Source organism: Ambystoma mexicanum, chromosome 11 (assembly GCF_040938575.1).
Source record: "Ambystoma mexicanum isolate Mex_15411 chromosome 11, UKY_AmexF1_1, whole genome shotgun sequence".
Classification (NCBI taxonomy): domain Eukaryota; kingdom Metazoa; phylum Chordata; class Amphibia; order Caudata; family Ambystomatidae; genus Ambystoma; species Ambystoma mexicanum.
The window spans coordinates 370386382-370963097 of NC_090934.1; the positions used below are offsets into that span (position 1 = coordinate 370386382).

The 576716-nt window shown below is 46.2% G+C and overlaps 1 protein-coding gene across 1 annotated transcript; it reads left to right on the forward strand.

Annotated features, from left to right (window-relative positions):
• Positions 1–152899: 152899 nt before the first annotated feature.
• RORA (RAR related orphan receptor A) lies at positions 152900–471525 on the forward strand. Its single transcript, XM_069623081.1, has 10 exons — positions 152900–153765; positions 322773–322858; positions 373627–373768; positions 378660–379052; positions 419450–419571; positions 422817–422949; positions 437743–437850; positions 443140–443250; positions 456374–456486; positions 457506–471525. The coding sequence occupies exons 1-10, from the start codon at positions 153543–153545 to the stop codon at positions 457668–457670; spliced, it is 1596 nt and encodes a 531-aa protein (XP_069479182.1). The 5' UTR covers positions 152900–153542; the 3' UTR covers positions 457671–471525.
• The last annotated feature ends 105191 nt before the right edge of the window (positions 471526–576716 follow it).

A 576716-nucleotide genomic window follows, 5' to 3' on the forward strand; every position in this document is an offset into this window, starting at 1 on the left:
GGAGTCAAACGCCGGCTACAAGCCAACGAAATGTCTTACTCCATGCTGTACCCAGCGAAACTGCGGATTCAATACGATGGGAAAACATAATTCTTTAACTCACCTGACTAGGCAAACTCCTTTCTCGATGGGCTGGGCTGCAGACAACCTGAGAATATTCAGAGATCACCAAGAAGAGACCGGGTTAGGAGAAACCCACCGTGATATGTGGAAACTTCCACCCACCACTGACCTCCTGAGATCGAGATGTCACACTGGAAAACGGCAATGTAAATGAATCTGTACGGGAGCCATTGCTCTTGGACGGGGACTAGAGCCCCAAGCACAGCACCCAAAATTAACTTGTTTAAGGGGGAGGGAATGACTACGGGCAAGTTGGGGGTTACCCGTGTGAGGGAGGGAAGTTGCATTCAGTTCTTGGAAAGCACAGGCTGCAGATCCACCACCTGCCACTCGATTTTACCACCACCCAACCACCTCAAACAACACATATTTAACCAATTGTCATCATAAACACAAGAATAACCGCATCCATAAGTGACACTGGCCAAATCCGTAGGAAAATTGTTCACCAAAAATTGTGTTCAATCTAGCCACGTGGAACATCAGGGGGGGGCAATCGACCATCTAAAACACGCAAAATGTCTCAATACCTTCGGAGACACAAGATAGATGTAGCCATGATCCAGGAAACACACCTGCTCCCCTGTTCTCAAAACAACTGGGCACGAGACTGGGGATGTCATAGATACTTCTCATCATATTCCTCGTTTGCCAGAGGGGTCGCCATACTGACAGACAAAAGAGCGAGGTTCAGGTTAATTTCCACGGAAAAAAGACTCGGAAGGCATAGCGCTCCTCGTACGAGGAATACTAGAAGGAAAAGAGGTCCTTCTAGTAAACAGCTACGGCCCAAACTCCGATAGTGCCAATAACTATGACTGGGTGATGACACACCTGGAAACTGCAGGGTCAGCCACGATCATCTAGGGTGGCGACCTAAACACTACACTACATTGGTCCCTCATAGAGATAAATCCCAAGGCCTAATAACGCCGCCTTCCAAAGCAAGTTTTCAAATCCAAGAAATCTTCAGCGCTTATAACCCTATTAACATTTGGAGACACAGCCACTGGGAAGCCTGTGAATACTCCTTTGACTCATGGTTCACAACACAGACGCGCGTCTAGACTACCTGCTGGTTTCCGTCCGAAACCAGTTCCGATGGGGACAATGCCATATCCAACCCAGGACCCTTTCAGACCATTCCACCATCACCCTCGAATGTATCCTACCAGATAGCAGGAGAGGCAGGCAGCAATGGAGATTTAAACCCGGATCCCTCCAAGATCAAGTCTTTGCAGATGAGATTCGTAAGAAGATAATCTCTTTTCTCGAACTAAACCAATCAACAGTAGCGTCGGCCGGCACTCTCTGGGAAACGCTGAAATGCTACATCAGGGGAGTGTGTACAGCGAAAGAAAACATAATACTAAAGCTAATTAGAAGAGAACTAGCCACCAGAGAACACACGCTGAAAGAGTTATAGCAAGAACACATCCAATCAAAAGACCCAAAATCCCTGGCTGCTCTCAAACTAGAACTCAACAACTTCAGATCGACGGCGGAAAGAGAACTAAAGTTCCTATCCCGAGGACACAAAGTCTGTCAATATGACGAAAGCCAGAAACCTGGAGCCCTCCTAGAGCGACTAATAGCAGCAGAGAGGAAACCCACCCTAGTGGAAAGGATCCAAAACCAACAAGGCGAGCTGGTACACACATAAGAGGAGATTGTCTAAACATTCTGAATCTTCTATCAAGAGCTCTACAGCACCAGATACACTGCCGACCCAACAGACCTCCTCCAATATCTCGAGAACATTGAACTATACGGGACAAGTGCTGAGTTGAGAGAACCGTTGAATATCCCTATTACCCTCGAAGAAATTCTCACAGCAATTAAAAACCTCCCCAATACCAAAGCTCTGGGACCTGACGGTCTGACAAGCGAATTTTATAAAGCCCACGCCCACCTTCTAGCTCCACTCTTACTGCAAATGTATGAAGAAGAACTGAAAGTCGGAACACTACCACCAACCCTTCGTCTGGTGAACATGATCCTTCTGAACAAACCAGGAAAACCACAAGAGGACTGCGCCTCATACAGGCCTATATCCTTAATAAATTTAGACAACAAAATACTGGCCAAAATCCTCACCACCAGACTACTCCCCCTGATGCCCGGTATAGCTCTAGCTGATCAAGCTGGCTTTATACCAGGTCGCAACACCTCATTTGGCATAGGAGAATGTTTGGAGTTATGGAGGTGCTCAATCCCGAGATACAGGCAATAGCAGCTCTACTAGACGCCGAAAAGGCCTTTGATTTGGTGGAATGGCCCTTTATTTTCAAAGTCCTGAAACGCCTGGGTCTAGGCAATTACTTCCTCAAACTGATCGCTCTCCTGTACAACGACCCAGCCTCCAACATCATCCTGGGGAGTACCAGATCCTCAAATAAAACTACAGAGGGGGACCAGACAGGGCTTCCCTCTGTCAGCAGTGCTACTCGCACTTGTGACGGAACCCCTAGCGTCTGATCTCTGTGCTCACCATCTGAAAAGAGGTCTCACTATAGGACCGCACAAAATGATAATCTCCCTCTACGCAGACGACATTGCGCTATTTATACACAACCCTGCAGCAAACCTGAACCCAGTCATGTGGGAGATGATCAGATTCGGCAACTTCTCTTGTCTGAAAATAAATCACTCCAAATCCATCATATTCCCTCTAACCTCAACCACGTCAGTATTCACAGATGACTTTGGATTTAAGTGGCAACATTCCAAAGTCAGATACCTGGCATCCTCCTATCCAGATCCTATCTAGACATCATGCAAGATAACTATGGGACAACGGTGGAAACACTACAAAGTAAAATAAACAGATGGAAACTCCTCCCACTCACCCTCTGGGGCCATGTCTCCTTGGTCACGATGGTAATTCTCCCAAAACTACTATACCTCTTTGCAAATATTCCCCTATTACTATCACAACAGTTTCTCCATCGGATTCGGAGCCTAATACTCGACCTGCTATGGGCAGGTAAGGAGGCGAGAGTGGCATATTCCACACTCATGCAGCCTGTGGCAAAAGGTGGCCTGTCACTCCCAGATGTGGAACGCCACCCAGGCCCAGTTTCTTTGACACTGGTACGCCACTGACTGCATCAGGTCGCATGTTCAAATCGAGCGAGCAATGGCAACCCCAGATCTTCTCAGAACAACAATTCTAGGACAACTCAACACACCTGACTCCACGCTGAATGTAGTCCATGCTACCTACGCCATCTTTAAAGAAATTGTGCAGAAAAGTGACGTCCAGACCAGGTACTCTCTACTAATCCCAGCAAGATTCATAACTGAACTCCCCTTAACAACTGAGAGAACATACTTAAGATGGGCAGCTGAAAATGAAGTACCTCTTTATCGATGACACCTTTCTCAATCCGCAGCAGGCCAAAGACAAAGGCAGTAACAATGCCCTAGACCTGTTCATCTACTTCCGACTTCGTCATGCACTCCAAATGAACTTCACCACCATCCCGCGACAGCCACTCACGTGGCAGCTTCTCCATGGAGTAATACAGTTGCAGGGCAATGGCAGACTGGTATCGGAGATATACAAGCCCCTCCTGAACTACACAGCGCCTCCTTCCTCAGCACCTAAAAGAAGATGGGAAAATGCCTTGAAAACCACAATAGCAGACGGAGACTGGACCTATATCCTGCACCAAACCCAAAAAGTAGCACTCAACACACGATACAAACAAATATATTTCAACTATGTAAATCAAGTATACTATAGACCGGCAAAACTCCACTCGCAACGTGTGATAGCCTCAGCAACGTGCGAGCGCTGCAGAGCCCCAAACGCAGACTTCCTGCACCTAGCTTGGACTTGCCCAAGCATTGCTCAATTCTGGAACTCAATATTGGAAAAAATTGCAGCAATCATCTAAACTCAACTAGACCACAACCCTGTGTTGGCACTACTTGGGCTAACGAAACATCTACTGTTCTTTGGACGCAAACTGGTAGGACTACTACTGGTCCTAGCACGCAGAAGAGTGGCAATAACATGGGGTCTCGGATCCCCCTCTAACTTGCAAAGCTGGTTAAAGGACGTGACCTACTGTCAAGATATAGAAACAAACTTCATAAAGACATTGCCGCACCACGCCCGGCCTCTGGACATTTGGGGTCCCTACATTGCATATCTGATCTCCACAACTGACCCTCATGACCACTGAGGCTCAGCAAATACCATCTGTGGAACACAAACTGAAAACAGCACTTGTGGGCATAACTACTGCCGAATTTGGGGGGAGGCAGTTGAGGGGGGGGGATCTTTAGTTTCAGCCTGTGCAACGTTGTTGTATTACTGTTACTCAAAAACCAAAAATAAAATTAAAAAAAAATATATATATATTCTGTGAAAAAACTTTGTTAAAGGGACGTTATGGTTCAATTTCACTAATAAAAACCTAATGAATTCAATGGAAAAACTTTTTTAAAGGGATATTACGGTTACAAGTAAAATCGAAAAAAAAAAGAAATTTGGCAGTTATGGTAAGGTAAGCAACCGTAACTTGTGCCACCACTATGCACTCCTAAGACTAACATCCATGACATCAAAGATTACATGACAATTTTCATTGATGATGTAACTGGTCACCTCAGAAATCTGGGCCACTTGGTTTTGGTTACTGACTGTTGAAATGGTTAAATGAAAAGGTTGCGATATACACAGAAGACGTTAACCTTCTTGTATATTGTCGAAGTGTTTGGGTTAGAGTTTGGTGTCAGCCAGCTCATGGTGGTCAGATATAAAACAATAACAAGGCCATACACACACAATTCATAAGAGTCCTTCATAATGAACTGTTATGTTATTGACATTTTGTATTGATATTGTTTCTGTCGTCTGTACTGTAGTATGCCAGTAAATGCCTCCAATTTGTATGCATTGTGGGTCTTTGTATGTATTGTTTGTACTAAGACACATATGAAGACACATATGTACTAGGTCTTGCCATATTTACCTATGTATTCCATGCTTAACATTACTGAAAACTCTGCAAGGATATCTTTCATGATTTCATAAAGTAAAATTAGCAGAATAAAAATATTGAACTTCGACAGTGTATGCTGCAGCCATTTCATATGTATATGTATAAGTAGCTTCCTCTATTCATAAGAACATTGTAATAAAATGTTTTCTTTGCATAAGTGCATTTGCTCATATGTTAAGTAGTTTTGCATAGATCTCACAATCACCCGTAACACCTTGTTACCAACATTATAAACAGAACCCTTTGTAAGGACGTGATCATTGTCATGTCATCTTTGATGTCGTGGGTGTTAGTCTTAGCAGTAAACAGTGGTGGTACCGTCAAGTATTAGAAGGAATACAAAGATGATATGGAAATTGTGAAATGGCCATGACCAAACAGTCCAGTATAAAAATGTGTGGAGATGAAAGCACAAAGCACAGGTGCACATGTGTTCTTGAAGTTGACATCTCAGATTCAGTACTGAATATTGGGAGAGAGTGGTTTCCTGGCTGGCTCTAATAAACTACAACAACCACAATTCCTTTCACTAACATACTGGTAATAACTGCCTTGCACACCTGAACCATATCTGCTTCTCTGATGACTGCTAAGGCCTGAAAGTTCACTTTGAGTAGAACATCCGTGCACTGTGGGGTTGACTGCAGCTGGGATCAAGATTGTGCACCCACCCTCTTTTACATATTAAAGGAGTTCTGGGCCCCAGTGGGGCTATACCCAGGCGATCCATGCCTGACGGAGGAGCGTCACACTGTTTGTAATCCCCCTCTCCATCTCACTGAGGGTGAAGACTGAGTAACATGGATAGTTGGGTTATGGCAGGCTCTAATAAACTACAGCAATGAGAATTCCTTGCACTAACATTCAAGTACTTAGTTAAGAAGGTGGTAACCTTGCACCACTGAACCAGAGCTGCCTCCCTGATGGTTGCTGGGACATGAAAGCAAACTTAAAGGAGAACCTCACTGGACTGTGGGGCTGGCCTCAGCTGGGATCCAGAGTGCACCCCCTATTTGGGTGTATATATTACATGGCCACGGTATTGGCCATGTAGTTATGGTTAAGTTGCTGTTTCTATAAGAAGAGCACTTTTTGGGCGGCTTATAACTTCTTTCCCCCTGGACGAATCCTCACCAAAGTTTGGTGAGGTTTGGTCCAGTGGGGGGGGCAAAGTTATAGGGGGAGTCCCAAAACTTTATTTTTTTCCCATAGACATAATTGGAAAAAACTTTGCTCACTCCTACAACCCAAACCGCTGGATGGATTTACACCAAATTTGCAGCAGGAGTGGCAGCTTGGTCCCAAAAGCGTGCTTTTTTTTTATTTGGTGTAAATCCGTCCAGTATTTTTTTTTAAACATGACAAAAATGTAAGTAAAAAAAATAGTGATATCTGTGTCCGCTTCGCGGACACACTTCCCTGTTCGCTCTGCGGCCAAGACGGGGATTGGGCAAGCGGCTTGCATGATGTCCGCAGACATCTGGCGTGCTCTTCCATTGGCTGCGGTGAAGCGTGCAGTGCGTCTATTTTCAGAGACACCCGCCATCTTAGTTTATCTTTGCATCAGGCCTGCGGAGGGCCGAAGAGCGGGATCTGCGGCCTGCACAGTAAGACACCAGCAGCCTTGCGTGTCTCCCTCCTGTTCCCCCACCCCCCGCTCATGCCCCGTTTTGTGCTCGTGTCCCCCCCACCCCCCGCTCATGCCCCGTGTTGTGCCTGTGTCCTCCCCCACCCCTCGCTCATGCCCCGTATTGTGCCCGTGTCCTCCCCCACACCCCGCTCATGCCCCGTGTTGTGCTCGTGTCCCTCCCACCCCCGCTCATGCCCCTTGTTGTGCTCGTGTCCCCCCCACCTACCGCTCATGCCCCGTGTTGTGCTCGTGTCCTCCCCCACCCTCCGCTCATGCCCCATGTTGTGCCCGTGTCCTCCCCCGCACCCCGCTCATGCCCCGTGTTGTGCCCGTGTCCCCCTGCCCTCCGCTCATGCCCCTTGTTGTGCTCGTGTCCTCCCCCACCCCCCGCTCATGCCCTGTGTTGTGCCTTTGTCCCTTCCACCCCCCCTCATGCCCCGTGTAGTGCTCATGTCCCCCCCACCCCCCGCTCATGCCCCTTGTTGTGCCCGTGTCCCCCACCCCCCGCTCATGGCCCGTGTTGTGCTCGTGTCCCCCCACCCCCGCTCATGCCCCGTGTTGTGCGCGTCCCCCCCACCCCCGCTCATGCCCCGTGTTGTGCTCGTGTCCTCCCCACCCCCTGCTCATGCCCCGCGTTGTGCCAGTGTCCTCCCTCACCCCCCGCTCATGCCCCGTGTTGTGCTCGTGTCCCCCCACCCTCCGCTCATGCCCCGTGTTGCGCTCGTGTCCTCCCCCGCCCTCTGCTCATGCCCCGTGTTGTGCCCGTGTCCTCCCCCGCACCCTGCTCATGCCCCGTGTTGTGCCTGTGTCCCTCCCGCCCCCCGCTCATGCCCCATGTTGTGCTCGTGTCCCCCCCACCCTCCGCTCATGCCCCTTGTTGTGCTTGTGTCCTCCCCCACCCCCGCTCATGCCCTGTGTTGTGCCTGTGTCCCTTCCACCCCCCTCATGCCCCGTGTAGTGCTCATGTCCCCCCCACCCCCAGCTCATGGTCCGTGTTGTGCTCGTGTCCCCCCACCCCGCTCATGCCCCTTGTTGTGCCCGTGTCTTCCCCGCTCATGGCCCGTGTTGTGCCCGTGTCCCCCCCACCCCCAGCTCATGGTCCGTGTTGTGCTCGTGTCCCCCCACCCCGCTCATGCCCCGTGTTGTGCCTGTGTCCTCCCCCACCCCCCGCTCATGCCCCGTGTTGTGTGCGTGTCCTCCCCCACCCCCCACTCATGCCACGTGTTGTGCTCATGTCCCGCCACTCCCCCTCATGCCCCGTGTTCTGCTCATGTCCCCCCCACCCCCCGCTCTTTCCCCGTGTCCCCCCCACCCCCTGCTCATGCCCCGTGCTGGTCTCGTGTCCCCCCACCCCCGCTCATGCCCCTTGTTGTGCTCATGTCCTCCTCCACCCCCTGCTCATGCCCCGTGTTGTGCCCGTGTCCTCCCCACCCCCCTGTGTTGTGCCTGTGTCCCCCATCCCCCGCTCATGCCCCGTGTTGTGCTTGTGTCTCCCCCACCCCCCGCTCATGCCCCGTGTCTTCCTGCCGTTCCCCCCACCCCCTGCTCATGCCCCATGTCTCCCTCCTGTCCCTCCCAACCCCCGCTCATGCCCTGTTTCTCCCTCCTGTCCCCCCACCCCCTGCGTCTCCCTCCTGTCCCCCCCACCCCCGCTCATGCTCCGTGTCTCCCTCCTGTCCCCCCACCCCCGTTCATGCCTCGTGTCTCCCTCCTGTCCCTCCCACCCCCCGCTCATGCCTCGTGTCTCCCTCCTGTCCCTCCCACCCCCCGCTCATGCCCAGTGTCTCCCCTGTTCCCCCCACCCCCTGCTCATGCCCGTGTCTTTCTCCTGTACCCCCCCCACCCCCTGCTCATGCCCCGTGTCTCCCCTGTTCCCCCCAACCCCCGCTCATGCCCTGTGTCTTTCTCCCGTCCCTCCAACCCCCGCTCATGCCCTGTGTCTACCTCTTGTTCCCCCACCCCCGTTCATGCCCTGTGTCTCCCTCCTGTACCCCCCACCCCCCGCTCATGTCCCGTGTCTTCCTCCCATTCATCCCACTCCCCGCTCATGCCCTGTGTCTTTCTCCCATCCCCCACCCTCTGCTCATGCCCCGTTTCTTCCTCCCGTTGCCCCCAGCCCCTGCTCATGCCCCATGTCTATCTCCCGTACCCCCCACCCCCTGCTCATGCCCCGTGTCTCCCCTGTTCCCCCCAACCCCTGCTCATGCCCCGTGTCTTTTTCCCGTCCCCCCAACCCCCGCTCATGCCCTGTGTCTACCTCTTGTTCCCCCACCCCGTTCATGCCCCGTGTCTCCCTCCTGTACCCCCCACCCCCCGCTCATGCCCCGTGTCTTCCTCCCATTCCCCCCACTCCCCGCTCATGCCCTGTGTCTTTCTCCCATCCCCCACCCTCTGCTCATGCCCCTTGTCTTCCTCCCGTTCCCCCCACCCCCTGCTCATGGCCCGTGTCTTTCTCCCATCCCCCCATCCCCGCTCATGTCCCGTGTCTCTCTCCTGTTGCCCCCCAACCTCCGCTCATGCCCTGTGTCTCTCTCCTGTTGCCCCCACCTCCTACTCATGCCCCGTGTTCTCTCCTGTTGCCCCCCACCCCCTGCTCATGCCCTGTGTCTCCCTCCTGTACCCCCCCCGCTTATGCCATGTGTCTTCCTTGTGTTCCCCCCACCCCCTGCTCATGCCCCATGTCTCTCACCTGTTCCGCCCCACCCCCGCTCATGCCCCGTGTCTCTCTCCTGGTCACTTCCACCCCCTGCCGATGCCCTGTTGTGTTCTCTTTATACACCCCACCTTCCCTTTCCATGGTGTCCATCTTGGTAAAAGATTTTCCTTCCTACACCAGTATGCCGCAGGCGTACCGGTTTGGGAAGAAAAAATCTTTTTTTTTACCACCCCGGGTTCCCACTTTGAGAACCTAGGATGTTAGTGGTCTTCATCCATTAAAAAAGACATTATGGTTAAGTTGCACTAATAAAAACCTATGAAATTCAATGAAAAAACTTTTTTAAGGGGACGTTATGGTTGTGTCCTGAGGACGGTATGCCTGTCCGTTTTGTTCGCAGGCAAGTCGAAGCTGTTCTAAGAACACATCATGTGTCCTGGGATGTTCGTCAATAAACTAAATGGGGTTGTCCGGAGAACGGTATGCCTGTCCGTACTGTTCGTAGGCAAGTTGAAACAGTTCTAAGAACACATGCAGTGTCCTGAAATGTTTGAAAATAAATGAAACGGGTGTGTCCTGAGGACAGTATGCCTGTGTTTTGTTCACAGGTAAGTAGAAAGTATTCTAAGAACACATCATGTGTCCTGGGATGCTTGTAAATAAACAAAATGGGGGTGTCCTGAGGACGCTATGCCTGTCCGTACTGTTCGTAAGTAAGTTGAAACTGTTCTAAGAACACTCAGCGGACATTAAAAGTGCTCATATGGCTTAGTTAAAATGTTTGACTCTATGGGTGTGATATGCTGCGGTGGTTGTGGCCAGGGCATAGAGTCTTGGGAGCATGGCAATATGGCCCCTGGCCACAACCACCGCAGCATATCACACCCATAGTGGCTTATAACTTTGGGATCCAAGAACAAATTTATAAGCAACGAAAAACTTTAAGAGGATATTATGGTTGAGTTGCACTAATAAAAAACCTATGTAATTCAGAGAAAAAACTTTGTTAAAGGGACATTATGGTTAAGTTGCACTAATAAAAACCTATGAAATTCAATGAAAAAACTTTGTTAAAGGGACGTTATGATTAAGTTGCGCTACTAAAAAATAAATAAATCTTTTATGTCCTGGGTGTTAGTCTTAGCAGTGCACCATGGTGGCGTGAGTTATGGTTGCTTAGCTTACCATAACTGGCGAATTTCAGGGGGTTTTCAGTTTTACTTGGAACCATAACGTCCCTTTAACAAAGTTTTTTCACTGAATATATATATATATATATATATATATATATATATTGGCAAGCTAACATTCTCTAACATTGACACTATTAAAATGTCTGTTTGCAAGCCCCCTACGGATCCCCTAAAACACTAAGGCTTGCTGCCCCAATCAACCTACATTGTGCCCTTACTTCATTACATATTGTCAACGCTACGACCATTACTGATCAGGCTTTCCTGCACCGTGACCGCAACTCAATACCCAACCCGTTCACCGCTCTGCCTCTGTCACCTTGTTCTGCTAATGTGCTGGCCTGTCTTTGTGATTGTACCACATGCCATTTGTTGCTCTGCCCAATACTTTTAATTTGTAAATTGCTATTCTGCCTTTGCGAGTTGTACTACATGCCATTTGTTGTTCTGCCCGACACTTTTAATCTGCAAATTGCTATACGACCTTTGCGATTGTATTACATGTCACCTGATGCTCTGCTCTTGACACCTTTATCTTGCAAATTGGTATCCTGCCTTTGAAATTGTACTACGTGCCATTTGTTACTCTGCCTGACACTTTTAATTTGCTAGCTCGCTGACCTGTCTCACCATTGTATTACGTGCCTATCGCTATCTGAAGCATAGTTTGATTAGAATGTTTTTCGTAAAGGAAGCCCAGTACTATACCCTAATTCCAAGCTCGTGGCCACCGTGTTATATTCCGGCATCACAGACCAATGCCCAATGCTACCCAACGCCTCAATTGCCAGTAATCCATTCACTCCTGCCCAATGTAAAACTACCAGATTGAGGTCAGGTTCAAACTGCTAGCACAGTATCCACACCTTATCACTGAATTTCCCTATCCTTTAGCGTTACACTGTCCGTGACACTATGAATCTCCTATAATTATCGGTCCAAGGACCACTACTTGCTACTGAAACCTGAGTATTGTCTCATTCGCTATGTCAGCTACTCTCCCCGACTCCAGGGTGATCCCACCTACTTGCCTCCTTCCTCCAGTCTACATACCCCTCACCAGCTTGAATTGGCTGAGGAGTACTCCAGCCCACCTCTTCACTAAAATGACAGGTCTAACTCCTAATCTGACTCAGAGTCCCACCTCCATCCCCAGCCAGCCATACCAGTTCAATTGCAGAAACCTTACACTGGCCCAGAGATCTATGGCTAATATGGTCTCTCTCATAATACTCAACCCTTCGACCGACAGAAGGAATAGTTTTCTCTCCTACAGAACCACCCACTCTACCACAAAGCTTGGGAAACTACACACTACCAGGACAAGTGACAGGGCCTGACTTATCGCTACCACAAACGGCTCCTAATTAAACCAAAGCTTCCTGACACCTGCTCAACCGCTCATTGCCTAATAGCCGCTGCTCGTGTCCCCAACAACACCAGTAAAAATAGCCTAGGAATCCAGGGTGCACTTATCAATGCCAGATCCCACCCTGCTCATGCCTTAGACACTGCAGACGTCATTATGACAAAGAATCTTGACTTCATCGCGATCACGGAATCATGGCTCCATGCGGCGGCAGGCCCTGCCCTTGCGCTAGCTATCCCAGCGAACAATACCATCTTCAGAACGGACCGACCCACTGCCAAAGGAGGAGGGGTAGCCATAATTGCCAAAAATACACTAAATATCAGAGAGGTACCGAACACTATGTTACCACCAGGAAAATTACTGTCAGTCAAACTGACCTTATCACAGACAGCCTCCCTGAACATTCACCTGATCTACAGACCAGCAGCCCCACTATACTCATTTGAGGATGACATAGCTCTACTGCTGTCAACAAACACTAAACATAGCTCTCAAACCCTTCTTCTAGGCAACCTCAACCTAGGATTTAACGATCCAAAAGATAACAATGCCCTAGCCCTTACAAACACCATAACGGCACTAGGCTTCACGCACCGAATTATGACCCCCACACACACCAAGGGTCGCACACTGGACTGGCTAGCTGACTTCAATTGTACAACCCAATGTCCCTGGTCGGACCACCATATCACCTGTAACATCATCAAGAATTCAGGCCCCATCAACCCCCCCACCGGTATCACCAGCCGCCTTATCCAGGAAGAAATGTAACATCACAGCCAATAACATCCTACCACTACTGCGCCCTATCCTGGCACAAGAAGACACAATGACTAACAACCCATCCACTATGGTTGATCTCTACAACCAAACTGTCCTTGCTGCCATTGGCAAAATAGCTCCTCGCTCCATGCGTAAAGCTAAGCCAACAGCCCACATTAACTCGTGGTACACACCATCATTAAAAACTCTTTGTAACGGCTGCATTCAACCAGAAAAAACATCCAAATGAATCAAACAAGGCAAAATTCAATAAGCTGGGCAATAATTACAAACAGGATGTCATCCAGACGAAAAGTTCCACGTACAACGAGAGAATAACAAATGCCAAATCGGGTACGAGAAAACTCTTCACTATCATGCGAGAATTAGAATCCCCAGTACCACCGTCAGAAGTCTGCAACAAAGATGTAAACTGGTGCACCGGCATACAGCAAGCACTATCCGATAAAATAAAGCTCCTACAATCAAAAATTAAATTGAAAAAGCCACTATCCAGCCCACAACAGTATCCCAACAGACTCCCTCTCACTCGAGTATTAACGCTAGCCAATTCGATTTCACACCCGTCACCAATGCGGAAGTCCTCAAAATGATCACCAGTCTCAAACCGTCAAGATGCCAAGGGACCACTCAACCGGCGGCGGTCACTTAAGACTATGCAACAGATCTAACTCCCTTCATCATGAGGCTTATGAACACCTCCTTCAAAAACAGCACTGTCCCAACCAACCTTAAAAATGTGTGGGTACTCTCATTACTAAAAAAGCCATTGCTTGACCCCAACCTACCTACTAATTATCAACCAATTACCACAGTGCCGTTTAAAATCCTAGATAGAGTAGCATATCTCCGGATCCAAAACTACCTGGAAGCCAACAACCTCCTTCGCCTTCGGCAATCAGGCTTCCAACTCAGACATGGGACAGAAACAGCCCTCCTAGATCTGAGAGTTCAAAGATAAAGGTAAACTAGCTCTGCTTCTCCTGCTTGACCTTTCCGCAGCATTTGATCCGGTCCATAATAATATACTTTGCAAACATCTTTCCTCAGCGGGCCACTGCTCACCGAAAGCCATTCCATGGAAACAATCCTTCCTCTCTGACAAATCGATGAGAGTTTTCTCACCAACAATAGCAGCACAGCCAAGCCTGGTCACCTGCGGTGTAACACAAGGCTCCTGTGTCTCACTGACACTCTATAATATATTTACAAAACCATTATTCGACTGCCTGGATGACTTGGTTGTCACCTACACTAACTATGCAGATGACACCCAAATCCTAATTCCTATCAATGGCTCTCATGACATCGACTCAGCCTCTCACAATGTCATCTACCAAACGATCCAAACCTGTATGGCCCACCATGGTTTGTACTTGAATGAGGAAAAGATGGAACTTCTCCTCTTGGGGTCACAACTCAGCTTCAACAAACTTTACGCAGCCTTTAAAGCTTTGAATATTGGCAGTAACATCATAAGGGTGTCTAAAAAAGTAAAAACCCTAGGGTTTTACCTTGACTCAGCCCTCACATTAACTAAGCAAGTCAACAACAACAGGTTACACATCCAAGCTGATGAACGCCTGCAGAACGTTTCTGTCTTCTGACAGTTGCATGACATTAGCCAGAGCTCTCATCCTGTCTAGATTGGACTACTGTAACGCCCTCTATGCAGGCACCAACAACCACAATATAAAAAAACTACAGGTGTTACAAAATAACACCCTCAGAGCAGCGCTTAACATACCTAGAAATTCCCATATTTCTGCGTCAAGAAGGAATACCCACTGGCTTCCGGTGCAAGAGCGTATAGCCTTCAAAAACGCTCACCATGACATACAAATGCCTTCACAAATTAGCTCCTACTTACTTAGTAGACAAAGTCTCTAGCTCGCAATCCAACAGGCACACACACTCAGCGCATATGCACCTACTTTCCACACCGAGATTCAGATTACAGAAAGCAGGAGGCAGTAGCTTCCTTGCAATAGCTGCCAGACTCTGGAACTCGCTACCAGTCAAACAAAGGTCCGAAGTCTCTTTCTGGACCTTCCAAAAACAACTGAAAACTTGGCTCTTCACTCAAGAATTATGGATCTAACTCATGATCACTAGGTGTGACCTTGCTATACTCGTAACCTCGATGTTACCCGAAAACTATTAATATTACGTCACAGTCTAGCTCGCATTAGTATACTATCTGTCTCACATTCATGTAACTATATAACCTTGTATTAATTATGAACTTGCCTATGTATTACTTTGCAACTACTGTATTAACTATTGTCAAGAACAGTGCCCAGATGCCTGCGTGTTCGGTGCACTTTATACATTTCAAAAATAAATACATAAATAAACGTGCGCTGCAATCACGTATTAATAGCATATTAATTTTACAGTCAGTGCATTCCGAAATTAACATTTACTGAAAACGCACCTGAAAAGCAAGTCACAGCTGACTTTGATGTCAGTTTTAAAGTGATTTATTTTAAAACTCTACATATACATTTATGATATTAACACTGTGTATATTAACACTAATAACACAAACCCTTACTATGCACCATCTTACAGCACAAACTCATAACACGTGCTTATATAACATGCACTCCTAAAGCATGTGTGCTCCTACCACATGCACTCCTATGACACGTGCTACTACAACACACTGTCCTATGACACATTCTTATAAAACATACTCTTCTGACATTCGCACCTACAACATGCACTGCTATTACTCACACCCTTATGACACAAACTGTTATCACCTACACTCCTGACACATGCTCCTATAACATGTGCACCTACAACATGTGCACATTTCCCACCTGCACCTACAACATGCAGACGTATGGCGTGTGGACCTATTACATGTGGACGTACGACACATGCTTCTATGGCACATGCTCCCATAACATGCCATCTGACGACACAAACTCTCAAACTATTGTGATACTGGCTCCCATAACACATGCTCTTAAAGCACTCATTCCTTCAACATATGCTACTACAACATGAGCTCCTTCAACACATGCACCTACAACACGCACAATACATAACCTTTGACAAACACTCTTATAACACACAAACTTGCAACACACACACTTACAACACATTTACTCATGCCGTTTGCTGTTATGCAACATGCTCTTATGCCACACACACCTATACTACATACAGTAACAACATAAAATATTATTACCACAAACACTCAAAATCAATAGTTAAGTAACCACAAAAAAGTTGATATTATTTGAAAACATTATTTTACAGAAGAGTTAAGGTTAAACCAACAAAAACAAAGTCTACAAATATCAGAAATAATAACATTATGGTAACAATATAATAAACTTTATGAATACATTAAAAATATATTATATTAAAATCAAATATCATGGTAACCTTAACTCACCAAAACACTTAAAAGCATACTATATCACCATAAACGTATAACAATTGCACACATAAAAACAAGTAACTGCATATAATGTATCATCATTCAAAGGTGCAATAAATGTAGATCTACAATATGTTAAAAGTATAACATAATTTTGTAATTCAAAATTGCTACATAATGAACTTTAAATATAATACACACAAGCATGATTTCTCCAAGGAATTGCAATAAATAAAATGCAGACTAAAAAATAAACTTACAATAACCACATATTCATAAGCATTACAAATGCAACAATATCAATCAACAAGGTGCATGTCGTCATTGTAAATATGTTTAATTTACTAAACAATAAACATAACATTGTAAAAGAAAAGCTACATTAAACAAATAAAAAGTATTAAAATATATACAGTAAAAGCTTAGTAACATTTACTTCTGCAAATATATACACAACATGTATAGTCATTACACTATGCATAGAAAATGCAAACATATTTTGTGTGCTTAATGAAATGTAGTTAGAAAATGCAAAATACTAACAAAATACACTTTAAAACATAAAAGGATTTTAATTTTTTTTAAAATAGAATATTCACACAACACATTACATTATTTTCACTTTAAAGCATTTTAGAGCAAAAATAAAATAATGCAAAACAAAAACAGGGTGAGTTGAGGTTACTATGATATTTGATTTTAATCTAACATTGTTTTAATGTATTTATAAAGTTTATTATGCTGTTACGTTAACGTTATTATTTCTGATATGTATAGACTTTAAGAGTTTGTGTTGATTTAACCTTAATTCTTTTGTAAAGAAAAGGTTTTTCAAATTATATATATGTATATACACAGCTGCCAAACTCACACATTCCAAGGTGCGCACATCCAGCAGTGCTGCCCCAGCAAGGAGAGTGACCATAACTAATGACCCTGTTGCCTGTAATGTCAACCGTGCGTGAGATCTGTGCCACCACTAAAACCAGTAGGACAGGCATTACTTACACTCAGCAATGCAATGTGAAGGCTAATTAAGTGATATACTTTGAATGGAAGGAGCACTGAGGGCCTTGTGGGAACAAGGCTCCCTGGTAAATGATAGAAATGCAAGGGTGAAGTAGCTGAGGGTTCTAACACTAAGGAAAAGTAGCCATGCATTAATTAACGTACTGCCTCGGAGTCAGATCTCACTGGTTCACTTCTTTCGTAATGGGAAGTCTGACTCCTGCTTTAGTTTCTCTACTTCTATTCATATATTGTAGGAAACATGGTTGTCCCCTTTCTAACACACATTTGTGCACTGAAGGCCTCATTACTCACGTTGGTGTAATTACCCAGCCAAATGCAATTCCCCTTACCACATACAGTAACTTGAAGGGTCCTCATGATTTGGGGTCATGCACAGCCTTCAGTTGGGACGCCATATTACCAGGTGAAATATTAAATACCACATGTGGTAATGCTTTTGTGTGGAGGTCCAAATAAGCAAGCAGATTTGAAACTCGGAATTTAGAAGTGTTAAAATATCTGGTATTCGAAATTACCAGCTGTTTTGCTACTACTGGCAAACTTGTAATCAGGGCCTGAATCTTCCAACTTCTGCAACGCACTTTCATTGCCTTAATTCTAATAGAATCATTAAAAGACATACCCAGCCGTTGACATCGTGGTGCTTGCTATTCTGGTGCATCATAAATCTTACATAATAGAGTACACGCTATTTTCCATCCTAGACCAAAGCCGTGAAACTAGAAATAACTAAGCCACTGACACACTGAAAGGGATGGCTCTGCAAAACACAGGCTGTGAGCTCCAATGCACAGCTGGAATACCTCACAGGTGTGGAGACGAGAAGGCTGCCTCTGGCGCTCGTGTGGAATTATTAACGCATACAGATATGTAGCTGCTATCAAAGATGGAAGCAAAGGAATCACGAACGAAATCAGAACAAGGGGACTAAAAAAACGCAGGGCGGACAGAAGAGAGAGCGGGTAATGCCGACCAGGAAAGAAAATAAGAAGCAGCAGCGAGCACTGGCTCAGAATCAATTCAGAGAAAAAAAAGTAGTGGCAATGCCAACTGTTCGGGCTTTTGTGTAGGCATGGAGAAGGCATTTGCCAGGCACAACTGTAGTGGTATTAACTACCCATTGGTGGTAGCAGGTGCAAAATGGTGCGAGTACCTGGGCTAATAGCAGTGCCTGGCCAAACTTAAAACCTATGCACAAGCCACAAATGTTTGCCAATGCTTGTTTTAAACATGACCCTCATGTGGTGCACTCCAATTTGTCTATGTTTTTTTTAGCTAACATCATTCACCTTCTGGAGTATCAGTCATTTTTCACATCCAGCATACACAGTGATTCTAGCTGAAATAAAATACCAGCCCATTGGGGCGGGAGGGGGCATTTAGGTGTGAAATTAGGCTATTTGGCAGGAGCCGTTCTGCTGACCCTTATTTGGAGGGTCCGATCAGCATTTGACTTTGACGTTCCTTTACATATTGTAAAGTTTCACCTCAGTAGTTTGGGCAAATGCATTTCAATGAAAAGGTCCAAGTTGGACCCTCATTTTAAATGTACTCATTAAAATTGTAAAAGGTTGAGAGCTGTGCAAAACACCCTTCCACAGAGCCCGTTTGTAACATTCACACAGAATGACACAGCCTAATGTACGACCTGCAACAGAAGACACTCCACTCTATGCATAGACATTGAGAGCCAGACACGTCGTCATAGAATAACGTGGGCTAATATCACACAGCAGCGGCCTGTGAAGAATGCTCCTGGCTTCCTGGTCTAAAGGCGGTGCCTGTGAACTCCCACACACCACATCATAACATTCACTTTGCCCCGCCTGTGAAGATGTGCTTGCCTTCAGTGTCACTATATCCGGCCCCGTTGGCCTCCTCATCAGCCACAGGGAAGGACCGCGGAAGCTGCACTGGCCAGGGACTGTGCTTGGGATACTGCTGCTGGCCATCGCCATCGTCCCCTTTGGCCTCATACAGCTGCAAACGCCAGCGTGTGCGTCAAAGAGGGATGGGGGGAATGTAAAAACTGGCGTAAGCCCAACCGAGTTCAAATCAATTTTTCAATGATAAACTAAAATGAAAAGTGAGCTAATCGTATGCACCACACTACCCATATCTAACATAACATAATTCTTAATAAAGCATACACATAATACAAGCAATATATACATAAACCATTCATGACAAAGTTATCAAGAGAAGAAAAGCTGCAAAATAATGCACTAGCACTGAGTTACTCCACTCTGCTCCAGTTTTCATATCTAACAACCTTCTGCTTAAGGACTGTAGGTCAACTCCAGATGGACAACATTCAGTCTACTGCTACTCACATAACTGTGCTCTGTCACAACCTTCATCCTCCTAACACCCATTTAATCAGTCCTTCTTAGTCATCCCCATCCAATAACATGTAAAGTCAAATGCCTCACCTGTTTCTATCTATTCAACTATCATTCGGGCAATAGCCAGGCCCACTATCCTACATTTCACCTACACACTAATCACTATTACTATTAATCAACAAAACATCTCAACATGTATGTCCTCCCTTCACTGCCCATCCCCACTGCATTAGACTTCAATGGGCATGTGACCTAATCAGATCCAGAAAACCATTTTTAGCAAACCTCAGCCGTACTTCTGTTTCCCCCAACACACTATGCACCCCCATTCATTTTACATCTTTCTAGGTCAGTGCATTGCATAACATATTGCATTACATAGCATGACACCCAAATAGATTCCTGTACTTCCAAAGCACACCGTTTGCAAGCACATTTTTAAAATGCCAAATATGATTGTTCATTATTACTTCTAAATGACTACCAACAATTTCATGACAGTGAAAATCCTGCAGTATAACAAATGTCCCATATACTATGAAAACCTACACACTTACACCCTACAACTTCACCTTCTTCGCTTCATAATTTCACACTTCCAAAATTTTAACATAGTACAAAATAACCAATATTGGGTCACAGAAACAGGCCCACATGGGGCCTGGCTGCAGAGGTTAACAAAGGAGACAGGAAACCCAACAACCTTTCATATGTAACTGTGTAAACCTGAAGCCAGCTCCCAACCTCAGTATCAATGGCAGTGAGCTGTCATGTCTTTGACTGTGTCTTTACGGTAAGCCACCCCGGTAGGGGGGCCTTATTCATAAGGTACGAGAATGTGGTTTGCAGGAGCCAAAGAGTCTGGTCTCTCTGCAGCTTCAAGGGAGACCTGCTTATTTAATCAGGAACCACAGAGACACAAATTAACCAGAGAGACTCTTTGATCAACAACAGACAAAAAGATGGGTGGGACTTAGTATCATATGTTTTCACCCTTTTCCTTTCCTGTTGCAAAGTACTCTGATTATGAGCTTGTGTGTACAGGATATTGTTTGGAGAGTCCCCAGGATCAATTCATTAAGGTAGGCTTACCTTACACCAATCTTAGCCTACACCAAAGCGTAGCCTACACCAATCACTGTGGTCCACTTGGCTTTACATAACTTGAAGAGGTCACAATATGTCAGTAAGAAGAACTCAACCTTGGACCCTGGCTGAAGGTATAGTCTGCCTTACATCTTCTGCGAGTGAAGGAAGGCCAGGATATTCAAAGAGGGAAGCAAGGTCGCTCCCCAAAACTTCTCCCAGGGAGATGAGGGAGAAACAGGACTCAGAGGACCCTCCAGCCGCTGCAGAACCAGTAGCCAGCCAGCACACAGTGTGCCCTGCTAGGCTCTGCAGCAAGTTTTCTAGATAGCCAAGGACAAAGCAGCTGCCTGCAACACACTCCACAGCTGTGTGACGTCCGCCGGAAGGACAACACAAGCCCATTGTAGAAGCTGGGAGAAGTGCCATGATGAGAATCTACCAATGTCCGCCTTAAAAAGGACATTTTTTAGCTGGTCGAGTTCCTTGAGCTGCAACAGACTTGCAGTCTGCAGCATTGCATGCTGACCTTTGTCAAGCTGCAGTCGCTTAAAGACATCTGAGATGCCTCAGTGTTTCAGACCCACCGAACAGCACTGAGACAGTGATTCCTGTCCCAGAGCCACCGTGTAGGCCAGCCTACAGCTTTATTCGCCGAACCATCTTGTTATCTGATACCCGCAGCTGACTCTCATCTTGACCTCTGTCACAGAAGCATGTGAAGTTCCCTGAAGCCGAATTGACCCTGTTGAGCACCAAGAACACCTACAGCACATGTTCAGTCCACACTCCCAAAATTGGACAAGGAGGTTTATAATTTCCTTTCTAGTGCATTAGAGGTGTGGGGCTGATTGATGGTTTAGAAATTGATATTCACCCGTGGAGCACTGGTTCCCCAGAAGTTGATTCGTCACATTGGTGGCAGGCGTGGAATCTAGTTGGAGCCTTGCGCACAGCGTAGTCACCCAATAATAAAAGTACTGTTGCAGGTAACGTTTAGAGCACTACTAGGTATTTGTACTAATCATGGATCTTGAAATAGAGACTGAAAGGCATGCGCAACAATGCTGTGTGTCCTATGTCACGAGAGGGGACTTCTCACAGGACCAAGATTAATAAACGTGAGCTACTGATCAGCCTCCAAGCCTGAGTAGAAGTGAGGGTGGCTGGGGCCCCAGGGTGATGGTCTTGATGCTGTTTACCCGAATGAAGAAGGCCTTCCAGAAGAGGTAGGGGAAGATCATGAGGAAGACAACCTGAATAGTGTTTCTCACCAACCATCCCTCAGGTGGGAAAGTGTGGTTTCCCAACAATCCAGAATGTCATTGATCAATTCTGAGTGGATAAACAGAGGCAGCAGGTAATCAGGAATAGGAGGCAAAAAACAGAATCCAAATCTGAACTTCCCTCCCCAAATAAGAGAGAAAAATGGATTTTAAACCCCTTGTAATGTGAAGAAATAACACTCGGAAATAGACAAATAAATAATTAATGTGTGTTAAAAACCTTGAAGCAAATATAATTCCTCACTAAAGCAACAGTGCAAAGACACTAACGATCACAAAGAATGGATTACCAAAAGGATACAGTTACAAAATGAGTGGCAAGTTTAAAACATTTTTCAGCAAAATGACATGCGTGAAAGTTGCATTTTTTCCATTCCCGCCTAAAATTAACCAAACGTTTTTTAATAAAAAACAGGTGAAATACACTAATTTGGAGTGGTTTATTTGTTGGGGTGTAGAGGTATATATCAGCTACAATATGGAGGTGAAAGAAAGTCTCTAACTGGTGAATTGAGAGAGATATGGAAGGTAGAGTGAGGTTCGTTTTTAGGGAAATAGAGCAGTGAAAAGAGGAATCGGCTTTAAAATTGAAAGGCAAATCTCACTTAAACTCAATTTAATGGCTAAGAAAAGAGGAACACCACCCGTGAATCTCAAAAGTTATACTGCAGTTGTAACCCTTCACACAGTGTACCCCTTTTCTTAAGGGAAAATTAATTTATTTAAACACAATATCGCCAATGATTTAGGATCTATGCAAGACAGAAATGAAGAGAAACGTGGCGCTAACACTAGAAATCAATGGCAAGGTTGCACAGACAATTCTGAAAGTTTTACAAGTTAGCCGGGTGAGGATGGGATGACTTAGAGAGTGGGATAAGGACCAAGGCAAGACAATATATACTATGGGTTCAGATGGGGTAGGGATGATACTTACAGTCCACTTTTAGTTTGGGATTTTGGACCGTCACTACACGGCAGGGTGCCTGGCAAACAGCTGGGCAGTTCTGGCCACCGGATGGCACTTCTGGACTGGCAATTCTGGTCCCTGGATACTAAAGTCAAGTGGACGGCAGAATAGCAGGATGCATGCAGTTAATGGGATCAGGATGCTTCCCAAAAACACCAAAGCTTTCCCTTTTTCTTAATGTTAGATTAGTGGGTTTTCAGAATTGAGGCCTTGCTGGAGGAGGATCAGGGGTTTTGCAGTGGGCCCTGGAGTAGGGTCAGCAATGTTTTGACCTTGTAGTTGGGATATGGAATCTGGATGGATGGAACAGCAACGCAGCGCCGGAACGTCAGGAAGGGTGTGTCTAGTGCCTTGTCAGGGACTCTTATTTATAATGCCTAGTGACATCAAAGTATATGAGTGGGGCAGGCTTAGCTAAACATGCCTCTTACATTGGAATTGGACAAGGGTGATAGTCTCCGCCTCGCTCTCAGATGATTAGATTTCAAGAAAATGATGTCAGATTTATGGTGTGAGTTTTACAATGTTCAAAAACCTCCCATAGTTACTTTAACTAAAATCTGATTTTGCCACAAATATTCGTTTATACATTGCAATCTCTTAGCAAATTATATACACAGGTTACATATTTTGTGCAGCACATTGCAGTCCAATCCTCCAGTCCATGAGACCTTGTTTCGCCCTTCTACCAGTTTTTTGCACTTTTCCACGGGATTTATATTACTCAAAATTCTAGAGCTTTATACATGGGTGTGGATTATAATAAGGGATGTATGTACAAAAATGTGCATTTGCAACATGGATGCTTTTCTCATGATCTGCCATATTTTGCCATTTCTATCCCCAAGGTGTCAATGAATTCTACCAAGTCTTAAAAGAAAGCCCAAAAAAAATCACTTTTACACAGTATTGCTGCAGAGATAAAAAGTCTTTAAAGTTTATTTGTAAAATAGCCTTTGGAAGCAAATGGCAGTCCATGTCACTGGATCATTGTTTTTTCTTCCTTCAACTGTTACCAACTGTCATTCCCTTCAAAAGCAAGGTGGGGGTTTCTCAGCTTAATTGAAGGTTTTATTGCCCCTTCACACTTTACAGGTTAGTGTCCCAGGACTTCTATTGTCCCAGCCTGGAGCACAGACGAATGTCTAAAGAGCGTGTGAACTTTCTTTGTCCGGATCCATTTAAAGTTTTTCAAACTGGCAATTATCACTTTCGTGTACTGGAAGTTTATAGTGTGTCCCCCTTCCTAGGGGGAAGTTTCAGGGCTGGCAACTGGAATAACTTTTTTTTTGGAGCTTGCAAATTCAGCCCATGTGTTTTAAATCTTGATTTTCTTATTTTGTGGAATAAAATAGCCCCTGTATGTATTTTCACCAGCCACAAACCCCTTCACATTGTTAGGTAATGGCAGGCTTTCCTTCAACAGTTTACTTTTTAAATGGGCATTTTCCTCCTTCAGTTTTGCAAAAGCCCATTTTTACACATGTGTTGAAAACTTCTAGCATTTCCTTTCAAATTCGATTTTGCCATCTGACTTGCCAATATTGCCTTGCAGCCATAGCTAGTTTCTTGTACCCAACAGTCTCTACAAGCCAAAGGTCTCCTGGAATGGACATGTGCACAGAGCTAGGATTTCTTTTGCAAGGTTCATTCCTATAGCACAAAATAAAGTGTTTCCTGTGCACAGCAGCAAGGGAAGTTTCATGTTGATTTCTTTCAGAGTTGGGTTGATGGGGCCTGTCATTTAGAAATCATGCCTGGTTTTGGTGAATCACAAGGCGATATGCTGGGCATGGCCTTTTTAATCACAATAGTTTAGGAAAGAACCAATGGAATTAGCGTCAAAGCAGCATTTTTAAAGGGGGAAAAGTTTAATTTTGAAGGGGAATTTTGGGTTTTCAGAAAAGCAGTGCTGCCTTTTCATTTGATTCCATTTATATGTTTCAGAACACACTGGCACGCTCCTTCAGTGTGTCCCCAAAGGGTGCTTGGCAGGACGGTGAAGCCATCTTTGTGTTGCTGCAAAAATGCAGTGTTGAGGTCCTGGTGCGCACAGGAGCCAGAGCAGCCATTTGCTGTTTCTTGCGCACATGCAGCTTGTTGATGTGGTGAAGTCCTGTTGGGTGGGTCAATATATCCCACAAGATTCACACAACATATCCACCATTAACCCCACCACACTCAACACTCCCATGTGACAACACCACCCAGACAGCCAGACGGTGTGTAACTGAGTGCAAGCCCTGATCCACACACCTGAGTGCATCACCCAGCAATGAGTTTTATTGCTAGTGGACAAAGCATGAGGAGTGTGTTGCCTGTGACTGCCCATACACATCCTGTCACACCACTAATGGCATGCCCTACAATCCTCACAACTCTAAGAGACTAGATGGTAGCAAAAAATATTTTTTGTATTGGACCACCTTGCAACAGCCCTCTTCGGCACCCAGTCAACACCTTTATATTGTATGTGCAAGGGGTCCCTTGTTTTCTCATCCTCATCCGGTTTCGACTGTAAATGTATGTCATTGCTCATTAAATTTAAACATACCACATCTCATTTTTGTATCAAAAATAATATCAGTTTTATTTTCATGTATTAAAAATATAACATCTTGTTCTTTTCTTTAAAAACACACTTCATCAACAATCAATATTTTTTGTCTGATTTTCTCAAATTTCTATACAATACCACTTATGATACAGCAATTTTTTTTTCTGACAAGCTATCTCTTGGGCAATTTGTCGTGCAATACTTCTTATTGGTTTACTATGCCAATGTTTTTAATCACAAAAAGATCTTATCTGTCAGTCTTTTGTACCTTGTAGTACCGACTGATAGTCTTCAATTTTCTTTTTCATTGGTGATTTTTAACTTAGCCATCCATTCTTTCATCATTCACAATATGCCCTACAATCCCCCACAGGTACATCATCCGACAGTGACACAGCACAACAGCCAACGCCAAGCGGACTGCATGAGGCCGTCAGACAAGGCAATGCGAGCAAGCCACTGCCAGCAGCTCCAGCAGCCATGCATCCGCTACGTTGATGGTGTACAACACCACGGACACCACCATCTCCGCTGCGCCTGCAGACCAGCATGTGCCAATGCCAAATCCCCCTGCAGCCACTTCCAGTGCACCTACTAGTGCTTGTGTCCCAACACGCGATAATGATGCTGGTAGCATCAAAAGTGCGCATGAAGACCAGGGCGCTGACGCACCCGGGAATGAAAATGAGGGGGGCAACACCACACCAGAGCAGCTGGCCACAATCAGCCCAATGGGACAGCAGTCTGATGCGCTCCAGGAGGCAAGGCTCCAACGGGAGGAGGCCTGTCTGCAGCGAGAGAGCAGTACCACCTCTGTGCGCCGTCTCTCACGTGCGATAGGGCGTTTGACTACAACAAACAGGGTGTTGTCACAAAGGGTCAGGGAGGGCAACAACATAATGTCAAACATTACAGAGACAATGTTGGTTGCCCCGATGGCTTTCATGGGCCTTGTGCCAGCACCAAACCCTGCTTTGCCCTCCTCCATCAGCACACCCACGGGTTCTGTGACCAGCAGCCCCCGGAGGAGGGCATCACGGCTGTCAGGAGCCTCTGGGGAGGACCACCATGGGGACAGGTGTGGCATAAAATAGGCTGTACATTGCAGAACTGGAGTCCCACAAGTTGTGATGGTGTCTGGGTTGGTGGTGATCCTTAGTGGGGTTTGTTAGTTTGGGCCTGGTTGGTGGGTGGGTATGTTGGGGAGGTGGGAGTGGTCCTTAGTGGGGTTTGTTAGTTTGGGCCTGGTTGGTGGGTGGGTACAAAAACAATACACTGGTATGCAAATGCAAATGACGAGTGGACAATCTCATTTCGTGTGTGTAGAAATCATTTACTGTAGTGCCACGACATGAAGTGCTGAATGTGCTTTTGAAGTACATCAGAAAATGAGAGTATGAGTGCTCCATGTGCACGTTGTCCATCAATGGCACCACGGCCTGGTAATGCACCCATCCCATCACTGTCATCATCATCATCATCCTCATCTGCTGGCTCGATGTCGGGGGCAGTGGAATGTTCCTGCGTATGGACAGATTGTGCAGAATAGCACATGCAAGTACAATTTTCCCTGCCTTCACCAGGCTGTACTGCAATGCGTCACCTGAACTGCTCAGGCAGCAGAACCTGGCCTTCAGCAGTGCAAAGGTCCGCGCTTTAATGCCACGAGTACGTATGTGCGCCCGGTTGTAGGCCTCCTCATGCCTGTTCCGTGGCCATCGTATGGGCGTCAGCAGCCATGGCGTGAGTGCATATCCAGCTTCACCTGCATGGGAGTGAAAGTAAGGGCACTTGTTACTGTTTGTGGTATTACTGTCTGCATCAGATGCAGTCCACAGAGGCCCCTTCTGGTAACCAGATGTTTGACTCAACTATTGTGCACACTTGGATCACATTTCCATGCTGGGTTCTCTGATGCTTAGATTCGTAGAGTGATGTTATGTACATGTGTTCAGATGTGATGGGTGACTCCGGCATTGTAAGGTGATGGGCAGATCTGCATCAAGCAGACACAGATCACAGCAAAGATGTGACCTCTGTGCACAGCACGAGATGGGCCCATCGTGTGCATGGGACTAGAAAGGGTACATCGGGCGGTGGAGGTACTCGCATCCTCATGTTGCAATTGCATGTAGTACTACCCCATAGCTAGGGTGTACATTAAGATAGGCAGGGCATGTTTTTGCCTGAAATGGCATGGTGCAATATTCAAGTTTCCAGAGTAAGCTACATGCATTGGCAGTTGTGCTCGCCCAACTGCCTGGGACACTGTGGGCCTTGACGACCCCCCCCCCAATTACACAGAGGTCATGCATTGGCAGTTGTACTCACCTAACAGCCATGTGCTTTGTCCCGCATAACGTTCCATGTAGCTTGGCAATGTTGAGTTCCGCAATACCATCGAGTCATGTGTGGACGCCGGGAAATTTGCACAGCAATACGTGATGACTTGTTGGGCATCGCAGACCATCTGGACGTTCAGTGAATGGAATTACTTCCGAATGTGGTACACCGCCGCAATTGCATGACTGACAGTCAACTACATGTGCGTGCAATCCAATGCGCCTATGAAATTGGGCATGCTGGCAATGACATGGGCAGGGGTATTGGGTAGGGAAATGTGCTCTGATGCATGGCACAGCAGCGCATCCAGTACCTGGAGCAGTATCCTGGAAAAACAGGGTTGCGACAGCCCGTGCTGATAGGAAATGCAGTACGAAGACTACCTTGAGGAGGGGAGGATTTCAGTCTGGATGCTGATGCGGCTGCTGATGTCCTCTTCAATGAGGGGGATGATAGATATGATTGAGGCCCTGTCAAGCCGGTATAATGTATGTATTTGACTTGGGGTCAGGTTCCAGGGTGAGGCCCTGATGCAGAGTATTGCTGGCTGCCTACAGGTGGTACCTGCTGTACATTGATGTTTTGGATGGCCACCGGGTTCCTGATTTGCCTCCTGCGCCTACGCCGCCTCCTCCTCCTCCTCAGTGCTGCTTCAATCTGCACTGCTACTTGCAGGTTCCCTACCCCAATTGCTGCTAGGGTGGCTGACTGCATGGTTGTGTTGGAAGGTGGCTTGGGTGTGGGTGTGGCCCTTTTGTAGGCTCCCAGTGGCCTATGATGTGCAGCTGGCCTGATTGTGCACACCTGGGGCCTGTTGTAGCTCACTTGCCACTGTTTAATACCATGTCCACGGTGCCTGCGGTACTGGCCCGGTCTTCGCAGTGTTTAGGCCATAATCCTGGCGGTGTTTCAGTGTCCATGCTACTCGTAATGTGCCCCGTGTTTAGAGCATTGCCGGTGATTGGGGTTGCACCGCGGAGTTATCCCGCTGTTCACGTGCACGGAGCTACCGGGTGCATTGACACTGCGGGGGTCACTTTGCGGTGATGGTGTTTCTGCCATTGCGGGTCAGAATGAGCCAGTCCAGAAAACGGTGCTGGTACGGGTTTACGGGCACCGGCAAATCCGGACTGGCTAACTTGGAATGAGGCCCATGTCTTGGATGCCTTGACGGAGTTCCAGGAGCTGACTCTCTGCGGTGGTGGTTTGGTTTGGTGATTTAGACACACCAAAGACGGCCGTCTCAAATCCAGCAAAGTCATCAAGTAATGGGCTCTGTGATGACATGGTAGGTGTTGCCCAAGCCAATGCGTTTCCAACAAGATGTCCAATGATATAACCTATTTTGGCTTTATCAGTTGAAAAGTGAGTGGGACAGAGCATATACTTGATGGTACAGTGATTACAAAACTCTGTTAGCTTCTGGGGATCTCCATCATATTTCATGGCACTGGTCTGGCCGACGACGCTCTCAGTGTAATCAGCGGAAGTTGTTGTGGATAAAGCCCCCCGTAAAGTGGCATTTTCAGCTCGTAATGCTGCTATCTAAATGCGTAACTTCGTCTTTTACTTCCTGCAAGGCCTCCATCTCTGGGTCAGCAGATTCAGTCAGGCATTGCAATCCATCAAGATGAGCCCCCCCCCCGTGATTCTCGTTTACCTGGTTTCTGGCGCTACTGGCAATCAAGCGTAAATATTGGGAAGCATGTCCATCCGGACCTTACGATAGTGTAGTGTGGGAGTTCACAAGCCAGACGGCAGAAACCAGCAAGGGAAAGGAAGCAGTTCCCCAGCACGACGTAAGAAGATCCCCCATGCTTAACGTGATGCCAGGCAGGGCAAGCACTGAATGTGGAGGATCAGAGACAGAGGTTGGATGTTTTGCAGAGAAAGAAGAAGTAACAGAAACAGTACCTCACAACTAGGTAGAGGAAGTAGGAATAACACTGAGGTACAAGCTCCAGGCTGGCCAGACAGGAAGAGAAGGCAAGGGGACAAGCAAGGAAGCAGGCTCCAAGGTAACAAGTTAAGGAAGAGTTTAGAGCAGAGCTCAGCAGCATGATACCACAAACAAAAGAAATTGCAACACCCCAAGACTTGTGCTCGCGCTGCTTATTTGAAAGCTTGTGGACAATGGTGGGCAAACGCTTGTAAACCGGTTGTCCGTGGCAACAGTCAACACTAACCAGACCATGCATGCATGGAAAGCAGATGCAGGACCCCGGCGCGTGCGCACTGTGCCCAACATGGCAGCCCGTAGTGGAGGAGAGTGACCAAGCCGCAGATGTTGGCGCGGCCAATCCCGAGGATGCCAACAGGCCCGCCATGGAAGGGTAACGTGGCGGGCCCCATGGGTGAGCGCCCTGACACACCTAAAGAGAAAACAGGATGTTCTCCTGCCATGCCTTCTGTTCACTTAAAGGGAGGTGCCACAGAACGGAGTAGGGCTTAGCCTTTTTTAACTTCTGTTTGGACACCCTGTATGAGGTCCATTCAGTATAGTGAGAGAGGGATGGGAGGGCAGCCCCTCATCCCCCACATGAGATGTGGTAGACTATGTACTTGGCCTTCAATCTAGAATGACAAAGTACATGGAACAGTCGACACCAAATCCAAAGGCCAGTCAGGAGCTGATGAAGCACTGGCAGCACCAGAAGGCCACAGTGACAGTTTATTCTCCAAGCCAGTGGGTGTGTATTATGGAACCGGTCTAACCCGTTGCCCTTCAGGAAGACTGTCCTGGGCTTTGCTGTGAGCTTGATAATGTCAGTGAGGTAAATGATCTCATTGATCTGAAAGGACCCACACAGATGTGCAAGGTCTTTTATGTCAACTAGCTAAAACCCCATTATAGCAGGGATGACTTGGTCATGGCGTTAGTGACAGATGGAGGGACTGAGAAGGTCACCAATCCCCTTCCAGACTGCCTGCAGACCGAAGACACAGATGGGTCATTTGAAGGTGTCTTCCTTGTGATGGATCTGTCTGAACAATAATGCTGGTCTGTTTTTGCTGACGTCAAGTCACGCAGTTCGGTGCACCCACGATGTGGACACTGGAGACAGAAAGCTGGTGAAGAGCAGGATTCACTGGATGTCCGATAAGGTCAGGGACACCATCAAGGAGGATGTTTCCAAGATGTTGTACCTAGAAGTGATACAGCCATCCCACAGCCTCTGGGCTAGCCCCTTGGGTCTGGTCCCTAAAATGACCAGTGGCGGGAAAACTGAAGTCTGCTTTTGTGTGGACTACAGAGGGCTCAATTCTGTCTCAAAGACAGATGCTTACCCCATTACTTGGGCAGATGAGGTAATTGACAAGCTCGGCACTGCCAAGGTCATTAGTACCTTTGATCTCACGGTAGGGTACTGGCACATCTGCTTGACAAATGGCACTAGAGAGATGTCAGCATTCTCCACCCTAGAAGGACATTACCAGTTTACTGTGATGCCCTTCGGATTGAAGAATGCCCTAACCATTTTTCAAAGGATGGTTAAGCAGGTTTTTTTCTGGACTGGAAAACTTCAGTTTCGCCTATTTAGACGGCATTGCTGTGTTCAGCCACACTTGGTAGGATCACTTATCCCACATGAAACAAGTGTTTCAGGTGCTGCAGAACACAGGTCTGGCTAACAAGGCCACAAAGAGCCAGATAGTACAGGGCACATTGACTTACCTAGGCCTAGGTGGAGGTAAGAAGCAACCTCTGGAAGCTAAAGTACAGGCTGTGAAGGATTGGGACATCCCCGCGACACAGATACAGGTGAGAGCCTTTCTAGGTCTCACCGGGTACTACCGGCCATTCATCAAGGGCTATGGGGTCATTGCGATGCCCCTGAATGATGTAACTTTGAACAAAATGCCTACGAAGGTAACTTGGACCCCTGCTGTCAAACCTCCTTTCAGGATTTGAACGATTGACTGTATAGGGCCCCAGTTCTGAAAGTACCAGACTATGATAAGGAGTTTATTATCCAGACAGACGCCTGTGATTTTGGGAATGGAGCAGTGCTAGTGCATCAGAGCAACCTGTTGCCTATGTTAGCATTCAATTGACAAAAAAAGATAGGAACTAGACCATCGTTGGAAAAGAAGCTTATGCAGTCATGTGGACAGGGAAGATGCCTTACATCTTTGGGTCACACTTCAATATCCAAACAGAACACCAGCCTCTTAGGTGGTTAATGGCCATACAAGGGGAGAACCCTAAGCTTTTGCTTGGGCCATATCCCTACAGGAAATAGATATGGACATCCAGCACAAGCCAGGCTCCCAGCATGGAAATGCAGATGGGTTAAGCCAGTACTTTCGCCTAGATGACAAACCAGACCCTCAGTAGAGTGGTGGTTCACATGTTGAGGCTGGGGGACATGTGAGAAATTCAACCATCCGCATAGTGGGCATGCGCTCGCCTCATCTTTTTGAGATTATTAATTAAATGGAATGATATATGATATGTCATTTATAATTTGTCTATACACAAGTGTTTCAAGGCGTGACAAGACAAGGTAGGGAAGACAGAGGGAGGACAAGACAAACAATCTTTCTAGGCCATGTGTCATTCAGATCGTACAAGTGCAGGAGGGAAGGGAGAGAGGGAATTGCCAGGGAGAGGGAAGTGGAAAGTGCAATCAGGGCAGCAATTGATCTGAGTAAGTGCAGCCTGGGCAGCACGGCTCTAAGTAAGTGCAAGGAGGCAGGGCACTGTATACAGTTATAGCCCATAAGTGCATGGTGGACCCGGAGGCAGTGCAGTGGAGACTGATCATAGAGGAACCTGGTACCCAGTGAGGCTCTGAGGGTAGTCAGGTAACCAGTCGGCACAGCCGACAGGTAGGTCAGTAGGGCAGGGAGATAGAGAAAGCAGAGGAGAAAAGGAAGATCTTGAGCTGCTTCCGGAACTTCAGGTGGTCTGGCTCAAGTTTGAGAGGGGCAGGGAGACCATTCCAGAGGGAGGCACCTGCATAGGAGAGAGATCTACTCCCCACCCTCTGCCTGGAGAAACGTCTGACCCTTAGAGAGTTGGAGGTAGCAGAACAAAGGGCTCGGGAAGGAAGGTATTTTGGAAGAGAGCGTTGGATGTAATGGGGGCCCCAGCCCCAGAAAGTCTTATGGACAATACAGAGGGTCTTGAACTTGATCCTTGCAGCCACCAGGAGCCAGTGTAGACAGTTCAGGGCTGGAGAGATACGTTTGCAGTCCTGTTCTGGATTAGTTGAAGAGGGCGGAGAGTAGAGGAAGGCAAATTGAGAAAGAGGCTGTTGCAGTCGTCCAGCCTAGAGAGAACCAGGGCTCTGGAGACTGAGCTTCTGGGGGAAAGTGAGAAAAGGAGGAAGTGGGCCTTCTTGGCAAGGTCTGTGATGTGAGGAGAGAAGGAGAGAATGGAGTCGATGACACCAAGGTTTTTTTGCCTCACAGGAAGGTGAAGGAAGAGGGCCCAAGGCAGACAGACAGGGTGAGAGAGGGGAAAGCGGGAGCAGGGGTCCCAATGAGAAGGATCTCCATCTGGCATTAAGGTAGAGATTGTTGGTGGTGCACCAATCCTGAATCACTGATAGACAGTCAGCAATGAGTGAGAGAGGAGAGGAGGCTGAGGGGAGCCTGGAAGAGAAATGAGCGCCATCCACATAACACTTAAAGTTAGAGGCAAAGGTAGAAGTCAGGTGGGCCAAAGGGGCCAAGTACACATTGAAGAGCCAGGGTAAGAGGGTAGAGCCCTGGGGAACACCACCTTTGGAGAGAGAGGTGGTGGAGAGAAAGGACCCAAATTGGACTTGGGACGGCCAGTCCAGAGAGAAGGAGGTCAACCTCTACAAGGCCTGATCTGTGATGCCTAGGTTCTCACAGAGTCGATTGATCAGGATGGCATGATTGACTGTGTCAAAAGCGGAGAAAAGGTCTAGGAGGATGAGGACAGAAGGAAGACTGGAGTCAAGATTAGAAAGCAGATCTTCACAAGTGTTCAGGAGAGCAGTTTCCATGCCTCTGGTTGCTCTGAAGCCAGACTGATGATAATGGAGGTAACCAACCAATTCAGTGTGGAGAGTAAGCTGGGAGATGGCCAGATCTTCTTGGAGTTTGCCCAGGAAAGGAGTGATAGAGATCAGGTGGTAGTTTGCCGGGCAGGTAAGATCGGCTAAAGGTTTTTTAAGGAGGGGTGCACAAGGGAGTGCTTGAGGAGAAAGGGGAAAGATCCAGTGGTGAAACAGTAATTGCAGAAATCAGCCAAAGCTTGAGCGAGGGTGTCAATGTGGTCCTTGAAGGTTCTGGAGAAGCAGGGGAACACCTGTTTGGATGATACTTTCATAGATCGTACTTGTCTAGAAACATTGTCAGTTGCTGTTGGAGAGAAAGAGGAGAAAGGAGGAGGAGAGGGAGAGGTGGCCATAGGGGGACTGAGAGTGGGAGGGAAGGAGGAGAGAAAGGATAGGATGTCCTGAGTTTTAGTGGTGAAATGAGAAGCCAGAGCCATACAGAGGGCCTCAGAGGGAACAGGAGATCTGGAGACTGCAGAGGATTGGTCAGCTCCTTGCAGATTTTGGCTGTGTTGTTATAGGCTGCAGAGACGTGGGCTTGGATGTGGATTCTCTTCCTGGACAGAACAGAGTCTGTATTGCCTTTGTTGCAGGTGGTAGGTCAGTTTGTCAGAGGATGCACCTAAAGTCCTCCACTTCCTCTCAGCCACACTGCACTTGCATTTCAGGGTGGAAAGGTCAGAGTCATTCCAAGAGTTGCACTTGGAGGTAGGTTTCAGGCAGATTCTCATGGCAGGGGCAAAGATGTCCAGAGTGTTGATGATAGCAAGATGCAGGTTACAGAGGACTGTGTCAGAGTGTGGGTCAGCCACAGGAGTAGAAGGAGCAGAGAAAGTAGAGGCAAAGGCTTCCACTGACACGCTTCATGGGCCGAATGACCGAGAAGGTAGGTAGCAGTGCTGGGATAGGCTTAGCCTTAGGGACAGAGAATTTCAGATCAGAGCAAAGCAGAAAGTGGCCAGTCCAAGAGAGAGGAGTGTTAGAGAGGGGGATATCGGAGTAGATGAGAACATCCAAGGTGTGTCTGGCAGATTGTGTCAGATCAGAGGGTAGAATGGAGTGAGAGAGTGTTGCAGAGGTTTCCAAAGAGCTCAGAGGAGGGATCAGAAGCCTCCAGGTTGATTTTGAGGAGGATATGTTGAGAAGTGCAGGCAAAAAGAGAAGAGGAGAGGTCAGCCCACTTTGAGCGGAAGAGGGCCACCTGGCCAGATGGGCTGTAGATGGTGGCCACAGTTAGAGAGAGGCCAGGAGAGATAGAGAGCCTGCAGACCAGGCATGCATTCAAAGGCAGAGTAGGCCTGTGAAGGAATGACAGAAGCAGGGACACACTCTGGAAAGTTGAGAGCGACTCCACCTCCAGTTGGGTTGATTCTAGGCTTCGAGAGGATCTTATAACCATCAGGAAGGAGAGTATCAAAACCTGTGGCAAAGCTGACCATGAAACCATGTCCCGGTAAGAGCAAGGACATCGAGGTCAAGTTCTTCGAGGAGTTGGCAGATGTCAGAAGAGTGTATGACAGCAGAGTGATAGTTGAGAATAGCGACATGGAGCAGGTTGTCACTTTTGAAAGACTTCGGGGGTAGGGTATAGGCTTGAGCCACACCCAGCAGATGTGGTACAGAGGCCAGAGAGTGAGTAGAGGTGGTAGCAGGAGGTGACATATTAGCCAGAGAGGCAGAGGAAGGTGCCAGAGAAGTGGCAGAAGAAGGAGCAGACAGAGAGGTGCTAGTAGGAGTTGAAAAGATGCATGAGACACCTTTCAAAAAGGTAGAGATTGGGCTGAGGGCCCTGGTCCAAGATTGTGCCATTCAGGGAGACATTAATGATGATCTTAGAGGAGTGGAAGGAGGCCTAGAGGACCTCCCACCAAATGCCACCATTAATGGGAGAGGAAGAGTTAGGAGAGAGAGCTGAGACCATATGAGTGCTCCATAGGTCTGGTGAGGGAATGACAGAGGATGTCGATGAGAGTGTCTGGAGGAATCACTGATGTAGGGATCAGCGATAGGGAGGCCTGGGTTGGAGACCAGGATGTCTCGCTTGAACTTCTTCCTCCAAGACTTAGTGAGAGGGATAGGATAGGAGATAGAGTAGCAGTTAGGGAAGATGGGAGAAACAGAAAGCCCCATAGAAGGTGCTAGAAGGAAAGTAGGAGGGGAGAGAGATAGAGAGAGAGAGAGAGAGAGAGAGAGAGAGAGAGAGAGAGAGAGAGGGAGAGAGAGAGAACGCACAGCCAGCACTGCCAATGCAGGGTGCGCCGGGGGGGGGAGCGGTTATACAATAGGGTACACAACAGTGGAGCAGACAGGTGATACACAACAGTACCCCCAGCTGGGTGGGTGCCAAGAGGGTGGGAGAGAGCCTAATGGGAAGCAGTTCACAGTACAACAGTAACCACAATGTAAAAGTCACCCAGCCAATGTAAAACACAGCAGCAGTGCAAAACCGACCAGATTCAACTTTCCTAAAAAGAGGGGGAAAGGTCTAGTTGTAAACACAGCAGCAGTGCAAATGCAACTTCCCTGGGGAAATGAGAAGGGCGGCTAAGCAAGAACTATTGGCTGAGGTGCAGCAGGTGATGAGATAGGTAAAGTATGTATCATTTGAGGGTCAGTTAGTGGAGTGCAGTGAATACTGCCCCCATAACCGCAACTTAGCTGGTTCATAGCAGCAGGTTGAAGGCTATAGGCTCCATGCTCCCTGGCTGACACCGGCAGACACTATCTGGAGCTACTTCAACTGGAGCTGTCCTTAGCCTCTGGGTCCTTTGCTGAGGGGGCTGCCAAGGCAGGGGCTGCCTCGTGGTGGCAGATTGTAAGTGCCTGGTGGCCAATGGGAGCATGGTGGGTGGAAGGGTGGAGGGGAAGCAGGGACAAGGGAAGGGGGGACAGGAACACACATGCTGCAGCAACAACAGAAATAATTTTAAAAGCACTTTCTGTGCCAAAAGTCCCCCCGAACTCACCCCAGCACTGGAGAGTGAAAAAATGTTCCGGTGGGCCGGAAGTTAGGAAAACCTTCCCAGAAGGTCATACCAGTGACCAATGCATGCACTGTGTGTGGGAGGGAGGAGGGGAAGGATAGAACAAGGAAGCAGAGAAAGGGGGAGGGGGGTCAGGACCACACACACTGCAGCGCCAACAAGATTTACAATTTTAAAGCACTTTCAGTGCCTAAAGTAACCACAAACTCACCCCAGCACCGGAGAGTGAAGAATGGTTCTTGTGGTTGAGAGTTAGGAAGACCCTCCCAGAAGGTCGGGCCAGTGGACAATGGGAGCGCAGTGGGCAGGTGGAAGGGGCAGAGAACAAGGAAAGAGGGCCAAGGGGAGGGGGAGCCAGAACACACACACTGCGGTGCCAACAAAAATTACAATTTTAAAGCATGTTCAGTGCTTAAAGTCACCACAAACTCACCCCAGCAGCAGTGAATCAAGAATGATGCTGAGGGCTGAGAGTTTGGTGAACCATCATAGAAGGTCAGGCCAGTGGCTAACGGGAGCGCAGTAGGCGGAAGGAAGCAGGGGAAGAGAGAACAAGGAAGCCTGGACAAGGGGAGGGGTAACGGGAAGACACGCACTGCATCACCAACAATAATTACAATTTTAAAGCACTTTCAGTGCCATTAGTCACCAGAAACTCACCCCAGTACCGGAGAGTGATGAATGGTGCTGGAGGCAGAGAGTTAGGTGAACCCTCGCAGGAGGTCGGGCCAGTGGCCGGTTGGAGCACAGGAGGGAGGAGAAAAGTAGAGAACAAGGAAGCAGGGGCAATGATGGTAGACCAACCTCAGGAAAATGTGTGGGGCTAATCCACACCCATGTTCCTATGCTCACACCACAACAAACCCATAGACCCATGTACTTTGGGCAGACATAGCCTACAGGCACATTCTGCCCTGTCATATTTGCTTGGACTGTGACAGCCCGGAGTGCACCATGTCATCTCCGGGAAGGGGGAGGTCCAACCTTCCCCCTGCCATGGCCATCCTGATTAGCGAACACAGGCTCCATTGATCCGCCCTGCAGCTGGTGGAAGCAATTAACATATCAATAGAAGGTATTTCAAATAAGGCCCGCGTGGGGCCTCACTGCAGAGATTAACAAAGGAGACAGGTAACCCAACAACCTTTCATATGTAACTTTGTCAACCTGAAGCCAGCTCCCGCCCTTAGTATCAATGACAGTGAGCTGTCCTGTCTTCGACTGTTTGTTTACAGTAAGCCACCCCGGTAGGGGGACCCCATTCATAAGGTATAAGAATGTGGGTTGCAGGAGCCAGAGAGGCTGATCTCGTCGCAGCTTCAAGGGAGACCTGCTGCTTTAATCAGGAACCATAGAGAGATCCATTAACCAGAAAGACTCTTTGATCAACAACAGACCAGAAGATGGGTGGGACTTAGTATCACAAGTCTTCACCCCTTTACCTTTCCTGTTGCTGGTTATGACCTCACACATACAGGAGATTGTTGGGCGAGAACCCAGGATTGGTTCATGAAGGTAGGCTTAGCCTACACCAATCACTGTGACCCGCTTGTCTTTAAAATAAAGCTGAGCCCCTCTTGTGGCAGATCACCTGAAGAGTACACATGAGTTCAGTAAGAAGAACTCAACCGTGGACCTTGGCTGAAGGTACAGTCTGCCTTACATCTTCTGCCAGTGAAGGAAGGCCGTATATTAAAAGACGGAAGCAAGAGCCCTCCCCAAAACATCTCCCAGGTAACAGAGAAACAGAACTTGGAGGACCCTCCAGCCGCTCCAGAACCAGTGACCAGCCAGCACACAGTGTGCCCTTCTAGGCTCTGCAGCAAGCTTTCTAGATAGGAAGTGCCAGAAGGTCTCTGACCCTACAGCCAAGGACAAGGAAGCTGCCTGCAACACATTCCACAGCTCTTGGCCATCTGCCTTAAAGGACAACACAAGCCCATTGAAGAAACTGGGAGAAGTTCTTCGACAAGCATCTACCGACGTCCACCTTAAAGGACATTTTTGAGCCTTGGCCATCTGCCTTAAAGGACAACAAGCCCATTGAAGAAGCTGGGAGAAGTTCTTCGACAAGTATCTACCGACGTCCACCTTAAAAGGACATTTTTGAGGCAGTCGAGTTCCTCGATCTTCCAACTTACTGCAACGCTGACCATTGTCAAGCCGCAGTTGCTTAAAGACATCCGAGATGTCTCGACCAGTGCTTCAGGCCAACCAAACAGCACTGAGACAACAATTCCTGACCCCAAGCCGCTGTGTAGGCCAGCCTGCAGCGGTTTGTTCAGCTTCGCTCGCCAAACCATCTTGCCGCCTGATACCCGCAGCTGACTCCTGTCTTGAACTCTGCCACAGAAGCCTCCGAAAAGCCGACTCCTATAGACATTTTAAGACCCATTGCTCTCTTTGTGCTGAAGCCAAGAAACCTTAAACTGTTGTGGTTATTAATCATACCACCTACCCACTTTTCAGTATCCAGAGTGCATCCCTTTTTCTTCTTTGAAACCGTCTGTCCTCTGGATTCCTTTACAGGATGGGTTGTATTTCGTAGTGTTGCTGGAACTGTCTGTTCTGTTGTGATATAAATAAAGTAGATATTTTTGATACAACCTCGACTAGTCAGTTCCTTTTATCATTGGGTAATAATTGTATTTTTGCTGTGTTGCAACTAACCAACGATTCACAACCTTTTGGCGATAAGCCTGCTGTTCCATACACGTTATCAAACATGGACAAGTAAGTTTATAATGTGCTTGTTATTCCAATCTGTTTGGAAGCCTTCTGGAGTATTAGAGGTGTGGGGTTGATTAATGGTTTGGAAACCGATATTCACCCCTGGAACACTGGTACCCCCAAAAGTTGCTTTGTCACACTCTCTAAAAAACACAATTGTCTTTTAAAAATAAAAATGTAAAAATCCAATAAAAAAACAAGACATCATCCTTTATTAAACACAATTGTCCTTTGTTATTTAATTTCAGCTGAAATTCTGCAATGTTGACATATATGTGAAATAGACATGAGATTGTTTTATTTTTATAAACATTCTTAAAATCTAACCACCAAACTTCAATAAAATAACAGCTCCATTGTAGTTAGTACAAGTACAAAACACAATGCTTACAGAAAACATATGGAAAGTGTAACAGTAGAAAGATTATATGAACCTATACCTTCTCAAATTCCCAAACAATATCAAGTTGGTGATTCCTTGTCACTTCCAACTTTACCAAATAGTGATCCAGAATATGCCTATTCTTTTTTGGACTGCTTAAAATATTGAACAATATTTGCAGTAGGAGAAACGAATGCTGTACTTGCCTGCAAACATTTGAGTATTATCAATTAAGACATACTTTAAAAAGGTAAATATGTATTAAACCATGTTTTTATAATATACCATACATATATACATATTTTCACTTACTAAGTTCAAATAAATAGGGTAAGCAAACAAAGTTATTTTTGGTGTATGCTTTACTTACCCTTTTTGTAGCATGGTAAATGTAGTCTTAGTTAAGCTTGGTAGGGCTTCAATATGCTTATTCTCACCATGATATTGTGGGATACTCTAGTCTGATCAAGATGGAGCAAATGGCATGTGTTGGGTCCTTAAGCACTCTGCCCAGAAGTACAAGCCAAGGGCTTGGTCAATGAAAATAATTAAAATAAATTTAATTAAAAAAATAATAGAAACTCCGTTATGGAAGCCACCAGTTTCAAAGGTTGAGCCATCACTCTCCCACCAGAAAAATAATGTTTCTCCCTCTGGCCAAGAGAGAAGGTCTCTTAATCAAAGGAGGGATGGTATCTAATAATGAAACAGCAATTTGTCCCTGGGCAGAGTGAATGAAGGTATGAGGGGCGGAGTCCTTGGCCTTTGAAGACCCAGGGCCTTGTCCTATAAAAGAGCAGCCATTTAATCTTGTACTAAGTCACCCCAAGAGCAGCAGAATTGGGGGTCTGAAGCAGAGTGTGCATATGTGTGTGATTTTTGCTATGTGCCAATACTGAGCTTTATTTTCTATGCCACGCCCTGCTGATTTGAAGTGCTACACTGAATTAGGTTTGGTATGCTACACTGTGTTAAGTTATGCTACGCCATGTCAGGGTTTAAGCTGTAGAAACGTGTAGAGGAGCAGCCGAATACCTTTACAGGAAGTCCTGCCCCTATTTTGCCTATATGCTGGAAACCAAAAATTGCGACATGTGCAACGCCAGTAATGGTACCTATACCATGAAGAATCTTTGAGACAAGGTATCCACTAAGAAAGCCCTATAAGAAGTACCCCCGAAAGACTGCTGGACTCCTAAGAGAAGCACCTGAAGAAGTGTCAAAATGTAAAAAAGGAGAAGTTGGTGACGTCACGAGGAATGAGTGTGACGTACTGAGAAGTATGACCAGAGAAGACAATGCAAAGGTGTTATAGCATCTGATGGCGAGGGAAAGAATCAAGAAGGCTTTCATGTGTGGAATGAACATTGCACATGTGAAGAGCACTGCAGAAAACACAAGCTGTTTCACAATTGTACAGACGTTACAACGCAAGTAGACTAACATAGTAATTCATAGAATTTCGCAGAAAAGTGTCGCAAGCGGCTGGCGCAGAGTGTCCGCGTGCGATTGACTGCGCCAGGCATGTGCGCTAAAACCGATTTCCGCGCACAGCGTTTTCATGGATTTTAGGCTTCCAAACCAGCCGTGGCGCAGAGAATCGCAGCGACCCTGCAGCAGCGCCAGTAACGCCCCCAAGAACGCCCTCGCGCAAGGAAAAGCCATCAAAATCGCTAAATCATCGCAAAGGGCTGCGCTAACCCTGGACCAGTTCAGCGGGCTGGCAAACAGCAAACGCCAAGCGGGGAACGTGTATTGCAGGGGTGCGCGGGAAGTTCCACACGCGACTGGCCCCGTGCAAGCAGGGTACGTGTATTTCAGGGGTGCGCGGGAAGTTCCACACGCGATTTCAGCAGGGTACGTGTATTTCAGGGGTGCGCGGGAAGTTCCACACACGATTTCAGCAGGGTACGTGTATTTCAGGGGTGCGCGGGAAGTTCCACACGTGATTTCAGCAGGGTACGTGCATTTCAGGGGTGCGCGGGAAGTTCCACACGCGAATGGACCAGTGCGAGCAGGGTACGTGTATTCCATGGGTGCGTGGGAAGTTCCACACGCGATTCCATCAGGGTACGTGTATTTCAGGGGTGCGCGGGAAGTACCACACGCGATTGTCCCAGTGCGAGCAGGGTACGTGTATTTCAGGGGTGCGCGGGAAGTTCCACACGCGATTGTCCCAGTGCGAGCAGGGTACGTGTATTTCAGGGGTGCGCGGGAAGTTGCACACGCGATTTCAGCAGGGAATGTGTATTTCAGGGGTTCTGGGGAGTACTACACGTGAATTGGCCGTGTGGGTCCTCCCAGGTGTACGCTCCACAACCTCCACGGCCCCTGCAGGCAGCCCACACCACGGGGGACAACCCTGCACCCCTGCTCATGTCCCGCAGGCAGCCTATCCACCATGGGCATGCCCCCCAGCCAACCCACATGTCACCTTGCACTACTGATCAACAATGCATGTCTCCCACCACCCCCACCCCCCAGCACTGTGGGGCACCTGCCAGCAGGCCCCCACTCATGTCCAACTCATGTTTCCCACCACCCCCACCCCCCTGCACCGTGGGGCACCTGCCAGCAGGCCCCCACCCATGTCCAACTCATGTACCCCTGCACCCCCACACCCCAGCATTGTGGGGCACCCTCCACCAGGCCCCCACTCATGTCTCCCACCACCCCCACCCCCCAGCAGTGCAGGGGCAGCCTCCACAAGGCCCCCACTCATGTCTCCCACCACCCCCACCCCCCAGCAGTGCAGGGGCAGCCTCCACCAGGCCCCCACTCATGTCTCCCACCACCCCCACCCCCCAGCATCCAGGGGCACCCTCCACCAGGCGCCCACCCATGTCTCCCACCACCCCCACCCCCCAGCCACTAGGGGCACCCTCCACCAGGCCCCCACTCATGTCTCCCACCACCCCCACCCCCCAGCAGTGCAGGGGCACCCTCCACCAGGCCCCCACTCATGTCTCCCACCACCCCCACCCCCCAGCACTGTGGGGCACCTGCCAGCAGGCCCCCACTCATGTCCAACTCATGTTTCCCACCACCCCCAGCCCCCTGCACCGTGGGGCACCTGCCAGCAGGCCCCCACCCATGTCCAACTCATGTACCCCTGCACCCCCACCCCCCAGCATTGAGGGGCACCCTCCACCAGGCCCCCACTCATGTCTCCCACCACCCCCACCCCCCAGCAGTGCAGGGGCAGCCTCCACCAGGCCCCCACTCATGTCTCCCACCACCCCCACCCCCCAGCAGTGCAGGGGCAGCCTCCACCAGGCCCCCACTCATGTCTCCCACCACCCCCACCCCCCAGCAGTGCAGGGGCAGCCTCCACCAGGCCCCCACTCATGTCTCCCACCACCCCCACCCCCCAGCCACCATGGGCAGCCCCCACCAGGCCCCCACTCATGTCTCCCACCCCCCACCCCCCAGCAGTGCAGGGGCAGCCTCCACCAGGCCCCCACTCATGTCTCCCACCACCCCCACCCCCCTGCCACCATGGGCAGCCCCCACCAGGCCCCCACCCATGTCTCCCAATACCCCCACCCCCCAGCAGTGCAGGGGCAGCCTCCACCAGGCCCCCACTCATGTCTCCCACCACCCCCACCCCCCAGCAGTGCAGGGGCAGCCTCCACCAGGCCCCCACTCATGTCTCCCACCACCCCCACCCCCCAGCCACCATGGGCAGCCCCCACCAGGACCCACTCATGTCTCCCACCCCCCCACCCCCCAGCAGTGCAGGGGCAGCCTCCACCAGGCCCCCACTCATGTCTGCCACCACCCCCACCCCCCTGCCACCATGGGCAGCCCCCACCAGGCCCCCACCCATGTCTCCCACCACCCCCACCCCCCAGCAGTGCAGGGGCAGCCTCCACCAGGCCCCCACTCATGTCTCCCACCACCCCCACCCCCCAGCAGTGCAGGGGCAGCCTCCACCAGGCCCCCACTCATATCTCCCACCACCCCCCTGCCACCATGGGCAGCCCCCACCAGGCCCCCACTCATGTCTCCCACCACCCCCACCTCCCAGCAGTGCAGGGGCAGCCTCCACCAGGCCCCCACTCATGTCTCCCACCACCCCCACCCCCCAGCCACCATGGGCAGCCCCCACCAGGCCCCCACTCATGTTTCCCACCCCCCCACCCCCTAGCAGTGCAGGGGCAGCCTCCAGCAGGCCCCCACTCATGTCTCCCACCACCCCCACCCCCCTGCCACCATGGGCAGCCCCCACCAGGCCCCCACCCATGTCTCCCACCACCCCCACCCCCCAGCAGTGCAGGGGCAGCCTCCACCAGGCCCCCACTCATGTCTCCCACCACCCCCACCCCCCAGCACTGTGGGGCACCTGCCAGCAGGCCCCCGCTCATGTCCAACTCATGTTTCCCACCACCCCCACCCCCCTGCACCGTGGGGCACCTGCCAGCAGGCCCCCACCCATGTCCAACTCATGTACCCCTGCACCCCCACCCCCCAGCATTGTGGGGCACCCTCCACCAGGCCCCCACTCATGTCTCCCACCACCCCCACCCCCCAGCAGTGCAGGGGCAGCCTCCACCAGGCCCCCACTCATGTCTCCCACCACCCCCACCCCCCAGCCACCATGGGCAGCCCCCACCAGGCCCCCACTCATGTCTCCCACCCCCCCACCCCCCAGCAGTGCAGGGGCAGCCTCCACCAGGCCCCCACTCATGTCTCCCACCACCCCAACCCCCCTGCCACCATGGGCAGCCCCCACCAGGCCCCCACCCATGTCTCCCACCACCCCCACCCCCCAGCAGTGCAGGGGCAGCCTCCACCAGGCCCCCACTCATGTCTCCCACCACCCCCACCCCCCAGCAGTGCAGGGGCAGCCTCCACCAGGCCCCCACTCATGTCTCCCACCACCCCCACCCCCTGCCACCATGGGCAGCCCCCACCAGGCCCCCACTCATGTCTCCCACCACCCCCACCCCCCAGCAGTGCAGGGGCAGCCTCCACCAGGCCCCCACTCATGTCTCCCACCACCCCCACCCCCAAGCCACCATGGGCAGCCCCAACCAGGCCCCCACTCATGTCGTCCAACCCCCCCACCCCCCAGCAGTGCAGGGACAGCCTCCACCAGGCCCCCACTCATGTCTCCCACCACCCCCACCCCCCTGCCACCATGGGCAGCCCCCACCAGGCCCCCACTCATGTCTCCCACCACCCCCACCCCCCAGCAGTGCAGGGGCAGCCTCCACCAGGCCCCCACTCATGTCTCCCATCACCCCCACCCCCCAGCAGTGCAGGGGCACCCTCCACCAGGCCCCCACTCATGTCTCCCACCACCCCCACCCCCCAGCACTGTGGGGCACCTGCCAGCAGGCCCCCACCCATGTCCAACTCATGTACCCCTGCACCCCCACCCCCCAGCATTGTGGGGCACCCTCCACCAGGCCCCCACTCATGTCTCCTAACACCCCCACCCCCCAGCAGTGCAGGGGCAGCCTCCACCAGGCCCCCACTCATGTCTCCCACCACCCCCACCCCCCAGCAGTGCAGGGGCAGCCTCCACCAGGCCCCCACTCATGTCTCCCACCACCCCCACCCCCCAGCAGTGCAGGGGCAGCCTCCACCAGGCCCCCACTCATGTCTCCCACCACCCCCACCCCCCAGCCACCATGGGCAGCCCCCACCAGGCCCCCACTCATGTCTCCCACCCCCCCACCCCCCAGCAGTGCAGGGGCAGCCTCCACCAGGCCCCCACTCATGTCTCCCACCACCCCCACCCCCCTGCCACCATGGGCAGCCCCCACCAGGCCCCCACCCATGTCACCCACCACCCCCACCCCCCAGCAGTGCAGGGGCAGCCTCCACCAGGCCCCCACTCATGTCTCCCACCACCCCCACCCCCCAGCAGTGCAGGGGCAGCCTCCACCAGGCCCCCACTCATGTCTCCCACCACCCCCACCCCCCAGCCACCATGGGCAGCCCCCACCAGGCCCCCACTCATGTCTCCCACCCCCCCCCACCCCCCAGCAGTGCAGGGGCAGCCTCCACCAGGCCCCCACTCATGTCTCCCACCACCCCCACCCCCATGCCACCATGGGCAGCCCCCACCAGGCCCCCACCCATGTCTCCCACCACCCCCAACCCCCAGCAGTGCAGGGGCAGCCTCCACCAGGCCCCCACTCATGTCTCCCACCACCCCCACCCCCCAGCAGTGCAGGGGCACCCTCCACCAGGTCCTCACAATCCCCAATCATGTGCGTAATGGTCAGCCTCCACAGCCAAAAAGCCCTACCAAGTAACCCATTCACCCACATGGAAATGGAAATTACATGTTACACCCCCAATGTTCATGAAGCTAATGAACCCATGTCCGTCACACACAATGGTTGCAATTGAATGGGAAAACACCCAACATGACATGCATGAAACCAATGAGATGATACCACACAGTGAAGTATGAAAACAAAATTGTATTGAAAAAAATAAAGAATGCTAAAGAAAGGAAACAAACTACAATGGGAATGAGAAAAAATAAGGTGCATGTCCGTATTAAAAAAAAAAACTGCAAATCAGAATCCAAAAAAATGTCGTCCAAAGTCAAATGTAAAAAAATCTCTATGCAATAAAGAACTATGTTAAGAACTAACAAGGGTCCATGAGCCCAACTGAACAAAGGAAACCTACTAAAAAACCTAACTAAAAATCAACTATATACAAAAAGTGGAGCAGTGTCCGTCGACTCCAAATCATAATAAGAAACAAAGGAAACCTAAAACTAAAGAACTATATACAAAGGCGGCGGGCAAGTCCAGCGGCTCACTCCGTGGTGTCCCGGGCCAGGGCATCATCGAACTCCTGTTCGATGTCCCGGAGGCGGTCCAGTTCCATGGCCCCGAGGGTCTGCAGGGATGACGCCGTGTCCTCCTCCAACCCCCTGCGGATTGCCTCGAGGCACTCGGCCCGCCTCAGGGCCCTCCGCATGGAGTTCTCCGCCCTGACCATTGTGAGCCGCGCCTCTTCCGCCCGCCGCCGCTCCGCACCTATGGCGTGGCCCAACCGCTGCCACACGGAAGACACTCTCTGTCCTGGGTCCCCCTGCCCTCCGGCCGATGCCTGCCCCTCCGATGTGGAAAGCCCCGAGCCTTCATGTCTCCCACCATGTTGCTGCACTGCCTCTGCCCGTGCACTGCCTCCTGCTGCCTGCACATCCTCCGCCGGCTGGGGTGCAGTTGTTGATGTGGCCACCCCTGCTGGACCTCCGACTCCCGACTGTGGCAGGGATGCCTCCTCCACCAGCCTGGCCGCACCGTCAGAGGCAGCTCCACAGGGCACCCAGGTGACTGATGGGTGGGAAGATGGCACAGAGGACGACTGGCGCATAGGGGGTCCAGTTGAGGAGGGGGTCGGAGCAAGCCCCATCAGACGGAGGAATCCGGCCTGGGTGACCTGTCCCAGCAGGCTGACGTGGTCAACGAGCCATTCGAGATGACGTGCAGTCTCTCCATGAAAAGACTGCAGGTCACCTCGCATGGCCCGTTGACGCAACGCCACACCAGCCAGGACAGGCTCAACCCGGACCTGGATGGCTACGTCCGCAGGCAGAGGAAGGCCAGTTGACGTCAGCTCATCCCATGCCTGAAAACGGGTCTGGACGTAGGCATCCCTGCTGGTGCAAGATGATGCAGGGACAGGATCGGGGACAGGATTGCACACAGGCACCTCCGCGGCGGCCTGTGCTGCCTCCTGTCCCTGGTCCTGCACTGCACCACTAGCACCAGTGGGATCCCCACCTCCAGACCCCGTCTCTGGTGCTTGCACGGCCTCCTCCTCCACCAAACCCCCCACCAACCTGGATGACTCCATGCCATCTTCCCCTGTTGGGCCCTGTGGGGTCCCAGCTGCCCCTTCTGCTGCCGAGGAGTCCAACTGCAACCTCCGCCTCTTGGACCTCCCCGCGGCAGCTGCGGCCTGGGACGTGGCACCGGACTCCTCACTCCCCGACGAGATGACAACACGGGAGGGGAGCCGGCCTTGCGTCTCCGGCTGGCGGTCGGATCCCCGCCGCTGTGCTCCACAGCACCTTCTCCGCCCTCTTCATCAGTTGACGCTGCAGACAGGGAGAAACAAAACACAGGCATCAGGGCACTGTACAATGGACACATACACACATGACAGTTGCACATGAGTGACATTGGCAAACCTCAGACATGTCATCACAATCCCCAACACACATGTCATTGCAACTCGCACACATGAGCCATACCACAGCCATATCGCAACTGCCACCACCATCCATACACATACAACAGCATCAGCAGCCAAAGGGGAGCCAGACATCACATGCAACACAGGAAGTGCACCACACATGTACACACACCACCACACTTGCATGCATGTGTACACCTCTGCCAAGTGTCGCACTGTTCAGACGGCCATCCATGTCACATCTGCCAATCAGGCTTCCACATACCGCTGTCACATGCATCCATGTTGCATCACTGTTGCACCCTTGTCAAATACACACACATGCACATGTACACAGTGCTCATACATGCAGCTGAAAACAACATACATGCGTGACATCACGGACATGTCTACTTACATACACATTCATACAAACATGTGTGCACGCACAACTGCATTTGCCATGCAAGCCTACACACACAAGCACCATCCATGTCTCACACATTACAGCCCTCGCATGTGTCAGCCCCACGGCCCTGTACACCCCCACCCATACTCGACCCCATACAAACAGATGTGCAACCTGCACAATACCGAATAATCACCACACGCACTGCTCACAATCAGGATGCATGTACACTCACCGCTCGACTCCAGACGGGTCTGCTTCTCTAGGACCTGGACGTGGAGCGCTGGGGATATGCGTTCCAGGACCCCCATCTGTTCTTCCGACAAGTGGCCCCGGCGCCCCTTGGCATCCGCTGCCTTCAAGAGGCGCCGGGCCTTGTTCAGGGTCCTGGACCTGTAGTCCTCCCAGCGCTTCCTGACATGTTGTAAGTCCCGGACTGCCACCCCCTCCGCGTTGATGGCAGTCACGATGTCAGTCCAGATCCGAGTCCGTCCTTCCTTGTCGGCGCGGGAACTTCCGAAGAGGGCATCATACTGCCCCAGGACTTGCTCCACCAGGACACCAACTTCGGTGGCACTGAAGCTGGTGCCCCTCTGCCTCTCTGGCCGGGGGTTGTCAGTGGTCACAGATGGTGTTTGCCCCGACATGACAACCCCAGAGGCAGGAGTGGGTGGGCAACTGGGTCCTGGGGCTGGGCTGTGGAGCGATGGAATTCCAGTCGGGAGTCTTCGGTTCCAGCAGGGGTGGTCACAGCAACAGCACCACTGGCTGATGTGCAGGCAGCAAATGGCAGTGCACGTGGGCAGCAGGCAGTCAGGCAGCAGCAGATGGCAGGTGGGAGCGTGCTCGGGGCTCTGGGGGGCAGTAGTTCGGCCTTCTGGGCAGGAGCGTGGTCTTCCGTGTGCTTACGCGTGGCCAGCTTGGTACGGAGTGATTTGGCACGTGAAAATCCTGCACGTCAGCGTGAAAATCGAGGAAAGGCCCTTAGCGCGTAAGCGCGTCAGCACGCATACGCGATTCTATTGGACCAAAGGCCCTCAGCGCGTAAGCGCGTCTGTGACGTGACCCACACGGGTGTTTCCCACACAGCACGTGATGACAGAGCACACGTGGAAGACTGCACGTCAGAGTGTCATCGCGTGTGATTGGTGGAAATGGCCCTACACGCAGAAGTGACAAAGCGTGTAATTGGTGGAAATGGCCCTACACGCAGAAGTGACAAAGCGTGTAATTGGTGGAAATGGCCCTAGCGCGTACACGCCGCGTAAGTGACGCTGGACGTGTGGGCCTGTATAAAAGGTACGTGTAAAACACCATTTCCTTGTACGTGCTTTTCGTGGAGAGCGAGTGGGTGAATTCTGTACTTCTTGTCGTTTCACACGCGATTTACTTCACGGCGTTTCAAGTTCGTATTCCCTGTTACCTCTGACAGCTTTTTCTCTTTTTTCTCTTTTACTGGTTTACCTGGGCCTGTTCCCTCAAACAGTGTTCCCTTCTACTGTTGTCCTGTCTCCTCAGACAGCGTACAAATCTTCTTTTGGCGGGGGTGTTGCCAACCAAACGCGCTCCTTTTTCACGGTCTTTTACCTGGCAGACGGTGAGTCACGCACGTATCTAACATCTGTGCTTACCCCGTGTGTAGCCTACCCCTTCAGAGGTCATTCTAGGCTGCGTGTGACACGCATACGTTCATTCTTGTGTTACTGGGTGCCACAGCGTAGTGCAGGTTTTTCTTTCTGCACACGTGGTCTAGGAGGGGTTGCGTGCACGTCATCTTCCTTTTTTGGGGCTCCTGTGCGTAGCGTGACCCGTCATCTTTCCCCAGGGGTTACAATCAGCCTTGCAAGAGCACTAGGGTACAATTACCATCTGGTACCCAACCCCCTTGACCCCCAATTGCCCAGGACAATACTTTACAGCCACTCCCATATGCACATCTACATCAGTGTCATGGCTGGGAGGCGAGGATTCCGTAAGGGTGGCAAAGGTGGAAGAGCCACAAGTGGTGGCCGTGGTGGATCCGGTAGGGGACGTGGTCGTTACTTGCAGGGTGAGCCTGTCCCCCCATGTGTGGAGGACCAGTCAAGGGCACCCATAATCCCCCCCCCTCCCGTTGAGGCTGATGTGGCTGACACCATCCATGCTCAGCCCTTGTTGGACCAGCCCATTGTGGCACCAGACCTGGCTGACTCCATGGCTGACTTCCAGGTCAGCAGGCCTATGACACGTGCGCTGGTGCACGTTGATGTCACCATGCCACGTGCATCTGGGGCAGCAAGGTCATCTGCTGCACCAAGTAGGCAGGGCGGAGAGGCTGCAGGGGCAGCTGCGGCTCCATCCACCCCAGCCCTCACACACCCAGCCAGGACAGTGTCGGTCCTAGTCCATGCTGCTGACATTCCCCCTGACACCATCACACTAGAGCCAATGCCTGCACCAACTCCCATGCTGAGTGTGCCAACCCACACTCCTGATACAGAGTCCACCAGGGCTCCTGCCCCTAGTGTACAGAGCGGCGCAGGACACTCAGGATCACCACCACCTTCCAAGCGGAAGAGGAAGAGTGCTCGTCCGGCACAGGCTGATGCCCCATACACGGCTACACAGTCCGGCCCGTCCAGGAAGCCCAGCTTCACGGATGACGAACTGAATGCACTTGTCGAGTATGTGTCCGCACATGACAACGATATGGTCATTGTTGCAGGATCCAAGACCACACCTGCACAACGCCAGGCACACTGGCAGACCGTTGCGGACATCGTAAGTGCCCTTGGAATCGTGAGGCGCACAGCCAATGATTGCTATAAGCGCTGGAATGACCTAAAGCGCAGGGCAAAGAGTAAGCTGGCCTCAAGTCATGCCGCAACTCTAGTGACTGGAGGTGGGTCTCCAGTAGTAGACATGGAACTCACTCCACATGAGTCAGTCGCTGGGACCTACGTCACGGAGGAACAGATCCAAGGCGTGGGAGATCTGGCTGATTACGAGGCATTGTCCGGTGAGTGCACATGCATGTGTGTGTCATCCATGTGCATGGTGTGTGTGTGAGGGCTTCTGTTTGTGTGCCAGGTGAGAGTGTGTGCGCCTGAGTCGTATGGGTCTGCCATGTGCTTCATGCAATACATCATGCGCAGCTGCATTTGGCCATAGCAGTATCCCTTCTGCCAACAGTAGACATCTAGCCCAACTGCACGCCAGTTGCCCTTGAACTGTCACCTTGCCACAACATTGTTGCTTATTTTTCACTGTTCATTCAGTCAGATTGTTTGCATTCCACCACCTTTACTAGGCATGTCGCAGTCCACTAGTCACATGTCTGACATGGCTATGGTAAAGTGGAGTGACTTTGTTACCTGGATATCATTTGTTCACACATGTCCCTGTGCAATTGGACCATTTCAGACTGGCAGCTCCAGGTGAAAAATCTGACCTGTTAGAATTAGAAAAGCTATTACATGCGGGAACTGGACTGAATGAATAGGGGCTGCCCTCCTCTCCATCTTCACTCAATAGCAATGGTACATGCCATCTGTGTGATGGCATGTGTGTTTCACCTGGCAATCACAGGCCAATGTGTGATGCCACTGCCAGGCAGCATGCAGAAAATGTGTTCATCTTCCATCTTGGTGTCATCAGTGTGTGCCATTTGCCTGCCCTTCATATGCAGTGAGGGTGCATGCATGGGAGGGTTTTAGTCATGTGGGACATGTGTCAATCAAGTACTGGTTCTCTTGCTTCTCAGCCCTCATTGTGTGCCATAGTGCTAATGCCTGTTTCCATTTCTCTGTTTTTATGTCTTTGCAGGGGAAGACGCACCTGATACTGCTGGGGTTGTGGAGATGGTGCAGACCCAAGAGGGGTCCGAGGGCCGACCAACCACCAGTGAGGGACGTGGTGTGGTGGTGGGTGAGAACCCACAAGTGCTGCAGGTCGTGCTCTCAAGGGGTGTCTCTGGCTGCACCTCCCCCGAGCTGTACTCAGGTGTTGATTCGGATGAGACCTACGTGCCGTCGCAGGTGAGTGTTCCAAGGAGGGATTCTGTTCTGTACCACCCACCTGCACCAGGGTCAGAACCCTCAATGGGGATGTCAGTGTTGGCAGCTACGCCTTTGGTGGTTACGGATGCAGGGTCACACTCCGCGACATCTGATCCTGTTCCTGGGCCAGCAGATCAGAGGGGGAATGCAGTCCTGCAGCCTCAGGCAGTGCCGGCACAGCAAGGCGCAGTTCGCCTTGCCCCAGACAGGTGTGGTGCCCGCCGACGTGGTGGCCGTACGCCACCTGGCAATACCGCATGGGAGCAATCCATTTACGGTATGGCAACACAACAGGCAGCATCATCCGAGATGATGGCTCAGGCCATGGATAGGGTGGCCACTTCCATTGTCCCCCCTGAAAGGCTGATGGAGCGACTAGAGCAGGCAACCGACTCCATCTGCCAGTCACACAGGGAGGACATGTTGGGGTCCAACAGGGACAGGTGGGCGGCACTGGCGACTCTGCAGGAGGCCATCTCCATTGAGTCCCAGGGCCACAGGGAAGCCCTGAGGCAGGAGCTCCTTCACCTCAGGACGACTCTTGTTGAGCTTGAGGCTTCAACACACCAAAGGACAGAACAGTAGCTGGAGCGTCTCACCCGTACGCTCTCAGCTGAGATGCAGGCAACGAGGGCGGAGGTCCGGGCATCCCGTGAGTTGTTGCATGGGGACCTCCGCACACTCATCCTCCAGAACCAGACCTACCACACCCGCATGCTTGCAGCCATGGAGGAGCAGACTAGGGCCTTGCGTGGGCTGCCTCCCATAGTGCAACCACCTCCGGATGCAGCTGCACAGGTGATAATAGCGACAGCAGTGATACTCCCACAATAGGGTAGCCGTGTGGGCCATGAGCCCATGGAGGTGTTTTTTTTTCCCAGGATCCACGCAGGTGGGTTCTGGTGTGCATCCTGTCCCCGGACCTCCTGGGTGGCCTCCCCAACCCCCCCGGGCCCATCAATGGCCATTTTTGATTTTTATTTTTATTTTTGATTTTTATTTTTGATTTTTATTTTTTATTTTTATTTTTGATTTTTAATTTTATTTTTTTTTTAAATTTTTATTTTTATTTTTAATTTCTAAAAAAAAATTCCCAATTTTTTGGGGACAATTTGTTGGCTTCCGTGGTTCCTGTGGGCATACGCAGCATTGTGGCTGGGCACATGCAGGCTTGTCATGTATTTGGTTCAGATGCTTGGGTTTGAGTCACACACACCCCTCCTGCTTCCCGTTTCCATGGGCTTGCAAAGGGTGTGCCCAAGTGACAGTGAATTACACAGTGACATTGGACTCCCATGAGCTGTGTGGGCAGTCTGTAGTCAATACTGTGTATACATTCCTAGTGCATATTGCTGTTGTGTTGTACACTGCATGTTGCATTGATGTGTAACTCATCATCTGTGTCTACCTCCCAATTTGCAGGTCCCTTCCTCATGTCTACACAAGGCCCTCTAGTCTGGAGATGGGGTCCATGTTGGCAGCAGTGCACCTACAACTCTACATGGCGCCAACACTGCACAGTTGGTAGTGGTGGGAGTGCAGGCATTTCCAGGTGGTGAGACTACTAATATATAACATTTGTGATGTCATGTTAATGGTAGTACCTGCTCAAGTTTGTTGTTGGTCCTGCATTACTGTGAGCATTTCAGGTGTTGCAAGTTTCAATTAGGGACACTCTACATTGTGACACTAGTGTCATGTTGTGGGGATTACTTTGTTTACCTGCAAATAGCATGACATGGCACGGTGTGTGGTGTGGCGGTGCTGGGGATGGGTTGGCTGACATGGCACTGTCCTCTTGTTGCATTTTGCAAGTGGGTATTCATTCTAGCTGCTTGAATGTGTTACTTCACAAAACTGCATTGGCGGTGTCTGTGTGGGTAGGGATGCACACATTGTGACACTTCCAGGTGAACAATCTCAGGCTGATATGGTTTTCACGGTTCATTCTCCAGACATTCAGGATCAGTGTCAGGTTGAGTCATCATTGATTGTCAGATGGAATGTGCCAGGGCAGTGTGCACTCCACAGGGGTGTGATTTCTATGTGAAGTAATTAGCCACTAGCTGTGTACGGGCTGCCTCCCCCCGTGCCCTTTCCCCTCCCATGCGCAGCGGCTGTGCATGTGGTTGGGGATGTGGGGCCACCACCATGTCCACGGCCAGGCCCCGGCGTGTTGCAACGTTGTGCAGGACACATGCTGCCACTATGATCCTGCACACTACTGGGGGAGCGTACAACAGCTGCCCGCCAGAACGGTCAAGGGAGCGAAAGCGTGACTTTAGCACTCCGAATGTGCGCTCCACTATGCCCCGGGTTGTAATGTGGGCTGTGTTATATCTTACCTGGGGTGGCGTGGTGGGGTTCCGAATTGGCGTCATCATGTGGGGGCTGAGAGGGTAGGCACTGTCCCCTGTGGAGGTGGTGATTGGTATCATTGGTGGGGTTGTGACCTTGCTCAGTATCTGACATGCATGCATGTGCAGTGGCATTCATACTCACCAAGCAGCCATGTATCGCCATGCCGCCCAGCTTCTAGGTCCCGGCTTAGGGTGGACATTCGGTAAATGAAGCTGTCGTGGGTTGACCCGGGATAGTTGGCATATACTGAGATGATGATTCCCTTGGCATTACATACTACCTGCACGTTGATGGAATGCCAGTGCTTGCGGTTCCTATAGATGTGCTAAGATGACCTGGGGGGACGTAGAGCCACATGGGTGCAGTCGATGGCACCTAGCACTTTGGGGAATCGTGCCACAGCGTAAAAATCCAGGGCGGCAGCATGCCTTTCTGCAGGTGTTCTGGGCAGGTATATGTGCGTGCGGACTGATGGGCGTGCAGTGATGATGTTCAAGACCTGGTGTAGGCAGCGTGACTGGGTGGCCTGTGATACACCACCCACAATGGCACTTGTCCGCTGAAATGATCCAGTGGCTAAGAAGTGCAGTACATTGAGGACCTTCTCCAGGGGGCTGAGTGCTTGGGAGCACAGGGTGGGTGATGTGAGGTCATCCTCCCACTCACTCACCAGGTCCAGTATGATGTGTGGTGGAAACCTGTACCTCCCATGCACCTGGTCATCAGGCATCCCGAAAAGGCTGGTTCTGGGTGTGAATATTCTGGCCCTGACTATCCTCCTCCTCCTCCTTTGGTAGGCCACGCCCACTGCTGCTAGGAACGGTATGTTCATCCTGGGTCTGAGCTTGTTATTTTGTTAGCGCGCAAATTAATGCGTTGCGCGTGTTGTAGGCGAGCGTGTGACCCGCGCACCCCTGAAATCCAGTACCCAGTCCAATAGCGTGTGGAAATTCCCGCGCACCCCGGGATACAGGTGCGCTGACGTACTTGCGTGTGTAAGTGTCCGCGCACCCCTGATATACACGTACATAGGCCAATCGCGTGTACGCGCACCTTTGCCCAATTACACGCGATGAGACTCTGACGTGCTGTCCAATTACACGCGATGACACTCTGACGTGCAGTCTTTCGACGTGTGCTCTGTCATCACGTGCTGTGTGGGAAACACCCGTGCGGGTCACGTCACAGATGCGTTTACGCGCTGAGGGCCTTTGGTCCAATAGAATCGCGTATGCGTGCTGACGCGTTTACGCGCTGAGGGCCTTTGGTCCAATAGAATCGCGTATGCGTGCTGACGCGTTTCCGCGCTAAGGGCCTTTGGTCCAATAGAATCGCGTATGCGTGCTGACGCGCTTACGCGCTAAGGGCCTTTCCTCGATTTTCACGCTGACGTGCAGGATTTTCACGTGCCAAATCACTCCGTACCAAGCTGGCCACGCGTAAGCACACGGAAGACCACGCTCCTGCCCAGAAGGCCGAACTACTGCCCCCCAGACCCCCGAGCATGCTCCCACCTGCCATCTGCTGCTGCCTGACTGCCTGCTGCCCACGTGCACTGCCATTTGCTGCCTGCACATCAGCCAGGGGTGCTGTTGCTGTGACCACCCCTGCTGGAACCGAAGACTCCCGACTGGAATTCCATCGCTCCACAGCCCAGCCCCAGGACCCAGTTGCCCACCCACTCCTGCCTCTGGGGTTGTCATGTCGGGGCAAACACCATCTGTGACCACTGACAACCCCCGGCCAGAGAGGCAGAGGGGCACCAGCTTCAGTGCCACCGAAGTTGGTGTCCTGGTGGAGCAAGTCCTGGGGCAGTATGATGCCCTCTTCAGAAGTTCCCGCGCCGACAAGGAAGGACGGACTCGGATCTGGACTGACATCGTGACTGCCATCAACGCGGAGGGGGTGGCAGTCCGGGACTTACAACATGTCAGGAAGCGCTGGGAGGACTACAGGTCCAGGACCCTGAACAAGGCCCGGCGCCTCTTGAAGGCAGCGGATGCCAAGGGGCGCCGGGGCCACTTGTCGGAAGAACAGATGGGGGTCCTGGAACGCATATCCCCAGCGCTCCACGTCCAGGTCCTAGAGAAGCAGACCCGTCTGGAGTCGAGCGGTGAGTGTACATGCATCCTGATTGTGAGCAGTGCGTGTGGTGATTATTCGGTATTGTGCAGGTTGCACATCTGTTTGTATGGGGTCGAGTATGGGTGGGGGTGTACAGGGCCGTGGGGCTGACACATGCGAGGGCTGTAATGTGTGAGACATGGATGGTGCTTGTGTGTGTAGGCTTGCATGGAAAATGCAGTTGTGCGTGCACACATGTTTGTATGAATGTGTATGTAAGTAGACATGTCCGTGATGTCACGCATGTATGTTGTTTTCGGCTGCATGTATGAGCACTGTGTACATGTGCATGTGTGTGTATTTGACAAGGGTGCAACAGTGATGCAACATGGATGCATGTGACAGCGGTATGTGGAAGCCTGATTGGCAGATGTGACATGGATGGCCGTCTGAACAGTGCGACACTTGGCAGAGGTGTACACATGCATGCAAGTGTGGTGGTGTGTGTACATGTGTGGTGCACTTCCTGTGTTGCATGTGATGTCTGGCTCCCCTTTGGCTGCTGATGCTGTTGTATGTGTATGGATGGTGGTGGCAGTTGCAATATGGCTGTGGTATGGCTCATGTGTGCGAGTTGCAATGACATGTGTGTTGGGGATTGTGATGACATGTCTGAGGTTTGCCAATGCCACTCATGTGCAACTGTCATGTGTGTATGTGTCCATTGTACAGTGCCCTGATGCCTGTGTTTTGTTTCTCCCTGTCTGCAGCGTCAACTGATGAAGAGGGCGGAGAAGGTGCTGTGGAGCACAGCGGCGGGGATCCGACCGCCAGCCGGAGACGCAAGGCCCGGCTCCCCTCCCGTGTTGTCATCTCGTCGGGGAGTGAGGAGTCCGGTGCCGCGTCCCAGGCCGCAGCTGCCGCGGGGAGGTCCAAGAGGCGGAGGTTGCAGTTGGACTCCTCGGCAGCAGAAGGGGCAGCTGGGACCCCACAGGGCCCAACAGGGGAAGATGGCACAGAGTCATCCAGGTTGGTGGGGGGTTTGGTGGAGGAGGAGGCTGTGCAAGCACCAGAGACGGGGTCTGGAGGTGGGGATCCCACTGGTGCTAGTGGTGCAGTGCAGGACCAGGGACAGGAGGCAGCACAGGCCGCCGCGGAGGTGCCTGTGTGCAATCCTGTCCCCGATCCTGTCCCTGCATCATCTTGCACCAGCAGGGATGCCTACGTCCAGACCCGTTTTCAGGCAGGGGATGAGCTGACGTCAACTGGCCTTCCTCTGCCTGCGGACGTGGCCATCCAGGTCCGGGTTGAGCCTGTCCTGGCTGGTGTGGCGTTGCGTCAACCGGCCATGCGAGGTGACCTGCAGTCTTTTCATGGAGAGACTGCACGTCATCTCGAATGGCTCGTTGACCACGTCAGCCTGCTGGGACAGGTCACCCAGGCCGGATTCCTCCGTCTGATGGGGCTTGCTCCGACCCCCTCCTCAACTGGACCCCCTACGCGCCAGTCGTCCTCTGTGCCATCTTCCCACCCATCAGTCACCTGGGTGCCCTGTGGAGCTGCCTCTGACGGTGCGGCCAGGCTGGTGGAGGAGGCATCCCTGCCACAGTCGGGAGTCGGAGGTCCAGCAGGGGTGGCCACATCAACAACTGCACCCCAGCCGGCGGAGGATGTGCAGGCAGCAGGAGGCAGTGCACGGGCAGAGGCAGTGCAGCAGCAGCAACATGGTGGGAGACATGAAGGCTCGGGGCTTTCCATATCAGAGGGGCAGGCATCGGCCGGAGGGCACGGGGACCCAGGACAGAGAGTGTCTTCCGTGTGGCAGCGGTTGGGCCACGCCATAGGTGCGGAGCGGCGGCGGGCGGAAGAGGCGCGGCTCACAATGGTCAGGGCGGAGAACTCCATGCGGAGGGCCCTGAGGTGGGCCGAGTGCCTCGAGGCAATCCGCAGGGGGTTGGAGGAGGACACGGCGTCGTCCCTGCGGACCCTCGGGGCCATGGAACTGGACCGCCTCCGGGATATCGAACAGGAGTTCGATGATGCCCTGGCCCGGGACACCACGGAGTGAGCCGCTGGACTTGCCCGCCGCCTTTGTATATAGTTCTTTAGTTTTAGGTTTCCTTTGTTTCTTATTAGGATTTGGAGTCGACGGACACTGCTCCACTTTTTGTATATAGTTGATTTTTAGTTAGGTTTTTTAGTAAGTTTCCTTTGTTCAGTTGGGCTCATGGACCCTTGTTAGTTTTTAACATAGTTCTTTATTGCATAGAGATTTTTTTACATTTGACTTTGGACGACATTTTTTTGGATTCTGATTTGCAGTTTTTTTTTTTAATACGGACATGCACCTTATTTTTTCTCATTCCCATTGTAGTTTGTTTCCTTTCTTTAGCATTCTTTATTTTTTTCAATACAATTTTGTTTTCATACTTCACTGTGTGGTATCATCTCATTGGTTTCATGCATGTCATGTTGGGTGCTTTCCCATTCAATTGCAACCATTGTGTGTGACGGACATGGGTTCATTAGCTTCATGAACATTGGGGGTGTAACATGTAATTTCCATTTCCATGTGGGTGAATGGGTTACTTGGTAGGGCTTTTTGGCTGTGGAGGCTGACCATTACGCACATGATTGGGGATTGTGAGGACCTGGTGGAGGGTGCCCCTGGATGCTGGGGGGTGGGGGTGGTGGGAGACATGAGTGGGGGCCTGGTGGGGGCTGCCCATGGTGGCAGGGGGGTGGGGGTGGTGGGAGACATGAGTGGGGGCCTGGTGGAGGCTGCCCCTGCACTGCTGGGGGTGGGGGTGGTGGGAGACATGAGTGGGGCCTGGTGGGGGCTGCCCATGGTGGCAGGGGGGTGGGGGTGGTGGGAGACATGAGTGGGGGCCTGGTGGAGGCTGCCCCTGCACTGCTGGGGGGTGGGGGTGGTGGGAGACATGAGTGGGGGCCTGGTGGGGGCTGCCCATGGTGGCAGGGGGGTGGGGGTGGTGGGAGACATGAGTGGGGGCCTGGTGGAGGCTGCCCCTGCACTGCTGGGGGGTGGGGGTGGTGGGAGACATGAGTGGGGGCCTGGTGGGGGCTGCCCATGGTGGCAGGGGGGTGGGGGTGGTGGGAGACATGAGTGGGGGCCTGGTGGAGGCTGCCCCTGCACTGCTGGGGGGTGGGGGTGGTGGGAGACATGAGTGGGGGCATGGTGGAGGCTGCCCCTGCACTGCTGGGGGTTGGGGGTGGTGGGAGACATGAGTGGGGGCCTGGTGGAGGCTGCCCCTGCACTGCTGGGGGTGGGGGTGGTGGGAGACATGAGTGGGGGCCTGGTGGAGGCTGCCCCTGCACTGCTGGGGGGTGGGGGTGGTGGGAGACATGAGTGGGGGCCTGGTGGAGGCTGCCCATGGTGGCAGGGGGGTGGGGGTGGTGGGAGACATGAGTGGGGGCCTGGTGGAGGCTGCCCCTGCACTGCTGGGGGATGGGGGTGGTGGGAGACATGAGTGGGGGCCTGGTGGAGGCTGCCCCTGCACTGCTGGGGGGTGGGGGTGGTGGGAGACATGAGTGGGGGCCTGGTGGAGGGTGCCCCTGCACTGCTGGGGGGTGGGGGTGGTGGGAGACATGAGTGGGGGCCTGGTGGAGGCTGCCCCTGCACTGCTGGGGGGTGGGGGTGGTGGGAGACATGAGTGGGGGCCTGGTGGGGGCTGCCCATGGTGTCAGGGGGGTGGGGGTGGTGGGAGACATGAGTGGGGGCCTGGTGGAGGCTGCCCCTGCACTGCTGGGGGGTGGGGGTGGTGGGAGACATGAGTGGGGGCCTGGTGGGGGCTGCCCATGGTGGCAGGGGGGTGGGGGTGGTGGGAGACATGAGTGGGGGCCTGGTGGAGGGTGCCCCTGGTGGCTGGGGGGTGGGGGGGGGTGGGAGACGTGAGTGGGGGCCTGGTGGAGGCTGCCCCTGCACTGCTGGGGGTTGGGGGTGGTGGGAGACATGAGTGGGGGCCTGGTGGGTGCTGCCCATGGTGGCTAGGGGGTGGGGGTGGTGGGAGACATGAGTGGGGGCCTGGTGGAGGGTGTCCCTGCACTGCTGGGGGGTGGGGGTGGTGGGAGACATGAGTGGGGGCCTGGTGGGGGCTGCCCATGGTGGCAGGGGGGTGGGGGTGGTGGGAGACATGAGTGGGGGCCTGGTGGAGGCTGCCCCTGCACTGCTGGGGGGTGGGGGTGGTGGGAGACATGAGTGGGGGCCTGGTGGGGGCTGCCCATGGTGGCAGGGGGGTGGGGGTGGTGGGAGACATGAGTGGGGGCCTGGTGGAGGCTGCCCCTGCACTGCTGGGGGGTGGGGGTGGTGGGAGACATGAGTGGGGGCCTGGTGGGGGCTGCCCATGGTGGCAGGGGGGTGGGGGTGGTGGGAGACATGAGTGGGGGCCTGGTGGACGGTGCCCCTGCACTGCTGGGAGGTGGGGGTGGTGGGAGACATGAGTGGGGGCCTGGTGGAGGCTGCCCCTGCACTGCTGGGGGGTGGGGGGGGGTGGGAGACGTGAGTGGGGGCCTGGTGGAGGCTGCCCCTGCACTGCTGGGGGTTGGGGGTGGTGGGAGACATGAGTGGGGGCCTGGTGGGTGCTGCCCATGGTGGCTGGGGGGTGGGGGTGGTGGGAGACATGAGTGGGGGCCTGGTGGAGGGTGTCCCTGCACTGCTGGGGGGTGGGGGTGGTGGGAGACATGAGTGGGGGCCTGGTGGGGGCTGCCCATGGTGGCAGGGGGGTGGGGGTGGTGGGAGACATGAGTGGGGGCCTGGTGGAGGCTGCCCCTGCACTGCTGGGGGGTGGGGGTGGTGGGAGACATGAGTGGGGGCCTGGTGGGGGCTGCCCATGGTGGCAGGGGGGTGGGGGTGGTGGGAGACATGAGTGGGGGCCTGGTGGAGGCTGCCCCTGCACTGCTGGGGGGTGGGGGTGGTGGGAGACATGAGTGGGGGCCTGGTGGGGGCTGCCCATGGTGGCAGGGGGGTGGGGGTGGTGGGAGACATGAGTGGGGGCCTGGTGGACGGTGCCCCTGCACTGCTGGGGGGTGGGGGTGGTGGGAGACATGAGTGGGGGCCTGGTGGAGGCTGCCCCTGCACTGCTGGGGGGTGGGGTGGTGGGAGACATGAGTGGGGGCCTGGTGGAGGCTGCCCCTGCACTGCTGGGGGGTGGGGGTGGTGGGAGACATGAGTGGGGGCCTGGTGGAGGCTGCCCATGGTGGCAGGGGGGTGGGGGTGGTGGGAGACATGAGTGGGGGCCTGGTGGAGGCTGCCCCTGCACTGCTGGGGGGTGGGGGTGGTGGGAGACATGAGTGGGGCCCTGGTGGAGGCTGCCCCTGCACTGCTGGGGGGTGGGGGTGGTGGGAGACATGAGTGGGGGCCTGGTGGAGGCTGCCCCTGCACTGCTGGGGGGTGGGGGTGGTGGGAGACATGAGTGGGGGCCTGGTGGAGGCTGCCCCTGCACTGCTGGGGGGTGGGGGTGGTGGGAGACATGAGTGGGGGCCTGGTGGGGGCTGCCCATGGTGTCAGGGGGGTGGGGATGGTGGGAGACATGAGTGGGGGCCTGGGTGAGGCTGCCCCTGCACTGCTGGGGGGTGGGGGTGGTGGGAGACATGAGTGGGGTCTGGTGGGGGCTGCCCATGGTGGCAGGGGGGTGGGGGGGGGTGGGAGACGTGAGTGGGGGCCTGGTGGAGGCTGCCCCTGCACTGCTGGGGGGTGGGGGTGGTGGGAGACATGAGTGGGGGCCTGGTGGGTGCTGCCCATGGTGGCAGGGGGGTGAGGGTGGTGGGAGACATGAGTGGGGGCCTGGTGGAGGGTGCCCCTGCACTGCTGGGGGGTGGGGGTGGTGGGAGACATGAGTGGGGGCCTGGTGGGGGCTGCCCATGATGGCAGGGGGGTGGGGGTGGTGGGAGACATGAGTGGGGGCCTGGTGGAGGCTGCCCCTGCACTGCTGGGGGGTGGGGGTGGTGGGAGACATGAGTGGGGGCCTGGTGGGGGCTGCCCATGGTGGCAGGGGGGTGGGGGTGGTGGGAAACATGAGTGGGGGCCTGGTGGAGGCTGCCCCTGCACTGCTGGGGGGTGGGGGTGGTGGGAGACATGAGTGGGGGCCTGGTGGGGGCTGCCCATGGTGGCAGGGGGGTGGGGTGGTGGGAGACATGAGTGGGGGCCTGGTGGAGGGTGCCCCTGCACTGCTGGGGGGTGGGGGTGGTGGGAGACATGAGTGGGGGCCTGGTGGAGGCTGCCCCTGCACTGCTGGGGGGTGGGGGTGGTGGGAGACATGAGTGGGGGCCTGGTGGAGGCTGCCCCTGCACTGCTGGGGGGTGGGGGTGGTGGGAGACATGAGTGGGGGCCTGGTGGAGGCTGCCCATGGTGGCAGGGGGGTGGGGGTGGTGGGAGACATGAGTGGGGGCCTGGTGGAGGCTGCCCCTGCACTGCTGGGGGGTGGGGGGGGTGGGAGACATGAGTGGGGGCCTGGTGGAGGCTGCCCCTGCACTGCTGGGGGGTGGGGGGGGTGGGAGACATGAGTGGGGGCCTGGTGGAGGCTGCCCATGCACTGCTGGGGGGTGGGGGTGGTGGGAGACATGAGTGGGGGCCTGGTGGAGGCTGCCCATGGTGGCAGGGGGGTGGGGGTGGTGGGAGACATGAGTGGGGGCCTGGTGGAGGCTGCCCCTGCACTGCTGGGGGGTGGGGGTGGTGGGAGACATGAGTGGGGGCCTGGTGGAGGCTGCCCCTGCACTGCTGGGGGGTGGGGGTGGTGGGAGACATTAGTGGGGGCCTGGTGGAGGGTGCCCCTGCACTGCTGGGGGGTGGGGGTGGTGGGAGACATGAGTGGGGGCCTGGTGGAGGCTGCCCCTGCACTGCTGAGGGGTGGGGGTGGTGGGAGACATGAGTGGGGGCCTGGTGGGGGCTGCCCATGGTGGCAGGGGGGTGGGGGTGGTGGGAGACATGAGTGGGGGCCTGGTGGAGGCTGCCCCTGCACTGCTGGGGGGTGGGGGTGGTGGGAGACATGCATTGTTGATCAGTAGTGCAAGGTGACATGTGAGTTGGCTGGGGGGCATGCCCATGGTGGATGGGCTGCCTGCGGGACATGTGCAGGGGTGCAGGGTAGTCCCCCGTGGTGTGGGCTGCCTGCAGGGGCCGTGGAGGTTGTGGTGCGTACACCTGGGAGGACCCACACGGCCAATTCACGTGTGGTACTCCCCAGAACCCCTGAAATACACATACCCTGCTGAAATCGCGTGTGGAACTTCCCGCGCACCCCTGAAATACACGTACCCTGCTCGCACTGGGCCAATCGCGTGTGGAACTTCCCGCGCACCCCTGTAATCCACGTACCCTGATGAAATCGCGTGTGGAACTTCCCGCGCACCCCGGAAATACACATACCATGCTGAAATCGCGTGTGGAAATTCCCACGCACCCCTGAAATACACGTACCCTGCTCGCACTGGGCCAATCGCGTGTGGAACTTCCCGCTCACCCCTGAAATACACGTACCCTGATGAAATCGCGTGTGGAACTTCCCGCGCACCCCTGAAATACACATACCCTGCTGAAATCGCGTGTGGAAATTCCTGCGCACCCCTGAAATACACGTACCCTGATGAAATCGCGTGTGGAACTTCCCGCGCACCCCTGAAATACACATACCCTGCTGAAATCGCGTGTGGAAATTCCCGCGCACCCCTGAAATACACGTACCCTGATGAAATCGCGTGTGGAACTTCCCGCGCACCCCTGAAATACACATACCCTGCTGAAATCGCGTGTGGAAATTCCCGCGCACCCCTGAAATACACGTACCCTGCTCGCACTGGGCCAATCGCGTGTGGAACTTCCCGCGCACCCCTGAAATACACGTACCCTGCTTGCACGGGGCCATTCGCGTGTGGAACTTCCCGCACACCCCTGAAATACACGTACCCTGCTTGCACGGGGCCATTCGCGTGTGGAACTTCCCGCGCACCCCTGTAATCCACGTACCCGGCCAAATCACGTGTGAGACTTCCCGCGCACCCCGGTATACACGCACATGTATTTTTTGTCAGCGGGTGTCCGTGTTTGTGGGTACCCCTTTGCACGTCATTTGTCCTGGAGGGTCACAGTATAGGACATTCATCATGGCAGTATATAGGTGCTATCTGTTGGCGCACCTTTTGGCGCACATTTCTTACAGCCGCAGAGACGCTACCGCCTGCTTTCTTGTGGCGGTCGTGTTTGTGCTTGTGCGCTGGTTTGAGCGTGCACTTTTTTGCCCTATTCTATTCCATGAATACGTGTTGTAGGCGAGCGTGTGGGCGTTCCGCGCACTTGTGCCCTGTACTTCCCCCGTGACGCCCACGTTTTGGCAAGTTGTTCCCCATTCCGAGTGTTACGCCCGTGTTCCGCCTACTTTTATTGCGTGCGCCGCGCTATGTGCGATTTTCGCTGTGGCCTGTGCGATTTTCGCTGTGACCTGGCGCACGCAGTTACATCGCCTGTGCGCCAACGTGCGCCGCGCACTTTTTTATCGCACATCCGCTGGTTTTCTCGCGCACGGCCTTCCATGAATCGATGTGCGCTGCTTTTCGTGCGATTTTAGCACTCGCACTGCGATTTTCGCTATTCCACTGCGATTCGCACGTTTTTGCACACTTGCGCCGCGCTAATTATTCCATGAATCGGCCTGTATTCTTAAGGCTGGCTACAGGTAGTATATACATTGCACATACATATGTGTATATAAGAGTTCTGGACATTCGATGATACATTTTAGTAAGTGAGTCTCCATGAAGAAAGACGGATTGGAAGCTATGCATGTGTCACAGCAAAGAATAGGCTTGAATTCAAAGCAAGACAAAAAAGGCGGTCTTGCTTGATGTCAAAGACTGGAAGCAGCCAAGAACTGGTTATCAGATGCATAGAACAGTAAAATGTGAGAAGCCAAGGCATCCCTTGATAATTTGCAAAGAAAGAACACCATGGGTGCCAAGTTTCTTTATTAAAGACAATTAAAGGCCATAACACGAGCAAATTCACAGTCTCTGTTCATGTGAGCTGAGGGTGAAAATAGACGATGGTCATGGTGCGCCAGATTGAAGCTAGCGCGTGCTCAAACCCCCTTATATTGCCAGAGGCGAGAAGCTACTACAAGGCACAGTTCAAAGACAATGTGCATGGCAGACGGCAGGAGTGATGAGATGTTGTGCTAATTGAGTAGAGAGATATGGTGAAGTTCACCCACAAGCACTTGGGGTACCAGCTTACGTGCTGCTAGGGCATTGAATGTTCTAGAAGGGTACAAGCATGCCAACCAATTATAGAAGGCCGTATAACGAAGAGCCTTATAGTTTGAGAGCCAATGAAGTGTTGAGTTTCTAATTACTGTTGAATAGGACTTACTATATGACTTGCACTAGGGGAGGACATGACTGCATCACTTCTCTATAGAGACCCAATCACGATCCTATCCCATATAGAAAGTATACTGAGACATTCCCCTAGAGTGAACCACAATCTCCCATAGGTTTTCTTAGTTTGCCACGTAGTATGACGTAACTTATGACAAACTTTTAGTATAAATGTATTGTTTTTCAAGAAATGTTTCAAGATCATGCTGTGCGACGTCTGTTGATGTCCGCTGTACTCCCTGTTTTAGACAATTGATATTAAAACAGAGTTATTTGCCAACTTCCTGAGTCGGTCTTATTATTTAGTTTGAGAAAGGTACTCGCTGTCCCTTCCATAGTACGACATGTTACCTTGAGTAAAAGGGTCTCTAGGGTTCACATGGCAGCATGTCGGATGGTTGATGTAAAGACCAAACAACCAATAAACTCCAGTGCTTCGGAAGATCACAAGGTTTCCTGTGGAGAGCGGCCCATATAGAATTCTTGCAAGAAAATCGATACAGGTGTGATGGGCCCCTCTCACAAAATCCCTCCTGGTTTCCAAGGTCTCGATCTGGGAGAGTGAATGGTGAGTAGACTAAGGGGAATGGCAAATTGAGGGGATGGGATTATGCTAGTTTTAAAAAGTAACAGGGGACTTAGAAGATAGTGTAAGAAAAGTAATGAGTGGCATTTTTGTGTATATAAATAAGAGATGAGGAGATAAGCCCAAGTCCTGGTTTAAGGCAATTTCAGAAGAAGATGTTATTGTGATGCTGGAAATGCATCGAAGTAACAGGGCCTCCATATCCTTTTCCTTTACTGCTTTTTATCGTATGTTCTGTCATGTTTTCCGCGCAGGAGTTCATGTGGGACAGCTCTCTCCTTTGGTTTTGGTGAACAGACCCATAGGATACCCACAGAGCAAGGTACGGGCTGGTGGCAGCTCTGTGCTGAATTGACTGGTGCCCTGAGCATCCTCCATTTTGGGATGCCCAGACCCTGTCATTGGAATCGGTAGATTCCGGATGGAGACAAAATGGCCCCCGTGGCCACTTGCCTTCCATCGCCTGTTACCTTGATCTTCCCGAAGTCCCAGGAAGCCCTAACTCTGTCCCTTCACCCTGACTGGCTGTTGGGTAGAAGTTCTGTATATGGTAGTGTGGGGAAGTGCTGACCAGACTGGCTGGAGCCTTCCCAACGACCGTATGTTGTGGGTATGCCTGTGGGTGGGACCTGTGTGAATGAAGTGTGTGACGAATACGCATTCTATGTTGTGGATGTCTAGTATCTGGTGTTTGACACAATGGCCCTCATTACAACCCCGGCGCTAAACCATGGCGCTATTAGCACCATGGTTGGTGCCGGTGTTGTAACGAGTCCGCCATGGTGGAATGGGGAAATACCGCCCCATTCCAAGGTTGGTGGGGCGGTATTTCCCCATTTCACCATGGCCCTTCCCCATTCCCATTTTGGCCCCATAGGGCTCAATGGGACTGGGGAAGGCGCTAAGTACGGTACCGCAAATTGCGGTACCGTAATTAGCACCGAGGTCCCTTTGCGGCACCCTACTTTAACGGCTGGTAAAACCAGCCGTTAAGGTCGGGTACCGCAACGGGACCTCGTAATCAGGCGTTAAGGGTTTAACGGCGCCGACACCTTTTACGGCGCCGTTAAACCCTTAACGCCAGGGTCGTAATGACCCCCAATGACTGAGACAGCCATGCCCAAAACCGGTATGAATGCAGTGTGGAGTGTTGAATGGCTGGGTACTTGTCCCAATACACAACTTGTTGTGAGTGTCTGGAGAGAAGTGAATGGCCTGAATGCACTGTGTGCCTGATTGGCTGGCTGCCTGCCTGCGTGAATGCCCTTCGTCGTGATTGGATGCTTCAGTATGACCCAGCGGAATGAATGGGAGATCAACAGTATATCTGGGGACCTCTCACTGCTAGGAATCGTGTTCAGAAGCTGAAGTCCACTACGACGAGTAACTGGAGTGAAGCTTGACCTTGAAGCCCTGCTGGATGAGAAGAATTGCTGTTGCTCTCCTTCACAATCTGAAAGCTGCTGTATCTCCAAGGACTGACCGAAAGAGGACCTGGTAAGGCGCCCTCTTCCCGAGCTACAAGGGACCATCGTACACCAGCTGATCTTTGCCAAAGCTCCCTGGTAGACAGACCTTCGACAGGCTGCCGACCCGAGACAGGGACTGCTGCAGAATCCAAGGAGAAGCGCCCGGACGGTTGTCCGCCCCTGTCGACGACCACCATTGCTGACCGGAGCTGCCGTGCTCCCATTTGCCTAAGAACTTTCGAATCCAAGGATGCTCTCATCATCATCGTCGCCGCTGTATCCCGCTGGAGAAGGCCTGACCGTCGACGCGTCGAGAAGCATCCACCGGTGGGTTTCCCACCACCCAAAGACCACAGAGACGCCGACGACTCGACGCCCTTGCTGGGCCACAGTTCTTCAAACTCTTTGCGGTCCCGAACTATCGACACCGAGGTGCCCCGCATGCCTCTTCCTTGCAGGACATTTACGCTTCCCCGTCAACGAGCACCGCTAGGAACGAAGCTGCCACTTCACTGTCGTAGTTCACCCTGTTCTCCGTCGGACGTTCGACGACCCGTGACTCCTGCTTGGGAGGACACTCAAGAAGGGCCGTCGATTCCCCGACGAGGAACGCTACAACGCCAGGTACTTTGGGGTTGCAGAACTATTGAGAAGTCGAGTGTGAACAATTTATGGACTGGGCTTGTATTTTTATTCTACAGGTTGCCCAGGTGGGGGGGGGATCTCCACATCTCCACACAAAGCTGTGTTTAACGGTAGTGACCAGTATTTCTGCCAATTGTTCTTATGAACTGCTTTCCTCTTTTCTCTACTGGTGGTTTCCTTTACAACTGTATTCGTCTGCCATTTAACCGTACAGTTGATGCACTTAAAAGAGATGTAATAGCAATTGTGGTACCATGTAGAACAGTATTTTTGCCATTATAGATAACGGAGTACAAAGTGTGTTATCGTGATATTGTATATAACCTTGAATATTAATTATATAAAGACTGTGTTTTAAACAATACAGTGTGCGGACTTAAGAACCAGCCCGCATCACCTTCCTGAGAAGCTGGGCCTTGATTGCTCGTCCATTGCTACCACAATAGGGAATCTTGGCTGGGGTCCACTGTGCCTCTCCTCTACCATATAGAGAACAGAGGTACAGACACCCCCCTCCAGTCTTTACAGTTATACACTTCAGTCGAAGTAATCTAGGCTACGCAGATGATATATCCCTGTAAAATAACCACTTAAACTCCTATCAGGGTATATTTAGGCATAGAGATAAGGAAAAGGCATGGACGATTAATGTGAAGAGTCGACTAGTCTGTCTCTTTGTATTTATGTCATATTGAGGTGTCGAAGAGCGACAAAGGTGTAAAGAAAATTACAAAAAGGTTGAGAAGACAGTATCTAGCTAAGAGAAGTTGTCGGTGCCGACTTAAAGCTAGATTGAGACTATTGGAAAATAGAGGGTTTGAACGGCGATTTGTTGGAGTGCGTTCATATTTGTTGTTTTTATAAATGTATTTTTTGTAAAGCACCGGTAAGTATTGACAGTCAGTTGAGACTTGTCACAATGGAAGATGTTACTCTTCTGATGCACTTGTGTAAAACCTTGCCAAAACACATGCCCAAGCTCATACAGTATAGTGCGGAATAGGTGAAAGGCACGGCAGATAAGATGTTTATGCCATGGCCACAAGGGGGATCTTTGGCAAAAGCGGTATTGCAACACATGACCGCATACTTGCACACTGCGTACACAGGAAATAAATGAGAGAAAATGTTAGCTATTTCAGAGCTGTGGAAGATTTACCAAGAAGAGAGAGAGGATCTGCCACCTGAGGCTTGGGTGCTTAATCAGTGTAAAGAGGAAGGTGTCAAGCCTTCTGCTCCCCTTGCCTCGCTTGAAGTAAAAAGTGTTAGTACAGAAAGCGCAGGATTGTATCTATTAAAAAGGAACTGAAAGCGGAGACGGGGTATAGTAATCCAATATACAAACCACCTGCTTACGATAGTCCAGAGGAGACTAAGATAAAAGAGGAGACCTTTAAGGCCTTGCAAAATAGGGAAGAGAAAGGTGAGCAATCAAATGTATTGACAGACATAAAACAGAAATTAAGAGATGGAAAGGAGAAAAAGGATAAAGCTGACACGGTAACACTCATACAGAACGAATGGATGGGAGGACAGATATTGCTTAAGTTAGATGGAAAAAGCATTGAGGAAGTTATGCAAAGGGAAGATCGAGACGAGCAGGATAGAAAAGACAAGGGACGAGAAAAAAGATTAAAAGAAGATGAGCAGAAAAGGAAGAGCCGACAGCAGCGAGAACAGTTGTATCAGGAGGAGCAACAAAGCAAAGAAGAAAGGGCGGAGGAACAAAGGAAGTATGATTATAGAGAGAGAGGAATGGAAGAACATGATCGACCGGGTAGGAAGTGAAAAGAAGACAATGCACAGAAATTAAGAGATAAGAGGATACAGAGATGAATGGAAGAGGAAGAAAGAAGAGCAGCTAAAGGAGAGAAGAAATAAGAAAAGAAGAAGAAAGATTTAGATGGGGATCAAGATACGCGAGATTGATCTAATTCAGAATGAATTAATGGAGCAAGTCCAGTGATACAATGGAGTAACATAGAAATGTTTCTCCCGTTACAGGGAGCAATGTCAGGACCATCTAAAGTTACATTAGATGAGGATTTTGATATAGGGAGTCTCGGAGATAGGATCGATAAAGCCTATCAGGATTTAAGAGAAGGTAGCAAATCGGGAAGCAGAGGGAAGGGAGATTGATCCGTGGTCTTCCAATCACAATGCGAAAAAAAGAGACCAATTCAGTCTTGAGCATAGAGCTTTGTCCTTAGACAGGCTGACTTTAGATAAGGGTGAAACAGAGGAGAGCCATACTATCTGGAGGCTAGATATGTCAGACGAGGAGAGAGAAACCTTCCGTGGGGAGGAGGGGGGAAGTGAATGTGGCCCGAGGGATGTCTGCAGACAGACAAGGGAGTAAGATAGTCTAATCTAGAACAACCTAAGGATAGGACGCCTGATCCTGTAGCATATCCAGAGCGTCCTAGAGGACGATCATGTAGCTAGAAGGGAGAGTCACTGCCATATGTGGGCAAGCTGAGGATGTTGCCAGGTACAAGGTGATCAGGAATCATTGTCCCACTATGGATAGGCAGATAATGGGAACCAATTGCACATTGTGATTCACGCAGTTCCCTTTATTGGAGAAGGGAGTGGCAAGACCACAGTATATTCCATGGCCACAGATGGACAAGGCTAATTTAAGGTGCAAACTCCCAAGCTTAATGGCGGGTGCGGGGAAATGGATTTGTGAGTTAGAGAAAATAACTGGAGGGAATACCTTGGCAATAGGGGATATCAAGGGTCTCCTAGCAGCTATTCTTGGGGAAAGAGCAGATGACATTTGGACAAGAGCAGGTTATTCGAGTGTCACGGCACAAAACACGATGCACAGTGGAGTGCCATTTAATAACTGTACTGTGGATGTTTGGAGAGACCTTACAGTACAATATCCTGATGTATGAGATATGGGTGCGATTATGGCATGAAAGATGGAAGATGATGAGGATCTGCTTGCTTATATTCAAGACATTCAAGAGCACTGGTCTCTTGAAGCTCATGAGCCGTGGAGTAAAACAGTGGCAGTATTTTAGCACATTGTGTGTCAGGGACTGCCTGAGCTAGTACAAAGGCAACTTAAGATGTTAGAGGGAATGGAAGCAAAACCATAGCCTGAAATAGTTGACTATAGTGCATCACTGTCGGTTGTTACAGGAGAAGAATAAAAAGAAAGACAATGCTAGAAACATTGAGGAAGCGAAGTTAGCACAGAAACAATTGTAAAAATACGGCATAGAAGGAGCGGTATTAACAAGCTGAGAAGGGATTAAAGTACAGCAAGCAGTGGATATATCGCAGCTGAATAATCAGTACCCGATGAATCAAGGAGAAAGTGGGTTTACACCACGAGGTAGAGGCATGTGTTACAGAGGAAGGGGTAGATTTCAAAATATTCAAAATGGGTTTCAGAACAGACAAATTGAGAATCAGAATGTTCAAGGAGGATTTAACCAAGGAGGACTAATTAGATAAAACCCTCCTATAGGTTGGATGTGTTTAATGACAGGACACATTGCGCTCACCCGTGGGAGCCAAGGGTATATACGAAATGGTCGATATTCAAGACAGGGGTCTGCTTATCCTCCAGCACATAGCTGACAAGCTAGGGATGGGTTCACCCAAGATCAGACAGTTTATCAGGCACAAGCACCACAAGCACAACAGATACAGCAACCGCAGCAATTACAACAAGCACCATTGAATCCACCGCAAGGGCAGTCGCAGCATGCCCCCATGCAGATATAGCAGAAAGCAGAACCCAAACACAGGACAGCTACTGACACCTAGAATAGGGGGTGTCACAATGGTAAGAGGGACTCCTTTTACAGGTACAGGGGTATGTATGTATGTATGTATCCACAATAGGACAGCTCACAGTGCGACTTGATGTGTTTAGTAATATCCGTGACACCAGACCCCCAAGGGCAACTAAACATTGATGTAACGATAGGAGGCAAATCCTTTTCATTTTTAGTTGACACAGGGGCTACTTGTACATGTATACGAGAGGGAAATTACCCAATATTGGGAAAAGCCATGAATGCTCAGGGATTCTCTGGAGCTACAAGTCGAGTTCCTTTCACTGACGAATTATCAGTCTCTATAGGAGAATGCGATATGTCTGTTCCTTTATTGTATTCACGGCAGACACCAGTTGATATTCTGAGAAGAGACTTAATCACAAACTTTATATGACGATTTCTTTTACTGATGAAGGTATAGTGTGCGCCACTCCTGGGATACACTATATGAATGTGGGTGAGTTTATATTGGCATTTAAAGGGCAAATAGCTCTGCAAGGGGTGCTGCTGGAGCCTGAAATTTTCCTTTATGGGGTCAGCAGTCTGTTAACGTGGCTACCTGGCTTAGTGGGAAGGACTATGAAGATACCCAATGAATTTCTGTTTAGAGCACAGGTACCTATGGAGGAAGAGGGGGGACAGACTATCTCCTTAGAATTAGATGCAGCCATAGTACAAGGGGAAATGGTAATGCTCGAAGACACAGATGATGAGGGAAGGCCGTGGAGAACAGTGATTGCCATTGGGGAGGAGTACAGATTGACTGACCTCACTGACGATGACATGTTTAGAGATGATCCATCAGATGATGAAGTGGTGTTCTTTATGAGCATTACGTAATGGATCAGAATAGCAAATTAGAGAGATCCCACAGTGCATGGCAATAATGCGACAACACCCATCATTTTTTTATGAAGATTTGGAAAAAGTGCCAAGTGTTTTATGGACTACAGGCCCTTATCCTGTAGGCCTATTAAAGGGAGTGGGAGAAGTCAAGATAAAGCTGAAACCAGAAACAATTTTACCTAGAGTAAGGCAATACCCAATGTCTCGAGAGGCAGATGAGGGCATTTCTGAGACCATCTCAGCATTGATGAAGCAAGGTATTCTGGTACTGTCAGAGTCATTGTGTAATACCACGGGATACCCTGTGAAGAAATTTAAGGGAGGATTGTGGAAATGTATACAAGATATGAGACCGATTAACCAGATTGTAGAGGCCGAGTTTCCTTTAGTTCCAAATTCAGCAACGATCATATGTAGTATCCAAGTAGAAGTGCGATATTTCACGGTGATCGATTTAAGGAATGTGTTCTTCTCAATTCCGTTGCACAAAGAATTACAAGACTTAACTTCCTTTAAGTTTCACCCCAATTTGACTGAAACATACTGGTTTACCCCAGGGGTACTGTGAGTATCCATCGATGTTTAATAGATTCTTGCAGCTGGACCTTGGTAATATTGATTTGAAAAATACTGTGATATAGGACATAGATGACATTCTGATCTGTAGCACAACAGAAGATGAGTGCAGACAATATTCAATCCAACTAACTATCCTCGCAGACAAGGGATACTAGGCAGATAAAGAGAAGTTACAGTATTGCCAAGAAGAAGGGATATATATAGGACAGTTGACGCACGGGAGGGAAAAAGGTGAGACCTGAAAGAACTAAAGTAATTATGAAAACTGCAAAACAACACACGGTAAAGCAGATACAGCAATTCTTGGGATTATGCAATTATGTGAGAGCATGGTTGTTTGACTATAGCTCATACACGAGACCCCTTTTTCAGGCTTTAAAGAACGCAAGTAAATAAAGAGATAATAGAATGGACTGAGGAAGGATTTAAAAATTGAAAAAAGCAATTTGTACAGCTTCAGCTTTAGTAATTTTCAATTATGCTGATGAATTCTTTATTTTCACATACTAATGGGACAGTTATGACAGCAGTGCTAGCACCGAGAACTACACTACAGTACAAACCTCTGGCATATTACAGTGGGACGCTAGACCCAGTTATGAAAGGGCACTTTTCTGTGCGAACAGTCATTGATGGCAGCTGCGTTCACAATTGAGAAGTCTGCAAGCATTGTAATGGGTTGTTCTACGACACTCTTTGTAGAGCATGCTTTGTTTGCCATTTTTGAGAAACCTACGGTCACATTGACATCTCAGAGGGCTTCCATGTACAAAGTTATTATAGGTAATCCAGCGATTAAAATTGTTAGATGAAAAATAGTGTACCCTGCCAAATTTGTAGCTGAGCCAGTGACATAGGATGAGCATGTGCATGATTGTGCGAGCTACGGAGTTTTAAGAAAATTGATTGTGAGGGGAGATTCTCTTAATTGATGGTTCTTTTAAAATTGATCAGACAAGTGGGAAAAGGCATTCCGGAGCAGGTGTAGTGACGCATAGAGCAAATAGCGAGTTTGACGTTGTAGCAAGTGCAAGACTCAGTTTTCAGCACAAGCGGCAGAATTAGTAGCGCTTATTGCAGCGCTTGAAAAACACAAAGGACAGGAAGTGACGATATACAGTGACTCGGCCTATGTGACATTGACTGTGCATGCAGGATTAGCATGTTGGAAAAGGAGGGGCTACCTCCGAGCGGACGGCATTCCAGTGCAACACACATCACTATTGGACAGGCTTATTAAGGCACTACATCTCCCAGTAGCCATGGCGATAGTTAAATGCACAGCACATACTAAGCAAACTGATTTTATTTCTCATGGGAATGAAGCCACAGATGCAGAAGCCAAAAAGGTTGCATATTCACCAGATATTTCAAATGTTTATGCTCCAGAAATTAGGGAAATGTTGGTTAAGATTATGATGGTAAATGAAGGGTTTAACCATTTATCAAGGGCTCAGTTAATTGAGATCAAGGCAGTGCACCACAGGAAGAGCAAGAGTTATGGAAATGGAGGGGGTGTTCTTTATCCCCCACAGAAGCATTATGGCGATAGGACAGTACCGGAAAGCCGGTGATGACAGTGGCATTATTAAGTGTAGTGCTTGAGCAGCTGCCCTACCCAGCACATGTAACTAGGGATAGTCTCGCTGCAGCTATTGCAGAAGACTGTTTCGTACTGAACCTGTTAGAACACATTGCATTTTATGTAGTAAATTGCATTGTATGTTAAATGTTTACCGCTGGGCATACACTGCGAACAAGTAGAGGAGTGATTCCTCAACCAGAATGGTCCTTTTCAGCATTTACATATTGATTATGTTGACATGCTGCAAGTATGTAGTGGATACAGGTAGTTGATAGTGTTGGTGTGTCCCTTCTCCAGGTGAATCGAAGCAGGTCCTTGTACACACCATGATGCTACTTGCGCAGTGAAGTTTTTAGTATGTGAAGTCTTTCCAAGATGGGGAGTGTGTGAAGTGCTGAGATCAGATAAAGGGCCACATTTTGTTAATGAATATTTGAACAAATAGGATTGTTATTGAATATTAAACATAGGCGTTCTTCTGCTTATCACCTGCAACCAAACGGGATATGTGTGAGACTCAATGGCCTCTTAAAGGAGTCGCCAAGCTAAAATTGACACTGAAAAAGAGATAGGCTATATTGCCTGCCCTTAGCGTTATATGCCCTAAGGAATCAGCCTGATTCAGACCATCACCACACACCCCACGGATTAGTGACAGGAAGACGAATGAGAATTCCTCTTGACTCCTCCATCGAGGAGCATAGGTGATGCCCAGAGTTCTGCAAAACTGTTGAGAAATTAATTAAATGAGTACTTAACATGTATAACCACTAGTATCTCTGTCATTTCAGTTCAACTCAAGCGCCAGGGGGTTGGTCTCAGTACACAGATGAAGACCATTCAGCAGCCAGAGTTTCTAAATTATTAATCAGCACCCAAGTTGTTTATTGGTGACACAGTGCTAATTCGGAACTTTACTAGAAAATGGCACGAACCTAGATTTGCTGGCCCATTCATCATGGAAGACATTACTGTCTCTGCAGTAAAGGTTCAAGGCAGGAGAGCCTGGATCCAACTCAGCAATGTTAAAACCTGCATTGGAGAGGTGACGCACCCCTATCGATCGATTCGGAAGCAAGGCAAGAAAAATAATTTCAGCATGTGCAGACTCAGTCGATGACGAGGAAGAAGGACGATAAAGCAACAGATTAATTGATAAGTGCAAATTTGCACTTGGACTGTGGCTCTCCTGAACACTCCTTATAGATATTATAGCAGGCATGCAAATCTATTTCTTGAGCCACAGAGTTCTTTGAAAATTAACTTTAGAAAATTGTCAATGCATGATGAAAATGCCTGAGCAAGATTTTGAATTCAATTTAGACAACTGGAAAAGGGAGCAGTCTCCCAATTCATTCCTTACTGAGTAGTTGCTTGATTGAATCTATGGTTCTGACAAACAAAGATGCCCATAGGATCCTACTTGCTGTGTTCATATATATTCTTAGAGTTTATCCTGCTCTAGTTGGGCAGAGTGTCAACATACATACTTTTCTGCATGATGCTAAAAATTACACTACGATAAGGAGGCTGCTTACAGAAATAACTGAACAGATTCTGCAGCTACCCGATTTTCCTGAACTGCCAGATTTAAAAGTTTTTTTTCCTTCCTTAAAGTAGTATACATGCATAATGAGGAATCTTGAAAATGGCACGATTTCAGAGAATGAGCAAACAAGAAATACCGGAGTGGCACAAATAGTGTGGATTAATATTCTGGTGTATAATATATGCATCTGCAGTGTCTATCTTTGTTTTCCTATTCCTCCTTGTCCATACACTTTACTTAATTGGTCTAGGAACAGTGGAAACTCCTTTTATTCTCCCTACTCTAGGTTCTCGTGCAGATTTGCCCATTCTAGAGAAGTCTAGGTCTTGAGTGCTTTCTGCCCAGAGCAGAGCTGCTTTAGAGTTGTTTCCATGTGCTGCAACCATTATGTTCAGAAGACACAAGAGAAATGCAGAGGAAAATGATAATGGGATTGATACATATTTAGACAGTACAGCACATTTGGGTAATAACATGTGGTATCAGCACATGAAAAAGGTGGGTGAAAGAACATCTAAGGAGGGTCGCTACGTCTGCTCTCTCGTTCCTTATGCCATGAGTACTGCCTGAACCTTCATTCCCAGAGAAGTACCAGAGTATGATGCCAGATGTCTTGTCCACCTTGCTGTATGCATGACCCGAGGACAGTTCCAAGGACATTGGGCCACCCTGCGATGGAGATTGAAATGGTTGTTCCCATGAAAGATGATTATATTAATACTACACAGATGGGAAAGGAGCCTGCATGGCCTGCAAGAGCAAGATGCTCACATACCCTAGGGCAGGACAAGATGAAGTAGTCATAACAGAAATGAAGAGAATGGACTGTCCGGATAAAGTAGAGCTGGCTTGGACGCCTGGATGCTGGGAGAGAACGCAGATGCTAGATTATGGACAAGTAAAGACCGAAAAAGGATGGGAAGAAGGATTGATGTCCTGTGCAGCTCATCTATTGAAGCTAGAATACGTATGAGAAGTACAAAAGGAGAATGATGAATGTTTAAGGTCATGGGCCGAACATGCCAAGCTGCTGACATGGGTAGAAGATGAATCAGGACCAATGTTTGTTATCCCACTTGTGCTTCAAACAAAAAGGAAAATTACATGTGGGAGATAACATGGGTTGCAAGACTATCGTTTATGTTTCCAGCATGGGAGCAGGAACAGCAGTCCCGATAGATCGATATTGGGCTTGTGGACCTAGGGCATACATGAAGTTGCCCAAGGGTTGGGGAGGGACATGTTCCTTAGTGCTTGTCCATGCTCGAGCATTAGTGATTCCGAAGAGTGACCTAAATATTGGCGAATTTCCAAAAGCAGATGCCCATTTGAGGAGGTGATCACTTGAGTTCCTCAATCGAACCAGGAGAGAATTACTTTTCAGCAAAATCAATAGAAGCCTTCGATGCTATTCCGTATGAATATAGGTTGTTCAGTAAGACTGCTTCAATCTTTATGATGATCTTTATGCCAGGGATCCAGACCATGGCTAATGCGAAATGGTTGTAGATTACCAGATGGGAACTCTTGCAGACAATTAGCACGGTTGTAGGTCAAAGGATCGACAGTGAAAGGGTTGACAGGTCAAAGGATCGACACCAAAGAGTTGACAGGTGAAAGATTAGAATTTATTTTTTTTTCACATTTTTTTTTTGGGGGGGGGGGGTCCCCCCAACCCTCTTTTTTTTGCCAAAAACCACTTTTTTCCCTAAACGAAAACCTAAATAAATATATATAATTTAAAAAAAAATGTAATCCTTTGACCTGTCGACCCTTTGGTGTCGATCCTTTGACTAGACACCAATTAACACCACTATTAAGGGATTTAATGTGATCAAAGAGGAATTGAGGGCCATAAGACTGATGGCCCTCCAGAACAAATATGTCCTTGATATGATTACAGCAATGGATGGGGGTGTTTGTGCCAAATTTGGGGCATCATGTTGCACATTCATACCTTCTCACGATGACAAAAATGGGACCTTGACAGAGGTCATAACACTAGTGACAAACCTGCACAACAAGATGGAAGATGAGATAGAAGACACTGCGGATGACAGTTGGTTCGCGTCCATTTTCTCATGGGTTCTACAATGGATGGCGAATATCTTCAAGCTCTTTGGAGCTATACTCTTGATGGTGATGTTTGGATTCTGTGTAATCAGGATAATAATTACACAGTGTAAGAATACAGCAAATAAACAAGCAGGAATGAAGATCTTGAAAGATGTCGAGTCAGGATTTGGACCCAGGAGTTGACAGATGAAGAAATCAGGGACTACATAATGGCCATTATTTTAGCGCCAGAGGAAACGAAGTTCCTGTATCCAAGGAACCACAAGAAGTATGCGGGACAATGGATTTACTGCAGCCCGAATGGACAATGTAGCCAGGTAACCTGGCATATCGATGAACATGTAAAATCGTCAGGATCTCTGAAAGCAGTAATGAAAATGTTGACTCCAAGGAAGCACTTTTTCAAAAAAGGATGTCAAGATGTGTAAACTAGAGGAGCAGCCGAAGGCCTCTACAGGAAGTCCCGCCCCTATGGAAACCAGAAATTGCAACATGTGCAACTCCAGTAATGGTACCTATACCATGAAAAGTCTTTGAGACAAGGTATCCACTAAGAAAGCCCTATGAGAAGTTCCCCGAAAGACTGATGGACTCCTAAGAGAAGCGCCTGAAGAAGTGTGAAAATATACAAAAAGGAGAAATGAGTGTGATGCACTGAGAAGGATGACCAGAGAAGAGAATGCATAGGTGATATAGAATCTGACAGCAAAGTAAAGAATCAAGAAGGCTTTCATGTGTGGAATGAAGATTACGTGTGTGAAGAGCACTGCAGAAAACACAAGCCGTTTCACAATTGTACAGATGCTGCAATGCAAGTAGACTAAGTATTCTTAAGGCTGGCTATGCGTAATATATAGATTGCAGGTGGTGCTGTCAACATATATGTATATAAGAGTTCTGGACATTTGATGATACATTTTAATAAGCGTGTCTCCACGAAGAAAGACGGATTGGAAGCTATGCGTGTGTCACAGCAAAGAATAGGCTCGAATTCGAAGCAAGACCAAAGAGGCTCTTTGGCTTGATGTCAAAGACTGGAAGCAGCCAAGAACTGGTTATCAGCTGCGAAGAACAGTAAAACATGAGAAACTGAGGCATCCTTTGATAAGTTGCAAGGAGAGAACACCATGGGTGCAAAGTTTCTTTATTAAAGGCAATTAAAGTCCATAATACAAGCAAATTTATGGTCTCGTAAGCTGATGGTGAAAATAGATGATGGGCATGGTGCAGCAGATAGAAGATCGCGAGTGCTCACACTCCATTATATTCCGAGAGGTGAGAATCTACTACAAGACAGAGTTCAAAGGCAATGGGGGTCATTCCGAGGTTGGAGCTAAGGGATAAACGATGCCGGTAAAGGATTACCGGCATTGCTTACCGCTCCGGGCTATTCCGACCAGCCAAACCGCTATTAGCGGCACCGTAAATAATGGTGCCTCTAATAGCGGCATGGGCGCGGGCACGCGGCCCATCATACCGGCAATAGCCGCATGCCATAAACTGGAGGACATCACAAGTGAAGCGGACATGCAAATACCGGAATCATGAAGGCACTAAAAGTGGATACCGGCATGCCGTAAATATCAGCAACTCTAACCAACTGTAAAATGCCATGTACAGTGACAGGTGCACACCATCAGCACAGGTAGAGGCAATGGAGTCTGGGCCAGAACAAAAGGAGCACAGTCACACACTACACCCCTTTCCGCATCAAGATCAATCCAATAGTAGCATCAATACTTCAACTGGAGAACATGCATGCATTGCAACAGCAGCAACAACATCAACACCAACAGCAGGCACCAGAGAGGAGACGCAGCAGGAGAAGGAGGGTGAGACAGGCCCAGCATGCCCCACCAGTACAGCCAGCGTAACCACACATGCAGCCCCCAATCCCAAACATCAGAGCCAGTCCTTCCAACCCAACCCCGGAGAACAACCACACCCTGTACCGTCTGGACCGGGACACCAACACTATCGTGGACATGATACACGATTGTCAGCCTCAATGAAATACGCACCACCATCCCCCCCTCTACTGAAGGTAGTGTTGGTGCTCCACTTCCTTTCCACAGCCACCTACCAGCACACAGTGGGGCACATGCATGGCATATCACCACCCTTATTCACTTGCATACTGAAGCAAGTGCTGGATGCCCTCCTCAAGCACACAACGGAATACATATCCCTACCATGGACTCCCCAGGAGATTCATGAAACAAAAGGTGGCCTCCATGCCATGGAGGTGGTTTACCACAATCGCAAGCAATACCACTCCAACCAGGTGCAGATGGGAGGCGACGCAAGCAAGATCACACATTGTTGTGCCCGATATCCCGGATCAACCACAGGAATGGCGTATGTCACCATGGCATAAATAAGCGCAGAATGCCTAACATTGGGGAGCCTACTGCCAACGCTCCCCTTCAGAAAACCATACAGAACGCTACACATCACTAAATGGACATGGACACAGATGTATGCGTACACAATGCATGAGCAACAACACGGCAGAGCACACCATCTATCATCTTGAAGATGCAACCCACAGCATTATTCCATGTCACAGGACACATGGACGGCCTAAAAATGGCGTGCATACATCCAGGGACATGTGCATGCGGACAACAATATTCTGGCGGCATGTGTATCCGACGCAACGTGCCCCTGCCCCCTGACATTGAACTGCAACCACCTGGTGATGATGAAGGGGATGAAGAAGAAGTGGCTGTACATCATTGCGGTGCCGATGCACAGGAGGGACGTGCTGTGCGTCAGTCAGTCAGTGATTGAACAATATTACTGACACACATGGCTGCAGAGGGTGACATGATAGTTTGACAGAGGGCACTGGGTGTGGGGGTACATGCACACTATCCACTGTATATGAATAAATAACACATGCGCAATGATGAATGTCCACTCAGGTCTTGCTTTTGACACAACGGGTGTATTGAATTTAACAATGAAAATGAAAGTGCAATAGCTCTCCACCACCCTCACCCCTCCACCTCCCCCCAAAACTCCCCTCCACACCCTCTCCCCATCCCCCTCACCCCATAACTCCCCCACACATCCTCACCCCCCTCCCCCACAACTCCCCCACACATGTCCCATCAAGTCTCTAATGCCTACATCAGGCTGCCCAGACTATTAATTAGCACTCCCTGGACCTGGTGGCAGCATGTCTGGCCGGCACAGGGTGCGCGATGACCTGCGGAGCAGGCTGTTCTGGGTAGAGCTCGACGAGGATGGTGTGGCCGCCTGCTCAAATTGGGTTGCCGGACGCCCTGACTCCAAGGCATCGGCTATGCGGCTGAGTACTTGCCGCAGGGTGGATACCTCCTCGCACAGGCGGCTAGTGTTCTCCACAAATATCTTGCCCATGGAGGCGGTGTTGTCTGTGATTGTCCTGCCTAGAGAGGTAATGTTCTCCCGCCACTCCTGCCTTGCCTGGGTGTTGTCCTCCACGAACTGCCGCACAAGGGCAGTCAGCTTCTCAGCATGCTGCAGCCCTGCAGGTGCACCTGTGGAGGTGGACGGTTCCTGGGTGTCATGCTCAGCCTCACTACTCTCTACTATCGGACTAAAGGCCCCCTTCAATTTACTCCTGCCTAGACTGCTCCAGGGTGGTGGCGTGGTCTGACTCAAGATGAGATTTGGGGGGAATGCCTGTGGACTGGGCGTGCGGGGCAGTTCTGAGGAATTGTCCTCCACGGGCACCCATACCTCATCCTGTGCCTCCTCCACAGCCTGGGGTGCTGTGGTGCTGTAGCTGCCACCCCCCCAGCCAAACGTGCCTCCTCCGGGTGTGGTGCCTCAGCTGTTTCTTCTGGCTGTGCAATAGGTGCTGGCGCTTCTGCCTCTACGGCCCTTGGCAGCACCGGTGCACTGGCAACCTGGGGTATTTTCACTGGTGGTGCACGGCAGCCCTTGGGTTGGCCCTTCGAGGTGGAAGGCTGGTTGGCCTCCTCCCGGGCCCTCTTCTGGGGTGTGGTTTTCACAGGGGTTGAGTCCTGTGCATCACTGTCATGGTCAGAGCCTGTGGGGGTCAAAGAGAGGGACGGCATGAGTGATATTTGTATAGGCATCATATTTACATTTGGACAATTGATCATCCAGACAATCGAGGGTAATAGGCATTTGAGTTGGGATGGCCATGTTGTTTGATACATGGGTGGGTTATGCAGGCATACATCAGGGTCACTCATGTTGGCCAAGACCTATGGTATGTGACATGCATATTTGTTGGGGCCTGCATGCTATGTGTGTGTGGGGGTGTGTGGGGGTGTGTGGGGGAGTGTGGGGGGGGGTATGTGTGTGTGTGTGTGTGTGTGTGCGCGCCATGGCTTGCCTCTTTGGACGGACATATTGGTTGACTTTCATCAGACTCTGCATTACAGTGTTTTCTTAGGACACTCACCTCCATCCGCCAATGTTGTGGCGCCACACTCCATGTCACTGACACCATCTATCCCCTCAATGCCAATCATTCTGGCACAGATGTCCTCCCATCGGTACAGCTTGATGGGGGAGCTGGCTCCTCCGCCTGTTCCCATTGCCTGGCTCCTGTTTGCTGATAGTATGTTCCGTACTCACAGCCGCAAGTCATCCCAACGCTTCCTGCAGTCTTTTATGGTGCGTGGGGTGTTCCCGACTGCACTCACCTTCTGGGCCACGAGCGCCCAGATCTCTCTTTTTTCTAATGATGGCCTCCCTCTTCATGCTGCATGCAAACACGATCTCAGCATGTTCCTGCAGGGTCCCAGCTAGCATCTCCAACTCGTCTTCATTGAAGTGCTCCTTGCGCTGGCAGGTGGCACCCTTCTTAACGGCCTTGGGCATTGTGGTGTGTTAGATGAAGGGTTTCCGACAAACAGCAGAGTCCCACAGGTCCTGTGTGCTGAGGATGGCAATGGATTGTGTTTTTAAAGATGGCAGCCGTGCTCCTTCCCGTTCCTGTGTGAGGACGCTACTTCCGGTTCTGCTTATTTACGGTGACCGTTATTAGCGGTGACCGCTCATAGCGGTCACCGCTAATGCCGCTTTAGTTCATGCCGGTAGTGCAATCTGCGCTATGCATGATGCCGCTAAGGGCATTTTTTTCATGCCTTTAACAGCATAGCGGTAATGACCTTACCAGCATGGTGCAAAGCTCGTGCCCGCGAAGTCGCAATAGCCCTCTATTAGCGGGCTATTGACTACACGGATACGCTATTTGCGCCATGCCGGTAAGGACCGTTACTTACCGCCAACCTCAGAATGACCCCCAATGTGCATGGCAGACGGCAGGAGTGATGAGAGATGTTGGGCTAATTGGGTGAGGAGACACGGTCAAGTTCATCCACCAGCACCTGGGGTACCAGCTTACGTGCTGCTAGGACATTGAATGTTCCAGAAGGGTACAAGCGTGCCAATCAATTATAGAAGGCTGTATAATGAAGAGCCTTATAGTTTGAGAGCCAATCAAGTGTTGTGTTTCTAATTACTGTCGAAGATGACTTGCACTATGACTTGCACTAGGGGAGGGCATGACTGCCCACCTGACTATAGAGACCCAATCACAATCCCATCCCATATAGGAAGTATACTTAGACGTTCCTCTTGAGCCAACCACAATCTTTCATATGTTTTCTTAGTTTGCCACGTATTATGATGTCACTTATGACAAACTTCTAGTATAAATGTGTTGTTTTCCATGAAATGTTTTGAGATCATGCTGTGCGACGTCCGTTGATGTATGTTGTACTCCGTTTTAGACAATTGATATTAAAACAGACTTATTTGACAACTTCTTGAGTTATTCTCCGTCCCATCCATAGTACGACTTGTTCCCTTAAGTAAAAGGGTCTCTAGGGTTCACATGTTTGTAATGTCTCACTCTGTCTGTATCAAAATGTTCTTTTTCCAAAGCTAAAAGCATGTTAACTGGAATCTACCTGACTGCAACTGTATGTATCTATTCACTTCTTTTGGGGGAGGAGGGGATAATATGATAAACCTTTGCTTTTATACTAGCTGGTTGGGTCATGGTACATTATGTTGAGGTTTCATTATAATTTTATTCTTTAAAAGGTGTAATTTTCAAGCGCTTTTGAAGCAGCCATAAAATATCACCAGGTAGCAAGTCCCTAATTCTGCACACAAAAAAAATAGAAGGTAGACCTGAAAATCAAATCTGTAAACTAGACCATACACCCCTGTTTTGACCTAACATTTGCATGATGCCCTCTATCAACAGTACACAGTAATTGCAGCTCAGGGGGAGAAGGCTAGTCAAAGACTGGATTGTGTATATTTGTATTTATTTATTTTATTGTTCATTTATAATGCTCTTAATACCAGCAAGTGGTTTCTAAGCGTGGGATTGGGATTCGAACCTGTGTTGCGCCACATTGTCTTGCTTCCAAGACAAAAGCATTGCCCCTAAACTATCCTTCCTCCACTATAAACACCCAACCTTAGCCTAAGAGGATTCCTACCTCACAAAACAATATAACCATTACCTTAAAGGGCCTAGCAGTACCCAGGACCCTCCAGGAAGGCCGGACTGGGCTTCTCCTCCCAAGGAAGCTGTGGTCAAAATCCTGCTTTCTGCTAAATGTGCCCATATTTCCTTCCAGCTTTCCCATATATAGAACTTGGCTGTTCGGGGCTTTGCACTCTGTGTTTTCTTAGGCATGGGTCCTATGTGCTTTGGTGCACCATGACACCGTGGAAGGTTCAATGTCTGGCTATAAGCACTTTGCGCACAAACCTAGGGTTTTAGTAACCATGACATAAACAAGTGATTTATTTTTGCTTGCTTTTCTGGGAGCTTTTACAAACTTAGCAAATTCTCATTTCTGACATACAGCCCCTCCCAAATGTTGTTAGGGTTTTAGTGAATTAAGTGTAAGGTCTATGCTGATTGTGCTTTCCTAGGCATGGCTTCAACATGTCCAGGCTCAACATGAGTGAGTAATTCCCAGACATACCACCATTTCACAGTGAACCTATCCTCTCCAGCTATCTCTACTCTTGGCGCTGAGCCCCATAGAATACAGATGAGCACCACAATGAATTTGGTTCAATTATACACATAGCGCCTCTACCTTTTCCTTCTCATGCCTTCCTGTGCATCTAATCTATCCCTCTCCCTCATCCTAATTACCTACCCAACTTTGCTTTTCCCTACCACTACTGAATATTCTGTCATAATACTCCTTTTCCTCTCAGATAGGCAAAGCACTTCAAAGCCACAAACTATTTCAGGAGGCGCTATACAAATGCAAGATAACAAAACAAACTACTTATTTAGCTTAAATAATCAGTGTGTGTGCTACAAAAAAAAGTATAATAATCCATAATTAAAAAGGATTTTCAATTATAAAATGACTATTACCATATATTAAAATCTAATAACATAACTATAAAATACACTCAAATATTTGTTGTACATACTCAGATTTACTACATATAAAACATTCAATTGTAGTAAACAAAAAATATGGCCCAAACAAATTCAAATATTTTAAATTTAAAATTGTAACTCCAATATATAGTACCTCTGTAATACAATTACTTTTAATACATAAGTAAAATAATGTGTATGTATACATTTTACACAGTATATATATATATATATAAAACTTTAAACAATACAACACAAATACACTTCAGAGCAATATAAAAAAGGCATCAATATTAAAAAAAATATACATTTAGTAGTATAATGGAAACTTGCTTTATCATGTACAAAACATGCTAACACTAAAAATAATTTTTACTAATAAAAAAATGAAAAACCACCAACATCACAAATTCCTATAGTACACACTACAATTAAAAAACATGTGTTACTTAATAAATAATACAAAAACAAGGTAGTACCAATTCAAATAATTAAAAATAAGCAATATTTTAAAAGTGTACACGCAAAAAGGCCCCATACAAAACACATGCTTAACCTACAAAGTATATGACCAAATTAAATACCAAAGAATGTATTATAATAAAAACCTGATTAACAATTTAACAGATTTATTCACATTAAAACATGTAAAAAATATGAAAACATTTACACATTTTGCATACATTTAATAAATCGTAATCCAGCCAATACAAATTAAAAGAAAATAAAAGTTCTAAATATACATTATTTTAATATTTGTATTTATTTATGGAGCGCTGGAAGCCCGCGGGCATCGGGGTGCTAACACAAACACCAGATGGAAGAACAGAAAAGACAGGACGCGGACACTGTTTTTGCAGGGGGGCAGAGGATTTATTTGAAGAGCAAAGTTTTATGGAGTTTCCTAAACACTCCCAACTCGGAATCTCCTCTCACGGAAATGGGCCAGGAGTTCCAGAAGCTGGAAGCTTTGACTGGGAAGGATCTTCCCATGCCACTTGCCTGCCTGTAACTCGGTCTAATGATCTTAGTTGTGTTAGATGATCTCAGAGTTCTAGATGGGTCGTAGCGAGGTATTAGGAATTTGAGGTATGCTGGGGCAGACCCATATATGCATCTGTGTGCCACTGTTCCTATTTTAAAATTGATACACTCCTTGAGCGGCAGCCAATATAGCTTTCTTCGGTCGGTAGAGATGTCTTTCCTTTTTGCCATCTTGACAACCCGTACAGCTGAGGCCCGATCAGGAGAGAATTGCAATAATCGAATCTTGATAGAATGGTAGCTCGAGCAGCAATGGCACAATTATTTTCTGAGATGTAGGGGCCTATGTTCTTAATCAGATGAAGATAGTTATTACAACTTTTACTTAGTTGGTTAACATAGGTGTCTGAATTAAGAGAAGCATCCAACTGAATCCTGAGGGTCTTTACTTTGTCCAGTACTGGGATGATGCTGGTTCCAATTCAGAAACTTGAGGTCATGGCTCAATTTGGCTTGGGCAAGTTTTGTCCCAAAAATAAGTAGCTCTGTTTTACAGCCATTGAGACAGAGCCAGTTAGTCGACATCCAGGTTTCGAGTTGGTCGTATATATTAGTGAGGGTTGAAGTCTCTGCATCATAGTCACCAGTAATTGGTATGACCAGCTGGGTATCGCCTGTGTAGTTCATAAAGAAAATACCCAGGTCCTCTAATAGAAAGCATAGGGTATGAATGTATAGGTTGAATAGGATGGGGGGACAGGCTTGCCCCTTGTGGAACTCTGCAATGGATTGGGGTTGTAAATGAACCTGCTGGCCCCCATTGAATCCTGGATTCACAATCCGATAGAAAGGCGTGGAACCATTTCACTGCCTCCTCTAAACAATGCCCAAGCTGGCATAGGCATTGAAGAAGGTGGTCATGGTCCACCAAGTCAAAAGCGGCTGACAAGCCAAGTAGGACCAAAAGCCCCACTTCACCCTCCTTGATGGTTTTTAACATGTGAGATTGGAGATCCACCAGTGCTGTCTCTGTACTGTGACTGGTCCAAAAGCCAGATTGTCTATTGTGAAGGATGTTATTTGCTTCAACAAAAGATTTGAACTGCCGGTATGCAGATTTGTCGAGTATTTTAAGATGATAGCTACAATTGGTGAGGGGCCTGAGATTATTAGGGTCCTTGGGGTCCAGGTTGGTTTTTTTTGGCAATGGTGTAACCGATGCTGTCTTAATGAATTGTTGCATTTTTACGAATCTTGCTAGATATGGAGCGAACAGATCTTTATGTTCCAGTATAAGTTTGGGAGGAATGATATTCTCTGAACACGTGGTAGGCTGCATGGATGTACGCATTTTTTCCATTTAAGGTGTTGTTATTGCTGTCAAAGAGAAGGAGGGTTCATGTTGTAACTTTCAACCAATGTGCTTAAGATAATTGGTTTTAGTTGCCTTTTTATTGCATCCTTTATGTTCTCCCTTATGTTTGTGGTTTTAACTTCAAATGCCATTGGTAATGCTATGGTTGGTGGTCAGAAAAGGGTCTTGAAGTGCTTTTGGCTTCTCGAGGAGCCTGATATTCTCAAAGAGATTTCTAGAGCTATTAGCTGCTTCATTTATTTCTAGGTTGAAGTAACCCTTTTTAGTTTCAACAATTTTCATTTTATATGTTTTGTCCACCTCTTTCCAAGCCTTTCTATTTTCATCTGTCCAGAGTTCTAACCAGCAAGACTCTAGTCTACGCATTTCCTTTTTCAGTATACAAAGGTCATGAGCAAACCATTTTTGATGATCTGGGTGTTCTCTGACTAGTCATATTCATGAAGGAGCTATTTTCTCTAGCATCAATGTGAAGTTGGCTTCAAAAGAGGCACCTAGATGTTCTGCCAAGTCTTGTTCTGTTTTTTCCATGATGGTATTAATACAAGATGCTATTTCCCTGGAGGCAACTCTTTTAAAGTTGCAGCTAGTAACTGTTTTAGGAGGGATATGGGTTTTGGAGTATCCTTCTGGTGGCAGGATCTGAAATTCTACCATGTAGTGATCCGACCAAATACACGGCTGGGTCTGGGTAATGTTGATTTTTAACTTTCTGGTTGTGACCCAATATAACAAATGTTTTTTGTCTGTTGTTGGTTCGTTATTCATTACTTTCAAGTTAATGGTGTGTAGACTTTTCTCTAAATCAAGGGCTCCTTTGTCTAATTGAATGCCTTTCCACCGATGCATAGCTCCCAAGAACAAGGTGTGTCGACTCGGGCTCTCTAAGGTGGTTAGTATCTGAGCAATTATATGATATTGCATTTATAACGCACCTATACACAAGTGTTTCAAGTCGCGACGAGGCAAGTGAGGGGATACAGAGGGAGGAAAAAAGACAATGATGTGATTTTACTAGGCCTAGTGACATTGAGAACACGCAAGTGCAGGGTAGGGGGGAGGGGACAAGTGCCGGAGGAGGATGGGAGAGTGCAGTACAAAGAATTTCTTCATTGAATTTGGGCATTACTTCGGGTGGTCAGTAGAGTAGAACAAAATGTATACATATCTAGGGACTTGGAACCATTTTGACTGGAGTATTTCACAGCCCTGGCAAGAGATAGGTGACATGAACAGTCCAAATTCTTTCTTTGTGATCATTGCCACCCCTCCCCCAGTGCCATGTTTTCTGTTATTACAGAAAATAACGTAACCCGGCGGTACTGCCAGGTTTATTGCTGGGCCACTAGTGTCTTTGATCCAAGTTTCTGTGAGAAACAGGATATCAAGTTCATTGTTTGTCACCAGATCGTGTATGTCACGAGCATCATTGTTTGAAGATCGCCTATTCAATATTAATAACATGCAAGTCTACTTTTACATACTTCATAGATTTCTGCCCATTTTTGTGAAGATGATACTCAGAATAAAATGTAACAGGTACATAAAAGTACTCATATTATGACTTGGAGAACCGATGATTGGTATTTCAAAAAGCTATTATGTAGAAATTAAATCTAATTGGAATTTTTCAAATTTAAAATGTGTTTCTTTTATTTTACCCTTTTCTGAAGGTTCTTAACATTGGAGGTAAGGTACAGCTGTAAGGGGAGATGTGGAGGCCACCACAGATATTCCATTTACACAAAAATGAATGATTTGATTGTACACAACTATATAAAAAACAAAAACACAATTACAGCATACAATGTATATATTTCAATTAAATCATAAAAATTGCAAAACATAATAATTTGCACAACAGTGGGAATTATTTGAATTTGTTTTTTACAAAAGAGTTAAGGGTAAACCAACAAATAAAATTGAAGTCTACAAACATTAGAAATAATAGCATTAAGGTAACATGAAAAATATCAATATCTTTATAAAATATATTAAAATCAGATATCATGGTAACCTCAACTCACCTAGAAAGCTATAAACATAAAATAATTATATAATAATTATATGCATACCAGAAAATCATTTTTAAATGCGCAAGTATTAAAGTGAATTAAATATATGCAAATACATCCTAAAACAAACCATAACATTTTATAATAGAATGTAATAATGTAATATATTGTAACAGCAAAAAGGTATGTAATAAACACAAATGCTAATAAAAAATACAAAAATACTACATAGTTAAAGACAAATACACATATACACTTCCATTAAAAAATAAAATACTCTGCACATATTCTACATAAAAGTTACTTTAACATCACATTTTAAAACAATACATTAACATTTCAATTTTATAATTGGCATTAAAAAATAACTACATTTTAAAATTGAATATATAATTCAGTAACAATCATAGCAAAATACAACATACAGTACACATGAAAATAAAAGCTCACAATTATAAAAAACTAAGAGTATAATAAACACTATTTAGTAACATGTATTTCAACAAATAACACACATAACTTATACAATTTACATAGTTAATAACATTTATAACAGTTATAGGTTACATAAACAAAAGTACAAACATCCAATTTCTACAAAAAATAATTACTAAATAATGCAAACAGTCATACAAATAGTCCAAATCTAATACACATTAAAAACATAAAAATTAAAATGGTTTCACATTTTTATCAAACACAAATATTCATAAAACAAATGACATCACCTACACTGTAAAAAATGTTACAACCTAAGCTAATATTCCAAAACAAAAACACGGTGTGTAATGTTACCATATTTGATTTGAATATAATATTTTTATAAATGTATTCATAATATATATATTATTTTTTATCGAAACTAAAACTAGTTAATATGGTAATTAGACTTTTATTAATTTACTTTGCTTTAATTTGCATATTTGCAAGCTTTCATGGAATTCCACCACTTCATCAGGCAGAGATGGAAAAAAGGCTTTGAAATAAACAGTTATCTGTGGCTGTCTGTGTGCCTGTTGTAGATTTGCTCAGAGAGGCATGTATTATATGTTGTACTCCCCTACACATTGCAATTTTCAAGGTCTAAATGATACACTATGTTACGTGGGGCAAAGGTCAGAGGAACTGGTGAGCAGGGAAAGAAAGAACAGCCCACCCTGTTAGTGCTCTCAGGAAGGCATGAGGGAATGGGTTTGTGTCAGTCATACTGCATGCAGTCCAGTTGAGACTCAGTTTGTCAGGCCAGTGCCTCTGCAAGATCAGTAGTAGCATAATCATCAACATGTCAGGCGTGTGCCTCTAGAAGCCTGAAAGATGGGATCTGCAACCAGCTATGTGTTAGGCCTGTGACTCATGGAGCCCAGTGTGGTAACTTTGTATCAAATAATTGTGTTGCCTCACTAATCACGAGTAAAGTGTGGGGTTTGATTAGAGACATGGGCCCTTATAAGTCTCTGGGAAGCTTCCAGCTTGGGCATTTTGAGGGCAGAGAAGGTTGGGTTGGAGGAAGTCTGGCAACAATTAATTACCTTAGAGAGGCTGGTGTTGCCCATACAGTGTCAGTCAAATGCCTGCTAATGGCTTTGGAAAAAATGATAGAATGTGTCAGGTCTGAATGCTGTGACCTCTGTATCCCTATAGGTGGAAAATGTCGGAGTCTGTTGGTTAGAGTCTCATGAAACTACAATGGTTGTTCAAACCCCCTCCCAGCATATTGAAAATTAGCATTCATTTTAATTCATAGGTCTTTTTGGCTCTGTCAGTCCTCAAATTATCCTGTAGTACAGCAATTGTGAAATCATCAAGGGTATGATTAGCTTCTGAAAAAATCTCACCAACTGCACTCTTGTTTGTCCATCGCTTGACACTCTGATGTAGGTTGATGCATTTATGTAGAGGTTGACTCATTTCCCCACCATAGTAGCCAGAGTAGGGACATTTCATGCACATAAACAAGTCAACAATATTGCTGGATATACATGTAAAACGTACCATAATCTTGTAGTCCTGCCCCATGTGGGGTATCTTAGTTGTGTTCTAAATGTTGATATGTGGGAAGTTTAGGCATCTTGTTTCTGCAAGGCACAGTTCCTTAATCTTTGCTATTTCTGTATAGTTTGCTTCTATTATTCCCTTCAGATTGGCTGGTTGTCAGAAAGCAAGGAGGGGCATCTCAGGGAAAACTACTCTCAGATGTAGAGCTTGTCGCAGGATGAGTTGGAGATCCTTAGCAATCTTGCAGAGGGCTTTCAACTCTGGATTGTATGTGACTACCTGTGGCACCCACTTGTAGTCACTATATATTTGATGAAAAAACTTTGTTAAGGGGACGTTATGGTTAAGTTGAATTAATAAAAATCTATGAAATTCAATGCAAAATCTTTGTTAAAGGGACATTATGGTTACAAGTAAAACCAAATAAACCCTGAAATTCACCAGTTATGGTAAGCTAAGCAACCATAACATGCGCCACCACCGTGCACTGCTAAGACTAACACCTCAAAGATGACATTGCAAAGTTTGGTGAGGATTCATCCAGGGGGAGCGAAGTTATAATCCGCCCAAAAGATGCTCTTCCTATGGGTTTAGCAATTAGCAACTTAACCATAACTACATGGCCGCTACCGCAGGCCATGTAAATATATATATATATATATATATATATATATATATATATATATATATATATATATATTCGCTGAATAAACTTTGTTAAAGGGACGTTATCATTAAGTTACACTAATAAAAGCCTTTGAAATTCAATGAAAAATCGTTGCAAAGGGACATTATGGTTACAAGTAAAACCAAAAAAAATATAGAAATCCGCCAGTTATGGCAAGCTAAGCAACCATAACTTGCGCCATCACTGTGCACTACTAAGACTAACCCCCAGGACATGAAAGATGACATCAAAAATGTCATTGACAATCTGGCCACTGCCCATGGCCACAGGCTATACCTCAGTCACGAAGGTATATCACCTGCATCATGATACTTTTCAAAAAATAAAATACGGCAACATTTGCTAAACAATTCTTTCAGGTCCTTGTCAAAGCTCCCTACATGAGTTTGTTGCAAATCCGCTGATGTTTTATTTTGCGAAAAGTGTAAAAATGTACATACATAAAATAGTCATATAACATAGCCCCCACTTGACAAAATCCATTCAGAGGCAGGTCTAGAATGATAGTCTACAATTTCATGCAGTTTCATTGCGTGGCGCCAAAGTTATAAGCCATCCAAAAACTGATTTTCACCAACCCTGTAATGCAGAAATAGGCATAGATGTCCCCGAACATCTCAGATGTTCGCAAACATCACAGGACTGCCCTGGACATCTGTATTGCTCGCAGACATCGGAGTTGAAAAACACCCCTTTTTTGGGGCTTTTCGAGGCTATATCCCATCCCATTCTCATCACCCTCACCTCTCCAGAGATTGTTTCATCAGTTCGGCAAGTGCAATGTTGGGTTTTTTAATATGGTTTTACCATGATGTTCACTGACACCAGAGGATGTCCATGAATCTGACGTGGTGGGCGTTTCCAAAAATGATGACGTACCTCACGCTTTTCACCATCCAATCAGCGGGGGATCGAACAGGGAATGGAGTCTGCGGACCGAACAGGCAATGGAGTCTGCGGACCGAACCCAGACATTACTAATTTGATTTACCTACTTTTCCGCCGCTTAAAAAAAACGACTGGACAGATTTATGTATGGGCTGTAGGCGTGACCACATTTTTTTTCCATTGCATCTATGGGGAAAAACCACACATTTTGTGACCCCCTATAACTGTGCCACGCCCTGCACGAAACCTCACCACACTTCGCAGAATCAATCTGACAGAGCCATATACTTTTTTTGCAATGTTTCGTGAGGATTCGTTCAGGAGGTGCAAAGTTATAAGCCGCCCAAAACGTGCTGTTCCTATGGGTTGAGCAACTTTACCATAACTACACGCCGTGTAATACTGCAGGCCGTGTAATATACCAGCATACAGGCCTGTGTACACAGGCCAAAGTGAAGGTTTTCATTGACACAGTAGGACCAATAGATATCCTAAGACAACAGCTCTCACTAGCGGTTACAACAGGCAGAGCTATGCAAATTGGACCATTACATATCCTAAGGAAACAACTCCCTCTAGTGGTAACAGGCAAAGCTACTGCATCGGACAAACATACAGTGACAAACATACATCTGCCTTTTATTATATTGGCAGATTAGACACACACACACGGTTTTACTTTCCAAGTTATTAAGAATGCTCAGTCTCCAATGCCCACGATTACAAACCCACGTTTAACTATTGGGAAAGTGTAATTTTGTTGGCCTTTTTACAACAGCCTCTTGTGTATGCCTACTGAATGCATTATTACAAGGACTAACAGCCATAGAAAAGTATTTTCTTGCATGTTGGTCAAGTGAAGCTTCCACTATAGAATATGTGTAAAAATAAAATCTCATACAAGTGTAAAGGGTATTTAGTATACGTGGTCCAAGACCTCTCCTGCAAAAATTCAGTTCAAGCAACTAATACAATTAAAGAAAACAATTGCATTCCTTTTTCTATTAACAGCTAATTAAGTCGTATGACAGTAATATTCCAGTTTAACTGATTCGGAAGATCACCCATATAATCTAAGAATTACTCTGCACACTAAATGCAATGTATAGAATCGGACTATGCCTAAAAAGGGAAACAATGGGTATTGTCAAAATATCAAGCAAACCGTGCAACTATCGAGAACAAAAGAGAGGGGGGAGTGTCCCAAGAGCAGTGGTGGAATGGGACTGCAACTAGACAAAAACAATGGGGTCCACACTGCTATAGAATCAATTTGAAAAATTACTTGAGTGGTGGTTGAATTAATAAGTGTATCAAAGCAATATCACTAAACCAATAAATTAAGGCTGCAGCAAACTCGAAAGCAATTAAGATAGTCTAATGGTGAAAGCAAAGAAAATATTTTTATTTTTCATTTTTCAAAGGGCATCATAGAGAGTGAATAAAACAGTCTTATAAATGAAAAAATAGAATGGTCTTCAGTTAAACATAAACATAGAAAATCAAAAATAATGGGTTTGAACAGTCACTTTGCTCATAAAAATGAAGTAGAAAACTTGAAGAGACAAACTGAAGAATAAATTGAAGAATAAAATATCCGTATACAACTTCAGTGTAATAGCAAACAATATAAACTAAAAAAGAAGTGCCAACTCCAGGTGTTGACTTGTATTCAGCCAACACTCCAATTATTAGGTTGATGAATTTTTATGAGGTTTTAGGGTTGACAAAGTTTTCTTATTCTTTTAGTTGACAGGTCTGCGTACGTGTGAGTGTCATAACATAGAATGAAAAGCAAACTAAATAGACATCTTCAACACGTTTCGGCAAAAGAGCCACCTGTCTGGCAAATGATTCCAGAAATTAGATAGTTGACTTCCTCAGGGCGAAAAAAAACACAACAACTGGACCCTGTGGGGAAGCGGACATAAACATAATAAATAAAGCGGGAAAGTGAAAATAAGATACTCTTATTACTAAATTCTACCAAGATTGCTTGCAAAATAAGTTTAAAGCCAAGAAACATAAATTACCAAAAATTGGGACTGTAGCTGAATTAGGAGAAACCAGACACGATGCTTGCCGATGACCGGGGCAGGGTGTCTGGGCGAAGGGGCCAGGGAAGACCTCAGCAGCGCTGCATCATCACAGGGGGGATGCGACGGAGAAACACCCTCTGAAAAGAGTAATTTCAAAGAATAGTTTCAAAGGGTAATTTACAAATTAGTTTGAAAGCCATTACATCACATATGGGGACCCGTTTGTGTTGCAGGTGCATTGAGGGTGCTAAATAATAGCAGAACTACCTGTCAGTGGGTGTGGCTTGGCACTGAAACGATTTCATTCCGGTATAACATTGCACGGCATGCTATGAAGTGAGTCCAATGCCTTAAGAATTCATCTAGTAGATCCGGTTCGGCAAACCTATGAATGAATTAAATGTGTGTGAATTGAAGTGCTGGAAAACATATGAATGGCCGTTAGCCAGTGAAAACTTCTCCAAAGGCGCAATTGACACTGTGTCTGTAGTAAAGTTAACAGAAAAAATAAAGTGAATAAGCGCGTCCAAAGGCGTTTCGAATTAGAGAGGATTTGAAGGTGCAGGATTGTACACAGAAAATGGAAAGGGGACCTTCTTACCGCAAAGTTGCTGACCGTTAGTAAGCAGCCGAGACGATCCGGCTGTCCAGAGAGCTCTGATGCGTGTGCGGCATGTTTGAGAACCGGAGCCTGAAGGGACAAAGAGGGGGGAGGGCTCCGGCTGCAGGACCACCCGTCATTGGACATCGTAATCCGCGTGCTGGGATAGGCTGGCAACCGGCGTGCCTCTCCACGTTGTTAAAGTGATTGGTTGACAATACCAAGCCTCTTGGGGCTGTCATAAAGATTGACATCTATGTGCGTATAGTTCTGACGCAAAGGCTGTTCTCATTAAACAATGCTAACACACCTGGCGCCTGAAAAAGGTAAACCTTAGTGTGGATGTGGCGTCCTAGAGGGAAGGAAGAGGTAAGCTAATAGAATGAATGGTATCAGTTTAAAAATCGAGCTGGGCGGTGTTAGGGGCGGAGGGCCCCAAATAACGGACAGGAGCCAGCAGAGTGGAGGAGAACTTCTTTATTCTTCTTCTAACCGGCCAGTGCCGTCCCCGCACTCCCCCGCCCCTCACCACGTCACATCCGCCTGTGACGTCCACCTCACGAGTGAGGTGTCTTAAAGGGCACTCACTCGTGACAACACCCCCGGACAAAATGTCCTTTCAAGTCACCTTTGCAAAACTCGCTTCTCATAACATAACTTGGCCAAGTGGCAACGCTATCAACACTCCTCCACTAACCTGGGAGGCCTCCTCACATTTCTCTGGGGTCTGCCTCGCGGCTCAGGGTCAGAGCTGCCGCCAGTGTCTTCATCAGGGTACACCTGGCGCTGGACCTGTGGTCCGAGGGGGACCCAAGTTTCATCTTGACTGTCTCTTTCAGCTGGGTCGTCTTCTTCCTGTGGTGATCTTTCTTCTGTCTCTTGCATAACATGCTTAAACCTTGAGCTGTTACGGGTCACTTCCTGCTCTCCATTAGTGGCAGTGATCATTGTTCCCTTGACAGCCACTACTTGGAGCGGTTCTGGTGCAAACTGCGAGTCAGTTTTTTTCATCATGGCCCTTTGAACCCACACTTCATCACCAATTTGGAATTCCTTGGGACGTGCTCTCCTTCTCCTATCAGTCTGTTCGCGAGCTTTCTCCTTCACGGCTTCATCCCTTCTGATGATTTCCTGATCTACTCTGGGCTTCCTCGCTGGGTTGGTGACGACCCTAGTTCTCACTTGATATTTCATCATGAGCTCTGCTGGAGTCCTATTAGTGGCTTCATGAGGCGTGTTGCGGTAATCACGCAACATTCTGCACAGCGCTTGATGAGGGTCAGTTCCTTCCAGGCGTGCTCTTTGCATGGTCTTCTTAATGGACGCCATGAACCTTTCCGCCATTCCATTGGCTTGCGGCCATCTCGGGGTTACTCTTTGGTGACGGAATCCCATGTGCTTTGCAAACACCCCAAATTCATGACCACTGAACGGGGCCCCATTGTCTGACTTGAGAGTCTCTGGTATTCCCCACTCACTGAAGACTTCATCAAATGTTGCTGCGACATGAGCAAATGCTGTCGACTTGACACGTTTTACTATAGGGAATCTTGAATGTTCATCGATGAATAGTAGTAGGTAGTCTCCTTCCTCCCGTGGCCCGTAGAAGTCGACCGCCACTCTCTCCCAGGGATGTTCAGGGATTGGCATGACTTTGAGTGGGACTGGCGGTTCAGGTTTTGCTGTGCAACTGCATGCTATGCAGTTCTTTACCCACCGGTCAACCATATCGTCCATGAAGGGGAACCACACGCTGCACCTCAGCTGGCGTTTGGTGTTCTCCGCACCTCGATGTCCCTCATGCGCCGTTTTGATGACTGCTGCTCGTAGTGAGGTAGGAAAAACTATTTTACATCCTCGCAGCAAAATGGAGTTGTCTTGGACTGCCAGTTCTACGTGTATTCTCGCCAGACGCTCCATCTCATCTCGAGATGCTCCTGGGTGGCTCTGGACTGCTCTGCGAAAGTCCTTCCATCTGTTGTTCTCCGTCAAGCTGATCGTAAGTGCCATCGTCGGGTCAGCAGCAGACGCGGTCGCAATGGTGTCAATGGATACGGCGGGCGGTAGTGCATTGGCAGTGACATAGTTTATGTATTCCGCGTCGCCCTGTCTTGGAGTGTGGTTGCCCACTGGGTGTCTGGAGAGGTAATCAGCAGGGTTGTGCTCGCCCCCAGGCCGATGAACAATGTCAAAATCATATTCTTGTAGGCTGATGCCCCATCTTTCGATCCTGGGGGGCATTTTCGTGCGAGGATTGCCAAACAGCGATAGCAAGGCCTGATGGTCAGTAATTAGTGTGAATTTTTTTCCGATGATGAAATTATGGAAATGTTCGCACGCCCAGACGGCTGCCAGGCTTTCCTTTTCTGCCTGGGAATACGCAGACTCAGGCGGAGCTAGAGCTCTGCTGGCGTATGCCACAATGTGTCTCGGGTAAGTGTCTTGTCCACTGGTTTGTGCTAAGATTGCCCCTAGCCCCACCGGACTCGCGTCCACCACTATCTCAGTATGCCATTCGGGATCAAAATATGCTAGCCTCCTTGCCTCTGTCAGAGAGTGTTTGATGGTATCAAATGCTACCTGACATTCCTCAGACCATACAAAGGGAGTGTCTTTTTGGAGCAGACGCCTGAGGGGTTCAGTGATGGAAGCAAAATGTTGGATATACCGGGCACAATATCCCGCCATCCCCAGAAAGGACCTGACGTCGGCAATCTGGGAAGGCTTATCGAGGTGGAAGATGGTCGCCACTTTGTCCGGGTCCGGAGTCATGCCATCTGCAGAGAAGATGTGGCCAAAAAACTTCAGCTTCGCCTTGCTGAACCGACACTTTTCTATATTGAGGGTCAAACCCGCGTCCTGTACTGCCTGGCATGCTGCACGGAGTGCTTCATCGTGTTCACTGCGAGACTTGCCAAAGACCAAAATGTCATCGCTATAGTTGAGAGCTCCTTTAATGGGACGTATGACTTGCCGAATGGTTTCATGAAAAATTTCGGCCGCCGAGGAGATGCCGAAATTTAGTCTCTTGTAGCGGAATAGTCCGTCATGTGATGCGAACGTGGTGATTGGCCGTGACTCAGGGTGAAGTACTAGCTGATGGTACCCCTGATTTAAGTCTAGTTTGGGGAAAAGGACAGATTTGTTCAGTTGGACTATCATGTCCTCAATCTTGGGTCCAGGGTGTCTCTCCCGCTGTATGGCGGTGTTGGCTACACGTATGTCTACACATATCCTCAGACGACCGCCTTCCTTTGGGACAATCACAAGGGGGGACACCCACGGAGTCGGCCCCGTGGCAGGCTCAATGATATCATCTCTCAGTAGTTGGTTCAGTTCTTTGGACACCGCCTCCTGCAGGTGGAATCCTACCCTTCGTGGGTGTTGTGGGACTGGTTTGACTGCCGCGTCTATGTGTAACTTTATCGGTGGGCCCTTCAATTTACCTAGGCCTTGACACAGTTGCGGAAATTCCCGGACAATGTCATCCTTGGTTATGGCAGTGTTGTCGCGGGATATCAGGGCGCGGATCTGGCCTTGCGGTATAGCTGGACCCTCCGACGATTTGACTACCTCCTCCTCCCGCACGAGAATGTTGATTAATCCGAGACAGGACGCCGTCTTGTAACTTAGCAGGCAGCGACCTTTGGTGGGGCTCCTGATGACGTGGATCACAGTATCGGTGGATTTGTCAGCGAACGTAAATCTTCGTTTGAAGGACCCGACGCTTTGCAGCGGGGTGTCTGCCCCCCATTGGTAGATTTTGGACATGGACAGGTTTAGCGTCGGTTTCTGGCAGAGCGTTAGGAATTCTTTTTCACCCATGACGTTCACCGTAGCTCCAGAGTCAATCAGAAAGCAGAATTGTTTGCCGCAGATGTCAATGGCTATCCTGGGTGCTTCTCGGGCTTCCTGTTCGTCCATTATGAGATTGACAAATTTGTCGCTTGTCGTAGCTCCAGAGTCAATCAGAAAGCAGAATTGTTTGCCGCAGATGTCAATGGCTATCCTGGGTGCTTCTCGGGCTTCCTGTTCGTCCATTATGAGATTGACAAATTTGTCGCTTGTATGCGGGTCATACGTAGCGTCATAATCAGGTTCACTTTGCACTTCAGCTATGAACTCGCGGCGCGTTGCTGGCGGTCCATCATATTCATCAGTAATACGCGCAATTTGTCCTTGTGACTCATAGCCTTGGCCGTCATCTTCCGGGTACACTTCTTCAACTACCCGCACATATCTCCTCGGGCTCTGTTGGTAGAACCGGGGCTGTTGAGGCGGACTAGTGTAGAATCTTTCAATGGGTCTGACTTGCGCTCTCGTCGTGTCACGTGCGGTGGGGAACGGCTTACCTTCCCTGCATACAGATTGGAAGTGGCCCTCCCTACCGCAGTTACCGCACTTTTGAGAGAGAGCTGGGCAGGAACCTGCATGCGGAAACGCCATCCCACACCTATAGCATTGTCTCTGCAAACGCGGGGTCGACATGTTGCTTGGAGAAACGCTCTTGTTCCCAGCGTGGATCGCAGCTATCACGTCACTTTTGTCAAGTTGTCCAGTGGCATTGCTGGCTATGTGAGTGGCTTGTTTTTCAACTCTTTCGAGTATACGTGCCATTGCACTTACTTCCTCGATGGTGACAGGTTTTTTCAGGAGTTGCTTCTGTAGCGTCGCCGATACACACCCTTCAATCACTCTGAGTCGAAGCGCTTCATCAAGTGAAAACGCGTCAAATTGGCAATGCGCACCTTTGACGCGGAGCCTCGTGAGAAATTCATCCACAGTCTCGTCAGTGCGCTGACGGCATTGGTTAAAGACATATCGTTCATAGTCTCTGTTGGGAGCGATGACAAGACGTTTGTTCAGGGCTGCGATGAGGGCATCAAAATCAGCCATTTCCCCTGGCGGAATGGTTTTGATAAGTGATTTTATCTCTCCCCCTGCCGTGTTTATGAACATGCTGCGCAGTCGAGGGGAGTTTTCTTCTCCAGCGGCCTCAATGAAATTATTGAAGTCCTCCAACCAGTCCACCCATCGTGGTCCTTTATCTGCCTGAGGTGTCATGGAAAACGGGGGCGGCATGCGCCATGCTGTGGCGGTGGATCTGGTGACAGCTGGCGCAGGTGGGGGTTGGGAGCTGGAAGATGCCTGGGCAGCAGTGGTGCTCATGGTGGCGTGTAGGATGTGGCCTCAGTGGTGGATTGGAGCTGAGAGTCGTTCTGCAGGCAGGTCGGCACAAAGTCACAGAGGTACTGGGACGAGGAAGAAGGCCCCAGCAAATGAGGAGTGGTGATGTAGAAGAAAAAAAATATATATTTTTTTTTTTCTTTTTAAGCTCTGTGGGCCCGTGGTAGTCTGTGGTTGCTTTGTGGTGGTGCTCAGGCTGGCGGAAAGCACCAGGCGCAGTGTGTAGAGAAGTCTTCTACTGCACGGCAGCTGGGTGCGTGGCTTCCAAGGATTCGGATCGCGTGTGAAGGAGGAGGAGGTGGGAAAAGGAGGCCGTTTCAGCGGGGATCCGCTCGTTGGTGGGATCCCCGAAGTAAGCACACGGGGGGATCCCCAACGTGGCGGGAAGGAGGACTGCTGGCACCAGGGAGAATCCTCGTCGCCAAATGTTAGGGGCGGAGGGCCCCAAATAACGGACAGGAGCCAGCAGAGTGGAGGAGAACTTCTTTATTCTTCTTCTAACCGGCCAGTGCCGTCCCCGCACTCCCCCGCCCCTCACCACGTCACATCCGCCTGTGACGTCCACCTCACGAGTGAGGTGTCTTAAAGGGCACTCACTCGTGACAGGCGGCACGAAGGAACCAGGAGTGCTCCAAAAGGATGCTCCAAAAGTATGCAGACTAGCAAGCAGAAAAACATAGTTAACAATTCAATTTTATCAACTGAACAGGTGGGTCCCAGCAACACAGAGATCATTGCTACAAAACATTGTCAATTGCAATGTGTCCAATGTGTTGGTCTCCCATGGCCCATTTGACCACCCAGCAGCAAATCCACACATGCAGAACCTCGACTAAAAATAATAATGAAACAAGAATTCATAGGTCCCGAGACTTCCAGCAAAGCATCAGCCAGTCTACCCAGATAAACGCTGGTTTGAAATCAACGAAACATTTTAATCTTTGCTTTGTCCATTTCGAGATTAATACCAGGTTTACTAGAAGATAATAATGTATTTCAGGTCTAAGGCCTGCCTGCAGTACTGATAGCACTTCCGACTTTTCCCTCCACAGACCAAACGTTACTAACCCAACCTGGCATTTTTTGTCCTTTTTGTAGCTAGCAGAGATCATTTGAAAGGAAGCTGGGTGAACCATCTGCCTGTGCTTGTGATAACAGATCCTTCTGCCGCTTGGAACCAGGTTTTTGGGATTCTACTAGAAGACACCACTTCCAACAGTACCTGTATGACCAACGTGCCCACCACCTAGTATTCACTATAGTTAAACAACTGGGAACCCCGTCTAAAAGGACACACAAAGGAAGGCAGAGTTCTCTCAAAATGCAAAGTAGTGAGGGAATCGAGAGAAGGGTAAGTGCCCTCATAAAAAGACAGTTAAATAATGATTTGAAAATAAGCATGGCTGATTTTATATACATAATTTTAGAAGGAAAATGTAGAATGTACATATATAAAAAAAGATGAGTGAGTCAGATATTCCAAACGCTACCTAGCAGAACGTTGTGCAAACATATTACAATTAGTAAAGCATAGTAGATACGGACATGTAGCTTAAAAAAGACAAACACATGTGTTGTGCGAAAGCATGGAAATACACATCGTTTTTACACACAACACAATCAGTGTGAGGAAAAGTATGGGGTAAAAGAACATTTTTTTAAAAGGTGTCAGTTTGTGAAAAGGTCAAAATGGGGGTTCATCGACTGAAGCTAGGCGAGATTCGGCTGATGCGCTACTGAAGTGAAGGGGTCCAGCCTTCATCAGAATTGTAAGAATCATCAGGTAGCAGGGATGATGGAGCCTTAGACTGAAATCGATATCTACAGTATCTGAAAGAAAGAAAAATAACAGGGGATTGTTCCTACATAAAACGTTGATCGCTAAAGAACAAAAGAAAAATCAATTAATGTGTTTTACCACTCGTGAGAAGATTTGGTCAATTGTCAGGTGTGCGAGCTCCACAATGGGTTTTTGCAAAAATACATGTCAATACTGGTAGAAAATAAGTTTCAAAGCACTGTGTAGTGGGCTAGGATCTGTATGAAAATGAAAAATGAATAAGGTACAAAGAGGGTATTGCTGTTTATAATGCGACTTCAGAGCTAGTTCAGTTTATTGGAGCAGAGATATTTATTGTGCAGTCACTTAGGTCAAAATAAAAAAATGGAAATATACAAATGCCTCCCTGTAATATCAGGTTCCCCAACGCTGTTGTTCACTGAGAAAAAATTCGTACCCGAGGGAAGAAAGTTATCTTTGTGGGTAGAATTCCCATTCCATGGTGTAGAACAGACTGGTGTGGAGGACGCGTTAGTTGCTACCACGCGGAACAGTCAAGAAGATGTACGTCAAAAGAAAACAGTCCTTGCAATAGAGACTGATGTACAGAGCGAAGAGCGCGATGCGTGTCTGGGCGACGTGAATGAATGGCCATCTAAAGTGTATATTGATAGTGCTGGAGAAAAGGGACGTCATTTCACCAAAATGTCAGGAGTAGCAGAAGTGACATCACACGACCTTGAACTCTGATGACATCACAGGAAGTGATGTCATTTGACCCCACCCCGAAGTAACATCACGGTAAGCGATGGAACACAACCTTTCAGCCCTTGACCAAACTGGAAGTGGCATCACATACCATTGTTTCTAAGTACACTACACAAAATATGGTTATGATATCACTGTAATGTGATATGCATTGCATACAAGAATGGATCAGCATATGTATCGTCAGTATCAGTGCGTATAGGCCCATTTTACCACATTTCTGTGAATGCCAGCAGACGTCCACGGCCAAATGATAATGTGTGATTATTTACTACTTATGCTTAAGCGCTTCAATTTATATAGAACATATATACATACAATATCACCCAACCTGTGTTGGTACTCATTTATCAGCCTCAGAAGGATGAAAGACTGAGTTGGCCTCGCCGGGATTCAAACCTTAAGATCACACACATCGCAGCAGTGAGCGCTCAAACCACTGAGCTCTCTTACCAGATATAGATATCTTACCGGCTATAGTAAAATTAGCAATTACTTGTCTGAATGTTCTCAAAGTCACAAAGCAAATTACACTGTGTAGTGGATACCATTAAACTACTGGTAACTGAGATTTAATAGCAGGCCAGGTCATATGCAGGTCTGGTGCAAAGTTGGCCACATGTCAAGCCTGCGTGGATCTACTTTACAGGCTTCAGAGGTTTCTACACTGTACGCAACCTTGTAGGCACAAGTATTTTGTCAAGTGACCAAGGAGGAATGTCTTGTAATGATCAGAACAGGGACAACGGCAGAAATAAACATGCTAAAATTGCAACTTGCTTAAAGCAAAATATAAAGTCCGAAATGTATGTTTATTCTACTCTAAATGCTTTTTGGAGGTTTGTCAGCATTGTGAATTAAAGGTGTTTAAGAACAGACTAAATCAATGACTGACCCCCTGAAGTGTGTCTGAAATAAACCTTTATTGAGTGTATGCAATTATTATATAGAATTCCAGAAAGACAAATGATTTGTTATTCCTATTCTTTCTTACATAGGTTCACTGCTCAGTGTTACCCTTGTGCAACCTCCTGTCTTTTTTAAAGAGACCAGAACAAGAAAGCCAGCCACTCCAGAAGCAAAGAGCCACATCGCACTGGACACAGCTCAGGAGCTTCAATTAAACAAACAAAAAGTTTAATTATTTATTTTCAGGGGTAGCAAGGGAGTCCACAGGGGTAGAAAGGGAGACCTCAGGGGTCACAGTTGTGATTGCTGGCAATCCCCAAATGACGTCCCTGCTGAAGAACTAGATGACTGCAAGTGAAGAGATCAAATGCACACAATCCTCACCTAAAAAGTACTGCTGTGCTAGATTTCAGATGTTTAATGCCCTCTCTGTATCCTTAACATATCAAAAGAAAATAAACAATTTATTTCAGTTGGCCCAATATGCAGACTCTAACTTTCTTCAGAAACGTCTAGAATTACACCTTGATTTAGATTTGCCAAGGGTCCGAATGATTTACTATATTTACATGTAAATTGTTCCAACATAATTATTCCACATTGTAAGTGGTTTCAACCCAACACTCCACCTAAGTCAATGCCTAGTATGGGATGCCCAATTGAAACCCTTATTTATATATTTTTATGTCAAAAGTTCTTTTATTTCTGGATGATGTACCCTTATATAACGCCCCTCTCTTTGAATCCCCCCGGTCTCACTGAACCAAGAAAGAGGTTTGTTTTGCAAAGTTAAAAGATGTATTTGAAGAGTTGCACAATATATATATATATATCAAACTTATGAATATGAATAATAGCTGAATATCACACTTATGAATACTTATACAATGATCCGCAGTGCGTAATATGGTAATATCAACAATCTCTTTAATCAATTAGGAGTATGGATGGGAAGAATAATGTAGCAGAGAATAAAACGTTGTGTGGGTTCAATGAAATGCAATGATATAAAATGAATGCAACACAGAAATGAAACTTGATATGGATTCAATCAAAGACAATGTAATCACTCTTCCCCCCCGATCCTACTCAATCCCCCCAATATGCAATATGAAGAGATGGAATGGGGGCACACAGGTTTCAGGAATAACAATCAACAATTGCGGTTTCAATCCCGATTCCCCCAGCAAGCTTAGAGAGAACAGGAATGATTTTAAAACAGGTCAATTGCTTTTAAATGTGATTTGAAATGAATGGGAAAAATGCTAAAATGACTTCAATTCGCTAAATGGGATTCAGAACTAGTGAGAGTGGCTTTGGATGGGTTCAGGTAGACACTAGCATTGATTGTTGAATGATTAGCAGATAGGAAATTAAATTCAGGAGGTTGAATGCAAGAAATAGCTGTTTTTACATGTGGTGAAATTGAGCCAAATGCGAAATTGCGGCAAACTTTTGAGCGCACAAAAATGCCATTACAGAAAAACGATAAGGAGTTGGAATGCGGTTCTTAGTTAGTTTGAAAGCTGAGGATGTTAGCATCAAAGGGACATTTAAATTCCGTTCCTAGCATTTACTGTTCAGAAGTTAGAGGTTTTAGTAAAGGTTGATTTTTCTCAAAAAGGGATTTTACGAATGGGAGATTGAGCTTTTGAATTACAAACAGGTTCGTTACACTCAGAGTCTATGAAGCTGCCAGCTACACGACAGTGCACCCACCAGACCAGTGGCGCCACCAGTTGGTTGGACCTGTCGAGATGCTTGCCTTTCTTCAAAAATATATTGCGCAAAGATGATTTATCACTACAATTATCACAGAAGTATATGGGTTAGAGAAGGATTCAGGATAGACACAAGAGATTCTATAATGCAGTCTGGATTGGGTTGGATTGGATTACTTAATATTAAGAGCTTTGCTATTGACAGTTCTATGCTAAATACTTACTACCATGGCTTTGGAATGGAATGGGCCCGTCAAAGATCTGGTCAAAGGTTTGGCTGGAATTCGCTCACCACCAGACAGGTCTCTGGCAGTTAGTTCTGCTCTCAGCAAGGCACTCTGGTCTGCACGGCCTCTTAGACTGGATCGGAGGGTGGTTCTGGGTACAGCTCTGCTAGACTGATCTGGATCTCGAGGTTCTAGCAAGGGTTCTTAGCCAGAAGCAGCCAAAACAGCACAGCCAGGCTGCTGAATGGGTTAGGCCCCGTGGAAGTTTGGGGTAAAATCAAGTTGCAAGATTTTAAAGGCCTGCTGAGAAAGGTTCAGCTTTTTGGACTAGGCCTCTGCTTCAGGGTTCTGGAGTCTGGATCTATGGAGTCTGGATTCTCCTTCAAAGCGCTTTGCTGGTAGATCAGTGATGGGTGAATGTGTATGTCTGGGTCCTCAACAGTCCCTATTTATGTATTTTCCAAGTGGGTGGGGAGGCTGATAATACTACACCCAACCCTTTAAGAATCTGATAGGTCAGAGAATTCCCTCTACCCTGATTTGAGAAGGGAACAGTGTGTCATGATGTGTCATGATGTGTCATGCTTATGGCCCAGGGAGAAACCTCCCCTTTGTTTCTGAACAATATATCTTATTTTTTATAAAAAAACATATTTCCAATATCCCCAACTTGTTAATAATACATATTTACATTACAGATTCACTAAGGTACGTTTCTGTCAAAGCCTCATGTTCCTACAAATTTTGGTCCCCCAAATGACAGTTTTTCGCGCTTTTGGTGGGTTACCCATTTTCAGATCTAAACAATTTCTTATACATATATGCACATAACATCTGGGCATATCCCTGTAAATGTTCATGTTCCTAGCATAATCACAATAGCTAGAATATGAACAATTTCATGGTTCAGTCTCTGAATGTCGCACAGATTCCAAATTAGTTTTAAACTGTGAGCAAACTTTTCATTTTAATAACCTCTAAGTTTCATATTTTTATCAGTTCAGTACACTTTTATATAAGTCTTTTTCTTAAACATACAGTTTCTGTGCTTTCTGAATCCACAAACGGCTTGTCTCCGCCTCCAAGGTCTTGGCTGGGCCAGAGAGTCACATGAGCTTGTCTTCCTGTGCAGTTAGTTTCAGTCACACCCGAATTAGCATTTTCATTCAGTTCAAGAAACCCATTGTCTCTTTCCCAGAGCAGCAGAGCAAGTCTCCTCCTCTTCTCATTAGCATCCAAATGAGATATCCTCTCCTTTTGGTGGGAAGGCAAAGGGTGGTGTGTTCTCAGTGGTGGAAAAGCTCTTTGAAGTTTAGCTGAAGCAGGTTACCTTACAGTAAATTGTGACATTGTTCCTTTTGAAAATTAAAGTTACAATTTTAAAATAAGCAAACATATCTTCAATTCCAGTCTTTTTCAACATGAAAATTAAGTTGTGGCAACCTATTGCATTTGATGGAAGTCTCTTCTTTCCCCAACTTCGATTTTGAGACCCAAGTTTTAACATGGCAGATTTAAAGATCGCCAGCTTCTGACAGAGGCGAGTAGCGGTATTGCGCCTATTTTTACATATTTTCCCAAGCAAGCATCTTTAAATGTGGATTTTCTTCTGATACATGTACTTCTGCTAATATTGTATTTATGTGGTTTCTTGAAGTAGAATGATGTTTAACACCTAACAAAAAGGTTAGATCTTTTGTTTGGTTTGTGAACCATGATTTTTGCAGATTTGACAACCAAGAAAAACGGATTTCCAAACAGCTCTGTGTTTCTTTTGCAATCAGCATTGCTTTTTCAAGTAGTTTCAGGCTGCTCTGTAGGTAGCCCAATGGTGGGTTTTGGCAGTGGTCTCCTTTGTTACCACTGACATGGGCAGAAGTGGGTTGGCGGCCTATTTTTCAGGTTTTTCCTGCACACTTCTGGGTGACTTTAGCGTGCATAATGCTTTCCAGTGGCCATTCTGATGTTCCTGATGCACACAGCGCACCGGAATGTTGCAGGGCCTGGACTAGTGGGTTAAAACATCCCACAAGCCCCCTCTTGCGATTTGGCGTTGATCGCCCATCAATGGGAATTCGCAAGACTGGGATGTCCGTTTCATCTCTTCTGATTCCACAAATGGCAAAGTTCATAATCTTTTCCTCCATCAGGGGTGGATTGATCGGTTCTCCTCGCCAGTCCTGATTTGAGTATTGAGCGATACTCCGGGCCCCTCTGATCTTTCCTCCCGGTCCCCGGGTAGTCCTCCTTGGTCAGTCTCCATGGTTTCCAATCCTAGGATGGCAAAGCAAAAAAATATTTGTAGACATTTCCCCACCACTATTAATGTAGTGGGGCGGACACATACATTGTGATAAATCAGGACACATTTTTGTATTGTAAATCATGGACGATATATGGAGTATTTTGTAGTTGGAATTTTATGGAGCTGGAGTGACCCCCTCTGGGGTTTTTGAAGACTCCTCCAGTTGCTGCAGAGTGTGCCTAGAATGGCATCACTTTAGTTGGTTAATATGGGCCCACTTACCTCCCCCTTCTGCCAAACTGACTTTGGGGATGCATATTTTGTAGGCGACTGGTGATATTTTGTCTACAGTTTCAAAGGGAACCTTCCAGGTAGGCAAAAATGTGTGCTGTTTGGCTGGTTCCTTTGGAAATTGTATAAGTAGACCCGGTCTCCTACATTGTATTCTTTCCTGGTAGTCTTTAAGTCATAGTGGGTCTTCATGCTGTCTGCAGATCTCTCTAGATTTCGCTGAGCATAGGCAAAAGCATGTTGAAGGTGTTTTCTCAGATTTTCAACATACTCATGAGTTGTGGAGGCATTGATCAATGTCTGCTCTTGGGTTCTGTAGAGCAGATGCTGGGGTAGCACCATCCTGCGTCCAGTTATCAGCTCAAACTGTGACATTTTAGTTGCAGATGAAGGGGTAGATCTGATGGCCATTCGGACAAGAGGTAATCGAATATCCCAACTTGGCCCAGAATCTGCCACAATTTTTTTTAATATGCTCACAATTGTTTTATTATATCTCTCCACTACACCACTAGAGGCTAGCCGGTAAGCCTATTTTTCAGGTTTTTCCTGAGTGTTGGCTGAAATTGTGCACACACAAGACACCCCTTCAAGTATTGGTCGAGGTCCTGCCCCATGTGTGGCCAGTATGCAACCTCTCTTAAGATTTCAAGTGTTGTATGACACCCCCTATGACCGGCTGTGGCCGCATCATGGGCATGACTTAACATCAGGCTTCGGAATGAGGTAGGGACCACCCAGGGATTTCCTTACCAACAAACCGTCTTGGATTCGGAACATTTTTGGACCTTTCATCAACACTCTGAGGTCCTCTTTCCCAATGTTATCGGTATCCGTCAGGGGAACGTTCTCAGGGTCCTCAATGTGTTGATAAAACTTACCAATTATTGGATTCCCTTTTTGAGCCATAATGAAATCAGCATCTGGGGTCTCCTTACTCCATTGTGCAGTTGCGAGTTCATTGTGAGCATTTGTCTGGGACCTAGTGATAGCAGTGACCTGAATCTCCCCCTACAGGGACTTTATCTCTAGTAGATCCCCTTGGATGGCTCTGGTTTTGGCCAGCTGATCAGCTAAGTCATTTCCAGTTTTGTCTGGTCCCTCTACTTTGGAATGACCCTTGATCTTTTTCTAGTAGATGGTCATCCTATTCGAGGTGACCAGATCATCAATAGTTTGAATCAATTTCACATGTTTCAAGGTTTTGTTATTAGCACATAACATGTTTCTGGTTTTCCAGTTAAACAGGTGCTCCACGAACCCATTCCGTACATAATCCGTATCTGTGATTATGACCAGTTTGTGGAGTTGATGTTGGACAGCAGTGATGGTGGCTTGATGCACAGCCATCAACTCTGCCACTTGACTACTTTGTCGACCAATCTTGTACCCAGCAGAGGGTTCTGGGGTCTCATTCACCCATGCATTCCCTACGCCGGCCACCAGTTCTTTCTTCCTGTTGTCAACATGGTACGAGCATCCATCCACATGGACAGTGGGCATTCCCTCACACTTGTCTTCTTCAAAGACTTTGTGTGGGGAATTGAGGTATGCCTCCATGTTGTCCTTGATTTTTAGACTTTCGTCCTCGAGACAGTTTTCTCTGGCATAATCGTGCAAGTCAGCCAAACCTTGCGCGAGGGGACTCTTCTTGTTTTGGCCATATCTGACCTCCACAGGAAAGCCTTGCATTGACAGAATCCAGGAAGTAATTCAGGAATTACTCACATTTCCGGCCCGGATTCTGTCACTTTGGAGATATTACAGAGGCTGGTGTGGAATCTCCACTATGATGTGTTCCCCCTGGATAAACGGGCGGTAATTCTTCAATGCCCACACCGTTGCCAGGAGTGCCTTCTCATAATCGTTTAATTTTAACTCCACAGCGGATAAAGTTTAACTCGCATAGGAGATTACTTTATTGACCTTGTCATGCTTTTGGTATAATACTGCAGTCAAGAATGTATTAGAGAACCCTGTCTCCAAGAAGAACTCCTTGTTTTTGACCGGGTAAGCTAGGCAAGGTGCTTGTGAGAGGCTTCTTTTGAGTTGTCTTACTGCCTCAGCTTGTTCTGGACCCCATTCCCACTTGACCCCCCTCTTCAAAAGATGAATCAGGGGTCTTGTGATCTCTGCATAGCCCTCAATGAACTTTCTACTGTAATTAGTCAGTCCAAGGAGGCTCCTTAGTTCCCGCAGAGTTGTGGGGTCTTTCAATTTCTGGAGTGTTTCCACTTTCTTTTCCTGGGGACAGAGACCTTGAGGAGTAATCTCATGCCCCAAGAAATTACCACGGGTTCTACACCACTGTGGCTTTTGAAAGGAAAGTTTTGCTCCGGCTGCCGTCAACTGTGTCAGAACATAACGGATCTCCGCTATGTGTTCCTCCACAGTTAAGCTTTTAATGAGAACATCTACATAGGCGAGGTTACCCCTCTCACCCAGGTCGGGCATGGCCTTATGTAGAAAAATGTTGAATTCACTGCTGGAGTTGATGTATCCAAAGGGAGTTTGCGTCTATGTGTACTGCTGCCCCCCAAAGGTAAAGGCCAGCTTGTATTGGTCCTCCCTACTGACAGGCACAGTCCAGTATACATTGGTCATGTCTATAGCAATAAATACTTGTGACCCCTGGATCTGAGCCAGCCCTTGGTCAATGTGGCGAAGAGGCCATCGGGAAGTATGGACCATTTTGTTGAGCTCCCTAAGGTCGGCGCAGAGTGTCCACTGGCCGTTTGGCTTCAATATCCCCAGCACCGGATTATAGAAGGTGCTATGGACTGGACGGATTATCCCACGGGACTCAAGGTTCTTAATTATTTCAGTAAGGGACTCCATTGATGCGAGAGGCACACGATATTGCTTCACAAACACTGCAGTCATGCCAGGGTCTGTGGGAATTGTTGTGGGGATGTCGGTGCGACCACAGTCATATGAGTCCACCACAAAGAGATCTTGAAAATCCAGGAAAACTTGTTTCAACTTTTGCTTCTGCTCCAGAGTCTCACAGGCGTCAGCTAGGTTGACTCTCTCTTCAACCATCTGCCTGAAGCCTGGAAAGACTTCTGGTTTTGCTATCTCAGCAGCTTCCTCCAGCTGGGTGGATAAGTCCCTGTCAGAGTTCTGATTTGGACTGGTGGCTTCAGGTGGGGAAGGCAGTCCTCACTGACCTGGAAAATCACCTCATCCCTCCTGAAGTCACAAGTCACATCTTCCTTACCATAAGGGCAGGAAGTGTATGCCAGGAAGTTCCCTCCATGCCAGGTAAAGATCCTGTCTGGTGTTGTGTTGTCATCACTGTCACTGTCAAAACAGTCCTTGGGGATTGGTCCTAACAGTTCATTGCCTAAATCAATGGAAAAATGTTGGTCATCAACCGCCATTCCAATAATGGTGGCTGCGGATAGAGGGATACTCTTTAAGTCGCTGTTATCCACCTCTACTGGAATGGTGTCATGTTCTATATTGACTAGTGGTGTTGGGTTTACCCCCAACCCTTGCTGTTGGAGAGAAGCATTTAGATGAATGTAGGCATCAGGGTTTTTCAAATTCTGTCCTCTTAACTTTCACTTCCAGGGAGAATTGTCGGGTCCTTTCTGGGATGGTGAGTTCCTCTCCAGTCTGAATTTCAACTGCATAAGGCAGCAGTTGAGCTGACCTAAATGCTTCCTCTGGGTCATCAAAGCCCATGGGATGAACCACTAATTGGGACCAAGCTTTGAAGTTTATTAGGTCCAAACTAATGGCTAAGTGATTGAGAATGTCACTGCTTAAGTAAAAGGCGGCAGTGACGTCTCGCACGACCCAACAATTATGGACTATGCTCTTGTTGCCTATGGAGATTTTGATCATACACCTGCTTGGCAGGAGATGTTTGGAATTGGGTGTTTCCAGATCCATTTCACATTTGTCTATCAGTTTAAATGTGGGAATGGCTGCATCTTTTGGGATTGGCGGAACATGGCTTCGCTGATGAAGCTCTTACCGTTGTTCACACACACTCAGGCGAGAACAGAGTCCTTCCCTTCATTTAACTGAACAGGGATGAACAACTGCTCTCCAATTTGCTGAATATCAGCCAGGCTCTGAGCTGATTTCTCATCTTTCTGGACTATAGGAGTGGGAATGTCTGATCTTGGATTGGTAAAGAATTTCAGAGTGTTTCCTTTCGACATGTGGAATGCCACCTTAAACTGGAAGGAAGGTTGATTTTCAGAAATAGAGAGGACCCCCCCCACCCCAATCACCATTTTGTTGACCTACAGCTATTACTGTCACGTCTGGGATTTGGTTGTTCTGGAAGTGAAATTCTACTTGGTCAGATTTTTGTTCAACCATGTGGCAGGTGCCGTTTAAACTAACATGGTTGACACTCTGTTTTAACTTTATTGGTCGGCTGGTCTGGGTCCAGAGGCCCTTGTTTACACAATCTATTAGGGGTGACAACCTTCTCCGGAGGTCATTCCCTAGTAAACAAGGGGAGCGCTCCGGAGTCACAACTATGACCGGGAGCTTCACCTTGTGTCGCCCAATTTTAATGTCCAAATCCGCAGTCCCCTCGACAGGAATTTCCTTCCCGTCAAAGTTCTGAAGTTGTCCAGGAAGAGGGGTGAGAGGAATTTGATTTTTCTCACCCCTTCCTGAATTCAGTTTATCAAAGGCCTTTTTGGACAGAAGGGTAGCTTGGGATCCAGTGTCCACCAGTGGCAAAATTGTACCCTGCCCCTGTGCTTGAACCGGGGCATAGTATCTTCCCTCCTTCTCTGCAAGGGGGCACAGATAATGTACATTTTTGGACAACTCGTGGGTTAGTTTTTTAGTTTTGGACATTGGGAGAGAAGAGATTTGGGCAGAATTCTGGGGGAGTCTAGGGAATCTGAAAGAAAAAGGTGGCAACTAGAGATGGGAGAAGTTTTGAGTTCCCTTGCTTCTGGTTCTGGGCCGCCCCCCCCTGTTTGGAGGCAGTCACCAGGATGGGTTTGAACCAGGGGATTTTTATGCTGTTGGTTCTGGGATTGGATGATGGGCGGTGCTAGCTCAGTCCCCACATCTACCCAGTCTGGATTTGAATCCTTTGGGACCCATTTTTGCTTGGGAAGAGTTCCCCCATCTCTGAAGGAGAAGATCCTTTTCCTAGAATCCTCTGAGGATCCCTCTCCTTCAAATTGGAAGACTCGCACCTCCTCCCCAAAATGGGTCTGTTTGGATTCTTTGTTTCTCCTACCTCCCCTCCCCCTGCTCCTTGGGTGGCAGACTTTCAGGGGCAGGAAATTTTGGTTCTGGTTCCTGGGTTTCCAGGGGCTTTTTACAAGTGGGGAACTCCCCTCTTGGCCTCCCCTCTCCCGGATTAGGTTGTCTGGGCTCAGGAAATTGGGGAAAGAAGGATGGATGATTTTGGGGTTGGAAGTTTTGTGGGTACCTGGGGAAAAGTTCTGCCCATGATTTGGGGAATTTCTGCCCTCCTGGGGGAAGTGAGGAGGGAAGTTCCATGGGTTAGGTGCTGCTTGGTTGGATCCCCCCTGGGGGGATGGGTCTGTTCCCCTTGTAGCGGTGACTTTATAGTCAGGGGAGTGAGGGATCCCATTTGTGGGACTACCTCCTTGGCTCCCTGTCTATGACTGGCCCGAGGGCCTTCTGGGCTTGGGATTATTCTGCTGTGCCGGCAGGTTTTTAGGCCCCCCATCTCCTAAGCAGCATTGGTGTTGGTTGTTTTGGGGCTTTTAGCACCTCATAGATTCGGATGGCCTGTTCAATGACCCAATCTAGTGATCTTTTCTCATGAAAATCTCTCACTAGCTGGGTCATGATGTACTTTGGTAGAGTGTGGAAAAATGTATTGACAAATTCTTTGCTGTCCGTGCGCACCCTTCTGGTAGTCTGCGCAAAGGCACGCTTTAATTCCTGCACAAATTCTTGTGGGGCCTGATCCTCCCCATATTGTAAGTTGTAGGCTACCTTGCGAGCCTCTTGGGGATTTCTGTGTACAGAAAAATGCTTCAATATGGACGGCCTATATGTGGACCATCTAGGTTGATTTTGGTCCTCCAGCCCTGCAAACAAGCTGAAGTATTCTGGTGAGAAGGTCCATTTCACATACTGAATACAGCTAATGCTGTCTTTCAAATGGAAAGTTTCCATCATCTGCTCAAAGAGCTCTAAGTGCTCCCAAACAGAATACTTAGCGTTCTTATGATAAGGCGTGATGACGCTCCTTATTGCTTTGATTTGTTTTAAGGGGTCCGTAAGCAAGACCCTTTTTGCCTTATTGGCCTTCTTGGTTCGGGTAACCCTGGTCCAATCCTACTCTGACTCAGAGGCACTGCTCCCAGAGGTGCCCGTCTGGTCTTCTAGGCTTTCCTGGGTTCTGCGAGCCTGGGAATGGCTGGCAGAATGTGGGGACCTAGTCTCCTGTGTCCTGGGGTGCTCAGAGGAGTCTTCTGATTCCTCCTTGCTCCCAGGTTTTGATGGGTACCCCCCCACTGTTCTAACTGGGCAGAGGTTTTTAGGATGCCCTTAGTGGGCCTACCCTCATGGAGTTCCCCACTAAACTTCACAGTACTTGGGTACCCATACCCAGATGCCTGCCCATCCATTCCTGGGAGGTGCTAGTCTATGAGCCCCATACTTCTGATTGGATTGAAATCTGCCATCCCCGTGGCCCTGGGCTCATGTGTGCCAGTGGACATGGGGGTGGCAGAGTCCCGGGACTGGGAGAGATGAAGGCCTCTGGTACCAGGGTTCCTGAGGTTATGCTCAGGTGTTTCCCTTTCCCAGCAAACCTCATCTCTATCAGCCCCTGCTCCCTGTTGCCATGCAAGATCCTGAGCTTTCTGTTCCTCAATCAAAGCCTTACTAGTCTCTATCAGTCTCTCTTGCATGGCTACCTGCCTATGGAGCTTGTCATTGTTCTCACAGAGAGCCTCATTTTCTCTCGGTGCTTCCTGGGTGGTTTTTGAGTACTGGGTCAGTCTTTGCTGCAGGAGGGTTACCTACTGAGTCCTGTCCATACTGGCCTGTTCCTTCTGTAGGGGAGCAATGGCCGCAAGGCCCTCCTCACCTACAGCTTCCTCCCCAGGCGGGGACTATGACTCGGTGGGCGCCCCCTCATGCCACCCGGGCCCAGGTGGAGGAGGGTTCACCCGCCGACGACATTGCCCACACGCACCCTGTCTTTGCATTTACCAAAAATTAAGTTAGGCCTAGACGCCATCTTGCACAGTAAACATGGTGTGAGTTCAGCACACTGTAACGAGGCCCCCACCTTTGGAGGGCCTTTCATGCATCTCTGCCGCCTCAGCAGCCCTGGCAGATCCGCTGCGAGAGCGTTCCCATGAGAAAGTCGGAGATGAGCTAAACCCGAGATGCCAACACGGCAACATTATATTAGTAACAATGTGATATTGCACCCCGTATGACCCGGACCGCAAGGCCGGGGCAACGGGGAAAAAAGCTGAAGCATCACTATCTGAAGAAGGTAGAAAATAATTCAAGTATTGATATTAATGAACTACCTCTGTTTAAAATGTGAATGAACCATAAAAATGTAACGTTATATGATATCCCTCCAGGTCTGGACTAATGCTGCTATAACCACGGAGAAAGATGTTGACCAAACGTGTAACCTCTATTTGTAAAAGTGTTTTTCAATAGTATGTAGAAACTTGAACTCATATATGTTTCGTATAACCCAAAAGCGGCGAGCATCAATCTCTGTAGGCCATAACCTAGATATCTCTCGTATAACGTCTAATGTACATACAATACGCACACAATGTAGTGAATATAATGTTAGGTAATGAAAAGATACTGGAACCGACTGTATTAAAGAAATGTGTAACGAAATTGAAGTATATATATATGTGTCTAAATAACGTCAAAATAAGGCAGAACAGTATAGAACTTCTGCATTTACTGATCAGCAACGCATGAGGAAAATACCTTTGTGGATATATGCAAGGCCATTCCCTCTCCCACCCCACCAAGCCTGCCAGATAAAAAAGCTAAGACTTGTGCCGCGCTCCCTCACCTCCCCCAACCAAGCTGGCGTTACTTCAGAGAGTCAGAGGCCCCGGCGCCGCAACCAAGGCCACAGCCCGCTACCTGTGTTATTTACAGCACGGTAATAAACCCATGGATGAACCCACTGATCTACTAGCACCCTCTCATAAATCCCACGAACCCCCCAAGAATCCTGACCCCGTGTAAGGACGACCCCCATCATTGGGACAAAACACAGAGACCCATCTATATAATAACTTCTAACGCAGCAGACAGACATGTATCATTCGGCCCAGGCCCCAGAGCCCCGTCCCGCGACCTAAAATACCGGTCAATAGGACACAGGTAAATCTCACCCCAACCGACAACCACCAGACCTCTCACGAGGTGCATTCCTCATGTGTTGTGTTTATTTTATAAGATAAGCTGTTGAAGCGATTTATTAACGAACTTAAATGTCATTTTCTAAATAACTGCAGTGTGCATGGCCTAGGGCAAATGAGACAGGAAAGGTATTCGTCATTGTCACAGGCTGCCCCAGCACATCAACACCGCACGGATGACCTCAAGCCGGCCTGCCAGGCCCAACCCAACCCACGAGGCTGACCAGTGACGTCGTCCCGCCAAGACCAACCCCGCTGCAGCAACACCTATAGTTAGTCGACGCCACCCAATCTCAATTGACTTGTGCCCCCTATAGTGTTTAGGTGTTGATGACGTTTTTTGTATTAGAAATACGCCTGTCTTTGCTATTGTCAGGCAGAGCGCTCTCGTAGGTTGCAGAGTTCTTTGCATGCCTTATTCTTGGATAAACTCCCACTTACGCTCACCCGCACTCTGTCTTGGCCTTATTCCCACTACGGGAGAGTCCCTTACTGTCTCTCATTGCGGGGAGGATCGTGCTGAATTGGGGGCGCTTCCCTTCAGTGGTGACCCCGATAGCGTGATATCTCCAAACTATTTTTCCTAACTCCTTCTTAACGACCCCCTTGTGGCACGAGAATCTCCGGTCGAGAAGGGATACGCACAGTGAGCCGTCTCCGGGAGGCCGCCCGCCAACGGCGACCGGCACAATAAGAAGTGCGCACTCAATGAGAAAGGGTACGGGATCCCGATTGGAAAAAAATCCCCTTTGAGTGCCGCTCGCCGGAGCCAGGGGCTGACCGTTGAGTTACCGGTAACGCCGCCTGGACGGACCCAGTTTCGGAGAGTATCGGTTCAAGACGGGCACGTGAGTACCGAGTGCGAGTGATCGTCAAGGGGAAAAGAAGGGGAATTGGGAATAAAAGAACGGGGAAAGGTAGAGGGGGAGAATTGCGGAGGTCTACTAAAGACGGGTCTTGAAACTTTCTTTATTCTTTCTTTGCATATGGCCATTAGGAGTAAGAAATAAGTGACGTGGTAGAAGTGACGGAAACCTAGCTCCGAGAGGGGGTGGAAGGCGGCGCCGCATAGTGCTATCTAGACTAGTACTGGGAATATATGAAGAAGTGAGAAATAAGTTATTGGTGTCTAGCAAAAGGAGACACCGGGAATATTTTTTAGTGATTGTGCTCTCTCTCTCTATTTCTTCTTTTTCCATTTCCACGGGGTAGGGGGCGAAAATGAGAAGGGTATAAAGAAGTTAGAACATCTTAAAAAGTGGGGACTCAGTAGTGGCACGTACGGACGTGAACATAGTAACCTTAGCAGGAAAACAGGGACAGCTGGCTAGGGAGGAAAGGGAGGAGAAAGACAAAAGTGTGAGTGGAAAGCATTGTGAAGGGTGCGCGCACCGTACGAGTGTTAGAGACGAACGGGTGGCCGCGAGGTGGTGTCAGAGAGTGTGGCCATAACCAGTACTTGATCAATTACAAGTGAGATCACATAAGAGTGCCTGGGAATGGGAAGGAAATGAGATATGGTGAGTGAGAAGAGATTTGTGCAGTGAATGACAGTGGGTGATAATTTTGAGAGGTCCGCTCTTGTCTGTGCCATAAAGGTATACATACGCATATTTACAGCTAATAAAAAGTAACGAAGGCGAACGCGGTAGCGCTAGCGATTTAAAGGATGGGGGCTGAAACTCCCTTGTCACACATCTGTAAGAGCTTGCCGGGATATGCTGAACGCATAAATAAATATCATGATCAATGGTTAACTGAATTGAAAGGGGAGGGGTTGCCCCAGATTTGGCCAGAAGGAGGGTCTTTTGACAAAAGCGTTCTTGATATGGTATGTACATGCATTCGCCTCAAGTATAAGGGAAAACAATGGCAGAATAGGAAGGAGATATTAGATCTTTGGAGATTGTTTGAGGAAGTACCCCCACCCAAAGCTCCAGCTCCAAATATTGATTTACCTTCCACCACAGACAATCCACTAATGATCCCGCGAGAGGAAAAGGAACAGTTAAGTACAGAACAACCTGCGGAAGTGGTTATGTTGTACCCAATATTACCTAAACCAGCCCCTGCAGCAGGATATAGCGACCCGATTTATGTGCCTCCCCCTTCGACCAGCACGCCACAAAGACCAACTGCACCCCCACCATACGAAAACACCAGAGAGCGCGCTCAGGGAGGCACACAGAGGGTGGATATAGAGAAGTTAACGAGTGACTTAGAGTCGAGGCTTACAGTGGCAAGAGATGAACTCTCAAGAATAAAAGACATATGTGAACGCACAGCATGCGCCCCCACACAATCTGGACGCACGTCTAGAGCGTCGAGCGAAAATAGACAAATTGAGGAGGGATGGAAAAAGGGGGAAATACTGTTCAGAATTGAGGAAGAACCGACCAGAATAATAGAAGTGGGGACAGCAGAAGGAAGCATTAGTGACGTCTCGCGAGAGAGAGGGATCAGAGAGGATTTGTTATGTGATGTCAGAGGAGGGGGGGATGAGAGTGATAGATTGAGCATGGCAGTAGGAGGAGAAGGCGAGGAGCTAGATGGTGCATGTTCACTGGGGACTATAGAAGATGAATGGATGGGACGACTAAGAAATAGGGTGGGGAAGATGGCGTCATTAGAGTCAGCAGTGACTAAGGAAAAGGAAGCTGCAACGGCAAAAGGGAAATTACAACTCCCATTACTCCACCGGGGGGGTGGGAGGCCAAACTATATACCGTGGGCTCAGATGGACAAGGCTAATTTAATGAAATTACTACCACAGCTGTCAGGAGGGGCAAGCAAGTGGATATATGCATTTGAGAAACATACCGCTGGTATACCGCTGGCAGTAGGCGATGTGAAAAGCCTACTAGTGTCCGCAGTAGGGGATCAGGCGGACAGAGTGTGGGCTAAAGCGGGTTTTCCAGCTGTAACTTTAGAGTGTGATCGCCATGATGGGGCTTCTTTTAACACCGTGCGAGCAAGGGTGTGGGACGCACTGCGGGAAACCTTCCCAGATACCCCTGATTTGCAGTCAGTAATGCAATGTACTATGAATGACGGGGAGGACGCTATGGATTACATTCTCCGGGTGCAGGAGATGTGGAGAGCGGAAACGGGTACGCCCTGGCACCAATCCACGTCTCTATTTTACTTCATCATTAAGAGAGGGCTCCCAAAGGAAGTGCAAAAGGCACTAGATAAAATAGCAGGTGTTGAGGCAAAAGGCTGGCCGGAGATCCAAAGCATAATAGTACACCATTGTAAACGGATCAAAGAAAGAGAGAGGGAAGTAGCACAGAAAAGGTTGGCGGATGAGGCGAAGTTGGTGCAATCAAAATTGGTGAAGGTCGCAGCAGCGGTAGCGGGACTCCCACTCATACGGGAGGGAGAGGAAGGAGAGGAGGGGCAAATAGCAATACAAGGAAGAATAGCAGCGAATTGGGCAGGACAAGGGCAACGACAGTGGACAGAGCAGGAGCAGAACGGAGGTCCAACGTGGCAAGAGTGGGCCCCAAGAGGAGGAAGAGGTGGGTACAGGGGTCGAAGAGGAGGACAAGGGTACGGAGGAATGGGAGGAAATGGGTGGCAGGGTCCCAGAGGCCCACAGGGGAGCTGTTGGAATTGTGGGAGATGGGGGCATTACTCAAGAGAATGTAGGAGCAGACAAAACAACGGTTTCCAAGAGATAGAACAGTACGGACACCCCCATCCAGGAAGCCCCTACGGCCTCCCCATGGGACAATACCAGCAACCAGACAATGTAGTACAAAGGAGTAACGCACGACTACACGGACATCAGTACCGAACACAGACCAGCCCACAAAATAATGACAATGTGCACTACACGCCTGGTAACACTTTCGCCACAGTAGCTAATGGGGCACCCGCCCCCGCACCTTACAGTGGAGTGTCAGTGGTTTCGGGGAACATTTTCGATCAAGGGGGGGCAATGAGACACCCCGCATAGGACAGCCCACAGAGAGCACTTGCGTGTCCAGTACTGTCTACGACCCACAATGCATCAGAGGAACCATTGATAGGAGCGCAGATAGGAGACAAGCAATTCATATTCATGGTGGATTCGGGAGCGGAGAAATCATGCATTAGAGAGGGCCGGTTCCCGTTATCTAATAGAACGTTAGAGACGCAGGGGTTCTCTGGGGCTGTAATTGAAGTTCCTTACACAGAGGTATTGGATGTGACAGTGGGGGGTAAAACAGTGAAAGCACCCTTACTGTACTATGAAAACTCTCCCATCAACTTACTAGGGAGAGATCTCTTGAGCAAACTAAACATGACAATATCATTCACAGGGAGCGGTATCGTATGTTCAACGCCAGGCATATGCCCCCTCCGTATATTAGCAGTAATACACGGCCACACAATCATGAAAGAGATCAGAGGGGTACCAAGAAATGAGGAGATGTTTGTTGAAGGTATGAGAACATTGGCTCTCATAGTACCAGAACTAAAAAGGGTGGAGTGGAGGATCCCAGCAGAATTCCTTTTTCGTCCCATAGCAAGCCCTGACACTGCTCTGGGGACAGTACTATCGTTGGATTTGCATGCAATACATGTATCAGCAAACAGAATATGTGTGATTGGTATTGACATGGAAGGGTGTGAGTGGCGGACAGTATTGTGTACAAATGCAAATATTCCACTGAGAGAGCTCTCGGACGAGGAGCTATTTTCTGACACTGAGGGAGATGGTGAAGTAGTGATGGAACTGGCAATGCCCTGTGACATTGTAGTTACAGCCAGGCAAACTAAGGTTGAACTAATGGCGGTAGTAGGAGCACCGCACGCATTTTTTGATGAAGACATGAGTTCAGTACCCACTAACTTATGGACTAATGGCCCCCACGATGTAGGGTTGCTGCACGAAGTTCAGCCTGTGGTGATAAAAGTAAAACAGGGAGCAATACTACCCCGGGTGAAACAATATCCACTGTCGCGAGAAGCAGAAGAAGGGATCAGAGAGACAATAGATGCACTGCTAGCACAGGGTATAATAGTGCCCTCAAACTCCCCATGCAACACATGCATTTACCCAATCAAAAAGGCGAAGGGGGGTTCATGGAGGATGATACAAGATTTACGCCCACTGAACGATGTGGTAATGAAGGAGTTCCCTTTAGTCCCGAACCCGGCGACAATACTGTGCAACATTCCAAAAATAGCATCACACTTCACAGTAATTGACTTAAAAAATGCATTTTTCTCGATTCCCTTAGCAGAAGAGAGCAGGTACTTGACAGCATTTACATTGGGAGGAAGGAGGTTCGAACACTGCAGACTACCACAAGGATATTGCGAGAGCCCAAGCATATTTAACAGGGTACTACATGAAGATCTGGGGAATTTGTCTGTAGAAAGCACAGTGATTCAGTACGTTGATGATTTATTGGTTTGTGCACAGACTGAGGAAGAGTGCAGACAGGACTCGATAACACTGTTGACATTATTGGCCAATAAAGGGTACAAGGTGGACAAGGGGAAGTTACAATACTGTCTGACAGAGGTCCTATACTTGGGTCAGCTGATATCAAAGGATGGCAAGCGAATTATACCAGACAGGGCACAGGCGATTAGAGCAATTGGGGAGCCCAAAACAGTAAAAGAGATGCAGAAATTTCTGGGTATGTGTAACTATTGCCGAGCATGGATATTGGACTATGCGGCGTACACAAGGCCCTTGCTACAGGCACTGAAAGAAGCACAACAAGAACACAAACACATAGAATGGACAGAGGTGATGAACACAGCATTTAACTCACTAAAAGAGCTGATATCAAGCGCTCCAGTACTAGCAAATCCAGATTATGAGCGCGAATTCTTTTTATTTTCACACTGCAAAGGAACACTGATGACAGCGGTACTGACACAGAAAACATCTTTAGGGCACAAACCACTTGCTTACTATAGCGGCACCCTAGACGCAGTAATGCAAGGTCATTTCGCGTGCGAGCAATCCCTAGCTACAGCCGCATTCGCAATTGAAAAAAGTGCCACGATAGTGATGGGCTGCCCGGTGACACTGTTTGTGGAACACTCACTTTTTGCAATATTAGAGCGAACAAAGAGCACATTGACAACACAACGCGCCACAGCATATGAGATAATACTGTCCAGCGCTAACATCCATATAGTAAGATGTAAAACAGTGAACCCAGCCACATTCATCACAGAGGCATGCACCATAGAGGACATGGAAAACCACAACTGCGCCACGTACACAGGTGACGAAAGTAAGGATCCAGTGATTTTTGAAAATACCCTGACCGAGGGTGAGGTGTATTTTGTGGACGGGTCAGCATCAATTGACATGGAGACAGGAGAAAAGCATGTGGGTATGGCAGTGGTACGATTAGAGGAAGATGAATATGAGATACTAGTACAACACCGCCTCCCATCACACTATTCAGCGCAAGCAGCAGAACTAATAGCGCTAATAGAAGCATTGCATGCCGCCAAGGGGTGCGCAGTGACCATATATACAGACTCAGCATACATGACAACAACAGTTCACGGCGGGTTGGCCCGGTGGGGGCGGAGAGGGTTTCGGCGAGCAGACGGAACGCCAGTCCAGCATGCAGAATTATTGAAAGAACTGATTGAGGCCCTGCAAGACCCCACGGCAGTGGCCATCGTAAAATGTCAAGCTCATACCGCAAATACAGATTTTATATCTTTGGGGAACGCGGCAGCAGACGCCGCTGCCAAAGCAGCTTCATATCTACAAAAAGGTGAAATAGGAGAGTACATGTTGCACCACACAGCAAGCGAAGAGGTCCCCACAGGATACAACATGATGCCCACACAGGAGATAATAGAGCTGCAAGAGGGAGCTAGTGCAGAGGAAAAATTGCTGTGGAGTAAGAGAGGATGCAGCAAATCACCGACTGATTTATTGTGGCGACAAGACAGTTCAGGAAAAGTGGTAATGCCAATTACGCTGTTAGAAATAGCATTTCAACAACTACACTTTCCTGCACACAACACAAGGAAACACATAATGGCAGAGATACAAGAAGATTGGTTTGCACCTTGCCTCCAGGAACACATCACAAGGTTAGCCCTAGAATGCACGACATGTCAAATTTACAACTCAGGTATGACATTGCGTACACTAAGGGGTACGATACCCAAACCAAGTGGCCCATTCAGAGAGCTCCACATTGATTATGTAGACATGGGAGAAAGATGTAACGGGGCTCGATACATGATTGTGGTTGTATGTCCATTTTCGAGGTGGGTGGAGGCAGGTCCATGTGCCCGCCCTGACGCGAAGGGCGCCGCGAAGTTCCTAGTGCGGGAAGTGTTTCCGCGCTGGGGAATTTGCGACGTTATTCGCTCAGATAACGGGACACATTTTGTTAATGAATTATTTAAAGAAGTGACTACATTATTGGGAATAAAGCACAAATTATGTTCGATTTATCATCCTCAAAGTAATGGCGTCGTGGAAAAGATAAATGGCCTGTTAAAAAGCAGATTATCAAAACTTTGTTTTTCCCTTAAAAAGACTTGGATGTACTGCCTGCCTTTGGCCTTGTTTGAACTACGAAACCAGCCAAGTAAGGATCACCATTTGTCCCCGCACGAGATCGTCACGGGAAGAAGAATGCATACAGCGCATTCGCCTCTCCGTGAGCGTTCTGATGCACACAGAAGCGCAGCTATATTGGGGGAGGAGTTCACAGAATATCTGCGAAAACTGACACGGGCAGCGCGCGTAATTGCAAAGCAACTAGCTCCCCCCTCGACAAGAGAGGAGGGAAACGCGACTGAACCAAACAGGTTGCCTGAAAAACCACTACAGCTAATGCCTGGTGACCTTATATATGTTAGAAGTTTTGTGCGGAGGTGGAACGCACCACGTTTCCATGGCCCCTATGAGGTAGTGTTTTGCACGCCTACAGCAGTAAAGGTTAAGGGCCTGCGATATTGGGTGCATTTGACAGATGTACGTAAAGCTTACAGCGCTGCGGAGAGTGAGGTGCAGGACGAGGCACAGGCAACAGCGGACGATGAAGTTGTGCGGAATGAACGATTGGAATATTGTGTGCATTATGAGATGAACAGCGAACACAATTAGCGCACAACAAATGTCCTGGACTAAAACATGTACATATGTATATGGAAATTTTCTTTTTATTACAATTTTTGAAAAGTTTTGCGTGGGGTTCTTTTTTTTCCTCTCCTGTGCTCTTTAAGAAGTTTTTTTATTATTGTTGTTTTTAAACTATCATGTTTTTTATTATTTATATATATATATAGTAATGTACGAATAATGATGATTGAAAGGCTACCTTGTCTGTCAACACACCCCCTCCCTCACCCAACCCTATATTTTATCACCGAAACGTTACAACGTGGAAATGTTTACATGTTTGTATTTAATAAACTCTTGTGTCTCAAACAGGATTTATCATGGCATCGAATGGGCAGCCTGCAACTAATAGATATGTTAGATTTAGAGAAATGTTAGTGGCTAGATTAACATATTCATTTGAATGTGGTTTATCAATGTGTGCTATCGTGTTCTTCATCTCAATGTTTTGTCTGGTATTACACTGGGTTATAGCGTTCATCTCTACCGAGATGAACGAGGGGGGAGGGGGGAACAACACCACCCTTGCCCCTGGAACGAAAACAATTCCGACTGTAGGTATCAAAGAAGGTGATTTCTTGATCTGGGATGGATCACACTTTGTGTGGGGTTACTATACTACACCACCCACTGCTGTCCTGTCACAATCAAGAACCAAAAATTTAAACAATGACACAATGTCCCAACCTGGAACATACAACAACCGCACGATCCCTCCCGCCCCAATTTCAAACAACGATCTCTTGTTTATTAAGGAGGATGGAAAAGTGATTATGATGACAGAACACAAGTCCCTATATGAAGAATTAGAAAATGGGGGTGGGAGGGAGGAAGGGGGGCCTGGTTCTTCACCTACTATAACGAGAAGGTACAGAAGAAGGGAGAAAAGTAGGCGGAGAAGAGAGACTGGTGGAAGAGGGTATGATGAGTATTATGGGCTAGGGCTAGACAAAATGGAAGACCCACGACACCCTCACCAAGCAAATAAATGGTATGCAGATATGAGCACAACAGCCAAACAGACAACCAATGAGAGCTGTTATGTCTGCTCACTTATCCCCCATGCATCAGGCACACCTAAAGTATTGTTGCCACGAGAATTGCCCATTGTGGATGCCCAATGTCTCCTTCATCTCACGCTGTGTAGAATAAAGAACACTTTCCAAGCACACGATGTCTCTTTCAGAATGCTACAGAACAACAAAACGTGCTATTCGCAAGCGTCTGGAGTGATCTGTCTTAAAGAACCTTTCTTTGCAATACAAGGGACACTGTTTTCCGAAAACAAATGGAAAGACGAAGAAGTGCTGTGCAAGGCAGAAGCACTGAAAGGTGTCCAACCGGACAAGTTGCGGTGGATGGAAAGAACGTGCTTGCCAATATGGAAAGAACACATCCCTAAACTAACATGGGTAACAGCGATGGAGAAACCCTTCAAGCTACAAAGTGAAATACAAAACGAACTATGTTTCAAGGGAGAAGGAAAAATGGCAATGGGAACGAACAAGAACTGTAACAAAACTCTCACCATCCCAGATATGAAAAAAGGGACAGCAGCATTAATGGACACCTACTGGGTATGCGGAAACAAGGCGTACCTGCATCTTCCCCAATCATGGAGTGGTAGCTGCTCAATGGCCACTTTGCACTCAACACTAATGGTGATTCCAGAAAGCCATATTGATAGAAGTAACATGATGAAAGAAGGCTTGAACCAGAATGCAGCTTCTCCAACTACACAAGCGCACCTTTATGTCCTGTCCTCCGGAGGGAGGGGAGAAGAGCTCTCAAGGAACAAGCGAGCCTCGAACTACATATCACAAGCATCATCTGATTTATTGGCACAGATCCCAGACAGGTATCGCCTGTTCAGCTCCGTGGAAACATTCTTTGCTTCGCTAGTATCAAGTGTCCAAGCAAGAGCAAATGCAAAATGGCTCCAGATCACACGGTGGGAACTGATCCAGTTGGCCAATGACACTGAAGAAGGGTTTAACATAATAAAGGTGGAACTACGAGCCCTGCGACTAATGACCATGCAGAACAGGTATGTTCTAGACCTGTTAACAGCAATCGATGGAGGTGTTTGCCGAAAAATAGGAAGTGCGTGCTGCACGTTCGTACCTTCCGAAGATGCAGAAAATGGGTCCCTGTCCCACGTTATTGAAGCAGTACATAACCTGGGCGAGAAGATGAAAATGGAAGGCGGAGCTGAGGATAGCTCGTGGTTCGACAATATCTTTTCTTGGGTTCCCTCATGGCTTGGAGTGACAATGAAGTTCCTGATACCAATAGTAGTGATCATTCTCGTAATGTTCTGCCTGTGCCAGGTGGGCCTCCGATGTTGTGCTAATGCAGTTCCTAACGGCGCAATGATGATGGTGACAATGGGCAACTCCGGTGGCACAATTAAAGCAACACAAGAAGTACATGTGCAGACAGGAGCAGACAACACCCCCAGGTATCAGTTAGTGCCTATGTGCCGTGATAAGTACATAGTAGATAAACTATGGCACACCACTATCAAAGAACCACGAGACGTAGAATTGGAATGGTATGAGGAGGTCTGGGTAGATCTGGAAGAAACTGGCGACTGTATATATTTAACATGTACACCAGACGAGTATGCTAGGAGAGGTGAGAGCTTAAGGGGGGTGTGCAGAGCATGGATGCCTATAAAAGGAACCCCTGCATGGGATGGTGCAGTGTTAGAGGAACAAGAATGTAGAAGATTGGAAGAGCTAAAGAAATTCGTTACTTTAAGTAACGAAAGGGGGGAAATGTAGGGGAGCAATGGCCGCAAGGCCCTCCTCACCTACAGCTTCCTCCCCAGGCGGGGACTATGACTCGGTGGGCGCCCCCTCATGCCACCCGGGCCCAGGTGGAGGAGGGTTCACCCGCCGACGACATTGCCCACACGCACCCTGTCTTTGCATTTACCAAAAATTAAGTTAGGCCTAGACGCCATCTTGCACAGTAAACATGGTGTGAGTTCAGCACACTGTAACGAGGCCCCCACCTTTGGAGGGCCTTTCATGCATCTCTGCCGCCTCAGCAGCCCTGGCAGATCCGCTGCGAGAGCGTTCCCATGAGAAAGTCGGAGATGAGCTAAACCCGAGATGCCAACACGGCAACATTATATTAGTAACAATGTGATATTGCACCCCGTATGACCCGGACCGCAAGGCCGGGGCAACGGGGAAAAAAGCTGAAGCATCACTATCTGAAGAAGGTAGAAAATAATTCAAGTATTGATATTAATGAACTACCTCTGTTTAAAATGTGAATGAACCATAAAAATGTAACGTTATATGATATCCCTCCAGGTCTGGACTAATGCTGCTATAACCACGGAGAAAGATGTTGACCAAACGTGTAACCTCTATTTGTAAAAGTGTTTTTCAATAGTATGTAGAAACTTGAACTCATATATGTTTCGTATAACCCAAAAGCGGCGAGCATCAATCTCTGTAGGCCATAACCTAGATATCTCTCGTATAACGTCTAATGTACATACAATACGCACACAATGTAGTGAATATAATGTTAGGTAATGAAAAGATACTGGAACCGACTGTATTAAAGAAATGTGTAACGAAATTGAAGTATATATATATGTGTCTAAATAACGTCAAAATAAGGCAGAACAGTATAGAACTTCTGCATTTACTGATCAGCAACGCATGAGGAAAATACCTTTGTGGATATATGCAAGGCCATTCCCTCTCCCACCCCACCAAGCCTGCCAGATAAAAAAGCTAAGACTTGTGCCGCGCTCCCTCACCTCCCCCAACCAAGCTGGCGTTACTTCAGAGAGTCAGAGGCCCCGGCGCCGCAACCAAGGCCACAGCCCGCTACCTGTGTTATTTACAGCACGGTAATAAACCCATGGATGAACCCACTGATCTACTAGCACCCTCTCATAAATCCCACGAACCCCCCAAGAATCCTGACCCCGTGTAAGGACGACCCCCATCATTGGGACAAAACACAGAGACCCATCTATATAATAACTTCTAACGCAGCAGACAGACATGTATCATTCGGCCCAGGCCCCAGAGCCCCGTCCCGCGACCTAAAATACCGGTCAATAGGACACAGGTAAATCTCACCCCAACCGACAACCACCAGACCTCTCACGAGGTGCATTCCTCATGTGTTGTGTTTATTTTATAAGATAAGCTGTTGAAGCGATTTATTAACGAACTTAAATGTCATTTTCTAAATAACTGCAGTGTGCATGGCCTAGGGCAAATGAGACAGGAAAGGTATTCGTCATTGTCACAGGCTGCCCCAGCACATCAACACCGCACGGATGACCTCAAGCCGGCCTGCCAGGCCCAACCCAACCCACGAGGCTGACCAGTGACGTCGTCCCGCCAAGACCAACCCCGCTGCAGCAACACCTATAGTTAGTCGACGCCACCCAATCTCAATTGACTTGTGCCCCCTATAGTGTTTAGGTGTTGATGACGTTTTTTGTATTAGAAATACGCCTGTCTTTGCTATTGTCAGGCAGAGCGCTCTCGTAGGTTGCAGAGTTCTTTGCATGCCTTATTCTTGGATAAACTCCCACTTACGCTCACCCGCACTCTGTCTTGGCCTTATTCCCACTACGGGAGAGTCCCTTACTGTCTCTCATTGCGGGGAGGATCGTGCTGAATTGGGGGCGCTTCCCTTCACTTCCTTGCCAGAGCATCTTCCACCCTCTTGGTGTGCTCCAATAATCTTGCATGCTCTTTCTGGAGGTCACCCAGTCCCAGGAGGGCCAGCTGATTTTCTTCCAGTTTCCCTTTTAAGTGACAGACTTCCTGGCCTAAGGTGTCCCTTTCCTGAGCAAGAGCCTGCTTCTGTGCCGCTAGGTCGTCCCTCTGTCTTTGAAGCGCACCAGCTTTCTGACGCTCCTCATCAAACTCTTCCTGGGTGTCCAGGTCTTTCACAATCAATGTATTGCTCTCTGCCTTCTCTCTATCTAGGTGGCTTTGCAGGGCGACTACCTGCTCTGCGCATGCCCTGTTGAAATCCAGTTGTTGCTCCAGCTTTTTCTGGCTCTGCAGTAGAGAGTCCACACTTTCTTGGTACTCCTTCTACAAGGCCAGAATTCTGGTATCCTGTTCTGCCTTTTCCTGTTGCAGGATACCCATATCCTCTTTTATTTCAACTATATACTGCCTGCTTTCATTTTCTTACTCCTGGCTCCTCTGCAGCCTCTGCTCAGAGGAGTCTAGATCAGATTGGGCCTTTTCAAATGCCATCAGTTGCCTACTTACCAGATCTTGGCCTTCAGCATATTTATCCTGTATGGCTCCCATAGATAAATATAGATATGCCGCTATCTTGTCAATCTTATTTTGCTCATCCTTGGCCTTAGGCGCCATATATAGTTCACTCAGGGCCACATGTAAGGGACCCTGGTCTTTCCAGTTATCTAACCATGTTGCAGTGATCAGTTGTGTGATTGCCTGCAACCACACATTCTGATCCTGCTCAGTCCATTCACCTCTCACAAATAACTTATGCAAAACGTGTTCTCTAGCCATCTTGATGTCTACCAATCCCGCCATTCTGGAAATATTAATTTCCTTCCTGACTTACAGAAGATTATTTCATTTTTTCAAAACAGACCGTTTCCTTAGAACTTTCCCTTTTGAGGGGTGCTTTTACAATGTAACACAGCGTGGTAGCCCAACAGGATTTATGTATCCTGTCAGTTAGCACACTGTATTAAGCTGCACAAGTGGGCAATCTAATCCAGAAATCCCGGACGAGCCCCCAATCTGTAAGTGGTTTCAACCCAGCACTCCACCTAAGTCAATGCCTAGTATGGGATGCCCAATTGAAACCCTCATTTATATATTTTTATGTCAAAAGTTCTTTTATTTCTGGATGATGTACCCTTATATAATCCCCTTCTCTTTGAATCCCCCCGGTCTCACTGACCCAAGAAAGATGTTTGTTTTGCAAAGTTAAAAGGATTTATTTGAAGAGTTGCACAATATATATATCAAACTTTTATGAATATGAATAATATCTGAATATCACACTTATGAATACTTATACAATGATCCGCAATATGACAATATTAACAATCTCTTTAATCAATTAGGAGTATGGATGGGAAGAATAATGTAGCAGAGAATAAAACTTTGTGTGGGCTCAATGAAATGCAATGATATCAAATTAATGCAACACAGAAATGAAACTTGATATGGATTCAATCAAAGACAATGTAATCACTCTTTCGCCCTGATACTACTGACTCCCCCCAATATGCAATACGAAGAGATGGAATGAGGGCACACAGGTTTCAGGAATAACAATCAACAATTGCGGTTTCAATCCCGATTCCCCCCAGCAAGCTTAGAGAGAACAGGAACGATTTTAAAACAGGTCAATTGCTTTTAAATGTGATCTGAAATGGGAAAAATGCTAAAATGACTTTAATTCGCTAAATGGGATTCAGGACTAGTGAGAGTGGCTTTGGATGGGTTCAGGTAGACACTGACAATGATTGTTGAATGATTAGCAGATAGGAAATTAAATTCAGAGTTTGAATGCAAGAAATAGCTGTTTTTACATGTGGTGAAATTGAGCCAAAAGCAAAATCGCTGCAAACTTTTGAGCGCATAAAAAACGCGATTACAGAACAACTCTTTTGAAAGCGCAGATGTTAGCTTCAAAGGGACATTTAAATTTCGTTCCTAGCATGTACGGTTCAGAAGTTACGGAGGTTTTAGTAAAGGTTGATTTTTCTCAAAAAGGGTCAGAATTTTACTAATGGGAGATTGCGCTTTTGAATTACAAACAGATTCTTTACACTAAGAGTCTATGAAGCCACCAGCTACACGACAGCGCACCCCCCAGACCAGTGGCACCACCAGTTGGTTGGGCCTGTCGAGACGCTTGCCTTTCTTCAAAAATATATTGCGCAAAGATAATTTATCACTGCAATTATCACAGAAGTATATGGGTTAGGATAGACAAAAGATTCTATAATGCAGTCTGGATTGGTTGGAATGGGTTGGATTGGATTACTTAATACTAAGAGCTTTGCTATGGACAGTTCTATGCTAAATACTCACTACTATGGCTTTGGAAAGGAATGGGCCCGTCAAAGATCTGGTCAAAGGTTTGGCTGGAATTCGCTCGCCACCGGACAGATGTCAGGCACTTAATTCTGCTCTCAGCAAGGCACTCTGGTCTGCATGGCCTCTTGGACTGGATCTGACGAGTGGTTCTGGGTACAGCTCTGCTGGACTGATCTGAATCTTGAGGTTCTAGCAAGGGTTCTTAGCCAGAAGCAGCCAAACAGCACAGCCAAGGTGTTGAATGGGTTAGGCCCCGTGGAAGTTGGGGTTAAATCAAGTTTCAAGGTTTTAAAGGCCCGCTGAGAAAGGTTCAGCTTTTTGGGTTGGGCCTCTGCTTCAGGGTTCTGGATCTCTGGAGTCTGGATTCTCCTTCAGAGTGCTTCGCCGGTAGATCAGTGATGCGTGAATGTGTGTGTCTGGGTCCTCAACAGTCCCTATTTATGTATTTTCCAAGTGGGTGGGGAGGCTGATTATACTATGCCCAACTCTCTAAGAATCTGATAGGTCAGAGAATTCCCTCTCCCCTGATTTGAGAAGGGAACAGTGTGTGCAGAAGCAGGATGATCCAGAGCAGGTAAGCAGAAGCAGGATGATCCGGAGCAGGTAAGCAGAAGCACAGTGAGTGCGTTACTGATGCAGCTTACAGAAAGCAACACGAAGCACTGGAAGAATCTAGGGTGTGGCTTATATAGCTAGCCACACCCGAACACTAGAGAGCTCATGGACTTTCATGCACTTCCTGTTACCAACAGGAAGTGGTAACCAGGAAGTTATTACAAACACCAGGAAGGAATTAAAAGAAGGTATCTGCTAGGTTTTTTTTTTGTTTGCCTATGCCAGGCCTGCCAAGCCTCCACCCAGCTTGCCCAGACTACATGCCTGGTACCCATGACAATTTTCACATTCTGATGGGCAGGTGATGACAGCGGCCCTAGCCCAGAAAACATCAATAGGCCATAGACCTTTGGCGTACTGCAGTGGACTCCTAGACCCAGTGATGCAAGGACAGTTTCCTTCTGAACAAGCTTTAGTGGGAGTGGCTTTTACAATTCAAATGTCTTCAACCATTAGCATGGGTTGTCCAGTGACATTGTATGTGGAGCTTGCAGTCTTTGCGATCTTGCAAAAGCCCAAATTGGCGTTGATGACCGAGAGAGTCACAGGAGATGAGGTTATCCTATCAAATGCTTCCATACATCCAGTTGGTGTCACCTAGACAATCCTGTGATATTTGTAGCCAAACCAGTGAAACCTGATGACATTGTCCACAACTGTGCAACGTATGAGGGGGAAGAGAGAATGTTATGGTAAGGAGGATGCCTTGGAGGGAGGCGAGGTACTTTTTTGATGGGTCTGCAACAATTAATCAGGACACTGGTGAGAGGCATATGGGTGTGGCCATTGTGGGTCTTGTTGATGGGGAATACCAGGTCAGGATGACAAAACTGTTGTCTTCACATTAATCCGCGCAAACCGTGGAACTAGTGGCACATGGAGGTGCTGGAAATGTGTAAGGGGAAGGCAGTCACTATCTATTCTGACTCTACGTATGTAACCTCCACTGTACATTCAGGCTTGTCAATATGGCAGAGAAGACGGTTTAAGAGATCTGACGGGACCCTTGTCCAGCATGCTGTGTTGTTATCCAGATTAATCGAAGTGCCAACACTGTCCACAGAGGTAGGAACATTTAGGTTTGCTGCGCATAAACCATACTGACCTAACAGCGCTTTGAAATGACGTTGCAGACAATGCAGCGAAAGAAACCGCATATTTGCCATTTACAGGTTCCCAGAAAATGGAAACCATGTCCCAGCAAGTACAGTTGCCAGCCACGTACACTGGAGTCCCATTGCTTCAGATTGTGGAAATACAGGAGAAAGCACTTAAACATGAAAAGGAGCTCTGGGCAAAGTGGGAATGTGCCCTCTTGCCCACAGATTTGCTGCGTAGACAATGAGGTCAAAGGAAAGGTAGTAATGCTTGTAGAACTTCTTGTGGCTCTAGAGCAGGGGTCCACAACTTGCTTTGCTCGATGGCCGAATGTAATCTGCTAACCTTCCGTGGTGGGCAGCAATAAGAATACTTGCAGGCTTTTTGCACCATAAAAATGGCAAAAGTGAGAGAAAAGGCGCATTATAAAATGTACTTATTGGCTATCTTGCTATATTTCTTTTTTATGAAAGAATCCTGTAATATTTCATATAACACAATGAAAACTAATGTTTGTTAGAGGAAATTACTTAAAGTCTATAAGAGATTAAGTTATGGGATCGACCTCTAAAAGTGCGCTGTTCACCACTCTAAATGATAATTGTACAGTTCAAACAAATTAAGGTTAAAAACCCTTGGCAGCGAGAAAACAACCTGCTCCCTCAAGCTTTCCACATAGCCTGTATGATATTGTGTATTTAGAATTATAGGTTCGGGAGTGTCTCGCGCTCAAAGTCCAAATATTAATCAATGAATCCACAATAAGTTTGTGAGAGTAGTATGTTATTCCTCCATGGTTGTAAATGTTGCCAGACAACTGCCGACACGTTTTTGACCCCTGGTCATTATCAAGGTTGTACAATTACACAACACACATAAGTGTTACCTCCAGGGATGCTCCAACACTCTATCACCTGGTACATAAACATTGGTACATTTTAAGACTAGATAGTGATTTGTCACCATATTTATCAGAAAAACCAAAGTTTACTTATACACGTGCATTAACAATCAAACAAAAGCTCAGCCCATCTTTTCTCTGTACTCAAGAAGCCAATACAGATGGCAATTGGCTGAACAAGAATTCTGGTTTCTATAAATGTGGCAACTGTAATTATTGTAAATATGTTTAGGCCAACTGCCAAACTTTCACTGACATGAATGGAACTACAATTTGTATTAATTAGTTAATTGCAAAACCTGTAACGTGGTATATGCCATTGTATGTGTATGTGGCAAATTGTACGTTGGCAGTACTATCAGAAAAGAATCCGTATTAGGGAACATTTGGCAAGTCTGAGAAACAATCCGAAATCACCAATTGGCCATCCACTGGCAGGAACAACATCAAATGAATGACAGCAATGATATTCGTTTCATTGGTTTAATAAGAGCTAAGTTAGGGAAAAGAGGGGGCAATGTTAAGCTCAAACTAAGACAGCTGGAAAGCAAATATTTTTTTTAGATGTCCCAAAGGGGTTTAAATTCTGATCATGAGATGCATGTTTTCTTATGATTCGGGACCATAATATAATGTTGACCTAACAAATTCTCATGTGTTAATTACTTTCGAGCAAGAGATCATGATGCCATGACCCACCAGTAACCGAAAAGATAGATTATGGGATGTGACATTTGATTAATATCTCAATTGCGCTTAACAAGGCGATTCATCTAATAGGACACTTGAAACTGTAAGGAGCAATTTTCCACCTTGCTTCGGACTTCCACTTAACCAATAACTTTTCCTCAGATCCCCATGTAAATTTAAGCATCAATCCATGTGTACTTCCATAGGGATCTGAGGGATAAGTAATTATATATAGGCTGGCAGAATCAGCCTTTTTCATCATTTGATCAGCATCAATGATAATATTCATTGTATTATATCATTTATATTATAATTTACCTTTACTGATTACTTTCAATTATATGTGTCATAACAATATTTTCATTGTGTTCATCAGACAAACACACGCTATTGAACAGGCATTCATGCCATGTTTTATAGAATAAATAACACTCGTCATATATACAATCTATATGATAATACTTCAAGAAATTCAATTACATTTACATGCAAATGGACTTCTTTTTGACAAATAGGTCACATTATTTGAAGCTTCGAGCTATTTATACACTTCAGAATTCATCTGTAATGATGTAGCGAATGCCACAATGTTCACCGTCACGCTATCAGTGACGTCACAACATTCCGGGGACCATTTTTGTTTTGATTTGGCGGCGAGCGGAGGTATTGTAACGTCGCTCATTCACTAGAAAGGCACTGCCTAAAGGATTTTTCCAGGGATTCAGCAAACAGGTACCACAAGTGACGAATTCTTAGCATTTTTTATGGCGTACTTTAAATTTGGAAAATTGCCCTGCCATAGTCAAAAGGTCCCATCATTTCTTCAGTATAGTGTGTACTTTGACATCCTATCACAGGTTATTTCTTTAACACCGACTTCCACTAAGCTGTGACAATAAATGAAACAAACTACAATATACTTTAGAAAGCCTTTTTATTATAATCAGTCCATTCTAATTGGTATATTTATTTGAAGGAATTTTCCACATTAGTGACCAGAAATGATACTACTTTATTGAAGCTTTTTACTACAAGACACAAACAGCGCCAGACATTTAAGGCTACATCAAATAATTTTGTTTAAGGTAAGGACTGTGAATGCCACTTTAGATGCATTTACACCATTTTATATATAATCATTCAGAATTGTACACACCATTATTTATTTTCAGCACCCAAATACCACTTTGACTTAATGAAAGGGTACAGTCCATTGAATGTCAAATACCTACTGGATGACTACAGTTGTTTGTTTAGCGCATTTATATAGCGCTACGAACCCTCAGGTATCTGAGCGCTGCTTATTCCCACAGTGTGTGGTGCTCATTTATCGACCTCGGAAGGATGAAAGGCTGAGTTTGGCCCTGCCAGGATTCAAACCTGCGTCAGCAGGCTCTGCACGGCTTTGAAAGTGAGCGCTCTACTCACTGTGCTATCTGACCGGCTAAGTACAATCCTTTTATGAGATGCTAAGAATCTAGGGTGAGTTGGAACAGATTTTTCCAATCCCTGTAACACACCATATAAGATGTATAGTGATATACTGACTTAAAACAAGACACAGGAATAATTTTGGGTTGCTGGTGTGCATGCTCTTTCATGGTCTCACGCTATCCATATGAAGGATACTAAGTAATAAATTAATAACACTGTTTCTCATTTAAGAGCCTCTGAGGGGGCACAACTGATCACTTTTGCACAGGGTGTTTTGAGTATTTGAATTATGATTTCACATTGTAGGGATCACCTTATATTAATCAGATCTGGCAATGCCTTATAATAATGAACTAATGGGATTATATCATCCCTCTGCTTTTCCTTCGGATTTTGTATTTGATTTCAACCGGAAATTGATGACATCTCTCCAACCCTGACCTGACGTGTGACAACATGGTATGGTCCATTTCTTTCTAATGTCAAATGTTTTCCATGTCTTTATGTTCAACAATGCTTCAACACTGGTTTCAATTTCATCATGTCCAATGGGACTGTCTAATCTGGGGTAACACTTATGTGCACTGTGTAATTGTACAGCCTTGATAATGACCAGGGGTCGAAACAAGTGTCTGCTGTTCTCTGGCAACATTCACAACCATGGAGGAATAAAATACTACTCTTCACAAACTTATTGGGGACTAATTGATTAATATTTGGACTTTGAACGCAAGACACTCTGCCGAACCTATAATTTTAAATACTTAAAGTCTACAGTTAACAAAGCAATGCTGACAAAATGACCCCCAAGTTTGAGGTGTACTCTTGCTCAACTGTGATTGGACTTTATTTTGGGAGGCTTTAAAAAAAAATGACATTTTAATTTTACTAGTCCAATACCATGTGAATTAGGAGTCATGATGCATCATGCCTACCATATTAAAAATAAAATACAATCATCTGAAGAAAAAACTTTAACATGTCAATGAATCAACAACCCCACTCACATTAAAGGACGCACCCATGACTGGATAGTCAACCTCAATTGCAATATTAGCTTACAAAACAACTATGAATGCCCATGGTCTGCCCAACATATAATCTCCTTCGCCATCCAAGCAACTAAACCTCCCACCTCCTGCCAAATGATTGCCACCCTCCATGGCCCGCAATTCAAAAAAATGTACCAAAGAAAACATTAATCTCTTCCAGGATCCACTCAAACTGGACTCCTCTTGCTCATCCAATCCAAAAGTCTTAGCTCAGCTCTACATCAGCACACTAACAAATGTTAACACCATCGCCCCTCTAACCCACAGGAAAGCCAACCCTTCTGCCCACATCAACGCCTGGCACTCCCAAGAGCTCATTGACATTAGATCAAATAAATTAACAGCAGAAACGTGCTGGGAAAACTCCCAAACAGACATCTACAAACAGGAATTTAACACTGTGGCCAAACAATACAAACACACCATCACTGCAGCCAAAGCCTCCATGTATAACGCTAGAATTTCCAATGCCAACTCTGACACGTGCAAGCTATTCACCATCCTCAGAGAACTGGAATCTCCTATCCCTCAAGCCTCATCTGAAAATAAAGACCTGGCCTGGTGCACCAGTGTACGAACTGCCATGATGCAAAACATTGAAATGCTACAGAAGAAAATAGCCATCAAGCAAGCCAACACTAAAACCACACCAATAAACACCACTATTAGCCTAAATAACATTAGTGAACCAACCGACACCCCTCAGTTCACATTTCATAATATAACCACGCTTGACACACTGCACATCCTGAAAAGCCTTAAGCCTTCGAGTAATGGAGACACATGCCCAGCCCCCCGATCAAAGACTGTGCAGAAGCATTAGCTCCATTCATCACAACTTTTATCAATGCTTTTTTCGCAAGATGGATAGTCCCATACCTGCTAATAGAAGCGTAGGACCTACCGCTTTAAAAAAAAACCATCACTAGACCGTGCCATCCCAAACAACTATAGACCCCTCACCACAGTCCCATTCCTCCTCAAAATCTTAGGAAGAGCTGCATATATCCAGATTCAACGCATCTAGAATCTAACAAAATCCTAGGTGTCAAGACAATCTGGATTCCGTCCGGGCCACAGCAAAGAGTCAGCACTATTGGATCTAAAATACAAAATGGATGACATCAGAGACAAGGGAAAACTGGCTCTGCTGCTCCTCTTAGACATATCCTAGTTGACCACAGTATCCTATGTCATCATCTCACCTCTGCAGCCACCTTCTCACATGAAGCAGCAGCATGGATCACCGCCTTCCTTGAAGGTCAATTAATGAAAGTATTTTCAGACCAGGCTAGTACAGCACCGGCTCCCATCAACTGTGGAGTAGCCCAAGGCTCCTGTGTCTCTCCCACCTTGTATAACATCTTTACTAAGCCACTTTACGACCTCTGATATGCTCAGGACATCATTTACACTAATTACACAGATGATACACAAATCCTCCTTCTATTATCATGTAACTACTCAAAACTCTGCCCTTATAAACACCACGTACACCACCATCGAGGCATGGATGGCAACCCATGGCCTTTGCCTTAACGATGAAAAGACTCAATTACTTCTAGTCAGACCACACTCAATCCTAAACAAACTGAGTGCAGACTACACCGCCTGCAACACAGGCGGCACTAGGATCCAAGTATCACTGGCTGTGAAGACCCTTGTGGTCTACTTAGACTCCACCCTCTCCCTCCCTCGCCCATCAAGTCAATGCCATATGCTCATCTGCAGCTTATGCCACTAAACTTCTCATCGCAGCCAGACCAGATCTATCAAAACACAGCTGCTTAATCATAGCACGAGCAGAGATAGGCGCTAACTGGACTACTGCAATGTCCTTTTTACAAGCTCATCCTCTCACAACACACATTAGCTCCAGACGATTGAAAATAATGCCCTTCGAGCATCACTGAACTTGCCCAAATATCACCATATATCTGAGGCCAGAAATGCGGTACACAGGCTTCCGATACGACCAAGAATCCTCTTCAAGACACTCACAATTATCCACAGCTGCATCACTCACAATTAACCACAGCTGCATATCCAAAGTGGCCCCACCATACCTAGCTCAGAGAATTGTTCCCCACCTAACTCGTAGGCCCACCAGAACTCCCTACACCCATAGGCTGATTCACACAAAATTCAAATGAACCAGTGCAGGAGGAGCAAGCTTCGACTTCCTTGCTGCAAAATATTGGAATGCCCTCCGTCAAGCCCTAAGGGCCAAAAACTCTTACTGGGCCTTTTGAAAATACCTAAAAACCTGGCTGTTCACATGATCTAACTGACGAGAGATCTAACTGACGAGAGCCATCATCGCCTACAGCAGTAGTCCCCGGCATGGCAACAGTACTATCTCTGAATTTATGGATAGACATTGACTTATCCTTACCACTATGTTAAATGTATCAAATGTTCTAAATATGTATGTTACATTAGATATTCTTGTTCCATGTACTCCCCAGCTAATGGGACACATGTAACTGGATCATAGTGCACTGATGCCCGAGGACGTGTGTGCGCTATATAAATACAAAAACTAAATAAATGTTTACAAAATCAACTGCCATGTAAATAAGTCAAGTTGCATCCCACTTGCTTTTCACCTTTTATCTCTTATCTAAAATTCAAAGCCCAATTGCCTTTTCATGGTACAAGTTAAGCAATGCCTGTAATGTTTTCCCTGCACTTGCTTGGGCTATTTTGTTATCTTAGATGTATACAAATAAATGAGAATGAAGGTATCAACCTCTAATTTCTATGTTGCTGTGTTTGCTCTCTAACGTTTAGAGAGGAAATGACCACATAACAGCTGCACCTTCTTCTTGAACTCCTTTGGCCTGGATGGCCATAAATCATGATGTGAAGGTCTGCATCTGGCTCACGGGCCGTATGTTTATGTTTAATGCTTATAATGTACCGCCGCCCGCAGGCATCAGGGCGCACATGGAACATGAAACAAAAGACTACTGACAACACTGACAGACGGCGGGGGAAATCAGCAGCGGGATAGTAAATCTAACAGAACAGAGATCTTAGCCATTGGTAAAGCAGGAATTTTAATTAAATAATACTGTGTTGTGCAGCCTTGTTCTAGAGCAAATACATTATCCTGTACACACTTCTCTGAGACAAAGTGCAGTAGAGCTCCAGGAGGAATGATTCATACCAAACCCCCAAAAACAGGTAAGTAGATTTTTAAGGAATGTAATATTGGAAACACTGTTAAGAGGAGTTTTGCCCTGACTTCTGGGTCTTTTCCGTGAGCTCCATATTGATTTTATAGATATGAGACAGATGTACTAATTTTTTATACCTTGTTGTGGTAGCTTGCCCATTTTCCTGAAGAGAAAGACCTGAATGTGGCACTTCTTGTACCTATTTCACCTTTGTCTTGGCAGCAGAGAAATGAAAAGTGTACATTGTTTGTGGCCCCCTCCACCCCATCGTCGATGTACCACAGATGTGAGAAGTGCTACTCACTCAGCAAGCCATTTAGACCCTATCCTGATGACGCAACTGAAGAGAAAGGTGTGTAGTCAAATGAGCAGATAGACTAACTGTGACCATGCAAAAGCTATGACATCACAAATGAGACCATGACATAGATGCGTTAGAACGAAGCACATATGCATTTGCACAACAATACATATCAAATGCTTGCTGACGCTAAATGCAACTAACATGACTGGCCATGTAAATCAAGATGGAAGTCACAGAGTCATTTAAATAAATGGAAGGTACTGAAAGGACATGAGAAGACAGAGACCTGACATCCTAATTTCACTGACACGCGCAGACCAGGCTGTCAATGAAGCCAGTGTGCATACTCTTGCCAAGGACACAGAGGGAGAGAAAGTTTCATATTAGCAGTTGAGATAGAATATCTGCATGTGTAAAAGCTCAAAAACCTCATAAATGCAAGTAGGGAAAATCAGGTTTGTGGTCCCTACACACGCGATTTGAACCTGGAAGACAAAGCCTATTCATACGAGCCAGATGGAGACTGTAGTTCCCATCCAACCGAAAGCAGGATGATATAAAAGTAATACCAGGTTCAATGCCTAATGTTCTGTCCCAAGGCCTAGAGGATCAGCGATGGTAACTCGTTGGGTACAAGCAGCACCTTCGTGGTCTTCTAATTTTCCAAAGCACCAAGGATGAGAAGGCCCTCTCTGACCAAACCCCACTCACCTTCCATGCTAGCTCACACTTTGTTGAATGGCCCAATGACAGCGCACTAACCTGACACACCTGTAGTTGCAACATTTAGGAGGTGGTCACAGGAGGAGCCACCATATATGGTTTAACCAATAAGAGTTCTAATCCCATATATGTTGTAGATGTAGCCTACCTCACTAACCAATCACATTCCACCTTAGGTTTTTAGAAATGTATCATTTTGTGATGTCACACCACCTTAAAACGATGACATGCCTGTAACCAGCGAGAAGGTATTGGAGAATGCTGCGTCGTCCATAACTTGATCCCTGTTACGAAAACTTTACATAAACAGTAAACTTTGTCACATTTTTGCACTCTTATGTTTTTGAGTGCAGGGGATTACCCTCTTCCTTTTAATCAGGGAGATTAGCAATCCCCCACCATACTTCATTACCAATGGCTTTAGGTTGGTTCCTGTGTACACCCTGATGCTAGGTCTGCAGCAAATGTTTTGGTGAGGGAGGTATTTCCACGATGGGGAATTTGTGAAGTGCTGAAGTCAGACAATGGGGCCTACTTCTTTAATGCCTCGCTTTCAAAAAATAACTTCACTCTTCGGGATCAAGCAAAGGTTGTGTTCAGTGTACCACCCACCCTTAGGCCAACGGAATCGTCGAGTAGCTGAATGGAGTTCTTAAAATTCTGTTGTCAAAAATGTGTAGTGACTTATAAGAACTGGCTCCCTTGATTACCACTTGTCCCGTTTTATTTGAGAAATCAGCTAGGGAAGAACCACCTGCTCAGTACACACAAGATTGTGACTGGGTGTAGGTTACACAACCCACTATCACCTGCACACAAGTCAGCAGAAATTCTTGGGGAGAAGTTTAGGAAATACCTAGGACTTTAAACAAAAGGGTCAGGCTTGTATCTTCACAGGTTGTGTTCTCTCATCAATAGTCTACAGGAGAAAATGCCAAGGAATCTGAAGGTCTACACCATCCACAGTTGCTCCCCAGGGACCTGGCTTTCATCCGATCCTTTGTTCGACACTTGAACGAGAGGCATCCCCATGGGACGCACCGAATAATTTTCGCGACTCCATCTACTGTGAAAGAGGAGGGCAGGAAGAGTTGGGTTCTTATCAGCAATGTACGAAGGGATACCGGTGCCCCTCCGCGGCACAGGCTCAAAGTTAAGTATGCCCTAAGGATTTGAAGTTTGTTCCAGTAGAAAATGGGGGAGAAAACGAAAACAAGAGACTGCTATTGTAAGATACAAAGGAAAATGAGGACTTAAGAGGATTAGGATGATTGATTATATGTTTTCCTCATTTTTCTTGTTACTGTGTTCAGGCGTGGCTGACAATATTGATATGAATATAGTTAACTTGTCTAGTATCGTAGAATTTGATAAAGTATTATCCAGGTCACAAAAAAGTGTTGATTCCGACCTCATGGGCAATGGTGACGAAGTAAATTCAGATCTGATAATAGATACACATGGTTTTGCAGAAGATAGCATTTGGTATAAGCATATGAGGAGGTTGGGGAGAGAGATCTCTAGGATATTGCTAGATCTGCTCTCTAATTCACCATGCTGCTGGTGTCCGTAGACTATTTATTCCAGATGAGATAGAGTTAGCAGAGGCACTGTGTTTGGTGCATCTAAACTTGTGCAGGGTCCAAGGGCAGTTCCAAGGGCAATCGGTCACAGCATCTATCCTACCTGTTGACGGGGAATGTTCGCCATAGATTGTAAAGAACAGAAGAATATATATTGTACACAAAGAGTGCAGTATAATGTAAAAGGGGCTGTTATGAATAATGGAAGGGGAGAAGAGCTGGAAGAATGAGGGGATTCTGAGAGGAAGGGGTGGCACAAATCATCGAGAGTGTGGAAATATCTGGAAAAAGTATCTAAAACATCCGGCATGGTTCAAGTATCTAGAGAAACATGTTAAGATCCAGTTACTCACATTTTTCTCTGTGTTTTATGGGTGAAGGCACAGTGCCTGTTGGCACAAATGGAAACTGCAGCTGCACGCTTTGCTTTGCAGATCTGGCTGGAGGTACATCTGCACTTCTGGATTTGTTTTGGTCTTGTGGACGGTTCACATAGAGAGTTGCCTCCAGCCTGGCGAGGTGTGTGTGTGCAGTCTCACTACTCTGCATGTGCCTGTCCTTGTTATACCTCAGGAACATTTGGTACTTGCCCGCCCGATGTCCAAACCCATATCTGTGCCCAATTTGTCCCCTGTGCCCAATGCGCCCCCTCTGTCATCATATATGGACAATTCAATGACTGTGAAGATGAGACACTGTTGAAATGGACCAAGCGGTCTAATTAAATCTCAGCGACATCTTCAGAAGCTCTGAAGAACATTCCTGAGCAGTATCAACTGTTCAGCCGGATTTAGGTGTTCTTTTCTTCTCTCTTGGCCACTGGTGTTCAAGCCATCGTGAATGCGAAATGGCTATAGGTGACCTGCTATGAACTTTAATTGTTTGTGAATTCTTCTGAGTCAGCTTGTAGTGCAATCAAAGAACTGCAGACCTCAAGGCTCAAAGCCCTGCAAAATAGGTGCATCCTTGACCTCCTAATAGCCATGGAGGGAGGGGTGTGTCAAAAAATTGGGAGTTTGTGTTGCACTTTTGCACCGCCTAACGATTCAGACAACTATTGCATTGCACAAGCTCAGGATGGTCACGGAGAACGAAGCAAGAATTAGAAATGACCCTTGGGTACCGTCTTGGATGAACTTAGGTGTCAAGATCTTAATGCACATTTTTGTCTATTTCCTTATCTTTTATTCCTGGCAGATGTTCTTACAATGCTGTTCTACTGAGATACCAAAAGCAGCTTCCATGATGACTGTGACCCTATCCAAGCCTAGAACCACTACCATTTCATATCACATAGGTACTCTGACTGAAGCTTTCTTGTGTTCTCCACCAAATTGGGATGATTTGTGGAGCAGTAGGTAGATTGTAGAAATAGTGGGGGGCCAATTGGGTTTGTCCAGCGCAGGAGTATGCCCATAGTGGGACTGGTGCGAGATGGTTGTAGGGTTTTATTTCCCTGAGAAGATGGTTTGAAGAACAATAAATTGGTTTATTCGTTTAATGTATTAACTTAAGAGGGGAATGTTGGTGTGGTGGATAAAGGTCTCAATGGGAAAGAGGGGTTTGCGTTGCACACGCCATGTTGGTGACTGGGGTGATGGGGATGTTGCAATTTATCATGTATCTGGTGTAGTTAATGAGAATGGGTTGTGTTATGTGGGATGCATTTACCCATGCATCCGAGCCCTACCTCAAAACTGTGCAGTACTGACATGAAAACATCATGATGGCCAGAGCTTCCCAGAAAATGCACAGGGAAGTGCATGAAGAATAGGCTGCCACCCATTTTTGCCGATGTTATGGGCACAGAAGGACACTGCCTAAAACCACCATTGGACTACCCATACAGTAGTCTGAAACCATTGGGAATGGCAATGCTGATTGCCAAAAGCAAACCCATAACTGTTGGGAATTCATTTTCTTAAATCCCAAAAAGGGGTGCAGTACCAGTACTCACCACTATCCAAAAGCCGGCGTTTTAAAACCACCAGATTTTACTTTTTTGTAGAAAACTGAATAAATGAACCCAAAACATGCCAAAGAAAGACTTACTGAGAGGTGGATACAATGTAAAGTTATATTCTGAAGTGACTTGAAGGTTTATAACAAGACTGGCTGAGCTGTGGATTTCAGCAGTTTAAGTAAATTTGGACTGAAAGACACTACAAATCTAAATGTTTAAAAGAAATGAGTGACCTACTTTGAGTGTCACATAGGTTGCAATTGTTTAAATGTCATAGTTTTAAACTTAGAATCAGCATCCTAGCTGCATATGTAAAAAAAAATGTCTTGACTTAAACTGGGGAACAGAAATGACATGTAGCTAAAAACTGGCTTAAAGAGATTCCAATTCTGCCTGGCAACTACCCCCATCAGGAGTGAAACTTGAGTCACAGCTGTGTTCCCAGGCCTATCTGCCTTTTGCTGGCCACACTAAGGATATGCCATCTCTCTGATAATTGAATTAAGGGAAGCCCCCACAGAATACAGGAGCTCTGAACAAAGCCCTCTCCTGACTCAGGCAGATGGTTTATTGCAGATATCGTAAAAGTAGCTTCCTCCTGAAGCAAAGGGGAGGGGCACTGCCTGTGAGAGCAAGCTGGCTTGGCAGAACTGGAAAAACCAGAAATTCAACCTTGTGCTGGAGGAAAACCACACCCCTTTGGGGCCAAAACATAACTCTAAAAAGATGAATAACTCATAGTACGGACTTGTGAAAATTTTATAAATGATACCATAATTCTTGTGATTTTTCTGCCCACATTTTAAGACGTGCTAGGACCCGGTGGTATGTTCAGGGGGGTTTTAGCTGTACTGCATTTCATTCCACATTGCATTCATTTGAAACCATAAAAGTATTGTTGCTATCTTATCCATTTCATGTCAACTCCTTAGTGATTATAAAGAAGTGTGCTAGTGCCAGATTCTCTGTTGTTAATCTTTATCATATCAGATTAAGTGTGCTATTCAATTATTAATTTATTATAAAGCGTGATATATATATATTGTTTAAATTATCAATTAAACCTTTTAACTTGCAAAACAGAACTACTTCTTGGCTCAGTGGGGTCAGGGTTATTCAAAGAGAGGGGTGTTATATAGGGGTAGTCATCCAGAACGCATGAACTGGACATAAAGATATATTAATAAGGGTTTCCATTCAGTATCCCAGACTAGGCATTGACTTAGCTGTAGTGTTGAATTGAATCCTCTTACAGTTACTATTGGTGCTACTTTGTGTTTAGTTTATACATTTTAGATCACTAATGTGCAGCAACATACTGTCAAATCTGCTGATACAATAAAAACACAACGTAGATGTAGGGCGTGCCACATGGTGCCCAAATGTTGGGCAGCGAAAAGCTTCATATGTTCAAGCGAGAAAGGAGATTTGCGATGCAACCACCACTGTGAGGGGACGCAGTAGTCTTAAACATACATGCACAGACATACAAACATTGGTGTTTTTAGGGAAATATGTTTGGGACAGTTAGAGTACACGGGGTACATGGCAAATACACAAGTCTGTAAGCTGCAAGTGCTCTCATAGCTAGGGATTGTGCAGGCCCAGAAACTCAGGATGGCGAGATAAACTGTGTGACCGAGAAAGCTGGTTGAGCAACGTTGCAGGCTGGGGAAGGCAGCGGGCAGCTGCGATAACATCAAATGATCAGCCACTGCTAGGCTCAATATTTACGACTTGGTATGATTGTGGAGAGGAGATGTAATCTTTTTAAGTACATGGGAGCCTGTTATTCATTATCCAGGGAAGTTCGGCCACTGGCTGGGTTTGCTTCTCCCCCTCTGCATTGTAAAAGTGTCCTTGCAAAGACCATGTGCATCGCGATCGGGGTTAGAGGTCCCCGGCCAGTTGAATTATGTTTGTTGTGCGAATGTTTAACTATGTACTAACATGAGCAACTACGGAAATATCCCAAAAATGGGTAGCTGTAAACACAAGCCGATGCAAATATATTTTGAAAGGGGGAATTAGTAAAATGTATCCAATGAGTGTGTAGGAACCGTGGGGGGATTACATTTCTTTGTATACGTTTCACCAATCATGTTTGGGGGTGACTTTTTAATGAAACATGGAGTGTTAATAGTTGCAAAATGTTTTAAATGTGTAAACTTGTGTGGTTTGAGGAGACTCTGGTAGTTGGAATCCATGGCGTCATCTAGCCACACGCGGCCGTTTGTACAATAAACTTGCTTTACGGACAAACGTACACTTGCTTCTTCATAGGTGAGCCTACTTTGGATTACAAAGCTCGGAGGTCCACCCACACAGAGGTATGCTACTAATTATTATATTGGTGACTTTTATGAGTTCACATGTTAAAGGTGCTTACCAAAGCAGCATTGTGTGTGTTATGAAATCGTTCTTTCTTGTGAGATGATGTTTTAGTACAGCCAATGGGGCATGGTACTATTTATTATATTTGTGACTCTTATGGGTTCACATCTTAGTATAGCGAAGAGGGCTTACAAAAAGGGCATATTAGATTAGTACGTTATTGTAAACTGGGTGTTGTCTCAAATATAATTTGTGAGTTGGTGGGGTGCCAGACAAGGGCTACGGGTTCTCTCTATCTCTTGTAGTGGGTGCTTTGCGCTTGCAGAGTAGCAGTGACTTTCGGATTCTGGCCTAGCTGAAGTAAATGGATGGTGTGGATGTTTTGCTCAGGGTGTTCATTCAGTTGAGCATTGTTTTTTTTGTTACCGAGAATAAGCGCCTTCTATGTGCATTCTTTTCCACCATACATGTTTAACTCCTTGTACCTTATTGGTCCTGGAGGTTAGTGACTGGTGTTTCAAGGCAATTTTCTCCCTGTACTTTATGTGGCGGAAGCTGAGAAGGTTAATTTCAAATGTATGTTTCTCAAGCTCCAGGTACTCCTTGCAGTTCTGGAGGTCAGCAACTGCTCCAAACAGCCCTACAGATAGGGCGTGTATCAGCTTTTACTCCCTAAAAATAGGCAAATACTCCCAAAAATGTAAAATAGGGAGTAAAAATACTCCCAACAAAAAATAGGAAAAGGACACGTGGGACCTTGCGCCTCTGTTTTCACTCACACAGCTATATGGATATGTTGGAACCAGTAGTGCCACAGGAAGAAACGGCTGTTATAACTGTCTGATCCGAAGAAGTAAACACGTATCTTTTAATGTGTATGAATAACTAGGTGAAAAGAAAAGTATTACAAAATATTTTCCAGTTAAAACATATTTTTACTCACTTATAAAATACTCCCATCAGGGATTGAACTTACATTTTACTGCCTAAAATATAGGGAGTAAAATACTCATAGTTCCAATTCTTATCTGGGGAACTGACTCAAAATATATGTGCAGGGATCATTCTGTGTCGTTTTTGAGGTTGTGCCTTCATGACTGTTGGCATGTGTGGCGTTTTATCTCATGTTGTGTATCCTTGTTTTGGTAGTGTGGTTCTGGGGTGGGTAGGATTATTACAGTTAATTATTTGTTTAGAGTATATTTCTGTTAGTATATCTAGCGTGATGTAGATAGATTAGCAGAGTTCATAAACTCAGGTTTTAAGTGTCATTTGTTCATTTTCATAAAATATCAGGTGGAAGAGTGTCAGTGTGCGCAGTTAAGGTTGCAAATGCTCAGGTGGCACACTAGTATGCACACTGTAACAGTATGTGCACCAGTTAGTGTGCAGTTTGACTTTGCAAATGTTATGGTTGCACAGTAAGAGTGTGCAGTTTAACAGTAAGAATTACTCAAGTACTAAATTAGCAATCTTTCAGGTTATACAGTAAATGTGCAGTTAACAGTAAGTGTGCACAGGTTGCGAATGTGCAAATAGCGCGAGTATATGCAGTTAGTGTTGTCGAGTCTTCGATTGGGATGCTTCTCTACCACTGGCATTTGTACCAGTCTTTTTCATTAGTAACCGTTAATAAGAGGTGTGTAGTGGTGAGTATCTGGGTTAGTGGTGCCAGCATGATGTCAATTATGGATTGGTGAGAGCGTGGTGTGTGCCGATGGTTCCGGGAGTGATGGTTGGGCAGTTGATTAAGGGGTGCCACTCTGGGTTGCAGGTGTCGGCAATCTGGGAAGGATCTGCACTAGAGCTCTACCGTGCCCTGCGTGGTACACAGAACAGGAACAATAAAGAAGCTAACTGAACTATTTGCCTAGGTGCTTTCTTCCATCCAGTCTGTCAGCGTGCCACCTCATACACTAGCGAGTAGCTACTGTAGCAGAGTATGTACTAGAAAGTTTGACAATGGACATGAACCTCGTCAGTGAGCATACACTGGGAGATCTTCACTCCTCCCCCGCCCCCTCCTATGAAAAAAAAGCAAACGGAATAAAATTGGTCACTCCTTACGCGTGGGTGGGTAAGCTGCTATCTTGCACACTTATGGTCTGAGGTTGTATTTCTATCCAGTTAACATGGTGTGGGTTTGGTGCCTGAAAAAACATCCCCACACTGTAAAGGGTTTGCCAATGTGATGAATCGACCCTGGACACCTATGCACATGTGCGGTTTTCTGTGCGTGGTAATTCAGGGAACTATGCCAGTCTTTAAATTGGATTGCTACTTGAGTGGGATGTTTAGAACACTTAGTTGGCTCTTGAAGTGCCTTCTTATCGGTGAGCATGAAGAGGTTTGCAAGGCCCTTGGATTTTTTTTTATTTTGGTAGACCAGTGTCATGAAACAATCGCAGAATACGCAGTTCTAAAGGCATGGTGTTTTGTTCATTTTTAGGCAAGTGTTAAATCATTATTTACAAGTAGTGATGGCAATAGTCTGAGGTTTTAAAAATGATGTAATTTGGGTCCCTAATGGTGATTTGTTAAGATGCAGTCAGACATGATCTATATGTCGACTAATGTAATTTATACCCTGCAAAGAACTCGGCTGCTCTTTTGAAAACGATTAAATGTTACCTGCTACCGTGTGTTTAATACATTTGAAATAATGTCTTTGGAGTTTGCAAAGACTATTTTATTTTAACCATGACTGGTGTGAATTAAAGGCATGTTTAAGAGGGGATAGTGGGGATTCGCTTCCCGACTCTAGGGGGCGGGGTGGCGTCCTGCACTGTTTTTTTGCTGCCCAAACGTTGGCTGCTACTTAGTCTGCGTACACTCAACTGGTCACAGAAAATGACGGCTCTGTCACAGCGAATGTTGATCGAACTGTAACTGTCCGTTGACATTAGCTCTCCACGTGAGGAGCGTTTGACGCCTTCGCCGGCTTTCTAGATAGTGCTTGCTTTGGTGATTTCTCCAAGGAGTGCCTGCAGCGGAGCTCGGAGATAAGTCGCTGCCTCTTTGGTCGCTTTTCTTCGGGGCTGCGTCACCGAAAAGCATCGCCGAGAACCCGCTCTATGGAGCTTTTTTCCACACGGGTGTCGATGACATCTGTCATCTGTCTATGAAGGCTACCTCGATAGGAGTGAAATCCGTATTCTTCTCTCCGCCCCGGATCAGAGGGGTGGTGGTGCAAACGGCGCGTCCCTCGAGCGCTTGCGGAGCTGGACTGGCGCCCAGCCTGAACCCTGCCAACGTCCGTAGGAAAACGAGGGCCAGCGTCTCCCGCGCAGAGTCCCCGTCTACAACCATCGGCTCAGCGACACACGCCAAGCTACTATCTGCTACCCAGGCGGCGCTCGGCAGCGAGCACAGACGCGAAAGCGGCACCTGCGAGAGAACACGACTGAAATCTACCGCCCGGACCCAGTTCCAGCCGCGCAGCCCTCAGATTCGGTATCGACGCACGGCCCACTAAACGGTGCCATGGTTTCCAGTGGCCACTAGGAACGTCTCTTATGCTCGAGACTCCGCCTGCGGTGACGCCCCCGTCACGTGGCCAGGGGGTGAGGCGGATGCGTCGGGCAACGACAGCAGCAGCTGATGAGGCGCAGGAGCGGAGGAGTGCAGCGGCCGCACTTCTTTACCCAGCAGCTGTTCTCGCGGCTCTATGCGGCTCCCCTGGCCACGGCCCTGCACCCGCTACGACGAGGATGTATTTTGTGATCACAGCGATGAAAGGTGAGTGGGTGATGGGCCGGGTAGGGGATGATGGGGTGGGGGGCACTGCTAGGGATGATGCGAGAGTGCTGGAGATGGTACAGGCAGAAGGAGTGGGAGAGCAGAGTGGGGAGGTGACAGCGGCGAGGGTGAAGTGTGAAGGGCGATGGGAGAGTTTTAGAATAATGGCTTGTCAGTATTTGGAAGCCAAGGGGGAAATGCTAGAGGTGATAGGAAGAGTGGAGGCTGGCGAGAGGGAGCAATATCATACGGGCATTGGAGAAAGTGGTAGCAGGGGGGCAGGTGGTATGTGGTGCAGTGAGGGTGGCAAAGAGGTAGAGCGCTAGGGGTGAACGGACAGTCATGGGGCTGAGTTGTTGTAGGGGAGATGTGCAGGTGAGGTACTGGGGCACTTGCGTTGAGTGATAATGGGAAGTGATTGCCGGTGCAGATGGGCATTGGGTAGGGTTGTTTGGAATGCACAGGTAATGGGAACTTCTAATGGTGGGGCGTGCGTGGCAGAGGTGACATTGTTACGGGTCAGGAGTGAGTGCTGGGATGATGCTCACGCTGGCAGGAGGAGTGATGAGTCCAGGGGGGAGAGTAGTTATCTAGTTGCAGGGAGGCAAAGAGGGCCAGAGTTGAGCAGATTGCAGTGATAACGTGTGCTGGAGACAGCAGTAGGAGTCCGATATGGAAGCAGTTAGGGCCAGCTGAAGGCTCCCTTGGTGAGTGGGAAGTGAAGGCAGTTCAGGGGGCAGCTCTGATCGCCGGGTTGGGTTACAGCTGAAACGGTAATAACTCGCACAAGATACGGGCACGTCATATTTCATTTCTGTCACTGCATTGCCTTCATATCTGTCTATGGTGGCGAGGTGCACACGCGTGCACGTGCACCCATCATTGAGGCGCATAGTGCTTTCCTCGGACTCTATCACGCACGTGTGCTTGTGTACCCCTTTTTGTATGGGTTGCTGTCGCTCTATGCACTCTTTATTTATGCGTGTAGGGTCACCCTGGTTTATAAGTGTCAATGAGTTGCATTCAATATGTGCACCCCTCAATATTGTGTGTGCCAGTGCTTATTGCCCTTCATATCTGTATTACTTCAGTTGCGCAATTCCATGCAAACCTGTGTCCATCTGTGAGGTGGATTTCGGGGTGCGACCCTTGGTGCCGCGCGCACATGCGTTCGCGAGGAGCACCTACTGGGTGTACTCTGTGGATGTGTTCGTGTTTGGGAAATGTGCATCACTGTAGCTGTCTAGTAGATTTGGGGCGCTCGCTTAATGCTATTTCTAAGCTTGTTTCCCCGTGGTCCTATGCTGTGCACTTGGGCGCGGGGCGCTGAACCCCGTATTCTGAACCTCCCTCCGGTTAATATCCTGTTTATTAGCCTTCCTACCCACCATGCCCACCCCCTCCTCCTGTGTTTTCGCTCACGTCGAGGCGTACCCTTGCTGGTGGCCCACTGGACAGTCATGCATGCATGCATGCGTGGTATTCGTCGGACAGTAACGTCTGCATCTGTGTGGGATTTATTCCGAAGAATGCATGTGTATGAAGCAGGATTCGCCCATCTGATTTAAAATAATCGTTTAACTTTCGATCCCCACTTTTCGAGCGCCAAATAAAGCCCACGCATCCAAACGAGGCAAATAGGTGTATACCAAAGGCACTCTCTGCAGAAATCTCCCGCGCAAATACATCTGTAAGGCCCTTCCATTCCTGTTAAGTCGTATCTCATATTTAAAGAGTGCCTCGTGTGCCTGGACAGCGGCTTCTGGCCCATGTTGGTACGCGACCTTAATGTGTTCTGTCTTTGGGGGAGTGCAAGTACATTGGGCCATGGATGTGATTTAGTCATGATGCCTAAACGCCACTGGTGATGAAAGTGGCTAGTGCCGCTCCTGTGCGTTATGTGGCCTCAAAGCACTAACGCCACAAGGTGTTGAGGATGTGTGATGGGCTCTTTGTTTCTGAGCAAGTTTTGCATTTTTGTTTTTAACTACCCTATGGTGAAGGTTAATGGGTCCGTGATGTTGAGTTGGATTGGACCACCTCAGAGTAGGATCAATCTCCCCCATTTTCAGAGTTGATATTGGAGTTGCCACACCCCGTAGATGTGTGCTGGGCAGCTTTTTGACTGTGATGATCCAGATCGGGACTAGGGCAGGAGAGCCGAGTTTAGATAGTGATTGTGAGAAGAGAGAGGCAGAAAACACTGTCCGCTGAGGAGTGCAGGTGCACTGTGTCACAGGCCTGCATCCACGCCCATCCTGCATTCCAGAGGATTCCAGCAGGCAGAGCTATATGTAGTCCTGGGCTACAAGCCAAGGCTCCATGTGTCCTCCCTGATGAAAAGTCTCCTCCTGTGCTATTTTGCATCTTGTGAGGTTGCCAGCCAGTCCTGGCACACGGCCTGCAGTGGACATGTCTACTGGAGTTGGCTGGCTGGCCGCTCACTTTCCTGCATGTCGTAGGCACACGGTCTGTAATGGATATGTGCATGTTGAAGGAGTGGCTGCCCCCTTACCTCTTCAGTGGGAGTATTTCTCGTGCAGTGCTGTCGACCAGTCCATAGGAATAGGCTGGCTGATTTCACCCCCAACACTGCTCGCATGGCACATAACACATGCCCCTACGGACGATAGGGCTGCTTTTCCCTCTCCATCTTGCATGTTGCTGGTGCTTCTGACCCAGGGGCTGTGGCGGACCTGGTGGTCTTGTCCATTGTGATGAGGTAGCTGCTGCCCGCTGGTCCTCATTCTGCCCAGGAGGTTCCGCAGTACTGTCTGTAGTGGGCACGGCCATGGTGCCATTTGGAGCAGCCAACTTCTTAGTGGCAACTGTCAGACTGTTTTATGGCCCAAATGGTCCAAATCCCGTGTTGGGTGGGGTTAGAAGTGCACCCTAGCCACCTTGTCTCTTTGTCGAGGAGGCCACCTTGTCTCTTTGTCGAGGAGGCCGGGGGTGGCGAGAAATTCGTGTTTTTGGTTAGGGCTTGGCTTTCTGGTACCCCTCCCCAAAAGCAAGTACCTTCTGCTGGACATAACGTTATCACCCCCGTTTATGGCCTTGCTGTGCCTGGGAACTAAATGGGCTTTGGTAGAGATGGCCATAGTGGTTTCTGTAGACTTCTTGGGACCCCAAAGGCGTCATGAGTTGCACAAGGGTTTATAGAGGCGGAAGATAGCCTGGGATAGGTCAACACCTGCATCTGGATCACATGGAAGCGCAGTGGTAATCAGAAGGGACCCGAGCCGTAGAGATGGAGAGCTATATATGCTTCTTATCTGGGGGTCCGCGGCCCGAACGCTGTGCGATAGAGAGAGGGGGTCCGATATAATCCGGGCGATGAGGGCATATGCGCGCGGCAAGGCCCCTTTCCGTGCTGCTGCACGCCCATTTCTTTCTGCTCGCAGTTCCGCGCAGCTCGCCAGGGTCTGCTTCGGCCTCACTTGCTGCAGTAGAAAGGGGACAGGCCATCTTGCGTTTTTGACACATACTTTCCACCTCTGCGATGGGAGCCAGAAGCAGCGGCCTGCATTCCCCTCTCCTGCAGAGTGACAGCTCGGGAAGTTTCCAAGCCAAGTGCGCCCGAGCAGACCAGAATGCGAGGAAAATGCCTCGGCAGTTTTATACTTTTTTTTTCTTCTTCTTTTTTTTTTATCCAAAGAACCAGATGCACACAGTGGCAGCCCCCAATCCAGCATAATTTCCAAAGTTCCAGTTACTAAATTGCGAAAGTGCAAGGGTATTAGTCCACTCCAAAAATGTAAACACTCTTGGTGTGCAGTGCGATCCCTGGACTTTTTGAAGTAAGGTGCCAAAATGGTGGCGTGCATACTTTTGAACGGCTGGCGGGCGGTGGCCCACATTGCTGTCGTTGCATAAAGTCCGTGCGACGTTGTGCGCGTGTCTTCCTTTGCCCCCAGCCAGTCCAAGGCCCGGATTATAAAGCGAAAGTCCACTCTCACTGTCATCATATCAGCATGCTGCCACATGGCAACGCTTATGTTGTGCGTGTGGGCAAAGTCGGTGTTTATTCCCCTGCGCTCCTCAAATGTGACCAAATCGTTGCAGAGGGTGTGATAATATCGACCCCACGTACTAGAGTGCGCGGGGCTCCCCTGCTGGCTGCCCGCTGCTGTTTTTATAGGACGGTTGTCCACCTTTTTATTGCGTGGCTTCTGCCCGGAGAACGAGGCCCTGTGCCCCTCTGCGGCTGCCAATGGTCCTCTGCTGGTATTCATTCGACACTTCAGTATACACTAGCATCCCCAAAAAGAAAGTCCTACATTGCCATTTCCCCCTTGTCCATTTACCTGAAGCATAACACATTACATGGTGTCCTAGTGCTGGGAAATAAGCCTGCCAGGTGTTGGTAGTGTGACAGTAAAAGCCATGCCTGACCTCTCGAGCATATCCCTTAAATCTGGAAGAAGCGTAAACAAATATATTGCACGCGTTTTTGTATACGAGCGGCAGGACACAATGGCCGGAATAGATAACTTCCACGCGGTCGCATTTGGCGAAATCGTTGCCTTCCTCGTTCCATGCCTTAACCGAGCCCCTCTGATTAAACGGCTTGCGAGCCGTGCCGTTCGGTCTGGTCTAGTGACTGTTTATCGCAATCCGGTATCCATCGGGCACCCCCAAATCACTGTCAGTGAGACATTAGACCATCAACTTGTCTCACTAACATCTGTTCAGTTGGTGCCTCGTTGTGTATGGGGATGGGCTTCTAGCAGCTATTTCCCCCAGAATTGGGTTGATGACCGCGCGTACTGGCATTCTGTGTCTGAGGGAGGGCCCAGTGAACATGACGTCCTGTCATTAGTAGAGGGATGGAGGGGGGCCACGCATGGCTGCGGTCTCCCTCCTCCACACCGACCTCCGCGGTAACCCAGGACAGCACTTGCAGTAGCCAGAACCTACACCGGGCCCTGGGCACACAGCAGAACCCAGATATCCAACACTTTTAATATTTCAGGTACACCTGAGTCTGGACCAATCAAACCCGGCAGGATCGAGAGCACCTGCGCGTGTTCTTCAGATAAGCGGCCTGCATCCGTATCTGGTGTCTTTTCTCCTGCCTACGCATTGAGAGAGACTGGATAATGTGCACTTTAATGTGTTATTTCTTCATATTGATTAAAATAACATCTTCCGAAACCGGAAATCACCATGAAAAATATAGGTAATTACATACCGAAAAAAATGGCCAGGACGAGTCAAAGGTGTTCTTGGTGTGTCCATGAAAGCACTGCTTGTCTGAGCGCACTTGTTAAAGCGTCGGTTGCATTGCGCAGGCGGGGGGAGGGGGGAATTCCCGCACGAGCGGGGGGGGGGGCGAGGGGGCACTTGCCGTGGAGTGACCTCTGGCTGCCGTGAAGTGACACATTCCCCGCTTTGCTCTGGCAGAGAAGTGGCTCAGACGCCATGGGAAATGCGCCGGCAGCCGGTGTGCATGAGGGCACCCGTTACATTTCCTGCACAATTAGAGTGGCTTTGCTCCTTAGTGCAGCGGGCTCTCGTTGTGCCGTTGGTTTTGGGGTTTGGTTGAAAGTCACCCCCTCCCCCACAGCATTTGATGTCTACATTGCTTGGCTCGCTGCCTCAAATGTACTGATTATTTTAGGAACTAAAAGTGGAGTAGGTTTACGGTCCCGATATGTACTAGGTCCCCCACGAGAAGGACTACCTTAATCGACACTGCCATGGTTCTAATTACTATGCAAATATACTAAAAATACTTTAATAAAATCATAACAGGCTTGTCAGAAAAATGTGTGTATGATGGAAATTAAAAAAGATGGCATCTTCCGTCCTTGCTCAGTGAGTGCCCTCTCGCCTGCAGTAAGGTCACACTCCTTTAGAGCTGACCTTGGCATTGTGCGACTGCTAGAACGCTCACTCGCTTGATTCATCTGCTATTGTGCTTGCAGTAGCATTGCCCCGTGCTCTTCCTTGCCCTAGTAAAGGCAGGCGGCGTCTACATGTTTTGGGGGTCACTGCGTGAATTCATACATCTTCCCTGGGCAGCAAATGGTTGTCTTTTTTTAGTTTTAGCTGTTAGGTGGCAGAGCACCTATACACAGAAACTGTTGCATTAGAGTGCAGCTAAGTGGAAATGGCTTATGAGGAGGGCACAAAGCTTGCAGGTGTTTGGTTATTTACCCACCTCTGGACCGCCCATGGCCATGCTAATCCCCAGGGCCATGCCCACTCAGCTCCTGCCCCTCCCGCCCAAAAGACCTCCTCATGGGAACCCTTTGAGCTCGCTTTAATCAAGCCTTACCATCAGACTTTGTGCTGGAAGTGCCTGCCAGTTTTTTTTTTTTAAGTAGTCTTCTGAGAGTTAATGACTCAATAGGTGCTGTAAACCCGCTACTGGTGTAATAAAAAATGCCTTAACCAGGTCTGCCTTCAGCCACTCCATTTATAAGCGCCATGTGTGCCCTTCACTCAATCCTGTCAAACAAGCATTGGCAAAGCCAACCGTTTGCCTTGTATATAAGTCTTGGGTATTTGCCAGGCACTGCTATTAAATACCCAGGTACTCGCACCATTTTGCGCCTGCTACCATCAATGGACAGTTAATGGCTATAAAGCAGTGCCTGGCAAATGCCTTTCCCATGCCTACACAAAAGCCCAAGCGTTGGCATTACCAATGTTTTTTTAAAGGTAGTACTAAGATGGAAAACTGTGACGGTGGGTTTGACGAAGAAAAACCTCACATTTCTGGGGTTGAATTTGGAACATTGTGATGTATCCAGTTTGGTCACAGATCACTCCATGTGCCTTCAGGTGGTTAAAGAAACTCCAGCAGTGGTCTTCTGCAATGAAAGCTGTGTATCTCTCTAACATGACCATAGCATTGGTCCCATTGCCCCTAGAGTCTGCCTCCCAGGATGTTTGTTTGGCCGCAGAACACGTTTTCCATTTCCTGCTTTTATCCAAGTGTTTTGTGTGTTGTTTAATGTGTTCTCATTTGCCTCGTTTTGTTTTCCCCTTCTTACTCTACAGTGATGCCACTGTTTAGCAGTTGCGGCTGAAGCGCATTAATTTTCGCAACAGCTACTCAAACATAGCTGTCTACTAACCCCTCTCACCCTCCTGAGTCTCCTGATCCCTACTAGGCGCTAAGTCAAACCTGCACCGCTCTCGCACTTCAAAATCCTAACATAAACCCATATGTAATGGCCTCTGCCATACTCTTTATTAACAGATGCGCCAAGGCCTTTCAGCAGTGTAAGCACTGTGCAAATAACATCTCGCAACTCCCTGTGAAGTACACCCTCATTTTTATTTTATTTTGATATGTAGTTAGATTGGTTACATTTGTAACACGAGGATATAGGCATAAGACCATGGCATAATTTGCACTCAAGTGTGGAAAAAGCACCCCCGCGGTTCCTTTCAACGCTGATCAGAACCAGTTATTCCTAGCTTGCTACTGGGCAGCAACATTTCTTTAAAGATTTGGCAACGCTGCCCGCATCTGTGTGTCTGCACTTTGAAGTATACGGATATACCGTAGATTACCTACAAAGTGTGACCTTGAGGATTCAAGTGAATATGGAGACAATAAAGATTGGGCTACTCTGCACGTTATGTAACTTTAATGATATACCAAGACTTCAACACCTTTGGGGTGACGGGGGTATAGAAGGATGGGAAGTGGTGAACATCTATCTGAAGTGCAGGGTTGTGCCATCTCTAACTATGGCTCACACGTCTTCACAAGCTCTCTTCATGGTTGTCAATGCCCTTGGTGTTTCCTGTAGAGCACGCCGTCGATGATCTGATTTTGGAGCACTGTATCACGGCGCAGCTCAGGTATCTGTTTTAACAGATGCTTGTATCTGCAAGAATGGTGCATTAGTAGCCGGATGCCTATATGTGGTGACTACCAGGTGTGCAGTGGAGTCCGGGGGATGCTCCAAACTGGGCACACATGTTTGTTGTAATGTAGGCCGTAAGGTCTATAGTGCATGCAGTGACCGGTGCAGTGCCAGCCTGGACTCTGGGATTGGGAATCTTGGGGTCCGCTCTGTGGGGTAGGCCATACCTGTCATCCAAAGTCCAGCCTGAGTGATGGTTCGAACTGCCTCATTATAGATGTAGCTGCAGGTTGTTCATTGAGCGGTGATGTCCGATATTGTTTTGCATACTTGAATTGGGGAAGCTTTTTGAAATATAGGGCGTACCATATGTTGGGAGATTGTTTTCCTCTTCATCTAGATGAGTATGAGTTCACGTTGTACCATGTTTCTACGGGACCACATGCTGTGCTTCACTCATAGTGGCTGTCCTGAGCCGTTGACGCATTTCTCCTTTTGGTATGGTCAGCCATAGGCTCTCCCCGCTGGTAATTTAGGCTCCTCTGTATTCGGTCAGACTGAGGTTTTCTCACCTGATGTCCAAGCAAAGGAAGGACGCGTGTGGCTGCGTTCTTGGCGTCTCTTTACGCTGAATCAGGGCCCTGACTCTCAGGGTTATTTCACGTCCACTCTTGTCAATGTTTTCTTTTTGTGCTCTTCTCACTGACGTGTTTGGAACCGGTACGCCGCTTATGTAATGATAATAACCGCCCTGGCAGGATTATGACTGCATTAGGTAGGTGGCAGAAACTTCAGCCCTCTTTAATTGATGAGCTCTGGCAGCTTCCCAATCCACAGGGAAACTATGGATTTGGGAATCTAGCCCTGTACGTGCGGTTTACTTGTGGATACAATGCCACAAAAACATTGAGGCTGATCTACAACGTTGTTAAAGAGTTGCCCTGGACTTAAACGTGGGGAGAGCTTTCAGAAGGTGTAACTCTGACCTACTCCTGAATTACTCCCATCATTACAATAAGTAACAATGCAGATCTAGCACCTACTCCTGATTTACTCCCATCATTACAATAAGTAATGACGCAGATCTAGCACCTACTCCTGATGTACTCCCATCATTACAATAAGTAATGACGCAGATCTAGCACCTATTCCTGATTTACTCCCATCATTACAATAAGTAATGACGCAGATCTAGCACCTACTCCTGATTTACTCCCATCATTACAATAAGTAATGACGCAGATCTAGCACCTACGACGCAGATCTAGCACCTATTCCTGATTTACTCACAGTAAATCAGGAGTAGGTGATAGATCTACATCGTTACTTATTTGTGGTTTGAATTCCCTTCTGTGGGTTGAAGTCAAGAGATTTCAGTGTTATTCATTGTGTATTTTTTTGTGGATCAACCCCCCCCACCCATCTACAATGTGCACTAAAACAATTCTTTACTCGGCTGAGCAACGATTGTGTGATGTTTAATGTGAGGAAACTGGTAAGAAATTGTTTTAAGACGCGTGTAGGCTCGGCATCTCGCATAAGGGTCTTGATCAAAATTGTATGCGTTTGCTCTCCCGACAATACCTTGTATACAAGCTCGATGGGCCAGTTCATCCAGGGTATGGAGCTCTAGTCGATATACCAAAGGCTTTGCTGCAAACCACCTGCTGGTCTCGGTCATTCCTGTCAATGTATATTTCTGAAATGAATAACTGTCTTCCAGTAATGTTGGTGATGTATGCAAGAAGGCAGCGGCCTAATGTTTGTGACCATACATGTTGACACCTCAGTAATGAGTGGAAGGCTTTTGCACCTGGGAAGCCGGGTGCTTGCCTGCTGTGATCCCTGGATTGATGTGTTATTGAAATGTTAAAGTTTTAACACGCAGCACCTTCTGCAATACAAAGTAAAATAAATGTACCTCAGAACCATACATAAAAGGTAAAAAGACACAAATAATATTTACATGTTAGACTAAAGCAAAAGGGATACGTCCGGTTAAAATTCCTATAATTTCTATTTTTTGTTGTTCTTGACCGTCTTAAACTCGAACCCTATTGTCTGCAATGAACACCTTTTAGCTAAAACAGACCTACGAAGAACATTTTTTAAAAAAAAATATTTGCCTATTGCCCCCTTGATGTTCTGGGGGACAAGCCTTCGCCCCTCTCAATCTCCAGCTCTGCAATTGCCTTCTTTCTCAGAGTGGGCACATCCCCAGTCACCTTCTCTACCACAGGGCATTGAAAAGCTGGCGCTTTCATCCGGAAATGACCCAGTGTTCCGTGTTATCCCTGCCGGGGAGCAATTGTGTGCTTGCCCATGTATTCTTATATGCTGGTGGGAGTACGTGTCTGGCTTTATTTTTTTATTTTTACTGTACACCATGAAATCATCATTGCACAGTAAGAATCGGAATTATATTTCCTCACCCAATCCATTTTTTGGTGAAAATAACATATTCCAATCCTGCCCGATATCAGAAAAGTGCAGGAATGCTCAATTTTAAATAAAACAAATGCAGCTCTTCCTAATGCCTTTTCTGGAGCTAAACCTAGAAGCACCCTCAGCCAATGCCTGCCCCGGCACCCACTGACACCGAAATGCACACCCTCTCGCCCGCTGCGTTTTCGTTCCACCCCCGCTGCATCCTATATTGGTGTTCCCATTTCTTGAAAGACCGGTTGACGTTTCGTCTGTATTCCACTATGGTTAGACGGCTGGAAAGAGGATGGCAGGGTTTGCTATTCTTTTCTTCACTATTTTTATATGACGCTATATGGTCACTAAGGCCAACAAATGCTTCATGATCTGAAACCACCTGATTACGCAGGAATGACCGCCCTGCTTCACTACCGCCTAACCGAGGATCAACTTTTTTTGGAGCTCGGACGCGGACTGACAATTGGAAGAAAGATTTTAGCAATGGTAATAATGAAGGGAAATTAAGTTGTGTTGTCTAAAAGAAGAGCAGGGAGAGCAAACGTAGTGTCTTAAACGTTTAAGATTATCAGTCCTTTATGAAATCAGCCACCCTACCATGTAACCCCACAAAGGCTGTTGTTGCTGCTGACCCCTTTCAGCAGCTTTCGTCTTTCTGCAAAATTTCCTGGAGATTATCACTGGCAACTTGGTCAATGGCTTGATTGCCAGGCAAAGAAAAGCTATCCATCATTCATAGGTCTTCCTTTCCGTGCCCCTTCACCTTGCATAATGGTCTAGCCTCAGAATGCCTCTCTCCCGGTGTACCTCGTTTGTGTGTGGGTGGTCTCTCTTTAATATCTGTATAATGCCGTATCGATGATACTGTTGACCTTTTTGAGGAAACCCATTTGTTCTTTAATTTTGGACACATCCATTAAGAACAATAACGACCCGTAAAATTGGGAGATAATCGGGTTCCTCATCGGACTGGGGGAAACGTCTGCATTTACCTGTGTTCGGGAGCTGTTTCTATGGGATATGATATGATATGATATATTTGATTTGTATCGCGCTCGGATAGGTCGGTTTTGTCGCAGGACATTTGTTTGTATCCAAATCCATTAAATGTTTTGAACGGATTTGGCCACCAATATGTAAGGGAGCGGGTAATGGTAATAATTAAGGAGGAGAAGGGGTGGTCTCCTCACCCCCAGATATATTTGAGTCCAAATGGTTTAAAAGAAAACAATAATTAGATGGATTTGTATTCGACCAATGAAATCACACACAAACCTTTCTATACGGAACGTGATCGCGCTCGGGAGACTCTCTCCATATGCTGAGCACTGTATGCCTCACCATAATAATCGATAGCCCTCTTCATTGTCAATAAGCATTGGCAATGCCAACAGTTTTGGCTTTTGTGTAGGCATGGGAAAGGCACAGCCACAGTGGTATTAACTGGCCATCGATGGTAGCGGGTGCAAAATGGTGCCAGTGACTGGAAAGTGCCTTATGCTTATACACAAGTTGTTTTGAGCAGAGAGGAGCAAAAACTGTGTGGGCCATAGGGATTAGCATGCCATGGGCAGTCAATGGGTGGGTGCTTTGTATCCTTCCTCATACGCCATTCCTCCCCATCTGTACTCTAGTGCACTTGTTTCCGCTTATAGGTGTCACAAGCGCCACGCCAGATAGCCCAAATAAAAGAATCTTGTTTGATTTTGTTGATTTAGTAGAGAACCGCTGAGCATTCTTTGGTAATTTGTTAACACTGATTACTTCATCCCAGTGAAGCATTTAAAACCAATCTGCACCCTTGAACAACAGTAACTAGGTGTTAAATATGACAAAAACCGTTTTGATGTCTAAAATAAATTGGAGCAAATGCGTATTGTTTCGATGTTCCCCACCGTTGTATCCCGCCCAGTTTCTTGAATTCTTTTGCGACTTCGAAGTTGCCTACTTGTAAGAAATTGATTTCTGACAAACAACGGATTTGTTGAATGTCATCAATGATGCTTATTTTGATCAAATCTCGAAGTTTCCATAATGATCTTCTGACGCCCCTAAAAAGAGAACCGTTTGTCTTCAGTGGTTTACCCGGGGCATGCGATGCAAAGATCTGTGGTCCACTCGAGGGCTGCGACTTGCAGATAGCTTCTGCTTTCTGCCGACCATCAATGCTGACAGCCACCCACATGAATCCTGCACGCACGCAATTACCCTTGATTACTTGCACTACTCATCCATGTTCAATCTGTGCCTGTTGACTAGTGCCTCTCACCTGTGCACTAATTGCAAATCTACCTTGTTAATATACGCAGGAAACATGTGGTGATTCTAATAATGTCACTGGGGCAGATATTATGCATTTTATATTTTCATTCAGTTTAGTAAGAAAAAATGTACATTAGTTGTAACTAGTCCTTTTCATATCCTCTGTCCACCACCAACATGGCCTCTTTTTAGCAGCGACCTCCAATCCTTAACCTCTTGGCCATTTGGCAGAAACGTGATGAAGCTAAATATTCATCTCTGCATCACAACCAAACAGCACCCTCTCAGAAGAAACCCTGGCTCGTTGGATCCGTAAACCTGCCACATTCTACTTGGAATGATCGCATTTCTACGGCATGACCCAGAAGCTTCATATTCTGCATGTTGAAAGCTGCTGCATGACTCCTTATGGATGGTTCATGCCCAATAGGCTTGCAATAAAAGGTGTGTCACTCTGAAGCAATGGCCCAAGCAGCTGATTTAAGAATCTCTTCTAACCTGGCTCCAGACCAAAAGGCTTTGCCAGCCGTGGTGCATCTGGTTGAGTGAGCTCCATGAGTGGAAATGCCTATCCCTGCTTGGACCATTACCCTGTTTAATCTATCTGGATATCAAAGAGCATAAACCGGATGTTGTGGGTTTTGGAGGAAAACTGATTTCTCTGGAAGAACAATGTAGCTCTGCATTGGTCAATTCCTGCTGTCTTGAGCATTCCACTACACACAGATGTTTGTAAGTGCTGAAAATTCATTTTCGCTGGAGGATGACTTGGTACATTTTTAAAATACAGACAGAACCCCATAGGAGAAAGCACTCGGCCAAATAGATAGAATACCTGTAGGTCTGAGACTCTGAAAGGTCCATATGCACATGAATATTACAAGCTTAGTCGATAGTGCCTGGACCGACAACTGCATACCATAAACAGGAGTGTTTGTGCTGAGCAGCCTTTCATAACTCGCACCTTTCAACAACTGGCATAGTTTTGGGTGTTCCTCAACAGGGAAACCCGCAACCAGGTCATGATAGTGAGAAATTGCCAAACATTACTGGTAGAATGTGCAGTAACAAAACCCAGACACCAACTTGGCAAAACAACGTATGCAATATGGAGTCTGTCTGCTGGGATTGGGATCTAAATTCATCCGATCACATCAGCGAACCACCGCCCCAAGCTGAAACTGTATGTCTTGGCTGTACTGTATGCCCATGATGCCCTGACGAGAGAGAAAGCTAGTTTTGTGAGTCCAACAGGAGCCCATCTACACCAAAAACGAACCATGCCATCAAGGGCTGATTGCTCTTTTGAACTAGTGGATACAACTCCCTGTCTGAGTTGGGCAGTACAGCTGGAAACCAGGGAAAGAGAGTCAATCATGCTTGCACCATGTTGAGCAGTAGCTGATGTAATTCCTGAGTTAGCCAGCAGGGGGCTTGAGTACTAATCGGGCACCAGATAGTTGGATGTATAGCGGGGTCCATCGAGATTGGGGGTTGTGGGGGACATTGTCCCATTTCTGGAAGAATGCTTTGGCTCGGGCAATAAGATCTGGACAACGGCTATTTAACCTTGAGGCAAATTGATTTGAAAGGGACCGAACCTTGCTTGTAGGTCCAGAAGAGGTGCAGATGAATGTGCCAACCACTGTATTCATTGAAATGTGAAGAGCAGCAGTCTGCATTACCCCTAGCGCTATTCTTTTCCTTAAGTCTCGGGACGATCGCTCAGGGGCAATGTGCTCGTCTTGGAAGCAAGACAACATGGATCACCACAGGTTTGATCCCTGGGTCCGCGCTTAGAAACGTCTGGGTATTAAGCGTGTTCTAAATAACCTATCATATCATAAGTGGTCTGAGAACTTCGGTAAATCAATGTACCCTTTTCTTTGGACAGCTGAAATTGTGGGGATAAGGTTGATTGCTGGTGGGGTCGGGGGATAAGGGTTTAAAAAAAAAGTCTGCCTGAAACCCCTGCACTGTCTAACGCCCAAGGATCCTGCGAATTTTTTTATCCAGCATGGCAGAACAGAAAATGACCACAAACGGGACAATCCAGAAAGGGTATTATCTGTAAGTTATTGCATAGTCCTCCATGCCTATTTGTGCCCAATCTTTGAAACTGACCGATTCTTGGGAAGAAGAATTTCCTTTCCCATGGGACATTTGGGCACAGCCAGCTGAGCGGCCATTGCATTCCCAAAGAGTACCTCCTCTCCAAGGAGTCTGGCACTTTGTAGTCAGCTAGGCCTTTTTCATTAGAACACCTTTTCGTCTCTCTTTAATGATGTTGATGCTTTGGCCTCCTCTAGAAAACAGAATGCTCTCAGCACCCACCCGCTAACACTCTGTTAACATTCAGGGTCCAGGGCTCCTCTGTCTCTTTGGACTCAGCTGCCATGCCCAGAATTTGTATCTGGGGACCTGTCACATTTGTCTGCATGCGCACAGTATGATGGCCCGCATTCATACAAGTTAAAAATAAATATATAGATGTGATTTCGTGGCTCAAGAAATGATCTGTGAGCAGCAGGAAAAGAGATCATGATGCTGGTGGAGTGAAGGGATATGCAAGAGCGAGGGGTAAGGGACATAACTGTGCCAGCACTCGGGCGTGGCAGTGCCGTCTTGTGCTCGCTTTCTTTTTTGCCTCCCCACAGGACCCGTGCAAGGGCTTCCGAATCTAAGTTTCTGTCCTGCTGTCTAATATTTCTTGTAGCGGATGCCGCAAGATTGTCTTAATAAATGTGACCTTTGTCATTTCCCAAGTTTGGGTTACATGTGCGGTATTGGGGGTGAGGGGCGCCTAGACAGCCTAGTGCACCAGATCTGGTAACATAATACAACATACTGTAACAAATGCACCACACACTTCTCTCACCGACTTTTTCTCCGTTCATTGTAAGCATTTTATAAAGCAGTGTAACAGGATGCCCCCCCCCCCCCCCTTTTAACTCCATGTGAATGTTCAGCTCATGTCAGCATACTGGGCCCATCTTTTCATCCTCGTACCCAAGCAACACTTCCGTTTTTAACGGGCTGGTTTGTGGTTCCCAAATTGACTTTCCCTGCCAGTGACAGAATGTCCATCTGTAAGGGTAGTATATTTGATTTTAATTACCTGATATGATTCTGGTAATTCTGCCTCTGAAAGGGGGCTTTGCTGATCAAACCCTCTTTTACCAAGTGCTCCAGGCTGAAAGCTTATTGCATGTATACGACTCAGCTGGGACTGTCTCCTGACTTCCCCAGCCCCTCCCTGCAGTGTCCGTGACAGCAGAGCAGGGTCAAAGGTACACCCTGCTGGAGCCACACTCCAAGCAGGGGGCGGGGATGGCCTTTGAAATCAAAGACTCCTTTTTTCCCACAGTTATGATGATGGTGTGTCTCAAAAGGGCCCGGTGGCAAGGTGGTATCTATAAAGATAAGCCCTTGCCTGGTTTGGCCGGGTGTCTTTTGAGATCACAAAATGATAAGTCCACAAACCAGGTTGGTGTCATATTGTCATCCTGGATGAGTGGCTCATCATGGCATGATTGTGATTCAGGTTTATCTGGCCTGGACCCCACCCAGGAATCCTCTACGTGGAGTTCAGGAAGCTTTCCTTTTGTTGCTCTTGTGTAGGAATGTTGCCTCCGTCGCCCAATTAATCCCACTAGTGGATGGATGGGAACTCATTTCAAAGACATGCCTGCCTGGGTACAATAGGAAGTCCACACCAGGGTGCTGGTTACGCGAGACTTTCAGGTTAAGCCGCTGCGGAAGGGAGCAGCGTTGGAATCACCTGGGAAAGAGGTATAGTCCACTGAGAGGGTTCCACCATCTTGGATTCTGTTAGGCTCCTGCCCCAAACCTCTTACACACTTCCTGCAGATGGAGCACGTTGTGTAGGACCAAGGGCAAGCAATACTTGTTAAGCAGCCTGGATTGGACATCTGACAACAGGCTTCATTTGGACAAATTGGCTGTAGCATTTTGCCTATAAAACGTGTGGGGGGCTCCCCTTGTTTCATCATTGGACACTCCAAAGAAGGGTGCAACGGAAGTCTGTTGGGAATACAGTATGTGGTGAATCGCGTTGCTGCAATCCCCACAAGAGACATACTCCTGACTGCCTTACGTCGATGGTGGCGCTGCCCGCTAGAGCAGGAGGCGACAGCAGTGGCATAGCTCATGATATGTGGAGGAACAGGGCATCTCCCTACCCCCTTAGCATGCCTGTGCTGCAGCACTGGGAGTCGCAATGGCGGCATGTTACGCTCCGAGGGATGGAAGTGGATTGGAGACGCTGGCAGCGAGGCATTCCACTACCTCCGAAGAAAGACCCTAGCCTTTTCCTTTGATGGCATCAGGACAAGTCCTAGATGTCGGGAACAACACACAGCCTATGGGAGGAACCAGGTTCAACCCCCCCTCCAACACCCCACCCCCACACCACCCCTTAGAAGAACCTAGGGTAATGTAAGAGCTATTTAAATGGAAAAAATAAATATCTGAGCCCCAATGATCGGATAAATAATATAAAAGGATCCCAGGATAAAACACAAATGCATAAAAACAAATAATGGCAATGAAACCACACTTGAACTAATAGAAGCCCAGCTGGCCAATAGAAAGAGAGCCTAACCCAGGATAACAAAAGTGGAAACACTCTGCCAGCCAATTTGTAAGCAAGGATTTCCACCAATCAGCAGCAAACAGGATGGGGAGTCTATCTATAAAAGCAGAGCCAGCTCACTCTGAATGTGTCTGTCAGCGGTAGGTACCCTGTAATTCTCGCCAGACACTGGTGAAGAGAAGAGTGACTCTATTCTGAAGTATTTGATGCTACATGAGTGAAGGAGCCTGGACTACCCTGGAGCACTGCCTTCCTGGAAGCTGCCTGGAGGAAACTGATTGATCCAGGGGGAAGAAGGAGAGTAGCCAAGCAGCCTGCCCAAGCCTAAAAGGATGACCTGCCTGGGAAGAGGCTAAAGCAACCCTTCCATATGACCTTGTTAGAACGACCAGGACAGAAGTAAGTCCCCTGTAGAGGAGAGGGGCAAAGCAAAGAGAAAAGGGTCACCAAGTAATAGGTGAGAATATCCAATGGAGGGGCTAAGAGAGAGAAACTCGGAAGCCCAACTGGAAGTTGGGACAACATATTAAGCAACCAAGTGAGAGTGAGAGATTGTGAGATGGATGAATCGACCACTGGATTAAGATTGAGAACTTAAGCACAGGACCCAATTGATCCCTCACCTAAGAAGTCCTACATCTGGAAGGCAACTACAGGTCCCGGTTTGAGCTTTCGCATAAGCAGCCCTGTTGTCTACCGGAGGAGGCCGGGGGAGAAGGCCTCCCTGAATTGTTGGACTGAATTGATGGATGTTGGTACTCTAGGGAAGGACTTGAAGTTATTTTCCTCATTGCACCATTTGATTTAGCCATTCTGACAGCTCACTATTTTAGGAGCGCTTGATTCAGGAGACCTTTATAGTATCTTGAGGATTAGTTGAAATAGGTGAATTTACTTTGGGGTTGTTAGTACTTTGGGCACCATTTGGACTCCATAAGTGAAGTGCAACTTTTGTTTGCTGTATTCACCCAGAGATGGACTTCTAAATCATTTATAGTTGAAAACCTTACTTTATTCCTCAAACTATGTTTTGTCTTATACTTGCTTAATAAAGAGTTTTCTTTGAAAAGACCCAAAGTCTGAAACCCTTTGATTCACCATGTTGTCACACTCATCACAAGTTTTTCCAAATTGTTCTGCAGTGTAGATGAAGACAAAAGGCTCAAAGGCAGAAGCAAGCACTGCTCCCTATAAATGACAAGGACACATTTGGGGTGACCAGCTGGCTTGACCAGGCCTACTGAAACACTAGTACCCTGGTCCCTGTTTACTGGAGTTTGCAGAACCCTGCACGTTTTTTCTACACCGTTCTGGCTCAGAGGTGCAGAAAGAAGGGGCTTGGGCCCTTCAGACCTTGGAGACAGCCTCCCAGCAACCGAGAAGTAAAGTAACAGCTCTGGACCTCCGGTCCCGCATCGAGCCACTTGACCTGGATATCGCCTGCCTGTCCCAAGTTTCTTCGTGCAGTTGCTGCATGTGAACTCCACCATTTTCTTTTTGGAACAGTCAACCAGCTCATCACCCAACACTGACTCACTGCTACACAACGTATCTTAAAGCCTGGCCTGATGCTGGTGAGCTGCAAGAAAAAGACCAAAAGTTATTTGTAGTGGTCCGGTCCCCCCCCCTTCTTGGTCCTTCTTTGAGGGCTGTAGTGAGTTGTAAAACCCCACTTTTTCCCAAGACCTCTTCTTTTTATTTTTTGTATTACTTTGCTCTGAAATATTGCCTGTCCTGCCCTTCTATCCAAGACCGAGAGTGTCCTTTGTACGTTGTATGTGCTCGCTCCAAAGGGGCGATGTATTCAGTGTTTTTAGTTGGTAGTGTGCGTCTTTAGTTTCATTAAAGGGCCCATCTTTATAGAAATTGTTTTGCATTCATGGTACTGATCCTGTGTGGGGTGCTGCTGTTTCCAGTGCAGTGCACAAGTATAGCCTGCCCTCGGCCCACATTACTGAAAGAGGTATTCTATTGTGTTGTGTCTTGTTTCCCTTTAGATGGGATCACTGTTGGTTTAATAGTAGTATGGGGCTGAGTAGGTGGTTTACCGTCTGAATTATTATTAAGCGTAAATTTGACTTTGTTTCTGTCCTACTTTTCTTTTACAGTAGTAATTCCACGTGATAATATGAAACCCTGCAGGCTACGTTATTAATCCTTTTTCAAATGTGAATGAAGCCAGTGCACAAGTCGAGGGACCATGCAGATTGAAGTCTGTTATTTATTTGTAACTCTTTAAACGCACAATTTCCTGTGCCCGCTTGAAATGGGCAGTGCCATGGCGGGGAGTCAAACCCAGGTCCTTTGGCTGTGAGGTGAGACACTTAGCCACAAGACCACACCACTCTCTTATCATGGTGCATTAAATTATCTCGCATTGGTAGCCTGACCTGTTTGTTTCAGATTCTAGGTATCTTAAAGGTGCAAACCTTTTGTACTTGGCCAGAAATGAAATCGGACACTCTAATCTCTTGGCAAATGTGTATTTGTCCTATGCACTTTCTTCAGTTGTGAACGACAAGTTGAATGAAATGTGCCTATGTTGACTTCCTGTGAGGTCGCTTCCTGATACGTGGGTCAGAGTAGTCCTCCAAACACCCTCTCGCCCCAAGGCATATGTTTATTGTTTACGGACTCGGGCCCTGCGGGAAGCTGACCGGACAAAACGCCTAAACCCTGATTCACTGAGGGAGCATTTAGCAAGTGTGAGCTCTTGCCCAACACCAGATTTTAACCTGATCATTGAAAACCTAAAAAGATGGCTCTTTCTGTACAAAATAAACTTTTTCTCTCAAAAAAAGGCATTGTAAAGCGGGCAATCCCACTAGTTTCCTTCATAAATTGCAAGGCTGCGTAGCAGCACACTGGCCCTAGCAGCCGTTGAGCCAGGTGCCTCGCGCAGCAGACCGCAGGGCCGCGCGTCGCTTCTGGCCAGCCTTCGAAGTGTCTCCAAGTGTATCCACTGCTCTGTGATTCTGAGGGAAATGCATGCTATCTTTCAGAACATGGTTTACCTGCAACCCAACTGGTGCAGCGATGTGCTACCAAAGGACGCTCTGCAATCGTGAATCTTCATCCGAAGCAGTGTTTGGTTTATTAATTAATATCATATAATATAGCATAACATGATTGGCTGGTGCTGTCCTTCTCCACTAAATAGAATTGAACATTGTTGACTGGACCCATTTAAACTGTGCTCTGGGCGGCTCCCGTCTTGTAACCGTACTTTCTATTTCAAAGCTTCGAATAAACAGCAGAGGGTGGCTTGACAATTAATCAAATGTATAGATGTTCAGACTGATCTCCAGCAGCTCGTTACATGTGGCAGGGGCTGGGGCGGCCCCTTAACGTATTCATAGCACTTGTAGTCCCGCATATTGCATATTCCAATCCATCCAATAAACAAGCATTTGAACACCCAGAGAACTTGGCCTTACTGTTTTTAGTTAATTATTTATTTAAACATTAGACTGGTCTTCACGGGCGCAGCGTCATAGCCGAGTGCCATTGGGTAGTGCGTTGCTGCACCCATATATGCAGGAAGCTAGCGTGCATTGCCTTCATGATAACGTGGCAATTGCACTGGTCTCCGCATTTCACGTTTCCTCTTTCTGTGACTTGGGTCTAAGGAGCTAATCTGATTATTTAACTAAATGTACCGCAACAGACGAGTCCCAGCGTCAAATGGCAAATAAACCGAAATTGCCAGCGTAGCTGAAATCCAGATAAAATGTCCAAAATGACCTGGCCTCCTGCCCCTTCCCGGCCAAAGGAAATGCCATCCGTTTCTGGAAGATTGGGCTAGTACACGATTGAAGTGCACTTGTTTATTTTCAATGGCAGAAAATTGTAATACATGAAATGACATTAATGTTGCTAACCGAGCACATCCCAAGCTGTGCATGGAGTATCGTGAGCCATCCTCGACCATTGATGGTTTGGTGTAGGCTGCATGCAGATGCCTATGCTGTGCCCACTGAACCTCACAGAACCTCTTAAGCCCAGCGCATCACTAGCAGATCCTTTGCTCACTATCTTCTCTGTTGTGGAGCAGCTTGAGGATACTGAACCTCTTAAGCTCAGCGCATCACTGGCAGATCCTTTGCTCACTATCTTCTCTGTTGTGGAGCAGCTTGAGGATACTGAACCTCACAGACCCTCTTAAGCTCAGCGCATCACTAGCAGATCCTTTGCTCACTATCTTCTCTGTTGTGGAGCAGCTTGAGGCCACTGAACCTCACAGAGCCTCTTAAGCTCAGCGCATCACTGGCAGATCCTTTGCTCACTATCTTCTCTGTTGTGGAGCAGCTTGAGGCCACTGAACCTCACAGAACCTCTTAGGTTCAGCGCATCACTGGCAGATCCTTTGCTCACTATCTTCTCTGTTGTGGAGCAGCTTGATGATACTGAACCTCACAGACCCTCTTAAGCTCAACGCATCACTAGCAGATCCTTTGCTCACTATCTTCTCTGTTGTGGAGCAGCTTGAGGCCACTGAACCTCACAGAGCCTCTTAAGCCCAGCGCATCACTAGCAGATCCTTTGCTCACTATCGTCTCTGTTGTGGAGCAGTTTGAGGACACTGAACCTCACAGAACCTCTTAGGCTCAGCGCATCACTAGTAGATCATTTGCTCCCTTTCTTCTCTGTTGTGGAGCAGCTTGAGGCCACTGAACCTCACAGAACCTCTTAAGCTCAGCGCATCACTAACAGACCCTTTGCTCACTATCGTCTCTGTTGTGGAGCAGCTTGAGGACACTGAACCTCACAGAACCTCTTAGGCTCAGCGCATCACTAGTAGATCATTTGCTCCCTTTCTTCTCTGTTGTGGAGCAGCTTGAGGCCACTGAACCTCACAGAACCTCTTAAGCTCAGCGCATCACTAGCAGATCCTTTGCTCACTATCTTCTCTGTTGTGGAGCAGCTTGAGGCCACTGAACCTCACAGAACCTCTTAAGCTCAGCGCATCACTAGCAGATCCTTTGCTCACTATCTTCTCTGTTGTGGAGCAGCTTGAGGCCACTGAACCTCACAGAACCTCTTAAGCTCAGCGCATCACTAGCAGATCCTTTGCTCACTATCTTCTCTGTTGTGGAGCAGCTTGAGGCCACTGAACCTCACAGAACCTCTTAAGCTCAGCGCATCACTAGCAGATCCTTTGCTCACTATCTTCTCTGTTGTGGAGCAGCTTGAGGCCACTGAACCTCACAGAACCTCTTAAGCTCAGCGCATCACTAGCAGATCCTTTGCTCACTATCTTCTCTGTTGTGGAGCAGCTTGAGGCCACTGAACCTCACAGAACCTCTTAATCTCAGCGCATCACTAGCAGATCCTTTGCTCACTATCTTCTCTGTTGTGGAGCAGCTTGAGGCCACTGAACCTCACAGAACCTCTTAGGCTCAGCGCATCACTATCATATCATTGCTCACTTTCTTATCTGTTGTGGAGCAGCTTGTGGCCACTGAACCTCACAGAACCTCTTAAGCTCAGCGCATCACTAGTAGATCATTTGCTCCCTTTCTTCTCTGTTGTGTAGTAGCTTGAGGATACTGAACCTCACAGACCCTCTTAAGCTCAGCACATCACTAGCGGATTTGCTCATGTTCGTCTCTGTTGTGGAGCAGCTTGAGGACACTGAACCTCACAGAACCTCTTAGGTTCAGCGCATCACTAGCAGATCATTGCTCACTTTCTTCTCTGTTGTGGAGCAGCTTGAGGACAAAGAACCTCACAGAACCTCTTAAACTCAGCGCATCACTAGCTGATTATTTGCTCACGTTCGTCTCTGTTGTGGAGCAGCTTCAGAACACTGAACCTCAAAGAACCTCTTAAGCTCAGCGCATCACTAGTAGATCATTTGCTCCCTTTCTTCTCTGTTGTGGAGTAGCTTGAGGATACTGAACCTCACAGAACCTCTTAAGCTCAGCACATCACTAGCAGATTTGCTCATGTTCGTCTCTGTTGTGGAGCAGCTTGAGGAAACTGAACCTCACAGAACCTCTTAGGCTCAGCGTATCACTAGCAGATCATTTGCTCCCTTTCCTCTCTGTTGTGGAGTAGCTTGAGGATACTGAACCTCACAGAACCTCTTAATGTCAGCACATCACTAGCAGATCATTTGCTCCCTTTCTTCTCGGTTGTGCAGCAGCTTGTGGACACTGAACCTCACAGAACCTCTTAGGTTCAGCGCATCACTAGCAGATCATTGCTCACTTTCTTCTCTGTTGTGGAGCAGCTTGAGGACAAAGAACCTCACAGAACCTCTTAAACTCAGCGCATCACTAGCTGATTATTTGCTCATGTTCGTCTCTGTTGTGGAGCAGCTTGAGGACACTGAACCTCACAGAGCCTCTTAGGCTCAGCGCATCACTAGCAGATCATTTGCTCCCTTTCTTCTCTGTTGTGGAGTAGCTTGAGGATACTGAACCTCACAGAACCGCTTAAGCTCAGCGCATCACTAGCAGATCATTTGCTCACCATCTTCTCTGTTGTAGAGCAGCTTAAGGAACGCAGCAATAGAGGTTGAGATGGGCCTTTTGGCTGACGTATCGGAGGATGGGGTGAAATCTGTGCCTCTGATACGAGCCCCGCATCCAGACCCACGATAGGTTTTCTGAGATGGCCACTGCCAGAAGCAGTTGCATTGCCGCAACACAAACTTCATTTTTGGCACCTCTCTCGATGCTGAGGAGCAACGGAGCATGCTTTTCTACGTTGCCATCTGGGTCTGATGGTACAATGCGATTGATCTCCTTCTGGACCAGGCAGCGCACACCAGAGAAGGTCCTCTCTTTCTTCCAGCTCCTTGATGTAAACTACCCACAAGTGAAAAGCAAGAGAAAAGACTGTGAACTTGTCTGCGTGGCCAACACAACAGTGGCTTGCATGCACATCTCTAGATGAGATACTGAAGTGTGAATATTTTACTCCCTTGGGTGTAAATTGATTTTGTAGGGAGCGAACATGTAATTCTCTTTCCCTTTGAGGGGATTTTGTAAGCAAAAATATTTGTAATCTTTAAAGCAGGTGTACTTTTCTAATCCACACTTCTTTGCAACTAATACTTCATGCAAATTAAGATCCATTGTTGCCTTCAAGTTCCTCTTCAGATCAGGCTGTAATAATATTGCTGTTCCTTCCTGTGGCACTACCTTGAGCCAGCAGCATCCATCCTTGCTGAACATGAGCGCACACAAGGATAGGATCTTTGAAAAAGGGGGTTGGGGGGTCTTGTTGACACAGGGTTGAATGCTGGGGTGCCAGCAAGTGGATATGGGGGTGCAGTGGGAGGATTGGGGGCGGGGTCGGCAAGCCGAGCCAAAAAAAACGGTAATTTGTTTTATTATGTGATGCATTTCGTGTATGGAGTGGTGTTGTATGAAAGTCGCCAGAGTTAGGGACGTTCTTATTTGCTTATACGGTACGCGTACTTTTGAAGCCTGGCAGCTTTATGAAACGAGGTCAGGAACATGAAGGGGGGTGTTGGATATGAACAGGGCTACAAGTGGGCCGGGGCTCCCTGTGTCACCTACTCCTAAGCAGCCACTGTACGTGAGTGTGAACGCCCACTTCTGGAGACTCAACTCGCGGTCATTGAAAATCCCGGGAAAGGAATTGCTTTAGCAAAATGAGATGTTGTACTCGACTCCACAGAGCAGCCAACGCCTCCTCCACCGTCAACTGGTTATATATGGCTGCTGGTTTACAAACCTTTTACTGTTGGAATAGGTGTTGTGAGCACCAAGCCCATTGCTGACTTCTTACTGTTTTTAAAAATTGTATTTCTATATATGTATACACACTCACACTGAGTGAGGGATTTATTTACAGGCAGCATTTTTTTTACAAAGCAAAGCTATATTTACAATATGCAAATAAGACCAACTGAGACCATGCCGAGGGACCCAAAATATATGTGCGCGGTCTGGTGATTTATTGCTTTGGTCCGGCTTCACCCTCTTTATGCAACGTCCAGCACTTGGGCCACACCCCCGTGCTAGAAACCCACCCCAATTTCACATCCGACTTAATCACTCTTGTGACACATGAAAGGAATGGGCTGACCATTCAGCAAACAGGTGTGTCCGACAGGCACCTCTGCATGCATATTCAAACATGCCTGTGCTGGCTGCGGCCTGGCAATGGGATCAAGAAGGAAGGGGGTGCAGAGTTCTGGAGTGCCTCGACCCGTCCTCATACCTAGCTCAGCCTTCCGAGTACTGGGAGCAGGCCAGTAAAGAAGCGGGCAAGCTCCCGCCCTACTGCTGTTGGTGGTCTGATTGGGACAGGAGCTTAGGGTGGAGTCATCCCAGCGCCTTCTGTCCGGTTTCCCATATGGTTTATGTATTCTGGCAGATGGAGTCTGCGGGGAAGCAGTGCCCAGAAATCAGAAACCCTCGGAGAAGGATCTGCCCACAGAGGGAGCCGGCATTGGGGAAAGTAGCGGGCCCCCATCGCTTCAGTGATTTTCTACACTCAGCCCCAGGCCTAGAGCACAAGTGGCAGCCCAGTAAGCCCTGCTTGATCCACAAGCTGGCCCTATAGACCGTGCAATAAAGCGGCAGCGGTGCTCCGTGCAGTATGCATCGTTGGATGGCACATTCACCAAGCTATGGCACTTGAGCTAGGTAGCATTGATGCCAAAGGTGGGCATAGTCTGCTTTCTGTTTACTGGCAGTGCGCTGTAGACATTTCGGAGTAGTAGGGTTACAGTTCTCGAAACGTGTTTATCTTGAAAGCTGCCTGCCAATTGGTTGGGCAGTGGATTGTGCGCAGTTTGACCATTCTAGAAAGAGTGGTGAAATGGGTGTCCATCCTAGCAATGACCGGTTGCCTTCAGGATTTTATGATCCAAGGTGAGGCAGGCCACCCAGGGTGTAAGCGGGCGCATTTAATAGGGTGCCTGCCGTGCCTTCTCCCACCTTGCCAGCTCGGGGGAGCCCTTGAAAGACTCTGGCGTGGCAGGGGGCTAATGGGGGCATGGCGCCCAGGCGGTCGCCCGGCTGCCATGCCCCAATGGTTGCCAGTAGGCAATGTGACTGATTATTAGGTTAATTGAAGAGCTCATCTCACTTGCACCCTGAGGGTAATTTAGAAGGGGTAACCCATTTCAAGGAATATAGCAGGGCAATATCCGGGCTAATGGAGGTTGGCATTTCTTCAAATGGCACAATGTAAGTGGAGCCAGGGAGGTGCAATTGTGGCACACGAATCTAAAACGTCCCAGGACCCACCTTCGTGACGTGGTCGTTCTGTAGTTGGTTTATGGTGATGGCCAAACAGTGGAGGCTACGGTGCAGTCTCCGGTTAATTATAATTAAAAAAGGCGTGTTTTAAAAAAATAAAAAATTGGTCTTTTTTTATTTTATTTTTTACAATAAATCGTTTTAGATATATGCAAATAAACTGTTTTGTTCCCCTAGTCTGGCACTCGGATCACTGAATCTCTAGTAAGCGCCGTCGTTATGGTAGTTTAAGAAATACCTCAGTTCTGCGTATTGATAAAGTCGAGCTTTGCTCGCCGTGCCCTTTAAATGCCTGCGCCCTGGCCTTTCATTTAACAGAGTATTTTTAGACCCGGGGCTGGTTGCTTGAACGCTGCCAGCCTGCAGGGCCCCACGAGAGGACCGTGCCTCCACTGCCCGGTGCTGGCAAGGACCGCGCGCCGGGCATGCTCCCCGTGTGTGCCAGTGAAGGAGGGCGGGAACAGGTGCACCATGGCCTCTGTGCCTTTCTGCCTCTGCTTTAGGATTGCAGGCCAGGAAGCCTTCTCCTTGGCCAGATGCTTGTGGGAGACGCGCGTTCGCTGTGGAAGGCCCGCTTTTCACTTTCAGGGTCGCAGGCGTATTTGGAGAGCGCACGTTCACCCCAGACGGGCATCTTGCCTCTTCCAGAGGAAGGCGTGGAATTCATCCCGCCACGTAATCCGCTAAAGGAGACCGTTTCCACGTATTGCTGACGTCAGGGCCCGTTTTGTGCTGTTGGGGTTATTTGACGTGCTTTGAGAGCAACGATTTGTTATTACCGGGGTATCTCTGTGGGGGCTGTCCCCAGTGCTTTGGGGAGGCAGCACTAACATTCCAAGCCTACACACCTCAACGTTCTGCCGTTTCCCTTGTGAACTGGAAATCCTTTCGGGCTTAACATATTGTCAGCAGGCCGCTTCTGTGCCAAAATATGGAAGTCAGTTGTTAGATTTAAGGAATGGAGTTCGTATTCCCCTGGCTTCTGTGTTTTCAACGCTGAACAAAACGCGAGCCAAGCTGGCGATTACATGTGCTGCAGGCCCAGCTGGGATCTGGGCACAAGGAGTGCAGAAATGGACTCCAGACAGGGTCACTAGATTTACAAAGTAAAAAACCAGGACGGGGCAACTAACATAAAAGTAGGACTAATTCTTGGAAGTGGCTCCTACACTTCAGTACCGTTTGGGGTAGAAGGGGGTTTAAGTGTTACTGTTCAAATAAACACATATTATAATTAATTTATCACAAACCAACACTATCGTAAGTAGTAAAATGCAGCATTTCTTCTGTGCGAGATTGTGCAATCCTGCCTGCCAGCTATGAGGACCTACTACAAAAAAACCAGGACCACTGCAGTTTCCAATGGGAACATAATCTTGAGAAAGGGGGACAGAGCACCAAATATGGGGACAGTCCCTGCAAAACCAGGACGTCTGGTCACCAGAGGCGTTGCTAGGGGGTGGCTAAGGGGGTTATAGCCCGTGATCTTTTGGTTGTAACCCCGGATAGAACAGGCGCTACAGCCAAAAGACTAGCTAGCCCCCAGTCCCAACAGTTCCAACATCAGCATAGCTCTGGGTCTTTTCCAGACCTAGCAACTCCCCTGCTGGTCACCCTAGCTTCGGGAGATGTTCAAGGAAAAAAAGAATCCAATCAACATGTTTAAGAATATTTGGGAGGACCCACACCTGGCAGAGGCAACCTTTGCAATGTACGGAAGTCTTGGACTTCCTACTTCTTTTGGCAGAATGTTGTTATTGACTTGATGTCGCAAGGGGCTCTGCTGAAGTGCTGGTGAAAGTGACAGACTGTTTGCTGCCACGTGCAGTGCACGTGTTTCCGTGTGAGGAGTCAGCTGACAGCCTCCAATCCACAGCCAGGGTTTCAGGATGTTTTCCTGCGGGATCAAGGCACAGGCAAGCGGTCCCACACCGAGGCAAAGCTTCTTCCTGAAGCACATATTCAACAATATACACGACAGCGTGGAGCGCCGCCCATGTGTCTGTAAGCAACAACACCTAACGAAAGTGGGGCATTCATTCGCATATGCACCGAGGCGTGTGACCTCACAGGAAGAGAACGTGGTTCCTCCTAGGTGCACAGGACACATGAGCATTTGGCTCTCAGAAAATAAATAGCTTGTGGGGGATGGTGGGGTCTTTTCCCATGTCTTTGCTGCTTAAGTTTCCAAGGCACGCACCTTTTTAAACCAAATAATCTGCTTTGAAATATATCTGAAGAACAAAACCTCAACATGAGACATTTCAGGTGAAGTTTAATTGTCCGTTCACATGGTCTGGCGGGCAGGTTTCTGGACTGGGACATTGATGGGTGTTCAGCTATACCAGCTCATCAACTATTTTAACAGGAATACTGTACTTTGGTACTTTTGGGGTCGCACCTGCGTCCTTTCAGAGAGGGACGGATGCTCAACATCCATGCAGAGAGGAGTAGGCTGCAAGCCATACCGTGGCAGAGAGTGTCTGGGGGTGGCGGCCTTGGTATCTGACCTAAGTACCCACAGACCTGTCCTTGAATCTCTGCTTCTGCTCTTCACACCAAATCATCAATTGAACTGAAGAAAGCTAACCATTACATTTGTATTGCCCGCCTCAAAAACGCATAGGGAATGGCCCCCACTAATGCCATCCACCAACTTGTACCACAGACGTGTGCTCTAAAGTAAGTGATTGCACCTCGTTCTCCTATCAGCCAGGAGTCCAAGGCCTGTAAAAATGAACGACTTGGGTTACGCTGGACTGCTGTGTTAAGGTGGAGAAGACTTAACAGCAGTGCTCCTGCAGTCGCTGACGCCAGAACATTGGGCTCCTCCTCTCCGCGTAAATGGGTGATGTGCCCAAAACGTTGCTCCCTCGATGTTCCACATTTCAGCAGTGTGGTTTGTGGTGTGAAGAGGATGGGCCTTGTGTAGGGTAGGATGCCTGTGTCTCCTGGATAGCTGAGCAGGTGTGCCATTCAGTTCATATCTAGGGCCGACCCCTATTAGGTTAGATTCTGTCACTGTAAATCACATCAGCCCCAGTAGTCCGTGGACCGTCCCGCCTTGAACAGAACCACTACTAATTCCTTAACAAAAAAAGTCCAATTCAGTGGGGATACTCTTAGAAGCAATGATGGTAAATGTTTCCTTGGAAAGCTCTGGTGATCAGTAGCATTGAAGAACCATACTACTAGTTGCACAGTGCATTACGTTTTCAAACTGACCCCCACTGTGGCCTGTAATTGCTTCCCCTGTTCTCAAAGGAAAATCAACATAAATGGGCCAAAATGAAAAGGCTTCTTGGATACAGTAGATGAGTGAATGAACTCGAGGAAAGTGTGTGTGTCTTCAAATCCTATAGGTCGTGGGAATGCTGTCTTTGCAATGACTTACGTAAAATATGCATAGAAATGACTTATCCCATGAATTATGGATTTAAACTAATTGAGCATACTGAAGATCAACCTGATTAGACTCCTTTTGTGACATCACTTTAAAAAATCAAAGCAAATTATTCAATGATTTCGTTAGTTGCTGTTAATTGTCAACTGGAGACTGTGGAGATTACTGTGTACCAGTGCATTCATGCGCAGCCATTTTAAAACGGGTTCTGTTCAACACTATCATGTCTCTGAATTTCTCTTCCAACTTGGTCAGTCCGCCTTCTTCCCTCTGCCCCTGGTAAAAAGAATGTTGCTTGGGCTTTTTCGTAATCCCCTTCTTTCTCATCCAAAGACGAGGTGTACATTGCCTTCTGTCCACTACTAACGTGAGCCAAGTGACCGACCGGCCTAGGGAGAAATCGGGGGCAGTAGTGTAGAACCTCTTTGTCGGTGTCCTAGAGCCCAGAGCCAACACTGTAGAAATCTCCAAAGTGTACTTGCCAATTGTTTTGACACCAACAGCACGAATTCTAAAACCCAATAATTCCTCAAAATAATACTCAAACCTCCACGAATTGCATCGTTTTCTTATGATTATTTTCTGCAAGGATGTGTGCTTTAAGAACGCTGTGGTGTGATGTGTGCTGTATAAAAGACAATGACATAACAATTTGCATACAAGTCAACACTCTCTAGATTCTGGCTATATTTACAATCTGCTCGTCTTTCGGCATTGTTGCTTGTTCTTGTCACTGGGACCACTCTGGTGTGAAATCGCCATAATACCCCATTATGAGATACATATTGGATCTTGTTTCACCGAATCTGGTTTTCTTTCCTTACTGTCTGTTTTCCGAATTTACCCACCCCTTTTCTACTATCCTTTTCCTTTATGGGATGGGTGCCTCCCTTCGCCCTGCACCCCCCTCTTCCACCTATTTACCCCTTGCTCCAGTCAATTTGAAGGCACTTTCCTGAAGTCGAAATTATGTTAAATGTTGTTTCTCCATCTACTAGATTGGAGCCCTGCAATATGGTCCTTTTTATTAAAATCCAGCCATTCTTGTGACTAAGGAAGGGGGCCTGTAAACGGCAACAGAAGGTCGTTGTTTACGTGATTGCCATCATTTTCTTGAGGTACAGGAAGTAATTCACATCTATGACATCCTTTTCAGTAATCTGGAAGGACCTTGTGTGAAGAAAGTCACTACCTTTTCTCAGTTGGTTTTATTCATATACTGTAATAATAATTACTCTAAAGACTGTTCCAAAGTTTTGTATAAATAAATGTCCACAATCTCCAGAATCGTTTTCCAGTAGTAATGAAGCTTTTTATTCCGTCGACATAGACATTCTTATGGTGTCCAAATGCATTTCGGTCAGGTTGACGGTCTTCGAGGACCTATTTCTGCATGTGCTTGGGTCTCTCCTATATGTGCTTCTTTTTCTACACTTATCGTTGGTACTTCTGGGCTGGACCCAGGTCCTAGGCAAGGGCCCTGGTTGGTCTCTAATAACCTTGTTGTTACAAGGTGTTCTCCCCATTCCATATTGATTTCCTGTTGTCCTGGCTGATGTTTCTTTTACTCCATCTGGAAAGAGAGCCGCCAGGACAACAATATTGAATGGAGAGAACACCTTGTGACAACAAGGTTATTAGAGCCCAAGAAAGGCCCTTGCCTTGGACCTGGGTCTTTTGGTAGGACGTGTCTCCTACGCCAGGCCTGTCTGTCCCTGTGGTAAGATGTGTGTCTTGTGCCCTGCCTGTCTGTCCCTGGTGTAGTATGTGTCCCCTGCACCAGACTTGTCTGTCCCTTTACAGGGATGTGTGTGTCCTGCACTGGACTGGTCTGTCCTTGTGCTAGCACATGTTTTCACCGGGCCGGTCTGTCCCTATGGTAGGATGTTTGTCTTACACCTGGCCGATCTGTCCGTGTGGCAGGATTTGTGTCTGCCGCTGGGCCTGTCTATCCCTCTAGTAGGATGTGTCCCCTGTGCCAAATAGTCTGTCCCTTTGCAAGGATGTGTTTCGTGCACCGGGCTGGCCTGTCCTCTTGGTAGGACGTGTCTCCTGTGCCCAGCCTGTCTGTCCCTGTGGTAGGATGTGTCCCCTGCGCCAGTCTTGTAATGTCCCTTTGCAAGGATGTGTGTCCTGCACCGCGCTGGCCTGTCCTCTTGGTAGGATGTGTCTCCTGTGCCCGGCCTGCCTGTCCCTGTGGTAGGATGTGTCCCCTGCGCCAGTCTTGTAATGTCCCTTTGCAAGGATGTGTGTCCTGCACGGGGCCGGCCTGTCCTCTTGGTAGGACATGTCTCCTGCGCCCGGCCTGTCTGTCCCTGTGGTAGGATGTGTCCCCTATGCAAGTCTTGTAATGTCCCTTTGCAAGGATGTGTGTCCTGCACCGGGCTGGCCTGTCCTCTTGGTAGGACGTGTCTCCTGTGCCCGGCCTGTCAGTCCCTGTTTTAGGATGTGTACACTGCGCCAGTCTTGTAATGTCCCTTTACAAGAATGTGTGTCCTGCGGTGGACTGGTCTGTCCCTGTGATGGGACCTGTGTTTTCACTGGGCTGGTGTCCCTGTGGTAGGGTGGGTGTCTGTCGCTTGGCCTGTCTGTCCCTGTGGTAGGATGTGTCTGTCGCTGGGCCTGTCTCTATGATAGGATGTGTGTCCGCTGCTGGGCCTGTCTGTCCCCATTGTTAGTATGTGTCTTGCACCCGGCCTGCCTGTCCCTGTGGTAGGATGTGTGTCTTGCGCCTGGCTGGTCTGTCCCTGTGGTAGGATGTGTCTTGCGCCTGGCCAGTTCTGTCTCTGTGGTAGGATGTGTGTCTGTTCCTGGCCGGTCTGTCTCTGTGGTAGGATGTGTGTCTGTTCCTGGCCGGTCTGTCCCTGTGGTAGGATGTGTGTCTGTCTCTGGCCGGTCTGTCCCTGTAGTAGGATGTGTGTCTGCTGCTGGGCCTGTCTGTCCCTGTGGTAGGATGTGTGTCTTGTGCCCTGCCTGTCTATCCCTGTGGTAGGATGTGTCTTGCACCTGGGCTGTCTGTCCCTGTTGTAGGATGTGTCCCCTGCACCAGACTTGTCTGTCCCTTTGCAAGGATGTGTGTCCTGCACTGGACTGGTCTGTCCCTGTGATAGGACGTGTGTTTTTACCGGACCTGTCTGTCCTATTGTAGGATGTGTCTTGCACCTGGCCTGTCTCTCCCTATGGTAGGATGTTGTGTGTGCCTGGCTAGTCTGTCTTTGTGGTAGGATCTGTATTTTGCGCCTGGCTGGTCTGTCGCAGTGGTAGAATGTGTGTCTTGCGCCTAGCCGGTCTGTCCCTGTGGTAGGATTTGGTTTTTTTGCGCCTGGCTGGTCTGTCCCAGTGGTAGAATGTGTGTCTTGCGCCTGGCCGGTCTGTCCCTGTGGTAGGATTTGTATTGAGCGCCTGGCTGGTCTGTCCCAGTGGTAGAATGTGTGTCTTGCGCCTAGTCGGTCTGTCCCTGTGGTAGGATTTGTATTGAGCGCCTGGCTGGTCTGTCCCAGTGGTAGAATGTGTGTCTTGCGCCTAGCCGGTCTGTCCCTGTGGTAGGATTTGTATTGAGCGCCTGGCTGGTCTGTCCCAGTGGTAGAACGTGTGTCTTGCGCCTGGCCGGTCTGTCCCTGTGGTAGGATTTGTATTGAGCGCCTGGCTTGTCTGTCCCATTGGTAGAATGTGTGTCTTGCGCGTAGCCGGTCTGTCCCTGTGGTAGGATCTGTATTGAGCGCCTGGCTGGTCTGTCCCTGTGGTAGGATTTGTATTGAGCGCCTGGCTGGTCTGTCCCAGTGGTAGAACGTGTGCTTTGCGCCTGGCCAGTCTGTCCCTGTGGTAGGATTTGTATTTTGCGCCTGGCTGGTCTGTCCCTGTGGTAGGATTTGTATTGAGAGCCTGGCTGGTCTGTCCCAGTGGTAGGATTTGTATTGAGCGCCTGGCCGGTCTGTCCCTGTGGTAGGATTTGTATTTTGCGCCTGGCTGGTCTGTCCCAGTGGTAGAATGTGTGTCTTTCGCCTAGCCGGTCTGTCCCTGTGGTAGGATTTGTATTGAGCGCCTGGCCAGTCTGTCCCTGTGGTAGGATTTGTATTGAGCGCCTGGCTTGTCTGTCCCAGTGGTAGAATGTGTGTCTTGCTCCTGACCGGTCTGTCCCAGTGGTAGGATGTGTCTTGCTCCTGACTGGTCTGTAGCTGTGGTAGGATGTGTCTGCTGCTGGGCCAGTCTATCACTGTTGTAGGATGTGCCTCCTGCGCCAGGCTAGTCTGTCCCTCTGCTAAAATATATGTCCTGTGCCGGCCCAGTTTGTCCTTGTGCTGGTAAGACGTCTTTTCTGTGCTGTGACGTCTGGTCTGTGTGCACGGATGTGTATCCATACAACTGTTTTGTCTTAGAACGAGTTATCCGTAGTATGCATACTGTAAAAGTGAGCACCGATGAGGACAGCAGCTTCGACCCAGAAGAACGGGATGCATGCATTTGTCATTGCGGTGGGGCCATGTTATGTCATGTTATGAATCGCTGACTTTCACAGTGCGCACCCGGCAGCTCGCACTGCGGAGAAGGCTTCTCTGTAGCACTCGGGCGCCACCTGCCGGGGAAAAGGTGCATTTCATCAGCTGCAGCCCAGATCTCCTTTATCACATAGGCGATGGGGGGAGGGGGCGGGCATGGGTCTTCCTCTGTGTTGCAGCAATGAAGAGCCGTCGTTTCCGCACACAGCTCGGGCAAGGTCCCTGTTGCCGGCTCCCTGGTTTCATTACACAGACACATGACCCAGGAGGTCTTAGACAGCCTCATTTTAACCATCTTTGGGGGCTCGCTGATCGTCTTCGCTCGGGGATTCCTGCGTGTGCTTGCTTTTAGGTTGTGCCGTTATTCTGGAAGTTCAAAGCGTGCGTCGTTCTTTGCATATGTGCTTTTCGTGCTACGACTCTGTCAGTGGGGGTTCACCATGAAGTGTTCCGGAAGTGATCAAACCCCGCTCCACCATCCCACTGCAAGGCCTGTCATTATTTTGTTTTTCATTCATTTTATATGGGCAAATCCATGAAGATACCCCACATAGACCAATTTTTCGTTAAAAACCTGAAAGGCACGAAGCTAATGCAACGGCGTTTCCGTTTCTGCTGCAAGAACCCTGTCTGTGGACCTTTAATCTTCACTGGGTCGGAATCGGAGTCCTTGCATGCCCTGGCCGCCCTGCCCGTTCCTTCAGCAAAGAAAGTAAACGTCAACACAAAAGCTATAAAACAGCAAATATCACGCCAGCAAATATCACGCCAGCAAATATCACTCCTGCAAATATAATTCCAGCAAATATCACGCCAGCAAATATCACTCCTGCATATCGCGACATTGCCCTGTTAGAGATGCTAACAAATGATACATATTTTGAGTGAACAACGTAACAAGGTCCCTGAGCATGCAGACCTGAGAAAGTGAACATTTTGGTATCTGTGGAGGGCCAGGGAATTCGTGGGTAGGGTCGAGCCTGGGGGGGGGTCTAGCCTGGTACTTGGGGCCAAACACGAGCTGAGGCAGGGAAATGGCCACGTGGAAAGGGTGAGAGGCCTGTGTCAGGGGCTGGCTGGCAACTAAAGGGGTACTGGGGCATAAATGCCTGGAAGCAAGAGCAAGGGGATAAAGGTGGCGGAGGCAACTATAGGGAGCTTGGGGGCAACAAAGAGGCCAAGGACAATAAAATGGCGATGGCAGTACTTGAAGGGGGCGGGGGGGGCGCAGTTGGGTAGTTCTCGCCAGTATTTAGTGGATGGTGACGTGGAGCAAAAGGAGCGGCGGCACTCTGTGCGAGGTGGGGGGGGGGGAGTGGCATGATGAAGAAAAAGGGGGGGCTGGCAGTCATGGGGGGTTGGACCAGCTCCAGTGTGTGGTTTTTATTTTAAGGGGGATCAAGTTGCTGGCAGAGAGGATAAGGACCGTACCAGTGGGAAGGGGTAGGGATGGCATAGGGGAGGCCGGATGGTGGCACTGGGTGGGTTTGCAGGGAAGGGGGCAGCCCAGTGTTTTTTTTAACGTTGTAGGAAAGGGTGGGGCATGGGAGGTGACAAGGGGAGTGAATGCCAGAGGAGTACAAAGAAGTGGTAGGCATTGCCTGCCACCTCTTTGTGCTTGTTTACCGTTTCAATTCACCGCCAGCTGCATCAGTAAGTGCTCCTGTCCTGTTCCAGCCAATCAATGAGTAGCGGGGGCAGGAAGTCTGCTGGCCCGGACAGGAAGTCGGGCTGTTAGCACTTCAGGAGTGTTTTTTTCTAAGGGGGTGGGGGCGGTGGGGCTTGTGGCCAACCGCTGCTTTGGGCAGGCACTGACTCAAGAGGAGGGTCAGCCAGGAGCCCCAACTTTCTCGGACCAACAGGTACCCTGGAGCTACTTTTGACTCACCGGGCCAACTAGTGCCATGCAAACACACCTATGTTTTTAACTCTCTATTGGGAATGTGTAGAAAGCAGCATAATGGGTGAACTATAATGGGTACAAAGCTATAGCTTGCACCCCATGGGGAAGTTAGCATGCTGAATATATATGTCCTCGTTCCCATGAAGTAGCGCCTTCTTTATGGGGTATGCCTGATATCCAGGAGCTATATTTAGCACCTGCCCATGAAATCTGTATTTCAATCCTTGATTTGGAAAATCAAATGCAATGTAGATCCACGTTGTTATTCTTATAACCGGGTGCTATTTCAGACCTAATGTTATACTAAATGAAAGGGCACCTCGTATTGACAGAGGGAGGCGCTGTACTGAGCTTTTAAAGGCATTATCCCACATTTTGGTATGTTCTTATCATGTGATCTTTAAAAAGCACAGCTATGTCCGTATTGGGATATTTTTTGTCATGCCCAGGTATATTGTTAACAGTAGCCCAATGTTAACCTCTATAACTGTGACACTGCATCCCCTCTTCAAAGCAGTGGCCTGTCTCGCATTGAGAGCTGGCGAGAAGCCTGGACGCCTCTCTTCAAGGAAGACTATATGGCCAAAACATGCCAACAGGCTGGGATCCGAGTCTTGCTAGGGCTGCCTGTGTGCAGGTCAGCTGTGCCCAGCTTCTGGCGGGGCCATGAAAGAGCCTAGGGGGCCACTTCTTGGAAAAGCATGGTTTCCAATGAGCATTTCTGGCTAATTATTTACACTAGAAGCACTAGTGTACAGGCGCGTTATAGATGCCATATCATATATCAAATCATACTACTTTCAATCTAAGCAGAAATGCGGTTCATCACCTTCTTTTCAACAACCGTTCCACTATAAGGGACTTTAGATGAGCAATGGGATCCATGCTGTATTGGGTCTTTCTTTGCAAAGTGACTGTATTGCTTGACTGCTGATCTTGGGCAGTGTTTCAGACCATGAATTGGAGCTCAGTGAGGGAATGGTGGTGTGAACTCTCATAAGATGATTTTTCTAGTCCATCCACAATGAAACCTCCAGGACAAAAAGTGCTTAATGTACATCTTTTTACAGCTGTTCTCAACTGTTCACTTGTGTAAGTTAATGTGGCGTTAAGCCCCCGTTCCAAGGGCTGGAACGGGGTGTAACGGCGCAACAGCCCAAGTAACGGCCTGAGCGAAGCGAGGGCCATTAATTTTAATGATCAGGGCCGTTACCCCCCCATTCCAAGACTTGGAATTGGAGCTTAAGACCATTAGCACGCCGGGCTACCAAAGCAGTAACCCAGGATGCTAAAAAAAAAAGTATTTCCCTTCATTCAACGGGTCACGCACGGCATCCAGTTGAATGAAGAAAAATACTTCCAAGATGGCCACCATGGAAAGGAAAGCAGGGCTCTGTATGGAGCCTCTCTTCCCTTTCCATGGCGGCCTGCATGAACGGAGAGGAAGAAGCCTATGGGGAGTGCTGCCGCTGCAGAAATAAGGTAAGTGGGGGGGTGGGAAGGGACAACAAACAAAAATAACAGGACGAAGGGTGGGGGGAAGATGGCAGTGGGGAGCTGGCCGTCAGGTGGGATGGAATGTGGGCTTTCCCCAGTGTTTCAAGCCTGTGTCCTAGCCACCTTATTAGCTGGCTCCCCCACCACGATGCTAATGTTGAATAAAGCCTTCACCCCATCCTCCTTAATGCCCAACTCCAAATCGAGGGTTCCTTGCTCGTGGAATGGTGTTGTCTGGGAAATACTGTGCCCTGTGTAGAGAGCTGTTCACACCATGACCTCTCACCGAAGCCACCCCCCCCCATTTCAAACCTGTCTAAAGCGTTCTAAGACCCCTTCATACATCTGTTTTGAATTACGCCAAAAGAGTGCTAGTGCAAGAAATGTTTTGGGCAATTTGGAGGAATGCATGGTTTGTCTTCGAGGATTGGAAAGAGTCCTCTGGCAACACCACTTTTGTTTCTGTAATTGAGTGGGAAATGTTTCATTCTCGTGTCCAATAAAGGGTCCCGTCTCTTTATTGCCTGTGAGGGAGAAGCCTTTATAGACTAGCAGTCCAGATGACCGTATTGTGTGCTGACCTTGATGACCTATCCCTAATTTTAGGTGATGCCGGGTTAATCCCTGTGAACCAAGCAGATATGTTATGTGATATTTGTATAGTGCCTAACTGCCATTGTCATGGGCTGGCAGAGCTCTTGGCAGTCTGGGTGTCCGGCAGACCATAGTCTGTACTTGCATGTTAAACTGTGCATTGCATTGCGTGACATCTACACATTTGCCATTGCATGCGTCTGTTTGTGGCCGAGCGGACTAGTTGGAACTGTAGCATTAGATTCAGCCGCTTTAGGTGTTGGATGCGGGCTGCTGTGTGGTTTTTGCTATGTCAGTGAATTTGTGGTGGTGGCTGGCATGGACCGGATCTCATATGGGACTTGGCCACCTAACTGGGGGATGTTGCAATAAAGGTGGAGCGAGTAATGTCGGTACACTCAATTATCTTACCCAGGGTCAACTTACTGCAGCTGAGGGCTCAACAGTCACACTGAATTCTCTTTGCATGTGGACCTGAGCATGTGCACAGTCCTCCTTACTCTGAGACCCAGCTAGAATTCTGCATGTGGAAAGGAGACATTGGGCCTCATTACAACTCTGGCGGTAGCCGTGCCCTTATCAAGGGCACGGCTGCCGCCGGAGTTGCATTTTTTCCGGCACCTGCGAATGGGCAAGAACCGGATAATGCCGAGCTTGGTGGACCCGGTAAATGCCCATTTGCGGGTGCCAGTAGGGCTGGACTCCCGATCCCCATTCTAGACAACATTTGTGCCGTTAGTGCTACCGGAGCCATTGTTGCCTTTCCGCCTCATTCATAATGAGGCCCACTAACTTGGACAGCGTCTGGGCCAGAATGCAGTGAGTGCACTCTGTGGCTGTTCTATCCTCCCATCCAAGTCCTGAGACTCTCTGAATCAGTATTTGAAGGTTGAAGGTTGGGAAAGTTTAATGAGCACTAAGTCCAGTATCCAGTGTACACTTTGGGCCTGATTCGTGGAATATTTGCCCGGTTCAAAGTGAATTTGCACTGCTGAAAAGTGACTTTGCACTGCCGACACAAACCCTGATTCATGGAACCGTGCAAAGTCATTTTTGTACTGCAAAAATGACTATGCACGGGCCTCGCACCTCAAAAATACACTTTGCACGGTTCCATGAATCAGGGTTTCTGTCGGCAGTGCAAAGTCACTTTGAACTGGGCAAATATTCCATGAATCGGGCCCTTAGTGATTCAGTGGTACACCTCTTGTATCACATCCATATCTGTCAGATCTATACATGCAGGGTCATTCTTCTACTTGATTTGATGCGAGACGGGCTTGAATGAACTCGTGTTATTTGTCCCCTTCCGAGTTCTCATAGAGCTTTTTAGGAGGAGTGCTCCAGGAGTGTATCAGACCCTCCATGGTGGAATGATAACCTTCTGTCGCAACATAATTTATGTGGCCATTCTCGTCGTCATAACCTGCTTTGCTCAGTAAGACAAGTGTAAGGTTCTTATGACTACAATATATACTGGACGTGCTCGTTCGAAATAAACATTATTGGTGTGTGTGTGTGTGTGTGTGTTAGTGTTATAGCGGTCTGTTTTTTCCATTCGGTTTCACAGCGGACTGCAACGTCTTCTTTTTTTAAAAAACAAATAGCCTGGCTTAATGTTCTACATGTGCTTCCAATATAGTGCCTTCTTGCACATGGCTACTTTCTTTCCTCCTGTGTACTTTTGGCCAAAAGCGCGGCTAGGACCTGTGTAGTATTGTTTGGATAAGCCCGTTGTAAATGGAAGGCAAGGCTATGTGCGACACCATCTCAGCGGCCGATGCTCCATATGTAGCTGTTTTCTACCTTGCTGCGCCACAGCATAGTTGTGAACAGTGCTTCGAGTGGGGGCTGACATGAGGGGCGTGGCCTAAATAATGGGCGTGGCTTCTGGAGTGTCCCTAACACGGGAACGTTTAAAAAAAAAAGTAACTTTCCTCACTCTTTTTTTTTTTTTTTTATAGTTGTCCACTTCTGGGGATTCAAACCCGAGCCCTGCTTGACAGAGGCTTTATGTTTCAAACAATCTATTGAAGGAAAGAAAGAAAGGTTTTTCTGTGTCTTCCAGATAGCACAGTGTGATGTGACACTGGCTTGCCATCGGCAGGGCTTGGGCTTGAATCCCCAGCACGGAACGATAAATATAAAATATAACTTTCTCTCCTTTTTTTTTTTACTGTCCCTTGCTGGGGATTCGAACCCAAGCCCTACTGCTGACAAGCCAGTATCAAATTGCACTGTGCTATTTCATGATTACTCAATTCGTTTAGTTTCATTCAATAGACTGAAACATGAAGCCGCCAAGTGATCTATTGAATATAGCAAGAGATTCCAGCAACTATAAAATAGCAAAGTGGCTGTGACACTGGCTTGATAGCGGCAGGACTCGGATTCGAATCCACAGGCTGCAACAACAAAATTAAATAAAATGGTATTTCGTTGCTGGTGGGGAGGGAGTCCAGGCTCGACCAGAGCGCCTCGGCCCACTTAAAGCCCTGGTTGTGAACTAGTCATTGTGCTTGTGTACCTACCATCCGCATGCAGAGACATGGCTATTTCTGGTGCTGTGCACTGACTGATACACAATGCATCTCAAGTTCTTATTTGCCAAGCATTTTCCAGCTTAAATGTTAAACCTCCTATATAGTTGACTATAGCGCGTGGGGCGGCTGTATGCGCCAGCTGATATTATTACCACAAAGAGAATGAATGACCATGTACCTGCCTTCTTGTGGGCTGTGGGAGAAACAACACAACTGGCACTATCTCAAGCCTTCCACCTCTAGTGCATGGTCCAAATGCCAACTTTGACCAGCGGTTGCTCGGAGTACAATGAAAAACCAGACGGGTGGTCTCTGCCGGCCCAACTGTGGGTGTGCTTTATCTGTTTCATGAACACTTTTGTTTAAAGCACAGGCCTAGCTCAAGAGCCGCGGAGCGCTGTACAGAGTGTGGGCAGGTAGCCAGCATTTGGGCTGGCATCTTTTAACAGTGGCGTGGTATTGTGAGTTGATGTCTGTGCACGGCATTTGCATCCATTGGGATTAGTGGTTGGTCAGGTGCTGAAAATGCCGTGTTTTGAGAGATTTGCAAGATTTGAGAATTGTGGGGGCATTCCAAGCGGATAGTTGGATCGAGTTCAGACTATTAGCTGCATCGAGACGCACGGGTGGGTACTAGGGTTATGGAAATAATAGAACACAGGTTGACTCTTCTAAGAGAGTGGCTCCTTTTTAGGCTTCTGGAGCAGGTATGTTGGGGCACCTCCCGCAGGCATAGCCATCAGGAATTGGAACATGCCCCTGGTGCATTAGGGCAGGTTGCCGTGTTCACTGTCATTCACTATCCCACTTTGGTGTAGTACACTCCAGGGGTCAAGTCCTAAAAATTAAAGTGGGGGAACTCATCAACAAACGCAATGGGATGTGACATCACCAGAAATTACCATATCAAGGTGAAATATGCACATTTCATTTAATTGGCTTTGCATAACCACCCAAATTGCACAGGGCGAATGTTATTTGCCTTTCATAAAATCAACACACACACAAAACCAAGAGAGGATATTTTCTTCGAATAGTGTTTTTGAAAACGTTAAAAGCTGTGCATGTTTTAAACTCCGAGATCCAATACAAATGTTTTACCTAGGACTTGCAGTACCAAAATGAGTTATTTCACCTTTAGTTGTAATTTTTCATCAGGTTCAATAGTTCAGTGGTGAAGTGTCCAGCCTACAAAAACTGTGGTTTGATCCCCGAGGTCGGCTTTAATTCATAAATTGAAAGAGGACATCCAATGTTTCTCTTTTAGGTGGGGGGGGGGGGACTGAGTCCTCCCTCTGAATAAAGTGGGTGGACTTGAGCCCTGGTACACTCACTCAGCGGTAAAAAGGCCTGGGGCCGATATGAGGATGTTCGTGTTGCAGTGGCCTGTTTTCCAATGGTGAGGCCCAGGTACAGAGGAGCAGAGACACCGGTCTAATTGGAGCCCCCGATGAAGGGAGAAACACGACGGCGGTGGAACTTGTTTGGGAAGTGCAGGAACGCGGGGCCGCAGCAGGCGAGTTGTGATGCTTGCCTTGTGCTCCGCAAGCCCCGCCAGAGTATTTATTGAAACCACATATGGGCTAATTATCAAATATAGCTCGGGCTTTCTTACTGCACTAAACCAATTATGTGTGCAGCGCGACGAGCCGTCCGCTTTACGTTTATCCGGAGATTAAAGCGATCCGTGAACACGCGCAGACCCTTAGCCAGGCTGCTCCAAGTAGTGCCTCTCCTGCGTTTCCAGGCACTGTGTCAAAGCACCGCTCAGGGCTGTCCTCGGTAACCCAGCGCATATTTACCAGTCAGTGGGTTGAAGAGCCTTCCCTGCCTGCCAGCAGGGGAGGCCACAATGACTTGGCAAAACTGAACCGGTACCAGCTGAGATTACAAAGCAGTTCTGTTGCGTGTCTGTTTTTCCAGAAAGAAAACAGCCCATCTCTCAGCTCGGCGCCGTGGGCACGCATTCAGCAGTTGCATAACCGCGTGCGCCCTGAGCTGGGATTAATAGTACACTGTGCGCCGTGTGTGACGCCAGGCTTGCAGCGCAGGCCTGCTTTGCTCGGCTCCCGCCTGACCCCGCCCCCCTCCTGTTCCCAGCCTCCCTTCCCCCATCGCAGCACAGTGTCTGTCTGCTGTGTTCACTTACTGGTAAGCTTCACCAGTTCTAGTCCTACTCTTCCGCGACCAGTCCAGGCCAGTGCAGCTATGGACCGGAAGTTAACCAGCCCCCGGTTTCCAGGGCTCAGTGTCGCAGTGCAGGCAACTAGGCAGATTTAGACATTGCAACCATGTAGATTTGGAATGTAGCTTCTCAGCTGGGCATGTGTGGCAGTGGCACTCCCTTATCGTTTGAGGTGGGGCCCCGGGGTCGGGGGCGGGGGGTGGGGTGCCGGGGGGAGTGGTCGAAGTGAGCGGGAGTGGTGCTCCTATACTTTTTAAAATTACCTTTTACAGCTCCTATACTTTTATTTTAAAAAGAAACCGTTCCGGAATGGTTTTGTTTTAAAATAAAAGTGTAGGAAGACGTTGAAACCTTCACTTTCAGTGCACTGCACTGAATGTTCCCTTAAACCGCAGGTGGATGTTTTTGGGGAGTGTATTGTGTGTGGGAGGGGTTGTGGCAATGGGGTTTGTGGGGAGCAGGGACAGGCCAGCAGGGAACATAGTTCCACTACTTCTTTTTGTACACTTCGACCCATGGCCGGGGGTCGAGTCTGATATGAAGTGTGGAGTTTCCGAGCTGAAAGCAATATGCCAACCTTACCAGCGACTCGCACAACGCAGTAGACCCTTCAGCACAGGCCGGCTAATGCACAATGCATAAACGGTCAAGGTTTCTCGGCCAGACCAGCAATGTTATTTCCAGCTAAGTATCACAGCAGCACTTGTTATTTATTTAAAAATGTGTTGTTCAATTACTTCTGTAATCTATACAACATAGATCGGGAGTACAACACAAATACATAAACATGTGCATTGACATCTCAATAATTCATTTTAACGTCCTTTAGCACATTTGATACAAAAACATTACAACTTTTATCACGAGCATTTATATAAGAAAAGGTCACAGGAAAGAGACATAACATCTCTATGGAGTAAGCACTGTATTGATTATTTGTAGAAACGTGTGTGTGCATCAAACATCACGCTTATCATCCCTTTCGTTGGATGTGTAGTTTTCGTTGACTTTAAAAAATATATATTTCAAGGTGTCTTAGCAATGCCCCTAGACGGTATAATAGGGTGTCGACACACTGTGTCTCTGGGCCTCACGCAGCCCCTTGTATTGTGCTCTTTCCAGCTGTAACAGCCTTCATCAGGACGTGGAACGCTAGAGCCTCTCCAATGGATGTAGTCCTGTGTTCTTGGGTGCTCGTCTGACAAGTGATCCTATTTTCACTTCATTTGGTGAACACTTTCACATTCAAATCCTCTCAATTTAAGAATGGCTTTAAACTTAATTCCCTAATTTTTGATAGAGAGTAATGCAAATGTGATGTCGTCACATCAGAACATGTTTCAGTGTTTAATGGGCTTTGTCATATCTTCAGAAGGTAAGAATTCACCAGCCTGGTCAATCCAGTTCCGCGTGTGGGTTCTCCAAACCCCCACTGGGCATAGCTTTCTTTCTAAGAGGGCCTTAAGCAGTGCTTTAAATGGAAAAAATAAGCACAGGTACTCGTATATCTAGGCTTTAAGTGGACTGGGGTTCTCCCTGACCCATTCCTGGATTTATTTCTGGGCCTGGGCCTTGGGCCCATGACGCCCTAAAACATCTCAGGGATTCCAATCAAAATCTCTGTAATGGTTTACTGTTAAATCATTCACTTTACATTTGATTTTGTCAGCCTAATACAACCACCTATCAAAGACGCACATACACCACAGGCAGAGTTTGGCCTGTTATGACACCAGTATTGTGATGCACAAAAGTTGGCAGGCTCTTGAGAATGCCCCATTTTTGCAGGCATGGCACAGTGAGATTAAATCATTTGCCAAGGTTCACACACTTCAGTGAAGCTGGGACACTTTCACACACACTTCCAGTTTGTTGTTAGGCATGGTGTTAAGACAATTCGAATATCTATATAAAAGCAGCCGTCCTTTTGTGCATGTCAAACTAGCACGCCTCATGCATATAAACTAAGATTTAATAGGGGGCAGGGGTTGATTATTGCTCGCTTACTTTGGAGCTGTGTGGGCTTTCAGTCCAAACAGTGAAACACTTGCATATTAAAAAAGGCACTGCTAATAACAAAGAAAACTGTTTAAAAAAAAAAGTAATTCCCCAGACTTTCTTGAGGTGCTGCATGCTCCGGAAATCAGTCCATACTCTCCATGGAAGCCCATGGCTAAAAGGTAAAGCCCAATTAGGGGATTGGAGTTCCCTGCCTGGTGTGCTGGCAGCTCTGGGGCTGCATTTTTGGCTCCCCTTTTGTTCTGCCGAACGGGCAAGGAAGGAAACCTCATGGACTCTGGTTGGGGGAGACATGAGTAGGGAGAGGGTGCTGCTTTCCACAGCAAAGGTTGCAGGAGCTTAGTACTTCATTGAGGTACAGTTAAATTAAATGCTTTCATAGTCACCACACCCTATAGTTGGTTAACGGTACTCTCCTTCAAGCTAGTGCAGGTACTCATACTGTCAAAAATAAGAAGCGCAGGTAATGCCTTAGCTCTGCCATACAGGCTATTAGAATGACCTTAGTCACCCCTTTCTCTTGAAGTCTGGTGTCCCTGAGCAAAGCCAACCACTTGACAAATTCACCCACGTGCAAAATTACTGACTTGCAATTGGTTCCGAGTACTATCATCTAAACAAATTCCGCACAGACAAATTGTGGTACCAACCCATGGGTAATCGCTGTATAGTACATTAAGCCAGTGGCAATTGATGTTTAACACCAGTAACAACTCTGGGCAATGTCTGCAGGGAAGTTACATCACCATAATTCAGGCCCAATGCCCGCAGTGTACCACCACTGTAATCCTCATGATTCGAGAGAGAATTGCTGAAAAGCAGGATATTCTTATGAACAGACGGTCACTGCAGAGGGACATTGTCATGAGCCTAGAGTCATCCCCATGATGAATGAAGACTCCATCCCTTGATGAATCGGGAGTCTTTGTCCCTTCTCCCCAAGAGGGAGGCGCTCCCTTTGAGACTAAGGGGGTAATCCTGTTTCTGCAAGACCCTCCGTAGGGGTCTGGGCAAGTGGGAGCTCACTGGGAGTGACTCCCCCTTAGGAGACGAGCTCTTCCGTTCCCAAAGGGAACTCCCTATGTAGGACACTTTATCTGCATACATGGGACTGCCTTGCATTCAAAACACTGTGCCCTCCTTCTGTTTGGCTGAAGATAATGCGGAAACAAAGACGTTATCTGAAAATAAAGCAGATATCACTTTAAGAAGAAATTAGTATGAAAACAGGACAATAAGGCCCAAATGGAGGAGAGGGAATGGTATGCAGGAAAAGCCCTCTGACGTCAGAACACCAAGCAGAGGCGGAGCTGAGTGCAGCCGCGGAGTCTTCAGCACTCCAAGAAGTGAAGAAGACAATCCGGCGTTGCAGACAGTGGGGGAGCCATCGTCTGGAGGCGCCATGCTGGGCCTGGGGCCCTCGTAACTATGCCGAAACCTGGCTGATAAGAAGTGAGGAAAGCTTCCACCAGCTACTGCTTGGGGAACGCAGCAAGTTTCACAGAAGCAGAAACCGGAGCAACCGAGAGACGAAAGCGAAAGGAGGAAATGTACCTACCCGAGCGCAAGCCCAAGCCCTGCAAAGTGACCCAAGATGGATGCAGATACAGGACTGTGCTGGAGGAGCAAGCAGCTGTCGGGAGAGCGAACAAATAAGCAAAGAGACTATGATTGTGATACATGTAAGGAGCGGATTAACGAATGAGCTGAAACTGATATTTTAGGAGATATTCAAAAGCTTAAAGCAAGGAAAATGTTGTGAATTGTTAAGAGAGTGGAAACCACTATTGTGGGGAAAAGATAAAAAAAACTCCAAGATTTCAAGAGGGGCAATTGTTAAAGAGTGGAGAGACCCCTGTAAAAAAAAGTTGTGAAATGTATTGTGAGTTAGTAATACAAAGTGAAGCACACCAAGAAAGAAGGATCTTGGTAGAGCCATCTCTGAGGCGGGGAACTTTCAAAGCTGATAAGTCAGAAGAACAACCCAGTGCAAAAGAAAAGTACTTAAGAGAATATATTCAAGAGAACAATATTAAGGGTCTTTTGCTCAGGAAAATACGACCCACCAACAGTTGGAAAGAGCTGCAGGAGCTCATGAAAGACAGTGCATTGAGAGAGGAGATCATCGTAAGGAGTATTTTTTGATACAAGAGATATTTAGATATTACAGGCTTGTATGAAACCAGAAGACTCTGGAGGAAGCCGTATGACAAAAAGGCAAAAGGAAAGCCACCAGAAGAGAGGGATTCTTTTGCGCCAAGTTTACTTACTTTTATTAGTGGATGGGTCAGATAGGGTTAGGTATGGAATGATGACATTTTTGATTTGCAACTTCCTGACAACAGACACGCACCTTAGTTGAATTTAGTTAGGTAGGAAATTCCTCTATAGCGATAGGGCAAGCTAGTCCTTTTAAAATTTTAACTAAATCAATTAACATGTCTGTGTTGTTACCGACTCCGTCTTCCGACCCGCCATGATCCCTGTGCAGCAACCTCCTCATGAATTCAGAGGAAATCGCTGCTGTGTGCCATGATTCTGAATTGTGTGAACAGTTAAACTCTCTCAGATACTTTATTACAATACACCCCCCACTTGTGATTGGACAAACACCTCTTCAAAGAAATCCAATGTTTCTCCAATCCCTACACTCTCATTGGCAGCTGTTATCTTAACTACCATCTCCAGCTCATGTGTAGAACATGCCTCTTCTTAGGATTCGTTTGTGGTAGGTCATTACACCAGCACATGGTAAAACATTTGTATGCAAACATTCATTACTAGCAATAACTGTCCCAAACCATTTAAACCTTAACTCTTGTTTGCACATGGTTCGCATCAATATTCTGAGCGATAAGAAGAAGGGTGGGTAAATAAGTTCTCTTTGAATTAGCGAAACTGTCTCATTTCCCATGTCACTGCTTCAATTTTGTTCTAAATAACTGCCACTTCATTGCATACAGTACATCGGAAAATATAATTGAAACTCCTGGATTCCAATTACTTTAGCCTGTGGCATTGACTCAGCCCATGTTTTACTGCGTGTCAAAAACAAATAGCGTAAACCCTTCTGTCAAGCTCCCCTGCATTCAGAAGATTACATCTGCTGTCTGCAATATTTTATGTTTATTTTAATAGCTTATTTATGAGGTGCTTAATACCCAGAGGTTTCTAAGCGTGGGCTTGGGGCTCGAACCTGTGTGCTCCGCATCGTCTTGCTTCCAAGGCGAGCGCGTTGCCCCAGAGCTATCCTCAGACCATAAACTGCATGCCCGTCTTCTTCAGCTGAGCTGACTGCAAAGGTTGAAGTTACTTATTTACCATCCTTTGGCCTCTGAAATCCTGCAGAATCTGCTTCTCAAAAGTCAAAGTTCACTTAGCAAACAGCCCTGACTGTCGAGTTCTAATCCGTTTGTAAGACAGCCCACTACAATAACTAAGTATTTGTATCAGTGTGCATGCATATTTAATAACTGTCATCTTTTCTTCATCGTGGTTTCTCTTTGGCCAATCCTCTTCCTTGCATGCGCATTAAAACCCTTCCCAGTCTCGGTTTCCACTTACTTCAGAGCACCCCATGTGTGAATTGTTTGTTTCATTTGGTGGTTTTAACATTTTATCTTTCTGCGTGTGTAAACTAATGTGGATCAGTTCTAAACAAAAAGTAATCTATCCCAGCCCCAATTAACTACACTCGATATGTATCAAATTGCAACCTCACGCTCAGTTAGTCGCCCCTCCAGTCATTAATATGGAGCATGCAACATAAACCCCCCCTCGCTCATGGTAGTCCTTTCCTGACCACCCCAACAGAACCCAGGGGCATCACTGGAAAGCAGCGCCACCAGCCCAATGACAGTCAGTGTAATCTGAGTAAGGTACTCGCCTTCCAGAGCAATATGGTCCAAGTCCAATTGCTTATGTTAAAGCCAGGCACTCGGTGTGCAGTAGAGGGATCCAGCGTCATTAAACCAAGGGCGATCACTCCAGTTGTTTTCGCTACAGAGCGATCTCTGCAGGAAGTCAATTGGCATCAACGGCAAAAGGAGCAGTGTCTGAAGCCCAGGCTGTCTCTGTGAACCATTCCTTCTCATGTGGTGCATGTCCACACTTCTTTTCCTTCATTTTGTTGCCATTAACATTTTTATTGAAGCATGTAAGAAAATGAGACACACTTGAGCAACTGCATATGACTCCTGAGAAAATTAATATATTGCCTCTGCATTCAACATAAAACATTGTATGCTTCCTTCAACATATGCTTCTTAACGTGCCACAGGTAGAAAACAAAGAAAATTACTAATACATTAAACTATAGCGCAACCAGTGCAGGGGTCTTTCCAGAACCCATGATCATACAATGTCAATATTATAATAACAAAAAGGATGACATCTCATAAGGTCTGTGGTGTAATCCAGGATTATCATTGTGACTCACAAACGTAATAAAGGGTCCCCATTCTTACAAACATTGGGACATCTCCCTTTTAAGAGCAGAATTGATCATACACATCACGGCTACAACCCACACCTTTGCCTAACTCTCCTTTTATATCCCGCATGTTTGAGGATTTCCAATTTTTGGCTACTACTATCCACGCTTCTACTAAAAAATGTGTTATCAACTTAGAGGATTTGGACAACAATTTATATTAACCCTGTAACTCTTCCTCCCCCAACAACACCACTTGGTGGTCGACCAATAAATCAACCCCACTAATCCTTTTTATTTGTGCCAGTAATTCTTTCCAGAACACCTGAATAAACAGACACACCCACCACATATGATCACATTTTCCCATGGCCCCAGAGGATCTCCAGCAAGCAGAGTGGATTGTTGGATTCATCTTATTCAGCCTCTCCGGGGTGAGGTACCACCTGAGCATCACTTTAAAACCATTTTCCTTTAACTCTAGAAACATTTTGATGATTTGCCCGCTCTTGTCCAAATACTATACCAAGCTAAGTCATCAATTGGTTTGCCTATGTGTTCCTCTGAATGTAATCATATATGCATGAGGGGGCTTCAATCTACTGGTGTTAAGCACTCTATACAAAGAAGAAACCTTACCAACCGGAGGATCGCCCATAAATAAGTTCTAAAACTGAGACATTTCTCTTTTAGCTTGATTTGCTTCTTTACATTAGCAGATCTGTGTCTAAGTTTCATATGACCATATTTGATCTTGTTCCCCACTAGAAAAGCTTACATTGCTCAAAGGATAAGGGTCGATCATACTCAAGCAATTCATCTAATCTCAGCAGCCCTCCTCTAACCAACAGATAAATCTCCCAGTATCCCATCCCGGTGGGAACTCCAAATTATTCCATATATCTGTCAAAGGGGACAGGAAAGTAGTTACTGCATGTTTACGGGCAGCTTTATTCCAGTAGCCGAATGTGTCTCTAGTCAAATATCACACTTCCTCACGGCCTGGGAGCACCAGTCATGCAAAGGAACCCCAATCATACCCTGCTCAATATCTACCCAATGTAGGAATTTGTGAAGCAGCTAAGCCTCCCTTTTCCTTTGTTGCCATGAGCGTGCGCCTTGCTACTTTAGAAAATGTTTTAGCTATATGAACCCAAGAATGTGGGACTGAAGATCATTATGTACCAATCTTGGGATCCAAATCTTGCGAGCCTGGAATGCATACAGAAGCTGAGGCAGGAAAGTCCTTTTAATTGCTGTCACTCAGGAAATCTTGGATTTTCCCCATCGGGCTAAATCCTGTTTGGCCGAGGTAAAAAGCACTGGAATATTAGCAGAATATAATTGGTCATGTTGTGCAGTAAGATGAATTCCCAAATATTTCAGAGTGCTCGAAGCCCATTGAAATGTAAAAGTACTCTTTAGCCTATTAACTGTCTCAGACATCTCTATAATATTAAGTATTGTGGATTTAGTAATATTAATGGTGAAACCCGACACCGATGGAATCTTTCTAATAGGGAGACTAGATATGGTAATAAGGTGCACGATTCACACATGTAAAAGAGAAGGTCAGCCGCATATACCACTATTTTATGTTGGTACCCTGCTATTTCCAACCCCTGGATATCCACAGATGAATGAACTTGTCGAACTAGAGGCTCCATTGATAAAACAAACAATAGTGGAGATAACCGGCATCCCTGACGGTTCCCCCTTTGTTGACTCACAGGTTCAGATAATGCTCCATTCAATTTAATCTATGTAGACAGGTGTACAAAATTGTTCATTGGTAAATACTCCCTTAATAAAGACAGGACCAAATCCAAACCCTTTAACAGCTCTAACAAGTATACCCAATCTACCCTGTCAAATGCTTTTTCAGCGTCAATAGAAAGAATGGCCGATTCCTATTTGTTCCGTCTCGCCCACTCAATAACCTCAGTAGCCCTAGGGATAGTGTCATGTGTTTGGTGCCCTGGGACGAACCTGCTTGATGTTTACCCACCGCTCCCGGGAGCATAGCGGTTAAGCAAGCAGCTAAAATCTTAGAATAAAATGAGAATCATAATTGAGAACCACATTCGGCCTATTGGAAGAGCTTGGAGTAAGATGTTTGCCTGGTTTAACTATAAATGTCAGTACTGACTCTTCCATAGTATGCATGATTGCCCCTGTGTCTGCAAAAGTGTTAAACAAGTTTGCTAAATGAGGAGATAACACTTCGAGAATTTTTTATAAAATAGGGCTGAAAAGCCATCCTGGCCCCGGGCCTTACTTGGCAGAAAGGGTAGGAATAGCAAGGGAGACTTCCTCAACTGTAATGGGATCCCCCAACAACTGTCTATTGTCCTTCGAGATTAGGAGGAGATGTGAAGCATGAATAAAAGGATGCTTGTGCGCCCTATTGAATTGCTCAACTTTAAACAATGTTGTGTAATATTGCAACGGAATTGCCATTTTAGTGGGGTCACCGTGAATTGCATGTCTCTTTTAAGTACTATTGGACAATATGAGCGAGCTACTGCCTTTCAAGTGGTAGATGATCCCTTTTACAGCACATGGTTGGGCAGTCTGAATGAGACACTTTACATCATGGAGGGAATCTTGCACTGGAGATGTATGTGCCCTCCCTAATCTGTCCAACAAAGGATGACTTCAGGCAATGCTGCTTACTATGGTCCTGCCAAAGCAATTTAATATCCCATTTTCTTTTTATTTCTTTTAATTTTTTTTACGTGCATTTTAGCATAACAGATTTTCATACGATAATTTAAGAAAATGCATTCTGTACAAATAAAAAAAACAAGCAATCACCGGTTAAATAATTCCACAAGTGAATGAGTTCAACGGTTAATGCATTCGTTTTGCCTGATAATATACGATTCTAGAACATGTTGAAGTGTAGCCACCTAGGACCATATACAAATTAGCCTAGGCAATTCATGTGCGCATGTTGGAGAGCATGACAACCAGTTAATAAGTGGTGTATACTTTCTAAACGGTGACTAGTTTTGCAAAGCTTGACTATCCTTCCTTCTCAAGGTGTCCTCAATCTCGTATCACTTACCATGAGCGAAGGTAATAGAATGAAGCAAAGTGAAATGACGAATCTGGGCAGCACTGGGAAGGGTATTTTATCAAATATTTTTGTGGTTTTTGTATTGGAAGTATTTCATACAGATGATCTTGATGAAAAGATTTTCGTTTGGTAAAATATATTCAATATTTACCCTCTAATCCTAGAGCTTGGCTCATCTTTATCAAGAGAGTCTCTTTGTCTCATCGCCAGTGAATCTCCTCCTTGTGCCACACCTCTGGCAAACCTGCCCTTCTGTGACTGTATTATACCAATGCCGCTAACCTGATATCATATAAAATACTTTCAATGGGCACTCCAACGCAGTTCCCTTTCTGCAAGTAGTGAGCGTAACAACATTTTTTTGCCTAGATGGACCAATGGTTGTAGTGGGTTGTGGTGTGCAGCTAGTCATTTGTGGCGTTCCAGTCACTGCTTTCCCTAATTGTACGTAGTCGCCAGACATTGATCGGTTTCTTACGCTTAGTTGGATGCATCACACTGACTAGCTCTAAGAAGTGTGAAACACTCCTGCTATTGATGCACTTACAAATTGCAAACTCCTTTTTTTGTTTGTAAGAAAGTGCTCTGAAGTGATGTAAATCTACATGTTCAGCCTATTTCAACCAAAAACCGCCCGTTACTTTGTTAGTAAATGGCCGGCTTGAATCCAGTATGTCAGGATATAGTATATATTAGAATAAAAGCAGAAACGTAGACAGTTCTCCACCGCCTACTGGATAGGTTAGATTCTGTCCTAGCTGATGAAAACAATGTAGCATAATGGGAAATGATGGTTCCTTGTGTGTTAGTTGTATTGATTAGCAACTGGACCAAGATTGAACTAAAGGTCCTGTACTTTAACTGTGCCACTCTGCATGGTGTGCTTATCAAAACTTAGTTAAACACCAGAAAATACGGTTGACGGGCATAGAGTGGTTTTATCTTCCTTGTAGAAGACTTGTCTGATAAGGAAACCAATGGACCAAATTGAACCAGACGTAAAAAATGGTCTAATTTACTGGATATCAATAGATATGAGTTGACAGTTTTAGATGTACCTTGAACTTTTGACAGATCCGTGAAGGAGTCCTAGCTCCACACCAGATCTCAGTGTAAAAATTGATGTGGCTTTTGGATGCTGCGTTATCCTGACTTTTAATCAGTATATTAAAGAATGGATATAAGAAAGCCAGACTTCCATAGACTGTGCATTGTTGAAAACAGGACTCCCAGTTTCTTTTTTGTAATGATATGGGGCCGCTCATGACTTTTGCATGTTAGCAAACACATGTTAATGCTAAAGGATATTTGTACCGCACACTATCACCACCGGTGTGGTCCCCTGGCGCTCTGGCGGATCTGAAACAAAGGGTGGGGGGGTAGGTTAGGCGTGTTAGTAGGACAAAGTTTGGAGAAGAGCAAGGGAGCTGTGAAGTAGTGTTGGCAGCTTCAGTTCGGTTAACACTGTTCGCCAAGCATATTGGTGTGTTATTCGGTTCTGAGTCTGTCGTGTGCTGTTGTTTGGTCTGTGTGGTGTGGTGTGGTGAAGTGCGTGCGGGTTGCTGCAGCTTTAAGAGGTGTGGTTGTGGTTGTGTTTGGTTAGAGTGTGAGAGGTGTGTGAGGAGAGGTGAGGTTTTTAGTAGAAGGCAAGCCAATAATCACAGCACTATTCTATTGTGGTCCTTTCTAGATGTGATTCAGGTCAAGAAGTGCTAATCTCTGAGGGTGGGGTGCAATCTGAAAATCACAGTACTATCCTAGAAGGCACAAGCTAATAATCACAATATTGTCATAGAAAGCCACAAGTCAGTAATTGTAGTACTATTCTATTGCGTTGATTTCTAGATTTGATTCAAGTCAGTAAGTGGTAAACTCTAAGGGTGCGGCGCAGTCTAAATTGTCAAACATTCACAAATCCAGTTCGAAAGGATCTTCTATGACTTCTATTGGCAATGTTAAGGGGTCAGCCTCCGAATGCAGAGGAAGAACATACTAAGGCGGGACAACGATTAACGCCCAGCCTAAACACTCTGACCTCTGCGCTCTCCTTTTGTTCAAAGAACGCGATGGCCGAGTGTGCGGTGGGAAGCATTTTATTTAGAATGCAGCAGAATTTGAAAGCTAGTTGAGCATATTGGTGGTGACCTGTGTGGTCGAGCGTACTCCTGTGTTGTGTGGCCTGGCTGTGTTAAACTATCCTTCACTCCATTGTGTCTTTCTGTTGCTTTTGGGGTAGAGTAAAGGAAATAGAGGGCAAGTGAAATGGAAAGTTCTGTCCTTGGAGCCATCAGGGCAATCTGTGCCCCACTTGCTTTAACTGGTAGCTGTTATGGTTGATATCCCCCCGCCCCCTCCACCCTCACGACTAATAGCTTTTTTGGATCAATACATTGTTTTAAATGTTCTCTCTCCGTATTGGTTGTGATTGTGAATACATTCTGTTTTTAAAAACAGAAGTTGCTACTAGATTTTCTTCCTGCCGAGCCTTTGGGCCCTGATGGACACGTCACCCTTTTAATTGAACAGTTCTTGAATCCTGGTCCCTTCGTTGTTTTTATGAGAGAAATCCACAGCTTGGGGTTTGCCGAACAGTGAAAGAGGTTTCAATTGCTGTTGGTGACTGTCCACAAAAGGACGTATGGAAAGAAATGGTTGCACTAACAAATCTAATTGAAGACATGGCAAGAAACCTATTTGCATATCCAGCAGTTCATGCACCAAGTCACAGTACTATAAAAACACATACGTAAATCTTCTGGGAAATGAGTGTACAGAGGGAAGGAACACTTACATAAGCTATGTTGCAAGAACAGGTTTAATGCGTAACAGTGACTGCCGGCACAGGTGTGCAACTGTCTCATTTTACTGCCAATCTGCCCAGCGCTAAGCACAGAGCTAAATACCTTGTGAAGCCTGTTCTTTTAATCAAAGCATTCATCAGCCCATCGGGTCTTTCATTGCGCCTTCTGGGGAGGGATTGCACATGGTGGCATTTAGGAGTGGCAGATAACATCAAGTGTTGCCAGTTTTGATCAGTAATTACCAAAGTATAGCAGCAACGCTCAGGAACGACCTTCCACTACTTTTATTTTATACGGTTAACAGTTCCACTGCTTTTGTCACCCTTGCGGTGCTGTTTTTTGTGAAGATGGGGCACACTTCTCAGCTTTAGCAACCTACAGAAGTTGCAGCTAAAATTTGGATCTGTTTAACTCAATTGGCTGCAACTCTTGAAAAATGTGTTGCACTTTGCTCCCTTCCTGCCTGGGTCACAGCTCCACTAATGTTCTTGGTACGCGCCTGCCACTGAGTGTAGTGTGCCGTAAGTGTGCCAGTGGAGAGGAATGGAGTGGGAGATCTTCGTGTATCTTGCGCCGTGACCCACTGGTGTATAGGCGCGTTATAAATGCCATATCATATCATAGAAGGCCACTATACTACTACTACTGGATGTTCTGCCCAGTAGTGCAGTCCCTGTGTGTCTGCTGCAAATCATCCGTGTACCCTGATTTATGGAATCCCAGTATTTCCTTGGATGTAGGTAGTGACTCGGGTAGGCGGTCGATCACACCCTCAGACCAGTCGTCTCCCACGCATCCAGGAAATGTTATGAGCCAGGGGGTACAAGCAGGTGGACTTTCTTTGAACATTGGACGGGGCTTGAATCAAATCTTCTGTTCTCGAGGTGTCCTCATTTTAGAAGGGTCTGCTCGGAGCCTTCTGCATGTCCTTCCCAGGGCTGCTGCTTGTAGGAAGGAATCGCTTCCACATCCATGGTCTCCTCGACTTCACATCCTCGGCATAAAAGACAAACTCTTGTGTCTGAGCAAACGTCTCTGAACTATTGCTACTTCTAGGGAGACCACTCTAAAGCCAAAAATGTCTTCAGTGGAAGTTCATGTAGTTTTCACCTTCGACCTCTTCAGTCTGTATCTTATCGTCCTGGCTCTGGAGCACTCAGTGGCATTCGAGACCTGGCAGGCTCATGTTGTTAGTTCACTACATGGTCTCCAGTTTTACCATGCTTCCATAGTTCCATTGCTCCCTTATTTGCGCCGTCTTTTTATTTTTTATTTTTTTTTGGTGCTGTTTTTGTCTGCACTACTTTTGCTTGTGAGGCTGTTTCACTCCTTCCCTAGTCTCTCACTGAAATAATATTTTGCAGTGCTATTCTGGAGAACCCCGCCCCATCGCACTAAAGACTTGGCTTTTGAACCTTGTTTAATGGTTAAACAATACAGCCTGGTAAATTGTGTTTTCTCTTTCAGAATCCAAGGGTTTTCTCATTTCCCTGTACCTTTCTTTAAGTAGATTTTGATTATGTGCATAATGTTCTTGAGAGCAGATTGCTTTCCCCTGGAAAAGAAGATGTGGGTCCTCTGTAACGGGGTGTATTTCCACCATTGTTTTTTCTTCTAATATGGATTTAATTTAAATTTTAGGCTGTTGGGCCCCACGTTTTACATTGATCCGTATGGATTTTTGCTGAACATACGTAATATAGTAGTATTTTCATGACCTCGAGTCTCTATAGACCAGTGGTCTACAAACTGTGGGGCTGGCCCCCTTAGGAGCGGCCCAAATGTCCAGGGGAGGTGCATGGCTCTTCAAAAAGGGAGTACGGTGACTGTTGTTAATAAAGAATAGAAGCAGTTATGGTGTCAGGGAGGCTCAGCACAAAAATATTTGTACTCGACGAGGGGCTTGGCAACAATGTTTTCAATCGAGCGGCGGCTCGGCATGAAACCCTTTGAATACCACTGCTATAGTCTTGAGACGGTGACTGCAGTTCGGTCCCGGCTGCCATTGCTAGCCACTGTAGTGCTTTAAGTTTAGGAGTGATGTGTGGGTGTCCATTGGCCATGATAGTAGATCATATATATTCGACTAATCAAGGCATGGTCTCCTCAGGATTGGGTACGGTTAGTTCAAAAGAGTGGGGCTATCTATACACTGCCCATTGCAGGTTTGTGACGTCGCATTTTGTCCTTGGAATGTCATGTCCTAAAATAGGGGCCAGTGGGGATACTGACCTCTATCACCCCACCGCCCCCAGTACTGCGACCTCCTGGCAAAGTCTTAGTTTTCCAGCAGTGTTGCCGTCGCGGCAACGGCTGTGGGCATGCTGTTAACTGCATTAACCAAATGAATACATTCTGGGAGTTGTCACATAATAGCAATGATTTGTGAAAATAAAGCACAGGACTGGAGAGCTGTGGTCCAGTGAAAATGGGTTCTCTGATCATGCATTTTAAAGGACATGTGGAGATTGATCTTTACTGTTTGATTTCTTGTGTTAACTTCGGTAGGAGCAAGGCTGGCGATGGCGTGTTGGTCTGATGTCGAGCTGATCTGTGCAGTAACCCAGCACTTTCTCAAGTCTGCCTGCTTAGTCCAGTCTCGATCTTCCTTCTCTGTTTAGTTTGGCTTCTATATAGTGTAGGCTATTAAGTGAAAGTGTTCTCCTGGCGTTGGTAGGGTTCTTGAATGATCACATGTTATCTATCATCTTTGTATTGTTTTAAGTTCATGTTCTGTTGTTCCACTAGATACAGAGGCCTGCAACCTTTAGCTCTCCAGATGTTTTGGACTTCCACTCCCATCAGCTTTGGCCAGCATAGTCAATGGTGGGTGGAGGGCTGGGGGGTAATGGGAGTCGTAGTCCAAAATATCTGGAGAGCTACAGGTTGCAGACCACATAGAATCTCCTGTTAACTGGTTGGCTTTCCGGGATCGTTGGTAGTTGAAGGAATATTAGTCCTGCACCTCAGTTATTTTGAGCCTTTAGGGTATCCGTTGTTGTTACACAGACGCCATCTGTCGGCACTATCCCGCCACTCCTCCTCATAAAGCCTTTAAAGGCGGGCTGTGCATTAAATCTGTGGTTCCATGCTTGCCTGCTTGCACTTTGTGGTGCTGGGTAATGCGCTTGAAACAAAACCACACTTTCCTAGCTCAAAGACATTCCTTCCCAATGGTCGAGAGATTGCGATGCGTTAAGTAGCAAAAAGGACCCTCCCTACCAGCCCTCTAGAATGCCTTCTCAACCCTACTCTCTCCGCAAGGTGCCTGCTGATCTGTCCAGTGTGCATAGGCATGTATATTTGGGAGATCTAAAGAATGAATCCAGCTGGGAGGCAACAGAGTGCTGTGTAAATAGGGAATGCACACAGACAGTTGTAGTGGGTGGGGGAGACATGGGCATGGACATCTCTCGATCTGAATGAGGGAGGCAGGCAGGGAGATAATTGTGCAATCCCATCCTCAAGATTCCGTTGGTGTGAGGATTAAGAAAAGCAGGAACTGCATCCGGAGGGGAGGCTTGTAAAGCAACAGTGAGAGGCACAACTGGCTTTCCTGGTAGGCATTCATGCCTCTTATTAGGGGTGTTAACTAAAACAAGAGGGTCCGCACTGCTGTGGGTTTAATTAATAATTAGTTTGAGTAACAAGTTATTTGTCAGAGTGTACTACAAGGGTATCACTCACATTCTTAGGTTGTAGCAGACTCCGAAAGCAAACAGGGTAGTCTGATGATTGAAAAACCATAAAAATATTTATTTAAGAAAGAAATAGTTGTGTAAATAATACATAAACAACTAAACATAAAGCAATATAACAAACATATGAATGCATTTGTCCGATGGTTGGAAGGTTATGGTCAAGAGACACCAAACACCAAAACCTAAATATAGGTTTTTCTTCAAACTTTTGAACAAAGTAGACACAAGAGAATTCTAAAAGAAACTGGACAACAAACTGCCAACTGTATGGTGGCCTAGATCCCAGCCAATATTCTTATTTATGGCTTATATTGGGCCACTGCACAAGTTGTTCTCAAAAGAGTTGGCAGGAGTTAAATTGTTCTTTGTCCTACGATTTGTTGACAGGTCTGCCTACGTGTGCGTGTCAAAAGTTAGTGACATAAACAGTAAATTTAAATTGACATCATTAGACCACGTTTCGGCAAAAGTGCCACCTGTCTGGCCAATAGTTCCATGACATAGTTAAAGTTGCCTTCCTCAGGGCGAAATACCATACAACAACTGGACCCTGTGGGGAAGCAGACATAAACAAAGTAAATAATATGAAAGAGATGAACCCTTTCTATTCAACTACCCATATTGCTTAAAGAGAAAGTCAAACGCCCAAAGGCATAAAAATTACCAAGTCAATTCGCTGTGGGTGAGTGCAGATAGCCAGGCGCGTAGTGTGCCAGGAATCCCAGCGCAGAGCGTCTGGATGGGTGGAAGCGGGGTGACTCACGACAGGGCTGCATCAACAGACAAGGGGCCACATCGGAGAAAACACGCTCTCTGGCAATTAAATAAAAGATGTTTCAGAAGCAAGGGTGCATAAATGATGCTAAACAGGTAATATATTGTTGAAAAGTGGGTAGCTACCTTTAAGTGTTTAATAGGGAACGCTGCAGTGAATGAATTCCTAATGTTGCGTTCCGCGGAGTACCTGGGATGACTCCTAAGGTCCGTCAGTTGACATCAAATTAATTGACCTAAAAATTAAATGTGCATGTAAATATGCATGGTTTTAGAAAACCCCTTTTAACTGCTACGTGTCCCAGTGAAAAAATGGCATGTGCCTACCTTAAAGGGAAAAGGGATGCATCCAGCTAGCGGTTAGCTGTGTTGCTTCCTGCGAAGGGCAGATAGCCTCTTGCCTACAGAGGGAAAGCGAAATGTGCTGCCTCTTTCTGGGAGGGGGTGAATGCGGGGGGAAGAGGGGCCCTGGACTAGGCGCAAGCAAGGGGAGGCCAGGTGTACAAGTGCCAGGGTAATGCAGAGACTGCAGAGGAAAGCAGAACCACATGCTAAGTATGAAGGAAGGGGCTGGATGGGCTCAATAGGGGTGCAGAACCAGCCAGGCTAGTGTAGTGCAGGGAGCCCAGTAGGGCAAGTGCAGGTAGGGAATGGGGGTCAGGGAAGACCAAGTGCTGGGGTAGACTCATCGAAGAACGCCTGGTGCCCTATATGAATCAGGAGCTAGGCAGCCAGCCAAAATGAGGCAGAGGGGGACATCAGAGAGGGAAGGAGGAAGAGAAAAGGAGGGTCTTGAGAAACCTCTGGAACTGAATATGGCTCAAGTGTGAGCGGGGGAGGGAGGCCATTCCAGAGGGAGGCACCTGGGGGAAAGAGATCTATCCCCACTCTCTGCTTGGAAAAGCAGTTTTTAAGTGAAACATCCATCCAACAAACCACACATCACTTGTTCAGTCTTTCTATCCACCCACTCACCGATCTCTCCAGTCACTCACTCATCTACTCCCGAACCACCATTTACTCATCCACTCGCTCATTCGCCCATCCACTTACCAGTCCGCTCTGTCCCATCCAGTCACTTACACACCCATCATTTTAAACACACATCCTCTGATACTTCTATCCATCCTCCATCCAACCCCCCCAATACTTCAAATTGAATTGCAGTACACATTTTTCTCAACATGTGGGTAACTTTAGCCATATCAAAAAGCTGGTATTCCCAGGCAATGTTGGTCAGTAAGAAGTTGCAAGTAGTAGTAATAGTAGTTTGTCATTTATATAGCACCATTTATCCCATTACTATGGTCTCAGCGTACTTGTGGGTTTAACTGGCTAGAATGAGTAGAATGTGGGTGCACATTAGTCCAAGATAGGGAGTTAGGTGAGCTGGCCATGCTCCATTAAGCAATCCATGATCGTCTGGCATATGGATGGGTGCTGGGGAAGGTCAGGAGCTTTAGTGAGCATGGGAGATTCGTCATATGACCAGGTTGACCGAATATTAGCATAAGTTGAAGCTGCATTCTAGTGGCGGAGACGCGTTATTTCCAGCTAGACCGAATTTTGTCATAGGTCGTAGCTGCAGTCTGATGGCTGTTGTGCTTTGTGTATTGGTGTGGAGTATGGATGAGAGTGCGTGTGGGTGGGTTGCCATGCCTGTGGCTGGTATCCGGTTAGTCTTGCTTGACTACGTACCTTGATCATCCGCTTGGCGCTTTGCTTTTTGTTGTTGCTGGGTGAAATCTAAATCGTCCCAATTGTCTGGGAGTTTTACTTTACCTTGCTCCATGGGATATATGCTGGAAGTAAAAGCTGTGACAAGCTGTGACAGGGTGTATGAAGCCGTGAAGAGAGAGAGAAGGGGAGAAGATCTTCAGGTTGCAGCAGGGAATAACAAGCTTTTGAGGGCCTTTCTGAAGGAGTGGTTTTCCTCATTGTGGCGATGTGTAGTGGAAGGGAGTTCCAAATGGTTGGAAGGGAGTTCTAGATGGTTGGAGCTTGGACGGAGAAGGCAGTTCCTCCCGTTCTGGTGGAGTTGTAAGGGGGGGATCAAGAGGAGGAATGCAGAACCAGATCTGAGGTTTCTAGTGGGTTGGTAGCGTATGAGCTTGTCATGCATGAATTCTGGGCCAGTATTATGGAGGAGCAGTGTGTGATGCACCCATCCTTAAAGATCACCCGTCAGCTGATAGGAAGTCAGTGAAGTTCTCTAAAGGCAAAGGTAATGTCTTCTCTGGGTGAGAGAGCAAGGAGTAATCTAGCTGCAGAATTTTGGAATTTCCTGAGCTGATACGCTGGAGCGCCTAGATAAAGGGAATTGGCATAGTCTAAGAGGGAGAGGATGATAGCATGGATTGCAGAGACGCTGTATGGGTAGGAGATATAGGGGAATATTCGACCAAAGGATGTGGAAGTGGCAGGTTCTGGACATGGTTTTGAGGTGGTGAGAGAGTGATAAGTCTGAGTGCAGAGTGTGTCCAAGGTTCCTTACCGAGGTGGATGCTGGGGGTGAGGCCTAGCGAGTGAGGCCCGGGGGTAGGTTGGAGAAGGAGAGACGTTTTTCCGCATATTATGATTTCCATTTTGCCATGGTTGAGGATGAGGTGGTTATTAATCATCCAGTGGTCGATTTCAAGGATTTGAGGTTGGGTGCGGGTAGGCCGGTGACTTTGGGCTCTTGAAAATGATCTGGGTGCCAGTTATAGCAGGTAAGGTTATGACAGCGGATGAGGGCCGGAAGGGGATTGAGGTAGAGATTAAAGAGGAGAGGAGACAGGGAGGCTCCTTGTGGTCCCCCCCCCCCTGGGAGCAGGATGAGTGGGGGAGGAGCATGATTTGAGAGCAGTTGGAAAGGAAAGAGGAGATTCATCATAGGGCAGAGTCCCTGGTGCTTGGAGAGTGGAGTCTGGGAGTATGGCGTGGTCGATGGTGTCAAAGGCAGCAGAGAGGTCAAGGAGTAAAATGACAGTGCAGCCTTCCGAATCTGTTCTTTTTAAATCATCCCAAATGGACACAAGAGAAGATTCTGTTCCTCACAAGGATCTAGAAGGCAGTTGGATTCTGCAAAGAGGCCAAGCTGTGTGTGTGCTGTGCGGTCTAGGTGTTTGGCAATAAAGCAGGTATTTGAGATAGGGCTGTAGTTGGAAGGAAGGAGGGTGTCGAGAGAGGGTTTGTTAAGAAGGGCCCTGATGTAGGAGGTTTTGGGGGCTTCCGGAAAGATGCCGGAAGAAAGAGAAAAGTTAATTATGGATGCTACCTGCTCAGGTGGTGGAAAGGACGTTCTTGAGGAGTGGGGTGGGGGGACTGGATCTCCAGGGGAGCCAATGGGGCGGCTTTGTCTAGAAGTTTCAAGAATTCGGTGTGGGAAATGGGAGCGAAGGTGGAGAGGATCAGCAGTGTGGGCAGGGGAGGGGTGGATCTATGCAGAAGACGAGAAGAGGGGGTGGATGATGCTAATTTGGAGATGATGGAATGGTATCTCTCAATAGCGATGTTGTGAAAGTGGTCAGACAGTGCATCAAAGAGTGTTTGGGAATGAGGTGGGGGGGGGATTGAACAGCTTGGAGTCTTGAATTCTGTGATGATCCTATGGAGTTCCCTGCTAGGGTTACGGGCGTTGGAGATTTGCTTTCCATAGAAGTTTTTTTTGGCTTTTCTAATTTCAGACTCGTAGGCCCTGGTCAGTCTGGCATAGGAGGTTTTGTTCTTATGGGTAGGGTTGGTCTTTCAAGTCCATTCTAGGTGATGCCTGAGGGTTTTAAGGGTTTTGAGGGGGGGGGGGGTCTATACCACCTGGAATAGGGGCCTAATCTCTGAGGATTGTGTCTCATTGGTGTGAGAGGGATGATCGAAGAGGTCAATAGAGGGGGTCCCTCATGGAGCGAGAGTGTTGGGAGAGAGTTTAGAAGGGAGTTAGTCAGATTGAGGTGTATGATGACTTTATTCCAGAGAGGAACGGGGAGGGGGTGGATGAAAGGGAGTGGTTGGAGGGAGGGATGGGAGAGGGGCAGAAGCACAAGAGGGAAAATAAGACAGCAGAGTGAGCGGTCCAGATTAGAAGTCAGGGAGGCAAGGTGGAGATTAGATCAGTGGATCTGAATAAAGCGCCAAAGGTGTGTCATGCTACGTGAGTGGGGTGTGATATCGGCTGGGTAATGTTGAGGGCTTTCAAGTTGTAGGGGACATCAAACCAGATGTTGAAGTTTCCTAATATGATTAAGGATGGGTGCCTGATAATGAGTCACCGAGGGAGTCTGCAAAATTCCTATTTTAGCCAGGAGGCCTGTATAGGAATAATAAACGGTAGATATGGGAGGGTTAGAGTTGCATTTCTACTAGCAAAGATTTGCATTCAGTGTTGCACGGTAGTTTCTATATGAGTAGGACTGAAAGGAGTCATTTGTGTAGGATGGCTAGCCCACCAGCTCTACTGGATCTACTATGAACGATCAAGGAGCAGCCAGGGGGGTTTGGCCTCGTGTGCGATGGGTTCGTAGTCATCAAAGAAGCAGGTCTCTGTGGTGAAGATGATGTATGGGTTTTAATCAGAGAGCTAGTCGAAAATGCTGTGTTTTGTTTTTAGAGACAGATCTAGTGCTGTGAACATCATACAATTTGCATCACACCTGTGGAGGAATATTTAAGTGCAGCTCAGACTGCATGCCCATTTATTTCTTGGCCTTTTGGCTAAAATCAGTACTGTGTAGCACCACCTATCAAGGCGGGTACTATGCCATTAAGACAGCATCTCTATAGAGAAATGTGATACTCTCCCGTTCACTCTGTTAAGGAGTGCTATTTGGTTCCAGAAGTGTAGCAGCCCAGCTGATGTGTAGGGTGGTTTCTCGCATGTGTGTTTTGAAACTGATGAGTACGGTAAAGAGGGAGTTTCTTTCCCATGGCCATTCTGCCTTGCCCCTTTTGCTTTCTGCTGGAACTCTGTACGTGCCTGTACCCTCTCCACACACAGTTTAACAAACTCATTCCCACAGCATACATTAAATACTCTAACGCGTTTACTAAAACAGCCAGACCTTGGGGCAACTTTCTTTTGTTCACAGTGGCCTATTGCTCTAGCACCCTGGCGTTCCAGCTTTTTCTGTTTCGATTCTGTTAAGGGAGATGTATTTCTACATTGCAGGGGTGAGGTCTGTTTTGGAGGATCTAAACCTCTGCCTAGTCACTTTTGAGGCTTCCAATAGTCAGTATCCCAATAGTGAAGCATGGGTGCATACTTTCTATATTATATATACTTCTTAGCTACCATCCTCTGAAATCCTTTGCTGACCTTTAAGATCTCACTTCCTATCTTGCACTGCTTCCCAGGGGTTATGATATGGCATTTGTAACGCGCCTATACACAAGTGTTTCAAGGCGCGACGAGGCGGGTGGGTACAAGGGGAGACAGACAATGATCCTACTAGGCCAGGTGTCATTCAGATCGTGCAAGTGCAAGGGTAGGGGGACTGGGAAAAGTGCAAGGGGAAGGGGAGAGGGGAAAGTGCAATACATGGTTAGTAGAATACAAGATAAATAGGGCCAGCTGGTGGCAAGTGCAAGGTTCAGCACTGTAAATGGGTCAGTTTACATTTGGCTTCCTTGAACTTGATTCTGAACCAGGGGTGGGGGAAGGAAGACAAGTGGGCAATTGTCACCAAGGATGGTTGGGCTGTTACTATCAGGGCCAGAGCTGAAACATGTATAAAAAAAATAATTCAAAAGGTAAGATCTTTGCAAATCTAGCCTGCCTTGAAGGAACTGAGCTCTGCATTGCCTGCTTGGCTTCTGTTTGGATGGCGTGAGACACTCGTCTTGGTTTCAGCAATGTTGCAGATGAGTCTGGGTGGCCCCTGCACATGAACTGCGACAGTAGGTGGGTGGGTGAGCGGGAGAAGAGACGAGGCACAGGGGCAACTTCATACCTCCCAGCAGCAAGGTATGCAGTTAAAGAACGGATTCTGAGATCCTGGTTGGTAATGTTGGCACCACTGCATTGCCCATACACCATTGGTCTGTTGCAAACCTGAGCAGCATATCAGTACCCTAACTTGCCAAGGAAGTAAGGGGTCATGTCTTATTAGAGTTTGTCTTCCGTTTGATCCTGTGGGAATGCTTCTCCTATGCTGTTGTGAATTTCTTGATTACTGGCGAGTTTCACACAAAGAGTTTGATAGCACCATGATTAGCACCCATGGATGTTAATATATGATGCTTATAGGATTGTCTATGGAAAACACACACAACAAGATGTAACATTCGGGCATTGATTATTAGTGGACTACAAACTAAAGGGGTCATACATAGTTCGGCAGATTGTTTTTTTTTATGTGCAGTTGGAAATGGATTATGTTCAGCAGTGCCTCATATCATAACTGCAAAAAAGAAATGTATGCACAAAAGGGTCCATTCTGACAGTTTCATGCAATACACAGGTATGGTGCTGGTGGGGGAATTCAGAGGTATCCACCTTATCAAGGCCCTTTGCAAAAACAGTTTTCACTGTATTGAAGGGAAGCACATGGCCTGCACTTCCCTTCCAAACAGTTAAAGAAACTTTGTTTTAAAAAGAAATGGGGGGGGGGGGGATAAAAATAGGTCGTTTGAAAAAAATATTTTTTTGCAGAAGGTCTACCTAAAATGTTCCCAGTATTCCCATGGAATGCTGTCGGTGGTCTTTGATGAAACCTTGATGTGGACAGACAATAAAATCTTCAGTATTTTCCAAATACCATTGATTTTACCATTTCCACCCAACTCGGAACGTCCTCCAGTTTCATTATTGTGTCTTGTCCAGAACACTGTCGTTGAACCAGCAAAAGACACATATACATTTTCTCCTAATAGACACAGTAACATGAACACAGATGTATCCTTCCACGCACACTTTACCCAGTCAGAAATACACTCTCACATCACCACAATCAGACAAACCTAACTAACACACCTACCACCTTCCTTGAAAACCAGGTCACTCTTCGTCCTGCTCTTTTAACAGATTGCAGACAGACTCCCCTTGCAGTTCCCTCTGCTTCCATGGACTCAAATATACAGCTGACTTTCCAAGAAAGTGCATCTAGGGAGCACAATTAAATCAATTCCCTTCTGCATCTTTTTCTCTGCATTGTCCAAATGCAGACCACATAGCCACATTCATCAGAAAGATCCCCCCCACCTCCGACAACAGCTGCCTAGCAAGTCAATGTTGTCTACATGTGAGCCAGATCAATGGAAGGGGGTGAGTGACAGAACAATGTGGCAAGTGAAGGTGGGGTGCGCGCGATAAGACAAGGGGATTTAGTTAAGGGATGGGGCAAAATCGGACCAGAATCAAAGTTAATAGTAAGGAAGAGGGTGAAGAGGGATTGAGTATGTGTAGCAACAGAAGAACACTGGAGTCTGATGGGTAAAGAACATAGAGTAAATGAGACCGAGGTACAATTCTGGAAAGGTGGGCTAGCTGATTGAGTGACTGTTGGTGAGACCTATTCCTAACCTTCTTGCCGCTGCACCCTATTGTGTGACTGGCTCTACTACTTTCTTCATTCTCATTAAGTGATGCATACTCCTTTTATGAATATATTTCAATTAATGTTTTGTGAAGTTGCTTTGTTATGTGACTTGGTGCTTTGCACATGAGATTTATTAAACAATGTACTAGTTTAACGCTTGAATAACAGCTTTGCAGAAAATGTTATGTTGGTTCTAATATTGAAGATGGTATAGGAGTGGACAAAATCTCATTTGCTGTCTGGATTGGGAACCGGGAAGCGAAGGCTTAAATCCCAGTCTTCCACAATTGACACATTATGTGATCCTTCACAAATCACTTTTCACCACTGCACCTTATTTTCCTTAACTGTCTTTAGGGAAAGTCTCACTTATATGGGTTTATAATCCATATCGTTGCTCAATAAATACATATAAACCATTTATATAATGCATACCGGTGGGAAGGCAGTATGCCAAGTGACACGATTATGTTGTGGGCGGAGGGGTGGGTAGACAGGGTGCCAGGTATGGGTCCTTTGCCATGCCAGCACGTGCCTGGCTCTTAGAGTGAAGGCAAACCCCCGACTTGGCTCTACCAATGAAATCTCTAGCTACTCAGCCTCTTTTCATTGGTCTCAAACTAAACATGGGATGAGATGGGAGGAGATGTAGGCTGCTGTCAAATTGCAAACTGGGACATATCCCAGCTTTCCCATTTCATCAAATGATATGATCATGGTTTGGCATGTGGGGGAGGTTCCCTAGGGCAGGAAGTCTAAGAAATGGCAAAAATAACTAATCAATATTTTGCATGAAAGGAAAGTAATCTCAATAATCTCTGCTCTATATGTTCGAGAATGTGTAGATGGGGGGGGGCGGTATAGAGTTTAGTTCTGGACGTTGGAGCTGCTGCATTGTGGACTTGAGCCACTGCACCGAGCCAGAAAAATAAATGGAACTTGCCCCCCCCTCCCAATCCACCATTTGCCAGCCCTCCCCTGTTCCGAACCTTATGGAGAATGCTTAGGGATGCAGCACATGTTGTCCTGCTTTTCCATTCGGCAAGCTGGCCGCTTTCTGAGGCTAGCGCTTGGAAACCTCAGGTTATGATGTCACGCAAGCGATTAGCTCAGGGCATCAGCTGTGCCGCGTGGTTCTGGTTGGAGAGGCCGACATCGAGGTGTGTTGAGTACTGTCTGCTGTACCGACGGCAAGGAAACGAACTCTGTCCAACTCCTAGCTGTGGTGGCACATATGTTAGAGGAAGCAGCTTGGAACTACGGCAACTGCTTTCTGTTTTGGTCATCATTATTTTGCCAAGAAAATGTGAATTATTGTGCACTCTGGAAGCACGCCAACTTTCAAGTATTTTTAGCCGTGGCACGGGCGGCGGAGGCAGATTTCCTACTGTCATTAGGCAACACAAATGATTTCCCCCAAACCCTTTGGGAACCTCCATTAAAACACAGCTGCCTAATTAACTGATATCGGCCGTGGCAGTCAAAGCAGCACTTCGGTATACCCAGTCGCAAATGGTTTGTACCAAAACAAAAAGTCCCTGGAGAACGGGGAACCAGGGACCTGAGGGAGGGAATGTAAGCCACACTGCTTGTGTATTGGCCCCTGGGCCTTTTCATTGAGAATCCGTTGTAAACTGCGCCTTAGAGTGAGGGCACTAGTGGTACAACGCGCAGGCCAGATCCTTTCATGTTCTGTAATCTGCCGAGCGCATAGCCATGGGGACCAGGATCCCCCTCATAGTGTCCCCATTGGAAGGGCTTGCGCCACTAATCGGATGCATGTGCTGGTTGCATTGTTGTGTATAGTTCAGCTCTCTGTCATGATAGCAATAAGTTAACAATAGCAAACGAGCTCAGTGACAACATGCTCGCCTTGGAAACAAGACGACCAGAAGCAACACAGGTTCGATACCTGGGTCCGCGCTTAGAAACCTCTGGGTATTAAGCACGCTATAAATACGCAACTAACGCATATTCCTGTAACATCGCCTCGATGCCCCCGGGTTGTGTGAGCGCTTTAAAAATGCAAATAAATAAATCATGAACACGTGCTGGGCATGGTGCCCGGTCGGCAATGACCTGACCGAAGCTGTGCTCGCTGGTGCCCCTATTTAAGCTGGTGCCCCTATTTGACCAAGGCTGCGAGTGGCTGTGCTCTAGCTGAAGTTGAAGGGGTGGTGCCCTGAATGAGCCCACGGGTGATGCAGGTAATAATGCCCTGGCTGTAGGAATGTGCTGATGCGAGCTACAGCTTGACGTGGTGCCCAGCTAGCAGCACCAGCCAGCACTGCAGCCAACACCACCAGCTGGGCTTGGTTCTTGGCTTCTCCCTGATTCTCTGAAGCCATTTCATGATGGATGACGATGGCGAGGATGGCCATGACTGATGAGCAGCAGCTATTGCAGGTGGAATTTGAATAGTGTAGAAGTAAGGGTCAAAGCGGTGGTAGACCTGTCACATTGGCAACCAATGTTTGTCAGTGTTGAGCTGCTTTAACCTGTACGATTGTGGTACTGTCATTGGCACCTTCAGTGAAGTGGGTACATGACAAAAATGTCAGGCTTAACACCTGTGCTGCCACAAGTGAACACTACACCAAGAAGACGGACTGTCGCCCACATGTCATTCGTGTGGCTGGCTGTAGATGCCCCCTGCCCTGTGGCCCACGAAAGATTGTAAATGAGCCTCTGGAATATTCGCCCTATCGCTAGCCATGGCGACTCACTCCACAATGACGACATAAGCCATTGTGACTAGTTTCCTAGTCAGTACCTGTCCGTCTCCCTCCCCACCCTTACCATTCCCAACCCTGGGAACATAACAGGGCACTTTTTCTTATAATGGGCAGCAACTAAGATGTGTGCGCCGTTTTGGTAAAATTACATATTTGGAGGCACTTGACAAGAATGGTGCTGGCAATAGATTATGCACGCTGTGGATGTGGAGGCTCCTTTTGGACAATGCAGTTTGCAAGGCCATCTGGGTCCTGCTGAGGATTGCACTGTAAACCTGATGCCCACATCTGCCGCAGGAATTGGGGAGGTTTCCTGCATGCACCTTCATTGCCTGCACCAGAATCTGATGTTGCATCAGAGTAGAACAGTCGCGATCCGATCCTATTCCCCCAAGTTTTGGCCCGTTTTGATTTGTCTCCAATAAAAAATTTGGCATTTCATTTATACAGAGGATACAGGATAGATAATAGTGTGTGGGGGGGGACAGCTGTACCCCACTTGTCCAATCGAATTGGCAAGACTTGGAAAGACTGGAGGGGCGCACAAGATCTTACGGTCTCTGAGGTCAAAGAATCCACAAGTGCAACTAAGAGCAGCTCTCTTCTATTTGTACTAAGCATTTGTCACATTAGGATCCCCCTAAGATGCTTGTTCCTCCTTGACATGATGTTATGGGCCGCCCTTCCCTGATGCCACTGCACAGCCTGTATTCTATCAAGAAGTATGCAAAGTGGCCAAGGCTACCACTATCTTTAGGTGGGGGCAATCCAGCCACAACATTTCCAGCTCGGTGTTGTCTTTAAGATCAGATTCCAGGGATCATACAGTTGTGGACTCAGTAAGAAGGAAATCAGTGAATGGAACAGCCGCAGTGCATTCTTTTCCACATCGGACACCTGTTATGTAACGGTCAAGGGCAATTTGACAGGAGGACCAAACTGGTTTTGGGCGTACCCATTAACCATATCTGTAAGGAACTAAACCTAGAAATGCATGCATCCACCTTACTTTGGTTTACACATTGATTGCCTGAACATTCACCATGTACTGGGATCTAACCTCTAGGAAGTCAGCCGTAATGAACTCCGTCGATAATCCTGCCCTACCTCACAAACTGCGTCTTGTGTGATAGTTTGTAACACAAGGCATGAAGCCTGCCACCCGGAAGGTGCCCGAAATCTTCAGCATAACATCGCCAATGCCACTATGTTATTACAACATATCACAATTTATTTATCGAATGGTTTAGATTAAAAGACTGGTTACTTGTTGAAGGGCCCATGCAAATACCTTTCGTTCATCCTTTGACTACATTATCAAAACTGCCACCTCCTTCCTAAATATTTTGGCCTCTGCCTAAATTGGGATAAGTGGCCAGAGAGATCTGGGGTTATTGTTATTTAAGTATTGATGAAATGTGTTTTTGATGATTGTGGATGAAGTTAATCGTTTTTGATGATTTTGATTTATGTGAAAAGTTTGAAATAAACTAAACATTAAAAAAAGAATTGTTGGTGTACTCTTCTATATTGTTATGTTAGACGGGGCATAATATTGTTACCGTCAACTGTGAGGGCTTCAGGAATCGCCATAAGACACGGTGACGTGATATAATGAAGATAGCTTTACTTAAGCAAGATAAATTACATCAAGCAGCGCCCCCTGGCTGCCACTAACCACCAACTGACTGCCTGGAACCCGGAACCATGCAATACTCCAAGACTCCCCCATGATTCCAGGTTCCTACATGTTGACAGAAAGAACCCAGCCACATCATAGATGGAATGCTGTGGCAATGCAGCACAGATTCAATGATTGCTATGAACCAACATAACTGAACATAATTTGGCAATAAATACCAAAGTAACCATATTACAAAAGTGAGTACTAATGTAACCAGCACCCTGTACACAGCACGACTGGCATCACATACAGCATTCCTATCAGCAAGATGGTGTATGTATTCAAACAGTAAGTGTCAAGATTCTTTCAGAGGAGGCCCCACCCATCAGAACTGATAGGGCACACGTGTTTACCCAGGGCAGTTCCCTTTGTTGAGTGAATGGATACCTTTCTCTGTCGCTTCTCCTCTGAACCCGGAGACCGGTTCCTCCTTCTCTGATATGGGTACCGAATGCTTCCAAAGGCTTCCCTTTGTATTGGAGAAGTTGGTACAAAATGTCTTTACCATAGTTGGCGCATTATGAAAACCCAATAAATATTGAAATGCTGTGGTTGATGGCATGCTTGATTGGTACTGGCCAGTTGCCAGGAGGCAGCATGATGCCTGTGAAATGAAATACCAGCCACGTTTCTTGGGGGTGGGCGGAGGAGGGTCTCTGTCTGCCACCAATGCTTAGCGTATCCCTCTAGCAGGTGTGTGTGATGGCAGATTGATCTGTGCCATTAAGTCGGCTTTGTTTCGTTCCTCTTCCACCCAACCACTAATCTTTATTCTTATTGCAGTTCCTGTAATGAGGTACATCAATTGCATTTTGCGATGAGAGTTCATAAATGTTTGAACTGTGTGTTCCTACAGTTTGTCATGGTTTCACCCTGGATCTGAGCTTTCTCTTAAGAAATGCTTTTTCATGTGTTCCTGGAATGTGTAACGAGGCTTTCAGCCATCATGCCTGTCTCCACCCAAGTTCCGGTCTGGTTTCAGCCAGATCTGTTTCTATGCGCGCTTTCTTCCACGAGTAATGTTTGCAGTACAGTGCTCCTCGTAACGTGTTGATGTTTGCAGTACAGTGCTCCTCTTAGCGTGTTGATGTTGGCAGTACAGTGCTCCTCTTAGCGTGTTGATGTTTGCAGTACAGTGCTCCTCGTAGCGTGTTGATGTTTGCAGTACAGTGCGCCTCGTAGCGTGTTGATGTTTGCAGTACAGTGCTCCTCGTACCGTGTTGATGTTTGCAGTACAGTGCGCCTCGTAGCGTGTTGATGTTTGCAGTACAGTGCTCCTCGTAGCGTGTTGATGTTTGCAGTACAGTGCGCCTCGTAGCGTGTTGATGTTTGCAGTACAGTGCTCCTCGTAACGTGTTGATGTTTGCAGTACAGTGCTCCTCGTAGCGTGTTGATGTTTGCAGTACAGTGCTCCTCGTAGCGTGTTCTTGATGCACCCGTTATTGGCATCCAAGTGTTTAAAGACCTGTTTGACCATCGTTTGCGATGAGCCATTTCAAACCGTGGCCTTGTAGATGGAGTCCAGTTTTATCACATGATGTCAACTCAAAGGAAACTATTGGTGCTCTTCTTTCTAGGTCCCGCCATTGTTCTTCATCTCCCCCACATTCTATCTGGCAAAGCCTCTCTACCTCCCAATGTGCGTGAAGATCTGCAGCAGTGTTTATACTGCTGACTAAGTTCTTTTCTGGAATGAGCACAGCTTTCACAAAGGTCAGCAACAGTAAGTTGATGTCTGTCAGATTTGCACGCAGTATACAATGTTTCTATTCTCCGGGTGAGTGGAGCAATGGATTTCCACCTAAACAAGTTTGTCCTTTTTAAATTTCTTGATATGATTGGTTATTTATAATGTCTAAGCGCGGACCCGGGGATTGAACCTGTGTTGCTCCATGTCGTCTTGCTTCCAAGGCGAGCACGTCGCCCCTGAGCTATCCTACCGAGCAAAGAGAAATGTTTGTAGGCCTTCAGAACTCAGTCCTTAGTCAAGGTTACAGTCTCCTTTGGTAACTCTGATGTTCCCAGGCTGATAAGTGGCGGGTCCTTTGTTGGGCTGAGCCTTTTTCTCTCCTACTTGTTTTTGCCTCAATATTTTAAGAAACGTGTACATCCTCTGAGCACTGGTTCTAGCCTGGAAGGAGTAGCCTTTTCGTTTAGTTTGCACTGTGTCTGGTCTTGTTGTCTTTGTAGCTTGTACTCGGTATCCTGACTCATGGGCATTACGAGGACCACACGCCATCTCCACCAGTGACGGGTTTTCCCTTATGCTGTAGGCAATGGATACGACCTGGCTTGCCAATTGTAATGGGTGAAAGGGGTGACATTCCTTGCTTCCATTCTGAGGCGATTACAGTGGTCTTCGAGTGCAGCATGGTTTCAGAACAGTCACTGCAATGTAGGGAGCTTATTTGGGCCTTTGCCATGTTTCATCATCTGCTAGATGTGACTTAGAACCCTGCCGCTGTGATTTCTTTCTCTTGTCTATTGGAGGGGCAGCATCGTTTGCTTGTCTAAACCAAATGACCCTTTAAGGGTTTTTCGGTGGATTGATTTTGGAGTAGTCGCCCCACAAGCTCTTCCTCCAGTGCCTTTTCGTGGCCGCTATTAGTCTGGATGTTTTTGTGTTCCCAACAATTCAACCTTTTCTGAATAAGTCTTGGTGGGGGTTGTGACCTTGGCAGTATGTATGGTTCCATGACTTTCGGCTTTTGTAGAGAATTTCATGAATGCTCATTTAGTAGAAATCCTGTTGTCCCTGTCTCCTCGGGGATTGACATGTCCTATGTACTGTGCGAAGGCACAGGGTTCAGAGGCAGCTAGAAGGCGAATGTTGTTTGAGATAATGTGTTGCTCTTTACCCACTTTGCAAAGATTGGGCCTGAGGTCGTATCTAACTTACTCTTCAGCTGCTTTTATCATGTATTTTAAAAATCTACTTTTTGCTTGGTTTGCAATGGCACGGGAGGATAGTCCAGGGGCAGCGTGTGGAGCAACATAGGTTCGAACCCCGGGGTCCGCGGTTAGAAACCTCTGGGTATTAAGCACATTATAAATAACCTTTCATATCATATCACATTCCTTGCAAGATTCTAGGCTCTATCTTGTTTAAATCTGTGCAGTAATCCACCAGCATGTGGTAGCCTCTTCGAGGTCCTGCGTCTCTTGATCGTTCAATCAGTGGTTTGTGTTCCTGGTCTATCACTGCTACAAGCCAATGCATCTGTTGTTTCTAATTCAACACTGGTCCGGGCACTGGCAGATGATGTGCCTCTGGTAATGCAGCACCATTGTATGCAGTCCATTTTACGAAAGGCTGGGAAAGTGTCTCAACAACAGGCCTCTCCCTGCTCATTCAGTGGCTGCCAGACCTGACTGGCTGTACAGGAACCTTCTCCAGAGATGGGTTGCATACAGAAAGATTTCCCACACGTAATGGAGGGTCTGTTGGGATGCTCTCCTGAATGTCATTTGTGGGTCACCAGAGGAACGGTCTGCAACCTCTTGTGACCCCTGGGTCAGAGGATTCAGAGAACAGAAGGTAAACGCTGCTCTGTGATTGCCCTCAGCCTCCTATTGGCCGATGAGACCTAAGAAGGGAAATTGGGTGACAACTCGTACTGCGCCTTTCTCTGTAGTAACAGGGAATTGACATAGTGTGATCAGAAAAAGCACTTGAAGGTGGGGGGCGAGGTGTGGGGGGGTTCGGGGGCTCGGCGTTTATTGGGTCATGGTTGATTGTGTACACCAGAGCCCAGCCAGGGCTATTTGGGAATTCCCATGCAAATGGATTAGGGTGCTGGAGGGAGGTCATGCTCCCTGCCTTTCCACACGAGGGAGCCAATCGGCATTGTGCTGCTCTTGGTCAAACCGTCCGGGGGAATCTGGGTACAATAGGCCGTTTTTAAGGTGACGTAGGCTGGGGCAAGGTGGGTATTTGAGGCAGTCACTCAACATAATGAAACATGTATTTATATAACGCACTTTCACCCCCATTTGAAGGGGGGAGGGCTTTTGGATCTGATAGCAGATGTGTACTGTAAACCCATTTGATGGTTCTCATTTTAGTGACCTTGGAAGGATGAAGGGATGAGTGGACCATCCAGGATTCGAACCTGTGATCATTTGGTCAAACACAGAGCCCTGTAGTGGATGCAGTAGTCAATTGTACTTCAGGTCTGAACTTTAGCCGGAATGTGCCCTTGGCATTAGATGGGGGACTTGGGCATTTGTGGATTCACTTGGCATATGACGGTGGTCCCTGGGCACGTGAGACTGTACCTTGCATGTAATGGATATACCTGGAATGGAAGGTTATAACCGCCATTGTATGTAAATACCTCGGTATAGAGCTGTGCTTAGCATAGTGTGATTGCATATGGGACTGTAATGATCTTTATAAATATGATCTCTATTCCTGGCATGTGAGGCAATAGCTGACCATATGAGGCTGAATGTGTATGTGAAGATGGTGCCCCTGCTCTCTGGCGCATCCGATTGTTGCGGCCGGGCGCAACATTACTGCGCCCATGTTATATCAAGACAGTCCCATACCAAATCTATAGCTGATAACTTAAAAATCATGTCTCAGTAACAATTCGTTATCTTATTACTCTTATCCGTGCTTTAATGATGGTCTTGGCACATCAGTAGTGTCACTGTAATGGTCTTTGTGAAAAGTAATTCACTCACTATTGCTATCTCTAACGTTTTGGTGAACTGGGGTTCCTGTATCCTCTCACAATTTCATTGCCTGTTTTCCCAGGTCAGCAAACCACCCTGTCTTAAATCTTTCAAATTCCCACCAGCAGGTAGCCACTTGTTTTGCCAAAAAGTCCACTTTATCCTGCATGGAGCAAAGTGGCCGAGCTGTGCCCTTTATCCTCCTTCTAGAAAGCGTGAAACGCTTCTCCAACTGCAAAGTTATTTTCTGTGTCAATAAACTGAAGATAATTATATGAATGCTTTCTGGAGGTTGACCTGAAGACTCTGGTAATAGGTTGTACGAACAAATAAAACTGCGTCAGCAAAATATGAATGGTATTTGAAAGCTTCCATGACCAATTGCTGGGTGTAAACTTTGGTACGAGGTAGAGCAGGAAACACTATGTTTTTAAGGAGCAAGAGAGAGAGGACTCAAGTCTTGCCTCACGGTCATTGGGATTATTACTGTGCTTCAGATTAGCTGGCCGAGTTTAAAACCTTTTAGGATGTTGATGTGTTAAACAATCAGAATCCTATATTCCTTGTGTATGTGTCTAGAAGAATGTTGCAAACATTCCTGCTTGACTAGCCTGTGCCGTAACCTGGTCCAACAGAATTACTTTTCTATAACCCTGACGCAATGTTGACTCTGAATGGTGAAGGTTGATACCGTTGTCAGACTACTTATATTTAATTTTAAGAACACTTTTATAAGAACTGTAAGGGTGTGGAAGTAGGACTCTGAAACAGTGGTGGCATGTTGGTTGGAAAATACGTTAATTGCGTAAGAAAAATGAAATAAAAAACCTATCTTGCCCTAACACTAAGAGGGGTTTCCCTGCATCAACTAAAATACTAAGGAATCTGTCAGAATGTCCAATAACTAAACGAGTCCACCATCATGTGTCAAAACCTATTTCCAACCCTGACACTTGCAACTAAACTAAAAGGGGGCCACTCTCATCTTGGTCCAGAAGAATGACTCCCTTCTTCTGGACAGAGTTCTATGTATGAGAGAAACGCAGTCCTGAGGGACGGATCCCTTCCCCAGGGCACAATCCTTTTTAAAGGGTTAAAGCAAAGTTCCACAGTAGCAAAATGTTCTCTGGCTCAGAAAGAAACAAAGTTACAACTTAAAGTCCTGGTATCAAGAGAAGGGCTTCTTTCTTTCGGTTCTTTTTGCAATGTCAAGAGATGCCTCCCTTCTCTTGCCTTTTCACAATGTTAACAAACACACCAGGAGGAATGACTCCCATCCTCGGGTTCTCGCTCAGCTCCTTATATTGCCAAATGGTGGGGGAATGTCATCCTTTCCCAGGCTTCTCAGGTAATCTGGTGGGGGAATGTCATCCTTCCCCTGTACTTTCTCAGGCTTCTCAGGTAATTTGACAAGTGGTGGGGGAAATGTCTCCCTTCCACTGAGCTTTTTCAGGTAGTGTGACAATATTGTGACCTATTTGGTGCGATTCGATCAACTTCAGCACAGCAGACTATGGGCCTCATCACGAGTTGGGCGCTAACCCCAGCGGTATTATTGCCGGGGCTATTAGCCCTACCACCAAACCCCCGCCGCTATTAGCGCCAGATCACGGGTTTGGCATTACGGTAAGTCCCCATTGGGCCCATTCAATAATTTCCCACTCCCCATTGGGCCCAATGGGGAATGTTTGTCAAAATCGCGGTGGATTTGCCCCCAGCTCAGAGCTGGGGGTAAATCCGCCAAGCCCGTGATTTGGCGGACCCTTAAATGTGGCAGTAATAGTGTTACCGCCCTATTTAAGGGTTACCGCCAAACTCACGATGAGGCCCTATATGTGGACGCTTGAACCTCTCCTGGTTTGCATCCCTAAGAGCGGTTTGTCTCCTCTGCACAGCGTTGGATTTGTCCGTCCTGTGGTGCCTCCAGGGAGGGTCTCTTCTCCTTGTGTGTCCTTCTTCATTTTTTATGATTGGAGAATTTGCAGTGGGTCACTTTTGGCTAGAGCGCTCCTGCTGGTTACGCGGAGCAGTTGTCCTTGCTCTGCACCTCTTCCTTGTCTCAGTGGTTGCTCACAGTTGATCTTTCAACTCCTCCCTAATCTACCTTGTGTCAGTTTTCACTACTTCTTTAGATTTACAGAAGTACATGGGATAGGAGGGCAGGAATGGAGAGAGAGGGAGGGTGAAGGGGAGGTGTAGGTATTGGGTGAATACCACATTCTCCCACAATAGTTGTCACTGGTCCCTCAGCGGGTTTCCCTCCCCATGTGATCCTCCTGCTGAGTACCACCCCACAGGGAACGATCGGGCAGTGGCCACACATCCCTGGCCTCATGTTAAGGGGGCTCTCGCCATGGAATCAGTGATGATACCCTGGGATTTGCCACAGAACGTTCCAGAATATTAGAGGAAATCTGTGCGATTGTTAAGTAACAGTTTCCCTACGAAACAGCAAGTCTGTTCAATCAAGTTTTGTTGGCCAAAACTCTCAGGTGCACAGTGCACATTATTACTGGTCCAGTGCTCTTTAAAATGTGCATTCTGCCCTCACATTTATTCCAAATGCACCGAGGTGCTATTCCTAACAGTTTTTAGAGAATAGAGTAACACACTTTGATTGTCTGATGGTGACCAATTTTTCTTTGGTGCCTGGTCCTTTACTGTTGTCATAGTTAAACCTCCTTCCATAGAGTGGTGGGTGTGGAAACTGAGAAAGGAAGTGCAATGAAGACTCATCCAAACTCTTATTGTGTGTGATCCAAAAGTCAGACTTGCAGGTGTTCTACTAATGCAAAAGCTATTTTAAGACATTTTAACAATTGCAACATTAAAGCTCGCCATCAGCTATTTGAGCAATAGCTTTCTTCTGTAAGGTGTTTTACTTGTGCACCCACGACACTTCTTGCCTGGCAAAGTGGCATGGTTTGGGGATTGCTTGCATGTAAACATTGCCATGAAGCAGGTTTCTACTTCTGAAATGTATTGATTTACAATTCAATAAGAAACATTAGTGGGAACATTTAAAACCTATGAAACGGCAACAGTATGGAATGAAGTGTTTCTTTATGCATATCTCAGTGAAAATGCATATTATGGTTTCAGTGCAAGAAACCAAAATATTCGCTAATTATGGTTTCCAATTCATCCATAAGTGTGCCACCATGAAACAACCTCCTCTCACTGAGCTCATGCATCCTGTCTGTATGGTCGTTTCTCTGGTCAGGCTTCGCTTCTATGTAATTTTTCACAATTGTTAAGGTGCATATTTTTCTGGGTTGTCCCTCACATGAAATGTAAACAACCCAGAAGATCAGAACTATGGCTGGGAAAAACAAATTCTTGCCCTTCAACCATAGCATCCCTTTAATTAAAGCCGTTTTAACTGCATGTTAATTTCTTGTATAATCTGCAATACCCGCCAGGCATGCACTGTGCCTAGGGTATGGACTTTGGCCGTGCTCTCTGCCCTACCAGGCTGTCTAAAGTGATTTGACCAGTAACTTCTTTACCCAAAGTGGGCCTGTGGGACCTAACCCTAACCACACAGCATCTTCAGTGCACTAGGCGACTAAATAGGCTGATTTGCTTTAGTTTGTTAAATGAAAGAACATGACTAGTAAAGTTATGAGTCGTCCTTGATGCTCCCCACCATGCCCTCTACATTTCCTGGGCACAGTTCTGGTTGGGTGAATGTTAGCCAGCTGATGGACTGTATTGGGATTGGGTTGTACTAGGAGTGTGGGATGAGAAATGGCAGACCCGTTGAACAGCCAAAGTCAGACTCGCACATTGGGCAGGTTCTTCTGAGCACATAGTCCAGACTCGGCCGAACCGCTCCAAACTCGGTGGTTCCAGTTGGACTCGAAAAAGCGTCCCAGAAGCAGCCTGTTAATCAATTCCGTCCCAAGATGAGGGTTTTGTATAGGGTTGTTTGAGAGAGCCCCACCTCCCGCACGCTTTGCTGAAAAGGTACTGATGAAGGACCCATTTGCTTCCACTTTGGCTGCAATCCTGCCTTGCAACCAGAGTCCTAATAGCTCTCAGATGTTTGGCCTACTGTCGCCAGGCATTCTCGTGCTAGCTGAACGTCGCTCTCCTGCTTTGCCTTTGGCCCTGAGAGCACCCAGCATCCGCAGCCTTGCCGGGATGGCTTCTGCTAGCAGTGCTACTTCAGGTGCCGAGACTTCCCGGCAGCCTTCCATCCTTCTTCAGGGTCTGTTCTAAAGGGTACTTTTTGTGATCCCAGTTGTAACCCTTTTGTCTCTCTGCTGCCTTGAAGACCCACCCCTACCTCGAGGCGGTGGCTATAATGGTTAGATTGTTAGTGTGGATGCGAGGGAGTGAGGAGAAGGCACCATGGAGTCAGAAGGATGGCGCTTAAGGATCAGGCTTGTGAGAGGTGCCATGCCTCGGAAGCAGAGAGGCACTTTGCATCTTCCTGCTTGGATTTGGATGCTTAGGTTAGGCTTTGGGTTCTGTTGCCTGGCATCCTATGGCTGGAGTATTTACTCCTGCCTGTTAGGATCTCTTCCTACCCACATGGACTAGGGCTCTGTCAATACCCACCCACTATTTATATAGTGCAGACTCTGCCCCCACATCTCCAAGACCCCCCAATCCTGTAGTCTTTTAGAACCCAAAGCTAGCCCCATAGACTTTGGCCCTCCTATTCAACCCTCCTTACTGTGCCATTCCCCTTTGCAATTTCAGGTGAACATCTCAAAACGGACACATGAATGTTCGTCAGTCACCCTCGATAAAATGTGGGTGATCTGCGAAAATGGTCATATACCCCAAAATCCCACCACAAACTTGAATGAAATGTGCATGTTTCACTTTGTTCACTTTTTGTGATGCCACCTCCCATTATCTATGTTCCCCGTACTTTTTTTAGAACTTGTGCCCGGATCCGATCATGTAGAACGTTTTCCCTCTGCGCTAAGTAGGAAGCCTATTGGAGGCTGGTTAGATGCACCTGGGGCAGAGCGCCCGGTAGCAGATGAGAACCCCTGGCTCTTACCCACACTCCAGCTCCTGAACGAAAGGGACTTGATCACTGGCAACACCTGTGTGTGTCTGCATCTTCCTCAGACGGGCAAAATATGAGTTAGTTTAATGAAGGTATCTTCTTTGCATAATTCTGTCCTTTTCCTTAAACCAGCTGGGCTGATCGTATAGTGCTAACGCGGCATTCTAACCACCTTTTCCTTCAACGACACCACAGGGCTGCACACTCTGCCATTCCATCCCTTGCAGATTGAAATCCTTGAGTGCATATCTCGGCAGGTGGTAACCCTAATGGGCAGATGAGGCTGGGGTAGACACGTGTCTAGCTCCTGTGGTGCTACTGACTCTGTCTATAGTAGCCCTGTCTGTCCTACAGAGGTGTACTGGCCTGTCCATCTTATTGATTTATTTTGCCCATTTTCCTTGTAGGCCTACTGCTCTCTTTTACAGCACAGATGCAGCTGAAGATCAGGTAGGAAGGCCAGGCAGTCCAGGATTAGGTCTACTTTGCAGCAATTCAGCAAGATTGCTTTGTGTAGTCTACAGTAACACGTTCTAATTCCCGTAAAAATGGAGAGACTCAACATACACCTCACTGCGTCTTTATTTTTCCGCCTACTCTCTGCACAGCATGATTTGGAAAACACCTTCGGTTCATTTTTAGTCTTGACTATTGGTGGCACTGTGGCTCTACCTATATAAGCCACACCTATTGCATTGAAGTACAGCTAGGGGGGAGATGGGATGTGAGGAGGGGCATGCTGCCATTGGGCTTTGATTTTTTATTTTTTTTTTTTTATTTACCACCCATTGACTACCCAAGAGGCCATGTTAATCCACATGGCAATCCCCACTCACAATGTGCCCATCCTCACCCAAAACATACCTGGGATGCCTTTGAGCTAGCTCCATCATGGAGTAATATCAAACTACGTGGTGGTATTGTGTTGTATAGATCATGCTGTGGTTCTTTCTAAACAGTCTTCTGATAGTTAATAACTAAATCGCTGCTGTAAATGAGCTCCTGGTTTAATAAAATATCTCACTTAACAGTGCCTTCAGCCACTTCATTTTATAAGCAGTGTATGTGTGTCCTCGCATCTGTTCCTTCAACAACAATCCTGCACAAAGGCTACAGTTTTGGCTTGTGAATAGGTGTTGAAGAGGAACTTTCCAGGCACTGACATCACATGCCCAGTACTCACACCACTGGCCCTTTGTTGCCATCTTATGGCCAGACAGAACCATTATGGTAGTGCCTGCCAAATGCCTGTCGCATGCTCACGGACAATCCAAACACTGTTGGCTTTGGCAACGTTCATTTTTTTTCTGCTTCTGATTCTACTGGCCCTGGTTTTTATGGCATGGAGTTTGGTACAACAGAAATATTGTTCCCAATATATTCAAAATGGAAATGCAAATTGAAAATATTGGATAAAGTGGCTACAGAACAACTTCAGAGCTATGTGGATGAAAATAATTTATTACATCCACAGCAGTCCGGATTTAGATCCAGCCATAGTACGGAATCTGCTCTGCTGGATCTTCAGACAGAAATGCTTTCAATATTAGATAAATGCAAATCAGGTCTTCTGATATTGCTGGACCTCTCGGCAGCATTTGACTTGCTGGACCACACAAAACTCAGAGAAGCCCTAGAAAAATCTGGAAATTGCTCATCGGGGGCAACTGAATGGATAGCTTCATTCCTCCAAGATAGACAATCGAGGATTGTCTGGGGAGATAAAACATCTAATACCAAACCAGTAAACTGTGGCGTCCCACAAGGAACCAGTTTCTCCCCACTTCTTTTCAATCTTTACATGCACTGTCTTTGTATCATGCTCTCCCAAATGGGTATATTCTTTACGTACTTTGCGGATGATACCCAGCTGGTTTTCGAATTTAGCGGGGACTATGACAAAGACAGTGACATGCTTTCATCCTTATACAACATCATAGAATGCTGGATGAAAGCAAACTGGATGTGTTTGAACGGCTCCAAGACCGAGCTCATGATATTCGGTTCCACACAGGCCGGAAAAAAACTGAGCCCACTCTACTCCTCATTTTCTATTAAAAACACCCAAATACCAATCTCAGAAAAAGTGAAGACTTTAGGAGTTTACCTTCAAGCTTCAATGGGTGCTGAAGCACATACAGCTTACCTAAAGAAAAATTGTCAATACTAATCAGATATTACTAAAAAAAAATCAGACCCTTGTTAGACCGAAAGAATTGCACAACCATCGCTAGAGCCACCATACTATCCAGGTTGGATTATGGTAATGCCCTACTTCTAGGAGCGAATAGCAACTGCGTAAAAAAAGTGTCGGGTGATTCAAAATAATGCCATCAGGACCAGCACAGCAAGACCTATGAGGGAACACATCACTGGCGAAAGGAAGGCCCTACACTGGTTGGCCATGAAAGAAAGAATCACGTTTAAATCTCTCACGATGGTACACCGTTGCTTATATGGAAATGCTCCAGCTTACCTTAAACATTTCAACTGGTACGCACCAACTAGGCAGCTCAGATCCTCTAATACAGGCCAATTGCAAACCTTCACAACAAAAAAGCAGCATGGACTTGGAAAAGCTTTTCCGACTTTAAGTATAAAAAAATGGAACGAACTTCCTACCTCAATGAAGCTCGAGTCCAATTACATTTCCTTCCGCAAAAAATTTAAAACACTACTTTTCAATTACATTTGCAAAATAGGCTAAATCTCCCGAGGAAATCGGTCATCTCTCTTGTGTCCTGTTTTCACTATCTGTTGTCCTGTCTTTTTGTCAGCGCTCCGATACCCGTGGGCTTACAGCGCTTTATAAACAAATAAATAAATAAATTAAATGGTTGATTGTGCACAAAAAGCTACAAAGGCTGTCAGTTATGTAGTAGTGATAAAGAACAACCTTATTGTTTTAATCTTATTGAATTAATCTTATTGTTATGAATAGAAGTTGATGGGGTTTTGCAAGCCCTTCGTTGAGATTTGACGAGGAATTTGCGTGCACGTATCCACTATTACATGATACTTATTTAGATTTTGGGTCTCGTCCAAGTGGTTCTGCCCCGAATCCATCGCCAACTTGTGCTTATTCAGTCTCACACAGTGGTTGACTGTTACACCCTTTAATTACAGGGCTCTGAATCTGCACAATTGTGGTAGTGAGCTCTACATAAAATACAGAAATTCTCAGCACCTGGCCTCCTCCCTTTGGGAGCTGGAGAAAGGCAACTACAGTCTTCGGTTCTGATTTTAAAATTCTTTCTACTGTGGGAAATCAGTGCAGTCTGTCGCATTGCTTCCTTGTGCATGGTATTTGGTTATCTCCGCCAAATCCTGATGTAACTGGGACATCTGGTCCTCCTCCGATGGAGAGACGCTATGCATGCCCATGGCAACCTTTTCAATGCCCACAGGCAAGGCTCTCTGTGTAACTGTTGAAAGCCATTTTTCATGTCCACGGGGTATATTTCCCACTGGTAAGCGTGAGGGTTAATGATATGGGCTTTCTTTATTTCCCTAGAAACTCAACATTCCCATTCTCATGTTTCTTTCTCAATTTCAACACTCCCTGGAGACGCCTGGAAATCTAGATGAATTTCCAAAAGTTGCACAACCAGTTGACTTCTTCCCTTTTTGTTTCCACACACACCCATGAGCAGGCCTTACATGATCCCCGTTTTACGATTGCACTTCTCTATATACTATTATAGATTTACCACAGACTTAAAAACAAAAAACTTCTTTGTTTTGACCAATTTTGTTGGCCAGCTTTTTCATTCTTTCATTATGTTTCCCATAAAACACTTCTCCATTTTTACTCCTGATGCCCCCTTATGCGCCCACCTAGTTTAATATCATGTCTTCTAGATCTAGGACTTTACTTCATCATGCACATTATTCTGCAGGTGGTAACGTAACTTTTTTGTCAGATCTATCGCAAGCACAAACTTGCATTTTTATTGACTTGAAATTTCATGACCTAATGATTTACTGTAATAGAAACCCGTAAAAGGGTATCTTCCTTTAAGACGTGAAATATTCTTTTGATTATAGATATATATATCGGATTCTCCTGGATAGCTGTGTAATCAGTAGTGATGCAATTTTGAGGTAGTGCTTTGGCTTGAGACTGGCTTCCTGCAGTAGAATGCTGTGATCTTGCGCATATTTTTATTTAAGTACTCTAAAGCTAAAGTAAAAGTAATTAAAATGGAAGATTAAGCAATTTTAAGTGCAACTGAAATGTTATAACTATCCAAGCTGGACACGGGTCGATATACCACTGCACACCGACAGGGGAACACACACGCACTAGCAGCATACAAGTGATATAAATGGCAGACCTCAGAAAAAAAATAAAAAGCAATAATTGAGTATTTGTTTTGCAAGTTAAGTTATGGGCTTTATTGATTCATAAGATAGCAGAAGTGCAGTTAAGGTGAGTAAACGCATCAAAACCCTTGAAATTCAGCGGATTGGGAAACTCGGGACCGGCTTAACTCGGCAGGTGCTTCAGTTTGAACAAATGCGCTGATGCAGACATCAAATGTACTTATATATAAAGCTCTGTCTGAAGCAGTCAATACCCAAAGGTGCCTCGGTGCTTTAGAGCAGATCAAATAAATGTAACATTACAGCTGAGACTTAGTATGGTAGTAGATTACATATCAATTTTGTTTAAAGAATTGAGATGTGTGGGAGAAAAGGGAATACAAAAATATCAAAATAAGAAAGCTGAAAGAGAAAACCTCAAGCAATGGAAAGACAATCAACAGAGAAGAGCAAGTTTCTAAGACCAAAATGTCAGGATGGAAGGGAGCCAGAGGTGTGCATACAGTGGATTGCAGAGCAAAGGAGCAACACCTGAAACCCCCATTAGGAATCACATGATTTCTTTTGAACGGCGGGATAACTAGCCACAGACGGTCCCAACTAAGGGCGGGAGGCGTTCCACTGGAAATCTCCTATTTGGCAGGAAAGTAAAAGGGGCTTGAAGTGGGAGAAACGCTGCATGAACAGGAGACCGCTGCACAATGATAACATCCAGGTGGTGTGTTCAAGCCTACGAGCACCAACCAAACCGCAGCAGGCAGAATTAATTTTATGAGCCCATGGAAAAGTGCATTTCCTCCATCCAGTATAAACACGACTATACCGTTGGTAAAGGACCAAAAGACGTGAAAAAAAGTTCTATTTTCCTCAAAAGAGAAAGCTAATGAAGACTGATTTGTGCAAGTTTAGAAATACACGGATGGACAGGAAGAGTAATATCTATGTACCGCTGAGAAGAAGAGAGCAGCGTGCGGGCAATGCAGACAAGCAAGTATGTACTGGGGGAGACTGTGAACATGTAAATACATATGTTGTTCTTTCTGTGGCATTGAGTTGACGGGAGAAGTGAGTCCTCGGACTCCTAGATCATTCCTGTCGTGCTGGATATCAGCCAAAGAGGTCCAATCGATTTCTATCAGCACATTGATCGATGGATGGATGGAGGGAGACCTTCGCATCAGAGCTAGTCTCAGCCTAGCATCCGATCATACAGCGGTTCCAAGTTAAGGAATCTGATGATGGACCCCACGCACGGACCTTCCCGCAAGATGAGAGGAGCGAGGACCTAGAGGATCCCACTTTAGTAAACTGCGATCAGTTCGATGAAAACCCGGACAGAAACACTGCCCCACAGCCATCTGGGTAGAGAAAACTGAAAGAAGTACTCCAGGCAAGCACCACGATGTGCATGGCATCATCATCAGCTGAATGGAGGCGGTCTCTGTTCCACACCATGGTTGCGAGCCAGGACGGCAGGGACAAGGTAAGTGAGGAAAAATGATAAGCTGTAACTCGTGTTGGTAACACATCTTTGAATGAATTTGAAAAAAGATTAGGAAAATAGAAAATTCACAAGGCCAGATGAGCGGAGTATTTTTTTGTTGTTGAGGACTCCAGATACTTCCCCACTTTCCCAAATAGAAGGGAAGACACCTGAAGCTAGAGATAGGAATGTGAAAGCCAGAGGAACGGAGGGCTCATCATGGAGTAGAGAAGCATTGCCACAAAGCAGTGTATGTTGTAGTTTGAATGAAAGAGAGAAAATCCAGGTCTAAGCCGGCAAGGATAGCTCTGGGCGAATGCACTTGTCTTAGAAGCAAGACAATGCTGAAACCCGGTCACCGGCACTTAGAGGCTGGACTCGGGCATGAAGCGTTATATAAATACCCAATTTATCTTTTAAAGTGCTGGAAAGAGTATGAGCTGCAGACAATGTGAAATGGATCTTTGCAGCTCTGTCTGAATGGATGGAAACTCAGTTTCCAAAAGGAAAATGTGTATTTCATTGATCCTACTAATCAGGCATTGTAGTTGAAGAGATTAAGACAATCACTTAACAGTGTGAGTGGGATTGATATTCTTAGGCGTGCAGCAATCGGTTAAAGTGACTCATGAGTGGAGGGAAAAATAAAGGGAGGTGGGTGGAACCAGTTCAAGTACACTACAGACATATGTACCTCAGTTCAAAAGGAATTGAACCAGATCAATGGTCTGTAGTGTGTGTTTGGTTTGTGCAGGGATGCAGTGTTTGTGGCGGGGGAACTCAAGGGGTTGGAGAGTGATGCAAAGAGGGTCTGAGGTGAGAAATCCCCTGATAGTAAGAAAACCCCACCAGTGCGGGAGCAGGTGAATGTGGGAGTGGGTGGGTTTTCTAAGGGTAGCGCTGCTGTGGACCGGCTCCAATGGTTTTGGGGTTGAAACCCGATGTAGGCATAATCCTGCCCGTTGAAGGCTGCACCAGATCAGCCTAATAAAAGCTTTTATTCCAGCCTTCAACAGGCGATATCTTGGCATGGAACCTTCTTAAGCAGGCCAATGCTGAGGTCTTACTTGTGACAGCCAGTCAAAAGCATTAGTGGGACCTCTCTGAACTTGAGGTTCATCCCACTAAACTACATAGAACAAATCAAAGGTGGACTGGCGGATGCCGCAGTCATTGCACAGGGTATTCTGCAGGCAGCGGCCCCCCATGAGAAAACTTTGGCAAGAGGCATCATTGGGCCCAACATTTGCAGCCAAGCATGGCTACATGTTAAAAAGAAATTACCAAGGAGGATCAATATATTGGACCTACCATGGAGCTCCATTGATGAGGAGCTAAACAAAACTAAAGCAAGCACCTTGACTGCCAAATCGCTTTGTATACTGATGAAGCCCATCTCCTCAAAGCAGCAGAAAGTTAAAGACCCACGTCCCACTCCCGCTCACTTGCACGTTTTAGGACTTTCAGGACCTGAAGGCAAGACATGCGGACAGATTCCCACCCAGTCTCCCCGGGAATGAAAATGAGATTGACCAGTAGAGGGTTTAGCTCTCACGCCTCTCACTCCTCCTCTGGGACTTGTACCACCTCCGGACCTTCAAACAATCCCACCAAAGGATGGTTTTGTCTACCCAGAGCACACCTATTTAGGGACGATTCTCTCTCCACATTGATGTGGTTGTTGTGGTCCTACTATCATCTATGTCCTGAAGCTATTTTTCTTGCCTTTAAAGAGTTTTCGCCCAATATCCAGAATAAAAGTGTGTATTCGGACAGACTGCTTCACATCAATGGGTAAATATCCAGAATAAAAGTGTGTATTCGGACAGACTGCTTCACATCAATGGGTAACATAAACAAGCAGGGTACTATGAAATTCAAGCTTCTAACTCATGCGTACATCAGTCGAGATGTGGGAAAAGGCAGTCTTCCAAGAAATGATTCTTCAGGCTGTGCATCTACCAAAATTAGCGAAAAATGCAGACTCCCTGAGCTGCCTCTCTGCAGCCAATCACAAGTGAGCACTGAATCAGAAAATTGCTCAGTTTGTTTGCCTCGTGGAGTTTTCCATAAGTGGATGTATTTGCCACACTGCAAAACAAGAAATGCCATCTATGTTAGGGTGACCAGCCGTCCTGGTTTTCCCAGGACAGTCCTGGGAAATCGCCCTCTGTCCCAGGGTCCCGCGAGTTTTTAATTTTACAAACCCCGTCAAGTGTTTGCAAGGGGGGGTGGCTATGGTCCTGGTTTTTGCCGAGACCTGATTTCGAAATCCCAAAATCTGGTCCCGATGCCACTCTTTCTGCACGAATGGGGGCATGAAATGCTTTTTACGCCCCAATTTCCTCTCCTTCCCCTCCCCAGCATTCTCCTCCAGTGAGAGGAGTGTGCCTGTGAGCATGCCCCCTCCATCAGCCCGCAACAGGCCTGCGACATAGAAGTAGGGCAACAATTTCTTTGTATTTATTTTAGTCCTACTTCTATGTCTATGGCCTGTCCCGTTTTTCTTTATTTTTTTTTATGTCCCCCTATGTGCACCAAATATATATCAAGTCCTAGACTCTAAGGGTATTCTCTGGAAAGTCCATGGAATGGGGTACAACACTTTGCATTCTCTCCTCATTGTCCCCTCATTCCCTAGTTCAATGGGCACTTCTGAAATTTCAGAAATCCAACAGTTGCTCCCTGATTTGTATAGCACCACTAAGAAGCTAAAAGCAAAATTCTGGTTTTCCAAACACTGAACCCATCTTCTCTTCACCCGGTCGTTCTGGGAGGAACATCTGATCTGTTGACCCAAACGGAGGACCAGGTTCTGCACCACTCCCCACAATCCGCGAGATTGGTGGCATGATGCCAAAGTAGTTTCATTAGGCCATCTGAAACTCTTAACAGACAATATATGGATCATGCAGCTGCAAGTAGCAGCCACGCATGTTCACTATAAGAGCAAGTGGTCTAGGTTCTGTCACTCATGCCTAGAGAGACAGAACAATCCTCAGTCAGCCTCTTTCATTTCAAGTCTGACTTCCTCATGCATAGGGATAGAATCCTGCAGGAAATACCCATGAGCATTGGAAGCCTACCTTAAATCAGATCATCAGGTTAGATTTCAGATCCTGAGGCTAAACTTCACTTTGACAGCCTATGTGGCCTGTTTCCACTGAAAAGGCTGCGCCATCCTCTGTGTGATTTTAAATGTAGTTTTGACAGCCATCTGTCACAAACCTTGGAGCCCATGGCCATCACAGAATGGATATCAGACTGGTTCCCAAAAAAGTAGCTCTCTTGGTGATCTTGGTGGCGAGCAGTGAGATCCAAGCCTTATCAGTGGATGAGCCTTTCACAGTATTCCGCAGAGATAAGGTAGTCCCTTGCACTCGTTAGTCCTTATTCAATTTAATCAGGTACTTCCATCTAAACCAGGAAATCTCTCTCCCAGTTTTCTTCCCAAATCCGTTGTCCGAGAATCCTCCCTTGCCTAGATGTAAAGAGGACTGCAGGATATCGTTCTGGGCCAAACAAGACTTCAGATCCTCTAGATGGCTGTATGTTACATTTAGCAAGTCTAACAAAAGCTCTTTAGCATCAAAGGCCACTATATCGAGATTAATTGCATCATGTAAAGCTATTCTGCTCAGGGCTTACCTCCTCCTAAAGGGCTTTATGCCACCTAGTGAGTTAATTGGGCATCGTCACCTTCCAATGACATGTCCCCTGGGAGAACATAGCTAGAGGCTGCAACCTGGTCTACCCCTTCATCCTTCTGGAGGCACTTCTGTTGAAATGGCAGCTCCAGATCAGATGCTTAGTTCATACACAGGGTCCTCAAAGATATTTAACTAAGCTGGTAATACGACCATCCGCACCTCATGTAATAAGTGCTTGGGAATCTCTCAAAAGTATGGAGGAAAGGGGGTGGCACGTAGCGGTAAGGAAATGTTATTGTAGTCGCAACTGTACTCATAGTCGAGAGTCCCCTTCCTGCCATACGCCTGTCCCCCTTTCCCCTCTTAAACAGCGTAATCATCAGTCTGGCACCGACATCGGTGGATGAAAAAGGACTAAGGGGTGAAAACTAGGCGGGGCTTTGTTGACACACATGCCCTGTTTGGTCCAAAACAAAAAATGACATGGATTGTTTTTGGTGCTGCAAGAAACGTTTCTGTCCTGTCACCATGGAACTGAATGCCCCAAACGTGTGAAGGAAAGAGGACTCTGGGGTAGGATTACAGTAGTCACTATGGTTACTAGTTCTATATAGTGTTGAATGCTTTTGTTTCACAGACCCGTTTATTGAGGAACAGTGTGATTGTGATTTCCCAAGGATAACATAATGTGGTCACAGAGGGATCAATGTATTGGTATTCAGCTCTCCTGGGTCCAGTCTCTCCAATTTACTTTAGTTGAACTGTGGGTATATTGTTTAATAACATAGCAAAAATAACTGAAATGTAAATTAAGAAGAAATATGGAGAGGTTAAAAAAAAATGTCATGGAAATATGACCAATATCTAGTTGCTAAAGATAACGAAGTACATTTTAAGTACAAGGGACAACACTGCAGAAAACACTGCAAACTTTAAAAATATAATACAATAAATGTGCAACAAATGTGATTATGAAGGGACTAAGACAACCACGTTGTGCCACCCCACCGTTAAGCCCTTACTCCAAACATAAGAAAATACAAAGAAATACTGAAATAAAAAGCTAACTTCTTTGTACCGTCTATTCACCGTACTCCATTTTCCAACACACAAAGAATGTACAGGTGAGGGAGGAGTCCCCTATAACCACACACCTCCCTAGCTATCCAAGTCCACTGGAGAAACTAACAATAACTGCGTGGCAACTGTCTACATCCAACCTCAACTTTGGCAAATAAGGAAATACATACCAACCCACTCTGTGTTGTGTGCGTTTCACCGCTTCATGGCAGCCGTGCCTCCACTTTACTTTTCAAAGTGCAAAGCCATAACAAGCGTTTCCTACAAGTGTATAGCTATTTACTAGACTTAAAGGCATCTGCTTTTTCTGTTATATGTTTATATGCTGATGTTATCTTAATTTGGTAACCATTGAAATGATTGATGATTTTATACAGCAAATTGTGTTAAGGCCTAATCATGTTGCCTATAAGACATTAAATAAATACAAAATAATAATAATAATAATAATCACTGCATTTATTCATCACTGGTGCCGAATTTATATTTTTTGTGGGAAATAATGCGTTGTAGTGGCATTTTCTCTTAAGTAGTTCTTTTCAGATTAAGTTGTGTTTGTTCACTTCTGTAACTTGCTATTTCTTTGGGAGATCTAGTAGTGGTCCAACGCTCAGGGCTACCAGCGGCATGGATGACCACAGCTCACCCTGGCCTGTTAGCAGCTCGAGTGTAGCTAGAGGAAGGCCTTTGGAGGTTATCCATTGGGGTGGAATTGGCGTGTTGTCTCCTGCTCATTCATTGTAGCTCTGTTCCTTGCTCTCCATGATTCTGAAGTGAAATCCCTTAACAAGATGCAGTCGCTGTGTGCATGGCCACGGGGAATACTTCTTCTCTTAAAAACATCGCAGTATATATTTTCTTAAATGTCTATTTAAAACAAATGTTTTTTTTTTTACTCGCCATACCAGCATTCACTTGGGAAAGCATTAAAAGGAAAACGTGCGGTTCGCATAAAGTCCATTCTTTTGTTGTCGTTACACGTGTATATCTGTGAAAGTACTCGCATGAATTACCACCAGCTAGTGTATGAGCCCGGTGTGGTAAAGGAGAGAGTTAATTCTTCTTCTATACTGTTTCGGCCTGCGCTGCTCTTCAAGGCAGAGGTGAAGGAATGATTGATTCCATTCAATGGGGACGTGTTGGGCGTACTCTCAGTATAATGTCACGCTGACTCCATATGAGTAGTTCTCTGATGGACATTCCAGAAGAAACACAGAAAGCGCTGCTCTGTATCCGTTAAAGAGAACAGAAAAACCATGGAGAGAAGACGTAATTCAGGCAGCTAATGTCACTGGCCATCAATTCTATCAAGGGGTCTCAAAGGATTGTGCTGTGATAGTGGTCGTTCCACAGATGATACATGGAACTACATACAAGGTGGGGGGGATCGAATGTCCATCGTTTAAACCGTATGCACGATTCAGAAGCTAAACGAAACCGAGAGAAACACTGCGTTCGGAAATTGATTTGAAAAGCAGTGACAAGGGGTTAAGGACACAGAAAGGATGAAGATTGCAATACAGCAATAACACCCGATCTGGTGGGCCAAATGATGTGGTAATGACCCGGGCCCAAGTTATGGAGCAAGATCCTGAACAATGGTCGTTATTGTTATTTTCATCCTGAGGTTTTCATCCAAAAACCCGAGGTACTGATGGCAAGCTATTTCTCTGATTTCTCTGATTAAACTGGAAGCTCTAATGCTCATCTAAGATGCCCCACAGATGAGCAGTGTATCGGCCACTTTCACTCCCTACAAATAGGCAAATTCTTCGCCAAAATAAAAATGGTGAGTAAAAATACTCCCAACAAAGAATAGGAAACGGACATGCTTTCACCCACAAAGCTCCATGCATATGGTTGGACTAGTAGAACACATAGTACCACTGGCAGAAACTACCATTAATACTGCCTGACCAGAAGAATTAAACCTGTATCTTTTAATGTGCATTAACAACTAGGTGCAAAGTAATCATTATTACAAAAAACATATTTTTACTCGCTAATAAAATACTCCCAATAGGAATGGGACTTTACTCCCGAAAAAAAAAAAAAAACATTTTTACTCCCAACTTTAACAAAATAGGGAGTAAAATACTCCCACTTCTATATTCTACCTGGGGCACTTGTGGCACCACCGCCAGAGGAATAGGGTAAATTGGGAGGGTTGGTAGGTGAAGGAACGGAGACTACACAGAGGGGAAGCAGCTGGAGATGGGGGGGGTGGGTGAGGGAGGGTATGGCGGCACTGGGGCTTGCAGCTCAGAACGCGGGCTCGGATCGTGGGATGCCGCTCACAATCCGAGCAAGCTGATTGGCTGTGGCACCCACTCAGGTGGGACCAGAAGAGATTGGCATATTTTAGACCTGTTCAGTCCATACGCCTCGGGAGACTCCATGGTGCACAGCACACTCAGGACATAACTCTGTGTTATGAGCAGTGTCCTCCTGCTAAGACTATCACTTCCGTAGGCATTGATGTAACTCTGCCTAAAAGATATATCCGTGAGCAGTGCCCACCTGTTCACCCTCACTTCACATATTAATTGCATGTTCCGTACTAGTACAGACTTTTGCCTCGCCATGACCTTCAGCTTTCTTGATATGAAGTACTCAACAAGCTTTAGCTCCTAGTATGCCGGATACACTGCATTGTCATTTGCCAAAGTGGGCGAAATGTGTCCGCGTGCCATATTTGGAAAGCTGCACGTTTTTAGCCGATCACGATAGAGTCTTTAACTTTGGATTTGGACATTGATTTAAGCACTTGCTTATAACTATCAAAGCTAAAAACGTCGCTGCTTGTCAGTGCATAATAAGTGTGTGCGTTTCCTTGCTCCCTTTCTTGGGGGTAATTTTCAGACTGCTAATTGTGCTGCGTCACCCATTGAGGAAAGAAGGTACTGGAGATGCCGTCTGCTGGCACCCCTCTGTCAACGTCAAGTCTTTAGGGCATGCCAATTGCCACAAATACCAATTCCTCCGTTTTCAATCGGTCCTAATGTAGTCCTTCGATTAAAATTGTAATACATTTATCGGGAACCTTGGTGCCCGCGGGGCTTCCTACATTAGCAGGCCTCGTCCGCAGACGTGGGGCACGCGGCCTCTTCATTAATGTCCAATTTGCATCTCCATTCCCAGTGCAAATCCTCGCTCTCCGCCGAGCATTGAAAATGAGCAGACTACAAATGGAGTGTTATCCTCACTTGACCCCACCCACCAAATTGAAGACAGGAACGAACAGATTATGTTGTATCATTAAAATAAAAAGCACAGGCATGTGCACGTCCTACACAATTAGGCAGTAATCATCTCTCGGGCTCAGTGTTCTGTACAAAATTCCAACTTGCCCTTCTCCTTTAGACTAATCCACATGACCACGAAGGCAGGGGTTCCATTGGTGATTTTCCAGTCTCGCAATTATGAAATAAATACAACTGTAAAGCCATTGGGTACTCTTGTGTTTCTCGTGTGGATGCACGTAGTAAGGTATGTACAAAGCATGCTGCTATTTGCATGGCTTAACTGGCCTCTTGTACACCCCCCATTATGTTAGAACTCCCTAACATGACTCGGGAGGCTAGCTCAGTCAGGGGCAACGTGCTCGCCTTGGAAGCAAGACGACACGGAGCAACACAGGATCGATCCCCGGGTCAGCGCTTAGAAACCTTTGGTTATTAAGCGCGTTATAAATAACCTATCGCAATACAAGAAATTAGAATTTCAGGTGCGCTTACTAATTTAGCCACGACACACAGGTTTATCAAAACCCATCTGCTGTCCTCTTTAAGAAGCAGGCACGTTTTGGGTTCCTTTTTTTAATTGTTTGTTTCCTTACTACGTATTTTATAGTTTCTTGGGGCCACTTCTGCTTTTTTTAACACTTTTTGATGCTTTGCTGCCTAGTTACTCTGGCTCGAGGGCTAGCTGACTTTTTGTAGAGTCACGTTCAATGCCCAGGTCTCCTAGGAGGTACAGAAAAGAACTTGCGCAAGCCAATAAAATATTTGATCTGAATTGGTTTTCTTTGTCCAGCCTGGCACTACCTTCACAAAGGTTCATTTAAAAATTGAAGGTTGATCATCTTTTATTTATTTTTATTTTATTTTTATTTTTTTTAACTGAAAAGCAAAACAAGTATGTTATGAGTTGTTTTTTTCCCCCAGCTTCTGCTATTTTCATTGAGAACGTTGATCTTGTCAAGAAGCTGACACAGATCGACACATAAAGGGCAGACAGAAAAGTTTGCTTAATAAAAAGGTTAACTAGGGTTTGTGTACAAATTGTGCGTGAAATATGTTTTGCTATCAATCTTACAAGTGCAGTCAGCCCGCGAGCAACCCGTTGAACAGGTTGATTGTGCTGACTCGGCTTTTACTATCATCCAGTGCCCATGCAGTGCTTCAAAGCGCTTCATCGGTAAAAAGAAAACTCACAAAATGTACACATACTGAGGCGCCTGAGAGACGGGAACTGGCAACCTTGCCGACTTTACATTTATGCTACCACTTGGAGCATTAATTTTAGAAAAACGGCAGGCCTACACATTTCTACATTTATCTGGCAGGAAACCACTTCTAAGTGGAAAGCATCATCCACACCTGGCCAATCTATCGATCCCTGTGATGTGGAGGGGCGGCAGCTCTGATCACTTTGCTACAGAGAATATTGGCCGAGACCTGTTCCGTGTTGCTTTATTCGAACCTCACGACTGTACACTTCTGCAAAACCAGGCTTTGGAGTCATTTTGCAACCTGGACTCCTTTGCTAGGTTTGCACTTTACCTTTGTCCCATAAATAAATATATATATGCATAAAGTGGAATCACCCCTTTTATAATAGAGAAGCCCAATTTGAAGTGAACCCCGCCACCCACGGCCTTCATAAAATGCTGATAATCAGTCTCTCATGAACGTTCTCTGGGAATAAAATGTATGTCCTTCCACACATTTGGGAAACAGACTTTCTTGGCCTAAAGTGAGAAACAAAACTACCATGCAAATCTACCATAGATTTTTCAAACTGCACATTTTCCTCAAAACAAGTCACTGGGGCTACAGTGGGAGCTGCCCCCGTATTTCTCAAGTCCTCCCCCACCATCTGAATTCTCTTCCAGAATGAAGTCAAGCAACGCCTCAGCCCACTCAGAGTTCCAGAAAGCGTGTTCCCCTCCTCCGCGTCACACACCCGGTCTTGGCAGGATGAAGTCCAACCAAACCCCTTCTCAATAAAGCACGCCAGATTACATTCACCTGTGGCGTTTCTGCACTCTCCCTGGGGCAGGATCTGGAAAATGGCGCACTCTTAAGCATTCTCTTTAGCCACAGCCAATATCCTTTTTTTTCCTTCTATTTTTTTCTTTCTGTTTTCTTGTCTCTCTCCTATGAATATTGGGGTTGAACCCCCTAAATATTTCAGGGTGGCAGCACCTTCTGTCAGTGCTTTGATGCAGTGGAATCTGTGAATGTATACAGCGGAGGGGGGTCTTCTTCCATGTCGAGATCTAAAGCGGGCTGGTCCTTCGCCCTCTATGCTGGTTGGTAGCCCTAGCCCCCTAATCAGGCTCGCTGTGGCAAAGTGGTCCAATAACTCAGCATGGTTTTCATTTTAATGATGGCCTTCATTTTCTCATTTAGTGTCCACTTGCTCTGCTATTCTTATTCCCAGTTCATCAATGGACTCGAATTTACTTTCAAGTGCAGTGGGTTTCCCTTCCACAGTAACCACGCTCACGTTTCATGTATCAATCTTGTTTTTAAGCCTGTAGGTGGAGGATATGATTAATTCCAGCAAATTCAGCACCAGGTCCAGAGCATGTGACGAGGACCCAAATGCTACATGCTCAGCCCCCTGACATGTCTGTGTTTTCTCTGGGGCACGTAATTACTCCCTCCCCGCTCGCTTTCTTCTAGCCTCTTGTGGCCTTTTGGTCTGTGCCTGGCAAGACTCCCCACCTCTGCTGTGGCAGGAAAAAGTCCCAGCCAGTCATTTAAAGCAAGCCTCAAGGGCTTCCCAGTGGGTCAGTGTTTAGTTCCAGCTACCAGCTCCTCCTATGTCCACCAGCCCCAGGACTGTTGGCTCCAAGCACCAGGGCGTGTGTTCCACTGATATGCAGTACTTTCAGTGGTTGGCGACTGCACAAACTCTCCTCTCTTCTGGTCACCAGCTGAAAACACCATACCTGTTCTCTAGGGCACCATGGTTAGTCTCCATGATGCGCTCCCATGTCCACACCCCAATGAGCATCTGGCCAGGGTCCTTTCTGAAAGTCTGGCACCATTACACTGGTAGATCCACACTCACTAGCACGCAAAGGTTTCTGACAATCCCACTTAGCCAGAGGGTTTATGTCCATAGTAATCTGTTGTGGCTCTCCTTCTCCAGGAAGGAATGACGCCAAAATTGGTCGAGGTCAGCCCTGAATCGGGACACACTTAGGAGTTAGCGGATTATGTGTACATATTGCTGGGCCTCCAGGCCACACTCCATCCCATTGATGATCTTTAATATTCTTGTGCCCAGTTACCCTTTAGTGGCACTGCTTCTTACCTGCACTGCAGTAGATTTTGTACCATTCAGGTATACATTTTAAATACTGTGCATTTCATCCCACTGTTTTATACCTCGGCCCACACTTCTCATGTGAAGGCTTGTGATTGGCCTTCTACTAACAAACTCCGTAACTTTTGAAAGTCTTTCTTCTACTGACATGTGATTTATTTGAGTATATAGTTGACCTGTTTCTAAGCGCTCTGAGTTTTGCAGATCTATGAACTGATGCACAGGGAGATTAAGTAATATGCACAAGGTCACAACACGATGGCAAGTGGACAGTGTGTGGGGTCAGAAATGTGAGGCAGACAACTTTGAAAGTTTTTCAAAATATTACATTTTCATGAAATAAAAAGGTTGGATAAACCCTGAACCCTGATGAGGATTCTCCTGCCTAAAATAAACTAAAAGAAACACTCTAATAAAGTATATCTGTCCCTCACACCTATAAATACATTAAATCAATAATGTAATGCATGGCAGTTCAAAGGCAACAAAAATAGCATAACAATGTCCCTCCTAATATGACAACAGTCTCTCCTTGTAATCTGGGTGAATTCCCCCTCCCAAGACTCGAACAGAATTCTGCTCCACAGCTTCAAAACGAAATAAGGAAATCCGGGTTTGTAACAAAGTTCAAACACAGTTCTTTTCAACTTCACTTGATAACAAACTGTTCCAACACTCCAGTAATTCAACAATGAAATTAGGATATTTATCTTCCCTGAGCAAAAACAATATTCAGAATTATCCTCTTCACATAAAGAATATCTTCGTAGTTCGTCAATGGCAACAATAATTGTCTTTGTCAGGGGGTTTTCCCCAACTGAGTATTTCTGAAGAAATGGAACTCTTCTACAGCAGTATATTGCAGTTCTTTCTTCGGCACCACAAACGGCATGCATTGTCTTTTTCAGCACCACTTTCACCTGGTTTACTTCCATGCCAGGCCTACTATTTCAAACGTTTGCCATCCAGGTATACTCCCTGCCCAAACAGCGTTTCACAACAGCAAGTGCTTCTGTGGTCAAGATCAACTTAAAATGGTTTTACAACAGCTTCACAATGTTCTGTTTTTTTTTTCTTTACAACATCAACTCTTAGCAACTCTTCAGGGAAAGCAAGACTCACATTGGTGCTCTTTAATACTCTTCTGCAAATGATGCTCCTCTTCTTTTGAATAACCTTTTTCAAGAAGGGCAGCCTTCTTACCATTCTTGTTCCCCACTGCATAAGTAACCAAATACTGACAAGAATAGGATCTTATTCTGCTTCTTGCTTGGCGTTGGCAATGTGGGTTTATACCCGCTTTTGTTGTAGGCTTTTAAAATATGGGAAGCAAGTTTCACAACTCTTTGGACCTTTCATTAGTTCCCTTTCTGTCTGTGGCAATATCTGTTGGACTTGTATTGCCTGATTTATGGTTTCTCTTGGCTTAGGCAATGGTTGTATGAATTAGTTGTTAATACTGTGGCCCCATTGGGTTGGTAGGATCTCAACAAACTCACACACTTTAATGTACTGTAACTTGGCTTTGACAAATGCTGCTTTCACTGCTTTTTGATAGTTCGGTATACAAAGTAACTTTTTATCTCACTTCCACTCATACACAAGGGTCTGCTACTTGTAAAACACCCGTCTTGAGCACCCGAGCCATCTCAGAGTGCTCCAAGGGCATCATCTAATGGTGAACTCACCTGGTAAGGCTTGTGCATCCAATCCCATCGCTGCTCGCTGGTGTTCTACTTCTGTGGCTCACGACACAGCAAACTGCTACATCTTGTCCACTGCTGCCCGCACCACTTGTTACAGGAGCCATCTTTGCCCTGGAGGCTCTCTGGTGCTCACCAGCCACCGGAGACTGCCTCTTGGAAAGGAAAGCTTTGCTTGCTTTTGCTTCCCGCTGCACAGCCTCTGCAGAACAGGTCCTCAGAGGGCAAGCTTCTCTCTTGCACGCTTCCCACTGCATGACCTCTGCACTTAATGCTTCTGGGGGCAGAGACCCTCTCAGGAACGGCTACTGTTTTTTGGCATCTTCTTTGTCCCAGTACTTAGGAAATTATGGGGCTAGTTACTCCATCACACCCCACAGAGTCCTCTCATTCTCCTAGGACCTTTCTCCTCCCAGGTGATCCTCCCACAAAACACCACCCCCATGGTCAGGGTCATAGTGTCTGGCTTTCCCTGGCCACCGCGGAGGAGACTTTAGGCAGGGGTTTAGTGGGAAGTCCGTAGGATTCATCACAAGAGGCAAAAATTAGAACCCAGATTTCGGCTATGTAACCAGTGGATCACATTGCATGGCAAATCTGCTGTAGTAAAGAGCCCACCCCTGAAAGGAGTTGGATTGCATTGCAGCTTCTATTTTAAAGTACATTATGCCCATTGCAGTTACATACATCCCTCTTAATTCATAGTAATTAACCCAGCTACAAAATAAGTCTTAAACAATTGTTTGGAAGACTGTATTGTTTTTAGTGGTTGTCAAATCTTTCAGGAGTCACCTAATGTTTTGCATTTTTCTTTAATAATGTCTTTCTTAGCTAGTTTATTAGTGGTCATCAATTCTCTCAAATGTAACCTGTAACTTGTGCAATTTAAATGTGTAGCCTAGCACGTATAACAAGGTTGCATACCAATACACAAAGTGTAAACTTTATATAATGTACTTTTCAATTGTTTTCATGAACACAGAAAGAAAACTGGTACAGAATGGTAGTTTCATTTTTGTGTCAAGAAAAAAGTAATGCTTCAGTTACAACAGCAGACCTAGTTTCCATCCAGTGACTACAACTCGTGCTACCCCTGTGGTCTCCCTTGCTGCCCCTAATTTATTTTTTTAAATATTTATTTTCTTCCCGCAAATGGAAGCGTCTGGGCTGTGGCCAATGCCATGTGGCTTTGTTTCTGGAGTAGCTGAATTTCTCGTTCAGGCCTCTGTGGGGGAACATGGGGGGGTTCTACAAGTGTAACAATTTGAGTAGCTATCCGAAATAAGAAAGAATCGGAATAACAAATAGTCTTTCTGGAATTCTATACAATAATTGCTAGACTCATTAAAGATTTTTTTAGGCACACTTCAGGGATGAGTCACTGATTTAGTCTGAGTCTGTTCTTAAACACCTCAAATTTACAATGCAGACAAAAACGATGTATTTTGCTTTTCACAAGTTGCAGTTGTAGTATATTTCCTTCTTCCATTGTCTCTGTTACAATTATCACAAGACATTCCATCTCAATGTCCTCGGTCACTTGACAAAATCCTTGTGCCTAATAGCTTGTGTACAGTGTAGAAATGTCTGACCATAGCAAATCAAGCGGCCCTTGATTTCATTGTGCCACAATAAATGCTGTGTTGTAATGTGTCTATCTTTCCTATCTACCTGGCATGCTCTTCAGGATGTTTGTTTGCATGTATGAGGTAACCAGGGCCCAGAGTATGGGATGCTGTGTGAGTGCGCTGCTTTCCCTGCGCTACTCTAAATTCTTTAATACACAGTTAGTATGTATTTTGCCAACCCCTGAAGCCTGAAAAGTAGATCCACGCAAGCTTGACATGTGGGCAACTTTACACCAGACCTGCAGATGAACTGGCCTGCTGTTAAATCTCAGTTACCAGTTTATTGGTATCCACTACAGAGTGTAATTTGCTTTCTGAGTTTGAGAACATTCAAACATGTTATTGCTCATTTTACTATAGTCAGTAATATAGCTATAGCTGGTAAGATAGCTCAGTGGGTTGAGCACTCGCTGCTGCGATGTGTGTGTGATCTGCAGGTTGCATGTTCGAATCCCGGCACGACCAACTCAGCCTTTCATCCTTCTGAGGTCTATAAATGAGTACCAACACCGTTTGGGTGATATTGTATATATATTTGTTAATTATAAAGAACTTAAGTGTAAGTGCTATATAATAACTCACATCACTATCATTTGACCTTGGACGCCTGCTTGCACTCACAGTAATTTGGTAATATGGGCCTATACACACTGATATTAATGATACATATGGTGATTTATTCTTGTATAAAATGTATATCACATTAGTGATATTGTAATCATATTTATGTAGTGCACTTGGGAACAATGCTTTTAGATGCCACTTGCTGTTTTGTCAAGGGGTGAAAGGTTGTGTTCCATCGCTTCCTGTGATGTCACTTTGGGGTGGGGTCAAATTACATCACTTCCTGTGATGTCATCAGAGGTCAAGGGTCGTGTGATGTCACTTACCCTACCCCTGGCATTTTGGTGAAATGACGTCCCTGACCAGTGTTCACTTTGGTCTCTTTTGACAATAAAAAAATATTTGATTTCTTACGCAGCTAATTTATGTGAAAGTAAAATTACAAATTGGTAGTTACCAAAATAAATCATGAACTATTCTGGTCAAATTTGTAGAATAAGCATTCATGTGTAGGCCATCTTCAATGAGGTGATTCTGGAATGTGTACACATTTGTCTAGAAGAAGGGCCCTGTAGCTTGTTCATGGGGGGTGGTGTCGGAAGCCGGTTTGCCGACAATGGACCAGGTTTGCAGTCAGCATCACTTGATTGAAAATGAAAGGGTCCACACTACAGTATTTCTCAACTTAATCTCGTGGTGAATTGGTCTCCGAGTGCCTCATCTGGGAAAGATGGAGGATGTCCGGCATGAGTAAAAACGTGAATGTTGGTTGCTACACTGCATGCATCAAAGGTCCAAAAGGCCCAATGATAGAAGAGTTTGAACACATTAATTGGGAAAGCTGTGATGACTAAACAGCCTACTCTTCACTGTGTGGTCACAGTCTGTTGGCAAAGTTCTAGAAAGTCATCCAGGGAGTTGAGAGTAGAAAAAAGTGCTTCATCTCCTCTGACTCTACAAAGATCATTGTTGTTCTCAGTCAGATCAGAAACGCTCTGCCTGACCTTCTAAACAAAGAGGAAGCAAATGGCTTGGATGAGGAATATAATCTGCCACGTCAGAAGAAAGAAAATCAGTGTAGACTGCAATTAAAAAAAGTGAAAACCTTTCCAATTCAGGAATGTCTGTATCAGCCTCCACACAATCCCCCGGTGGGTGAAGTGAAAACAGATGAGCAGCTGATGGTAGCTGGTGCTACCGGCGGGTTACCGGCACACTCGCCTTACTGCTTCCACCTCCTGATATTTCAGTGCTACCGGGATATTACAGGTGGCGGAGGAATGGTAAATTCCCATTCCCGTGGAATCAGGAATGGGAACCCTGAAGCACCGGCACCGTTGGTAATGGTGCTTCATTGAAAGATCTGTTGGTAGGAGCCAGTACTACCGGCAGATTGGGCTTCCTGGTAGTTCACAGGCCCTACCGGCTGACTTGTAGTTTGGCAGTCCGGAAAAGGTGCTGGTAACCGGTGTTACTGGCTCTTTTTTCCGGACTGCCAAACTTGTATTGAGGGCCTAAGTCTCAATCTGTGTTCAATTTGGTTCAGTTTCAGTATATGTATATATTCAGTGAAAATACTTTATTAAAGGGACGTTATGGTTACAAGTAAAATGGAAAACACCCAGAAATTCGACAGTTATGGTAAGCTAAGCAACCATAGCTCGCGCCACCACGTGCACTGCTAAGACTGACACCCAGGACATCAAAGATGACATCACAAATGTCAGAACGTTTTTTCACTGCATTTCATAGTTTATTAGTGCAACTTAACCTTAATGTCCCTTTAGCATATTTTTTTTTCTGTCAATTTAATGTTTTATGAGTGAAAATGTTTCATGATGTTGCATCACTGTATATACGTTATTAAGAATTCCTCTTTTAACATATATGAAAGAACTGTAAACCTGCTTTAACAAACATATTTTTTGCAGCACATACTGATGTGGTGTAATCGGCAGCGCATGCCAGGGATGCAAGTCATGGTTGAATTACCAACCAAACCTCCCCCGTTATTCACTGCACCTACCCTGCATCCTAGTTAAGTGTCCACTATACCCTCATAATGTGACCAATGGCCAGTACTCATGGCTTGCGGCCAGGGCCAGTCTCCACAATCCATGGGGCATGTGCTTGCTTCGGCCATGCTGCATGCCCGAATAGACAAATCAAAGTAGACATTTGTCCTTGCCGAGAGCCAGGCCCACTGCCCAGGCAGCAAATTGATATCACTATTTTTTTCTGTACTTGCATTTTGACACTTTTGAAAAATACAACACAAGACAGATTTGCAAACCATGCTTTGAGGTCCTTGCTGATGCTCCTCGCAAATGTTTTCTGCTATCCTGTCAAGCACTTTGGGCTGTAGGCACAAGCAGAATTTTATTTCTCATTCAAACCAATTCCCGATTTTGAAAAGCTTTACAACATAGCTGGTCCCAGGTGGCCATACCCACTTTAAACCCATTGCCGGTCCCTCGTGGTCATGGCCAGTAGCCAGATTGTCCGGCCATGACCCGGATGTTCTGGCCAGTGCCTATGTCCACAGGCTATACCTCAGCCACCAAAGGTATGTCACTATTGTTCCCAAGAATGCTGTACTTCACTCATGTGACTTTTTAAGTGTTCCCTTTCCTTTGCTCTAACTCTCCATGCATAAATAATTTGTTGTATATGGGCCGAGTCATTTTCACTGGGTCCTGTAGAGTGAAGCCCCCTCTGCAGTAGCCGCTAGACAGGCAACCGTAACTGCTTCAGCAAATCACTGCTTACCTTTCCCACCACTCCTTCACAGCGGAGGGACTTCCAAGAGCTATCATATGCAGATGATAAAGGGTAATTTAACTGTGTTTCATCCCAAGCAGACCACGATACCTTCTATGTTGTCTGTGAATGGTGACACTTCTATCATTCACATTTTTTTCTATGTTCTGTTTGATCGTCTACTGATGTGACAATGGTTCTTGTAGCACATGAGGCCAAGGGAGTTATTTCAAGGACCCCAATTACGGCAGGTTGAAGACTGAACACAGCGTTTGCCAAGACCCAATCTAGTTAACAGCAGGAGCTTGGGCCGGAACAACCAGCCTACTTTACAGTCTTGGTGTTGGAGTTCAGATGCAGGAGGAGGAGGCACAGAGTGCTGGACAACGATGACTTTTGTGTGCGTACGAATGAGCATGGCATCTGTAGACCAGTCGCCATTCTCCGCGTTCTTGAATGCAGAGGAAATTAAATGAACTGTGCTGTCAGAAGTGGCATGCTTGCCTCCTAAGCAACAGTGTCCTGCTGTAAAGAGTGACGGCACGGGGAGCTTGCTGCATCGGTCATGCCACCGGGAGCCCTTGCAGAGGGGCACCTCTTTTCATGTACAATGCATCATTGAGGAAAAGTATGGAAGAACTATTCATCACTTTACCGCAGGCTGCAGTGTCTTCCTCCCCCATCATCTGCAAATATTACAGCCCGTGCTCGTTTGAATCTGTTCACTTGAACACTTTTAGAAACCATGTCCGTGCCACTCCTCTCCTTGACACCCTGCACACCCAAATTAACTGTTTGGCCATTTTAGCACGTTATAATGAGCTTTGGTATGCCCTGATCCTTGCACGTTGGTAGTGAGTTTTGCGTCAAGTGCTCCACCATGGTGAGATGGAGAGATGTGCTTAGTTGGCTTTAAGCCTGGCCACGATGAGGAAAAAAAATATTGTGTTAGACGCTGCTCGCTTGGACAAAGTGTCTTGTATCACTACAAAAGGTGCATTGTGTGTTGGGCATGATTACACAAATATATTACAAATACTGTACTGCAAGCTTAGAATATACCATCGCCTTTTAAGTGGGAGTATGATCGAAGTGTTGATACTGAGAATTTGCTAAAATTGTGCAAACCTGGACTTTAAAAATGAAATGGGTTTGGCTTTTTATTCTGGGTTTATAATGGGGTTGGATCAAATAGGGATAGATCTGTGACCTAACTGAGAATATACTGCAGTTTAAACGCTGTAGCATGGTTGTCCATCTGGCACTGTAAAGGAATTGTGTGGACTTGGTGTCAGATGGGATATTGAAAAACTGGGAGTCTACCGGAAGAGCCAAACAGTATAGGGAGTATAACATAGGTTTGTGCACTGAAAGGAGTGTGCCAGTTTTTAGAAATTACTGGGGTTGCATATAATAGGATTATATATATATTTGTGTGCATACCTTTACGGTTTGCGTACTTTTCAAGCCATATTTTTAAAACATTTCTACGTTTATAAAAGATGGCTTGAAAAGAACACAAGCTTTATAAAAGATGGATTGAATTGTGTACTTTTCAAGCCATCTTTTATAAACCTTGAAATATGTGAAGGAATCCCCAGGTTCGCAGAGGGTTGAAGATGCCTTGGCGACCTGGGGAAACAAAGGGACAGTAACGTCATCTGGTGACCCCGTGTGAGGGGTCACCAGCGGAATTTACAGTGACTGACAGAGTGCCAGCCAGCCACAGCGTCGCCATGGCTGGATGGCACTTCTGTCCGCTTGCCTGACTTAATGACGGGCGCATCTTGCATCTCGGCTGCGGCCTCAGCAGGATAATGTGTTCTGCCAATGTTGTGGTGGGACTGCGGAGCCCTGGCAGGGCCCCGGCTCAGCCCCACTTTTTGGAGACTGCCGGGGCATGGCCCCGGCCCACTTAAAGCACTGAGTGTCGGCTGAAGGGCATGGAGATATTCATGCTGTGAAATAATCTAGCCCAGGCATTGACCATTGTACAGACCTGGTGAAATGTGCAGGTTCTTCATCCCCCGTGTCAGTCTTTTTATTGATCACATCACAATCACAGAACAAAGTAAAGAGAAACCATACAGTGTAACCTAGAATTGCCCCAGAAATGCAATCAACTTTATTTGATTTTTCAAATTTCGGGGAACTTCATCCAGATTTTGGCAGCATAGCAAGGTGATGTTCCCAGGGTGACCTTCTTCTTCTTTTTTTTTTTTGGTTATGGACCCAAGAAGCAACTGATTGGGGAGGGACAGCAAAATGTGCCTGCGCAAGGAAGTATTCTGCCTACGGGAGGGTGCAGAATGTTTCTTTCCTTGACCTGTGCATTTGTGCAAACTAACCAATGGCTCCACTCTCTGAAAACTTGATGATGGCTTTGCTGGGTTAAGTCCTCGGCCTTTAACACTGCAATGAACACAAATATTGTGGAAAATGAATGGGGATATTGAAAATGCCTCTGGTGTTCATAAAGCTGTCCTGAAATGTTTATAAAACGATTGCAATTTTATCAAAAACGTATTCTTGGATAACGAATACACTGTTTGCCTTTTAGTCCTGTTTCTGTGCTTTGCCATTCCAGTGTGTCTTCTACGTGCTTGGATTCACCATTGTAGTCCTTCCTGCAACTTGCAGGTTTTCTTGTAAATCTACAGCTTGTCCATGTCTTATTTTTGTAAAACTGGTCAATCCAGTTGTACTACTTAAGAATTATATTTGTATTTTAGTTGAGTTTTTTTATTTATTTTTTAGCCTTTTACCTATATGGATGGTGAGATATGCTTTTTGGGTAACTGTTTTCAGACAGGAGACTTTTCTTTGACCTGAACACTATATCATGTGCAAATGTAATATTTGTGCTAATGCCACCAATGGAAAACCTGACATCGCAACAGCTTGCGACCCTCCACATTTAATAATTGCAAGGATTCTGACCAGCGCAAAAGAGGTCACTGCTTCACTGCTGGGACATCATCACAAGTGTAGTCTTACTGTGGCTTTACAACCAGCAATGTTCATGGGGCAAAAAAAGTTTACAACGGTAGATGTTGTTGATGGATTAACCCATAGAGGCATGGCATTGGCTGGCAAACTGGCTACCGGCACCAGCCCTGCCCAGCCAACCGGCCAGCCAAAACCTGATACTGCCTGCAGTGCGTAGTCTCCAATGTTTTGCCCACTGCAGCCTCACTGCTCATCCAAGCACTAGACTGCTGTGGGGAACATGGTCTCCCACTCTTTGCTGCAGCAGAGGTTAAAAGATGCTGGGGGGAAAGCACTTGGGTGCAGGCAAAAATGGGATGGCTAAGCATAATGAAAACCAGCCATGGTGTGCTAAGTGGGCTTAATGAAAACTCGTAACGATCTGGACCAATGTAAATTTGCAATGATGTTCAAACAGGTCATTGTGGAAGCTAGATATTTGCCAACTGGCCAAATAGAAAGGGTTATTCATGTGTTAAGTAGGTAGACTGCAAACTAGCAAGCATCTGCTATCTAGGCATAAAGCAAACTGGCAATGGTGTGCTTCCTGCATGCAGATATCCTATCCCAGGGGTTCATACATACAAGTTGGAAGTTACTATTCCCTTTCGCCCAATTCTCCATAAACGCACAGCACACCATTTCTTACCAGTAGAGTCAGTGGCTAGTGGTGAGTGCACATTGTAAGCCCCGCCCTGTCTATGTATATAATTCTCTAATGATGTGTGTGCATCCGAGATTGGGTATGCACACAGCCCAATATGCACAGAAGCCCATAATCCTCTAAAGCACTGCAAAGCATCCATTATTTCTGGAAAGCAGGAGCAGGACAGACCTTGGACCTCAATGGAATGAACGATGTTGCAACCATCTTCCCATCCAAATGCTGAGCCTGTCCAAAAGAGTATCTATGGGTCATGGCTACAGACACTTTAATGTTAGGATGAGTGCTGTGAAACATGAAAGGAACATAAAGCCCATTGTGCATTATCTGATTTGAGCATGCAACCGTTTTATCACAGTCCTGTTTGTCATATATTAGGGTCACTGGTCATTGTATGTTCCCCCAAAATGCTCTGATTGTATTCATAGCAGCTAAGTACCTTCTTTGCTGCTCTTTGTACCCATCCCCCTTTCTCATATTGGTGGGTCAAAGGAGTACAATAGGAGTGTACCAGGCTGTTCATCTGGAATGATAACCTTTCACAAAATACATGTATGTGGCTATTCTAGGTTTTGATCATGGTCTTTGCTCAGTAAGACAAGTGTATTATTGGAGGAACACTTGGCCTGGGAGTGACCACCTGCTCCACTGTTGTCTGTTCACTGTGTTTGGTTGTGTGACACCTGGATTGGGGAGGGGAGGAACTCCATGTGTTGAGGGCGGCCTCTCAGTGAACCGTTACATACCGAAGAGAGGATGGTACGCCCAGGATCACACAATGTTGCTATCGTGGGGAATCCAGCTCTTCGTTTCCCAAATTATAAAGATTTGCCTACAACAATTTGGCACACGTGAATTGTCATAAGAAGCACCAAAAATGTTAAAATGAAGCAAACTTACAAGCCTTACCTCAAATATGTATCGTGCACTGGGTAGAAATGCTCAGCATAACTTTGTTTAACCTGGGGAATGCAACATATAAGTCATGTATTTTTGTTATCTTTCGGAGACTCGTCCCACAGGGAACCCTCCAAACTCTGTAGTCTATCATTTGTTTAACATTTTTTTAAAAGATGTTAGGAAAAACGATGATGTTTACTTTTAGAGGTGAATTAGCACATGAAATATTGCCCATCTCCAGAAGGCAGTGCAGTAAAATAGGTGGATTACAATTTGTGGGAAATTTACCTGTTTTTTTCTTCTATCCAGTGAAATCTCAAATGTTAGAAAGGAAACCCACTCAAAGCTCTCACGTTTCCCTTTGTGAGAAGACCATTTCATGTATTGTTTTTTCCCTTTAAGTTCTGTGACTTGTAGCTTTTTCTTTCCCTTTTTAAGGTTAAGGAAGCTGCTAAAAACAGGACTGGATGCCCTTCTCGTGCATAGCAAGGGGAAACCTAAGAGCGCTGCACACAGTGATTTAAGATTTGAGAAGTTGACACACGTAAATAAACCATATTCACTTCAAGACATCAATAGAGTTGATGAATGCCTTGGCTTGAAAAACCACTTGTGCAAAAGCCTGCTCTTAACTTGTTCGAATGGCTGTACACAACTCTTCAAACGTGTAGCTTCATTCCGTTTAATTGTACCCACTAGTTCGATGATCAGTAGGTGTGACTGCCAGGCGGGCTAGGCAGGCATACCATCTGACTGGTGTTTAAAACAAAATAAAAAAGAAGCCTACGAAAGGTGCTGAAAGGTTTAGCAGCTCCCAGTTAATGGGACGGGGTAGTATTAGCAGATCCATAGTGAACCCCTTCGCGTAGTTTTAGTGGCTTCCACACACCAAAGGAAGCCCCAAGCTAAATGCTGACAGCTGATATATTATAGTAATTGTCTGTATTTGACATGGTTAAAAATAAAGCCAAATACTGTAATTACTGTTGTCGAGTGGCTGTACAGATCTGTGTTTTAACTCGACTTCCATGAACGATTGGCTCATTCTGGTCGGGGGTGGAGCGGGGAAGAGGGGTAACCAAGGTGGTATTGCAAACACTGTTCGAGCTCGTGCTGTACGTGATCGGCAGTTCCAGTGGCCTTGTCGGGGATGAGCTAGACGGTGAAGTGAGGTCAGGCACTGAGGAAAGCATGGCTGCAAGAAACACGGGGCAAAACAAATGCAACCCCTGCACAACAAAAATCAAACCCCCAGGTGTTGCTAGGTTTATAAAAAATCCAGGGCTACGCTAATGGTGGGACTGTCAGTACTCGGGGCTAGCTAGCCTTTTGGTTGTAGCGTCTGAGATATCTGGGGCTACAACCAAAAGATCTGGGGCTTTATCCCTCCCAGCTCCCCCCTAGCAACGCCACTGCGGCACCAGTCTCTAAAAACCCTAACAATAAGTGGCCTACCTGGCACTTTTACCCCCTAGAAATGCTCACAACAGTAGGAAACGGACACAGGAGCTTGTTCCGTTCTCCCACCCACATACACCCGCTAGTATGTTCGTGTCCCTGCAATGCAGACAATGCTGTGGCATAGTATTTCAAATTTCAGACCCCTAACTTGACTGACTGGCTTTATGATTCAGTGGTCCTCATACTGGGGGCTGGCCTCCCTAGGGTGGCCGAAGGATGTCCAGGAGGGCCCCAGACTCTTTTAAAAAGGGATTAAAGTGACTGTTTTTAATATAAAATACAAGCAGATTTTCCGCTGCCTATATTTTCTATTAAAAGCAGTCAACGTTATCTATTTTTAAAGAGCCCAGGGCCCTCCTGGACACCATTTGGGCTCACAAAGGGGCGGGGGGCAAGGAAAGGAGGCAACTCCTGGTTGGGCTGGGGGCCCAGAAACAATATTTTTACTCAAGGGGGTGTTGGTATGAAAATGTTTGAATACCACTGCTTTACATTATGAAAAATTAAGAATGCAATTGTATAGATACATTAAAGTACATATTTTGACAACGATTTTTAAACCTATATGTTGCTTTTTATGTAGGCTTAAAGCATAATGGGTTTAGGTGCTTCAATATGCTACCCGAATTGGGAATCTGGTGGCAATTTGCTTTGATTTTTCATGCTCTGGGGGAAATTAATGTCCCATGTTGGATCTTTTCTGAGAGCTGCACGTTTAACTTAATGGGGGGAAAATGGCATGATTTGAAAAATTGGCGTCCGCTAGGTGAAACCTTCTGGGTTATTTCAAAGATCAGAAGCACTAGCGGATGGGATCTGCTTGAAAGTTCAATCTGTCAATCATTCTCGCTTCCATACCCTCTATTCCTAACATGCAACATGTTAGTAGTTCCTAGCCTGGGAGGCCTGCTTGCTCATGGGGCCTGCGAATGGATTATTGACATCCAATAGTAGACATCCATGTAAACGTTCTGCTGTGCATAATTTATTAACACACCAGCAACTATTAGGTGAAATGACCCCATTCCAGACATAAGGTTTCACCTGCAGGAGGAATGTGCACATGGAACACTAGATGGGGGGCCTTGTGTATTTCCCATTTGAATAGCCCATTGGGTTTAAGGAAAGTGAGCTAAGATTATAGTGGTTCATTTGCACCCCAGACCTTATTAGCACAAATATTATAGGGTAAAGTATATTATTAATCCAGATGACTGCATTGCCCAAAGCTGTGTTTGGATTATTTATTTTTATGTATTGGGCATTTGTATGGCGCCTATACAACTGAATAGTGTTTCCAGGCGCCACAAGGCAAGAGGAGTAAATAACAGTGGCAAAACCGAAAAATGGGGTTTATTTTCTAAATGAACCCGCAGGTTGAAACCTTGGCATATGGCTCCCATGTCACAATGTGCAGGGCTAGTGTCCATAAATCGGAAGCAGCATATCGCCAAAGGATTTTGCTCTTGTACAGCAAGAACTCCAATCATGCTTTAATATGCAAACATTCTAAAATAAAGCTCTTGGTATGTAGTTTGTAAAGCCCCACCTACAGCTTTGTACGATTCATCCTGCAGCACCCTCTCACAGAACTGACACCAGCTGAGCACTGCCCAGAATGGCACTTGGGTGCTACAAACGAACATACTCCTACCTCATGTGTGAAAGGGGGACGTCCACAGATCAAGCTTGAACCCATAGCAATCGTGCAGCCTGGACAGCAGGGGTTGATTATGCGAGATTTTAGTGAATCCAGCAAGGGCCCTTTGCTCTTGGAGAAGCAGTAAATAGATGGGCTAAGGCAACCTGGTTGCTTTGGAGCAGTCAGGATCACTTCCATGCTTTGGGATCTGCCAGCATGCTCACTATCTGACATCCATGGACTCCAGGAGAAGCAACCGCCCCCCCCCGCGGGAATTGCTTCAAACGAACCAGGATATTCCATGGAGGAGATGTTCCCCATTGGATTCTATTGCATGGCTTGGAAGCCACCAGCCCTTACTAATATCACAATATAAATGGAGTGGGAAAGCCACTCTCTGTTGGTTACTGTTGGAGTTTTTCAGGAACTTACCCCTCCCCTCAATGCCCCCAGGGACCTTTTTGTGATCTGAATGACACAAGGCCTAGTAAGACCGTTGTTTTGTCCTCCTTTTTGTTTCCCCCCTCCTTGCCCTGTCAGGCCTAGAAACACTAGTACAGGTGCGTTATATATGCCACATCATATCACTGAGAACCAAGACACTTGAATACTTAGAGGATGGCTGCGTGCTTTGTGGTGCCTCTGGAGGGGAAGAAGCGAAATAAAGCTCCAGTTCCAGAGAGTCCTCCCCACCCCCCACCCAGAATTTCAATCTCTTGAACTGATACTTCTGGCTCCTGCTGTGGATCATTGGAACCAAAACCACTTCAAATGAAGCCACCATTGAACCCATATGTTTTCATGTAACTTAATTCTATCTAATCATAGAGCCCACTTAGCCTTGTGAAACTGCTGATTACATTAGTTGGTAGTCTTGACACCCACCAGCTTCGGAGATCTCATCTCTATGGCAGCTCTGGGCCGATTCACTGACCTTTACACAACCGAACCGAATCTCAACTTCCCACCATCGAGTCTCCAAGCAAGACCATTAATCCTCCGCCATCGAAGACACCATCTCAGTGACCATGTGTGGTCGATCCGTTCGCTTGAAGTCACCTCTCCAGTAGCCGTGTACCATTAAGCCAACTCAAGCTCTTCGAGCCAGAGCTCGAACCGCAGGGCTGTTTAAAAAAAAAATGTATATACATGCACAAACCAATAGAATAAAGTGCATAACTTTAAAAAATACAACATATATGATACATGCATAGAACAAAAGTTACTGTTATTTCAACAAAAGTTACATCTTTCTAGTTTTGGGATACATCTGACAAACACGTTTCAACCTTCTAATAGGTTCCAGTTCTTGACGCCATTATAGGTTCTATGTCTTGGCCCAGTCTTCCTCCACATCGCAATTTAAGATTGGAGGACTCTGTTTAATTGTGTCCTGGTCTTTATGATCGGGTAGCTGTTTAGTCATGCCCGTCGGAGGAGGGACCAAGACTGATTTGCATATATTTGGTCACCTTCTGAAATGGCACGGTCATTATGAAAACAGTGGCATGGAATGTGCCCAGAGCAATGCCATTGGTTAAGATTAATTCATAATTTTCTAAGAATTTTTTTCTGATTGTGGTTTGTCTCCCTAAGTACGACAGGTTATGCCCAGATGTGGGTCCCTTGCTCGCTGCACCGTTGGGAACTTAGCTGCACCTCATTGAGGCCCAACATGGCTGAAACATGTCTGGGGTGGGTGGTGTTTCCTTGCATACGGGACATAGCTCAGCCGTTGGGGCTGGACTGCTCGCATTGGTGGCAGGACAAAGACTGATTTTCATGTGGGTGGTTGCCTTTTGCAGCCGTGCAGTCAGGCGGAGAAAACAATGGTGTGGAATTTGCCTAGAGCAATGCCAGTGGTTAAGATGAATTCATAATCTTCCCAGTATCAACCTTTTTGGTTACAGGCCGTTAGTCATTCAGCCATCAGTTGGGTGCTTCTTACTGGTACTGAGGCATATGGTGTTTCCACTTGCTGTAGAGTTCTGGTTGATATGTTTTCTGTAACTCCCAAACGTGTGTTCCCTTGCGGGAGACGGGTGCCGGCGATTTTAGTGTTTAATTGTGTGTTCGGTTAAGAATGACATTTTTGTATTTTAGTACTGATGGTATTGTGGTTGTTTGGCTGCGTGCTTTACTGACCTACCTCATTGTTAACTGTAGGGTGTCCTCTGACGATGTTTCCTAGAGTAAAGGAGCTGTGCGATCTTTTTTTCTATATAATTTAAACATATGTAAGCCAAGTTGTACAAATATGTGAATAGCACGCACAACCCGTGCTTCTTCTGGCCAGAATAGGTGATGTTCTTCCATGGTGAAGGGGCTAGCTCAGGGCCAACGCGTTTGTCTTGGAAGCAACACCACACAGTGCAACACAGGTTTGAATCCCGATCCTGCGCTTAGAAACCAATCTCTGGTATTCAGTGCGTTATAAAAGAACAATTTATAATGATACTTCATTACACCATCTATAGAGAACAGCATTGTTGTTTGTGTACTGCAAAATTATGCATCACAAACATGAAAAGTCTATCGATGCATTTAATCAAATAAAACATTGGAAGCCTTTTAACATACGAGTCAATTGCCACTTGTTACAATTAACTCGGTTGTTGCATCTTTTCCAGGGCACTCACTTCATGCCAAGCACCACATTGCAACCATGGGCTCTTGACCTTTGTTGAAGACGTTTTACACTGGGCTGAGTTCCTGGCACAGAGAGGTTTGATTGACGAAGCAGACAGCAAATGCTGCTTTTTTTTCAAAGTTATTTAACATTGATAAATTCACTTTACTTCACAATAGACAGCATAATACTCCAGTGTCCTCTGAGTGCATGCTCAGTGTACTTTTACTGGGAGGATAGCTCAGGAGCAATGTGCTTGCCTTGAAAGCAAGACGGCGCAGAGCAACACAGATTCAATCCCCGGGTCTCACTTGGAAACCTCTGGGTATTAAGCATGTTATAAATAACCAATTATAATGATGAACGAGACGTGAACCTTTCTGAAACCGGCTCTGCAACTAATAAATCGCCATCGAAATGGTGCTGAGAACTTCTTTTGGAATTCTTTTTACCTGGCTTTCAGTTTGGAACGCTGGTGCCGCGCAACCCCTGGAAAGCTCCACAGAGATGCAAAGGGGTCCAGTACCTGTAGTGGAGAATATATTCATGCTGTGGCCCAAGAGCAAGCTACAGTAACGGGCTTGACAGGCAGGAGAAACTCTGAGGCGCAAGGCACACAGCTGGGGACGTGCTGGCTGTTGGACACTGAGGCCGTCACCATTGTGGAGGATGATCAGAGCACCCTTGCCACTTAGCCAGAGATCCAAAAGATGCTAACCACTAATGACACCGTAGCCGAGATAGGGTGGTGCAGCTTGCTAGCCGACCAAACTACACAAAATCTGCTCCTGCCTACCAAGTCGCGAAAGTGTACAAATAGGAGCAAATGAAGGTAGAACATTGAGACGGGACCCACAGAGACTAGGGTGTAAAGCTAACAATGGGACCGAGGGTAACCGGTTAGAAGCAGAGGCGTAGATGGGGTAGAGCCTGAGCAGGCAAGCCCCACCCAGAATGTGTAAATGCCCACTCATCAGCGCTGTGTGGGCATTTACTGATGTTAATGTCACGGCAGGGGGCCCAACTACATTAGCTTTCAGGCCCCACTTGTTAGCCTATCCTGGCTAGGCCTGTGGTTAGAGTGTAGCAGCATCGCACTCCTCAAACAACAAGACCTTTATACAATTCACACGTATGAGCTGACAGGCTTGCGCCTCAAGCCAATGCCAACCCTGACAACCAGAAAAACTCTCAAAATGTAGTTTCATTAAAGTTCATCTGAAGAGACTGGGTTTCTAGATTATTTTTTTATTTATGTTTTACATTTGTAAAGTGCGATAAGCCCTGGGGCATCAAGGCACTATAGCTTGACCAGTTACTTGCAAAGAGATGATAGATATTTTCATACATTGTTCTCAAGTAGGTACAGGAGGCTTATTACTTGCTTTAAAAACAATGTTTTTAACGCTTTTCGAAAAGTCCAATAGGTCTGCGAAATCCATCACAAAAAGTGTGTGGGCCTTCTTGCTCCCTTTTGGCAACTGGTCAGTATGTGCCTCTGCCTCCTGTAGGCTTCACTGTCCAGAGGGCTCTGTTGCTGGCGTTGCATCTGCTCTCCTTCCCAGGGTGAGGCAAAGCATGGTGTGATAGAGCACAAGCTTTGGTCATTCATCCGGGAGGCCCGCTAATTAAACAGAAACCAAATAGCTGCAGGTTGGCTGTGTTGCTTCAAGCTTTGTTTGAGATACGTTTAGATATTTGCTGGGGGTTCTATGTGCATTCATCCCCAGATTTTGTTGCAGTTTTTTTGCCGAAAAAATGTTTTGCTGAAAAAAATCATTGCTTTTTTTATTTTATTTTTTTCTAATTTGGGGGCTCCCCCCAAACACCCTCACCTATTATTTATTCTGTATACACCACTCCACCCTACCCCTTATATGCCCCCAACCCCATATTTGTCAATGGGCCGCTTTGTGCGCTTTATAAATGCAAATAAATAAAAATATATTTTTTTTCGGCAAAACATTTTTGGCAAAGTGCTACAAAAAAAAACAGACCATGAATTAACTTTGTACTGTGCTGGGTCCTACTTTTTGTCTTCTCCAAAATCAAATGTTTTTCTGTGAAGGGGTGGGGAGAGGGTGTTCAAAGTCTAGGCCCACTGATTCCACTGTGGCGACGTGATGGAGTACATTGGATCCCATCGTATGCTATTCGTACCAGGGCGCTTACCATTGGGGTCTGTGCGATGAATCTCCATACTAAGTGCATTCCCCCAATCCGCTAAATTATTGTGAATACGTGAAGCAAAATCTATTCATGATACAATATCCGTGCCAGCAGAAGGGTGCTACACCAGTTAAAATGGTGTGGGGAAGATAATAGTAGTCGAGCATTCGGTCTTCGGCAAAGATTAACATGACGGGACTGTCCTGGAATTGGGTGCTCTGTCCCCCTTTCTCAAAAGTATTTTTCATTTGAAAACCCAGTCTTCCCGGTTTTTGGTAGTAGGTCTTCATAGCTGGCAGGCAGGAATGCACAGTCTTGCACAGAGAAATGCTGCCTTTTACAAGTTAAGATAGTGGTAGTCTGTGATAGAATAAAAAAGGTGAGTCATTGTAAAGACTGGTAGGGGGTGTCTGTACTTCCGCTCTCTATATTGTAGAGGAGAGGCACAGCAGACCCCAGCCAAGATTCTCTATTACGGTAGCAATGGACAAGCAATCAAGGCCTAGCTTCTCAGGAGGTGATGCGGGCTAGTTCTTAAGTACAGTGTAGTCCCCGAACCCCCACAAAGGAATGTCCACACACTGTATTACTGAAAACACAGTCTTTATATAATTAATATTCAAAGGTATGTACACAATCACAATAACGCACTTTGTACTTGGAAGTCAATAATGATAAATATATACACGTCTAGAGTGGTACCACTAATGTTATCAAATCTCATTAAAGTGCATCAACTGTACGGTTAAAATGTCACACAGATCAATAACGAGTAAACCAGCAATAGAGATAGGCATGAACCTAAGATGGTTGAAACAATAGGCAGAATGTTGACCCCTACCACGAGGCACAGTTCTGTGTGGAGATCCCCCCACCTGGGCAACCTGTAAATAAAGATATATAGCACAAACCCAGTCCATATAATGTTTGATAGTCTTACTTCTTCCTATTAAGGTTTTACCCCCCCCAAAGTACCTGGTGGAGTAGAGTTCTCCGACGATGCGCCGACCGATCCTTCTTGAGTGCCTCCCTTTCAGGCGGGAGCCACGGATCGTCGAGAGGTGTCGGGGGAACTTGGCGTTCGGTGTCGGGGAATCGACGGCCCTTCTTGAGTGCCCTCTCTTTAAGGCGGGAGTCGCGGGTCTTCGAACGTCCAGCGGTGAACAGGGTGAACTAAGGCAAGGAAGTGACAGCTTTGTTCCTAGTGGTGCCCGTCTACGACAGAGCGTTGGCGTCCTGCAAGGAAGAGGCGTGCGGAGCACCTCGGTTACGATAGTTCTGCACCGCAAAGAGATGATGAAGAACTGTGGCCCAGCAAGGGCGTCGAGTCGTCGGCGTCTCTGCGGTCTGTAGGTGGCGGGAAACCCACTGGTGGATGCTCCTCGGCGCGTCGATGGTCGGGCCTTCTCCTGCGGGAGACAAGCGGGTGGCGATGCAGACGAGAGCGTCCGATGATCAATGGAAGTTCTTAGGCAAACGGGAGCACAGCGGCTCCGGTCGGCGACGACGGTCGTCGACAGTGGAGGACAACAGTCCGAGTGCTTCTCCTTGGAGTTCTGCAGCAGTCCCCGTATCGGGTCGGCAGCCTGTCGAATGTCTACCAGGGAGCGTTGGCAAAGATCAGCTGTGCATGATGGTCCCTCGTAGCTCGGGAAGAGGGCGCCTTACCAGGTCCTCTCTGGGTCAGTCCTTGGAGGCACAACAGCTTTCAGATTGTGAAGGAGAGCAACAGCAATTCTTCTCGTCCAGCAGGGCTTCAAGGTTAAGCTTCAGTTACTCCAGTTACTCGTCATAGTGGACTTCAGCTTCTGAACACAATTCCTAGCAGTGAGAGGTCCCCAGATATACTGTTGATCTCCCATTCATTCCGCTGGGTCACACTCAAGCATCCAATCATGACTATGGGCATTCATGCAGGCAGGCAGCCAATCAGTCACACAAGGTATTCAGGCCATTCGCTTCTCTCCAGACACAAGTTGTGTATTGGGACAAGTACCGAGCCATTCAACACTCCAAGCTGCATTCATGCCGGTTTTGGGCAGGGTTGTCTCAGCCATTGTGTCTACCTCCAGATACTAGACACCCACAACACAGAATGCATATTCGTCACACACTCTATTCACCCAGGTCCCACCCACAGGAGGTACCCACAACATACATCGCCGGGAAGGCTCCAGCTAGTCTGGCCGGGCCTTCACAACAACACCATATATGGCACTTCCATCCAACAGCCAGTCAGGGGGAAGGGACAGAGTCAGGGCTTCCCAGGACTTTGGGAAAACAAGGTAATGGGTAATAGAAAGCAAGAGGCCACAGGGGCCATCTTGTTTTCCATCAGGAATCAACGGATCCCAATGGCAGGGCCGGGGTATCCCAAAATAGAGGATACTCCGCGCACCTGTCAATTTCAGCATGGAGCTGCCACCAGCCCATACCCTGCTCTGCGGGCCACCCACAGGTGCCCAAAAACATACACTAGGGGCACAGGGTTGTACCGCTACCCATTGGTGCCATAAGGGTATCCCACAGGTCCGTTCACCAAACCAAAAGAAAGCGAGCTGCACCGCCAGGAGTCCCACATGAACTCCTGTGCGGAAAACACGACCGAACACACGATAAAAAGCAGTAAAGGACAAGGATACGGAGGCCCTGTCCCTCCGATGCATTTCCAGCATCACAGCCATTCATCCCTGGGTGGCCTCGAACCACCAACCTTTTAGGTGCACCACAGAGGCTGCTTATGAAACTCATGCAGACATACCTGCAATATCAATTGGAGCACAAGCTCCATTGTGTTGTTGTATTAGTATGGTGAATGCATGACGCAAAACCCACCTGCCTCCACAAACTGCTAGAAGTGTACTACCTTGACAGCCACTGTCAAAAGTTAGTCCTACCTTTTTGTTAGTTGCCCGGTCCCGATTTGTTACTTCACAAATCTGGTCACCCTAATAATGTGGCATGCTTGATTGTGGATGGCCCAACCGAAGTTGCAGGCCGCTGAGCAATTTCTATAGGTTTGTTCCAGTTCATACATGCCAACCCTCCCGATTTAGGCGGGAGACTCCCAATTTTTCAGTTAAAAATGATGCTATTTTTAACTGTCTCCCGCCTAAAGTCATTATAACCCCAATGCAGTTTTATGGGAAAACCGCATTCTCCCAATTTCTGTTGTGAAATCTCCCTCTCAGGGGCTCCTCAATGTTGGCGTGTCTGCCAGGCCAGTTCATCAAAATAAAGCCTGCGTGCCTAACCGCTTTTGGCCGCAAAAACACCAGCCGTTTACCAAATGTTCTCTCTTAAGCCTTGATGAAGAAAAGTGTACTATTTGTCCAGACCATGATCCGAAGCACGGCTGCAACACTGCTTCTCTTATGCGCGTACTGTCCTGTTAAATGGCTGCTTGTGATGAAATGCGTCCATCCACCCCTGATGATGGGACACGTGTTGTGTATGCCCTTTTTCCGAGCGAGGGTTGTTTCCAATGCTCCCCGTTGCAGCTGTCTGCTCCTGTGCATCGCCCTGGCTGCCGTCACGTGACTTGTAAGCCTGCTCAGTGGAGCCTCTGGCCGGGCTGGGTGATGCAGGTCTGGCTTCCGGCCATGACGTGCGGCTGAGTGACTGCGAGGGCTGGCGCTCTCTGCCGTCTCTGCCGTGCTCCTGCCCTCCTGGCTCACTTCATTGTTGCCGAGCACTGATAGAATGTGCAAGGAGAACTGATTAGCGTCTGCGGAGAGCACCAGTGATCAGTGTGTCAGTGTGGACTCCACGTTCCCTACTAAACCCACGGGTCTGTAATTAGGGTATACATGATAGTGGGGGTCGGGGGGTGAACGGGTTCAGCACGACAGAGGCCCGTGACAGACCTAATCAAACCGGAGCCCCATTTGAGTGATAATGTAGTGCTGCGTTACCTCATGTTTTTGCAGTCATGGTCTTATACCGGGAGATGGAGGCGTGCACAAGCGTGCTTGCATGTGGCGGATGGGCGACTTTGTGACAAGCTGTAGATAGGACCAGGGCCCCAGTCAAGGGACGACACGGGTGGACATACTCCCACTTTTTTTGAGTTGCGGATGCCGTCCTCCCCTGGGTCTTTTAAGAAATACAAAATATATTAACAGGCTGGAGTCAGGAATGGAACCCTGTCCTTACACCTCTGAAATGAGAGACTTAACCAAAGGACCAATGCACAATGTCCTCAATGGACATCTCACTATACAGAAAAAAATGTGTGACACGTTCTCAGATTGAAAATGTGCGTGCTTGGTATACTTAAGCGGCAAGCTAATATGAGCATATGTTCTCTTGGCAAATGCTTTTTTGTCATCATGTTTTTTTTTCAATCATGAAAGAGAAGCCTGAATGAAATGTGCATATTGCAGTTTGATGTTTCATGATGTCGCTTCCCTGTCAGTCCCCCCCCCCCCCCAACTTGTATTTTTAGGACTGGAGCCCTGGGTAGAACTCTTGTCGTCTTTAGGCTAGGCAGTATCCCAACCTAAGATCCATATGGGCCTGTGCCGGGACCGTCTCTAGAATAGTAGTGGGAGTGCTTACTGGATCATTGACCCAGCAACACATCGTTCTGAGCAGGGGTGTTGCTAGGTCTGGAAAAGATCCAGGGCTACGCTAATTTTGGGACTGTCGGGACTGGGGGCTAGCTAGCCTTTTTGGTTGTAACCCCTGAGCTTCTATTCGGGGCTACAACCAAAAGACCCGGGGCTATAGCCCCTTCAGCCCCCCGCTAGCAACGCCTCTTGTTCTGCAATATCGTGGTGGCACCTTCCTTGTAGCACCAGCCCTGAGATTTATCTGAGATGGACTTCTGGGATGCTCCGCTCCTAGGGGTATTGAGAATGTCCAAGTGGTATAGAAACAGAAAAGGGCTCAGGTCCTCCACTTCGTATGAAGCTGGAGTAAACCGAGTTAGCGATAATCCATGTGTCCTATAACTGGGTGCAATGGGGGGATACGTCCGCATATATGGTGATTTATATCTATCACCACTTGATGTAAAAAAGATAAATTCAACACAAAAGCGATTTCCATTTGAAAACGTATACACAAATCTACACATATTATATTTGAAGCAAATGGCCTTATTAGAAGCTTGGCGGTCCATAAATTAGGGTGCCGTTAGCAACGTACAGGCACCCTTACCAGACCACCAAACTTTGAGTGTGTCGGTATGAGCACAGAACTCCCGGCAGGCCTGACCTGCAGGGAGTCCAGGCCCTTACCGCCATGCTTTTCCTAGCGGTGCCGGTGTTTCAGGTTTCCCACTCCTATGGAACTCCATGGGAATGGGAAATAACCGTTCCGTCGCCTATGATATCCCCGTGGCACCAGGGTGTCGGGCAGCAGAAGCGGTTTCACAGGGTCGGCAGATGCCCACCACCTACTGGTGGGTTTTACCGCCGACCTTGTAATGAGGCTCAATGTGTGTTATATAAAGATTTTGAAAACATGTTGAGTTTAAGGATCAATTGCTACGTGGTCTTTTGGCATTGTATAAAAAATACAAAGTAACAATGTATTAGGATTTGTTTCCTTTTCCGAATCTCAAATATCAATGGGGGTGAAGTTAATATACAAAACACATTAGTTCTGATCAATAAACCTCACAATAGTTTAAAGGAAAACCAGGAACATTCCAAGAGAAATAATTCACAGCATGTGCGCAGTTATTGCATTCAAAAGAACAGTTGCCCTCTAGGAAGAAGAGGGGGGTGGAGGGGTGGGGAGGATGGTGTGCACTGAATGGATCTGAAAGGTGTCTACTCTCCGATCCCAAGATCGCCTTGCTGCCATTTCTCAGGAGGGTGAACGCTCCTATGATTGCTCCCAGCGATCGATCATTTCTGAGGTCGGCCGGGCCGGTGACAAGCTGATGGCGTGCAGCGTAAGGACACTGTTTGCGGCCCATCGATAATGCAGGCGATACCTTGTGGCCTGGCGCAAGCCCTTGCCTTGCACTGCAAGCGATCAAGCAGCTCTCCCATGATCGCCTCAGAACGAGTGCTAAGCTCTTGCTAAACCAATTAAAGTACCCCACAGCTGCTGAACAGGTATCTAATCTGCCTATTACATCATTTTGCTGTACCTTTACGGCCGCACAATGAGGGAATTTACACCGTAATTTTTTGGTGTGGTTTCTGGAGACTTGATTGTGCCGTGGAATTTATTTAACTACCGGTAGGATTGCAAGTCGCAGGATCATTTCAAGGTAAGCCGTGGTTTTAGTAACTCGGCTGTGGCTGGCGGATAGCCAATTCCGGGAAGAGAATGGGTTGTTGGGGGGCCAGGGCTTTAGTCCTTCCACGCGGGTGACCGATGCAGGGGTTCTTCTCAAGCTCGCCGTGCCATCTGACCAGCCTAGCCTGCGCAGTGCCTCTGAGCACATAGCCCAGACCCTGAGAGGTGTTTATGCAATCATTAATCTTGGGACTTGCAGGTGGAAGCAGATTAGGAGGCCTTTGTCATTTCCGAAGGCTGCACTAAGCAGATTCCCGGCGTGTCGTCACCTGCAGAGGCAGCCCTCACCTTGCGTTACCCCCAACAGACCCACGAGGCCTCGCTGCACCTGTGCCCTCTGCAGCAAGCTCGAGTGCTGCACCTGCGATGCGAGGTGTTGCGTTGGGGGCCACTCCAAACTGCACAGCGGAAGAAATGGCGGCACTCTTAAATTCTGCGCCCGTAGAGAGAATGCACATCGCTGCTCCTGTGTTAGTGCAAAGAAAGTGGTGACGCCGTCTCAGTTTGGAGTTAAAATCACAGAAAATTCGTTTTGTTACCTTTTTTAGTGGACTAGCTGAAAATATGCTGAAATGATACAATGCTTTCAAAGTCCATGGACTTCATCAGACGGTGGTTATTCTGAGTCTGAGAGACTTGAAAAGCGATTGCTTTTAGTATCTGCACATTCGTATTTTCAGCTAAGCCAATAAAAGCGAACGCATCTTACATTGCGAAGCCTGCGCTAGTTAATAGCGCCTTAATATGCCAAAGTATAATCAAACCAGAAAGGCTTTCATCACCCAGGCTGATGGGGACATTATGCCAGGGTCCACTCAATGTAGTGGCATGGTTAAGGATACTTGGCACTTTATGGGCGGGGGAGATAGGGGAGAAAAAAGGTTTTTCTCTTTTGTTTTGTTCTCATCCATGAAACTTCACCAAATTTTGGCCTGCAACCGATCCGGCCCAATCCAAATACTCATGCTAAATCTGGCAAAGTATTATCAATGTTTTCATTCCCAAAATGATTGCTGAAAAACATGTTTTTTAAAAATGTCCAGTGGATGAAAAATTACACTTCAGCCGACCATATCCCAAAACCTTTCGAGATTTCTTTGCACACACTCTGAAATAAATCCGATTAGCCAAACTCAAGCTATCCAATTTGTGAGAAAAAATGATCTATTTCCTTACATGTGCAGTATGTGCGGAGGCAAAAAGGAATGAAAAATAAACTGAGTAACGGAAAATGTTGCACAAAATGTACAAAAGTCTGTCGCAGCCAACATGCATTAGGTCCATCACACATACGCAGTAGGTCAGGTGTGGAGGGACAAAACACAATGAAACCCACACAGCGAAATGAAAAAATTATGCGAAACACATGCACAAGGGCAGTGGTGCGTACGCATTAGGCCCATAGGAACACAATGGAATGAACACTATACAATAAAATGCACAAAAACATCTGCAGCCCCAAAAACATACACACCCCTATTCCCTATTTAATGATCAGTAGGGTTGGAGCAACAATAAAAATGACAAAATATGCTGTAAAATGAAAAACATACCGCAAAAAGCACACGATAATCTGCCGTACCCAACACAGCAGTCAACATGACCACGTTACTTCATAATGCAGCACAAGGCGCCGCCTTACCGCTTATTCTGGAACAGGCAGTGAGAGCAGAAAAGGCCCAGTCCAAGCAAAACACTCCCTCACCTGCAGCAATCAACTTTGGGAATGCGCTTGAGCTAAGGTGACCAGATTTAAAAAGTAAAAAACTGGGGCAGGTCAACTAACATAAACGTAGGACTAACTCTTGAAAGTGACTGGGAAGACACTACACTTCAGTAGCGTTTGGAGGATAAAGGGGTTTCATTTATCACAAACCAACACTATCTTAAGTTGTAAAATGCAGCATTTCTTCTGTGCGAGATTGTGCATTCCTGCCTGCCAGCTATGAGGACCTACTACAAAAATTGGGGCCGCTGCAGTTTTCAAAGGGAACATAATCTTGTGGAAGGGGGAAAGAGCACCAAATACTGGGACAGTCCCAGCAAAACTGGGATGTCTGGTCACCCTGTCTTGACCCGATGTGTGTGCCAGCTACCTGTCAATACAACACCCCAACCTACATATGCTCAATCGGCTGTTCAAGGCAGGGTATGTTTTACTTCCCCAGTCTTGCATGGCCCTTTGGGGATGCTGGTTGTGGTTTTGCACGCTTACTTTTCCATAGGGGGTGCTATTGCACATCCCAGTAAATGAAGGCTGTATTTGCCACCGGCTTTACCTTGCCTGTGCAGGAAGCTGGAGTGGGGGATGGGGGAGGGTTTGGGGGTGCGGTGCATTGGAGTGGTCGACAGGAGGGGGTTGGGTGATCGAGGAGGGGATTGGGGGGGGGGGTGTATAGCATAACCTCTCCCTGTTTCCTATCGGACCATATCCTAATGCTGCTGTCAGAGCTCAGGTCATCCTGCTGCTTGGAGTGCTGAGGCAGGCCACAGAGGGCAAGTTTAAATGAAAAATATAAAAAGCTGATGTGTATTTGTGTGTGGGTGCACGTGCGTGAGCGTGCTTTTATGTGGGTGTATATGCATGTAGCTGTGAGTGCAGACCGCTGAGGATGGTGCTTGGGTGGCAGGGCATGTTGTGAAATGGGTTTCTCCATACCAACACACCGTCATGCTAAAATATGATGGCAAATATTGGCAGAGCCAGCTTGAAAATAGAAATAGGACATTATAGAACACTGTCGTCATGAGTGTGCTCTTCAACTCGCAACACTAGATTACTGCACCACCAGCATGGATGTGTTAGACTTGCGCATTACGGCACCGCCAGCATGGATGTGTTGTTAGACTTGCGCATTACGGCACCGCCTGCATGGATGTGTTGTTAGACTTGGGACTTACTGGCGTATTTTGGCACAGCCGGCATGAAAGAAGCTTATTACAGCGGGGGAGTATCGCATTACTGGACACAGCCAGCACACGCGTGTTCTTACATTGGCAATACCACCGCACAGCCAGCATGGGCAGGTCTTCTTACAGTGGTCTGACTCGCATTATCAGCATGGGGGCCAATACTGGCATTTTAGGGCACAGACGCCATGAACATGTCTTCTTACACTGGCAGTATGCTGCTATACGTTGTGGGCAAAGGCGTCATGGGAAATTCATTGTTCATGTGTACTGGTATTTATTGGGTTCTTTCTGTTACCCTACACAACTGATGAGAAATTGTATGGCTTTCCACCCATTTTTTTCACATAGTGCCTTTAGTGTTTACCCTTCAATGTTACTATTCCACACACAGACACACAGACACACACTCCCTCCCTCGTCGGCTTACCATATGCAATCAAGGTGAAGCATTTTTGTAAGGATGTCAATGAGATTGAATATTGCAACTCGCAGTATAAATCCATGTATTGGTCTAGTTAGTCTTCATGACAAAATGTGGAATGGTGCCCTGGTCATTCATAGTGCAATGCTTTGCAAGCTGTAATGTTTCCCCAGGGCAACTGTGGAAAAACATCCTGTTTCCTGTTTCAAATTTGAAGAGCTAGGCTCTCCATACGTGCATGGTAACACCACATTAGCCAGTTTAACACAATCTTCTATTACATGTTCTAATTCCAAATGACATCTAAAATGAACCGAGGATTCATTCCTTACTGTTGATTGTTTCCAACTAATGTAACGAGGGAATAAACTCATGTTTATTACTTCTATTTTAACTGGAACAGCCCAATCCCCTTGATTACAGCAAGGGGGGAAGCAATTATGAATATTTGGCACCAATCATTAACAGTTCATTATGTCCTTGTGAAAATAATTTCAAGTAGTTGGCCAATAATTGAGAATACTAGAAATCCATGCACGGAAATCTAGTGTAAACGGAGCAGGTACACTAACCCTTCTCTCCATTCAGATGGGGGGGGGGATTTTATTGTGAGCCTTGGTTATAAAGGTCTCTGGGTGCGTACCCTGTTGCCTCTTCGTATATGTGAATGGACAATGATCCCACCAGCCCACTTCTGCAAATGTAATCTTCTATTGGGGGGAGCATCACAATCACTTTCAATTGGGCACATCAGATCTTTCCTCTTTATAGCACTTGGACATTTAAGGAAACGGATGTATACGACCCACACTGCGCGGAGCATGTTTCATGTCTGGGTCGGCGTTGTGGTGCCTGAAACTTAAAGGGCATGTCCTTTGTGCTCCAGGCAATGATCTGGTGAGTTGACATGTCAGTTGACTACTGCTCCTGGGTATATGGAGCATGCTGCTACTAATATTTTGCTAATAGCAACACTGGGTATATGCAGCATGCTGCTACTAATATTTTGCTAATAGCAACACTGGGTATATGGAGCATGCTGCTACTAATATTTTGCTAATAGCAACACTGGGTATATGGAGCATGCTGCTACTAATATTTTGCTAATAGCAACACTGGGTATATGGAGCATGCTGCTACTAATATTTTGCTAATGGCAACACTGGGTATATGAAGCATGCTGCTACTAATATTTTGCTAATAGCAACACTGGGTATATGGAGCATGCTGTTACTAATATTTTGCTAATAGCAACACAGGGTATGGAGAATGTTCAGCCTCAATGCTGGTTTATGGTAGAGCTTGTTCTCTCAGTTGAAAATAGTGGCATTGTAATTGGCGGTGGTACTACACCCAATTATAGTCAAGCCATCGATGGCTTAAGTAGGGTGGATGTCTGGTTTTTGGTAAAATGTCACTAGTTACAATGGTCTGCAATAAATTTGGTACAGTGCCAGTGATGCTTCAAATTAAAAACTACAAGGGGAAATTGGAGCATACCACACTTTCCCAAATTTAGCTTTATAGTTTTTTGTTTATTTCAGCTTCCCAAGAAGAAAGGTAAGACATTCTGCTGTTTAGTGAGTTTAAAGTATGCACTTAAGTAGTACAAGTACCTGAACCACACAAGGAAAGGGACATGTGCTGATATTTTTACAAGAATACTTTGTGCTGACACACTGTTGTGGAAACTGTGAAAAATTGCCATATGCATTGGTGACATCTGTTTAGATATAGTCCAGGATATTGGAATCCGACACAAGCCAGTAGGGACGAGCTGGGCTAAACTTTACTCAGAATGTCCTTTTCAGCCTGCTTTCCTCAGTTTCCCAGCCACATTTCTTTAATAGTTGTTCATGTAAGCCTTCTCTGTTCATATTTTAGCAGCTTCCAATGGGTCTAATGTTTTTTAAAATTCCACATTTATAGGTGAGGTTCTTGAACTTAGAGGGCTAGATGTAAACAATTAATGATTTGTTTAATGTGCACAATTTGGACTGGCACATCTTCTGACACATTGTCGGAGCGCTTTTGATTAATTGTTCGTTTCTGATTGAAGTGGCTGGTGGCATGTGAAGGTCTATCTGGTCTGCTGCAAGGACACACAGGCAGATGGAATCCATGTATTCATTGCCATGGTTAAGGGCTCTCTGTCCACCCAACAATTGGCTATGTCTCCGTTTTCTATTCACGTAAAATCAAAATTGGAAAATATGTGCTAGCATGCATCGTTAACCATGTAAGTGGGAGTCCTGACCAGTGGGAGGTGGCAACATAATGAAAAGGCAGAAACACTATTCATTTGTAACTTACAGGGATCACAGTACGTCTAAATAAAGACCATAATATGAACAATTTTCTAGAACTGGGCTCTGCAACCTTTGTCTCCCAAGTTGTTTTGGACTACAACTCCCATCTGGAAAGGTGCAGTTGCCAACCACTTTCCTAGAAGGATCATTTAATAGCAATGTAAATGTATATAGGTTTTGATTTCTGCATGAATTCATTATTCAGATCTTAGCAAGGATTATTCATGAATCGCCCAATGGAGTCTCGATATGCAACCATTTTGTAACGCGTAATGTTTTTAATAAATTTTTTTCTCAGAGCTGGTCATTACTGAATTTCCGTCAAATCAAGTTTATTCAGAATTGAAAACAAATTCAAACTTACAATACCTAAAATCATCTCATAGACAGCATAACTACTATTTCATCAGATATCAAAACAAAAGTATGTGTACACAGAATACTATTACATTTCATTCATTGTACCTAAACATTAAAACATATGTTAAATGTAATCTTTAAACAAAATATCTTATAAAATAGAAAATCCTTACTCATTCCAAGAGATATAACTAAATCGGGTGCCCCAAAAAAACTTTATGTATCTGTTGCTTTTAACATTTTGGCTCTCATGTTTAGTTATGACTTGGGATACTATAATAGTGAGCAAGCTGCTAATTGTGTGGTTACTTTTAAAAGGTGTGATAACGCTGGTCTACATTGTTTGAAATCCAGCGGCCTAAGAAGAGGGAGCGAGAAGTGATGGCAGGCTCTAATATAAGCAGGACAGAATTAGTTAAATCCTCAACATCTCCCCTGCGCATTAGGCATATCATTTGATGTGTTTCTCATGCACTTCACAGGGATGTAATTTAAATGAATCAGATTGAGCCCCGCGCCGGTAATTAGGACTCCATCCTTTCTCAGCCTTGGCCAAACAAGGTAGCCCAGGTGCTGACTCACTGCAAAAACTATGTAGCTTCTTACAGATTGCCTTTTTCATTCTTTTCATTCTCTGTCCAGTTTCTAGCTTAATGAGTGCAGCAATACTTGTGTCAGCCGTCATTTTGGTAATGCACGTATTGGCAAATCGAGGATTACAGTTTGTGTAAAGAGTTTTTTTTATTTTTTTCACACATGCTAACCATGGTATCATCAAATAATTTATTTCGCTGCCCAACAATGATGAGATTTCTCTGGTCAGCACAGCTTTCTTTCTCATTAGCCCAAATTCTTCGCCAAAGTTTAACTGGTTCTATTTTCAGCGCGTCATCAATTGGGGTGATGTTAAGTTCGATCTGGACCACATAATTTGGTGCTGATATTGGCAAACGTAAGATGTATTTTAAAAAGGAATTTCCCATCACCAATAATAGAGAAGATAATTGAACCCCCCCCCCTACGCTTGCCCCATAAAGGGCTATGGCTTTTGGTTTTGCATTATAGATTTTTAGTAAAATACGGATTGGTTGGGCCTTGTAACTATTTATGGCCCCAATTGTCTGATTCTTCTTAGATACCGGTTTACTTCCATGTGCTTCTCCCTTAAGATTACCCGAAAAAGTGATCCTAAATAATCAAAGGATACTGTTGAGGGTAAACGATTACAATTGACATGGAAATGCTGATTCTTTCGCATTGGTCTTTTTCTATTGGATTGGCTGTTGGGAACGCATATTTCAGAAAATTAATTTGTAAGTCTAACCCGACCATGAAATCAACATAGGCATCCAGCAATTGTTGTAATGCTCGACGGAGTCCTTGCCAATAAAACCGTATCATCTGCATAAGCAAGAACCGTGATGTGACATAATTCCAAATATCATGCATGTAATTGACTCTCATGGCAAGGACAAACCCTACTACCCTTTCCACAGTTACCTTCTGTTTTACCATAAAGCCTCAAATAAGTTCGCTCTTCCACTTAAACAATATTTTCAAAGTGTATCAGACAATCTCCCCCTAGTAAAGGAAGCCAGCGTATATGCCGCATTAGTTAGCGTCTGCTCACTTGACCCCCAAATATGAAGACCTCATTGGTTAAGCAGTGCTCTAGCTTTGTTGCCCAAGATCCATAATGAAATTGACAAGTGTTTCTTTGAAACAATCATTTCCAATTCTGATTAGGCTCATTGAATTAGACTAAGTCAAGTTCAAGTAGGAGTAAAACTTTAAGGAAACGAATCTTGTGACCCCAAACATATTCTGTGTTGTATTTTCATATTTTTTATCATTTCAACTTGTCATTTAGAACCATTGTTCGTTTTGACTAGTGGGTGACACTGAAGTGCCACCTATAGGCTACAAACCGATACTATTGTAATAGAGTTCACTTTGGAGGTAGAGGACACCTGAGGGTCACATAGCTTGTGGGTATTTGGTTATTTACCCACCCATTGATTTCCCATGGACATGCCTAGCCCTACGGCCATAACCACCCACTGCCTGCTGCACCCTGCCCAAAATGCATCCTCCTGGGATCTCTTTAAGATAGCTTTATCAAGCAGTGACATCAAACTTTGGTCTGCCAACATTCTTTTGAAACAATCTGCTGAGTGTTATTGCAGCTGGGAATGTACTACTGGTGTAATCATTCATATCTAAATTGATTTAGCTTCTTGATTTATATCTGTTACTTGCACTGAAGTCCTGTTAAAAAAAGCATTGACAAAGCCAACAGTTACCATATGCCCGGGTAGTTGCTCCGTTTTCCAGCTTCTGCCATTTTATGGCCAGGTAGTACCATTATGGCAGTGCTAGTCAAATGCCTATTCCATGCCTACACAAAAGCCAAAACAGTTGGACTTCCCAATGTTTGTTATGTCCCAAGACTTGTTGTTTTTTTTTTTTTTTACTTTTGTGGCACCCAGTTTAGAGAGTGCAAGAAAAAACCTTGCTTCACACTGTTAAGAACCAGTGAAATTAATTAACCTCTATTTCATGAAAAAATTGAGATTACCTTGCACCATTACTCAAGCAGCCAGAGTGACTTTATCTGATGCTAACTCGTTGCAAACTCTTCTGTCCCACAATCAGACTCTGCATTATAGTCACCACAGGATTTCCACATTTTTTAGGACTACCAACTTAAACTAGTTAATTCTAGGTAAAAATAAAAAGTGTCCTATTGAAGTTTTTTGGCTTATAGAAACCAATTCTTGGACCTTGCAAATCGTGCCTCTGGATAAGGTTCACTTCAGATAGCGCTTGAACTATTCATATATGGCCTATCACTCAGAAACCCATCTTTTCTGTAAATAGGCAAAAACGCCCCATTCGGGGTCAACGTTGGTATAATCATGGACTCTTTATGTGCTTATTATGTGTCAGCTGTTGGCCTAGGACAAGAGGCGACCTAATGGCTTAATCATTGTTGACTGTGGACCAAAGGTATGAGTGTTCTAATCCTGGGGGGGCGTGGCCAGCGCTGATGGCGTAAAGACGTGACTGTGTGGAGCTCCCGTCTCGATCCTGGCCTAGATCCTTTATTCGACCTATATTCTCGACCCGATCAAGAGCCACACTCACACCCAGGAGGGGGAAGTGATTCCGACTCCACCCGGCGCGGGATCGAGAAGAATCGGAACCGGCGTTCCCGAAAACGCAGCTTTTGTATCGGTGCCCCCGGGTGAAACAAGATGGCGGACGGCGGCAGGGCCTGACGGAGGGACGGATCGAGCAAGCAGCGAGGCATCAGGGAGACAATCCATTGGGCGCCGCCTCCCCTGTCCCTGTGAACTGAGCGGAAGGTCCCCGGTGAGGACGCCGCCCGTAAGACCGGACACACTTGCATCTCCCTGCTCCTCGGGAGACGTCCCGCTGCCGGGGACCCCGAACACACGAGATACCCTCTGCATTGTCCAGGGGGGCGGAGGGAGCCATATCCGCGGCTCCGGGACCGTCGCGGAGGAGACACGAGGTGCCACCACCGGGGATACCCGTCGGCGATCTGCTGGCCGCGGGGTGCTGCGTGGGTCGAGGCGGCGGCGACCCAGGCGGGCCCCTGTCGCCGCGGCGTACTACGCGGGCCCGCCTCCTCTCGCCCTGAACAGTTAACCGGGCGGCCGAGGCGCGAACAGCTCATACAAAGATCCACTGGTAAGCCTGCAGACCCTAACTACTGGGGGAATATTCTGAACCGAGCCACACAATTACCTACACCCCTTGTGCCGCCAAAGAATACCGCTGAACTTCACTGAAACACGCCGTTCTGTGTGGCTCACTTTGCCTTACACTGCCTAGGCGCTGTTTGGGGGCCCATTCCTGCCGCCACAACACCAGGAGGTCCAAAAATGTCTACTTCTCGCAACAAGAACAGGGGTGCAACAATCATGGACTCGTTCTCAGGGGCTAAACCCAAACTGCCCAGCCAATTTGAGATCCCCACACAGACTGAACCCCCGACAACCGCTGCAGACCCCAGCAACGCCCAGGTGCTACAGGCTATCGCAGCGCTTCAAACGTGCATGGAGACCAGGATAGATGAACTCAAGGTGGACATGCAGCTCATCCGTCAAGACGCCCGCAACTTAGCGGAAAGAATGGGCAAGGTGGAAATAAACTTACAGGACACCACAGATACTGCCAAGGACTTAAAGCAAAAAGTCATCACACTTGAGAGACAAGTGGCTCATCTTGAAGCGAGATCGGAGGAAGCAGAGGGAAGGGCACGCCGAAATAACATCAGAGTCCTTGGCGTTCCGGAGGGGATGGAAGGCACAGACCCCACAGAATTTATCGAGTCCTTACTTATGCAGGAAGTCGGGGCTGGTAAGCTCACACAGGGCTTCTCTGTCGAGAGAGCCCACCGCGCCCTACAAAAGCGACCCCCTCCGGGATCGCACCCTCGCCCAATGATCGCCAAGATCTTAAACTTCCGTGACAGGGAAACGATCCTCAAATTCTCAAGGGAAGGAGGTGTGATCAGACGAGATGGCTCCAAGATCGTAATCTATCCCGACTATACCTCGCAAGTGCAGCGAGCCAGGAACTCATTCATTCCCGTCAAAGCCCAACTGCGGAAGCTCGGCCTCAAATACATGCTCCTGTACCCCTCGCGCCTCAAGATACTATACAAAGGCAAAGCCGTCTACATGGAGACCCCGGCCGCAGCCACCATGTGGATGGAGCACAACAATTTGGCAGAGGGAGAGGATTGCATCCCGACACCCAACGGCTAACTCCAAATAGTCCTTTTTACAGCGACAATTGACTGGCTCCTTCAAGGACGGGAGCTCTACGGACCAACCCACGGGCATCGCCACAACCCACCCCAAGCATGGCTGGCCCAAGGCCTACACCACAAACGCACCACATGACCTGGACAGGCCGATGGGTAGCGGTAGCCCCCGAGCGTTGTCCTCCCAGAACAGCTGCTGGGGGCAACACACAGTTAACTTTCTTGTTCAATCCACCTGTTCGAGTGGGAGTTAAATTTGTTCATAAGTCTCCGATTGGCACACCAACGCAACAATCAAGGTCAGCAGGAAGATTGCAGAGCACAGACCCAGGGGGCAGCTGCACAGCACATGGAGCTGGTTTGAGGAGGGTTGAGACCGCCACGGGCTCAGTGCCCCAGCCCCTTTGCCACCATCATGTCCACACACCTTAAAATCGCCACCTGGAATGTGAGGGGTTTGGGTACCTACTTACGCCGGAACAGAATAAAATCCTACCTACACAGAAAAAAGATAGAGGTGGCCCTATTACAAGAAACCCACTTAACCAAGGAATCCATGGCGGCACTTGAATCATACTGGGGCGGACAGGGGTTCGGGTCCACATACTCCAAATTCGCCAGAGAGGTGTTCACCTGGATCAGCCCCCACATCCCCTTCCAGCTCACCAAGGCCGAACTGGACCCTGATGGAAGGTATGTTATACTCTTGGGCCACATTGAACAAACAGAGATATGCATTGTAAATTCATACCTCCCCAACAACAACATCCCCGCGCACCTCACTATGCTATGCACAAAGATTGCGCCCTATAGAGATGCATTCCTTATCTGGGGAGGCGACTTTAATTGCGTCAGCGACCCTGTGCTTGACAGGTCGGCCCCCCCCTTGGCGGGCCCTTCAACCGCTACCACCGCCATGAACGCCACGCTACACCAACTAGACCTGGTTGACATCTGGCGGGAGCAACACCCCGGGGATCGGGGCTATTCCTTCTACTCCTCGCCACATAACCTTCACACCAGAATCGACTATCTCTTCACCGGCAGAGAGAGATTCCCCCAGATTGACTCCTCTAACTACCTGGGTCGCACCATCTCCGACCACTCTCCCCTGGTAATTGAATGGAATATCACTGGACCCAGATCTCCCATACCTACATGGAGGATGCCCACCGAGGCACTTAAAGACCCGGAGTTCAAGGAAAGCCTCAGAGAATCTCTAGAGAACTACATCAGTGAGAATAAAGACAGTGTTGACCACCTAAGCACGGTCTGGGATGCCCTCAAAGTGGTTGTAAGGGGAGAGATCATAGCAAAGGCTGGAGGCACGAGGAAACACCTCAGAACCGAACTTGAATTATTAGAAACTGAAATTGAACAGCTAGAATCCAACACCCTGGACCCCCATCCACAGGAGGACAAGCTGGCCAATGCTAGGGCCGCCTGTAAGGAAGCTTGGGACAGGCTGGCCAAATTTGATTACATCACCAGAACCAACAAAGCGCATGCCCATGCCGACAAGCCGGGTAGGCTACTCGCCTGGCTGTGTAAGAAAGAACACCCTAAGTACTCGACCACAGCCCTAAGAGATGCCGATGGCAAGCCACAACGTTCCCAACAGGGAATTAACGACACCTTCGGGCAGTTCTACACCCGACTATACTCCCACACTGATATGGTGCCCCCCGAGGAAATCGCAAACACCCTGGACGAAATTGGTCTGCCCCTACTCCCGCTGCCACATAAGGAGGCTCTAGATGCTGATATCAACATAGATGACATAAAAGACGCCATCAAGTCTCTGGCTACCTGCAAAGCTCCGGGTAGTGACGGGCTACCCGCCGAATTTTACAAAACCTACGAGCCAGAACTGTCCCCGCTGCTACACGAGGTGTTCCTAGAAGCTTATGAGTCGGGCATCCTGCCTGGGAGCATGCGCGAGACTTTGGTGGTTCCGCTCCTCAAGCCTGGTAAGCCTGCAGATGACTGTGATTCCTATCGCCCTCTCGCCATGCTCAATTATGATGTTAAAATCCTCACAACCATTCTGGCTAAGCGGCTGTCCAGGGTGATCGGAGAGGTGGTACACCCCGACCAAAGTGGCTTTGTGCCGGGCCGAAACACCACTGCCAATCTGCGCAGATTACAACACGTATTGTCACATCCCACTCACACAGGGAAATCCCACGCTTTGCTTTCTTTGGACGCCATCAAAGCGTTCGATTCAATTTTTTGGGAGTGGCTGATTGCGGTACTTAGGGAGTTTGGTTTCGGTGAGCGATTCATTCGATGGATCACAGTTCTCTACACCAAACCGCGAGCACGGGTGAAAACTGGTCGGCTCATCTCCACGGCATGGGATATACAAAGGGGCACAAGGCAGGGCTGTCCGCTCTCCCCCATGCTATATATAATCGGGCTTGAACCCATTGCCATTTACTTTAGGAAACAATTCTTTGATGCTGGTATAAGGATTGACGGGGTGGACCACATAATTTCCCTATATGCGGATGATGTTCTCCTTTACGTGAGGGACCCGCAGCTGAATGTCCCAACCATGTTGGAGGTCCTCGGCAACTTTGCCAAGGTATCAGGAATACACTTCAGCAAACACAAGTCTTGCCTGCTCCCGTTGGGCGCCCTCCGGAATACACATGTTGCTGAACTCCCCTCCCTGGGTATAGGTTGGTGTCCCACCACTTTCCGCTATCTGGGCATCAATATTTATCACACGCCTGAACTCATGCACGCCAACAACACGGTAGCGGCGCTGCCTCCCTTGCGCAAGTCAATTGGGTTCTGGGCTCGCCTCCCCCTATCCATGATGGGCAGGGCTGCCATCATTAAGATGATTGTTCTCCCCAGATTCCTCTACGGTTTCCAAAATATTTTTTACTACATCAGAACTCCCTTCTTCCGTCTTTTAGGAAAGATACTTAAAGACTTCCTGTGGGGCACTAGTAGGCACAAGTTTGCATTATCCACGCTGACCCTCCCTTACGAGCAAGGAGGCATTCGGCTCCCTGATCTGGAACGTTATTACCTGGCTGCCCAACTAAGCTTCGTGGCCAAATGGCTAGATGATGATGTTACCTCCGAAACACTGCTTTTACAACACCCGATTGCTCCATTCCGATTAAACGAACTCATTTGGGCCCCTCAACGTCTTGTAGATGGGATTCCTTTCTTAGCTACCCTGGGCCGTCAGGTATGGCAAAGGGTTAAAAGTCTTCTTCACTTGAAACACCGATATAACCCGGACATACCGCTCTTAGCCGACCTATGCCAGAACTCGGTGGACCTGGCCTCCATTCGACACTGGGAAAGGATGGGAGTATACACTTGGGGGGATCTATACAATGAGGGCACCTTCCGGGATTTCTCCTCCTTGCAATCTGACGATGGCGTCCCGGCTGGTCAATTCCTCTGGTACATAAAGATACGTAAATTGGCTAAGACTAAATGGGACACGTGGCCTGAGGAGCCTGAAACTGACCCCTTCATAACACACCTATATGGCCTGGGAGATGGATGGAGGCCTGTCTCCCGTATATATAGTCACCTAATTGACAGGCCCAACCCCCCTAGTCAAGATCTCAAAACCAAATGGGAGAGAGACCTGGGTCACGAACTGTCCGAAGCCGAATGGGGCAGAGCACTAGCGTTCCCTAATGCGGTATCCAGAAATTCCAGATTCAAATTGATACAACTCAACATGCTATACAGAACATACTTGACACCGCTTAGAATAGCCAAAATATATCATCTACCCCAGCATAACTGCCCATGGTGTGGCAGAGACGGAGCAAATCTTTTACACATGTTCTGGGGATGTGTCAAGGTCCGACGACTTTGGGCGGGAGTGGAACTCCTATGTAGCGAGGCAGGCATGACCAGATATGAATGGACCCCGAAAGAGTGCCTTCTTGGAACGTATCCCAGACTGGCCAAGTTCAAACACTCAGTCAAGCTCATGGACCTGGTATGCATTCTGGTCAAAAGGACCATTGCTATGGCTTGGAAGCGACCTGGAGGCCCACAATACCAGGTATGGCACAACGAACTGGAGCGCTGGATAGAGGCAGAAACCTCAGCTTGGGAGAACGGCCTCACCACATCCCCTGAAGACACGAGCTTGGGACTTGCTGCCTGGAAAACTCTTACCTGGGCCTTACTTAACCCCTCTAACGATGATAAACCCCCTTGAGCAACTAGCCCCTGTTGACACAAGATATCTGGTAAATAATACTGGTACAGCACCTAACCTGTGCTCACTCGCTGCTTGACCCCCCCATGTTGCTTACATCATTGACCATATGGAGACTTGTTAATGTTGTTATTGTTTTGTTTTTTCTGTTTAATCACTAATGCACAAGTGGCCTATTTTGATTACTCCTGATTATTACCGTTGTGATTGCTTGACTCAATGATTTAACTGTTTTAATACATAAATCCCAATAAAGAAATTTGAAAATAAATGAGTGTTCTAATCCTGCCTTCCCCGCTTCATATACTGGTGCCAATGATCCTTCTGTTAGAAACCATGGGAGCTCTTGAAACAGGCCATCCCCAGGAGGAATGTTATAAAAGCCAGACAATTACAAATAGTAAAGATCCTGACGTGTTCTTCTAAGACAGGGGCCATCTCACTGTCGTTACAACATGGTGAACAATGTTGTTTAGATCTTATATCCCCTTTCTTGTCTTGACTTATTCCCCAAGTGGCTTGTACCCCGTCTTGATAGGACTATAAAATGTTACTTTTTTATCATGCATCTTTTCCTTTTCAAAACATTGAAGTTATATCATCTGCGGCACCTCAGAGAATTGAAATTGACTATCTGTAAATATGAGAGTGAGCCTGTAAAATGAGCCCTCAAACTAGATTCTGTGGGGTGCTGAGGGCAACCATTTTGGAATCAGTCTTTACCACTCTGCAGCAACTGTTGCAAAGTAACACGAATAGATTGACTGGAAGTCTGACACTCTTCAGCTGAGGCAAACTACTGCCCGAAAGTAAACACAGGGCGACGTTGTATCACTGCATTACACAGTAGGCAAATGCCCCACTTCCAGTCATCAATCTAGTCTTGCTACTTTGCCACTTGCCATGGAACATTTTCATCCTGAAACGGCTTCCCAAAGGATTCGAGGGCTAACGTGTACATTTCAATCCTCCAAGGTGCCAGTGATGATTATTTCAATGTTTTGAAAGAGACTATTGGTATACCACTCCCGCCCAGGAGGCTTCGGCAGACTCTATGCTAAGCAGTGTCTCTGGAAGGCAAGAGTACCACTCGGCTATGCAGGAAGTTGGAGTTCTGGTGGAAGATGGCTGAATAGTGCCCAATTCTCTTGCTGTGTGAGGCCATTGTACGGGCTCTGTGGATGCCCTTTGGTGAAGTCTGTCTGCTGCAGGTGGCCCGCTGAGGGCATGGCATCTCAAGGATATTATTGCAGCTGCTATAAAAAGAACCTGCTTTCAGGTGCAGGATCTCTGCCTTGTGCTTATTGCTTCTGCGGCACAGGGATGGGTAAAGGGCGAAGGCGAGGGGTTGGTTGGCGTCTGTTAACTTGACCCACGGTAATTGGGCATCATTATGTTAAAAATAAATATAATGTAAGGCAGGAATTTGCAAGGAGCTACTCTGCAGTTGGAATCCGTAATGGCTTACTAATAGGAAATGTGTTTTCGCCCCGGTTTTTGCACCTGCAAGCCCTGAGTGGGTGAGGGTGGTAGAGACTCCTCCAGCCAGGAGGACTGGGGTTGGTGGTGCTTCCAGGCTCCTCGCCTTTCAGAGTGTGCAACCGCCACAACATGTGTAATGCTCTCGGGATAGGTCAAGTGCTGCATAATCCTCTCTTGGTAGCTCTGTGAGCATTCATTTAACAGCCACAACACCAATACTGTGCACACCTCTACTGGCAAATGAAATATCCCAAATGCAGCTTATTCACAAGTCTGCAAGCAGAAGAAAGCTGTGACCTAGTGACGCGCTCATTGCAATTTACTTACCCAGCAGCCCAAAGGTGCTTGGAGCAGGACGTCTCTAGTCCTTTACCTCCAGGCCAATGTCCTGCCTGGTGTCTGCAGACCGCTCCACCCCGCCCCCCCCTACCTCCATCGACCCTCACCCGCTGCTTTCTATCTTGCCACAGTAGCCGATCCAGCACTGTCAGGCATGGAGCCACCTGCACGTTTATTGCTGCCCTCGGCATTCACAGAAGTATGGAAGCTGTCCATGGCAGCCTTGCCTGCTCATATTTAATATATTCACGAGTGTAAAAGCTCCCTTTTTACCAGCCAGGGCGCTTCTCCGGTCATGCACGTGCTTCAGTTAGCTTGAACGAGGAGCAGGTGTACACCTTTCAGCACATGAAGGTCGGGTGCATGCGGTAAAGGTGGTGGTAGGGACCGTTTGGCGCTTTCTCCTTGCAACACTCTTATGGGTGCTTGTTGTTCTGTCGTCTTCCTTGTGAGACTGTTTCTTCTAGTCTCTTCAGGTCTCTGGGTAGTGCAGCCATAATCCCGCCCAACCTTTGTGGTTGCACAGAAGCCGATCTCTCATTACGTTTTCGACCGCCATTGTATCGGGGAAAAGCACATAGTTGCAAGATTGTTTGCTAATCCGTATAGTAAAGCACATTCTAAGACTACATTTTTCCTGAGTAAATTGGGCATGACAGAATAGATTTGTATGTAGATTGATGCCAATGCAGGGTGATTGGCAGCCCTTAAGAACCTGTCCTCTGCATTGACCATGGGCAGAGGGGGGCAGCATTTGGGTCGAAATGTCACAAACTGAGATGCAAAAAAAAGTATCCCTTCAATGTAATATTTATTTACTTATTGAGCTTTTGTTAAGCGCCTATACAGCAGAATTGTGTTTCAAGGTACCACAAGGCTAAGCGGGGAGGGAACCAGGGGAAGTAATAACAATGGCAAAATAGCAACTATACATTTGTGGTTCTACTAGGCCTTGTGACATTCGGACATGCTGTGCAGTAAAGTGAAGAGCAGGAGATGGGGATGGATGGGAGGTGGTTCAAGGAATGCACAAGTGATGGCGAGTACCCGGGAAGGGACGTGCCAAGGTGCGCCAAGGAAGAGGCCTCGGCTAAGTGCTAGGGCGGACAGGTCCCAATGGTGGGATGCACAGCCATCAAGCAGGGACCCGCAGGGGGCAGTGCAGTAGGGGGGGCAGGGGGGCTGGTGTCAACTGCGTAGAGGCCTGATAACCTGTGAGATGCATGAAGACCAGGCTACCGGTCTCAGCAGCTGTGGGGTAGTTAGTAAGGAAGGGGAAGAGGGAAAGAGGTACAGAAGAGCATTGAATGTGCTCTGATAATATAATATTGTGCTCAAGAATGAGGCCCTCCAGTATTGAACTGGAGAGTTCTCCACTAGACTGTTATCCTTGAGAAAATGCACCTCCAGTATTGTGCTAGAGTGTGCAGAGAATGTGCCCACAAACAATATTTTGGAGGGTATGGCCCGTATTATTGTCCAATATGTTGCTCAGACAACATTGTGCTGGGGACTATGCACTAAAATATTATGCCCAGGTTTCCCAATCAGAATAATACAGAAACACATATGTCCATTGATATTTTGTATGAAAAACCATGCCTCTGAGGGGCTCTGGGGCAACCTAAGGCTAGATCCTGTGGCCTGAAACTCCTTTTTTTGTTGTTGCTGGTTATGCGGTTAGCAAATGCAGGGGTTGACAGCCTTTGTCTCTCCAGGTGTTTTGGACTACAACTCCCATCAGCCCTAACTAACATAGTGAATAGTGAGGGGTAAAGAGAGACGTAGTTCAAAACATCTGAACAGCCACAGGTGACAGACCCCTGAGGTAACAGAAAGGTGCTAGACTTCACTCACTTCTGCACATGATACTAGATGAAGTACCCAAAGGGGCCACTGTTGAGTCTGGTACCACGGTGGCAGGAACGTGAAATCCTGCCCTCCTTTTGCTCCTCGGCATACTACCATTTCTAGTCCACGTAAGCCTCCACCCAGCGCCCCCATCTCATGCTGCATGGAACCAAGGCTATCTAGTTGTGGACTAAGAGTGTACACCTCCACTAAGGACGCCCCTGATCATCAATTTACTGCTGGATAGTGCCCTCTTTTGGAGTTTTTTTGTATTTAGTAGTGGCTGGATAAGACGGACCCTAATTTGGACTTAGTGTGGAGAAGGGAAATGTTGTTTTTCTCCATGTTTGTTGCATGGTGGTGTATAGGCTGGTATCTGAGATGCAATGCCCCATTACAACTCTCACATTACTGCAAAGTCAGAATTGAGCCAGAACACAACCGCTGCATAAAAATGCCTGCTTTCATTCATATTTTATTGATCGCTTTTCATTAAATGTGCTTAACACTGCACGTTTTCCTCAAGTTTCCTGAATATGGTTTGGTTTTTGTAACTTTTGATTCTTACCTCTAATGTTACTTATTGCACAGGCACATTTACTTGTGCATCTTTATCCCACCTTAGGAGTTTAATCATGAAATATCTGTAAAAGTATAATGGATTTTCATGGAATTTCAACCTCTACCTTGCACCTCTTGCACACCTGATCTCTGCCTTGTCTCCTCACTTCCAGTGTAATGCAGATGACACACAACTCTTCTACAAGCTACCCTCTTCCTCCTCCATTATCCCTGACTACCTGTCTGCTATTCAGCCGTGGTGCACCTCCAATGATCTCTGTCTTAATATGTGTAAGACCGAGAATCTTCCCATCAGGACACCTGATCCCCATTTCCCTCCTGCCTTCTGGCCACCCTCCATGGGCTCACCACCCTCTCTCTCTCTCCACTGAAGCCAGAAACCCTGGGGTCATCTTCGGCTCATCTCTCTCCTTTACTTCTCACATCTTGGACGTTTCCAAGAAGACCCACTTTCAACTTTCGTCATTAGAGGCATTCTCACTTTCCTCAACTTCCCCCAGAAGCTGTGTCTCTAGAGCTCTGGTCTTCTCTAGGCTGGAGTACTGTAACAGCCTCTTCCTCAACCTGCCTCTTTCTTCACTCCTTCCTCTTCAATTAATCCAGAATAGGGCTGCAAGACTTATCCTTGGCCTCAAGCCCAGGGACTGTATCTCTCCAGCCCTAGAATCCCTCCACTGGCTGACGGTTGCTGCAAGGATCCAATTCAAGACCCTTTGCATTATCCACAAGGCTGTTTGGGGCCTGGGACCACACTACCTTCACTTCACTCTTACTAAATACTCTCCTTCCAGATCCCTTCAATCCTCTCGCCCCAACGCTCTGCTGGTCAAACGCTTCTCCAAGCAGGGAGCTGGCTCCCTCCTATGGAACAGCCTCCCACTCTCTCTGCCTTGAACCGGACCACCTCAAGTTCAGAAAACACTCAATGCCTTTCTCTTCTCCTCCTCCTTCCCTCTGCTTCTCCCATGCTAACCATTCCCACTGTCGCTGAGATTGTTGGCCTGGTTCCTCAAGAGTCCAAACAGGATGCAGCCTTCCCCAATCGCTGACAACACCCCCCCTGCACTGCCCTCTGAGCCCACACCCGCCTGATGGGTGGTTTGCCTTCAACCTGCACTTACCTGTTGGACAGTAAACTTGCCCCCCTTCGCTTGAAACATCTGCCCATGCACCTACCCATTTCCTCTCCAACAGGCAACCCTGGCACTTCCTCCCCCACTCCTGGGGGACCCTAATAGCACTTACCTCCACCCCCACCCCTTTGATTTATTTCCACTGCACTTACATGCTATGAATGTCAGAAGACCTAGTAGGACCGCTTTTTTTCTTTTATTCATTCTCAATTTTCAATGTTTACTTGCTCCCTTCTTCTTTGCCTCGTGGCGCTTTGAGAAACACTGTCTTGCTGTGTAAGCGCCTTATAAATATCCAATAAAATAAATACACGCTTTAGACCATACTTTGTGGATTCCCTTCCCCATTCTGTGTTGAAATGCTTCAGTTTACCACTCCCATCTGTGTTGGTCATTGATTCTAGAGTTCCTTGGAGGATGCTGAGCAGTTTCTAGTATGGTCCGTCACCTTGGAGGTGGTGTTTCTAGAATTGCCAATGCCTTCCGTCTCTCCAGTCTATCCATGGCCTAGCTTCATGGCACCGGGACAGTAGATCTGTACTCCAGAATTGTTTGTATTTCTTGTTATTGCAGTAACCGCTGGGCCTTATGGTTGTGTACCACAGTGCATTCAATCGCAGTGGAACACTGCTGGGTCTGGGACTATCGTAATAATGCCTCTGTCGGAAACAGAGCATGTAAAGCATGGGAAGATGTCCAGTAACTGAATGGAGTTAGAAGGAAGAGTAGTTCGAAAACCAAGGGTTATCCATGGGTGAAGCATAATTTCCACTCGAGCTACACTCAAGCCACACATCACTACCACTAGACACGTCACTCACCATCACTTATTTTTATTTTTACATTTATTTAGAGCGCACATAACCCATAGGTATCTAGGCGCTAGTTTCATTGTGGAAGGGCAGGTTATTTATACCACGCACATTTTTTTTTTTTTTCTTTTTCCAAGCGTGGGTCTGGAACTCAAACCTGTTTGCTCAGCGTGGTCTTGCTTCCAAGACCTGCGCGTTGCCACAGAGCTTTCCTCCCATCCCTTAAGCTATCTACCACTCTGCTCTCCCTATATCCTGGCCTAGGTACCCAATTCTATCAAGAATCCAGCTGGACCAATGTCACAACTCACTGGACCGCCTGGCCTTCTCACTCCTGGACAACTCATGTCATGGAATTGTATAAATGTCTTGGTTCTAAGTGAAAAAATCGTCAATCCTGTTTATGTAATATTCACATATGTAAAGCAATGGTTCATTGGTTCTAGTCCACCGACAGGAGTCCTTCTGCTGCGGAATTCTTTTTGCATTGTACCTCACCTCAGATAATTTTTTTTATTTTTTTAAATGGGAGAAGGGGGTCACAAGGCTCTCCCCCAGGGAAGAGAAATATGGGGGGAAAGTAAGTGGCAGCAGAACGCCTGAAGGGGGGAGGGTGCAGAATGATTAACAGGCACAGAAGTAAACCTTTAATGGAATGCTGCGTCTGGATATATCCCTCTGTTAGAAAATAAAAATATTAGATGGAGAGATCTGTTCTGTCTGGTTGGCTGGGGTAGGGAAGGGGTTTCAGTTGATCAATGGTCTTAAATGGTATCAAGGTCTTTCCATTTGATTTTTTTGAATTGGAGCCATAACATGGGCACATAGAATTGATGTTGCTTGTGTCAAGGGTCACAATAGTGTAACAAGTCTGTATGTTTCATTTTAAATTGTTTGTACTAGCCTAGTTTGGTTTTTCGGATCACACATTTGTGTATTGTCCAGGTCTAATCTGAAGGAGACCAGTGGGTTTGGAAAGTTATGTCAGTGAAGAATAGAACAGTTTTATTTTCTTGGCAACTTTATTCTTTAAAATGTTATATTTTCAGCGCCCAAACCTGGAGGTATCATGGCCTGGTACAGAATGAATCAGTAAAGAAGTAAAGACAGAGCGAGTCAATGTGCGTATTACATATACATGTTATACATACTTGTTGAATAACCAGGTTTTTAAGAGTTTTCTGAAGATGAGGTGTGATGGTTCATTCCTGATGTGCCCAGGGAGAGTTTTCCGAAGGGGGGGGAGGGGAGGGGGGGTGCAGTGGCACAGAAGCTAGTACCCCCAGCTTGCTTGAGATTGAATCTGAGCATAAGCAGACCGAGACTGGAGGAAGAGCAAAGGGTTGTATTTTTGCTGAAATGCGGGGGACAAGATAGGAAGGGGCGTTCTGGTGCAGACATCGGTGAGTGATGGCAAACATTTTAAATTCGATTTGTGCTTATATAGGTAACCAGTGCACCTTTTTTCTTGTGGCAGAGATGTGGTCAGAATTTTAACCCAAGAACACACATTGCAATAGTCGAGCTCACTGCCAATGATGGCTCATGCGAGAGTCAGGCAGTTCGCTGGAGAAATGAATTTTCTGCTCAGGGTAATGAGTTTGGACGTATGGGCTGTGGCAGATGCCAGCGCATTGACGTGGCGGGACATATTGAGCTCAGCATCAAAGTGAACACCAAGCGTCTTCACATGCTTGGAGACCTGGATGGTGGTTCCATTGATGGGGAAAGAAGAGTAGGAATAATCCAGGGAACTTAAGCGACAAGAGGAGCACACGATGAGCAGTTCAGTTTTCTCATCATTGAGACAAAGATTGTGGAAGGCCAGCCAATTCTGAATGACGCAGTAAGTCTGGTTAATCATTTCGATGTCCTAGGCATAGTTCCCTGGTAAGGGTAGAAGGATTTGATTGTCATCCGCGAAGTTGGTGTAAGGAATGCCAAAGGCATCAAGGTGATGAAAGAGAGGCTCGGTATACGTGTTATAGAGGGCAGGGGAGATGCAGGAGCCTTGGGGGACCCCACATGGGACAGGGATGGGATCAGCAATAGAATCTTCAATGAAGAACCTGGAAGTATGCTCACTCAAGAATGATTTGATCCATAGGGAAGTCTCATGGGAGAAGTAGACGTTTGTCGGGAGGTGTTGGCAGAGGATGTCTTGATCAACTAGGTCAAGCACTGCTGAAAGGTCAAGGAGGCGCAGAATGGCAATGTTGCCAAAGTCGCAGATGCTGTTGAGTTGGATTTTGAGATCCAAGAGTGCTGTTTCAGTACTGTTTGGTTCTGGAGCCGAGAAGCTGGTCTTTAGATAGATATATAGATATATTCAGTTGTAATATATTTTTAACTGGCCTAAAAATAATATCCCCATTGGGAATTGAAATTACTTTTTTACCCCTAACTAAAAAATAGCATAAATACTCCCAAATTTGAAATGGAGACTAGCTTGTTTCATGCACAGTTTCAGCTATTTAAAGATGGCTGCAAACAGCATGCTTGTTTTTAGTTCATGTACATTCATGGCGTTGGTGGTCTGAAAGTTGCTTTGTAGAGTAGGTCCAGTTTTCGAGCGCTGGCTAACAGTTTTTACTAATGTCCATTGATACTCTTATTCGTGGTACTCGCTTTACAGCCTTGGAAGCATGAAGGCATGAGTCAGCCGGTAAGAGTATTGAACGCTTGTCTGAGCATTTGCACTGCTCATCGGCACACTTTGTAGAGCTAGGCACTCCTCCTCCTTTATCCACTTTGCTGTTGACGGTGCACACACGTGTCACTTTGAGTATCATCGTAATAGGTTGTGTGCTATTTGAGCAGAGCAGGTCTCCCGGTGCTGCCACCTGAGGCAAAATTTCTAAAATGTCAGTAGGGGCCTTCGGAGAAAGACATGTATGACCGAACCACAATGTACCTTGTGCTTGTAGAGGTTCTTGGTGCTCGACCGGGTCTAGTCGGTTTCAGGGAACTTTGCAACTTTTGCGACAGAGTTCAAGAAGGGAGGCAGCTGTGGGTATAAGGCAGCAGGCAGTTTGGTGAGCGAGGCTGGACGAACGACTGCAGGCTGGCCTACACAGTGGCTCAGGGTCAGGAATCATTGTCTCAGTGCTGGTTGTCGGGTCTGAAGCAATGGTCGAGGCATCTCGGAGGACGTTAGCGACTGCGGCGTGACAACAGTCAGCGGTGCAGTCAGTTGCAACTCGAGGGGCTCGACTGGCTCAAAAATGTCCTTTGAGGCAGAAGTTGGTGAATGCTTGTCAATGGACTCCTATTAGATTCCTTACTGGGCTCGTGTTGTCCTTTAAGGCAGATGGCCCAAAGCTGAGGAGAGTGTTGCAGGCAACGGCCTTGTCCTTGGTTGTATTCAGAGACTCTCTGGCACTTCCCACCTAAGAATTTTGCTTGCAGAGCCTAGCACACAAGTTCCTCTTGTTACTTTGTGTGAAGTCTTTAGATGATCTGCCCAAAAGAGAGGATCCGCCCTCTTGTAAAGCCAAATTGCCCACAGTGATTTGTGTAGGCTATGCCTACCATAATGAACCAATCATGGCTCTCCATCAACAATCGCCTGTATTTGTGAGGTTATAACCAGAGTGCTTTGTAACAGACGGTACAGGGGTGAAAACATGTAATACTAAGACACACCCATCTTCCTGTCTGTTATGGATCAAAGGGTTACTCTAGTTAAGGGAGCTCTCTGTGGTTCCTGATTCAAGCAGCAGGTCTCCCTTGAAGTTGCAGTGAGCACAGACTTTTGGTTGCCGCCAAACCACATAATCGTACCTTCTGAATGGGGTGCCCCTGCGGGGAAGACTACTGTAAAAAGCTGTCCTGGACATGACTGGTCACTGCCCTTGATACTGAGAGGCAGAGCTGGCTTCATGTTGAGTGTTTTTCAAAGGTTGTGGGGGTTTTCCTGTCATTTGTTAGTCCTGCAATCAGGCTTCCCATGGGCCTGCTCGTATTAACTCTGATTAGTATGTGAAGCTGCCCCCACCAGCTAACAAAGGAAAGGGCAGGTCCCTGGAGCCTTTGTTAATTAATTAGCCTGGCCATGGAAGGGGAAAGGTTTTGCCTTCCCCCTCTGAGATGCTTTCATGTACTCTTGGCTGTCATATTCCAACTAAATATGACGGGGGGCGGCACCTGTAGGCTGTGTCCACCCAGAGTACACGAATCTATGTGCATGTAGTGAGGTGAATATAAAAAAATGTGTGCAGATTAGCCCCACACATTTTCCGGAGTTTGATCTACCATCATTAATTTTCATTTAAAATTTCAAAAAAGCCCAGGCGAATGACCATCCACTGTGCTTATGATCAAATTCCTCACAGACGGTTCATTCGCTGGGGAGGAAAATAGAGCACACAGTGCATTCTAGTTTTTAAACTTGGTTGCAATGTTCCTGCGCCCTACCTTGTATGGCCGTGTAGCGATGCACAGAATCGTGAACCGAGAAAGAGCCAATGAGGGGTTTGCAGGGTCTTCAAAAGACAGTCGTTTTTTAAAGTTGTTTTTATTTAGTCGTAGGCCCTCATTACGACCCTGGCGGAAATCGGAAAACGATGGCGGAAATGCAATACCGCCATCGAATAGCGCTCGGTGCGACTATGACCCGTCACCGCAAAGTACGATGCCATTAGCGACACCGTAGTGAACGCCAACGCTAACTGCACCAAGCACGCGCGCGCGCGCCATGCCAAACCGTAAACACCACCATGGCGCAACGGTACGCCAATTCCGACCCCAGCGGACATGTACCTAACGCCATCAAGCATGGCGGAATGCACCATTCCGCCATGGTGAGAAGTACGGCATCGCGAATCAACCGTAAACGGCCCCACTGACTGCCCGTACACCGCTCCCTGCCCACAAAGTACAACTCCCCGTAGGTGCAACGAAGCCACATGCAACCAGTGAAATGCACAAGTCACCCATGCATGCCAACGAACAAATGAACCTCAAGAGGGGCCAATGGGAGCTGCAGGGCACAGATGGCACGAATACAGAAGCCATCCCAATGGACATGACCACAGTCCCCCACCAAGAAACGCACGCAAACACAGGCACCTGTGACCAGCAACATTCAGAAAATCACAACATTCCACCAGTCCACCTGGCTGACCGGCATCTGTCACACAAAACCCAATCCCCCGCCCCTGAGCATGACAACATCCAAACTGTCATATTGGCAGCCCCCATCCCTGACCTCACGGGCTTCGTAGGCAAACGCGCCCAGTACACGACCACGCAACAAAACTCCGAAGCTGGAACCCAATGCAGATCCCCTCACAATACATCGCTCCCCAAATAGGAATATGCCACATCACTTGCAAAGAAGAACGCTACACGGCCCATATCAGAATAGAATTTTAATGCACATCAATATCACCAAGCCCATACATCAGGCCATGAACTCCAAAACACATTTCACCATTGTGGGCTGCATCCGCAAGAAATGACCAGCCACCACTTGTGTGACGCCCTGTTCCCTCATGGTACACAGAGCCACATTCACGTACGAAAAGGCAACATGGAAGCGCACAGAACCGCAGGGCCGTCCCAATGGGGAGGCACTAGTCCAGCTGAAAGGCCGAAATGTTGCTCCGAGCCACCAGTACTGCGTAAGGGCATGTGGCCCATTGGCGATCGTCCCATAAGATCGTAATGCTGCTCCACTGATTAACACGAAGCAGCAGGTGTCGGGAGTAAAACCCATCTGCAGGAGTGGCATACAGATGGCAGTGGCAAAAGGGGAGGAGATACCTGTCAACCAAAAGAAAAGAAAAAGAATAGAATGGCCATCAGAACTACATTCGAACAACTCACTTCAATGATCACACTAAATCCACAGCCATATGCATGCTAGCCCACTCCAAAGGATCATCACCACCCCAAAACCACTTGCGAATCATAACTATCTATATCGAGGTGAAAACACCATCACAAACGAGTGTACCTGTGCATGCGTCTGTCAAAACAGAATCCTTCAGATGGGATTGGTAACGTGCATGGACACAAGTGTCTGAAGGCGCGTCGAGACAGGGAGGGCTCAACAAGGCCAGATAGACGATGGTCCCACTATGGCAGCCCTGCATCACATAGCGCAGGGGGGGCGGACAGATCCCAAGAAGCCCTGTACATGGCAAACTCTGTATCAAATCACCTGCCCATGCATCCATTCATCATTCTATTTACTCACATAACATTAGAAATATCCATTGAATCTGTGCGTTATGCAGCCTGCAAAATCCACAGTGCCCCAGCCCGTAATTCCAGTCTAGTGAAGTAACATGTATTTGGGAACGTCCTGCCTTATCGTCCACTACGCAATTGCGCATCCCATACTATTCATATCAATCATAGCATTCTCGCCATGGCCCCTGTCCCAAGGACATTGAACAATAGAACGTTATATTTGCAGTCAGACCTGTGGGCATCTCCTCGCCGCTAGCTGAAAACCGAAAGCGCCGCCCTTCGAATTCCTCATTTGCAACATCACGTCGAAGAGGCATCTGTGGCCGTTTGAAAACACTAATTAATCCATCGAGTGCGGCTGTGTGTGAAAATGGCAACTGCCTTCACCCACGAATGGGACGCCCCGCCCGTCGTTGCAACTCGGTACAGTGATGAATGAGGGCCCACCGTTACTCGAGTACTACGTTCCACTGACCCTTCACAACTCTGTTCGCGACTGCACAGATAGTATGTGAAACAATGGGACCACAGCAGAATGAACATATCAACCAATGTTACACGGCCATCGGGTACAAATACAAGATTGCAATAGCAAGATGCCATTCCACGAATTGCAGCGTTGTGCGCGGGACGTGCTCGGCCAAAGGGGAGAGCAGTTTGCACAGGTGGAATGAATCACCACAGGTGGAGGCCATTCAGCCTGGAAACACATAAATTGCACAGCCAGTCTCCTCCCACAACCACACCGAAATGCTACCGGCAGGACTCGCGATGTTGGCCCTGGGGGACCTGATAGCACTGCAAGTACTCCAACTCCAAGAAGAAGACGAACACCAACTACAACCGGCCGCACGGAGGAGACGCAGGAGGAGGAGGAGGCCAAGGCAGGGCCAGCAAGGGCCGCCAGCACAGCCACTACCACCACGCAGGCAGCCCGCAATCCCACGCCTCCGAGCACATCCGTTCAACCTCACTGATGAGCAGATCCACACCCTCTACCGTCTGGACCGGGACACCATAACCGTCATTGTGGACATGACACAGGCTGACCTTGTCAGCATGATAGATAGCCCAACCGCCATCCCACCCCTACTGAAGGTGGTGTCTGTACTCCACTTCCTGGCCACAGGCACCTACCAGCACACAGTCGGACAGTTGCATGGCATTTCTCAGCCACTGTTCTCACGGACACTATTGCAAGTGCTCGATGCCCTCCTGCAGCACGCAGACGACTACATCTCCCTACCACGCTCGGAGCTGGAAATTACCAACACAAAAGTGGGATTCCATGCACTTGCCGGCATACCGGGTTGCATTGGTGCCATCGACTGCACCCATGTGGAATTGGTCGTCCCACATGCCATGGAGGCCCAGTACCGCAACCGAAAACAATTTCATTCTCTGAATGTACAAATGGTGTGTGACTCCAACAGGATCATTACACATTGTTGTGCCCGATTCCCTGGATCAACCCATGATTCTATGGTCTTGAGGAACTCTACAATACCACGCTACATGGAGCGACACGCAGGGAACAGATCCTGGCTACTCGGTGAGTCTCATTTCATGCATGATAATGTGGGGTATGTGATTCGGCAATGACCTGGCAGGAAGGGGGGGGGGTGTGCGTACGTAGCAATGGCATTCCACATCATACGTTTCTCGTCCACATACAGGTGATGCTGGATATCCACTGAAGAGATGGCTCCTCACACCAGTCCGGAACCCACGGGACCAGCATGAGGAGGACTACAACCATGCCCACTCACGTACCCGTGTAGTCATTGAACAGGCATTCGGCCTACTGAAGGGTCGTTTCCGCTGCCTCAGCAGGTCTGGCGGGGCACTCCTGTACCGCCATGAGAAGGTTGCAAAGATGGTGATGGCATGTGTCATGCTCCACAACATGTGCGTACATAGAAATGTGCCCATGCCCCCTGACGCAGAACTGCAAGCACCTGATGATGGTCATGATGAGGGTGGGGATGTGGCAGCACCTCAAGGAGTCTGCGAGGCACCGGAGGCCCGTGACATTCGTCAGCATCTCATTGATGTATGCTTCTAGCACTCACGCCTGGTGGCTGATACATGGACACGGGACTGGTGGCACTGTGTGTGTCTGGGACATGCACAATATGGACTGTACGCCTATGATGGCCTAGTACACAAAGATCAATGTCCACACATCTCATTGGTTGATCGTGCACTTTTTATGGCATATGTGATATCATGTTGTACACCCTATCGACCCGCCACCCAAGTGAGCCCAACGCACCCCCTCCACCCTCCCACCTCCCCCCCAACACCAGTGTCCAAAGATGCTCATCGTCAGTGGGCAGTCGCTATTGCAAGCCCCCTCTGCGGGTATCAGGGGCACCCCTGCCTGTGGAGCGCAGGTTCCTCCCAGATCTACGTTGGGGGCTGCCCTGGACGGAACTTGCAACGGATGATGTCTCTGCCTGCTCACGTCCATGCATGTCCCTAAGGGTTTGCGAGAGCTCAGTGAGCACACGGCGCACTGCGGCAAGTTCACCACATACGTCTTTGGACGTCGCATGCAGTTCCCCCCTCAGGCTCTCGGTGCTTCTCTCCATTTGGACTCTCAGGCTCTCGGTGCTACTCTCCATTTGTGCCCTTAGTGTCTCTGTACCTCTCTCCATTTCTGCCCTAAGTGTCTCAGTTGATGTTTCTATGTCTGCCTTAGTGCCCCCACATTCATCGGCATGGTCCTTGAGGAGCGTGGCCAGTTGCTGCTGTTGCACTATTAACTGGTCGAGGGACTGTTGCCTCTGCTGGGCCATGGCCATTTGCGGGGGTGTCACAGAGGGGCTGTTGTCCTCATGTTGCCCTGCAACAGGGCTTGTGGGGGATGGCCAGTCGTCGTCTTGTGGGTGCCCCTGCGTGGTATCCTCATGTAGTACGGGATGGGACAGACAGGGGGATTGGGACAGGTCATGGATGGATCTGACTTCGACATCCCCGTCTTCTGTGTCGGAGCATGCTGCCATCAATGGGGTGTCACCTATGGTGCTGCTGCCACCGGAGGCAGTGCCTTCTGTGGCATCCGTTGGGGGGACCTGTGGTGGGGTTGTGGGCATGCTGGCTGCTGGGGTGCCTGTTGATGTTCCCTCCTCTGTGCTGCCACCTGATTTGTGCTGCTGCCGTGTCTTGATGCGTGCAGCTGAGGTGGAGGGTCTTTGGCCGTTGGTCTTGGCCCTCTTTGCAGGTGTGCTGGTAGGGGTGTCCTGCAGCTCGTCGTTTGGATCGGACCCTGTGGTGGAGTAAAGGAGGGCGAGGGTTATTGGTGGGTCTGTGGGAATTGGAATGGCATTGTATCACATGCATTGGGGTGGTACCTGAGGGTGATTTGGGTCGGGGCCTTGGAGGTGCTTCCATTTGTGTGTGGAGTGAGGGTGCAGTTGTTTGGCAGCCTGCAGTTAGGGTGTGCCTGCTGCACGTGTAGTGCGTGTTTTAGGGGTTTTTAATTATTTATGTATTTATTGTGGGTTTTAACGTGCGCTATCAGGACGATGTGTATGGACGTTCTCCTGGACATGTGTTTCTGTTGCACTATGGGGACACATGGTGCTTCACATGGATGGACTTTGTGGTTTTGGCATTGTTTCATTAGGCCCACCTACCTGATTCTTCGGATGTCTGCACTCCTTTCTCCATCCCTCCGACTCCCTCTATGCTCTCCATTCCGATGGTGGAGGCACAGATTTCTTCCCAGGGGGTCAGCTTGATGGGTGATTCCGACCCTCCCCCGGTGGCTGTGGCAATGTTGCGGTTGGCAGAGAGTATGCTGCGGACGCGTATCCGCAGGTCGTCCCATCGCTTACGGCATTGCTGTGGGGTGCGGGGTGCGGTCCCCACCGCACTTACCCGCTGTGCCACCAGAGCCCATATGGCCTTCTTGTTTGCGAGTGCCGTCCTGGTCATTTGCGTGGAGAAGACGACGGCAGCATTCTCCTGGAGGGTCTCTGTTAGCACGGTGAGTTCCTCACGGGAGAAGTGGACCTGCCGCTTGCGGTCGCACGCGTTCTTCGCTACTTTTCCCATTTTTCTTGGTTTCGCTAGGGTGGATGACGGGTTGGGTTGTGTCTCAGGGTAGTGATTTTAGTGGTTGTGTGGTTTTAGTGGTTTTATAGGTGTACGGCGGGTTGTTTCCCGTTCCGGGCCCGTGTTTTAACTTCCGTTTCCATATATTTCCAGTCACCGTACTTTACGGTAGGTGCACACTGCGGTGTCCGCTGTGATGGGTGGCGGTATTGCACCTAGGGCGCCGTACGGCGGCGGTGTGGGCCGTTTTGGGTTCATTTCCGCCATCGCGGACTTTGCACTTCCGCCATGCCGTGGTGCTCGTGCCCGATGGGTCGGAATGGGCCGCACTTTGCTCCTTCTTGCAATGGCGGAAACGCTATTTACGCTGTGGCGGTCCGGTCAGTCACTTTCCGCCAGGGTCGTAATGAGGGCCGTAGTCTTTTCATGATAAGGTGAGGTCCAGGCAAAATTGTACAAAGCTTGGCCTGTAGGTGGCGGATCAATTAGATATGTGAAAAGAAGTTTAGTTTATGGCGGCCAGTAGCGGAGACATCCTTTGGTGCCAGTGTGGGGTGGGGTATGGGGAGAAAACGGCTAATAGGGTGCCAGTGGAAGGCACAGGGGCACACTGGGCACCGGGGAGAGAAGAGGGTGGGGGGCGGCAGCAGCCAGCCCCCTTGCCCCCACCTGCTCTGCCAGTGATGGCGACCAATCATTAGTTCTGAAAAAATACATTTGATCTAATTCAAACGTCTACACACGGCATTTTTACAGTTTTCAGGATTAACTAGCTGCACCGTGTTTGTGTGTGCAACTTGTGCTTTGCTGCCACCTGTTGTAACTTAGTTGTTAGTGCAGACCTTTTTTCAATGTACATGCAATGCAGCCTGTTCTAATTTGCCTAATGTAAATCAACGAGTCCATGAAGCTGAAAGGAAGGCGGATTAGGTGTATTGTGAAGCAGAATAACTCACTGTAGCTTTGCTTTCTGATCAGACCTGCTGTGCTTCTTGGCACCGAGATCAGCACAATGCAGAAAAGCGTGGCCCTTGAGAAGAGTGGTCTATAGAAAACTGCCTGCTTTTATCTTTGGGACACCAGTTATCCAGGAACCAAAGTGCCGAAAGGGCAACCAGTTTTCCATCCAGAGCCACCAGCAACTGGGGCAGAGTGACCCCGCCCAAACTATTCTAGCTGGCAAAAAGAAAAGAGTATCTGAGGGAAATTCAGAGGCCCTACAAAGCATCTGGTCCTAGGAGTGATTAGCGGTGTGAAGGACGAAACACGTATTCCAAAGTATGTTTTCAACTCATTTCTAATGAGGATGCGGGCTGGCATAGATACCTATGGGGATGAGGTGTTTATCTACAACTAAAAAGGGTGTCAATTTCCCTGAACGGTTAATGAATGGGTTGAACTGTATTGTTTCAGAGAGATTTTCCTCATTGGGGATGCAGGTCTCCCTTTGCACCCCGGTGCTCTTCTCACAGTCTCAGGAAAATAGTACCCAGCACCATTCTTTGCTCCCAAACTACTCTCTCGGGTGTCCCAGAAACCAAGCTCACAAATCAGTTTAGTGAAGTAGCAAAACAGAAACAACTTTGGCTTTCAAGACAAATACCAGAAATATCTTTACAGTACTGGAACTGACAGCAAGAACCTGACCCGCCCAGCAGACCACTCCCTTTTTTATAGGGCAGTTGTCAGGTGACTAATGTGAAACCTAATAGTAATCAGCCTGAACCTTCAATGTACACCTACACATCGGTAAGAAGGCTTCCTGCCCCATCAGTTTCCTCAATAAACTCCTGCTTCTTATTGCTATTTGTAGACTTTCCAGGTTGCCAGTGCTTGACTGCCTGGCTCACCTCTTTGTGCTGCCAAGGATCAGGAGGTGTGCCCAACCTATTCAGGAGCAGTCCCAGGCATTTTATTATTCTCTCAGCCCGCTAATCACTCCCAGAGTCAGATGCTTTGTCATGCCTTTCCTTTTCCTCAGGATACTGTGAAGAATCCTACGGATCCCTCACTAAAACCCTGCCTAAAGTCTCTTTGCAGGTGTCCAGGGAAAGGCAGGCGCTTCCTGATACTGACCTTGAGGGTGGTGTACTGTGGGAGGATCACCTGTGGGGAGACGAGGCCCAGGGTGGCGAGCAGATCCCATGGGTGAGACACAGTGTTTGTCTTCTGAAGGAAAGATCCTTTCTAGGTTACCAAAACAGGTAATGGCTTATTGTCATTATAGTAACCCTGATCCATATACAAGACCTATGGCTATGGGTATAAGTACCATAAAATCTGAGAACGCCTTCAAAGTAGTTCAGAATCAACACCTTCCTCAACCTCAAAAGTAGACTGGAAAGAAATTTAGAAATATTGCCTTTACTAAATTGTCTTCCACTAGAACAATGAAAAACGTTATGTTGCTATTGGATTTTCAAGAACTGAATTAAGAATGTGCTACTTTTGTGGGTTTTCTTCTGTTTCTTTTGATGAATGGTTTAATTGAACTAACCTTGAATTCTGGGCAAGTGAGTTCACCCAGGTTACTGAAAAGGGTCACAAACTCAAACTATCCTGGTTTATGTTTATCAAATTGCCATATATTTTTCTTTAAATTGTATGTTTAGTGTGAGGGCCAGACATCCTGTGTTAGAGTTGCCCCTAGTTTTGTTAGGGAGGGAAATCCTCAGCAGAGAAAGGATAGTGAGGCATTGTATAATTATTTTCACCTTAATACAATTGCATGTTTTGAACAATCCTCAAACAGTTGTCCGCTTCGCACTGCTGTCCTCTCACATTACTCTACTCCTTCCTTAGTGCCAGCCAGAGTAGGTCGGTCAGGTTCACTCTGCACTAGTGGTGGTGGTTCTGGGTGGAAATCTAAGCTGGTTGTAAATGTGCCAATTTAACTCCCATTTTCGGGTGCTAATTTGGCCCTAAAATGCCCCATTGGGTCGAATGGGGAATACCGTTACCACCCAACCCTTGATCCGGCGCTACTAGCGCCGGACCGGTTGGCGGTAACGCTATCAGCCAGGGCGGTATCCCTGTGGTAATACCGTCGGGAACTGCCCAACTCATGATAAGGCCCTTGTTCGCCTGCACACTATGCTAATTTCCCCCAAAATTATGGTTTAAGGATGGAGCCTGTTTTCCCTAAGCCACTGTCCCGGTCTCTCTCCCCTTATATGCCCCTGCTCTCTCCTTCCTTTCCCCTTCTACTCTCTCTCGTGTCTTTGCCATACCCTCTTCCTCTACCCCTCTTCTACCTCCCCTCCTGCGCCACAATCTACTAACACTCACTGTCAACAAATAGAGAAGTGGAAGCTGCAAAATGCAAAGAAGCATTGCCCCTAAACACTAATAACACCACTCCCTAAAAATAATGGAGAGCAGAGTGCAAGCAAGCCAAGGATTTTAAAGCAGGTTTTTGAATTACCAGGAAAGTATTATTAACCTAGTAAACAGAGCTTAATGCATCCATCTGTAATTTCATTAACAAAAATGCTGTGGTTCTTTTTCCAGCAGCATTCAAAATCAAATGGACTCTCCTTTCAATGATGTATGTCAGAAAAGTATTGATACACTTGCAGATGCAAATGGAACGATCATAAATACACTGAGGGCCATACCTATATGTGAGACTTTAAACCATGGCAAATATGGAATTCTGATGTAGCTTTGCCAATCCTGATTTTCCAGGGAACCTGACAAGCAAACGTTGGGGTTAAGCCCTGCCCACTTGGTTGAAGGAGAGTATGGTTGAAATTCCAGGAGATGAGCATGGCCATCGAAAGTTAAACCAGGATTATTTATTTTACATCAGAGAAGGCCATTTTACTCCCTGTACATATTATATTTAATATATTAAATGTGCTCTTTGCAGTGTGTGCATTAGGATGCCTTTGCTGGCGTCTTAAGGCTGTTCACTCCCGCTAGCCTTCCAATCTTCAGCAGCATTCAGATCCCCTTATTGCTTTTTACTCTGGGGTTGACAACATTGGCACCTTGCTTACAGAAAGCTTTACAGCTTTTTGTAAGTGGATATTCCGTTTGTCTGCGGCCCATTGGCTGCCTTTCTTTGTTGTTCTGTGCAGAGGTCAGTACACCCATCCCAGACTAACCTGGAACTGCTCTCCAAAAGCCTCCCCCAATTGCTCTTTCTAGGATGGTGCCACAGAAATAAGCCACAAGGAGGGGTTGATGGTACGCTCATGTCTACATTACCATCTATGCACCCCAAAGGTACCTCCGGACGCTTTCCCCATTTATAGACAAAAGGGCCCCCAAGCATGATGTTTAAATGGGCCCCCATGCGTCCCGAGCCTCTTCAGCCGGCCCTGCACACTTACCTGGCAGGAGGTCCCACCACGCTAAGTCTTCTCCCTTGCAGCCGTGGATATGGCAGTGTGGATTATTTTGTTTGCCGGGGTTCTCCAGGCATTCGTCACACTTTATACAGTGTCTCTCAAACCGGGTGCGGAGGAGGGCTAGTGGTGGGGGGGGGGAGGGGGGGTTTGGGGGGGGTCTGCTCTTCCTTATCCACAACCCTGTTTGTGTGCGGTATTCACGTGTAATTTATACACAGTGTGTTTGTGAAGGGTTGGTTCTTGGCAGGGCTGTAGGTAGATGAGTTTGAGGTCTACCCTTTCTTCCCCACACATCGATTTGTGTACTGTGGGGTATTGTGACAGCTCTGCACTATTCTGTGTATTTGATAAATGCAGAGTGTTGGTGCCACGATACATCTCTAATCTTATGGAACTGTGTGCAGGTGCTTGTGTTCGGGCCTCGCAGTTAGGTCACCATTGTTTGCCCTCTTTCCCTGAATTTGTGTGGTGTAGTGCCTGGGTGTGGTCAGGACGGGCAGGCATTTGAGGTCTTCTGCCCAAAATGTATTCATCTATGTGACGTGATGGGAGCCATGTTTCTGTAGCCTGGGTCCTTTTGTGCGTGCCATTTGTGAAGTAATCCGGACTTTAAGTGGGATGGGACTAGCGGGAGGGGAGCCCTGGCAGACTCAAAAAACGGACCTTGACCCTAGGCGCTGTCGAGGCTCCCTCAGTCCCGGTAGCACCCAGCATGATTTTATTCCAGAGCCTGCGAGTGCCTTAGGAACGCCCTGAAAATAATGCATGCAGGGAAGCCATCTGCCTGCTAAAGCAGGACAACCTGCACCTGAATACTTAGGAAAACCCTCTCTAAATGTATATCCATGACTCGTTCTTTGCCGTCACTTTACTGGTAGAGTGCTATCATAACTTAAATGAGCAGGAAGGCAGTGTGCATTATGTGCTCAGAAGGGTTGAAGGCTTGACTCTCTGTCACAGATATGTGCTCTATAAAAATGTATGTTCGTTCTACAGTTCCCAAATGCTCTAGTTATATGCAAAGTAGCCAGTGGTTTGCATTGGTGCTGTTTGTCTTCTCCCCCCTTCCCCAGGGTGACTTCAGAAGATGTTGGGGATATGTTAACTCTTCGAGGTCTATCTTTGGCCAGTTAAAGCACATTTAAAGTGACCCAGTCTTTAGTTTGAGAAGACAGGTGGCTCCCTAGTGAATATCGGCCTACTAATGGAGCTTCCATGCAAGTGGGTAATGGCTACAGATTATCATGGGACAGGCAGACAGAAGGGGAGCTCAATCCCTAAATGAGCACTAAAGAGCTATTAAGCACACCGGGATTTATTGATTTTAATTTTATTTTACTTATTGTGCACTTGTAAGGCGCTTATACAGCAAGTAAATTGTGTTTGAAAGCGCCCACAGAGCACCAGGGAGGGGAAAATGGGAATGAAAATAAAAAAACAATGAAAGATGGAGGCAGCCCTACTAGGCTTTGTGAGCATTGAGAGTGAAGGGGAATTACTTGCTGATTAAATTGCTTCCATCCCAAGTAAGAAAAGTGTTTTTTTTGCAGACAGCAATTCATGTGGAAACTGAACCAGGGTGAGTTGTATTCACAGTATGCGGACTGAATGCAAACGAGACCACCTGAGACCATGCTGGGTGGCCCAAAGTACATGTTTGCAGGGCTTTGTGCTGAATTGATTGTTTGGGACCAGAGGCTCTTGCCCAAGTCCTCTGCCGCTCCTTTAGGCCACGCCCAGCACAGTTCGGACAGGCCACCTTTCAAGAACCCTGCCCCCCTATATCATAACCCACTTGAAGTAGTGAGGCGTTTGCTTTTTGTGTGCTTTGTTGTTGCTGCGCCCGAGTACAGGAGACTTGTTTCAGGAAAATCACCCTGCCTTACCCGTAGTGCCTTGTGCACATACCATATCCACGCTCGTTCTTGCATAGTAGTGTCCTGTTTTCTTGTGCTATTTGCCCCTATTGTAGGCTCCGGACCTTTCACCCTCTCCTTGCTCACACCTTTTTGTGTGGTCTTACCAAAAAGGTCAGATTTTTCCCAAGCTTTGCTGGGAAGCCCCTTTATGTTTGCTACCCCGCAGCCGCAGCACCAGAGACTTACAGTTACCACAGACTCAATCTTGAGATTTGGACACTCTGATGGCTGCCCTTTCGCCTAATGCTGCCTCAGAAGCAGAAGCCCAAGTGTGACGGAGAGGTGGATGGTCGGAATCAGGAGAAGGATAATTTGAGGTGAAAAAACAATGACCATCTTGTTACACGTGCTTGGCTGCGGTTGGTTGTTTCCGCATTTTCCGGTGCCTGCCCTCTTATTGGGATCAATATCACCAATGTTTGTGCTCCTATTGCAAGAAGGTACGGAAGTAATCGCAAGGAGAACCCAGTTCTCATTGGGCAGAATTGATGCTCCACGGGGCTCGTTTGTTAAATGGAGGGAAATGTGGTGGTGTGGTCTTACTTGTATGACAGCAAAAGTCTTTGGGCGTCATTACAACTCTGGCGGTACCGCCGGAGTTGCATTTTTTCCGGCACCCGTGAATGGGCAAGAACTGGGTCATGCCGAGCTCGGTGGACCCAGTAATTGCCCATTTTCGGGTGCCGGAATCAAGGGCGTCCCAATCCCCATTCTCCCCCATAGGGCAGAATGGGGATGGGGACGTCGGATGCACCGGCACATTCAGAGTTGAGCCGGTGCATCTGACGTGCTCTGCTCGCGGGTGCTGTTACACCCACCAGGAAAATCCTGGCGGGTGAAACGGCACCCCTGAGCAGAGCACGTAGTATGGCGGTCCAGGAACCACGGTACCAGCATGCTTACTGGTACTGTAGTTCCCAGACCGCCAGGGTCGTAATGAGGTCCTATATGTGCAGGTGATGTTGAGCTAGACCGTAACGTAACTGTAACGTGTTCTACATTGTGTTTAACTGTTGCGACTTGAATGGATTTATACGTCATTTCCACCTTTTGATTTAGTCTCCAACCAGACATTGGTCCTCCTTACAAGTCAGGCATTAAGGGTTTAACGGCGCCGTCGGCGCCATTAACCCTTAACGCCTGATTCACACTTTAACGCCTGCTTTTTGCAGGCATTAAAGTCCAAGGCGCTAAGCGACCTTGGTGCTAATTACGGCACCGTAATTCACGGTGCCGTAATTAGCGCCTTCCCCATCCCCATTATGCCCTATGAGGCAAAAATGGGAATGGGGAAGGGCAAATGGTGAATGGGGAATTACCGCCCCACTCACCTTGGAATGGGGCGGTAATTCCGCCATCCACCATGGCGGAATCCGGCATGGACCATGGTGCTAATAGCACCATGGTCCACCGCCTGACTTGTAATGAGGGCCATTATGTCATTCCAGTAATGTGTTGAGCGAATAGTAACATTATACATTTATAATCCTTATCCTGAATGGGAGTGTCGAAGTAACAGCATGCAAAGCTGACGCCATCTCCTTTTGGGTTTAACAGCCGTACATTGAAGACTTGCGCACACAGTGAAAACCATGCATAGTAGGGTCACCTGCTCCTAGTCTTTGTTTCGCACAGCGTCATGCAACTTGTTATGCACCACCTCTCATTTCTAATTACCCAACATTCTTACCTCCGAGTTGGCATGCCATAGGCAGCAGTCACTGCTCGCTCTAGCATTCGTCACTAGCGCCTTCCAGTTGTACTTGCTCTGCTGGTAAGAGATGTGTAAAACAATATGAAGCAGACTCCAGTGCGAAGCCGGAAATGCAAAACGAGCTCTTCCGGTGGGAAGATGCGAGCTTAGTCTGCGTGAAAGCACTCGCATCGAGTGAAGCTACCCCTTTGCCTGTGGCAAGAAACGAGCCTAAAAGCCTCTAATATTCGCGCTCGGGGCGTAGTGCTGTATAATGGCCGTGCTGTGGGCTTTCGGTTTGACTGGAATCCGGCTGCAGGGAGATGATTGTTGCCAAATCTAGGTTCTATTGGAATCCATCTTAATTTCTGCAAAGGATGTCACTAAAATTGGCGAATGAGTTGCATCTGAACTTCTACATTTTGGAAAGCTGGCACATGTGTGACAACACCCATCTAACCTGCCCAAATCATCAGATGTTCTAAACTAATCATGGATATGGTGAAAACGGTTGGTAGACCTTGTTTGAGCAGCAATTAAATCTGCGCCAACCAAGTGGCTCAGTTCCGATGATCAGCATTTTGAAAAAAACAATGAAAATGTCTTGAATGTTGTGTTTATAGAACACAACTGATTCTGACTGTTAGATGCTCATATGTGGAAATAACTGATTCATGACTCGGAAAATGAATTGAAGTGAGAATTCATTTGAATGTAATTTTTTCTCAAAACCGAAGTGAGCAGGTTTCAATTATATTAGTATTCAGAGTCATTCGTACTTCTTTTAATTCAACCTAGTAGGCAAAAGGTAATTTTTCTTCATAGGCCAACGCATGTTTCTCTCCTTTCAAGGAGCTTCTTCAGAGCCTAACTCAAATGCTAAAGCGTACACGGAACGCCACCGAAGGAAACTACATTTCTTAGTTGGATATTTAATGCACAGAGAATACTTAAAAGATAGTGGATGGAATCAGACTCTGGAAAAGTTATTTAATGATAAGCTTTAAGAAATAGAGTTAAACAAATCTACAAGAACTTTAAAACAGACTGGAGTTTAAATCCTATTTAATACACTTCGGAAATACATAATATGTGAAGTTTAATAACTTGTATTAGTTGGAGACATATTTTTAGTCCGATTCATAAAAAGCTCCTTGAAAGGAGCACGATTAGCCTATTTTACCATGGTTTTAACATGGGGGATGATCCTGAACCGACAGCGCCTGATTCACAGAGCGTTTTCCTATGGGCCTTGGCCATTATAAAACACTTCTGTGAATCAGGGCCATAGTTTGTGGACTTGGAATAACTGAAAAGTGTGGCTTTGAGAGATCAGTTTTTGAAGTGTTCAAAAAGTTTGAGGCTATCCATACAAATGTACCTGCGCTTGGTATTGCTAACTGATGTGCAACGGCGTGTCAACAGCATTCTGGTGCATTCAGACACCCGAACTGGACACTCACAGGGGTTCATGTAAAGGTCCAATATTATGGGTATGCATCATTTAGTCAAAGTAAAATAGTGGCTACCCACTCTCTGTTTGCCTGCTTATAGTAGAAATGAAAAGCCCCTTTGTTCCTCTCCAGCCAGCAGAAAAGAATCCAAGCAAACAGTTGTGGGTTAATCTTGATGTATTAAGGTAATTCAAGGTTATCTCGTGAATGTCTTGTTTCTACCTTTGAGGGACAAATCAAAGCAGCTCACTGTATTTAATAGCATCAGAGTCTGGACAAATCAAAGGGGGAACACGAAATGGCATGGGCAGGGGATCGACTTAGTCATTCATCCTGAAAAACTGGTGGTGAATGCCCAGAGGCCAGAGGGCAACCAGCCTAGGACCCGGGACCCTGACAACTGAGATGGCAAAGAATGTCAAGAAGTACCCCAAGGTCGGCCATGTCCTTTAATGCCAAAAGGCAGCTGGCCACATCATGCAACATGCGATAAACTCGATACTACGAAAGAATGCCTTCCAAGTGAGTAGTGTCCCTTCAGTAGCCTTTACGGTTCGATAAGCCACTATCAACTTTATTAAACAAGGTGTCACCAGGACTTCTTCATTTCTCCATCATATGTTCTCACTCCTCAGTAATCCTCCTTACTCGTCCGCCTTCATTCTTATTCTTAATGTCTCATTCCTCTCCACTCAGGTGTGAGAAAGTAGGAATAAGAATGAAGGCTGATTCGTTAGGAGGTTGACTCAGGACAGCAAAACGGGCATGAAGAGAAGTGAGAATGGGCCTCTTTATAAGTTTGCCGGTCCGGGAACTACGGTACCGGTAAGGTTACCGGTAGTTCCCGGACCAGCAAACTACGAGTTGTGCTTGCGGGTGCCTTTCTGCCAGAGCGCACCCGCGAGCACAGCATGTCACATGAACCGGCACCGTTTATAACGGTGCTGGTGCATCCGACCTCCCCATTCCCGTTGAGCTTAAATGGCAAATGGGAATGGGAAGCATTCCATTCCGGCGCCCGCGAAAGGGCAATTACCGGGTCCGGCAGAGCCGTAATGACCCGGTAATTGCCCATTCGCGGGAGCTGGACATTTTCGGAAGTTGGGTGGCAGCCTGCCGGTTTTATCGGCAAGGCTACCACCAAACTTAGAATGAGACCCAATGCCCTGAAATGTAAACTGGTGGTGCCCATTTTAGGACATCCTCATGCCTCCTTGTTACTCCTCAGTAATAGTCTGTACTGAGCAGTCCTCATTCATGTCAGAGGAGTGAGATGATATGCCTGAGGAAGATGACTGAAGAGGGAAAGGGGGATAGGAGGAGGGATAAGATTGCCCTAAAAGGAGCACAGTACATTTGGAGGCGCCCTCTTTTCCTCTTCCTCACGCCTCTTTCGTAGCCATCCTCCCATCAGCAGACATCATTCTAATGCGCTTCGTATGAATTAACTGTGTTACCTCACTGTCTGCAGTGTTCATATTCACATAATTCGAATACCAAAATAGTATTGCGTTTAGTTACATTTATATGAATGCTTGAAAGATGCAGATCTTGTAAGGTATTGTGAATCCCGAGCACAAAGCCTTGGGTTTTGTAGCATTTCTCGATTTCTTAACTCTAATGGTTGCTGAGTGAGGTGCGAGAGGTAGGAATTGGAATGTAGGCTGATGAATGAGGAGGATGACTGAAAAGTAAGGAGCTGTGAGGAGGAGACTGGGGATGTCCTAAAGTGGTCACTGCCTTGTCCGTTTTAGGGCACCCTTCTACTATCTCCCTCATCAGTATATATTCCTATGCTTCAGGGCTCACACCCGAGTGGGGCGGAGAGAGACAAGAGTATAGACTAATGAGTGAGGAGGATCATTGTAGAGGGAATTTGAGAGGGGGTGAGGATGGCCTGAAATGGATGCTGTACACGGGCAGAAAGTGGAGGACAAATCGGCTGTCTTTAATTTTTCATTTGGCCAAGTCCGTGCTTTACTTATAATGCAAGAACCATGTGTGGGTACTCTGAACCACAGAGCCTCTGAATGGAGACAGCCAAATTCCTCCACACTCCTGCCTGGCTCACACCCTTCCCACGTGGTTCAGCATCTCCTTGATGAGGCTATGGACACCTGGTTTCTGACACCATAAGTGCACAGGACTTTGACTTCTTCCTGAAAGTATGGAGCTGTCCTCGAGCAGGTCACAGATTCCAAGTTGATTTATCCTTGGAGAAAGGTTCCCACCTCGATCTAGAGTATTGCCTTGGTCTGACCTCCCAAAAGCAGCTTACTAACAGCTGGCTTTCGTTCGCCTCGCTTGGTCATTACCAGCTTCAGGTGTGAAGTTTGATCACCTGTGCACCCTCTGTGTTGTCCTCTCCATATTCATGCATTCCCTACCTTACACTTTCTTTTTACTCGATCCCATTGAACTTTTCACTCAAGGTCCTGAGATTTCTCCTTGCAGCTGGTTGGTTAGTGAGGGAAAGGAGTGCTATTGGTTCTGATCCGTGCTGGCTTTCTGTGTTTGGTACCCTCCACATTGCAAGTACATCTCATGTGTATGACTCGACCGGTACTTTAATTATGCACGCAGGAAACGAGCACCCAGCTGACTAATTCTCTGGTCTCTCCCAGTCTCTGGACTTCCGTCTCCGAGAGGCTTTGCTTTGTTCTGCAGCTGCTGACAGACACCTTCCTACTTTGTGAGCGTGAGGCCGAGCTTACCAGCATGCAGCTCCTTCCTTGTGAGATTGCAGGCACATAGATCCTTTTGTGTGAATTCCGGCTTCAATATATCGCTCTAACTTATCCCTCTTTACAGCACGGTCCACACTTTTAATGGTCTACAGTTCTCGGACAGATTTTGTAGATCCCCCCAGGTTGTCCTAATGGATTTTGAAGGGTGGGGTGGACCTCCGTCTACATATGTTCACTGGTATGCGGCGGTGGTCAGCATATTAAAACAGTGTTCCTCTACATAGGTTTGTTGAGGCATAGTATTTGCTCAGGGCAGTCTTTGTGTAGATCAAGCAAACATAAATGTCATGAGACCTACGGGCAAAAGGAGAACTGCGCCCCTGCCCCCTGTGGACTGCTTCATCATATGACTATTTCACTACTGTCCTGACTCCAGCACAATCCATGCACACATCCCACGTATTGATGTAACCGCACCTGTAATGGTCTTGCCTGATGATGCTTTGTCAAACTTTTTCCTCCACGCACTAATGCCTTTATATATTAGAAGGTGTGGCTGATCATTTGAAAGGCCATTTTCTTCTTCCTGGGCAAATCCATGTCACCTCGAGTGCCTTACACATTGAATAACAGCGGCAGAACATTGCTACATCTGCAGTGTTGCAGGACCCGGCGTGCAGGAGATGCTGTAATGCTGTCACCAGGCTCATTCTTTCCCAATGTCCACTCGGTATCCTTTGTTACACCCAATCAGACTTTTCTTCTTCAGGGCCAAGCGGGCAACCCATCCCATGATCTACACAATCGCTTGCGGAAGGCTTAATATGTTACCGTCTGGCATTCTACACTGAGAAGGAACATGTTTTCCAGTCCTATTGGTGCCTGGGAGGAAGCTGATGGTATGTGGACATGGTTGCTTGCTCGGTCTTAACCACTTTAGTCAAATGCGAAAAGGTTGACTGTTGGAGTACAGGGACGTGTCCACATGGAGCAGAAATATCAGTGGTTCCTGCGTGATCGAAGGCCTGTGGCTACTACATCAGGGTTAGGTTATTACCGCTAGGAGCCTGGCGCTCATCCAGTGTGATTGCATGCTGCACCACAGTTTAATTTACCCCATCTCTGCTGGGATTCTCCTTGTCTGACCCGAAGACCTTTTCAAATGATGCTGTCGAAAGAATGCTTTGGGGAGGAGCCATTTGACAATGTGCTAAGCTCCCCAGTTTGTTTTCGACGATAAAATGCTGATTCTAGCCTTCTTCAGGGCTCGTAAACACCTCCTCAAACGGCCGGCTTTAATAACTTGAAAGCTGTTGTGTAAGGAGCAGCCATAATTGAGTCCACAGCCCTTGGGGGGCACCTGCGCAGTTCAACAATGAATAGTTAATGCGGTTTGATATTTAGCAGGTTATTAGTTTTCACTGTACAAATACTGATCAGGGAATGCTCTTTATGAGGTGCTTAAGAGAAGCTGTAATTAACTGGCCGTGTGCTTCTGTTTCAGCTCAAATTGAAATTATTCCATGCAAGATCTGCGGAGACAAGTCCTCAGGAATCCATTACGGCGTCATTACGTGCGAAGGCTGCAAGGTGAGCGTTTTCCTCTCAGAATCCTGCCTCTAGCCCTTGGCTTGGTTGCATTACTCGTCTCACTGCCACCCTTCGTTTCTACCCCCCCCCCTTGTTCCAGGCGGCATGGTGTGTTTCAAGAGATTCAAATGCTCCTTGCTAGGGAGGGCGTTGCAGACAAATACCCAGTATGTGTGCAGGAAACCATAACACTCCCAGCTTATCATGAAATAATTTTAATTGAAGTGCCCCCGACAATTTTTATATCAAAAGCGGACCGTACACGTGTGCAGCTGCACCACCACCAGAGGTAGAGCTCCCAAACCTCATGAACTATATATACACACACACGCTGTCTCCCTGTTGCCGTTATCATCTCACAGAAGGGCCATAGATAGTGTCGTTTTGTGATACCTGTGGATGGAAATTGACCATTAGGTCAATATGTAAGCATTATGTATGTAATATGTAAGGGCCATGTACCATGGGTACACCCACATATCCAGCACAAACTGTCAACATGACTGTATATCAGTAAACATGACTGTATAAGTAAACATGACTGTATATCAGTAAACATGACTGTATAAGTAAACATGACTGTATAAGTAAATGTGACAGCCAAGCGAGACCTCTTGCAGCACTTCAGACTCCACAAAATCCTCCCATTCTTGGAGTTGCACCACAAGGAGGACATCCAGACCCTCTCATTGTGCAGGTTGAATTATGGCAACTGCCTTTGTGGCTATGCCCAAAAGCCCAATAAGGCACCCCAGGTTGTCCATAGCCAGGCAGCCCCCCTGACCTAACTCGGAAGAGAAATGCTGACATCTCGTCAGGCCTCCATCTGACATGAGGCCCTCAAATATCTTACAGAAGAACTGATCTGATTAACCGCATTGCGGAAACACAGATCAGCCAACTCCGCCCTACTGCGTGTAACTAAACATACTCTGTAATGTATGGTGGAATCAGATTTGGAGTGTTGCTATGAAACACCTAAAGTGCCAGGCTTTAAGAAATTCACCCCCACTTAGAACAAACCTCAAAACCTTTCTCATGCAGAAGTCATACATGACTGTTTGAACTCTCGAAACTCACCCCATGGGCAACATGTCCCAAACAACCCACAAGCCCCTTTGAACCACTGGGTATTAGTCACCATAGGGTGCAGGCTCTGGAAAGATAAGTTTCATTTGAAGACGTCCTTCCTCGCAGTGCATAGTGGAGAACCTCCTGTCCCACTAATCCTCACTTTCTGTGAATTTGTGTGTCAAAGACTGTCGACCATAAGCTCTTGCTGGAAATGAAAGCATTTTCCACCTGCCCCTCTTGTTGTTCTTCTTTGGCAGGCGATCCACCAGACAACAGCCAATGGGCTTGCATTGAGCGTGGTTCCTCCAAACCGTTATCCTCTGCTTGGCCTTCCTTGCACTTTGGCCTTCAATAACTAGACCTACAGGACTTTGCTCCCTCATGGCTCTTCCCGCTCTCCCTCCCTCGCTTCTCATCCTTTCTCGCCCACCTCTCCATTTCTACAAAGCAGTTCTGTCTTCAGGCTGGGGCTGTATAAAACATGTACTAAATCACCAGGTGGCATATTTACGATTTCTGATACAAATAATCTGGCCAAACCTTAGTCCAGAAACTGTGCACCCTTCCTATAATCTTGGAACATGTATTCTTTGTCCCCAGTACATTGCAGCCTGTGCCAGCACTCCTGTGAGAAGGATATTAAAGGGCTGATTCGTGGATTATTTGCGCCGAAAAAAACAGGATTTGTGCACCATTCTGCCTGCAAATCCCGGTTTAACAAATGGGGATTTGCGGGCAGAATGGCGCACAAATCCCGTTTTTTTCGGCGCAAATAATCTATGAATCCGAGCCTTTGTATTCAAACTATGCTTCTGGCTCACGCTTCTGTTTAGTCAAACTGATCATTGTTACCAGATATCTGGTTGGCCTCACTCTGCACTCAAGAGCCTGGCCTAGAATGCTTGATGACCACCACTAATAGCTTCACATGGGGAAGGAGCCCCACTTTGTCTATTTTGGGATCAATTCCATACCCTTCGCCTAGAGAGCCCAAAGAAAACTCCTGACGAGGACACTGCAACTTAGTTGCTTAAGGGACTGATTGTTGTGCACACACTTTCTCTCTGGTGCAACTTAAGTTGCAGTGAACATAAGAGGGCGCTAACATTGTTCTCAGCTGGTGGGGGGGGGCACAGCTATTAGATTCCCTGTGATGCACAGCCCCTGACCACACCCGCACTCCCTAGCCTCCACCCTTTGATATTACTCCCACCTCCTCCATGCTGCTCCCCTCTCCCTCTCCCTCTGCACTGCTCCCCCCTCCCTCTGCACTGCTCCCCCTCCCTCTGCACTGCTCCCCCTCCCTCTGCGCTACTCCCCCTTCCCTCTGCACTGCTCCCGTCCCTCTGCGCTGCCCTCCCCCTCTGTGCTGCTTCTCCCCATATGTGCTGTGTCTCCCCCTCTGCACTGCTCCTCCCCCTCTGCGCTACTACTGCAACTCCACCCACCTCCCACTCATGCACCCTCCTTCCACTCTGTCCCAAACACTTTACAATCACTCTTTCCACTACCTCATCTAACCCCACCCACCACACTATCGCATACTCGCACAACACAGTACCATTTGCACTCACTAACCAATACTTCAACTTTTCAAGAAATAATCTCCACAATACGCTGCTCCTTCTTCCTGCTGGTCTCTTGGTCTGCCTCCTCCTCCTCCTCTGACTTCACCTGAACAACCCACAACTTCCTGTTTCTTGCCGCTCTTTTTATTCCCACCAACCCCCACACTGTCTCGACTCCCTTCCTGCAATTGGTTTACTTGCCCTGGCCAATTTGGCTTGGTCTTCCCCACCTGGGAGGTATTTCAAAGAGCAAAGCTACTAAATAGTTGGTTAAGCCCCACCGCATTTCTCTGCACAGATTTGCTGCAACGCGTTAATTGTGGGAACCGAATGTCCGTGTTTTTAGAGGGCTTACCTTGCTCCGCGCTCCCCTGGGTTAAGTGTGGTTTTTTGTGGGGGTAAGTGCCCTGTTTAGTTCCTGGTGGCTAAGGTGATGACCGCCAGCTGTGAGTGCTTCCCGCCGGCACTGGGAAGTGTATTGTGGCTTCTCCTGCAGCTGAATGGGTCATGTATTGGCCGGTCCCTCTTCTCCATTGGGTCTTCATCTTCGGCGGCAGAGCGAGGGACGATGAAGGGTTGCTTTCACAAAGACTTGTCCAATCTCTGCTCTCTCACTGCAAATGGCATGGGGCTCTTGAGGGGTCCTCTCTGCCAGTTGTTGTCCAGGTCTTGATGGTTACCTCAAGAAAACAATGCAAAACATTTTGGTTTGGAGGCATGGTGTCAGGCACAGGGGTACTGCTCAAATTCATGCAGTCACAAGGGGTGGGAGGGGCAGAAATTGGAACCGTCTCAACTGTAACAGGACTGGTTTTGGATTGCTCCGTTTTAGGCCTCCCATCCCTGGCTGAGATGGGTTCCCATCCCCCTGGAGTTGATGCCACTACCTCCAAGGGTAGTCCGTTGTTTTTACTTTAGAGTACATCTACCTACCCGACCTTTGCAAAAGAAAGTTAAAAGAAGAGAAAAAAAAGGGATTAATACTCGTGGGGAATGCTTGCTTGTTTACAGATCTGTGTGAGGTTAAGAGTGATGGGTGAATGGATTACGGGCAGAGTTCTTGTTTTTCATCATGTTTTTCCATCGATTATTTTTAACTCAAGATATACGTGTTGGTAAGGTTCCTATGATGGGCATGGTGTTGGCATTACACAGGACGGGTCCTCATGCTGTTGTGGTGTTTTTAAGCATGTTGGAGAGATTAGTGGTACAAGGATGGGACCCTCCACACAGTGCTAACATATTGGTGGTTGTTGCTGGGTAGGGGTCTTCTCAGAGTTCCTTGAAAGTATGTTTTCTTCCGTCATTGGCATGGTCTGATTTCAGGGCCACTTGAGCGCTTTTTCATTTTCCTGCTCTCTTTATGAAAATTACAGCAGTTGGTGATGGCTTGACTATGGTCACAGAGCAGGAACCACATATCCGCTTTGAAGGAGTGGATATGTAATTTCATGTGGGCAGAAGAATATGGTATAGGGTCTCAAACAGATACACAATCACATCTGAGTAAATCCGATTGGTTTCCATGTGAACCTTATCTCACTGCTATCGAAAACATTGCCACTATCACAAAGCCATAACGGTCTGCTTAATTTCCTATGAAGACTCTATTCGGTCTAACTGGGCACTTAATCAGTTTCCTTGACTCGCCTATTCTCCTGGCAGCCTATCATTCATTCATTGGCCCTCATTACAACACCGGTGGTAACCAATGGCGCTATTAGCACCATGGTTGCTGCCGGCATTGTAACGAGTCCGCCAATGGTAAATGGGGAAATACCGCCCCATTCCAAGGTTGGCGGGGCGGTAATTCCCCATTTGCCATTGGCCCTTCCCCATTCCCATTTTTGCCCCATAGGGCTCAATGGGACTGGGGAAGGCGGTAATTACGGTACTGCAAATTGCGGTAGTGTAATTACCTCGGTAGTCCCGGGTCCCTACTTTAACGGCTGGTCCAGACCAGCCGCAAAGGGACCTCGTAATCAGGCGTTAAGGGTTTAACGGCGCCAACAACTTTTACGGCACCGTTAAACCCTTAACGCCAGGGTCGTAATGACCCCCATTGTCATTTGTAATTATGGTGCCAGCGCGCTTGTTGGTTGAACGCCCTGGGATAGACCTTTGGAAGAATTGGGAGGTGCTATTATGCGTGTGCATTTTAGCCATTAAAGTTATGTGAGGGTGGCCAAGACCCTGTTTGTCACCCATGTCTGAATGGGTGCAGTGGAGGTAAAACCTATTAACTAAACAGGGTGGATTATGTTTAAGGAGACAGAGACTTTTGTGGGAGTTGCTGTTCGAAATGTTGTTGTTAAAGGTAGCTTCATTCTTGTGACTGACAAGGTTGGACAATAGTGTTTGTGTTATATGTGAGTGCAGGATGTGTGGAATGAGCCTGTGCCTTCCGCTAATTCCGTTATCACAGCACCCATCCACTAGCCAGATCGCCATGGATCACTAGCAGGGACTTAGTTGCCCCTACCTACCTTCATGCTCGCTAAAATGCACACACGCATTCTAAAATCTTCCTTTCAATTCTCATACCTGGAACTTCGGACCTCCCAAGGGCATTCACTCCGAGTGCTTTGAGGCCATACCAATGGCATTAGGTGTTCTACAAATGCAGCATAACATAACCTTGCAGAGAGACTGTGGTACGTCAATGCTTCCTTTATAAAAGCCATGTTGGCTTGCATCCAGGAGTCTCTTTCCGCTGACACAGGACATCATTTAGCTTTGTAGACCATCAGATGTGTCATTGTCGCGGATTAAATGCTTTCAGTCGGCCGGTAAGTTGGATAAGGCTAATTATCTGTCTGACCATGACCGCTCAGGCTTTATGGCTAGAGCGCCATGCGCTTAGCTCGATTGTTTGGAGTGCCCCAGTGCTTCTTGCTTCCAACAAGTACCGCTTTTCTGTTTCCTGTCTGTGTCCGAGCCATCATATTCATTCGACCCAAGACTTGGGGGCAGTGATGCTGCCGGTTGTACTTGAAGAAGACTATTGAGCAAATTGCTTTTCATATAACGCTATGCCACAAGTGAACATTCTTTTAAATGAGAGATCATCTATGCAATAAACATAAGTTTACCTGGTACATTTTAATGAGAATGAACAGCCATTTTAATATAATTGTTTTTTAAATACCTTACTATATGGGAGTAAAGAGGTTTTACACAGGTGTATGTATACTTTAGCGCTTTGAACTGAAGCTCCAAAGTAATGTTAAGAGTGGCTTTAAGGAATGACCCTCTCATGATGGCATGGGAAGGTTGTTCTTTATGCAGTCGCTCTGGTTGGCTATTAAACACCAGGATGCCTGGCCTGTGAGGCACTCACTTGGTTTCTGCTGTCTGCAGTACGGAATGTTTGGAGCTCAGGTGATCACCGGAGTTGCTGATTGGATTCCAGCCCCACTGATTGGCAGATGGAAGGTCAATGTCAGGGTGTGTCTTGGAATTCTTAGGTGCTGATGGGCCCCTAACGCGGAAACCCGTCAAGTACACCGTTGAGTCTTTGGTTTGAGCCACTACCTGTGTAGTCTCGCCAGTGGTTCCGTCGCGAGCTTGTTCCAGGTGGCCTGTCTTCGGGCACTTCAAGTGCTTGAAAAATGTGATCATACCCGCGATGGACAGATGCAGATCAATCAGGCCATCTGGAGGGCTCTGTGCCCAGGGACTGTTACTCCCATCGCTGAGTCCGTCATCACTCTTCCTCTAAGAAGGGCCTGTCCCCCCTGCACACTGTCAGCTGCACACGTTCATTAAAATGAAAGGCCTCCATAATCAATCACACGAGGCTTGCACGAGACGCCATCCGCTCTCATGGAGTAAGTGCTGCCCTCTGGTGGCTCTTGGGTGCCGTAAATGTTTTCCCCAAACTGCTGCAAGCATGTCTCAAAAACACGAGGGGCTCCAGTTAGTTCCCTCTCTCCCACAAGACAGCTTTAAAAATAACTAGTTGAAATGGTGCATTTTACTGAATAGAAGCTCGAAAAATTGGGTAAAAACCTCATTCATTTTACATTTGGTTCTTTAAGGTAACAAACGAAAAACGCAAATAGATGACTGGATACGTACAGTACACAGGAGCATGGTCATGCTGGCTATGTCTAGCCTGTCCCAACAATGTATACCAACATTGTCCTGCTTTTCAAGTTGGTCATGCCCAAAGCAGATGAGAACTATGTGGGCAATGTGCAGTGGCGCCCCATGTTAATGCTGCCAGTGCCCAACAATATATGCCAGCATTGCCCTTTAAAAATGTTTGCAAATAACCATGTCTCTTGTGGGGTGTCCTGGTCTATTTCTTGCTTTGTTTGGAATTTGAATATGTAAATATGTGTTTAGCGTTGATATATATGGAAGTCTTGCAGGAGTTGGAAGTTTGCAACATACAGTTTACTTGAACAATCTCCCCGTGCACTGATTGCAATTAAAGCACCTGTGGTGACATTAACCCCCCATTGTCCCAGCGCAGCCTTAAATCCATTCTTAGGAACATAAATTGTGCTTTTTAACTTGTTGCATTTTCTCTACACATGAGACCTTCACCACTATCTCACATTATAAATGTCCATGTTTCTCCTGCACCATGCCATCAATGTCCACCTTCACATTATAATCTGTATTCACATTACTCTGGCAATGCAGTTTCATCTCTAAAATGTTCAGTGTTCACAGATTTTTCCAGGGCAGCTCTCTTCTGGCAAAACGTCACTCCAGTGCCTCAGCAATTTAGTGGGAATTAGGCCTCAAGCTTTCGGCCTTGTCAATCAAACACAGCGCACAATTAATATTTTTATTTTTCTGTAGACCACTTTGGGATATTTTACAGTTGAAAGTTAAATGCAGGCATTTTTGTCGGACATCCCACAGTGCACTTACCATATTACTGCACCTTAGGGCCTACATAGCCAGCTGTAGTGCATTTGTATCCTGGTGCTGAAAATACTCCACACCATGTTGAGATTGACTAGGTGAGTAACAGAGCCTAGGGGAACCTGGCTCCTTATCACTCAATCCTCTGGCTCTGAGGTGCATACTTTATCAAATGCTGTGGGCAATGACCACTTGAATTTAACTACTTTCTTTGGGTAGTGTGAGTCACTACCAAAGACCATCAATAGATCTGGGAGGAGCAGAAAAAATAACTGCCATTTATGGGTGGTACTCCATTTAAATGCAAATGACAGCAGAGCAATCTTATGTCCAGCCCAACTAGTAGTCATCAAAGCGAGATCAGTAGTCCAAAGGGGGGCTGGGAGCCATAGCCCTAGTGATTATAAATACGTGCATCATTTTACTATGTTGACTTGTAAGCCGTTGGGTTGCTGACTGGTGGATTGGGAAAGAAGATGCACGTTGGTTGCTATAAGAATAGACAATTTGTGTTGGCATGATCATTTCATTCCTCACCTTCATGTAATTTATTTTGAGATACCGTGTTTCATTCTTTATAGGTTACACATACAGAAAATAAATACACGGGATGAGTATGATCTCTTTCCTGTATAATATGTGTATAATAAGAAACTTGCTTCTTTGACCAATTTATGGTCTCTCCAAGTGTCATTAAAAGTGTACATGCTGTGGACGTTTCTGGCACCCCCTGCCTCCCCTTCCAGGCTTCCAAAACAAGGGCATACATCAGGTGTATGTGGTGAGTCAGCTGAATGGACGCGGACACTCGTGAGGACATGGTTCACAAGATTTTATTACAGTAATAATAAAGACCTAACTTTTCCTATCACTATGGGTGGTTCCTGCCTATGTTACTAACTAAGTGCTCGTCAGGCATTCGTTAATGTCCAAAGGAATAAGTCTGCTGTCCTAAACGAATCCAACTGACCCTACCACTATGAAAACTAACTTGGGTCCGGCGAATGACTCCCTTCTCCTGAGGGTACTTCTAGTACCAGTCGATGGGATTCTGTATTAATCCATGATCCTCAAATAGCTTCTCGTGATTTCTTGGATCAGTCTCTGTAACTCTTCAAATGGACTATTGAATGTTCCCTACTCCTTGGCAATCCCTTTTGGGGATCTTTTATAAGATCTATATTCCTGGTTGCTGGTTTCAGCGTATCCTTGGAAAATGCTATTATATTATTATAGTTCAGATTGTTATGACCTATTTGATTTTGCACATAATTCAATTGAATAGTTCCTCTGAACTCCGGCTCATAATGATCTCTCTTTGATATTATGTTCTTCTTGCACAGAATGCCAAGTTGCTATCCCCTTTTTCCAGGGTATCGTTATCCACTGTGCTTCTCTCTGTGTTCAGATTTTCCATAATCCTTTCTCTTGTATCACAACATTTTAAGTTCATTAGTTTCAAGGTTAACTTTGTCTCATGACTTCTACTGAGATGAGTTGCTTACAAAGTATAATGATTCCTTTGGGACCTCCTGTTACTACCCTTCTCCCTGTTGCCTTTGACTGTGAAGGAGAACGTCTTTGGGTGCCTTGTTACTCAGGGACCTTCTCTCTTATCACAGACGGCTGTCACCTTATGTTTGTCAGCACTTTCCTCCTCATGGTCTCTCTTCTCCTCATGATGTCGAAGTGTTCCAACGACTGACCCTGCAGCTCTATACTTGCGGTGGTGCAATCGGCGATGGTTTGTAGACCGGCCGTTCACCACTGATCCTTTGTGGTCTCGCCACCACCTTCCTTCAGGCTCTTGCCCTTTCGGATTCTCATGCTGGGGATTTGCTGTGGCTCTGGTCAATATCAAGTGAGTTAAAAAATCCTGGGCTTTCTGGTTTACGCTTACTCCACATTTTCCAGGTGTAAACGCGGCTCAGTGCCTTCCCTTGCCTGCATATTCGATTCTCCATCACTTCTCTCTCTCTCTTCTCCAGCATTGGATCTTTCATGGATTCACATGCTTAGAATATTCCCCGTCGTCAGGCTGGGAATCCCCGGTACATTATATAGACCCTTTCCCGTAGGAAAACTTTCTCGACGCTTATGCGTCCTATCCACCTCGTTTTGTATCATGCGTGCCCGCGCCGTCAGGACGCCATGATATAAATACAGGACCCGCCCCCGCGCTCCCTCAGATTTCAACCGCCTTTCAAAGTAGTGGGATCCTCGCGGTTACTGCTAATTGAAGTTAGGTTGTGTTTTCGCTTCGGCGAAATTCCGTTCTGAAGAAAATATGTCCGGAAAAGCTTTATTCCGTCCTTGTGCGACATGTGGACTCAAAAAAGTCTATGAAGGTGATGCCCACATGGATTGTATCTACTGTCTCCACCCGCACCACACGGCGGATACATGTGAGATACGCCAGGGTTTCTCCCAAAAAACCCTTAAAGATCGGAAAAGAAGGTTGGTCGACTGGCTTAATGACGGAGCGGGTGCCTATCCGGCATCAGAAGTTGGCTCCACGGCCTCCAGGAGCAAGTCGGAACCTCCCTCGAAGAAGGCGAGGCCTGTCGAAAAATGCCCTGCGGACAAGCTTGCGGGAAAGCATGCTGGGTCTTCCTCATCACACAAAAAGTCCTCCTCATCCTCCAAGACGGAGAGGCAAGCGACATCAAAATCCTCCTCAGGGGACCGTCCTAGGTCTTCCGTGAGTCGAGATGCTTCAGCAGGGAAGTCGGCAACGAAATCGGCTACGAAGTCAAAAGGCTCGGTGCCGGCGACTGGCTCGTCGACCCCGGTATCGCTGACGATGCCGATTACTATTCAGGCAGCAGCGGTGGGGATTCCTTCGTCGACGGGGACTCAATTTATGGCCTGGCAGCCGGAGGTCTGTGAACCGGCCCCCCCTGAGGTCCTGCTGCAAGACACGGCCTTGCCGGGGTCGTCGGTGGAAGGAGAAGGTGACATGGTTATGCAGCCGTCGGACTTGGGCCTACGGCCTTCCAATACGTCGACGACGACGACGAGTGCGAGTGGGGGTGTGGTCCCTCTATCCTCGACGTTGCTGACCCCCCAGACGGTTTTGTCTCTGGATGTGCTTAAAACACTTCAGAAGCTCCTGCAGCGTCTGGATACGCAGATCCCTCAGCCTGGCGCTTCATCGTCGATATTTTCTGCACCTTCCGTCGACGAACAAGCTCAAGCAGCTCGCACGACGACCAAAAGCCCTTCGGCCTCCCAGGTGGCGAAGGATCGTCCTCGAGTGCAGGAGGAGGGTGAGCTATCGGAGTCTGATTCTATACGAGGTGACTCAGGGTCGGACATCTCCCTGTCACCGTCGAGAGACCCAACATGGAATTCGGATGTAGAGGTAGAGTCTACGAGGAGTCAGGCACAACCATCTCCTCCGGATGATGTGGGAGCCTTCCATGCAATGATGGGAAAAGCGTGTTCCGAGTTCGGCTTAATCCCTGAGGAGCAGAAGAAAGATTGTTTTCTTTTTGATCACATGGGTCAAAGGAGGAAATCGGTATTTGCCATCCCAATCCTGGACCACGTATGGCAAGAAGGCCTCAAGACGATGCGTCATCCGTTCTCGGAACCGGCTATTAAGGGGCGTATTGAGAAAAAGTTTAAAGCTCCGGAGTCCACTCCAAAATGTCTAACATCACAGCCACTGTCAGACTCTGTGGTATCGGCGGCAGCGGCTAGGAAGGCCAGAGTACAGCAAAAATGTTCAACCCCTCCAGAAAGCGAGGCAAGGAGACAGGACGCCTTCGGGAAAAAGGTGCTCTCAGTCGGCGCCACGACGGTGAGAGCAGCCAACTCCTTGGCGATTGTATCGCGTTACGATAGGGAGATGTGGCATAAAATAGCCCCTATCCTAGAACACCTGCCGGAAGAACATCGCAAAGCAGCCATGTTACTAGTACGGGATGGTGAGGAGGCCTCGAACCATGCAATTAATATTGCGGTGGACCTAGCAGAGTCGGGGTTCAAACAAATCAATCATGGCGTAGTACTTCGTCGACAAGCGTGGCTCAAATGTACTACTTTTAGACCTGAAGTCCAGTACAAAGTTCTAGACATGCCATGTGAAGGAGAACATCTGTTTGGAGACAAGGTTGATGAAGCCTTGAAGGGGATGAAGGAAGACACGGATACCGCTAGGTCTCTTGGCGCCCTCCAGACAGGTAGAAGTTTTCGCTCTTTTCGTCCCTTCAGGGGCGCCTCCGGAAACTCCCGCTTTGGAGCTTCTAGGGACCGTGGATTTAACAGGCCCTCATACTCTTCACAAGGCTACAGACGGGCATCCCAGTCTGCACGTAGAGGCAGAGATTATCAAGCCTCCAGACGACGAGGCTCAGGTCCCTCGTCGACGAAGGACAAGCAAACCAGCAACCAATGACGGCCTTCGGAACGTCCTGGGGGGTCGAGTCTCTCATCATATCGACCAATGGAAATGCATCACCACAGATCGATGGGTTCTGGACACGGTTCGCATGGGTCATGCGCTGCAATTCAAAAACAAGCCTCCGAGTCTTCCGCCAGTGTTTTCGGCCCAGCCCCACCTTCGAGTTCTAAAACAAGAGGTGGCGCTTATGCTACAAAAAGGAGCGGTAGAACGGGTTCCTGTGGCACAGGAAGGACAAGGGGTTTATTCCCGGTTCTTCGTCGTCAAGAAGCCGAATGGAAAATGGAGGCCCATTCTCGACCTGAGGGTACTCAACAAATGGCTAAAGGGCTCAAAATTCAAAATGCTAAAGCTCCAGGAGGTTGTCAGGTCAGTGCAACCCATGGATTATCTGTCGTCGCTAGATCTTCAGGATGCATATTTTCATATCCCAATACGTCCACGACACAGGAGATACTTAAGGTTCGTCGTCGGCCAAAAGCATTTTCAGTTCAAGGTCCTCCCGTTCGGTCTCATGTCCTCCCCCAGGACGTTCACCAAGTGCTTGGCCCCCATAGCGGCCCATTTAAGGAAGGACGGTCACCATGTCTATCCATATTTAGACGACTGGCTGGTCAGAGGCTCGTTCATGGAACAAACACGAAACAGTCTGGGGGCCACGATGTTCCTTTTACAGGAACTGGGTTTCGCGATAAACTTCAGCAAGTCCTCCGTAGAGCCCTCGAGGACCTTGGTCTTTCTAGGAGCGGAGTTTCATACGCACACAGGCCTTGTAAAACCATCCAACGAAAGAATACAGAAGCTACAAAGCAAGGCGTCGGAATGGAAATGCGGTACCAGGGTGTCGGTGCGCAAATACATGTCCCTGCTAGGGACCATGTCGTCCTGCATTCTGTTGATAAACAACTGCCGACTGTTTATGAGACCGTGCCAGGAATTTCTAGCGGACCGTTGGATGCAGAGCCAAGGTCGCTGGTCCGACAGATTGGTCATCGACGAACAACTGGTACAAGCTCTCCGCTGGTGGAGAGTTTCTACTCATCTAACGAAAGGAATGCCTCTGTTGGAACCGGAGTTCCAGAAGACGGTGGTGACGGATGCATCACTGAGTGGATGGGGAGCTCATCTGGAGACGTTACAAGTACAAGGCCGGTCGTCCTTACAAGAGTCCTCCCTGCATATCAACCTGCTAGAACTGAGAGCAGTGCGGTGGGCCCTAAAATCTTTTCTTCCTCAACTGAGAGACTCTGTGGTGCGTGTCATGACGGACAACACGACTACAATGTTTTACTTAAGGAAACAAGGAGGAACACGTTCCAGGTCCCTGTCGACGGAGGCACAGAAAATCTGGCATTGGGCCCTGCAACACAACATGCTAATCTTGGCGTTCCACCTACCAGGTGTGAGAAATGTGGAGGCAGATGCCCTCAGCAGGGAAATGAACGAGGTTCACGAATGGGTGCTGAACGACCAGCAACTACAACATGCATTAAAGAAGTGGGGACATCCTTCCATCGATCTGTTCGCGACGAAGGACAACAGAAAATGCCCGCAGTAGGCAAGCAGATGGCCTCAGCAGGGCTCACTGGGAGATGCGTTCTCCTTCCCATGGACGAACAAATTCCTGTACGCATTCCCTCCTTTTCCTCTTATCCGGAGGACGTTGCAATGGATCCTCAAGTACCCATGTCGGGTGATTTTGGTAGCCCCGTATTGGGCCAGGCAGGTGTGGTTCTCAGACCTGCTGCACTTGGCTGCGGCGGAGCCAATGAGGTTCAGGAAGATCCCCAACCTTCTGTCTCGACAGGAGGGTATCATCTTGCATCACGACCCGGACAGCCTCAAGTTGACGGCCTGGCTCCTGACTTCGCCGAATTTGGCCAGCTAACGATTCCGGAGGTGTGTCGTCGTATTCTGCAAGCGGCAAGAGCACCTTCCACAAACACTTCATACTCGTACAAATGGAGGAGTTTCTGTCAGTGGTGTGGGGATCAACCAGGTTTGGATCCGCAGTTGATTATGCCGGAACAGCTCCTTCCATACTTGCTGTTCTTAGCTCAAAAGGGCTTATCGGTGTCGTTGATAAAAGTACACCTGGCCGCCATCTCCAGGTTTACACGTCAACGACATTCCGCACCATTATTCAGCGACCGCCTGATTAAGCACTTCCTTAAAGGGTTGTTCAGAAGCTTCCCTCCCGAGAAGAGATTTCCTCCAGTGTGGAGCCTCAATCTGGTGTTAGCGTCTCTTATGAAACCTCCTTTTGAACCAATGTCATCGTCGTCTCTAAAGTTTTTGTCCTGGAAATTGGCCTTCCTGGTGGCCATCACTTCGGCCCGACGTATTTCGGAAATCCAAGCTCTAATGGTGGACCCACCATACTTAAGATTTTTTAAGAACAAGGTGGTCCTGGCCACTAACCCACAGTTCATACCGAAGGCGCCTTCAGTGTTCCATAAACATTCCTCTATTGTCTTACCTACATTTTTTCCAGAGCCATGCTCGGGAGCGGAGCGCACGTTACACACATTAGACGTGAAGAGGGCTCTCAAGTTTTATCTTCATCGCACGCAACCTTTCAGGGACACGAGGCAATTGTTCGTGGCCTATGGTCTGGGTGCTAAAGGCAAAGCCATTTCAAAGCAAGGACTGTCAAGATGGGTATCGTCTACCATTTCGTACTGCCATTCCAAGGCTGGGAAGCCTCTTTTGCGACGCCCAAGAGCTCATTCCACTAGAGCGGCGGCATCGTCGACGGCACTGTGGTCTGGAGTCTCTCTGGGGGACATCTGCATGGCGGCTACCTGGGCGGCTACACACACTTTTACCCGCCATTACTGCCTGTCACAACAACATGCCGAAGATACCCGGATGGGACAGGCGGTGCTTCGACACCTATTCCAATAAGGTAAGCCCCGGTTGAGGGGTTACTTCTGGTTGCAATTATGATTGAATATTGTTCGTTCTCTATGTTAACTATTGCCGATGGGTACACGACCATAGAGAACTGGCATTGTGAGGAAAGTATGTGAGTTTGCATGCACGCCTCCTCTCTTTGGGATGGTACTGCTATGTAATCTATTCTAAGCATGTGAATCCATGAAAGATCCAATGCTGGAGAAGGGAATAGTTTCTTACCTGTAACTCCATTTCTCCAGCATTGGTATCTTTCATGGATTCACATGCGCCCGCCTGCCTCCCCTGGCCATGCAAACTGGTTCCCCCATTACTTTGGGGGCCGAAATCTGAGGGAGCGCGGGGGCGGGTCCTGTATTTATATCATGGCGTCCTGACGGCGCGGGCACGCATGATACAAAACGAGGTGGATAGGACGCATAAGCGTCGAGAAAGTTTTCCTACGGGAAAGGGTCTATATAATGTACCGGGGATTCCCAGCCTGACGACGGGGAATATTCTAAGTATGTGAATCCATGAAAGATACCAATGCTGGAGAAATGGAGTTACAGGTAAGAAACGATTCCCTTCTCTCTCACTGTTGCTCATCAAGTACAGGCTCTTCAACTTACTCGTCCCAGTCGATTGGATGTTTTGATTTAAAGGGGCATGTTCTTTTTCTATGTGATAATGACGTCTTTTAAGTGTTTCTACGTCCCAGTCTTGGTGTTTAAAAGTTTCTGGTATTTTAGACCATCCCATGTTGGCCAAGGTGTGCACAGCTTTGAGGAGTTACAGGAATGGGAGTCCTTGTCCCCTAAGGGGGGTCTCTCACAGTGAGGTCCACTTGCCTCGACCTATAGGGAGGGTGTTGCAGAGCAGACTCACCTCTCTAACCTCACGGGGCGGTGGGGCTGCCCCCTTGGGCAGAAGGGGCAAATTCCCTCGATTCGTCACACTTGAGAAAAGTGGACTTCTGAGATCTGGAAGGGATGCAAAGACACATACAGGTGCTAAGACTTGATGTTTGTAGAGCAGGCAATACATTCCAGGGCTCTGAGGGTATCATGATCATGTTTCTGACTGAGGTTCAACTTTCTGCGACATCTATTGTGCCTTACAATGATGCATGCTCATTCCTCCCTTTGCCCCAGGTAGACTCTTGCTGGGTGAAATGACCCTGAAAGCAGGTGTAGTAACACGTTGTGCTTTTGTTTGCAGAATATCCCAATCGTGATGCCATTGTGTCTTTTAGCTAGTAATTAGACCAATGTGCCCCCTCTGTGTTGTTGTGGATCTGTAAAGTGTTTCATCCCGTGGTAAGAGGGATTTGGAGTGCCCTTTACAACACTTGATATTATTTAGGTCTTAGGTATATCAAATGTGCTTTGATTAACTATGAGGCCTTTATTAGACGGTTGTTTTGTAGTGTGCCACAAAATGAATGAAGATTCTCTGCCTAGGTGTACACTATTGGACGCTCCGAACTAAGGTTGCCTTTACTATTAGCCTTCCTCCTCCAGAGCGCAATCTCTCAAGTACTGGATTATATGCAATCCTGCTGCCTGAGGATGTATAGTTGGTCTTTTTAAATGCTTGGTTAATTCTCGGGTAACGTGTTTATTGCTGCCGATGCATACAGCCTGCACTTACAGGTTTTTTCATATGCCGATTTGGAGAATATTGCATGTAAAAGATACAAGGCTGCAACTCTTAAGCAACTTCCCTGTACTTTATTGCAATACTAGTAAGTAAACGTCTTCACCTCTGTGCACCATCACACAGCTCTGTTAGAATGAGCAACCGGAGTAGATTCGCTGGAGTTGAGTCCTTCGTGATCTAGTTCCTCCCTCCCTTAGGAGCAGATACACAATGGAATGACCAGGACTAACTCTGTGTCACTCCTGAAGAGAGACTGTCCAATTCACAAGCAGGTTACAGGGAGTCTTTCTGACCTACTCTGGTCTTTCTCTGCTGTTTTCAGAGGTAGGTCTTCTACAAATATTTTAATGTTAATTAACATAACTGGTAGAGTGATGTGCAGACATCCTATTCAGGGCCTTCCTGCAGGCTGTGGCCTATTCTACATGTTATTTTATCCAATATTTGTACTGTGTCCATCACCTACATAGTAGTCTTACAGTGTCTGGCCTTGTCCGAAAGGTGGCATATTGTGACCCTGCCAGGATGTCGCCAGACCTTCATCTGTGGAAATGCAGGGGTGGAGGTGATGGGAAAGAGAAACTCGACAATAGAATGACCAAAATCAGAGAGGGAAACGCTGTTTGGATGAGTGGGAGTGGATATGGTTGTCGAAGTAGAGGTACGTGTTTCTCAAATGTGATAAGTTATTGGTAAGCATGAGTATAGGACTCAGGGGAGTACAGATCGGTTTAGAGCAGAGTTGTATTCTAATGGCAATATCTAGAACCAACGAAGCATGTTACTAAATGTAATTAATTGGTCAGTGGCTGTGCGATGATTGTGAGAAATGTGTTCAGATTTCTGAGGTTTTTATGTTTAAGACACCAACTTTTTAACTAAGTTCTTAATTGGTAACATGATTTTATTCAGATAAGCTCTCCCACTTTCTGTACAGGATTAGTTCTAGTGTTGGGTGGTTCCCCTCTTGTACTTACTTTTGGGCACACATGTATGTGTTATTGGCATATTTTATAGAGGACCGTGAGATTGAATGGGCTAAGCACTGTATAACCTTGTGAATAGCAGGAAGGGAAGTAGTACATTGCATCTGTGTATGTTAATCCCAATGACCGGACCATCAGAGTTGCAGTGGCCCATCTGGGATCAATGAGGAGAGTTTCAGCTGCAAAGCTAGCCTAATGTCATACATAACGTCAGTGTCCGGTGACATCTGCAATAACCTTCCGCAGGGGACGCACTGTGCCAGCGGCACCTGCTCCTGAGAAGAGTGCATGTGGATCATGGATCATAGTACTCCTACGCCAGTTCCACTGCTGCCCGTGGAATGCAGTCACCTATGTGGGTTGTGGTTATTCCAAGCCTTACTTACCGGTTTTCTTTTTCTCATCTCGAATGTGGTCGCCATACCTCATGGCATTCCGTGATGTCTTTCTTGGCATTTGACCACCCTAGTGTTCAAGTGGTGGTTGCAGCTTGGCAATACGCAGAGATGGTAGAGATGGATGCAAACTACATTGTCCACCTTCTTTAGCGGTCATGCATAGTGCCCATCTTATACATACCTAACTTGCTGTGACCTGTTCATTGAGAAAGGTTTTCCATGTGACACGCCAGGTTGCCGTTTTGCATTGGCCAAAGTTATTCAAAAAAGTCCTTCCTGAGGTTGCTGGCTCAGCCATCGAGTGCAGCCATACATGCAGCACTTCCCTGTTTTCTAGACCTGTTTCTCTTGTGACCTTTGACCTACACTTTTTTCTTGATTACTTCTTGCCTACTTGGTGATCCAACGCCAACCCCCTCCCACCCCCCCCCAAAACCATTTCAAACCACTGGTCTCTTCCTGGTTTCCTGCAACACTCGGTTCAAAACCTCTGGGGGTTGTTCCACCTCTGCCTTCCCCTTCTAGCTTTAGTCTCCCAGATTGCGGGCTTTACGTTGGCGTTCTCTTCCTTTACTCATGGGTTTGTGGACTTGTGCAATTCTATAGAGGCAACCATCCGTTGTTTAGCACGACCATCCGGACTATACAATACAATTGACAAATCCAAAGTCCAAAACACAAACTTTAAACATGAAACGGGTGACTATTCCTTTTGGGTCTAGTGATACATTGTGTATCATATTAGTTGTCACAATGAATGGACCCACCAGAGCCTGACATGTTTCAATCCCTCCAGTATTGTGTGACCTTACCCACTGGTGTATGGAAACCTACAAAATGATGATTCCAAGGACAATTATCTTATTTTTCTTTTCTTTTTCTTTTTTTTTTTATCAATCTCAAGAACACAAAGCGCCAACTTGTGGTAAAAGACCAAAAGTGATTGTATTTTACTGACTTCAAATATAGGTGGAACCCCAATGCAATGTGTCACAAAACACATTTTTTTAAAACAGAACTTGTTTTCCAATACGTCTCAATTGTGAATAATGGTCTAATAGGAACAAGAAAAAAAATGTTTTGGTTGCATTACTTTCACGTACTTTGGGCACTAGTAAAATCTCCATAATTAGAATTAGATTTAAAGGGGCATTGCACCTGAAAATGGTATTTTCTATGTACATTGTCAGAAGATTGTAGCAATGCAGGCTACAAGAATAACACTGTGAGGTCTTTATCAAATGCTGGATAGCACCCATTCACTTAAGCGTGAATCATTTGGAAAAAGGGAAGAGCACACTTACTTGATTTGCAAAGTAACGAAGGGGAAGCTGCATCCATTCAGCTCTGAGCTAGTAGTTGTCGGCACAGACAGAATCGTGGCCCAGCTCGGACTCGCGTTTAACCTCACTACATGGAGGTCTACAACAACTAGGCCATTAGAAATGACTTAGTTCACCAAGCAATGAGGTGGAAGCTGCACCGAGTCGGCTCTGATTAGCTAGGTGCCGGCATATAATGATGGAATCGTGTCTGCTATCCTAGCCTATTCTATTTCTTAAAGTATGGAGGTGAAGGAGCAAGGAGGGTTTCCTAGAGGGCTGGTCTATGAATAAATTGATACATTTTTGGAAAATTGTTAACTCAAGATACTTTTTGGAAACATTTGTTCTAACACGTTTGCCCTCAGCAAGCCTCGATTCGCTGAATACCCGCTATGATTTGTGAGGTGTGTGCACAGGTTTTGTGTTTAGTATACTCTGCACTGCTTTACTGACCTGGGAGGGAACTCCATATACCCTGCGTGATTAGAGGGCTTGTTCGGAATATCCGGGTCATTGAACTCTCTGCAATTGTCTTTGATTAAAGAGTCACTGTTTTGCCTCTTTCAGTAACCTAAAGGCGGATGTTGCTCTGTATGCACCGTTTACGGGCAGTGAAATCTCACTGAGCTCCTCCAAGGGAGGTTTCTGCTGAAGACGATGGGCACACTATATGCACATTGACTGACGAGGATTCTAGTTTCTCAGAAGCCTTTGACATGATTGACCACAAGCACCTGCACACGGGTCAGTGGTTTAGCCTGGTTCTCTTCATTTTGTTCTGCTTTCACAGCTGGAGTAACCACCGCTCAACCATCTTGCGGCGATGCTGTGGTTCTTCCACCCTTTGTGTAGCAATGTTCGTTAAAAAAAAAAAAAGACGCAGCACAAATGTTAAATAAACGTTTTGCAGATTGGTTGTAATGTAAGGTAGTGGATGGACAATCTTAATATGGATATGTGGTTATCCCATCTACTTTTACCAGCTAACTATTCCACCGTGCCCCAGCTCTGAATAGCGTACATTAATTCTGGTGCCTCAAAATTATTCCTCGATCCCCATCGCCATATGGAGCTTTTTTTCGATAATCTTGATGTCAACTGCATTTGCCGCATAGTAAAAAAGAAAAAAGGCTTAATTTCATTTCTTGTCCTTCGTTTAGTGGACGGAACATTAGTTGGGCAAGGAACCAATGGCGTGACAATGCGTTTCACGCTGGCATTTTTAACTCCTTTTACCTTTCTGGCTGTAAACGTTGCTTAACATATTGCAACAAGGCAAGCAATTGAGTTTGGCCTTGATCTATTTGGAGAAACTTGTTTGTCACAACTAACTGAAATAGACTTGTTTAATAAGACTGTATTGTATGTACTGAGTTCCTGATTGGTTGCGTCTTGAAGGAAACAGTATGATAACCCGTAAACCATCTGAGTTCTTTGAAACACGTGCCGACTGCACTAGTTTTTGTATCACATAATGCAGCTATGGTCTGTTCTACTAACAACACAGGGGCGGGCCCTCTTTTGAGACTTTCTAGATCCTCCTCAGCACCTTGGTATCTGGCAAAACGTATCGAGTTAAGATGTTCAAAAAACAAAATGGTAGGTGGGGCTTCACTGAGGATGTCTTAAAGCTTGAATTGTGTTCCAGGTTACAAGCCCACGTATGTTACTCGTGTCAAGTTGGCTAAAACTTAATTTATTGGAGGGTTTGCGGGTTACTGGAAGTGTGGAAGATGGATATGGTGGCTATTTTGTTTCAATGTTCTTCACAAAAATGTTGTTAGATTGTTTTTAAAAAGGCAAAGCCTAATGGTTTTTACTCTGGAATATGGGATTTGTTGTTTCTTCATCGTGTGGAACAAAACCATTTGTTTCGTGTTATTTTACCTGGTGTTGGTGTTCCTATTGCAATGTTGTGTTGTTTAACCAGAGGTGTTGCTTTGTGTGTGTTTTTGTAGTTGTTGTTGGTGCTAGACCGGTAGAGCAATTGCAGTGGAAGGGCCTTTAAATGCAGAATAGTGACTCTGGTTGTTTTAATGTTGATGTTTTTCCGTACTTGCTAACGCTGGCTTTGACTACACACGGTGCAGCAAGGGGAGGAAGACTGGAGCTCCACAACTGCCGCCGAGTTTCTCCCAATCTGCCGGTTGCAATAGCACGAAATGGAACCGACATGCCTCTACTTTGTTTTCGTTTAACCAACGAGTTCAAAAATCGTTAAAATAATGCTTAGTTTGTGGGAAAGAAAGGCTGGGAGTGAAAACCAAAGAGTGAAATTCTAATTGTTAATTGGTACCCGTATTGCTGCAGCTAATGACACATGTTCGTATTAGCGATAAATCATAGGCTTCTGAATAAGTCTGGGGTTGTCAGACGCTTGTGTACAGCCTTTCCGTAACGGATGCCGTTAGGATGGAGCTTGGCAGCTGTCAGCTGTTTTCTAGTAATTAAACAGCCAATGAGCAGCTAATTAAGACATATGTGTATACAGAAGTGGAAGAGGGGTATGTTAATGAGCTACAGGAATCAATTCATTACGTGAAAACTGTCAAGAGCCCAAACGGCTGCTACCCGGCGCAGCCTCTGCTCGTCAGCAAAGGAAGCGCTGATGAGAAGTGAATCGTGACATCAACAAAGCGCACTCGGGCTTTAGCGCGCCTAACGAGGGGGCCTGCGCCGCCGTAACTGCGGACCTCAATCATGAAAGCGCGGGAACAGAGCGCTGACTGGAAATGTGGCAGCGCTGTCGCCCGGCGCCTCCTACGAACCTTTCTTTCCTGCTGACTTGCACATGAGAAGTTGCTTTGCCAGGTCTCGGGACTTTTATTTAGCACTGTAAGGAAAACGCTCGCGAATTAAGTTGGTAAGTGGGAAATAAAATAACGGAGACAAGTGAAGGGTCTTGTTCCTCCCCTCCACCCAATTTCATAGATTTCATTATTTGTGAAGATGTCAACAAAAAACAGCCCCACAGCTCTAGAAAGCGTGCACTGGCGCCTCTGATTTCAGTGGAGGTCTGTGCAGGCCCAGCTAAAGATGTGCATAGCGGGTCCATCCCCTACTTTGCCCCCCCCCCACATGCCTCATACTTAGAGGCAATAATTACTTTACCAATCATAATAACCACAGAGACGATATATATATTTTTGGAAACAAAAGATCACATTTATTGGAGTCAAGCAAACAAATTGGGGTTGGGCCCAGCCTCCTTTAGCAAAGCAATGTCCTAGAGCACCTTTTTGGCTTACTGCACAAAAACCCAGACTCATTTAAAAGTGGAAAAGGTCGCTTTAATGTGACAGGCCAAAGCTTACAATCAAAACGCTTAACTGGCTCCATAGCCTAACAAACTAATGAAATATTTTAACAACCAATTAAATAAATGAAACATTTTCCTTTTCATTTTTATGTTCCCCCAACAATTATATAATTAAATAACCCATTTCCTCCCTAATTATCCCTTGGACCCTACCGTCTCCTTGCCCCTTTTCCAGGCGTCCCGCTTTCTCCCAGGGGCCATGCCCCTCCAGGCTCAATACCTGTTCTCCCGGGGTGACCTGCTTGTGCAAACAGCGCCACCCCATCCTTTCCCGTGTCATTCCCCCATTGTGCTTCCCTCCCCCACATCAAAAGGGGCCATGCCCCCGGCACCAGAAAAACCCTCCCCCGAGGAGTTCTTTCTGCCCCACCCCCCCCCATTTTTTTTCTACCTCCAACTTTTTACCCAGTCTCCCAGCCAAGAACCCAAGTCCGCCAGATAGTGATTATTCCCATACACAGACAAGTGTACCCCATCCTCTCTAAAGATAAGGAGACTCTCATATGTTATTTCCTTATGGTCCATGACCTGCACCGCCACTGAGGCACAAAATTTAACCATTTCTCTGTTTATCCCCTTCCTGGCCCGCTCTATTGCTCCCTCACTTCTCGCTCCCCTCCAAACTCTTCGCGGCAACAACTTAGTCCACACCACCACTGCTTGAGGCCACATTTCCCGCACCCACACTAAATCCCTCTTCATTTTCCTTAGCAGAGCCACCCCCGTATCTCTCACCAGGTCATTCTCCCCTGCATGCATAATCACCACCTCTGGAACCCCATAGCGTTCCCTCATCCCTGCCAATATAGGAAGCAGCTGATCCCACCGCAGGCCCCCCAACCCGTACCATCTCACCACCACTTCCTTGTAACTGCACCCCAGTTGCCTGCCTAATACCCTTTTCTCCGCCTCTTTCCCAGCCCACTTAACAATTGAATGGCCAACAATCCACACTTGCGCCAACTCCCCCTTCTTTCGCAGCAGCATCTGAAAAAGAAATTACAAAATCACTGACAAGTCAAAATATTTCAACAAAAACAGTTGACCCCCAAAGTCCTACGCCACCTTTCTTCAACATTCCCCTTTACCAAACTCCCTGACGTACCCCTTGTATTTCCCAGACCTCCAACGCCCCAATCTTTTCACCTTGTCTTCTGAAAAACCCAGCCTAGTACCCTCAGATGCTGCGCCCATCCTAAAGGAATGAGTCCCAAAATCCTCTGCCTTTTCTCCCACTTCCACCAGCGCCTTCTGCAATACCCCTAGCACCTGGGCCGCTGAAACCGGCGATCCATCCGCATGCTGAAAAACCAAGCCTGTTTTACCCCCACAGCGCTCCTTCCACACCCTGCCTGCCTGAACTGGGCATAAATCCTTGCTCCCTCGACCCAGCAGAACCCAAGAGCCCCTTCCCTTCTGGTCCGTCTTAGACCTTTTAATCTTGATGTCCAAACCTGTTTCTGTAATTTGAACATCTTCCCATTGCATTCCCCCTAAACCCTCTTTTCCCCTGACCAACTCAGAAACCCTGAAAGCCCCAAAGAATAACCACGTAAAACAAGTCGCAAACAGTTCCCCTTCCCATACCGACCAGAAAACTCCCCCCACCACCTCAATCAACCTCTGCAGCAATTCCGCCGATATCGGCCTCCTCTTATCTTTGTCCCTCTTACTCTCCCTTGCCCATCCTTCCAACATCCTACTCGCCATTTCCCCCCACTAGGCTGAAAACCCCAAAACCATTTCCCATAAAAGGCAATCCCTGCTAACTTTCCCGCTATCGTTGCCCTTGACCAGCCCCTGTCCATGCACCTCAGGAGGAAATTTGTGACATCATCCCTCCTCCGCTCTTCCGCATCCCATCTACCCTTCCAACTACAAGCTCCTCCTCTAATAAAATCCTCCTAGGCCCTCCTCTATGACTCCTTAGATGCCGAGGCCAATGAACCCTCCACCAAAGCAAGCGCTCTCAGCTTCCTATCTTCCACAGCTCCTCCGGAATCTGCTGCCCCTCCTGATCTGCGTCTGGAGCCAATCCACGGAATCTCTGCCATTGAAAACGAGATAATGCATCAGCGATGCCATTATCCTTCCCCCGCACATGTGTTGCCTTAAACACCACATTCCATTCCATGCAACACAGAACAAATTCTCTCATCAGTCTTGCCACCCTCTGATCCCTAGCTGACTGCCTGTTCACCACATGGACCACGCATTCGTTGTCAACATTGAAGTTCACCTTCTTGTTTTGCAACTCCTTCCCCCACAACTCCAATGCCACTAGTAATGGAAAAAATTCAAGAAATGCTATACTCCTTCCTTCCTTCAACGACCGCACTGGCCACTTCTCCGCACACCACTTTCCCCCCCAAAACACTCCGAAACCTCCGGCCCCTGCTGCATCCGAAAATATCTGAACTTCCCATGTCACCGGGTCTCCCTGCAACCACATTGACACTCCATTGAAACTCTCCAAAAAACGCAGCCAAATTCTGCAATCCTCCCTCACTACCCCCGATACTCTTATCCGATGATGTGGGCACTTTGCTCCCGCCATAGCCCTTGCCATGTTCCTGCAAAACGTCCGCCCTGGGGCCACAACCTTACATGCAAAATTCAGATACCCAACCAATCTATGCATCTCCACCAGCATCATTTTCTTGGCCCCCACCGCTTTCTCCAACAGTACCACCAATTTGCTCACCTTGTCGTGCGGCAAGCGTGAGGTCATGGCCACTGAATCCAGTTCAATTCCTAGAAATGTTAACACCACTGCCGGCCCTTCTGTTTTGTCTTCGGCTAAGGGTACTCCCAGCTCCTCCATCAATTCCTGAAACAACTTTAGCATTTCTTTGCAGTCCTCCTCTCTTTCTGCCCCGCTACTGAACAGAAAATCATCCAGATAGTGCAGCACACTCTCCCAACCCGAGCTGAATGAGAAAACCCACTGTAAAAAAGAGCTGAACCGTTCAAACAAAGCACAGGAAATTGCGCACCCCATTGGCAAGGCTTTGTCTATGTATATGCGGTCCTCAAACTGCAAACCCAACAACCAAAAATCCTCTGGGTGCACCGGCAATAACCTGAAAGCCGCCTTGATATCGCACTTGGCCATGAAGGCCCCTCGCCCTTCCTTCCTTATCAGCTCAACCGCCTGGTCAACACTTGCATACACAACCCCACATTCTTCCGGGGCAATGAAATCATTAATTGACATACCCTCCGGCCATGACAAATGATGAATCAGTCTGAACTCCCCCAGAGCTTTCTTGGGCACCACCCCCAATGGGGATATCACTAAATCACCAGGCATGTCATCAAATGGGCCCACTATCCTTCCTGCCGCTATTTCCTTGTTCAATTTTTGTCTTACCACCTCAACATTCTCTCTTGCCGACTTCAAATTTTCAGCCCACCGACGCACCCTTGGGCCCTGGTACCCTAATCTGAACCCCTGACAAAACCCCTCACTCAAAATCTTAGCCCCTTCCCTATCCGGATAAAATTGCAACCATTTTTCCAACACCCCCACTTTAATTGGAGTAAAAGCTTTTCCCCACAACCCCTTTACCTGAACCTCTCCCCCTTCCCCTGTCTCCCTGTTGGAAACACTGAGTGAGAGGGTGTTTTCCACCACACTTGCTACACTCGTGCCTGAACCTACACAGGGTCCTTGTGCAGCCATCCTTATTATACCCCCAGCACGCTGCTGAGGACTGACCCCTGCCTCCTCCCCCCACCCCCTCATGGGCGGGGAGACCAAGAAAGGGCCGGAAAGGCACAGGCAGCCCACTTGATGTATGCAATGTCGGGGCAGGCCTCGTTGGGGCCATCCATTGCAGCCAGAGATCCATGTCTATCTCCCCCCAGACCGCCTGACTGTCCTCTGCCATTCTCGATCTGAATTCCTCATCATACCTTACCCAGGCAAAGCCCCCAAATCTCATGAAAGTCTTCCTTATTACATCCATATATTTAAGCAGGGCCACGCAACGCTGTGGGAATTTTTCACAATACACACTGGCATAAATGATAAACGCTGACGTCCAATTCTCAATAATCACCGGGACCCTTGGGCGTGAAGCCAGTTCCCTCTCTTCCTCCTTAGACCCCTCCTTTGCTCTCACTTCCCTATGGAGCAATTTAAAGACATCCACAAATTCCCCCGCCTGAATCTTCTCTCTGGTCGCTGCCATCAAGTGCGCCCCCAATGGTTTTGTTATCCCCATGTATGGCAATTTTTTCTCTTTTCCTTTCACTTCAACCTCCTTATCTTTTCCAGCTTGCACTTCGAGCCCCAATGGTTCCACCACCTTGTCCGTTTGGACCTCCACTGAGCAAATGCTCTTCTCAACCCCTGCGGCTCCAATGGCCTGCACACCAACTTCTTTCCTTACACCTTGCAGTCCAGACCCTTCATTCCCTGTCCCCCTTCTTGTGACCCCTCTCTGCCATGCAGATGACCATTCCCTTTCCCGCTCACCTCTTTCCACACCTGCCGCCTGTGGTCTGGCGTCCACACCGATGCTCCTCAACTCCTTTCTTAGAGGGCTCCTACTGCGGGCACAAAACATGTCAGCACACTCACCCAGCCAATAGTTCCCCTGACCCCTTACCCCCGTCCACCCTGCACTTCCTTTTCCAGATCCCACCTCAAACTTCTTCTCTCCTCCCCCCTTTCCGCCCTATAATCTTCCACTTCCCATTGCCCCACATATTCCTCCCATCCAACTTCATCACCCCTTAAATACCATTGCGGATGCGAGCTCATGCCCGAGTTGAGTTGATGATCTTCTTGCGAGCCCGGGGCGTCCGCCCCGCCACTCCTTTGACGTCTTCTCGGCGGGGTTGTGGAAACCCCTGCCTGGTCCTCTTCTCTCGGGCGAGGCGTTCCGTCCTCCACCCTGGAATCCTCATTGCTAGGGGCTGTGCTGCACCCTCTAGGCTCTCCTTGCGCTGACCGAGGAAGGGCCGTACTGAAACCCTCTACCTCCACCTGACCAGCGGGGGCTGCGCAGCGCCCTCCGCCCTCACTCCTCCTACCCGGGGGGGCAGTTACGCGCCCCACTCTAACCTCCTCAAATGACGGAGACCTCTCCCTCCTTCTCCCACCTGCACTCTTCTGCAGGTATTTACCCCCTCTTCCCCTCTGCCCTGTCACCCCCCTCTGCACCCCTTCACTGGCTCCACTCTGATTCCTTTGAGCCACCTCCATCTGAGAATTCCTATCTTCCCTAGAACTATTACTCGCTCCCTCCCTCCATGGCTGCCCACCCGAAATCATTTCTCCCTCTGACGCCCTCCTGTCTATCTCCTTCCTCAACTTCCTGCCCATAGTTTCCCAAACCTCCCCTCTCCCCACCGCGGGGGTGCAAGTCACCACTGCCGCGAGAGCCCCATCTGCCGCTGCTCTACGCTGCGGCCTGCCACCACTTACCTCCCCCTCCCCTGTGACCTCTTCACCAGTGACCTCTCCCACTGCCCCCTCCAACTGGGCCCTAGATGCCCTACTAATTATTTCTAAGGCCTCCCTCAGAGCCCTAGCATCCACAAGACCCTTCTTGCTGGCTCCCTGGCCCACCATTGTGCACTACTAAATTGGTCGAGCCCTAATATCTATTCACCCCTTTCCACTTAACCTAGCAACCTATGCCCCCGAGCCAGAAACTACCCATGGACCTGTGCCCCAATTTGCACAGCACTAACTAGATAATGGATAAATATGCCCTTCACAAAACCCCAACCGATAATAAAATACCCAGCAGCACTCCTAAATAAATGCTGTATATTTTCCTTATTTCTTAAAATTACCCCTCAAATACCGCCCAACTCCCTCAAGAAACCCCCCAGCCTAAGAACTAACCTGACCAGAAAAAGCAAGCCCTAACAACCAGAAACCAGCACAACTGTGGCAAGATGTGACAATATTACACTGCCCCCTGGTGGCGTCTGTGCCCCACCGCAGCTACTGGCCACAATTAACACGCGGCCTTTTAAGAAAACCCACACCGCCCCCTCTGAGACGCGACTGCTACCGCGTACCTAATCCCTTCACTACACAGGACTTACTCTCCCTAAACCCGCCCTCCGCAACTAACGATAATCAGGACAGAGAACAGCTGCCTAACAGACCGCCCTTTCCCTCGCCCTAAATCACTCCGGCCAAAAATCCCGTACAGCTAAATTGAGCAGAGAAAATCTACCGGACCCCTGGATATGCCGAGGGCGACACGAACCAACAGTAAGGGGGGGTACCTTATATACGTTACCCCCGGCTATGACAACCCAATATAATGCAAAATGTAAAATTAAAATAACTAACTTTCTTTTTTTAATTTTTTTTATAATTTTCCCCCCAAACTCACTCTCTCCCTCTCCCAAACTAAAACTCTCTCACCTACGCTATCCTGCACACGAAGGCCCAGCTAACTCAGGGAAGGCTCGGGAGCAGGCAACAGGACCGATACACAATCATCAAGTCCTAACCGTTGCCTGCCTCCCGAACCTTCCCTGACCCCTTAAATACCCCCGGGAGGCGCTCTGCCCCCCACGGCCACTCGCTGGCCGTGTGCAGCGCCAAAAACTCCCCGGGGGGAAACACTTCACGTACCCCCCAGAACCCCCCTTTTAAGGTGGCCCTTCTGATTTCCTGAGCTTGCAACAATATTTATTATCCTTGGGTGACACTTGTCTGCTACTTTGCAAAACGAAATTGACTTCCGCCTCTTGTTAGCAACTGCCAGGCAGTAATGGACCTGGGATCACTGCATTCAGTTGACATGGAGTCTCAACTGTCTGTAAGGGAGTCGGTGCCAGACGAACCTGGCTCAAGTGCGACCATTGGGTATCGCGCATGGCCGAAACCGTAGCTCCAACCTCCTCCCCGCTTAGGACTGCTCCCCTGCTGCTCCAAAAGCAGCAAGTCTTGCTCACCAAGGAAACTAGTTGCGCCCTGCCTTTCTCAATGACACCAGTATTGCTGTGAGGAAAACTTCCAGCCCTTTGTCGGATGGATGCATGCCATCGCCCTCAAAATGGCACTGGAGCTAACCCATACAACAATGTCTAATAAATCCCATGCCCTCAGATTTTGCAAATTTTTCCATGCTCCTGTTTAATCTCCTTCTAGATTTTCTCCATTCCAGTGATGGAGAAAGCTGCATGCCATTGCCGCGGGGCATAATTTCTGACCAAACAATGTCTGTGCCCGGCAACTCTTGTGCCAGGATCCTTGGTGCCACCTGCATCTGTGTCAACAAGTGTCCTCTTCCTAAAGCAGTGTGGTCATTCCCACCCAAGTGCAAGACCATAATTCGGGGGGCTGGCTTCCATTGTAGCTGCCTGTGCACCGCGGGCAACAATGAATGCCACTGTCATGCCCGACGTGCCCAGCCAAACCACTTTTGCCTTGCTCCATTCCATGTTGGACCTCTATTCCATTGTTGTGCTCTGCTCATTTCTCAACCTGAACAACAGACAAATGTCCCATAAACCATACTGCGTCATCTGTTAATACAAGAAAATTGTCACAAATTATCAAACACCAAGGAAAATTAATAGCAAATCAATTCCTCCTGTGCTGAAGTGCTGGTAGTCTGTGTCACCACCAAATTATTTACAAATTCAGCTGCCCCTCCCCCTGTTCCTTTAGGGTGGTTAGGGTTACCCTCTGGCCTCACATATAGTCGATAGCGGCCAGAATCCGATCTGCCTATCCTTTTAATTGCAGGTGCCGTCATCCCTTGCAAGAATACTGTGGTGGTGCCCCCTATTCTAAAGTTGTGGGAGGAGCAGCCCTTGCCGTGTATTCCCACTTCCCTCAGGGTGTCTGACAACATTTTCTGAAATTGTTAAATGGTCAAGGGGACTCCACTGGCATGTACTAGTAAGGTGTCCTGCCCCCTGGGGGCCTGATTGTCATGAAAAGCTTGAGTACCTGGACAGGGCATCTGGCTTCGCTGAGAGACCCGTACAAATTGACACACTTTCCTTTTCCACTCCTGATCAGTCTTGGATTTTCTCAACCTGATCCTTAACCCCTCTCCTGTGCCACTGTTGATAAAGGCAACTTCACCCACTAACGGGGCTTTCCTTGACTGATCCTCTTTGTTGGCTGCGACCAATTTGCTCACCCGGAAAGCCCGAAAAAATGCCAGAGTAAAAGCAACCTTAAATAATTACACTTCATAGACATCAAAACATGCCGTGGACAGGGCTTTCCAGTAGTTTCAGTAATAACTCAAAATGGATCAGCTTGCGTGCATCCTTCCTAGGCCCTTCTACCAAGCCCCAACCTTTTAGAGCCGCCCATAATATAAAATATTTCATTGGGTCCCCTTTACCCAGTAACTTGATGTAGAAGGCTATTGCTGCCAGGTGCCCTGCAGACCAGCTCCTGGTCCTTCCCGCCTTGTGGGCCCACACTACAAACCAGCCCACCTGTTCTTCCAGTGCTCCTTCTGGATTGCCCAATGCACGTGACACTCTCAGAAACTTACCATAGCCCTGCTGGTACCTGGGCCTAACGTCTGGTTTGAGAAATTGCCTCCTAAGTCCCAGAGCGTCCTGTCCACAACACCAGCTGCCACCACTCGCTGTTGAAGTGTGCCCTCTTCTCCCTGGCTGCAGGATGGGCCTTCCGGAACTTGTTCCACTGAAAACGAGAGAGCGTCAGCAGCAATGTTAACACTCTGTACATGGCGAGCTCTGAACTCTATATTCTGGTGCAAGCAGATCTCTACCAACTTCCTCTAGAGGCTCAGCACAGCAGGGCAAGATGCTGATTGTAAGTTTGTTGCCTGTACCACTGCCTTGTTGTCTGACCAAAAACGCTCCATTTTGTTACAGAACTCCTTTGGCCAAAACATGAGTGAGACCACAATAGGGAAGAGCTCTAACGCCATGATGTTCTTAGTCGTAGCCTTCTTGCGCCATTGGTCCAACCATTTTTGTGCACACCATTCCAGCCCCAAGATGACCCAGAAACCTTCATTTCCTGATGCATCGAAATACCTTTGCAGCTCCCTACTTGTTTTCCACTGGGTCCCCCATAACTGCACCCTGTTAAAACCTAGCAGGAATGACAGCCACATTTGCAAGTCTTCTTTTAGGGCAGAACCTCGCCTATAGCCTGCTCCTCGACCTGCCTCTGCAGACCCGCCAGAGTGGGACACTCTATCTGGGCTTTAAAGAATTCAGTCTGATCTGTGCTCCCAGCTGATGCAAACTAATTCTTAGGCGACCTACAAAAACCGGAAAAAATCACATCGAACCGCTCCAATTCCTTCTTTATTTTTTTGCTGACTACTTTCAACTGTTTACTTTTGGATGGTATGTTCTTTGCAACCCACACCATCAGCGGACCTCATAAGGAATTCGGAAACCTTCACTAAAAACTTTGAATAGTAAATTGCGCTCTCTGGTTTTTGGATAATCGTTTAAAAATTCTCGCAGCACCAGTCTGTCAATGGGTGAAGGGCCTTTTTCCCACTTGGATATACCATGCACCTTTGTGTTGCCCTCTACCCCTGCCCCCCCCCCTCGGACCTGTAACATTTGGCCGCTGGGTATCCATCACACATTTTGAACATTCGTAGGTAAATCAGCAATTTGCACCCAAACTGCACGAGCCCACGTTAAAAATTCTGCAGGTGTAGGCAAGAGCTCTTTCCCCATATGGGGCTCTCACCCCATGACCTTGATCATTGTTCTTGTGTGCCTGCCCTTTCCCCCTCGATACCGCATAGGAGGGAGGAGGTAATCATCTGAAAAAGCTTTGCATCAGCACCCTATTGTTAAATGTGCCCCGCTGCCGCAGGTGCATTTAATAACCAAAGGGCGCCTGCCGCGCCTTCTCCCACTACGCCAGCTCGGGGGAGATCTTGAAAGACTACCACAACCTGGCATGGCAGGGGGCTAATGGTGCCTTGGGGGGGGCATCGCGCCCTGGCCAGTTTGCTGCCCCCTCCAGCCTACAACTACCACCGCCTAGGGGTCTGCATCCGGTCAGGAGGGGTATGCTGGGTTTTGGAGGGGGGGGCATCACATCTGCCTGGGAGCATATGACCCAGAAGGGATTTAGAGAGGTGGTCTTACCCTCCCCACTTTCCTGAGTGGAAGCTGCATTGCAGAGATGCTTGCTGAGATTTTGGTGAATTTCTCTCCGAAAGATATAAGTAAACCTTCAGACTCGACTTGGCATACTCAGCCTTTGAAATGCAAAGTCTGACTGCTGTCCTGCAAATAAGCTCACATTTGTCAACAAGAAGGGCACAGTAGGGGGGGGGCGCAGCATGGTCGTCTTTAGAGTTGCATAAAGTTTGCAATTGAGCTGCCCTTTACGTTTAAGTCTCTATATAAAAACTGAGCAGGTTGGAATTATGCAGCAACCCGCATGGTGCTCGTGACCTGGTCTGCGTGGGTGAGGGTGGTGTTAATGGCTCTAATGTGTAATGATGGCCCAGCGAACACAAATATTGGTTTAATGCCACCATTACATATTGCACAATATGTGAATAAACTGCAAGCAGAGGCATTGCTGGAGGGTGGAGGTGGGGAGGGGCTATATCCCCGGGTCATTTGGTTGTAGCCCCAGATAGAAGCTCAGCGGCTACCAACAAAAGGCTAGCTAGCCCTCAGTCCCCGACAGTCCCGACATTAGCGTAGCCTCGGATATTTTCCAGACCTAGCAACACCCATGACTGCAAGTCAGAATGTTGTATCTACAAAACGGGCGTACGTTGAAGTGCGTGTGTCCCCTAGAAGTATATACGCATGTTTCTAGCGCCCTGAGGGCACATGGAAAGGTCTGCTTGGTTTCGGTCAGGTGGGGATGCGTCAGTGGCAGCCTCCACTGACTTTCACCTGCACCTTCTCTGCGCCCCTGATTTGGAGTCTCCACTGCTCGTGCCCCTGATCCAGGTTGGTTGGGATTCCCGTCCATTACCCTCACTGGAGGAGGGCTGGGGGTAGTCATCATTGTGGCACGTGGTTGACTGGGGCAGTCCTGTGTCCATTGTGTTGTTGCCCCGGGGGTGGGGGGGGTGTTTAGGGGAGAGTATCACTCTCGAGGGAGCGGGGACGTGTCAGGTGATTGCTATTGGCATAACCCCCCCAACCAAATTGTCATAAGGGCACCGGCCTTGTGTAAGCTTCCTTACGCATGCGCATTGTTAGATGTCGTTTTAACACTGGCCGATCTGCAATCCGTTGCTCTCGCAACTAGGTTGCAGTTTGTTGGCATGTTGTGCAATCTGTAAGAACGATTTGAAACACACTTCCGTTTGCATTAGCGATAGCAACACCTTTCTCATGCATGCAGAAAATGAACCAGCATGCACTTGACTGGAGAGAGAGAGAGAGAGAGTCGCTTTGCTTTGAAGTTTCTGGCCAATCTGCATTATTTTCCCAGCTGCAAGGACGCCCCCTCCTGTACCTTTCTCGCAGACATGTGGACTCATTGGAAGCTGCAGCAGATTAAAAGCAAGGCTTTTCAAAGTCTGTTAGAGCCGATTACAGGAGCGAGTGCTGTCATGGGCTCCTGTCCAGTACCCATCGCGGGCCTTTAAATCCCCCTCTTAATTCATTCGAGCACACAGACCTTACTCAGCTTTTCGTGAGGTGTTCAAACAATTTATGCTCACAACCCCTTCTCCCCTAGGGTTGTGGCACATTGGTTCAGCAGGTTGTTTCTCTCCAACTACCTCTGCCAACCTTTGCCTGCCCCTTCAGACCATCTCTCTTCACTTTTTTTGTGAAAGTGTCGCGATTGCTAAAAAACTGCACTTGCATTTTCGGTGCGGTTCAAGTAGTTTAAAAATGCTGGATTTTATGCTGCAAAACTGATTTTTGTCACCAGTCCACATGTGAACCCTCCCACCTGCACGACACCCCAGCACCTCGTGCCAGTCTGAACCTGTGCCAGGACTGCACAGAAGCGTGCCCACGGCTCACCGTCACCACCGGGCTCTGCTGCCAGTCACCTTTACAACAAACACGTCGGGCTGCCTCGGTCCAGTTTACACCGAGCCTTCCTTTAAAGAGGTCCAGGGAAATCTATTGGTATCAAGGTGGGGGTGTAGTCCACCATGGGTTTCCGAATGGCGTGTGCTAGACTAGTGCAACGCTCTAATTCTTTAATGCCACTCGGAAGCACATGCTGGACTACACTCCATTACTGATACCTACCCTTGCACAATTGTATGTTGTGCACGGCCTGCCCTGTGCACCCTTTTCCCACCTGCTGTGCTGTCCCTATGGGCCATCATGAGTGGAGTGGAGTGCATAGATCATGTTTATGGCCAGATCAGTCTCCTCCACTGGCCCCACCTAGACTAGAACAATAACTGCACCCCTCCTACCAGTCTCCTTGACCTCCCTCGTGATTGCCTTTGCCGTGCCACAAAAAGCAAAGCAGTTCCTGACGTCCTTCCGCTCACCCCTACGTTATGTTAACAGAAATTGGTATAGCACTGCTTTCACCCGAAGGTATCTTGGCACTGTGTCAGGACATCAACAAAGACAGTGAAACCGTCTTGGCACTTACACAGTAAGCTTCTCACAGAGGCACAGGGCCCCGTGGCCATGAATGCCCGGTGGATTAGGCACATGGCCTTAAACTTCACCCTACCCTCCACAGGGAACCAGTGGAGCTTATTCAAAACTGGGGAAACGTGCAGTAATTTGGGAAGGTCTGCCACCAACAGTGTTGTCGAACTTTTGGTGATCTTTGTAGATGATATTTAGGCGGGCATTACAATAATGCCACATGTCTATAACTGTAGAGGAAGCCATCACGCCCTTCACATTGGGAGGAATGAACAGCATCCGTTTCTTTAGTCCTAAGCTTAAAAAATTGAACTACATCTGCCACTGATCTTAAGATCGGCAGAGAGGGTGGCCGATATGATGATCCCCAAATTCTTCACTGATTCAACTGAAATAGGGAGAGGATCTAAAGATGGGGGCCAGACGTCGGCTGTCCATAAGGACCGAGTAGAGGGGGGGAACAACCACAAGTATCTCAGTATTGAGCCAGGTTTGGTTCATCCAGGGACCAAAATCTGCTGAACAACCTTGCAGTCTGGGCGCAGCTTCTTTAAGGTTAAGGTCAACTCGAATGATGAGCTTTGTATCATCCGCATAAGCATAAAACTGGCAGCCTTGATGCTCTAAAAGACAAGCCAGGGGCAGACATAAATATTAAAAAGCAGGGGTGAGATAGCAGAGGCCTGTGGGACGCCACAGAATAGAGCCGAGAAGATGATCTGAATCGGTGGAGTGATGACGTTTGGGACCAATCCCCTAGAAAAGACCTACACCACATCAGAGCTGTGCCCTTATGTGCAATATCCTCAATGCAATGGATAGTGTGATCAATAGTCTCAAACGCTGCAGAGCGGTCCAAGAGGATCAGGAAGCCCACCCCCTCTTCATCTCCTATTCTAGCCAGATCGTTCATAGACGGGCGAAAGCCAGAATGATAAGGTTGTAAGATGGAAGCCTCTTCTGAGAAAGTTCTTAACGGCGGCTCTTAACTTAATGTCTTACCTGCGCTACACCCTCTCGCCCAGTGCCAATTTCTGGCAGTGTGGAAGGCGTGACTCTGTCCGTCTTAAAACCGACAGCTCCCACACTGTCATGGACCAAGCCCAGCATTGGCCTTTGTAAACACTGGAGACACAGCACTAGGTTTACGAGCCACACGTTCATGTGAACAGGTGCAGGGGAGGCAGAAGAAATGCCATTACCTCCACGGCCCTCTTCTTCCAACTAGTACACACCGATGGCTTACCTCCCCAGGAACCCTTTTTCTATTTATTTTCTCTTCCCCCCCGTCCCACCATCCTGCCACTCCCTCAGGGACAAAAGGCCCCAGCAACCCGACCGGCCTCTGATTTAGTGTTTGCTGACTCGGCAGGGTATTGCCTCACTGGATGATTCTTCCTCTCTCTGGCTAAGCTGAGGGGGTACTGTGACGAATCAACCTCCTAGGCACCAGTGGTCCGGGGATGAATTTTGGTTTCTAAACCATCAATCAGCCCCACACCTCTAGTACACCAGAAGGGATCCAAATACATTGGAAACGCAAGCAAATTATAAACCTCCTTGTCCAACTTTGGTAACTTGGACAAATTGCAGGCTTATCTCCACAAGGCCGTGGATCGTTGGTCAGTTGCAACACAGCAAAAATACAATTAATCACAGTAGTTCAAGGATACTTTGTTTCAACACAAATGAAGCAATGGGTCCTAAAATGTCACTAGGATCTTCTGGGAAGGATCAGGGGGGGCAGAATCACAATGTACCTTGTGCTTGTAGAAGTTCTTGGTGCTCCACAGCGTCAATTCGGTTTCAGGGTGCTTTGCAGCTTCTGCGACAGAGTTCAAAGTGGGAGACAGCTACGGGTATCAGGTGGCAGGCAGTTCGCGAGTGAGGCTGGATGGACGGCTGCAGGCTGGCCTAAATGACAGTCCATGGCCAGGAATCGTTGTCTCAGTGCTGGTCGGGCATCTGAAGCACTGGTTGAGGCGTCTCAGACAGCATGAGCGACTGCGGTGTGACAAGTCAGCCGGGCAGTCACTTGCTGCTCGAGGGGCTCAACTGTCTCGAAAATGTCCTTTAAGCCGAACGCTGGTTGATGCTTGTCGATGCACTCCTATTTTCTTTGCTAGGCTCATGTCGTCCTTTAAGGCAGATGGCCCCAAACCGAGGAGTGTTGGAGCCAACAGCCTTGTCCTGGGTTTGGTTCAGAGACCCTCTGGCACTTCCCACCTAGAAAGCTTGCTTTCAGAACCTAGCAGGACATGCTCTGTGCTGGCTGGGTACCGGTTCTGGAGCTGCTGGAGGGTCCTCTAGATTCATCATCTCCCTCTGTTTCCTGGGAGATGTTTAGGGGAGGTTTCACCAGGCGCCCTTAGCGGGAGCCGCTAAAGGATCAGGGAGCTAGCTCCTTCCCCATTCCCATTGAGCAATATGGGGGCTCGAATGGGAATGGGGAATGGTTTTCGGAATGGGGACTTACCGGGTCCTCCAAGGTCGGAATGACTCAGTAAGTACCCATTCTGAGAACCTGGACCCGGTATGCGGTAAGGGGGTAGCCATGGTCCTAATAGCACCATGGCTACCTCCAACCTCGTAATGAGGCCCAAGGTCTTGATACTAGGTGACTCGCAGTATCCTTTTGTGTTGCTTATTAAATTGGTGCTGGGTGGTGTGCACATCTTGGTGTCTTGTGTGTTCATTGCTCCCATTCAGCGCTTCCTTTCGTGTACCTCATGTGTACTGGGACGAGGAAGAGGGACGTGGAGGTAATACGGTGATTACTTACCGGTAATCTTCATGACTCCTAGTCCTACTCTTCATCGTACCCATACTTCTTTCCTGCCTCTCCCGACTGGCTAAATGGAACTGTACTTTGGGTGATCTAACTGAGGGTGGTGTGGCCTTTTGTCCCAAAGGGAAGGGCAGTATGGGGGGACAGGGGGAGAGGAAACTAAATAGAAGGGTTCCCGGGGTGCTGAGACACTTCATGTTGTGTATTGGAACGAGGAAGAGGAGAACTAGGAGTAGATTACCGGTAAGTAATCCCCACCTGTCCCCATGCCATGATGCCATGCTAGCTGATGAGGAATTCTACAATCCACTGCCGTGACGTCACGGTAAACTATGTCATTTCCAACTTAGTCTAGATGCTAATAGCTTCCTATGGAAGCAATACACTCCTCACTTGGAATGCATCAAAACGGGGAATCCTCGGCAGGAGACTGTGGACGCCTCTTTAGATTCCATCTCGTTTAAACTTCAAACATTTTTGATTCTGTTCCGTTTCACTGATTATTCACAATCTACACTGTTGGTGAGTGATGGTATCGAAGGTTCCCTAAAGGCAAAGGCACAGGGAGCCAGAGTAAAGGGTGGGTTCATTTCTGGAAAGGACGGGGGTAGGGCGGTTAAAGCGAAATTGGTCCTAATCATGCAGCAATGGTTACATGCATAAGATCACACAGATGGGAAATGCAACTGTGATTCGGTGGTTGTGCTTTTAGTTTAGCCACCAAAGACCGCTTGCAAGGCGCAGTTTCTAATCCACAGACACGGGTACAATTAAACACAGCATGTGCTTAGTGTATGGGCTGTAAATGCACCTAACTCCGAAGTACCATCTTTCGAAGACCGTTTTTGAAGTATTTGGTACGTCGGTAGTTTGAACCCTCCGGTGTTTCACGTTGCTTTTTGTCTACCGAGATGACAATCCAGCTCACTCGTGCTTTGGGGGAGTACCCTTTATGAGTCTCTGCTCAGCGGGGTCTCGGCGTTTTAATTGCAGCTCGGTCTGCAAGCGCAACCACGGAGAGCATTGGGATTCTAGGGCACGAGTAAGCGGTACTTTGCTACCCCCTTGTGGCCATTTAACCCACGCTGCATTTCATAACGCTATAAATACGCAAGACCCGAGTCGCCTAGCGATCTCTTTTCACACGTTCCGTTATTGTGATTTGAAGCATGCGTACTAATGCACGGGTTCTTGTTCTTCGTAGATGTGCAAACTCCCTTTTCTCATTGCTTTTGCATCGGGATTGCTGGCTTCATCGGAACGTGTTTTTATACTAGCAGCTGTTCTCGGCATCTTTGACTACCGTAGAACATTGCTGTCTACCTGAACAAGGGCTGGGTCTACGTGCATATTCTAGTGCAGGGGCGGCGACAGGCATGGGCTTGGGAGGGCTAAAGCACCCTCTCACTTTGACGCAGCAGGCATCACTCTGCTGTTACGCTCAGACCTCTAGATCCTGTCACATTTCTCACCTCGGAGAACAGTGTATTTACTTAAGCAAATACATTGCTCTTTCCGAGGTGAGAAAACAGGCATTGAAGTAGAGGCAGAGGACAAAAGCCTGCCATGGGGATATCAGCACCCCCCTACACCCGCACATGTTGCAGCTAAATGCTTAACTGCTAGTTCCGCTTTTGCACGGCCCAAGCTTTCAATAATTACCATTAACAAAATAAAAGGGGTATTCGTGTGCATGCAGGGATTGTATGGATGGATGGATGGATGCATGTATGCGTGCATGCATGCATGTGAGGGAGTGTGTAAATGGGTGTATGTATGCTAGGTGTCTGCAAGCCCACACCTATAAATGCATGCAGTGTGAATGGTATACACTGCGTGTGTTACTGAGTGCACAGTCAAAATGTTATGGGTGCTCCTGTGAATGACAGATCGGCAGTGTGGGTGCATGACTGGTGAGTCAATGTGTCTGAATGTGTCTATCCCTGTGTGTTTCTGTGGGTTTGCACGCTGGGTCCTGGGGAGGGGCATTGGAGCATGGACATTTTTTGACAAGAGCATAGCATGTTTTACTGCCGTTTTTGGGAAAGGAAAGTCACCTTGAGTGTTTTTGTGTAACGGTTCGAAGGGCGTTGGGGGAAATACTACAGCTGGCCTGGCTGGGTCTTACTGCAGCATGGCATGTTATACTCACATTAAGGGCAAAGCCAACATGAGTGTTCTTACATGGGGATGGCATGTTATCTTTTTTTGACTTGGCTTTTTATTTTATTGGTGTTAAGGTCAAAGGCAATATAAATGTTCTTACATGGGGGAATATGACACGATGAGTGCAACATAAGTTTCTTATGTGGGGGGATTTGTGTTATGATAGTGTTATTTATGTAGTGCTTTCACCAAATCGCTGTACAGAGAACATATTTACATAAAGTGTATCACCCAAACAAAGTTTGCACTCACGTAATGAGCTTTATTTATTTATTGCATTTATTGACAGCGCCCAAACCCATACGTATCAGGGCGCTGGTACAACTTGGTGAGCAGGGAAAACACAGTACAGAGTAAGAGAGAGAGATAACAAGGTGCAAAAGCAACATAATAGTACAAGGTCCGTAGAGGTGGGTCACTTTGATATATGATCAGTGAGGTCACTTTGATATGATCTGGCATTTATAACGCACCTGTACACAAGTGTTTCTAGGTGTGACAAGACAAGGAGGGGGAAACAAAGGGAGGACAAAATAACAAATGTACTAGGACTTGTGTCATTCAGATCGCGCAAGTGTGAGGAAGAGGGAAAGGGAGAAGTGCCAGGGGGGAGGTGTGATGAATCAACTTCCGGGGCACCAGTGGTCCAGGGATGAATATCGGTTTCTAAACCATCAATCTCCCCCACACCTGTAGTACATGAGGAGGGATCCGAACAGATTTGAATACAAGTGAATCATAAGACCTCCTTGTCCAATTTTTGGTAACATGGACGGAATTGCAGGCTTACCTCCGCAAAGTCATGGATCGTTGGTTAGTTGCAAACAGCGAACATACAATTAGTACCCAGCAAGGGTCAATCAGAATGTAACAAACGTTCTGATTGGCCCTCGACAGGGCTTTACCTGACCGGGAATCCCTAGACCAGGATTCCTTGCCATTGTTCCCGGCGGGAGGCTTGGCAGCCCCTCAGCCAATGGGGATGCTCGAATCCGGGCCATCCCCGCTTGAGCCTCCACACGGCTGGAGGCTGCCATCCTCCTCGACAGGGATTCAGGTAAGTGTCCCCCCTGTAAACCATCCCCTCCCTGCCCTCCCAACCCCACTTAACTTCTTATTTCTCCTTTTTCAGGAGCAAACGTGCTGGGAACATTTCTGTTCCCAGCACGTCCACTCCCAATGGCTGCCATGGAAAGGGAAACCGGACTCCGTTTTCCCTTCCCCGGCAGCCATTTTCTTTGACTTATTTATTTGATTTTTTCTGTTCCAAAACACCGCTTTTCGGAACAGAAAAAATGCTAATAGTACCCTGGTCTTGTGGGCCGGGGTACAAATAGTAATAAGCTCCTAGGTGCGGGGGCATTACTGAATCAGGTAATGCCCCCGCAGCTCAGTGCTTATTGCTTAATTATTACCCAATGATAAAAGGGACCGTCCAGTCAAGGGTATATAACAATATCTGCTTTATTATTACTGCAACAGACAGTTCTAGCACACTACAAAATACAACCCACACTGTAAAGGAACACAGAACACAGACAGTTTTGCGAAGGAAAGGGAAGCACTCTGGATACTGGCAGGAGGATAGGTGGTAAAGTAATCAGTCTTACTGTTGAAGGTTATTCGGTTCCAGCACCAACAGAGCAAAGGGTCATAACTGTCTCTAGGGCCCTTCGTAGAAGGACCAGGGGGGCAGAACCATAATGTACCTGGTGCTGAAGAAGTTCTTGGTACTCGACAGCGTCTAGGCAGTTCCAGGGCGCTTCGCAGCCCTTGAGACAGAGTTAGTGGTGGGAGACACCTGCGCGTCCCGGGCAGCAGCCAGTTCGGCAAGCAAGGCTGGACGGACGTCTGCAGGCTGTCCGACGCTGCGGCTCAGGGCCAAGATTTGTTGTCTCTGTGCTGGTTGGCAGATCTGGAATGCTGGTCAAGGCGTCTTGGACGGCTCTGGTGACTGTGGCGTGACAACAGCCAGCGGTGCAACTGAATGCGGTTTGACGACTCGACTGTCTATCTTACCGACTAGCCAACAAGAACATGTTTTCTTACTATGGCATAAAAGTGAATTACTAGTGTTAATGCTAAAGGCAACATAAGTATTCTTTCTTTGGGGTGGGGGCATTCATGCAGCCAGCCTAGCAATGTTTTGTACGGTGGCATTACATTTTTTACTGCCGTTAGGGAGAAAATACAACATGATGAGAGTTCTTATATGGGGAGTGGGGGATTAGTGTAGGCAACCACCATATGTTTTCTTACTGTGGCATGGCTTTTTTCACTGGCATTAAGGCAAAGCCAACAGGAGTATGTCCTTACATGGGGATACTGGCATGTATTGACAGAGCCAGCATAAACATGTTTTGTCTATAGTATCCTTACTGGCATTATGGACAAAGCAAGAGTTTTTTTTCCTATGTGGGAAAGGTGGAATATAAAGGTGCACCAGATGGACATGTCTGAGCACAATTGATATGACATATAGTGGGCAAAGGCATAATGAAAATGTGTTTGAAAATGCTCCTGTGCATTGTTGGTGGCTTGGCATCTAATGGATTTTTTATGTCTTACCCTACAAAACCGATTGTAAACTGTGTCGCTTTTTTACCTAATTTATTACAGAAAGTGTACTGAAAAATGCACTATTTTAACCCATTATTTAAAAACTTTTCTCAAGGAGACAACCCCCACCCTTGATTGGTTCGCACCCCCTCACTTCTCTGTCACCTCTGTGCTTTTGGCTGGGAGCAGAACACGTGCCCTTCCTTCTGCGGGCTCTTCTTAGTGTCAGCCCTACTACATTAGCTCCAGGCCCCACTTGTTACAGAATCATGGCTTTGCCTCTGGCGAGTTGGAGTGAAAGATGGATCTAATGGGCCAAAGGAAAGCATAATATGTCTACTGCGTAGCACAATAGGTTTAATGTCCCGTCTCACTAACAGTTTAAAAAACTTCCATCCAGCCCCCCCAAAGTTTTGAGGCTGCTCCGCTCTGTTCTAGTGAGAAATTGTATTGCGCTACAGTTTTGGTATAACAGGGAAAACAACCGTAATGTAAGAGTGCCCTTTTCATGTTGAAGTGGCCTTACAGTATTTACTGATTGGTAGGTAGAAACGAGAAGCTGGTAATGTTTGTTTACTTCGGGCAGTTGCTGTCTAGGTTCAAGTAAAATAGTTTACGTCGAGACGCTTTTATTATGAACATATACATAAACACACCTATATGAATGTATAATATATTACACAGCCTCTGGTAGTGGCCTTGTAGTTATGGTTAAGTTGCTCAACCCATAGCAAGAGCACTTATTGGGTGGCTTATAACTTTGCACCCCGCCCCCGGATGAATAATCAACCAAACTTGGTCAAAAAAAAGTATATGCTCCCTCGGATTAATTCTGCAAAGTTTGGTGAGGTTTCGTCCAGGGGGGGAAAAGTTATAGAGGGTGTCCCAAAATGTGTTTTTTCTCCTAGACGCAATGGAAAGAAATTTGCTCGCACCTACAGCCCAAACCATGGGAAGGATTTTCACCAAATTTGAACCAGGAGGGGTGGCTTGGTCCTGAAAGCGTGCTTTTGTAAATTTGGTGTGAATCTGTCCAGAAATTATTTTAAAAGCGGGCCAAAAGTAGTTACAAAAATTAGTGATATGGCCATAAGAAGCCAAAAAACAAGGTGTTTTTTTTTTCATCTCCGAAGTCTGCAAACAGTGCGGATGTTCGGGTCAGCCCTTTGATGTTCACAAACATCTCAGATTTTTGGGGGCATCCATACATATTTCTTGATTGATTGGTGCTGTTTTGCCAAGAGGGAGCAAAATTAGAGGGGGTGGGGGGGTGGTCCTAAAATATTTGAAAGGCTTATACATTTGGTGCTGTTTGACCCAGATCTGAATGCTTTTTTAAAGTTTGGTGGGATTTTGTCAAGAGGGTGCAAAATTAGAGGGGGGTCTCAACATTTTTAAATGGCTTATAACTTTGTTGCCATTTGACGAATGTGCAAAAAAGATTGCAGAAAGATTATAAATGCAACCTTGAATGTTTGTGCAATGTCTGAATGGATTTTGTCAAGTGGGGACTAAGTTATATGACTATTTTATGTCCATAATTTTAGAAATGAAAAGACGCAATTTTTTCCCACGATTCGAGTGATTTCCTGTTGTAATCCCGAGGCAAATCGAACAAGAAAAGTGCACAAAATTATATTTGGAGAAGGTAAAGGGATGGTTTTACATCCCATTAGAGGTTGGGAGGGGGCAATCAGAGGACATGTTTAATGGGACAACTAGGGGTGGGCAGCTCTTTTGTGTCAGAACGTTTTCGTCCTTATCTGGGGAATCTCACTGGATTCCTGCAGAAATGTTGAGACATGCTCAGAAAGCAAACACATGAACCGTAGAGGAAAAGGGGGTAACAGGAGATGGTGGAGGAGATTTTACAGGACTTACACAATAGGGGTGCACTTGGAAATACCAGATATTCAGGGTTTACAAATGGATGAGGGGTGCATGTGGAGAGTTGCAGTGGGGCTAGGAAAAACTCTTAAATTGTTAAGCATTTTCCCATTCCCAAGGTAATCGGAAAATTATTCAGTACCAGGGCAATGATTACAAGTGATGGGTACCGTGATAATATAAAGCGGCATGAGGGTGACTACAGGAACTTCCTGAGGGAAACTACTGCAGAACTTGGAGCGGGGGAAAAGAGGAGGATATGTGCCATGGCTGGTGGGATCTGGTTTCTTACTAGACGGTGTGATGGGCCCAGCCCAGAACCAAAGGCCGAAAGTCATGGCTAGTGGACCGCCATGTTTAATAATTGGAGCAACATGGTCAGCCATGGCCAAAGACCACAGCACAGAAACTGGAGCATAACAAAACCCCGGACATTCAATGACAAACTTAGTTAAAACAGTGTTAAGATTATCTGATCTATCGCAACAAAATCTACGAAATTTGGTTGTGGGAAGTGACGACCATCTTAAGTCTGAGTCCATCTGTCCCTGAGTTGCTCTGCCCATGAGCACATACATGAGATCACAGGAGGGATGAACAATGAGATAGGAAATTATGTCATTGGAGACATCTCCGGGAGGGCAGAGGAGGGTTCAGATGGTCATCGCTTTCTACACCCAGATAATTTCATGGGTTTTGTTGCGAGACACTGGATCATCTTAATTCTGTCTGAACAACAGTTATTTTACTGAGTATATATATTAATATATCTGTTTGCATGTATAGGTATTTGGTTGACTTCTTCAATATACGTTTTGTAATCACTGCACAGCACCCAGCATATCCGTAAATATAAATAAACATTGAAAATTTAGAAACGCATTGAACTCAGAATGGCATGACCTGATTTGCTTTTTCTTTTTTTTTTTAAATGTATGCAGCAAGACTGTGTTTTTGGTGGGTGTGGGGGGCGTATATGGAAAGCACATCTTTAAACTATGTTTTGGACATGAACACATCTATCAAATTATACCAAACGTAGCATGCATGTTTGGATGTAACCAATCCCTTTTTCCAAATTTTAAATTTCATGGGCCAGCTCAAGAGGTACAGGATGGAGTTTGAACCTTTTCCTGTGTAAAATGTCATGGAACCTCAACTCTGCTGGTGCTGTATTGATGTACTATAATATAATATGATAATAAATGTATATGGCAAAGACATAGACAGGGTAGGGCCTGAGCGGGCAAGGCCTACCCAAAATCTGTAAATGCCCACTCAGCAGTGCTGCGTGGTCACTTACAGATGTTGATGGCATTCCGGTGGGCCCAGCTACATTAGCTTTAGGCTCCACTTGTTAGGCAATCCTGGCTCCGCCGCTGGTATATGGTATGGAGTGAGGACACATTGCCCCGGCATGCTGCACGGTTCTTATGCTAAACACTGTTCTGTTCGGTGCATATGCTTTGCATTTCGCATAATTATTGACATGTTTTCTTTGAATTCACTTTAATTTGTATTGTATTGCACACCCAGTATGGGGTTGCCTGGTTCCCCTTTAGCCTCTTTCTCCGTGTGTGAACTCTGCAGGTCACTGGAGAGAGCCTGGTCTCTTCGTCCACTCTTTATTATTTTAGATTACAACATCTTACGCAACAGATGGTCTCAAGAACACACCAACTTGCAAAGATATTGAAAGGGTTTTCATTTTCAGAAAAGTGGCTCGCTCAGGGCTATGCCTCTCTAGCTCGTCCAGTGAAGGCTGTTCCGTTCCTAAGCCCTGCATCTTCCAACCCCAGTTTACCACTAAAGACCAATAACCCCTACTATCTAAAAGCTGCCTAGTAAAGCTCTCCATTTCTATCTAAATCTCTCTCTGGGAGCAATCCATGTGGCCCCTGTTCTAGGTTCCCCACTGTGGTGTAACATAAGGGTTTGTACCTCCCAGACATCCAGGATCCACTTGGTCTTGACCTTCTGCGGCCTAATGTTCCTCTCACTATGTCTCTGTCAAACTTTCTTTTTTTCCTCCTCCCACCTACTCTACCCACCGCCTCCCCTTGCTCTCCCAGACACTTAATCCTCTATCCCTCCAATGTTCCCTTCTCTAATATCTTCCTTCACCCTCCAATCTTACTCAGTGCTACTCTCCATCCTCTCCATACTACTACTACTCCCCCATTCCACTACCACCCTCCCCTCGCCACACTCTACCAACTCTCCCCTCGCCACACTACTACTTTTAGTCCACCCATAACTTCCCCAGTCATTAACTTTTCAATTCCCCAGTCACCTTTTCATTCACTCTCTTAGCTCTACTCTATGTATAGTACTTTCACTTAGATGCACCCTCGAACCCAAGTACCCTTCTCTCCCACCTACCAATACTTCACCTTCCACACTTCAACAATTCTCCTCCATGTTTCTCTGCTCGTTCCTCTGCCTGGTGTCTTGGTCCTCCTCCTACCTTGGCATCACCTGAACTAACCATCCCTTCCTGCTTCCTGACCTCCTTTTATCCTCCAGTTCCCTCTCCATTGGCTCTCTCCCGCTGCAGGCAATCCTGGCCAACCGCTGACTGTTCTCCACACGGAGGTACTACAAGCAAGCAAACATGCAAAAGTCATAAGCCCCGCCCCATCTCGTATGTGGATTTGTCAGTCTCCAGCAATGTCGGCTCATAGCGTTCAATGTCCTAGTTCATGGGCGGGCTCTCCAACCTGTTCGAGATGCTGGCTTGGTGAGGGTGCCACACAATTGATATGACATGAGCAGGGTTTTGACTGCTGCCAAGTTGAAAACTGTTTAAATGTAAGTAAATGCACCGCTCTCCATGATAAATTTACGAGCCTCTTGCCATCGCACTCTTTGCTATCGGAGCCCCTGGCTGGGCATCACAACAGAATGCTGCCATCTGCCTCAAAGCAGAAGGGCTTCAGTCCTCCCTTAACAGGGGCTGGCACTGCCCATACCTGTGTGGCTGTGCATTATGTTGATGAGGACTTGTGTTAAAGGCTGCAGTAATAGAGGAGTACCAGAAAGCAGGAAGGTTCATGGTCTAATCCTTGGATTGCGATTGGCTAAGTGCTGCACCTAGAGCCTGATTGATAGATCTGTAGGAGACTTTTTGCATCAATGTGTGCGTGAACCTGGGGGCAACTACTCTTTCATTGATCTTGCCTAGGCAAGGAAGGTAATGGACCAGTAGTTGCCGAGGTCCTCCATGTCCAGCCTTTGGTTTTGAGCAGAGGAAGATTTGTCTTCTTCTGAGGGTGACCGTGTTGGTGACGCGAGTGAAGGATGTGTTGATGGTTGCCAGGATGGGGTGTAGGGCATTAGTGGGGAATGCCTGGGTGCTGGTCATATTGGCATTTGCGTAGGCTTTGGGGGATGCTAGGGTCTCTGCTAGGTCTTCCATGAAAAATATTTCAAAAGTAGTCCACATAGTAGTCTTATGTGGTGGGATAAGTAGGGGGTTGATAGCGTTTGTACCAGTATTCTGGAGAATTCTGCGGATTTTGCCAGGTAGGAAGTTTCAGATGGTGGTGGATGTCTTGATGAAGAGTACTCTTGGAGGTTTGGGGGTTCATGCATTGTTGGACTGCCTTATAGAGGCTTTCTGTCGTCGTTGGCTTCGGCAATAGTGTTCTGGTAGTGGGAGGATTTTACTCAGTGCTTAATTTGTAAATAAATAAGTTCCAGGGCCCAAATAATTTCTAGTACACCTCAGACACATCGTGGCAGGCAGCCCCTCTGCCCACTTTTGCCATCATCACCAACTGCTTCTCACAGTGTGAGCATGTTTGGGGTTAAAGATACAACTCCCACCATCTAATTCAGGGTGACGGGTGCACTACCCATAGCAGATGTGGAATTTACAGATACCAATCAACATAACATTAAATGGCATACTAGTTGTGTTGTAAGATAATGTTTAGGTGCTTCTTTAAACACATCCTCATTGTTAACATTTTGCTAGGATACTATAGGATACTATAGGTGAGAAATGGAACATTTTGACCATCTATGTGCAGAGAAACAAGCAAACATGTTTTCCTCTTGTAGCAAACCGATTGGTAAATGCAGGAAAAGTCATTGCTGTACTGATGACACTGCACTGCACAAACACTGCAGCAAGATCTTCCTGCATAGGAAGGCACCAATGACCAGCACTCTTCATCAGCAGTGGCCTTTAGCTGGCCCCTGGCCTTGCACCGGTGTGGGTGCTGCTGGCTGGTGACAGTCATGTTATCAACGGATACTGCTGTGGTAGTGCCTCTTCTTTGTCACAGTAGTTGAGCTGCAACAATCTCATGCAGGGTGACTAGAGCAGTGTGTGTGAATTTCCAGTTTAAGCACCCAGCATTGTCATCTTTCAACAACGAGCCAGCCCAGGAGGCAGAGACCCTAGCCAGCGCATACCTTTAGTGTCTGCTTGTGTGACTACGGCTGACTGACTATAAAACAATAAAGTTGGCAAAAAAAAAACCACATTATAGTGAAACGGAGTCTGAGGCAATCAGTGCCGGGGCTCGAAAATAAGTGCCAGGGCTGAGCCATGGCAAAACCCCACACAAATTAGGCACTGATTTTACTGTGATGATAGTTTCTCTAAGCGTAGTCCGGACTTCTTTAAGTAGGGCTAGGTCAGATGGAACTTTAGACTTGCATCAGGGCTCTCTGTTGCTGATGATGAGTTCTTGAGTGTACCAGAGAGCTGATAGTGTGTTGCTTTTCTGGGGCATGATTGGGAATGTTTGATATCAGGGTGTTGTGTTCTTCTTTGTGGGGACCTTAGATGATGATTTTGACGTTGGCCAGGTCTTCTCTGAGCGGTTCCAAAGGGAAGTCTTTGATGGAGTGGATTGTCTGCTTGATGTGCTTGGGTTGTGTGTGTCTGGATGGAGCAATGTGGTGGCGAATTATGAAGAGAAGCTAGAGGTGGAGTGCATTAGATGATTGGGAAGGCTGTGATGTCATCCAGGATTTGCCTTTTTTGTGTGTTTTTCGTCCCTTGTGTGCTGGGTGAGGTTCAGTAGTTATTCATTGAGGGTCTTGGTGGCAATGTTTCCCAAAGAGCATGTTGTTGGAGTGTGCAAGGGTTTTGGTGGTGACCAGTTCTGTGAAGTAGTCAACGAAGGATGTGCTCCGCTCAGGTGATCTATAGATGTGTTTGACAGGAACGTTGTCTTGGGTGGGGGGGGATAAGTGGTCAGAGAGTGTTAAACGGAGCTGATGGTTGCTGCTTTAGTCTGGCGGAGGGTCATGATGGGGGAATCCTCCCCCAGTCCTGTGAGGCGTTTCTGAGTGCAATACTGAAGCTGCGTGGGGGTAAGGCCATCCAGCATGTGGGTGTAGTTGGTTCTCAGCTGATTATGAAGAGTGCAGCTATATCATAGTGATGTCTGCAATGTCGGCAAACTGTGAGACTGGGGGGAGTGTTTGTTGATGAGCATCAGCTTCTGGATTCTTGTATGGAATTCTGGGTCGGTTGGTTTGGGCGAGGTTGTTGTGGTGTTCACGTTACCGTTGGTGGTGTGCAGTGTTTACCGTGTCTGGAGATAAGCTTATGAGAGGTGTATGGGTCCTGGCCCTTTCAGGGCCTAACCAGACGGAAAAGAAATTGCCCTAGTCTCACTTTGGATCCTGGTTGAGCGAATGCTCTGGGGGTTAAGCCAGGAATTGGAGGAGGCAAAGTAGGAACAACGAGTGGTGAAAGAGAGCTAGTGATTGGCTGGTGGGTGAGTCAGCTGTCATTTTACTGCTCCATTTACAACTGCTGTGAAACTGCATATTACTGTTGTACTTATATTACATTATGTATATTGGATATTTTGGCCTAACATTTTATATAAATGTGCTTATAACACACTATTATTGCATTTATATAATTATAGTTTACATTACAATTACATTATTTTTTGGTTGTCTCTGTGAGTACAGAGGACACAGAAACCTCTATAAACTGTCCATCGTGAACCCATCGTTTTCAGGGAGCAGTGCAAAATCAGTGTGTTTTCAACTGCTCCACCTGTGACACTTCCAGCACTTTTGCACGTTTCCCCCTGAACAGAAACGTATGCGAGAGGCAAATGCAGCCGCAGTCCCACAGCCAGCATTCCTTGCTAATGGATCGCTGCACAGGAAATGCAGTGGTGCAACACACTCCATCCTGCACCGATCACCGTCTGCCATCTTACTAGGACTGGCTCAACAGTGCATTACTGCTCTCGTAACCTACTGAATCATTCAGATTAAATGGATAATGCTTTGCCTGACTACCTCTTTTTCTTTTCTTTGTCATAGGGCTTTTTTCGGAGGAGCCAACAGAGTAACGCCTCATACTCCTGTCCACGCCAGAAAAACTGTTTGATTGACCGAACAAGTCGAAATCGCTGCCAACATTGTCGCTTGCAGAAATGTCTTTCTGTGGGAATGTCACGGGATGGTGAGCTTCCTCTGACCCGGTCATGGTGCTTAATTCATTATGTGGAGTGTTACGTTGTGTACTGTTTGCCGAGTGCTACATCACGACCAAGATGGCCCCAAGTGTATTGATTACAATAGAAATGGTTAAATGACTAATGCCTAGCCTACTGCAGAATGTTTCCAAAGACTCCTGAATTATAGTTGATCTTTGGTGGTAAGTAGCATGATGTGGAAGGGCGTTCGACTTGCAGAAGTGGTGGGTAGCAGGTAATGGGTTTTCTTGCACAACTCTCAGTAGGCGCCATCAGAAAAGTCTCATTGGGAGAGAATTTGATGACCTCCAACACCTGTTGGAGCAGTGCCATGTTAGTCTTTGGGTTCAGAGCTCCCCCGCTCCCCCCCGCCAATTAGTTGAGGGCCTGGTGTGTCATGCACATAATTTGGAAGTCAAATCTGTGGGATACAGGTAGCTGAGGCAGAGTTCCAAGTTACTGTGTACACTGTGGCCCTGATTCACAGAAGTGTTTTATAATGGCGCAATCCCATAGGAAAACGCTCTGTGAATCAGGCCCTGTATGTCAAGCAACAAGTAGAATTCTAGAGTCTTTGTCTAGTGTAGATATTGGCATTTTGATGCACCACTCCTCAGATATGTTCCCACCAAAGGTTTACGTTCTCCAAATTTGCTTTCCCTGCCTGTGAGGAAATTCCAAAAGAGAAAGACGGATGAAGGAATTAGCACACTTCAATCCGCTCTGAGAAAACCTTGCCAACAAAAGGATCATTTGAAATTCGAAGAACGTGAGATGGGGCTATTCCGGAGTCTTCTCTGAATCATACGTTTCTTTCAGTAGCTCCTTGAAAGCCCATTTCAACCATCATTATCTCACAAAGCCTACTGACTCTGCACTTGGGAAGCAAGTGTTACAGCACAGAGAGGCGTCCACGATGTAGGATGTGTTCATAGTACAGGTGTGATAGGAGCAGGACGGCAAGATTAGTCACCCTTTGCGAATAAATGCATCTAATTATCATAAGATCATTCAAGCCAGATTTGAATACTTTGGCAACCTATGAATTACAAGAGCAATTGAGAGCGAGATGACCCCGGTGTCCTGTGGCCATAGGGTACGGTGCCTAGGGCTTGGGATATACTCTGCAACTTACATTTTTGTTTTTGATGCAATTGAATTTTTGTTTGTGCAGCCCTAGCGCGTGTGCTGCTGAACCGAATTAGGCAGTGGTGTCATTGGAGAACGAGAAGGCTGTGTAGTGTTGTTCAGAGATGACCGAAGGGATGATGCAGATGTGGAAAGCAGTCAGGCGTTGATGCTACGGCCTTATGCAAAAGCCTAATCGGACCAGTGGGATGGAATAGTCCAAGCACCCAAGCATTCCTTACCTTAGTGTGGTGGCGGGCAGATGGTTCTCTGCCCTACTGTCAACATTTTCACTGGGCCGCACCCGGCCCATCCGCCTCGTCACCCCGAGTGCCTCCATTATTTTGCCAGGACGCGCCCCGGATGATTTCCAAGCCACGACCCGACCTCCTAACATTGCTATGTGGTTGCTGGGATCTAGCCAGTTCTCGGCAACCAGTCCAGTCAGATTGCCTTTTTTATAGACCCCTCCTCCCCCATCTCTCCATAGACTGCCATTGACTGTACTGGGAGGTATGGACCCTTAAACCTAGTTAAACACCGTGACTGCACTCATGCCTTTCACTTGGTCTTCGTGGCCCATAACTCCCAGTAAAGCCCTCGGGCTCGGTCTATAAAGCTTGATTATACATCTTAAAACATCCTGAATAAGTAAAAAAGCAGCAGCTGCACTGTGCCTGTTTTGATCACGATACTCGTATAGCAGTTAAGATCTAGCTACAGTCTCCTGTAAGAGCTGGCCATGGCTCTCAGTCTCTTAACCTTCCGGACTACACGCATCATAGCTAAGTGTGAGACAGAGTGGAGTGCCCACAGCAAGGGGAGCCTCACATTACCAATCCCCTCAGCACTCAATAGGGCCTTGAGACCTTGTTCCTCAAGCACTTGTGATAAGGACACAGGGATCCTGAGCCACAGGCTCAGGGGATTCACTTTAGCCTGGTTGCTAACACTCTTAAGCCCCAGCTCCTCCCTTAGTAGCAGTCAATCGTATTTAATAATATTCCTAGCGTTTATCATGGTAAAGTAAAATTCATTGTGCTGTATCCAAAGAGCGGGGAAATAGGCAGATCATGGCACCTGAGAACATGTTGTGCAGTGCTGTCTGCGTGCAGCATTTTGGAATGAGCTTGAGCTTTGGCAGCTGCCAATCCCACAGTTACTGAATCAGTGTACTTGGCCCTTATGGATCCTCGGGGCCCTGGACTCCCCCCACCAATTCTTCCCAGCTCCTGTCTCCCACAGCACTTGGCATCTGTACACCCTCTGTTTTTGGAGGCTCGCACTTACACAACCCACTGCCCAGGCCATGAGGCACTCTACATTCCTAGCACTTCGTCTATGGCTCTCCGTCAAGCTCGGACCCCCTGCGCTTACCACCTCTTCCCTCTTTCTTTCGGCACTTGCACATTCAGAATACTCACAAGGCATAGTAGGTTTCGCTCCCCCACCCACCCCCTGTTCTTAAATATTGTGTTTGAATGTTTTCCATCTGCTGCTCCCTCCCTGGTCCCTCCCTTCCATGTGGGTGCTTTGAAACAGTGTTTTCGTATTGTATAAGCGCATATAAACCAATCCATCCAAATACCATGGTATTTGGGGCAATGTGGCCTGCCCCATAGACTAGATGTGCAGCGATTTTACAGCTCACTTTATGCTCGAGAAGGAGTAAGAAAAAGAAAGCAATAATTTGGGGAGCCAAGTAGTGTCCTGGAACAAGATTGTGTTACCCTGGTTTATGGAACACTGTTAGTAAATCAGTACATTAATGTCTTTTGGTGTCCTTCCAGCTGCCAAACATCTCCATCCAAAACACAATTTAAAATGGTATGACTACAGTGTATGTGAAGCACTGTATGTGAAGCACTGTAGGTGAAGCACTGTAGGTGAAGCACTGTAATGATGCACAGCATTTTCTTTTGTGGTTATTAACTTTGGAGGCATGTCTTCAAGCGCAAGGTGCCTTCTGGGCTTCTTGATCTTGAATGCAGGTTCTACCCTTGTCTGATAGACCAGGCCGACGTCCGCATGGTGATTAGTTGTAGATTTTCTCGCCTTTGCCTTTTAAACAGTTCCTAGATAAACGAATTAAAACCATGAGCTACATCCACAGTTGTGTGTAATTCTGTCTAAGGTCTTGCGAGTCCCGGTACCCTCTTTGTTGTAGATCTAGGTTTGTGATCGTTAATGTTCAACGTTGCCCATATTGTACACTTTTATTTTTCGCTCAGATTTTCAGATAGGACTATCTCTAGATATTAATGAAAGGGCATAACATTATGTTTTGGTATGAGTTCATGCCAGTTGACATTGATCTTAATTGTTGCACTTTCCCCGGCATTATTCTGACATGGTTAGCACATTATTTTTACATTGACACATAATGATGAGTGTAGAGCCGAAGTGGACATCAGGAATCACTGCCTGAACTTCTGTCAGCGCTTTAATGTCTGAGGATGATTTTGCAAATGCAACCCTGTTTTTTTTAATAACCATATTGCAAGACTGGCTATATTGCTATCTTTCCTCTTTTACGCTTTAAACACTTGGACCCCTTTTTTAAAGGGAGAAACAATCTAGGCTATTTGGCCCACAGCCTTTTAACATGGAGGCATGTAATAAAATTAATGTGGTGACCATGAAACCCCAAATACTGGTCCATGTGGCCTCATTTCTGGTGACATGCAAGGCAGTGCACCACATGCAATATTTTTTCCTTCCAAAAATTTTATTGGAATTTCATATGAATCAGGAAATTGTCCTGGTACCCATTAGTTGGTCTGATCTTATAATAAGCTGTTTGTTAATTCTCCATAGGCAGGGCGGCATCCTTGGTCTCTTTTGTCCATTTGTGTATTTTGCACTGATATGCCAATCAATCTGAAGCTTCCTCCTGTGCCAGTTATCCATGTCCATGCCATTGTAGCCAAGGTAGTGCCGGTGGACTTTGAGCCAGCACATACTTCCGGTGGCTAGTAACATGCACTCCATAAATGCACTTATTCACTCATGTTCCTATTGAAGGAACTCCAAAGCAGCCGCATGGGCTGTACTGTGTACTTCCTGCATAGGCTCTAGAGCTGATTATAGGCCTTAATGCCATTATGTGCACATGGGATGAGAAGTTCAGCAGCTGGATGGCGGACACACAAAAATAAGTGTCGCTAACTGGGGGGGGGTGTGTGTGTGTGTGTGTATTTTTGGGAAAAATTAACACGTCTATTTAGATTTTTTTATGCATATTAAAAAATACTCAATCGTCGTCTGTATATTTGACATCTGTATATTTAGATTTAATGTGTATGTTAGCATGTGCAACAGAAATTCGGAACGGGTATTAGTTTGCTCCTTCCTGTGCGCTATTGAAGATCTTTAAGCAGTAAATGCACTTATTTTTTAAGTTTTTCCTTGAAGTATGTCAATGGCAAAAGGCATCAAACAAGCTTAGTTTCCATTTGAAGGCAATCCTGATGTATGGGATACGGTTACTTATCCTGCTTTGCCTGTTTTGTTTCTTGCTTACTAATGGAAAACCTATTTGAGTTGATTATACATGTATACCGAGCATATTAACACGTGTTGCTCTAGTTTACTCTAAAGAAACGAACCTATGAAGGAAAACCCTTCAAGACTTTATTCCTTTGATATGTACCCCATTCCATGGTATAGCTCTGCTTGCAAGTCCTCGGAGTAATGTGTTGAGGCCTGCTTGAGTAGAAGTATAAACTGTAAACTTGTATCTATTTTCAGCTGTTAAATTTGGCCGCATGTCGAAGAAGCAGAGGGATAGCCTATATGCCGAGGTCCAGAAGCACCGAATGCAACAGCAACAGCGCGACCATCAACAGCAGCCAGGGGAGGCGGAGCCACTTACACCAACGTACATCTCCCCAAACGGTTTGACGGAGCTCCATGACGACCTCAGCAATTACATAGAGGGGCACACACCCGAAGGGGGCAAAATGGACTCTGCAGTTAGCAGTTTCTACCTGGACATACAGCCGTCACCAGATCAGTCTGGCTTGGATATCAATGGCATCAAGCCGGAACCTATCTGCGACTACTCTCCAGCATCCGGCTTTTTCCCGTATTGCTCTTTCACGAACAGCGAGACCTCACCAACGGCATCCATGGCGGAACTAGGTAACTAGACATTAGCAAACAAATGCTGGGATTCTAGTTGGAAGGTGAACCAATTAATAGCTCCAACATGTGCCTTAGCTTAAAGTGTATACAGCATTAAGTACATAGGGCCTCATTACGAGGTTGGAGGTAGCCATGGAGCTAATGGCTCCATGGCTGCCTCCAAAACCCTTCCGACTCCGCCCTGGTGAATGGAGCAATTACCGGTCCATTCCGAGGTCGGAGGGACCGGTAATTCCCCATTCACCAGGGCCATTCCCCATTCCCATTTGAGCCCCCATAGGGCTCAATTGGAATGGGGAAGGCGCTAATAACGGTACCGCAAATTGCGGTACCGTTATTAGCTCTAGAGACCCTTTGCGGGTCCCGTCCTTAACGCCTGAAAAAACCAGGCGTTAAGGAAGGACCCCCAAAGGGAACTCGTAGTAGGGAGGTAAGGGATTACCGGCACCGGTGCCCTTACCGGTGCCGGTAATCGCTTACCGCCCACCTCGTAATGAGGCCCTTAGTCTCTTTGGGGGTGGGTGTGATATAGTATAGTCCTTATTCTGTAGGTAAGTGTATATGCACATTGGTGTCTTTTCTAGTCCTCTGCTTACTGAAGCTGATTGCGTGTAGGTTAGTAATATGAAATGGTCCTCTTTAATAAGGGTTCTTAATTCCTCGTTTGCTAAAGTGATTATGCTATAAAAATGTGATCTTGACTTTTCTAAAGTGATGTATTTTTCTGCTAAGATTTCAGACCTAACATCCTGCAAATTTGTCCTATGTTAAGTCCTTCATATTTCTTAAAGGTCTGCTTTGCTTTCTGTAACATAGTGGGCTCTACAAAGAGGTTGTTAGTCTTGATGTTGTGTCTGTTTTGCGCAAAAGAAAAAGGATAGCTCAGGGGCAACGCGTTTGTCTTGGAAACAGAAGAACATGGTGTAACACAGGTTCGAATCCCGATCCTGCCACTCCTGGTATAAAGCGCTTTATGAATTAACAATAAAATAAATAAATACATTCAATGGTCGCAGTAGGACCAGATAAACTAGCATATGCTTTGCAATACTGATATGAATTTTGATTATAATTATATAGATGTGTTTATGTTCTGAAAAGACTAGCCTAGCTTTCCCATTCGCTTGCCTTTGCCTGCCATGACAGTCTACTTTAAATTCAGCTGTATCTTTGCATGTGAATCAGACTATACTAAGTATAAAATATCCTGTCTCGTTAGTACCTGGAAGACCTTTAGACTTTGGCTCGGCTTCCTTTTCACTAGTATTCCTTGTGGGAGAACACGCACATCTCCCTACAGCTTGATATTTGTACCCTTTCATGTATTTTAATGTTACTTGTCTGTCTACTTCAAAATGCACTACAATTCCTTGCATAGAAGCCCCTCATGGTGTGCTTTTTAAATGTATTTACTGTTTTATCAACATTACTCGCTTAATGTGCTTTTAAAAATAGCAAATCATTTTCCAGACTTGGAAACTACATTATTCCTACAATGGAGGTATTAACGGGTTTTGGGGGGCTTTAAGTGTTTTTGAAAGTGGCAGAGTGGAACAGCTTGTGCGAAACTCAAACTACACGAATTATGGATGACTCGACCCCCACAAACATTAGAACTTCTCCCGAGCTTCCTTCGGAGGATAGCAGTTTCGGGTTCACATAGCCCTGAGAGCGAGGGCCCCTACGGTCCCCGATAACATAACCCACAGCCAGGGGAGCGGGGGGGGGGGTCGTCTGGCAGGCCCCTGCATGCCATTGGGGCTTATGAAAGTATGTTTCTCTGTTTACTGGGCACTTCTGCTAGAAGTAGAGATAATGTTTAGCCATCCTTGAATGGTGGGGGGAGTGCTGTGGGGAAGCACTGCGATTTAGGAGTGCAGTGTAGGGTTGGGGTACTTGTTCAGATCCCCAGAAGGGACCTGCAAAGTGCCCACCCATAGAGGCCAGTAATCTGTGCGGTCCCAGGACAAAGACCAAACTGATTTACATTGTGTCCCCCTAGAACATGTTTCCATCTGTCTCTAGTCTAAGTTCTTCCCCTACATCTCCGACACCGTCTGTTGGGTGACGGTCATCTTTTGTGTTTGTGCCACAGATTATAAACGCTTTCCCTAACCAAGTGTTGACTGGCATCAGATATCCTGGTGTATTCAGTTGTACAATTCATGTTTCTAAGTCTCTGGGCACTGTGCTGTCACATCCATCTCTCTCTGTTTAAAATGTCAATGTCTAATGGCACTCCATCCCTCCCTGCAAGAAATGATCATGCAGAGAAAACGCTCCAGGCGCAGATCGGATTCAGGAGAAATTGACAGCCACCGGGGAAACAATTCAATTTGATGTCATTGTCCTGACCGTGTCAACAGGACCCGCCTGAGACTGCCCCCCCCCCCGCCCATATTAGTTATTTCATTGAGCCTGCAGGCACCACGTAACTAGTTTGAGGAGCAGTTATACTGCACCATCCTGCAACCTCCTCCCAGTGTTCATGGCCTGCATAAACGGCAAGCTTTCTATGCCAATCCCAGATCTGGAGCATGCATGTGGTGTTTGGGTCCAGATTACAATAAAGATGCCTTCACATATCTCCAGAAGGTGCTATCTTCATCTATAAGAGAGAGAGTGACAATGGTATTCGTTGCCCAGCACTGACCAATTCTGGATACATGCTCCTGGATACTGCCCGCCACTACTTGTCATTGAGATGTGTAATATCGGCTGACACGTGGTGTCCCATTTGCCGGTTGAGACTTGTTGTCTTGTCCTCATTTTATTCCCATCATAAGTTTGCCTAAACGGAGAAACCAACTGCGCTTCTGTGCTCCCGCCATGGTATGAACTGAAACCGCACCGTCCCTGTGCAAGCTTTGGCCAAGCGAGCACATGGTGATGTATGGGGTTGCGCTTATCTGCGCTTCTAGGGGCTTTCATTGTAAGGCATTGGATTGCAAAGTTGGGGGATAACGCATAGAAATAAGGAGCTGCTGTGAGGGGTTATGATGCCACCTCCACTTATTAAATTATTTTTTGCTGTATTTTTATTTTGTTTCTTTTGTTTACACTTTGACAAATGAAACAAAAACATGCAGAAAGTGATGTCATGTGAGGATTGCTTACCGCTCATCAACACTGGAGCTACAAAATGCCCATTCAGTGGGGTATGTCCAAAGCTGATATCCCCTGTGTATCTACATTGCAGAGGCGCAGGTTCAATGCCCCTTCACGTCCAACGCAGCCTCGTATGTCGCAGTCCACATTCAATCATATTTTAAATCTATTTCGTGGTATGTTTCCCTTTTAATAAGGCTACTGTGAGTTCTATATTACTGAGCATTATTTTCTTTCTGTCTCACAATAAGCAATATGGGGGTCAACACTTGATCTGCAAACAGAAATGTATCTCTCATCTCCCTATTTCAATTTGTGGGCTTGGGTTGCTGTGGGGTGAGGAATCCCCACTGGTATGGAGGCTTTAAACTTCTACAGAATTCCCAATGCCGCCTTTGTAAGATTTTTGCACCTTTCCACATGGGCAGATGTTTAGGTGCATTGTTGTACCCCCTTCCAGCCATGTTACCCCTTATAAAGGACACCATTGTGGATAGGACCTTTGAATTGTTCATTATGCATTGCAAGTCTTGGGCTACTTCATGTGCTGTTCTTGCTATTCCCGTTGTGGCTTCAGTGACTAAATGCATCAGCTCAAAGAGAAGTGCCCAAGCTTTTCTGGGCTGGGTAGTCCTTTATAAAAATCAAGCAATGGATTATCACACTTGGTATTTTCCTGACAGGGTATGCCATCTACTGACAAAGCTGTGGTAAAGTGCACCCACAGAAGAGGATAATTAAGCAGCAGGACAGGTGCTGTACAGTACTGTATACTGTAGCAAGTGTGGGGTGCTGCAGAGTGTTACACTGTGAGCTTTTCTGAAGTTTTGCCCCTTTTTCTGAACTTAAAAAAGGTCAAAGAAGGGCATAACTGAAGTAGTGGTTGTACAGCACTCTACATATACTAGAGGTGGGAGTTCCTGTACATGGCAATCAGCATTTAGAATGGTAGCCTCACAGTTCATAAGGCCATAATGTTGCTATTTAGAACATATACTTTATATTTGTTGATATGTTTTTACAATAGAATTCCCTTTTGTTTGGGCTTTACTTTAGGTGTGTGTACAAGATAATGGACAAGTTGCCTTAAAAAACTCATTGATCTATGTGGCAGCTAACGGCGTTCCTGTTGTGAGATCATGAGATGAAAGTCAGCGTAGGTGTTGTTGGGGCAAGGTCAGGGGAGAATGGTGACCCCTCTTAGCCTGGGACAGGAAGTCTACCATGGGGTTTCATAGAGCCAGTACTGCCCCAGAGGTGGGGTGGGGAGTTGGAAGGGCTCCAGTCTCTGCCCCTTCTACCTGTGCCTTGCTAAGTGAACTACGTACCACCTTTCTTTGCCCATAACTGTTGTGCACAATGCTGCCCTGTCTTTTTCTGTTTTCCCTGTGCGATTACATTACCCAGAAGGCCTGGTGTTGGAAGAAAGAGGAAAATGCAAACAATCCACTCAAGAGAGGGCTAGTGAGGAACTGCAATATTGCAGAGTAATCCGAACATGAAACCAACAATCCAGACATTCTGTGTAGTCCTAATGCAAACGGCTGACTACACATTTGACAAGCCGCCATTGCCCAACACCCGCGGACATGCAAACTCTGAAATTAGCTGTAGTTTAAGGGGTTCACCATTGCCAATTGCTGGCGGACCCGTGTACAGAAATGGGACGGGCTTAAAGCAAGTTATGTGTTTTCATACTTGTAACACAGCCCCTTGGAAGAAGGATGCCAGTGGTTAACCCACGGGAAAGGGGGAACCAGCTGAGGGAGAGAACCAATGGAAGACAAAGCGGAGGATAAAAAAGGACATTGAAATCAAATCAGTGTGGGCTATTTGGGGTGAGGTCAAGGAGGGGAACAGGACCAGCAGGCCAAGCAGAGGAAGGATGGTGCAGAGGAACATTGGTGGGGGGGATTACTGAAAGCATGTGCAAGGTGAGGTATTGGTTGGTGGTAGAAAGTGGTACCTGGGTGTTAGTGTATGAAAGGTGAGTGAGTGAGACTAACAGAGGTGGAAAGCAGGGGGGGTGAAGAAGACTGAACGAAAAGGGGACTGGGAAAGTATTAGAGTGGAGAGGGGAGACAAGGAAAGGTGAGGAGGAGTGGGTAGAAGGGAGAGGCGAAGCAGAGAATGACGGCTGGTTGGTGCAGAGAGAAGAACATAAAAGGGAGAGCGAGAGGACTAGAGAGTAGAAGAAAGGGAAAAGGATAGCACATCAGGGCAAGGAGTACAAGACAATGCAAGGAAAGGACCAAGTGGGACCCGGGTGATTGAAAGGCACATTTTCCTTGATGGCATGCCTATTGTGGAACTCAGGCTAGGATTCACCTAGATTGTTCCCAGAGGAAGTGAGATAGATAATGTGTCTGCCTTTAGGCCATCAACATCAATCAGTTAGTTATTAGATAGTAGAAGTGCCCAAGAATATGGATTTATTTTGAGGGCACACTGTATGCAGCCTCCAATTTAAAAGAAAACATAATTGTGAAAGCTCTATTGCCATATGTAAGGCAGCATTAAATGGAGGACACCGGCACATTCTCCACAATAAAAATCAAACTCAAAGTTAGGAAACGGCACATGTGCCACCAAACTGGAAAGGGGAGTAGAGGTTGGGGGTTACGAAAGGGCTGGTATTGGGGCAAGTATACAGTGGGACCTGGAGGGAGTAATGTCGGTGCTGTCCGTCATGGCTTAAGGCCTGTTACAGTACCAGCTCCAGTCCTGCTCCAATGTTCCCTGCCTCACCTGATGCTCCTTAATAAATGCTCTCCACCAGCATGTCCAAAGTGTCACTGAGTTGTTTAACAGTACAAAGGAGATGGGGTAAAGTCTTCTATGATCTGACAGCTCAGTGAAAATCCTCAGCATACTGAGCCCGGGACGAGTAGCAGAGGCACAACCTTGGTCCACTCGGCAGTTCCTAGCCCTCTGGAATTCTGGGACATTCCTGCTCCTGCTTCTCTAGTTAGAGTTCGAGGGCACTGCACCTTGTGGCTTCTGTAACAAAAATGAATCATACTTTAAGAAAAAGCAATAGACATAGGTGTGTTGTAGAGTAAGAGAGAGAGAGCGCGGTCTGTGGAATGAATCCCAGTAAAATAACAAAATTAATGCAAACTGTACCATGGTTATGGTGCTGTAAACATCTTCCTCTGCAGACTGCCAACCTTTTGGGGGCTTCTGTAGAAAAGTATAAAAGTAGAATACATTTTATATCATATTAGCACTTCACCCTGTACCACAAAACATTGCAGTATGTATGAAGGATAGCAAGAGAGACACACTTCTGGCAGACAAACCTGGAGAAACACAGAATTAGAGAGAGACTAGGGGAGGTTTAGGAAGATGCACAATATTTATCTCAGTTACTCATGATGAACACAGAATGTACCATGTACAATTCCTGTCGGGTCAATGATTCTGTGCATGTTCTCCATCTGTAATTTACCCACCCATAGACCAATGCATTGCAGTAATAGACAGTACAGAAGAGAGGGGGGGGGATATGACAAAGACTGTTCCATACAGAATCATAGAAAGTGCGCTCACACGGGAGATCTTGTGAATGACAGCGATGCGCAGTATACATGCCAACAGTAACATGCAGAATGCTGAACATGTGCAGAATAGTTGGAGTATTTTAGAGGAAAAGGAGAGTGTTTAGAAGCTTGTTAAGCTTGCTAGGTTCAATGCAGAGAACCTTGTTCTCCTGTGCCACCTTTGCTGGCTTAGGGTGTGTTCTTTGAGAATTCTTTGAAATCTAGTCCCACTTCTGCTCAAGAATGGGAGTGGCTTACAGAGCCCTGAACCATCAAATCAGAGTTTGTGTGACAGAACGCAGGTCTTGTAGAAGTTCTTTGCTTTCATGGTCTGCGAATAGTCCAAAACGGAGAGCAGTGGTGAAACAGCAGACTATTTCTTGGGCTTTTAAGTGCCATAAGGGCCACTGTCGTGGCTGCAGACACATGTTATGCTAATTACAGCATGTCTTGACACTCCACAGCTGAACTTGCATATGGGGTAATTGGGCCGGGCTGTAGTGAGAGATGCATGTGCAGTCATTTTATCATGATCTATGTATGGTGCAAAAGGGCTATGTATACTGTGACAAATCGAGCATATTCATCCCCGTTGAGGCTAGGGAGGTAGGCCCACTCTGAAAGTTCCTCCTCCCTATGGGTCTAGGCAAGTGGGACCTCACTGGGAGTGACTACCCCCTTAGGGGACAAGGACTGTCCTTCCCACAAGGAAGTCCCTAGACCAAACACCCTATCTGCATATATGGGACTACCTTCCATGAAGAATAATGTGTCCTCCTTCTATTGGCATTCAGACATCGTTGAATAAAATCAGCAATACAAAAGAAAAGAAGATCTCGCTTTATGAAGAGATCTGTTTCTAACTAGGGCGTGGAAAGCATGAGAGGAGAGAGAGTACGGTGCGCAGGGGAAGCTCCTAATTTAGTTGTGCCTTGCAGAGGCAGAGCAGAACTGAGCTGCAGAGCCCGCAACTTGTGTAGAGCAAAGAACGCTATGCCAAGATGCCGGAGAACCAGCAAAACCAGCAACAGGCAATCAGTTGCTCGAACGGGGAGAGGAGACGAATCTAAGGTGGTGGCATGACCACGATCGTGCTGTGGTGAGCAAGACGCTCATCAAACGGTACTGAGACCACAGCAGCCGGGAGCATTGACACGTCCCAACCACTAGCGCCCGTAGACTGCAGCTTCCTAAAGTAAAGTCAAGAACCTGAGACGGTATCTCAAGGAAAACTGCAATAAGCCTTCCTTTAAAGGGAGTACATTACCCAGGACTATTTGGGACGAGCTATAAGAGCTCATGAATAAAAACCCAATAGCTTCCCAAAGAGATGGATAATAAGAAACTTAGTTGTAAACAAGAGACATTTGTATAGTGACATTTCAAGGAGACGAGAGAAAACGCCAATAAAGAAAGCCAGACGAAAGAAAGCATTAAAAGGAAACAACCAGGAGAAGAGAGGCATTATGTTAGCCTATTTTGTTAGTTGTTCATGTTAGTGTTAGGGTCAGACAGAGTTAGGTTTAGGTCTGAGGACATTTGCTTTGGACTTCCGAACGACAAACAAGCACCTTTTTAGTTATTTTTAGTTACACAGGGAAAACCCCCTTTAGCAATAGGGAATGACTGGCGTTTTCTTTATAATGTTATTAAAAAGAAAACCAACATGTCCAAAGTGTGCCTGACTCCTTCTTCAGACCCACCACAATACTTTCCTTGTACAGTAACGCAAACGGTGCTGTGTTTGACTGTTTGACATATGTAACTTCTGTGGGTTTAGTATGGGTTTTGACTGGGGGGAGAAGGCTGATTCTTTGACCGCTTCATTTTCTGTGGTGGGGTAAACATTACTTTATGCCACCATTGTGGGATAGGGAAAGCATTGCATTTTTGGCCTTCTCACCCAGTGTACAGGTGCACCTCCTGGCCACCTACTGTATATTTGATTATGAACTTGCAACTGGCATGGTCCATGGGTGGAGCCTCACAACCTTAAGCAATCTGTAATATAGACACAAGAATTTAATTTTTCTTAACTTTATGAACCACACTTCCTTTGACCTGCAGAGAGAAAAGGCAACGCGAGGCAGAAGTGTTTGCCACCACCTCACACAGGCTGTAATTAAGTGATAGAACACAAGTGGTGGTGAGTGGGTTGCCTGCATGGGGTTGTACACTATACTGCCACATGGAGTGCTGGAAAAACAGTGCAGTTCTTACCCAGATTACATCAACATTTGAAATATCACAAACAAACAATGCACCCTTGGCCCACTATGAGATCTGTTGTCTGAAACTGGCCTTTGGGTTTTCACCAGGACCAGCACATGCAGGTGGAAACCTCTCTGCCCATGCACTGGGTTTTCCCCAAGCTGAGTTTGTTTGTTGATTTTATTAACAGTTTAAATGGAAACATGCATACTTGTGGCAGCAATGAAACCTGAGTAAGGTAATATAGTGCAGTGTGGTTGGGAGGACAATATGGTGCAGGATTGGGAAGGGGCATACATACTCTACAAACACGACGCTAGCGGCCACAATATGCTGAAGTCGATGTGATATACCCATGTTCCATAGGTGGGAGGGCATGTGCCTTGCCACTTGGGGAGATGTTTTTAAAGAGGGTGTTTTCAGAGGTTTTCAGAAGTGAGGGAGGAATATGGAATCTAGAAGGGGCACTTCCTGGGATATATGTGACTCTCTAATTTTGCTAAATCAACACTGGCCGGAGTGGCCTAAGGAACCCACATTTGATACTATATTGGATACATTATATGAAGTAGATGATGGGTGGAAGCCTCTAGCTCGCCTATACCAGAGCCTACTCGCAGGAGCAGGCACCCAAGTCATGCGAATAAAGGACAAATGTGTGGAGGATTTGGGATATGTGATAGAGGACAGGCAGTGGGACTCTGCATTGCTTTTTATTAAGAAGATACAAATGAATGTCCTCTATAGAACGTATATGACACCCCAGAGAGTTGCAAGATTTAAAAAACGGACCTCTCCTGAATGCCCATGGTGTGGTGGAGAACCTGCGGATTTCAAGCATATGTTTTGGCTGTGCCCTAGAGTATGTTCCCTTTGGCTCCAGATCCAGTGTGCACTGGAGAAAGTAGGGATACTGAGATACGACTGGACCCCTGTGGAATGCTTCCTTGGCATTTACCCCTGCTTAGATACATTTAAACACATAGTTAAAGCTATGGACCTGGCTCGTGTTCTGGCGAAACATAGAATTGCCATGTCATGGCGCAATAGCTCTGGCCATGCTATACTGCTTGGTTGGGGACTGGTCCATGGCTGAAACATCTGAATGGTGCAGAGCCCTGAAGAGGGGTATGAACCCATGATAGGTTTGGATTCTTGGAAGATCCTCAGTCATGGGAAGGTATGACTTGCATATTTTATGAATATTGTGAAATGACTCACCATTGGACTTGAAAACCACAGCCCGGGTTGGGTGGTGGGTTCTCACACTGCCGCCTGTGCTCTCCTGCCCATAACTTGGCTTTCTCTGCATCTGGTACTAAGATATGCATTGGATAATGTTTCTATGCCTTCTGTATGCCCTGTCTGTTGTTTTAGTTGTATTGTTTTTATTTACTTATAAATAAAACGCTTCTCCAGGCTTCATTTTCGTTGTGTTAGTTGCGAAGCAGTGACATCATTCGCCTCTGGTGGCAAAAAGCTAGTGCAGGTGGGTTTGACTCTCATCTCCTCCAATGCCGTTTGGCATAGGCTTGCTTTCTTAAAAATGATCAAAATAATAAAGGAATACTCATAATTGGGGTACAGAACATACAGAATTGGGTTGCAATTTATATGTATGGTTAGAGCAACAATTTCCCTTGCATTTTGGTTAGCAGAGGGTTCTGGGAGCTCACTTGCTAGATGAAGATAATCTGAGTATCAAGGTGATTATGAAGGGTTAAAACAATCCGACCAGGGATCAAATAGCACAGGTTCAGATACTCTTGACAACCAGCATTGCTATTCGTTTTTGGGTAAAATAATTTTTGTTTTGGGTTCTTTGAATATTGGGCTTTTTTTGGGTCATGGCAGCTACCCCACAACTTGCTCAGTTTACATTTGTCTTTTTTACTTACATTGGTGTCTCTTTGTGCAGAACAGTTTGTGCTCCCTTTTTCATTTCGTACCTTTCTTGCAGTGCCTTGGAATGTTGGGTCTTAGTGGCTATGGGGCAAGCACTAATCACTTGCTGCAGAGTGTTTGATGCTGCCTCTGCCATTACCCAATTGCTATCAGGCTTGAATAGCTGGGGGATGAGTGTTTAAGTGAGGGGGTAGCTTAAGCTGAAGACTTCTTTTGTGCAGGTTGTTTGTTTATTTACATTTGTAGAGCGCACAACAGCCCAGAGACATCGTGGCACTTGTTACAGTGGGTGAGCATAGCTTAGTTGCATAAAAAACAGAAACAGTCAATCATAACATGTACAAATAGTATAGATCAGAAGGGAAGCAGGAGGAGGGGGGAGGCTGCATAGGTATGAGCATTTAGTTGAAGAGAGCAGTTTTGAGGTTTTTCCGGAAGGCGTAGAGAGAGGTTTCTGCTCTGAGTGTAGGTGGGAGCACATTCCATAGCTTTGGGGCAATGGACGGGAATCCTAACCCTCCTGCCTTGACCTTGTTGATGCGCGGTACCATGAGTTGGTTGGAGTAGCATGTTCTGGTGGTCCTAGATGATAGTGATCTGGATAGTGTGTCTGAGAGGTAGGATGGTGCTGTGTAATTAATGCATTTCTATGTGTGGTCGTGAGAATTTTGAACGTGATGCGGTCTTTGACTGGGAACCAATGAGCCGTCTTTCTTGCTTGTGTGATGTGGTCTCTTTTAGGTATACTTAGGGCTGCTCTAAGAGAGTTATTTTGGGTAGTCTGGAGCCTGTTTATGGTTTTTTGGAGGTGCCGGCTAGGAGCGCATTGCAGTAATCAAGCTTCGCCCCTATAGTAGCTCTGGCAATGGAGAGACAATTGTCCTTTGTTAGGAAGGGTTTTATAGCATTAATGAGTTTAGTACTTAATGCGGAGGCAGACACGATAGCACTGACTTGTTTGTTCATGGACAGCGTGGCATTGATGTGTACCACTAGGATTTTTACAGAAGATGAGACCGGAATGAGGCTAAAATCTGGTTTAAACTAAGAGGGTATGCAAAGTTGTTTTTCCCCGGCCAGTATAATTGGGCAAGTTTACAAAGTCACCATTACGCTAAGTCTGCCATGTTTCTTTCAGCCTACACAGTTGCACCTTTGTTTGCCTGCGCCATTCATTTTGAAAATGTTCACCAATTCTCTTTGCAGCAAAAAATCTTTATATGCTTGCATGCGTGAAGTAGTTTTCAACAATACATTTGATGCGGAAGAATTGAGAAGCGCAGCCCCATTTGTGAAGTTTATTGTTTGCTAAAGTACATTCAGCGCAGCATAAAAGACATGCATGATAACATTTGTAAATATGACTGGCTAATGGTACATTTACAGAAACCAAGACACGTGGCTACATTTGCACTGGAGTGGGTGGCTGCTCACATACGCATGCCACACATGCAACCTTGGGACTAGTCTACCTACTGCTTGTTTAGTGACTGCCAGTGAGTGTTTATGGTTTGGGAGGTGGCCCTTAGCAGCACAGAACGGAGTGTGGTGGCCTGCCTAAAACGCGGCGTGGCACATTACATGCCACATATGATGGATCAGAGCACGGAAGCTTGACCACATCCAGTAATGAAGGATTTGTGGATGAACGTTGTTTACAAGATGGCGGTAGATCTGGCATCAAACACACCCCAAAACTAGGAGCCAGAACGACATGCATGAGTCGGCGTACAGGGACGTATGTATGGGTTCCATACGGCCAAAGTCACATGGGGTACAGAGATGTAGTAGTGGCACGTACTGGCTTCTCCTACAGCTTTTAAAGGCTGACATTTCTCTTTTTGAGGCAACGAACTACTTGCATCACATGTCTATTTCCGTCCAACGTCACAGGGTATATTGCGCGAAATTCTTACCTTGTGGCAGAGTGCACTGTTCATTAAATACAAAAATGCATAAATGATGAAAGCAAATGGTCCAAATATAGACTATTGCTGTTGAAAAGGCAGAAGAGGAGAGTGATGGAGGAATCTTCCTGGTGAAGTAAGGCATCCACGCGACCACACAGCACAACAGAAGACATTCTCTATTCCCGTGCACGAATCACGCATTTCCGAAAACGTCAATGAGTGATCTGTACTGCTATTGCTTTTCTAGAAAGGAATAGCACACTTTTGGATTATGTCAATATAAATATTACAATCGGACTGTATTGTCCATACACACACAGCGCTGCAGCAGAGGCAAGCAGTGCTAGTGGATGACGCATCAGGAACATGTCTAAAGACTCCCCGATGTTCTTGCTCCCAATCCTCAATCTGTGGCAACAGCATGTGTGTGGGGATGGACATACTAGTGCATCTACCATAGTGTTAGGATGCGTACAGTGGCTGATAGATGTGTCCTTCTGTCTCCAATGATGTCCACTTAGCTGCCCTAAAACATGTACAGAGTTAATGCTGGCAAGGCCCACTAGATATTTGATGGCCAGCCTGCTTATGAGCCGCTGCTCTGTTGTGTTCTGCCAACAAAGAAGAGACTTTGCACATGTGGCCAGCTGCTCATTATCTGCAAGGTACTTTTTCAAATCTGTCTTCACCTTTTCAAATATGTTTCTCTGCTTTGGACCGCACCCGGCAAGCGCCTGAAGAAGGCAGATTTGAACTTGTGCTGTTGTGCTCATTGTGAATGGATGGAGGAGATATTGGGAAGGCTAGTCATCGCCTGAGCGTGTGGGCTCACATTACTGATGGAATGCTGTGGGATCAAGCCTGATTTGCATATGGTCTTTACTTTCTGTAATGGCTTGGCAGGCTGAAGAACAGTGGCTTCATTGGTTCCCTAGAGCAATGCCAGAGGTTAAGCTTCATTGAAAACCTTCCACCCAACACTTCTTTTGTTTTACTTTTCTCATCATTGTTGACAGCCTGTGTTGCATTTTCAAAGGTACCGGAGGCTTGGTAAGCCATTTTACGAATGCCGAAAACAGAGCACAGAGTAGTAGTTGATATCCGCCATTGCATACACAATGTTCTTTTCCAAGATTCGCCATATTGTTTACTGGGTTTTGAAAATAGTGAAAACATTCAAGGCCTTGTATGTGGCCTTTTTCAGGAATGCAAAGTCAGTGACAGTGCTTTCTGTTTTCTTGGTGGTGGGGCTGGCCGATTCTGCAGTGGACAACATGGAAGAACCCCACACCCTTATGGTTGTTCGACTGCTATTTGTTATTGTCACTGAACTTCCAATCGTACTTGGACTACTTGCCCTACTCTTGTGTACTTATTTTTCTTGGGCAAAATATGGCTCTGTTGGGTAGCGCAGACAGTGTTTGTTTTTTGCTGTGCTTCTGTTGCTGCTCAGTCACACATGCACGAGTATGTCCAGGCCTAACAGTAAAACCCCTCCCGCCATCGCTACAGTGCACCCGCAGTTTGTGCATTTTCTTTTTACTGGGGCCTGCACAGGTCCAGGGTGGGTCACCGGCATCATCATTGCCTGAGTGAAAATGGTGATGGCGAGTAACATTGTCAGTGCCATGACATTTCTCTTCTTTTCACTTTTAATGTAGCAATCATTGCATGCTCTTGTGCCATTCACCCCTGCCAGCATCATCCGCCCTGGCAATTCTTTACTAGACCTACTCCAGCCCACAAATGCACCCACTTGTTTTAGAAAAATAAGTAATTCATGAAATCTACCACAATGAGAAAAATAATGCATTCTGATCAGGAGTGATAAAGGTGAATACAAAGTGTAGTTATTCATGAAAAATACCAATAACAAAGTAATATTGATCTGAAATTATAACTTTTAATTCATTCGTTATACACCTACACAATTATTTAAAAATTCGTATTTTCATTTCGGGCCCCTGTGGCCTATACTGCCCACCCTCCCTAAATGGAAAACAAAAGACCCGGTGGTAGATAATCTGCCAGCACACTGGCCAACAAATGACTCAATAAGCAAATGGCTTTCTGTTCCTGCAGCTCCAATTCACCCTCTGCCCCTGCGTCTTCCCTCGCCAGGCCCAGTCTGGCATTGACCCTCTGCCTCCCCTTTGTTGTACACGGTGCACCCAGACACAGATCATATATTGAAACAACCAGATAAAATAAAGTCATCAATTGTGTGGCCCTGGTACATCCCATCTCAAAAAACGTGGAAGAAGTGAAAACAAAAAGTTCACCAATGATTAGCTAGTTAGCCGTAATTTAGTAATTACCACAGTACCAAATAATGTTAATAACATTAGTAATTCACGAAAAATACCAGTGATAAAAATTATTGCTCTCAAATGGTGATGAAGGAGAATTTAAAAAATGTAGTTATGAAAATTTTGTAACGAAATATATTGTTCAGAAATAATGATCATTATGAATCAAAGGAATTTTAGTAATTCACAATATTTCAGTGACAAAGATCAGAAATATTTAAAATGTATTACTAAATGAAAAATAAAATGTTAATACAAAATAATAGTAACTTGACAATGATTTTTAAAAACCTGTCAAATTAAAAAGTAAACGGTTTACATTTTTGTTCTTCTCTATGCTAATCTAAAATGTGCAGTGTATTTTTCACTTGTAACACACTGTATGATTTTAAAATAATTGTATTTGATTCAGCCCCTCCAACCTTACCCTCAGTCCCCTACGACACACACATAAAAAAGGGCCCATCATTTGCTAGCTTGCCATCGCATTGAGCAAAGAAATGGCTGAATAAACAAAATGGCTTCCAGATCCAGGTGCTCCAATTCAGAATTCACCCTTTGTCCATGCACGCTGCGCTGCCAGTTTACCCCTCTGCCCCCTTTGTTGTATTGTACACTGTGCTCCCACAAATATATCCTCCTTTGGAAAGTGGAAATCAAATTAAATTAATGATTGTGAGGCCCCGGCTCCTCCACCCCCACCATCTAGTAAATTCCTCCTTCAAAAAATTTGAAAAAGTTCATCAATATTTAGCCTATCAGTTGTGATGAATTTAATTTAGCAATTACCTCTGTTTTTCTTAGGTAAGAAAATGTGAAGATCACCGAGACCAGCATACATCCATGCTCTTGATGTAGTCCGCGTCCGCCCCAACTATGAGAGAAACACAGGAAATGAAATGTCATAATTTCTGACCTGCTTGCTACCTGTGGTGCATGCCATGCTTGTCTCCATCATCCTTTTGGCCTTGAAGCAATTGGTTTGGGAGAAATGATTTCATTAAACTGTGTTTTGCAGCAACATTTATCCGCACCCACTGTAATGTTCAGCAGGCAACATTGGTGAAATGTGTTCTTCGGTTGCAGCTGTTGGTGGAGAGAACAACAACGTACCGACTCCAGTGTGCTCTTTATCGTGCTAACAATCCCAGAAGTGTATTTATATGCCTGCAAAACCCGATTGTTCAGGCATTTAATGGTGCCTGTGGAAAGCCTTGCAACACTGAAGTTTGCAAGGTTTTGCAATAAAATGTATGAAGCATATGAAGGTCAAGTGCTGCATCTTTGCACAGCTGTAATTCAAACTCTGGTCCCCAATCTATTGTGGGGGCGCCAGGTAAGGGTTAAACCTAACGTAAATCATGCAATGGAGTCAAAATAGTGTTGAGATATGAGGGTGATGTTACAGATTTTCTCCAGCATTGGATCTTTCATGGATTCACATGCTTAGAATATTCCCCGTCGTCAGGCTGGGAATCCCCGGTAGTCTGGGGGCCACGATGTCCCTCTTACAGGAACTGGGCTTCGCGATAAACTTCAGCAAGTCCTCCGTAGAGCCTTCGAGGACCTTGGTCTTTCTAGGAGCGGAGTTTCATACGCACACAAGCCTTGTAAGACCATCCAGCGAAAGGATACAGAAGCTACAAAGCAAGGCGTCGGAATGGAGATGCGGTACCAGGGTGTCGGTGCGCAAATACATGTCCCTGCTAGGGACCATGTCATCCTGCATTCCGTTGATAATCAACTGCCGTCTGTTTATGAGGCCTTGCCAGGAATTTCTAGCGGACCGTTGGGCGCAGAGCCAAGGTCGCTGGTCCGACACACTGATCATCGACGAACAACTGGTACAAGCACTATGTTGGTGGAGAGCTTCTACTCATTTAATGAAAGGAATGCCTCTGGTGGAACCGGAGTTCCAGAAGACGGTGGTGACGGATGCATCGCTGAGCGGATGGGGAGCTCATCTGGATACGTTACAGGTACAAGGCCGGTGGTCGTTACAAGAGTCCTCCCTGCATATCAACCTGCTAGAACTGAGAGCAGTGCGGTGGGCTCTAAAATCTTTTCTTCCTCAATTGAGAGACTCCGTGGTGCGTGTCATGACGGACAACACGACTACAATGTTTTACCTACGGAAACAAGGAGGAACACGTTCCAGGTCCCTGTCGATGGAGGCACAGAAAATCTGGCATTGGGCCCTACAACACAACATGCAAATCTTGGCGTTCCACCTGCCAGGTGTGAGAAATGTGGAGGCCGATGCCCTCAGCAGGGAAATGAACGAAGTTCACGAATGGGTGCTGAACGACCAGCAACTACAACATGTATTCAAGAAGTGGGGACATCCTTCCATCGATCTGTTCGCGACGAAGGACAACAGGAAATGCCCGCAGTATGCAAGCAGGTGGCCTCAGCAGGACTCACTGGGGGATGCGTTCTCCTTCCCATGGACGAACAAATTCCTGTACGCATTCCCTCCATTTCCTCTCATCCGCAGGACTTTGCAATGGATCCTCAAGTACCCATGTCGGGTGATTCTGGTGGCCCCGTATTGGGCCAGACAGGTGTGGTTTTCAGACCTGCTGCACATGGCGGCGGCGGAGCCAATGAGATTCAGGAAGATCCCCAACCTTCTGTCTCGACAGGAGGGTATTGTTTGGCATCACGACCCGGACAGCCTCAAGTTGACGGCCTGGCTCCTGACTTCGCCGAATTTGGTCAGCTAACGATTCCGGAGGAGTGTCGTCGTATTCTGCAAGCGGCAAGAGCACCTTCCACAAACACTTCATACTCGTACAAATGGAGGAGTTTCTGTCAGTGGTGTGGGGATCACCCAGGTCTGGTTCCGCAGTCGATTACGCCGGAACAGCTCCTTCCATACTTACTGTTCTTAGCTCAAAAAGGCTTATCGGTGTCGTCGATAAAAGTACACCTGGCCGCCATCTCCAGGTTTACACGTCAACGACATTCCGCACCATTATTCAGCGACCGCCTGATTAAGCACTTCCTTAAGTGTCTGTTTAGGAGTTTCCCTCCCGAGAAGAGATTTCCTCCGGTGTTGAGCCTCAATCTGGTGTTAGCGTCTCTTATGAAACCTCCTTTTGAACCAATGTCATCATCGTCTCTAAAGTTTCTGTCGTGGAAATTGGCCTTCCTGGTGGCCATCACTTCAGCACGACGTATTTCGGAAATCCAAGCTCTAATGGTAGACCCACCATACTTAAGATTTTTCAAGAACAAGGTGGTCCTTGCCACTAACCCACAGTTCATACCGAAAGCTCCTTCAGTGTTCCATAAACATTCTTCTATTGTCTTACCTACATTTTTTCCAGAGCCATGCTCGGGAGCGGAGCGCACGTTACACACATTAGACGTGAAAAGGGCTCTCAAGTTTTATCTGCATCGCACGCAACCTTTCAGGACAACAGGGGCGTTGCTAGGGGGGGGGCTAAGGGGGCTATAGCCCCTGATCTTTTGGTTGTAGCCCCGGATAGAATCTCAGGAGCTACAGCCAAAAGACTAGCCAGCCCCCAGTCCCAACAGTTCCGACATCAGCGTAGCCCCGGGTCTTTTCCAAACCTAGCAACTCCCCTGCAGGACAACCAGGCAATTGTTCGTGGCCTATGGTTTGCGTGCTAAAGGCAAAGCTATTTCCAAGCAATGACTGTCAAGATGGGTATCATCTACCATTTCGTACTGCCATTCCAAGGCTGGTAAGCCTCTTCTGCGACGCCCAAGAGCTCATTCAACTAGAGCGGCGGCATCGTCGACGGCGCTGTGGTCTGGAGTCCCTCTGGGGGACATCTGCATGGCGGCTACCTGGGCGGCTACACACACTTTTACCCGCCATTACTGCCTGCCACAACAACATGCCGAAGATACTCGGATGGGACAGGCGGTGCTTCGACACCTATTCCAATAAGGTACGCCCCGGTTGAGGGGTTAGATCTTGTTACAATTATGATTGAATATTGTTCGTTTTCTATGTTAACTATTGCTGATGGGTACACGACCATAGGGAACGGACATTGTGAGGAAAGTATGTGAGTTTGCATGCACGCCTCCTCTTTTCGGGATGGTACTGCTATGTAATCTATTCTAAGCATGTGAATCCATGAAAGATCCAATGCTGGAGAAGGGAGTAGTTTCTTACCTGTAACTCCATTTCTCCAGCATTGGTATCTTTCATGGATTCACATGCGCCCACCTGCCTCCCCTGAGCATGCAAACTGGTTCCCCCACTACTTTGGGGGCCGAAATCTGAGGGAGCGCGGGGGCGGGTCCTGTATTTATATCATGGCGTCCTGACGGCGCGGGCACGCATGATACAAAACGAGGTGGATAGGACGTATAGCGTCGAAAAAGTTTTCCTACGGGAAAGGGTCTATATAATGTACCGGGGATTCCCAGCCTGACGACGGGGAATATTCTAAGCATGTGAATCCATGAAAGATACCAATGCTGGAGAAATGGAGTTACAGGTAAGAAACTACTCCCTTCTGTATTGCAAAAAAAGCACTATGTACCAACTTCACTGATAGGTACTGTACTTCTTTCTCATCGGCATCTTTCCTCTTAGTCGAGGGACTCCCTGCATTAGACTAGGAAGAGAGAGATAAAACAAAGCAAAAGATGTACTGCTTTCGTTCCTATAATGCTGCCTCTTCTGCCAAGCATAGCAAATTGGGTTCCAAAAATCTTCTAGATCAACAGTGTCTTGCTTCATTGCCATCCTACAAGCTTCCTTTTTCCTCCTTGCTCTCCAACTCCTGTTCAGATTGAGGACTTTGGGAGGTCTAGAATTGCCACTTTATCTTAAAATGTGCTTAACAGGGTGGCAGCATTCTGTCCCTTTACAATGGTCTCTCCTTTGATGGATAGAGGTGTTGACATTGTACCTTACATCAGACTCCACGCTATCTGGTCTTTGACCCCTATGACTGCCTTAGACACTGTCTTTGCCATGTGGTCTGGCAGAGGTCTTCTTCGGGCTTCCATCTAAGACTATGATATGCACAATAAAAGTCCCACTGGCTCTGAAGTATAAGCTCTATAAAGTTGTAGTCCTTTTGAGGGAGCTGAACCTCAGGCTCCTCTGTTTAAAGTGCCCAGAAAATAATCTTCAATATATTTTCTGAATATATTCAATAGTGATTAAAAATTAGCGTTTTCCTTATACAGTGGAAGAAACCTGGGTAACAAATGATTGACACAGAGGAGAAGCAGGTTTGAATTCGAATGAATAGTCATTATGGCCACTACATAAACCCTGAGGATTTGAGTGGTCTAGATAAACCACAAGAGCTATAGCTCCAAACCTGTATGTTTCTTAAGAGCTGTGGGTTCCTTAAACACTTCTAGTTTATTAGGAAGAATGTCTTCTATGCAAAGGTGTAGCGCAAAGCACAGCACACCCCTGCAAAGCATGCTGAGAAGACCCTGATATTGCTGTAGAAACCCACAGTCCTTTGGAGAATGTGGGTCCCCTGAATCACCTGGATAACACATTTTATGTAAATAACCTTATACTCAAGTGTCCAGCAATCGTGCCCTCATAAAGGGAGGCCTGTTTTCTGAGCTTTTGAATTAATTTTCTTTTTGCCTAGGGACAGCTCTAAGACTCTGGCCCCAGTTTTGATCTTACAAGTTCCAGAGGAGAGCAGTAGGCTAATATCCGTAGGATTGAATTGGTAGGTGGGGTGAAGGTCCAACTCTGGTGTGGGTTGGTCAGCCCTCAGGTGGTAAATGCTAAGTGTCCCTGATTTTACACTGCACTTGTAGAAGACCTCTGAATAGTTCAGTTTTCAGGTCTTTTCTTAATGTCTCATGCTTGTTTTGGATCTTAGATTCGGGTCCAGATTGTTCCAGAGCACTACATTCTGCCCCCCAACCTCTGCCTCTCCCCAGATTCTAGATTTGTTCCCTTCCTAGATTTCTTTAGGGTGGAAGGCTTCAATTCTAGATTAATGGGAGTTTAGGTAGTGGGTCTTTATTAGAAAAATAACTTGTGAATGTACATTGGACTTTTATTGTTTATGCTGCTGATATCCAGTGGAAGGTCTTAAAGGCGAGGGGTAGGGGGGGATCTCATGGTCCTTGGGTTTGAGGCACAACTGAGCTTCTTAGTTATACACGCTCTGTAACTTGAGGGCTTGTCCTCTTGGAAGACCGAGTAAAGTGTACTGCAGTAAACCGGTTGACATAGACCCAGGCTACTGATATACATCACTTGATTGTTTGAATGCAGCAGCGATAGCCCCCATACCTCACCCCAAGTAGACTAAGTTCTTAGTTTATCCACTTAATGACTGTCTTAATTTTGGCGATGAATGAGGGCTCAAAAGTCACAAAGGATGCTATGATTGCACTGTTAAGATAAAGGGCTCTCCTCTTCATCTAGATTAATTTGTCCAAAGCATATGAAAACGTTGGCATGATTTTCAGATATGACCAAGGTGGATTTGCGTTATAGAAATTAAGCCTATCTTTCCCTATTGCTAGAGGGAATACCCTGCCTATCTAAAGGAACTAAAGTTGCTCATCATTTGTCAGGAAGTCCAAAGTAAAAATGTCCTCCGTTCAAACTAACTCTACTTCAACCTACCACTATATATAGCTAAATTAAATAGGCCAAAAGAATGTATTCCTTTCCCTGGTCTTTTCTTCTCTTCTAATAGTCTCTTTATATACAAGTTTCTCCTTCGTAAAGATATTGCTTAATGTAATCTTCTTGGATATTCTCTTTGATCAACTCCTTGTAGCTCTTCCAAAATACTCTGAGGTTTTGTTCTTTCTGTGGTATTATACTTGGAATATATTTCCTTTAGATATGTTCTCAGGCTCTTGTCTTAACTCGCAGACTCTTCCCAGTCTTTTAATTCAGGCTTTCCTAATTTGGGCTTGTCTTGATCCCTTTTTAGGCCTCCCTTTTCATGAAATCTTTCTGTGGTTGTCTCCTCTTTTATCTTGTTCACTTGACAATCTTATTTCCTGTGTCTCATTACGTGACTCTATATTGGGCTTTCTCCAGTCTTCAACTCTGAAGGCATAGGGTATCTTGCCTTCTTCCCAGGGGACTTGTTTCCAGTCTGTTTGTTCCCCAGTCGAGATGGTTAGATCCCTCTTTTATATGTTTCTCATGTCTCTTGTTAACTGGTCTTTCTAGTGACAACTCGTCCTTATGACTGCTACGAATTTATCTCTTCATTTAATACTAGTCTCCCTCAACTGGGACATTCGTTACTTCCTTTCTTGGGTTTTCACCATCCCAATTATACAGTTTTAGGTTTAATGTCTCATTCTTAGGACTGGGACGAGTTTCTTCATACATACAATAATGCGCTGACGGCCTCCAACATCTCCTGGTTCCCCCGGTATCTCTCTGTATGCAGTGGAAAGTTGCAGGGGTCAGCTCTGGCTTGGGCAATGCTCTTCGGTATCTGGCTTCTCACTCTTCACTCTCACCGGCATCCCGTTCTCTGCTTCTCATTGAGTTACTGCTGTGCCCAGCGTTGGTGATAGGAAGCTGTTCACGCTTCCAGCAACGGTGGTCTGGGAGTCTTTGTTCAAGTGCCCTGCCCACCACGCTGAAGATGTGGTCACGCCACCACCGGGTACATGGTTCTTCTCTCTCTTAACAATTTCTTCGCTGTTGCATACACCGGGCATCCACTTCTGCTTCCAGCAGGCATGATGATGTCTGGGTGCTTCCCCTGAATACAATATTCTCATTCTCTGACTTGTCCCAGTTGAATTCACGTCTCTCCTTTAAAAAGACATCTCCTTTTTAATATTGGTTTCTTGTAGCATTGCCTTCAGCCAAATGTAACAATGCCACATTGTTCCTTATAGTAGACTGTACAATATATGCGGCTGTGGTAGGTGATCTAGGGAATTCCTCAAAGGAACAGGAGTTCTTGTCCACCAAGGGGGAGTCGTTCCCAGAGAGGTCCCACTTGCCTCGACCCCTAGGGAGGGTCTTGCTGAGTGGGCTCACCTCCCTAGCCTCTGAGCAATGAATACCTGCGATTTGTCATGGTATATGTAAAAATGAAAGGATAATTGAGACATGAGTTGAGGGACACCGCAAGTGAACATGGAGCTGAAGTGGTGTTTGCCTACCTTGACTAGCTGGCTGCAGTTTGTAAGGAATGATTTTGTTCAATAAAGTGCAAGCTTGTGAAACCCTACCAACTATGTAGCGAGCTTAGTGGGATATGGTGTTTTACTTGTCATAAACGGTGTAGGAAGCAAATAGGATAAAGCCAGCAGTTGATTTTTCTTGAAGTGTGGAATGATTCCCCCAGGAGCCTGGTGTACTTATTTGTCTATGTCGAAGGTCTGAACCTTGATTAATATTCTTTATGTAAAATGTTTGTTTCATTATTCACTTACCTATGATGTGGCCTCATGTCTTGATCAGATGGCCAGATTTAAAATTGGCCAGGCTTTTGGAATGTCCTTGGGGTTGGTGAGGTTTTTCAATGATTCGTGTTATGACATGTTTCAGAATCATGTCCTGAAGGGGGAGACCTTCAGCAGCTAGGTGAAGTCCAACTGCCTGACACTGGCTCAGCAGGTATGCTGGATACGTTATTTCTGGTTGCTGCTTGAAGCACACAGGTCAGAGTCAGTGGTGTGAAACCAGTAAAGGTGTGCAGGGGTAGCTGTGTGGTAGGTAATGGAATGGACAGGTTCCTAGTTGTTGGTGGCTAAGTCTCAGGAAATATACACTTTTGAACTGAAGAATGACAATATGCCCGGCATAGTTGGCCACCAGAATGTCATTGTCAAGGTATCCTGGTCTGCCAGTTTTGTTGGTGATTCTAAACAATTCTGCTATTATGTTGGCCGTTCTTTTTACAGTTGGTTAAGTTGGCTTTTTTTGCCCACTTTACAGCTCAGTGGTAACTCCTCACGTGGATTGGGAACCAATTCATTTCTTCCTCCAACTTGGTATTGCCTCAGATGTGTTCCATATTGCAGACCTTACAATTCACCATGGCAAGATCATGATTAAACCACTTATTGGCCTTCTTATTGGTGAGTTTTTCCTTCCTTTTCTTGAGTGGGACAACAAGGTTTAAAGTTGTAGTACAATTGTAAAGGAGGATTGTAAGAAATTACTCATGGTGGGCTCCAGGTTGGAGGAAGACACTGGCTGCATTGAATGTCTCCTCAAATGTGGCTTAGGTCATGTTTTATACTGGTGTTCTGCAGTGACTTGGTCTTGATACCCCTAAGACTCCTTAATGTTGGGGCTTTGAGAATGCCAGTCTGCTTGTTGTCTTTGACTTCTACTCAAATATTGACGTTTCCCATACCGAACACTCTTGTAGGTAGGCTAAATATTTGAGCCAGGATGAGGATTTCTATAGTGCATGAGTTGTAGTTGAGCTGATGGTAATGACCACAAACTTGCTGTGATTGATTATGCTGAGTAGAGTTGTGTACTTGAACACACTGGGAGGAACTAAAAGCTTGGTTTTGTGGCATTGGTGTATTGGAAAGAGTTTAATAGGTAGACCAGTCCCTTTGCCACTTCCTATCAAACTGTTTCTCTAAATGATATTGGCCATGCTGGACCTTGGGCACATGGAGCCTTGTACTTGTTTGCAGTCCGAACAGTTGGAGCACGCGGTACCATCAGGGAGCTCTCCGGTAGTCAATGGAACCAGTACTATGTTCAATAAATAAATCCAATATAATTATACCTCAAACCTGCCTTTAATCGTGGTTAGCCAGTGAGAACCTTTAGAGAGGAGAGCTGTTCATGCCACCTAGCTAGAAGTTACCCTGATAATGGATGCTGCTATCCTAGATTGGGAACCATGTCTCCTGGGTCTAACCGGCAGATATCAGTGGTCATTCAAAGAGCACAGATTCTTCATCACTCTTTACAGCCTCCAAAGTGGTCCTTTTCGTTTCCTCCTCTTGCTGGAGTGCAGGGACAACAAAGTGTTCACTCGCAATAATGTATTACCTCAACAAGAAAGTGGGAATTAGGCTCCCTTTCTTCAATCTGAAAAACATAGAAGTCTTGGGATTGGGACTTTTGCAAAATCCACACCTGTCTAATGCATATCTTGTGGGAAAGAGCATGTTGGCAGATATTCCCCTGTCATCAGCAAGCAGTTTTACATGGATGAGAAGTGAACATATAAGTAGTGCCTAAAACGTCAGAAAGAAGGGATACCTGCCAGAGTTTTCCACCCACTGGGTATCAGATAACTCAATTGATCTAGCCTTGTTGTTTCCTTTGCAACTCTCTTTCAATCATGCAAATAATTCCCCAACAGACCTTGGCAGATGGAGCTTTCATGTTTTAGAGACTGGCTGTGATTCCACCATTTTGTGGTGAAGTTCCTCAACATGCAGTGTATAGTAAAAGATGGATTATGTCCTGTTCTGATAAGTGTGTATTGTTAGCTTGAAACACCCCTTTAGATATGAGAGAGCTTAGCCAATGAAGGCTTTGATTTTGACTCTGAAAAAACATATGGTAATCATTTAAGTTATAAGGGGAAACCATAGCAAAACATTTTTTGGCTTCTGCTAGCTGGGCAATTTCTAAAGGCCCAGTCAATGACTGCCCACCTCATTATGCTTGGTGATATATAAACATAGTGTGCGTGGTCAGTAAGGTTTAAGCGAAAAACAGTTTGAAGATCTTTCAAAATATGCAATTCTATGGTTAAAGAAAATATATCAAAATGCCTCACTTTCCCTACTCTGCTGTGGAATTTCCTGCCAAGTCTAAGACTCAAGGGAATACACTCTAACACAGGATAACTGGCCAACAAACACATAAAGAAATGGTATGGCAATTCAACATGACATGAACAGTATTCCCATTTCCTAAAAGACCTTTCAGTGTCTTGGGTGATTTCCCTTTGCCAACCTTTAAGGTCACTTCATCAAAATGTTCAACCATAGAAAGAAAATGTCTTAACTCTGTTCTTGAAATTTTAAAGTGAAAGTAAAAGTTCATCAAGAAAAGTTCCACTGGTAACAAATATCCTCTTTTGGGTGATTTTATCCACTTTCTACGTCAACAAAATAGCCCCAAACGCTATCTGGCCACGATGCTTCATCACTCACACAGGAAGATTTGCCACGAAAATGCAATGTCCACACTGTCAATGCTACACAGTTCTTGTTTAACAGTTAGGGTTCCTTGAATTATAATTTCAACATTCAAATTGGTATATTTGTCAGGATGACTTCTCATTACTATTGCTTCTTCTTCAACAATTATACTTCTACTTGCTTCAGCATGGGAACAGTCACCTTTTGTCCCACAGCTTTGTACCTTGGTTTCGCCAACTGCAATGAAGCATCTACTAACAACCAGATATACCTATTGTGTTCCAATTCTTTGGACTACTGCCATAGCTTCAATGACTTTTAATACAACAATCATCTCCTCGCTCAGAACCTTAAGTGAGTGGTAAAGAGCTAGTTACTGTTACCTGCAAGGCTCACACAATGTTTAGAACGCGGTGCTTTACTCACTAGCTTCTGAAACACTTGCTTTGTGGTTAACACTGCTTTCCCAACTTCCACTGCATTTTCTACTGCTTCTGGCTCACTGGGGACCCACATCCTTCTCCCTCCTGAACAGGTGTCTCCAGTCTGGCCTTACATTGTGGGAGTTTCTTCTAATCCCGAGACCCTCAGTTTGACAGTTATTTCTTGCCTCAGTCTCCGACACCCCAGCAATTCAGCAACCATAGCAATCAGGCTTGCATGGGGAAAACTGCTTCTCCTGGACATCTACCAATGCACAGCCTCTGCACTTCAGAGTTTGGGAGAACAGGATTCTCTCCGAACATGCAGGTGAAATCTGCTGTTTCCACGTTCCGGGATCCTTCTTGTTCTCCCACTTCTGCTTGGCCTGCCAGTCTAGTGTATTCCTTCTGCTTCCACTGCTACAGCCTGAATTCCAGCTACTTCCACTCCTTCCTCCTGCCTGCACCTGAGGGGGCCTTTTATGCTTCCCAGGTTTCCTCAGATGTGGGCTGTTAGGCCCAATTGCCTGACTACGCCAATGGCTGTTGGGCTTAATTGCCTGACTGCATGCCTCTTCAGCCCTCTTTTTCGTCTCAGTCCCTCTTAAATTCTGCGATTTGCAGTTCCCTTTAACAAAGTTAGTTTTTCCAACATTTAAGTTAGTTTCAAGGATAGATCTAATTCCCTTAAACTTATTAAGCGAGGGACTATAAGAATTAGCTATTACAAGAGCTGGTTTATTGAAGATAACATTTCCATGTTCCTTTACATTGTACCCTTGGGATTGAGAAAGGTGTTTAGTGTGGGTTATTCAAAAGGATATTTCTTTTGGTAAAGGTTGCTCAGATTTTATAACATTAAGGTCCAAAACTCTAGATCTAATATGAGGTTTAGGCACATTATAATGCCAATAAGCCATTACCCCTTTAGGTACCTTTGGAAGATTCTTCCTTACAGGGGAAAAATACTGTCTCATCCCACGGAATCTCCTCACTACCCAGGGCCCTGTCTCCTCCCAGGTGATCCTTCCGCAGTACACCACCCCCAGGGTTGGTATTAGGAAGCGCCTGCCTTCCCCTGGCCACCTGAGAGGAGAGTTTAGGCAGGGTTTTAGTGAGGGATCTGTAGGATTCTTCACAATAGCCTATTATATTTTTGTGGGCACTTCTTTTGAGCCCAGTGTACTCTTGTGATGATAAGCTTCCCAAAGCACAACACAAAAGATGTGATGGCTGAAAGGTTTGGAATTAATCCTAACCTCTGGCATCGCTGTGGGCAACCCTCCAGACCATCATTCTTCAGCCTGCCAAGCCATCACTTCCGGCTGAAAAGTATGCATGTTGCATGCCTTTCAAGGGACCAACAATTGGTAGGTTTCACAAGCGGCAAAGTGTCTTTGTGGGTGAAAGCTTTTATTTTCAGCCAAAGTAGTATCAGATTTGTAACTAAATAAAAAATTAATTATGTCAGTCGATGTGTATTTTCTCCATATCCTGCCTGGATTGAGGATAGTTTCCCCAGATATGACCCCAGAAGGGCTCATTGTTTTTAGGGTGCAGTTCAACTGAGAGAGGACAATGCAGCTCTTGGGGTTATTTGTCTGGAACCAGGAAATGCCTAGCTCTATCAAAAAAATGTTTTTGCAGGTTGGGTATTTGCATTTAAAATTGATGCGGTTTGGCCAGTATGGAGGCTCCTGAAAGAAGGACCTAGCGAACTAGAGGTTGAAGTGTGACAATCCTTGAAATTTGCCTGGATTCACGTGTGTTTGTGTAAATACCTGTACTTAATATGGTTGGAGAAGACACAAGATTTGGATGAGAAGTCTTGTGTAACTTTTGTTACTGGGGCAATAAATATGGTCTTCCTCAGGTCCATCTTCCCTTGATTTCAAATGCCACTTCGTGGGGTGGGGGTGGCTGTCTACAGATGATGGCTCTGTATGAGGAAGGTATCCATTAGATCAAGGTATTGCTAATGTATTTTTTTCTATTTTCTGCTGGTTCCATTCTTCTGCCCTACCTTCTCCTGGCAAACAATGTATTTTGTTCAAGGTATCAAGTTTGCATTTTGGTCTCTGTGGCATGGACATCTAGGTCAGGACTGCCATAGGAGGTACTTGCCACTCCTTTATGTAGATGAAACAGCAATTCCACTAACATCACTTCCAATACAACTCAGTGACAGACTTTCCCCATCTCCTCTTGATGGCTCTTACAGTCCTCAGAGTTCAGACAATTCCTGGAGCGTATTTATCTGTGGGAGGAAGATATTTCAATCCGATTGATGCATTTCGAGGTATTGATGGGCACAAGGATTTTCTTCTCATTGGTACGTGACACGCTTCATGTATTGACTTGTGGTTAAATTCATTCTCTTCGTTTTGCACGGTGGTTGACTGTATTATACTTCCATGCATATTCTCTGACAACTCCTCTATTCAGTTGTCATTAATGGTAGCCAGTGATCCTGCTCTTAGGAAATGATAACAATTCTTATCAGCTGCACTGTTAGATAATTTAAATAATGCTTCTATGTTGGAGACCATAGACTGTTTCTTTGAAACAAATATGGGGTCTGTGTCTTCATGTGGGATGCAATAAATGTGTGTTTCTGTGGGATCGCTCTTGCTACAACAAATAGTGTCCTTAGGACTATCCGTTCAGATATGGATGCCTGTGAGGGGGGGTCTTCAGGCCCTAGAATTACATTACACTTCTAACGCTTCTGCCTAATTACATGAAAATGGGGGTTAAATGGCACACATTTTGTGATTTGGCTGATCATATGGTCATCTACCCTCATGGCTAGATCCGTAATGGCCGGGAGATACGGGTGACCCAGTGGACCTCGATGTAGCCTGGCATGGCTGGTGCACAAGGAAAAGGTTAGAAAGAATTATGATTAGATCTGTTAGCATGCCTGTCAGAAACCTCCTGTCATGTCCTTGGAATATAAATGATTAGAGTTCTACAGGGATACGGAATGTTCCTTGCAGACACCCTGCTCGAATTATTTTAGAATCTCACACTCTCTTACTGCTGTCCTTCAATTCCACCTGCCTCTCTTCTCTCCTGTACCTCTAATGTCACAAACTTCTTCTATGTATTGCCTCTACCCTTTGCTGTTACCCTACCCTCCTCCATGCTACTCCTCTCTCCTACACGCTCCTTCTCTCTCATCCATGCTAATACTCTCTCCTCCTTTACAACCACTAACCTTTCCCTCTGAAACATACACTTCACAGCCACTCCCTACTCTATGTATTCTATCAATACTCGGCACACTAACACACTCACACATGTACCACCTGCACTCCATAGCCAGTGCCTCATCTTCTACAGAAAGTGCATCCACTGCTCGCTGCTCCTTTCTCCCTACTGTTGGTCGCTTGCCCGTCCACCTCTTCCAGCAATTTCTTTTAATCCCGCTCCTCTTGCTGATATTGGTTCCCTCTCCCTCTCTAATCCGTCCATATTTTCCCCACCCTGGGCGTGTCAAACATTGTGAAAACCATAAGTAGTGGTCTACGCTTGGCCACTTTCTTCTTGTGGGCCTTCTGCAGAAACAGCAATGGTGGTCTGGGTGGGCAACAGTTCATGTTTGTATTTTGGAGACCTGTCCCTTGCGTCCCTGAGGTAAAGGACCAGGGGAAGCACTCCCCTCATTGTCCCTGGTGGTCCAGTGATTGTCTGTGGTCTTGAGTGGGCTCACTGGAATTGCAGGTGAACAGCTTGCAGCCCTTCAGCTGGCCCCATTTGGATGCAGCTCCCGCAGTTCTCTATCCACGATGGGCTGCGCTGGCAGTGTAGAGCCACACCGGTTTCTCTGCTTCAATTCATGGGTCTCTGTGCAGGTGACCTTTGTTGCGGCTGTGTGCTGGTAGAACATCTGCCTTCTGAATGCTGATGTGGGGTGCTTGATCAGGACTCTGATTTGGATGCTTCTGGTTCGATGTATCTCTACAAAAAACTGAAAAACACTGGCAGGTGCATCTTGCAAATGAAGTATGACTTGAGACAGAGGTGCACTGCAAAAGAATTTACTGGCATAAGAGGGGAGACAGGAATTGTGACTTCAACTGCCCGGGTCTTCATAGTGAAGACTGGCTCAGTGTGTCCTTCTCCCCTGCTTGACTCTCCTTTTTGAGTTGATTTTCCTAAATTACTGTATTATATCACAATTGTTATCATTTAACCTGATTCATATCCGCTGCAGACATGCATTATAGTATTTTGTTGCTCAGGCACAGTTCCTTTTTTTGGTCCCTTGATTAGGGATTATTACGCCCTTTAATCAAGGTGTGGGATTATGCCTTTTTATTAATGTCACACCTACAAAGCTATATGTTATCTTGCATTTGTATAGCGTCTCCTACTACAGGTCATGGCGTTGAAATGCTTTGCCTGTCAGAGAGGCAAAGGAGGAGTATGATCCAACATTCAGCAGTGGTAGGGAGGAGCAAAGCCAAGTAGATAGTCTGGATGAGAGTGAGGGATAATTAAGATGCCCAGGAAGGCATGAGAAGGAAAAGGTGGAGGAGCTATGTTTACAAATGGACCACATTTACGGTTGGACTAAACTGTATTCTATGGGGCACAGAGCCAAAAGGAGAGATAGCTGGAGCAAGGTGTTCACTGCACCTAGGGGTATGTCTGGAATTTAGTCAACGCATGGTGAGCCTGGGCATGTTGAAGCCATGCCCAAGAAAACGCAGAAGGCAAATCCCTTCTAATTACTTCCCTACACCCAATAAAATTTGACACGGATTGTATGTCAGAAACCTTTCAGGATGGCTGAAAGAACCATCGTAGGTTAATGATTGTGAGGAACTGTCTATTCAGATACTTGGGACTGGACAACGTCCTAAGTAGCTTTAGGTTGCATTTCGTAATATTTGTACTATATCGCATGCTTAGATCACGTACATTTTCATGACATGTCCTTTTGTGAGTCACAGGTTCTTCGGTTTGGCTCATCAATTCATAAATAGTTTGGGAAAAAATGACAATCCACTACAGAAGTTAAATAGCTTATTATTTCATAACATGCCTTCAGACTTGCATCCTTGCCATGAGTACAGAACACAGTGCAGTGTAAGAATCAACTCTTCTGTACGACCAAAACCTCAGATAGCACAGCATCAATTTGCTGTCCTTTGGTCCAGGTGATTGGTTGAGCTGATCATGTCAGCCAGTGACATCAGAGGTCGCATTATGGGCCCCCTCTTTTTGGTCCCGTTTACAGAGCCGTTGCTTTGGCATCCGAAACTACGGGTAGAGGAACACATGCACGACTCCATCTTGGCCCTGGCTCAGAACTCCTGTCCTACCAAACCCAGGTAAAACTCTCACACTATTAATAGCCTCGCCTTTGTCATTTCCCGTCCCTATACTCATTTCAGCATGGAAATGCTCTTACAGCAAGCACCCATGCAACACCACAAGGGGTGACTGCTTTAGATAGCAACTGTCTTGTTTACATTTCTGGGCATGCACATAGCAAGGCATGTGAATGGGTTTTTATGATGTTGCACTCGCTGCAGGCTGTTGTGGGTGGGGCATTGGACCTCATTGCTGATATCCGGTATCCAGTTATATTTTCAAAAACAAATTTTCGACATGCCATTTTGTCGACACAGAAATGCCAGAAAAAAAATTCCGAATGTATTTTTTATTTTAGTTTCGTTAGTAAAAAAAAAAAAGTGTCAATAAAAAAAACAGGGGTTTGGGGGGGAAACCCCCATTAAAAGAAACATCTGAAATTCTTTTTTTTCGGCATTTTTGTGTCAACAAAATGGCAATTCGAAAATGTGACGTTCGAAAATGTCACTAAACCCTGCTATCCCTGTTTGGGACAGCATCAATATTCAAAACACTGGCTCTACAGAGATCTGTCTGTATTCCAGAATTGACCTTTTGGCATCCCATAGGTAGAATTTCATAAAACAGAAGGAACAGAACAGAAACTCATTAGTGGGTGGTGTTGAACACTATGCAGCTCAGTGTGGGAGGGGGGAATTGATTTGCCGGCTATCCGGAGATACTACTGTGCTTCACAACTTGTGGTGGCCAATAAGTGGCTTTACCAAGACCTTGGGCACTCTCATATTTGGCTTGGCTAGTACTTGAGCTTATGGGCTGTAGTGACCCACGTCATGTTCTTGTATTAACCAATGAACGAATGGCCTTCCTCCCCCTGCAAGACATTTTATAAGGCGACAGGGAATGTAACATGTGTTATGGGGTGGAGTGGCAAAGTCTTTGTCTTGGCACCAATATGTGGTAACATGGATGTGTGTTATTGGGGAGTTTGTGGAATTGGGATAGCAAAGGGGTGAAGGTCATCCAGGACGCACTTGGTGAAGGTTCAGTACTCCCGTTTCAGGATCTAAATAACCAATTTCACCTGCAGGCACATAATGTTTACATATATTTGAGATTGCAACATGCCCCATTTTCCCAGTTCAGTGGTCTATTGGACTTATCTGGGGAATCCCCTCTACAAGCTGATCAGGTGGAGGAGAGAGAGTCTTGTCACTCTCCCCTCAACCCTTTATAATATTATGAGGTATACATCCCATTTACTATACATGCTACATACTAAGTGTAAAGAGAATCCAGGCACACTCGCTGAGGAAAATTGCAGGGAAGAACCAAAGAGCCTGTGGGAAGGTTGGACTCTCCAGTAGTTTTAGGATTATACAATTCTGCCTCCACTGTTTGACAGAAACAGGTTCTTTCTTTCACTTACTATGGGAAAGCCCTCAGACTTCAGCTTACTGGGGAACTATGCAAAGCAACGTTGAGAGGATGACTGACCAACCACCGAAAAGGAACCCCAACTCGTTTTACGCATCCAGGAAGAACTCTATCTTTCTAGAAAACAATGGTTCCTATCCCCAGACATGGCTGCCTTCACAATGGATGTTGCAGTCAAATGGTCATGGGGTGGTATCCTGCTGGTATTAACTTGGAGTGAAGGACTTGATAGATGCATGCATTTAGAAGAGAGTATATAGATTTAGAGGTTGTTCCCAAAAGCATGCATAAATCTGGAGTAAATTGGTGGGAGCTGGATGAGTTTCCCCCATTATGAAGGCCGTGGGTTCAGGTAGCGTGGACTCTAAAAGATAACTTTCATATTGGATCACACATCTGACGGATTGGTGGGATGGAATGGTTTATTTCACTGTTACTGTTAGTCTGTAACTTTTGTGCATAGTTTCCAGACATTTTGTTGTATTTTTAAACATTTGTGCTATGAAAATATCTTATTATGAAGTCTTTAAAGTGGGAGGTATTTGAAAGAATATTTGGGTTTCTTTGCAAACTCGCAGGCAAAACATCCATCAACATTTAAGAAAGCCAAAGGACTGTGTACTATGTGATTTGGACATTTCATAGATTGTCTTGGTCCTACACTAATACAGAACAGGTTCCACGTTTTCCCCAATGGAGGGCAGCTTTTCAATAGTAAACGGACATAATAATGACCATTGCTTGTAAAGGATTTTCGCAATGTCTTGTTGATTACTGAATGTGCTGATGAGCTGGAGGACGGTACCAGCACTGAAGGTCTAATCTAATATTCAGAGATAGCTTGTCTGGTTTTGGGGACTAAGTAGAGGATTGCTGACTTTTTTTTAATCCACTTTAGAAAGAGCCTGACACATATTTGGAGTTGGAGTAACATTTGGCCCTATGTTGTAGCGGCTTGTTTTTCATATTGTTGTTTACATACTGTTTTAAGCGGAGAAGAATGCTATTAATTAAAAATGTGCAGATGTGCACTTGTGTGCAAAATCAAAATGAAAGAAGTTGTTTTAGTGAACTGTGGTGGCCAGTTGATCTCCATATGTAGAGTAAGATCAAAATGGTAGTGTTTTGGCTATAGAGCAAACTCAACTTGACATTAGCATTGTTTCCATTCAGATAAATCCACTTTTGGGTTCATCCAATGTGCCATCCCAAATCCAAAGCAAGTCTGTGTACTTCAGCCAGAGGAGCACCTATGAACTCGGATGTAAAACTTTGAACATGGCTATTCTTTGGACCGACCCACATTGGGAAAGATCTTTCTTCTTTATGAAGGGACAGGTCTGTGCATTCTTCCATGAGTCATACTTTTTCCAGTATATTGAACATACCTGAAAACTTGGAAGAGTATTGGGGCAATCCCTTCACACATTACATGATATGTCGCGCTTGGATGTCTGTCCGCACCTGTCATTTTCCTGCTTTCCCATTAGCAAGATTAAAGATTGTTGCTTGAACCTCTGACAACTATATTTCTTTTATCAGAAAGAGCTTGAGTTCTTCTAGAACAGTTTGCTGATAAGTCCATTTCAAGTAGGATTTTATTTCTACAACTGTTGTTTCAGAGCGTGGGAATGTATACGAGTATAAAAGTGTTGAAAATACAGAAACTGCATTGGTAATTCTTTTTTGGTTCTGTGCTATTTATTCTTGGTGAATGATTGTTATGAATCATAATAATTCTATCACATGCTTTGTTCTTCCCACATTGGGTTGCAAGTATTTGCCGTTTTGTGACACTCTTCGTATTTTACTTACTTCCATGTTTGTTATTTTTTTCTAGCCGCTGGTAACATTTCCCCGTATAGCCTGTTTGGATGCTATTTAAAGATTTAACTGATATTGCCTACTGCTTGTGAGTTCAGTCTTTGAAGTTCTTGCAGTGTCTGTAAATATGGGTTTGGTGTGCTTTGATCAGTTTGCTTGCACATTCTGTCATTTGCCCATGTAGATATGTCATAAGGGGAAGCTGATCCTCTATTTACTTTAATACATTCTAAAATGAGTGCCCAGAATACACTTTGGAATCTGGCAATTGTTACTCTGCTCACGATCGAAGGTCCATCTATTAGGTTTATGCTTCAAATTCTGATGTATCTGGAGTTCTTCAAAGTCACTACACCAAAAACAAGTTTTTATTTTGATTGAGGGACAGATTTCTTCAATCTCAGGACTGACCAGGCAATCTTTCCTGAAATACCTATTGCTTTGAGCAGAATAGAACATGGTTTTCCTTACACTGGGATGCTTTCTTCGCCAGATATTGATTAAGGCCAGTTTTACATCAAAGCTGTAGTCATTTCACATAATTCACGTAGATATTTGATTTTCCTGCTTTTCAAATATATATTCAATTCTGGTTTGAGTTCAATGCCAATCGTATAAGAGATGAATAACACCTCACTATTGAAATACATTTGCAACTCAATGATATGGAAACAATAATAATTCGTAGAAATTAACTACTGAATTTCTTCTATTCAGAATATGAGGACTTTCTTTTGGATACAACATTTTATATGATGCCCAATGCCTATGTGATTTATGAAGTAGGCCAATGTATATCACCAAAGTAGAAGGGCACTAACATTGGTACAGGAATCAACACTGAATGAGTATTTTATTTCTTATTTTGTCATGTATTCAGTCAATCGATTCAGCTTTATTTCAGAAAAAATGCATTTCCTCAAAAGCAGTGCATATATAAAATAAAAATGTTCATAGCAAAAGTAAAACCATGACAGGTGACAATTTAGAAGAAAACATCCAAGTACTGACCCATAGTTAATTCATGATATTTTCGGCCCTGATCCTTGTTTAAAAAAAACAAATGAATGCAGTTTTTTTCAAGTTAAGAACCATCTCAGTATGTTACATGGAATATCAAACTGCCCTATATTCTCTTAACACTACAATTCAGTCTTGAGAAACACATATCAGTGGTCGTTTGCTTGACACCTTGTTCCTTATATTTTGAATATAAAAAGAAGATGAATTAACTTGATTGTTCTTTGCGCTTTGCCAAAAGATATTAATTAATCTAGTTGGTGTTAACTATGTACAATAATAGTCCTGACAAAGACTTTCTGCTTTTGAAAGTTGAACAAAAGATGCCTCAAGGGATGTTACAGTCGAAAGATCAGCACCAAAAATGGGAGCTAAAGTGAACATCTTTGCATAATAAGACCTTCTTGCTTCCTTTGTGAGATATGGAACTACAAGTGTCATGATTACAAGTTAGCTAGCCATTCAAGAAGAGTGAAGACCTTGTCTCCTTCACAGTAAATTCTTGCGGTCCACACGTTAGCTGCCACCTCAGAATGTGTGAACTCTTGTACTAGCTGTCTGCGGGTGAATGCAGTTTGAATCCAGCCAGTGTCTCTTGTTGCTTTTGTGTACTCCAGTCACACTTTGGCTTACAATGTCTTTTGAATTTGTGGTTGACCTACTCAAGAATGTTGGTTTTGATGATGCTCTTCTGCTGACAGTCACCTTGATTACAACGCAGTTATGCTATTCCTACAATGTTCTGCTCATAACAGTGGTATTGGATCAAGTGACAAGGTTCTCCTCATGATTGATGGACAGTTTACACTCTATGCAGGCAGACCTAATGGGCCTCATTACGAGTTGGCCGGTCCGGAAATAAGGTGCTGGTAGCACCTTTCCGGACCGGCCAACTCAAAGTCTGCCAGTAGGCGCTCTGAATTACCATCAGGCCTGACCTGCTGGTAGATCAGGCCTCTAGTGGCAGATGAATGCCTGAATCACTGGCACCATTACTAACGGTACCAGTGATTCTATCAACCCCATCCCAAGGAGCCCTTTTGAACTTTGTGGAATGGGGAGTTAATGGCGTCTCTGCCACCTGTAATCTCCTGGTAATATCTGGATATCGGGCGGCAGAGACTATACGTTAGTTCCCCGGTATCCCAGCGTAATTACCGGGGAACTCAAATGAGCCCTACTGAATTCTGAATGTAATTCTAAATCAAACAGTGCAACAATTTTTCGCTGGCAACTTAAAATTAAACACATATGTTATAGGTTTACTGTGAATTGTCATTCCCATAGAGCAAAGTTGAACATTCCTTCTTAAAAAAATATGTATTATTTTGGACGATTACTTCGAGTAGTAGTACTCAAACTGTCATAAGTGTAGGAGAGGTCCAATATAAACACAGCAATTGTCTCATCACTTACTTACAGCAAATTGATTCTACAAATGTTGTGTACAGGGAATAGTAGAGGTCCAGAGCTGTTTGTATCTACCAAGAGGTGAACTGTATCTCCATGATATATGCTATGATATGACATTTATAACGCGCCTATACACAAGTATTTTATGGACCTTACAATTTCTGTCAAAATAATTTGGTGTGCTTCCAGTCATTAAAACTATATAGTCTGTTATGGTGAATCTCGAACTATACAAGCATATCCAAAGGCATCCATTAACATGTTATTTTTCAAACTGGCTCTGGCCTGTTTCTGTAATGCTCTACCTTCTAAGCTTGCAACAGAGATGACCAATTACAATGTCAAATGGATTTCGACTCCAAAATTGCAGCACATCCAATGAGACAGTTCCGCTCTGGAAAAAGCAGCTGTTAAGGCAAGTTACGGTTTGGAGGGATTCTGCTAGCAATTCCTTATGGAAATATTCAACTTTTCTTGCAAAACATACTCTATATTTTTTCCGAAGGCTGAAGACATTTAATTTACAAGCGATCTGAAATGTGAGGACTGAATCTGGTGAAAGCGAAGGTTAGCAGCAAGCAATAAAGACTACAATTCCTAGAGGTGGAGATCAATGAAACGTGAGGCTCTTTACATGGAGACCCACCATACAATGTCTGTGTTGCAATCTGGTTCCTTCACAAGGACTAATGAAAAAGCTATAAGTGGGAGCCAAAATCATGCAGTAAGCAGGAGTTGCCTCTACATAGCGTGCTGCAAATTTAACTTCCACATGGCATGCAAACTTTACCTATTTGTTCTTACATATGACTCAGTATGATTTAAATGCAATTTAGAGGTTTGCAAACACATTTTTATATGCATTCCCGAACAGTTGCATGCTCCTGGTAGATGCTGGTGTCCAGTCAAACAGGCTTTTCTAGGCTCCAAGCATCAGCTAAATAACTTCCAGCAATTTATATCCCTGTACCCTTCTTTGCGGCACCTGCATTCGGCCAACGCCTGTCCTCCCTTGGCGCAGCGCTGACTGCTGTATTTGCAATGTAGTTCCTTGCTGCTCTAATGGACTGCTCCATTGCTCCCTACAAACCACTCTTAACAGAGGTTTCCTACCAGAGTGTGATGAGCATATGTGGGTGGGGGGTGGAGAATGATGGGGAATAGAGAATGGCATATCTAGATGTTAATTGGATGCATGACATTACAAATGTCACATATTGTATGGCTAACCATGATATTAATAGCATGACTAACCATGTGTATGTTTATAGGCACTACCAGGATCATGCCATGTATGTTAACTATCAAATTACGAGGAGATTGCCAGGCTAGTCAGACCAAACTTTAAAGTATCTGTTGAGTATCACTGAAGGTCAACAAACAGTGTCTGAGAGGGGAAGGCTGTATATCTGCTTCAGGTGGAAGGCATTCCATCCTGTCATGCGGCACTCAACCTATAGGCATTCATAGAAGATAGAGTTGCATGTTCTTTCTGGGAATCACAGGTCAACTCACTCCACACCCCAAGTGGTCTTATGTAAGAGTAGTTTGCAGTAGCCATGGATATATCTACCACTGTTGATGCAGCATTCTGCATCTCGCAGACAATGGCATTAATGTCACTTGGTTGTTGCAAATGCCTTTCTGTTGTCACACGACAAATCCTGTGACCATCTTGTGGTCATTGGAGAAGGTAGTCCGCATAGTGTGGATGCAGCCGTGGCTGGGCCAGGCTTACTCTCTTTTCCAGGGCGGAAACCATAGAACACAGTCAGATTTGGAAAGGTCCCTGCGTTCATCATTGACGACATACAGTGTGCCACACCCCCACCATTTCTGGTTCTTTTGCTACTGCTGCACCTCAAGAAGCCAGTTCCAGTAGATGGTGGTTCTGGCTGATTACACAATGCATGTGTAAGGCAAGAAGGATTCATAGACTGCGAGTATGCACTACTGTCCTCGTGTTTCCCACTGTTCCAGTGGCCTGCCTTGGTCTATGCAGGATGTGGCGTGGATTCTACCTATGCACTATTATTTTATTGCACTGACATGTATTGGGAGGCCCAGTAGAGGCTATGCAAACTGTGTTTTGCAAATGGTGCAAGTTAATGAACCCCTTCTGTTAGCTGGCAGACATGAACAAACATGTGTCCATAGGAGGTTTTTACGCCAGTGCTAGGATTCCATTGGTGGCATAAACCCATGAAGTTGCCCACCTGCCCCATCTATCTTTTTTGTTCTGTTTGAAGGTTAGATCAATATGTGGGAATTTTGGGGCAGTATAAATCCCAAAGGCAAAAAGGGTATTTTGCTTGCAATGCCATCAAACACTGAGATGACATATGTACACTTCTTTGGAGTACAGATAGACCATTGCCAGAAACTCCAAGAATGAGTGTGGTTATACAGCTGAGACCTTTAAAAAGCAAATATATATTATACCAGGCAGCACCAAGATCACCCGGATGTCTCCCATGAGCTGAATTAATGTGTAAGGCAGCAGATGGGTTATGGGGCACTCGGCCTGCAGCGCTTTAGTGCAAGGAGATGATGCATGTGACACTGTGGGGTCGAGTCAGCAGCGTGGCACTGATTGGCACCGGGACGAGATGTGTCTGACCGGGTGGCAGGAACTGAAAAGTGGTGCCTTCCACCAGAGGCACTGACTATGTTTAATATACTTGCTAATGAGCTCTATTGTCCTACATATCTACTATCACCAGAAAGTGATCCATACGGTGTCACACGTTGTTACTTCTTGTTCTCATTTGGTTTAGGGTGGGGGTTGCCCTAACACCTTTTGTACTAACGCATTGAATGTGCTTTTTTGCATTGTACTGGAAACTTCTCCTCTACAGTGTGTTTTCTTCTGTCTTCCAGAGCATCTTGCCCAGAATATCTCGAAGTCGCACATGGAAACGTGTCAGTACTTACGGGAGGAGCTGCAGCAAATAACATGGCAGACCTTTTTGCAGGAAGAAATTGAGAACTATCAAAGCAAGGTACAGTTGTAGGTGAATGTTCCCAGCCTGTTCATCTTTCTGCAATATTGCCTCTTAGCGAGTACGCAAGCCGATGATTGTCCTCTTTGGTAGTGATGGGCACGTTTTCAGTTTATTCAGAACTCAACAATGCTACATTTCCGAACCTGGCTGATAAGTTTCACTTTGGGTTTTTGTTTTGCCTTTGGTTTAGCTTAAAAGTAACTAATCCCTTTAACTCTCTCCGTACATATGCCAGTGGAGTAACCCTAAATCGGGAAACCCTCCACCAAATTAGGTCTGCACAATCCTGCATCGGATACTGCTGATGGGGGCATCTTCATCAGGGGGTGCAGAATCTTCAAGCCTTGTTTCATTCTGTGGCTTATTCGTTTTGCACTTTGCACTTTGCAATCAAACTCAAATTCTGAACTGACTACTCTGGGATCATCATTGTCCTTAGGATCTGACAGTACCGCTTCTCACTTAAAGGAACCCACTCCTTCATCCCCAATCTCTTATGGTATGGTAATATTTATTTGTAAAGCGCCTATACACAAGACAAGTGTTTCAAAGCGCTCAAGGAGAGGGAACAAGGGGAAAAAACAGTCATTCAGAGCCCTTGGATTTCTGAACAATACAAGTCAACACAGGCAGAGTGGGCACATAACATACAATTAACAGTGTGGATAACAGCAAATAGGTCTGAGGACGATTCTGCCTTACAGGCATCCAATTAATATGGACATAGTATGCAATAGTGATGAACACAAGAAGTCATTTAAACTTGAAATATTTGAGCTATATTTGCTCCACAATTATGAAGTTGGTTTCAATGGATAAGGACTGCCTGTGGGGAACCCGTGTGCTGCACAAAGGGTTTGCTTTCACTGGTCGTGCTCCTCAAGCCGCAACACAATGAACACTAATCCAGTGCGGTTTCACGCAGTTCATTAAGAGTACTCCCCTTACACGGTTACCTTCTTCATTGTCAAAGATCTTTATTTTGACTGCTTTACTTTTAATGTTACATTTCTCATGTTCTGTCTTGCTTTTGAATGGGTATTAATTGATCATATGCATAGTATGGGGACAAGATACTTGGTAGACATTCTGAATGCTCTAAATTCAGATAACTAGAGGGAGCATTGACTGAAAGGGCCAACCAAAGGTTAACCTAAGCTTATGTGCAGCAAACCGCAGATATCCATTCAGAGGTACAGTCCATGACTGAGACAGATCACACAGTGCTCACTTTCAGAATTCAAAACTGCCAATCCTCCTCAAGAGAAGACCCGCCCAAGCTCTTCCCCTTTATGCACATCAAAATGTCAAAACATTTGACCTATTACGTATACAACATTCTGTGCAGTACCAGGGGATTTAATCTTGCAAAAGAAAGTTCTGGTTGCACTACACTCATACATCATCTATGTAATGTACCTCTATGGGAACGCGATCGCAGAGGACTCTCAATGGTCTGGTGCCGGCTTCATCCCGAGGGGGCTTAGGACCCTGGACGGGCTTTTATGGTGGATACTGTTCCTGAGGGCATTTTGCCTCCTAGCAGACCACAGTCCGAGGCCTCCCAAGCTTTGCTCACTGAGCAAACACCTGTGGGCCCTAAGAGCCCTGCGGTAGCAGTAACCCCCCTTTTCTCAGGAATTTGGCACTCTGGCTCATTAAGTCCTAGAAATTGGCCTTTTTGAAGCTTCCGTGCAGATGCATGCTAATTGTCAGGGAAGCGCGTAAATGAAATGCATGAACTGTATACTTCAAAAAGTGGAAGAGATGTGTTATCTATAGTAACAATAACACAGTCAGACCTATTCAGCGCAGCAGAACATGTATGCTACCTGCTTTATTTGTTGGATTCAGGGCTAGTGTACACTTCCAGCATTTGCACATGACACCACAAGGTCATCTGTACCAAAGCATTGTTTTCAACTGTCCCTTCTCCACACACCCCACCCAAATAATAACACTGCTTGCTAATCTATGAATAGCATGTGACTCTAAACCAATTTACAAACCCCAGAAGACAAACGTAACTTCCCAGTAATAATCTGTCTGGAGCTTGCATCCGTTCAGTATCCCACGAAGCGTCCTTTCTGTGAGTAGTTTTTAAAAAAACGAACAAATGAACTCAAGTTAAGTGGAACTCATGGCTAGATAGTGCCCACACTCTACAACATAATAGTCACCCCTAACGGAAAACAAACCATCTGAGGGTTTCAACTGAAGGAGCATCAGGCTTACCAGCCCATCCAGTAAAGGGATAGTAGGCCAGAAGCTCTCCTGTTGACCATACTTTTGCTTTGGAAGTAAACCTCTTGTAATACTCGAGATTTAACAGTTTAATGTAGACTGTGCATAGCATGTGATTATGACTAGATATATGCTGCAGAATGACTATTCCTGTGTGCGTTATGTTTGTCATATAGCTTTATTAAGTACTGTTTTCATTTTTTTCCTATTAAGATGATCACATGTCTACATACAGAAGTGTTTTAACTATCCACAGTACATGACCCAAAATATCAATGCTCTGCATGGATGTCTGTTCAATTCACGCGAAATCAAGCCATTCGCCTTAAAATGACAAGGCAAAGGATGAGGAGCTGTCCTTCTGACACAGTTACTCTATAACTGATCTGAGGGCAGCCTTGAATTCAAGGGCACAGAGTTGCCTAATTGTCCTTGCACCTGTTTCCAATTGCCTCTATTAATTAATTTGACAGAGTAAAAATAGAACATTTTTTCAAATGGTATTGCCAGATCCTGTCAGTGTGGTGTCTGCAAAGGCAAGCAGGTGAATCTCTGATAGACACAGTTACAGGTAATTGATGAAGAGCCTCCTGTGCATTGAGTTGCTGGAGAGGGGCTTTGCTAAGTTCAATCATGTCCCCAGCATTTGAGACCAGGTTTGTGTCTTAGTAGGGTAAATCCTGTTGGCCCTCATTCGGTGCCCAGTAGCTTTCTTTCATGGCAATGACTTTCCAGGTCACAATAGGCGACTTCGAAGATGTGTATGAGGCAGGCGGTCCCCATTGCATGTTCGATGGCTATTAACAGCAGTGCTGAACTACTAGTCACTACTAGCGAAACATACCGTTAGTATGTGTGGTTGATTTTTAGTCACTGCACACCTACCCCCATCCATGTCCTTCCGGTGTGTTTGGTGTAGGCACCGGCCAATGGGCTACTCAGAACGTCATCATGCCTCCTCTTTTAACCTGACCAATGTCTACTCTTCTTTTTTACAGCACAGGGAGGTGATGTGGCAGCTGTGTGCAGTAAAGATAACCGAAGCCATTCAGTATGTGGTGGAGTTTGCCAAACGCATCGACGGGTTCATGGACCTCTGCCAGAACGATCAGATTGTGCTTTTGAAAGCAGGTACGCGTGGCCTGAAGGTGGCAGTGTGCGCATATCAAATACTTGGATTTGTACGCTCCTCCCAACCTCATATAAACGGAAATCCTCCAGCGGATGCGGGTGCCATTTTGTATTTCTTCTTGGGGCAAAATATGCAGAACTGAATAGTTGGCTGAGTCTTTTTTGTACCTCTTGTATTCAAAACTTGGGAAACCACTTCACGACGCTGGGGTACACCTAGTAATCCAGTTTTTCATGAAACCTGAAAGTACTGGGAATGCCCAAAACCTTAACACAATTTCCTTGAACGTAATCAGCATTCCTATGTGGTCTTCTTTTGACCTCCCATCTCAGCAAAATTTCACTCTGGTTTATCTGTTTAGTAGAACGCTTCATAATGTAATAGCAGTTGTGTCGCTTGAGTTGACGGTGGTTTCTTAGATGGAGGAGCTCACCATGTTCTCTAGATTAGTGCCCAGTCGATCCCTTCAAATGGAACACGTGCCTCTGGCATGTCTTTGTTTTCTATTTTAATTGGTGTTTCAAAAATGTACATACATTTTTAGTGGTTGTTTGCAATGTGCCCTTCCAACACGAGGTCGCTTCAAAAGGTGACCCCTATTTAGGCAAATTATCAACAGGGTAATACAATGTCCTTCATGAACCATATTGCCTAGGTTTTAGAAGCATTGTAACTAGTAATTTTCCTGCCTAACATCTGACACACACCAGACTAGTTACCCCAGTGCAACTGTGAGCAAAGCATGCATCTATGCAGGCAGGATTGCAATGTGGTAATGCGCTCTGTGGGTGCTGCCTCTGACATAGCAACTCTAGGTAAGCTAGAGCACTACATCCGGGCTACTTTATGGCATCAGTAGAGTGGAGTACCAAGTCCCCTTATTGACTGGCAACTCGTGGCTGCATCTGTGCAAACCTCTATGCCTTTGAATTTAGGCACAGGTGCCCAGTAACTCAAAGAATGATGCTTGTCGGTTTCTTTAGTACACATTGTTTTTTTCTCTGCTAACAAACTCTTGCCGTTAACATTGGGCTATACAAAAAGAAAGCCACTCTCAAAAAGTGAGGCTGAGGGTCAGGCACATCGAAGCAAACAGATTTTCCGTGATGTCGCCACAAACCTACCGAGAAGGAGCAAAGCTGAGCAGATGAAGCTACAGCCTGTATTAGTAGGAGGCATACACATCCATCTACTGAATCACTTTTTTGGGGGCAGAATCTTATTTTGGGGGTTCTAGCTCCTTGTTTTGTAGCGTCAATGCTTTCTTGATGTTTCTTTTGTTGCTAGAGCGGGTACTTCAGCACCCTGGCAGTGTGCAGGAGTGGTCTGGGAACCAAAAGAGGCCCTGGAAATAATTCTCAGAGTGGCTCCATATCACACTTTTTCACAAGGCCAACCCTTTCCCTATGAGAAAAAGTGGAAATACCATACAAAAGAGGCCCAGGGTGCAGAGACCTACCAGAACATTTCTACAGTTCGCTATAGGCCCGTCCACCCCTGGCAGTGTGACCCTTTTCTGATGGGCTGCCATAAGTAGCCCAACTGGCTACCAGGGCAGCCTTGATTTGTAAGCATCCCGTTTTGGTTTCCTTAGTGATTGTTTAACCCTGATGGTGTGTTGTGAACTAGGCTGGTGGCAATTGTCATTTAATTCTGCCTACACCAAGTCTGTTCCCACTTTGCCTTCTTTACTAGCCCAATGCACCTATACGGTAGCAATTGGAGTACTTGGATATTTCTTTTAAGGTCTGCTCCCAGATATTTCGTTTTGGGCCATTCCTTTGATTGTGCAGCTCATAATGGACAAAATGGTTGTTTTGCTGACATGGGATCATCCTGAGAACATAAAGGCTCCCTCGGTTGGGGTTTAAACTAGTAGAGTTCCAAGTCCCCCCGACTTTCCAGTCTAAATTCAGTGTGGGAGTTCCTGTGAGCTTGGCTGTTTTTAGGACCAGCCTGATTGGCAAGCTACCAAAACATTTGTTTGCCTGCCTGGAGTGTGATTGATGAGCTGGCTTAGGCCACCCATTTGTGAGTGTATCTTCACTGAGATGCCAAGTGCATTCCCTAAGACCCATCCCTGAAGTTGTGGAAGCCTGCTGCTGAAGATGGAATTGGGACAACTTTTCTAGGTGGTCATCCCCCCCCGATGCCTCCCTCCAACACCCTCTGACCAATCCCCACTACTCTACGCATCATCAACAAATATACCCTGACATCTGCCCCCCAAATGCTGAAGGAAAAGGCAGTGAAAAAGCCACATTGAGTTGGGCAGATACTGCTGCAGATGAGCTGCTTCCGAGTTAGCTTGTGTGCCCATACTGGCTGGACCCTGGCTCCTTTGTCATTGCATTCTGCTTCTTCCTTTTTGAAGGAATCCGGTCCACACCTCTTCCTTTGATTCATACTGATTCATCCTGAGAACATAAAGGCTCCCTCGGTTGGGGTTTAAACTAGTAGAGTTCCAAGTCCCCCCGACTTTCCAGTCTAAATCCAGAGTGGGAGTTCCTGTGAGCTTGGCTGTTTTTAGGACCAGCCTGATTGGCAAGCTACCAAAACATTTGTTTGCCTGCCTGGAGTGTGATTGATGAGCTGGCTTAGGCCACCCATTTGTGAGTGTATCTTCAGTGAGATGCCAAGTGCATTCACTAAGACCCATCCCTGAAGTTGTGGAAGCCTGCTGCTGAAGATGGAATTGGGACAACTTTTCTAGGTGGTCATCCCCCCCCATGCCTCCCTCCAACACCCTCTGACCAATCCCCACTACTCTACGCATCATCAACAAATATACCCTGACATCTGCCCCCCAAATGCTGAAGGAAAAGGCAGTGAAACAGCCACATTGAGTTGGGCAGATACTGCTGCAGATGAGCTGCTTCCGAGTTTGCTTGTGTGCCCATACTGGCTGGACCCTGGCTCCTTTGTCATTGCATTCTGCTTCTTCCTTTTTGAAGGAATCCGGTCCACACCTCTTCCTTTGATTCATACAATATACCTCCTTGTTCTCTGGACTGGCTGTTCCTCCATGGTACATCTTGTTTCTTTAGTTCTGCCTCCATGGTAAAAAGGTGCCTAAAGGTGGAGAGTCTTCATGGCCTGGAGGTCGAGTGACTTGCTGCTGCTATGCCTCAGCTCAGTCATTGGTATAACCTGAGTCACCTCCGACTGTTGACACTGTTGTGTGACCACTGCCCCAGGCAGGCCCCTTCTTCTCCCTTGAGCTGACGTGTAACCTTGGTCCAGTTCCTACTTGCTCCTGTAACCTTTGTGGCTGGTCAGTCTTCTGCCTTGTGAATTGTCCCACCAGGTTTATTCCTCTGTGTTCCTATTCTCATTTGGATCCATGCTGGGTTTTGGTCTTGAGTCCCTCTCTTCAGAGCCCCAACCATCACTAGCCAGACCTAAACGTACACCCAAACTCACCTATACACCTGTGGTTCATGTACTAAATGCTCCTCAACAAGCATCATGAGTACTTGTTCCTGGGTCCTGGGATCCTGTCCTTAGAGTTGGTTCCACCTGCAGGGGTTCGCTGGGTCCAGTAGTAGAGCGATTTTGAGGTCCAATGTTCACCTCACAGTTGATATGTATTGGCTGCGGTCGTCTTTGTGTGCTTTCTGCAACCAGCTCTTCCCCGCCTGCTAGTCTATAAACACTGGGCTATAACCATTCTTGGGGGTCCCCTCTGGTGTCCCCTGTGGCTGGTTGTCCAACCCACAGCAACTGCATGGTAAAAGGAGAACTTAACTGACTTTTTGGATTTGGTGACATTGTTTCTTATGGGAGAACTTTTGAAAGCTTCTTAAACTCCTCCAAAATGACTTGATTAAAGTACTTACCTGAACTGATATTTTTCCCTGGTCCCCCAAATTGCATGAGACTTTTTAGAGAAAAGGCTATCATTTTAGAATACGCCAGTGATTTACTATTGATTTTAATATAATAAATGAAATAAGTTCACTCTATATCACAGAAAGTATGCTAACCACTAGTGGTGATATTGTGTTGGTTTCTAAAGATGAACTGGGACCTATTCAGGCTCAGTACTGTCATTCTAATTTTACTTACTGTCTGTTGGCCATTTGGGCCTGTTTCCTAAATTGTCCAAATCCATTCCTTCCATCCCTTTTAGGACGTATATAGTCCTAATGACTACTTTGTTAGGTTTCGACTTCCATATTATATAGTTAATTTCCTCTTGGGAGGACACTTCCACTCAGTGCCTGCTATGAGCTATCGGTATCAGGTAATATTATCCCCACCAATAATATTGCCATAAATATGGTCTGGGTGTAAGGCTGAGGCAATATTATTAGTGGGGATAATTTATGTAGTTAATGGGACAGGGGTTTGCGTGGGTGTCCCCTGCTTCATTAAAAAAAAATGATGGGCGTTGCAGGGGTGTCCCCCGCAGGTTCCATGGCTTAATATTGCTGCAAAAATATGGCGATATTCTTGTATGGCAATATTTTTGCAGGGATATTAACACATGGAACCGAGCCATCTTACTTGCTTTTTTCATAAACATCAATAAGATCTATTATTCTGCTAAATGGTGTCTGCCTTCTCTTCTTTCATTTATTGCCTGGGGAATACACAGAGCCACTCATCAATTTAGATCTGAGCTTGGGGCTTTTGAAATCTACATAAATCATGATGCATTAAATTGAAACATACCTGCAGAATAGTTCTGATGGGAGATGGGGTGAAAATATTTTTAGACAGTAATGTTTCTCAGCAATACGTCATCAAATTAACAGAAGCAAATCGCCCAAAATGCTTGTGAAAGGAACTAAAGTGGTTGGAGAAAATCAGTTGACACAAAGAATTTGGTGAACAGCAGGATCTTCAGTTTCTTTAAAAATAGGTGGTGATTGCAAACGGATCATGATTCCGGGAGCATGTACTGCATCATTGGTATCCGTGTGCTAAGCATTCATCCCTTAACTAAAAATACAGAAATGATTCTTGATACCTAGGAAACGATAGTTACGTGGACACTACTTGGAGGAGAATAATCCATTACAAGAATATCAGAGAGGAGAAGATATTAAACAATTAATTGTAAGGTCAGTATTGAGGATACCATATATGGAAAATAATTCACAGCATAATTATTAAAAAGAGAACAACCGTGAGGATTTTCAATACTCCAGTATAAGGACATCAATAAGGACACCCATTCAAGCTGATATTTACTTAAGAAAAAGGATACCAACTGGTAATCATGAATGAGGATTTGATTTATATAAAATGAAAGGACTAATGCAACAATAAATAATCTGCAACTATTCCATTCAGTGCACAATCTCAAGTAATAAGATATCCCAACAAAAAACTGCTGACCAAGAAGGACATGCATTTATGAGCTACAAGGTTTACATACTGTTGTCAAATTAATCCTCATTCGACTGGGAGGTTTACATGCACTTCATTTATTAGTGTTATATTGCGAGTGGTTTTCCTAATCAATGTATTTTTTTCTCTTGATCTAACACTTTAACTTCTATTTTGTTTTTGGCGCAATGTTTTTTTTCTAATTTCAAAATAAACTTTTAAGAATTTCAAAATGGGCAGATGTAGTTTTTGCAGAAAAACATCCAGAATTAACTATAAAAAAAACATGCTATGGAAGGGAAGTGCTCTAGGGGGGTGTACAGCTGCATCTTATTAACCCTCAGCTTAGTTACTGTAGGAGCGTCTATGTTGTTTTTCCAGATTATTCCCAGGTGAACAACCCCAGTGTGTTTGAAATTATGCAGATATAGCACCAACCCCTTCTAGCTTCAGGCTAGTGCCAAAAAGTAGTCATGGGATGTCCGGCTCTTTACAAATCATAACAGAATCATACACAGGGAAATATTTTTCACTATTTATGTACACAAGATTCACTTTCAAATTGATGGCCAGCCATAAATGCATTTGTGCACTGGCACTTTACTTTGATGAATACATTAATGAGTATATTGGAAAATATCTTTGGGTTCTGTTTGTTTCAAATGATGTTCATTTGAAGACCTAAAAGACATCTTCGGTCTTTGCAAGGTTGCAAAGGACAAATGCAAGGCTGCTAAACACTACCAACGCCTCAGTAGCTTGTGGACTCCTTAACCCAGTAGAACACTGCTTTATCACCTCTGAGGCATATACCTCAAGCTGCGGCCAACAGCAGAGGAGCAGAAAGTATGCCCTTCTGTCAAAGATCATTATTGTACACAATTGGGCTTAAATTAGAACCCTGAACAACATGGTCTCCATTGATCTTCTACAGAATCACATATCCGAGATTGGGTGGCACATCATTTGTCTTGAGAATTATCGTGCCACAGGAATGCGCATTATAATGATTGTGCTACATTATTACATTTTATGTGCTCATACAAGTTACGTTGCCTCGGTACTTTCCCGTTGCTTATAGTACCTCAGTGTTCCCATTAGTTACTAGTCTTTTCTCTATTGCAGTAGGTCATGTTGTGCACTGATGATTCTGGTACAGTGATTGTGCTTCTCTGCCTACCACCGTTCCTCCGGTGGTCCGCCCTAACTGCTCTTTCAAAATAGAAGGTTATAGTAGGCAGAAAGATTATGACGCTTATGACGCTCTTTTTGTTTTCCAAAAACATATAGGGTTGGTGCAAAAAGGTGTACTGGGAATGGTGCCTTAGTTTAGCTATGGTTTATTGACATGGTCGGCCCAAAATGATTTTTGCTTATCCTATGTCAGCGGCTTCATTAGAAGCAGGGGGATTCGGGGGAGCAGAGTGCAAGAGATACACACAAAAAGTTAGAGGCACTGGGTTTGTCCACAGGGGGGGGAAGTAACATTGTGCTATTACAAGGACCTACTGAAGCTGTTTAATGCTGAATGGTCCCCCTCTCATCCTCCTAATGATCAGAGATGTGCTTCTTGTGTGTCAGTGTGTTAAATTCGAGGACGGGATTCATAACCAAATTCTTTTTGCAGCAAGTTATCATCTCTCATTTTTAAATGAACAAATGGGTACCTTAGCACATCTTCCACATGAGGTGGCCTTGCAGCACTAACTTGGACAAGGAGCTCTTCTCATGCAGCAGAGACTGCAATCCTGGGAAATTGGCGCCCGAGACTGATGTGCAGACGGGATGCAAGCAAAGTTTCACAATGGGCGCCATGGCTCGGTCAAAGCCATGTGGCAGTGACGACTGAGAATACAAGGAATCCAAAAGCACAGAAACCAATGGGAGGCAGGAGTAGAACATTTATAAACCAAGGTGTATAATGGCAAAGTTGAAAACAGTTTGGAACTCGCCGGCCAAAAACTTGTAGGAAGTTGTACGTTGGAATGTAGCTGCGAGCTCTGCAAAACATCACAATAAGCAAATTCGCCCATCAGTACAGAAGACTGCCCCCTTCCTTGCAGTAGCCGTGAAGCAGTTGTGAATTCCAGCAAAGTCAAGAAGCAGGAAAAGTCTCTGAAACCTTTTGCCAATTCTGAGAAATGCAAATGTTAATAAGCTTCTGAAAAACGGAACCAACAGAACTATCCAATGGCACGAAGAAAGAGATACAAAATCCTTCCCAGACATCTCGTTACATTTGTCTTATTGACTTCAGTAAGTCACAGCACGTAGTTCTGGAGACCCCATTTGGACAAAAAACTCTTTTTCGGATAGAAATATGTCATGGTCTGGCTCCCAAAATATGGGTCCGTTGAGAGCTGTGTGACATGCAGTCCACTGTTAGACACTGCTAGTAAATATACAATAGTAATATTGTAGGCAATATACACATTTCAAATGTCACTTTTGCAAGTTTATTTCCTTTACTTTAGTCTCATTGTAAGTCGAGTAGAGTAGACGGCTGCAAGCAAATCGATGTGCCTTTCTTTGTACTCGCAGCGAAGGCAAAGTAAAAGCAAGCCTTGGCAATGCCAACTATTTGGGCTTTTGTGTAGGTACGGGAAAGGCACTTGCTGGGCACTGCAGTAGTGCAAAATGGTGCGAGTACATGAGCATCTAATAGCAGTGGCTGGCAAATGCCTAATACATATTGTAAGGAATCGAGAGTAAGACTCGGACACAGTTTCAAGATGACCTATAACTTTTATTTTCAAAATAACAGGGTTGGGGAAAATCCTGTCTATCCCTAATCGTAAGAGGGGTTTCCCTGCCTCCACAAAACTAAGGAACATCTGCATCAGGATGTTAAACAAAAGAGCGTCATCCGTGCTATGTCCAAAAACCCTAATCTGACCCTTACACTCTAAACTTAATATAATGAGCACAAGGGGATTTCTATAGACTATGCTTTTGTAGCCTTCTTTCAGAGTTCCAAAAATATAAAGTTTAAGGTGTAGAAAAGAAAGAAATAAAGTCCCACCAGGAAAAGGCTTTCTCCCTTCCCCTGTGTTTCTTCGTATCCTTCTGTCTCTATCTGGTGTCTCCGGATAAAGTTCCACAAAGTTTCACTATTCAACAAAAGAGGGGTTCCTTCCCTGTGTTTTTTGCTTTACAAGTTACACAAGAACAACTTCACCCTTGAGCTATTCTTTCTTTAGGCATTAATGCTTTTTATGGAAAAAATCCTCTTTTCCCTTGTATTCCTTCAACCTTCAATGCTTTAAGTATTCACAATCTTAAATTATATGAATCTTTCCATGTATTTCCTTTACATGTATTTTGCTCTTTAATTCACAATTTCAAGGGGATCGGCCTTTCCTTGCATCTCATGGGGAGGTGTTTTGGGTGGTGAGGGGCAGTAACTGGGTGGGAATGGCCATAGGGATTATGCCTGGATTAGTTACCTGTATTCGTCTTTACTTCTAGCCCCACTCTTCCTCATCCTAGTACTTACCTATGAGGCAAGGTGCCTCATATATCAGCACTGGGACGAGGAAGAGGGACATGGAGGTAATTCTGGGCCGATGTGTTGATTTCGAGGCTTGGGCAGGGGGTGGATGTATAAGGGGTGTGTGGGAGGGGTGGGGATTGTACGATAAATCATAATGTCAATCCATCTTCAGGCAAGAGAGGCATTTTGTTGCAGCCAGTCTAGTCATTTCTTAGTTTGGCTTGACTTACTGCTTTACTGTAATATGTTAGTATGTGTCTAGACTGGTATATAATGTGCAGCCATTTGGACATGTTTTCATTGTGGCATAGTGTTAGGGAGGATTCTCTCTTTAGGCTGAATTTCCTAACCTAGTGAGTCCCCCAGCAGATTTGCTGGATTTCAGGAGTTTGTTTTTTTCCTCCTGCCAAGAGTGAGACTCTTTTCCTCCCACTCTTGGACTTGATTAATGGTATTCCTTTGACTGGTAATGTGTTTTATGGGCTATGGGGTCCTTTACTCCATAGGGTCTCATGTGTTTTTCCTATGTGTGTTACACAGCACCCTCCGTGCAGTAACACAGGGGTGTCATAGTGACACCCCACCATAGACTTCATACCCTGGGACTGACTACTGTCTCCCAGGGCATGTAAAGTCACCATTGGCTTTACTAGTCCCAAATTATGAACAGAAACCAGTACAAACCATCATATTGTGGACGTACTGGTCGGGGCAATTCGATTGCCCCGGGGTCTGTTAGTCGAGGGGGCACTTCTCCGTCCCCCCTGATCGAGTTTTGGCTGGTGGCAGTGGAAACTACTTTTTATATTCGACCGCGAATATTTTCCTATGGGATTTTCCCATTGTTCGAGGCTACCAACTTTAATTATTTAATTCTCATAGCCTCGAACATACCGCCGGTTTATTTAATCAATATTAAGTCTCCGGTTGGTATTTTTTGCCAAGACTCGATTCTAAAATGGCGTTTGTGTTCTCTTCTGTGACTCCAACCCAAGTCGAGCCCTTTGTTCCACTTTTTTGGCAGGCTTCTCCACAGAAGCCTCCAAAAGTGGTGCCACTCTGTCTGGGTACCACAGGGGGTGTGGGAGGGGTAACTCAGGTGGCACTCTTGTGTGATTGGGCCAAGTGGTGAGCCGGCCGGCTCACCACGTAGCATGTTTGAGTGACAGCTAGGCTGAGTGAATGGGGGTTTTCTGCATAAAAGCAGGGCTTTGGGGACTGAAACTTCAGAAGTCACCACAGGACCTGAGAATCCGACGAGGGAGAAGCTGAGCCAACCTACCACGATGACACCGGTGGAGCCCTGCAGAACCGACTCACCACTTCCCGACGACAGAGAAGATCTCCCGGCTGGAGAGGCTTCTTCCCCTGACTGGTGGGCACAACCAGTTTTCCTTTCTTTCTTCGCACCCCAGCCCGGTTTGTGGTCGAATTGCCGGATAGCCACTCACCACTGAACCGCGAATCACCGGACCGCTCCTTGTACCTGAGAAACTCTGCGGCTGGCTTCTTCCCTGGCAGTGCAACGGACTCCTGTCTTCCTCCACGACGAGATCCCCTCTTCCCCCGGACGAAGCACCGACTTGCACCCGCTGCCAGGAACAACTGCCCCCGCTGGAGCATTCGCACCACTTTAAGTTACCGTGTCCGCCAGGCCTCCCTTTCTAAAGATTGCTACAAGGTAATAATAACTCCTTAACCTTCTGGACTGGGCTGGCGGCCTTGACCCTCTAACTGGTCCCTTTCTGTGGTCCAACTCCTTTTCTTTACAAGACTTTTGTGCACCGCAACCGTGTGACCTTGGACACATTTCGTTTGGATCCTCTGAAAGTGGATCCGGCCTCTTGAACTCGAACTTCACGGTTTTACTTTGCCTTCCTCTCTTGTTGTGTTCTTGAAAAAGTGTTGGGATCTGTTTCAATGTGTTCTCTGCTTTTCTCTCCCTTTTTAAAACGAACTATTAGAGTGCCATCTACGTTAAGCGCTCACCGCTGTCTGAAAATAAGTGGGGCTTTACTTAAGACTTGTCTAATATTCTTTTAAGGGAGTGTATATCTTTTAGTGACCGTGTTTTTGAATTGCTTACTATTAGTGCCTGTGTGTTTTTCTAGATGTGGTTTTAAATAAATAATTATATCTCTTTTACACCAAGCCCTGGTCAGTGTTTACTTGTTCTATTGTGTAGTCTTCTTGAGGGAAGTCTGACTGCTCAGCCACAGCTACCAAGTGAATCTGTGTGGTACAGACTGCTACCAAGTGGGTTTACTGCCAAACACCTGTAGTCCTAAATCTTTTGCAGTGGTCCCAGAGGGAACTGCACAGGTTTCTGCCTAACACATAGCATTTTTAATAGCAAAGCATTACAATAATTAAATCATTAATGTTCCTGTGCACTGTTGGCAACGTGCATGTATTGGATTTTTTTGTCTGGTGTTATCCTACAAAACAACTGCAAACGCTCTGGCTTTTTAGCCAATTTTTCTCAGAAAGTGTGCTGTATAAAGCATTAAAACACATAGTTCTAGTACAGTGTGCGACGTACCGCTGAAGCAACGCGCTTGTGCGTATTGCACAAGCGTGGTAATCTAGGCCAGCCCAGAGTGTGGTGCGACCCATGATCTGTTGCCAAGCTGGGGGGGCGGGGGTTCAGCATTGCGCGCAGGGGGTCCCGCAAATGTTGTGTTAGGCCACTGGGCAACCTGGGAGCCAGAGTGGCAGCCCACTATGCCAGATGCACCTTGATCGCCCCCGCTGCTAAAGGTGCAAGCAAAGAGCAGTGAATGGCTGAAGTTAGTAGCAGGAAATCGAGGTACATATCAAATCTGCAATCTGTATTTTTTCCCCACAGTGGTAAAATACAAACTAAACATTGTGTGTTTGAGACAAAGGGAGTGGTGGCTGCTGAATATTTTAATTGGAGTGTCAATGTTTTCCATGAATATGTGGGAGTGATCGAGGATAGTGAGGGATCCCAAACCAACCAAGGAGCATTTGAGATGTGAGAGGCGGCCTCCTACAAGAACATTTTATAAATAGTGGGTTCAATTTGTGCATTTTAAAGCACACTTTCTGTTAAAATATTTGTAAAAAGAGACACAGATTTAAATGTTTAAATGAGTTTGTAGGATAACACATGAACAAATCAAATAGACCCCAGTCCCCTACAGTGCACAGGAGCATTTTCCAATGCATGTTCATGCTTTTACACACAATATGTGCCATTGGTTCTACGTGTTATGGTTCACTGTTTTACTTGTGTGCACTTTACTCATGCACTATACCTCGATGTGCTTTTGATCGGAAATAATTAACATTTGGGGTTCTACCAAACCTATTTCCAACCAACACCCCACCCACTCACACCCGAATCCTTCCCCCTCCCCGCCACCCTAACCTCACACAAACACAAACATATACCAAACAAAATTCGACCAAAAGTATATCAAATAAAAGTGCAAGAATAAAGTGCACATGAGTAAAACATCCTTGGCAGTAACACGTGTTACAATGATAGTATCAAAACAATATTGTATACTGCCATATATTGTGGGAATATATTTTATAATATTTAGTATACCATTTGTTTCATCCTGGCTGTGGCCATATGTGTTCATGCAGGCTGCAACGATATATGCCGGTATTGCCATATAAGAACACACCCTTATTGGCTTTGTCAGTAAAAATGCCATGTCACAGTAAATAAACGTGTCCTGACTGACCACAACTATGTAGGGCAGCACGGCCATGTAAGGACACCTGTTATGCTGGCTTGACCCTTACTGTCCAGTACACATGTCCTGCCACGGTAAGATGATGTGTGCATACTAGCTGCACCAATGTAGGCCACTCTAGCCATGTAATAACACCTGTCATGTATGCTTTGTCCTTGAAAGTCAGTGAAAAACTGCCATGCCACAGTAAAATAAATATATCCAAAGCACTCATTATGTTGGCTTTAACCCTTGAGTCCCAATAAAGAATTCGGTTCCACTGTAAGAAAACATGACCTGGGTGCCACTACAGAAATGTGAACCATCCCCCACCCGACCTCCCCTGCATGAAACACATCATATCAACTTTACCTTTATGCCCAGTAAAATTTGAATGTCTATAATGTAACACTTGTTCATACTAGATGCCCCAATGTAGGCTAGTTTTGCAGGTCGGGAGCATCCATCTTCACTCCTCCCACGTCCTGCAGGTAACTGGAGGGATGAAGAGCCAATCATTACGCTCACCAGGCCGGATTTTGGAGTGCCCAGTGGGGAAAATTAATGGCAGGATACCATGTCCATCTCCCAAATGCCTATTTGAAGGCTGTGCTTGAATCGGGGCATAGGCATTTTGTGTTTCCAGCCTTGGTACTAGCGCAGCAGTAGGAAGGGCATTAGGGACACCACACCAGTCTTCCTATTTTGTATAGAATCCAGAGGGTCCTGAGAATTGTAGGGTCAGTCCCAGGGCGTCCTTCTTCCAGTGGCTGCATGCCACCACTGGACAAAGGGCTTTGTTGATCGATGCTCTTCTGAGCAATGTTAATGAAATGTTCTCCTTCTCCTGATCACTTGTTCTCTCTCTCTATTAGGCCATTCTAGCCCTCTTCCCGCCTTTGCATCACTCTGACCACCTCACTCTCCCTCTGCTCTGCATCTTTCTTCACCTATCTTCCCATCTATTCTCATCCTCTTGCGCGATCTCTGTCCCTTTCTAGCGTCGACTCCTCTGATGTTTACATGTGACTGCTAATTTATGAAGTCGGCGATTAATCCTGGATCCTTGGTAGGTCCCTGGTACCAGGCTGATTCTGGAACCTAGGGTAGGTGGAGGTGACGTGCACTCTCCTTTGTCATCAGACGTGCTCTGCTGCTGCATTCCCAATTTTAAGACAGGCTGGTTACAGGATAAAAAGTGAACAGACGCTTGCCACAACTAGATATTCATTGTAGAGTCGCCCACAGACTCGACCGTTTGTAGCGTTCATATCTGAATGATGGAATGTTTGGTTCAGAGTGGAGATTTCTCCTGCCAGATGATCCGGTTTTGGGGTTGGGGGAAGCATATTAGATACTATCTGAGTCAGTGACCTCATTGACATACCCCCACCTTCTTACATATTGGGTGTTATCAATAGGATCTATGAAATTGGGCAAAGGTGGTTGTGAAAAGGAAAGATCACCCTATTCATGTCTCCCTGTCTAGTCTTTGGGGGGGTTCCATGTGTTAAAATCTCGACAAAAATGGCAGTGGACACAAAATATCGTGGCAGAAAGGCTGTGGTTTTGCCGCCGCAATCCATGTAAAGGATGCAGGGGAAACCCCTGCAACCCTCAGACCCATTATACCATTTAAGGAGAGCGGGGGACACCCCTGCAACCACCGCCCCCCTTAAATGGTGTAATGGGGTACACCTTTAACAGGTCAACTACGTGGTTTTTGGACAGGCGACATTTCTGCAGCGATTTGATCACTGCATGCCCTTTGAGGGCAATCAACCTGAAACCGGCAGCCAAGTGAAAATGTGCATGTGTGCTGTAAATTATTATTTAAGGGAGAGCAAACAGCGAGTAATGACATACCAGTTATAGAAAAAGTATCCGAAGTGTAATTGGAGAAAACTGATATCAATAATTCTAGTTTGATCTTCGGGAAACCAGCAACCATTTGAAACTGGCTCCTGTAATGACCTGCTAGGCGAGGTGTGTGTACGGCCGTTTCCACAGGGATTTAGGGGCTCGCTCTTTCACCATGGCAGCGGGTGGAGCTAATGGAGTCGCTTTAGATTGTGCACTTATATAATTCTATGCTTCTAAAGTTCTTCTTTGCCACTTCTCAGCTGTTGGGTTCATGCATGCTGTACATTGATCAGAGTCTGCTGAAGTTTAATGTCGACGTGCGTGTCCTATGGAAGGGATTAGCTGCCTGCAAACTAATTGAGTGAACAATGTTTTGCTTTTTTTTTTAGGTTCTTTAGAAGTGGTGTTTATCAGAATGTGCCGTGCCTTTGACTCCCAGAACAACACAGTGTACTTTGATGGAAAATATGCTTGCCCAGATGTGTTCAAGTCCTTAGGTAAGGCAATGTAATCGATACATATGTAGTTAAGGCAGGCCTAGAGCCTTGCTCAAAAGGACGTTCTTTTTAAAATTGTCTGTTGGGGACTAGAGTTGAACTATTGGTCATTTTGGGGCTGTTTTGTTTTAGCGCTACCAAAGAAGTCACGGATCATGAACTGGTCTGAGAATGTCGGATGCCCCTGAACGCAGACAGATCCATGCGTTCAACTGTTCCAGGCTGTGGAGGGGATTGTGACATTGAGGGAGGGGCTTGGTGATGGTACATTGTGGGAGTCTTTGCCAGTGTTTCCATTCTCCATTCTCCAAGCTTGAAATGGAGAATTGCCAGTCTTCATGCCCCATACAAATGGTATTATTCAAATTCCTGCCTTGGTCCCTCCTTTCTGGCACCTTTTTCCCATTACCTTCTCACCACCATCTTTACCGACCAAATTCACACCTCGCTGCTTTCCTTGCATACTCTAATGGAAATGTACTTAGTTACAATGCGTGTGTCTCTCCCTTGATTGGAAAGGTTGCCAAGGATTTGATCCTGGAGTTTTGGATACTCCCCTGTAAGGGGCTATTTCTCTACAAGAAGCTGAATAAAGCTTGGCCCATTGCTGACTGTGAGCAATGGGTGCAGTGAATGAGTTGATTGTTCGGAATAAAGCTAGAAGGGGCAATGTAACCGAAAACTAATAACATGTTGTCGTTTTGGCTGCAAAGCATAAAACGGACTCGATGGAGCTTAATTTCTTGCCCTCGAGTCAGATGCGGAGCAGTTTTACAGTGTTCTTTTTAATATTTTAAAATAGATTTTAAAAAAATCTTGCACTTTAAAGAATGTATAATTTATTTATTAAGAATTCTTGTAGAACTGTGCCACATGCCCGTAGGCCTCAAGGCGCGCAACACAATCGACAAGACAAACCCCACCACATAAATTATTTATACAGTGCGAGAAAGAGAGTCCAGTGCAGAAACTCAGTGATCAGTCAATCAAATAAGAATGCAATCCAAATAGGACCAAATGAACTATCCTCAGCTATTGTATCTCACTGGCAGGCAAGAATTGGAACAGTGACCTTCTTCTTTTTGTTATTCTTTTACTTTTTTGAGAAAGATAAACTTTAACTTTTGGAATTCGCATTAGGTACTTGCAGATTCCGACCTGGAGTTTCGGTGTGGATCTGTCGCCTTTTCTGCACAAAACCTGATGGGAAGATGACAAATTATGAAGGGCACTCCTGTTGCATTCATCACTTAACATCTGAACATTGCACCCTAGCCTTTAGACCTTAATCCATGACCGGTTTTGCAAATCCCCATAAACTGCACAGACAGAAATACTGTCCCGGACTAAACGGCTTCATGGGACACTGTCTTTTTCTGCTACCGGGACCCCCACCCTCCATTTCCCCCAGTACCTTGCTATCCTCAGTGGTTTTGAGAACCACCAGAACATCTCTGGACCATCAACCTGCTAAGGCCTTTATCCACTCTCCTATCCTCATTTGTGATATCTTGTGACTATCTTGTGACTATCTCACAGTGCAACAACTGGAGTCTCTGGGCCAAGGAAGCACAGTGTATGTGGTGGCAATAAGGGTTGTGTGTGGTCAGGTTCATCACAGAGACCATGACTGTTGAAATATTAGGACAGAAAGAGAAAACACTCTACTCTAATGGGGTATGACCCTGCAGGGTTATACATGGATAATGCAGTGGTGGCATGGATGTCACTAGTTTTGACCATGACTTTGGGAATATTATTTATTTATTTTATTTTAATTTTTGTGACGTGCCAACATTCCCGTGGGCCTAGTAATGGCCTTGAAGAATTACCCACTGCTTTGTGGCAACACAGATGAGGATATAAACTAGGGATCATTTTAAAGAGGACACGCACATTTTAAATTTCCATCTAGATCTTCACTCTCTGTAGCAAATTTTACACAATGAATTCAAGTGTATTGCAATGTTGGGGCGTAACTTTACAACAGCTCAGAACGACTATAACATCCCTTTTTACACTTCATTCTCTAAAGCTTCTGAGGGTACCATCTCCATAATGGCTGGCTTCCTAGCGTCAGTGGCTATAGTATTGTGGTAAGTATATGCCAAAGTGGTTAGAGCTGGATAAAAAGGGAAATGCATGGTGCCAAACTCTGATCTGTCTCACAGAGGCTGCCTGTGGATACTGTTATTGTGACTGCAGTATGGGGGAGGAATTATAGCCAATGCTCATACCCCTCTCCCTCAGGCAGGGAGAGAAAGCTCATTGACCACACAGGCAAAGTCTGTACTACCGGTGGTACATGTTGTATCTCTTGTGTGTTACTCATGGTTATGTGGAAATTTAGGGAAAATTAGAAGGGAAGGCTACAGAGCTGGTGTGCGGAGGCAGTTGAAGGAGAAGAGCTGTACGCAACCTGGAGCACGGGCTTGTAGATGTTACTCAATAAACATGGTAACACTAACCTCGTTTGGCTGACAGCGTCCTTACTCCACATATTGGTGATGAGTTTGCCCACGTGGAAGAACGAGAAAGTGGAAAGCACCTGATGACAATTGTCTGTTCCGTCCCAGACAATTCGAGCCAACCGTTGTGGACTCCTATCACCCCAGCACAGGTGTGGGGCAATGGAAATTTTGGAGGTGTCCACAATGGAATGGTGTCAAGCGGCTCTCACAATGAGGCGCTGGTGAAGAGCGGTAAGTGGCACACATGGCTGATGTCTCAGCTAGAGGGACACCGAGATGCAAGGCGATCGCTTGGGTCCCTTAGATTTGTACTTTTTTTGGTTAATTTATAACACGCTTAATAACAGCGAGTGGTTTCTAAGCGCGAGATCGGGATTCGAACCTGTGTTGCGCCACGTTATCTTGCTTCCAAGACAAATGTGTTTCCCCCGAGCTATTCTTCATCCCTGAAGTGTAATGCGCTCCAAGATGCAAATCAGAGGAGGCCGAGAAGGTAACGGGACGTTTGGGTCTCGAAGCGTGAGACGCTGAGGCATGAAGAGTCTGCATCTATTCTGTGCTCCGCGCGCAAGAGAAGAAAGGACCCAATGGCGTTCTATTGCCGCACAGCCAAGTTCAAGATCACTTGTCTCAGTGATCTGAATTGTTTTGTTCTAAAAAACGAACCTCGCAAAGGCAACACATTTGGTCTCAAGCAATGACAGTCCAGCCATATCAGTTTTGTAAGTAGACAAGTGCCTGACCATGGATGCATTTAAAATGTAGGGTCTTAAAAATGATGCAGCATCTGACTTGTAAGCCAGTGTACAGATTGTCGAAAAGGGGAGAACTTCAGCTCGAGGATGTTGAAAAATCAGGCGGACTGCAGCATTTTTAACATTTTGCATTTGTTCAATTTGGTAGTAATTAGTCCTGGCATTAGTTAGGGAAATGACCACTTATGGAAATTGTTTCTCAATGTAAGGAGAGAGTCTATCAAGAAGTCTAAGTTTAAAGAAAGATGTTCTCACAAGCTAGTTTATCTGAGCACTCAGATCCAAATCCTGCTGCCAACAGAAGCCGAGATATTTACTTTACAAGAGTATTTCATGGGAGTATCCAACACTATCCATGGAGGGCATATTGTACCCAGGTTAAACTTGGATACAGGGCCTTGCATCCACAATTCAACTTCACTTAGGCCTTTAACTAGATTACTGGGATGCATATGTATACTTTTAATGTATACGTGTGTATTGTCCGCATAGGAATGATAGCTAAGTCCAGACACTTGTCTGATATAGATATTAAAAAGCAGCAGGAACAAAGGAAAACCACATGCCGTCAATTGCTTAGGTTATACAAACGGACTAAGCTTAAGTTCTTGTGTCGGTCTTGTAGAAACGAGCAAAACCATTTCAAGGCATGGGTTGTCATATTAAAAACTTCGGATAAACGGGCGATCATTATATCATGATTGACCGGATCAAAGGCCACCGAAAGATCCAGTATAACAGAGGTTCGTTCATTCTGATTGGCTGCCTCCAGGATATCATCCCTTACTGAAGGTAAAGCCGTTTCAGTTATGTGATTCGGGCAAAACTCAGATTGATAATTGTCTAATGAGTGCTGTTCAATAAATGATTGAAGTTAAAAGACAATTAAATGTTCCAAAATTTTGTGTGACGAGGTGAGCCCAGCAACTGATTGGTATTAACGTACCTGGTGCTCTACAACCTTTGTACCATATTGGGGCCCCTACAATTCTCATAACATGCTGAGTACCCCTCCATTTGTTGGAGCATGCTCATTGTGCATTCATGAATTATAACAGACCGGGTGCAATCGAGTTCTGTTTTTTTTTTATGCTCTTAAAATTGTTGTCACATGTAACACATCATTGGCCCCAACCGCTTTTATAACACTCTTGGTGTACCTACAGTTACCATAACATCGTGGGGGCATGAAGACTAGGATATATTCGTGTTTCATAAATGATGCTCCTTGCACCTAGAAGTGTCATCCTATACATTTAAAAGTCGTAAAGAAGTGATGCATTTGGTTTTCTGTCATGTGCCTTAGTTTTACACCCGAGAATAGTCTGTTCTCTGATCCCCAGTACTTTATGTTCGATGCTGTACATTCTATTCCCATTATCCTTGTACAATACATGGCAGTCTGCTATATCCATAAAAAGCCTGGAAATAATGTTCTATCACAGGCTAATTGTGACATTCCAAATGACCTGTGATATTATGCTTCAGTTGTGACGTCACAATGCCTTGAGCCAGCAGAGCGCAGAATTCCAACTGTCACTCTAGCATTTAATTAGAGCTAGTTTTATATGACACTTTATAGCCATTAAGTGACGAGGACCACTTTAAGGTCAAATGTTTCATTTGTGCACTGCTGGCGTTTCACACGTGAACAGGATTCGGCATGTTAGTTGTATGTTCGATGCATTTTGTTAAACTGCTTTATCTATTTTTCTGCAACACATCAGGAGCTGAATATAAACTTTTTTTTAAATCCTTCATTGATTATATGGATCACCAAATGGAAGATCTCTTACATTAGACTAAGCAAGAGGTCGGGTGTTAAAGGTGGTAGCCATGTATTCTAAGGAATAAAATACCTCCTGCCATCTGTAAAAAGGATATTGTCTGTCACTAAGCAGTTCCATGACCTTATGAAGGAAGTCTTCCTTCGGTCTCATTCATCTGTCACGGAACTCCTCTGTGACTTGCAATATTCTTATAACATACTGTAGGGGTGTGCATTATACCATATATCACATTGAGATGGAACCCTAAAGTGCCTCCTTTGTTTTGTTTTCCAGGTTGCGAAGACTTCATTACCTTTGTGTTTGAATTTGGGAAGAGCCTATGTTCTATGCACCTGACGGAAGATGAGATAGCATTATTTTCTGCATTTGTCTTAATGTCAGCAGGTAAGGCCTATGTAAAGCCCCCATAGCCCTTCTCTCGCCTTCTGAAATGATGCCACCAATACCACCTGGGCAGTCTTAAGATCAGCCTCCCAATAAAGACTTCCCTGCCAAGGACCCCGCACCAGACCAACTTCAGAAAGTACTGGAATGGCATAGTGTAGGGGTGTTAAACATAAAGCCTATGGGCTGGATCAAGCCTCAAAAGCCTCCTCATCAGGCCCTCCACATTATCAATGCACATTGTACAACAATGTGCTCGGTCAGGGTAGAGCAAAGAAAAGGCTTCTGTGGAACGGTGACTTCAGTTCCCACATTATGAGAAAGATGCTGTCGCCAGAAGCCAATTAAATGCAGATTATCAACACTGAGCTGGAATCAAAATGGCTTAAACAGATGAGTGATATTAAAGCAAGGTAAAGAACACTCTGATAAGTGAAAATGTCATCGGCCAAATAAATACATACAAATAAACACTCACCGTACCATTCAACAGCTACTTTCTTTCAAGCAAAAGCCAAATAGCATTTGTTTCTGCAGCCATCCCCTAAGAATTTGGCACCATTTATAAAGCAAGAAGGCAGTTTTTCTGAGCACAAGATACACAAGCACCCCATAAAACATCCTTGTTCACTGCAACATACTATGGTAAGGATTCCATGCCTGAAACCTGTTCAGTATTTAGTTGATTTAATTTGGATTCTGGTGGCATGCTCATTCAATTAGAGATATCTTCAGAGCAGGTGATTAAAGATGGGGCAGGGGTTTCAGAATGTCTGGGAGAAAACGCTATTTAGTAATTCCCCAAACCAGTCATGGTTGTTTTTAGAAAAAATATTGGAGTGTAGTGAGCTCCATGGGGGTGGAGTGAGGACAGCAAAGTGGCAGCCACCCAGGCATTGCTTAAAGAATGTTTCCATGTGAAGGAAAGCAGAATAAGACCTGAGATATTTTGATGGTTGATAAGGGTGAATTATTATTTTGGCATAGTCTGGAACTTGGTCATGTATGACTCTGTGGGCTTGTGGTTCAAGGGATTATATGCTGCTCCCTCCAAATTATGCTCCCTGGTGGTAATAAGTACACCAGCCTTGGTAGTACCCCAAAGTGAAGGAGAAATAGCTTTCCCCTAAACAAAAGACTTGCATGCGTGAAGAGGAGTAACTATAACCCAATGAAAATGGAAGATGCATATGATGCTATAGCAGATGAGTATACATTGTGTCACAGAACTGAGATGTTCTTTACATCCCTCTTAACTGCTGGGTTGCTAGCTGACACAAATGCTAAATGGTTGCAAATAACCCGCAAATAATCTGATCGGAGCTGTTGCAGACAATAAACACAACAGTAAGAGGCTTTAATGCCATAAGAGAAGAGCTGAGAACAATAAGGCACATGACCCTAGGTACGTTCTCGATCTGATAATGGCCATGGAGGGGTGTGTGCACAGATATTGGGCATTCTTGCTGCACATACACACCCGCTCATGATGAGGAGAATTGAACATTCACAGAGGCCATAGCTACCTTCGCAGAAATACACACAAGAACGGTGGAGGAGTTAGATGATATTGATGTTGATGACTGGTTTAATTACCTGTCGTCATGGATCCCCCTGACTGGCTAATGCATTTAAAGTACTGATGGCCATTTTGGTACTAGTACTATTTGCCTTCTGTGTTCTAAGAATTGTAATAAGCCAATGCAAAAAGACTGGCAAAAAGGCAGTAGGAATGAAAATAGTAAAACGTGGATGCTCACATAAACAAGTATACCCAAACAGAGGACCTCCCTGGTGCCCAAGTAATGGAAAGCCCTATTGCCCCTCCAGGATCAAAATGTATTTGTCCTCAGGACCCTCACAATTACACCAAGCACTGGGTATATTGTGATTCCAATGGGAAATTATACTATATGACCTGGAGTATGGACGAACAAGTTAGACATACAGGCTGCTTCAGGGGGGTGACTAACATATGTATACCCAAAGAGCCTTATCTCAACCAGAGGGAGGGGGTGTTGGGAGGCAAATGAATACATAATCCATAGCTTCTGCTCCTCCCCCGGCCCAATATCGTAAAGGTGAGAAACGTTACTCACGAAGACAAATGTACCGCCCTTATCCCAGGCAGGTACAGCAGTAGATGGACACAATCTGAGCTAAAGATGGCAAAAGTAATAAAACAAACGCTGTGGCAATACAAGTGCATGTATTAGATATGAAGCACACTTGCACTCAACATGAAGAACGTGTACATCAGGTTATATATGCATTTATACATGAAGAATATTGACATAGCATCCATAGGATATGAAGAATACTAACATAAGCAATGTCTAATCTGAATGCAACATGAACAACGCGAAACATAGCTCACTAACATAGAAATGCAACAGTAATGGCCAGCCAGCTTTTCCAAAATGGAAGCCACAACATGCTTCTAATTAAACTAAGGGCCTCAAGCCTTCACATGAACTCAAAATGCTAAAACCACAGAAATACAGGCCAGTGCAAAGCTCAGCCAGGAGCCGACAACCACAGCATGGTTTGTGCAAATTAAGGGAGGGTCAGAACATTGTAGTGAAAACACGAGATACCAATTCCGAGGACGCAAGAAGGATACTCACAGATTAATTAAAGTTTCATAAGAGTACAACCAGCCTCTGTGAGCCCGGTGAAGGACAACTATAAGCCAAAAGACTCCATGAACAATAACTGAGTGTCCCCAGTGGCAAGAGAAAACATAACACTTGCATAAATATCAGCTAAAATCCCAATAAATGAAGGGTGAAATAATTCACACTGTCTATTCATTAGCAAAAAACACATATAGGACACCTGCCTTATTTCTAAACACATATCTTCAGGCACGAGACGCCACACAAGGCCAAATACAAAGAAATCACCCTGGCTCATGGCTTAGAAATGAGGGATTAATTAAAAGGAAAGCAGTCCGGGGACCTCTCTCCCCCTTCTCCTGTCTGACTCATGTCTTGATGACCTGTCAGTTGTCCAAAGCCAACCAATGAAAACCCCCAATGTTAAGCCACCTATGAAGTAAGATGCCAACCAATTACATATTGCAGACAGAAATGTCTTTTTACCTTTAATCTATTTAGAGGTGGTCACAGGGGGAGTCCTCAAACAATCGTTACCCAATTAGAAGTTTAATCCCTATAGAATGTTTATGTAATCACCACTATTAGCCAATCCCTGTTCCCCGTAGGTTTTGGTAACTAAGATTGCAGTATGAAGTCAGTTGCGACAAAAGTTGAATATATATAAACCATTGTTTTTTATGTAACGGGCGAGAGTGCCAAGAAGTTTATGCTTGTATGCTGTCCCTGCTTTATTTTGACGCTAAAAAAGCTGGGGTTTGCCTTGCACTTTGTCTATTTCCATTATTGATTCTGGTTTGGACAGGCTCCAGAACCTCTGTGTAATTTGGGACTTCCCAGGCCATCTAAACAGGGCAAGAGCAAAAGGAGTGTAGAGGCTATTATAAAGAGGTGGTCTCTGAAGTGTTTGTGCAAGAGAGGGAAGAGTGTGAGTAGTAGACGTGGAGTAGGAGTAGAAGTAGCAGAGTGGAGTAGTAATGGTAGTAGTAAAGATAGTAGACAGCGGAAGTAGTGGAGTAGTGAGTGAAGGAAATTAGTAGTAGTGATAATTGGTACTAGAGGGGTGTGCAGGGCACCATATCTCTGAGGGTTTGTACAGGGGTCAGCGAAGTGGGGAGCAGGGCACCATAACCCTGAGTCTCATGGGAAAGTAAAAGTAGTAAAGGTATAGTGTTAGTAGCGGGGAGCATCAATAGTAGTAGAGGAAGAGAAGTAAGCATGACGGCGAGTGGGAGAATTGGAGTAGCTACTGGCAGAAGGAGGGAATAGACAATAATGGAGCTAGAGAGGTAGTTGGAGGTACGAGCGATATTAAGAAGAGGAGTAGGAAAAGAAGTACGATTGAAGGGTGGAGGTGGAAAGGCAGAGTGAGAGATTGGAGGGACTGTGACCTGGTGGAAGGAGAACCGCTTAAGAGACCAGTATAGCGAAGGCTCGGGTACAAGAGGGTGTGAAAGGAGTGAGCGCAAAGCGGGGTGATAGAAGGCACCAATAATAATCCCTGAGACTACCAAGTGGGGATAGGACAGGGAAAGCTAGAAGATCCCTAGGGAGTCAGGTAATCAACGATTTAGGGGAAACACCTGAAGTGCAGAAAGAAGAAAAGGCAGATGGGGGTTATCGGTCCTAGTGCTACCAACATCCCCAATAGGGATGCCTGGTTTAGGGAGGTGGGACGGGGGGGACAGGGCTGGGTTAGACCTGCGAGGGAGGGAGAGAGAGAGAGGGCCAGCCCTAGTGCCAATCCCACCATAGTCCCAGTAGGCCTGAAGGACATTGAGATTTTAAAGCCATTCTGACAATTTTTACTTCAATAAACACTGTTGGACTTTCTTTAAGAGTCGTCAGTATGATTCTGTGGGATAGTGCCACCCTGTCACACAGGTTAAACATTGCCTAATAATTTAATGCTTTTTAATAACTGTCAGCAGTTGGTACATTATTTTATTTCTTTATTTAAACGTACAGTTTTAATACAAAAACTTTGTTTCTCAATTGATGTCCCAGGAGTCAACATATAATACAGTATAACTGAATAAGGGTAGCTGTGGTACCACATAGAATTGTATATATTGAGTTAACTATTTGATTTCTGAGTATTAAGTGAGTCTTATTTATTTGTATATTTCCACCTGACTTTTTATCCTTTAATAAAAGAATTAGGGTAGCACCTAACATAGTGTGTGGGCATTCCTTTGTGAGAGCTTGGGGATTCACTGTACCTAAGAACCAGCCTGCATCAACTACCTTGAGTCTCAGCCTTTGTTGCTTGCCCATGTTTACCAATTTGCCTTGGCTGGGGGTGCCTCTGTTCCTCTACCCCAACCATATAGTGGGTAGTAGCACAGATACCCCCCTCGGTCTTTACAGTCTGCCTCTGAGCCGGCCTAGATGTTTGCTGATGGAAGCTCCCAAGGATGAAGAGATGTCTGGAGGTCTGTTGGCACACACTACCATCACCCAGAGCAACATTCCACCAGAGGGTCAACTTCTGCCACTCCCCACTTTTGGGCAAGGACAAACTCCGCCTGTTCGAACTGCTGGGACTATGGTCTGAAGTCTTATCTACGAGTAACTATGACCTAGGAGAAGTGCATTGGGTAGAGCATTACAGAACAAATTAAAGTATTCAGGGAGTGAATGCAGCAGCTTTCTCAAGCTAATGTGGAGAATGGTCAACGATAGTTGGAGCTGATGCAGGCTGAAGCCCCTATGCCTCACCAACTGTTGTGGCAGGGAAGAAAAATATTCAGATGCGGTTGTACATTACCTACCACAGGCTGAAGAGCCAAACCATGCCCGATCAATGCATCACCCCACATTTCGGCACCCGATTGTCTTGCCTGGAACTGGTGGATTACTGTGATGGATTTGAGAAGCAGCTATTACCAGATCCCATGATCAATGAAGACTAGGAAAAGGTAGCATTCTATCAATTCACAAGGATGCCTCTGGGTACTTCTGGAGCCGCAGCCACATTCAAACAGCTTATAGAGTACAACGTGGGAGATATGAATCTACTGGAGGTGTTAGTGCACGTAAGTTACATTATCGTCTTTGGGAGGGAGGATGCACAAAGAGCACAACCAGGGACTTATGAAACTACGTGATTATCTTTGCCACTGGACAAGGGTCAGTTCTTTGGCCTCTGCAAAAACGATTGAATGCTCGTGCCTGGGTTCCCACCATAGCCTGGCCACTGCATGACCTGACCAAAGGCTACCCTGCTTGTGTTCTTTGTGCCGCGTGTGTGGACTAACCAGTTCAGTGTTCCACAAACAAAGGAAACATTTCATGGTATTCCCTGTGCCGCGTACCAGAGTGCTGATCACAAACACGGATAAACATTTCCGCAATCCGTGTGCTACGAGCCACTAGTTCATCTTCAAGTATTGCGCTACTGTTTCTGTACAGTTCACAAGACTTAAGAACTCTTAAAACAAACTCATGCTTTATTATCAAGGACATCTACTTATGCAACTCGTTCCTCAGGATCTACATTACGCAACTCATGCATCAGTTTCCGGTTAAAGTGCAACATGTGCACCTTTCCTCCGGTTTAAAGTGATTGAGATTCTTCCTACGGTAAGCACAAAGATCTATTCACCTAGGAATCTTCCCACAAGATCCTTTCCACCATACTTATCCCTGTATCCCAGTTCCAATCTAAAACCCTTTTTATTTATTTCTTTTTTGGTTCCTTCATTACAGAAGACCTCCCGGTGTATGCGCACAAGCAAGGAAACCATCCCTTTCCACCTTCATTCTGAAGTCCGCTCTGATTAATCAACTTCCACTCTGCAAGGGTTTCTTCCCCAGGAGGGTTTCCCCTATTTTACCTGTGTTGCTGAATTATCATTTTGGGTTCATAGGTGTAGTGGGTAAGGCTCCTCACAAACATCTCTCTGTACCTGTGTTCCATCAGGTAAGGGTTCTGTGAACCAAATATACAGTCAATTGTATAATCCTTTCTGTAAACTGCTAACAATCAGAACAATTGCAGATATCAGTGAGCATGGGAGGCACTCTGTACAAGGAAAACAAGACTGAAGACCAGCTACTAAATCGCCTAGTGCTCCCTCACCAGTCCCACCCAGCTGCACTCCATATGCTGCATGACCAGCACGGCCATCTGGAAATTGAGCGTAGCCTAGATTTGACAAGGACATGATTTTACTAGCAAAGGATGTCCCTTGATGTAGGCAACTATTGCCAGGCCCACTGTATAACCATGAAGTCGCCCATCCTTCCTGCAACATCTTCAGAGGTCTGAATCTATGAATTCAGTCTACCAACTTTCTGAGCCTAGAACTGGAAAGCAGGGTGATCCAGAACATTTTGGCCATCATAGATTACTTCACCAGATATGGTCAGGCCTAATAAAGGACGACAAAGCTACAACCCATATCAGCTCATGTTTGAGAGAGCCGCCCGAATTCCAATAATGCTATACATTGGTGTCTCCTTGGATGGTGCTGGTGCCGAGAATAACAGCCAGTTTGTACAAGACCTTCAAGAGCAACTGTACCAAGTGCATCAGTTGGCACAAGCAGCAACTGAGAACACCACAAACAATTTTAAAAAAAGTTTTATGTCCTGCAGCCCTGGGGACTGTGTCTTCTTAAGAAACTTTGGAAAAATAGGAAGGAAATGAGCGACTGCTTGGAGTCATAGCCTTATGTAATTAACTATCCACTCCTTGCCAGTCTATAGAGCACAAGAAGGAAAAAACTGCATCACAAAACCCCTTCACCGCAGCCTACTCTTACAGCTAGGAGACAATTTGGAAATGGAACCTTAACCTACTGAAGTCACTTCTTCCCCCAGAAGGAAGCCTAGACTGGAGAAGCCCAGTGAAGAAACCATCACAGGCACAATGAACGGAAGCACTGTAACACACGAAGACCCTGACGGAGCAGAGAAAATACAGTGAAGGTAGTGAAACAAAGTATCAAGAGGTCATCATCAATCAACCTCGACCCTACTGTGATCAATTCAAGGATGTCATCACTTCTTTCCTTGGGAGAATACCCTCTTATGTGGCCAGGGGAAAGCAGCCGCTACCTGATCCTGACCCTGGGGGCGGCTATATGAGGGAGGACCACCTGAGGGTAAGGGAGCTCTGAGAAACCTGATGACATCAACAGAGGAAATCACATATCCTCTTTTTCCTTTAAAGGGGGCTTCCCCAGTCCCCCATTCCTTTATGGCATCTTGCTACCCTCCAATTCTCATCTAAATATAAGGATGGAGTGTCTAGCCATCAAATTCCCAGTAGAGAGACTATGGGGGCCACTGGAATGAAGAAGAGGCAGAGGGTGATGAGGCTTACTCTCCTGGAAACCCGATGTTCATCTCCAAGTTATCTAAAACCGGTCTTGCCACCTGACAACCAAAAAAGTGATGGGTGGAAGGTTTTGAATAAATCTGAACCACTGGCAATGCTCTGGGCAACCTTCCACACCACCGTTTTTTAGCCTGTCTGCGCCATTGCAAAAGGAAATGCTTTTTCCCCACTCTGTAAATAACTTGCCAAACTTCCCTTCCCTTGTAAGAAGCAGCACATAGGCTGGTATGAACGGTGTGCAAAAACACAGAGCAGAAGGAAGCTTACCGCTTGACGAATGTGGGCCGCTGGAGCCGAGCGAAGCAAGGGAAAGCTGACCGGCTGATGGAATGTACACCCACACAGCGGATCAAGAGAGAAGCTGAAGAAGGAATGCAAGGACCGCCAAAGCCGCCCTGTAAGCCCAGTTAGAGCAAATGGGTTACCGGGGCACGTGAAGGGCAAATGGGTTACCGGGGCACGTGAAGGCGACTGCTGTGTCAGTGATAATGCGGGAGCTCAATGAAAGACAGTAAATAAACTTACACGGATGAAAACATTGTTGGAAAAGGGTCGCTGACCCAATGCTTGAGAAGAGGATTTGATATACTTAATACATATACGGACAGTGTTAAAGGTGGTCAGAGACCCAATGCTTGAGAAAGAGATTTGATATACATGCAAATAGTAATGAGAGTGTGTCGGAAACCCAATGCATGAAAAGGGAAATTAACACAGTTGTGAACTTTGTCTAGGAAGGGTCAGGGACCCAACATTTGAAACATATAGTCACATGGATGAAAATAAGTGTGAACAGAGAAAGTAAAAGCCCTGGCAGGTTAGTGCACCAGGCACCCAGTGAGGCTAGGACTCACACCCAGGAAAGGAGTGAGACGAGAAGTGAAGTAATATCCTGGCAGGAGAGTAAACTAGGAGTGAGAGAAGAAGTTTGCCTGAAATTGTGAATAGAAAAGGGAGGATGTATACTCCTTTTTAAGGATCAAAAAGAAAGTTCACATACCCTGGCAGGAGAGTATATGAGAGGTCAAAAGAAGAACACAGTTTGAGAAATTGAACATTATAAAGAACTGCGTGCATAAGGGAATACTCAAAGGGAAACCCTAGGCCCTACTGTGTAAGTAAAATGCAACAAGTGGAGGAATTCAAAGGGAAGAGCCATTACCCTGGGGTGAAGCATTAAGAGCCTAAAGTGCTGAATATGAAAGACAGAAGCAAGTCAAGGGAAGACCCATACCCCTTGAGAGTGGAGGTATAAAGGAACTTAATGGAATGGAAACCCCCTGAGTTGTGAAATGTATAAGTGGAAAGGTGAAGAGAAGGCCCATACCCCTTGAGAGTGGAAATCATTAAAAGTGTCAGAGCTCACCCTTGATATTGGATACAATTTGAAAATGTGAAGAAACTCAGGGAAAGGGAACCCTCCCTGAGATTGATGGAACTGTATTTGTTTAATTTTCACATTTTGAACAATAAGTTGGAACAGTGGAAAACAGTTGCAGGAGGGCAGCTGGAAGACATTCCCCTTTCACTTGATGATAGGTTTAGCATGTGAGGGTCAGATTAGGGTTTGGACACAGGACAGAGGACCTTTTTACTTTAACATCCTGACACAGACGTTCCTTAGTTTTGTTGATGCAGGGAAACCCCCCTTTAGGATTAGGGATAGATAGGATTTCTTACAACCCTTTTTAATTGTTTCTGGAAATAAGTCTATAATCAAAACCTAACATGCCACTTTGTCTGAGGCTTACTCTTGATCCTTTACAGAATGTTTAAAAGAAAAGTGCCCAGTTGAGCTCCTCAGAGGCTTACCAGAAAGCCAGTGCTGGTCAGAGCCAAAATCAGTGACTGCATTGGCCCTTTAGCTTTGTGCATCACGCAGCACAGAAAAACCTACATGAAACAGCCATACGCCCACCCTCTGGTGAGGCTCGTCATTAAAAAGAAGAAAGCAGATGGTGTGTTGCTGCATGCCTTTCCATGCATCTGCTCTAGAGATAACCGCAAACCAGGGAAGACCAAGGAGTCTGCATCAAGCCCTACATTGTTTACACACAGAAGAAAGAGGGTAAGGTTAGTAAGATGCCCCAACCCTTCCAGCCGTTGGTTAGCCACCACATGGACCAGAGCAATGCCGCTAGTGCATCGGCCCAAGAGAGGAAAGCAGTGGCCCTACTTTCCTAGTGGAATTGAAGTCCTTTGCAATTAGATAAATCAGTTCGAGCACTTGCTGCCCTTACAAACCCTGTAATTCGTGGGTATTTCACCACAAAGATAGAATTCTGGCCACAAAGCTAAACCAACTGCTCCGGCGTCTGACATTGATCAGCAAAGTTGCAGTCAACACCCACAGTTGTAAGTTAAGGTAAGAAGAAATAAGGCAGAATTAAAGTGCCCTTAGACAGGAACTGCAGCTTATGGAGCACAGTATAAGAATGGGTTACAAGTATTTGGAACATTGCTTTCTCCTGGTTTAGGCCTTTCGCACCAACTGCGCAGCTAATTTATGAACTCCACCTTAATCTTTGAAAACCTAACCTTACTCTCTCAGACAAACTCAGTTGCGAGCAGCTATTTTTTCATCTTGACAACTTGAGAAGGACCATAGCTTTGTTCTTGCTTAAACCTAGAACTTAAATGGTAAGTGCAGCTTTCATTTTCAGAATAGAATACTTCAATGCCCTATTTAAGGCACTAAGTCCTCCTTAAAAAGATCCAGAGGACGCGAAACGCAGCGCTCAGCCTGATTAGTGGGTTATGTATATCTGAACCATATGTCCTCTGTTCTGCCCTCACTTCTTTGGTCATCCATCCAAAACGGGATCAAGTTTATAATTGCTTGTCTGACTTATGCTGTCATTCCCATGCTGTAGCATAACTCTCCAAAGTGGTACAGTATGAACCTGGACATAGTCTAAAGAGCCAGCTAACATATCTTGCCCCCTTCTACCCCCCATTTCAGATTGGTCTCTAGATGAGGGTGAGGCATTGAAGCCCAAGTTTCTCAAATTCAGAACTTCCACTTACCATCCGCTCAGCTAAATCTCTGATCATTACGAACAGTTGCTATTCAAGTAGATCATTTGGTGCATAACCCTCAGAGACCTCACAATATAATGATGCACTATAAAAGGTCCTCCAATCAACGGGAAAACAGTGCATTTATTATATTCAAATCTGGTAACTGCAAGGGAAGGGGATATAGGAAAAGTGCAACAGTGCATATAGAAATGGGGTAGGCGGGCAAGTGCCTGGACCAGGAGGTTACAAAAAGGGGACAGATGGGGCAGAAGGGGGTGAAGTATTCAGCAGAGAAGATGCACCAAATAAGCAGGTACCAGTACAAGGGTGCAGTCCAGGAGAGTGTTTTATTGGCAGCAGAGGGAACAACCAATGGCATTTACAGAAGGGATGCCTCATATGTTATCGATGAGAACTCGTACATTACTATTTAAAATTCAAAAAGCTATTTTGGAAGGGATAACATTTATTTCGATTTGGACCCCAATACCAGCTAAAATGTGGGATCCAGCATGCACTGATGTCTTTGGAGACAAGTTACTAGTAAGGGCATACTTCCTTAATGGTAACTCTGAATAGTATTATGCTACATGAAACATATCAATACATCCACTGGCCTATCCTTTCCCTCCCTCCCTCCCTGCCTCCCAAAGGTCGAACTGCACTGTTGGAATTACCCTCAGATACTTGTTTAGGGGTCCCATCTGTGACATCATCGCTCTGCTGCTCACAGTTCCACAGTGGTACAATATTGACAAAGGAGAGAACATTGTCACTGCTATTTGAATGTGGGGCAAATGCGACACTAAAGAATGAACTAAAAATAGCTTTTTTAATAGGATCTACCTTCTCAGGGAGAGTGTGAGTTACAGGCCTTTTATTGAAATCTGTAAAGGCACAATAGTCTTCCAAAGGGATCTAGGATTCCATCCACAAAGTCATTTCATGTGAATCGGAGAGTTAGCAATTTCTTTCAGCAGCCATACACAGAAGCTGAAAAAGGATCACACGTGTTTAATGTCTGAAGGACTATGGTGTAGGACCTGGACTAATAAAACTAGTTTAGGAAAACAAGTGTATTCTTTGTAATTTGTGGGTAGCCACCCAAAGGGAGGCTATTACTAGAAAGGCATTTCTAGATGCATAGTACAATGCATGCTATGTTGCAGCTTATTGGCAAATTCTTTCCCGCCCAAGAAGACGCATGCAAGTAATGCAAGCTTGTACTACTGCCCTTATGGAAATATGCCCATGCTTGGTCACTAATTATTATTATGGCAATGTACTAAGTCTTCGGAAGCTAGCACAAAGGAATTCTTCACAAAAGTTTGACACCTCTTATCTATAGATGTTTATGCTTCCCACCCAACCAGCCCAGGAGCGATTGCTTAGAATCTTATCCCATCAGTGTATTATGCATATTCTGGAGAAAAGTAACCATTCAAAATGGTATCAAATGCCATTCGACGCCCCAGAGGAGAAGGGCCCCAAAGGGCCAATGGGTGGAGGATCATTAAAAAAAAAGTATCTTTAAACATGGTCAAACTATAAAGTTATTGTAATAGGTAAGTAGATTTTTTCTTGATGACCCTGCATGAAGATGATTTCTCTCTCTGCATTACCTCTTGCCCTGTGCCACTGGGGAACCATCACTGGTGCACTACCAATGGTTAAACAGCCTCGGTCTCTAACAGTATTTTGGGAGGGTTGGATGCCGAGTTCTCTGGTTTTCCAACTTGGTCTGACTAAACACGGTAGTGGATAATATCCTTTTTTGTCAGGAGCTTAGTTGGTGGTCTGAGTTGATAATTGCATTTGCCCACGTGGATCACCAGTGTTCCCAATAGTTCCTTATTCGTTCCCTTTCATAACCTTGAGCATGGTCAAGACTTCAATATGGCCAACCAGGTCCTTTCTGGGTCACTTAAGCACCACTGGTACGTGACGTTTGAATTGAAGAAAGATACTTTTATGCAAAAAGTGTTTAAGCATTTTAGGCCCCAGTAGGCACACCACAGTGTTATTTATGCATAATGCCATTTATTCTTGTGGGTAAACTTGCAAAACCATGTTTAGGAAAATTCGTATAGGTGTTGAAACTTTTTGCGATGTAAATAAATCAATATTTGTCATTTAGATCGTTCATGGCTTCAAGAGAAGGTCAAAATAGAGAAGCTCCAGCAGAAGATACAGCAGGCCCTTCAGCACGTCCTGCAGAAGAATCACCGGGAGGCGGGAACCCTAACTAAAGTGAGATAACACCCCTTATATTGGATTTGCCCTGCAGCAGATCTTTTGCAAACCTGTTTCGTACAAGGTACACCCCTTAGTGTATGGGTATTCAGTACAGCAAGATCAGAAGCTCTGCAGTATAGAACACCAATGGAATCCTAATAACCCAATGTATTAAGAATCCTGTAAATTGCATGCTGCCAATCTCAAAGGCTAGGGCGAAGAGTGTCCCCATTGGTTTCAGTTTGACAATGTTTATAAAGATGAAGGGGACCTCTTCCCATACGTTGTTGATTCACTTATAATGAACATTAATAAGTAGCCTGCACAAGTGGTTGTCCTTGAGGGATCCATGTGTTAAAATTGCGGAAAGAATGGCTGTTTACACCAAAAATTGCGGAAAAAAGGCAGTGGTTTTGCCGCCGCAATCCATGTAAAGGATGCGGGGGACACCCCCAGACCCATTATACCATTTAAGGGGAGCAGAGGACACCCCGCAACTCCCGCTCCCCTTAAATGGTATAATGGTGTACACCTTTACTGGGTCAAACCACAGCATTTTGGCTGCGATTTTATTTATTTATTTATTTATTTATTTTAATGGCGATATTTTGGCCATGATTTTATTACTGCATACCGTCCTTGAGTCGGCCAGGAGTAAGGTCTCAATTGAGTAAGGTCTCAATTGCTGCTTTTAAACGTGGAGAGGGTTGATTTTGTGAAATGGGATACCTGATCCTCCAACGCGTGGGCACTAATCTTCAGCAAAGCCCCATGGGGGAGGCACAACTGGTCTGGTGGAAATAAAGGTGTTGTTAAGGAGTGAGCGTAGCTTTGCCCCTAGGCCAACGTGAACTGCATCACTGGTCGCAGCATATGGCAAAATCGCAGACGACTTGGCCGGAAGTTCCAGTTTACATTTAAGTGAATGTGAAATGACAAACTACAAAATAAGAAAATTGCATCAGTGTTTAACTCTGTATGTTTGTTTTTCTCTGCACTAATAACCTCGGCTTCCTTGTTATTTTGCATTGCAGTTAATATGCAAAGTGTCAACATTGCGAGCACTGTGTGGACGACATACAGAAAAGTTGATGGCATTTAAAGCAATATACCCAGACATTGTGCGGCTTCACTTCCCTCCATTGTACAAGGAGCTGTTCACATCAGAGTTTGAAGCCGCCCTGCAAATGGATGGATAACGGGTACCTGTCACACTTTAATACTTCTGCAATGTCTGAAGTAGAAACATTTACTGACCTAGACACTTTATGTGGCCCTGCGTAGAGCCGCTGCACATCTCTTGGCGGCCGGGGCGACAGTGCGGGGAAGCAGCCAACACCAATATGGTTGGACTTGTTTTTCTGATGCGTTGTTTGTTGACTTGTTATTCTTCTAAGGCCTCCAACTATGGGCCATTGCTCTGGTCCTGCCATCCTTTGGACTGCGCTACTACAGGATAGGAGGGGCTTGAGTTAGCAAGCAGCCTCTTCATAATGCACTGCCCGTGAACTCTTCGACAGCATATTCTGGATGTCCCGCAAGGCCGATTACTTATGCACGGTGACCTGGGAGCGGGGTAGCACAATAGCCAGAGGTGCTCTTCACTGTGCCAGGCCCTCGTTGCATCATGAAGGAAGGCTGTTATTCTTGTGGTGCCTGCAAAATGCCAGTAGACCAAATGGCACAAAAAGGGTCCATACCAATATCTGCAAATAGCATTATGTTACAATACAGGGTAATTGGGCATGAAGACTTATATAGCGTGCAAAGGAATATTGTTTGTATATTGTTTTAATTAATATTTTAATCTAATATGTAGTGACTGTTATTGCTTTTTGTTGTTGAATTTGATATGGCACTTTTATTTTGCACCTTCCCCCCCCAAGTCACACCTGTGTAAATGAAATGCTTGTTTACGTTGTCTGTTTAGCATGTGCACCAGAAATACAAGTTTAAATCAAACAGAAATAGGTAGAACGTTGGTAAGGTACGCTGGGAACTGATTTATGCTGCTGTTTTCGATGTAACATGTTTAAAGAAAGGCTGGTCACGCTCTGAAAGCATTGCACTTGATGTAAAATGTATTTCCGGAGGGGGTACTTGCTTCAGGAATCTGTCAGAGAACTGCCGACTTCAGAACAGGATCTTCTCTGGGAGATCTGTCCTGAAACTGAGTTATCACATGCACAAGCAACCCATGTTTCAACAGACACTTTCAGTAGACTAGCAAGGGAAACTGAATACAGAAACAGCCAAAGCCTCACATACTTGCTTCAGCTGTCCAAACTGGTATATATGTCCTGCAATGTACAGGACTTTTTTTCTTAGGGTGAGTAGTGTGACCTATCAAAACTGCAGACCCAACTTCGATTTATTTGCTCAAAGGGTTTCTTACTGAATCACTTTAAGACCTGTTTCAAATTTAAAATTGTGGACATGTTTATGTGCCCATAATGCTCTTTGCTTTTAGGCAATTTTCCAGGATTGGGTTCTATGAAGAGATACTGTATTGCCTGACCGAGCCTGGGGCCATGCCCCTCGGCCCGCCCCTCTGAGGAGAGGATTCCTCCAGTAAATGTACTTCAGGATGATGCTGTTATAACACAACAATTATTTGTTTCTAGCAGGCTGGCACTGGACAATCTAGGCCTACCGATCATGTTTTTCAGAAAGATATTGCTACTTTTGCTTCCCATAGGTGACCTCCCATAATGATGATGATCAATGCTAGAAAGGGTCAGGGCTGGGAGGATCGTATCTTTTCAAACCTCCAAGCTCCATCCACAACAACAGAGCCACAATTCTCATTCCAGTAGTTAGAGGGAGGAGCAAGGTCGAAAGGATATCCTATTGTATTTACTTATTTTATATTGGAATCAAGCAAGTCGGATATTGGTTCTGCAGAGCACTTTTTGTTTGTAAAAGCAATCATTGTTTGTGTGCACATAGGATGTGACATAGATAGTGGTTTAGGAGTGGTAGCAGTGGGGGTTACTTTTGTAGGTAAAATGTACTCCACCGATTAGTCCATGATAAAGGGCGGGAAGCGATCGGTGGGATGCAAAATGATCACTCTCCCCCTGACGTTACTCTGGCACCTTGGCAATTAGACATCATGAGCAGCAAACCGCAAGAACAACGTAAACATGGTACCCTGTGGACAAGGCACAGGCGACCTGCTTTGCTCATCGCTGACATTTTTTTTCCACAAAATGTTTAGTCAGGAAGACTCTTAAGATTTGTTTCACTGGTGGTAGTGAAGGGGTGAAGAGGGCTTACTTATCCATCTAACTGGCTTGGATACATGGCTTTCTGCAATTCCAGGAGGGGGTGATAGTGGACATTTCATCTCAACACAGAACCAGAAGTTCATCTTTACACTCTTGCGTTGTGCCCGAGAAACCGATCCTGGGGTATACTGGAGAATGTGGGGATAGCTTATGCACAATTAAAGGCGCTTTTCCAAAGGTTGTCTGTGGCAATGCTCCTGCCCTTTATTGGAAACTGCAAAGTCTTTGTGTGTAAATGGCACAGAACTTCAGGGAATAAAATGTCCTCTATCTATAATGGAATGCTGGGGTGCTGTAACGCGAGCGAATGGATACCAGCAGCCTCTAGGAACAGTGTGGTAGAATTGTCCAAGGAAACCGAGCATTTCCTTTGGGAATGTCAGTGCGCAACGTTCACTCCCTACTGACCCATTTCCAATTGAGTTGTTTGCCATTGGCTAATCTTGCCCAGCATCCCCTATGGGACAATAATGTTCTGTTCATACTGGAATTCTTCTGCTGCCCCTTATAAGTCTTTTATAGTATCAGCTGGCCCTCCTCTTTCACCCCTACAAGACCAAGACCTATTGTTTGGCTGCTTTCTATGGGTGGTCAGTGGGACTGGTTCCCATTGCTCTTTGCTCCGTTATGTTGGCAGTCACGCCTGGGCATATAGCACAGATCTTTGGTTGAAAGCACTCCTCGCCCTATGTACTGTTAAAGGACAAGGAAGGAGTGATAAGGTTTGCATTTGCTTAATATATTACGCCTGCTGTATACTTTTTAAAAGTTTTTGTGGATAACTGACATTGTATGATTCGCACAGATGAAATAATTGAATTGGGATATGTATAAAAACAAAAGTAAGCATCATGTGCATTTCATCGGAAGCTTTCTGAATATGACCAGCCTTGGGCACAAGCTTATGAAAGACCAAGCAAGTCTGTGTTTGCAGCATCTGTTCACACAATGCAGAAGAGTATCTGATTTCACGTGGCTGCAGTTTGTGTGGTTTAAAGTACACGTCAGGGTATAGGATATCTGCACGCACCAAAGAGTTAAACTGTCTTGCCAAAAATGCCCACTTCTGCAGACATGGAGCCATTGATAGCCCTGCTTCATGGCACGCGGAAGGTGTGCTGCACGTAGCTGCTGCGGTATGTGCATATGTTCATAGGAATAGTGTAGCATGGCTTTTGACCATAGGCCCCCATTGAGACAGGGCGCTTCCAAACATGGTTCCAGCACTCTTCTGTTTTAGGGCGCATTCATTTGTGCAGGCAGGCTTCAGAGACTGAACCTTATCAGGTGGTGGGCGGCCTCACTTGGTGAAATGTATGTGTTTCAACCCACATCTGCCCATGTATTGCTTTGAGGGCACAGTACCAGGGTCATTTCATTTAAATAAGTTCCACCATTTTGGGCCCCTGCCGCCCGCAGCAATGCAAGTGAGTAGGGAAATGCTGTTATGGTTTTCCAAAATCACACAGTAGTGTCCGCGCCAGCACTAGATTTCTCTCTCCAAACATGGAGGTTCCATAATTGAACTCTATTCAACACTGAAACTCAAGATGTTCTTAAAAAAGTGACCCTTAATGTTGTGTAACTGCCTCCTCGAAACTTCCATCCACGCCCAAACATTCTAGCCATTTAATAAATATAAGTATGCCCATTTTAAATCTTCCAAATGTGACTCCGTGCAGGATTAGAAAGCAATGATTGAGCATTCATTTCGATGTATTATCTAAATGACAAAAAAGTGCAATGTGTGTTTTGATGGTGATCTGCTGACAACATGGAGATTTGGGCCTACATCCTTGGCGTTAGGATATACACCGATGCAGAACAAAGTTTGAGTGTGTTATAGCTCAGCGGCAACAAGCATGTGTCCTCTAAATAAAAGTGCTGAACTTCTGCACTTTGCAAAAGGGATGTAAACGGCAATTGCCTTATTAGCAGTTGCCGCCTTGCGGTCAAAACATGTATGCCCTCTGAAGTCATGCAGTACTATTTTGAGGAAGTGGGTTCACTTGCAGGCACCAGCCGTGTTGTCCTGCAGTGATCTGGGAATTTGGTCAGGATATCAAACTTTCTTGGTACCTTTTCTGGCTTTTCATCAATCTTGATGTCTGTAGATCCAGTGCATTCTACCTTCACCATATGTACCAATGTACATGTATCGCTGTTATGCCTTTTGCTGTGAGATCCTTCTCCTGGCAAGCAAGATCCTAAAGCGTCGATTGCTTGGTACTCTCCGGCATTCTGGAGCAGGTTTAATAAGCTGCTTCCAATGAGGGGATATGTGCTTTAAGGGCAATGGAGGCTTCTGGGGCTTTTCAGCATTGGCTACACCTACCAGTACAACTCTTTATGCCGGATTTATCTTGTTTCTAAGACTTGATTACGTGCATAACTCAAAAGACCACCAAACAGAGCCTGACTCTATCTGTGCGCATAGATCGCAAACACTAATTATTGAAAGGTGGATGAGAACTGGATGGAATCAGATCAGCAGCACAAATGGGGCTTCAGGGCTTTCTGGAAGGCCATAAGGGTAGGAGGACTCAGATGTTTTAAGGGAGCGCACAAGCCTGAGAAACGTATGTCTCCCCAACCTGCAATGTTTTAAATCTAGTTTTTGGAACAATAAGCAAGGAAGCATGGGCAGAGCGAAGCAAACGTTGTGGATTATAGGTAAATATCTTATCAGGTTGCTAGGCCGTGCAGACACTTGGAAACAAGTTTGAGAGTCTTGAACTTGAGTCTGTCGCACAGAAGCAGCCAATCAATGCAGGGATGAGTGGGCTTTGGTTACTCAGCTGAACTTGGAAAGGTTAGAAAATAAGGCACACTGCGATGTTCTGGATAAACTGTAACCATTCCAGTTTTTAATCTGGAAGGCCGATAAGCATTGTATTTGCATGGCCCAGCTTGAAATTAATGAAGGTTACTGTGGCAGCAGCCAGGTCAGATTGACCCAAAAACAGACCTTAGCCGCCAGGGTTGTCGCTATCTGTGATGTGAACATTTTGAAAGCACAGAAATGTGTTAAAACTAAAGTCGGCCTCCCATACAACCTTTACAATTTCTACTGATTCAGCAAATTATCCAAACTCCAAATTGGAGGATGGAGCCATTTGAGAGGGTTGGCGAGACCATTTTTTGGGCTACGGATTAAATCGTTTTTAGGGGGCGTAACTGAAGGCGTTTACTAACCATCCATCCTTGGACCCTAGAAAGACCATTTTGTAAAGCAGTTGGGTAATTGATATAAATATTGACAATAAGCGGGGGGAATGGGGAGCCCTGCGTAACACCACTGGGAACAGTGAACGAGCCAAAGAGGAAAGGTCCCTTAGTGACTCACTTGCTGAATACTATTGAATAAAAATGAACATAACAAAAATGTCATCTTTGCCGGAACCAAAAGCCACTTTTGTAAATTGGGGACAGTAGGGTGTAGCGGTCCGCACTGTCAAACACTGGTAATAAGTTCAAGATCACCAATAAGCAAAGATACCCCATCAGCCTTGGTAAGACTATCGGCAATAGCAGAAATAATAGCTGACTTGATGCCAAGTCAGTCTGATATGGGTGAAGAAACTTGAACTTTCGACGTGTGATTGAAGCTGCATCGCCACACACCTTTCAACTATCTTGGCGACCCAGGAAAAAACAGCAATCCGACAAAAAGTCTTGAACGGTGTGATCAAAACCATGTTTTCTTTAATAAGGGGTTAAAAAAAAGCATGCTTAATGATAAGGGAAAGAAGCCATCAGAAATTCATAGGTTAATAAACTTGGCCATAAAAGTGCCAATGATGTCTCGACAGTTGGAAGCAAGGACAGCTGAAAGAACATAATGAGGTGAACAAGAAGGAACTACTGTAGCTACCAGAATCATCTTTGCAGCAGAGTTCTTTTTAAACCCAAAAAGCAGGATAGGACCAGGGAAAGGGATGAAATAAGGCTAAGGGTGCAGCATTGGTAAAATTGCAGATATCTGACTAAACGTCGGAGATCTTGAGGAAGAAAGAATTAAAATCATTGCCTCTCTTCTGAGATGTCAAAGGAAGGGTTCAATCAGTCAGGAGAGAAATAAATCCACTCATTTAAATAAGTCCCTAGGCTTTTGATCCGAAGCATCAATCTGAAATGCAAGAAACTCCTTTTTTTGTCTTCGAAAATGGCTTGTGTGTAGATCCTTATTGCCAACTTGCCCTGTGCCCAGGCTACCAGTGGCACCACATCTCTGCCACATTTTTTCTTTTTTATGATAATCCTTTTGAATAATATGTAATAGAGATTATTATTACCAAATGTAATCATGTGATCGATCATGAAAGGATGAAGGGTAACATTTGGTTTCCGATATTCAAACTTGTTAAATTGCGGCAGGCCCTATGTCAGAGCGAAGGTCTAAATCAAAAGCTGTCCCCCATGGTAACACCTGCACACGTGTCAGTGGTAAATGTCAAATGTGGCAATCACTAGCTATCTTTGTTCATTCATTAAAACCGTCCCACTAATCTTGCTAAAATGAGAATTCACCTAGCATTGCATAACTCTTGTGGGCGTACAGGCCTTAATCCTTGTTCTCCAGGCAACCTGCCCTCTATCTTAATACTTCAATATGTCTTGGGCAATGATGAGGAGAACAAGGATTGCAATACTGGAAGTGAGTAGGCATACAGGGCGATGAAGCCCAGATGCTACATCTGTGCACTGGGCTGTCCATTGAAATGTGCTTTTAGTTCCCGATGATCAAATCCTTCTTTCAATCCTGGCTACAGCGAACAACTGACACGTATCCCACTCAAGAAGGGAGTATGAGCAGTCTGAAATCGCGCTCTCCTTCTCCTTACTTCTCAGGTCACTTTCAGACTCCCTCAGATTCTGCACGATGGGCAATGCATTCTCTCCAGGCCCGCTAATGAAAATGTCCTTTCCATATCTGTAGCTCTCTGAGCTTCCCCCCCCTTATTGACTAGTCTTACAGTAAAATGATTCATGCGCAGAAGTAAACATCTGATTTAGTTATCACTTCTAAACATCCTAAACTCTTGTGTGAGTCTTAGTAAGATTAAGGACACTTATTTTTCTCTGCCAGATCTGCCACTTATGTTGGATGATGCATTTAGCAGATGGTGTGTGCTCGGAATATAGTATGCCTAGTGTATTCAACCCTCTAAATGCAGTCAAACAAAAATGCACTAATTTCTGCCACCAAAAAGTGAACATTTGTGCAAACTCTTGGTTGATCAGTCTGCTGTTGCTAGGTGGAATGGCCTAAGAGTAGTTTGGTTGTTCTTTAATAAGCTTTGCCCAGTTCAATAGATGCCAAGGTCTCTGTTTATGTGTGTGTGTATATGTATGTGTGTGTGTGTGTGTGTTTGTGTGGGGGGGTGTAGGTGCGCAGCTGCTTATAGACTGACGATGCAAATTGATGAAAAGGCTATGTGTTAAATAACATAGGTAAAAATTGGAAGGCTGAGAAAAGATTTTATTCTATACAAAGCCTTGTCTGGACCACTTTAGAGAGATTTCTATTTTTTTAGCCCTTCTATAAATATATATGGCACTTGAAATGTTCCTGCAATAAAATGTGATTTGTTTAAAGATAAACAAAACGATTTTGTAATGTGAAACAATGAAAGAAAATTATGTAATTTTTTAAGAAAAGAAACCTCAAAAACGAAACTTTGTATTATTTTCTTGATGGAATGTGTCTGTCTATGAAAACTTGCTTTTTCATTAAATGTGCCATAATAGAGATGTGATTTTGTATAAATGATGGTGGTAGATTTGAGGCTTAGCCGTCTTGTGTTCTGACATTCCGAGATGTGATGCGAGAGCTCCGGTGGAATCTGATTGGGTCTCAAGCTCCCGTCAGGCGGAGCAGCTCTCGTTTGCTCACTTTTCATTCCTCTTTAGTGCAATATGTACCTAGAGCACTTGCGGGTGTCCTTGGATCCCTCAGGGAAATAAAATACAAACGTGTACAGGTTTTCTTTTCACTTTAGTTTTGATTTTTTTCCGCTAAGAATGTCAATTTCATCACTTGATTGTTATTGCAAGAAGCAGCCAACTGATAACCCTGAGAGCCACTCTGATAAGTGCACATTTCACAGTAGGAAAAGAAAGCTGACTTGTAGTCCAACAATAATAACAAACCTTTTGTGAAGGTGAGTGGAAAGCATAGTTCCCTGCGCTTGATCGTTAACAATAAAACATCTCATCAGTAATAAGACCGAATCAGTCCTTTCCCTCGTCATGTTTTTTTTGTTGCCCTTAATACTGAAGAGGTTTCTAAGCGCGGACCCGAGATTCGAACCAGTGTTGCTCTTGATTCAGTTGCCACTGAGCTATACTGCCCGTGTATCTTAGCTTGGACAATCTCTTGTGTGCATAAAATACAAAATGGCGTGTTGCTGTATTTGCTGTGCCACACACATGCCACTCTCAATCATTGTGCTGAAAAATAATATTTATATATTTAAATTAGAAAGATCTTCCAAGATTAATGATTCAAGTTCTTATAATGGGTTTCTCAAAATCTCAAATAGCCTCATGAAGGGTCAACATCTAATTTAAAAATGTTCATAAATAGGTTACAGAACGGAACCTACAGTGACTGTTCAGGAGGCGAGAGAACATTGAACCCCGATTCACAGAGTGTATCCAAATGTTTGTAAGTAAATATTGAATGGTGCTGGGGCAGTACAGTCACAGCAGCATTGACTGTTGAGCAGTATCTTTCCGAATTGGCCTCTTGATGGTTTGATAGGGCAGGCATTGACCAGCTATGAAAGCCTGTACAACTAGTATAAATCTACCAACACACTCAACTAGTGTTGCCATTTTAAAGCTAGCAAAAGGTTGTATTACTTCTCCAGTTTATGCAGATGATCACACCCTGGAAGTGGCTCACTTCCTAATGCAGGATTTCTTTGATTTGGATATTCTGCATAGTAGACATACCACTTTACAGTCCTGCATGAGAGAGGCAGAATAGAGAGGATAGTAGTTGCTTTGAGGATGAAAACTGGTGTGGAGTGGCAGAAAAGGAACATTGCCTAGTTCCCCTTTTTCTCTTAGGTAGTGAGGAAGTGGATTCAGAGAATACCACCTTGCCCTTTTGGAGGGATCTTCCACCAGCCCACTTGTATGTAGCTTGCAGAAGGGCTGGGGCTGGGATACAGACTTGGCTATCTGGTTGGTCCACGAGGGTAATAAGCAGAGGAGATGCCCTTGACTACACTCTGCATGCATTTGCCTTTCCTACTGAAGATACTAACCCTGACCCGTACTTGTGGCAACACGGTGCACAATAAAAGGTTTTGCTGAAGCGGGAAACCCAAACACCCAATTGTGTAGCGCTGTATATGAAATCTGCAAAAATGTGTATCATTACACAAATTTATATATAACATCTCACGATATAAAAACCATCTCAAGGTATTTAAGCAGACAATCATGAACTACTATTATGTTGGCTGTTTGATCATTCTCAGTTTGGACACACAATGTCAGTTATTGCTTTGCTGTTTGTGTTGTGGAGATGGTAATATATTTGTGCATCTTTAAAATTGATTGGTGCATGCAAGTTAAGGATTTGGCAGGTTTGTGCCCCCCCAAATGTTGAGCAATCTTGTAGTACCACTCTGCAAATTCAGTGGTCAGCAAATACCCCTTTGATAATACTCCCTTAACACCCATTTCATTTTCAGACACTTATGTTTTCTCTGCACTCAATGTGCCACTGAATTCCCACGTCACCCTGAAAAGCAGCCACCTAAATGTTTGCCTAAAGATATGACATTAAAACACCAAATGAAAATGTAATTGTTTTCAATTGAAGACTGGGTTTTCTAATAGTAAAGTTAGAATATTATAATGTTCTGATGTTGTGCACAAGGCATCCCTCTTCGAAAGGCAGCAGCTACCTCAATGTAAATAATTGTGTTGGATTGGCTGAAAATGAGACAATTGCTACATATTCTTGATCTTCTGAAGGCATTTTAGAGGTTTCAGTAGATTATCCCTTGAATTCTGATATTTATTACATATTTACATACGCAAATATATTTTTCATGAGCATTTGGTCTGGTTTCCATAAAAGTAGACAACTTTTTTTCAGTCCAACCCAAAGTCCTGCCCATCTCCTGATGAAATTATACATGCCCCTTCAGCAGCAAACAAATGCATTGCACTAATACACAATGTTCACTGAGGACTTCCACGCAAACCCTTTAGTAGAACCAACTCATTAACACAATTCTACTGTGAGTTCATTCAGAGATGAGAGAAATCTCAGTGCTCCATATTTAGTAGATAAACCAGTCCCTCTCTTAGTTTGCAGCATGAACATCACAAAAGTGGCAGCCCTTGTGAAAAGTCCCCTGGTGGGTTGTCAACACCCCAGTGAGGCACAGGAAAAGGTAGTGTCCATGGGGCATGGGCTCTGGTCTACATTTTGAAGACTATCCTACCGGCTGATGTGTAAATTGATGGGCACTAGGGCACATTAACACCTACATCCACCTCTTAATTCCTCTCTGGCACAGGGGTATTTTTCCACAAGCAACCTGAGCATGAATGACTCTAACCTCATCCAGAAATCCCCCATGACATAGATGGACCAAGCATTATGTACTCATCAGCACCATCTTTTACAAAGGAACTGGAATACGACCACTGTAATAATCTGCAAAATGATTATGGCTGTTTACTTTTGTTCTCTTCCCTCCCACCCTTCTCTCTAAAACCTGGACACTCTGAAGTGGCTTTGTTGGCCTTAGAAAATTCCTCTAAAGAAACAAGGCCATTCAAACATGCTCATCATGAAAAGCTACTGAATTGTGACAATACGCCAAGTCCATGCAGAGAATGTCGCTTGCAAGCACATAACTGTCACATAATGTATTTGTCCATTCTTTGACATCCACAGTTTGTTCTGTCAACTGTGATCCTTCGAGCAGGCACACGCATTTTTTTCTTTTACAACTTTACAAAATTGGAGGAAAATAAAAAATAATGCTGAGATATGTGCTGGAAAATAAGACCTCCATAGCACCATCAAAGGGCCATGCTGTGCCGTTTCCAATATTTGCATTATCTTCTTAATAATGAATAGCAGTGGTAACTATTTAAAGTCTTGGGGAATCTAGTTGGCTGCTCCTTGGCAATTCATGGCATCGTCCTGCTCTCCATCTGACATGTTTTTATTGTCAGCGTTTAGGCCAGTGGGGGGGCTGCACTATTTCACTATAACCAGATTTTACCTGTTGCATTTAACAAATGACAAGCCCCAGACAAGGCTTTACATTTTAACAGAACTACAGTGTTTGGTGGTTTCTTTGCAAAGTGTTTTTTAATGTTAATTTTACAGCACCTTTACGAATTTTCTTGTTTCCAAAGTAAATGGATATAATACTGTAGCCATAACTGAATGTCAAGCAATATAAAAAAAAAATACAAATTACTTTGTGCTTAGGTAATAATACACAGTATGTACAGTTGCATGTAAAAGCAATCTCCTTTCAAGTTTTTTTTTTCCTACTCGAGCCTCAGAACCTTTATTTTATTTCTCAGTTCAAGGCATAAATGGGCCACTAACGTATCCTTTCTCACCCTCCGATGAACGTTTCTTTCTTTCTTTGGCTACGTGTTGTAATACGTTTTCTTCCTTCTCCTCCGTATACTGACTTACTTTTTGGCTTCCTTTCTGTATAGATTTTTAAGTCATATTATACAAGACCCTTCTCAGTGCAAATATGTATCTGTTTATCAAATACCACAAAATGCTGTATAATATCGATTTTACAATATATTCTATTTTAGACCTAGTTGTTTAGACCCGAGGAGTGCTAGATCTGTGTTTTTCTAACGTGTGGTGCTAGAAAGTTTTTTTGTGAAAAAACAAAACCTTTTATTCTTGGACAATAACACCTTTGGGTCTTGTTAATTTCACAGTGAATAATACATATGTCTATCTTCATCTATATGCATATATATATTTATAAATGTGCATATAGATCTAGATAGATGGGATATATATATATATATCGTATCTTTATGCCCAACCGGTACCTGTATCAGAGTACTAAACTTGGGATCTGCTTTTCTCCTAAAGTGCAGAGTGTTGTTAAATAATATAATAAGATAAAATATTTCATCCAGACATTATTACCTCTTCAGCTTAGATATTTGGCATCAAAGCAATGATACGCGTCTAATAGAGTTACTGTTCATGCTGCTGCCAATATCCTGTTGGCTGACAAGACCACAGATACATTCTTATTGTCGTTTCCATTGAAGTTCAATATTGGAATTCAGTACAAAAATGTAACCTGCACTTTGGATGACGTGCTCTTATTATCCTTGGGCGGCCTACGGTTTAGCCACTGCACCTGTGGCAGGAAATGTATGTACACAACATTGGGGCGGCAGGCTACAATTCATACCATAAAATGGTAGAAAGTAGAATCTATAATGGCTTATGAAAGCAATAAATTCCCAATGCACACAAGAAAAAACAGAATGGCAGAAGTCCTTACAATGAATGTTTGCTACAGGTTTAGAATATACTGCAATCCAGGCATCCACGAAGTTTTTAGCAAACTGTGTTTACACGTGCATTTCATAGCTAGACATGGTTAGCTTTGTATGTGCTGCATTCACAGTTTAGCTTGTTCCAAATGGCGACCATTCAAAATGGTAATTTGTTTACAAGCAATTCAAATTACAACGAATTACAAGCAAAGCACTACAATTGTCACTCTGTAATTCATTAACGAAAATCAAATATCTGACCGCCATTTAGAACTTGGTTGAATGTCTTAATTGGTATGATTGGCCCTCATTAGACATTTTGCATGAAGTATTACAGTATATGTACTGTTCCAACACAAGTATTTCCAGTTACATACATTGACAATAAAACATTTGCCAAACCATTATTGGTACAACTCGCCACTCCAGCTATGATCACAGCTGTTCCTGTTCATCTTAAATTCAAATCACTTTATGAAACGGGTGTTCTGTGTGCAGTTTGTATTCTTTAACTGTCCAACATTGATTTTTATTTTGTAATCCTGAAAGTATTATTCAAGAATGAGGAGTATCATCTGCTTATTTTTCTATAAAATGTTTAAAAGCAAAAGTAATGTTTGCGATGTCAAAGGAAGGCCAACATTTTCTCAGAAAACCAAATGTTTAAAGTAAAAAGGGTCACTTTTCATGCTGACGGGCGTGTGTGGTTTGAGGATACACACCCTAAACTAAAGAACAAAACCTCAAAGGCAATAAGCTACTTTTTTGTTTATGTGTATAACTGCATGCACGTTTCATTACACGTATACTGTATATGTCTGCTGTTACATGTATGGCATATAGACGTGATGGAATATCAGCTGCTTGCAGTGATAATCAAGTATTACTTTCAGAAAAACCTTTCTTGTGATCTTTCCTTTGAGATCTGTTGAATCTTCTCTTGCTGTACCCTTGCTTTGAATTTACTCCTAAAATAATCTGCTAACACTCAATTGTTAATTTAGTCTGGAGAAAAGGTATTTTGATCCGTTTTGTAAATATAATTGTAAAAAAAGAGATTTAATGTTGTCTTTTAAATACTCCAATTTCCATTCTAATATGAATGTTGTTATATTGTACTTAGGAGCTGTACCTTTTAATATTACCTTTATTAAAGTGCATTGGACACATCCATTTTAGATGTGCTTTATGTGCGCAGATCCTATAATAAAATCGCAGCTTGGAACGAAAATGTCTCCTGTAATTATTCCCACCTATTCACACTTGGAAGGTCAAAGGCATGGTACCTTTAGAAGCAAGTTGCCTTCACTCTGCTGTTATGAAATGCATATGGCGTTGTCTCATCATTATTCTAAACATGAACAATGGTTGCATTTGTTTCCAGTGAAAAGCTCCACTGCAGAATCTATAGAAAATATTGGGGAGATGGAGACTTCTGGTGCAAACTGTACTGCCCTTTAACCTCTCCAGCATACAGAGAGGGTCTGGTACGTTTAGGTAAGTACCTATCGTATCCCTAAATGGTCCCAGGAGAAAACGATCATACACTTTCATAAATATAGCTCATTCTCCTTTCCAACTTGTTGGGAACCCTGATTCTGTGGCAATCCAGGACGGGAAAACTGCACTTCAGAGATGCTACACAATGCAGCAGCAACATTAGCAATGTGGGACCCTGGGCACGCCAACCCTCTATTACGTCTGGGTAACAAGGTCCCCCGTTCAACACGCTGCAGCGACTTAACCACCCATTGCTGTTTTCCCACCCAGTGATGAAGCCAAGGAACTCCTCATTGTGTCTTTCCTTTTTGAATGCATGTTCTCTAATCTTATTCCCCTTTTGTTTATTTTTAACCTGCGCAGCCTTTTGACTGACACCTTTTTTGTTTTCCTAGGAAAAACTCGAGTTCAATAGTTTTTTTCTCGAAAGGGTTTTATTAAAAATATGTTTTATGATGACTCCTTCACTGCCAGGGGTCTCATGCCACAGGTCACTAGCTTCAAGGAATACATCAAGTCTCTTGATCTTGATTCCGAAGGTAAAACAAGTCATGAAAGAAAAACAGGGAGCATAAGTACAAGTAGCACCATTTATCGACACACAACACAAAACATAGCAATAATAAAACAAAGACCGGCTCAAATATTAAAATCAGAAAAGAAAATGTGGGGACATTTTATATCCTCAAATTGCTTCCTTGGTGTTAGAGCACTTTCAATAAAGGAATACAGTGGGAATGCAGTACTTCAATTTGGAAGAGAAGTTTTTTTTAGCAGCCATAACTTTCCTAAAACAAGGGCTTCTCAAAATAGTCATTATCTTCTTCTTAAGGATGTAGTTACAGGATAAATCAAATAGAAAATGCGTCGGATTCTCAACAGAAGCACTATTGCATTGCAAAGTTGCAAAATATGTAGGATGACCATCGCACTAACAATTTCTTATCACAGAAGCAGTGGTCGAAGTGAGCGGGAACGGTCTGGAGCGGAGTTTCACTACTTTTATTCTTTGCTGTTATACTACTTTTTGCAACCATTTTCTCCATTCCAGAACTGTTCTTTGTGAAGTTAAAGTACACCTCTCAATTTGACCACCCAATACCAATTATAGTTAAACTGAAAGCTGTTTCAACTCAATTGGCTGTCTACCAGCATGGCTGCCACCCTTGAAAAATGTGTTGCACGTTTCTCCCATCCGGGGTCACAGTTCCACAACTTTTTTGGTACACTTCTACTATGAAAACAAAATCAGAATATCGAGGCCGAGTACCCCAAAAGGAAATACACCGAACACGGGTTACAAAGGAACATACAAAGATCTTTAATTCATACTGAATCAGTTACAAAGAACAAAGCAAAAATCAGATAGCTATCGCCCTCAGTACAACACAGCGAACTCCAGCGTGGTTCGGTGTATTCAGTGAAAGACGCTGTACATTAGAATTCATTGCTCTTTTATACTATTTGCGAACACGATGTCCAACCCTACTTGGGGTTAATATTCCTCTATTACATTACTGATCTAGGGTTCATGCCGAGTTCGCATATCCACATGTAACTAGTTTGCCTTTAATACATACGTCAACAAGCCTACACGGCAACTGTGTGTTTTGGGATTTCCCATACAGGTCTTCTCAAACATTAATACAATGTAGTTAAACAAGTGTTCTTAGTTCAGTATTTGAATACATTGTTCTTAACAAATGCTCGCGGATTAGTTTCATTGACGCGAGTAATCGTTTACATACAGGTCAACGAAGGACAAGGGGCCTCATTACACGGATGGCGGTAAGGATTTACCGGTACCGGTAAAATACCGGTACCGGTAAATCCTTACCGCCTTACTACGAGGTCCCTTTGCGGGTTGGGGGATTTAACGCCTGCTTTTTGCAGGCGTTAAAAACCAACCCGCAAAGGGACCCAGGGAGCTAATTACGGTACCGCAATTTGCGGTACCGTAATTAGCGCCTTCCCCATTCCCATTAAGCCCTATGGGGCAAAAATGGGAATGGGGAAGGGGGAAGGGGGAATTACCGCCCCGCCAACCTTGGAATGGGGCGGTAATTCCCCTTTCCGCCAAGGCGGTGCCAGTATTTTACCGGCTTGAACCATGGCGCTAATAGCGCCATGGCTCTCCGCCATCCGTGTAATGAGGCCCATGGTCTCAGTTCACGACCTCAACAAGTGGCCTGCAGGCAAGTTACATATTAGCTACACACACAGGTCAAGACGGCCATGTTGTATTTCGGAATAACATCGTCCACCATTTTAACTCACAGGGTGACTTTACAAAGCGAACCTAAAATGGCGGATTGACCTAAAATGGCGGCTTACATTGATTTTAAGGTCAGGACCTTGCAACACAGATTTCTTCGCAAGTGGCTTACAAGCAACTTGGCGTGGGCCAATATACACATATCCGTTGCAATAGGAGGCACGATATAATTTCCCATTTGACACTACCACTGCACAGAAGCAAATGGAGGACGATTGGTCCTAAAATTAAACATGGCCTGCTGACAGGGCTTTTGCAAACGAGGTCAAATAACCTTCCATAAGGGGACCCAAGCTAAACTAAAAATATTAACTCACTGAGCTTTTTCCTTGCTCAATACTTAAGCAATAATCATGGGTTCCCCGGGCCTTTAATTAGGTTCACTGGGATGTTACCACCTGTTATAGTCCAGCAAAGCCTGTGATTATTCATATTTGCACCCCAGGATTACGTTCCGGGGTGCGGACAGCAATGTATTTGTTTGAGACCATAGGTTGTGGCGAGCGTAAGACCCATTGTTTCAAATAAATACTCACCCAACTAGAAATGGAAGCAACCCGGCGGGCAGAGCCCCTCTTCCATAACCATGGCCTCCCGGGGGCATCTGAGGAAAGGGGTGATGGCACCACAGTGCCTAAAGGTAAGAGGGAGCAGGGAAGGAGAAAAGAAGTCTATGACCCCTTCATTTGAGTGTAAGGTTCATCGACAGAAAACAGCTGACCAAATGTGACCAGTCTCTGGTGAGAATATTTTCAGTTTTCAGGGATTCTTATTTGGCACAAGAAATGGGTTGCTTTTTTTTTTTTAACACCATTTTCAAAGGTACTTCTGCACATCATGAATAACAGTAAATAAGCCTGTGTGTCGAGTGTATTTAAAGTTTTAAAATACAATCGAAAACCCCAGATCAATTATGTTAAGCTCACATTAATTCTCTGGTACTTGTACATTTGCCTTGATAATGGAGAGCATGAAGCCAGAATCATTCTTCCTTTGCATGACATGCTTCTTTAAAGTTGTGTTTATGTGATGTGGGGCCTTTCTAAGTCAGTTCTACAGAGCAGGGTATTATTTCATTAAAGTCAAACCTAATAATTGCACTTTGCTCTATATGATCTGGGAAGCAATGTGGTAACGTACAGAAAATACAGATTGATTCAAATCCCAGCTTCACTGCTTAACCAATGTGTGTGGTCCTGGGCAACTCATTTAATCTTGTGCCTACCCTGTCACAATTGCCATACTCTAAACATTTCAAAACTGTCAGACCTTAAGAGTTATTTTGTTATTTAATTCTCAGGGTATGCTCTTGAAAATAAGTCTCACTCATGATTTAACTGGCTATTGTGGTGCTTCATTTAGAATAATAATGGCCTTTATATATTGTACATCAGTTTCTTAACTATTAATACCGCTCGAAAACCATAGCTCCCCTCTAATCAGTCTACGTTAACATACATGTTCCATTCGGGTAGCTCCTAATTTATATCCACTATTCTATAAAATGGTTTGTGTACCTCTCTCATTGCTTCCAATCTGTCTCCATGCTTGGGCACCTTTAAATTCTGTCAGTATACTAATATGAGTCATCTGTCTGTGTAACTTTTCATATGCTTCTAAGTGTCCAGCATCTAGACTATACCTTTCCCGTGGCTGCTGTTCTTAAAATGTGGCCTGTGCCTATGTTAGAACACAAATACCCTTGTCGTGGACTGCTAAATTTGCCCTTGAATTGCCACATTTACCTCTTGCTAGAAATCAAGGCCCTTAAGTGCCAATACAGTCACACACAGGGGCAAACTAAACTGTAGGGAACTCTGAAAATGTCCTGAACAGCTGTTGCATGATGCATCTGAAAGTCTATTGGAACCCTATGGCAAATATAGTAGGCCAATGAAACCTCCTCGTAGGTGTTGTTTTTAGTTTTGGCAATTAGGTCTATGAGCCCAAACTATTGCATTGGAGTACAGCTAGGAAAGGAGGGTCACACAGCTTTTGGGTGTTTGGTTATTTACCTACCCAAAGCCATGCTATTCCTTTGGCCATTCCCACCCCCTACTTAACCAAGCCTCCCCTTAACCCCAACCAAAACACACCCTACTTGGATATCTTTAATCTAGTTCCATCAATCAGTAACATCAAACTTTGGCCTGCCAGTATTATTTCTTAGCAGTGTCCTAAGAGGTAATGGCGTAAATGCAGTTGTAAATCCACTCTGGGTGTAATAATGTCTTAAGCAAGGATGCCTTCAGCCTCTTGATTTATAAATGTTCCTTACACAGAAGTTCTGTTAAAAACAAGCATTTCCAAAGCCTACAAGTTTGGCTTGTGGCTATGTATTAGGTAGGCATTTGCCGGGTAATTGCATCATGTTCCGGCTGCTGCCATCCTATAGCCAGATACTACCCTTATGGCAGTGCCTGGCAAATACATATCCCATACATACAGAAAGAGTATCCAAGTATCAGATACTCCCGTCCCCTGCACACCTTTCACCTGAAGGATCAGCCAATATAATTACAGGTGGTTTGAATTATCTCGAATTTAATGTGTTATATTCATTAATTTCACATGAAAAATAAACATATAACAATGATTCAGTCCACAATGGTCCAGTAGGTTAAACATTCTTTGTTTGGTGTCATCTACACAACGTGTTTCGGGATTCTGTTTCCCTTCATCAAGTGCAATTCAAAAATCTACAATACAATATGGCATAACAGTCTGTCAGGATAGTATATCTCTTATTTTGAAAGATTCTAACAAGAATGTGGGATAATCTCTTTCTGACAGCACAGAAATTCCAAGAGAATCTACACAAAATTGTATTCTCATTTGTCTGAAATGAAAATATATTTCGAATGGATTGTGTCCTCCCACGTATTCCTCATCTTGTGATAATTCGTTATCTCCAGCTTCGCTGCTTCGGAAAAAAAAATTCTCGGCAGAGGCGCTGTGCTCGAGGTCGTGGCGTCGATTGTCCCTCGACGTACTCCATACTCTGTCAACGTCACCGATGGTATAAATAGCTCGAGCCGCGCCCGTTGCTTCAGTTCCGTTTTTCCGATCGCTTTGCTATCGAGAACGGCGTGCTTCTATTTTCTGTGAAGAAAATGTCGTCACCCTCGACACCCAGGACTGGGTTCAAGAAGTGTGCAGATTGTGGATCTAAGATGTCGATCACCGATCCCCCCCCGGATTTGTCTCTGGTGTCTCGGTTCCAGTCACCGGACCGACAACTGCGGGTCCTGCCAATCTATGACCGAAAAAGCTCTTTGTGAGAGGAGAGGTAAACTCTCGGTGGAGAGGGAGGCCTCAAAAAAGGTTTCGTCAAAAAGACACAAGAAAGCGACTGATTCTAAGGAATCGGATCGCCATAGGCACTCAAAGAGATCTCGATCTAGGAGTAGATCAAGACACTCTTCGTCATCATCGAAAAAAATGAAGAGGAGACATAGATCTTCCTCATCATCTTCTTCTTCAGAGTCGACCAGAGAAATTCGTTGTCCGACTAAATCGGATTCTCCCAGTAAGTGGGAAGAATTCCGCAAAAAGATGATGGAGGTCTTCGAGAATGCGGCCCGACCCCCTCGAAAGACCCTCGAAAAAGCCATACCCCAAAAGTCGCTCCATTGGACCACAAAGGGAAGTCCAAGGCTACCATGGCAAAGACCGGTAGCGTTGAGGAATCCAAAAAACCTTGAGTCGACGTAAAACCGTCGAAGACTCTTCGAGAGTCGAGCACTTCTCCAGTGCCATACAAGAAACACAAGTCATCGAAGACTTTGAGAACTTCGCCGACGCCCTCGACGTCGATAAGTTTGACTCCAAAGCCAAAAACATCCTCAACGCCATTATCGAAGTCATCTTCGAAGACTTCGAAGACCCCTTCGACAACTTCGAAGGATTTGCCAATTCCTTCGAAGCAGATGGAAGAGGAAGAAAGGAGATTCACTCCTTTGCCCAGGTCAGACTTTTTCAAATCTATGTCAGCAATCTATGAAGAGTCTGCTTCAGAAGAAGACAAGGTTACTCCTTTGGGAGTTACTTATGGTACAAGACAAGTTCCTGAGGAACTTATTGACCAGGAATCTAGAATGAGAGACCTGAGTGATACTCTACATTCTGCCAGTGGAGTTGACACATCCCCAGAATTAGAGTTCGCCAAACCTGATCCTGCAGAGCATGCAGATGCTGGGTACAGGGGTCTTATGACCAGGGTAGTTGAATATATGGGTTGGGGTAATACTTCACACATTTTTGAACAAGATGACATGACGGATATAATTGTCAAGGGACCTCAGAAAGATCCTGTTTTCCCTTTCCACAGAGCCCTCCAAAGGTCTGTGGAGAAAAACTGGGAGAAGCCAGAAACTATTGCTGCTGCAGATAGCACTTTTCCGAGAAAATATGGACCGGCTGGAATGGATCCTGAATATCTGAATAAACATCCGACTCCAGAGAGTTTAGTCATTCAGGCAGCATCTACAACTGCTGTCACCTGTACCCTAGCCATGTTTACCCATACCCTGTGGGACTGTATTTCGGCTGTGGCTGATCATATTCCGGAAGGCGAGGAAAAGGAAGGCTTCCTGAATATAGTCAAAGACGGGAAGGAGGCAATGGGGGAATGTCTCCAGTCTGGACTGGATACTGCTGATAGTATCAGCAGATCCATGGCTGCAAGCGTTGTGCTACGCAGATTTGCGTTGTTGAGGAAGTCGGGGTTTGCACCAGACGTGCAAGTCAGACTTCTCAACATGCCCTTTGATGGCTCGAGGCTCTTTGGCAGAAAGGCTGATGAAAGCCTAGAAAAACTTCAGACCTCGAAAGCGGCAGCTAAATCACTTAGCGCCTCTTTGCGCCAGCCTCTAAAACCCTATTCCAGCTCATCTTCCTGGAGGGGTCGTTCTTTTCGACACTACTCCTCTTTTGGTAGAGGAAGAGGACAGGCTTCTCAAAGGGGCAAAAGAAACTTCCCTCATTGAGCACGAGGAAAAGGTGCAAAATCAGCCTCAGGAGCGGCATCTGTACCCTCAGCCACTCCTGCAGCCGCCTCCAAATCCCTCTGAGACCTTGTTACACAAAACACCAGTGGGAGGCAGGATCTCTCAACATCTGAAGGAATGGCAGGGCATTACCTCAGATGCTTGGGCACTGGAAACAGTAGCCCAAGGTTACTGTCTCCCCTTTCTAAAAAGGCCTCAGAATCATCCACCGGGAGCCAACTCCGCCAAAATTCCGGATCCGCTCCTGTTGCAGAAAATGTTAACCCTGCTAGAGAAAGGTGCCATAGAACTGGTTCCTGTAGCGGAGAGGAACAGGGGTTGGTACTCCCCATATTTTCTCATCCCAAAAAAGGACGGAGGACTGAGACCCATCTTGGACTTGAGAAACTTGAACAAGTTCCTCAGGAAGGACAAGTTCAAGATGGTGACTCTTTCTCAGATCCTTCAGGCTCTCCAACTCCAAGATTGGTTGGTATCATTGGACCTTCAGGATGCTTACTTTCATGTGCCAATCCATCCAAAGCACAAAAGGTACCTGAGGTTCGCGATTGGCAATTCTCATTATCAGTTTCGAGTTCTGCCATTCGGGTTGACCTCCGCCCCGAGGGTTTTCACCAAACTGTTGGCGGTTGTGGCAACAAGTCTCAGGAGAGGAGGTATTCACATATATCCCTACCTGGACGACTGGTTGATCAGAGCAAGTTCTCCAGAACAAGCTCAGGAACATCTTTCGATCACCTGTCACTTCCTCCACAAATTGGGCTTCTCCCTCAATTTCAAGAAGTCCCACATGATACCTTCCGAGAAGCTCCAGTTTATCGGAGCAGTCTTGGACACTTCATCTGGAAAAGCCTCACCTCCCGAAGTGAGAGCTCTCCACATCCAGCAGATGGTAACGAAGTTTCAGAATGCCCAACATCTACCAGCCTTCGATTTTCTCAGGTTGCTCGGCCTCATGGCATCCTGCATTTTCCTAGTACCAGAGGCCAGGTTGAGAATGAGATCCCTTCAATGGGCACTCAGAACTCAGTGGTCCCAGTTCTCAGGGAGTATGTCGGATCTTCTGCAAGTCCCGAGTGCAGTTGCTCAAGATCTTCTATGGTGGTCTTGTAACGACAACATTCTCAAAGGAGAGTCTTTTTGGCAACCATGGCCAGAGATAACGGTAGTGACGGACACCTCACTCATGGGGTGGGGAGCACACACCAACGATTTGACAATCAGTGGTTATTGGTCTCCATCGGAGTCCAAACTACACATCAACCTGTTGGAGCTGAGGCAATCAGACTAGCTCTGAAGGCCTTTCTACCCTCTGTACAGGGAAAGAATGTCCTGATAATGACGGACAACACGGTGGCCATGTACTACCTCAAGAAAAGGGGAGGCGTAGGTTCACTGCCACTGTGCAGAGAGGCAATGCAGCTCTGGTTCTGGGCAATATGAGAAGGAATCTCTCTATCGGCAATTCACCAAGCCGGAGAGAAGAACACGGCGGCAGACGCTCTGAGCAGGCAGAGCACAGTCTCTCGCGAGTGGGAGCTGGCTCAGGAAGTCCTTCTGGAGATCTTCGCCCTTTGGGGAACCCCTCAAGTGGATCTGTTTGCCACTGCGATCAACCGGAAATGCGATCAGTACTGCTCAAGGGGATTTCCTCAAAGAGGAGCTCTGGGAGACGCATTTATTCGTAGTGGAGTGGAAGTTTCCACTGCTGTACGCGTTTCCCTCAGTCCCCGTGATTCCTCAAGTAATCAGGAGGTTGAAAAAGTTCAGGAAAACCATGATCCTAATTGCCCCGGATTGGGCCAGGAGGACGTGGTACCCGGACCTTCTGGACATGTCCATCTGCCCTCCAATACGTCTTCCGCAAAGAGAGGATCTTCTCTCGCAAGAGGAAGGTCGGGTTCTCCATCCAGAGGTCAAGACAGTCAACCTTCACGCATGGTTTCTGAGAGGTTGAGATACAAGGATTGGGATCTTCCGGATGACGTAATGGAAATCTTGCTTTCGGCCAGAAGACCAGCAACAAAATCTTTGTGCCGATGTCACTGGAACAGGTTTAGTAACTGGTGCAAAGACAAGGATGTGGACCCTTTTCAGTGTGGCACCCCAATGGTGCTTTCTTTTCTACTACATCTAGCTAATCTGGGGCTCCAGATAAGAACAATCAAAGGATACCTTGCTGCGCTGTCCATTTTCAAGCGCTCCTCGGAAGAGGTTTCATATTTCAAAATACCGTTAATAATTCAATTCTTAAAAGGGCTTACTAATGTATACCCTCCAGTACCTTTTCATGTACCAACTTGGGACTTAAATTTAGTATTAAAATTCTTGACTTGCATACCTTTTGAGCCTCTGCACTCATGTCCATTGAGGCTTTTGACTCTAAAAACTGTCCTTCTTGTGTCCCTATCATCTGCCTGCAGGGCTAGCGAACTTCAGGCTCTCTCATGTAAACCACCATATACTATTTTTTATAAGGATAAGGTAGTCCTTAAAGTTAAACCTTCGTTCTTGCCAAAAGTAGTCTCGGACTTCCATTTGTCACAAAAAATCGTACTACCAACCTTTTATCCTCCTCCTCATCTGGGCAAAGAAGAGGAGAGATTACACAGATTAGATCCCAAGAGGGCTCTTAGTTTTTACATCTCAAGGATGGCTAAGTTGAGACAAGATGACCAACTATTTGTGGGTTATACTGGTCATAAATTAGGCTTATCTGTAACAAAACAGACCATTTCCCGCTGGATCATATTAGCCATAGTTGAATGCTACAGATTAGCGGGGAAAGAACCACCAGATGGGCTTCGTGCCCATTCTACAAGGGCAATGGCTACTTCTGCGGCTCTAAAGAGGGGAGTCCCAGCAGCAGATATTTGTGCAGCTGCAACCTGGAAAACAGTGCATACTTTTGTTAAACATTATTGTTTGGATACTGCCTCCTCTAACGAGGGTTTATTTGCCAAGGCAGTTCTGCATTCTGTCCACGAAAACTGACATTAGTACTCCCGCCTCCAAAAATTGATACTGCTATGGGAGCCTATCACAAGATGAGGAATACGTGGGAGGACACAATCCATTCAAAGAACAAGTTACTTACCAACTGTAACGTTCTTTCGACTGGATGTTCCTCCCACATATTCCTCATCGACCCTCCCATCCTACCCCACAGTACAGTTTACGTTTTCTTACACTTTCCTCTCACGAAGAATGTATCGGTCATGGGGCACGCCTAGGTGTTCCTCCTATATATATTTCATCGAAAAAACAGAACTGAAGCAACGGGCGCGGCTCGAGCTATTTATACCATCGGTGACGTCGAAAGAGTACAGAGTACGTCGAAGGACAATCGACGCCACGACCTCGAGCACAGCGCCCTCTGCCGAGAATTTTTTTTCCGAAGCAGTGAAGCTGGAGATAACGAATTATCACAAGATGAGGAATACGTGGGAGGAACATCCAGTCGAAAGAACGTTACACTTGGTAAGTAACTTGTTCTTCTCTCAAAAGGAAAAATAAATGTATAGATCTATATATGTATACACTGTTATTGGTCTTGGTTATAATAGCCTATATTTGATGACGAAAAGGTTGAATATTAGCAAACACCAGTAACATATAGCCAGAGTGGACTACTTGTGTTAGCATGCAGTGAACAATTGAATGTGAGGCATACCCTGTGGAGACGGCGTCCCTCTGCGTGTTGTTGAACAGCCATAAACCTCATGCAGAAATGAAAAATACGATTAGAAAGGTAAATTACCTAATTCCCTAGGTCAAAGGATGTACTTATGCAGACTTAGGAAAAGTAAGGAGTGTGTTGGAATCCTTGTTGTGGATACAAGTAATAATGATGACAAACTTAATTGGAAGTGAATGTTTAAAATGATATATATATATATATATATATATATATATGTTTTAGCTACTGAAAATGTTCCAGTTACCTATTGCGATCCGCTGCAATTGGAGATCAGGTGTTTGAGCAGGAAATGGTGAGCAACTGAAAAATAATAGACATGAAGCGCCCATTCATTGTTAATGAGCAGTACACTATGTTGTAGCATTAGATATATTCAATATTTATCAGACATGGCAAAAATATTTTTCCAACAGGTTTTTCATATTAGTCCCAACTTTTACTCATATCGTGGGGAGAGGAATATCACAGTTATGAGGATAAATAACGTGTTTAACATAAAATCAAAAGTCAACATTAACAAATGTATGTACTTTGTGTACTTGTAAGGAATTGACATGCATAAAAAGAACACAGAAAGCTATTCATGACCTGCAACTGACAATCTTTTTTAGAAATATATATATATATCTGTGAGTCCAACAATGTATCACACAACTTCAATCTTCAGTTCATGACCTAATATTGATCATTAGGGTTCAAGAGCCTGCAGGAAACCTGGCTGCGATGAGCATAATGATCCCATTCTCATGTTGTATATTCAAGAGGGAGAGTCAATAGCTTTATTGTACAGGAACTGTACACATATTCCATTTAAGAGTCAAATTAATTTCCAGGGTGGTTATCCCCAGACCCCTGATGTTATATTATAATAATTCTCAGAATGAATGTTGAAGAGTCTGCACTTGAGTTATTTATATTTGACTCTAAGATTAAATATATGTCCAGTTCCTGTACATTAAAATTGACTATCCCTCTTTAATATTCAATATGAGAATGGGAACATTACGCTCAGCACAGCCATGTTTCCTGCAGGCTCTTGAACCCTAATGTTCAATATTAGTTTTATGAACTGAAGATTGAAGTCGTGTGAAACATTGCTCGACTCCCAGATATATATTCAAAATAAATTGTCAGTTGCAGGTTATGAATAGCTTTCTTAGTTCTTTCATGCATATCAATTCCTTACAAGTTCATAAAGCACCTACATTTGTTTATGTTGAATTAGAATTTAGATTTTATGTTAAACATGTCCACTCCCCTGGATATGAGTAAAAGTTGGGACTAACATGGAAAACCTGTTAGCAAAATATTTTTGCTATGTCTGATAAATATTGAATCAGTGGGCCTCATATGTTTGCTGGTCTGGTAACAACGGTACCAGTAAGCATGCCAGTACCGTTGTTACCGGACCGTCAAACTACGAGTTCTGCTCGCGGGTGCCTTCCCGCCCGCCCTGACTGGACTGGCCTGGCTGGCGTACCGGCACCCACAAGCAGAGCATGTCAGATGCACCGGCACCATTCTGAATGGTGCTGGTGCATCCGACCGCCCCATTCCCATTGAGCCCTATTGAGCTCAATAGGAATGGGGAGTAAAAGTTTCCGGCCCCTGGCAATGGGGAAATACAGGGTCCGCCAGGGTTGTAATGGCCCTGTATTTCCCCATTGCCAGGGGCCGGATTAATTCGCAAGTTTGGCGTGAGTCTGCCCATTTTACCGGCAAGGCTACCGCCAAACTTGTAATGAGGCCCGGTGTATATGTATATATTAATATCTAATGCCACAACATATTGCACTGTATACAACACAAACATATTGGTATATATGGGGTTCAATAATCAGAGCGCTTGCATTTCAAGCTCCGATGACATATGACATATATTGATATTTTTTACTTCTCTGCAGTATTCTATTACCATAATCTGTTGCATGCTTATCAATCTGTAGTACATATCTCCCTACTACAATCTCTGATACTAGCGTCTGTCGTTTATGCTTTCCAATTATTTGGATTACAATTCCCTACTTTCTGGGTACTTTACATGAAAAGCGCTGACGGTGGCCAAGTTCCACATTGCTTTTACCTTCTTTACATACTCCGATAGACACCTCAGTTCTATTATCGAGTGCTCCCTCCTCGTATACAGACAACTTGTAATGCCAGGTTGAAGGCAATTCATATCTCGTTTTTTACCTCCGTTTCAACTGTTTGAGTCATCTATTTTTACTTATGGTTACGACAACAACAAGGACTGAAGTCCTTTTTCCCTGACGCTAGCCAGTGCCATGGAAACCCGATATATACTTTCGATGATACTCTTGTCTCCCGTTTACCAGTAAGGAGCAACATTGAGTGAAGCGCTGTCTCAAGACGAAGGTAGGAACAGTTCTCTACGTCCCTTCTCGCTAATCATATTGGCTGATCCTTCAGCTCAAAGGTGTGCAAGGGATGGGAGTATCTGATACTTTTGGATACCCTATCCTGTATGTACTGTATTTCCAACCTTGTGTCATGGTTGAATCACCTCCTCTGCACCCAAAACCCAATTAATGAGAATTGTTGGTTTATTGTGATTAGAACTGAAGGTGTGCACCTAAACTCAGTTTCTCTAAATACCTATCCCATGCCTACCCAAAATCCAAAACTGTTAGCTTTGCCCATGTTGGTTGAATCTGCTGTCTATTCGCATTACCACATTTTACCTGCCGATCTTCCCCATCGGAACTAGCAATTGTTTAGGATTTTCTAATTTAAGACTTCTTGTTTAAGAAGCACAGTAGTTGCTGTCGCCTCCAACTACTCCAACTACTATCATGGAGTCACAGAGGTGCAACCTCTGTGACTACATCATGCTAGTAGTTGGAACATACTGGTTGATGGGTGTCACCAACACTATTATTTCCTGTTTCTTTTACTCTACAATCGGCTATTTCCATCGCTGCAAAAAGCAAATCAAAACCATATCCAACTTGATCACCTCGCTGAATGTACTCTGAGTAAAAGATGGGCAATATGTTTACAATTTTGAGAACTTAAAGCTCAATGAACCTGATTGGGAGGAACTGGACTCAGAAACGCATACACTTTCCCTTCACTTTGTATCGAGTGGTAAGTAATTAGAGAAGGCAATTGTTTTAGATATGTTTTACCATAAGAGAATGTATTAATAAGCAACAAACAAGTGTCATCAAAAGGTAACAATTCAGCCTAAAATGTCCATATATTTTAGAAACCCATTTCCACAATACTGCCCATTTCAGAGTCCAATACAGTGGACAGAAGGAGATGGTTTTCATCCCTTGCACCACCATGCCAAGACTCAGGGCCCGATTCCGAGGTGCATGCACAAATAGGAATGTGTTCATCTACGAAGGATTCACACTTTCCTTAAAAGCACCATATTCTGATAAAGTGGTACTGTGGCAGTCGGGCATCAAAGCCACAACTTTTGCATGTTCCCGATTTACTGCTTTACAACCATGAAAAATGCAGGGCAGGAGCTGCAAGGGGATTCTCCTTTCAAAAGCACTGTTTTAACACACCAAATGAGGAGTTAAAACACTGCACTTTTGAGGTCCCCTTAAACGCTACTACACACTTTTTCCATGTATCAAAATAACATTTCCTGGAATGCAGCGCCACTTTCCTAGTTTAAAGAAAACTTAGCAAAACTATTAAAATAGAAAAGTGACAGTCTTTTAGGAAATGCGCGCAGTGCCACTGATGTATCTAAACGATAGATTTAAGCAGGTTTTCCTGCTGGAAAGCACATCTCCCCAATATTTCCACCCACCTCGTACTGGTGGTACTGGAAACCGAAAGGGAGAATGTCTGATTTCCACAGTACGTTTAGCACACGCTCAGAATCCGGCACTTCAGTGTGCAGAGCAGCGCGTTATACCTCTTAACTCACATAATCACTCGCACTCATCCACGTTATTAGTTCTAGAGCCCTTTATTCCCTCCTTCTGACTAACACTTTTAATCATCCACAACTCATTCTTTTACTTATTCGTCCTCCAACATATTCGCTTCCTCGCTAGCCTAGCCCTACACTCTGAGCATTTAGTTTCACGATGTATTTCATGAGGATTAAACAAGATCTTTGATTGTGCCGGTACAAGTCCCTGAATTTGGCTTGCAGCAGTGAATTTGGAGCCCCTGAGCTGTACCTTGAAGAATAAGGATAGGCCCGAGAGTTGGGGGCTGAGCAGCAGCGCTGAGCCCGCCCACCTGCGGGAAAGGGACTAAAAGGGCGGAAGTCAGATGTAGGACATGTACACGTGCAGCAGGGGCAGAGGGGGTCGTTAATATTCACCTACCCACGCAGTTAGCTGATCCTGCAGACGTATTGTGTGTTATGTGCCATCCAGTGCTTAACAAAAGTGAACGTATTCACAAATCTGCATTACATTTTTCTGTGGGGCCACCATTTTATACAAGGGTCCTGCAATGCAAGACTCGCCTTTTCTCTTACTGCCACGAAGGGATGCCTTATTTGGGTGCAGCAGCACCTTGCAAATCTAGTCAGGATTTCGATCGGTGTCCATGAAGGTGACCGACTCGTTGACCTTTGTTCAATTGAAACGTTTGTTAATGATCTTGCATTAACTTGTAGCCCTTTTACTTCCTGGATCCTCGAAACCTTCGAAACTTCTCAATATTAACATAACATATTCTTCTGCGCTCTGCAGAAAGTGTCCACTCCTTGTGGCCCATCTGCGCACCAGAACTGCTGAGGCCTAGGATCTGATGCAACTTGCACTAGTCTAACACCCCCTCTGGAATGAAGTCGAAGCGGCTGCCGCCCAGCGATAGTGTCTGTATTACCCAGGGCTATAAGTGGGGTAAGAAATCGATAGCTTTATCTTTTTTTAATTTTTTTTATATAGTTGAAAAAACAACTTTTCAATATTTTTTAGTTCAAATTATAAAAATCGGCTAAATTGCATAGTTATATTAATTGTAGCAGTTCATATTTAAGAACACAATCCATAATATATACAATATAAAATGAGAATGAAAATAAGCAGCACACAGCTTAACACAAAACAAAGCAACAACATCATTGCAAATAAAGTAAGATATAAATATAAGACGTAATCAACATTAACAGAACTAACAAAACAACCAAATAATCAGGACAGCTTAATAGAAAAATCGTTGTTATTGTTAGGCACAATTGTGCATTCATCTGAGTTGTTGTTTTCCAAGTCAAGTGCTATTAGATCATTTATAAGTGCAATTCTAATTGTGTTGAAAGAAGTATTATATAAGATATGCCACAATTGTTCAGCAGTTGTGATTTTAAAAAAACTCTCAAAATGATGTTTAAAATGCTTTATGCGATGATTTAAAAAGATAGGACAGCTTGTTATCAAATGGGTTAAGGTCTCTGGTTCACTTGGGTTTTTACAAAAACAGAAAATGTTTTGTGACGGAGAGATTAGTTTCCATTTTGCTAAAATGTCTCTCGTGTGGCAAAAATTAACCTAAATCTTATAAACAGGTCTTGATACTTTGCATCTGGGAATTGCAACATGTATAATTCTGGTGTTCTAGCTTTTTTAATCAAAGTGCAAAAAATGTCTGAATGCTTAGTTTTAAGACATTGTGATCTTGTCTGAATCAAGTCCGATAACATTATTTTTTCTTTAGCTCTTTCGGGATTGTTAATCAATAACCTTTCACTAACATCTGATTCAAACAAATATTTCCTAGTCTCGAGTCGCCATTCTTTCATGTTTTTGTGGTCAGTTTCTTCCTTATATTTAGACAAAATATCAAGTAAAGTGCCTTCTTCAGAGCTTATGAGACATTTCCGATAAAAAACTACACATTTTCCATATGTACATAGCATGCAAGGAGTTTACTCCTAATTCATAACGCAATAAACACATAGGTAATGATTTCGGTAAACTCAACAATTTTTTCCAAAAAGACCCTTCCATCATTGACCAGAACGAATAGTCACACCATGCTCTTAACTCTGAACCATATAGGACTGTCGGTATAGCTTTTTGACAATAAAAAAATCACCGGTTTCAAAGAGAATTTGCCATACTTAAGATTCAAAATTCTTGCTTGTGAAGTGGCTGTATTCATTTTGGCTCTGATTCCATTGTAGTATGGTTCATCAGAAATGACATTGTTTACATTTAAACCTAGATATTTGCACTCATACACAATCTTAATGGTTTCTGTTGCAAGCACCATGGTTGAGGAGTCCTTCTCTTTGCACTGTTAGTCGCTGTATTCATAACTTTTGATTTGTTCAAGTTTACGGTCAACTTATTGATGGTAACATAGTTGTTTAATTGATCCAGCAACAATTGAAGACCCCAAGCCGTTCTTGCTAGTAACACAAGGTCATCAGCATACAGCAGGTAGGGGATCGTATGATTAGATAGTCGAGGGGAGTCAGATAGTATATTCATGAAATTATTTGTTATATCAGCTATATAGAAGTTAAACAAGGAAGAGGCCAAACGGCAACCTTGTTTAAGACCCCTATATGTATATATACATCTAGTTAATTTGCCGTCCATCGACAGTCTTATTTGGATTGAGGTGTTGGTGTGAAATTCACGTATCCAATATTGAAGATGAATCGGACAGTTGCTCTTCTGTAACTTATCAAAAAGCAACCCCCAGATATCGAATCAATGGCTGTTTCCAGATCAATGAAAGCCATGAAAACAGGTTGTTTTAGTTGCCACTCTTTGTTTAATGGCATGCAAAATGTGTAAATTAACATAAGTCCCCAGCCCAGCAATGAAACCTGTCTGGAAGGGATCATTAATGTTAAATTTGTTTGACCAATCTGCAAATTCAGCCAAAATTAGCCGGGCGAATAGCTTCCCGGGCACGTCTAATAAAACTATCGGTCTGTAGCTTTTAGGATCTTGTCTATTGTGCTTCTTGTAGATGGGGAGGATTATGGACTTCTGCCACAACTGTGGTATTCGTTGGGATATGATTACTTGCTGAAATATGACTTTTAGTATATTAGCCCAGGCTTCCGGGTGGGCCTTTAGCATGATGTTAGATAGGCCGTCTGGACCTGGGGCTCTGGAGACACTCCATTTTTTTATATTTTCTAGGATGTCGATAAGGTCTATTTTCAGAGGAGATAAATTATGCAGAGGCATATGTACAGGCTGATTAGCTCATGGAAAGTCTACATAAAAGGAATTATAATACGCCACCCAAGTTTCCTCGGATACCGCATAAGTTGAATGATAGATTGCTGAGGGGTATAAATAGTTTTAATTAGACCCCAAATCATGGCTGAGCTTTTTGAGGCTATAGTTCGCAACATAAATTGTGCATCTTTAAGTTGCATGCTAGCTTTATGCTGCTTCAGCCAATTCACATATCTATTCTTGACTGATTTTACTAGCGGTAGTCTCTGGACGAGACGTAAATGCTGTAGATCTCGGATTTGTTTCTTCATGATGGCTTTTGTTAGTTTGACTAGGTTGTCCGGAGCATGCTTATGACTTTTTCTTTTATTATTAAGGTTGATGCTTGTATTTGTCTTTTGTTCGAATGTTCGTAAAGCTGCAACATACATTCCCTCTCTGGTGACGATGTCTGGACGTAAAACATCTGGAGGAAAAGATTTGACTTCAAGTAGTTCATCTAAATTTGAAGAATTCCATTTGTATTTAGTACTTGTTGCTGCAACGGCTATCTGAGAGTTATATGTTTCACTTGAAGTTGTTGAAAATGTAGTCAACCAAGACCAGGTCATCTCCAGAATATTATGGTCACTAATGTCTTGTTCGATTACATTAAAGGAATTCAAACAAGCATGAAGACTGGAATCGACATATATGTAATCTATTAGAGAAGCTTGTGTTCCTCTTTTCAAAGTGTTCTTGGGTGGTACGTCATTTTGTATGGATCCATTCACCATAAATAAGCCTCTCTCTTTCATGAGATGCTTCCATCTTTTTATTGGATTTTGATGCTTATTGCCTGTTTTTACCAAGCAGTTCATATTTAGGCCTCCTGCAATGATGATGATGTGATCTATTTGAGGGTCTGCAGCAATGATGTTCAAGCATTTTTCCATATCTTCAAAGAACTGTTTATCTTTTATTGCCACATGGTTCCAATACAGGTTTAGGCAAGCTACTTGTTTTGAGAAAAAAGTAATTCGGGCTAGTTGTATATAGGTATTCGGGGCTGCCCAAGTTGTTACAACTAGATTTTTGTTGTTCTTTATTGCTGTTATGAGTTCAGCCATGGGTCTTCCTCTAAGGACATTAGTGGCTGGATTTAACACTAACTGATGATCATCCCAAACTGGTGGATTAGTTAGCCACACTTCTTGAAGAAACACAATATCATATTTCGCCAGTAAACTCATCAAAGATGTTGCTAAATGCTTCTTTCCACGAGTATTCCATGAGGCCAAGTTTAGAAGGTTTTGTGAATTAGATTCGAATTGTTATTGATGATCCTACATCAAAGATGAAGCTTTATCAAAGATGGCTTGAATTGTGTACTTTTCAAGCCATCTTTTATAAACATAGAAATGTTTTAAAAAGATGGCTTGAAAAGTGCGCAAACCATAAGGTATGCACACAAATATATAAATGTTATATATTTGTGTGCATAACTTACTATAGTTTGTGTACTTTTCAAGCCATCTTTTAAAAACATAGAAATATGTTACATATTTCTATGTTTATAAAAGATGGCTTGCATATTACACAAACCATGGTAAGCTATGCATACAAATATATAAATGCTTACACGCATTTGCGTACCTTACTATGGAGTGTGTACTTGTTTAGGCCACGCCCATCCCACAAGCCATGCCCCCAAATGAGGTCCCCCCTCGATTTCTTACCCCATTTAAAGCTGTGATCTCCTGGGATCTCTGAGCTAGCTCTATCCAGCAGTATCATCCAACTTTGACCTGCCAGTGTTATCAATGAGCAGTCTGCTTAGCAGTAATGGCTAAGTTGCTTCTGTAAATGCATGACTGATGTAATACAAATGTCTAAATCAAGTTAATATACATTTCTGAACCAAGTGTGCCTTCAGCCACTTGATTTATATCTGCTCCTTGTTCTGAAGTCCAGTTAAAAACACGCACGGGCAAAGCCAACAGCTTTGGCTTTTGTATAGATATTGGACAGGGATGTGTCAGGCACTACTACCATATGTCCTGCTACCCTACATGGGTTTACCTGAGTGACAGACCTGAAGGTGGTTCCCGAAATCCTTTCTACTTAATGCTGAGGTTTGCTTTCAAATTAGGTGCCCACCTGCTGCAGATCATCATTTGAAGGTGAAATGGCATGCGTGCTTAAAAGGAAATTCCCCATTTATACGACATTAATGTATTTTCAGACTGCTCTGTTACCTGCTATTTTGAATGTGATAAAACAGTCAGGCGTTCATTGGACAGAGGCTCCACGTGGAGAAAAATGTGTTGCAGCATTGCCCTGTCCTGAGCACACGCCTTGCCCAGGGTCTGTTCCCTGCCCTAGTCCTAATTCAAGCATGGCTCAGAGCCCAGGTCTGCCTAGATTGGTGTCTTAACCAGATCCCAGAGTCTGGCTGAGCGAGAACCCAGAGGTCCCAACCCGACCCAGAGGTCAGCCTGAAATGCTACACTAGCTTAGTCCAAGCCCAGTTTTCAGTCTCTCTGACAGCCCGGATACAGATCCCATACTGGCCAAGAACAGGTTCAATCAGGGATCCATTGACCGGAAGCCCTGTTAAAAACGAGCATTGGCAAAGCCAATAGTTCCGGCTTGTATAGAAGTATTAGGCATTTGCCAACTCTGCAACTATATGCCCAGGTACTTGGAATATTTTGCAGCTGCTACCATCGATGGCCATTTAACACCACCTGGGCAAATGCCTATCCCATCCCTACACAAAAGCCCAAACTGTTGTCATTGCCAGTGCTAGTTTCTTTTACTGCTCCTAATTTTTGCAACTCACTTCCCACCTCCACCCGTTTGGCTCTCACTCATACTTTTTCTAAAAGAGGATTAAACACTTTTCTGTTTCCTACACCTCTAACTTAAATCGCGAATGTTTTTCTTGTTTATTTCTGCTTTCTATCTAATTCTTCTTCTGCCTGTGCTCTGTTCACTACTATTATCTGCCTGAACTACTTTTGTGCATTACCTCCATTACTATTAGGTGCTCTGCATGCCTTTGGGACCAGGTTCATGTCTGTTGAAATCAAAGGAACACATATACACGGACACACACCCAACATTGGAAAGAAATTATCACAGGGCAGCTCTACGGGCTGATGCTGTTTGCGAGAACAAGCTGTGTGTCTTTAAAGGTGGAGTAGACTGTTAGCTCGATCCTGATCCCCCATGTGATATTCTAGCTTTGGCGTTTCCTACAACGGTCTTGAAGGGCACCATGAATAAATTGGCCTCATTTGACGAAGGAAAGGTACCGGCTGTCATTGGCTTGGTGGGTACGCTCTTCTGAGGTTGCCTGGGCTTGGGCCATGTGGAGGTTCCTTTGATTTGGCTGTGCGTATCTTTCTATACAGCTTCCCTTCTCAGCGACGTTCATTGTTTGTCTTGCGTCTGTGGATAGATGTTGAGGTCCAGATCTATGACCCAAGCCAGTGTCATTTGCATGTTCACTTGTGATATTGCGTCCTTCATTTCCTCTCTCAGTCCCTGTGTTTAGGTGGGCAAATTCCACTTTGAGTCGGCTGAGACCTGTCAAATATGGCATTAATGATCCACAAAAACTGGTGGACCGTTCAATGGATTATATTAAATATGTGCAAAAGGACTGGTTTGGTATTCTAAGTAGCTTGAGGTGGGGACACTCAGAGCCATCCCTCTCTCTGGGCTCCCTCACCCTAGCCCAGGCTTCCCTATTCCCCAGGATGCCTGTACACTACAGATGGGTAACACCTACTTTCTAAAAACTAGCTGGCTACTGGTGATGGCCTAAAGACGGAAGCCTTCTCGATCTTTCACCCTATGGGATATCCTAAGGGTTCCCTAACCTTTTGCCCAAATATACAATTGTCAGGATTGCGCCAATGACAGACTCCCGGGTCCGTTCTCGTTCTCATTACCTCCTCACGCTCCCTCTATCATCCCTCCACACTGTCGGTGTGCTCATCTCACTCCTCTTCACTCAGCTACTCTAATCCCTCCTCACTACCCACTCTGGGACATGGTGTCCGGCTCACTCTCCCAGGGATTTAGTGCCCTGCTCACTTTCCTGGGGATTTGCTGCTCTGCTTGCTCTCCCAGGCATATGTTGCCCTGCTCACCCTCCTCTTCTAACCCCTCTCTACCTCATTCTACCTAATACACTCGCTATTATCCCACTTACTTCCCTCCTGGACCCTTCTCCTCGCACCCCTTTCCTACGCCCCTCTCTACTATTCTTAATCTCTTCCAGTACCTACATTCTCTCACTCTAGTCCTCCTCTTGGTCTCTCGGTTCACCTGCTGACCTCACCCCTGCAACCCACACACTGCCCTTTACTCACTCCCCGTTTATGCTGTGCGTCTGCTGCCTTTAACCTCCCTCCCCCCTTCACTTAACTGTGTGGGTCAATCTATGCCTCTTTTCCCCGGAGGATGGGTTACACAGGGACACATCTTTAAAGACCCCTCTAAGGATGTCCCCCTTTTTGCAGTTCTGGTGGTCTCTCTGCTGGCTGTGAGTCTGGAATCTCGTTTTATTTGTGGTTTTCCTTCTGTGCTGGTTAGTGTGGTGTCACATCCGGTTTGGGGAACAGTTCAGGGTCTCTCCTGTTCCCCTGCAGTATCTTCTCACTCCTGGTTCTTTTTCTATTGCCCCACCTTTCACCTGGGATCCGTTTGGGTTTGTAGTTCGGATGTGTCTGATATCTCATTCCTGTTTGGCTTTCTGATATAAGGAAACATTTCCTGTGCCTAAGTCAATACCTCACTGTACTTGACTGATAATTCAAGCATGCATAGCGTATTGACAATTCCATTGTTGCCTAATGAGTGGCTTTTTCCGTAAACTTGCGTTTTTCACACTGTGGGTCTCATTACGCGTATGGCAGTGCAGGGAAAAATAGTGGTAATGGCATTACTGCACCGCAGTACTATAGCTTTTGTGGGGGAGGTAAATCCTCCACCTTACCGCCAAAAAAACAGAACATTTGTCAGAATTACTGCAGGCAGTAATTCCATCGAAATACCCATGGTGTCCTAAGGACTCGAAAAAATTGAGACTTTGACTGCCTACCACCACTTCTAATCCGGCGGTAATGATTTCTTTCATAACCACTAACATTTAACCATCAAACACAAGTTGCACTTTTTCACAAGTGTAATTGGTACATTTAGATCTGGTTTGTTTCAGATATTCAAAAATAAGCCCCTGTCATAGGTGTCACAGTTCTCTGGACAATGCCAGCAAGTGAGACCAAAGGCTTGGTGAGATCCATTTACTAAAACTTGGGAGCCTAGCATCTCGTATACCCACGTTATGCGAGTCAGTAACCATATATGTCTGGTAACATGGCATAAGGTTTCGCCATTTTGGGTGACTTGACAGACGGCATAGTGCGATTGTAGACATCTCGCAGATAAATTGCATTAGGTGTAGTGCATGTCAGATGAAAGGTCCACATAGCATTATAAATATTACCATAATGTACGGTGAATGCATGCGTGCCAAAAAGCAAGAATGCACACAGGATAATCAAGCCCCAGAGAGGGACTCTCATTTTGAAAAGGGATTTTTTGCTTGATGACATAAAATGAAATGTCAGAATCATGTGACAATAAAGCAAACGCGCTTCCCACCCTTTCCCCGAACCTTTCCATTGGTTCAGGTGCTGTTCCTGTCAGTTAACCAAATCTGAATTTGTCTTTCGCTGTATACAAGTACGTTTCAGGAATAAGTATTTATTTATATAAGGAGGCACTCCTGTCCAGCTGGTTAACTGCCCTACTGCACCATCATCAAGCCATTTATATCTTCTTGTTTGTAATCCTGGGTGATTCCATGTTTCCCAGACAACCAATAAATGATATGCTATTACTGGACAAAAACGTAGCAACCAGGTAAACAAGTGCACAAATGAAATTGACTACAAGATAAACATGTTTACAATGGCAGTTATTTACCAACTTTACCATATACACACATAACACACCTCCCTCCTCAAACAAGAGACAAATGTTGACAAGGTTTCTACCTCATCATCAGTCTCAATACTATTCTAGATTTGTTGCATGTCCAACCATCCTCCACCACCACTGCATCATCCAGAACCTTATTCGCCCACAAGGGGCCAACAAACGTAATCTTCCCCTTTCAAGACTCCACAAGGTCTGCGCAGCCAAACACGATCACCAGTCTCCCCTCTGGTGAATCTAGCTCCATGCTTGTCATCATACACCTTCATTTCCTCGTTCCTTGCCAACATTCTTTCTCTAAAGACTGTCTCCTCCCATTCTACAATGCACATCCTACCCAACCATGATGGACACAACGATGTGGCAGACATTCTTCTTCTTAACACCTCAAACGGAATGAAACCAGTCTGTAAAACCACACTAACCTCTCAATGCATTCCTCCCAGCACTGACCAGAACTAAAATCTATGCGTACAGCATGCATCAAGGTCCTATTAAAACCTTGCCACAATTCCATTGGTGGAGGGAGGGAGAGGCATGTTTTATGATGCTCAACTCCCATACCTTGAAGAAAATATCTCATAATCCTGGAAGTGAATTGAACACCATTGTCCATCAAAATCCTATTCGGAAAACCTTCCATCTGACAAAATGCCATCCAAAAATGGCATCACTGCTTTGGAGTCTGCTTCCTGCACACAATTGACTTCTACCTATTTTGAGTAAAGCTTCACTAGCACCAAGACATACTTTTTAATACCCCCTCTTGACCATAGGGGCCCTAAAATGCCCAGCGCAACATACTCTCATGGTCATTTGGTAAAGTTAAAAGGTTTGAGAGTAAATGTTTTCAAGACCTTGTCAGACGCTGCACAAGCATTGCACTCTTTAACTAAATTCTCCACCTCTTGATCCAAATCCAGTCACCAGTAATCAGATCTTAATTGACCCTTGGTTTTTGAAATTCCTAGGTCACAACAATGAGCCAAGTCTATCAACTTTTCACGCTCCCGACATGGGACGAACAATGAGAACAGACAGTAAAATATGTCCATCTTCTATACTTGTCATTCCTTACTCTGTGGAAAGCTCCTAAACCCACATCACTTGACAATCATGTCCAATTACTGCAAAGGAACTCCTTTACTCTTAGTTATTCCGGATCCTCCCTTACAGCCTCTTTCCACACATCCTGTGCAATGGTGTCTTCACACACCCCAAATACATCTTGATCTAGTTCCTCTACATCTTCCTCACTGCAACAGACCACGTTCCTGGAAAGAAATTTGGCAATAATATTGTCCCTGCCAGGAACAAATTTGTCCACAAAATCACGTCTTTGCAAAGCTGTAACCCAATTAACTATGCGTCTTGAAACTCCCTCCAGACCTTTTGAAGTAAAAACTGATACCAAGGGTTAGTGATCAGTCAGAATAGTGAATTTTCTTCCCCTCAAAAATGTCCTAAATGTCCTTATGGCCCACATGACCGACAGAGCCACTTTCTCTATTACTGAGTACCTAATTTAAGCACCATTAAGTGGTCTAGATGCAGACGCTATCACCCTTTGTAAGAAAACAGCCTCTAGACCTGTACCAATGGCATCTGTCATGACAAATGTGTCCTTGGTAGTGTCAAAAGAGGCCAAAACTGGAGCATGCGAAATGGCCTGTTTAATTTCCCAAAATGTGTGGTCACATTCAGGTCACCACTCAAACGCCACATCATTTTTACATAATAACCTACAATACCTGCACTAGTCAGCGACGTTTTTTTAACACATTTTGTGTAATATTCTACAACGTCTAGGAAAAACAACACCTGTTGTTTGTCTTTTGGCTGCATCATTTGTACTATCGAGTTGACCAAATTCTCTCTGGGCGCCACCCCATCACCAGACAACTTATGATCCAGATAGTTGATCTCTGAAAACCTAAAGCAACACTTTGTTTTTTGCAATGTTTACCCTGCATTTTTTAACTTGTTCAAAACAATATTCATTTTGGTATCATGATCCTCCAAAGAAGTACCCATGACCAAAATGTCATCCTGATAGAAAAACACCCACTAATGTCTCCCAACACCTCAGTCATTGGGAAATACCTCAAAAGACTGAATTAAAAAGCACGAATGGCATATTTGACTGAATTTGGGCTGTCCGAAAATCTTGTACAACCAAACACTCGATAAATATGCCATTCAAATCCATTATAGCAAACAAGGGTTGCAGGGGTGTCCCTTGCTCTTTTTGCTAGCTATAATGAGAATGGGGGTTGCAGTGGTGTCCCCCGCTTGGGGAAATAAAGTTGAACAAAAAAAGTACCCTGCTGCGCCAGTTCCCAAGCACATATGTGCAGGGAATCGGTGTCGCAAGGAGCCAGGAGAGTCGGCGACACACTGCGAGGTGTGCGGCCAAAATGTAACTATGGGAAGAGGGAGAGAGGAAGTATATATGTACAGCATGGGATTTTTGACCACAACAAGCAAGTTGGTTACACATGTTTTGGTCCTGTCCTGTGGTTGGGTGTTTCTGGAGTGAGATAGCGGCGAAACTTGCGGATAAAGGAGTCACATTGGTTGTAGAGTCAGACTGGGCCTGCCCACTGGGGGGGTTCCCTAGATCGCAGAAACTAAAGCATATTAACAAATTGATGGACTTGGCATATGTGTTGGCTAAGAGGAGGATCGCCATGGGGTGGAAGGCTTGTCATAAAACGCGGGTGGAGATATGGTGGAAGGAGTTGCAAAGATGGGCGGAAGCAGAGACCATGGTATGGCAGGAGTCCAGTAATATAGGAGGGGAAGAAGAGGTGGGAACCCTATTGGCTTGGAAATCACTGATAGCGGAATTGTTTGGAACGATGCCAGATCTGGCGGATTCCAATGGAAAACAGACCCTACCAAGCGGTGCGAATACAGAGTAAATAGACTTGATAGGCTTGTAAGGGGGGTGGGATTTGGGGAACAGAGATCAAATTGTATAATATACAAATGTGAAATTGTGTCATTGAATCTTACACTGTATATTTGGTCTGTATTGTTTTATTGGTTGGAATATAATTAAAAAATAATTTCAACAAAAAAAAATCAAGCAAGTTGGTTACGGTAATTTCGACCGCAAGCATTCCCGTTGCGGTCAAAAATCCAAATTCCATTCATTGACTTCTGAAAGAATACTGTGGCTGCAATAAACCCCAAATGATCCTTTTAAACCTGAAGGTTCCATCATGGTTGATACATGTAGTGCAATGCTTGGGGTCGGGGGCAACTTTGATCATATGTCCCCTGTTCTATATAAACTACATTGACACCCTGTCGCTGACAGACTCAAATTTAAGGTCTTATGTATTGTTAAAAAACAAGGGGGTCCTGGGAGTCTCTCTGCCGGACATTAGTCCGGGTTACGAGAGCCTTACCCAGATTCTTTAGCTCACTATCTTTCCCAGGGGAGAAATATACCAAACATATCCGTCTATGGCCTGCCCAGGGGCAGTCCAGCACCGAAATGCTAGGCAATTCTCCTCTGAACAAGAGTACCATCAGCAACCCCAGACATGTGTTCCGGTCAGGTTGGACCTCATCAGTAGGGTTGAGCTGTGCCTCTTTAAGAATAGTGAGCAAGGGGTCCACGTCTGGATTCCCCTAGTAACTTAGGACGGCACAGGCAAGCACTATTTTCCCAAACTTTTCAGGGTTGTACATCAGTGCTCCCCCAAATCGGCTGAGGCAGCGGAAACTGGCCTTCAACAGTCTAAACATTATGTTCTATGGTGCACTGAGTACATACATGGGCACGGTTGCAAGCCTGCTCGTGGATGTTGTGTGGTTGCCTAATGGGGGTCATCAACCATGGCATAGAGGGGATACCCAGCATCACCTGCACGGGAGCAACAGAAAGTGTACATGTCATTTTCCTGGGCATTTCATGTTGGTACAGGCTGTGTAGTGTTCATTTGAGAAGACAAACGTGCACATGCAAAATTGAGTTTAGCTAGCATATGTCCTTTTTCTGGTACCAGTACTGTACTTTGTCAGAATGCATGTTGGTATGTGTTGTGCAGTGCCATTCACATGGACCATTCACAGGCAACATGACCTCTGAGCCTTTTTGTACAACTGACACACATGGTATTGCTGTAGATGTCATTGATGTGTTGCAAATAAATTACAGCTCTATGTCCATGTACTAGGGTACATTTAGCATTTCAATGACATGCATGTGTGATTGTGTGATTTTACCATGCAGTGTACCTGTCCAATTCCTATGCAGACAAAAGCTGTTTTGTGGATGGGAGCTTCAGTAATCTCTGTCTGTGCATCATGAGTTGTTTGCTTGCATGTGTTTGTGCTTGTTGTCACTACGGTGTGCTGCATTCTTGTACATGTAGTTCTTTTGTTCATCACTGTACGGAATTAATGTTATTATGTATGCACAGGGTACTATTCATACATGGAGATACGCCTGTTGAGGTGTTGCACTCTGGCAAGCTACTACTGTGTTGCACCTTGAGTAACACCTATACACTTGCACATTACATGCACTCGCAACACTGAGTAGGGTCATCTCCCCTTAAATGTTTAATGTTTACTTGTTTTACAGTTGTTGGTAAAAATGTTCCTTGCTCTTATTCTTGATCTACCTTGCCCTTTTACTGCCCTATCCAGCCTCTGTGCACTTACATGGCGGTTTTGAAATTGTTTGAACAAATTGCAGTAGGAGTAATGATGTATTAATGCATGCAGTGTGCACATCCACTAGTCATGGGTGGCAAGCTGGGCCGTAATACAACACTGCACACAGCCTTGTAGTTAGACTTGTGGGGTACATTTAACAGCCCAACAGAAATCCCCGCATCACCAAAACTGCATTTTAGCAGTTACAGAAATAATGGCTGCACTGTGTCTGCTGAGCACATATGGGGCGAGATGGAGCACAGACTCCCGGAGAATAGCTGCAATAATTTTCTTCATGTGCACCCAAAAAGAGGAATTCAAAGGCAGCCTGCCTCTGCGCTGCTATGCTGTCAGCTCAAAACTTCAAACTGCAAAATAAAATATTCTGTGTTTAAAAGCGACCTTGCACTGGTGCTATGTTCATCTTTAAACAGCACACAGTTTGGTTCCAGTAAAACCCAGCCATGTCCATCTATATTCAGGCTGAACATCATCAAATGAGGGCTATTCCTCCCTGAATGGCATTCTTGTGCCAAATAAAGTCTATGAAAAGCAGGAATCATATTTCAGGCCGCATTCAACATCTACTTTGGAAACGAATTAAATACACGCAGAGCCCTTCAAAAGAAAGCTCTTTCTCCCTGGCTATGCGTCAATTACAAAGAAAACTATTTCGAGCATCTTTCTGTACTCTCAAATTGACCTGATCTGTAAGAGCTTTCAGAAAAAGAATGTCCAAGAAACCGCATTTGTAAAATAACCCTAAACTGAGAAGCACATGTGTAAATCCACGTTTGCAAAAGCTGTGAAATGAGACTTTGAAAGCAAAAATGTGAAATCATCCCAAATACTCGCACTGAAACAGTATTTTATGTGTGGGGATGGGGTTTGGTTTAAATGTATAATAAATGTATTCACAAAAAGACTGGCTTTTGTAAAAGAAAGAAAAGAAAATGTTTGAAAGCGGTTTGAAAGCAGCAGGACCAGTTGCCCAGGCAGGAAATTCAAAGGCAACAAACCTTCCTGGGAAAGGAAGCCCCTCACAAACTTTGAAAGGGGCAAGGTATGAAATGTTGCGACCTCGTCAGACTGACTGGCATTTTCCCAGCATGGGACAATGTACCAAGGGGATCTAGCACTTTCTCAAAGAAGTGTGAAATTCCTTTGACACCTCTCCTCAGCTTCATCTGCCAGAATCAAAGGGTGCTATGGTAACCCTGTTGTTCAAAACTGACAAAGAGGGGGCAGTCCGGCTGTGTAATTTTAAAGGAACGCCCTACAGCGACAGATGCCATCCATTTGATTTAAAAGACTTTTTATATTAAAGCATTTATTTCAGTAACCAAAAGAAGCAGTAATGTGAAATTATGACCGTTGTAATTACACTTTTGTACCATTAAAATAAGACCATGTGGGTCTTCCTGACATATGGTGGGCATGAACGATAGTAAAAAGGCATTTCTGAAGAAACCGTGCATGACACAGATGTAAAATGTGAATGGAAATATGCCCAACATTGATAGGCTCATGTGTAGCCATTTGTAGATTTTTAGGGGAAATGTTTTCAATAGAAACGGCAAAAGATTGCCCACAGGACAAAACAGCATTGCACAAACTTGGGGTTTGGAATGCCATGTTCCTTGTAAAATATGGGGTCTGCCCATCTGATTTTCAGGAGGCTAACAATTGTAAATATAAGGGTTTTGTTTCATAACTGCTTTTGGACAAAGTAACTGTGGTGTAACAAAGCATATCATAAAAACACCCACACTAAAACTGATGTCACTTCCCTGGGTCTAATCTGCTTACAGGGAAGCGGCGACATCCACAGCCTGGCCTATCCCGTCTTAGAGTTATGTCCAGGTTATTTCCATCCACATAGTCAAAATCCTCTGATGTCATCTGGCTTATAAAAAGTCAGGACTTTAAAAAAATCCAACATTCAAAATCCCGAGATCCAGACATCCAACATTCACCCTGCAAGATTCCAAAGATTCCAGACTCCAGTGCCAGGCCAGGGATAGCTGATCCAGATCCATGCAGAACCTCCTATCCAGGCAGAACCGCTATCCAGAACTAAACCCTACAAAAATCACAATAATTCAGGGAGAAAGGGGGAAAGGCAGCTGACACTTTGGGAGAATCCGGTGACCAGACCTTTCCTTGCCCAGCTGATGCACCTCACTGTCCAGTGACCTGGTTAGCTGTCCAAACTACCCAATTCAAGTGCATTTTGTAAGTATCACCCCTCCCCAATATCGAAAAGCTGCATACACCATTCTGTTACCTTGCACCTGTCCAACCATATAAGAAATCCTATAAGTACCCTAGTAACTTCAGAATCCTCTGTGTCCTGTCTTTAGAAACATCTGTGTTAGTCTTCATGTGTTAGCACAATTCTTTCCAAATCATTTCAGTCCTTTGGGTAAGTACGTAGTACTATTTTTTAAATAATTTAATTAATTTCCCATAGAGATGAACGCAGCGTGAATAGGTTAACCTTGCCAATTAACCTCTTTGTGTACCTTGTCTTTCTTTAATAATTTAGCCAATAAAATCTAGTTGCAGTAGAACAAATGATTATGCTAATAAAACTGAGTTGGCACGGGAAAGTGTTTCCCTTTTAAAAATATGATTTTTCCTTTCCTTTTCAGAATCCCACACTGTCAACCATAAAGAGTCACCCTTTCACTTTAGGATCATACCTGTTATGTGCCTTTGTACCTCATCAGCATAACCGATTTTCAATTCTCTGTTTAGCTCATTTCTGAAGTTGCTTGCTTGTTTTAAACCCGTGAAAACTAAGAAGTTGCAATTTTGGCACATGTGATTCTTGTTGCTCAGTTTTTCCTTCCAAAGTCGATTTCCTCACCTGTATGCCTGTTGTTTAGTGCCTTGCCTTGTAGCTTGTAAGTTTTCTTGTCTCTCCAGCACAGCCATGCAAATTCCTGTCTTATCCATTCAACCGCACCTGTAAAATAACCATTCAGTAATTACGAGTGCCATTTAGCTCATTTTTCCAAGGGTTCACAATCCGATTTTGACCTCCCTTTCAGGGGTGGAAGGTCAGATTTTCAGTCAGATTTTTGCGTAGTATACCTGACCCCTTGCTAATCCTCTCTACCCACACTAAGCTTGGTTAACAGGGGTTTGAGGGAGTGTATGCACAACCGTGGTGCCATTTAAAAGTATTACCCAAAAGGTAATCTTGCTTTCATTCATTTGTGCATTGATGTGCCTTATGTTAGATAGTTAAATTAAGTGTATCCTATCATTTTACTTTGTAATTATCGCCACACTGGTGATTGCTGCCCTATATTGAATGGGTTTGATTTTTATTCAAGATTAAAAATAAATAAATATTTCATTATTACACATCGGCCTGGTTCGTGGTCCATTGTGACATGGGGTGTATGTTAAGGGGGGTGTGAGACGGGTTGGCTGTCTTCTCAAAAGCTGAATCTGAAATCAATAACATTAAAAGTGTATTTATTGTGCGCCACATGCCTGGCCAGTAGAAAGAGTCCTGGTCTGGAGTGTGCCGTGTCTTTAAATCCGTGACACAGTGGGGGCTCGTATGCCAGGATTGAGATAAGTGTTTCCACCCATGACAGCTTAACACAGTAGGCTAACCTAGAAAAAGTAGTGATACATTTTGTGGTTGGAAAGCTGTGTTACACTGTAAAAGCGCCATCCCAAAACCTAGACCCTAAGTATCAGGCCTGTGTGTAAAAATAAAGTAAAATCAACCTTGAACTAGACAAAAAGCAACAGAATACAGGTTTACCCTTATATAAATAATTTAATAAAGGAAGACAACTCCTCATAATAACCACAGTGGAGATAAACATGGCTAGGCAGTACCCTCTGCACAAACTATTTGATAGAGGAGAGTGGGCGAAGCAGGAACAGGAAGCCTGGCTGTCCAGCATGATGCAACAGGTCACCTTCATGAACATGGATGTGTGGCGGGACGGTGGCCTGTTACATCAAGCCTTGAGCGAATTGTATATGACTCTGAGTATTAAAGAGGAGCAGATTAAAATGCTCCGACTCACAGCCTACATATATCTCCACATGGGGTTTATGGATGAAAAATATGAAGAAAATAGAAACCTTGTGCAAAATCAGTCAGAGCTCTTAATCCAAAACCAGACTGAATTAAAACTAGTAGAAGAGAAATCGCAAACGAGCCAAGATACTAAGGCAGAATTGGAAAACTACATCAAACAGTTAAAAGAGGACTTGGCTGTACAACAACAAAATAATTCAGACCAAGATGCATTAAAGTGGAGTGTCAGAAAAAGGTTGACTGCATCAACAACTAAAATATATCAGAACCTGCTCAGAACAAATAACCATATTACAAAATCAGATCAAATAGTTGGACGAGGTGAGTAATAAATGAATCATAAAAGAACTCCACTTCCAAACAGAATTTAACCAAGAAAACCAGACATTAAGTGCTATCAAACAGCGGGATGACCTGGCTGAACAGAGGGGCGGTCTGTATCAGGAAAATTATTCCCTATGTTAGCAAGTGTGCAACTTAAAAACAGACCTACAGAAAAGAGAGCTAGACCTCCAGAAACGGAACAAACGAAAAGTAGAATATGAAAAATTATTGGGGCACTCCGGACGAGTAGAAGGTGCTCTAGAAGAGAACACCTAAGCTAAAAATTTGCAAAATCGAGGAGAATAATGGAGACCACAAGCAAGTGGCAGTTCAAGAACAGGTAATAGAGGTAAGTCAAGCCCTGATAGCAGAACAAAAGTCTCAGGCCTTGGCCTATTGTCGGGAAATAGGGGCTGAGAGGGAGAAACTGGTGCTGTTAGAAAATGCGTATGCTAGGCTGACTCCAAACTTGAGGGACCCTGAACAAGTAGAGAGGGACAGGGTGACCCCTGATCACAGTGTGATACCCGCTGTACTAGGGGCCTCTAAGCCATTTGCCACCTTGTATACACCAGGTCTACTAACTTTATGTACACCGGTTCACAAGAACCGGGATTCATGAGGCAGCCAGACTCTAGTAAGTCCAGCATGATTGAACAGGCAGGCCACCGCCCATCAGGGATTGATGGACGGGCGTCCCTGTACAGATTCCAAAAAGGTATGGCTGAAATATCTGATCAGGAAAACTCCTATGATGAGAAACCACGGAGCTATGTCTGCAGAAGCATCATCTACAAAGGGACCATTTGGTTTGCATTGCAGAACAAAAAGAGCGTGAATTGAGGCTTCAAAAGAGCATTCTAAAAACTTCTACTCAGTCAGGGCAGTGAGGGGATCTTGCACCAACCCTGGAAGCAGGGGAGGAGTCAGAAGACCACTCTCCTGTGCGAAAGAGGGACTCCAAGGTACAACAGAGAAGAAGAAACTAGGCCTCACCATTCTGCGAGCAACTCACAAGCTCAAAGAATCCGGGAGCACCTACATGATAAAAAGGGGACCTCAAACAGTAGCAGCTCTGAGTCTGAGGCAAATGGACTCAGGTGAAGTGGCAAAAGATTAAGTCACACTTCCCAGCAGCTATACTATGGCAGTATCAGCTGAATATTTTCTCACCAGAGAAGATGACATTAAAGTGCTTTTTGGCCCATGGGGCTCTACTCCCAACCTCTTCAAGAGGTTGAGTACTGCAAAAGCAGACCTATTTCATCAAATTGGAAAGACTCTGTATCAAAGAAATTAGTAAATTTTAGGAGAAAACGACCCTGAGCCACTACATTCAAGAACACAAAATTCCCTGGGGCCTTAGAATTCTTATTTTGACAGTATTTGATGATCCCTTAAACACAGATCTCATTTAAGAATGGGAAATCAATCTAACTACCAGTTATAATAATATGTTAAAACTATTAGTGGAACACGCTACACGAGAACATGCACCCACAGTTATAGAAATTGATAAACTCAAAGAGGAAATTCACCTATTTGATGCCCAAGTGCTACTATTGACAAGAATTTTAAGACCCTCTATGAGATACTACGCAAACACCAGGATGAAGTCAAAATGAGGATATCACAGATGTTTTTGAGAGATGATAGAGATTACCTAGACAATAGAATGTATACTTATCAGGCCAAATATGATTAGGTCTCTACATCTCGATTTAGCAGTGTTGCCCCATCACCAGTAAGTCCAGATGTAGATAGTGACTCCGAGAAACAGATCCCAGGTCCGTCTAATTTAGAAATTGGAGATCCCTCCACATCTAATAATGACCAACTAGATGACTCAGAAGATGCACAATCAAATCTCTACATTTCATACATTTTTCATATTTGGAATTGTATTTCTATTTTGTAATGGGCAATGCAACCTTATGGACACATTTGCCATTCAGGCGTGGGCCAATAGGTATGTCCCTTTCTCTACCTCTGACCTCAGGTGACCAAGTAAATAATTATAACATAATTCTTCCTTTTTCTTTTTAAATTCCATGCAACCTTAGCACGCACCTGCAGTCGCTTTAAAATAAAAAGAAAATTAAAAAATTCTTTTCATAGCCTCTGAACGGATTGCATTTATTTGTGTGCACTCCAAAACCTATTGGTGCAAGCTGGTGCACACATTTGGCGCAGTGTTTAGTTAATTCTTTCCCCTCATTTAGTAAGAGCAAACTCATCTAAAATGGCAGCCTTCATCAGGCAAACGTGATCTGGACCTAACCTGGTCTAGTGGCTGTGTTATCCACAGGTATTGCTTTTAATCCCTCCGCGGGTTTGCGCTCTTCCACGCCTGCGGTCTCATTGTTGATACTTCCCATTACACCAGGTAAAACCCTTTGTCCATGGCCCCTGGGCACCAATTGTCAGCCGCACATTATATCAAGTATGGCGGCGCTCGCTCATTCGCAACATGCACAATGTACATGATTTAAATGGACAGTCATTATCTACGAGCGCAGCGTAGCACTTAACTTTCCCAATCACTATTTACAATTATTGAATTATACTTGCACATCTAGCTATCTTTATTTTTAATAAATCACCACAAATTCCGGGCACAACTATATTGTAATTTCTATGTTTTTTCTTACCTCAGTTTTCAATGCAATTGCGAAGCATCAGAGGTAGGATACAGTTCATCTATATGATATACAATTAATTTTGGACTATACGCCCTAGCAAGTCTATTAATAGAGCCCACTTATCATTCCGGTTGGATTCAGAACAGGCACATTTTTGCCTTACTTAGAATTGGACCATTGCATCCCACACGAAAGGTATTACCCAATTCTTTCCTACCGCTGCATTTGGGCAAAATGTTTTGCCTGTGGTCGCGTCAGCCCAATAACATTGACACTAATGATGTTGTTCTATATTTATTCTCTTTCCCCGACCCTGTTTTTCTCTTCTGTTTTTCTGTAAAAATGTCTTACCTCACCTTTGTTATATGATATCCTCTCAAACGTGGTATGTATTAATCAATTGCCTTATTTGCCTTTTTTGGTGAACTGCCCCGTATGTGACCCCATGTGTTACCTATCATTGACATATATGTTAATCTACCTTGGTTGACTTGGAATTTAATTTGTCAAATGACTTTACCTCTGTAAATTGGTGTGACATATCAGCCTCAGAGGAAGAGCTAGAAAAGCTCGAAACACATGTTGGGCTGTTCCATCACTTAAAATAAACAACAAGTTGGAATTCAAATTCGCACCAAGTGGCGCAGTGTTACTGGGACTTTTGTTGTTACCAATAAACAAAAAAGAGTGCTGGTGAAAGACCCCATTAAGCAGATTAAGACTATTAGAAATGTCATGACCTTATATTACAAAAATGCAAAATATTCTGTCTGGGAGCATCTGGAGCTATATGAACAGATGATGAACTCTTTTAATATCACAAATAGCCAGAATTGCATAGACTATGCCAATGGACTAATATCACAAATAGCCAGAATTGCATAGACTATGCCAAATGGACATTCTCTCCAGAGTACTCCAGCTTCTTTGCTGGGCTGGAAGACCAAAACCATTCAAGGTGGTCCGCCTATAAGGCAGCCATCTTGAAGCACTTTTCCACACACAGAAATCCCCAGGAGGCCCAGAAGGCGGACTACAATCTGCAGTGTGGAGAGGATCAAGCCCCAAGAGAATTTGCGCAGGATCTAAAACGTGCCTTTGCGCAAACTACCAGGAGGGTGCGCATGAATAGTAGCAAATTTATAACCACCTATTTTCAGGTGCTCCCAAGATATATAATAACACAGCTGGGAAGGGATTTTCATGACAACAGGACCCTGGACTGGGTAATAGAGCAGGCTACCCGGATCTATGAGATCGAAAAACCGGTAGAAAGCAAAAACCAAACAAAAAACCCCAAACCAACCAACAGCCCTGCTGCTGCTAAGGTGGCAGAGGTGAAGGTTGCCCCCATTTTGGACCTAGAAATGGGAGAACCTAAAAACACACCATCCCAAAACCAGCCAAATCAGAGGCAAAGAAGGCCTTCTGATTAATCAGCAGCAGGTGATAGTCAGGTAGGAAACCCCACCAATGTGACCTCTAACTCTGCTAATTATACCAGTCCCAGGTTAAAGGGCAATAGACCTATCTTGGGGTACGTATGAAGTCCCCCGGCCCAAGGGGGGGATCCAATCAGGTGAGTACTGCCCCAGGAAACTTCCCTCTGGAGGGCAGTAATCCTCCAAATCCTGGGTTAAGTTTCTACCCCCGGTACCTTCCAAACCCCAACCGGCAGGACAACCTTCCTTTCTCTCCCCACTTTCAGGAGTCCAGACCACCCAATCCGGGAGTCGGGAGGCCCAGGGTGGAGGGTTATCAAGGAAATCCCCAGTACCCAGGGTACTCCGGGAGAAGGGGTAGTTACCCTTCCCGAGAACCACCTAGGTTTGATCAAAGACCCCCGTACCAGCCGGAGCGGGTCTCCCATCTGGAATGCCAGATCCAGAACCTCATTCAAGATGTGAGTCGCATGTTGAGGGCTCAGCAGAACCCTCGTATCAACATGGCAGCTCAGAACCCCCCAAACAAAGGGTCTGGCACCCCGGAACAATGACGGGGAGAGAACCCTGACAATCCACCCGTTCCAGAGGAGGCGACACGAGAGCAAGGGGGGTGCAAAGCCCTAGAGGAAGCTTCCTTCCTCACTCGTGAAAAGCCCCTGGACACCCCGGAACTGAAACTAAAATCTCTTGCCCCCAAAAATCTGCAACCCAGGGAACAGAGAGTGGGTAGGAGAAACCAGGAAATCAAAAAGACCCATTTTGTGGAGGAAGTCAGTGTCCTCCACTTTGAAGAGGAAGAATCCTTGGACGATTCTGGGAAGAAAATCTTCTCCTTCAGGGACGAGGGAATTCCTCCCAATGAAAAATGGGTCCGAAGAGACCTGAACTTAGACTGGGTACTTGTGGGAACTTATTCAGAATCACCCGTCCCTGAACCCCAGAATTGTCATACAGAGAACAAAACATTGATGGAGGGATCATCCCCACAAACTAGTTCTAATGACTGCCACCAGGTCAAGGGCAGCAGCACAGAGCTAAGGGGAAAAGGGGATTTTGAAATCCTACATATTTCAGGATGCCAAATTTTTGTTACAGATTCCCATTCTCTGACACAGAAAACTGTCCAACACCCCAGTGTGTCGGAGTCCAAAATAAAGAAATTGACTGCCCAGCTTGCCCAAATGCCCATTACCTTTGCCCATTGGAGGAGAAAGAAGGTAAATTCTACGCCCCTGTCCGAGTGCAAGGGCAATGTGCATTTGTAGCACTGGTGGACACTGGATCCCAAGCCACTCTTCTGGCTAAAAGGGCCTTTGAGCAGCTAAATTCAGGAAGGGGGAGAGACACCAGATCCCTCTCACCCATCTTCCTGGACAACTACAGAACTTCGATGGTAATGAAATTCCCATCAAGGGGACTGCAGATCTGGAAATTAAAATTGGGCAACATAAGGTGAAGCACCCGGTCATAGTCGTGAGGGAACGAGGGAACCCCGTGTCTATTAGGGAATGACATCCTGCGCAGGTTATCTCCCCAGATAGACTGTAAATAAGGTCCTCTGGACTCGGACTAACCGGCCAATAAAATTAAAACAAAGTGTCACCCATGTTAGTTTAATTGGCACATGCCACATGTTTGAACAGAAATCTGATCAGATTGAGTTTCATTTCCAAAATAATCAAATACCTGACATTACAGTAATTGCTGTAGGACAACAAACCTTCCTCCCAGATTCAAGTGGCATTCCACGATGGAAGGAAATACTTTGAAATTTCGTACCAATTCCCAATCTGAAGATCCAAATTCTGTAGTCAAAAGTGATGAAAAACCAGCTCAAAGTTTAGCTGACATTTAGAAAATTAGAGAACAGCTGTTCCTCCCTATTCAGTTAAATGAGGGGAAGGAGCCTGTTCCTGCCAGAGTGTGCCTGAATAATGGTTAGAGCTTCATCAGCGAAGCACTGTTCAGGAAACTCCCAAAAGATCCAACCATTCCCACATTTAAATTGATTGATAAGTGGGAAATGGGCCTGAAAACTCCCAATTCCAAACATCTCCTGTCTAACAGGTGTATGCTCAAAATTTCCATAGGTGACAAAAGCATAGGGCATAATTGTTGGGTCATGCGAGATGTCCCTGCTGCAGTCTATCTAGGCAGTGACATTCGCAATCGGTTTGCAATTAATTTGGACCTTATAAATTACTAGGCCTGGTCATGACTGGGGGGAAATCCCATGGGCTTTGATGATTCTGAAAAGGCATTTCGGTCAGCTCAATTGCTGCCGTATGCGGTTTAAGTTCAAATTGGAGAGGAGGTCACCATCCCGGAATGGATCCGACAATTCCCACTTGACTTAAAAATTAAAAGAGGACAGAAACTGCAAAATCCAGATGTTTACGTACACCTCAATGCCCATCTCCAACAGCAGGGGTTGGGCTTAAACCCAACACCATTAGTCAATGTAGAACACACCATTCCAATAGTGGTGAATAACAGCGACCTTAGGAGTATCACTCTGGGCGCAGGCACAATTATTGGAATGGTGGTTGATGACCAGCATTATCCCATGGACTTAGGAAATGAACTGATAGGACCAATCCCCAATGACTGCTATGACAATGACAAGGACGACGACATACCGCTAGAAAGGAACTTCACCCGGCAAGGGGGGGGGCATTTCCTGGTGTACTCTTCCTGCTCTTACGGGGGGGGAAGAGGTGACCTGTGACATCAGGAAGGATGAGGTGATCTTCCAGGTCCACAATGACTGCCTCTCCTACCTGAAACCCTCTGTCCAGTTCAACACCTTAACCAGAGACCTATCCACACAGGTGGAGGAGGCAGCTGAGATCGCAAAACCCAAAGTCTTTTCAGGCTTCAGGCAGATGGGTGAAGAGCGTGTCAACCTCACTGATGCCTCTGAGCCTGGGGAACAAAAGCAAAAGTTGAAACCGGTGTTCTTAGATTTTCAAGATATCTTTGCTGTGGACTCGTACGACAGTGATCGCACCAAGATGCATACTACCTCAATTCCCACAGATTCTGGGAGGACTCCTGTATTCGTGAAGCAATATTGCTTGCCTCTCACATCTATGGAGACCCTGACAGAAATTATCAAAAACCTAGAGTCCTGTGGGATAATTTGTCCAGTCCACAGCACCTTTAATAATCCGGTGCTGGGGATTTTAAAATAAAATGGCCAATGGAGACTTTGTGCAGACCTAAGGCAGCTGAACAAACTGGTCCACATGTACAGATGACCTCTTCCCTACATTGACCAAGGACTGTCCCAGATCCAGGGGTCAAAGGTGTACACCGCCATTGACCTGACAAATGGACACTGGACCGTGCCCGTCAGTAGGGAGGATGAGTACAAGCTGGCCTTTACCTTCGGGGGGCAGCAGTACACTTGGACCCGGACTCCCTTCAGATACATAAACTCCGGCAATGAATTCAAAATCTTCCTACACAAGGCCATGCTTGACTTGGGTGAAAGGGGTAACCTGGCCTATGTAGATGATGTCTTGATTAAAAGCTGAACTGTGGCGGAACACATAGCGGAAATCCACTATGTTCTGATGCAGTTGAGGGTTGCCAGAGCAAAACTGTCCTTCCAGAAGGCACTGTGGTGTAGGACCCCTGTCAACTTTTTGGGACATGAAATAACCCTTGAGGGTCTCTGTCCCCAGGTGTGAGCTAAGAAGCCTCCTTGGACTGACTAATTACAGTAGGAAGTACACTGAGGATTACGCAGAGGTCACAAGACCCCTGGTCCATGTGTGGGGGGTCATGTGTGAGTGGGGTCCAGAACAAGCGGAGGCAGTAAAACAACTCAAAAGAAGTCTCTCAAAAGTGCCTTGCCTAGCTTACCCTGTCAAAAACAAGGAGTTCTTCTTGGAGACGGGGTTCTCGAATACATGATTGACAACAGTATTATACCAAAAAGCATGACCAGGTCAATAAAGTCATCTCCTATAAAAGTAAGACTTTATCCTCTGTGGAGGAAAAATTCAACGATTGTGGGACGGAACTCCTGGCAACCTGTGGGCATTGAAAAATGACTGCTGTTCATCCATGGGGAGCACATCATAGTGGAGACTCCACACCAGCCTTTGCAATACCTCCAAAGCTACAGAATCCGGGCAGGAAATGTGAGTAATTCCAGAATTACCTCCTGGATTCTGTCCATGCAAGGCTTTCCTGCAGAGGTCAGGTATGGCCAAAACAAGAAGAGTCCCCTCGTGCAAGGTCTGGCTGACTTGCATGATTGTGCCAGAGAAAACTGTCCCAAGGACGAAGTCTCAAAACCCAAGACAACATGGAGGCGTACCTGAATTCCACACACAAAGTCTATGAAGAAAGCAAGTGCAAGGGGATGCCCACAGTTTATGTGGACGGGTGCTCCTACCATGTTGACAACAACGGGGAAAAGGAACTGGTGGCTGGCGTTGGGAATGCCTGGGTGAATGATGCCCCGGAACCCTCCGCTGGGTACAAAATCGGTCCCCGCAGTAGTCAGGTGGCGGAGTTGATGGCAGTTCACCAGGCCATCCTCACTGCTGTGCAACACCGACTACATGAACTGGTCATAATCACTGATTCAGATTATGGGCCTCATTATGAGGTTGGTGAAATGGGTTTACCGGCACCGGTAATGGTGCCGGTGCTGGTAAACCCATTCTGCCCTATTACGAGGTTCCCTTGCGGGACCCGCTCAGAACGTCTGGTCAGACCAGACGTCCTTTGCAGATCCCGCAAGGGGACCAGGGAGCTAATAACAGGCCTGTTATTAACAGGGCCATTATTAGCTCCATCGCCATTCCCATTGAGCCCTATGGGGGCTCAAATGGGAATGGGGATTGGTTTTGTGAATGAGGACTTACTGGGTCCTCCAAGGTTGGAATGACCTGGTAATTCTTCATTCACAGAACCAGGACCCGGACACGATTTTGGAGGCAGCCATGGTGCTACTAGCACCATGGCTACCTCCAAACTCGTAATGAGGCCCGTGTCCGGAACGGGCTCGTGGAACACCTGATCGATTGGAGTACCAGAGGCATGTTGTGTGTTAATAACAAACCACTTAAACATGTCAAGCTCATACAAAATATTGATGATCTGGTCACCTCTAATGGGATGATGATCTATTGGAAAAAGATTAAGAGTCAAGCCAGATTAGAGCAGCCAGACAAAACTGAAAATGACCTGGATAATCAGCTGGCCAAAACCAAAGCCATCCAGGGGGGATCTCCTCCAGATCGAGTCCCTTTTGGGGGAAATCCATGTCACTGCTGTCACCAGGCCCCAGACAAATGCTCACAATGAACTCTCAGCTGCCCGGTGGAGTAAGGAGTCCCCAGATGCTGATTTAATCATGGCACAAAAAGGGGATCCGATTATTGGAAAATTTTACCAATACATTGAGCATCCTGTGAACTTTCCTCTAACGAAAACCAATTACATTGGGAAAGAGCACCTCAGGGTGTTGGAGTGTCCCAAAATGTTCCAAATCCAAGAAGGTTTGTTGGAAAGGAGATCCATCTCTGGATGTGACCAGTGGGTGGTACGTACCTCATTCCGAAGCCTGATGCAAAGTCACACCCATGACACGGCCACAGGAGGTCATCAGGGGTTTTATACTACTCTAGAAATCTTGCAGGAGGTTGCATACTGGCCACACATGGGGCAGGACCTCAACCAATATTTGAAGGGGTGTCTTGTGTGTGCACAATTTCAGCCAAGTTCACTCACACTGCCTTGGTAATATTTACAAGTAGATTTCATCGGGCCTGTGATTCGCTTCTCTAGGGGGAACAAGTACATGTTAACAGTAACATGCTTGTTCACCAAATGGGTGATATCCACAGGGATATCTTTGTGGCTTGAAAAATGATTTCTACTTGTGCAGGACATAGCCCTTAGCTTTAAGACAGTGCTAGGAAGCTCTTTGGTGGAAGCAGTGGCAGAAGCGGTGAGACACATTCAAGAAAGACTGGCCATGCTAGAATCCAGGCCAGAAAGCATGCCCACAAGGGCTAGTAAAGACCCTCAGGGGAGTAACACGACCCGCTAGAGGAAATCCTCACTGACTCCCCCAGGTCAAATTGATGGTGTACAACATAAGACCCTGGGGGCAGCTGATGCATTTGTGAAGTTAAAAGAAGCCTTCCTCCAAAGGGCAGCAGTGCCAGACCCCCGACCCAGGGGATGGCAATATGGGCGATACCAACGCAGAGTCGGGCCAAGAGACACTGGAATTCTCGGCCTCCTCACAAGAGGAGGAGAGTAAACCAAAAGAGGAGTGGGTAGCTCCTAAGAGCGGCAAAAGAGCATGAAAAGAGAAACACCTTGAAGTGCCAGACTCAGATATAACAGACATGTTCAGTGCAGAAGACATTACGAACCGAAAATCATCAGCCTGGCAACCATCTCCCAGAGTGGCGATATACATGGCTCAAAGGATGTGTAAGGCGCTAGACAAGGAAACAAGACAGTGCATGAAGGCAGAGTGCCCATGACCAGATATCACGGGAAAAGTAGCAGAAGCCCCCAAGCTTGATTCAAAGATGTTGGCATTCATCACCAAATAAGCAAAGGATACCAAGAAGGGAATTGACAGGGCCTGGAGGAGCTGTCAGGAAAAAGTCATAGACCTCACAGGGCCCCTAGCTAAGAATATGGACCTGGCGGAGCATGCCAGAGACACAGGAGAGGAAATAGATGCAGATACCCTGGCAAACAGGGTGCAGCGAGCCGTCTGCTTACTAGGAAACGCACACTGCGCAATATCATTGGATAGGAAGAGAGGATTCCTATTGAAAATCGATGCTAAATTAAGCAACCTCGCTTCCTACAAGGCAGGAGAAGCAGCACAAGGGCTGTTATTCGGAGAAACCTACGGTAAAGAGATGGGGAGATGTGTAGGGGCATATACATCTCTAGAGAAGGCGCAAGCCTCAATCAAGAAGATATTCCCTAGTCATGTTTTCGCTGGGACCAGCCGATACAGAGATCGATCAGCTGATCGCTTCACATCTGCCCAAAGACCTCAAGGCCCAAGTGCACGTTACTGGGAGTCGCAACAACAAGACTCATTCCTCCCGGCTAGAGGAAGGTTCCCCAGAGGACGCAGAGGTAGAGGAGCAGGGTGACCCCAAGGAACACAGATGAGACCTGGGATCTATCCGCCAGTTGGGGGGAGGACACAGAAGCTTTGGTACAACTGGTGCGTGCTGTCCAGCGATGCAAGGCTAGCGCAGACAGTCAGAGTTCTGCACCTAGAATTCATACAACACCCAGTCCAGCAGAGATGTCCAAGCCCCATTATCATAGCAATAGCAGAGCAAACACTCCTCCAGGAGGAGCTGAAGCAGCTCACCAGCAAGAAAGCCATAGAGCTCTGTGGCCAGGAAACAAGGTTTATCAGCAACATGTTCCTAGTTCACAGAAAGGAGAAAGTGAGACCAATCGTAAACCTCAAGGATCTAAACAGCTGGGTGGTGTACAGGCATTTCAAGATGGAAGGGATTCACCAGTAGAGAGATACCCTAAGGAAAGACAATTGGCTTAGAAGAATAGACCTCAAATATGCATACCGGATGATTCTAGTAGCCAAGGAATACAAACATTTCCTAGCATTCTGCTGGGTAGGGCGATAATGGCAGTTCAGGACCATGCCCTTCGGTCTCACGTCAGCACCATGGGCGTTTACCAAACTTATGAGTCCGAGAGCAGCAGCAATCAGAGAGAAAGGGATCAGAATTATAATATATCTCAACAACATCTTGCTGCTGGCAAGCGACAAAGAGACGCTACAGTACCGGACAGAGTGGGTGAAGAACCTACTGACATCCCTAGGTTTCTTAGTGAACAGAGAAAAGTCAGATATGTCACCAACAAGAAGGATCGACTTCCTAGGGTTTGCGGTAGAAACAGGAAAAGCAGCGTTGGAACTCCCCGTAAGGAAGCTACAGGAGATCAAGAGAGAGATAAGGCTTTGCCTAGACAAACAAACAATCTCAATACAAACTCTGGCGAGAGTAGCAGGTCTGCTAGCAGCACCCATACAGGCCATTTTCCCCAGGCCCTTACACTACAGAGCCCTACAGAGGCTGAAAATAAAGCACCTTCAACAGCGCCTAAGATGCCATCAATTAATCCCCTTAGATCAAGTGTCCAACACAGAATTACAGTGGTGGCTACAGAACATGGACGCATGGAACGGGCGAGCCATCTTCGGAGACTGCCCGGACCTAATAGTAGAATCAGACGCCAACAGAGTAGGCTGGGGAGCTCACTGCAGCGGACTAAAGACAGGAGGGAAATGAAGCTTAGAAGAATTACAGCTGCATAAACTGTCTAGAACTGCCAGTCGGGTTTTTTGCTATAAAGGCATTCACCAAAGACATGTCATGACTGCTGCATACTACTGAAGATGGACAACATCTCAGCAGTCACATACATAAACCATCTGGGAGGAATGAAGTCCAGGCTCCTAGCAGGAAACGGCAAAAGTCTTCTGGCACCATTGCCTAGAGGAAGAGATTTCACAGCCGAGTATCTTCCAGGGTCCCTGAATGCAGTGGCAGATTGGGAATGCCATCTGACGGACTCCAGCAACTGGAAGCTCAACAGAGCAGTCTTCCAGCGTCTGGACCAACTGTGGGGTCCGATTTACATGGATCTATTCGCCTCCAGACTAAACACACAAGTGAAGAAATGTTTCAGCTGGAGACTAGAACCAGGTGCACAAGGAACGGATGCATTCTTACAGAATTGGAGCGGAGGAGTGTATTATGCTTTTCCGCCATTCGTAATGCGGAGCCGAGTTCTGGCAAAAGTGCGCAAAGAGAAGGCAACCTCAGTGATAATAGCACCAATTAGGAAATTACAAATCTGGTTTCCAGTTCTGATGGAACTTTCCTCAGATTTCCTGTGGATTCTCCCATCAGACGAAGGCCTGTTCACAAACCCAGCTGGGGCATTTCAGGAGGGAAGGGCACTCTCCCACTGATGGGCGTGCAGGGCATCAGGAGAAGATGGGCTCTGCCAGGCATTTTGGGAGCAAATGGAAGGCATGGTGCAAAAGGCGAAGTATTCCTCACGTTTCAGCCCCTGTAGTGGCAGTGCTGAATTTCCTAGCTTCTCTCAGAGGAAGGTAAAGCTTTGAGGACCATGGGGGTGTACAGAACAGCTATATCAGCAGGTCATTTGCCTGTTGACGGAACACCAATCGGAGAACAGCCAGAAGTAGTCAGGCTCATGAAAGGAGTGAAGTTTCAGGTACCTCCGACGCCCAAGTACGCATGGCTTTGGGATGTAAATATAGTACTGCGGTTCCTAACGGCCTGGCTGTGAAAAAGGTACCTAACCTGACCACGGCTCAATTATCAGGGTAGCTAGTGATGCTTCTGTTTCTAGTATCCTGTCGGTGAGTCGTGGACGTGAAAGCCCTAGAGTTAGACAAGAAAGTGTACAGACCAGATGGAGTTACCGTTAATCTAGGGAGGATGATGAAAACAAGCTCTTCATCGATCTCATACCCCTACCTGCATTCTCCACCAAAAGTGTGTGCTGCAGTGTGCATTCAGGAGTAAAAGCTCAGGACGGCAGAGTTGTGGCCAGCTGTAGTGTCACAGTTACTGATTGCGTGTAAGAAGCCATTCAGGGCAGTTGCAATGGCGACTATCACCAGATGGGTGCGCAAAATCATGCAACAAACAGGCGTAGACCTATCACAATTCAGCATGCACTCAATGAGAGGGGCTATGGCATCTTTAAGCGTTCGAAGCAGGCGTAGCATAAGTAGACATTATGAAAGCGGCAGACTGGTCAAACAACAGCTCATTTATGACCTTCTACTTCAAACCAGTAGCTTCAGTGGCAGGAACGTTGATGCAGAGCTTTGAACAAGCATAATGCTCACCTCTGGTCTTGACATAGAATGAAGATTACCCCTGCTAATTGTGCAGGGAGTCTTGATTCTATTAAAGACACAGCGGAGGATTTTGGAAAATTGACATTTGTGCATTTTATTCCACAATAAGGTAAACGGAGAAAGCATTGCCCACCCTTAATGATGTTTTCTTTATTATCAGGCGTTGACCAGAAGAGCAGCTGAGCGAATGGCAGGAGCCAGCGAAGCAGAAAAGGATGGCATATGAAGCTGACCGGCAGGACACCAGAAGGTCGCTGTGGCTAATAACGAGATCAAGGTTCATTTCAAGTTCCGCTAACTTTTGCAACGCCAGTTGCATTGAGTCCAGGATCAGTTCAGAGCATCCAAAGAAGAGAAAGAGCATAGAGACAGGAAAGGGCTTGATAGTCAGAGACAGGAAGTGAGATGGACTACAAGAGAGACTGTGGATTCAGGGAAATGTAGTTTATAAGAAAAAGGAAAGAAAATTAGTATGTTAAATCATTTTCTGTGGTATTTTTGTTAAACTGCTGGAGAGCACAAGTAACGAAGTTGAAGCATAATGCTTGGCTTTGTTTCTTTACTAGAATCACGACTCCCTGTGCAATTAACAGGGGTAGTCTTCATTCTTTACCCCATAAAAGAAAACAATAAAGGGTGCTCATCAGGAGGTCTTACAAAAACAAAAAGAAAAGTTCCCCTGTCCAGTATCCTGTGCTAACCTGAGTTCTGTCCCCACCACTACAACAGAAAATAATACATGTAACAAAGGTACATTTATTGCCCTGTCACAAGCAAACTAATGGTGATTGGTGTCTGTATCTGTATGTTATGTTATTGGGCATTTGTATAGCGCCTTTTACCATTGGTATGATTCCAAAGTGCTGTGGGTTGATCGCCCTCGGGGAGTCCAGGTCAGTGGAGAGAGTAGTGTAGTAAAGTGCTTGGTTGGACTCAGTATGTGTGCAGGCAGGGCGGATTAAATGGTTTGTAGCTGTATTCTAGTGCTAGGCGTGGTGCGGTGGCTTTGTGAGATCAGTAGAATGTGTGCAGCAAGGCCAGTTGGACTTGGGTAGCTGCATTCTGGCGGCGACAGAGTTTGTGAATGGGTTTATGTGTGCTGCTAGGCCAATTATCATGTGGTATAGCTGCACTCTAAAGATTGTTCAGGTGATCATGGAGGTGTATAAGTATGTGTGCAGCTAGGTCGAATTAATCAAGGGATTTAGCTGCATGCTATCATTTGTTGGTGCAGAGGGAAGAGAGTTAGTATATTGTTGTGTTTGAGTGTTTGTCTGGATATGAGGGGGACCCTCTTGCTGACGGGTTTCCAGTGCCTGTCGAGGGGATGGTTATTTCCCTTTGGGTTTGGCTATTAGGCTAGGTCCTCCCTGTGTCTTGTAGCATCTGCAATTGCTTATTAGCATTATCTGTTGGATGGTGACAGCCAGATCTGGCCCAAATCATATTGTTTCAATATGTTTCATATATGGGTGCTGGAGAGGCCCTCATGCGGTAGTTCTACTAGATCATTCCCAGATAGGTAGGATTAGCGAAGATATAAGTGCTCTTAGGTCCTCGGTATGAAGATTCCCAGATGGGTAAAATCTTCAAGGTTCTTCAAGGATGGGTATCACCTGGACTGATAGTGTAGTGCATATCTGGAGGGAGTAATGATCAAGCTCAGCCATCACATAGATACATAAGTGGTATTAGTGCTTGGCTTACTAGTCTAGCACAGTCGGTCCAGATAATTGGAGACAAATATCTCTTGGCCTCATGGCATAGTGTATACCTGGTGTAGGAAGGCAATGAATCACCTCTGTCTTGGAGAAGGTACATGAGTGCTGCTACAATTTCCTGGTGGGTAGGATTAGCAAGAATGTGCATTACTGATAGTATAGTGCACAGGGCTTTAAGTGGGCCGGGGCCTGCCGGGGCTGAGCCCCGGTAGGCTCCGAAATTTCGTTTTGAGGCGGGGCCCTGCTGGGGCCTACTAATCTCCCCTGTCAGCCCGGGCCACTACACGAGAAGGCATTTTTTTCTACAGCCTGAAGCTCTCGTTCGTGTGCGAGAGCTTCAGGCTTCAGAAAAAAATGCCTTTCAGCCATAATAGTGGCGCCGCACCTGCGAGGCATCCCTTTAATCAAGTGATGCACGTGGGCCGGCGCCACCATTATGGAGAAAACATGAGGCCGCTGGAAGCAGAGGCCTTTTTTCCTAAAGACTGAAACTCCTGCGAATCCGCGGGAGTTTCAGTCTTTAGGAAAAAAGGCCTCTGCTTCCAGTGGCCTCACCCTTTCAGCCTTAATGGTGACGCTGCCCCTCCCCAGCTGGCGAGGGGCAGCACTGCCATTAAGGCTGAATAGGCGAGGCGCTGTCCCCTGCCAGGCAAGCCTATACAAAATAAATGCAGAGATCAGCACCCTCTCCTCCATAGGGGAGAGGGTGCTAATCTCTACAAAAGGCTGCCTGGCAGGGGTGCCAGTAGCCCATTGAGCCGGGGCTCGTCAAGGGGGCGTGGCCTAACGGGCCATCAAGACTCCCGTTGTTAGGCCACACCCCCTCGATGAGCCCCGGCTCGATTTGTAGTGCCACTTAAGGCACTGATAGTGCATATCTGGAGGGGGTGATAATCAAGGTCAGTCATGGCATAGGTACATAAGTGTTCTTAGTGCTTGTGTTATGAGTCTAGCACAGTCGATTCACATAATTTGAGATAGATATCTCTTGGCCTCAGAGCGTAGTGTATGCCTGGTGTCCAGAAAGTGTCTGCGCTCTTCTTCTGACCCGGCACATGGCATAACGCTGTCCTGCATTCACATATCTCCCCTGTGTGGCCAGATGGAGCGTCCTTTTTTCCCACCAGAATTGGGCGTCAAACCAGGGCGCATTGTCCCTTAGTGAGGATCTCTCTCTCTCCCAATTGCTCCCCTGTTAGAAGGTGCATTTTTATAGCTTAAGCCCAGTCGGAGTTCACACTGACTTACTAACTCATGTGAACCTTGGACTCAAAGGAGTTTTTCCGGTATGCCCAAAATGTCATCATCTTGGATCTATAGGATTCCCTGCCCTGAAGCACAACCCAAGCAAGTATACTGATTGTCTCTGCAATATTATCTCTTTGACACAGTTTAAACAAGTATACTACATTTCTCTCTCATCTTCTTTCCCACTAGGGGATCCCTCACTTGTGTCACCACTCTGAGTGGTTTCCTTGTGTTTCTTGCCATGCAATGTACTAGTGTGCTCTCCACCTGGGCAGTTCCTTGTTTTTACCCACCGTCTCCCTGCCCTGGCGTCTCGGCCATCTCACCCTGCTCTGGGATCTGGTTTCTCCAAACCTTCCTTGGGGTCTAGTTTCTTTCGCCCCATTCATCCCCCCCTTGGGGTCTAATTTATTTCACTGTTTCTTTACCGCGCCTTGGGGTCTGGATCTCTTTCACGCCACCATGGGGTTTCATGTCTTTCACCCTGCCTTGGGGTCTGGTTTCTCTCACCCTGTGACATTTCCAAAGCTCCATTGGTCTCTGTGGCGCAGTTGGATGCACAGACGCGTATCATCCATTTTTCCTTGCAAGATGGCGGCACGTATCAGAGGCGACGGTGCAGTTTTTCCTCTAGCTGGAAACAGGACGTCTCCGCCTCATACGCAGTTCACAGGATATCAACCCACCGTAACAACCCAAGGATGCGTTGGTACTCCGTTTACCCAACGCTCCGTGAGTTCATGTTCTAGGCTTACTTTCTGTCTCTGTCCTTCCCAGTTTTCTATGTGCATACATTTAATTTTCAAATCTTCTTCTCAATCCCCGGACCAACATCGCTCATCCAGACTCCCCTTACACCGAACTCTGTCTCCTTCGTTCGTCCGGCACTGACCCGCGAGATTCACTTTCACACAGCCTCGTTCTTCCAGCGGCTACCCCCGGATCGCTCTAACAGAGAGAACTCCCACGAGCATTCTCCGGCTTTTGGCTACCCCAGACGCTTAGCTCAGCGAGGCTCTCTCTTTCCCCTTTCCAGGTACTTACCCATTTCTTTAAAATCTCTTTCACCCCTACTTCCAGGACTCACTATTCTATTTATCTTTTACGCTTAACATTGCCACGTTAAGCTTCTCTCTCCCGAATACTGACGTCTTTTCAGAAGTACCGTTCACTCCAAAGGGTATGTCTCTCTAATTCACTCACCTCTTGTAAGTTCCAACTCCGCCTTAAAACACAATCTAACTCCTACTTTCATTATTACTCAGACAGAACATTCTCTGAAGACTCCCGAAGGAATCCTCATAAAGGGTCATCACTCCTGAGCTGACGGCATCCCGGATACAGGTTTTTTTTCCCCCAGAGGGTTTCCCTGGGACTGCTCTCCCCCTGCTGACTAATCTAGTCGCTGCAGGGGTGGAGGAGGTTCAGGGAGATTCTCTATATCTTCCCCCTGCATTAACCCTTCAAACACAACCAGACCCTCATAGATTTCCAGTTTTTGGTGAGTGCTCTGCTATGGTATGCTCAAGAACTTTATCTCTGCAATAAATGTGATACACCCTGTCTTGGGGTCTAATTTCTCTCACCCCACCTAGATGTATGGTTTCCCTCACTCGGCCTTTGGGTTTGGTTTCTCATACCCTACCTTGGGGTCCAGTTCCTTTCACACCATGTTGGAATTTTATTTCTTTCACCTCGCCTTGGGGTCCGGTTTCCTTCACCCTGCCGTGGGATCTCTTTGAGCCCTGGCACCCTCCTCCCAGTTCTCCGGAGCCACGGTGTACCTCTGGTCCCTGGGCGGTTCTCCTATAGAATGTTGGAGAGGTCTGCTGATGCGGCACAGCTTCCTTGGATACATCTCCATCCGGACAGGACTTTGACACTGGCTCTTTGGCGCACCAGTTATCTGCTCCTACAGTGGTGTTCGCTCCTCAATGTCCTTCTGGGCCGGGCACTTCTGGCTCCTGGCCCGGCAGGGACTCTGGGTGTTCCGTGGGCTCTGCCACGGCTGGGTCTGCCATACGTGGCGTATGCTCCCACTCTTTAAATCACACCTCCCAGGCGGAGGTCTCCAGACCTCGGCAGCTCCACATCTTTCCCTTTGTTAGGCATTGGGACTATCCACTGTTCTCCCACTTCCGGTGAGGTCAGTGAACACAGAGAGTCAGAAATCACACCAGCCAATAGTATAGGTAGTTTTCAAGTCATCGCAAACTTTAATTCTCATATAGCCAACAACTATATTGGGATCGTGATATAAGGAAGGATAACTGACAATGCTTACTTGGTATTTCCTGTCCTCAAAAGGGGGTGAGGGGACATCCCATGTGGGATCCTGCTTGCCATATTCCCCTCAGGGTATTAAGCTTAGCAGGCTCACTTTCCTTGTCCCAAAGGGGGTGGTTTCCCTTGGGGAGGGCCAAATAATTCCCTGTATTTGTCACAGAAATAGTCTCAGAAAATTGATGTACAGCTTTCTCTTTATATGTGTGCAACTGTCAATCTATGCATGCACAGCTTTAATGTGCCTGTGTGTAATGTTCAGTCTAAATGTGTTTTTGGACTGATGTAATCTTCTCCTGTAAAATGTTCAATGCAACAACCCACCTGCCTTTTCACATTACACATGTGCCTGCCTGTGCACTCAAAGATAAATAAATGCAGAGGTTTTAACATGTTGCACGATTTTCAGTGCATAGAACCGAATCCTTAAATTCATGTCTGTTGCGCAAACATCTAATTCATAGAGAGGCCTCCTGTGACTGCAATTATGCATGATATCACTGCAATATGGTGTCATGAGTACACTATGGCACAAATGAGTCTACATCAATTTAAACCACGGATTCAATACGCAAAATCACATGGGTTGGGAGGCAGATGAATACATCATCCATAGCTTCTGCCCCTCCCCCGCAACAATAGCACAAAGGTGAGAGACGTTACTGTGAGAAACCTAAGGGTGTTCTCAAATCTACTCCCTCATGATCCTCTATGCAGGTTACCAGGGAAAGGCCTTTGCTTTTGGATACTGCTCCTGGGAGTGGTCAAGCGAGGAAGGATCCTCTGGGATTGGAGGTGGGTTGCCCTTTGATGAGACACAGTATTCCACATCCTCTTTTCCTGTAGGAAACCCTATCCCAGAAGTGTTCATGGGATATTGCTTACATTGTTCATGGGTCCCTGAGAGGAGTAAGAGATATCCCAGATACATGGAGAAATCAAATGGACACTTCCCCGATCTTCTTGGGTCATTATAAAGTAGTTCCCTATCATTCCCCTATTAAAAGGCCTTTGTGGGTATTCTCACTCCTATTCCCCCCGAATCCAGGTGGACAGGGGATGGCTGTCGCTGTTGGATCCATAACCTGGGGGTGGACAAGCGGGTAGGTTCACCTGGGTGGAGAGTCCTTGGGGATTGGGAGTGAGGTATCTACGGGTGAGATGCAGTGTCCCCCTTTTCCTACTGATGGCCAATCTACCCTTACCCCTCCCACGAACTCTTTAGATTGCAGAAAAACATCTTCCCACAGGTAACATCTACTGGTACAGAGACACAATATTCCCCCTTTCCCAGTTATACATCATCACACTCTCCTTCAGCCTTGAAGCGGTAATTTCAATCTTGCCCCATCTCTCCCTCCCTATTTCCAATAAGTACTGGGGCGAGGAAGAGGCGATCAGGATTTCCCCTAGGAATAACACGGTGCAGGGGGAGGCCTACTACACCACACCATTAGGCTATCCCGTTAATAGAGGCAGGCGAGGTCAGGCACTTGACAGAAATCCTACACACCTATAATCTATTAGGATTGACCAGGAGAAAAGGGGTCCTAAGGGTCAAGCATGTCCTATTAATTGGCCCAATTAAGGTCATGCAAGAGAAATCAAGGACTATTAACAGGCCCCAGGTGTATACAAGGTGGCACATTGAGCAGTGCAGACAGCAGCAGTCTGGAGAGCAGAAGGGAGGCTGTGTGGCTGAGTCCAGCTGGTGATCCCTTCTCAGTCCCAGGCCAGAGATATTGAGCGAGCAGGGGTTGCTGATTGGAATGTGGAGGCTGCAGCAGGAGAAACCTGGGAAGTCCAGAAGAGAACAGGATGCCAATACTCTAAGCCTGTGTGGCTGGAGGGTTGCAGTGTGGCAAGGAAGCCATGCCTACATACGGTGTGAGGCGAGTTGCTAATTATTGGCTGTATCTAGGCCAGTGCTTGTTCCCCTGGTACTTGTGCCAGTCCCAGGATTGTCTGAGGGGCAGGTGGTGAGACCCAGACCTCGGCCCACAGAGCCTAAGAAGCTGCTCGACAGTGCTGCACTATCTGGATGTGTTTCGTAGCAGGAGAGAAAGAGAACCCCAAATGGCGTGTGTGTGGCTGGAGCGGGAGCAGAGATGTGAAAGCGGAAAGCGTCATGGGAAAAGGAAAGCAAGGAAAACAAGGTTCACAAGCAGCACAAAGATCGGAAAAGACAGAATAGAGGGTGCAAGCAACCCAAAAGTGAGAAAAGAAGGTGCAAGGCTTTACGGCAGAGTGGAAAGAGCATGCCAAGTGTAGAATAAAGAAAGAGAAGAGAAAAGAAGGTGCAAGGCTGCACAGCAAAGTGGAAAGAATGGTTCAAGGATGCACAGTAAAGTGGAAAGAGTGCCAGTGGCAAGATAAAGCAAGAGGAGTATGCAAGAAGCACAGTAAAGAGAAAGCAGGTACAGTGCAAAGAAAAGAAAGAAGTGAAACAAGACAGAAGAAAAGATAAAAAATTGAGAAGAGAGGGGTTATAAGTCAGAGTGGTCACACAGGGGCGCAGAGGTGGAGCAAAAATATGGTGTTGACACTGCCCCATAGAAGGAACTGTGTGAAGTTTTGTTTGAGACCAGAGGGGCCAAAGCTTGGGGAAGGGAACCTTGAGAGGCACACAGAGACATTTTGAAATTTTGGAGAGGCCTAGACCTGGGGAAGGGAACCCTGAGAGGCATGACAAGAACTGTGTTTTTTGTTTGGAACTGGCAGGAATAAAGCTTGGAGAAGGGAACCCCAGGTGACCCAAAAGCTTTGTGAACTTTGTTTGCTGCAGGAGCCCTACGTGGAAGGTACCAAGGGTAACCCTGTTTTTGTTGAACTATCTTTTCTTTTTTAAACTGGCAGAACTACACCTCATGGTAAGTCCACATGAAACCAATAGTGGTTTACATTTCTTTTTGAGTCACTGTGTTTCTTTAAGAAGACCCCAGAACTTAATTTGTCTAAGAGTGAGGGCAAGCATAGGTTGTGACACAGACAGATTTTGGTTTTGGACTTATGGACATCGATGGCACTTAGAAACATCAGTTGAGGGAACAACCCCCTTGGAGCCAAGGCCAGTTATGCATTACACCAACCCAACAAAGTTCTTCGATAAAGGTTTTAGAACTGTTGTTTTTGAGTCTGTGTCTCTCTTGACACCATGCCTGTCTCACATATGGTGTCAGCAGTGGGAAGCAGCTCAAATGATAAATGTTGGGGACCTGTAGGACGTGGCCAAGATGGCGGGCTGAGCGGACATGTGCGATGTGAGAATTCCAACAGCTACTGCTGAGCAAGCAAATACTGATATAAAGGGCTGTTTGTGGACCACATGTGAATCGACAGAAAGTGAAGGCATGACCCCGGGGAGCCCGGACCGGGGGTAATGGTCTGCCGGCTGTGGAGGAAGACACACAGGTGAAAAAGGCGGGTGACATCTCTGGAACGGAGCAAGTGATTTGGTGGCCAGGAGAGCCCCGAGCCACGCTAGCAAGTGCTGGAGTGAGAAGGAATGCCTTGGTCAGCAGGAGAACTAGCAGCCGGCCCAGGAAGGACGTTGGCAGGCAGAGAGAAGGCATCTGGGTGAGGAATGGCGTTGGCGGTGCAGCGGGCCTCCATAACCATCAGCCGCCGCAAAGGCTAGGAGAGGCTTCAACCGTGGTGTGAATAGACTGGGGGAAGAGGGAGTGCCTTGGGCTCAGTGTTCGCCATGTATGTCAGCACAGGCTGGGCAGGCCAGGCACAGAGAGAGGCAGGAGCCCCGATGAACGACCAGCTCGACACCTGTAGTAAGCAAAGGCGGAGGAGCGGGGGGCCGCTAGTGCTGCTGAGAAGTCTGGAACTGGGATTGGCCCTGGCAGGGCTCCGAGGTTGTCGGCCCTCATGGGCACGGGAACAGAGGTCACAGCATGGGAGCTCCGGTGCCTGCACAGTGGGGAGGCAGGCTGCGGTCTGCACATAGCAGGAGGAGAGAGCACGGCGACCGCGGTGAGGAGTGAGCACCGGGTGAAGTCTGCCAGAGGAGGGAGAAGCCCCTCTGGGATGATAGAAGGTGACGGCCCCCACAAGTGGTGAGCTGGGGGCCAGGTAGCAGGAGTAGCTGGTAGGAGAGGCTTGGGGAATCACCCCCAGCTGGAGAGCAGTGCCCAGGGAGCAGCAAGTGGAGGAGGGCCCTGGGGGAGTGAAGAGTGCAGGACCGAGGAGGGACAAGGCCTGCAGGAGAAGAAGGGCGAGGAGGAGGCGAAGAGGACTGGGAGCCACACCACACAGAGGACGGTGAGAGGAAGAAGGGGAGAGCTTGGTACCCCACTGGGAAAAGACACACAGACTGGCTAGATCAGGGCGAGAAAGGGAACCCCTGATGACCACCCCTTGAGAAGTGTGGGGTCGCCAGACTCATTGAACAGGAGCGCTAGCCTATGGGGGCTAACAAAGAGAGTGGAGAGCAAAAGGGAAGAGCTCAAGCACGTAGGGGAGGCCGGACACAGGGAGCACTCACCAGGAGGGGAGGCAAGCTAGTGCTGTGGTAGACAAGGGATGGTGAAGGACCAAGAAGCAGAGAATAGACTTAGCTCCCCTCCATCGAGATGGGGTAGCCAGCTGGAGGCCAGTCCCAGGGGATATAGATGAGACCAAATAGGAAAGGTGCATCATCTGGGGATCGGGGCAGGAGGACTACCAGTGGGGACAAACACAGACCAAGCTTCATTTTGGAAACCAGACAGCACGCAGTACCAGGGAGATGGCACCAACCAAGGAGGACTTTCTGGCAGCCCTGGCCAAGATAAAGGGGGAATTAACAAAGACGGTCAAGGCAGAGGGGGCCATCATAAGGGAGGACCTCTCATAGGTGATCACAGCAAATCGGAAGGATATCGATGCACTGGGCGACAGAGTGATGGAGGCAGAGGGGCACATCGCGGCTTGGTCGAATGGATGCCTGAACTGGCCCAGCAGCCAAAAAGGGTGGAGGAAAGGATAAAGGCCTGGGAGAAGTGTGAGGATCTAGAAAACAGATTGCGGAAGAATAATATCCAGATCAAGGACCTTAAGGAGGAGGGGTTGGAGCTGGAGGGCTGCATCTGGGAGATGTTTGAGGGCCCCGAGGAGAGAGAGCACAGCCGGAGCATGGAAATGGAGAGAGTGAGCAGTGTAAGAGCGGACCCAGGGGTGAGGCCAAGGGATGTGCTGGTGAAGATGCATAGCTTCAACGATAAATCATGGCTAATGAGTGCTTCTAGATGGAAAGGTAAAATTCAACTGAGGGGGAGTGAAATTCAAGTATTTGATTATCTGTCCCAGTTAACCCTAGCGAGGAGAAGGCAGTTTTAAACTCTCACAGAGGAACTTAATGGGGGGGGGGGTGAAATACTGGAATGAAATACTGGTGGCTCTTCCCGACAAGGCTGCAGTTCTGCATGGGGAATGAGGAAAAGACGATACTCAGGTGGAGGACGGACTAAAGCCAATGGGAATGTGTCTGCAGATCCCTATGGAGGACAGTGTGGCGAAGCAGCAAGAAGGAGCATCAGGAGTGAGACAAAGTAGCTTCCAGTGGTGGGGCTCAAAAAAGGGAGAAAGACGGGAATCAGACAAAGGGCCTCAGGAAAGATCTCTGGGAAATAGGCTGGCTAGTCTTGCTATTAGGGAAAGAGACGATTAAGGCAGGAGCTGTAGAAAAATCAAAGGTGTTTAGGGGGGATAAGCATTGCACAATGTTCGTATTGAGGGGTCATGTCGAGAACCTGGATGAGGGATCCAGGGATTGTTATGAGCTGGGGATTTTCTGCTAATCTAGGGGGCAGTCAAGAACAACAGGGCAAACGGGACCTGGTAAAGGAGGCTATGGTGTCCGGGGATGAAGGGGTATACACAGGCAAGGGGAAATGTATAGGCTAGACTCATGGAACGGGAGGAGACTAAACAGCCTGAGCAAAAGTGGGGCGGTTCTACAGGAAATTAAGAAAGGAGAAGCTGGGATAGTCTGTGTACAGGAGATGCAATTCTATTTTATTTGTATCTATTTTATTCATTTATAAAGCGCAAAGCAGCCCATGGGCATCAAGGTACTGTTACCAAGGTAAGAACATGTTTACATAGTTACATGGGCACATACATACAAACAGAGAGAACTAACAGTAATTCTGATAAATGCTAGTATGGATGCATGGCTTAGTTAAACAGTCAAGTTTTCAGGGATTTGCAGAATGCAGAGTGGGAAGGTTCAGCTCTGAGGGTGAGCGGCAGGGAGTTTCATTGCCTGGCCGCAATGAAGGAGAAGCTGGCACCACCTGCTTTGGCACGTGCTCTCTGGGGAGTAAGAGTTGGTGGGAGTATGGTGTTCTGGTACGTCTGGATGAGCCTGCTTTGACTACTTTCTGAGAGAGATGGGGGGGCTGTGTCGGTAATGCACTTGTGAGTGATGGCAAGAGTTTTAAAAAGGACCCGTTCTTTGATGGGGAGCCAATGGGCGTCCCGCCTTGCTGCAGAGATGTGCTCTCTTTTGGGGATGCTGAGGGCTGCTCAGAGTGCGTTGTTCTTTTGGGGATGCTGAGGGCTGCTCAGAGTGCATTGTTTTGGATGATTTGTAGTATCAGTAGGTTTTTAGAAGAGGTGCCAGTGAAGAGGAAGTTGCAGTAATCCAGTCTTAAACCTATTGTCGCTCTGGCAATGGTGAGGCAGATCTCAGTGGACAGGACTGGTTTGGCTGCATTAAGTAGTTTGGTGGAATAAGCTGATGACGATGCAATAGCACTGACTTGTGACAGAGAGGGTCTTAACTGATGATGATAGAGGAATATGTATGTTGTCAATTGTGAATGCACTGTATTGACTACTGAGTTATTTTAGAGTTTCATGGGGCCCTACCAGAATGATGTCTGTTTTGTCCCCATTGAGGGAGAGCCAGTTGACTGCCATCCAGGCCTGAATGGTGGAGTAAGCTGAGTTAAGGGCATTGCAGGGGGGCGTGGCCTGGAGCTCATGGCGAGTGGGAGCTGAGTCGCCGTGCTCCGGCCGAGGCGCTGTATCCTGATCCTTTTGCCTGCCTAAAATTGCACCTGAGACGGAAAGAACCGATTCCAAGGGAAGGGGAACCGACCCCGAATACGTTGCTGTGGTCCTCCCCTGGACCTGGACCTACAAACCCACGGATTCTTCCCGATAAAGGTCCCCCCCATGGCGGGACCTAAGATGGCGGCCATCTTTCGAAGCTGATGTCGCAGGAGAACGCCAGCCGCTTTCGCAGTGAAACCGACTTGTAAACTGCTACCGCGGGGAAGAAGAGCCTCCACCTCTGCAGCGGGGAGCCAACTGGGGGCTCCCGACCGGGCCCGTGCCCTGGACTACGGCACCGAGTGGGGCCGCCCCGACCCCCGGTGCGGGGGACCCCTGCCATCGTCAGCAGAGGAAGGCGGAGGTGAGGAGAGCGCTGGGCGAGGGCATAAACTAATTGAACATGTGCCATTGTATATTCCCCCGAGAACTTGATCACTAACTCTGCCCGAATCGGATCACCCTGCTTTCGGAACCATAAGCTCCCCAACCTCGCCCGCCGTCATTCGCCTCCACACGACCGAGTGACGCCCATCATGGCGGCCAGGAACAAGAGGAAGGCAACCACCATGGACACGTATGTGTCCGCTAAAGCTAAAGCTCCTCCGCAGCCATGCGCTTCTACTCCCGAACCTCCCCGAACAAATCCGCCAGACCCTCCCGAAAATCAAGCCCAAGTGTTGGAGGCAATTGCATCACTGCGCGCATTTATAGATTCCAGAATCGGAGAGTTCAAATCCGAGCTACAACTCATGCGCCAGGATGCCCGCAATCTGACAGAAAGAGTAACCTCCGCCGAATCAACCATAAAGGAGACGTCGGGAGATACAATGGAGCTGAAGGCCAAGGTGCTGGACTTAGAACGGAAGGTGCTCACACTCGAGGCCAGGGCTGAGGAGGCCGAGGGCCGAGCCAGACGCGCCAACATCAGAATACTGAGGGTACCGGAGGGAATTGAAGGCCCCAACCCGACAGCCTATATAGAATCCTTGATACAGCAGGAGGTGGGCGCCGGAAAGCTGACGCAAGGATTTTTGATTGAAAGGGCGCACAGATCGCTACAGAAGAGACCCCCGCCAGGCTCACACCCTCGCCCTATAATTGCCAAAGTCCTCAACTTCCAGGACAGAGAGACCATCCTCCGGCACTCCAGAGAGGAGGGCCCCATCGAACGTGGGAGCTCGAAGATTACGATCTACCCCGACTACACCCCGAAAGTCCAGCGGGAAAGGAACTCATTTGTGCCGATTAAGGCCCGACTCAGGCAACTGAACCTGAAGTATATGTTACTATACCCCTCTAGACTGAAAGTGATCCACAAGGGCAGGGCGATTTTCCTGGAATCCCCGGCAGCCGCAAACATGTGGCTAGAAGACAACAATTTAGCTGCAGATAATGACCCTCAACCTACTGAAAATTGTTGAACCCCCCGAGCCTGAGACATCGAAGATACCGTGACTCATAAACCCTACTTGGACGTAACGCGAATGACCTAAGAGAAGGTAAAATCACCCAACAGCTAGCAATGATGATACGGCCCTCGCTCGGCCCACGCCAGGCACAGGGCCCCGCCTCCCACGAACAGCACAGGTCAGGCCCGTTGCCTGACCGACCCCCCTCGTGCCCGACACCCGGATGGGTCCTGACGGTGCGAGAGCGCCTGAGCACCAGCAAGACCCTGTTGTTGCTGGGCGCACCAGTTATAGTTTTGTTAATTGTTTTTGTTCACACCACAGTCTTCAGAATATCAGCGGAAAAGAAATATGGGGCCGGAGGCCCTTGGGGGAGGCGGAAGAGAAAACATCAGAACCTAGACTAGAGGGAAAGCCACACCACCTGGAGACGGGGGCAGCAGGGAAGATGAAACCAAGACGCAGGCCCAATGGCACTCCAACTTAAGGTGATGACGTGGAATGTGAGGGGCATGGGCACGTATCTGAGAAGGAACCGGATCCACTCCTACTTGCGTAGGAAAAATGTGTCAATAGCGATGCTTCAAGAAACCCACCTCACGGAAGAAACCACGGCTAAATTATCTGATAGATGGGGAGGTATGGGGAAAGGAGCCCCATACTCCAAATTCGCCAGAGGAGTGTTTACGTGGGTGAGTCCGACTGTGCCCTTCCACCTATTGGGCTACGAAGCAGATAAAGAGGGCAGATACCTAATATTATGGGGTACCATTGAATCCACGCCAATCTGCCTGGTGAACTCATACTTTCCGCAACATGGAATACCCTCACACCTTTCAATGCTCAGTGCCAAAATGATTCCTCGGAGAGAGGGCGCCTTCATATGGGGTGGCGACTTCAATTCCATCAGAAGCGGCACTGTGGACAGATCAGACCCCCCGTCTCTCAAACAGCCCTGCATCCAACGCGCTAAACACTGCAATAGAAAAGCTCGACCTGGTGGACATTTGGAGGGAACAACATCGCACCGAGAGGTGCTACTCCTATTACTCTGCCCTGCACAAAGTCCACACGAGGATAGACTACCTGTTCATAGATCGTGAGCTGGCTCAACAAGTGGATGACACACTCTACCTAGGCAGAACCATATCCGATCACTCACCACTGATCATGCAATGGGCCCCGAGAGGTCCCAGACCGCCTATCCCCCTATGGAGAATGCCACCCGCAGCACTCACAGACCACGCATTTAGGGAGGAACTTGGCACCAAACTTGAGGAATACCTAGACATTAACACAGGCTCAGTGTCAAGCTGGAACACACTATGGGAGGCCATGAAGGTTGTGACAAGGGGTGAAGTAATATCAGGAGCCGGTGGTATCCGTAGGCTCCTGAGACTGGAACTGGAGGAACTGGAGAACAAGATCACCCACCTGGAATCCGGAATCAATACTAAGCCGGACGCCAAAATAGAATTAAAGAGCACCCGGGGGGAGTGCCTTTTGGCCTGGAACAGACTGTCCAAATTTGACTACGCGACCTACACGGCCAGAGCTCACAAAGAAGCGGATAAGCCTGGTAGAATGTTGGCCTGGCTATGTAGGCGCGAGTTCCCAAGACATCTCCCAACCGAAATAACCGATGAGAGGGGGATAACTCACCGGACGCAGCTAGACATCAACTCAGCTTTTACGGCCTTCTACTCCAGATTGTACTCCCACGACACCAAAATACCAGTGGACGACATAAAGGCCACACTGGCCGAGATTGAGCTCCCAAGACTGACGGAAGCCCAAAGAGAGTTACTGGATGCGGAAATCACTATAGAGGACGTGACAGACGCGATTAAATCGCTGACCACCTGCAAAACCCCAGGAAGCGATGGGCTCCCGCCTGAATTTTACAAAGCGTACGATGCGACCCTTGCCCCGACCCTCCACAAGGTGTATATGGAGGCATACGAAAACGGAAACTTACCCGACACCATGAAAGAGACGATTATCATCCCTATACTCAAACCCAACAAACCCGCCAATAACTGTGAATCATACCGCCCGATTGCCATGCTAAACTACGACTGCAAGATCCTGACGACAATCCTGGCCAAGAGGCTGGCGAGGGTGATTGGAACCTTGATTCATGAGGACCAGAACGGCTTTGTGCCAGGACGCAACACCACCGCGAACCTGAGGAGGCTCCAACACATCATGGCAGAAACCTATGATCGGGACGAGGACCTAGCGGTGCTCTCCTTGGATGCCATAAAAGCCTTCGATTCAATCTACTGGGAGTGGCTGATCGAAGTGCTAAAAGAATTCGGCTTTGGCGAGAGCTTTGTAAAGTGGGTCAAGGTACTGTATAACACACCGACAGCGAGAGTGAAGACTGGCAAGATATTGTCCGAAGCCTGGCCGATACAGCGGGGCACGCGGCAAGGATGCCCGCTATCCCCAATGTTATACATACTGGGCCTGGAGCCAATGGCTGCTTATTTTAGGACACAACACTTCGACGCGGGCATTGGACTGGGCAGCGATTACGCCATAATATCCATGTATGCAGACGACGTCCTCCTATATCTGAACAATCCCCAGCTCAATGCACAAGTCGCATTGGACATCCTCGACAACTATGCTCGATACTCTGGAATAACATTCAGCAAACTAAAGTCGTGTGCGTTTCCACTGGCCAGACTCAGGGGTCTAGATGCGCCCGACCTCCCAGATGTTGGGATACAATGGCAACCAGAGCAGTTCAAATACCTGGGAATTGAGGTGTGCCATACCCCAGCGCTCACGCACGATCACAACACCGAAAAAGCAGTAAGAGCCCTCCGTAAATCTATGAACTTCTGGTCGAAGTTACCACTGGCAGTTATGGGTAGAGCGGCAATAGTCAAGATGATAGTTCTCCCCCGTCTCTTATACCACTTCACGAACGTATGCTTCTACATCAGACCTCCTTTCTTCAAAAAACTGGACTCTTTGATCAAGGACTTTATATGGGGGTTGTCTAGACACAAGATCTCCCTACCCACACTCACGCTTCCGTACAAAGAAGGTGGGATACAACTACCCGATTTGCAAAGGTATTACCTAGCCGCGCAGCTCAGCCACACAACGAAATGGCTCTCTGACGACCTCTCAGCATAAGTAGGGCTCCTGCGACATCCGACTCCCAAACTGTTCCCTAAAGAAATGCTTTGGAACCCGACGAAACAAACTTCTGGAGTCCCCATTATTGTCAACCTGGGTAGGCAGGTATGGGCCAGAATTGGCTTCCTTCGACAACTGCAACACCCCTATAATCCCAATACTCCCATCCTGGTGGATGTGTGCAAAACTCAGGCGGACTTGGCGACAGCCAGGAGATGGGAGAGAGCTGGAATCTATACATGGGGAGATCTGTTTGATGACGGCATGTTCAGAGAGCTCGAATCGCTACAGGCCAACGAAGGCATCTCGAACACCCAGTTCCTGTGGTACCACCGCCTCAAGCAGACAGCAAAGGCACAGTGGCCTGACTGGCCAGAAGAACCCCCGCCGGACCCCCTCCTCCAGGAGATGTACGATCTAGCAGACGGCTGGAAACCGGTCTCCCGCTTGTACACCAAACTAAACGATAGACCCAACCCGAAAAGCGCGTCCCTGAGACAGAAATGGGAATCCGAACTAGGGATCGCGCTAACCGACAGTGAATGGGAGCGAATACTACTATACCCCAAGGAGGTGTCGAGGAACATTAGATTTAAACAGGTTCAATTGAACGTACTGTACAGGACATACATGACCCCACTAAAAGTTGCTACTTTCAACAAACATGCACCGCCGAACTGCCCCTGGTGCGGAAATGACAAAGCGGACATGGTCCATATGTTTTACACTTGCACCAAAACAGCAAATTTCTGGTCCATGGTGGAACGTACCTGCACCGCAGCGGGACTCAAGAGATATGAGTGGAACCCAAAGGAATGCCTATTGGGAGCTCATCCCAGGCCTAGCAAATACAAACACCTGGTCAAACTGATGGACCTAGCCTGCATCCTTGCAAAACGTTCCATTGCAATGGCATGGAAATCCCCAAGGGGCCCAAGGCACGGATGTTGGCTTATGGACCTGGAAAAGTGGACGGAGGCAGAAACTAGGGCCTGGCAGGATGGAACCCGCTCAAACGATGATGACTCCAACGACACCCTGGACTCATGGAAGGCCCTGGTGCGTGACATCCAGTTTGCCTCCGACCACAAACCCCCCTGAGCTTTCACCCTCACTAGAGATTTGCTTGTGACTTACCCCAAGAATGGTCAACCTGATAATCAAGCCCCCGTGAACTTGGGTGTGCCGCACACCAGCCCCTCGCCCGCCGCCACAATTACGAACAATATATTCACCTATGAAGACAGTGGTAGTTAGTTAGTTAATTTGTTTTAGTTTGTTTGTTGTGTTACCGTTTGATGGTTGTGTTGTATTTATATAAATGCCAATAAAATACTTTTTAAAAAAAAAGGGCATTGCAGTCTACATCGTAATTAACAGTAAAGGGGATGCGGACTTGTGTATCATCAGCATAGTTAGTATAGGCTATGCCGATGGTGTTCAAGATGTCGAACAGCGTTTTGGAGAAGATGTTATAGAGAGTGGGAGAGATCCACAATCGCTGCAGAACTTCACAGTGGATAGTAGCGGGCTGCGCATGCCTGTTCTGAGAAGACTCTCATAGCCCTTCCCTCTAGGAATGAGGTAATCCATGCTGTAGCCTTGGGTGAGAATTGAGCTGAAGTGGAGGGGTGGTGACAGAGAATTTTATGGTCCACTAAGTCAAACGCATCTGATAAGTCCAGGAGGAGGAGCAGTGCTGGCTTTCCTATGTCCTTAATATCATCCAGTTGATTTTTTAAATCAAGCAGTGCCGTGGCCAGGGCGAAAGCCAGATTGACGTAGTCCAAGGATGCGGTTAGTTTCCAGAAGTGTTGGATCTGCAGGTATGCCGCCTTGTCTAGAATTTATAAGAGGAAGGGGACTGTTGTTATGGGTCTGTAGTTTTTAGGGGATGTGGGATCAAGTGAAGGTTTTCTTTAGGAGGGGGCACACCCACGCTTCCTTGAGGCATGGGGGAATGATACCAGAGGCAAAAAATGTGTTTATAAAGGCAGTGAGGAACAGAGCCAAGGTGGATGCGCAGTCCTTGATGAGCATGGCAGGGCACATGTCACCTTTGCATTTTGAGGGTTTGAGATTTTTCGGGAGGGTGAGAACTTCTGGTTTGGTGAGTTCTTGGAAGGAGATGTGCATGGGCAGTATAATAGGGAATATCCTCTTCAGTACCATGAGGTGGTGGGGAGCAAAAGGGAAGGGTGGCTATCCTCTTTCACAAGTCCATGAAGATTAAGGGGGCCAATGTGAAACCAGACCCGGAGCAGAGGTATGTTCTGGTGAAGGGGAAAGTGTAAGGTCAAATGTACACATAGGCATCAATTTATGCTCCCAACCAAGGGCAGGAAGGGTTTCTAGAAGGGTGCTTCATGGAACTGGGCTTATTTCAGAGAAGGTGAGAAGGTGAGCTGGTGATGGCGGGAGACTATAACCTAGCTATGGACCCATGCATGGACCGATCAGGTGGGACGAGGGGTCACACAATGGGAGCAATGTCCAAACAGTTACGAGAAAGATTAGAGGAAATGGGGCTCAAAGATGCATGGCGGGTACATCATCCACAAGATAAGGATTACTCATTCTACTCATACGTCCACAAAACATTGAAGAGAGGGTCCCTGAAATGTCCGTCCTCACCCCCAAGGACATGGCAGCCCGAAGAGTTAAAAACGCATGAAGCAATTCACTATTCAGACAGCGCCCAGGAGGGCCAGTGACATCCACGTATGCAGACAGATACCCTCTTAGACAGCCATCCAAACCTTATCTAGCAAATTAGTTTTTGGACACAGGTGCCTCAACACTGGTCATGGACCCAAATGCCTCGATGGAAGACATTGACTAAATACTGAGAAACCAATGTGCTGACATCATTAGTGACACCACGACATAGCCACGTTAGTCACGAAGTACACTCTCAGCCATGCACGAAGTTACACAAACATACACATGCACACACTAAGAACATGCTTACACAGTTCTGTAGATGGAGGACAGATACATAACATACTGTCAAAATCTTTTATTTTTTTTCTCATTAGCCAAGTGCAGATATGCTGAACGCAAGGCAAACGAAGAGATGCAGAGCAAGCTTGCAGCCGCTGATTGCAACTAACCCTATGGGACTACAGGATCATGTAAGGAGCCTGGAAGGACCAAACACGACTAACCTATGGGAAACATAGCACAGTATAGATATGTAGAAATCATAGTGTAATTATAACGAAGATTATATGAGGCCACAAGCCACAGGAAGAGATACGAGAGAAAGCAGAACCAGGCTGCACGGCACAGCAGGCCAGGGCTCACAGCCAAGGTCAGAGAAAAGCAACACATTCCAAACTTAAAATGACAAGGGGCCATCTGCAGAAATACAGAATAAATCCTCACAAATTGCAGACCAGAAGAGTTCAATTTCGTGGTCCGCAACCACGTGATGCAGCAGAGATAGTCAATGGTCATTTACCTGAGGTGGGAAGACGAACCGTTCTCAGCAACACAGACATGAAGTGAAACATGGAATCATTTACAAAGTTGCAATGCTGTGGGCACTCTCACAAGCAAAAGTGGTACTACTAACAGGTACATTGGGAACACATAACCATTCTCATCAGCTTGAGAAGGTGCACAGAGCGCTGAGAACCGAGCTGGATCCCAGGCCGGGGGAGATCAGCTCCAGCCAATAAGGGAATAGAAATCCAGGGGTGGATGGTAGAGGGCAAGGGCCAATGGTAATCCTGCGACCCTGCACAATGTAATAGTTTCTTGGGGAAGGGGCAGGCCAGCCACCTGACATGTGAGGGCCAATCAACCAAGATCTATAGGTGCTTTCCATAGGGATACCACTCCAATCACCCAACCAGAAGGACCCCTAGGTCTTTTGGAGAAGGGCCCATGTTGTGATGCAGGAGTGCAACAAAATGGCCCGACACAGGCTCTGTAGCAGTGATTCTTGGAATATTCGAATGTCCTGCATGAGCCCAGTCGGTTTGTGTAATAAACGACAGTTCCAACTTGCCTTTGGGTGAATCCTCCGATTGTATACTGGGGGTGGGTTCTTGGGCCCTCGGAGCTGAGACGGGGAGCTTGTAGTAACCCCCAGACCTCTGGCATGCCTAAACCAACAACATATTCATATTATTGACTATCTCAGACCATGCACCGGTGCAATGGGAGGGCGAGATTGCAGGGGGACTTAAGGGGTAGCGAATGGAAAAATACCTCCTTAGAGACCCGGGGATGAAGCATCAGGATGAGGCCGAGATTGGCCGATTCATGGAGGAGAGTGGGGAGAGGGAGGAGACGCCGGGAGAGAGGTGGTGCGGATTCAAAACTGGGATTAAGTGCCTAATAGAAGCATCTAAGAGGCTAAGGGAGGAAAGACAGGTGGCGGAGGAGGTCCTGGAGAAGGAGATTCAGGAGCTGGAAGCAGCCCACAAGGAGAATGTCACAAGCAAGGTGGCTAGACAATTAGCTCAAGCGAGAGAACAACTCTAACAGTTGATTAGTAGATCAGTGGAAAGAACCCACTTAAGGAGCAGGCAGACATTCCATCAGCATGGGAATAGAGTCAAGCGGTGCTGGAGAGGCAATTAAGGGCTATGGAACTGAGATGATTTATAGTTCATTTGAAGATAAAGGGGGTAGGTTGGTGGGGGTGGAAAGTTATAAACGCAGGGCCATCCAGGAATCTTTCGCCGTCTCTATGGGGAACAGCCGTGTGATGGGGAGACGCAAAAGGCATACTTGGAGGGGTGGTCTGGGATGCGTCTGTCCTGTGAACTAAGAACAGCTAGAGGAGCCTATAACATGGGAGGAGGTACAGCAGGCAATAGCAAGGTTAAAACAACACAAAATCACGGGGGAGGACGGGTGGAGAGGGGCGTTCTATACAACATTTAAACAGTTGGTGGCTATGGGGCTGACAGAGGTATTTAACGACTTTCGAGAAAGGGGCAAGATCTCACCATCCATGGAAATGGCGCACATTACCCTCATCCTGAAGCCAGGGAAGAACCTGCAGCTGAGCTCCTCCTACCGACCGATTGCACTTATTAATGTAGATGCCAAATTGTATACGAGGGTGTTGGCGGCTAGGTTGGAAAGTGTTCTCTTTCAGGGGCGGAATGCATTTGATAATGTGAGGAGGGTTATGCACATAAATGACAAGGCTGCTAGTTGAGGAAGCTCTACAGCCACCCGCTTAATAATGGTTGATGCTGATAAGGTCTTTGACTGAGTAAACTGGGGGTTTGAGTCAAACGCTGAGCAAGGTGCGGGTGGGACCACATTTTATAAGAATGGTCCAGGCCAATTACCAGAAGCCCCAAGCTAGGGTGAAAGTAAATGGGGGATTGACAAACCCGTTCTCGATAAGACAAGGAACTAATAAAGGGTGTTGCTATCACCCTTGCTTTTTGTGCTAGTGATGGAGCTATTTGCACATTGAATAAGGGAGAACAGGGAGATACAAGAGGTCAAGTGGACAAACTCCCATCTTCAAATCAGCCTATTTGCTGAAGATGTGGTCCTCATGGACACTGTAAAGAGGGCATGGTATCAACAGCAGATATACATGACAACAGATGCAAGTTTCAAAAACCTTTATTGAGAAAATCAGCAGGGTTGGATTAATTCCTAGCTAATCCTAACTCTGCCATGGGAAAAGTCTCGACCATGAAACGAAAGAAAAACAGCCCTCATCAGTCTAAGTCAAATTAAAAAGGCCTATGCTAAATAAATGTAACCTAGCCCTCTTTCTCCAACCACAAATGTGTACAGGGGAAATAAAGAAATAAAGAGTGTTATCATAAAATATGTCAGAATGGCTTGTATAGCAGTTCCCTTCCCCACGTTTACTAGCACAGGGATTTAGAGAGTTCAGATGGATAGGTGACAGGCACAGTTTCAGCAAGTTCAGCACAATCTGGCTTACTGAGACAACTGCACAGTTCAACAGCTCCTCTATGCTCTTTTGGTCTCGTTTTCCATGTACCGTTCAGTTCTGAAACAACCATAGGATCATTGTCCTACACAGGCCTTCCTCTGCCGGACTTAAACATGTGTCAACGCTCCCTTTTCTTTCACCACAGCACAATGTTCACCTTCATTTCACAACTTTCCAAATGTTCAAACAGGCTTCCCCCTGCCGGGCTTGAGCATGCCTTTTCCCTTCACCTTGGGGTTCCCTTCCCCAAGTCTTAATCCTCTTGTTTCAACTTCTTGTACCTTGGGCTATTACTATCGAAGACTTTTGAAACTGCAAGGATTTGACTCAGTCCTTTGCATGACCACTCTGACATCCCATTAGAACAGTTTTCTCAATTTCAAAAGGTCTGTGATGCTCTCCTCAGGTTTTGTTACTTTGGCCGTTTCGCCCTTTCACAATCTTTGTTACGCTCACCTGGTCTCTGCGGGGACTTTGGGGCATGGTTGCAGCCCTCCCTGACTGTGGTCACTCTTGTCTGGCTTCTCCCTCCGTGAATATGCTCTGGACTGCGACTATTGGTGGTGCTGCTCCTGCATGCACATAAGGGGGCGTGAGTATGTCAGTCTGCGACCCTTACCCCCCTCCAAACTCTTCCTCCCCAGTTGTGGTTTTCGTGAGAATGCGCTGTTCCTGAGAGGCTCACCTGATTATTGTTAATGGTGAGCTCTCCGTCCTGCTGCTTCTGGCAGGGGTGCTTAAATGTCGGGGTCCGAGTTCCTTCACTGGTCCCTCGCATGTGGTAGCCCAGTCCAGCTGCGACTAGTCCACATCACTTCAGGTGAGTGTTGTTCTGTTTCTCTTTCTTTCAGCCTGCTTTAGTAGTGTTTGTATTGTTCATTCCAGTATTGTTGCTTGCTCCATAAGTAATGTCTCTGTTTTGCTTTCTCCCCGTATAGGCGATGATGTGGACCCTGCTGCAGCTGCGAAGCACGGGGCGGAATCCATAGGGAAAGAAGATAGCTCTACGATGGTCCGGCAACAGGTAAGTGGCCCTTAGGGATGCGCGTGAGGATTGACTGAAGCGCGGCCCTAAATGAAATGTTGAATAATGTTCTAACCTTGTCTTCCATTTCTTCCACAGGAATTGGCTTTGTGAACGAAGAGCGCAATGTGCGGTGGTATTGAGATCAGGATCACAGAGTTCCAGTCAATGAATCTACGGATGGTAGGATGGACGCCAGTCTCCAAGTGGTACCCACCCAGGTAAGATGCTGGATCCAAGAGGTACGTCTGTCAACTCAGGCGGCGGTGAGCGTTACGTTGCACGCGAGTGCAAATTAATGCGAAGCGCTGGCCTAGGGGATGGAACAGCTTATATAGCTGAGTTCCTGAGGCCGCGCCCACTAGTCCTGGTTTACCTGCCACACCCTGCCACTCCTAGAATTCTGTACTTGCAGCCCAGCCCTAGGAGTCACGGCCAAATAGTCTGCACGTGGAACTGCTCCTGAAGTAAAAGCACTTGGAAAGTCTTGTACAATAAAGTGCTCTTGTGCTGTAATGAAGCATTCCTATTTATATTCTTAAATGAGGCTGGCGCCAAAGGCGCCAGGACTGAGTCCAGCCGGGCCCCATATGTTGATACTTCCCAAAGGAGTGAGAATGGGCTCTATGGCCCATTGCCCATCACCTTATGGTGTGATGTCTGTGTCCTAGGGCAGGTGACCATGACACTTTATCAACTGTTTACTTTCAATCTTCCACAACTTCAGCTTCCTAGGTTGCAGATACTTTTTCTGTATTTGCTTTACTTAATGGTGATTCTCAATTGCTTCCCATATCTTGTGTTCCCTTTTGCACGGAATGTTACTTTTATGCAGAATTACAGAGTCTTTAGAAGGGCTGATGATTCCTCACAAACCCCTCGGTTAATCTGTATCATTTCTTGTTTCACCATAATAGTTCTGTTTCATTAAGCTTTCTGCAGTTCTATCGCAACTTTTCATTAATGCTGCTACCCCACTTACTTCTAACATGAGCAGGCCTTCAGATCACTCACTGGTCGTGTACTTGGGGAGCTTTCTTCAGCGACACCTTCCTGCTTGCTTCCAAGGCCGTCGCCCGCAGCCTTGTGTTTCCTCCCCGACCTTGCTTCGTGCTTAGTAGGGGAGCCGGCTGTCCTGGAGCACCTGCAAGGCATGCTTCTCAGGTGCACATGCCGTTCCGTTCGAGTCGCTCACAGCTGTCTGCAAACACGGGACTCCCGCCAGGGTTTCTGCTGCTCGCAGCTTTTCATGCACAGTCCGTTGGCCTTCCCGCTTGACAGCACCTTGCTCCTTTGACTTTGTTGGAACTGCTTCTATCAGCTCCCAGTCTCAATCTCTGTGTGCTTGTGCCTGCACTCTGCCAAGCGTTAACAAGTCTCAGGCATGTCTGATTGAGATTACATGCCTGGCTCTGCCGGACCTCATTAGTGTGACATTGCTCTGATACAATAGGAGGTAATCCTCATCCTGTTATTCCTCCTGTTCCTCGTCTCAGTGGTTTTGAGAAATGGAAGTGGGGAGGAATTCATGGAGATGTAGATTCCCATAAAATAGGTAGGGACAGTGATTCCTCAGGTAGTAGGAAATGGGGGATACGATGTCTCGCCATTGGGTGTGTCTCCCCCACTCCCTGAGGACCCCCTACCCAGGTGATCCTCCCTCGCTTGTCTACACCCAGGGTCGAGATCCCAGAACGATGGCCCTTCCCTGGCCACCTGAATAAGGGATCCCCGGGGTCTGGGATGTGAAACACCCTCTGGTTATCACCAAGCCTCAAACATCGCTACCAGCAATAATAGGGGAGATGCAGGCCTTTTCTGGGGTTTCGGGATTCAAGGTGAACTATTCAAAGTCAGAAAGACTGAACATCTCAAAAGGATGAAGAAGAACGGAAACGCTTAGAGAATAACACCCTGTTCAGGTGTGCAACAGGCCTGGCTAGATATTTGGGAGTAAACCTGATCGTAGCCACAACCCAGATTTGGGGCGAACTACCCCTCGCTGATGAGAAATCAAAGCGGACCTTGCAAGGTGGAGGGGGCTATATGTGTCATGGCTAGGTAGATTTGCCATTGTGAAAATGAACTTCCTCCCTCAACTGTTATATTTATTTCAAGCAATTCCCCTGGCATTCCCGGGGAAAATATGATATGGCATTTATAACGCGCCTATACACAAGTGTTACAAGGCGCGACGAGGCAAGGGAGGGGGAACAGAGGGAAGACAGAAACAACGATCTTTCTAGGCCAGGTGACATTGAGATAGTACAAGTGCGGGGAGGGTAAGTGTGCGAGGGGAAAGGGGGAGGGGCAGTGCAGTACATAGGATAAACAGTAAATAATTTTTTTTTAAATAAGAAGTGCGGTCAGCTAGTGGAAAGTGCAAGGCTAAGTGCAGACAACAGGTGCCAAGTGCTGGTAGGGGGCTGTAGGGATACAGAAATAGACCCAGAGTGCAGAGGTTGCCAGGGCGGGCAGTGCAGGTGTGCAGGATGTTCAGGAGGACATAATGGGCTTCACATGGAATGGGTTGAAACTCTGCAATGGAAAGAAGGTCTTATACAGAGGGAAAAGGGGGGGGCGGGAGTGGGGTGCTCCAGTGTCATGAGATACTTCCAAGCAGCACAATTGAGAACTTTGACAGAGTGGGGGAGGGCAGACAACCAGAAACACTGGGTGACCATGGAACAGGCAGTGGTGGGAGAATGTCTCGGGAAAATACCCTGGATGAGAAGGGAGGACAGACCAGGAGGGTTGATGGATAAACCGATCACAAAAAACACCCTCGGGGTCTAGATTAGCACCGTGGCCATCGCCACAGACCCCAATTCTTGGGGACCCTGCATTCCCACCTGGAATGGATCACAGTAGATTTAAATGGTCGATAGCGGGAGGGATAAGGGAGATCGGAGATCTCTATGGGGAACCTAATTCAAACATTTGAAAGTTGCTGTGCAGAGTATGACCTGGGAAGCAAGGATCACTATGCAGCTAAAACACTGGGTGAGCACTCCAGCGATGATGGAGGGGGCCACAAGGGAACTGGCAAGGAAAAGCTTCTGTCAGTCATTGAGAACTATAGGGGACCTATTTCAGCCATCTACAAGATCCGATCAGGAAAAGAAGGGTAGGAGAATAGGACGGTGAGGAGTAAATGGGAGGCCGGGCTGGTGAGGACACTTACGGATAAGGAATGGGGCAAGCGCTGAAGGGTTGGTATAGCCCATCTACCTCAGTGCAGCACAGAGAGCTGCAATACAAGTTGCTACACAGATGGCACTATACACCAGAGAAACGCCATAGGATGTATAGCTTGCATTTCCCGTTGTGCTGTAGGAACTGGGGGGAGGCGATGGAACATATATGGTGGGGGTGTACGCAGCTCAAGCACTTTTAGGAAGAGGTGAAGTCGAAGGTGGACGGGATACTGGGACTTGACATAGAAATAGATTGAGATATGGCACTCTTGAATATACCGCCAAATGGGGACCCTCGGTTAGAGGGGCGGGCAAGGACATTGTGGGCTAACCTATTACGGAGTGCTATATGCTGTATAGTGAAACAGTGGAAGCAGGCAGACCCACCGTCCATTATACAATGGTACTTTGCAACATGGGATGTAATTGCTGTGGAAAGGATTACAGCGGTGGTACGGTGGACAATGGGGAGGGGGGTTTGGCAAAGTTTGGTCTTAAGCGTTTAAGAACTATACTTGCTTATACATCCTGAAGAGACTGAGGACACTAGGAGTGTTACTAGAGGAGGAAGAAAAATGAGCCAGGGAGGGGAGAGTAGAGGGGGAAGCGACATCTCTAGACTAGTGAGGGTGGGTGGGATTTCAAGCAGCTATTGTTGGGTATATTGGTTGTTGGTAAGATCATTTGGAGGAATTTCTGCACATGTTATGCGATTACACTTGTGTATAATCTTCTGCTAATAAAGATTTGGTTGAAAAAAATAATAAGTTGGGGACTGCACCAGATTAGAAAACAACATCCCTTAAAACGCAGACAAACGTAAACCCCAAGAAAACAAATATTCTTCTCCACCAGTAGGTCATTTTTCCCTGAAGCAGAAAAACCAAAATCCCTAAGGTATTCCAACTTTGGGATGGGGGGTCACATTCCATCTTCTAACCCCACAAGCCCTTCCTCGGTGAGAAAAATAGTGGAGGGAAACTCTTATCTATTTTGTCCCCGGGAATTTATGGGGCCAGGAAGAGACAAAGTGATCGTCTTCATAGACATACAATTCCAAATTCCTATTGACTGGCACATATATATCCTACTCCATTGAAAAATAAATGTTCAGATGTAACCCCTCTTGTCCTGTTGAGATAACTTGAAATGTATCTGTTTGAATGTCTCTCCCACACTCAGAAAGATCAATAGAGGTGAGATAGTAGGGAACCTTTTGTGTGTACACTTAGGGACTTCCTTTTTCTCCTTTGATATCAGGAGGGGAAGTGATGAAATCCCCAATAAACAACCCATTGGACCAGAGCACCCTGATAAAATGTTTCATGCTAAAAATACTGTGTCAAATTGTGACACCACGTGACAAGGAATAACATTTTAGGGGAAACCCACTCCGTATCATCAGGCGATGAAACCCAGGAGGGGAAAAAAACTCCTCTGTCCCACTTTACCACAGTCATCCATCTCTTCCATCTCTTCCACCGAGATTCCACTATTCAATCCCAGTAAGAAAGGAAGAGCTATAGAATTACCATTATTTTCCTTAGGACCAGAGGTAACCTCCCCTATAAAAAAAGTGTACCCATGACAGATCCAAAGATCCTACCTCACAGCCCCACATCTAAATTTCTCTGGGAGGAATAAAGAAGAGGATCACCTCCCTAGAGGAGTCAGAATTCCCCTATTCAGAGTAAGGCCTATTCTGTGGAGTAGTGGGTCATGACATGATACCTCCCCAGGACATAGAAGACCCTACAATTCCATCCGATAAAGATGACTTTGTTTGGGAGCCCATTCTGCTCCCTACATCATCAGGTCTTATAGGAAATAAATTGGATTCTTTGTGGGAAGAAGGGGAAGACCTCTGAAGACAGTGTTCCCTAGACCAGGAAGAACAGGGACCATCCTCCACAGGGATACCTTTCCAGGATTCACTAAAATCAGAATCCTCTAGTGACTCAGAAGGGACCAAACTCGAACTGGAACTTGGAAAGAGAAGAGGGAGTGAGAGCCCCCCTTCTCCACCAGCCTCATATAAGCTGGGAGTCCCTGGTGTTCCCATAAAATAAATCCACCAGTTAGAGGAACCAGGTCCCTTGTATGTCCTCATGTCTCCCGATTCTACAGACTGGAAACCCTTGATAAAACATGGTTGCGTCAGAGTTGCAAGTGGAGATGAGAGTGAAAACCCTTAATCCATCTTAACCCCATCTCAAAACCAAAGGTGCCTCTCCTGTAGAGGGTCTGGACAACTCATAAGGCATTGTCCTCTAAATGGAATCGATTTTTCTGTTATGCCATCAGTCAAAAAATTCCATCTGGGTGAACAGAGTATGAAAGCAAAGGTTGAACCACCTCTGAGTATTCTGTGCACCCAGCCAGATGAAATAAAAACAAGCTCACAGGGGACCTCAAGAATCCATCTAGTAAAAAGGAATACAAATAAAACCAGAAGGATGCCATATAATTTCCTATGTGCGGGAGGTAAAACCGTCTATCGAATATCCGCTGTTTTTGAGGTGAAGACCATTTGGTCACAGTTAGATATGGAGAGCTGGAATTGTGCCATAAGATCTGAATTACGGATTCAGTCTTGCACTTTAAAATATAGATCGGCCCAACCAAGAGAGTCTGATCTTCCTTCCTTGCAGAGGAAAACCAATGGGGAAGAAAGTCTTGTTTTCTTGAAGATTAACCCAGTAAAGCAGGGAAAAGAATCCAACCCTAGGGTCATGTGGGATTCCTTGAACCGTCACTCCTATGGCTTCACACTAGTTCAGAAAGACCAAAACTTAAGTAAAGATAATTCTTTCTTTCCATCTTCATGTGAAGCCTTTCTGTCTAAACCACATTGGGGAAGGGTATGTGAGAAACCTGAGGGTATTCTCACTCCTATTCCCCCTGGATCCTCTTGTCAGGCGGCAAGGGGAAGGTTGACGCTGTTTGATCCAGAACCTGGGGGTGAACAAGCAGAGGAGGATCACATGGATGGAGGGTCCTTGGGGATTGGGAGTGAGGTATCCACGGGCAAAACACGGTATCCCCCTTTTCCTACTGTCAACCAATCTACCCTTACCCCTTCCACTACCTCTTTAGCTTGTGGTAAAACATATTCTTCTGTAATTTTCCCATAGGTAAAATCTACTGATACAGAGACACAATGTTCCCCCATTCCCAGTCATACATCATCACACTCTCCTTTAGCCTTTAGGGGGTATTTTCAATCTTACCCCATCTCCCCCTCCCTATTTTCAATAAGTACTGAGACAAAGAAGAGGAGATCAGGAGCAATGAGGATTACACCTAGGAATAACACTGTGCAGGGAGAGGCCTAAAACACTCCACCATTAGGCTGGTCCATTAAGAAGCAGTCGAGGTCAGGCACATGAGAGCAATCCTACACACCTATACTCTATTAGGATTGACCAGGAGAAAAGGATTTGTAAGGGTCAGGCATGTCCTATTAATTGGCCCAATGAAGGTCAGGCAAGAGAGACCAAGGACTCACACCTGAAGCCCCTTAACATACCCCAGGTGTATAAAAGGTGGGGCATTGAGCAGCGTAGACATCAGCAGTTGGAAGAGCAGTATGAAGGCTGTGTGGCTGAGTCTAGCTGGGGATCCCGTCTCAGGCCGGACCAATTTTTGCTAAAGGTATTGAGTGAGCTGGGGTTGCTGGTTGGAACAAGGAGGTTGCGGCATGAGAAGCCTGGGAAGGCCATAGGAGAGCGGGACGCTGATACACTGACCCTGTGTGGCTGGAGGGTTGCAGCATGATGAGGGAGCCATGTCTCTGTGGAGCCAGTGTGAAGCGAGTTGCTAATTACTGACCATATCCTGGCCAGTACTTGTTCCCCTGGGATGTGTGCCGGTGCCAGGAGGGCCTGAGGGGCAGGTGGTGAAACCCTGACCTCGGCCCACAGATCTCAAGAAACTGCTCGCCAGCGCTGCGGTATCTGGGTGAGTTTCGTAGCCGTAGAGAGAGAGAGAGAAAGAGAGAGAAACCCAGTGGTGTGCGTGTTGCTGGAGCGGGAGCCGAGATGTGAAAGTGGAAAGCAACATGGAAGGAAAGCAAGGAAAACAAGGGGCAAGCGGCACGAAGATGGGAAAAGAGAAGATAGGGCTTGAGCGACACGAAAGCAGAAGAGAGGGTGCCAGTGACCCAAAGGACAGAAAGAGTGTACTTGAAAGTTAAAGAAAGTGAAGAAAGGGTGTTAGCGCCCAAAAGCATAAGAGAGGGTGCGAGTGACTCAAAAGTGAGAAAAGAAGGTGCAAGGCTGTACAGCAAGATGGAAAGAGCATGCCAGAGGCAGGATAAAGAAGAAGGAGAGAAAAGAAGGTGCAAGGCTGAACAGCAAAGTGGAAAGAGTGTGCCAGAGGCACAATAAAGCAAGATGCGTGTGCAAGAGGCACAGTAAAGAGAAAGAAGGTGCAGAAGTGCACTGAAAAGTGGAAAGAAAAAAAAAGGTGAAACAAGACAGAAGAAAAGATACAAAGTGACAAGAGAGGGGATAGAAGTCAGAGTGGTCACGCAATGGTGGAGCAAAAACCTGGTGTTTTTGAAGGTCTCTGAAGTTGCCCTATAGAAAGAACTGTGTGAACTTTTGTTTGAGACCAGAGGGGCCTAAACATGTGGAAGGGAATCTTGAAAGGCCTGCAGAGACATTTTGAACTTTTGTAGGCAAGGCCTAGACTTGGGGAAGGGAACCCTGGGAGGCCTGATTAGAACTGTGTTTTTGTGTTTGGAACTGGAAGGAATAAAGCTTGAGGAAGGGAACCCCAGGCATCCCAAATACTGTGAATGTGTTTTCTGCAAGAGCCATACATGGAGGGTACCAAGGGCAACCCTGTTCATGTTCAACTATCTTTTATTTTCAACTGGCAGAACTACACCTGATGGTAAGGCCACCTAAAACCAATAGTGATTTACATTTCCTTTAGAGTCACCATTTTTCTTTAAGATGACCCAAGAACACATTTTGTCTAAGAGTGAGGGCAAGCATAGGTTGTGGCACAGATGGATTTTGGTTTTGGACTTACAGTCACTGACGGCCCTTAGAATCATCAGTTGAGGGAACACCCCCCTTAGAGTAAGGGCCAGTTAGGTATTACACCAACCCAACAAAGTTCTTCAATAAAGGTCTTCAAACTATTGCTTTTGAGCCTGTGTCTCTCTTGATACAATGCCTGTCTCACACCAGAGCCAATTATGAAGGAATGGATGCTTAACCAGCATAAAGAGGGATGTATGATGCTAACGGTTCGTCGTCAGAGCATTGATCCGTCCTCAACCGTACAGGGGTTATACTCATTAGAAGCAGCAGCATGGTATACTAATCCAACATATGTACCCTCTCCTACAGTGATGAAGATATTATGAGTGGAGAGAAAACAAGCAAACAAAGATAATTGTCCACGCATGTAGAATATAACAAGCACCACAGCCTGTAAGCAAAACTAACAGAAGCCGAAGAGGAGGTTGAGAGAGAGAGAGAGAGAGAGAGAGAGAGAGAGAGAGGGAGAGGGAGAGGGAGAGAGAGAGAGAGAGAGAGAGGGGGGCAATGTGACAGCAATGAGGTAGCAATTGTGCTAAATAAATGGATAGGAGGGCAAAAAATGCTCAAACTCGATGGAAAGGGCATTGACGATTCTAGCGAAAAGGCAAGGAAAGGTAGGGTAAGAAAGGAAAAGGGAGTGGAGAAAGAGAGTGAGAAGTGAAAAGATGAAGAGAGAAGGAGAGGGAGAAGAGATGGGAGGAAGAGAAGAGAGAGAAGAAAAGAAAAAAAGAAGAGATTATGAAAGGAAAAAAGAGAGAGGTTTAGAGAGACCGTGAAGTTAAGGTGATGAGATCACGAGGAAACACACAAGAGTAGAAAAAGGAGAGGAAAACGTTAGGAGAAGAAAAAGTAATAGTCTGCCCAGGAACAGAGTGGATGGCACTAATACCAGGGTAAGTGGGGCAATGTATCAGCAAGAGGGAAGCCGGGATGTATTGGAAGTGTTAATGAGTGGAACATATAGGATAAATCTGCTTGGAACACTAGATTATGAAGACAGAGAGGATGATGAGACCGAAGATAGAGACTATACAATACTGGAAGATGAAAAGGAGGAGGAGAGTGGGGTAGAGCAGGCCACACAGGCCCCATCTACAGGCACGGGTGAAGGGAGAGAGGTGGCTTGGTCAGAATTGGAGGAGCCAGTGATAAGGCCGGACCCTATTCAATATTTTTGGCTCCCAGAGATGACCACAAAGGGGAGGGCAGAGAGGAAGACTCAGTACATTAATAGACTACGAGATTTACTGGGTCAGAAGAAAGTCAGCCTAACAGAGGTACAGAAAACAATGAAGGGTGCGGCTGCACCCTTACGTAAAACTGGACTGACACAACTCCCCTATTACAGAAAGGTCAATGACTAGCACAGTACATACCATGGCCTCAGACAGATGAAAATAATTTGATTTACAAGTTACCGTCGCTTAAAGCAAGAGTAGGGAAATTGATCTATGAGATCGGCTGGCATAACATTAGCTGTGAGTGACATGAAAAGCTTGTTTGCTGCTATATTGGAAGAACAATCAGACGACATTTGGAAAAGAGCAGGGTTTCCTGGGGTGATGTCCCAAAATACAAGCCATGACGGGGCACCTTTTAATAACTGTCGAGCAGATGTGTGCAAGGCACTTATAATACAATTCCCTGACACATCAGGTGAAAGTCCAATAATGATGCGGAAAATGGGAATGAACGAAGATCCCGCTGCTTATATTCAGGAGATTCAGGAGAAATGGTGTCTTGAGAAGAGGGAAGCATGGGACAAAAATATAACAGTTTATCACATTTTATGTCAGTGCCTTCCCGAGGAAGTAGAGAGGCAGTTGAAGAAATTTGTGAGAACTGAACCAAAACCATGGCATGAGATACAATTAAATATTGTACATCATTGTAGATTAAAACATGAAAAGGACAGAAAGAAGGTTGAGGAAAGGAAGATGGGCAAAGCAAAGTAGGTCCAAAGGAAACTTTCCAAATTGGCAGTAGAAGGAGCAGTGTTGACAAATCGTGTGGAAAACAGCAATGTGCAGGAACTTTGAAGAGGAGATTATAATTATTATCCTCGGGGGAGAGGGAGAGCACCGAGAGGCAGAGGCTTTGCATTTCAAGCCCCACAAGGGGGGGTTTAATGGAGAAAGTCACGGTTTGGAGGGCCCCCACCACAATGGTAGACATGTGGGAAGGTCGGACACATGCAAGTGTATGGAGAAGTGGGGGAGGAATGCAACACAATTGCCAATCATTTGGCCCAAGAGGGGGGCAGCACAACCCCACAATACATTGCGGAACCACAAGAATATTATTCCCATGAACACCTGCAGTATCAGCCCAAGCACCACAATTACAGCAGGCTCAACAGAGAATGCAACCTTAGACACAACAAACATCAATGCAGGCACAGGCACCAGCACAGCAGAACACGGTTGCACCATGGGAGGCAAATATTTTGCTGCATACACGCACAATACGGGGTGTGACTGTAGTGCAAGGGAACCCTTTCAACGGCACAAAACTGAATATGTACCCACAATAGGACAGCCCACAGAAAAACGTTATGTTCTCCATCCTATCGATTACACCAGACCCACAAGAGGAACCAAGGATTGGGGTGATCATAGGTGACACAACATATTCCTTCCCGGTAGATACAGGGGCAACTTGATCCAGTGTTACAGAGAGTACATACCCAAAGTCAGGTTTTCCATGGATGCGCAAGGATTTTCTGGGGTGATGACAGGGTTCCTTTTACAGATAACTTACCCATAACCATATGAGAACATGATATGGCTAGGCCATTGTTATATTCCCACAAGACACCAGTCAACATTTTGTGAAGAGAATAAACAAGTTAAACATGACAATCTCATTTACTGAAAAGGGGATATTATGTTGGGGATATTATGTTCTACCCCAGGGATCCATTATGTGTATGCACAAGAATTTATAACAGCATGTTATGGTCAGAAAGTGCAGAGAGGGGTGCCACTAAACCCATATGTATTATTTTATGGAGTACACATGCTTTGTCATGGCTTCGACGAATATGAGACAAAGTATTGAGGTAACCTGCAGCGTTCTTTTCAGACCAGAAGTACTCACGGACATAGCGGAAGGAGCAGCAACAGTAAGAGAGGACAGGGTAATTTTCCACAGAGTAGATGACGAGGGGGTAAATTGGTGCACAGTAATAGCACTCTACTCGGTACACCGACTTACTGACTTGACGAATGAAGAATTGTTTACAGATGACGACTCAGAGGACGAGGTGATGTTTAGCATCAGTCTCACATATCAGTTCCAAATTGAGGACAGCGAGATTCCCCAAAGAATGTAATTGGTAAGGAAAGCACCATCCTTTCTCCACAAAGATTTGGCACACATACCAAACTCATTATGGACCAATAACCCATATGATGTTGGTCTATTAAAAGGAGTAGGAGCAGTTAAAGTTAAACTGAAGAAGGGAGCAATTTTACCATGAGTAAAACAGTACCCCATGTCAATGGAATCTGACACAGGAATATATTAAACCATTGCCAATGTAGTGTGACAGGGGATATAAGTGCAGTAAAAATCATCATGCAACATAGCAGTGTACCCGATTTAAAAAGTTGATGGTGGGGTCACAGGGCTTTATACGGGAGATACGCTCCCTGAATAATATTGTTGAGGCAGAATTTCCATTAGTGCCAAATTCAGCTACAATATTATGTAACATCCTGTCTACAGCTACATATTTCACAGTGACTGATTTAAAGAATGCCTTCTTTTCAATTCCCTTGCACGAAGATTGTCAATATCTGACCACGTTTGCAGAGTCCGATTGCAACATTCCTGTCTACCCCAGGGGTACTGTGAATCACTGTCAGTCTTAAACGGGGTGCTACAGATGGACTAGGAAATTTACAAATTGACAGTGCGATCATCCACAGTGGAACAGTGCAGAAAAGGCTTTGTGGAACTATTGACCATGTTGGCAGAAAAAGGGTACAAAGTGGACAAAGAGAAATTACAATATTGTCAGGATAAGTACATAGGTCAGCTAATATCAAAAGAAGGGAGGAAGGTCACACCTGAAAGAGCAGTAGCAATCATAAAAACAATTGTGCCTGTAGACAGTAAAATAATGACAACAATTTCTAGGCCTTTGAAATTATTGTAGGGCATGGGTCTTTTACTACAGCACATACAGAAAGACAAACGTGATATAGCCTGGATAGGTGAGATGATAGATGCCTTTGATGAGTTGAAGCTAGCAATTAGCACAGCTACAGTGTTAGGGATTCCTGATAACAATGAAGACATTTTTCTAATTTCCATTTCAAATGGAGTGGGGATGATGGCTGTCCTCGCACAGAAAACGTCCTTGGGACATATAATAATTAGCATTCTACAGTGGGTTATATGATCCAGTAACAAGAGGTTATTACCCATGTGGGCAAACATTGGATGCAGCAGCCTTTGCAATTGAGAAATTAGCCACCACACCTATTGGGTTGTACAGTTACTTTATATGTTTAACATGCTCATTTTGCCATCCTTGAAAAGCCCAAATGTACATTGACGACACAAAGTGTCTCAGGCTATGAAGTGATTATATCAAATCCATCGATCAAAATTGTCAGGTGTTGAGTAGTGAACCCATCCAGATTTATAGCAGAAGAAGTAAAGGAGGCAGACCATAGACACGATTGTACTAGCTCCACTGATTATGATGATGATGTTTAGTTTGCAAAGGTAGCGGGCGCCCCTCTCTCGACAGGACAAGGCCTGATAACCTATTCAGTGGTTATTAACCACTTCAGAGTTCGCAGCCACTGATGAGGCCCAACAAGGCTGAAACACGTGTATGGGTTTGCTTTTGGTACTCTTGTTCAGAGAGGAATTGCCATAGCATTTCGGTGCTGGACTGCCCATGTGAGCGGGACAAATATTGATATGCAAATGGATATTTCCCATCTGTGAAAGGCACAGTGAACAAAAAGCGTGTGCTGCAAACTCTCACCTCAGAACAGGTCATCATGCCATGTTCTTTCTGGAAAGGAGCGCCAGCTACCTTTTTTGAAATATGTGCAAGGAACTTGGGGTTGGTCACCCTGAGTTACCTGGGGGCAACCAGACATGGACTCCCTGCTCAATGTGCTCAAAGAGGCAAAGCTTCACCTCACTGATGAGGCCCAACAAGGCTGAAACACGTGTATGGGGTTGCTTTTAGTACTCTTGTTCACAGAGGAATTGCCATAGCATTTCGGTGCTGGACTGCCCATGTGGGCGGGACAAAGATTGATATGCAAATGGATATTTCCCATCTGTGAAAGGCACAGTGAGCAAAAAGCGTGTGCTGCAAACTCTCACCTCAGAACAGGTCATCATGCCATGTTCTTTCTGGAGAGGAGCGCCAGCACCCTTTTTTGAAATATGTGCAAGGAACTTGGGGTTGTTCATCCTGAGTTACCTGGGGGCAACCAGACGTGGACTCCCTGCTCAATGTGCTCAACGAGGCAAAGCTTCACCTCACTGATGAGGCCCAACAAGGCTGAAACACGTGTATAGGGTTGCTTTTGGTACTCTTGTTCAGAGAGGAAATGCCATAGCATTTCAGTGCTGGACTGCCCATGTGAGCGGGACAAAGATTGATATGCAAATGGATATTTCCCATCTGTGAAAGGCACAGTGAGCAAAAAGCGCGTGCTGCAAACTCTCACCTCAGAACAGGTCATCATGCCATGTTCTTTCTGGAGAGGAGCGCCAGCTACCTTTTTTGAAATATGTGCAAGGAACTTGGGGTTGGTCACCCTGAGTTACCTGGGGGCAACCAGACGTGGACTCCCTGCTCAATGTGCTCAAAGAGGCAAAGCTTCACCTCACTGATGAGGCCCAACAAGGCTGAAACACGTGTATGGGGTTGCTTTTGGTACTCTTTTTCAGAGAGGAATTGCCATAGCATTTCGGTGCTGGACTGCCCATGTGGGCGGGACAAAGATTGATATGCAAATGGATATTTCCCATCTGTGAAAGGCACAGTGAGCAAAAAGCGTGTGCTGCAAACTCTCACCTCAGAACAGGTCATCATGTCATGTTCTTTCTGGAGAGGAGCGCCAGCTACCTTTTTTGAAATATTATGATGATGTACCTCGCATCAAGGAAAATGTCCTACTAGGGGGGATAATTCTCTTTGTTGACAGGTCATCAACGATAGATCAGAGCTCTGGAGAGAGGCACCGTGGAACAGCAGTAGTGAAGGCAGGAGAGAATGACAGCATTGAAATAGTAACAAGCACAAGATTGCCAGCACATTTTTCAGCTCAAGCAGCAGAGTTGGTAGCTTTGATTTGGCGCTTGAAGTGCATGAGGATGAGGCGGTAACTATGTATTCTGACTCCGCCTATGTGATATCAACAGTACATGCAGGACCATCACATAGGAAAAGGAGGGGCTTCTTGCTTGCAGACGGCACGCCAGTACAGCATGCACCAATACTAGAAAGGCACAGAGATACACTTAATCTTCTATTAGCTATCGCTGTACTGAAGAGTGCAGCACACATCAGAGGTGTAGACATGATTCCCTGCACAAGAGAAGCCGCTGATTTAGAAGCAAAATGTGCACCATATTACCCAGAAGTATATGACATTGCATATGCCCCAAGCAAATACACACGTGCACACAACATGGTGATGAAGGAGGGCTTTAATACATTACCCAGAGCCCAAATTATTGAGTTGCAGGGAAGAGCACCATCAGAAGAGCAGGAGTTATGGAAGAAGAGGGAGTGCTCATTGTCCCCCATAGAAGCAATGTGGCAGCAGGACAGCACCGGGAGGGCTGTTATGCCCATAGTGCTGCTTACAGTAGCACTAGTACAGTTGCACTATCCACCACACATAATTGGGAATGTATTGCAGTACGGATTTCGGAGGAGTGGTTTGTCCCCAATTTAAATGAGCACATCTTGTTACCAATTGTCTTGCATGTCAAAAGTTCACTGCTGGTCATACTTTGAGAATGGTGAGAGGAGCAATACCCCATCCTACTGGACCCTTTCAGCATATGCATATCGACTAAATGCAATGGCTATAGGTATATGATTGTAGTCATATGCCATTTTTCATGCTGGATCAAAGACAGTCCATGTACCCACTGAAATGACACGGCAGCTGCAAAAGTTCTTGGACAGGAGGTATTTCCAAGGTGGAAAGTATGTGAAGTGCTACGTTCTGTCAATGGATCACACTTTGTAAATGTAGTGTTTGAGCACATCACTATCCATCCTCTTGGGAATAAAGCACACATTCTCATACACCTATCATCCACAAGCAAATACCATTTTGGAGTGCCTAAACGGCCTCTTAAAAGAATGTATAGCCAAAATAAAGGACACACTTCTAACACGTTGGCTACACTGCCTTCCTTTAGTCCCATTTGCCTCAAGTAATCAGCCAGGCTCAGACCATCACCTGACTCCACATGAGCTGGTGATGCGATGCCAAATGCATACTGCCAACGCTCCTCCCACATGGGTACACACTGATACGGAGAATGCTGCAACCATGTTAGGGAAGGAAATGCATGATTATTAGACAGCTATGATGGAATTTCTTAAATGTATGTCTCGACGAGTGCATACATGGCAGGGAGCTTGAAGACAACAGAACAAGTACATGGACAAATGCACCTTGATAACTTATTTAAACCCCTATGATTGTATCCTAGGGACAAAATGCTGTGCTGAAACTTAGTTCGCCCGTGGCACAAGCCCTGTTTTCAAGGCCCCTATGTGGTAAGGCTGTCACTCCTTCAGTCAAGGTCGTCCTAGGCAGGAGGGATTAGATCCATCGTGGGTATATAAAAAATTATAGTGGAGAGACACCCTCTGTCTGAAAATATTGAGCCCAAAGGTGGAGAAGTGCGAAGACCCCAGACAAGATCAATGACGAGAGAAAATCAGCAACAAGAACGATAAAGATGCATCTTTTTTTATATACACAAAAACAGTTGTCCCAAAATCCTTTAAAGATTCTCATCTAAAATAAAGTGTGACCCTTCCAAAGTAAAAGCTTGTCTCTCTGCTATCAAATCTTTTATGGCTTCTCATTTCCTTACCTTAAATGCAGGGAAGAATGAGATGCTATTCTTCCCTGCCAACATTATTCCGCCTCATCCTCCCCCTCCTTCCATATATTTTCCACCTGCTAGTCTTACGATTTATTCTACAGCTCGGAATCTTGGACTTTATCTTGACTCTAATCTTTCCTTAGTTCACCATATTTCTCTTACCTCCTGCTCCTGTTGTTTCCATTTATACAATATTCGCAAAGTACGCCCTTTTCTTACTTTTCAGGCCACCAAACGTATCTCCTCCCTAATCTTTACACAACTCTTCTACTGCTCCAACACTCTCTTTGGCCTTCCAAGTTCCCGTCTTGCACCTCTGAAATCAATTTATAACTCTTCTGTTCGTTTACTATGTCTTCTTTCCTATCGTGACTCAATTTCTTCTTCACTTGCCTCACTTGGCTGGCTACCTTTCCATTCTCAGCTCAAATTCCAGTTTGTATACTTGGTCTTCAAATTACTTTACCAGCTTGCACCGGACTATCTTGCTTCACTTCTTTCCTTTTACATTCCATCTCGGCCCGTGTTCCTCTGGTCTTTTTAGACTGAATGTCCCACGTCCACCATGTGCTTAGTCCCGTTTCCGCTTGTACACCGGGACCCCCAACCAGCCCATAGAGCTGGGGTTTGCCCAATAGCACTTTAAGATAAGATAGCAGCACCCGTGAGATGGATGGGGGTGCACATTAATACTCCAACACCAAATCAATAATGACAACTCAACAGTTTGGCAAAGGGAGTCTGTTTAATGACAAGTATACAAAACGGGGCGTCTCATGAATATCAGCGGATGCGTGATCTTCTCTCTGGCTTCACAACTCCAACGAACTTCATAAAAAACACATAATTTATACTAAAAACTCGTCATCACTGACGTTTAACGCTTAAAAGTTGGCACGCAATTCTATTGGTTCTAGAAAGGTAACTATATCTGTATATGGTAACAGAGTAAGGGGATTGGGTAAACACTGTCAGGTGGGACATCTAAGCCCTATCTTAAAAATGGCTACTGTAGACATCACTGAAAGTATGACGTCCCATTGGTTCTACTAACTATAGGACGCTAGATTACTTGGTCCCCTATGATTGGGTTGGCATCAACCCCACTCATACTTTTCCACTTTGCCTAGCAGCACACAGAATGGTTGGCCAGGTCCAGGGTGCCCCCCAGTTCCTCCGGCCTTCCTCCAATTATTTTTACAATCATTCATCACTTTAGTGGCCATGTGTCAATTATTTCACTGTGCTTGGCCTCGAGACTGCATCTCCTGTCTGGAAATGTTCTGATATCTTCGCCTGACCCACTGCCATGCGTAGATGTGAAAGTCTAACTTCTTCTCGCTCGGCTGGTCACGTGATTCAGACACTGTGAATTTGCCTTTTCTTCATGTAATTCGTGTATATGATTTTCACATTAACCGCCACCTGCCTTGGGCTTCTTATCTCAGCCTTTCAGAACAGGATATTATGTTCCTTCCTTCATTAATTGTAGTTACTGTTTAACTATTTTAGCTGATATGACCTTGTTTTTTCTGGCACGATTTGCCTCTGCTGAGTTTCGTTCTTCCTTTTATTCTTGATTTGTTAAATATGAAGCTTTCCTTGTGTGGCCTTTAGTAACCTTTGGTTAATTCTGCTTCTTGTGCAAAGTGGAAGTATACTTGTATAATGTGTTTCTCTTGAGGTAGATATGTATAGGTGGCGCTTGCCGCACCCTATTTTTCTACTAAGCATAGCAAGCCGCACGATTTTCTTAGCTTTCTTGCGGTTCCAATCATATGTACATGCGTAAAATCATTGAACATCTTCATCATGCTTACAGCTTAAGCTTCTTACATTTGACATCATCCTTTCACTTTAGGTCCACGATGTCCCCTGTCCATGGCGTTTCGTCGCTTTATGTCATCCTCGGGTCGTCATCTCTTCTATATGTGAGTCAGTCCGGGTTCTCGTGTCGTCACCATTCATCTTCCATTAAGACCTTTTTAGTTTCTTCAGGTATTGTACTCTGACGATCTTCGTTCGTTTCCTTTGTTGATATGGTTTTCTCAATGGGTGCCTTACAGTCCATGGTTTCTTAGGTATAGGTATTTCAATAGGTGCTGCTGCTCTTTTGATAGGTACTGGACAGAGCCCCACTGCGGCTCTCTGCTGGTTTATTTGCTCATCATACGTCACATATTTTGGCGTGAATGTTCCTGGTACTTCAAAATGGACGGTTGAAGTGCGGGCTGTACTTGAGACCTCCTCTACACTCCCCCCTCTGGGCGATTCATCAACCACTTTCACCTCTTTCTTTGGATTCATCTTCTTTGGTTCCTCTATATTCCCTTTTGCGTCATGCTTGGGTCCATTCTTTCTTCATCTTCTGGGTCTGTACATGATGGTCTGAAAACATTTCTCTTTGGGGGCAATATTTTTATGACTCCTTTTAAACTTCCTGCTTTTCGCACCTGTTCGTCCTTGTTCCACGTCATAAGTTGACATTGTCCATTTGGGCTGCAGTAAATCTATCTTCCCACATAATTTCTATTCTTCCTGGGATATAGAAACTTTGTTCCTTCTGGTGCATGAATGCTGGCCTTCACAAAGTCTCTTATTTCTTCATCCGTTAGGTCCTTGGGCTTCCATCCTGGTTCGACATCAATCATGATCTTCATCTCTATGGCCTTTTTCGCAGTTTTCTGGCACTGAGAGATTATACTCTTGATAACACAAAATCCTAGCAATATCATCACTAGCAGGGCTTCTAGGACTTTGAATGCATCTGCCATCCATTGTGGAACCCATGAGAATAGTGATCCAAACCAGCTGTCATCATCAACTTTGTCAGCTTCATCGATCATTCGATTCTGTAGTTTTGTCAGCATACCTATGGCTTCTGATAAAGTTCCATTTTCTTCGTCATGGGATGGTATAAATGTGCAACATGATTCTCTAATTTTTGGACAAACACCTCCATCCATAGCTGTGATCATGTCAAGGACATATCTGTTCTGGAGGTCATAAGTCAAACCGCTCTTAATTCTTCCTTTATGGCGTTGAATCCTTTTATGTTTGTGTTGATGGTCTGCAGTAACTGTCATGATGCCTACCTCCAAGGAGCCAGGTCCGACCCAGCAACCCCAGAGGCAGGCATCATTTCCCCCAGGGGAGTGCCAGCGGGCCCAAGCTGGGGCCCTTTGTACGCAGTCCTGGCGCCTTAGGCGCCAGGCTCATGTTGGACCCCTGTCCTGGCACCTTAGGTGCCAGGTTCATAAAGCTAGACATGTGTTCAAGTGTTTTAATGTGCACTTACCTGATGCAGCCGATGCTGCTACATCCAGGCCCTCTTGAGGCCTGAATGGAACTACTTTACCTGTGGGACTACTTTCCACCCGGGTGTGGTCGGGGAAGGATACATACCTGATCGGTGGAAGGATACACACTGGGAACTTCTTCCAAAGCTATTTAAACCACACCCGATCAGCAACTCACGCTTCGCGTTGTTCTGCTCCTCGCAGCTGGACGCTCACCGTGTCAGCTCCTGCATCTGGACCTCAGCCACGAACTGTCAGTATCCTGGGTCACCTGCAAAGGGAGACAAAAGACCTTACCTGCTAAATCAGCACCACATAGACATCACACCGACGATCCTGAAAACGAAGACATCATTTTAAAAGCATTTCGCTACGATCGCTGCAGCGCTGCATTTCACTCACCTATCCTGGACTCCTCCATCTTCAGCAGCGATCATCCGGATCCACAGCCACTTCCCAGAGCCTAGATTGAAAAAGACAAGAACAAGGTGAGAGAAGGAAAGGAATAGGAAAAGCTCAGTTTCCTTCTAAGACTTACCTGTTGGGTCATTCCCATTTCATTTCGGGTCTTGGCGCTTCCAGGCATTTTCCGGACCCCGGCCCCTATGGGGAAAAAAGACAAAGACATTGAGACATTACCCGAGTGCTCATCCGGAACTTACCTGTCATTTACTGGAACTGCACGTTTCACTTCGGGTCGGCGCCATATCTCCGGCATTCTGCAAGAAGACAATGAACATTATTTTTAAGCTTGGACTTTAGAACTTGCAGCAGAACTTTTACAGCGCCTTACCTGAATAGTCAAGCTTACCTGAACTCCCATCAATCCTCAATCCAGTGAAGTAACTGGGTTTCAACGCGCCCCTGCATCAGAAGCAGGATGGAGAGCACATCCTTCTTGACCCTAAGGTGAGACTTCACGGGGAATCGTGGAAGGGTATCGTGGAGGGCTGGAGGAGAGTGGGAGGCTTGAGCATAACTCAGTCAGTAGGTAATACTCCCTTTTCACGCACAGGGGAATATTCCTGCAAGCCAGAGAAGCCAGAGTAGAGGGGCCCTTCCTGTCCATCTTCAGGGTCCTGCGCTTCACCATTGAAGAAGCACCAGCACTCGAAGCCAGACCTGCGCCTCCGTGGGAATCAGGTGAGCGTTACAGAACGCGAAGCCTACCCACAATTTCCCACCCGGGCGCTATAGAGACTTCCGAGACTGACCAGCTGGTCCAGCTTTTGGGGGAATTGCGGGCAGAGGTGCACTCAGCCCGCCAGGAGACTAACGCTCTCAAAAGAGAACTGATCCTATCCAAGGAAAGAACAGATGACCTAGCCAAAAGGTTATTACAGGCCCAGGCAGGGCACACTCCTTTACCTAATTCCGGAGACATTTCCACATCAATGGGTTTGAATAACCCGGTACAAATCAATCTACCTGGACACATGCCTTTGGCCCCGCCTGAACGTTTTGCGGGGGATCCCAAGAAATATGCCGTCTTTATGAACCAATGTCGTTTACACTTTCTATGCAGTCCCGGAGCCTTCCCTAACGACCAGACCAAGGTAGCCTTTATACTATCTTACCTCAGTGGCAGTGCTGCCGATTGGTCTATTCCATTGGTAAATCAAGATGATCCCATTCTCCAGAATTTTCAGGGCTTCCAGGCCAGCATGGAAAGATTGTTCGCTCGACACTCTCAAGGACAGGCCCTTGATAACGAACTGCTATCCTTACGACAAGGTAAGCAGGATCTTCTGCCCTACATTGCCACCTTTAACAGACTAGTTGTGGAAACTGGATGGCCAGAAAACAAAAGGATCACATTGTTTCATCGAGGCCTGCGCGGAGAGCTTAAGGATGTTCCAACTCAGATAGTAAACCCACCCCAGCTCTGCGCAGACTACATTGACTTGGTGGTTCAACTTGATCACAGACTTCAAAACAGAAAAGCAGATCGGTTCAAGCACGAAACCCGAATACCGATCAAAACCCACGCTAACTCCAAGATTACCGACGTATCCGAACCTATGCAAATTGGTGGTGTTAAAGGACCATTAACGCAGAAAGAACGAGAGAGAAGGCGGCAAATGCAACTCTGTCTGTATTGTGGGACTTCCGGTCACTTTCTTCGAAATTGTCCAGTTAAACCACCTAAGAAGGTGGTTGGAGCTACTGATAACGAACTATTGACACCTGATTCGGGAAACGAGCTAGCCCGACAAGCGTAGGGGTCCGCTTGCCGAGCTTGAAAACAAACTCTTTGACCTCGCATTTTGTCATGCCAATGGTGCTTGTGGACCCAAAACAGCCTCAGCAGTTGCATGCTATAAAAGCATACATTGACAGTGGAGCTATTGGAAATTACATAGACCATGAATTGGCTTCCAGGATTAAGCTTCCTCTCCGCCCGAAAGTAACCCAAGATGTCATTACTACAGTAGATGGAACCGAAATAGCCTCAGGGCCTGTAACGCATTCCACTGTTGAAGTGACACTGGTGGGTCAGGACGGTCATCGGGAAACAATCGTGTTTGATGTGATCAAGGCCCCACAATTTCATGTAATTCTTGGAATTCCTTGGTTAGAAACACATAATCCCAGAATTGACTGGCGAGCAAAGAAGATAAGTTTTCCTGATTGTGAACCAACTTGTTATCCAAGAAATCCAGCTATGGGTCTAGCCTCAGCAACTTCCACCCCTGTACAGTTACCATCAGAATACCAAGAATTCCAAGACGTTTTTCAGAAAGAACAGGCTAACACGTTACCTCCCCATCGGTCTTATGATTGCCAAATCGATCTGGTACCCAATGCTCAACTACCTTGTAGTAGGATTTATGCTCTTACGGAACCTGAGAACCTGCATTTGCGTCAGTATTTAGATCAGTACCTAGCCAATGGTTTTATTCGCCCGTCCAAGTCTCCTGTCTCTTCAGCTCTGTTCTTCGTGCCTAAAAAAGAGGGCGACCTTAGAACGTGTATAGACTATCGCGCCCTAAATCTAATAACGGTTAAGAATCGTTATCCTCTGCCCTTGATCCCTGAGCTTATCGACCAGGTGAAAGACGCTTGTGTGTACACCAAGTTAGATCTCCGAGGAGCTTATCACCTGGTGCGTATAAAAGAAGGCGACGAATGGAAGACTGCATTCCGCACCAAGTTTGGGCTCTTTGAATATCAGGTGATGCCCTTCGGTTTGTGCAATGCACCTGCCGCCTTTCAGTACTTTATGAATGATGTTCTTCGGGAACTTATCGATGTCTGTGTCATTGTTTACATTGACAACATCCTGATGTACTCTTCTTCAGAATCGGATCACAGAAAACATGTTAGGGCAGTTCTTGAGAAATTGCGCCAGCACAGACTATTTGCAAAACTCGAAAAATGTGTTTTTCATACCACTGAAGTTGAGTTTCTCTGATTCATCCTGACACCTCAAGGAGTCCGAATGGACTCGCGAAAGGTGGACGCCATCCTCAAATGGCCATCTCCTAGTTCGGTGAAGGGAGTTCAGAGCATGCTCGGCTTTGCCAATTTCTATCGAAGATTCATCCCGGAATTTTCCCGAACAGTCCAACCCATCACAGCTCTCCTAAAGAAAAACAAACGCTTCGAATGGACTCTTGAGGCCGAACAAGCCTTTCAGGACCTGAAAGCACCTCTGCACCTGTATTGAAGCACCCGCACCCAGATCTCCCGTACATTGTGGAAACCGACGCATCCAGTTCGGCCATGGGAGCTGTTCTGTCGCAAAGAGACCCAAAAACTAACCAACTACACCCAGTGGCCTTTTGTTCCAGAAAATGTTCTCCTCCTGAAATCAACTACGCAATTACCGATAAAGAGTTACTGGCCATCAAATCTGCTTTCAAGGCTTGACGTCACTACCTTCTCGGGGCAAGACACACCATCACTGTAATTACGGACCACAGAAACTTACAGTATTTAAAGACGGCCAAAGCTCAATCTTCACGACAACTCCGATGGGCTCTATTCTTCGCGGAATTTGATTTTGTAATTACCTACCGCCCTGGCTGCAAGAATGGAAAAGCGGACGCCTTATCCCGGATTGGCATGGAAGAACCTAATTCGAGCTTAGAACCTTTGCCCATCATACCTGAGCAAAGAATCTTAGGCTTAACTTCATTGCAAACTATTGCGGACATCCAAACGCAAGTGAAACAACTTCTAGACTCTTCAACCTTACTGGAATGGAGTCAAAAGGGTCCTCATTACACCGTTAAGGATGACTTACCCTACTTCCAGGAGCGGTTGTTTCTGCCAAGTAAAGAATTGCAAGAACTTGTTATTGCCCATCATCATGAATCTTTAATGGAAGGACACCCTGGTATCGCTAAAACGGAGGAAAAAATCAAACGCCACTTCTGGTGGCCTTCTTGGAGAAAAGACATAAAGTCTTTTGTTCTGTCTTGCGGAATTTGCGCCCAAAACAAAGCTCAAAAGAAAAGGCCAGCCGGCCTACTTCAACCCTTGGATATTCCACCGGCACCATGGCACACCCTGTCAATGGACTTTATAACCGACCTGCCTCCTTGTGCTGGTTACAACACAATCCTTGTAATTGTGGACCTATTCTCCAAAATGGCCCACTTTATCCCTTTAAAAGGTTTGCCTTCAGCTTCCACCTTGGCCAAGGAATTCCTGGAGAATATAGTTCGCATACATGGTTTCCCTTCCGTATTAGTCTCGGATCGTGGAAGTCAATTTATCTCCCATTTATGGAAGAAGTGTTGCCGATTAGCACAAATAGATGTGCGGTTATCCACCAGCCACCACCCCCAGACCGACGGACAAACCGAGAGAACCAATCAGACTCTCAAGCAATATCTTCGGTGCATGTTACACCAATCTGAGTTGAATTGGAAAGACATTCTTTGGATCGCAGAATATGCATACAACAACTCAGTGCATTCTGGAACCGGACAAACCCCTTTTTATACTTTGTATGGTCACCATCCTCGGACCTCTGACCTAGATCCACCTCTGACCCTGGAAATGCCCGCAGTAAATCACCTGCATTCCACAATAACCCGAGCCTTCAAAGAAGCTGCAAGTCATTTACAGCAAGCCAAGAAAAAGTATAAAGAAAACGCTGATTTGCACCGAAGTAAAACTCCTCCTTACCAAGTAGGAGACCAGGTATGGCTAGCAACTAAACATTTACCCCATCAAGGCTATAATCAACCCAGTGGCCTTTAAACTGGATCTACCGTCCAACATGCGTATTCATCCAGTTTTTCATGCGTCACTTTTGAAGCCAGTACAACCAGGAACCCGATTGTCCAAGCCTCCAGATCCAGTTCAAATTGAAGGGGAATTAGAATTCGAAGTTAAAGACATTTTAGACTCCAAGGTGGTAAAGTCAAAACTCTTCTATCTTGTTGACTGGAAGGGATATGGACCTCAGGAGAGATCGTGGGAGCCTAGTAACCATGCCCACGCACCTCGATTAGTACAAAGGTTTCACCGGAGATTTCCGAACAAGCCAAAACCCCCGGAGGAAAGAACCTTGGGAGGGGCCTTGAGGGGGGGTACTGTCATGATGCCTACCTCCAAGGAGCCAGGTCCGACCCACCAACCCCAGAGGCAGGCATCATTTCCCCCAGGGGAGTGCCAGCGGGCCCAAGCTGGGGCCCTTTGGACGCAGTCCTGGCGCCTTAGGCGCCAGGCTCATAAAGCTAGACATGTGTTCAAGTGTTTTAATGTGCACTTACCTGATGCAGACCATGCTGCTACATCCAGGCCCTCTTGAGGCCTGAATGGAACTACTTTACCTGTGGGACTACTTTCCACCCGGGTGTGGTCGGGGAAGGATACATACCTGATCGGTGGAAGGATACACACTGGGAACTTCTTCCAAAGCTATTTAAACCACACCCGATCAGCAACTCACGCTTCGCGTTGTTCTGCTCCTCGCAGCTGGACGCTCACCGTGTCAGCTCCTGCATCTGGACCTTAGCCACGCCTGTCAGTATCCTGGGTCACCTGCAAAGGGCGACAAAAGACCTTACCTGCTAAATCAGCACCACAGAGACATCACACCGACGATCCTGAAAAGGAAGACATCATTTTAAAAGCATTTCGCTACGATCGCTGCAGCGCTGCATTTCACTCACCTATCCTGGACTCCTCCATCTTCAGCAGCGATCATCCGGATCCACAGCCACTTCCCAGAGCCTAGAGAGAAAAAGACAAGAACAAGGTGAGAGAAGGAAAGGAATAGGAAAAGCTCAGTTTCCTTCTAAGACTTACCTGTTGGGTCATTCCCATTTCATTTCGGGTCTTGGCGCTTCCAGGCATTTTCCGGACCCCAGCCCCTATGGGGAAAAAAGACAAAGACATTGAATGAGCGAATGCAAAGACATTACCCGAGCGCTCATCCGGCACTTACCTGTCATTTACTGGAACTGCACGTTTCACTTCGGGTCGGCGCCATATCTCCGGCATTCTGCAAGAAGACAATGAACATTATTTTTAAGCTTGGACTTTAGAACTTGCAGCAGAACTTTTACAGCGCCTTACCTGAATAGTCAAGCTTACCTGAACTCCCATCAATCCTCAATCCAGTGAAGTAACTGGGTTTCAACGCGCCCCTGCATCAGAAGCAGGATGGAGAGCACATCCTTCTTGACCCTAAGGTGAGACTTCACAGGGAATCGTGGAAGGGTATCGTGGAGGGCTGGAGGAGAGTGGGAGGCTTGAGCATAACTCAGTCAGTAGGTAATACTCCCTTTTCACGCACAGGGGAATATTCCTGCAAGCCAGAGTAGAGGGGCCCTTCCTGTCCATCTTCAGGGTCCTGCGCTTCACCATTGAAGAAGCACCAGCACTCGAAGCGAGACCTGCGCCTCCGTGGGAATCAGGTGAGCGTTACAGTAACTCCCATCTGGTTATCTGCAACCATTTAGTATTTGCTCCAACTTGAAATCTTGGCATAAAGATTGTTGTGAACACTGATGAAGTGAGCTGAACAGCCTGTGTTCATATGGGATTGCATGAAAAGCTTCTTCTGATTTGGCAGAAAAGTAATTCTCTCTCTTCATTCGATTCAGCAGTTCCACAGACCTCTTCTTCCTCAGGTGAGCATCTGCTTTCGGGAAACTGTTAATGTTCAGGTCAATTTTTGGGATCACCAACACTGGAACATGGACATTCACTAATGCCCATACACCTCCCCAGTTTTTTGGCAGTCTGATGTATGCTTTGCATCCACATGCGCAGTAATGATCCATAATTACTGCAGTTCCATGTACCATTCCTGGAGCATCAAAGACTCGTCCACAGTTCTGGTTTTCTCCCATATTCCTAGTGCAATTATTTCTGAAGCAGAATTTTGGGTTTCCAGTGGTACTATCTGTAGGGGTCCTCCTCTGTCAGTTTAGTTTTGGCCATAATGGCTTGCATTCATTTTGCACTATGTTGATGGTGGGCTCGTAGTGACCAAAGACCATCCATGATCTGCAGATCACTACTCCTTTCTCCCATCCGTCTGGTGAAAGCACTGTTCCCCAAATTTGCATTTGGCCTCTATTATTCCATCTCTGAGCTTCTTCTGGAGTTTTTCCTTGGACATTTAGCTTTTGGTTCACTTCTCGTCTGATTTCTGCTCCTTTAACTCTAGGCTTCTCATCATTGTTTCTTGTCTTTATGTCCTGGACATAATCATCTTCATTTGGATCAGTTTCTTCAGTTGCCCATGTCAGTGAGGCATCACTTCCCATGAACTGGCCTCTGGTCTTGCACATTGCTACGTGTGATAGACAGTGTGCTGTCTGGACATCAATTTCTACGGCTCCAAAGATATTTGATTCCCCCATGCTGTAGGGTAGAAGTGCACAAACAAAGCATTCCCCCTCTGAACTGAGTCTTCCAACTTGTTTCATGTGCTGGTACCAGATGTTGTTTCCCAAATGTGCTGTGCTGTCCCCAAGTAATAGTTTAGTTCACTGTCGTCTCCTTGTATGCTTCTTTTGATTCTTAAGGTTTTCATGTAGTTTGCTATAACTACATCCCTGAATGCATCCGTATGGCTTCTTCATGCTGGAGGATTCTCAGGTATCCTGATCCATGATGCAGGTACCTTCATCTGTGCCAGTCGAGTGGAGGAAAGTCTGGAAATTCTTTCCTTCTCCTCTTGCATTCTTTTTCTTTTGGTTAGAAATGTCCATATCCACTCTGCCATTGTTCCAGTATATGGCTGTAGTGTAAAACTTGTACTTGTCCCCTTCATTGGATCACATGTGCCTGTCAATGTTGTCTCTGTTGGTTTATTCTGCAACTCCTCTTGTCTCTTCAGGAGTTCTGCTTCCTTCATGTGACTCTTAACTTCGCTACTCGTGGAGCTTCTCATTGTTGGTACTCCAACCTTGCCCTCTTCTTTGACCGGTGGCTCTGTAGTTATTGACACTAGGCCTGGCGTGTGTGCATTGAGTGTTTACATGCATGTGGTTGTCAGTATCCCTTTTACATTCATACTCTGCCGACCCTGTCTCTGGCTTTTCAATTTGCTTGTTACCATAAGTATGTGTGTATTATTGCTGATCACATCCATCTTAAGTTCATTCATTCAGCTATTGTACTTCATAGGGACTGGAATGAATATGTAAGGTCTGGGTGCCTTTGTAGGCTTTATGCGTGCATCATTATGTGGGTGTACTGGAATTGGAATGCTTAGTACACCAATAAAAAATGCAGTTCTAATTGTCAGTGCCAGTAAAACAATGATGAATATAATACATAAATACATGATACCCCTGTAGGTTAATCTGCAGCATTTAGTTCTGGAAAAATACGAATGTCTATCCTCCTGAGGGAGGACGAGGTTGCTGCTTTGAATCCCCATCTCGATCATCCATTGAAAGATGCTAACTTTTAATACACTCTTAAACAATATTATTTTTGGATTCTGCCGGTTCTGTTTGTGAGTTGCAGGTATTGAAACAATTGTCGCTCCTTGCCCGAACAATGGATTGTCTTATTATCTCTGGAGAAAATTCTCTTGCTAGACTATGGGCACTGTCAAAATCAGGCAATAATTCAGCTAGTCTCCTTACTGTACATGTTCAAAATATAGGAGTTCCAATCGGTGCCTCTGATTTGCTTCATTCCCGAAGACATGTTGTGTCCTTGTCGGTATAACAAAAAGTGAAGTCTCTTGTACTACCTTCTCGATCTGTCCCTCGGCAAAAGTTTAAAATCTTCTCAGGTAGTTCTGCTGATGATTAGAAAGTTCGACTTGCATCACAATACCATGCAAGAGCATGCTCATATGCGTAGAATTAGCGGAGTCTCTGATGAATATGAGGACATTAACACTGGCGGGTCCCCCCACAAGTTCTGGGAAATCTTTGATTAGGCGAAAAAATCAACCCAGTCTGCTATCTTCTGATGACAGGGACATTTGTCCTGCCCTTGTTGAAGTTTGGATCGGTTTGGCCCTCACTCACTGTGAACAGTTTCTACAATTTCGGTGTGTGTGGAGCGCAACTTGAATAATAATTCCATTCAGAATTATACTTAAACGTTCTGTGTTTGCTGGATCTCAACAAAATGTCAATAAGTCCGTGGTTCTTCCGACGAGATCTGGACAGTCTTCAATTAGGCGAAAGAACAGTACATTAATAAGCCTATTTGCTTCTTCCTCCGCTTGGGACATTTGGTTTTTCCTCGCTGTATTCCGGAAGTAGGAGGAATTGCTCGGCAATTACAGTGAGCAGCCTCGTTATGGTGTTTTCGTTTTCAGGATCTTGAAGAAAGTCAGTGATACTGGTGAGCCTCCCCACCAATGACGGGTAAGATCTCAGTACTAGTTCGATATGTATTAATACGTCCTTGCCGATGTCGCTACTTTGGGACACAATAAGTCATTCCGAACAAAGTCTATGGGCCTCATTACACGGATGGCGGTAAGGATTTACTGGTACCGGTAAAATACCGGTACCGGTAAATCCTTACCGCCTTACTACGAGGTCCCTTTGCGGGTTGGGGGATTTAACGCCTGCTTTTTGCAGGCGTTAAAAACCAACCCGCAAAGGGACCCAGGGAGCTAATTACGGTACCGCAATTTGCGGTACCGTAATTAGCGCCTTCCCCATTTCCATTGAGCCCTATGGGGCAAAAATGGGAATGGGGAAGGGCAATGGTGGAAGGGGGAATTACCGCCCCGCCAACCTTGGAATGGGGCGGTAAATCCCCTTTCCGCCAAGGCGGTGCCGGTAATTTACCGGCATGAACCATGGTGCTATTAGCGCCATGGTTCTCCGCCATCCGTGTAATGAGGCCCTATGTGTTGAAAGAATCAGGATAATGTATTTTCTTCCAATTTGTGTGACCTCAATCAAACTTTGGCATATTCTTTTTTAATCAAGGCTTCAATGTGCCTCAGTCCAAAGTTTAAAGTCGACAGACTATGTTGTGGCTTATAAGTGCACTTTTTTTCTTCACCCTGCAACTAGGATGCACAGAGTGTCCGTTTTTATGTCCTTAACCTCCTTTTGCTCAGAGGAATGTCTCAAAGGAAGCCACAACTTTGCACAAAATTCTTCGTCTTTGCTTTGCTGCTGGTCAAGCGTCCTTCTTCCTTGGAATGGATCACGCCTGCACGTGCTGTGGTTCTTCCCCGTTGTCTGTAGTCTCTTCATGCTGGGGTGCAGACAGGGGGCCTCCTCCGGTGTATGTCTTGATGTCACCCAAAAAGATTCAAGCTCTTCTTCCTTGCAGCTTAACTGCAGAAGGAGTGCAGTCTGCCACTGTAAAGGGACCGTTAAACCTTGGCTCGTCCCACTTCTTTCTCGTGTGTTTTTTTTTACCAGGACGGTGTCTCCAGGGAAGATTGATGGAATACATAGGCTCTGAGCTGTGCCTGCACTAGTATTTCCTTCTGTGTTCCGTGCTGACATGCAAGTGCTGAAAAGGTCCATTGGGCCTTGGGATGACTCCTCCAATTACTTTTAGTGTGCTCCCAGCCGTGAACTGTTGGCAAATTATACAGTTCAGCAATAAAAATGCAACGTGCTCTTCTAAGTTCAGTATGAACCAGTCTTCAGCGAGTGATGCCTCGAGATTCTCTTTTGTCATGTGCGCTGGATAGTGTAACTGTTTCAATGCTATTTTTAACAGGACTATAGGCATTACTGGTTTACCAGTGCTGTCTTGTCGCCACAAGCTTTTGGAGGGGTTTAAAGAACACCCTCGCCGCTTCCAAAGATTTTTCTCCTCCTGTGGTGCCTCCCCTTGGAGTTCCATTAACTGAGTTTGTCCCATGTTATTGTAGCTTTCAGGTTCACTCCGTGCGACAATCATTTTTTTTTCATTTACATTAGTGACTTCCACATACATGATCGTCTCACTCTTGGATGACATACGCTTGGCTGCTGTGTCTCCTGCTTGATTTCCACTTGAGATAAAATCTGTCCCCTTCGTGTGGGTGGCGCATTTCAGGACTGCTATGCCCACTGGGAGCTGTAGTGCCTTAATCAGCCCATCCGATAGGGCTGCATGCTGTACTGGCATGCCATCCGCTCTGAGGTAGCCCCTCCTTTTCCAGCGCGCTAAGCATGTGTGCACTGTTGATGTCACATATGCAGAGTCAATGTTCACTGTTACTTCTTGGTCTGCGTGATTCACAATCGCGAGTATCAACACCAATAATTCTGCAGCCTGTGCTGAATAATGAGATGGTAATCATGCACTAAGAAGCACTCGAAACTCTCCATTTACTGTGTGCTTCATTACAGCAGCGCCTGTATATCATTGTCCATCGTTTTGATTGATTCTAGAGGAACCGTCAATGAAGACAATTTCTCCTTCTGCCAATGCATTTTCTTTTACTCTGGGAATTTCATCATATAATTCTTCATAATTTACACAGTCATGTATTGGCTCTCCTTCAGGGACTGGTTCTGCTATGAACATGGCTGGGTTCTCTAACTTGCACCAGACTACCTTAATCGATGGATTTGATATGATCACTTCATAAGCAGAAGCTCTCTGAGATGTCAATGTGCCCTCTGGTTTCTCTAGAATAGCAAATAGCGAGTGCTCGACGTACAATGTCATTGAGCATCCCATCACAATGGTTGTAGCCTCCTTTATGGCGAACGCTGCAGCAGCTAAACTTTGTTCACAAGGGAAATTACCTCTCATCACTGGGTCCAAATTTCCACTATAATATTCTAGGGGCTTGCACCCCAATGTGGTTCTCTGTGTGAGCACTGCCGTCATAATGCTGCCATTTGTGTGTGAAAACAGGTAGAATTCCTCTGCATAATTGAGACTCCCTAAAACTGGTGCTGTGCAAATGGCTCCCTTGAGTTCAGCAAACCCTTCCTCTATGGTCTCAGACCATTCAATCTTTTCTTTCGTCATCTGTGCCTTCTTTAGGGCCTGTAGCAAGGGCTTGGGATATGAGCTGTAGTCGAAGACCATGCCCTGACATAATTGCAAAGACCTAAAAAGCTCTGCATCTTTTTCATCATGTGTGGCTTAGCTGTGTTCAGTATGGCTTCAGCCCTTTCTGGGGTAACCCTTTTCCCCTCATGTGAGATCAGCTGACCTATGTATAGCACTTCTTGTTGACAATATTGTAACTTTTCTTTGTCAACCTTATATCCTTTTTCAGCCAATATGGTCAATAGCTGAACAGATTCGTGTCTGCATCTCTCATCTGTCGTGCTGCAAATTAAGATGTCATCCACATATTGTAAGACAACACGTTCTATTGCAATATTGTTTAGGTCCATCTGCAGGACTCTGTTAAACATTGAAGGAGACTCACAGTACCCCTGGGGTAGCATTGTGCTTTTCAGGCGCATTTGTCTGAACGTAAATGACGTCAGATCTTGTGAGTCTCGGTCCAATGGGATTGAGAAAAATGCATTTTTTAAGTAAATCACTGTGAAATATTTTGCCTCAGCAGGATTGTAGCCGGGTCAGGGACTAAAGGGAACTCAGCCTCAACAATATTATTTATTGGGTGTAAATCCTGAATTAAACACCAAGACCCGCCCTTTGATTTTTTAATCGGGTAAACCGCAGTGTTGCATGACAATTCTGACGTCACTATGATGACCTGCTCCATCATAGCCGAAATTGTCTTAAAAATTCCTTCATCTGCCTCCCTGGACATGGGATATTGTTGTGCTTTTGGAAGAATTGTTCCTGGCTTCAGTTTCATTTTCACTTCTCCGACTCCTTTCAATAAGCCTACGTTATAGGGGCCTGTGGTCCACACTGAGACAGGCACCTGGGCCATGTCGTCCTCAAAATATTCAGGACGGTTCTGTGCCAACATCATTCTCTGAGCCACTTCTCTTTTGATCATTTTCACCCAAAAAGTGAGGTTTACCTCAACTGCTGTTTCTCCCCTATCTGCTTGCTCGTCAAACAGATCATCATCAGTGATGTCAGTCAATCTGTACCCTTCTTCAATGGCGATTACTGTGCACCATTGTCTGTCTTCATCATCACAACTATCAATCAAAGCCATTTTCCCTCGTATCGCGGCTGTGTGCATCATCAAGGGAAATACTTGTCCCTTTTCCTCATGCATAGGTATTCTTGGACTAAATAGAAATTCGTCTGGGGCCCTCATGGTTTTCTCAGCAAGGCCTGGCAGCCCTGCCATTAGCACACATACACCATACGCAAATATTTCTGGCTGTAAGGGTACAGCCCTCATAGCTGTGTGTCCTGCATATGCTGTAATCATTTCACATTCGTTCAAATAGTGCATTCCTGGAGTTGAACATACTATGCCCTCCTCCGTGAACAAGATTGTCATGTTTAACTTCGTCATTAGATCTCAACCCAAAATGTTCACTGTGGTTTGTTGTGAATATAATAGCGGTACATACATATCACATTCTCCTATAGAGACTGGAAGTGCGTCTGTAAAAGGAACACGACTTGTAGCTCCTGTGAAACTCTGAGTATTTATACATCGCCGGACAAGTAAAACTTGCCTTCACGTATGCACGAACGTGTTGCACCCGTGTCAACTAAGAAGGAATATTCTTTATCCCCTATAACAACATCCACTCTTGGTTTCTGGTGAGGGTCTGGTGTCACTGATAGGATAGAACACATCAGGGTTTACAGTGAGCTGTCCTAGTCCATATATAATTTTGTCCCACCTTGTGCGAATGGACTTCCCCCATCACCGGTTTTACTCCACATTCCAGGGTTCAC

Coding starts and splice junctions, on each gene's coding strand:
- RORA (XM_069623081.1), top strand. CDS start 153,543: ATGCTCGAGACTCCGCCTGCGGTGACGCCCCCGTCACGTGGCCAGGGG. Junction 422,950..437,742: donor GATTGTGCTTTTGAAAGCAG/GTACGCGTGGCC, acceptor TTTTTTTTTTAG/GTTCTTTAGAAGTGGTGTTT. Junction 456,487..457,505: donor AGGCGGGAACCCTAACTAAA/GTGAGATAACAC, acceptor TTTGCATTGCAG/TTAATATGCAAAGTGTCAAC.